The following is a 576,716-nucleotide window of genomic DNA, read 5'->3' as shown; positions in this document are numbered from 1 at the left end:
AGAATGGAATTGAGGGAGTACAGTGGGATTCTCAACTCTATCTGAAATGTTGTTTTTTTATTGAGATATGATTGACACATAATATTATATTAGTTTCAGGTATACAACATAATGATTCAGTATCTGTATATATTGAGAAACGATCACCACAATAAGTCTGGTTAACATCTATCACCACATATAGTTACAAATTTTTTCTTGTGATGAGAACTTTTAAGATTTACTCTCTTAAAACTTTCAAATATACAATACAGTATTATTAACCATAATCTCCATGCTGATACTACATCCCATGGTTAATTATTTTACAATTGGAAGTTTATGCCTTTTGACCCACTTTATGCATTTCACACACCACCCCCCCACCTCTGGCAATCACCACTCTGTTCTCTGTATCTATGAGTTTGGGTTTTTTTTTTTAAGATTCCACATATATGTGAGATCATACAGTATTTTATCTTTTTCTGACTTGTCTCACTTAGCCTAATGCCCACAAAGTCCATCCATGTTGTTGCAAATGGCAAGATTTCCTTTAATTTTATGGCTGAATAATATTCCATTGTGTGTATCTGTGTGTATCTATATATATATAATATATATATTATATATATATATACACACCACATTTTCTTTGTCCATTCATCCATTGATGGATGGACAGAGGTTGTTTTCATATCTTGGCTATTGTAAATAATGCTGCTATGAACATGGGGGTGCAGATATCTTTTTCAGTTAGTGTTTTCATTTCCTTTGGATAAATACCCAGAAGTGGAATTGCTGGATCATACGGTAGTTCTATTTTTAACTTTATGAGGAATCTCCATACTGTTTTTCATAGTGGCCGCACCAATTTACATTCCCACCAACGGTGCACAAGGGTTTCCTTTTCTCCACATCCTTGCCAACACTTGTTATTTCTTGTCTTTTTGATAATAGCCATTCTAACAGGTATGAGGTGATATTTCATTGTGGTTTTGATTTACATTTCCCTGATGATTAGTGGTGTTGAGCACCTTTTCATGTAACTGTTGGCCATCTGTATGTCATCTTTGGAAAAATGTCTATTCAGATCCTCTGCCCATTTTTTAATCAAATTGTTTGGTTTTTTGTTATTGAATTGTATGAGTTCTTTATATATTTTGAATATTAACCCCTTATCAGATATCTGATTTGCAAATATTTTCTCCTATTTAGTAGGTAGCCTTTTCATTTTGTGGATGGTTTCCTTTGCTATGCAGATTTTTAATTTGATGTAGTCTCACTGTTTATTTTGCTTTTGTTGCCTTTGCTTTTGGTGTCAAATCGAAAACATTATTGCCAAGACCAATGTCAAGGAGCATACTGCCTATGTTTTCTTCTAGGAGTTTTAGGTTTCAGGTCTTACATTCAAGTCTTTAGTCCATTTTGAGTTAATTTTTGTGTATGGTGTAAGATAATGGCTGAGTTTAATTCTTTTGCGTGTGGCTGTCCAGTTATCCTGGCACCATTTATTGAAGAGACTGTCCTTTCCCCATTGTATATTCTTGGCTCCATTGTCATAGATTAATTGACCATATATGTGTGGGTTTATTTCTGGGCTCTCTATTCTCTTCTGTTGATCTATGTGTCTGTTTTTATGCCAATACCACATGGTTTTGATTATTATAGCTTTGTAATACAGTTTGAAATCAGGGAGTGTGGTGCCTCCAGCTTTGTTCTTCTTTCTCATGATTGCTCTGACTATTTGGGGTCTTTTATGGTTCCATATAAATTTTAGAATTGTTTGTTTTATTTCAATGAAAAAATGCCATTTGAATTTTGATAGGTATTGCATTGAATCTGTAGATAGCTTTGGGTTGTGTGGACTTTTTAATAATATTAATTCTTCCAATTCATGAGCGTAGAATATCTTTCCATGTATTTGTGTCTTCAATTTATTTCTTCAGTGTCTCATAGTTTTCAATGTACAGGTCTTTCACCGCCTTGGTTAAGTGAATCCTAAGTGTTTTATTTTTTTTTTGATGCTGTTGTAAATGGGATTGTTTTCTTAATTTCTCTTTCTGATAGTTTGTTGTTAGTGTATAGAAACTCAACAAATTTTTGTATATTAATTTTGTATCCTGCGACTTTATGAATCATCTATTAGTCTAACAGTTTTCTTGTGGAGTCTTTAGGGTTTTCTATATATAATATGTCATCTGCAAATAGTGACAGTTTTACTTTCCAATTTTGATGCCTTTTATTTCTTTTTCTTGCCTAATTGTTCTGGCTAGGACTTCCAATACTTTGTTGAATACATGTGGCAGGAGTGGGCATCCTTGTCTTTTTCCTGATCTTAGAGGAAATGCTTTCAGCTTTTCACTGTTGAGTATGATGTTAGCTGTAGGCTTGTCATATATGGCCTTTATTATGTTGAAGTGTGTTCCCTCTATAGCCACTTTGTTGAGAGTCTTTATCATAAATGGGTGATGAGTTTTATCAAATGCTTTTTCTGCATCTATTGAGATGATCATATGATTTTTATCCTTCATTTTGTTAATGTGGTGTATCACACTGATTTGCAGATGTTGTACCTTCCTTGCATCCCTGGAATAAGTCCCACTCAATCATAGTGTATGATACTTTTAATGTATTGTTGAATTTGGTTTGCCAATATTTGCTTGAGAATTTTTGCATCTATTTTCATCGGGGATATTGGCCTGTAATTTTCTCTTCTTATGGTGTCCTTGTCTGGTTTTGGTATCATGAAGTTGTTTTATTTAAAAGAAATTAGGTCTGAAACAAATATGGGCTAAAATTAAGATTTGATAACACAGAATATATTATGAGTAAATGGGTATTTGTTAATATCATCTATTCCCATCTATCTGCTTGAAATACCAATAGTCTATATCCAAGCTGTCTGCTATAGTGGAAAAGCATCACTATAGATTATGGCTGAAATCCAGGCTTTACAGCTTGCTAGCTGTGCGACCTCTGCCAGATGACTTAATTTCTTAGTATCTCAGTTTCTTCATTTGTAAATCGGGGTTAATTGTAGTACTTAAAGTTTCGTTGCGAGAATTATATGAAATGATGCATATAAAGTGTTTTGCACAGTACCTGGTACAAAATAAGTACTCAACATACTCTGCCCTTTGTGATCATTTTCAACAAATCTTCCAAATTTTGATTTTTTGTTTATATTTTTTTGTAATGTTTCATTTTGAAATAGTTTCACACTTACAGAAATAGTTACGAAGAACTTCAACTTACTCTTCACCTTGATTTTACCACAGTCATTCTTATTCTATTATTTGGATTGAAAAAACTTCACGGTAAGTGGGAAACCAAACCATCATATAGCCTATGCTGTGGTAAAACTGGACTATGTGAAAGGCACTCTATAACCGTGGTTAAGAATGTAGGCATCGTATTTTGACAGTCCTTGATGAGATCTCAGCTTTCCTACTGAACAATGGGTGACTTTGGATAAGTCATCCCACTTCTCTGAGTCTATGAGAGAAAAAGTCAGCAAAGTGTGGCAATACTAGCCACACATCGTCTGAATCAATAAGCAGCCCCAACATTTCTGACCACTGAGTTATTTCAGTGGCATTTGCTGAAATGCTTAGAGAAGCCTGCACCAATGGGTTGAGAGATCTGGGATATGGCAGAGTCACAAGAATGAGATCCAGCTTCAGATACCTGAGTCCAAACTTCAAATTTCCTAGATTCTTCTTTTGGAATACACACACATGCATGTCCTCTTGATTTGTTTATTTGATTTTTTTCCAACTCATCAAACCCAGCTTCCTTTGCCACTTTATTCTCCTTCTTGTTCTCTGCTGAGGCTTTTAGATATGGCTGCCCTTTTTCTCTTGGAGAGCAAAAGGGCTGATGGGTTCCTGACCTTTCCTGATGAGGTTTTGACTAGAACAGCAGTGAGCAGACCTGATGGAAGGGATCACACACCCAGGGTGACTTAAAGGGAGAAAGAAGAAAGTTTTGGTGCTGTACAACATTGAATCTCAAAAGTGGGTCTGAGGGACTTGGCCAGTCTTTGACAATATCTCCCATATCTATATCTAACTGAGAAAAAGTAGAGACAAGCTAGTGAGTTTTTCATAAAACTAAAATAATTGAACATAATAATCTGTCCTCTATTTTGAGATTATGTCTTTCCAATTCTTTGGTGATAAAATGTATTTTCTTTTTTGAAATTATCATGGTAGCTTTTTAAAATGCCTTCACTTAGTAATCAAACCTTGGAAATCCTACATATGTCCCCAAAATGTTTGTGAGAAATGTTATTGGTCCATGAAATCCAAAAATCTGGGAACCATTGATTTGGACTGTCCAAGATGAAAGGATTCTTTAACATTAAGTTCCTCATCCCAATTTTACAGATAAGTCAACTGAGGGACTTGAACTCACATAGCAAGTTGGTAGCAGAACCAGCACTAGAACCACATCGCCTGATGTCCAGGCTACTGAGCCTTCCTCTCCCCTGCCCTGCTGCTTCAAATGGAAAGAGGCACTGAGGAAAATCTCCCTTAACCTCACTATGTAACAAGTTTTTACCATGCACTATTTCCTGTTTCACTGTAAGTTCAAGAACCAATAGAACAGCCAAAATCCCAATGGGAACTGAGGACGACTAAGTTCCCTGCCTCGTAATCGTTAACCCTGTGGAATGGAGGCGGGCAATAAAATGGTCACCTAAAGTTTTTGCTGACTTGCTCACTGTTGAGTCAGATGAAGTACCTACTCAGAGCATTAATTTCTAATTATCTGTTAATCCAGTCAGGTTAGAAAATAGGATGGAGAAGAATAAGCATTCACATACCTTTTCAGATCATTAACTAGCAATGGCTTGCAGAAGTGGGACAGTGCTGTTGTAGAAGGGGAAACAGGAGGTTTCTGAGCTCTACCTAAAGCAAGAGACAGTCAACTTCCGACCTGGGGAAGATGATGAAGGTGGAACCAGTTCAAAATTGGTGTGCTTGGGTAGCTCAAACCTAGAATTCTAACTGCTGTGCCAGGATAGAGGGACCCTAGAAAGAATCATGGAGAGGCACTGCTCTGGGAAAACATCTCTCCACATCTGGGATAAAGGAGGCCTGGCTTTGATTAGAAAGGCTGCTGAACATCATAATGTTTTATACTAGTGTGTTTGTTTCCTATAGTTTCTGTAACAAATCACCACAACTCAATGGTGATAATAAAACAACACAAATTTATTATCTTACAGTTCTGGGTGACAGAAGTCCAAATGAGTCTCACTGGGCTAGAATCCAGGTGTCAGCAGGGCTGTGTTCCTTCTGGAGGCTCTAGGAGAGAGTTCATTCTTTCCCTATTTGGCTTCTAAAGGCTGCCCACATTCCTTGTCCCATGGTGGCAACACTTAAACTTCTGCTTCCATTGTCACATTGCCTTCTCTATTCCTGACTCTGACTCTCCTGTCTCCCTGTGATGAGGACCCTTGTTATTACATTGGTCCTATCAGGATAATCCAGGATAATTTGCCCAACTCAAGGTCCTTAATTTAAAACACATTTGTCGGTCCCATTTGCCATACAAGGTAACATTCACAGGTTCCAGGAACTGAGATGTGACCATCTTGGGGGTGGGGGGCGGAATATTTAGCCTACCATAGCTAGTAAAACTATCTTTCACATGAAATCACGTGAGGAACCCCAATACATAAATTACATCAAATCAGAGCTGCTGTAGTTAATAGTCTTATTCATTCAGCCTCTACTACTTCCTAACCTTGACAGTTCCGGAAGCACCCAGTGGAACCTTGGTTGAAAATAGGCTCCAGGGCCAGTTTGAATACAACTGATGTATACCTGAAGGGAGGACACCATTTGTACCACCCCAGCCACCACTCCTCACTGTTCATTATATTCTTCAGTGAAACTACATGCTTCTTAGTGCTTGTCAATGAGCTCCACAGGACAAGAGACCTTGCCCATTTAGCCCTGTGTTACCAGAATCTGAGGTGCTCCGTGTTTGTTCAATGAGTGAGTGAAGAATCAATTAATAGTGAATGAAAAATGCTTAGGTAGCATCCGTTTCCTGTTTCCCTGCTCACAATTATGCATGAGTCAGACCTATACCTCAGCATTATCGGAAAAAGATCAAAATGGAACTGTGCCACCTTGCTCTCCCTCACTATATCGGGTACCAAATCATTTATACACATGTATGCACACTGAATTTAACTGCTTTTCATGAGTCTTAATAGAATGTATTCTTTCAAATCTTTATCATAGACGTCTTATTTGCACATCATGGAAGTAAACAGTGGTATTCTAATATTTTTCTCTTCCTGTTTTCCAGAACCTCATTCCTGAGGGCAAGATTAGAAATGGAAAAAAGAATGTTAGAGATGAAGGTGCTTTGGTGCCTTGAAGGCCATCTAGGTCAGGCAACTTTATAGATGAGGAAACTAAGGCCTAACGAAGAGAAGGGACTTATCCAATATCATAGAGCACATTTTATAAGATCTAAACTAGAACCCAGGTCTTCCGTTCCTGAACACAGTGTTTCTTCCATTGTTCCACAGTTGTGCAAAGCTGAACAGTTCTATCAAGAAGAAGTTTATCTATAGCGATCATAAAACCTGAAGTTTCAAGGATGGTACAATTATTCAAAAAACCTAAGTTTGGCAAACTAGTGGCTCCCAAGACAAATCCAACCCATGGACCTGCTTAATTTGTCCCATAGTTCTTTTTTAAATTGAATTGGTATGTCTTTAAATAGAGTAGGCACACTCCAACTTACCAACGTCCCCAACACTCCCTCTTGTCTTACATTTAGCCCATTTCACTTTTGTTATATATTTGAACCTTGTGGACATTTGAGGTTTTAACCCCTGACATAAACAATCAAAATGTACAAGAACTGTCAATGGGGTTACCAACTCTAAGTGTCTTTCACACTGTAAGTGGTATAAACATTTGTTTGACAGACCATGTGTCTTGAAGACTGATGATTCAGAAAATAATCACCACGGTTAACCCATATTTCAGTCAGTGTATGAGAAGGGAGAGATGATAATGCAGACCATATCTCCTTCTCTTCCTCCAAACCAATCATCACTAATTTCTCACCTCAATCTCTCCCCACCAACCCCTTTGGAATCTTTAGGTCTGACTCTAGTTGAGATTAGTCTTGGGTCACATGTGACTATGACTTTGGCAATCTAACTTTATAGTATATGAAAAAGATGATTGTAAAGCTAGTTATCTTGTAAACTCTTGGCATGAGACAAATGTTAATAGTAGGGGCAGAGCAGAGCTCCAGTACCAGTGGAGAACTGGAATGATAATTAGAAACTGTTGTTGGGTGCATACAATGAGATTTGGAGTGGAGGCTGTATTTGTTGGCATATGAGTGCCCAAAGTCTCCTCTTAGATACACCAGACAGCAGGTTCCAGGTATCAGGACTGAGACTAACCTTACCTCTGGTGGAGATTGGGCTTCTGGTATCCTACTTTGCATATATTTTATAGGCTTTTCATACCTAAAGCTGGTCAGAGCTGGGGCAAGCAGGGGTTGACAATTACCACACTTCTGGGCATATTGTTGGCACCCAGACAAAGCATATTGATTGAAATGACTTATTGGAGGTAATGCCAATCTACTCAGTAGATATATAATTGGTTCCAAGTTGTGGTTTTGGGCTTACACAGCTAAAAACATTGAAACAACCTCAGAACTTTAAGCATGGTGCACCACATAGAATATTTTTGGAAACTCTCTGGTTTTATTTGAAAAATTATGTCTGATATTTGGTCAAGGTTTAAAATTTCCTGGGCTTTGAAGTAATGCTGAATCCTAAACAGTGAGCCTTCAAAAGCTTTGACTCTGCCACATGGCATTGATGTGATCTATAAACAAGAGAAGGGAACAATATTTGAAAAGGAAAAAAAAGTGCCAAGTTTTGGTGTTGGATATAATAGGCAGTATTCCTTCTCTATTACAGCAACAGTCCTATCCCTTAGGAACACAATTCCAAGCAAAGATAGCTTCAGAAAAGGCATGAGCAAGAAAGCAGGGCAGAACATCTACCTGGCTCTGCCACTGATGTCATGTGGCTGGGGGAGTGCCCCTACTCCGTGGAGATAGCATGCTTCACAGGTGATGGTGAGAGAAATGTACTTCACACTAGAAATGTCTCCTGGGAGACTTAGACGTATAAACTCCGTGAAGCCAAGAACTCTGTTTATGACACTCACTATTATATCCTTGCGACTTACGCTTAGACTATGTGCCTGGCACACAGTTGGTGCTTATGGGGGCTCCCAAAGGCCCAATAAATAGCACTCCATTTCATTATCCAGATTCTGAACAAGTTGAGAAATATGCAAGACAGTAAATATGGACTTTAAAATATCACTTCATTACTGATGGAAGCCAGGCTAGAAGACCTAGTATAACTAGTAAGCGAAATGTATGTTAAATGAATTGTAAAAGTTAGGCAGACTTATCTACTTAAGCAGAAGCAGCACAGGACCAGGGCACGCTGCCTATCTGGAGGAGCAGAGTAGAACATCTGCTCCCATGAGTACGATTGCTTCCTAGAGAAAGGAGGACTGAGCTGAATTGAGTGTGTCCAATAATCTACCCAAATTTACCAATCAAATAAGTGTTCCTCACTTGTGGTGCTCAATCAATATTTTATGAAGGCATACATGAATGGTACCTGTGGAAAGTGAACTTGAACGCAAAAGGTCAGAAACACCACCTATGGTAATTAGTGTAGCTCAAAGACTAATCTTCATGTTTGCCCAAAGAGCACTGGGTAGCCAGAATGGAGTCCTTGTGTAAAGAGCACTTTGGAGCCCACAGTAAGTTTCTATAGCACCAGGCTTCAGATCCTCTCACTTGCAAATAAGGGAAGACAAAGGCTGCCTTGACTTCTGGAGAGGGAGTCATAAGAAAACATCTTTCACTCTGACATGAGGTGAATTCAACTGGGGGTCAGGGCAAAGGGTTACAGATGTAGCTTGAATAAGAGGGATCAGCTAATATTTTCTCTAATACCAAACTGGATGAAGAAAACGAGATTCATTAAGCCAAAGCAAGTTTCTTGCTTTGTTTTGTTTTGCTTTGCTTTGTAGAACACCTGTTAATGTCACTCTATTTCTAGCCATATGTTTCTCATTGATCTAATCCAGGACAACAGAAAGAAGAGCCAAGGGGCCTAATGCTATCAGAAGGAGGTCTTCAGAAGGGGGATACTTTGTTCCTGAAGACCTCTATAATTGGGAGCCATGGGCTTGAGAGGGAAAATATTTGAATCTTCTCCATTTCCCTAAAGTACTGAGTTCAGTAATTGACAACGATTGGAAAGGGTTGTCATCATGGGTACCATGCTTTTGAGGTAATGAGACTAGCAGGTTCTGCCCTGGCACTACTTTTCCTTTCAGGTAAGTTGTATGCAAAGAAGTCACACTATCACCATGTGCCCTGGTGTGTGACCCAAAGTACTGGGCTTAACTGTGGCAAAGCAGAGTTGACAATCTTACTACCTATTAATAGTAATCACCCACATTTAATCTAACTCTGTTTTTGCTTACAGACTTTGATTAGACCATCCTTGTTAACTTACTCTAAATGATATTGGACTCTAAATCAAATCCTTCCTGGGTCTAGGATTTGCATCAAAAGTCTAATGACCTGTCTAGTTTTCTTTATGTCACAACCAACGGTATTCTCTTGATCCTGCTTAAGCTTTAGAAAGAATAAATGGGACAGCCTTGGTTTTGTTATTTATAGGTGGCCATTAAGTCAACATTTATTGAGAGCCTACTCTGTGCCAGGTTCCATGTTCTTTAAGCCCTTTACATACACTATCTCATTTAACACTTAAAACAACCCTGCAAGGTTGATGGCATTCTCCCAGTTTCCCAGATGAGGAATCATCTCATTAAAGAGATGAAATCACTTGTGTAACTTCCACAGAGAATAAATGGTGGAGCTGGGATTCACACCCAGGTCTGCTGAGCTGCCAAGCTCCGCAGGCTCTTTCTAATAATATACTCAACTGCTTCCAGCTGCCTTTCTAGCTCATCTCCCGATCAGCGGAACCAGTCCTCCTTTACGTGATGTTTAGTTTGTTCCTTCCCCCCGTCGAAACAGAAAGAGAAGCTGCCCCATCACAGTAGGATGGGCCCCTTAATGGTAAAGTTTGCTCACTGATTTCTTCTTTGGGGAAGGACAGAACAGTCCTCTTTTTATGTTATCTGTTTCTCTCTCTGGAAACTACCAAGAGTGAAGAAATGTAACATCATTAACATACGTTCTAAGGCTTCCTTCAATAACTGCTGCTAACAAAGAGCCTTATTTGACAGCACTTCCAGTCACAAATTGAGGCCTGTACCACAACAGAACTTTTGTAGATGTTTTAATCGGATCATCAACAAAGTTTTTAAATGGAGACTTAAAGCAGTTTCATCCAAGCCTCAAATCAGCAGGGATGTAGAGCTCTGTCTCCACAGATAGGTGTTAAGGTCAAGCCCTGTGGGTCTGGGAGTCCTGACCACCAAACTTGCCCATCCCAATTTTGGAGCTCAGAAGGCAGGGGAAGGGGAGAGTAGGAGTGTTAGGATTCCTCAATCTCTGAGTTGAAATGTCCCAAAAGATTGTTTTCTTAGGACACTCTTTCACACATGTGCACTCAGAAAACAGATAAGGAGAGTGAGGCATCTGGGAAATATGAGCTTAGAATTACTCAGTGGATTCCAGGGTCCTGGTGGAGTCAGCCAGCACATTCCCGAGTGTGGTCTTCCACCCCAGCTGACCCAAGATAAATCATCTAACAGAGGCTGGATCTCATATTACCCATTGGAGAGTTCCTGTAATTCTGGTACAAACTGATGTTTTTATTTCTGTAAACAGAAATCTTGTACAAATGCTCTCTCATTAAAGGAGCCTTGTGGTGAATCCTTTTGTAAACTGAAGAGAACTTTTGTAATGCAAATAAGCTCCCTCTAATCTATCTGTATTGTTTCTGAGTTTTATGTGTAGGATATTCACAAAGAGGACGTATTAGTAATGCCAAAATCATAAATATATTGTTTATTTATAAGCTACTCCTTTTAGAACACAGCCCACCTAGAAATTCATATCCCATTGTTTCTTTTTATTGGTAATGAGTCTTGCAAAATACTGACTTTATTTTAGAGCCACTTCACCTTGTAACATCAAGCTTTGGAAAGTTTGCAGGAGATTTTCAAAACTAACAAGGAAAAAAATCAAGCGAATCTGGAAATAAAAGAGAAGCCAGGTGTTATATCAGGATAAAAACACTAAGATCTTTGTTTTTGCTTTTGTTTTTGTTTTTCCTTTGCAAAATGAAGTAGGTGGCCCTGTGCATTCCAAATAATTGCAGAAAGACTTTTCTCTTTCAGTTCTTAAACTGGAGTTAGGGCACTGAAATCTTTAAAAAAAGAAAACAGTTGAAACCAGAAAGTTTTGCCTTTTATTGTGTGTGTGTGAGGAAGATTAGCCCAGAGACAACATCCGTTGCCAATCCTCCTCCCTCTGCTGAGGAAGATTAGCCCCGGGCCAGCATCCGTGCCCATCCCCCTCCACTTTATATGGGGCCCCTCCACAGCATGGCTTGATAACTGGTGCATCCGTCCGTGCCCGGGATCCGAACCCGTGAACCCATGGCCGCCAAAGTGGAGTGCAGGAACCCAACTGCTACGCCATCAAGCTGGCCCCAAGTTTTGCCTTTTTTTAAAAAAAACTTCAAACCTCTGATGAATGTATTACAAGTGGGCTAGTGATCCAAATGTGGTTGGCTTCTTTCTTAAAGGAGAGGGCTTTCCAGAAAATAACTAGAAGTAACAAGGTCACAAACCAGCAAACCTCAGGAGAACCAGGGAGACCAGCCAGTCAGAAGCAAGACTTCTAGAAGCAGATCCTTATCTGAGTTCAGAGGCTGGGCCCCAGGAAAGGGAATGGAGACCAGGTAGATTGTTGTGAGGGCACAATGTCAAATAGTAATTGGTTTTTAAAGTTATTTGTGAATTGAGCTAAAGAGTTGTTAGTAGGAAGTGCCCGGCTGATGGAGAGGGTATATCCCCCAAGTTTCAGAGAGGCGCCTGGAGCCCAGAACGGTGAGCAAAATTCCCTGAAGAAGCCTCCAGACTCTGCCACAGGTGAATAATACAGGACATACACACACCATATTTGGTCTTATTTTCCTTACCTGTAATTATATGGTATTTTTGAGATGCCAAACTGCATAGATAACATTCACTTGCATTCCTAATAAATTCAAACACAAGTAGAGAGTAAGAGGGAACTATTTTGTCCAAATGTGAAGTAGTCACTAATGATATCTTTGAAAGTAGATGAGAATCCTCAAAGGAGATGTTCATAGATGAATTTGTACAATATGAAGTAAATCCACCCTCAATTATGCTCTACTTCCCTATATAAGAAAACTAATTTTGAAACAAATTGAATTGTGATCCTGCATTTGGTTTATTTAATTATGAAATTCTGTGGTTTTAAATAATTGCCCATTTCTCAATGACATCTTCATCATCAAATTTCCTACCTAAGATGGACCCAAAAATTTTTGTCTGCCAGTATAGTAATTCAGCCCTGTGCTTTAATTTTTGTGTATCCATACAGCAGTGGGGAAGGCAGTGGGGAGGTACTTGAAAAGGAAGGTACCTAGAGTACTAAGAATAAGATGTGCTGCCTGGAGTCTTAACAGCATTTTGCTTTGGATAATTTTTCCATTTACTTATTTATATAATTATGTGATTATAATAGCCTCAAAAACACATTTTATAGTATAGGATTGAAAACTATCATTGCTGAGCCCTTCAAAAGTGATTGTAGGAATAAATTGTAGCTAATACATAACTATTAGCCCTCAATGAAAGGCAAACGACATGAAGCCAGAACGAGGAGCAAATCTGTGATAAGTAGTAGTTATAAAAACGATGCCTGGAACACCAGTCAGTTGGGAGTAACCCAGAGACCTGAAGGGCCAGACAAACTGTACTGAGGGAGGTCCTGCTCAGCCACTGGAGTTTCCCTCAACACGTGGGTGTGCCTGAGAAAGGGGCAAATGAACTGGTGAAGAACTTGAGATTGGATTCTGCAATGTAACAATAGTTGCCTAAAGAATACCTCTCAGCTAAAAGGGAGAGTGGGAGGAGCAGGGCTGGTTCTTCATCCTCCCCAGTTACCTCTATGTCGCTAAATGTAATGGATATTTTTCAGTTCTCATCTTACTTGAGCCAGCCCTGTAGTCTAGTGGTCTCACCACTGCAGCCTGGGTTCGTGTCCCCGTCAGGGAACCCCACCACCTGTCTGTCGGTTGTCATACTGTGGCGGCTGCGTGTTGCTGTGATGCTGAAAGCTCTGCCACTAGTATTTCAAATTCTAGCAGGGTCACCCATGCTGGACAGGTTTCAGAGGATCTTTCAGTCTAAGACAGACTAGGAAGAAGGACCAGGCCACTCACTTCTGAAATCTATGAATAGCAGTGGAATATTATCTGATAGAGCAGTGGAAGGTGAGAGGATGGCACCAAAAGACTGGGCAAGGCTCCACTCTGCTGTACACAGGGTCACCAGGAGTTGGATCGACTCAACGGCACTATCAACAAATAACTTCTTACTTGACATCTCTCCCAGCAGCTACTGTTGATCACTCCTCCCTTGAAGGACTCACTTTTCTAGCTACCATTCTGGCTGGTTCTTCTCAATCTCCTCAGTTTATCCTCTACCTGACCTTTAACTGCTGGAGTTTATCAGTGTTCTGTCTTCAGTCCTCCTTTGTGCTCACTTTCCACGCCCCCTAGGTGAACTCGTTCCCTCCTTGGCTTCAATTACTACCTCTATACAGAGCTGATAGAATTTAGATCTCTATCTCCTTTCCTCTGAGCTCCAGATCCATATATGCAACTGCCCACTGCCATGCCTCCAAGGCACCTCAGTTAACACATCTCAAAATGAACTTTCTATCCTTTCACCCCACTCCAAACCTGCTCTTCCTCTCGTGTTTCCCATCTCAGTGAACAGCTCCCACCATCCACCCAGTGTGCAAGCCTGAAAACAAGGAGTCATCCCTGACGCCTCCCCCTCCCTCACACTCCACATCCAATTTGTCATCAAGTCTTTTCAGTTATAACTCTGACATCTCTTTCAAATCAACCTGCTTCTCTCATTCCCTCTTACCAGCCTCCTACTCCATGGTATTGTCACCTCTCACTATACAATAACATCTAAACTGGTCTCTGCGCTCCGCCTCTGGTCTGCCTTCCACAACCCATTCTCTACACAGCAGCCAGATCTTTCAGAAACATGAGTCAGATCATGCCATTCTCTGGTTTAAAATCCATCAACAGCTCCCCATTGCCCATAAAAGAAAGCCAAAACTCCTTATCATGGACAAAAGGCCTTGAATAACCTGGGCTCACTAACCTCATCATCTTATTTTTACCATTTTTCCTTTGCTGATTACCCCCAGGCCCACCATAGAGTGGGCAATGTCTCAACTCCTTAAACTTGCCACATGCTTTCCTCTCTTGGAGCCTCCCTTCACGTTTCCTCTGCATCCTTCAGAGGTCAGACTAAATGCTATTTCCTTGGGGAAAGCTCTGTGATCCTCCAAGCTGGGTCAGACTGCCATTATCTGCTCTCTTAGCACTCATCCCTTTTCTTTCCATTATCTAGACATCAAACAAGTAATTACAACAAGAAGTATATAATTGCAATTATGCAGTCCCCTTCACTAGATTGTAAGCACCATATGTCCAGGGACTGTGTCTGCTTTTGAATCACCAACATATTTCTAACACTGAGCATAGGACTTGGCACAAAATATGTGCTCAATCCATAGTGGTTAAACAAGTGAATTGCTCTAATCACCTTTTATTTTTATTTCTTGCCCAATTGAGTATTGTTTCTGATCACTGAGGGCAGAGACTGTGTCAGCCTTGCTCACCACTGTAGTGTCAGTGACCAGCTCAGTGCCTGGCAGAGGAGTGAGTCTGGTTTAAGGGTAGGCACCAGCCTCGCCTCAGGGACACTGAGAAAGGCAGCTGTAGGAGCTGCTACTGAATGCTAAGCCTGTGGGAGGCACACTCAGAATTCTCAGCAAGAGAAGCCATAGCTGGTAAGGAAGACCTGCCCAGAGGGGACTCCTAAAGCTAATCCTTTTGAGGCTTAGCTGTCCCAAAGGGGCTTTCAGAGCAGGAACACTGAAACCGGCCCTCCATTTTCCAGAGCCCCACATAAACAGACACGTCACCAGTGTGAGCATTAGTAGTGAGTCTGTCACAGGTAACAGGTGTGAGCAATAGACAACTAAGTAAGCTTTGAAGGATGGCTTAGGGGCAGCAGAGGTGAGGGGCAGTAGAGAAGATGACTGTGACAGGAGGGTAAAGTTGCAGAGAATTTGAGAAAGCTCCTATGCATTGAATGCTTAGCAGGTGCCAAGCACTGTGCTAAGAGTTTTATAGGCATTCCCTCATTTAATCCATGAAAAACTCTATGAAGTAGGTGCTTCTTTATAGATGAGGAAAATGAGGCATAAAGAGATTAGGTAATGTTGTCAGAGTCATACAGCTAGTAACGTGGCAGCATCATCTTGAATTCCAATGTAGAGTCTCGCCCTCTGGACATAAAATAAAATAAAATAAAATAGACTTATTCTCATGGGGCATTGGTATCCCCATGTGAAAACTGAGGAGGTTGGACAAGATTGCCATCAAGGGCCTTCCTTAGTGTTTCCATCTGTCAGTGACAGATTGTTTTCCTGGGAGAAGTGGCTGAGGCCCCTTTCAGAGCCCAGCTGTCGCCTCCCTGGTCTCATTGTTCTGTGATGTCAGCCTGTACCTAGGATACCTGGGTCAGTGCCTTCCATGAAACCTCTGCTCCACTCCTGCTGTGAGGAGAGGCGCTGACTGTTATCTGCCGCCACAGCCCCCTCGTGCTCAGGGCTCTTCTCTATCCCAACACAAGCTGATTTAAATCCCATCTTCCCTTTGTAGGGCACCTTTCCTGCTACCTTCTCTGGTCTCCCAATTGAGGTTGCAAGGGAGGTAGTTGCACAGAGGAGCACATTTCATAGTCTCATGATATGAATTACTACCCTCCATTGGGCATGTCCTCTGCGCCAGGCTCTGTGCTAAATGCTGTACTCTGTTACCACATGTGATCCTTGCCACAATACTGAAAGTTGGACGTAATCATGCCCATTTTACATATGAGCCAACCAAAGCTCAGGGAAATTATGTAGAAGAGCTCACATCGAGAAAGTGGTCATAATGGAATTCCAAGGCCAATCATTTTCCTCCTACACGAGTTTTGGCAAGTGACCTAGCCTCTCTGAGCCTCAACTTTCTCAACTGAGAAATGAAGATGATAATAGTGCCCATCTCACAGGGTTGCTGTGAGGTTCAAAACACATAATGTGTATACCTAGCACATAGTAAGAGCTCCATATGTTGTAGTAATAATAGTTGTTGTGGTTGCTTGTTATTGTTATTATATCATTACCACTCTAAGCTGCCTCCACTGAGCCCTTCTAGCCATGCCTCTTCCCTGCACAGCCAGGCATCCAGGTTATAAGAGCAAAGCCTCTTTGTGGCAAGGGAACGTGGTGCTGTTTTGTCTCCCAATAATCAACTGCCCCTTTTCCATCCCCTCTTCCCTGTGAGAGCCAGCTTCTGAGTCACGGCTTTGCTCAGGTGATGATAATAATGAAGTGATCTGCATAATAGACAACTGAGCTGCTCATGCCTAATAAAATGAATAAAGTGAAATTCCTGAGGCTAGCCAGCCAGTGCCTTTAAATAAAACTGAAATCAAATGAAAGAGATCTTCACAATTGTTTAAATCATTGCCTCCTGCACCTGCAGAAGGGACTATGTGGCACTCACAGGTTGAAATCTAATATGCAGGCTCCTAATCTCTTAGAACTGATTACTTTAATGAATTTTAAAGGTAGAGCTTTAATTAAAACAGGTCTCTGTGGACAGAAAGCATACTATTTTGTGAGCTCTGTAAATATTGCCTTTTAAACTAATAAGTTCAGTTACCAGAAATACTACTGCATATAAACAGTTGGCTTTTTTTCTTCCTGTGCTGTGGAAACATAACTAGATATTGAAGAGAGGCTGGATGCATTTCAAAGCCTGACATTTGGCTTTCAAAATGATAGCAACTTAAATTTGCAGGACATCTTTCTCCTCTGGAGCACAAAGAACTTTCCAGGCATGATCTCATTCTGTCTTCAGACATCCCCATATGAGGCTGGACTGAGGAAGACAGCATTCATTATGGCAGCATTTCCAGGCCTTTGTGACTCGCCTCAAGACCGCCATTGCACCCCCATCCCACCCTCTACACTACTGAGAAGACTGAGGCCAGCCAAAGGGATGCCACAATTGTTTTTCCTTTTCTCCTCACCTAGCCAGTACTACTTTCCTCTTGTTCAGAAGAAGAATAATAAATAACATGATTACTATTTACAATAATGCTGAAATTTATGTGCCTGGCACTGGGCAAAGCACTGACATATATTATTTAATTTAACCCTTAAAACATCTCTCTGAGGTAGATACTAATGTTATTCTCAAAAGTTCCTCCACTTCACTTGGGATAACAGCCAAAGCATTTGCAATGGCCTACAAGTCCCTGTGAGCTCTCTGATCTCATCACCTCCTCTTTCCCCCTTTGCCTGGTTGGATATCTGAGAGACAAGGACAGGCTAGAGCAGCAGCACCCACATTTAGATATTAGCTTGCCAATATTTTTTAAAAAAGACCCTTTGGGGGCCGGCCCGGTGGCACAAGAGGTTAAGTGCGCACGCTCTGCTGCGGCGGCCCGGGGTTCGCCGGTTGGGATCCCGGGCGCGCACCGACACACCGCTTGTTAAGCCAAGCTGTGGCGGCGGCCCATATAAAGTAGAGGAAGATGGGCACGGATTTTAGCCCAGGGCCAGTCTTCCTCAGCAAAAAAAAAAGAGGAGGATTGGCATCGGATGTTAGCTCAGGGCTGGTCTTCGTCACACACACACAAAAATACCCTTTGTTGGGCAACTTCTCTATGCCAAGTTTCATGCTAATCACTTTTACATGAACTATTTACCCTTTCCAGTAGCTCTGCGAGAAAAGCACCATTATTACACCCATCTTAGTGGTGAGAAAACCAAGGCTTAGAGAGGCTGCGTTCTTTTCCCAAGGCCACAAGCCCGGTAAATGGCAGGGCCAGGGCTTAAAAACCAAACTGTCTACCTCCAGAGCCTGCTCTGTTTCCGTTAAACCCACTGCCTCCCAAAGTCTAGAAATATGTCTTCAGATATATAGGGAGTTCTGCAACCTCTTCCACTGCACATCTCCCATGGTCACCTTTTTTTAACTTCCCCTAATAGCAGCATGATTTGTAGGCTGAGAGGCAGTCTGGATGGTTTATGTCAGCTGTCATTCACCTCTAATTATGTGATTCAGACATTGAGTACTTTATTGTCAGAAAGCAGATCCTTTCTGTCAGTAAAGGTTCTGTCTTCATTCAAGTAACCTCTAATTTGTGGGTTGGATATTTCCTTTGAATTATTTGAAGGAGGTATTAGTCATGCTGTGGTCAGTTTCAGGATTCCTACTTGTTATCCTTTTGTCTTTACTTATCTCCAGACTTATTGCAATGACTTAGTGATTTGCCTTCCTGATTGAAAATCAAAGAATGGAGTACTTGACCTTGGAGGATGCAGCAGAGAGCCCTAGCACACACCAGTATTTGTGTTCTACTCTTCTTAGGCACATAGCTCAACCATAGTCCCCAGGCCCCCCTACAATAAGGTGTGGCCGTGTGACTATTCCACATAAAATATGAGTGTAAATAATGTGAATTTTGTCTAGACTTAGCCCATAACAACTCAATGTGATCCTCACTCCCTTTCCTATATATCAGATTGATGGAGAGAACTCTGAGGCTTAGAGGAGCCTAGGTCCAGGACGACAATGAGGGAACTGCCCAACCAGGAATACGTGCATCGGATTATGACATGAGTGACAACCCTTTTTCTGTTAAGCTACTAAAGTTTGAGTTACAGAGGCTAGCTTTGCTTACCCTAACCAATATAGAGGAAAACAATAATTTCTGGGTGTCTGTAATACAGATGGAAAGGAAGAAGGTAAAACAAGCCAAAAAAAGCAGAATCACTGATGAAGAAGAATGTGCTATATGGTGAGCGAATAACCTCCTTTCTCCATTTTCGTATATCCTTCTTTTTATTCCTCTCTTCTCCCTCCTGCAAAGGAATAGACAGAATTTCGAATGAGACCATTTCCTCTCTGTGTACAACTTATTAAAAGCAGTAGGCACCAATGAGTGAATGACTTCTATGTATGCGCAAACCCATTGATCAACCCCAACGTCTCTCCAATTGGTGGAATATGGGGGAGAAATTTTTGAGGAGGAGTCTAATGTGTGGAGGTCACCACTGACCGGAGAGTGGTCTTCATTCCCCACCACTACTCTTCATGTGTCTATCTGGAGATAAACCTATTCTCCCAGTCCTTTAGTAATGACCCTGACCCATGAGGGTCAACACAAACAGAGTCTTTCCATTGGAAAAAGAGAGTCATGCACGTTCAATACCAGAAACCCTAATGGACACAGGGCTTTGGGTAGGAATGCGAAGAATCTTCTATATTTTTAACAGGTGACAGAGAGGCTTATTGTAGCTTTCATCAACCTGTGGAATCATTACTCTTAGATTCGGAGGAGTGTATTTATAGATTGTACAGATATTTGGAGACATAGAGGTCTCAGGGGGTGGAGTGGACATGACCTGTTTAACACCCCATAGCTGGTCAGTGCCACAGTGAGAACTAGATTAAGGCCGACCGCTCCAGGTCCTTTCGAAGTAAACTTGGGTTTAATCATTTCATAAAGATGAGAAATAATTTTAATATAATAAATCTTTTACAGTATGCTGGGTTTGGAGGCATGCCTTCCTTCAAACTCAGGGGAAGTTGTGGAAATATAGCTGAGTAATCTCTTTGTGTATATATTTATCTGAAAATATCAGAATGTTGTAAATAAAGCATTTCTTTCTGAAATATTAATTTGGAGATTTGCCTGAAATCGTGCAGTTTTTGCCTCTGCTGTGTTATGTAAAAAAATTTGTTTCTTAATGAGTGACTAATAGCTGTGTATCTGTTTATCATTATTCAGTCATTAAACATTTACAAAGTACTTATTGGGGAATTATGCCAGGAGTTGCTTGTGTGTGGATATGTGGGCCAAAGACAATGCCTTGCTCTGGGGCACAAGCCCTTAAGCTCTTGGGACCCATCCTCTGTATTCCCCCACAGGAGCGTTCCAGAAAGCCAAAGCAGCTTTGACCACAAAGCAAAGTTCTGCCTTCCCCTGGTCAGCACTGCTTTGTACAGGATCCACCTTTTCACCTTCATGGATTCATTCCCATATTCTTCCCTGCTCCTTAGCCTCTTGTGCTTTAAATGGTCTGTCATGCTTTTTATTAAGCATTAAACTTTTTAATTATTCAAAAAATACATATTCTTTGTAGAAGATATACAAAATATAGATAAGCAAATGGAGAAAAAAGTACATTAATTCCACCAGCCATGGGAAACCACTGTTGACATTTAGTGAACATACTTCCAGTCTTTTTTCCTAGGCATATAGAGATACATATACTTTTAATTTATACACATGGAATTATATTTCCCTAACTATTTTATAACCTGCTTTTGATCAATTGTGAAAACTTTTCCATGACCACAAATACATGTCATTTTTATTTTTATTTTTAGTGGCTGTGTAACATTTCACTGTAAAGAGGAATTATCATGTAATTAAATCACATGTTGTTGAATATTAAATTATTTCCAATTTTTCATTGTAATGAATAGTATTTCTGTATTCATCATTGTATATACATATTTGTATGCCTATCTTACTATTTCCAAAGAATAAATTCCTAGAAACTGAATTTCTACATCAAGATGTATGTACTTTTTCAAGGTTCTTAATCTGTATCTGTTTGGCATTTGATCCAGCTTCTCCAAAAAACATAGCCTCCCAGATTCCTGCATTTTTGGCTGCAGAAACCTCAGACCAATTGTTGTCCCACCAACCAAGACCTCACGTCACACAGCCAGCTAGCTATTTTCAGGGCTGGAGTTAAAACCTGCATTTCCTGACACAATTGACTTATAAACATTTGGGTTGCCATTAAGGGCTTACAGAGGCTTCTGCCAGCCCACGCCTTCTCACCAACAGTGATTTGGCTGGTGCCTGGAAAAATGAGAACATGGTCTGCAACAGGGCTCTGGCTTATCTTGGCATTTTTACGCATGTACAAATGGAAATCACATTACTTGAAATATAAACAAGATTTAATGATTTTAAAAATGTGTAGCTGTCTCCATTCTAACTGCCCATTAAGGTGGGGAGAATGTGTTTAGAATGATTTGGTAAGTAATATACAGATAAATGTGAAGCCGATAGGAAAAGGATAAAAGAGAGGCAGCCTGGTCTAGTAGAGAAGAACAATGGACCATGGTTCTAACTGTCACTCAGCCACTATCTCTCCGTGTGACTTTGAGAAGTCCTTTTTCCCAGCTAGGACTCAAGTGTCCCATTGTGCACAAAGTGGAGGTTGTACATTGATCTCTAGTATTCCACCCAGTTTGAATGATCTAGGATTAAAAATCAATAGGTTGAGGTTTACCCCTTTTTTCTGGTTATGAGGTTTATAGAGAAGGGGATGTTTGAGATAGTCTAATAATAGACCTTTGGTCCAGGACTTGAAGGGAAGAAATAGAATATCATCTGGTCACCCTTATCAAAAAGCTTGAATCAGCTTGCCATGAATTGAATGTGCCTTAATGTCTCCTGAAAAGGACTAACTTAACATGCTGTATAGATTCTAAGATGCCACTTTTGTGAGGAGCTCTCTTATGTGTCACTAAGAAATTTTTTTTAATGCTGAAAATTAAACTATGAAATGATGCTGTCTTATGAATCAATTACAATATGCATTCCAATATCAGTGATGTTAAAATTGAAAAAAGTACACCTTAGAATCAATGAAACAGAGTATTAATATATTTCATCATGAAAAGTTAAAGTATATTGACTAAGTAAGAAAAATGATCTTGGATTATCTAGTATTCACACTCACAGAACCCTTTATGTTGTATGTTGTACAGAAGAAGAGAGCCCAGAAAAGTAATATGAGTAGCCCAAGATCACAGAGATAGTATGGGACTAGACCCAAAAAGCAATAGAAAAAGAGAAGTACTTGCAGAATGGAGGAGTAAAGACCTCCAAAATACACTCCTTCATGAAAACAAGGAAAACACTGACAAAATTATCAAAATCAACTTTTTTACAACTCTGGAAATTAACTAAAGGCTTGCAAAAATCCATGGAACATTTTATTCAGGAAAAACAGCTGAATCTTGATAAGAACAGAGGACTTTATGGTGTTTTAACTTTCCCTATTCACATCCACCTCTCCTCAAGTCAATGGCAGCCTTGAAAACCAGCAGCCAAGTAGCTACTGGAACGAGAACAACAGAGCATCAAACTCTGTGAGGCAAAAACTGATGGAATTGCAAAGAGAAATAGATGCATCTGCTATCATATTTGAAGACGTCAACATCTCTCTATCAGAAAAGGATAGAACCAACAGACAGAAAATCAGTAAGGACAGAGTTGAACTCAACACTGCCATCAATCAATTGGATGTAATGGACATATATAGACTACTTCATCCAACAACACAGAATACACATTCTTCTCAAGCTTACATGGAACATTCACCAAGATAGATCACATACTGGGCCATAAAACACACCTTAACAAATTTAAAAGAATACAAATCATACAATGTCTGTTCTCAGCCAACCATAGAATTAAACTAGAAATCAATAACAGAAAGATAACTGGAAAATTCCAAAAAATATGGCTATTAAACAATACTCTTCTAAATGATACATGGGTCAAAGAAGAAATCCTAAGAGAAATTTTAAAATATTCTGAACTAAATGAAAATGAAAATGCAACAAATCAAAATTTGTGGCATGCAGCAAAATTAGTGCTTAGAGGGAAATTGATAGTGTTGAATGCATATACTAGAAAAGAAGAAAAATCTAAAATCAACAATCTAAGTTTCCACTTTAGGAAACTAGAAAAAAAGGGCAAATTAAATTCAAAGTACTCAGAGCAAAAGAAAGAATATGAATTAGAGCAGAAGTCAATGAAATTTAAAATGGGAAATTAATACAGAAAATCAATGAAACCAAAAGCTGGTTCATTGAAAAGATCAATAAAATCAATAATAAAATAAAATCTAGCCAGGCTACCTAAGAAAAAAAGAGGACACAAATTACTAATATGAGAAATGAAAGAAGAGACATCACTACAGATCCTACGGACATTAAAATGATAATGAAGGAATACTATGAACAACCCTGTGCCCACAAGTTTGATAACCTACATGAAATGGACTAATTCTTTGAAAGACACAATTTGCCAAAACTCACACAAGAAGAAGTAAACAATATGAATAGGCCTATATCTACTAAAGAAATTGAATCAATAATTAATAACCTTCCAAATCAGAAAGCAGCAGGCCCAGATGGGTTTACTGGTGAATTCTACCAAACATTTAAGAAAGAAATTATACTAATTCTCTACAATTTCAGAGGATAGAAGCAGAGGGAATACTTCCTAACTCATTCTGTGAGGACAGGATTACCCTAGTACCAAAACCAGACAAAGATATTACAAGAAAAGAAAGCTACAGAGCAATATCTCTCATGAACATAGATGCAAATATCCTCAACAATATCAGCAAATTGAATCTTACAGTGTATAAAGAGAATGATACACCATGACCAGGTGGGATTTATCCCAGGTGTGCAAGGCTAATTTGACATTTGAAAATCAGTTAATATAATCCATTGTATCAACTGGCTAAAAAAGAAAAAATCACTTGGTCATATCAATACATGCAGAAACAGTATTTGACAAAATCCAACACTGATATATGATAAAAATTCTCAGTAAACTGGGAATAGAGTGGAACTTCCTCAACTTGGTAAAAAATATCTACAAAAATCCTATAGCTAACATCATACTTAACGGTGAGAAACTCAAAGCATTTCCACTAAGATCAGGAACAAGTCAAGAATTTCCCCTCTCACCACTCATTCTCAACATGATCCTGGTAGCTCTAGCTAATGCAATAAGACAAGAAAAGGAAATAAAAGGTATACAGACTGGGAAGGAAGAAATAAAACTGTCTTTGTTCAAAGATGACATGATTGTTTATGTAAAAAATCTGAAAGAATCAACCAAAAAACCCTGCTAGAACTAACGAGTGATTATAAATGCAAGGTTGCAGGATACAAATTTAATATACAAAAGTCAATGACTTTCCTATATACCAGCAGTGAACAAGTAGAATTTGAAATTAAAAACATAATACCATTTACATTAGCATGCAAAAAACTGAAATACAAAGGTCTACATCTAACAAAATAGGTACAAGATCTGTATGAAGAAAACTACAAAACTCTGATTAATTAAATCAAAGAAGAACTAAATAAATGGAGAGATATTCTGTGTTGATGGATAGGACTACTCAATACTGTCAAGGTGTCAGTTCATTCCTTCTTGGCCAATAGATTCAATGCAATCCCAATCAAAATCCCCACAAGTTGTTTTATGGATATTGACAAACTGACTCTAAAGTTTATGTGGAAAAGCAAAAGACCCAGAATAGCCAACACATTATTGAAGGGGAATGACAAATTTGGAGGACTAACACTACCTAAGTTACTATAAAGGTACAATAATGAAGACAGTGGGGGTATTGGTGAAAGAATAGACAGATCAATGAAACACAATAGAGAGCCCAGAAATAAACCTACATAAATACAGTCAATTGATCTTTGACAAAGGAGAAAAGGCAATACAATGGAGAAAAGATAGTCTCTTTAACAAACAGTGCTGGAACAACTAGACATCCACGTGCAAAAAATGAATCTAGACACAGATCTTATACTGTTCACAAAAATTAACTCCAAATAGATCCCAGACCTACACGTAAACCACAAAACTATAAAACTCCTAGAGGATAAAATAGGAGAAAATCTACATGACCTTGGGTGTGGCCATGACTTTTCAGATAAAACACCAAAGTCACAATCCATGAAATAAATAATAGACAAGCTAGACTTCATGAAAATTAAAAACTTCTGTTCTGCAAAAGACAATGTCAAGAGAATGAGATGACAAGCCACAGACTGGAAGAAAATATTTGCAAAAGACACATCTAATGAAGGACTGTTATCCAAAATATACAAAGAACTCTTCAAACTCAACAATTAGAAAAGAAGCAACTCGATTAAAAAATGGGCCAAAGACCTTAACAGACACCTCACCAAAGAAAATATACAGATTAAAAATAAGCATATGAATATGGACTTTACATCATATGTAATCAGGGAAATGAAAATTAAAACAACAATGAGATACCACTACACACCTATTAGAATGGTCAAAATCTGGAACACTGACAACACAAAATGCTGGCCAGGATGTATTGTTGGTAGGAAGGCAAAACAGTGCAGCCACTTTGGAAGACAGTTTGGCGGTTTCTTGTAAAAGTAAACATTCTTGTAACATATAATCTAGCAATAGCACTCTTTGGTATTTACCCAACAAAGATGAAAACTTATGTCCACACAAAAACTTTTCCACTGATGTTTATAGCAGCTTTATTCATAATTGCCAAAACTTGGAAGAAACCAAAACGTCCTTCAGTAGGTGAATAGATAAACTATGATATATCCATTCAGAGGAATATTATTCAGCAGTAAAAAAAAAATGAGCTATTAAACCATGAAAAGACATAGAGAAAACTTAAATGTGTATTACTCAGTGAAAGAAGCTGATCTGAAAAGGCTTCATACTGTATGAGTGCAACTATATGACATTCCGAAAAAGGCAAAACTATAGAGACAGTAAAAAATCAGTGGTTTCCGGGAGTTGTGTGGGGATAGATCAATAGGCAGAGCACAGAGGATTTCTAGGGCAGTGAAAATACTCTGCATGATACCAAAATGATGGCTACAAGTCATAACGCATTTGTCCAAACCCATAGCATGTATAACACCAAAAGTAAACTGTAATGTAAGTTATGGACTTTGGGAGATTATGATGTGTCCATGGAGGTTCATTAATTGTAACAAATGTACCACTCTGGTTGGGGATGTTGATAATGAGGGAGGCTATGCGTGTGTAGAACAGGGGGTATATGAGAAATCTCTACCTCTCCTTGATTTTTCTGAAAAGCAAAAAATTATTTAAAAAATCAGAATTAAAAAAATGATCCAACTATATTATGTCTACAGAAGACTCACTTCAATTAAAAAATTTTTACAAGAGACAAAGAATGACACCATTTATTGATAAAAAGGGCAATCCATCAAGAAAATACAATAATTACAAATATATACATAGCTAATAATATAGGCCCAAAATACATGAAGCAAAAATTAAGATAATTGAATTGTTCTACATAATAGTTGGAGATTTCAATACCTCACTTTCAAAAATGGATAGAAGTAGAGAGAAGACCAGTAAAGAAACAGTGGATTTGAACAACACTATACACCAACCAGGCCTACCTGACACTGTACCCAACAACAACAGAATATACATTTTTCTGAAGTGCACATGGAACATTATCTAGGAGAGATAGGCCGTAGATTAGGTGAAAAACCAAGTCTCAATAAATTTAAAAATATTGAAATCATATAGAGTGCTTTCTCCAACCTAAAAGAAATTAAACTAGAAATCAATACAATAGTAAATCTGAAAAATTCACAAATATGTGGAAATTAAACAACACACTCTTAAACAACCAATGAATCAAATAGAAATCACAAGGGAAATTAGAAAATACTTTGAGGTGAATGAAAATGAAAAGAGATCATACTAAAACTTAACAGATATAGGGGCTGGCCTGGTGGCATAGTGGTTAAGCTCATACACTCTGCTTCAGTGGCCCAGGGTTCGCCAGTTCAGATCTTGGGTGTGAATCTATGCAACCCTCATCAAACCATGCTGAGGTGGTGTACCACATAGACAGCAACTGGAAGGATGTACAACTATGACATACAACTATCTACTGGGGCTTTGGGGAGAAAAAAGGAAGAAAAGGAGGAAGACTGGCAACAGATGTTAGCTCAGGGCCAATCTTCCTCAATAAAAAAAAAAACTTAGATGCAGTGAAAGCAGTGCTCAGAGGGAAATTTATGGCTGTAAATGCCTACATTAAAAAAGAATAAAGATCTAAAATCAATAACCTCTTTTTACACCTTAAAGAACTAGAAAAATAAGAGCAAACTAAACCCTACAGTAGCAGAAGGAAGGAAATAATAAAGTTTAGAGTGGGAATTTTTAAAAATAGGGAATATGAAAGCTATAGACAGATTCAACAAAACCAAAAGTTGGTTCTTCAAAAAAATCAACAAAATGGGCAAACCTTTAGCTAGACTGACCAAGGAAAACAGAGAGAAGACTAAAATTACTAAAATCAGAAATGAAGTTGAGGATTTTACTACTGACCTACAGAAATAAAAAGTATTATAAGGCAGTACTATGAACAATTGCATGCAAACAAATTTGATATCCTATATTAAATGAATAAATTCCTAAAAATACTCAAACTACTAAACCTGACTCACGAAGACATAGAAAATCTAAGTAGACTCATAACAAATAGAGATTGAATAGGTAATCAAAACCCCCCCAACAAAGAAAAGCCCAGGACCAGATGGCTTCACCGATGAGTTCTACCAAACATTTAAATAAGAATTAACACCAATCCTTCTCAAACTCTTCCAAAAAATATGAAGTGGAAATACTTCCTAACTCATTTGTTGAAGCTAGCATTACTCTATCAAAGCCAGACAAAGATATCACAAGCAAAGAAAACTACAGATCAATATCCATTATGAATATAGATGCAAAAATCCTCAACAAAATTCTAGCAAACTCAATCAGCAGTGTGTTAAAAGGATTATAAACTATGAACAATTGAGATTTGTCTAAGGAATAAAAGGAATTGATCATTTAATAAAAGCAATCAATGTGTGTTAATCTGCTAGGGCTACCATAACAGAATACCACAGACTGGGTGTCCTAAACAACAAATTTATTTTCTCACAATTCTGGAGGCTGAAAGTCCAAGATCAAGGTGCCAGCAAGATTGGTTTCTGATGAGGCCTCTCCCTTGACTTGTAGATGGACACCTTCTTTTTTTCTTTGCTGAGGAAGATTCACCCTGAGCTAACATCTGTTGCTAATCTTCCTCTTTTTTTTTTTGCTTGAGGAAGATTAGCCCTGAGCTAACATCTGTGCCAATATTCCTCTATTTTGTATGTGGGTCACTGCCACATCATGGCTGACGAGTGTTATAGGTCTGCTCCTGGGATCCAAACACATGAAGCTTGGGCCGCTGAAGCAGAGCACACTGAACCCAATCACTATGCCATGGTGCCAACCCCTAGAGGGCCACCTTCTTGCTGTGTCCTCATGTGGCCCTTCCTCTGTACTCATGCACTCCTAGTGTCTCTTTCTCTTCTTATAAGCAGACAAGTCCTATTGGCTTAACACTTCACCCTTATGACTTCATTTAACCTAATTACCCCCTTAAATGCCCTATCTCCAAATACAGTCACATTAGGGGTTAAGGCTTCAATATACAGCTTTTGAGGGGACACAACTCAGTCCATAACACAATGTAATATACCACATTAACAGAATGAAGGTAAAAAAAAAAACCCACATGATGATCTCAATTGAGGCAGAAAGAGCATTTTGTAAAATCCAACACCCTTTTTCATGATAAAAACACTCAGCAAACTAGAAATAGAAGGGAACTTCCTCAATATGATGAAGGGCATTTATAAGAAACCTACAGTGAACATCATACTCAATGGTGAATGACTGAAAGCTCTCCTCCTAAGATCAGGAACAAGACAAGGATACCTGCTTTCACCACTTTTATTCAACATTGTATAGGAAGTTCTAGCCAGAGCAATTAGGCAAGAAAAAGAAATAAAGTTTATCCAAATTGAAAAGTAAAATTATCTCTACTCTCAGATGACATGATTTTATATACAGAAATTCCTAAATCATCCACAAAAACTAATGCCAATAAATAAATTTAGAAAATTTTCAGGATATAAAATCAACATACAAAGATCAGTTGTATTTCTGTACACTAGCAATGAACAACTCATAAAGCAATTTAAGTAAATAATTTCATTCACAATGGCATTAAAAAATTTAGCCATGGCAGTGCAAGACTTATACACTGAAAACTATAAACATTACTGAAAGAAATTAAGAAAAGTTAAATAAATAGATATCCCATGTTCATGAACTGGAAGATTTAATATTGTTACAATGGTAATACTCCCTAAATTGATCTAAAGATTCAGTGCAATTCCTGTCAATATCCCAATAGCCTTTTATTTACATAAATGGGAAAGTCAATCCTAAAGTTTATATGGAATTTCAAGGGACCCTAAATACCCAAAACAATCTTGAGAAAGAAGAACAAATTCGCAGGAGTGTCTTCATCCGTTCAGGCTGCTATAACAAAATACCATAGACCGGGTGGCTTATAAACAACAGAAATTTATTTCTCACAGTTTTGAAGGCTAGGAAGTCCAAGATCAAGGCACTGACAGATTCAGCATCTGGTGAGGTCCTGGTTTTTGGTTAGTAGATGGCTATCTTCTCACTGTGTCCTCATATGGCAGAAGGGGCAAGGGAGCTTTCTGGGGTTTCCTTTATATGGGCACTATTCCCATTCATGAGGGCTCCACTCTCATGACCTAATCACCTTCCTAAGCCCTCACACCCAAATACCATCACACTGGGGGTTAGGATTTCAAGATGTGAATTTTGGAGGGACACAAACATTCGGTTCATAGCAAGGAGTTACACTTCCCAATTTCAAAACTTAATGAAAAGCTACAGTAATCAAAAAGTGTGGCAAAGGCATAAAGATAGACATATAGATCAATGGACTAGAATAGACAGTCTAGAAATAAACCCATATATCTAAGGCCAATTGATTTTTGATAAGAATACCAAGAGCATTCAATGAGGGAAAGGACAGTCTTTTAACAAGTAGTCCTGGGAAAATTGGACATATACATGTAAAAGAATGAAGTTGGACCCTTACCTTACATCATAGACAGAAATTATCTCAAAGGAGATCAAAGACCTAAATATAAGAGATAAGATTGTAAGATTCTTAGAATTAAACATAAGGGAAAAGCTTCATAAAAATGGATTAGGTGATGATTTCTTGTATATGACACCAAAAGCACAGGCAACAAAAGAAAAAATAGATCAATTGGACTCATAAAAATTAAAAATTTTTGTGCATCAAAGAAACGATATGAAAAGAGTAAAAAGGCAACCCACAAAACGGGAGAAAATATTTGCAAATCATATTTAATAATGAGTTAATATCCGAATACATAAAAACTCCTACAACTCAACAACAAAACAACTCAATTAAAAATTGGCAAAGGACTTAAATAGACATTTCTCCAAAGAAGATATAGAAATGGGTAAGCATATAAAAGATGCCCCACATCACTATTATTAGGGAAATGCAATTAGATACCACTTCATACCCATTAGGTTAGATATTATCAAAATAACAGAGAATAATAAGTGTTGGCGAGGATGTGGAGAAATTGAAACCCTTATGCACTTCTAGTGGGAATGTAAAATGATGCAGCTCCTATGGAAAATAGTATGGCAGTTTCTCAGAAAATTGAAAGCAGGGACTCGAATCGATATTTGAACACCCATGTTCATAGCAGTATTATTCACAGTAGCCAAAAGACAGACTTAATCCAAGTATCCATCAATGAATGAAGAGATAAACAAATGTCATATATCCATACAATGGAATGTTATTCAGCCTTAAAAAGGAAGGAAATTCTGACACATATACAACATGGATGAATCTTGAAGACATTATACTTGGTGAAATAAGCCAGTTCCAAAAGGACAAATACTGTATGAGTCCACTTATATAAGGCTAATTCACAGAGACAGAAACTAAATAGATGTTCTCAGAGGTTGGGGGGAGGGGGAAAATGTTTAACGAGTACAGAGTTTCAGTTTTGAAATGATGAGAAAGTTCTGGGGATGGATAGTGGTGATGGTTGCATAACAATGTGAATGTACTTAATTCTACTGAATTGTACACTCAAAAATAGTTAAAATGGTAAACTTTATGTTATGTATATTTTACCGCATAAAAAGAATGCTGTTGTTCTTAAGAAATTCACATTGAAGTATTTAATTATTGAGTGGCACGATGTTTCCATCTTACAATGATCCAGAAAAAGAAGTTATGTGTGTGTATGACTTTACACAAATATATACATATTATACATATGGAGAGAGAGAGAGAACGAGAATGAATGATAAAATGATAAAAACAAATGGGACAAAGGTAAACAATTGGTGAATCCAGATAAGGGTATACAGAAGTGCCTTGTACTGTTCTTGCAAATCTTTTGTAAGTTAGAAATCATAACAAAATAAAAATAAAAAATTTAAATTACACAACATAAATAAGAATCTGTATAAAATGCTTAGCGTAGTGCTCAACCAAGCTCAACCTTATCCCCTCCTTCTCTTATTTGCTCTGTCAGTGCCTGAAAAGAAAAAGAGAAAGGAGAACTTTTTCCCCCCAAATTATCCACTCTTTCTTCTTACTCCATTGCTGGTGCCTGGCTGCCTCTAGGGTTGTAATTCTGAAGGTTTCCGGATCTTAAGGGCAGGTGGCTCGATGGACAGGCTGACAACATGGCTAACACTCAAGCCAACCCAGGATACACTCAGCCCTGTCAGAGTCGTTGCTCACTTTGGAAAGCAGCCTCCTGGAATAGAATTAGGAGTACTAGGAAGGGTCTTTCTGTTTCTCCTCTGTGGCTCCTCTTTCTTATGGCCCCATTGAACTGCTACCCTGAGACATGGCAGGTAGAGAATCTCTCCCTCCCAGAAGGTCTGCTGAAATGATCATAATCAAGACACCAAGGCTGACTACTATACTTACTTTACACAGCAGCTGAGGGAAAGGGTAGGATACAGAAGAAACAGAAAGCATGGTCTTTGCCTTCAAGGAGTTTACAATCTAGTTGGAGAGACCAAGCTAACAAGTGTTGTGCTCAATGCTAGAGGGGAAGCAGAAGTAGATTTGACTGTCCCTGTCCTGGAAGGGCTGGCCAGACCAAAGAGGACACTGAGAACTTCTAAAAGAGATCAAAGTCACAGTGGAGGCTTTCTTGAAAGCACTAGAGGGAGTTCTGTCTGCTACCAGACAGTGAGGCATTTCACAGTGGGGACAGGAGTGTAGGTGGAGGTGTAAATCAGCACTTCTCAATCTATGATGTGCATAGGAAACACCTGGGCATCTTGTTAAAATGCAGATTCTGATGCTGTAGGTGTGGAGTGGGGCTTGAGATTTTGCATTTTTAACAAGCTCCCAGGTAACACTGATATTGCTGGTCTCTGCAGAACATACTTTGAGAATCAAGACTGTAAAGGAATGATTATCCACCTTGGTCGCCAATTAAGCCGTTCATTCAGTAGTTTTTTGAAGGAACAACTGTAAAAGAAAGCTATATAAGAATGGTTTGTTGGGAATAGGACCTTGAATAAAATTGGTTGTGTATGTGTGTAAAATAACTAACACAGTGCTTAACATGTGTCAGGCACAATTCTAAATAAGCCTTACATTGATTATCCATTCCTTATCCTTATAACAATCCTGTGAGGAAGGCACTTGTATTTTAGACTGGGTGGCTTACAGACAGAAATTTATTTCTCACAGTTCTAGAGTCTGGGAAATCTGAGATAAAGGTGTTGGTAGATTCAGTGTCTGGTGAGGGCACACTTTCTGGTTTATAGACAGCCAGCTTTTCGTTGTGTTCTCACATGGTGGAAGGGGCTAGGGAGCTCTCTTGGACCTCTTTTAAAGGTGCACTGATCCCAATCAAGAAGGCTCCACACTTATGACCTAAGCACCTCCCAAAGGCTCCACCTCCTAATACCATCACATTGGAAATTAGGTTTTAACATATACATTTTAGGGCGACACAAACATTCAGTCTGTAGCAGCACTATTACAGCGGAGGGACTGAACACAGAGACAGGTAGTAATTTGTCTATGTTTATATATCTAGAAAGTGGCAGAGCCAGGAATTGTACCCAGATAGTCGGACACCAGAGCTCTTTAACCACACCTATTTACCCACATCCAAAAGTAATAGATGTTGACATTTTGCTTCAGGATTTTTCATTTTTTTGATAAAAAATTATGTTACAGATGCTTCCAGTTTTAAGATGCTAGAATAAAACAGTGATTTTCTAGTTGGGGTAAATATACCCCTGAGAGCACATAGGCACTCTGTATCCATTTCTATATCCTCTCCTTAATTCTTCCCTCCCAATATTGACTAATCTGAGAAAAGATGTCAGGAAGACTTAATAGACTTGCCCACTGATAGATCTTTAAAATAATTTTTGATGAAATATGACTAAGTGATTTGGACAAATAATTCAGGAGTTCGGGGAATTGAAATACTTTGCTATACAAAACTCCTGCTAGTACTCGTTTATGTGAACAAAGTTTCTTAGCCCTCACATATACAAAATGCAAAAGAGGGATAAAATTGATGCTGAACTCTGTCTCATTCTACCAAAAAGTAGTATTAATTCAGAGATGCATAACTTAATTGAGAACCTGTCCTCATCCAATGCATTAAGAGATGAATTTGCAATAAAATTTTATTTTTAGGTTTAATATTTTATCAAAATATTTAATATATTTATATTAGACAATTGTGTAATGGTGATAATTGTAATTATAATTCAGTCCAAAGGAAAAAAATAGCACATAGAGCCTTGTGTTCATAGAAAATTTTTAAAATTAATTTCAATTTATGTATATAGTTTGATGAGACTATTATAAATATTCAAGTATAAAAATATATTATAAAAATCTTAGGGGGGAATGGAATGGATATATGAGGTCAAGGAAAAACGGGAACTATGTATATTTAAAGTAGATATGGTGAGTAGTAAATAATTAATAGCTTTTATTCACGATATGTGGAAAATTGTGTTCCTTGCACCTACTTAAATATGTGACCAAAAATGTCAACTTTAAAATGTGCAAAGAGGCCCCTTGTCCTTAAAAATTCTTTTGGGGAATGGGAATAAAAATACTTCAATACCACTGAAGTAAAGACTTCACTGTCTCTTTCTCTCAGAAATCATCTCAAATCAACCAGTAGGAAAATAAATCAATATAAAATCTGTAACCTAGAACCAAAATGGATGAAGAAGGGCTGCAAAATGTAATGCATGCAGGTATGTATGCAGGAATGAAAGATACCAAGCGAGGATACATGTGGTAGTAGAATTCAATCAAAGCTGGCACAAATGGTTCATTCAACGTTCTCAGATCAAAATGAACTACAATTAGAAAAGTTAGATAATGAAAACAATAACAAGAAAACACTACTACTGGAAAAATTACAAATGCTAAATGGATTCTAAGATCAGTTGGTCAAATTCCATGGAAACTTCTATTGGAGTTTTGATTGAGACTGCAATATATTCATAGATTAATTTGGGGGAAATTGACATCTTAATCATTTTGCATCTTCCCATCCATGAGCATACCTTTCTATTCAGGTCTTCTTTTAAGTCTTTTTATAAAATTGTATAGTAGCTTTCATATAAGTGATGCACCTCTTTTGATGTAATTTATTCCTTGGTAGCTTATATTTTGTCTAATTTTTCTGGTTTCTAGATGTACTTATTTTTGTGCTTTCTTAATTCTTGAATCTTACTGAGTGCTAATATTGTCTTTAGTAGTTCATCTTTAGATTCTCTTGGATTTTCAAAGATAAACCATATCACCTGCCAATAATGAAAATTTTATTTTTTCCTTTCTCATCCTTCTCCTTTTAATTTTTTTCTTGTCTTACTTCATAGGCCACAATCTCTAGTCAATAGTATACATTGAGATAATCAGCTTCTTTTCCTTGTTACTGACTTTAACATCAATGTTTCTAACATTTTACTACATAGTATGAGAATTACTGTAGTTTTTTATAGACATCTGTTATCAGGTTAAGAAAATTCTCTTCTACTCTTATTTTGCTAAGAATTTTTGAATCACAATTTTGTGGAGAATTTAATTGAATAACTTCTCTTCATCCAGTGAGATGATCTGTTTGTTTCTTTGCTTTTTCTTTAATTCCTAGAACACATCCAACTTGGTCATGGTGCAATGTTTTTCAAAAAACTACCTCACTGGATTCAGCTTGCAAATATCTTATTTAAGACTTTTGCATTTATACCCTTAAGTTGAATTTGCCTATAATTTTACTTTCTCTTCTTGTCCTTGACTTTTTTGTTGGTTTATTTTTTCAAGATTTAGGTTGTAATAGGGTGAGATATGAGTTGAGGACATTGCTTCCATTTCTTATCTCAAATAGTTTATAAAAGATAAGAGGAATTCACCTCAACATAATAAAGGCCATAAATGAAAAGCCCACAGTGAATGCCATACTCAACAGTGAAAAGCTGAAAGCTTTTCCTCTAAGATCAGGAATAAGACAAGGATGCCCACTCTCACCACTTATATTTAACATAGTACTGAAGTCCTAGACAGAATAATTAAGCAATAAAAAGATATAAAAGGCATCCAAATCAGAAAAGAAGTTAAATAGTCTCTGTTTGCAGATGGCATGATTTTATATGTAGAAAATCCTAAAGATTCATGAAGAAGCTGTTAGAACTAATAAGCAAATTCAGTAAACTTGCAAAATACAGATTCAACATAAAAAAATCAGTTGCATTTCTATACACTAACAACAAGCTATATGAAAAGGAAATTAATTACAATAGCACCAAAAAGAATAAAATACTTAGGAATAGACTTAACCAAGGAGATGAAAGACTTGTACACTGAAAACTGCAAAACATTGATGAAATTAAATAGACACAAGGAAATTGAAAGACATCCTGGGTTTATGAATTGGAAGACTTAATATTGTTAAAATGTCCATAGTCTACAAAGTGATCTACAAGTTAAATGCTATACCGGTCAAAATCCCAATGGAATTTTTTATAGAAATAGAAAAACAATCCTAAAATTCATATGGAACCACAAAAGACCCCAAATAGCCGAAGCAATCTTGAGAAAGAAGAATAAAGCTGGAGGCTTTACACTTCCTGGTTTCAAAATATATTACAAAGCTACAGTAATTAAAACAATATGGTACTGTCATAAAGACAGACCTACAGACCACTAGAACAGAATAGGGAGCCCTGAAAGGACCCCATGAGGATACAGTCAACTGATCTTCAACAAGGGTGCTGAGAATACACAATGGGGAGTGGATAGTCTTCAGCAAATGGGAAAGTTGGGAAAACTGGATATCCACATTTCATGTAAAAGAATAAAATTGGACCCTTTTCTTATACCACATGCAAAAATCAACTAAAAATGGATTAAAGGCTTAAATGTATGATCTGAAACTGTGGAACTCCTAGAAGAAAACTTGGGGAGAAGTCTTCTTGACATTGGTCTTGGCAATGATTTCTTGGATATGACACCAAAAGCTCAAGCAAAAAAGCAAAAATAGACAAGTGAGACTACATCAAAAAAATCAAATAACCCCATTAAAAAAACAGACAAAGTACCTTCATGGAAATTTTTCCAAAGAAGACATACCAATGGCCAACAGTTATATGAAAAGATGCTTAACATCACTAATCATCAGGGAAATGCAAATCAAAACCACAATGAGATATGACTTCACACCTGTTAGAATGGCTATTATCAAAAAGAAAAGACTGTGGAGTTTACAGTGAGTGTTTTGGTGGGGAGGGAAGACATGTTAAAATAAAAGACAAAAGATAAGTGTTGGCGACAATGTGGAGAAAAGGGAACCCTTGTACACTGTTGGTGGGAATAAAAATTGGTGCAGCCATTATGGAAAACAGTATGGAGGTTCCTCAAAAAAATAAAAATATATGATGTAGCAATCCCACTTCTGGGTATATATCCAAAGGAAACGAAATTTGGATCTCAAAAAGATATCTGCACTCCTATGTTCCTGTAGCATTATTCACTATAGCCAAGATATGGAAACAACCTAAGTGTCCTTTGACAGATGAATGGATAAAGAAAATGTGGTATATACATACAATGGAATATTATTCAGCCTTTTTTTAAAAAGGCAAAAGGGAAATCCTACCATATGGAACAATATGGATGAACCTGGAGGACATTATGTAAGTGAAGTTAAACCAGTGACAGAACAAAACTGAGTGATTCTACTTATATAAGGTGTCTAATATAGTCAAACTCATAAAAGCATATAATAGAATCTATCTGCTCTAAAAGTAGAAAGCAGAACAAACAAACAGAAGGGGGTAAGAGCAAACTTTTGGAGGTGTTATATGTTTATTACCTCAATTGTGGTGATGGTTTCACAAGTGTATGCTTATGTCCAAACTTACCAAATTATATACATTAAATACGTGCAGCTTTTTGAATTTCAATTCTGTCTCAACAAAGCTGTTAAAAAATATAATAAATAAATAAATATTTTTTAATCTTTTCCTGAAACGTTTGCCCTGAAAAATCGGAAAACTCCTTGGCCTAGTGCTTATTTTGAGGTTAGATTTTCTTTTGACTGCTAATTGAGTTTCTCTAATGCTTTTAGTCTGTATATTCCTCTTGATCCGTTTAAGCAAGTTTTTAAAGGAAATTATTCATTTTGTGTACATTTTCAAATTTATTGGTGTACACTCTTCATAGTATGATTTTATCTTTAAACTGTAATATCTGTAGTAATGTCCTCTTTTTCATTTCCAATATTTGTTTTTTTCAGAGAACCAACTTCTGTTGTCGACCATTTCTATTGTTTCTATTAATATTTCATTTTGACTTTTATTGTTAACATTCCCTTCTTTCTGCTTTGTGTTTACTTTATCGTTATTTTTTCTTACCTCTTGATTTGAACTTTTATCTCACTAATTTCAATTTTTTCTGTTCTCTATAAATGTACTTAAAACTTAAAATTTCCTCTAAATAATCTCCTTATCTGCATCCCACAAATTTCAATATGTAGTCCTTTCAATGTTGTTTATTGCAAATATTATATCCATTACAATATCTTCTTTAATCCATGCTTCATTTATAAATGTGTTCTTTAGATTCCACATTTTTCTATGTTTTTATTATTGATTTCTAATTGTATTAAATGTGGTTAAAGAAAGAACTCTATATTGCATTGATTTCTTGGAACTTGTACTTTGAGGTGTATTACATGTGTATTTAAAAAGAATGTAAATTCTCTAGTAGTTGAGTTCAGAGTTCTATGTGAGAGTACTTGTTAAGTGTTGTTTAAATCTTCTATAGATTTGCTAATCTTTGCTTGAGATATCAGTTTCTTAGGTACGTTAAGAATTCCCCACTATAATTGAGGATTTATCATTTTGTCATTCAGTTAATATTTTGCTTTATATATGTTGAGACTATGTTGTCAGGTATATAAAAGTACATCCTTGTGATTATTCCTGGTGAATTTTTCTTTTTATCATTAGTTAATATGTCTATTTCTATCAATGCTTTTCACCTTACATTCTATTTTATCTATTAATATCAGGAAATCAGCTTTCTTTCAGTTAGTATTTGACTAGGATATCTTTTTCAATCCATTTTCTCTCTGGATCATTATGTTTTTGATGGATGTCTTATAAACAGCATATGACTGGTTCTTTTTTAATCCATTATGAGAATCTCCGTCTTTTAATAGATGAGTTTAATCTGTTTACATTTATCATTTAAATATTTTGATGTATTTCTCTTTTAGTTTGTGTTTTCTTTTTACTATGCTTTTTCCTTACCTCTTTTTTTCTTATTACCTACTCATTGGAGTAATCAAGGATTCTTTATTCCTTTTCACCCCTCTCTTGGTTTATTATACATTTTATTTCTATTCTTTTGGTTGTTATCCTTAAATTTTTACTCTTTATACTTAACACAGATTAAATTTAATCAATATTTCTACCCTCCTAAAAAGTAAAATGACTTTAGGATGTTTTAATTCTCAGCTCACACTTTCTATCTTCTATGTTACTATTGTTTAGATTTTTAGTTTCACCTTATATTTACCATTTTTATTAGTAATTTATTTTAGTTGACATTTATTGGAGAGACAATACAGCAAAGTGGTTATGGGCACAGACTGTAGCCAGACTCTGCCACTTACTAGCTATGAGACAGTGAGCAAGTTACTTAACTTCCCTGAGTCTCAGTTTTCTCACTTATAAAATAGGATTATAAGGGCCTGCCCAGTGGCATAATGGTTAAGTTTGCACACTCTGCTTTGGTGGCCCGGGGTTCACAGGTTTGGATCCCAGGCGTGGACTGACACACTGCTTGTCAGGCCATACTGTGGTGGCGTCCCATATAAAGTAGAGGAAGATGGGCATGGATGTTAGCTCAGGGCCACTCTTCCTCAGCAAAAAGAGGAGGATTGGCAATGGATGTTAGCTCAGGGCTAATCTTCCTCACATACATACAAAAAAGGATTATATCAGTATGTATCTCAAATGATTGTTGTAAAGTACTTAATACAGTATCCGGCTCATAGTAAGTGCCATATAAGTATTATATAATAGTAGTGGATGTAATATTATTTAGATTTATCAAATTGTTTAGCACTTTATTTGTTTACAGTTCTTTTTGCATCTAAAACTTTTCTTCTAGTTTCTATTTTCTTCTTGTGATAGTGTCATTTAGCAGTTCTGTTAGTGATCGTCTGTGAGTAATGAACTCAAGATTTATGTCTATAAAAGTCTTTATGCTCCCTCTAGGATGAGAGCTTAGGTGTGTATAGCTTATTAGATCGTTATCTTCCCTCAGCACTATAAATACATTATATTTTCTGACATCTCTTATTGGTGATGCAATATATACAGCCACTGTGGCATGCTTTTCTTTGTAGTTTGTCTTTTCTCTCTGGCTGCTAATTATTGTGCAATTCCACCACAGTGTGTCTAGTTGTGATTTGTTGTAACTTATCCTGCTAGGGATTCAGTATGCTGTTACTTGAATTTGGGCACACTAGCTTTTTTCAATTCTGAAAATTTTTTGGCAATTATTGCCTTGAAGATAGCTTCTACATTGTAAGTTTCTAAAACTCCCGATGGACATGTGTTAGCTATTCTCATTCTATCTTTCATGTCTCTTGACTTCTCTCTCATATTTTCTATATTTTTATCTATGTGTGCTGCATTTTCAGTGATGTCCTCAGACTTATCTTCCAGTTCATTTAACTCTTTTCAATAATCTCTGGTATATTCTTTAACTAACACATGAATTTTTAAAATTTCAATGATCACATTTTTCAACAGTGGAAATTTTATTTGAATCTTCTCCAAAACCTCTTGTTCTTACTATATTGTTTCCTTTTCTTCCTTTATTTTTTAAAAGCAATTTCAAAGAGATTTTAAACTCAATTTATTTTATTTTATTTATTTATTTTTTTTGGTGAGGAAGACCAGCCCTGAGCTAACATCCGATGCCAATCCTCCTCTTTTTTTTGCTGAGGAAGACTGGCCCTGGGCTAACATCCGTGCCCATCTTCCTCCACTTTATATGGGACGCCACCACAGCATGGCTTGCCAAGCAGTGTGTCGGTGCACGCCCGGGATCCGAACCGGCGAACCCCGGGCCGCCGCAGCGGAGCGAGTGCACTTAACCGCTTGTGCCACCTGGCCGGCCCCATAAACTCAATTTATTTTAAATGCTGAATTATTTCTAATTCTATTCCAAATTCTCATTCATGGTGTTTTATTTTCTTGTAGTTTTTGAATGTGAATTAGTCTGCAGAGGAAGTTATTTTCAGTAAGTATCCCAGACCCTTTGGTTGCAGATACAATTGTGTAGGTCAATTTGGCTCTTTCTTTGGGAATCCCTATAGAATTTGCATGTTTCAAACTTATTTTTATATTTATTTCTTGACTTCAGTTTCTTGAAACATGCAGGTATTGTGAATTTGAATCTTACATCATAGGTGATGCAGATTTTAGGAGCCATTCTTGCAGTTGACTCGTTTTTTTTAACCCAAGGTGCCAAAAATATAATGAACTACTTTGCTGCTTCCCCTGGCTGATAGGCAGAGTTTTACTACTATCTGTTCCACGTAAAGGACACTGTTTTTGTGGCATATAGCTTTATGCAGGGAGCTCAATTCTAGCTTTCTACATGGGCCTTATTTGCAACCCCTGAATAGATGTTAAAATTTAAACCCCAAGACCTGTTCCTGATTTCTTCAAGAGCTATTCTGTGTCAACAGCTGCTCGCCATTCTGACTTTGAGTTCCTTCTTGGTTTTGGGCACAGGGGATTTCCTCTTTCTGTTTTTAATCTTTTTTTTTTTTGAGGAAGATTGGCCCTGAGATAACATCTATTGCCAATCCTCCTCCTTTTTACCTTTTTCCTCCCCAAAGCCCCAGTAGGTAGTTGTATGTCATAGTTGTACATCCTTCTAGTTGCTCTATGTGTGACGTCACCTCAGCACAGCTTGATGAGTGGTGACTGGTCCATGCCCAGGATCTGAACTGGCGAACCCCGGGACACCAAAGCGGAAAGTGCGAACTTAACCGCTGTGCCACGGGGCCAGCCCCAGTTTTTAATCTCGACTATGGATTTTTAAATGATTTTGTAATATTTTATCTAGAATCTATTTGTATTTGAGCAGAAGCTTGTTCTGTTTTGTTTTATTTTTAATGTTATCTCAGTACGCCATCTAGACAAGAAGTCCCTTTGGCTTGATATTTTTAGGTATCAACAAGTTAGTAATGGAGCTTAATGGTACAATTGATCTCAGATCAAGGCTGCAATGATAAAAGTCCTTTTGTTAACATGCTTTTTGCTTTGCAGTACTTAGTAATACTTATTTGAAGCTATGTTCTTGATGTGTAATTTGCTTCAAAGAACTTTCCCCAAATATAAGTATAGAGTAATTACACTGCATTCTTGTTTAATCTTGAATATTTCATGTATCTTCCTCAGAGGACAATTCAAATGCAATATAAACGGTGCAAGGTTCAAAATTAAGTAAAGATTATTTGACTTTTTGCTATTGCCTTGTATGAGTTCTTTATATAATTTGGATATTAACCCATTATCAGATATACAGTTTGCAAATATTTTTTTCCCATTCCATAGGTTGTCTTCCACTTTGTTGATGGTTTCTTTTGCTGTACAGAAGCTTTTTAGTTTGATATAGTCCCACTTGTTTATTTTTGATTTTGTTGTTGGTGCTTTAGGTGTGATTTCCAAAAAAACATTACCAAGACCCGTGTCAAGGAGCTTTTTACTTTTGTGTTCTTCTGGGAGTTTCATGTCTTATATTTAAGTCTTTAATCCATTTTGAGTTAATTTTTGTGAGTGGTGTAAGGTAGAGGTCACCTTTCATTCTTTTACATGTGACTATCCAGTTTTCCCAGCACCCGTTATTGAAAAGACTCTCTTTTATCCATTGAGTATTTTTGGCTCCCTTGTCAAATAGTTGACTTTATATGCTTGGGTTTATTTTTGGTCTCTTGATTCTGTTCCATTGGTCTATTTGTCTGTTTTTATGCTGGTATCATAATGTTTTAATTACTATAGCTTTAGAGTATAGCTTGAAATCAGGAAGTGTGATGCCTCCTGGTTTGTTCTTCATTCGTAGGATTTCTTTGATATATGAATGGTCGACAGGTACATGAAAAGATGCTCAACATCACTAGTCATTAGGGAAATGCAAATTAAACCACAATGAGAGGCCAGCCCCATGGCCTAATGGTTAAGTTCGGTGCACTCCTCTTCGTTGGCCTGGGTTCAGTTCCTAGGCACAGACATGCCACTCATCGGCAGTCATGCTGTGGCAGTGACCCACGTAAAAACTAGAGGAAGATTGGCACAAATGTTAGCTCAGGGTGAATCTTCCTCAGCAAAAACCAAAAACAAACAAACAAAAAACCCCACAATGAAATATCAACTCATGTATCTTAGAATGTCCATCATCAAAAAGACAAGAGATGTCAAATGCTGGTGTGGATGTGGAGAAAAGAGAACCCTTGTGCACTGTTGGCGGGATTGTAAATTGGTGCAGCCACTATAGAAAACAGTATTGAGGTTCCTCAAAAAATTAAAAATAGAGCTACCATATGATCCAGCAATTCCACCTCTGGGAATATATCCAAAGGAAATGAAAACACTAATTCAAAAATATATCTGCACCAGCATGTTCATAGCAGCATTATTTATGATAACCAAGACATGGAAACAACCTAAGCATCCATCAATGGATGAATGGATAAAGAAGTTGTGGTATATATGTACAATGGAATATTATTTAGCCATAGAAAATGAGGAAATCCTACCATTTGTGACAACATGGATGGACTTTGATGGCATTATGCCAAGAGAAATAAGTCAGACAGAGAAAGACAAATACTGTATGATTTCATTTATAGGTGGAATCTAATTACAAAGAACAAAAACACCAAACTCATAGAAAAAGAGATTAGATTTGTGGTTACTAGGGGTGGTAGGTAGGGGGAGGGGGATTGGAGGAAGGTAGTCAAAAGGTATAAACCTTCAGATATAAATAAGTGCTAGGGATGTAATGGATAACATGACGTCTATAGTTAACACTGCTGTATGATGTATAGGAGGTTGTTAAGAGAGTAGATCCTAAGAGTTCTCATCTCAAGGAGAATTTTTTTTCTTTTCTTTTATTGTATGTATATGAGATGATGGATATTAACTAAACCTATTGTGGTAGTCATTTTACAATATATGTAAATCAAACTATCATGCTGTACACCTTAAACATATACAGTGATGTATGTCAATTATTTCTCACTAAAACTGGAAAAAAAAGTGAAGTAAAGAGGCATCATGCTTAGCCACCTTTTTTCATTGTTTTCCTGGCTGTTTCACCAAATTCAGTATTCTTGCTAAGATGTCTCTCACCACCATTTTAACTTCTGAATTTTGATCTTCAAAGCTTTCAAAATCACATTTTAATCACATTGTTCAAATATAGGAAAAATTCAAGTTGGTTTGGTACCAATTTAATGACGAAGCTGCTATCTGAGGATTCAAATAACCTCTTTTGCCATCAAAGGAAACAAGAATGTCTTGGCTGTCAAACACAGAAGCTATATCTTACAAGGGTATTTGATGCTGTCCAGAGGAGATCATTGCCTGGAGCTCTGCTAAAGACTGAATGTTTGTGTCCCCTCAAAATTCATATGTTGAAACCAAATCTCCAATGTGATAGTATTTGGAGATAGGGCCTTTAGAAGGTGATTAATTCATGAGGTTGGAGCCCTCATAAATGGGATTGGTGCATTTATAAGCGGGCTAAAGAGACCTGAGTTCTCCCCTTCCACCATGTGAGGACACATGGAGATGACAGCCTTCTATGAACCAGGAAGTGAGCCCTCACCAGACACTGAAACTGCCAATGCCTTGATCTTGGACTTCCCAGACTCTGGAACTATGAGAAATAAATATTTGTTGTTAAGACACCCAGTCTCTGGTATTTTTGTTATAGCAGACCTAACAGACTCAGACAAGCTCCTTGGTCATCTCCATAGAAAGATTTCCACGTGAATGTGAATTTTGATGCTTATCCCCTTTAGACACTATCTTTCCCCTCCTTCCACAGAGGAAGGCCATGAACCAAATTTATCTCATCTTTTGCTTGGAAAGAAGCACATTCCCAAAGTACCATGCTTCTTAGTCAAGTTTGCCAGAGTATTGGACCATATATGCTGTATACTTTTATAACCATTAGAAAAATGCAACAAAAGAATTCACGAATCATGCCAATACCTGTGATTTAGGTAAACAGTGCCATCTTTACTGGTCTCTCTCTTTCAGCCTTGTATCTCTGCTGACATGTTATGTGCTATCCAAGAAAGAATACACTCCTGCTCTTTGTTTAACTTCTGACTTAGACTATCTAAATCCATCCAGGAATCATTGTTTTTAGAACAGCAAGAGAGCTTTATAGTAGAGCAAGAGATTACAACACTTATTTTAAAGATGAGTTTCTTCACTGGAAACAAGACAGGAGAATTGAATTCCCATCTCTAGCAGAACAGAACCATGCAAACAACATGAAATGGAGAATTAGGCAGCTTTGTGACCTGGGACAAGGTATTTATGATCATCTCTTCTAGTAGCAACAATAACAGTTAAGCATTCTTAATCACTTATGTGCCAGGCACTGTGCTAAAACCTTAATCTGCAGTAGCTCATTTAATCTTTACAATAACTATAATGTAAGCCTTTTGCTTAAAGTGTTCCCAACTTTAGAGATGGGGAAACTGAAGCTTTGAATGTTTAAGTGATCTGCCTCAGGTCTCATAGGTAATAAGTAGTAGAGCCATGATTAAAACTCTAGAAATCTGATTCTCGGTCTGAACTCTTACCATTATGTTATGCTGCTTATCAAACGGAGATGCTAATGCTTATCCCATAGGATTATTGGGAGATTATTTTAAACCAGATAATGCTATGAAATAGCAATTAGCACAGGTATATGGAATTCAGTACTCAGTAAGTAGATATTGGTATATTTTGCCACTCACGTAACCGTCATCAGATTAACTAGGGCCTCTTAATCCAGTGTTTATTCCATTTGTATCCTGAACCCACCTCACCCCAAACCATCAGCTTATTAAATAATAATAGAAAATATTTATTGAGTCCTTATAACATGCCAGGAACTATTCTAACTGCTTTACATGTAGTGAATTAATCTTCATATCATCCCTCGGAGGGAGGTACTGGTATTATCCTAATTTTACAAAGGAGAAAATGGAGGCCAAGTAACTTCCCCAAGATCACAGGCCAGTAAGCCAGGGTTTGGAACCCAAGTAGTCTCATTCCAGAGCCTATTCTCCTAAATGCCAGGCTAGATGCTGCAGATGTGTCATGATTAACTCACTTACCAGTGTTTTTCACTCAATTCTGTAATCATATGCTAGATCACTGGGCCAGTGAGTGACCGACGTGTACTGATTTCCATAATCCTTTAATAGAGAGGGTAGAATAGGTGAGTTTTAGAAAAAATATCAGGCAAAAGACTTTGTTGACAATTCAGGATCTTATTTTTGCTCAGGAATATTTTAACATAATAATTTCAAGAAGTAAATTAGTGATTTTTTCCAATGCAGACAGGACAAGTAAAACAGAAATTATGTTCCTCAGCAGTATCTGAATTAAATATATACATGATGTGAATACTTAAATGATATTTTTTAATGCAAATATAAATGTGATCATTTAAACTATTGTTTGATTAAAACTAATCTTGGAATTAGTGATGTATCATTTTATCACACAAAATGCAATAGGGGTAAAGGAAATTCAAAAAGCCAAACTGCATATGAATGTCAAAATATCAGTGTATCTCAAAGTATTTTGGGTAAATAGAAATGTAATTGAGATACTAGAATGTTGAAAATATGAAGGTCAAATTGAACGACTCAAATCTCAATATAGTTACATGATAAGTTTGGGGACAGATTTATCTAGAGAGATACTCAGATGAATATGGGAAGGATGAAGAGAAACTTAGAAAGATTATACATGTATATCACATTGTAACATTCCTTCTCAACCATACAAGAGAGCTGATAGAGGCCAAATATAATGTATAAAAATATTAATTTTTTATGATGTTAGCTATAGACGTTCATGTATAAAAATGAGGAAAAGCAGATAAGAAAATAGATGAAAAAGTTTAGAACACTCATAATCCTATCACTCAGAGGTAGTTATTTAAATCTTGATGTCTATCTATCACAGCAGCTCATTGTTATACACGTTTATAGACAGTTTCAAACAAAATTTTACTGAATATATGGTTTTAAAACTTTTTAAAAACATAAGCTATTTAAGACACATTTTGATAAATAATAATCTACAATGTCTTTATGGTGATTGACTAGTGTTCCTTTATTTGAAAGAACCATATGTTATTCATCCAGTCCTTTATTATTGGCATTTATCTAGTTTGCAGTTTATATCTATTGAAAACAATACTACAATGAAGATATATTTTCAGGATACAGATCTTGCATGTATTTTGTTAGCTTTATATGTATTTTATGTTTTTGATGGTATTGTAAAATGTAATGCTTCTTTTTAAATTTCAATTCCAATTGTTCATTGCCAATATATAGAAATACAATTGACTTTTGTATATAGACCCTATATCCTATGACTTTGATAAACTCACTTAGAACTTACTTAGAACTTAGAACTAGAAACTTTGTAGTAGATTACTTAAATTTTTTCACAGAAACACGTCTTCTATGAATGAAGATAGTTTTATTTCTTCCTTTCAAATGTGTTTTGATTTCAGAGTGAGAGTAAGTATCCACTTCTATTATATTCGTAGCTAGGATCTTCAGTACAATGTAGAATAAGAGAGGTAAGAATGAACATCCCTGTCTTACTCCTGATCATAGGGCGAAAACATTAACTCTTTCACCATTTGAGAGATGATAGAGCAATTGTTTTAGAGAAGACTTACTGGCTGTAGTTTTTTGTAGATGCTCTTTGTCAGTTTTAGAAATTTCTCTTCTATTCTTGTTTCCTAAGAGTTTTTAAGATGAATGGATGTTGAATCTTGTCAAATGTTTGTGCTACAGGGTGTGAGATAATCAAAAATTTTAAAAAATTCATCTATTGTTATAATGAATTGCATTGTTGGTCTTTGAATTTTGAACCAACCTTACATTCTTGGGTTAAACTTTATTTGGACATGATATATTATTCCTTTCATTTATTGTTAGATGAAATGTGCTAATATCTTGTTAAGGATTTTCAAATCTATATTTAGGAGGGACATTGTTCTGTAGTTTTCTTTTGTTTTAATGTTTTTTGTTTAGTATCACGGTAAAGTTGCCCTCATATACTGAGTTGTTAAATGTTCCTTCCTCTTTGAGTCAATAGTTTTTAGGGAGAGGTTTTTAACCTGGCACTGGGGTTTTGTTTGTGGGAATGTTTTGACTACAAGTTGTATTTCTTTGATAGCCATAAGGACATTCAAGTGATCTATTTCTTCTCGAATAACTTTAGTGGTTTATGATTTTCAAGGAATATCCATTTCATCTAAGTTACCAAATTTATTGGCACAAAATTGTTCATAATATGGCCTTGATATCTGTTAAATATCTTTAGAAGCTGTAGTTATAACACTAGTCTCATTTCTGATGTTGATAATTTGTGTCTTCTCTCCTTTTTCTTGAATAGACTTGCAAGAGATTTATCAGTTTTATTGGTCTTTTCAAAGAAACAGAATTTAATTTCACTGATTTTCTGTATTGTTTCTGTTTTCTATTTCATTTACTTCTTCTCTGTATTATTTTCTTCATTTTTGCTTGTTTTGGGTTTAATTTCCTCTACTCTTCCTAGTTTTTTGAAGTGGGAGCTTAGATTATTGACTTGAAACTTTTCCTCTTTTCTTATTTATGCATTTAGTGCCAAAAATTTCCCTCTGAGCACTGCTTTAGCTGCATCTAACACATTTTGACTGTGGCATGTTTTTATTTTTATTCAACTCAAATTTTTTTCTAACTCTCCTTGTGACTTCTCTGTTGTTTCATAATTTATTTAGAAATGTATTTCTTAACTTCCAAATATTTAAGGACATTCCAGATATCTTTCTGTTATTGATTTCCAGTTTAATTATTTTGTAACCAGAAAATATACTTTGTATGATTTCAATTCTTTAAATATTTTGGGAGAAATTCCACTTCTGAGAAGATGGAGTAGACATACCCTACTTCTTCTGCTAAGTACAACTAAAAGCCCTGGAAATTATATATAAAACAAATGTAAGAAGACTCTGAAACATGGAGAAGAATGCAGACTGCCTATAGACCTCAGGACCTGAGTTACAACATGGTACTGAGTTCCCTGGGTTTTCTTTTTCCTGATATGTCTGAGGCATGGAGTTGAAGTCAGCAACACAGAAACAGCAATGGGTACACAACAAAAACAGAAAGTCCCAATAAAAGCATGCTGTCTCTAGGCAAAGGACTAGGAAAGGGGAGGCCTAGAAGCACAGAAACATTTAGACAATACTGCTCTACTCCAGCCAAACACCACAGAAAAAAATCTATGGCACCACCCCTACCCATACCATCAAAGACAGAATGGGGAACCCAGACTTCTACCCTTGCAGATTGTAACAAGGTGATCCAATACTGCCACTAAGATGATGTCACAGAAGACCAAGTAGGGAGCAACTTTCATCCCCAACAGCTAGTAGTGAGCTCCCCACTTCATGGTGTCAGTGGGGGTCATTTGGGGAGCAGTAACTATGAACTCCTACCCCTCCAAGCCAGGAAGGTATCAATGGAGCCCTAATGGGGAGCCAGAATTCCCACTTGCCACTCAGCAGTAATGAGGTGCCTCCTCTTGATTGTCACCGGAAGCCAAGTGGGAAACTTGGATTTCTAACCCCACTTGTCAGCAGTGAGGTTGTGTCTCTCTCTTCCTGCCAGAGTTGTGTCAGAGAAAGCCAGCTAAGTTTTAAATGAATTAGATTCAGTGTTTCATAACACAATAGAGAATTACCCAAGTTTCAATAGAAATTTACGTATACAAAAAACCAGAAAGATCTCAAACTAAACGAAAAAAATAATCAAGAGATCCCAGCACCAAGATGATGTAGATGTGAAAATTATCTGACAAAGATTTAAAGGCACCATCATAGAAATTATTTCAAGGAGCAATTCCAAATAAACTTGAAAATAATGCAAAAATAAAAAGCCTCAGCAAAGAAATAGAAATCTCAACAAAGATATAGAAGATTTAAAGAAGAACAAAACATAAATTTTACAACTGAAAACACAATAACCGAAATAGAAAGCTCAGTGGGTGGGTTCAACAACAAAATAGAGAGGAAAGAGGAAAGAATCAGTGAACTGGAAGATACAATAATAGGAATTACCCAATCTGAACAACAGAAAAGAAAATATACTAAAAGAATGAATAGAGCCTCAGGAACCTGTGGAACTATAACAAAATATCTAGCATTAATGTAATAAGAGTCCTTGAGGAGATAAAAAAGAGAACAGAGCTTAAAAAGTACTTAAAGAATAATGGCTGAAAACTCCTCAAATTTGGCAAAGACATAAACAAATTCAAGAAGCTGAACAAACCACAAAAGGATAAACCCAAAGAAATCTATGCCAAGACACGTTACAGTTAAACTTCTGCAAAATAAAGGAAATCAAAAAAAAACCTTCAAAGCAGTAAGAGAAAAATGGTACCTTGCTTATAGGAAGAAAACAATTGGAATGAGAGATTTCTCATTAGAATCCATGGAGGCTGGAAGAAACTGGCACAATGTTTCTCAAGGGTTGAAACAAAAGAACTGTCAACTCAGAATCCTCTATCCAGTGAAAATATCCTTCAGGAATAAAGGAGAAATCAAAACATTCTCAGATGAAGGAAAACTAAGAATTTGTCACTAAAAGACCTGCCCTAAAAGAAAGGCTAAAGGAAGTTCTTTAAACAAAAAAGAATGATTTTTAAAAAGGAAGCTCAGAACATCCGAAAGAAAGAAAGAACACAGTTAGTAAAAATACGAGTAAATAAAATAGGCTTTCTTTCTCTTCTTGGTTTTCTAAACTATGTTTGACAGTTGAAGCAAAAATTATAACACTGTCTAATGTATTTCTAATTGTATGTAGAGGAACCATTTAAGACAATTCTATCATAAATTGGGAGAGTAAAAGGAAGTTAATGGAGGTAAGGTTTCTACATTTCACTCAAACAAGTTTAATGATGACACCACTGAATTGTTGTAAGTAAAGTATGTATAATGATATATCTAGAGAAACTACTAAAAAAAGCTATACAAAGATATACATTCAAAAATACTATAGATAAATCGAAATGGAATTCTAAAAATCTGTTTAAGTAACCCACAGGAATGAAAGAAAAAGAAAATAAAGACAAGAAAAATATAGAGGATAAACGAAAACAAAAAATAAAATGGCAGACCTAGGCTCTAAAATAGCAATAATTACATTAAATGTAAACGTCTAAATACACCAATTAAAAACATAGATTTTCATTGTGGATTGAAAAACATGACCCAACCTGTACTGTCTATAAGAAACTCACTTTATTGTTTTTGTGTGTGTGTGTGTGAGGAAGATCAGCCCTGAGCTAACATCCATGCCAATCCTCCTCTTTTTGCTGAGGAAGACCAGCTCTGAGCTAACATCTATTGCCAATTCTCCTCCTTTTTTACCCCCAAAGCCCCAGTAGATAGTTGTATGTCATAGTTGCACATCATTATAGTTACTTTATATGGGACGTGGCCTCAGCATGGCCGGAGAAGAGGTGCATCAGTGCTTGCCTGGGATCCGAACCTGGGCCGCCAGTAGCGGAGCACGAGCACTTAATCGCTAAGCCATGGGGCCGGCCCAGAAACTCACTTTAAATGTAATTATAGAGATTGGTTGAAAATAAAAGGAGGACAAAAAGAAATCAGGACAAAAATAAATAGCTATATTAATAGCAGATAAAGTAGACTTCAGAGCAAATAAAATTACCAGAGAAAGAGAGAAACATTATATTACGGTAAAAAGGCCAAACCACCAAGAAGACATAAGACCCAAAATATGTATGCATAAAAAACAGAGCTGCAAAATATATGAAGCAACAAAAAAAGGGGGGAGAAATAGACAAATCTACACTTATATTTGGGGACTTCAACTTCCCTCTTTCAACAATTGATGGAACAACCAGAAAAAATCAACCAGAGTATAGAAGAAATCAAGAATATCATCAACCAAAAAGATTTAATCAACATTCTTAGAACACTCCACCCAACAACGGCATAATACATTTTATTCTGAAGTGCCCACAGAACATTTAGCAAGATAGATCGTATCTTGGGCCATAAAACAAATCTCAACAAATTTAAAAGTGAAATCGTACAGAGTGTGTTCTCCAACCACAATGGAATCAAATTAGAAATCAATAACAGAAAAATCTCCCAACACTTGAAAGCTAAACAGCACACTTCTAAAGAACCCATAGGTCAAAAAGGGCATCTCGAGGAAATTTTTAAAAATACACTGATTGAATTAAGATAAATATACAACAAAATATGAAAATTTGTGTGACACTGTTAAATTAATGCTGAGTGAACATTATTGCACTAAGTCCATATATTAGGAAAGAGTAAAAGTCTCAAATGAATAATTTAGGTTCCCACCTCACAAATCTAGGAAAAAGGGGGCAAAATAAACCCAAAGTAAGTAGAAGGTAGAAAATATTAAAGAGATGAAATTGAGAACAAAAAATCAGTAGGGATAAACACTGATATAAAGATTTGTTCTTTGAAAAGATCAATAATATTGAAAAATCTTTAGCAAGACTATGACAGAAAAAAAAAGCCAGAAGACACAGATTACCAATATCAGGAATGAAACAAGGGATATCACTGCAGACACTGCAGATAGCTAAAGGATAATAAAGGAATACTATGAACAACTCTACACACATAAATTTGACAACTTAGACAAAATGGACCAATTCCTCAAAGAGCATAAACTACTACAATTCATCTAATACAAGATAAATAATTTCAACAAGATAGTTAAATATTTTAAAATCAATCAATACAATCCACTATATCAACAAGTATAAAGAGAAAAATCACATAATCATATCAATCAATGAATAAAAGTATTTGATAAAATTCAACTCCCATTCATGATAAAAACTCTCAGAAAAATAGGAATAGGAAGAATTTCCTCATCTTGGTAAAGAACATCTACAAAAATCCTACAGCTAACATTAGACTTAATGGTGAAAAACTGAATGGTTTTCCCCTAAGACTGGGAATGAGGCAAGGATGTCCACACTCACCACTCTTATTCAATATGGTACTAGAAATTCTAGCCACTGCAATAAGGCAAGAAAAAAAAGTATAGTGTTTGTGAAGGAAGAAAGAAAACTGCCCCTATTTGCAGAAGACATGATTGTCTACATAGAAAATCCCAAAGAGTCTATAAACAAAACAAAACAAAAACAATAACAACAAAAAAAAAACCTCTTAAAGCTAATAAATGAGTTCAGCCAGGTCACGGTATACAAGAGCAACTAAAAAAAAAATCAATTGCATTTCTATATGCTAACAATGAACCTGCAGAAACAGAAGTTAAAAACAATGTCATTTACAGTCACCCTAAAAATGAAATACTTAAATGTAAATTTAATAAAACATGTATAGGTTTTGTATTCTGAATACTACAGATGCTGATGAAAGAAATCAAAGACATTCTGGCAATCTGTCTTTAATTGATGTATTTAAACCATTCATATTTAATGTTATAATTGATATGTTTAGATTTGAGTATACCATTTGATTATTTGCTTTCTGCTAGTTCCCTCTGCTTATTTTTCTCCTCTCTTGTCTTCCTTTGTGTTATTTTAAGATTTGTATCCCATGTTTCTGAATGTATGTCTCTGTGTAGTATTTTTAGTGGTTGTTATAGGGATTACAATATATATAGTTAACTTTCCACAGTCTAAAGAGGGTGAATATTTTATTACTTCAAGTGGACTATAGAAACCTTACCACCATGTATGTCCTGTTTCCCTCTCTACTCTATGTTGTAGTTTATGCTTTACATCTACCTACACAGAAAACCCCATCATAAAATATTGTAATTTTTTGTTTCAACCATTAAACATATTTTTAAAACTCAAGAAGAGAAGAATGGTCTATTATATTTACCCATATACTTACCATATCTGTTGCTCTTTCTTAATTCTTGAATTACCAAGTTTCCTTCAGGTATTATTTCCCTTCTCTTTGAAGAACTTTAATAGTTATTTTAAAGCAGATCTGATGACTACAAATTCTCTTAGTTTTCCTTCATCTGAGAATGTCTTTATTTCACCTTTATTGCTGAAGAATATTTTTGCTGGATGTAGAATACTGCATTGACAGTTATTTTCTTTCAGCCCTTTAAAATGCTGTGTCCCTTCCTTTTGATCTCCATGATTATGAGAACTCCATAGTCATTCACGTCATTATTCCCTATAGGTGATGTGCTGTTTCTTTCTGGCTGCTTTCAAGGTTTTTTCTTTGTTTTTGCTTTTCAGCAATTTGATTATGATGGGCTTGGGTTTCTTTGGACTTATCTTGCTTGGGGTTCACCAAGCTTCTTGAATCTATAAGTTTATGACTTTCACCAAATTTGGGAAGTTTTTAGTCATAATTTCTTCAAATACTTTTTTGGGCGCTGCACTCTACTCTTCTCTTTCTGAGATTTCAGTAACATAACTGTTAGATCTTTAATTTTGTCCCTATGTGTCTGAGGCTCTTTTTTGAATTTATTATTTCTCTTTGTTTTTCAGGTTGGATCATTTCTATTGATGTATCTTCAATTCCATCAATTTTTTCTCTGTTCTTCCCATTCTGCTACTGAGCCTAACCAGTACGATTTTTATCTTGCTTATTGTATTTCTCAGTTCTAAACTTTACATTGGGTTCTTGTGTATATGTTTTATTTTTTGCTGAGATTTTCTATCCTTCTATTTATTCACCCTTACTTGCTATGGCATTTTTATAACAGCTTCTTTCAACAGATAATTTTTTTTTTTTTTTTTTTTTTTTTTTTTTTTTTGTGAGGAGATCAGCCCTGAGCTAACATCCGCCAATCCTTCCTCTTTTTTTGCTGAGGAAGACGGCCCTGGGCTAACATCGGTGCCTATCTTCCTCCACTTTATATGGGACGCCGCCACAGCATGGCTTACCAAGCAGTACTTCGGTGCGCGCCCGGGATCCGAACCAGCGAACCCCGGGCCGCCGCAGCGGAGCGCGCGCACTTAACCGCTTGCGCCACCGGGCCGGCCCCCAACAGATAATTTTTTAATAGCTACTTTGTCAGATAATTCTAGCATCTGTGTCATCTTGGCATTGATGTTTGTTGATTATTTTTCCCATGCAAAATGTACATTTTCCTGATTCTTTTATGTTTAGTAATTTTGGATTGTATCTTGGGTGTTTTAAACATCATATGAAGAGATTCTGGGTCTTGTTTAAATCCAGGGGAGAGGGGCTGGCCCGGTGGCTTAGCGGTTAAGTGCGCGCTCCACTACTGGCGTCCCCGGTTCGGATCCCAGGCGTGCACCAATGCACCACTTCTCCTGCCATGCTGAGGCCAGTCCCACGTACAGCAACTAGAATGATGTGCAGCTATGATGCACAACTATCTACTGGGGCTTTGGGGGGGAAAAAAAAGGAGGAGGATTGGCAATAGATGTTAGCTCAGAGTCGGTCTTCCTCAGCAAAAAGAGGAGGATGAGCATGGATGTTAGCTCAGGGCTGATCTTCCTCACAATAAATAAATAAATAAATAAATAAATAAATAAATAAATCCAGGGGAGAACGTTGATATTTTAGTTTTTGTAGGCAATCAACCCTGTCTTGTGCAGGGCACAAATTCCAGCTAGCCTTGTGTGGGTTGTGGTTTCAATGTTTGTTCCATTTTCAGAGCCTTTGCAGTGCTTTTGGTATCTGCACCATCCAGGGGCTAGTCTGAGGCCTGAGTGGTGGGCTGTCCTTTCTCTCACTTTTCAAAGTCTACATTATGCTGTTTAGGGTCGGATTCACACATGCACATGATTTCATAAAAAACTTTTGGGTGTGATATCCTGATCCACTCTCTCTCTGTGATCTCATGGGTACTTTTGGTTCCCTAGACCTCCCCATTTTTGTCCTCTGGCTCAAAAGCTGAGGCTGTGTTTACTCCGCACTGCTGTGTACTTCCTATGACTATGCAGACATTTGGCACAATTTGTGGGAGAATGGAGGGAAAAAAGCAACACAGATTCAGCCTACTCATTTTGGATTTCATTTTGGAGCTCCTCTGATTGTAGACGATGGTTCCCTTCTCTCAGAGTTTTTGGCTCTTACCAGCCCCTGTTGCTGTTTTTTTTACTTCCTCTGATACAGGATTGCTTGAAGGCTGGAGTGTGAAGAAAAGCAGAAAAAGTTTTAAATATGGATTTTTCCCACTTGCTCTGAGCATTAGAATGTTACTTTCCTGCTCATTGATCAATAACTAGAGGGTATCTCCTGAAGCTCTCTCTGTCCACGCCAATTCTCACTTCCAGGTTTTAAGCTACATTAAGTCTAGGCTGGAAGATAGCAGAGTGTAGAAAATGGTAAAGTTACTGCGGTTTGGTAATATTTTTTAATTATGATCTACTGCTTCAAACCACCTGCTATTATTTACTTGTCAATGTCCTCAAATGGAAGCTCATACATTCTATCAAGATTTTATAACTGCTTTCAGTGGGAAAAACCATAGAGTTTGCTTTCTCCAAGTTATGCACAATTTGAACCGATCAATTATCCTTTACAGCGATTAAAATGTGAAAATTATATATTTTATGCCTTCCTTAATTTTACCATTTCTTAGACTCTTTATTTGAATACATCCAAATTTCCATTTAGTATCATACTCCTTCTGCCTTTAACATATTAATAATACATTTTTAAAGTCCCTGTTAAAAAGTCCATGGGCCAGCCCTGATGGTCTAGTGGTTAAAGTTCCACGCTCTCTGCCTCAGCAGTCTGAGTGCGCTTCCCAGTCATGGAACCACACCAGCCATCTGTCAGTTGCCATGGTGTGGCAGCAGATCACATAGAAGAACTAGAAGGACTTACAACTAGAATATATAACCATGCACTGGGGCTTTGAGGAGAAGAAGAAGAAAAAAATTCCAAGTGGGTTATCTCTGAGTCTGGTTCTGTTGATTATGTCATCTGTTGACAATGATTTTTTTTAACTTGGTTTTTCTGTTTCCTGTAATTTTTTATTGAATTCTTGGCATCATGGATAGAAGAATGTTAGAAACAGAGGAAAATGGTATTTAGCCTAGCAATGACTACATCTCTTCTTTGTTGGGGATTGAGTCAATCTAGTTAGGAGTTTAGTGGGGTTTCGGTTTTGTTGTTGCTATCTTTACCTTAAGTGTGCCACAGGCTTCAAATTCATCCAGATATTGGCTGCTGTTACCTTGTTTTTAGAATGGGATGCGGGTGCATATGGGTTCTTCTCAGGGTTTCTATTACCCACCCTCCTTAGGGAAATTGCTAGTTCTTATGTACCCGCCCTACAGAGGCTGATTCTCTCTACACTCTTGCTAAACTGCTATTGCTTATTACTCAGTGCTAGGCTCATGGTAGGGGATGAAAGGGTTTTCTGCTGTCCTGGTCCAGCTTCTTTCTTAGGCAAGCCCTGTGTAATCTCTTAGGCCTCAAGGGTAGGGTTTTCTCAATGTTCTTGCCCTTCTACCCTGTGGCAGCCAAACTCTGCCTTTTTTTTTTTGTGGTTGATCTAGTATGGGAGTTCCCTTCCCCTATCCTAGATGATGTGGATCTTTGCTTGGTATCCTTGCAGGATCCTGAGCCAAAGATGGATTCCTGCCTCTCCCTCAGGAAGAGAAAGTTTTTGCTTCTACATCTCCTCCTGAAGCAATAGATTTCTGCTTGGATCCTGGGAGCAAAATGATTTGCTGCCATTCCCCCAGAGACTTAAAGCTTTTTTTCATAACATAGACGGTTCAGGGAAGCATGTAGGACTTTGTACTGGTCCCCCATCAGCAGCCAATCACCTCCTGCTCACCTATGTCACCAAGGGGAGTTTTTTCCAGTCTCCTGCCTCCCTTTTGATCTTTCAAGTGGACATCTCAATGGAGGTCTGTGGAAGTGAGTGGGAGGTCACCTTATGTCTAGGGTTCTTAGCTGTTTTAAACTGATATGCCAACTCATATTTGGCCTTTAAGAATTCATTAAAATGTTAGCTGAAACCAGTTGTGCAGCAGCCTCATTTTTCCTTCTGCTCTGCCCAAGATGACATAAATCATGCGTCTCATTCTTGTCAGAGGGTTTGGTCACCATGGAACTCACTTTACTTGCATTTCCTATGACTTTAGATTTCTGTTGGGCTCAAGAACTGTTATGTTTTTATAAATTACCCAGTTTTTCTCATCATTAGGGTACAAATGACGTTCCCTTGCACCTTTCTACATCCTAAGTGGAAGTACAGTCTCCATGCATATATCTTTAATTATTTCTTACTATAAATTCCTAGAAGTGCAACTGAAACAAGGGATATGCATAAACACATTTTTTAACACTTCTTTGTACATATGGCTAAATTGCTGTTGGGAGAATTTTAAACGTGTGCTTCCTTCAGCTACTGCTATAGTAATCCAGCACTATAATTTCCATATCAAAAAAAGCTATCCATTTCCTAAGGTATATATGTATTGGATTAAAAAGCTTTGTCTGTTGAACTAAGACAAGGTATCTTAAAAAAATAGGTATACAGTTCTAAACTAATGGGAAGGACCACATGCTAAGATTGTCATCATTAAAACATTTAATAATGAGATTCTTTTGGGGCTTCAATAATCAAACCTCCTGAAGAGAGGATGTAAAGTTCACCTTACATCAACTTCTGCCTTAAGGGAAAAAGTGTTTCCTTGAAATGCCAACATAACTGAGATAAGTGAATGCCAAAAAATATTGGAAAGATAGGGGAAAATCACAGAAATAGCTAATTGATAGTGGGGGAAGAAGCAAGCTCAGTTGGTCCCTGGAGGTTACAAATAGTTTGGCATCCACAAATCTACTAACTTTCAAGCCATTTCGTCTTACTGCTCTAGATTTTTGAAGTTGAAATCATCTCCAAAAACACATTAGTAGCTGGGGCTCTGGTCCCAGATCCCCATGTGATCAGTCCTCCTCTGGTGAGCTGGTCTGGATGATCCAGACCAGAGGCAGGCTAAGCAACTTGCTCCTTTTCTTTTTTTCTCTTGGAGCCACTCTGGTTCTTTCTTTGCCATCTGAGGACAGAGGTATCCTCTGATCAGGAGATTTTCTGAGGCCAGTAGAGAAATATACCTTCACCCACCACACCTTGCTAACACCAAGGGTGGTATGGAATGATTAGAAAGACATTGCCTGACATACTTTCTTGGTTCCTGTTACTTTGGGTTGGTGCTTACAAGTAGGCCAGTGGACTTGAGGAGACTGCACAGTCAGAGAGAGGATGATATGGAACAATCTGCAGGGTTCAGGGGAATAAAGATTAGAGGAGCACTTGGGCACTTCAACAGTGGGTGCAGCAACATGCACTCAGCCTGGGCAAACTAGGACAATAGGTTGCCCTACTGCATTCCATCTTGCCCTTCTTTCTTCACCCTTCATGTTGTCCTTATAAATCAGCTTGGGGGTAGAAGTGGGATGTCCTTTGCCAAAGGACTGCAAGAAACAGACAGGATGAGTTACCTGGACTGTAGATGCCAACTTAGGACTGAAACTGATCAAAAACAAGAAGCAGATCACAGATATCTGGACCCTATGAAACCCACTCCATGCCCACCTGGCATGAAGAAGGAAATAAGTAAGGGGAGAGAACGTAACCTGGATTGTCTAAGTATTTACTTAAAAGAGGCTGAAAAAAATACCCAGAAATGATTGAGTTTGCTCTGAATTGGTAAGGTTAACTTTTCTGTCTTCCGTAGAAATAGGAGGCGTAAGAGCTAAGTTAAGCTTTAGAAAAATGAAGTTTAATATTTACACACATGTAATTGTTTCTGAAATTTGTACACGACATGTGACTGAGAGTTTTCTTCTCTCTCAACACATACTGAAATCCATCTAACTGCTGACCAAAGGCTTTTCTACTGTTTCTGGGCAAGCTGCAGACCATGATATTACCTTGGGTTGGTAAAGTATCAGGATTCTAAACATGAGGGTTTGGTTTGAATTTAGTTTTGTATCTTCTCCCTTGCAGCCCAAGAATAAGATAAAACCCCCAAAGAAGGGGACCCCTATTCTGCTCTTTTCCTTTGTTGATGAATTTGTGTGAGAGAACCCAAGCCTGAGATTCCTGAAATATAAGCGTGATCAGGTTTTGTCAATTATCTTTAGAGGACGTGTGGGTTTAGCACTCCTGTAGATGACCCCACGTCAGCAGGTTATTGGGTGTGTGATTTTTCCCTTGTCTGTCCAACCATCCTTATCTATGAAGATCACAGCTTATTTATATGATGAACCAGTGCCTAGAGGAAGGCAGCCTCAGGCTCACTTTATAGGCTTATTATACCAAGCAAGGTAGGGAGCCTGCAAAAGAGAGAAAAAAGCCTACAAAACTAGCCAGAAGGGAACCCAGAGAGAGGAAAAGGAAATATGTGGTATCTTCTCTCCCCCTCTGAAAATACAACTTCCTACTCACTTGAGTGTCCTCTGCCCACATCAGAGCTCCTCTTTCTCTCCATCCCTCTCTTCTTTCTCCTCTCCTCTTCCATCTTTTCCTCTTTCTCTTGGGAGATGTAGAAAGGTGGAGGAACTGGAGGCTATACTGTGTCTCTAAAAGTGCCCACAGTTGCAATAACTATGGCTAATGTTCTGTAAGCAATGATGATGTTCCAGAACTGCACCATGAGCTTTCCAGAGAATATTGTGTGTTTGGGAAGGGGCTGGGAATTATGTAATGCCCAAACATTAAATGTGAGGAGGGCAGAAGAAAGAGGCTGAATGCTAGGGTGACCAATCATCCCTGTTTGCCTGGGGGTCTCAAGATTTTTGCACTGAAATTCCTGCATCCTGAGTAACCCCTCAGCCTAGGCAAACCAGGACAATTGGTCTACCTACTATGTTCCCTTTCACCTTTCTATTTACAAAGTTTACTATCTCTTTCCTTACCCTTTATATTGTCATTGTAATTCAGCTTACGGGGGCAAAATAGGATGTCCTTTCCAAAGGAGTGCATCCTAACACCCTAGCCCAGTGATCTTAGCCTTTCTCTGCTGCTACACATGATAGATGACCTTCAGAGGCATGGCATGCACTATGGACAACTACCCTGTGCTCGGGGGCAGCACAACTAGGGCTGGGTGTCCTTAGGGATCAGCTTTCCAAGACACCAGAAGGTACCACGTTCTCTCTTTGAATCCCCGACCCCTCCTCTCCATCCTCCCAGACCTGGGTGGGAGCTGTGATGGGAGGAACCCCAGAAGCCCCTGCTCTGAGTGAGCCATGGAGCCAGCTGGACCCCAGGCTGTACTCAACGGGAGTCCTGGGCCAGGCCTACCCCAGAAGCATGCCCACCCCACAACCCTCCCCTCTAGTTCCCTCAACACAGCTTTCCAAACAGTACCCAACACCTCCAGGGCCAGTAAACCCCTGGGGAGCAGGTGATGCCCTCAGGGGAGGTGCCCAATCCTACCTCCCCCAACAATCCTCCAAGGACAGCCCTTCCAACCCCCAACCGGGTCACCCGTGGGGAAAGATGGCCTTCTTTTGCCCTTCCCTGGGGCATGGAGGGTAAAGTAGGGTCCTCTGGGTCCCCCATAACTCCATGTATATCTGTATAAATAAATGGGATTTTAACGGACAAAAGAGAGAGAGAGAGAAGGGATGGTCTCTGAATCTATACACAATTCTGGTAGATTCGCTGGAATTGCATCTTTCTCTCATACCACACAAGTATGCAAGTAAAAAGCAGACTTTTTAATAGAGAAAACAATGAGTCTTCCCTAATTTACTTTTATAGAAAGTAATTAGTTTTAAATGACTTCTGACACCTCACAATTGTCCTTGGCACACTTGTGTGCCAGGCCCCCCCCAATTGAGAGCTGTTTTTCTAGCTCCTTTCCACTTGAGGTGTGTGCAGTCCATGGTGCAGTATGGGCATTGCCTGGGAGCTTACAAGAAATACAGAATCTTGGGCTTCACCCCAGACCTGTTGAATCAGAATCTGCCTTTTAACAAGGCCTCGAGGTGATTCATACTCATGTTCAAGTTTGAGAAGCATCCTCGACCAGTGGTTTGCAAGATGTGGTACCAGGACCAGCAGCATCAGCGTCACCTGAGAACTTGTGAGTAGTGTAAATTCTCAGGCTTCACCCCAAATCTAATGTATCAGAAACTCTTTGGGTGAGGTCCAGCAATCTGTGTTTTAACAAGCCCCCCAGGTGATTCTGATATGAGCTAAAGTTTGAGAACAATGCTCTCGAGCATAGTCAGAAATGCATGATGTATGTGCTCCCATGCCACTATATGCAGCTTATGGCAGACATTGCTCGTCAATCCTGACACTCTTTCTGACTGAACCCGGACATGGCTTCAGAGTCCTTCTCATAACAGCATTCTAGTCAGTCATTACCAATTTAATGGAGGTGACCTACTTGTCATCCCAGCATAAGTGGCTACAGGACTGCTTCCACAGTAACCTATGTGTATATCTTAACAAAGGAGAGATGCATTCTTCTGGGTAGGGGCTACAAAACCTCTGTCACTTTATGAAAATGCTGATAGCAGCAAGGATGAGGATTAGGTCCTTTAATTTTTAGTCTCATGAAGCAACACCATGATAAATTCATGTTTTCAGTGGCAGTGTTCAAAATGCACTCCTGCCATGCTTATTCAGTACACTAAGTCTTTCTTCCAGCCCTTGGCCATCAATCTCATTCCTTTGTCCCCTTCACATGTATTGTGGGGCAAGAGAGCTGTGGCTGTGGGCTTGCTGATATAGAAACTCTCATTGTATCCTGCATTTCCCATTTGTAACACTCAATGACTTTCTAATTTTTTTTTTAACAGAGATTCTGTTTTGCAACATGCTTTTTTTTTTTTTGAGGAAGATTGGCCCTGAGCTAACATCTGTTGCCAATCTTCCTCTTTTTTTTTTTTCTCCCCAAAGCCCCAGTACATAGTTGTATATCCTAGTTGTAGATCCTTCTAGTTCTTCTATGTGAGATGCCACCTCAGCACGGCTTGATGAGTGGTGAGAAGGTCCGCGCCCAGGATCCAAACCAGCAAATCTCCGGCCACTGAACTGAAACGCACGAACTTAACCTCTACGCCATTGGGCTGGCCCCCTAATTTTTTTTTAAATTACTATCTGTCTTGCCCATTCCATGAAAGCAGAAATCACATTTATCTTACTCACTGTTTGTATGAATTTCCTAGGGCTATCATAACAAATTATCACAGATTGGGTGGCTTAAAACAACAGAAATGTATTCTCCCACAGTTCTAAAGGCCAGAAGTTTGAAACATATCACCTGGCCAAAATCAAGGTGTCAGCAGGATCACACTCCCTCTAGAGGCTGTAGGAAAGAATCTGTTCTTGACTTCTTTCACCTTCAGGTGGCTTCCGGAATTCCTTGGATTGTGGCTGCATCACTCCAATCTCTGCTTCTGTCATCAAATCTCTTTCTTTGACTGTGATCCCCCTGCCTTCCTCTTATAAGGACCCTTGTGATTACAATGGACTCAGCTGGATAATTCAGGATAAGGTCCTCCTCCCAAGATCCTTAATTTAATCATATCCTTTGCCATATAAGGTGATATTCACAGGTTCCAGGGATTAGGACGTAGACATCTTTGGGACAATGATTCAGTCCACTACACTGCTGAATGACCATTAGTTCCTGGCTCATAGCAGGCACCCAGTAAACCTGTGTGATATGAGTGGATGAAAGAATAAAGAAATGAATATGCAGGAGTAGGTAGGATCATCTAGGAATAGAGTCATGAGAAAGAAGAGAGCTTACAAAGGCAGCCTGGTATACGGCTTAAGAGCATGGCCTCTGGGGCCAGACTGCCCAGGTTTGTATCCCAGCTCTGCCATTCACTAGCTGTGTCAACTTAGGCAAGTTACTTAACTTCTCTGAGCCTCTGTTTCTTCATCTATAAAATGGGCATGACAATACCTACTTTCTAGAATTATTGTAAGACTTATATGAGCTAGTGTGCATAAAATTCTTAGAATAGTGACTGGCGTGTTATCTAGTATAATTTAGTATCTCTAGCACAAAGCAGAGGACCGATCATACAGAAGGTGCTAAGTAATGTATCTTAAATGAAATCAGGAAAGAAGGCACAGACCTTGTCTTCCTGGCACTCTTGCCTTGGTAAAGATTTTGAGAAAAATCTTAGTATAGCTATAATATCCAGAGCAATGTGAAAAGTGCCCTAAAAGAGGAGAATGAAAGGTCCAGAGGATTCCAAGTGGGTAACGTGACATATGATTAGTGGCCTTGGGAATGCACTATGAAAGCAACAGTCTCTGAGATGGGCCTTAATGAACCAGTTGGGTTTCCACAGTGAGCACAGGGGCAGTTAAGACGGAGGATCTACCTGAGTAAAGGAGCGGAAGTAGGCATGTCTGGTATAGCTGGAACCTCGACAGCGAGCAGTAAGGGAAAGGAAGAGAAACATACAAACGTTGATTAGGCCCAAGTTGTGAACAGCTTTGAATGCCAGACTAAGAAATTAATTGAGTAGGCAATGGGAAGCCCTCTAAGATTTTTTAACTGTGTAAATTACATAGCCAGTAAATATGTTTTAGGAACAATGACTAGGAAATAACAGATTGGAGATGGGGAGAGACAGGGGACCTGGTTAGGATGCTACTGCACTACACTAGGAAAGAGGTGAAGATGCCCTAACCTAGGCAGATGGCAGAAGGGATGGAAAGGAAAAGAGGGCTATGACACATGTTGCAGGGATTAAGTTAATTTTTAGTAGCAAGAGATAAGGGAAAGAACACAGATTCCAGGCTTTCCCACTAACTAGCTGTGGGACTTAGGACAGTTCGTTTAAGTTCTCTGTGGCTCAGCTTCCTCATCTGTAAAATGGGGCTAGCTGCCTCAGAGAAGTGTTATGAGGCACTCAACGACATGGACTACAAAGAATAATTATGACTCTTATTGGCATGTGGAGGGTATAAGAACTGTTTCATTGAAAGGGACGGAAACACAATTCAATTGAGCTTAAATCAAAAAAGAGAGGAATGTATTGGCTCCTGTGATCAAGCCAGGGGAAGGACAAGAATGGAGCTAGCCTTGGGTACAGCTGGAAATCAGGAAGAAGAATGCTTCTAGGCATTCTTTTCTCCTCTCATCTCTCTTTATGTGTCAGCTTCATTCTTTCCTGCTGGAGGCTGATATTCTCCATGCAGTGAGAAACCTAATCACGGGGCAACCTCAAGCTCACATCCTTCTAAGCCATTGACCCAAGGATAAAGAGGGTCCTCCTCTCCAGCTCTGATTGGAAAAATTCCAGAAAGGGAAGTTGCTCGGCCAGGCTTATATTTTATGAGCACTATTTGGATCTACCTCCATGGCCGCAGCAGGGATTGGAGGAGGGATGCTTCCTAGAGTCACATAGTCACAATCCAAGAGGAACAGTTTCTCAAAACGGAGGTGGCTACCATGGGCATCACACCTGAGGAGACTTCTGGGACATGGAGACTAGCACAATGCAGGTCCTACCGGAGTTGAGGGTGAAGAAGGAGTCAAGGCAGGCTGAAGGTTCAGGCCTGATTGTCTCATTCAAAATGAAACATTGGGAAAGCAGGAGATAGAGCTGGCATGTTGGGGAACGTGCCCTGTGTGGTTGGATCCCTGCTGCCCTTGACCTCCAGCGTGTATAAATAGATTGCATTTCTGACGACATCAGCTCCAGCCTTCCCTCAATCCCCAGCCCTGCCCCAGCTTTGTTAATAGCTGGGCCTGCCTTGAGAAGCCCTTGGTGACATGTGGCTCTCTTGAGTCTCCGTATTCTACTTTCTCAGTTCCTTGTGTATGTAGGAGGTGAACGGCTCCATCATGACCCTCTTTTCAGCCATTGCCAAGAGGCTCACACTTGATGCTTAATTAGACACTCCAAGTATGACTACAATGTGACCAAACTGTGTGCTTCATGCCAACTCATCCTTCTTCCCTCAGGTTATGTAATTTTTTCTCAAAAGTGTCAGGATCAGATCAGATTTGTGCAAGCCAGTAGCACCCCCTGGGCATTGCTGACCGTGGCCTTGGACTTTTCAGGTTGGACAACTGCGATAGTACTTTGATGATGACAACAACAGCAATTCCGATGATGATGAAGAGAAGGAGTACTATAAGGATACAGATAATTGGTTAATTTTCCCGTAAGACCGTCTTCTTTTCAGAGTGAGTCCCAGTCACACACATCATCTCCTTAGATCTTCACAATGACTCTGGGAGGCAGTGAGGGCTAGTGGAAAGGACATAGCTGGTCAATTGCAAAGACCTGGGTTTGTATCCCACTTCCATCATGCATGGACAAATCATTTTACCCCTTTGAGCCTCAGTTTCCCTCCTGTAAAACAGAATAATAATAATATCTGTTTTACAAGTTTCCAGGGAAGACTCCTTGTGAAAAAACACAAAGTACCTGACGTAGTGGACATTCAGTAAATCTTCACTCCTGTCTTACAGATGAAGGGCATCCAGGGTCAGGGTCTTTTAGCTATATTACCTTGGACAAGTTACTAAATCTCTCGTGCCTCAGGTTCCTCATCTATAGGGAGGGAAAAGGCTATTAATAATGTATTTAGCTTGTATGGTCATTATGAACCATACATGTGTTTTTATTTGTAAAGTGCACAGAAGAGTACCTTGCCCAGGGTCAGCACTCAATAAATGAAATTTCAGAATCAGGCAGAGATGCGTTTGAATGCAACATCACTACATTCTAGCTGTATGACCTGGGGCTAATTACTGAAGTGCTCTCAGCCTCATCTGCAAAATAAAGAAGATTCTAGCCTCTACCTCCTACAAAGGTTGGGAAGATTAAGTGAGGTAATGTACATACAACCCCAGCACTGTCTGGCACCAATTTGTGACTGATATATTTCCCCTTTACTCAAAGGTAGTGACGTCATGAAAAAGCCAAATCTCCAGGCTTATAAAAGCTGGACTTTGGCCAAAGAAATAAGACCTGAAGTGCATTGAACGGTGGACCCCCAAAAGAATGTTTACATCCTAATTCCCAGAACCTGGGAATGTTATCTTATTTGGGAAAAGGGTCTTTGCAGATAAAATTAAACTAAGGATCTCAAGATGAGATCATCCTGAATTATCTGGATGAGCCCTAAATCCAATGATAAGTGTCCACCTAAGAGAAAGGAGAGAGTGATTTGACACAGAGAGACACAGAGAAGAGGATGAGAAGGTGGCAGCAGAGATTGGAGTGACGCCCATATGAGCCAATGAATGCCAAGGGTTGCTGGCAACCCCTAGAAGCTAGGAGAGAGGCAGTGCATGGATTCTCCCTCACAGCCTGCAGAAGGAACCATCTTGGCTCACACTTTGATTTCAGATTTCTGGCCTCCAGAACTGCAAGAGAATGCATTTCTCTTGTTTTATGCCACCCAGTTTGTGGTACATCATTACAGCAGCCCTAGGAAACTAATACAGACCCTAAAGGTCAAGCTAAGAGATTGATTGGGGTGGTGGAGGTATTTTCCGGCAGGCCTGACACAGCGCCTCCAGCCTATGTGATTATCATGTTAGAACTGGGGATCTGTGTGTGACTGGGGACTTCTAGGAGCTCTGGAAGAAGATGCGTTGAAGTCCTTTCAGGTATAAAAGAAGAAGGTTCCCCAAGGGAAAGAATGGCCTCCTGCCCTAAGCAAGGATCACATCTCTATGGGTACCATGGGGGCTCCAAATAATCTAAGGCATTGACCATAAAAAGCCACTTGGGAAAATGAGGCCAGGCAGACTAACCAGCATGATAGAAGAAGCAAAAAAAGAAAAAAAAAAGACTCCACAGGAAACAAGAAAAGATCAATTTACCCCGTTGGCTATGTTGTCGTCTCATTGCTTTTGAAAATTAAGTTCCACTTAGGGAAAGGAAAGGGAACTACGACTTATTGATTACCAAGTCTCTGCAAGTGCTTTACACACAATTTTGCATTTGATCATCACAACTACCCTGAGAGGAAGACAAGTATTATTGTTACTCTCATTTTACCAATTAGATAACTGAGCCCCAAAGTCTGATGGCTAGTGAGTGATGGAGCTGGATTTTAAACTCACCTGTGTAAAGGTGAAATGTGTATACAAGTATATATATGCCCTTATCTAGAGAAATACAATTTTCATCAGATTTTCCAAGGATATTATGACCCTAGAAGCTGAAGAACTCTTGCTGGGGTCTCCATTTGTTATTTTCCTGGTCTCCTCTGAGGTGTCACCTCCTTGGGAAAGTCTTCTTTGACACTTCCCTCTAAAAATAATTAAGCAAACACTTGGCAAGATGCCCCTCCTCCATGCATTTATAACACAGTTCCACGGTAATTGGCATATACATTCATACTTAGTTCTCCTCTACCACACTGTGAGCAACTGAAAGCACGGGTAGTGTGTTTTCTTCATCTCTGTATCATTAGCAACAAGCACAGGGCTTGGTATATGGGAGGAACTCAGCAAATGTTGGATGGATGGGTGGGTGGGTGGATGGACAGATGGAAGGAAGGAGGAGTGGGTGGATGAATGGATGGGTGGATGGGTGGATAGATGGATGGATGAATGGATGGATGAGTAGATGGTGGCAGGACCTTTCCAAGGTCAACACCCAAGCCTCTTTCATTATTCGAAGCTTGTGATACATAGAAAAGAAATAATGCCAGAATAGGGTTACAATACTTGTGCTATGTTTAAAATATTATTAATATATTAACAATTTTAACATGAGCTTAAAATATCACGGTAGTATTCCTTTATTTGGATTAAATGAGTTGTTCTCTATAAAGGGGTTGAAACAGGGCCTGGTACACACCAAGTACCATGTGTTCACTGTTTTGGTGTTGTTTTTATTATTATTATCATTTAAAGATGATGTCAAATACTGAACTTGGAGGCCCTCTGTGAATATGTGGCTTAGGCCCATGGACTTCCTTCCCTCACACCCCCCACTCCACATAATCAGCCCTGGTTGAATGAATAGTAGGACGACTCTTTTCTTTGAGGAGTAGTCCTCATTTAATCCCTTTGCCTCTTCTCTGAAAGCCCTTATTGTAGATGTATGTTGAAAGAAGTTGGTTTAGCTAACAATGCATATTACATTTTGTGAAAATGAAAAAGATTTGTAAGCAGCTGTGCAGCAATAGAAAGAGCAATCCTACTGTCCACTCCTGACTCTGTCCCTAAGATATTGTGTGATCTTGAGCCAACTCCTTTCCCCCTCTGGGCCTCCGTCTCCTTATCTGTAAAATGGGGGAGAGAATTAGACCAGATGACCTCTAAGGCTCACTTGAGTTTTGGAAATACTGTGACTCTCTCAGTCGACTGGTAGAGGAGGATCATCAGAATGAGCAGATTAGTAACATCTCCAGATTCCCGGCCAAGGTGTGATATGACTATTTCCACTCCCTCATAAAATAGGCCATCAGGCAATTTCCAGTGACCCCCAAGGAGTGAGGAGGGCCAAAGGGATAGGATGATTTAGCTCTATTTTCAGGATTTCAGTCTATGGTTCAGCTGATGATTTAACAGATGCTTTTAGGAAAATGCTTTGGCTTTCCATGACACCTTGCAGTGCAGGGCAGTAGAACAGAAGAAGAAATGGTAATTTTTGAGGGTCTACCATGAACCACGTAGGATTCTAGGTATTTCCAGATGCATTATTATTATCTGAATTTTATGGATAAGAACACTAAAGCTCAAAGAGATGGAGTGACCCTAACAGGCTGATAGACAGCTTTTCAGTTTCTCGTTCCCACTCTCTCTGCTACTCCCCTTGTAGTTGGAGGAGCCGAACTATGGCTGGTGGTACAAGAGCCCTCTCCTGGTATGACTGGCTCCAGCACCTCTGTTGTACAGTAACAATCATGTTAGCTTTTATGATAGCTGAGATTTGTGAAGGAGGTTGGACCAGAGTGATTTGACAGGAGAGCTGAGGAAACAAACAACAAACAACGAAGTACCAGTGTTTTTGGCCTGAAGTACATGTGTTTTGCTACTCCCCAACACATAACCTGGTCGAGGGCCTCCTTTTTTGACTAGCCCAGCAGAAAAGCATTTTTTTTTGTGAGGAAGATTAGCCCTGAGCTAACATCTGATGCCAATCCTCCTCTTTTTGCTGAGGAAGATTGGCCCTGGGCTAACATCCGTGCCCATCTTCCTCTATTTCATATGGGACGCCGCCACAGCATGGCTTGACAAGCCGTGCATAAGTCCGCGCCCGAGATCTGAACCTGCAAACGCCGGGCTGCCACTGAAGCAGAGCGCACGCACTTAACCGCTATGCCTCCAGGCTGGCCCTAGAAGCGCATTTTTTGTCAATCCTGTGAAGAACTCTGTTGCTGCCCCAAGCACAAGGCAAAAATCCCTGAAGACCAGCCCACGGTTTCAAGCCCCCTTCTCTCCACTGACATCCCTCCCCCATTCTCATCCAACGCTGTTTCCTCATCTCCTGCCTGGCCATATTACTCTCAAGGGTTTTGTGTGTATTATTTTCCACAGTCTTGTCCTGCAGTGCACTGGACTTCTGTTGTTTCTGCTTCCCCAGCATTCATTTCCCCATATTCTGATGATACTAATTTTTCATTGAGAAACCAGTTGGCCCCTATTCTCAGTCCATTTGGTTTGGGTGGGATTGACCCCCATTTACACATCAGGGATAGGCATGTGACCTGAGCCTGGCTTACTGATGAATTCCAACCTCTTGGTAGCAGTGCCAATCCAGTTCGATGAGACTCAATTCTGGAATTTTGGTTGGTATTATTGGAAAAGAGGTCTCTTTTCACTAGCCTATATCTTTGACGTTATGAGAGAGGGACTAGCCTGATAGGGGAAGCCTGTTTAACTTGGGTTTCTATCATTTGCAATGAAAAGTCTTAACTAATGCATTTAGGGAAACCCCTCTCTGCCTTTCTCTCTTACTTTTCAAACCAGAAATCCATTGGTTTGTTGGTAAGGTCACCCTAACCACGTACAGACCACAGTCTGAGGAACCTACATGGCTCCAAAGCTGGCCTCTTCCTCAGACCCGTGCCTTCTGCCTCTCTCTCTGTCTCTATGGATTCCCCTACCAAGGGAGCTGTTTTCCTTTTTTGCCATATCCCTCTAACCTGGTCTTCCTATCTCCCGCACTGCCTATTCTATTGCCATTCTCATAGGGTGGTTCTGACCCTAGGCTCCGGGGATAAAGGCCTGTTGCTTCCCTTGCAAATTTTATTTTCCCGGATGACAATCTCTGAGCCTATTGAAGGCAATTTCCTTGAATAAATTCTTTTTTAACTATGGATCATCTGGCTTCTGGAAGGCTAGGCCCCACCATTTACTATTCTTGGAATTTTGAAATGTTTTGTGTATATAATAAATGACAGCAAATAAAAGCAGTTCCCCCAAACTACCTGTTTTGTAGGGCAAGTTTTGTATTTCTGGAAAGGGTTCCAGATAGCTTTAGTTAGGAACCTTAGATAGTGTCTAGATAGCTTTAGGAAGGTGCTTCAGTTTCCTGTGTTTAAGATGAGTGATAACCTGTTAAATCTTTCACCAAGTGTTTGCTGTGTCTCTTCTCTGTGCCAAATCATGTGCTAGGTGCTAGGGTACTGAGAAAGATGGACAAAGAAGTCACAGTCCCTGTCATCAAAGCACACACATTACGTTATTCCAGATGGTCCACATCTGTCAAATATTTCATTTCCTGCCTTTGTCACAGTGCTGTTGTGAAGAACAAGTGGGATCATGGCTGGGAAAGCGCTTCAAGAGTCTCTCCAGGTTGGAGTTGGGTGGTAGTGGTCTTGTGGTCTGTCTTTGCTCTTCCAGGCTGATCCAGAGCCTCCTTGTCTTTGACTCTGCCTTTACCATCTGATCCAGGGGCTGGACCCATCCATGCAAGGTCCCAGAAAAGAAGCTCCTAGAAGAACAGAGATCACAGAGAGCACAGACCTGGTATAGTCACCTTGGAAATGCTCACAAGGGCAGTAATGAGGAGTGGGGCACCATGACACCTCAGGTCACTCATTGATTTAGCCTACAAATTTCTCTGAGTGAAAGGATGTTAGCCAAACTTAGACCTAAGCCTGGTGAAGCCACTACACCCTTGCCGAACTGCTCAGCAAGCATTGGGCACCAGATCTGAAACTGATCTCATGATCTTCACTTTCTCCTAAACATGCTCGCCCTACCCTCATCCCCACCCCTGCCATCTAGCTGCTCTGCACAAAACTTAGGAGTCATCTCTGACTCTTCCCACTCCTTCACTCCTACTTCCAAATAGACACCTAATTCCGTTGATTCTATTTCCTAAATTCTTTTCAGATCGTCCACTTCTTTCCCAACCACCTATTCCAGAATAGCCACCACTGTCTCTCACCTGGTCCTCTGTAATAGTCGGCCAGTTGGTCCCCTGCTTCTACTCCTATCTCCACCAATACATTTCCCACAATATTGCCAGTAGGATATTTTTAAAATGCAAATCAGAGCATGTCAGCCCTTGCTTAGAACATTTTATTGGCTTCCCACTGCTTTCAGGAAAAAGTCCCCACTCCTTACCATGACCTATAAGGTCCTGTGTAATCTGTTCCCCCTCTGCCTCTGTAACTTCATCTCATGCTACACTCTCCCTAGCTCTATATGCTCCAACTTCAGTGACCTTCTTTCAAGGTTTTCCCATTTCAGAGCCTTCCTTTTACTTGAGAAGCTTCCCCTCAGTCCTGCCCTTCCACCACCAAGTTTCTTTGCTTTCTGGTCTCAGTTTATATATCACTTCCTCTTAGAAGCCTTCTTTCTCTGAGTACTAAGTCTGGGTCCATCTCTCTCTCATACCACCTCAGCACTCTGTATATTTCCTTCTCAGCAGTTCTCAAAGTGGAATGCAATGACTGTGCAATTAGCTGTTATACACTGCCCCCATCTTCCCATCTCAAGCTCCATGAGGGTGGTGACCACGGTTTTGCTCACCACTGGGTTTACAGGCCCTGGCTAGGGCCTAGTACAGGCTTGGCACAGAGCAAGAGCATTCTGACTCGTCTAAGTCCTGTTAGTTTTCTAAACCAGGTGACTTCAAACCTCTCTGCTTGCCGTAACCCTGAACCTGAGGGAAATCTTCATTAATAAGTCCATTCTCTGCCTCAAATCCTTCTGCTCTGTCTCTGTCCTACTTCAGGCCACCATCATCTATCTCATCCACACTTGTACAATTGCCTTCTAACTAGTTTCCCAGATACCTTTGAGCTTTTTCTCCTCAGAGTCTCTTTCGCTTACCTTAGACTCTGATCTAAAGAACTACTAACTGTTCCCAATAGAGTCCCCTTTTTATGTCATTGCCATGCCTATACTTACGCTGTTTTTCCCGCTGGAAATGCTCTTTCCTGATATTTTAGTCTGTCCAAGCTGTACCCATTCTTTAAGACATACCTAGGGGGCCAGCCCCGTGGCTTAGTGGTTAAGTGCACGTGCTCTGCTCCTGGCGGCCCAGGCTCAGATGTCGGGCGCACCCAGATGCACCGCTTCTCCGGCCACACTGAGGCCGCGTCCCACATACAGCAACTAGAAGGATGTGCAACTATGACATACAACTAGCTACTGGGGCTTTGGGGAAAAAAAATGAGGAGGATTGGCAGTAGATGTTAGCTCAGGGCCGGTCTTCCTCAGCAAAAAGAGGAGGATTAGCATGGATGTTATCTCAGGGCTGATCTTCCTCACGCACAAAAAAAAGACATACCTAATTGACACCCTTTGAGTTTAGTCTTCTCTTATTCTCTCCATCTCTTAGCTGAAAGAGATTCTCCTGTTCTGAACTCCACTGGCACTTGATCAGTACTTGCTTCATAGTTCTGATTACTTTCTGCCCTGTATTATAGTTGTGAGTGAACATTTCATCTCTCTGGCTACCACTTATCTGGGCACTGGGAGCAAAAGGACATCTTTATATCCCTCATGGTGCCTTGCACAAGGCATGCCACGTCAAAGGGCCACAATACATTTGTGGAATGAATTCCTTCTCCATTAACCAACCCTCCTTCAGCCGCTTCCTCCCCTACTCACCTGCCTACTCACATATGCTGTATGAGTTTCCTAGGGCTGCCGTTACAAAGTACCACAACTGGGTGGCTTAAACAGAAGAAATGTATTGTCTCACAGTTCTGGAGTCTAGAAGTCCAAAGACAAGGTGTTGGCAGAGTTGGTTCCTTCTGAGAGCTGAGGGCAGGATCTGTTGTGGGCCTCTCTCCTTGGCTTATAGATGGCAGTCTTCTCCTTGTGTCTCTTTACATTGCCTTCCCTCTGTGTATGCCTGTCTTTGTGTCCAAATTTCCCCTTTTTATAAGAACACCGGTCATAGTAGTTTAAGGCCACCATCCTAATCTTATCTTTTAACTAATTACATCTGCAATGACCTTATCTCCAAATATTCTCAGGTACTGGGGGTTAGGACTTCAACATATGAATTTCATAGGGGACATAGTATTACAGTCCATAACTTATGCCAAATCAAGACAAAGAAAAATTATTCTTTAGGACCCCAACCTTAATTAAATCCAACTCCAGTCAAGTGCTTCCTGTGTAGGGGACACGTGAGTAAGGGCAGTAGAACGACAGAAATACATATTTCTCTGCCTGTTTGGATCTGGGGGTGGGATTAAAGTATACTAGTGCCCAGCGTGGTTCTTGAAACATAGGAGGCATCCTATAAATGAGTGAAGAATAGAGTCTTGCTACGGGAATTAGGGGCCCCAGATTTTACGCTACTGATTTTGCCACTTGTTTGCTGTGTAGCATTGGAAATCCACTTCCAGCCTCTCAGGCTTAGTCTCTCTAACTCAGGACCTCAACCAATCTCAAACATCATACCATTTCATTTATAAATGCTTCAATATATGTCTCTAAATGTTAAGGTAATTTTATCACCATAATTCTATCACATCTAAAAAAAATAACAACAGTTCCTTAACTACCAAATATCTAGTCCGTGTTAAAATTCCCCCTATCGTTTCACAACTGTGTTGTTACATTTGGTATGTTTGATTTAAGGTCCAGACATTGCATTTGGTTATGTCTCTCAAATCTCTTTCAATCATTAAGTTCCCCTCTTTTTCTTGTTTCCTTGAAATTTATTTTTTGAAGAAACAGGAGACCGTAAACTTGTTCCTCTCTGTATCCCTGGTGCCTTGTGTGATGCCTAGAAAAGAATCAGAACTTAATCAATGTTGAGCAGATGAATGAATGAGTGAGGGAGGAACCACAGCCTCATCGGCCTGGTGCGGCACTTGGATGGGCTTTCCACTTCTCAGCTGCCTTTGCTTGTTGCCCATCCTTGAAATGGTCTCACTTTGTTGATGCCTCAATCTCTTGGTCTGCAAGCGGAGATGCTAATACCTGCCTTCTGCTCCAGTTCCTGGGGAGGTTGTGACAAAGGCTGAGATTTTAAAAATAAAGCCTAAAACAGCTTTGAGCAATTGGTGCTATAAATACCAGAGGAGGAATTCTATTATTAAATGTCCTTTGTTCATAGAAGCTTCAGGCAGAGTGCTAAGGTTGAGAAGTAGAACCACTTCTCTTTGTCCTTTGTGCTTCCAGGAGTGTGGCGACTAGAACAGGAAGGGCTAGGAGCGTACCCTGGGGCGGGGAGCCCCAGGGCTCCCTTTAGATAAGTCAGCCCTACTCTGGCTGGGACAGGCCAGCAATATCCTATTCCATCCTGGCAAAAATAGAATAGCCAAGAGAATGCGAGAACTGAGACAACTGTTCCTGTTTTGAAAAGCATCAGGAAGGATGTAGCTACAGGTCGGGGTGAATGTCTACCCCTAAGAGTGAAGCCCAGCCAGGAAGTTGCTGGGCCCCCAGGATGGAGAGCTGAGATTTGGGCTGGACTCTTGACAGCACCTGCGGCCCCAGCCTCTGGTCAGATCACTGGTGACAATGGAGAACTTCTTGCCTGGAAATTCTGCATGTGTTTACGAGTCAATTAGTTTTCATTCCAAACAAAGAGATCAGAGAAGCTCTGATGAGTGGCCAAGAACTGCTACAGAGAAGTTAATAGCCAGTTGGGTCAAGTTTCAGCTTTCCCTGGTTTGGAGAGAATTCCACTCTGAAGCCAGCAGCCAGGAGACAAAAGGGGGCCTTCCCTTTGGGGCATTTTTGAACTAATCTGCACTCCAGTTGGGGCTTTGCAGGAGGCTAGATTTCGTATCCTCCCCCACTCAGCCCCTGCCCCCCCACGCTTTCCATGAGGTGGCACTTGTCGAGGCCAATACCTCTGGTCTGTAACACACAGGGCACGCACGCAGGGTGTGCCGTGGGAGTTACAAAAACCACAACAGAACACAGGAGTTTGCAAAATGAGCAAATCACTAGGAATTTTAAAAGTAAATTTGAAAGTAATGAGGACCTAAAAGTACCCATATGTGAAGTGGGAAGTTTTAAAGTTTCAGCCTTTTCTGAGCTTTCTGTGTGCCCAAAAGAGAAGCTTATTTTGGAAGTGGAAAAAGTATGATTTTTTTTCCTCATCAACTGAAAAGTGGTTGAACTGATTTAGCTCGAACTATAAAAAGACAAAAACCAAATGCGCCCTGGTACAAGATTTCTATGTGGAATAGAGTGGAAGCAACTAGAGGGGTGAGACCACGTAAATCTAGTTCCTTGAAATCATGTTCTCCCAGCGGATTTCTCAGATGCCCAATAGAGGGTGCGTTTGGGGCGTGGGGTTCTGAGCCAAATAGACAACTTGTTCAAACTTAATCACTTTAATAAGAGGTTACTAGAAGTTCCTGGGAATGTGAAATTATTTTTCTAAACATTCTCATTTTATATAAAGCTAGCAGCACAGCCCGGATTTTCATATGTGTTTAACTAACAAGTTTAACTGTGTATTGACCAATTACAGAGGGAAGCCGTCTAGAGCTGTTAAGAACACAAACTTCGGAGACAGATAGACCTAGGTTTATGCCCCCGCTCCTCCCCTTACTAGCTGCTTGAACTTGATACTAAGCCTTACTGCTTCTTCTGTAGAACTTGGATAAATTTACCTCAGAAGGTTGTGGTAAGTATTAAATAAGAAGATAAACACGAAATATTTAGAATAGTGCGTGACACATAATGAAACCCTGCAAATAGTGATTATAGCAGTAGTAGTATTTGTGAAATTGGGGGTGGCCCCAGGGCTTGTCTTCATGCTCTTTTCTACCAAATCATGTAGATCAGTGTTTTTCAAAAAAGTGAAATCTTATGGTGACCAGCAGTAAGAAATACATTTTATGTGGTGATTGAGTACACATATACATAGGAAAAACAAGTTTCACAGAACAATACTTACCCTTACTGTGCACAATGCACCCTATTCTATCTATTCTATTCTACTTGATTGTATTCAATTCAATTCTATTCTATTCTATTCTGTTTTATTTCTTTTCATTTTTAAATGCTGATCACAGCCCACTAAATAGATTTCACTACTGTCTAATGGGTCATGGCCCACAGTTTCTAAAACATTTACCTAGATGAATCTGGGGAAGGCAATTAGCGCTCTCAGGATCCCAGGGAGCCGTCTTCTTCTGAATTAACACTCCTGGCCAAGGTTTAGAGCCCAAATATTCCCTGAATTTTCTGCCCCATTAAAACTACCTCTTAGAACAATGAATGACAACTGCAAAGTGACTAGACACCAGCCCTCCTCATACTTTTGCCCCTGGCCTGGCTTCTGGATGATGACATTCTTTTCTAGACCCTTCTAGCAAGTCAGGGCAAGATTCGGGTTTGGTCTGCAGAACCTGGCACACATGCGCAAGTGCGTGCGTGTGTTTGTGTGTATGTGTGTGTGTTTGTGTGTGTGTGTGTGTGTGTGAGAGAGAGAGAGAGAGAGAGAGAGTTTGTAGGAATTGGGGAAGAGAAGGAAAGGACTGCCAGCTTCTCAATTTTTCCCTCTAATGTCATCTACCTATCGAGTTTCTGCCAGGTTGGAGGGCAATGCCCACTCCCTGCATGGGAGGGAAGGGGAGGAAAGTCGTAATACTTTCCTTTCCAAAGGATCCGCCTTCTCTGGAGATGTCTGAGACAGTGCGAGAGAGCCAAAGCACCAACAGTCGCCAGCTCTTTGCTCCACCTCCCTGGTTGGGTCCCTTCGCCTTGACAGAGCCTTGGTCCAGTAAGATGATCTGACCACAGCTGGTCTCCTACACTTAGAACAAGTTGGAAGCAAGACAACTTGGGGAAGGAATTTAGTTTCACTAAAAATAGCTGCAATATAGACCCTGTGACTTACCACTCCTCAGAACAGTCTGATATGAACAGCACAGGGTCCACTGACCCTTGCAATCACTTTGGACTATTTGCTTTGCCTGCCTGCAGCCCTTGAAACCAGGAGGGGCTCAGGGAATTGGGGGTGCTTTCACTCAGATGCAGACTCTTTCACATCTCAGAAATGCATGGTGACGATATGACCAAGAAGCTTCCTTCCCCCGGGAGTGCGTGACCATTGGCACTAATAACCACAGGTCCCTTTAAGATTTTGGTCCATGGTGGAAACTCACTTGTTCCTCACCACCAGGCCCTTTGCGTCTCCACTGCTAAGGTAGGTGAAACCAAACTCGTTGGGGGAAAAGCTACTGGAATTGTGATCCTCTTGGGTAAGCCCTGGTTTCCTGGCCTGGGGCAGGATGGCAAATGTCATGGCAGGACATAATTTGCAAATAAAAGTATAAGTCTGTGCTCCCAACACACTGATCAAGCCACAATAATGGTTGGGAATTATTTCCTTTCCTTGTGCCCTCCTACCCCAAAGCCAAGGTGTTAGCCATCAGGGACAGTACCTCAACTGTTAAATTTAACCCTTTCTCAATTTCTCTACCTAAAGCTGCAGTATTCTAGGCACCTTGTCCTTCCAGTCCTGCTACTAACTCTGAGCATTTGAATTTGGCCCAGGGCACTGGGTATCTGTGTTTGCCTTTTCTGCTAACAGCAACAGAGAGTAATACAGAGCTGCCTAGAGCAGGGATTCCTGTAGTCCAGGCAGTCCTCGTGAAAGGGAATCCACTCCAGGTGCACAAAAGACTTGCTTGGATTCCATTTCCTTCTTGAAATACTACTGTCAGGACTCATCTCTGATTTCTAGCCTGTTTATAGCAATGGCCCTGGGGGAAGGAATTGAAGGGGAGCTAGAAAGTTTTGAGCGTGAGGTTAGGAGCCCTCTGAGAGAAAAAGAAGCTGCCTTGGCTGTTGGAAGGTTATACACTACAGTTTCTTGCTTAAAGTTAACTTTTGAGAATTGCACTAAGCAAACTATTATGCCAACATTCCAGCTTGCCAAACCAAGGTGTTGTTCATGAAAATGAAGAGATACTTTAGTAACAATTATGATTACTTTAAATGAAAATGGCAATCCTAGAATATTACATGGCTAGAGGAAACAACTTTCAGACTCAGAATCACCTATGTCTGTGCACTTTTTAGAAAAATGGATTACTGATTGATGATTGAACGTTATATCCCCTCCCCACTTTTTTTCCTTTCACCCGTCTTCAAGGTAGATGACAGTTCAAATAACATAAACTTAAAATCTTAAACCTAGAAGAAATATCTTGGAAGTCATGTGGTCTAATCCTTATTGGAGCATGAGTTGAGATGAGTGATCATCTGGTGTATACCTAGATTGTTGCCTCAACTTCCCCTGTGACCTCAAAATGAATCCATGGTGGGTATTTCCATTTTTTTTTTTTTTGTGAGGAAGATCAGCCCTGAGCTAATATCCATGCTAATCCTCCTCTTTTTGCTGAGGAAGACGGGCTCTGAGCTAACATCTATTGCCAATCCTCCTCCCTTTTTTTTTCCCCCAAAGCCCCAGTAGATAGTTGTATGTCATAGTTGTACATCCTTCTAGTTGCTGTATGTGAGACGCGGCCTCAGCATGGCCGGAGAAGCAGTGCGTCGGTGTGCGCCCGGGATCCGAACCCGGGCTGCCAGTAGTGGAGCGCGCGCACATAAGCGCTAAGCCACGGGGCCAGCCCCGCTATTTCCATTTTAAAGTCATTGCTCTATCGGCATCACATCTTACCAGCACTTTCTCCTCTCTGATATTACTTTAAGGTTCATTCATGTTGCTGCAAAGCTAGACGAAACTAAAACATTTTGAATTATTTCCCCCATGTTGCATTTGTGGAACCATATGGCATCATTAATACCAGGCACTAGTGTTAACGTGTTGTCACATTTTATTGAAAGTTGTCAGGGGTTTTGCATTCAAACTGGGTATGCATTTTATTGAAACACTCTAGAGAAAGTGATTTGCCAGAGGTTGCCTCTAAATAGCACACTTGCTTAGTACTGTGAACAAATGACTCCACTAATAAAACCTCCATGAACAAACAACTTTTCAGGAATGCATTTGCCAGTAAAGCAATGATTCCCAAACTCCATTTCATGAAACAATGCCAGACTGGCTGCCCAGAAATCACCTGGAAAGATTGTTTAAAAACATAATTTCTAGGCTTCATCCCTAGAAATTCAGATTCAAAAGGTGTAGGAGTGGAAGCCTAGAACCTGGACTTTTATCTAGTGATCCTGATAATTCTGATGCATGGCCAGATTTGGGAAGCACTGTTAAAGTCAAGGTCCTCCTGTTTTTGTTTAGTTTGTTTGTCTCAAATCTCTCAATGATTCTCTTTTGCCTTCAGAATTAAGTTCAAACTTCTTCACTTGGCATTCCCCAGGCCCTCCGTGATCTAGCTCTCACCTACCTTTTCCATTGTATTCCTCATTATTCCTCTTCTCCCACCACCGCCCCCCACCCGCCGCCACCCAGTCAAATTGAATTGGCCCATTTTCCACTTTGCTTTCATGCCTGGGTACTTTACTAATGCTGTCGCCTTTGACTGCTGTGTCCTTCCTCACTTTTCTGCACACCCAAATCTGCCCCATTTCTCATGGTCTGTACTTTTGTGTGCATAAAAAGGACTTGGAGGGCTTCTTTAAAATATCAGCTCCTGGGACTCTTTCCTGGGGATTCTGATTCAGCAGGTCTGGAGTTCTTAAGCACCTCAGAGGATCTGATGCTGACCACGCTTTCAGAAACACTGCATCTAGCTCAAATGTCATCTCTTTATGAAACCATTTCTCAAAGCGTTCATGCTTCCCTACTCCAGTTCCCATAGCATTTTGTTTATAGCTCGTAATTTAACACTTCACTCTCTACCTTCTATTTGAATTATTCCTATACGTCATCATTTTCCTCACTTAACAGTCATTGAGTACGTAATATAAAAGGTATATCTTTCCTTCAAGAACCCAAGGTCGTTGGGAGAAGGGATCTCTGTCCATCTTTCTCTTTAAACACCTTGGGCGCAAGTGTGGAGTGTGTCAGTGGGCATCGTAAAGTTTAAATCACTCTGCAATAGATGATGCGAGGATTGAACCTGTGCCAAGATGATGCTTTGTTTTCCCTAAAAGATGTGGATGTAAGACAGATCCTTTCTGCCGCTGCGCCCCAATTCTGAGATTTTTGCACAAGAGTGGGGTCTGAGAAGCCTTCTGTGGTTGGGCAATCTCAGAGCACAGTGATGACTGCATTCCAGGGAGTCTCTTGGCTTAGGTAGGATGGGAAAGCACCTGGCATTTCTAAATACAGTAGTTCTGCCGTAACGGAGGGATGAGCACAGTGCCAAGGGGTGCAGAGGAGGGGCAAGAGACGTTGGGCGATGGGAATCTGCAGCGGCTTCACTTGGCACAGACTTCCCTTCTTTGCCTCACCTGGGACAACAACTGCAGCTCCTCTGCAATTGTCTGTTATTGAAATGCTGTGGCTCTTGAATTATTTGTAATTTACTTATACACATATAATATATAATTATATAACATATATATAATAATCCATATTACTAGCCTAGTATGTATCCTTCCATATTTCTATTCTCATATAATTATATAAAACATGCATATGTACACATATACACATGAATATATCTTTTTTATTCTGGATTATTTTACAGAAATTATGTCATGTTACTCACACTTTTCCCTATCTTACTCTTCTTGCCATTTACTAGCTGTGTGACCTTAGGTTCTCTGGGCTTCAGTGTCCTCATCTAGAAAATGAAGGACATTAATACTTATTTCATAGGGTTACTGTGAGGATTCATTGAGTTAAAATACATAAAGCACTTAAAATAATGCTGTGTATGTGTGTTTGCTATTATCATTGTTACTATTAATCTCATTCAACAAAACCTACAAGTTAACTGTGTTGCTCGATTTCATTTTCTTAAAGGTGGCACAGAATTTTGTGATGTAGAAGGAGAATAGTTTATCCAACCATTCGCCTTTTAGTGGACATTCACTTTGTTTCCTTTTTTTTGTTGTTGTTGTTGTTGTTTTTGTTTTGGTCAACTAAAAAGCAACATTGCAATCCACACCTCTGTATATATACCCTTACATGCACTTATTTTTCTTACTCTGGGACAGATTCCCAGGAATGAATAGCTAGGTTGAAGAATGTAAATATATTGTTTTTAATTTCATTAAATGTTGCCATAATGCTTTCTAAAAAGCAGGTAGCAAATGTACAATTCCACCAGCAATGTATGGGTGTATACCTTTTCCTGCAGTCCTGCTGATGGTTGATCTCACCGCTCTTTTTAAATTTTAACAGTCCTGTGGGTGAAAAGTGTCATCTCACTGTTACTTTGAGTTTCTTGGCTATGCACGAGTCTGAACAACTTTTGAAAAAATTGTTTGCCATTTGGATTTGCTTCTCTGTGAAGTGGTTCTTCATACCCTTTGCCTATTTTTTGAATGGATTGTTTTTCCTTGTCAATTTTTAAGAGCTCCTTGTATACTATAGCTATAAGCCTCTCATCTAGTCCCTGCGTGCAGCTGTGTTTCCAATTTCTTGTTTTATTGATTTTAATTATTGTGCCTTGTGCCAAAACTTTGAAAAATTGTATATTGTCAAAATTTTTTTCTATAACTTTCGGGTGTTGAGGATTGGTTAAGAGCGTCTCCCCACTCCTAGGTTGTGCATGTTGTTTCCCAGACTTTCTCACAAGACTTTTACTGTTTTTATATTTACATATGTCTTTATCTGGAAACTGTATTGATTTTCGGCATCACGTAGAGGTCCAATTTTATGTTTTTTCAAATTAATAGCTGTTGCCTCCATATTGTTCATTAAGAATCCATCTTTTTCACATTGAAATTAAATACCACCTTTGCCATGTGTTAAATGCTTATATATGGGATTGAATTCTGCATTCTCTATTTTATTCCTCTGATCTAACTGCTTATTATTCCTATGCCACTACCATGTTTCAAATTGATTATGGTGACTTTAGGTCTGATATCTGGTTAAGGTATTTCTCTCATTATTCTTATTTTTCAGAGCTATTCTAAGGTTTTTATTCTTTCATACAAGCATTAAGATTATGTATATAAATAAATCCACTCTTTTTCCCCTGAAAAATTATGTTGGGCATTTAAACTGGAATTTAAAAAATAATATTGATTTGGAGCAAACCGAAATTTTACCAGATAGTCTGATGATTCTTTAATTCATTCCTTTTTTTTCAAATTTTGATTTTTGTCCTTCAATAAGCTATCACACTTTTCTTCATACTGGTCTGGTGCTTTTCTTGTTAAATTTAGTCCTGTGTGTTATTTAGGTTTATTTCATTATTGTAAATGTAATTTTTCCCTTTTTCATTTCTCAGTGTTGATTGCTTGAACAGAGAAACACTATTCGTTTTGTATAGTAACCTTGTATTACTTTACCATAGCAAATTCTCTAAATATGTCTCATGGATTTTACTAGAGTGTTTTGTTTGTCTAGCTGTACAAATATCTCACTATCAGACAAAGAAATAGATGTCTTTTCTGGTGTTTATATTAGTTCTTTCTTTGTTTTGATCTTTTTTTATAAAGTAGAATCTCTAAGGCAATGTTGAATAATAATAGGAATAAGAGGCATGCTGGTCTACTTCTGAATTTTATTTGAACAGGTCAGTGTTTTGCCACTAGGGATAATATTTGGCATCTGTTTTTAGTAAACTGTATTATTTTAAGAAATTTCCTTCTAATCCTATTTAACTTAGAATGTACTGGGAATGCAGCTGAATTTTATCAGTTGACTTTTAAGCCTTTCTTGACATCATTATTCATATGGTTTTCCTCTTTAATTTATTGATGTAATAAATTATGTTGATAGATTTGCTGATACTGAGCCTCCTTTGCATTTCCAAGTGTAATCCTATATGTCAGTTAGTGACTTCTGTGAAACAAACCAGGCAAAATCTCAGTGGCTTCAAAAACAATTATTTGTCATTGCTCATGTTTTCTTTAGGTTCGTTAGGGTTTGGCTGATTTAGTTGGGGCTAGGTTGAATGGTTCTGCTTGTCATTATAGGTCTGTTCGTCTGTTGGGTCTGCTTTGCTTCAGGTTGTGGTGGCTGGAGCAGCTCCGCCCCAGGTAACTCTTATCCTTCTGGTGGGGCAACCAGGCTAGCCAGGCTAGTCTCAAAGCAACTGCAGGAGCACAAGATAGAACTTTGAAATGCATAAGGTCTCTTAAGGCCTAGGCTGGGAAGTGGCACACTTCTACCTCACTTTACTTGCCCAAAGTCATTTAGCTGATCCCCAAGTTAAGGGGCAGGGAAATGTATGCCATATTGATGGCAGGAACTCCAAAATCACATGAAAAAATTCATGGACACAGGGAGGGGCAAAGAATTGGGGCCAATATTGTAATCCACCAAGTCCTATGTAGCTCTAATTTTACCTTATTGAAAGATTGCTGGATTGCATTTGCTAATGTTTTATTCTAAATTTCAGCATCTATATTTTAAAAATGAATGTTTATAGTTTTTTTTTTGTAGCCTCTTTTGTAGGTTTGAATATTAGATTTAGATTGGCTTCATAAAAAGAATTAAGGAGCTTCCCAGTGACCTGCCCTGCAGATGACCCCAGCAGCTTTTGCCACTGAAGAAACCAAAGGCCAGCACAGCCCCACAGAACCCTTGCAGATTTTACTGTTTTTTTCCCCACACGTATTCGCTGATGCCAGCCACCTGAGTCCTTCCCTGCTCCCTTCTCCCTGCTCTCAACAAAGCCCTGGACGAGCACAGGCAGTCAGCCCAGGTTTCTGTAGCTCCATGTGTGCAAGGCTCAAATCCAGACCCCTTGCGGCTGACCCACACCGCTGCGTGTGCTCTCAGGGCTAGACCCTCCAGCTGTGCACTTACATGCCGCTGGCCTGAGAGCAATCACCAGCCTTCATTGTCATGTGTGCACCTGTGGCATGATTCTACAGCCATGGAAGTGAATGCTGATAGCCAAGGCCCCCATAGCTGCTTGTGAGCCTGGATCTGGCCCTGTCTTCTGTCACTAGCCTGCACCACTTGGCTCACCTGCAGTTAGCTCTTCCAGCTATGCACCTGGCATGCCCCCAGCCTGACTCCCAATACGGGCTTCCACTGCTGTGTGCATGCCTGTGGGGAGACCATGCAGCCACAGGAGGGCACTCTGACAGCCAGGGTCCCTGGAGCTTCTTGTGAGCCCAGATCTGGCCACGTCTTCTGTCATTGGCCTGCACCACTGGGCTCACCTGCAGCTAGTCCCTCTAGCTGTGCACTTGCACACCCCCAGCCTGACTCCCAACACCAGCCTCCACTACCGTGCACCCTTGGTGAGACCCAGCAGCCTCCGCAGTATGCACTGACAGCCAGGGACCCCATAGCTGCCAATGTACCTGCAGTTGGCCACAGCCCTTGCTGCTTGCCCTGGCCCCCAACAATACGTGTGTGTTTACCAACAGCCCCTGCTACTACACAGTCACCTGCAGCTGGCCCCCACAGCCAAGTGTGTGCACACCACCAGCTCCAGTCACTACCACTACCTGCCTTGGTCCCTAGCCACTGAACCTCGAGGTGCCACTGAGGACCCCAAAAGCCCTTGCTGCCACTGTGGACCCCCCACAGTGCTTTGTAAGAACCACACAATTGTTGATGCTATGGGCCCAATGGCCTGAGCTCATGAGTTACCATGCCCCCACAGACCTGGAGCCACCACAGCCCCCCCCACTTGGCACCCTGTACCACTAGACCTGGGGTCACAGCACACGCTAGCATGCCCCTACCTGCAGGTGAAGGTCTTTCTTTGCTGAAGTTAGTCCATGAAGTCTGGGAGAGGTGACTCCTTCTTTAAATGTGCAGACATCTATGCAAGCCTACAGGAATCACGAAGAATCAGGAAAACATAACTCCACCAAAGGTACACAGTAAACTTCCAGTAACTGACCCCAAAGAAATGGAGATATAGGAATTGCCTGACAGAGAATTCAAAATAATTTTTCTAAAGATGCTGAGAGAGCTACAAGAGAACAGATAAACAATTTAATGAAATCAGGAAAACAATACAAGAACAAAATGAGAAGTTCAACAAAGAGAGAACGTAAAAAGGAACCAAACAGAAAGAGTTTTTGTATGTGATCAAAGCTAAGTTATTATCAGCTTAAAATACACTATTATATCAATAAGATGTTTCAAGTAAACCTCAGGGTAATCAAAAACAAAAACCTATAGTAGATACAGACAAGAGAAGGGAATCAAAATGTACCACTATAGAAAATCATCAGTTCACAGAGGAAGACAGCAAGAAAGGAATAAAGGAACTACACAAGAGCCAGAAAACAATTAAAAAGATTGCAATAGTAAGTCCTTACCTATCAATAGTTACTTTAAATGGAAATGGATTGAATTCTCCAATCAAAAGGCACAGAGTGGCCGAATGGACAAAAAAACCCGCAACCCAAGTGTACGCTCCCTACAAGAGACTCACTTTAGTTTCAAGGACACACATAGGCTCAGAGTGAAGGGATGGAAAAGGATATTCCAAAAGAGAGCAGGAGTAGCTATACTTACATCAGAGAAAATAGACTTTTAAGTCAAAAACTGCAATGGGAGAAAATGAAGGTCATTGTATAATGATAATGGGGTCAATTCATTGAGAGGATATAAAAATTATAAATACCCAACATCAGAGTACCTAAATATGTTAAGTGAATTCTAACAGATCTGAAGAGTGTAATAGACAACAATACAATAACAGTAGAGGTCTTCAATACCTCACTTTCAACAATGAATAGAGCATCCAGATGGAAAACCAAGAAGGAAACATTGTACTTGAACTATACTTTAGACCAAATGGACTTAAAAGGCATATAGAGAACATTCCATCTAGCAGCAGCAGAATACACATTTTTCTCAAGTGCACAAGGAACATGATCCAGGATAGAGCATATGTTATATCACAAAACAAGTCTCAACAAATTTAAAAAGATTGAAATCATCCCGAGTATCTTTTCCAACCATAATAGTATGAAATTAGAAATCAATGACAAGAGGTAAACTGGAAAATTCACAGATAAGTGGCAATTAAACAACACACTCCTGAACAACCAATAAGGCCAAGGATGAAATTAAAAGAGAAATAAAAAAATATCTTGAAACAAATAAAAATTGAAACACAGTGTATCAAAACTTACGAGATGCAGAAAAAGCAGTGCTACGAGGGAAGCTGATAGTGATAAATGCCTACATTAAGAAAAAAGAAAGATCTCAAATAAATGACCTGACTTTACATCTCAAGGAACTAGAAAAACAAGAACAAATTAAGCCCAAAGTTAGCAGAAGGAAGGAGATGACAAAGACCAAAGCAGAAATAAATGGAGAATAGGAAAACAATAAAAAAGAACAATGAAACTGAGTTGTTTTTTGAAATATAAACAAAATTGACAAACCTTTAGCTAGACTTACTAAGAAAAAAAGAGAGACAACTCAAATAAATAAACTTAAAAGGGGAGACATTACAGCTGATACCACAGAAATACAAAGGATCATAAGAGACTACCATGAACAATTATATGCCAAAAAATTGGACAACCTAGAAGAAATGGATAAATTCCTAGAAACATACAACCTAGCAAGTCTGAATCATGAAGAAACAGAAAATCTGAACAGAGCAGTAACAAGTAAGGAGATTGAAATAGTAATCAAAAACCTCTCAACACAGAAAATCTCTGGACCAGACAGTTTCACAGGTGAATTCTATCAAACATTTAAAGAAGAATTAATGCCAATTCTTCTCAAACTCTTCCAAAAAATTGAATAGGTGGGAATACTCCCAAACTCATTTTATGAGGCCAGCATTATCCTGATATCAAAGCCAGATAAGGATACTACCAGAAAAGAAAACTACACGCCAATATACCTGATAAATATAGATGCAAATTTCTCAACAAAATACTAGCAATCTAGATGCCACAGCACCTTAAAAGGATCATATAGATGATCAACTGGCATTTATCCCTGGGATACAAGGATGGCTCAATATTCACAAATCAATAAATGTGATACACCACATTAATAGAAAGAAAGACAAAAATCATGCGGTCATCTTAATAGATGCAGAAAAAGCATTTGGCAAAATTCATCATCCTTCCACGATAAAAACTCTCAAGTTGTGTATATAAAGAATATGCATCAACATAATAAGGTCCACATATGACAAACCTACAGCTAACATCATACTTAAAGGTGAAAGGTTGAAAGCTTTTTCTCTAAGATCAGGAACAACACAAGAGTGCTCACTCTCACTACTTCTGTTCAACATGGTACTGGAAGTCTTGGCCAGAGTAATTAGGCAAGAAAAATAATAGGCAAAAGAAATAAAAGGCATCCAAATCAGAAAGGAAGAAGTAAAACTGTCTCTGTTTGCTGATGAGATAATCTTGTATATAGAAAATCCTAAAAACGTCACCAAAAAACTATTAGAACTAATAAGCAAAATCAGTAAATTTTCAGGATACACAATCAACATATAAAAATCAGTTGCATTTCTCTATAATAATAATGAACTATCTGAAAAATAAATAAAGAAAACAATCCCATTTGCAATAGCATCAAAAACAATAAAATATTTAGGAATAAATTTAACCAAGGAAGTGAAAAATCTATATGCCAAAAACTCTAAGACATTGATGAAAGAAATTGAAAAAGACACAAATAAATAGAAAGACATCCTATGTTCACAGATCAGAGGCGTTAATATTATTAAAATGTCCATATTACCCAAAGCCATCTATAGATTCAATGCCATCCCTCTCAAAATTCCAATGGCATTTTTCACAGAAATAGAAAAAAACAATCTCAAAATTCATATGGAACCACAAAAGACCCTGAATAGCCAAAGCAATCTTGAGAAAGAAGAAAGCTGGAGGCCTCACACTTCCTGATTTCATGCTATATTACAAAGCTATAGTAATCAAAATAATATGGTATTGGCATAAAAACAGACACATAGACCAGTGGAACAGAATTAAGAGGCCACAAAAGAGGCAAGAACACTCAGTGGAGAAAGGATAGTCTCTTCAATAAATAGTGTTGGGAAAACTGGATATCCACATGCAAAAGAATGAAATTGGACGCCTATCTTACACCACTCAGAAAAAATTAACTTAAAATAGATTAAGGACTTAATCGTAATACCTGAAACTGTAAAACTCGAAAAAGGTCCTAACCATTGGTCTTGACAATGATTTTTTGGATGACACCAAAAGCAAAAATTAATAAGTGGGACCACATTAAACTAAAAAACCTCTGCACAGGGGCCGGCCCCGTGGCGTAGCGGTTAAGTGCAGTGCGCTCCGCTGTTGGCGGCCCCGGTTCGGATCCCGGCACACACGGATGCGCCGCTTGTCAGGCCATGCTGTGGCGGTTCCCACATAAAGTGGAGGATGATGGGCACGAATGTTAGCTCAGGGTCAGTCTTCCTCAGCAAAAAGAGGAGGATTGGTGTGGCTGTTAGCTCAGGCCTCACACACACACACAAAAAAAACTTCTGCACAGAAAAAAACAATCAACAAAATGAAAAGGCAACCTACAGAATGGGAGAAAGTATTTCCAAACCATATATTTGATAAGTTAATATCCAAAATATATAAAGAACTCATACAACTCAATAGCAGGAAAAAAACAAACAATTCAATTAAAAAATGGGCAAAGGACCTGAATGGACATTTTTCAAAAGAAGATATACAAATGGCCAACAGGTACATGAAAAGGTGCTTAATGTCACTAATCATCAGGGAAATGCAAATCAAAACCACAAGGAGATATCACCTCACACCTGTTAGAGTGGCCGTCATCAAAAAGACAAGAGATAACAAGTGTTGGTGAGGCTGTGGAGAAAAGGGAACCCTTGTGCACTGTTGGTGGGAATGTAAATTGGTGCAGCCTCTGTGGAAAATGGTATGAAGCTTCCCCAAAAGATTAAAAATAGAGCTACCATACAATCCAGCAATCCCACGTCTGGGTGTATACTTGAAGGAGATGAAATCACTGTCTTGAAGTGATATCTGCACTCCCATGTTCATTGCTGCTTTATTCACAATAGGCAAGATATGGAAACAACCTGTGTGTCCATTGATGGATGAGTGGATACAATGGAATATTTTTCAGCCATAAAAGAATGAAATCCTGCCATTTGTGACAACATGGATGGACCTTGACGGCATTATGCTAAGTGAAATAAGTCAGACAAAGACAAATACTATATGATCTCACTTGTATGTGGAATCTAAAAACATCGAATTCATAGAAACAGCAAGAAGAATGGTGTTTGCCAGGGGCTGAGGGGTGGTGGAAATGGTTAGATGTTGGTCAGAGTACAAACTTTAAGTTATAAGGTGAATAAGTTCCAGGGATGTAATGTACAGCACGATGACTGTAGTTAATACTGTATTGTATATTTTAAAGTTGCAATGAGAGTAGAGCTTTACTGTTCTCACCATAACAACAACAACAACAGCAACAATTAAATGGTAATTATGTGAGATGAAGGATGTGTTAACTAACCTTATTTTGGTAAGTAATTTGCAATATATTTGTGTATAAAATCATCACACTGTACACCTTTAACTTGCACAGTGTTATGTGTCAATTATATCTCAATAAAGCTGGGGGAAAAAGGATTGAGGGGCTTTCCTTCTTTCTTATGGCTTGGAATAGTTTAAATGATATTGAAGTTGTTTTAAAAAAAAAGTTGAATTGAAACAGATGAACCACTCTGTTATGATGACTTTTTCAGTGGTAGATATTTATTCACTTTTTCAATTCTTTTTTGATAATTGACCTATTCAACACTTCTTAAGCAGTTAATTTTGTTTTCTAAAAAATCATCCTTTTTCTCTAGGTTTTCACATTTGCTGCTGTAGAGTTTAATATAGTGTCACTTTATAATTATTTGTCTTTTATTCATACTTTTCTATTTCCAGTCTTGTCAATATTTATTCTTTCTTTTTCTTTAATCAGACTTGCAAGAGGGTTATCTGTTTTATTGGTTTTCTCAAAGAACAATTTTTGGTTATTTCATTAATTTCACATTTTTTTGTTGTTAAAGCCCTTTCCTAGTTCTTTTTAGTTTAATTTGTGGTTCTTTCCCAAATATCTTAAGTTGAGAATTAAGTTCCTTTACCTTTTCATCTTTGTTCATTAATACTGAAGACATTTAAGAATAAATTTTTTTTTTTGAGTACAGCATTCACTGTGCCAGGGAGATTTTGGAATAAAGTGTTATTTTAATTGCTTTCTAGATAGTTTGTAATTTCACTTTTGATCCAATGGTGTTCTAGGAGACTATTTCTTAATTTCCAACCAGTTATTTTTTGCATTATTTATTTATTTAATTTGCATTAATTATTTATTTAAATTTTATAGCTGTTATGCTCAGAAAAGCTATTTTCTACTGTCTTTTTTTTTTGTGAGGAAGATCAGCCCTGAGCTAACATCCATGCCAATCCTCCTCTTTTTGCTGAGGAAGACTGGCCCTGGGCTAACATCGGTGCCCATCTTCCTCCACTTTATATGGGACGCCGCCGCAGCATGCTCTGACAAGCGGTGATTCGGTGCATGCCCAGGATGCGAACCTGGGTCGTCAGCATCGGAGCGGGCGCGCTTAACCACTACACCGTGGGGCCGGCCCCTCTATTATCTTTTTAAAAAATTACTGCATTTCCTCTGTCTCCTCCCTCTTCTCCTTCTGGAAGACTTATTATTCTTCAGAATCTACAAGTCTTTTACATTCTCTTGATATTTTTGATTTTGTGCCCTGTAATCCTTCCACTTTATCTCCCGGGTCACTATTTGGGTCTCAGCTGTGATCATCCTCACCTTCGATTCATCTACCGAACTGTTTCTTTGGGGAATCACATTTTGTAGTTCCATAACTACATCTCTGTATATGCTCTGATTTTGTCGTCATTGTTGTTGGTTGTTCGAGTTGCCATTTGTCTCTCCTCCCATCAGTTTATTTCTTTAGGCACGCATTGCTTAATCTACCTTTCTCTGGATGCTGATTGCTGGATCCACAGAGATGGTTATAAAGCATTTTGTTGTCAGCCCATCGGGGTCAGCTTATGTGGAAGGGATCTCCGAGAGCTCCCCAAGTGCTAATAGGCCCTCAAGGGGTGGGAAACTAAGTGTCTGAAGGAAGCTGCCCGCTTCCAGGTCTCCTCACACCATCCCTCTCTACATTGACCTGGTCTGCTCCTTTACTTCATTCTTTCTTGGCACCTTGGAGGCCTAGGAGACTGGGAACACATTATTTTCCCAATCTCCTGGCTTCCCTGTGCTGGGCCTTTCTGGTGCTGGATCCAGGCTTTGCTCAGCACTCAGGGAAGAAAGCCCAACAACACTTCTTTTTGCTGAGGCTCCCACGATGTCTAGGACCTTGCTCACATCCAGCTCTTCTCTATAGGCCTCAATAGCTATTTGGCTGAGGAGAGGCGGCAGCCTAGAGTTGGGAACAGGAAATGACCCATGTTTAGGTTGCCATCTTCCCAGAATATTCTGTGGTTTCTAACAAAAAAGAAAAATGGCCTTTGTATGACCAGACCTTAGTTACATTACTTCCCAGGGAGTGGCTTTTTAATAACACAGGGTTGGTGGTGAGGTTCAGAGTGGAAACTGTATCAGTCTGGGTGCAGTCACAAAAATAGAGCTACTAAAATATTGCATTAATAAGGGGATATACATACATGCACACACACAAAGTGGGAGGAGCTAGGAGAGTGAAAGTCCAGAAGGTTTATGCCAGAGGATCAGACAAATGTCTCTAACTTCAACTTGAAGTATTGGAGGACGTGAGGAAGCCAGAACTCACTGGAATTCTGAGAAGTCACCAGATCTAGCTGCAAAAGGTGACCAGAAAGTGAGAGCTCATAGAGAGATCTGTGAAGCCATGCTGACTGTCCCAACCTTTGAGACAATGACTTCTGCTTCACTCCCACCTTCTAACTCTTCAGTCAGTTTCTCTCAGTGGCAAACTCTGATCTGGAACCACACAGGGAAGGGGCTTCTGTGTAGCCTAGTTCCTGGCCTTGGTCAGGAGTGGCAGTGTTAGCTGAGCTGACAATAATCTAGCACAGTATCCCAGCAGGAAGACCAAAGTGTAGCAGGATAGGATTGTGGATGTGGCTAAAGAGGCCTTTGGAGAGGACTCCTCTGCCCTTGGTCCCAGTGCTATAGCTCTCTTGACTGGCATGTCTTGATGCGGCTCTCAGAGATGTCCTCTCCACTAACACCAAAGCCAGAACATCACTCACTCACTAGTCACGGATTCTTCCAGAATCTTCTGGCCCATGCCAACCAGTGCCAAGACTGGTACCTGAGCCTTCTTGACTGTGTCAGCATCTGGCTGTGCAAAGTGCATAGGCTTTTGTAACAGAAAGACATGGGTGCAAATCCTGCTAGTGCTATTCACTAGCTGTGGGAACCTGAGCAGGTAAATTGCTGTTTCTCAGCCCTTTCATTATTTGTAAATAAAGGGTGACAATATCTAACTTGTAGGGCAGTTAAAAGAATGAATGCAGTTTATATAAAGCACCATATATTAATTGCCTCCCCTGTTTTTGGTCATTAATCTTGCTGCCTTGACAATGCTTCTAGTGTATGCCTACGGAGAAGAAAAATGATGCTTCTTTCCTTCTATAGCAAGTGGGGACCCTCAAAGGGCTTCCTCTTTTGCTGCCGTAGCAGCATTGAGCCAAATCTCCTATCACTGATCTGAGATGCTCTCCCCAGAAGCAGACAACAGTAAATCCTGGCCTTGCAAGCTGGGTGATCTAGGGAGGGGGAAGGCTTTATGTAACGCAGTGGAATAAATATAAAGAAAAAAGTAGTAGGGAACAGTCATGCTAGACCCTGGTAGAGGGAGAGAGGATGAGAACATGAAAAGGGAAATAGCCTTGGAGGCTGCACTGGCAGAAGTGGAATGGAGAGGAATAAAGAACTCCAGAAGTGGGAAACCGAGTAGGGTAAGTCCCTTAGAAAAGACCACAATTAGCTGCAGTATGGCAGGTTCAGTGACACCAACAGTGTGATGGGTGCAGTCACTCCAACCATGTGCCAGGTGCGTATCCGTTCTGTGCCAGGTGAATCACACCACCGGATTACAGACAGCTTCAAGTGAAGGAAAGTGCAGGTACGAGCGTCTCATCTTTAGAAACCCAGCTTGGTATTTCTTGACCATCTGCAAGTTACTCTTCTTTCCCTAAAATGTAACAGTTATATACAGTACCAGCTGGGTATGAGGGCTCTGTGGGGAGGTGTCAATCCAAGCCCCAAATCCTGGCACTCCAAAGAAGGCTCCAAGCAATTTCCCAAGAAGACAGGGAGGTTGGAGGCAAAAGGCACTAGCAGCACAGTGATAACTTAAACTGCTAGAGGAAGAGGAAGGGTCTCAGGATCTGTCTTTACCAAAGGCCTGGGCAATAAGACAGGGTTGGAGAGAACAAGAGAGAGGAGGTACAGGCTGGAAACTCTGAAAGCAGAAGGAGTTTGCAGTGGAAGATGTTCATTAGGGACCAACAACTGTGAAAGGAAGCAGGGAGTGGCAGGATTGGACAGAGGATAACGTTGAACTGTGAAGCAGGCCCGAGAAAGCCTTGGCCACCTGATGGGGAGCTCTGGAGGGAGGTATTGTCTGTCAGAGAGCCTACGTTGATCCAGAATGGCCAGGCCTCGCTCACTCACTGGATGTGGGCTCCCCCAGGAAGGACATGGCCTCAGGTGAGGTCGGGGTTCTGCAGCTGAGGCAGAGCCTGAAGGAGCTGACAGGTAGAGGCTGCCCACTCTCCCACAGCTGGGCAGCAAGCCCTTCCTGGAAGGGGAGTCTGGACTGCACACATCCATGTCTACCACAAGGATTGACAGAAAATGCATGAAAGTCCAATAAGCCCTGAGATCTCTGCTCTTGCTCTAATGCTCGGCTGTATCTTCAGAGAAATTTTAGAGGCACTAACTATTCCATAACATTTACAAAATATGCAGCGTCATATAGTGGAAAGAGCAGGAACTTTAGAAGCAGAAGGTCCTCCCTGAGTCTTAATCTTGAGTGTACCTTTTTACTGCGATCTTGGGTAAGTTGTTACACTCCTCTGAACTTGTTTCCTCATCTGGAAAATGGAGATAATAATAGTCACTAACTCAGAAGTTTGTTTGAGTATAAAATGACATAATATGGATAAATATTTAGTGCAGAGCAGGAAATCCAGTAAATTAAATAGATGGTGTTACAATGATGAGGCTATTTACTGTGCCTTGGATGCACTTGGCACTGTGTAAACCATAGAGTGGGTATGGGGGGAGTTAGTCTTAGAAGAGTTTAAGCCCGTCCTTGTCATCAAGGAGCTTACAATCTCGTTGAGGAGTCAAGATATAGGCAAATGAAAGTGTGCTAACAACTTACTAGTATATCCAAGAATTTTGCAAGAAATACAATTTTTCTGCCTGAAGTGTTTTCTGTTAGCATTGGCAGTATAACCACTAGAATGGAGGCAAGAGCAGGATTTGAAAATCTTCTGGAAACTGACCTAGGTCAAAGTCTTTTGTGTGTTATTTATTGGGAGAAACAATGGCTAGGTCCTCTTTTTCAGATGTAGAGAAAATCAGGAGCATGCTGTGACGAAAAGGCCACCTTTGATTCCCCGTTCCGCTTGACACAGGAGATTCTGAATGCTGGGGACTGATAGGAATTGTGGGTGGAGAGCCGATGCTGCCCAGGGACGTTCCTGGTTTGGGAGCGAGAGTGAATCTTTGAACAAGCTCTAGCTCATTGTTTCCTCCTTCGCCGGAGAAGAGAGTGACAAAACATTTAAAGATATTCATTCCTGACAGGCATCCCATCATCGCATTACAATGGTCCAAATGTTCAATTTCAAGGGAGGCAGAAAATCACATATATGTTTGGTGTAGATTGGAAAGGTCTTAGTGTTAAGCTGTTTTTGGATAAATCATTGACATCTCTCTTATAACTTCCCCCCACTCTAAAGACCCATTCAGGTCTATAGAAGACCAAGGAACAAAGATGACTTGGTCCAAAAATGATTCTAGGATTCTCATTTCAGTTATCTAATGCTGTGTGTAACAAATTACCCCAAAATCGATTGGTTTAAAGCAACCATTTTGCTCATAATTCTGTGGATCAGGAATTTGGACAGGGCGCAGCAAGGATGGCTGTTCTCTGCTCCATGAAGTCTAGAGCCTTGCAGCTTGAATGGCTGGGTGATGGCTGGGATGGCTTGCCTGGGGTCCTATGTCTGGAGCCTTGGTTCCTGCCATCAGCTGGGTTCCTCAGTTCTCCTTCACATAGCCTCTTCTTATGGCCAGCTCGGGCTTCTTCACAACACAGGTCTTAGGGTGCCTGCCTTCTAATATAGTGACTGGCTTTCCCCAGAGAGAAAGTGGTGCTGCCAAGTCTTTTAAGGGCAAGGCCTGGAACCGGCTTAGCATCACTTCAGCTGCATTCTATTGGCAAAAACAAGTCATGAGGCCAGCCTGGATTCAAGGGGACGTTACCTCTAGAGGGTGGAGGGGCATATGCATACGAGATTAGAAGAAATTATTGGTCACTATTCCAGTTACTATTTCTGCCTAGCTTATTACCCTAAAATGTAGCAGATAAAAAATCCATTTAATTTTGTTCGTCATTTTATGGGTCATGAATTCGAGAAGGGCTCCACTGAATAGTTCTCCACTGAAGGGTCTCTCACAAGATTTCAGACAGATGTCAGCTGGGGCTGCAGTCATTTGGGGTTTCCTCGGCTGGACATCCAAGATGGGGCTCTTGCTTGGCTGCTAATCAATGCTAGCTGTCATCTGGGAGCTCAGCTAGCACTGTCAGCTGGACAGCCTAGATGCGAACTCTCCACCATGGCGATCTCAGGGTAGGCAGACTTCAGGCATGGCGGCTGCCTTTCCCCAGAGCAAATGTCCCAAGAGGGCCAGGCAGAAGCTGCATGGCCTTTTCTAACCTAGCCTAAAACTAATAGAGCATCACTTCCACCAGACTCTACAGATTGAAGCAGTTACAAGGCCACCCAGAGTCAAGGGGAGAGGTCATAGTGCCCACCTCTCAATGGCCTTGTTTTAGAACTGCCACAGTCACCATCTTTGGAGATTATTTTACCCACCTCTTATGTCACAGAAATCCACCAATTCACCTGAGATTCCGAAAGAAAGCAATGTTAAATGTAGATAAACATGATGTAGATAAACACTGTAGGATTTGAATCAGAAATGAATCCTTTCAGAGCTCTAGCATTTGGATCTCAAAGTTCAAATTGCTGAGATGTGAGCTTAAAAATTAAAGTGACTTCCAACTCCCAGATCTTGGCCCAGTGGGCTTTTCTTTCTCTTAAGTACCCTGGCTGGAAGTGTGGCTTTTGCCAGGCTGCCTCCTTTTGAACCAGCTTTCTGCTGTGAAGTGTTTTCACAAATGAAAAACACATTTGGTCCGGTGAGAAGCAGTCTTGTCACTAAAACGTCTAATTTGGTGGTGTCTGATGACAATGGCTCTAGACTCAGCCAGTCAAAACCGGCTAGGAAAAAGCCCTAAGTGTATCTGTCCTCCATGCCCCCAATCACCCCAACCTTACCCTCTAACACAGACAATGGAACCTCATGGCATCTTGCCCAGAAACATTGCTCAGAGCTGCTGGAAGATGAGCAAACCAGGAATCCAGAGTCTGGTGTCTTGAGGCATTTAGGGACTGGCATGAAAGAGACACAGGGGAGATAACAGGGCTAAGAGGATGAGACTCTCAGGACCTTTTCCACCTTCCTACTAAAGACTCAAGCCTCTGCCCCTTACTCCAGAAAACAACCCGGCCCCCTTTAGAGGCATGGTCGTGCAGCATTTGGTTTTAGAATATTGCTTTAATTCCAGGACTAAGTTACTGGACTACACAGGATAACCCCTGTGCCTCATGTTTCATCAGGTGTGTGGAGTTCTATCTCATAAGAGGGGCAGAGACAGGACAGATGGACCATTTTGAGTGACAAGGCAGAACTGAAGTGATCAGGTAGTGTAAATTGCTAGACTGAAAGGTGAAGGTACTTCCAGTCCAGTGGGATGGGGCAGAAGGATCTGGGTGGGGAAAAGGAAGTGCTACAGACTAAGCCAGGACTTCATTGAGATGCTTCAAGACTGAGCCCCTTGGTAGTGGGGTAAAGACCACCCCCTGATCGCCCTTACGCAGATGTCAGATCTTCCAGCTGACCATCCCAAATTACCAAGTGGCTTGGGGGCTGGACACTGGAGCATGCCTTTTTGCGAGCCAGTACCAACGACATTCTGTTCATATTAAACATCTCACAGGGCTTTAAAGAGATGAAAGCCCCTGTGCCTTGCACAAAAGAGGCTGCCCATGACCTCCCTAGTGGGGTCTTCAGGAGCTTTGTTTAGATGAGATTGCTTGTCCTGGCACTTGAATATTCATAATCCTTGGTCTCTGGTGCGAATGCCCTTACGAGGTCGTTGATTTGCCCCCACATGGGCACACACCATTATGTTGTTCTTGCAAGTGGTGTCTATTTTCTTTATCTTCTGATTATTTCTTTTGCAGGGTGGTTTATGGGGAAGAAACGCACTTTATTCTACCTATTTGTGTTTATGGACAGACAGACTCCACTAATACTCCCAAGCAGACGTCTCTTCAACTCACCTCAATCGTATTAACTAACCTAGGTTTAGTCATATGCTAACTATTAGTGTCCTTCAAGGAACAGGGAGATATCTGGCTTCCAGCTGAAAGTTACCCTTGCTGGACGTGCCATTGGTGATAGGGCTTGGGATGCGGGTGGGGGGGAGGTCTTATCTTTGCAGAGAACTTTCCTGGAAATATTAATGTGGCAGGAAAGCTGCGACAGTCAGGATGGACATAAGTACCATGCTGGATAACTCAAGACAGAGACTGACCCTTTTCCCAAAAGAGGGTTTTATTGCTTACTGCGGGTATGTGGACAAAGCAAATGTTGTGTGTACACAATAGAGGAGTGTGTGTGTGTGTGTGTGTGTGTGTGTGTGTGTGTTTGAATGTGCTGAGTTAAGGGAGTTTGAAAAGACAGGAGTTTAGGATTGGCAGATGTGTCCAGTGAAAATGTGCTTTCCCTCTCCTTTTAAGAGGCTGATTGATAGGAGTGTTGAGAGACCATGTGATATAATAGAAGAGCACTGCCTAAAAAGACAGACCCACCTGGTTTGCTGTCCTGGCTCTCCTAGTTTTTTATCCAGGCTCCACCACTTACCAGCTGTGTGACCTCCTCACAAGTTACCTAGCCTCTCTGAACCTCCATTTCTTCGTTTGTAAAATGGAAATAACAGTACCAACACTTCCTGGGGTGGTTGTGAAGATGCAATAAGATAATGATGTAAAGCATTTAGCATGCGGCTTGGCACAGGGTAGGCGCTAATTCCATGGGAATGGCTATTATTGGATGTAAACTATATGAGGACCCTTTACCTTCTTCCCCTCCAATTTTCCTCTAAACCCACCCAAGTCTCCAACCACTTTGAATTCCGGTCATTTGAGGAGAAATTCCTTCTTTCTCAGGGTACTGATATTAATTAATGGTCTAACCTTGGGTTGGATAATCACATTGTGTCATCAAACTCCATATTATTAGATATTATTTACAAGAAAAACAGGTCTGGAGTTTCTCCCAGACAGAGGACGGAGGCTGCAAATTGAGTTTAGAGGGTTGCCGACCTTTAGACCCGGACTGGCGGCAGGGGCAGCCCACTCTTCTGGTCTTGAAAGCCACAGCAGGCTCTTGTAATTGAGTTACCTCCTGGAATTCAGGAGGACTAATCCATCTATATAATTTCTTCGCCTGGTTTAATGCCATTAATGAAACCCAATTAAGGAGCGGGTGAGGTTGGGTAGGACCAGGGGAAACGGATTTTCTGCATGGGAGTCGCTGGGGCGTCTCCACCGCCAGGCTGGAGCCTATGGTCTGATTAATGGACGGCTCCGAGGACCAAGTCCTGCTAGCGGCCACCTCAGTCCCTCAAAAGAGCGCCCAGCTTCCGGGTATCAGCGCGCCCAGAAAGGGCCATCGGAAAGGGTTTCCCAGGACGCCCCAGGGCTACCCTGTGCCCCCTTCCATTTCTTTGGCTCTTTCTCCTTCCCCATTCGCCCCCTTTTGTACAATTTCTGAGCAGTCTTCCTTCTAGTTCAAATCTTTCGGGACCTTCCCTGTGTTTGGTCACTAGCGTGCCCCAGGCGACATGTCGATCCCACTTATCCCTCTCCAGCACTCGCCCTCAGTCCCGCCTCACTCGGCTTGCCTGGGGTTGGCCATCCTGGATGGTGGGCACTCTTTTCACCCAGTTTGCCAACCAGAGCGACCAGCCCTAGGAGGAGGGGCCTGCGTGTGGGAGTGGGGGTGGGAGGTGGCAGCCGCCACGGTCAGTTTCACTCTCTGTCCTAGTGACACCCAGATCCCAGCGCGTCCTTCTCACGGAGAGCCGGGCTATTTCAACTTGGGCAGCGGGCCAGAGGCGAGGAGTCGCCGACTCCCGGACTGAGATTCCACCGCTCGGTGCAGGTAGTTGCCAACAGCAGAGTCCCCAAAGTGTAGGTGGCGACCAGCGCGGGCCCAGGCAGCGCTGCGGAGAAGGCAGGCTCTGGGATCAGAGGGGCTAGTAGGCTAACAGGGGCGGGGGGGCGCCGGGCTTCGATTTCGGCGGCCAACAGTGCGAGCCCGCTTTGGCGGGGCCCGCGGGCCCTGCCTGTCCTGGAGGGGCCGAGGGACGCCCGGCCGACACGCTTGCCCACTCTCCGCTGGGCTCGCCCGGGTTTTGCCAATCGGCGGCAGACGTCGGCGCGCCCCTGTTGAGCTCTCCTTTTACTACAGCCGGCAGGCGGCTTTGTGCGGGCCCCGCCCTCGCCGGCCCCCGCCCCCCGCGTGCCCACACCTTGCCATTTATATAGAATGCGCCGCGGTGTTGATTCGCGGCTCTCTGGGACCGGAGAGTTCTTGGGAAGGAGAGCGAGAGCAAGGGAGCCGGCGAGCTCTGAGGGGGTGTGGGTGTAGGGAGAAAGAGAGCGAGAGCAGGTAAGGGCCATCGGTTCCCGCTCCTCCGCCTGCGAGCAACTCGCCCCCTGCCCTTTGGCAAAATAATAGGAACCTAAAAATTGATTAAACAGAAAGAAAGAGGCGACCCTCCCCTCTCGATTCTCCGCGGGCGACAAGCTGCGCGGCTCTGCGGTGTAACAGGCTCACACGTTGTTCATCACATGTTCAAACATTTCCCTTTTGGAGAGGCTCGTTATTTTTAAGTGAATATTTTCGTCTTTGTTTTGATTTTTTTTAGACCTTCCCCGGGGTTTTATTTTGATTGAGTTGGCGGCCCGCAGCGGATTGGGAGAGGCGGGGGAAAACAGCCCGCCGGCGAGCGGGCAGCCCACCCAGGCAACTCCCCGCGCGGCCCGCGCCGGCTCGGCGAGCGGCCCGTGCGGAGCCCAGGGAGGCCGCCGGCGGAGCCGGGGAGTCCGGGCCGCACCTCTCGGCGGCCCCGGGGGTTGTGAGCGCGGCTCTCGGCGGGCGGGCGGGCGAGCGCGCGGGCAGCGGCGGCGGGCGCGGAGGGAGCGCCGCGCCGCGCCGCTTTGTCTCTTCACTTCTTGAGCAAAGAGAGCGGCTCCTCCCGCGGCCGGCCGCTCGGGCTCGCGGCGGCGACGGCAGCGGCGGCGGCGGCTCCTCCTTCAGCCCTCTCCTTTCCTCCCCACTCTCTCGTAGGCAGCGGCGGCGGCGGCAGCGGTGGGGAAAAGCGGATTCCGCCCCAAGCCACACCGAGGGGAGCTCGCGGTCTCGACTTGCCGCCTTAAGCACTCTCCCAAGTCCGGCCCGCTCCGCGAGGACTTCCGTCTCCTGGGCGAACCCTGTCAAGCAAGCTGGGATCTATGAGTGGAAAGGTGACCAAGCCCAAAGAGGAGAAAGATGCTTCTAAGGGTAAGCCCGCCCGCCGAGTCCGCCTGTTTCCCCTCCCTTGGTTTCCCTCGCCCCCTCGCGTGCGCGCCGCCCTCCGGCGGCTCCCTTCTTCCTTCCCGGAGCCTAAGCTGCCCGTGACCTCTGCGACCCTGGGCGAGAAAGGGGGGGCCGGGGCCGGGGCCGCTGGAGGGTCTGGGTTTGCACCACTTTCCCTCCTTCCTCGTGGAATTGTCGCCCCGTGAGTGCCTCTAGCCTCTTCCACTCCCTGTCTGGACGCACCGTGGTGGCGCTGCGGGCAGCCGAAGCTGCTGCAGCCTGGAGCGCCGGGAACAGCGCTGCGTGCTACTGGCCGTCCGCCTGTCTGTGCGAGTGCATGTGTGTGCGTGTGCGCGAGTGTGCATATGTGTGCTGCGCGGGTGCAACATGGTGACATACTCAGGAATCTGCCCCACTCTCAGAACCCAAGCTAGAATCCACCTTCAACCCCCTCTCCCCTCCCCCAATGCAAACAAAGAGCCTGGCCGAGAAGCAAAACCCCTCCCCCCACGCTCCTTTCCCCCTCACACCCCCTGCTCCCCAACTCTCTACTCCCCCTCCCCAGAAGGCAGGAGCTTGCAACCTTCGACACGCCGCCTGCAAAAGTGAGCAATCCCGGTGCCCCGGCGCCGCCCGCGCTGCGCCTCGGCAGCGCAGCCTCGCCAAGCCCCGGGAGAACAAAGGCTGTTGTCCTCTTGCCACTAGTGCCCAGCGGGAGCGGGCTTCCGCGGGAGGGGACAGTCCCCTCCCTCCGCTCTCCGGGGTTCAGCCACCTCGGCCGGGGCGCCCGGGTGCGGGTCCCCCAGAGTGCGTGTCTCGGCCTGGGGCCTCCCACCGGCGGGTTGCGACTGCGCTGCGGAGCTAGCTGGGGAGAACTCAGGAGAAGGAAGGAGTGTCCCCCTTGGCCCACGCCAGTCCTAGCCATTGCCTTGCTGAGGACCCGGTTTAGCTCCGGAATGTAACCTGGAGACAGCATTCTTGGAGCCCCGGGCGCAGAGAGAGGCACAGAGAGGGGGTGTGGTAGAGCAGTGGGGAAAGGGCAGGTGCCTTAGGAGCAGGTGTCCGGAATGGCTACGGAGCAGAGGCTGGATTAGGCTGGACCAGCCCGAGGGCCCCAAGCACACTGAACCGCAGCGACCCATGCCAAGTCCACGCTGCAGAAGTGGTGTTGCACTTGGGGGGAGCCCCAGCTTTCGTTCATGGGGCCCCAATTCCTCCCTGAGCCCTGAGGCCCCCTTCCCTCCCACTCGTCTCCCTATTCTTTTTTCTCGTCTCCTCCTTCTCGCCTCTCCCCATCTCTCAGAGCTTTCTCTCGAGAGAGATTCTAGGGCAGCACCAGCCCTCCCCCGCGGAAAGTTGTCAAAGTCTTCAGCTCAGGGCCTTTATCCTTGTTTCTAAATGGAGATGTTTCCCTTCTAACTAGGCAAAGCGTTGACGAAAGGCTCGGGAAGTTTGTGGGGGTTGGGGGGTGGTTCAGATCTGTTGTCCTAACGGTCAGTGTTACCACCATCCTGGCTCAAGGCTAGAGTTCAACCTCTTCGGACCCACTCACACCCGCTGGCTGTTTGAGGCGCACAGATTAACTGCAACAGTCACTTGGAAAGTAGAACTCCTGCTACACATTTCCAGAGCTTTCCTAATTGTAGTGCCTCTTAAACAGGCATTCACATGATAAGAGAAAATGACTTCAGTGTCGTTAAAAGGTTCTGTTTTCCATTGAGTGCCCTGAAAGGTAAATGCAATTGAAGATTGTAGCACCAAATTGATCTAGGCAAGTGATTTACCTTCTGAATCGGGGAGTATTTCAAGTTTGTTTCTGAAACTTTGGTTCCTGATTTCCATCAGGTGGTTACCTAAGGTTTATTTCAGGCTACCTTTGGGAGGACCCTGAAACCAAATTCACTCACAGAAAACGAGTTGCTCTTTTAGGAATATAGTTTGCAATTGTCCAGAATGGAGTAACAAGTCTGGAAACATTAGGACAGGTTACTGTAACTCAATAATGAAAATTTTTACTAGGTGTATGTCATAACATTTTCTTATGTTGATTCACTTACCACATTTGAAACCGACTACCTCTCTGTAGGAATTGTGTAATTAGCATTTGGAATTATGGTTGTAATTAGAATAAATTAAAGTAATTTTATAAGGCAACTTGTAAAATGGGAGTTTACTTTCCTGAGGAGATGGGAATCTTGTGGCTGCTAAGAGTGGGAGTGCCGTTTCTGTTGGTTGTTGAATTTAGAGCATTTTCAAAATAGTGAATGCCTAATAGTCCTTAGTATTTTCTCCTTTCAAGTATATTAAAAATCTTATGTGATTAAATTTTAAAGACTACTTTTTATGTTAGAGATGAAAGATACCAGGTCTATTTATCTTTTTAACCAATAAAATTTATTTACCATATTAATTAAGCTTAGTTATTTACACATTTCCTATACCTAGGTCATTTTTGAAATTTTTTAAGCTGAGGGACTCATGAGCACACTCCTTGCAACATAACAAGATTAGGATTGAACCTTTAATAGATACTTTGAATATACGCACGTTTAAATTTGAACAATGGTGTGACAAATGATTGAATCAAGTCAAATAATTTAGTAACAGTTTGAATGAATTTCACAATCTGTTTTCAGAGCCTACTGCTCGTTTAAATTCAGCCTCCCACCCCATCATTTGGGGTTCATGCCCACAGCCTATCATAACTACATAGAAGATTATCATAGAATATGGTGTTTCTAGAGTTTTTAAAAGCATAGGTAGTAGGTAATCAGTAAGTTAAATTGTGCTGCTTAGTGAAATATGGCTTTCAGAGCAAACGTCTTTTTAAATGACATTTTCTTCAACTCATTGAGGTTAAGACCAGTGATGGACAATGATCTTTTCAATAACCTTTTCAATAATGTAGCGAGACAAGATAGTCTGTCCTCTTTGGGAAGAGGGAGGGGATCTTGATTCTGTATGAAGCTATTAAAATGGCCTCTTGTGCAGCAAATCACCTTTTGTGTATTTATTTGGGCTTTGCGTAAACTTTTCAATTGGCAGATGTGTATATAGTATGGGGCACTCAGCTCCTGACCAGGAAGACCTATTTCCATTTCAGGGAAGAAGAAAGCATACATTTGTTTGTTCAAGCAGACACTTGCTTAGTTTTGACTCACTCTTATCTACCTTGTCACATAAGATATTTTCAGCAGTTCTCTGTTGGAAAAGCACTCAGTCAAGGCTGTGCCTGGTTTACTGCAACTATGTTCCTGTGGCTTTTGGAAAACCTGTAGCCTGCTACAGATAAAACCAAATCATTTCTGGATTGAGTAAAAGTGCTAGCCAGTTCTCCATTTCAAAACTCATTTGGTTTGTGGCTACCTGTTTGGAGATGGGTATGTTTTGTCAACCATCCTTTCTCCTTGTGCTTAGCCAGAGAGCGGTCACATCCAGGCCAGTTTCAAGGCCATGTTGGCTGTGGGTTCTCTTGGTGATACGGCCGGCACTAGCGTCAGGCTGGGCTTATCCTGGCTGCTGGGCGATGGAGGGCAATTCCTCGCGTAGTCCAGGAAGCCAGCCACTTGCACAGCTGGTGCTCTAACGGACTGCGGTGCGCACATGCATTTATGGGCACAGCTCATTTTCTGCTCCCTTTCTGGCCTTTTCCAATAGCCTCTCTAACTATACCTAAGAGGGACAGGGCATTGTGGTCAGCCAGCATATCAAGTCTTGAACCTTGAATGCCATTCCAAAAGATCATCTTGGTCTTGGTGGATTACTGTAATAGCTTCTGGCAAGTGTCTTTCTCAGGCTTGGGCCAGGCAAAGCAGGTGTTTAGAGGTATTTTACCCACAAGAAATCATGATGTTGATGACCTCTTATTAAAAACTAACAATCATAATCTACCTATTACTCACGTAGGGACTTGTTTTTTCACCTTATGAATAAATCATCATGGACCAGTGGTTTTATGGAGGGTCATAAGCCCCATATTGTCTTCTGTGCTGAAGATGGTGATCATAGCCTCGACGGGGTGTGCCCAGGGAGAGCTCTAATCAGAAACGTTAGTCTGTTCTTGGGGATAGGTGCAGAAAATGAGTGGACAGTGCCCCCACATCCTCTTCATATTATTTCTAGTGGAGTGCAGCTTCTTTATTGGCAGAGGCTGAAGCTAGAAGGAGGAGCAAGTTGGGACATGGGTTATGGGTACTGTATCTTCTCCCTTACTTAGTATTGCTTCCCCTAAGTCTCTTTCCAGTACGGTTCAAATCGTTAAAAGAGGTTAGGATGCATCCTTGGGCTGGAGATGTGGGTAATGTTGGAGTGGGAATGGATGTTGGGTTGTGGCGAGAAAGTGAGCTTTGGGGTGAAGGAAGGGGTTGAGGTCCATGCCTAGGGCAGGGAAATGTATGGTGGCCTTGAGAACAGGCTTGGGACTGGCAAGAGAATTGGAATCAGGGTTTGGGTGCTAAGCTGGAGGGCTCATTTGTGAGGCAGTGAGTAAGGAGATGAAACTGTTAACATTCCAGGTCTCTTTGCAGCTGTGCTGTTTTATGTTCAAATCAACTCCTCATTCTGGGAATTACAATCAACACAGAACAACCAGAATGTGTTGCAGCTCTTCAAATATATCCAATAAAAAGGCTTTCTAGTGTCTGCTTCATTATGGCATATATTTTTGGAGTTGAGAAATTTGAAAGAAATAGAAAATAATTGCTGAGATTAAACAATTCAAGGAGAAAAACAATGAATTGAAGTACAGCAGGTGGAGGGGATCCTACATGTCTGTTACCTTGCTAAGCTTAACGTGATCTTTGAAATGTGAAGGTTAGGCACATAGTATGTTTTTAGCAATTAGTAGAGAAGACAAATGTCTGCATAAATCATTGTCTGCAGTCCCCAATTTACATTTCCCTACCCAGAAGACACATTAGCACCAGGATTTCTCAGCACAGGCTGAGGAGTGGATTTCAAGCTCATTGTCCTGTGTGACGTGGTTCATCTTAGTCCTCACTAGTTCTCTCCAACTCAAACAATAGCTTATCTATTTGTGATATACCAGTTCTACAAACTCACTTGAATCAGATTTCTGACATTTTTAAATGTGGCATTGTATCACTTTGGTAAATGCCATATCTTGATGAAACATTTCTTAGGTGTGTGGATTTCAGGGTAAATGTACTAATTTCCTAAAGAAAGTGAAATAGTATATAGTAATCATTATGACCACTACTCCAGCCTGCAGATCTAATTTCTCCTTGAATTGGATGGCCACTTATTTTTCTCTAAAGCAGTGTTTTCTGGGGTATTAGCCCTGAAAATGGGGGGTTTATATTAGACTAGTGATAAGTTCTTGATTCTAGGGGCATGATGGAAGTATGAAGGACTGTTTTATTAAGGATCTGGGTTTGTGATACACATTAAGCTTAAATGACAATTACTGTATGTTGAGTTTAATGTAAAGCAGTCCTCATGCCCTACTTATGCCTCTGCCCCTTGAAATTACTTTTAACATTGATTTCCAAATGGAAATGGCATTAGTGTCGCTGGCTAATGACCTTCCCCACAGGCAAAGGGCAGAGGGTAGTAGATGTCCTTGCTGGTTCTTTTTAACTCTGGCAGCACCCTTGGCCTCTGTTGGTGTAAGGTTTGGGCTGACAGTCTAGGGGTGCAATAGGGCTGGGCTGAGCTGGGTCACTTGCTTGGTCTACCTGCTATCAGCCTTCTGCAGAGACCTCAGATTTGGTTTGGACAATCACTGTTTGGTCCAAAGGAATTCTCAGGTGTGCATGTCTGTTCTTCTTTCTGGACCCTATCAGTAGGGTCTGGGAAGAAAGATAAAAATTGGTGACGGGCAGATGTGGCTGAAGGCCAAAGTAGAAAAGAGTTAATTAAAAAAAAAATAGTATGAACCCAGTTTCCTTTTTTGTAATTGAAGATTATACATGGTAACATGCACAAATCTTACATATGCATCTGAATGAATTTTGAGACATGTTTACACCCATGTAATCAGCACCAAAATCAAGATATAGGATATTTTCATCACCCCAGAAAATTCTCTCATGTTCCTTTTTTGTCACTCCTCCTTCAAAGGCAACTACTATCTTGATTTCTGTCAACATATTTTAGTTTTGCATGTCATTGAATTTAATATAAATGGAATCATGCAGAATGCACTCTTTGTTTCTCACACCTAGCCATCTCTTTTCAGCACGCTTCCTTTTCCAGTTGACACCACTTCTCCTTGTCTTCTCCTCTGGTTTCTTGGAAGACCCCCACCCTGCCCCACACTAGGGCACTCAACAGGGTCTTATACTTGGCAGGCCCATTTGTTGAATGATCTAGGCAAGGTACGGGATTCCTTTAATCAGGAGTATGTTTTATTCATCATTTAATAACAATAACGATAATGATCATAGTTATTACTGTTATCATTATTATAGTAGCTTCTAAACTATTGAGCACTTACTATTTACTAGGCATACATTATTTTTACATATATTTCATTTGATCTTCATGACAGCCAAATGAAGTAGCAATTAATATTTACAGACATTAGAGATGAGAAAATTGAGAGATGAGAAGCTTAGAGAGTTTATATAGCTCGTGTGAGTCACATAGCTAGTGGGTTGCAAATTACTAGCACAGTGCTTGGCATTGTAGTAGTCAATAAATGATTGTGGAATGCATGTACCATGCACTTATCAACTCGTTGGCCCTGTGCTATGTTCATTTCCAGTTTGTTGTCATATCAGAAAGCTGTGTGTTAGAGAAAGGCTGTCAGTGACTCATTGTGGCTTAATCTGATAGATGCCTAGGGATATTTACATTTTAATTAAAGGTTGCTAGAGGCAGAGGTTTAACCCAAAGGAATTAATGTCAGTGTTTGGCTGTCTGACACCTAGATAGGTTGAGGAAGTAATTTTGGTTGGGGTCCTAAAAATAATAGTTTTTCTGAGCACTGACTATTTGTTAGGGATTTGACATGAAATATTTCATGAAATCTTCATAACAATCTATGGAGGATAGATATACATACTATATGTATTATTATTCTCATTTGACAGATGGAAAAACTGAGTCTCAGAGATTGAGGCCAGCTGGAGGTCACTCAGCTAGCAAGATGGTGGAGCAAGGGTTTGAGCCAGGTTTGACAGACTTCAAATCCACCTCTTAACCACTATGTTATACTGCCTCCCTGGGCAACACAGTTGATTCTTTTCTAATCTAGGTTGGTACAAAGACATATTACTTCCCATTTGCCAACATGGACATGATTAGGAAGAGTGTGCCTATACCTGCATGATTGCTCCATGGCTATGGTCTTTGTGCAGCCCAACAGATCTCTGAACTTTTCTTGAGTGTGTAGGGGAGGAAGACAATTCCTCTACCCTCTCTAGGTCATTCTGGCTGGCCTAATAATTAAATTGACATGAGACAGAATAACAGGAGAAAATCCAACAAAGCTTTATGACATGTATACATGGGAGAAACCCAGGAAAACTGAGCAACTCACCAGAATGGCTGAGGCTGCCACATTAAATACCATTTTTAGCTAAAGACAAAGGAGGGTGTTGGGAGTAGTGGTTTGGGACTTCAAGGGGGAGGAAGGCAATTTACATGGAGATGGAAATGCAAATGAGCCAAGTATAGACAATGTGACCTGAGAGACACATTTTACATTACATTACGGTTATCTTATGGTATTAGCTCCTTCCTGGAACAGGCCCTTCTATTTTAAATTCTTTTAGGCAATCAGAGGGAGGTCAAAGTTCCCCCCCACCAGACTTTTGTTCTTAAAAATACTCAAGCCAAAGAGACACATTTTGGCCTGGCCAATTCCGATCCCCCACAAACGGCTTTTCCATACCAGGCACTGTGCTGGGCCTGGGTGTACAGAGATGAAAGAAACCCAGTCCTAGCTTAAGGCAGCCCTTTCCTTCCTCTTTGGCCTTGGACATCCTGCCATTTTACTTTCCAATGTGCATCTCCCCTCACTTGGCCATGATTATGACTTTCAAGATTTAAGCATTTGTCACTTTGAAAATAATGGTACTTTTTTCCAGAACTGTGTTTGGGAGCTTGTTTCACCTGTGTTCTGAAGATTACACTTCCTCTTAATTCACTGCTGGGTAAAACTCTCAATTGTTTATTTTTTCCCCCATTACATGGCATATGCTTTCAGTCTGTCTCTCATCAGAATCGTATGTCTCATTTCCCTTCTCTTTCTCTCTCAACTCCACCCCGTTCTCCCTCCCTGCCTCCGTCTCTCCTTTTCTCCCCCCTCTTTTCCTTGCCAACAGATGTCAGTGGTTTCCATTAACCAAATGGGTTTCCTTAGGGTATGCTGGGCTCAATGGAGGATTCTCATTTCTGGATTTTCTCCCTTGATAGCTATATTAACTTCAGTGAAAGAAATCCCCCCCCCTTAAAGTGTAGCCCCACTGAAGAAGCTTTTCACTAATTATATAACTCATTTTACATGGAAAAATAAAAAAGTGTGAGCTTTATTTTTTATACTATTTATGCTGTCTTCAGTTAGATAATATTTCCAAAAATATATCTTGTTAACAGAGACACACGCCTTGAAGGAGCATATTAATTATAGTTCTCAAAGTTAGGAATCCTGTAGTGTTTCTTTGGGCTGCATACCCTATGTTTAACAGCTGTAATTAACAGTGACAGATCTCTTGCACGGTTATAGGTAAGTTGAATAACAAACGTGAAACCTAGGTCTCAAAAATCCCTCCAAATTATGTAGATAGCATTTCTATTGCTCTTGAACTGGGGTTAGTAAACAGATCGAGTTCTTAAAATATTTATCTTGCTGTTAAAAGTAGAAATAAACAACCTAAAGAAGGCGGGCTGAGTGCAGTTCTTGCATATGCCTGTGGATATTTTAAGGGTTCTTTCAACCATGACTTTGAAAGTGTTGTGAACTGACCTGCTCATTTTGCCTTTGATTCTCTATGTGTATGCGTGCCTCTCCCCTTGAGGGGTTTATTGAACATTAAGACTTCCAAGAGCTCTTGCATTTGTGCGTGGTTTTTGGAGCTCGGGGACCAATGCGAACCATTCTCCTGGAAACAGGGCCAGGCGCTTCCTCGATGCTCTCGGTCCAGGGAACATTTGTTTTCCGACTAGCTGGGACCCAGACGGTAGCGCTGAACGGTCTGCTTAACCAGCGTCCCTCAGTCGCCGTGGATCTGGCAGGCGGGTTTCTTACAAAGCTCAGTGTGCTCATTAGCCTCGTGATGTGGCGGCTGCCTAAAAAAGAAACACGGAAAAGTTGTGTCACCGAAGATGAAACTTGGCGAAGAGCCGCTTGGCGCCGGGCATGACAAAGCTCCTTCCAGGCGCCGGCGGCGACGGCAGGCAGCAGAGGGCTTTGCCCACTTGCCCTGGGTGCCCACGACCCGGCCCGCTCGCGTGGGGACGCTGCAAAGTGAGCCGCGGCCGCGGGCTGGGCGCCGGAGCCGGCGGTGCGGCGGCGGCAGGCGGGGGAAGGGTTCGGGCGCTCCGGTGCAGCCCGTGGCCTCGCGGTCTAGACCGCGGGCGCTCTGCAGCTGGTGGGATGCAGTCTTAAGATGGTGGCGGCCGGGCGGGGCCGAAGGAAGCGTCCCCCCTCCCCCCCAGCCATCAAGACTTCGTGGTTCAGCATACACCTGGCCCACCCACTGGGCGTTGCAAAGGCAGACGGAGAAGGCCGATTCCAGTCAAAGCCTTGAAGTCAGTGCTTGGCCAACGTTTGCCTTCTCTGTCTTCTGGTCAATGCTAATGCGGTTTTAGCTGTTCAAAACCTAGGATGCATCTTGAGCAGAACGCTCAGGGCCGTTTTGAATTTATTTGTGTGCTTTTATATTGCTTATGTTTCACTGCATCGATTTTTTTTTTCAGATTACAAAATAATGTATGTTTACCGGGGGCAATTTGGAAAATCATAAAAGCGTAGAGAAGAAAATATCACCCAAGGGTTGCACTCCCAGGTCAACTTTTTGAGATTTTCCTTCCAGTCTTTTTTCTCTGAATTTTATAATACATACATATACATGAGTAATTATCTTTAAGTGTATGTGTAGGATCATGCAGTATATACTATAAGCTACTCTTTTTTCTCAACAACGTTAGAATGTTTTTCTGTCATTAAATAATCTTCCACACCATCATTTTTAGTGTGTGCACTGGGTGTGGACTTGGGGGTGACAAAGGAGAGCTGGTGATTTTGTGCCCGTGGGTGTGAAAGGTTTTTCTGTACTGCCTTGAGATCCTTTTCACTGGGCTCCACAAACATTATTATTTTATAAATGTACATAGATGAATATGTGCGTATATAAAGATATACGTATATGCATGTATAAATCTGTAAATATAAAATTAAATGCATATAGACAAATATGCATATGTCTAAATAAATACACAAGCAAATATGCTTAGAATAAATCCTGAAAAAATATACACCGAAAGGAAACTATGTGTGGTTGGCTTATAGAATATTTATAGTTTTTCTTTTATTTGTATCTTCTATTTTCTCTACAGTGACATATTAATGATATAATAAAAAATAATTTAAACAAAATATTGCTCATGGATTATCTTCAAACTGACTTTTATGCTCCAGCTCCTGCTGTTCCTTAATCTGGAATGCTCTACCTATTATTTCTACTTTTTGTTTTTTTTTGGTGAGGAAGATGGTCCCTGAGCTAACATCTGCGCCAATCCTCCTCCATTTTGCATGTGGGATGCCACCACAGCATGGCTTGACGAGCAGTGTGCACGTCCGTACCCGGGATGCAAGCTGGCAAACTCTAGGCGGCCAAAGAAGAACACATGAACTGAATCACTACCCTGCCAGGCTGGCCCTGTTATTTCTACATTTTATGATCCTTCGTCTCAAGCTTAACCCATATCCTTAAAGAAGCCTCTCTTCCACCCTCCCCACAGGAACCGCTTGCTCCCTGCACTGGGCTTCTGGGTTACCCATCTGATGACGTCCATGGGCTACTTTGGGTAAATCCCATGAATAGCTTTTCACCTGCTTATTTTTTATCTCCCCCACTACATTGTAACCTCCTCAAGGGCCATTTTCACAAAACAGGTGCTCAATAAATGTGTTACTTAATGACAATGCTCAGCATCCTTCCTAGGTTTCTTTAAATGCTTCTGTACCTTTGAAACTCCAGACCATACCAAAAGCCCTTAGAATGACAACAACATTCCATCAGGATTTAGTATTGCTAATTTAATTTGGGGTACCATTTCTACTTTACAGTGGTCTATCTTCCATGTAAAAGTGGCTACATGGTTAAAAGCGTGGATTTTAGAGACTTGGGTTCACATCTCAGTTCCTTGACTTATTCGCCGTGTGATCTTGGGCAAATAACCCTTCTAAGTGTCTCCAAAATGGAGATAGTTACCTTTATCTTACATCCTTATTTTAAAGATTGACTTATTCACTGTGTGATCTTGGGCAGATAACCTTTCTAAGCGTCTCCAAAATGGAGATAGTTACATTTATCTTACATCCTTATTTTAAAGATGAAATGAGATAATGTATGGAAAACATCAAAGACAGTGCCAGCTACAAAGATTTTTGTCAGTGGTGATATTGATAACATTACTAAAATAGTAGTGATTTTCATATTGATTATTCAAGTTAGAGGGTTCTTGTTAGCAGACTTGTTGGCCATAGAAACAAATCTATGGATTCACATATCTGACGGTCATACCCCAATTTAATGGATTTTAGTTATGCTAATTCATGTATTAATTAATTTACCCATTAATTCACTCAATGATATATTTATTGAACCTTCTATGTGAGAGCTACTGCTGTAGACACTGAGGATACAGCAGGGAGCAGAACAGATAACCATCCCTGCCTTCACGGAGCTGATATTTTGCAAGTTTGCTTCGAGGAACCAGACTTTCAGTGCACAAAGCACTCTGCTCCATGTTGGTGGTATGTCATGCAGTGAGTGACCTGTTGCCCATCATGGCCATCAGGGCCCTGGCCAGGCTAAACTACCAAGGAGGCAGCCTGGATAGCATCGAACATGCGTTATTCATCTTCAGTCCAGGGACCATTAGAGCTGAGGTTCCTGAACCTGCTTTGGCATCAGCATCACCTCCCACCACCTACATCCCCCACCAAGAGAATCTGACTCAGTAGATCTGGGTGTGAGGCTTAGGAACCCAAGTTTTTGTATAAATCTCCTTAAGTGATTCTAACGCACAGCCCGTTTAGGGACTTAATGCACTTGAGCAGTGTTTCTCATGCTTGCTTGAATTTAAGAATCACCTGTAGCGTTTGTTAAACAAAATAGGCTACCCCCTCCCTCTGACCAGCTGAATTCAGAATTTTAGGAAGAGAGTTTGGTAATCTGAATTGTAAACAAGTGTCTGGGTGATTCGTATCATCAGGCAAGTTGGAGAAACATTGTCCTAGAGACATCAAATGACCCCTAGAAATTATATGTAAGTGCGCATTTTTCTGGTGCATGGGGTTCATAGCTTTCAACAGATTCTCAAAGGGTTCAATGACTCCAAAAATGTTAAGTGAGGTGGAGCCCTGAGGTCTATGTCCAGCATTGTCAATGAACTGTGTGCTTTGGGTCCTCAGTTGTCTTATGGGTTGAATTAAATAACCTCTGAAATCCCCCCAGCTCTACTCATTTTCCACATGCAAATGTTCTGTCTGGAAGCCTTCTTTCTCTCTTTTTACTCCTCTTTTCTCTTATTGATAGTCTCACCTCCATCATTCCTCTTGTTGCCTTGTCTTTAGGAGAAAATGGGGAAGGAATAAAATTTCAGAGCCTCGGTTCTTCCAGAGAGGGCACGGCTGTGAGGCAGCTTTGGGGATACCATCTACAGCTGGCAATCCCAGCACAGCTGTTAGAATGGTAGAGATCAACGCACAGATATTTTGACCCTTCTGATGGCTTGAACCTTAATGGATCTTACTGTGGTAGGATAAGGGGGTGGGAGTGGGACTTCTTTTATGACATCTCTTTGTCAGTCCAGAACAGGTGGGCAAGGGAATTCCCCTTCTTGGACACCACGTTCCTGCCTGTATCTGGCAGGAGGTGGGGGGTTGGAGTGTGAGGGTTGGGCCAGGCCCAGGTGCACCCCTACCTCTTCTCATCCTTCAGGCACCAAGAAGTGTCCCTGTAATTGGTGCCTGACCAATCAAGTGCATTGACCTATTACTGCTAGTTACTTTGAGTTATAAATGGTTTTTATTTCCCCTGTGGAATGGGGCGTTCAGACTATAGAATGACCTGATTTGTATCACAAGAGCCTTTGGGACTTTGACAGATTTCACCATTTAAAAAACACACAGCTTTCTCCCTCCACCCCACCGGACATAAAAGCAACCTTTGAATTTATGGAACAAAGAGCATGTCTTTAAAGGGCAGTGTGCACAGAAAGGGAGGAAAGGGAAGTAAGACAGTTCATCCTCTTTTCTGAGGCCATTGTCTCCAGACAAGTGACAAAACTGAATACCTTGAAAAATCTTGTATTGATTTTTACTGCAGAAGCATCTCTCTAGGATCTGAAAAACCCGGTAGAAGATAATAAACTTGTTCCCCTGCCTTTGAGCCAGAAGTTGAATTGCTTAGTTTACATGGCTGGAAGAAATGAGAGTAGTTGCTCTACTGAGTGTGAGATTTTGGCTAGGGTGCCTCTGTCTCGACCATATTGTATATAGGTGAGACTCCATTTATGAAAGCCTTACATATACAGATTTGGACTCAAATGGTGAATGGAGAGGTAGTTACAATATTGAAGGAATTATTGTTTTATGAAAAGTTTTTCTTTTAATAGAATCATCTCTAGTGTATCTGAATGTTTCTTTAGGGATCAAGGATTACTTGATTTTAAAAAAGAAATAAAAGCCAAGCCTAGAGGCCTCTTGTTGAAGCATTTGGGTTTCCTGCAATTCTAATTATAAGCTATTGCTCAGAGTGGTTGTTTTCTCCTCTCAGGTTCTTTTTTAAAAATTCTATTTTTTTATTGTGATAAAGTATACAACATAAAATTTATCGTTTTAATGATTTTTAAGTGTACAATTCTGTGGCATTATGTACATTCACATTGTTCTGCAGCTGTCACCACCATGCTTCCCAGGTTCTTAGTCACAAACTATAATGACTGGAAGGGACTATAATAACCATTTGATCCAACCTTCCCATTACAGAGAAGAGGGAATCAGGCTCACAGAGAGGCAGTGACCTACCTGAGGTCGTAGAGCAAGTTAGTGGCAGGGGCCTAGCCCAGTGCATCTCCACGCGACCACACTGATATGTTCAGGCAGATGGCCTTCTTTCCTGGTAGCAGAATCAAGGAGTGGCATAAACATTTAGGATGCTTCTCTGATTTTTTTTTTATCAAGTAAGCAATCAATCATTATGATTTAGAGCCAGAAGTTCCTTCAGACACCATCTAGTCCAATTTCCTAATTTAAAATATTGGCTCTATTTGTTATTTCTAAGTCCAAATTGAACTACACAAAGATGCTAACATTGTAATTTCTAAAATCCAGGCAAATTCTCCTCCAGCCTTCCTTCCACTGACTCCATGACATTCCATGGTTGAAACCAGGTCCTTTGTGGGTGGCTGTTATTAATAAGCTTTCCTTGGGATGTTTACGGTAACTGCTGTGACCTAAATAAGATTGCTTGTATTGTTTTTCCCCCACAAAGGCAAGAACAGTTTTAAAAAATGTTCATCTCCTGTCATACCATTGTATTTACCTATGACTAAAAGAACTGAAGCGTTGCATTTTTTCTTATTTATGCATTAGATGAGGAAACTTTCACTAGATGGAGTAGAGTATTTCTACACAAGTTATATGTTTGGGGCCTTTGCGTACCATAACTACTTTTTCTTGGAGTAGAAGTTGACAATGTACCATGTAGCATTATACCATGATCCTTTAAAATTTTTAAATTTTATTACTAGTTGTCATCAAATACTCATAACATAAAGTTACCATATTTTAAAAAATAATTAAAAATTACACACTTTTAAGTGTATGGTTCAGTGGTGTTAAGTATATTTACATTGTTGTGCAACTAGACTCCAGAACTTTTTTATCTTGCAAAACTGAAACTCTATACTTATTAAAAAACAACTCCCCACTTACCCCTCCCTTCACCCCCTGGCAACCACCATTCTACTTTCTGTTTCTATGAGTTTGACTACTTTAGATACCTCATATAAGTGGAATTGGGCAGTGTTTATCTCTTTGTGACTGGATTACTTGACTTAACATAATGTCCTCAAGGTTCATCCATGTTGTAGCATGCATCAGAATTGCCTTCCTTTTAAAGACTGAATAATATTCCATTGTATGTTGTTTTAGTCAGGTTTTCCAGAGAAACAGAACCTAGATAGATAGATAGATAGATAGATAGATAGATAGATAGATATAGATATAGATATAGATATAGATATAGATATAGATATAGATATAAGAGGAGATTTATTGTAGGAATTGGCTCATGTGGTTATGGAGGCTGAGAAGTCCCATGATCTGCCATCTGCAAGCTGGAGAACCAGGAAAGCCAATGATATATAATACAATCTGAATGTGAAGGCCTGAGAACCAGGGGAGCTGATGGAGTAACTCCAAGTCATAGGGCAAGGCCTGAGGCGTCAGGGCTGGTGTAACTCCACGAATCCAAAGGCCTAAGAACCAAGAGTTCAGATGTCTGAGGGCAGGAAAGGACGGACATCCCAGCTGAAGAAGAGAGAGAGAGAATTTGCCCTTACCCCACCCTTTTTGTTCTATTGAGACCTTCAATGACCACATTGGTGAGGGTGATCTTATTTACTCAGTCTACTGACTCAAATGCTAATCTCTTCCAGAAAAACCCTCATAGACACACCCAGAAATAATGTTTTACCAGATATCGGGGCACTCCCTAGCCCAGTCAAGTTGACCCATAAAATTAACCTTCACATATGTATATACCACATTTTCTTTATTCATTCATCTGTTGGTGGAGATTTGGGTTACTTCCACCTTTTGGCTATTATGAATAATGCTGCTATGAACATGGGTGTTGAGGATGTTGATCCTTTTTTTTTTTAATTGATGGAAGAAATTGTTTTAACATAGTCGATTTGTTTCCTCAATCTTTAGTTGTAGTTCATCAAAATAACATGGTGAATAAAGTGAAGGAAGAGCCCAAACCATCAGAGACCTAAAGTACTGAGGGGTTAATCCAATGACTTGCAAGTTTGAGAACCATGAGCAGAGAGAATAGAGCTTTTCTTGGCCCTCTTAGGTCTATATATTGTTTATACTGTTGTTTTGCTATTGTACTATTATTTTTTTGTAGAAATAATGTAGTTCCTCTATGATAGCCTCCCTGACCCTTTGTCCCTGCATTTGGAATGGATTGTGCCTTCCTGTGCCCTTTGCAATTTATTTCCATTTCCCTTTTGCTTTGTATGTCTCTCCCACTATACTGTAAACTTCTTCAGCTCCAGGACCTTGTCCTTCATCTCTGGATTCCAAGTACCTAGGACAGAGCCTGGCCCATAAAGCAAATGCAGTAAATGCTTGTTTGAATAGAAATTTGACTCATTCTGTCATTTGGAAAATTTTAACTTCCTAGTTAGTCTTGGAACAATTTGACATTTTTATTTGTTTTTCTCTGCTTCTTTTATGTGTGAGACATAGCTTATGTTCAGGAGCACAAATTAGGTTTAAATATGTGGCAATTAAGTTTTTTTCTCAGTCCTTTGTGGGGAGTGGGAGAAACATTTGCTGAGTAATTGGCATCAAGCAGGGGAAATAGCCAAGCCTGGACTTTAGTTTTGATTTGTGTAGACCCCTCTGAGCATCTTCACTGTGCATCTCTTTCCTCCCAGCCACCTCCGAAGATGGTGTGCATAGGTATTGTGTGTGGCTTTGGGTTGTGCAGCCAGTGATGTGAGTGCTGTATTTGGATCAGGGCACAGCTTTCCCACTTCATGTGGTGGCTCCTAAGCCTTATTTTTCATGCCCCCTGCTGTCTTCTGAACCCTCCCTAACATCTTTATATGTTTCCAGAAATAGAAATCTCCCAAAGTGGACTCTGGTTTCTAATAAGGCCCCTAGCAATGCTTAATATATTCTGTTTCCCATTGATCAGCAGAGAGTGTGCAGATACATTTACTTTCAGGTGATAGACAACACTTTAGAAACACATGCCTGAGAATCTGGACACCATTCCTTCAGAGAGCACCAGCCATATGGCAGGCTCAGTGCCAGGCACTGGGGAAACACTGATGAGGAAGAGAGTCTCTGTTCTTGCTCCCACGGAGCTGACAGTGGGAGAAATAGACAAGCAGTACTCTGACTGGAGAGGATAGACAGCTAGGGAAGCTCATAGGAAAGGGAACTGACCGAGTTGTGTGGTAGTAGTAGTGGGAACATTAACCTGACACCTGAAGGATGAGTAAGGGTTTGTCAATTGAGAAGGAAGAAAAGTGTCCCGGAAAGTGGGAACAGTGTATGCAAAGGCTGGGAGATGAGCGAGAACGTGGCTTACTTAGAGAACTGAAGGAAGTTCAGTATCCTAGAGGAGTGAGTCACCTGAGTTACACAGACAGTCCTTGCATATGCCAAATGATGCCACTCCATTTCAGTGTGCATTCTTATTGATTCCAATATTTAAGCAGGAATATCAAAAATACCATTTCTCCATGCGTTAACTAGCAGGTTCTCTGATTGGAAGAAATATATGAAGAGACAAACTACTCAGAATTCAAGCAGGCTCAATGATAATGTACATGTTTAAATAACTACTGTGAACAAAACCATGGGATACTATCCTTTTAAATGAATAAAACATTAAATTTTAAGTAGAAGCCTGTTGTTGTTGTTGTAAACGTTGTTTATTTTTTGCTGCTAAGATAAGAGGCCTTGGAGAACTTTATTCAGACAAAAATACGTAATCATATGGCTAGTATTAATAGGTCATGAATTTTTATTAAGTCAAAAATACCGTTGATATTTAACAGATAATATTATTCTTAAGAGCTTTGGGTATAGTCAGGCATGACATAACTCATTTCTGACTCCAAGTTACATTGCTCATATTGGCTCTCAGCTTTGACTTTAGCAGTCGCATGAAAGTAAATGTGCTTTCACAAATATTGCCCAGATGTTGCCGCATAGAAATTTCAGGATAGTTCCATTCATATCACTTATTCATTCATTGAACATGTATTGGGTGCTGGCTCTGTATCAGGCTTGATTCTAGGTGTTGGTGATACCAAAGTATAGCTAACAAGCTGTAGATGGTCTCTGCCCTCATGGGGCTCACAGTCTACTAGGGAAGACAGACAAGGAAATAGTCGATTGGGATAAACACAGTGTGAGCGATGCTGTAATAGGAGAAGCCCAGGGAGCTGTGCATGTCCAGAGGAGGGTAGCTAATCCAGCTTTAAAGGGTCAGGGACGGCTTCCTGAGGAAAAAGATATTTAACTGGGATCAGAAAAGTGAGTTAGGAGCTGGCTGGGCAAAGAGGAGAGTGAAGAAAATTTCAAGCAGAAGGAACAGCACATCTGAAGACAAAGAAATGGGAGGAATGGAGGAAAGGAAGGGAGAGGGAGACAGACTGCAAATCTAAGTAAAGATGTGAAGAACTGAGTAACACTCATTATGGCTAGAGAGGCATGAGGTGCACCTCGAGCAGTAGGCAAAGGGCCAGTGCACAAAGGCATAGAGGGCTTTGTCTATTAGGATGAGTTTGAATTTCATTTTAAATGCATTGGGAAGCCTTTGGAGGGTTGCATGGTGGGGAGCCCTACGATATGTACATTTTTAAAAGCTCTGGTTGGCTGGGAAAGCAGTGAGAATGCTGATGCAGTGCTGCAAGCTTAGATGCGGTAGGGTAGGAATGTAGATAGAGGATGTCTAAAGGTTTGAGAGCACTCTTCAAGGGTTGGAGGAGATTGGGTTTAATGCCGATGATGACGAGTGGCACATTGATATCTCATTTCATTAAGGGGGAGAGAGGAGTCAAGAATGATGACTCTCATGTTTCTGGAATCCAATTGCATCTCTAGCACTTACAGACTGTGTGATTGGGCAATATCACTTCTCCTGTCTGCATCTCCTTTTCTTCATCTCTTAGTTTTCTCTAATGTGATTGCAGACCCATTTTCAATGATGATTCATAACGACCCTAGCGTCATTTACTTCTAAAGTATATAGGAGACCCTCAGTAAATATTGGTCAAATAAATGAACTGACATTAGTCAGTCACCTCACGTTTCTTATACAGGTACGTTTCCTGGTTAGGTGCATATTAGCACATTCAGTCTCTCTTATCTGGAGCTTACTGCTGGGAATATTATTTTCAAATGAGGACTGAACCAGTCAAAAGTGGAAATCAAACCTTAGAGTGAGTGTGGTATAATGGTCCCCATATTGGACTGGGACTTGAGAACTCAGGTTTTATTTTCTATTATGCTGTTATCTTGCCTTTCTTTATTTAATGCAACAGAAAATCACTTAAGCACCTTATATCAATATTTATGTCTGTAAAATGTAGATGATAATGCCAGACCCTGACTTAAGTTTTAGGGGTGCTATTATTAGTTTCTTGTGTGAGGAAGATTGACCCTGTGCTAAAATCTGTTGCCAATCTTCCTCTTTTTCTTTTTTCTCCCCAAGGCCCCAGTACATAGTTGTATATCATAGTTGTAGAGTTGTAGCTCTTCTATGTGGGACGCTGCCTCAGCATGGCTTGTTGAGCAGTGAGTAGGTCCCTGCCCAGGATCTCAACCTGTGAGCCCCAGGCTGCCGAAGCGGAACACTTGAACTTAACTGATACACTGGTCTGGCTGGCCCCAGGGATGCTATTATTAACAAGATAATAGTTTTTAAGCATCTGGTGTTTGTACTAGATCATTCCCCTAAGAACGTAAGGGTGCTTATTGTTGGGGGTGGGCTAAGGCTGAGAATAGAAGCCCCTGAATAGCTTTATCAGAGAATCAATGTCCTGATTCTACAGCATACTTTCTGCACTGGGGGCGTGAGCTGGATATGCAAAGTGGGCTACTGCTGTCTGGGGAATTCCTATGCTCACTCCAGGGGAGAGACCCCGCTCTGCACAGTCTTGTGTAATGTGGTCTTCTCTTGTTTCAGAAACACCAAACATAAAATCCAAAACTACAACTGGTAAGACCCAATCCTAGTTAAGGGGAATGTACGGATATTGATATTGCTATTACTCTTGATGAAGGCTAGATTTTAAGGTCAATGCTGTGAAGTCACACTGCTTTGAAATCATTGCATCAGAGGATTGGTGTCTTCTGAATAAGAGAAAGGAAAGCTGGTATTATACAGTGGGTTGAAAGAGATACTTTATTATGCACAAGTATACAAAATAATAGGAACTTCTAGCTGGCAAAATTTTACAAATTTCATGATTTTACCATAATGAATAAATACAAAAATTTTTAAATGTTCTTATTTTTTTAGAAAGTAGTTACTGCTAGAGTGGTTTGGCAGCAAGTGTCACAATGTACTCATCATACCCTTTCCCCATAGTGCAAGGTTGGCTCCTGTGGGGTTTATGAATTCTGTATCATTGAGTCTGATCTAACAACTTTTGCTCCAGTGCAAAACAAAGTTAACATAGGTACTGCCCAGGGCCAGTTTCATCTGTGCATGAACTAGAACTAAATGGTTTACATTTGAGGCTATAATAGGGACAGTTGTCCCAATAAAGAGTCCTGGAATATGCATTTGAGTGCTTTCTCTGAAGAAGATGATCATGTTAAGTCAGAAATGTATTCGGAAACATAAAAAACGAAAAAGGTTGTTCATTCTGAAATAAGATTTAAAGTTTAAATGGGAAAATTTTATTTCAACTTTGAAAGCAAGGATTTTTCCTATAACATTTTGTTCAGCGAATATTTATTGAATATCTACTATGTGGCATGTACTGTTCTAGATGTATGTGATACAGCAGTGAATAAAACTAAGATCTCTGCCCTCCTGGACTGAGATTCGTGTGTGTGTGTGTGTGTGTGTGTGTGTGTGTGTGTGTGTGTGTAGGAGGGGCATACAATAAGCAAGATATATAGGTAAAAAGGTAGATTATCTGTCGTCAAGTGCTATGGAGAAAAATAAATCCGAGAATGTGTGATGGTGACGGTAAATGGCTGCAGTTTTGCATATGGTGGTCAGTGATGGACTCACTAAGATGACATTTGAGTAAAAGCCTGAGAGACAGCCATGCAGATATCTAGGGGAAGAGGATTGCCAACTTTTGCACGTTGCCTGGGGAAATAAAAGAGTGTCCAAGAATGTATTACCCAGAAGTCAGGCAGTCAGACTTGTTTTTTTACTAAACAGGAGTGAAGTCTTTCTTTCTGCATTCCTGTACAAATTCTGCAAGGCAGAATTTCAAATGCAGTCTACAGTTATTTGAATCTTAAAAGTGCACGAATGGCTTTTTTTTATTGCATTCTCTGAAATTTGAGTATATGCATACACATAACATTTGCATGTACTAAATTGGTCTGTACCCATGTATATACCTACTTTCACGTTGAAAACTACTTGCTGATTTGTGAATGCAAGCATGCCAAATTTTCATTTACAAAAAAGAAAGCGTGAACCATTCTGATATCTTGGAAGAATGAGCATCTCCCTGGTAGGGAGGTTCAGCTTGAGCTACTTTGGACCATTTCACTCCTGAAACTAGGAGGGAGTATCAGTGAGACAGAGCAGCCTCTCCTGAGGACCTGAAAGGTGCGGATGAGAGCAGTGTTGAGCCACTTGCATCAAATAGTGAGTGAGTCAAAGTCATGGGGAGGAGAGGTTCTTGTTCAGTACTTGTTAGGACTAGTAGACGCATATACTCTTTCTATCTCTCTCAATGGTGCTGTGCTTAACTCTTACCACTTCCACATAGATGAGGTGGGAAGACCCACTAGGTCTGGAGGAGCAGAGCTGATCCTACAGTGGGGAGACCACAATCTCAAAGTGAAAAATTATCACTCCAGCCTCCCTTGGACAAGATCTGTGCGTGTGATTACTTTATCTTCGGCATGTCCTGCCTGCCGATTGTGTGCAAATAGATGGAGCCTCTTTGGAGTGGATCTGTGCTGGGACAAGTAGCTGTTGTAGTTGGGAAAGGGCTGCAGATTGACCTGCCCCCTTTGTCTTCAGTTAAGTGCTCATTTGTTATATAAAGATTTGAATGGGGTAGTGAGGGAGGAGGGAACTGTGTGTATTTATGGAAAGAGGGCAGGAACTGGGTGCCCTTGGGCGAGCTTCTTAGTCTCACTAGGTCTCAGTTTCGGGAACCTGTACAATGAGAGTAATAATATTAAGTACCTACCAGGCTTGTTGGAGAAAAAACAAGATATAGTATGTGAAAGCACTTGGTATTGCACTGTACACGTAAGTGCACTTTTATGAATGAATAGACTTGCTTTTCCCTAGAAGGCCTTTATTGGAGGAAGATTGTTCAACCATACAAAGGGCATACAGCCTTTTATTAGGAAATTCCCTCAAATCAACGTTATTCACATTTGAAATTACGTGTTCGGTTCCTAAGATTTCATCACCCAGATAATTTCATTTTTATACCTTCCCCACCCTACCCCAAGGGAACATGTGGACAATTTAGTGTTGACAAATAAAAGATAATGTACTGTGAAAGTGACAGGGCTGAATCAGCAGGAGAGCTTACGTTTCTGCTGCCTTGCTGTCATTCAGTGATGGAAATATTATAAAATGTTTAATGCTATATGTACTAGAACAATATGCAATTTCCAAACAAGCAACCTTATGACACTTCAATTTGTTTAGCACAAAAGACTGATGGTCCTATTGAAATTAAAAGATTGGAAGTTTTTCAGTAAGGACAGTTAAAGATATTTAGAGTATGCCTTCCAGTATCCCGTTTCCCTGAGATTTACCCTTTTATATTTAAGTGAAGACACCCATGAGACTGCTCACTAAAGTCACTTTTGCTGGGTGGCCCTTCAGCATCTCATAATAAAGAGGCAATATGGTGTCTCTGTCTAAAGCAAAAGTCTGAATAAAGTCTGGGTTCTGTTAGAGAGGAAAAAGGGGGTGGTGAAAGAATTCTGTTCAGTAAATAACCAACAATATCTGCCACAAATGTTTTTCCCCACCTCATCTACCTGGGAGAGCCCTTCAAGTCCCTTTGAGACCCAGTTCAAACAGCCACCTTTCTCCCTAAACCTAGTGGATAATTCCCACTATAATCTGAGCACTTTATCGAGTAAATTCCTAGATTATATCACTTATACTACATTATATTATCTCTTTATGTGTCTGTCTTACTAGACTGTGGGCTCCTTGAGGACAGGGACTGGTGTAATTCAAGCACAGTGCCTTGGTACACAGTATGCTCTCAATTTGTGCTTGCCAAGTGGCTGACTATAGCTAAGCAGGAGATTTTCAGGGCTGTCCTTCCTTGTGGTCACTGCCTTCGCCACAAGACTAGAATAGAGCCAGCCTCAAGTGGCCTTAATTTGCTGCCTGGCCAGAGGCCTGCACTCTGCAGTGGGTGGCTAGATAGCTGAAGGAGGTGGTCATCATAAAAAAGGTGGGCTGTGGCAGTTGCTGGGGCAGAAGGGAAGACAAGAGGCAACTACAATGACAGTACATGTCTACCTTCCTGGGGTGGGGGGCACTGCTCTCTATACCTCACTCCAGGTAGACTGGGTACGTCCAGGGCAGGGCTAATATCTATGTGCCCTGTGATGCCTCTTCTGAGGCCTTCCCAGAGGCCCCCCAGGCAGACCTAGCTGCTCCTCCTGCGTGTTCACGAACATCTCTGTTAAAGTGATTTTATTGCATAATAAATAAACCTTAATAATACATAAATGATGTTTTTTTTGCCTGTCTGCTCCTCCCTAGACTGTGAGCCACGAGAAGGCAGGGATTCTGTCTTTTTTGGCTCTGTAGTGCAGCCTGGGGTATATGGTTGTTAAATGAGTAAACGGATAAGGGAATCGTTTATCTTTCTGATACTACTTCAGCAATCTGTGCAAATGCTGTTGAAAAGCATATCTTATTACTTGTTTATCAGACATGTTTTATGCTTGTTCCAGCCTTCAGTAAACTGTAGAACCATTCTTTCACTTGGCACCTGGCACATAGGAGGGATTCAATGACTGGCTGTTGAATTGAATGATACCTGAAAGCAGCACGGATATAGGGTACTTCTACTTTCTGGGTATATTTGGTGTTGGTAATATAGATCAGCAACCTACAGCGCAGTAGTCCCTGGGGGAGGGGGTCAGTGTGCCAACCTGTGCAATTTAGAAGTGGTGGGGGTAGTAACCACACACAGTCGCACAGTCACCAGCTAAATCAGGCGGCCCCATTGCACACCATCTTCAGCTGCATCTTAAGTTGTATGTACAGCCCAATGTAACACTGATGCACATAAGGTGGCCAAATCATGTTTGACATCCTCTACTTGAGAAATTAGGGAAATATATGGTATCAGTTAGAATGAGCTCTTTCATTCAGAGAGAAACAGAACTAAGAAAAAAAAAATTCACCCCCCATTATTTCAGAAAACTCAATTTTTAAGGATTCTGGATAATAGAATTTTTGCAATGGCCACCCAAGCTTAGAGCAATTTGTGCGTGGAATACCCTTAAGGAACATAGATTGAAGATCTAAAAGATCATCATTCTAGAAGATCATCACTTAGCTGAGTGCCCAGCATGGTGCCAGTCATTGTAAGGCATTCCACAGATTGGTAAGGCCTGGTCTTTGCTCCCAAAGAGTTTGCATTCTCGCTGATCTTAGACGGTTATATCTGAAATGGCAGTGAGCAACTTGAAAGGACATAATCTATAATGCTAAGCTGTCTATTTTGTGCATGTGGGAGGTGTTCAGAGGGGGCATGCTAAGGGAGGGATAAATTGGGGAAGGCTCTATGAAAGGAGGAGGGCCTTGGATGACTGCAGTAAGTGGAGTGGAAAGTACAGTCCAAGTGGGGGCAGGGGGGAGACAGGAAGGGAAGTAAAAATGATCATGGGGTGTTGGTGATGGGCTCAGCCTGACAGGATCATTCATTCATTCCTCAGGTGAAATTTATTTGATCAACTGCTTGAGCCAGGCCCTGTGCTGGATACTAGGGACGCAGAGATACATAGGACATGGTCCCTGCCCTTGGTACTGTGGGGACACACAAGAGGTGCATTCCTTTACTCATCAGTCATTCATGCCTTCATTAAACATCCAATAAGTGTCTTATTTGGGTCTCAGTGCTGGATGCTGGGGATACAGAAATAAATTAGGCCAGTCCAAGACACTTCCATATTCTAGGTAGAGGCATATATTAAAACATACAATCAGCCATTTGCCATTTGTAAAGTGCTTTTTCACATATGAAGCAGGTTTAATGCTCATAGCAATCCTATGAGGTTGTTTCCATTATCGTCCCCCTCTCCCAGATTGGAAAATTAAGACACAGAGCAGTTAAGCAATGTGCCTTTGATCACACTGCTAAGAAGCAGCTGAGCTGGACGTGAACCCAGTTCTTCTGTATGTTTTTTTGTTATGTCCTCGAATCACAAGACTGCCTGACTCAGAACTGGATGAGCAGATATAAAGTTTGAAAGTGGATTGTCTGTGGAAAGAGATGCCTATTTTCCTAAAGAAATGAGAGTGATTTCTCTGAATGGGAAAACTGCCATCAACTCAGGGAAAGTTATAAAAAGTTTGAAGACATGTAATGGGAGGGTAAATAAAGTACTAAAAATAAGAAGGGACCATGTCTGAGTGTGTTGCTTCACTAGTCCACTGTGAGATACTCAACTTGGATATGCCATGATCTGTTACATTAAGACATTAAGGCAGTCTTAATATTTGGAGAGGACTTTGATTAAAGATGAGAACTTACCCAACGAGAACCTTCCGTGTCAAAGCTCTTCCCCTTCACTCCACTCTCGGGATTGTTGTGATCTCTTTCTTTCCCAAATAACCAGTGCTAGGCTGCTGACAGAAGAGCCAGTTGGCATCATGACATATTGACCATAGAGTTAAATGTTTTATAAAGTAGAACTATTGTTAAACAGTCACTTGTGGTATCTTATCACCTGCATGTGTCAGTTCCTGATCTTGCTGGCTTGTAATTTATATATTTTTAAAAAGAAAGACTCTGTTAGGTAGTTTGGTGGTAGATTTCTCTCTCTCTCTCTCTCCCCACCCCTCCATCTTCTCTTCCCCCCTCCTCCCTGCCTCTGTCCCTGCCTCCCTCCCTTCCTCCTTTCTTTCTCTCTCTCTTTCTTTCTTTTGCTGAGTCAATAATTTTAAGATAAGGAAAGAGATATAAAAAGGATCTAGAACACTCATGTGAAGTTTAATCCCTATTCTTTCCTGCAATCAGAGGATAAAGTAGGGAGATAACTGAAGTGGGTTTGTGGCAAAGAATGAAAGAAAGAAATTGACTGTGATTACAGACCTCACACCAAAATTATGATTATAGACCTCACACCCAAATTATGCAGATTGAGACCACATGAAACACATGGTATAATGTTTTTCTAGGCATAGTTTGCTTGATCTTTCTTTAAAGTCCTTAGCTATTGAGCTGACTGTTGAAAAATTCTATCTCTGGTAATCACATTCTGGGCCTGCCTCTCTTGAGGTTTTCATGGAGAGTTTCAAACTTTGCAGTAGTGCAAAAATTCCTTATGTGATGTGGTGGTATGGAACGTGGGTTTATGGCTCTAAGTTTGTGAAGGGATTGTTGGGGTGTTAGCGTGAAAATACCTATATACTTGGCGGCGTTCTCTCTGGGGCTGTAAGACCTGAAGGGATTGTGTTAGTGATGTCTATCACATCCTTTCTTTCCATTTTCTGTCTCAACATCCTAGGCTCAGCAATCTCAGAGGTCAACCCAACATTCGAAAGTTGAAGGAACTGAGGCATGGAGAGGGTAAAGGACTTGCCCAAGGTTTTTTGGTATAGCAAAATATAGCTTCTGGAAATGCTTTCCATCAATCATATTGCGTGCTCTTTAAAACAATTTGGACAGGTAGGTGGGACATGTTGTTTCGTTCCATTGTATAGATGAGACAGTTGAGAGCCAGGGAGGTTAAATTCCTTGTTCAGAGCCCAAGAAATAGTGGCGTAGCTGGGATTAAAACCCAGATCTTTTGATTTCTAGTATGACACCATAATGCCTCTGAATCCTTTTCTTTCAGGATAGACATTTCTGTTGTGTTGAGTTTGTCAAAGTACCTCTCACATCATTTTTTGACACTGCTATTCATTGGCACTTGCAAATTATCTTAGATTGGTAATTAGCTTTTTAAATTGGTAGATATTCTGTGTCTCTGTCTTAGTCCATTCAAGCTGCTATAACACAATACCACAGACTGGGTAGCTTATAAACAACAGACATTTATATCTCACAGTTTTGGATGCTGGAAGTTCAAGATGAAGGTGCCAGCATGGTTGGGTGAGGGCCCTCTTCTGGGCTGCATATGTCTCACTTTGTCCTCACGTGGCAGACCGGGCTAGGGAGCACTCTGTGGCCTCTTTTGTAAAGGTACTAATCCCATTCATGAGGGCTCTGCCCTCACGACCTAATCACCTCCCAAAGGCCCCACCTCCTTGGGCATTCAGTTGTCAATGTTTGAGTTTTGGGAGGACACAGACATTCAGACCATAGCACTAACTATGTTATAATCTCTCTGAGGACTGGGGACAGGCAGGTTTTATATAGTTTTTGGATTCCCCATAGTACCTAGCATATAATATATGCTTGATGAATATTTGTTGATTGACTTGTAGTGGAATTCAACTGGGGGCTGGCATACGTCTAATATAAATCTGGAAATTAAAGTGTCTTTTGGTTCTCGGCTCAGCATAAAAAATCGTGGGTAATAAAATTTGCAAGTCTCCTAGCCTAATCAGGTTTTATGTAAAATTTCTATCTTGATTTGAGAAAATCTGTGTCTGCCAGAAGATTATGACTATTGGAACCTGAATATACAGATTAAATGTGGTTACAAAGTTCTGGCATAGAGTTTTTGGAATACTGTCTAAATTATCCCCGGAGCTTTCTGGTATCTGCCAATAGTGAACAAGTTGATCTTGTTTCTGCTTTAAAGATTTCTGCCTTTAGAGCTTTGTGCAGAGGTTCACTGAGTAATGTTCTGCTCCTAAAACCAGGACCTTGAAAACCAGGGATGGATCAAATACCTGGTTTGTGCTAAGAGCCAAGAAAGCGGAAGCCAGATTAGGCAAGGGTGGAAAATATAGAGAAGGCAAGAGGAAGGAAGAAATGGAAAATGTAAGCAATGTGAGCAGGAGTCTAGCATAAGCCTGAACCTTGAATCAGGAAACAAGGCTCCTGGATGATTGTCATCTCCCCACATGACTTGCTGGCCAGAAAGAGTTAATGTGTCCCTTCACTAAGGCTGGCCCTCCAGCCTGCTACAGAAGTAGCCCAAGAAGCATCAAATTAATCACATATAACTTTCTACTCAAATTAGATTTGAGTTCTGATACTAAGGAGTAAAAAAATAACCATTTCAAATGTTTATGAAAGTATATGGGATTTTTATGGACCAGTAGGGAATTTAACACAAATAAAATAGAAATACAGAGTCATATCTGAATTTTTATGTTGGAATCGTATCTTGATGAAGCTAGTTTTAAACAACTGTATTTATTGAGGACCCATTGGGGGCAAAACACGTTCTAGGTATGCTTTTCAGTTATTTTGCAGGAAAGAGAACCAGTCACATTGAAGTGACTTGAATGTTTATAAAGGGACATAATAGAACAATGCATATTCTTCACTCTTGAAAAGTTTATGAATCAGCTGCATGTCAAAGCAATATCATAATCACAATGTAGAGAAGAAAATCCATTGTTTTCTTGTATAAAGTCATTAGCATTCTAACTTATTCATTCATTCAGAAATCATACATTGAAAAGAAAACAATTAGCACACTCTTTCACATGACTGTGATAAGTCCTGGGGCCTACTCAAGAAGCTGTTGAGTAATGGGCATGCTGATTTGTTATTAATGCCTTATATATTTTAGAAAAAGCATCAGATTTAGATATGAAATTGCGTTTTTTTCATTTACAATATAAAAGTCATTATGAGAGGTGATAAAGAGACAGGCAGGTAGACAAACAAGGGTGCAAGGCAGAGCTCAGATTGGGGCCCAGGGTCTGTTCATACCCCCATTTCTGCTGAAGGGGGATGATAGTCTAAGAGTGGATAGTCGAGGGCTGGATTGGATTAGAACCTCAGATCAGAAGCTGTTCATAGGTGTTCTCCTTCCCCCAAGGGAGTGTTCTCCGCTCCCTTGCACTTGTTTCTTTCACAAGCTTTTTCGATATTCTTTGGGTACTCTGTTGTACAACCTAAGAGAAATTAGGCATCTAATAATAGTTTTCTTAAGGAAGAGAAAGGAGCACAATCTAGAATTTGCATTTCACATGTTCCTAATAAGGATTCTTTATTTAAAAATAGCCCTGAGAGTGGATCCTTATTCTTTCATCAGGCTTGCATTGGGCACCCACTGTCAGCTCTGGGGACACAAAGATGAATGGGACACACCCTGCTTGCCAGGAGCTCACAAGCTAGTAGGCCCCATGGGATAAGGCACACATAAAGACACCATCAGGGGTTTATGGGAATTCAGGTGAGGAGGAGATTGATTCCTGCTGGAGGACTTATGGAAGAGAGCAGTTGGATTTGGTCCTTGACAGATAGATCACATCTGGGTATGCAGAGATAGGGGAAGGCAGAGGGAGCAGTCACAGGGTTGAGAAAGCATGTGGCATGGTGGCTAACAGTGAGAGGTAGATTTTTCTTTGAGTGTAGGGCTTGGGAAGGGAAACGATGGGAAGTCAGGTTAGTAATGTAAGTTGAAGCTAGATTGGTAAGGATAGCCTTGAATGTCAGGCCAACGTCTTTTGGACTTTATTTATAGGCTAAGATATTTCCAGAGGATTAGCTAGGGAGCCTCACAAACAGATATTTATAGCATATTGTGGCAAGAAACAAGATAGAAATAAGTGCAGAATGGTTGGCAGCACAGAGGAGGTAGCTGCTAGGCTCCAAGGTGTGGAAGCTGGGGCAGTCAAGAAAGGCTTCATGCCGGTGATGACGTTTATTTGAGTCTTGAAGGATGGATATGAGTTCCCCAGGGGCCGAGTTTGGGAATGGCATTCTAAGCAGAAGGAATGGCACCTGCAAAGTCCCAGAGGTCTGTGAGAGCATGCCATGCTGGGGAATGGCGATTACTTTGCTATAGAGAGTGTAGGTATATGGGAAGTGGGTAGCAGGAGATAAGACTAGGAAGAAGGCAAGGACGGAATCACAGTAGACCTGGTAGGGCTGGCTAAGCAGCCTGGACTTAAAGGGCCATATTCAGGAAAGAGGGCTGATCAGATGTGTGCTTTAGAAACATCACTCTAGGAGGGTACATTAGTACAAGTGAGAAAAGCTTGGCTTTCTGTGAGAGGGGTGGCAGTGGGACCCAATTGCATAAACAGTGTTTGGGGCTTAGAGTCTGGGATAAACATAGAGAGTGGACTGAAAAGATTCAGGGAAACTTTTTTTATACTTTTAATTAATACCGTAGTTTTAGTAATAAGACTCCTTGTTTAAAGGAAATCTTACACCAACTCCTCCATGCCACAGGGAAAGGGAAACTGGCCTCCTGCAGGTATGGTTGGGCACTGAGAAGGCGGGCTTACCTGGGGACAATCAGCCTGCTGTCTTTTAGAGGCTCTCACTGCTCCTGGTGGCTCTCTAGTGAGGTATCTGGGGTATTCTTTGATAACTAGGGTCATCGCAGATCCCAAGGCATTCTGAACAATTGGTTGTACTCCAATCAGGCTGAAGTTATGGAAGGGGTTTCGGGGTTCTAGGAAGAAAGCAGAGGGAAAAAGTAGTGCTTAGCTCAGAGGTAAGCAAGGTAAAATGATGCCTTTTTCTAATTCGCAGACACCTTATGCTCTAGCACTGGATATTTGGAAGACAATATGAAGAGGTGGTGAAAAGCAGGAGAGAATTTAGGAGTTGGAGTTGGATTCAAGTGGATCTAGCCCCACCCTTACTGGGTGTGTGAACTTGCACAACTCTCCTAACCTCTTGGAGCATCAACTTCATTATCAATCAAACATAAATGATACTAGTATCTCCTTCAGAGGGATTTTATGAAGATGAAAGAAGATAATTTGTGTAAAGTGCTTAGCACAGGGCCTGCCACATATTAAGTGTTGGATACATTTTGGCTATTAATATTGTTATTTGTAATAAGAAGACTGTTTACTCAATTACAGGAGTGGCTTCACACTTCTTATCTTGATAAATATCTCTTTACTAAGAAAGATCGCCTCTCAGTTCAACAACATGAGCATCATTTATTTTTAGTTATGTCCTGTAAGGGGAATTCAAGGAATTAATATCAGCACAGGTTTTTAAAAATTTCTAGGAAATATTTCAGATACAAAAATGGTATGAAGAATTTTCTAGTCAACGCTAATGGACCCACCATTCAACGTAACAAAATATTACTGATACAGTTGAAGCTCCTTGTGTAGCCATCTGATCACATTCAAAACAGGATTCTGAATTTGGCATGAATACTTCCATGAGTATTTTTATATTGCGATTACATTTGGAACTATCTGGAAAGAATATATCATTTGTTTTTCATTATTTTTACTTTATGTAGAAGGCCTCTTACATTTATTCTTCTGCAGCTCACTTTTTTCCCCTCAACATTTACCTAACATAGATATTAATATATACTTGTTGCAGTACATGAGATAGGGAAGTAAACATTTTGTTATTTATTATGGACAAGATTGTTACCTTTTTACTGTAAAATAAAAAAGAGTTACTATTTTTTAAATAGTATGGATATTTGAAATTGACTTTCTGCAGGCTCGAGGCAGCAAGAAACTCAGTTTTTGGAATTTTATCTAATATACCTACAGGCCAATCATAAGTATAGGGTGCCAGTACCTACAACTTACTGAACTTTAATTGGATGGCTTTATTGATGAAACTTCCAGAATTTTGTTTACACAAAACTCACCTGGATTTAGAGACTTGGCATTTTGACTATTAAGTATGAAACTTTCATGAAAAATAGTTCAGTTCACAGATGGTCTTAAATGAAACACCATGCATCTATAAACTGTATTCTCACATTTAGTCATTTGAGCGTGAAATAGTATCCTAGTTTTCATTTTGAACTCTAGAGTCTTATATTTGTGAAGTATGATGTCTTCTCTTGAAGTGTAATTGTATGGTTTTTGAAAGAATACATATTTGTAGTTTATATTTTGGTAAAGTTGCGTTGTTGTAATTTGCAATTATTATTCCGCAGAATTTACACTTTAATGTTTGAGAGGACAACTATGCATTTTTTGAAAGCAGTTTATTGCATGTACATTATGAAATTGCCCCTCATTTTTGCTAAGTGGAATCTGTTTGACTTTGTGGGCTAATGCATGATGCCATATTTATCTTCTGGATCAAACATGTGGCTGACCAGTACAGATAGCATTTATGGGCTCTGAGATTACCAGATGGAACTCCAGAGACACTGCTGATCAGAAGGTTTATCATTATGTATCACTCATGAGGGATCAGGGCCACTTGAGATTTTGACACCTGGCCATGTATTTGGTGTATTGCCATTGTTGGATGTAACTCATCTGGGACACTGTTATTACCACATCCCTGAGTGAGAGATCCTCATTCTTCAGGTGTTGCCACCATTCATATCTTAGATACCGGTAATAGAAAGTTGCCCAGAGTGAACTGAGATGATTGACATTGACTGAGCTTCTACTTTGCTATAATTAATGCAATGTTGACATATTGGTTTGATGTGTGTGCGCATGTGTGTGTGTGTGCGTGCATGAATGTAATTGCTGACTTGACTTTTGCTTATTTTCATCTCTGTTATTAGAATATATTTTGTCTTGATGTTAAGATTAAACCTGCCATTTTCCCATAAAGATTTTTTCCCCCCTTTTCTCCCCAAAGCCCCAGTAGATAGTTGTATGTCATAGCTGCACAGCCTTCCAGTTGCTGTATGTGGGACCCCGCCTCAGCATGGCCAGACAAGTGGGTGCGTCATGCACGCTCGGTATCCGAACCCGGGCGGCCAGTAGCAGAGCGCGTGCACTCAACAGCTAAGCCATGGGGCCGGCCCTCCCATAAAGATTTTACTATATGCCAGTTACTATGCCAAGTACAGGGTGTGTAGAGATTATTTTACCCATAGTACAGGGTGTGTAGAGATTATTTTACCCTTGAAGAGCTCACAATCCAGTAAGGGAGACAGAGGGTATATTTTGGCAGGTTCTTCAATTGAGTTATGTGCAATGTGTTAAAGGAACACAAGAACAAGGAGATATTGATTTATAAAGTAAAATTGCTCAAGGGAGGCTTGTCAGAGGAGGTGATATTTGACATGAGTCTTGGTGGATGAATAGAAATTTGCCAAACTGAAATGCAGAGGGACTATCACTTGCTAAGGTACAGAATCATGAAAGAGGATGATGAGTTTGGGAAGCATGTTGGGGCTAAGAGGGAGGCTGGAAATATAGGCATAGGCCAGGTCATGAAGGATCTCATGTGTCATGATCAGGAGCTTGGAAGTTATCTCTTAGGTAATGGAGACTTGGTGCAGAGTTTTGTATGGGGAAGTGGAATGTTCAGATTGGGTTTTAGGAAGGGCTCTCTGGTGGCAACCTGGAGGAACTATAGCTGAGCTAGTGGTGAAGATAGGGCCCTATTATGATCTGGTCTAATGCAAAGAGCCTGGGGCTAAATCAGAAAGAGCTGGGTTTGAGTCCTTGCTGTACCACTTACTAGCTGTGTGACCTTGGGCAAATAATATAACTACTGTGAGCTTCAGTTGCCCATCAGTGAAATGGGGATGACAATTCCTACATTGCAGGGCTATCATGAGGACTAACTAATACCCGGCATGCACCACCTATATCACGCGCCTGGGATGTGGTAGCTGCTCAGGAAATGCCACTTCCCTTCCCAGTCTCTTCTCATATTTTCACTCCCACCCTTCAAATTATGCTTGGAATAGTCTGTTTTGCTCTGACGTTTTCCCAACAGCATCTGTCTGGGGCTTGTTTTCCTCAGGTGGCTTTGTGGTATTTACTTTAGTTCACTTAGCTTTTGACTCATCACTTCAATTTGACATAAACAGCAGCTTAAGGACCTGTTAGTTTTTTCTCACCTTCATTTATTGTGACCCGAAAAGCTCAAAGGTGTTGGCTTGTGGACTGCAGCATACCTTGTCTTGCCTTAGATTTTAAGTATGTTCTTCAGGATGATGCATAGTAATATCTGCAGCCAGGAAATTTGTTCAATGGCTCTATTTATCCTGTAAAATGCTGAATTTAATTAAGAGTTGATGTCCCATTGGATCCCAACCATACTCAGTCACTCTCCAAAAGATGCAATGATTTATTTGCTGTAAATGCCCTGTTTGAATGCCCTGAAATGAAATGTTTCATTTCATTTCAACACTCCTTTTATTGAGTGTCTGTGATATCCAAGCCTTTGGGCCAAGTGAGGAGTTGAGAGTTGATGCAGACATGGCCTGTACCTTCCCAGTGCTTGCTTTCTGTAGGGTAGAGCGGCATGTAAACTGCTATGTGATTGCGAGTGGAATTGAATGAGTAATAAATGAATGAGCAAATAAACTAGCAAATGACTTGCTGTAGGAAAGCAGAGGAGAGGGCATTCATTAGGAAGGGATCAGAGAAGCGCTTCCTGGAGGAGGTGACTTTTGACCTGAACATTGGAAGTGAGTGGGAGATCTAAAGGTGGAGACAGCAAAGGAAGGGGCTTCATTCCAGGGTGAGACAACCGTGTGAGCAAAGACATGGTGTGTAGCTGATGAAGAGCATGTTGTTCACTGTGGCTGGAGGGTAGATGTATTTGGAGATAAGGCTGAATAAAGGATGGCCTGGATGGCCTTGACTGCCAGACTTGGCAGCATACACCTGATGCTGGGTTCCTAGACATTATTTACAGATTATTTTATTGTGTTATTTTTCATTACATGATCATTGTAGGAAACCTGGAAAATACAGAAACATACAAAGAACACAACGTAATTCACCCCAGGGGAAAACCGCTCAAGTTTTTGGTGAATTTCTTTTCAGTGTTTAATCTCTTCAGTGGGGATCATACACGTTTACAGCGATACTGCTTACGTTTTTTCACCCGTCATATTGTGAACATTTTTTGATGTGATTAAAACATCCTTAAAACATTATTTGTCATGACTACATACTGTTCAATCATATGGGTATATTATATTTAACCATTCTTTTTTTTTTCTAAATTTTTGGTTTATTGCAGTAACATTGGTTTATAACATCGTAAAAATTTCAGGTGTACATCGTTATACTTCTATTTCTGCATAGATTACATCATGTTCACCACCCAAATACTAATTACAACCCATCACCACACACATGTACCGAATTATCCCTTTCACCCTCCTCCCTCCCCCCTTCCCCTCTGGTAACCACCAATCCAATCTCTGTCTCTACGTGTTTGTTTATTGTTGTTATTATCTACTACTTAATGAAGGAAATCATACGGTATTTGACCTTCTCCCTCTGACTTATTTCACTTTGCTTAATACCCTCAATGTCCATCCATGTTGTCACAAATGCCTGGATTTCATCATTTCTTATGGCTGAGTAGTATTCCATTGTGTATATATACCACATCTTCTTTATCCATTCATCCCTTGATGGGCACTTAGGTTGATTCCAAGTCTTGGCCATTGTGAATAATGCTGCAATGAACACAGGGGTGCATGTATCTTTACGCATTGGTGTTTTCAAGTTCTTTGGATAAATACCCAGCAGTGGAATAGCTGGATCATATGGTAGTTCTATCCTTGATTTTTTGAGGAATCTCCATACTGTTTTCCATAGTGGCTGCACCAGTTTGCACTCCCACCAGCAGTGTATGAGAGTTCCCTTCCCTCCGCATCCTCTCCAACCCATGTTGTTTCCTGTCTTGTTAATTATAGCCATTCTGACGGGCATGAGGTGATATCTCATTGTAGTTTTGATTTGCATTTCCTTGATAGTTAGTGATTTTGAACATCTTTTCATGTGTCTGTTGGCCATCTGTATATCTTCTTTGGAGAAATGTCTGTTCAGGTCTTTTGCCCATTTTTTAATTGGGTTGGTAGTTCTTTTGTTGTTGAGATGCATGAGTTCTTTATATATTTTGGAGATTAAGCCCTTTTCAGATGTATGGTTTGCAAATATCTTCTCCCAATTGTTAGGTTGTCTTTTGATTTTGTTGATGGTTTCCTTTGCTGTGCAGAAGCTTTTTAGTTTGATGTAGTCCCATTTGTTTATTTTTTCTATTGTTTCTCTTGCCCGATCAGACATGGTGCTTGAAAATATGTTGCTAAGACTGATGTCGAAGAGCGTACTGCCTATGTTTTCTTCTAGAAGTTTCACAGTTTCAGGTCTTACATTCAAGTCTTTAATCCATTTGGAGTTAATTTTTGGGACATTGCCGTTGTTGTGGCCTGGTGTGGGCGTGCTGATACAGACTCCATTGGAGTTCTCCCTGAGGCCTGCTAGCTCAGGGTCTGCCCCACCTGCTGGAGCACTGATTTAATCCAGCTCAGCCAGGGCAGGCAGCCCACCCTAGAGACTGGCCCCACCCAACAACAAGCCCTCAGGCAACTTGTGGGCCTGCATAGATTGGTGACTGGATTCTCTGCAGCCTGGCAACTGAGCTGACTTTAGCGGGGCAGAGTGTGTACAAGGAGCACAAGGAGCGGGTGGAGCGTGTGGGGCTGTGGCGGAGTGTGTGGGACTCCTGCCGTGGAGACACTGGGTCTGCTTCGGGAGGTCAGGGCGCGCACACGGGGCAGGACTTTGTACTGTGTGTATGGACCTGTGGGCGGCAGGGCTTGTCAGCTGCAGAAGACACGTACTTCTCAAAGACCCACATAGGGGGTTTGCCCCACCTTCCAAAGCCTGAAACTATTGGGTGCTCCTGTGCCTGAGGCCAGCCCCACCCAGCTGCAATCCTCAGAGAGCTGACAAGAGACCTAAAGGCTGGAGGCTTATAGCAATTGTAAGGCCCTGAGCCTAACAACCTGCCACGCTGGGGGCCTACTCACTTAAAAGAAATACTGCAACACAAATGTGGTATTAGAACTTGCAGCCAACTGTGCTGGGGCTCCCTACACCTGATAAAGAGACTGAAGGGCCCGCAACAACTACAAGCAGCTGAGCATTACAACAGCTGGCCAGGAGCATAACTCGGCCTCCCTGGGCACCTACAGGGAGAGCAAACAGGCCACAACAGAAGGACACACGTAGCCCACATAGGGGTCACCCCTGGAACATTGAGAACTGAGGGAAGCACACCACAGGCCTCCTAAGCCATCACTTACATAAGGTCACCTATCCAAGAGCAGGAGACGTAGCTGACCTACCTAATACGTAGACACAAGCACAGGGAAAGAGGCAAAATGAGGAGGCAAAAGAATACATTCCAAGTAAGGGAACAGGAGAAAACCCCAGAAAAGGAACTAAATGAAACAGAAATGAGCAACTTACCCGACAGAGAGTTCAAACAAAGAGTGTTAAGGATGCTCACTGATCTGGGGAGAAGAATAGATGAACTCAACAATAGTGAGAATGTCAACAAAGAAATGGAAGATATAAAAAAGAACCAATCAGAAATGAAGAATACAATACGGGAAATGAAAAATTCATTAGAGGGACTCAAAAGCAGAGTAGAGGATACAGAAGAACGGATCTGTGAGCTGGACGAAAGACTAGAAGAAATTACCCAAGCTGAACAGGTAAAAGAGAAAAGAATTAAAAAGAGTGAGGACAGTCTAAGGGACCTCTGGGACAACATCAAGCGCACTAACATCCATGTTATAGGTGTCCCGGAAGGAGAAGAGCGAGACAAGGGGGCAGAGAATTTAACCATTCTTCCACTGTTGGCTGTTTCAAAAGTTTGTAATTCTGTATAGGAGGGCTGTGATGAATGACCTCGTTAATCTTTGTATTGTCACTGAAGGTTTTTGAGGAAGGGGAGCGACATGATCACATTTCAGTTTTAGGAGGATCATGCTGGGGGCACTCTGAAAAATAGATTACAGAGATGAGAGTTTCGAAGCAGGGAGAAAGAGTAGATAGGAGAATATTCTATTAGCGCAGGTAAGGGAAGATGAGAGATCCCCTAATCAGGTGGCAATGAGAATGGAGAAAATTTGACAAATGAGAAGGACTCCAGGCAGGAAAATGAGCAGGAATTAGCATCAATTGTTTGGCAAAGTGTAGCATCAGAATTGCCATTTTGTAAAAAATGGTTCAGAGTCTTGGTCCCCCCTCTGCTACCATTGCTGAATAAGAATCTCTGGGAGTGGCCCTGATTTCTGATAAGCTCCCCTCACTATTCTCCTGCATACTAAAGTTTGAGAACCACTTACTGAGGCCTGTGGGCTGTTGGGTTGAGGGCCTCAGTTTCTTGCTGGCTGTTGGCCAGAAGCCACCCTCAGTTCCTTGCCACATGGGCCTTCCCAACATGGCTGCTTGCTTCCTCAAAGCCAGCAAGCGAGAGAATCTCTTAGCAAGACGGATGTTACATTCCAGTGCAATATGTAATCATCTACACATAAAAACGTACATCCCTTCACGTTTGCAATGTCCTATTGATTAGAAGCAAGTCACACCTTTCACCCACACTCAGGGGGTGGGGATTGTACAAGGGCATGAACATCAGGAGGCTGGGCTCATAGGGGCCGCCTTAGAGTCTGTGCCCCCCAGAACATGACAGGAGTGGGGAGATGGTGAGTTCAGTTTTCCACGTGTGACCTTTAAGGGACTTGTGGGCAGAGGTGGACTTAACACGAATCTAAAGAAGTTTCAGCTTCAGGGCCCTGTTCTTGCCTGGCCCCTTACAAGGACATATGCCTAATTTTATCTTCGTAATTTCATATTCTATATATATTCTCTTGAATTGTATAAGCTTTAAGCCTCACAAAACATAGACCTACCCCTCCTGGTGGGAGATGTAAGGTAGGCAGTTAGCTTCTCAGATCTGGAGCTCAGCAGACAGGTCAGTCAGTGCCCAGGGCATGGGTAACCTACTGCAGTAATGGAAAAGCTCTCCATTACCAGCAAGCAAAGCAGGTTCCGGGAGCCCAGTTTCAGGTGATTTCTTTCCTTGTTGGAGAAGTCCCTGCTGCCCAGAGCTCACCCTGACAGCCTCTAGCTGTGGCTTGCATAACCTTGGCCTAGCAGCTGTTACCAGGAGGAGTCATTAGCAGGGGGAATCCATAAATTATTATCCCAAGCAACTTCCGAAGAGTGAAGAGGATGAGCTCCAGAAGACTGTGTTTCTCTCTGGTCCAACATTCTTTTGGAGCTCATGCTAAGCAAAGAAGAGAAGATAGAACTCTCAGGCAGGCATTTGCCGTGCTCTTCTCTGCCCATCTGTTATCCACTAGGCATCTGCATCTCCAGGGCAAACGTGCCTCTGAAGACTGCTGGGTCCAGGCTCCTGTATTGTGGCCAGTAAGAAGAGCCTTTGAACGTTTCTGCATTTCTTTCTGTATTGAGGACCTTACAAGTTCTTATCCCAGAATGATGAGTCAGGGAGTCCACAGTTAGCTGCAGTTTCCTGAAATAACTCACAGAGGACAACCTAACGAGTCAAATAAGTTGTATCCCTATACCTCCCCCCGTCTGAGTGCTGGGGGCTTTCTTTGCCTAAGGTGGGGAGTTGACAGGCTTTCCTTCTAGTAGATACTTGGCCAACATTGACCTGGCAGGGACCTCCATTGAGACACAGAGCTGGGCTAGGCTTTAAAGTATCTCTCGCACTGGGTTCCAACCTGAAGTCCTGGACCCTGAGGATGTGGGGGTGACACTAATGCTTCAGGTACTAAATATGCACAGCTAGTATTAGCTATAGACTAAATGATTAACATGGTCTGTACGTGTGCTCCTGGTTTTCACCTGTATGTGCTTACTGTTGTGATGGCAGGTTAGGAACATAGGCTCTGGAATCTGACTGCTTGGTTTGAGGTTCTCCATCTAGAACACATAAGCTATGTGATGTGCGATGATGCTAGACAAATTGCTTAACTTCTCTGAGCCTCAGTTTTGTTATCTGGAAAATGGACATAACAATAGTATGTATCTCAGGAGGTTGTCGTCAGGCTTAAGTTAGATATTCCAAAAAAGTGCTTAGAACAGTGCCTGGTACAAAGTAAGTGCTGTACGTGTTAACCTTTGTTATTACTAACATACAAATGAAAAGAACTGATCAATGCGTTATAGCTGTTTCTGGTGCAGTATTTTCTCAATCAAAAGATACTGAAAGTATAGCTGCCATCATGCTCCTTAAATGAGTACAGAGCTGGGGATGGAGCCCAGGGCTCCTGACTCCAGTTGCCACATCAGTTTTGCTACTGCAGACCCTACTTTTTTGTGTCTCCAAGCCCTTGCTTAATGAAAATAAATTGAACTTTTTTTGTTCTTGTACTTCAGAACAAGAAGTCATTCAGTAGCCACATTTTGATGTTGGGGACCTCTGTAATTAGCGAGCAGTGATTGTCTGGGCACTCTCTTCTCAGTTAATGTGTCCAGAAGAGCCCTTGTTCATAATCGTTTGCTTCCATAGTCATGTTATATATTCGTCCAGCCTTTTCCTGAGACAATGGATATGTTGTCCTGGATACCTCTCTGTTGCTGATTTGGGGTTGGTAAAGACATCGCTTCATTGATGCTACTAAATGGTTGAGTTATTGCATGCTTTGTGAGCAACACAAAATGTTCTGAATAGAGAAACCTCATGGTGACCCTAAGTAGGGCTATTTTCGGCCCCCTTGTCCACTCCCGCACACGTGCCTGCCATCTGTATAGCCAGAACCCCATTTTACTAGCAGTTGTCCTAGGAAGTCCACTTACTACCAGGACCCAAGGACATGCCAACCAGAGCTAGTCAAGGGATGTTAGATCTTAGGTAAAATGAGAAGACCTTTTCTTTGTTTGGTCTTTTCTCAAGATGGTACCTGTGTTAGTTTTCTAGGACTGCTGTAACAAATTACCACAACTTTGGTGGCTTGAAACAATAGAAATTCGTTGTCTCATAGTTCTGGAAGCTAAAAGTTTAAAATCAAGGTGTTGGCAGGGCAATGCTCCCTCTGAAGACTCTAAGGGGGAATCATTCTTTGCCTCTTCTAGTCTCTGGCATTGCTGGCAATCCTTGGCATTCCAGTCTTTGCTCCCATCTTCCCATGGCCTTCTCCCCTGTGTGTCTGTGTGTGTTTCCTCTTTGTGTCCAAATTTCCCTCTTTTTATAAGGACATCAGTCATTAGTTCAGGGCCCACCTTAATCTACTATGACCTCATCTTACCTTGATTACATCTGCAAAGACTATTTCTAAATAAGGTCACATTCACAGGTACTGAGGTGTCTTAGTCAGTTTGGGCTGCTATAACAGAATACTATAGACTGAGTGGCTTACATAACAAATATTTACTTCTTATAGTTCTGGAGGCTAGAAGTCCAAGATCAGGGTGCCATCATGGTTGAGTTCTTGATAAGGGCCCTCTTCCTGGTTTATAGATGGCCATCTTCTTGCTGTATCCTCATATAGCAGAGAGTGAGCAATCTCCAGTCTGTTCATTCCCTTATAGGGACATCAGTGTCATCATGAGGACTCCACCCACCATGACCTCATCCAAACCTAATTACCTCCCAAAGGCCCCACCTCCAAATATCACATTGGGGATTAAGGCTTCATCATATGAATTTTGGAGGACACAAACATTCAGTCCACAGCATGAGAGTTAAGACTTGAACATATCTTTTTGGCGAATACAATTCAACCCACAACAGTAGCTATTTCCCTTTCTCTCTTATTTTCCATATTTCTTATGTTTAAATAAAGGAAAACTACCCTCTCCCACAACAACCCAGTAGTACTGGAATAACTTGATTTATAAATTAGGATGAGAAGTCACAGACTGTTAGAGCGAGGGGGGAGGAACTAGAAGATATGGCACATTTCTCTTATCTTACCAACTGAGGCCTAGTGGGAGGAGAAGAGGACTCAGTTAAGGTCAGAAATCTGGTCAGAGGTAGAGGCAGTCATCAAACTGCTCAGGTTTCCTAACTCCCAGGTTAGAGTTTTATTTTTTGTTGTTGTTTTTTTTGGCATTACCCCTTGATAAAGATGTTGGCAGTTGTGGTTGCAAAACCTCATGTGGCAACAGTACATTGAGGCAAATTCCTATAAAACCAGAAATAGCTGGGAAACTGGAATCCAAGATGGGGTCCTGCCAGTAGTCGGAGTTCTTGGCTATCTACAGGGGCTGAATTGACAGCCAAAAGCCCTTCCAGGCTCCCAGTGTCTCTTCCACCCATTTCAGCTCAATCCAATCAATATTTTTATTGAGCTATTAACCTGAACTAGGCCCTGGGGATTCATTGATAAGAAGAGTAGGTACTGTTTCGGTCCTCATAGAGCTCACAGTCAAGTGAGAGCTAAAACAATGCTAGACTCAACCGTCTGCTCGTTTATCTGAGGGCTGTGAGAGGAGAAGTACACGACAGGGGCACCAGTTCGACCTGGGGGCTGGGAGTAGGGGAAAGTTGAGGAGCTGAGACCCAAAGGATGAGTAGGAGTTATCCAGAAGGGGAGGAGTGGAGAAGGGTTGGAGGTGCAGGAGTGTTCCCAACAAAGGGAAGGCGAGCGTGCGGGCTTGGAGGTGAGCAAGAACAGCACATGCTGGAGAAACTGAAAGAAAGTCAGTTTGGCTGAAGCACAGGGTATAGGAGGGGGGCATCGTGAACAGCTTTGTAAACTATCTTGCAGGGATTTTATTTTATTTTTTTCCTGCGGCAGTGGGAAGTCACGTCAGGGGGTCTGGGCATGGAGTAAGCGTTCAGGCTGGGGACTCCAACTCCCAAATGAGAGTGAGCAGAGCTTCCTTCTGAACAAAGAAGACTGCAGGGTATCTCCACTCTGGGTAGAGCCACCTTTCCAGTCTTTTCCCCTCCCTATGTGCTGGTTCAGAATTAGCTCCAGTATCAGTCTCAGGCCCTAGAGCTACAGAGTTCCCTTTAGAGTATAGTTTGCAGGTTCTAGTCTGTGGTTAAAGGCCTCTGTCTTCTGTTCTGTGTGTATGTGTATGTGTGTGTGCGTGTGTGTGTGTCTACACATATGCTGGTCCACACAGGAGCACTAGCCTTGTTTTTTAACTTAATCTCGCTGGTATTGCCCCAGGGCCTCCGCCGTCTTCTTGTAGTAGTTCACTCTGAGCTTAGAGTTTCTCTGGGTCTCCTTTTACCTTCCTGCACATGATTTGACCTATGGTTTCCACTTCTCTTGTCGATCTGATCTCATATGCTAGCACATGGAGCACCCTCTCGTTTCCCAATTCTGTTCATGGTGTTGCAGCTACTTCCTGTTAAGGCGATGGAGATTAGTTTATCTCAGTGTTTTCAAGTCTTTTTTTTTTTATTATTATTGTTGTTCTGCTAAAGATCCTTTTGAGAAGTTTTTCCCTAATTACCTCCCCATGTAAATTTAATACCAGAGATATGCTTGTATATCCGCTTATGTGTTGTATGTGCATCTGTGCTTTATATATAAAAAGAATAAGGCTTACTTGCTTTTTATAACATGCAGGATTAAGAATGACTAACATTTAAAATTAAAAAGCTATTAACAACTAACTTTATATGTATTTGCTGAGTAACTTTTAATTTATTTACTTAAAAATTGCAATGTGTCAAATTACATATGCAAACTTCCAATTTATAGAAATGTAAAATAATCATTTTATATAAAATATCCAATGTATAGAAAATATCCAATTTATAGAAATATAATAATAACAATGTGATCGATTTAAAAAAATCACTCAAAACTTATTTTTCCAGCAAAAGTAAAACAATTGAAAAAATTAAATTAACTTAAAAACATTTTTGGCAAATTAACTTTTAACTATTCTTTGATATGGGAAAATAACTTCTAATTTAACTAGTTGCTAGGTATTCATTCAGATCTTGCCAACAATTTTTCTTTGCATTTGACATAATTAACAGTGGGTTGAATGATGTTTTTAGAATTAAATAATAAAATATAAACTGAGGATCAAATATAAACAACATTCACAAGGCAGCTAATGGTAGCTAATAGGCACACGCAGGCCTCCTCTCACTATATGATTTCTAGAATGAGCAATCAATCCAGAGAAAGTCTTTCAGTCACAACCATCTATTCACTGTAGTTTTGTAGCACTGATCTTGCATACATTTTATGTATCATCCATGAATTCATTGTCAATGCTGCCCGTGTGATACCCAAGAAAACCTAATAGGAGAAATTAAATAATAATAAGACTTTGTTGGGTAGGGTTGAGCTTTGGAGGGCTACAAACCGTTGTAACATGTAAGATTTTTTTGCCTCCCCCCTCAAGAACCGATTTTCATTGCCTTGGAGGCTACATCTCCTCCGAGAGAATGCATGGAGAATTCGTGATTTGTCTGATTGTGTCCTTTTAGGAGTTAGTCTAACTTCCTGACATATAGGGGCCAGGAAAGGTGAATATTAGAAGGATATAGGGCAGAGGATCAGAAAAGATTCAGAGCAAAGACCGTTGCCATGAGAGAGCAGTCCAGGTGGGGCACTGAAACAAGGGATGTGGGCTACTACAGCAGTGGGGTCAAAGCAGGGTTAGGGGCCTCTCCTTGGAGTTCTCATATCTCTCAGGCTCACTGCATCCCTGTACTTATCACAGAATGGTTAATTGATGTTTTGCATGCTAATCTGCTAGTTCTCTGCAGGCATTGGCCATTTTCTCTTGTTCTATTGCCAGTATCTAGCACAGTGCCTGGCCCACAGACAGTGCTCAGTAAATATTTGTTTATGGATTAGAGACAAGGCACTGCAGATGGACCTGGCTGACTTCACAGGCTAGATGAGGGATGGCTCCAACAGGAAAAAAGATTGATAAGAATTCCAAGCCACCACCTGCAAACAAAGCCTTCCCTTCAACACCACATCATCTATCTGAGCCCAAGGGAGGAAGTCATTGTGGATAGCTGAGTTGGATGGTTTGCCATTTAGACATCAAAATAGTTTTAATGTGAAAAGTTTGAGTGGTTATCTTTCTAAAATGTACTAGTCACTACTTTGCTTTTTTGAGGCAAATACTGCTGAATATAATTCACCTTTTATTGGATACTCAAATTCTTCCTAAGAGGAATCAATTCTTGAGGTATGAGGAGCACTTTATCCTTCACAAGATGGTCTGAGATCACTCTTTGAGTTTTTGGGCTGATGTTTCTGAGTTTTTTTTTTTTTTTTTTTTTTTGTCTCCTTCCCTTGTAGACCAGTAGCTGTCACTTTAAGTTGTTGTTAGTGGCCTACTGGTAGTACTCGCTCTCCTCCCTCTCATTTGATGGTTCTTGGATGTTCAGATGGAGATTAGTAGCCAACCTTGTAAAAAGTTTGTGTAGAGTAGGAGAAATGAAGTTCTCACTGGAGAACTCTCTTGCGCAACTGTCCTGTGAAATTTCTAGAACTTTGTCTATGTGTGTGTATATGCGAGTGCACTTGTGTACCTCTAAGAGACCTATTTTGCCCCTCTTCCTGTTGTCACCTGAGTTCTGGATGGTTGAAATGTACAAATAAGTTTTGTGCTGGATAAGCAAGTGATTGATATAATGTCTTCTCAGAAGAGTTCATGGAAATTATACATATGAGGAAGTTTATCATCTCAGTGGACTGTCCAAGATTCCTTTCGTGGGAGCTCATCCTTGAATCAGGGGCTACAGATTTCCAATTGATAGGAAAAGTAACCCACGGGAGATCTAGGTTGTTTTGTACATTGTTATATATTACCTGTTCAAGTAATCTTATTAAGTAACACTATCCAACAGTGTTTTAAAGAAGTGATAATTAACATTTGGTTGGGAAAATGTAATTACTTGAATGGGAATTTTGACCCAGATACTTAGGTGCTATTCTTAGGACATTTTAAACTTAAATACACTTTTCTTTCACCAAACATACTAACCAGATATAATATTAGTAGCCCTTATAAGTGTGAGCACTTTCAATTTTCAGCATTTGTCAAGATTGAGTCCTTGTGTGTTGACCCTGTGTCCATTTAACAAAGTATTTTCAATGTAACACAGCATGTGGTCCCCCTTTTGATGTCAATTCCATGTTTCTAATTTGATTTTTAAATCTTTAATCTTCTGTATTACAATAGTATATATTATGTAGATAGGTCTAGAAATGGAAAGCCTTTGAAACGGGGCAAATTAATGATATGTTAAGTATTACAATTGGAAGAAGGCAATGCGAATATTCTGAAAGAATAGGGGAAGAGTAGAGAATAGAAGCAAAGCAGAGAGAGCAAAAGAATCCTCAAGGGAAATAATAGAGTTTTGTAAATACATCGCCAAATCACCAAGACTGCCAGCGGAGAAGGTCAAGGCCGTTTTAACATTGCAGGAGACTAAGTCCAGGCTGCCTTTGAGAAGTAATGATGTTTTGAGTAACTCAAAATTGTACTCACGATTCGGTGTTGAGGACAAAAGGGAATCGCAGCAGGACTCGAGGCCCGCCACCTCATTGTCTGACAAATCCCTGTGTTCTGGGGCAGGGGGTCAGGACCCTACTGGACCTGCCTCCATGAATGTTGAAATACTTCCCAGGCATCCGAGCCTCTGGGGGCCAGCAAGGCCTGTTATGCATTGACAGCAAAACTGACATTAGGAGCACCCTCATTACAGCCACCAGCTCAAGAGCAGGTCCCCCAAATGTGAGTTTTGTTGAACATTCCTGGCCTTTCAGTGTTAAAGATGGAAATACAATATTTATTTATTTCCGTTTTTCAACAAAGACTTTGTGATGCTTTGCCACAGTATTTCAGAGTTTCTTTTAACCAGTGGCCACTGGCATTAAAAAGCCCAGTTACATTGCAGCCTTCTGGATCAGAGCTGATTTGGGAAGGCGTTTTTAGGGTAATTATATTCAGAGTCATTCTTCCTCTTTTATTCACTCGAAAAAAAGCTGGCCTTTAGGATTTATTGTGTAGGCTGCATACACCAAACATATTCTTTCACTGGGAATCTCTATCCCCCTCACTGAGAAATTTTAGCATCAAATGATAGTCCCTAAGTGTAAGGAGGCGATTCCTAGATAGCATTTGAAGTTCTGTTCTGAATAGGCAGGTGTGTGTCCTGTATGGGACTGACCAGGTGGGTGTGGCGTGAAGGAACAAAGAAACATGGGGCAGAGCAGTTGTGGGAGGAAGGCAGGAGCTGAGAAGGGAAACAGTTACCATACACTGATGTCTTTCATTACATTGCTAGTCCCTCACACTTGAAAAGTAAGTAAGTGTGTAAGGAGAAAGCCTTCCGCAAGCCCAGGGCATCCCCCTGTGATAGGAGCACTCTGCTGCTCTTCTGCATTTGCAGAAGGAAGGAAGGATGTTCACATGAGCTGGGTACCTAATGTGTACCAGGCACTTTCACACATGCTCTGTGTACTGGATTGAGTAGGATCCCTCCTAAAATCCATGTCTACACAGGACCCCAGAATGTGTCCTTATCTGGAAATAGGATCTTGGCAGATATAATCAAGTTAAGATGAGCTGAGGGTGTGGGGTGTAAGATGAGGAATTAGGGTGGGCCCTAAATTCAATGACGGGTGTCCTTATAAGGAGAAAGAGATTTGGAGACACCCAGAGACATACAGGGCCACAGGACCATGTGAAAATTGAGGCAGAAATTGGAGTTATGCAGCTACAAGCGAAGGAATGCCAAGGATTGCTGGCCACCACCAGAAACTAGGAGAAGCTAGGAGAGCCTTTGGAGGAAGAATGGCCCTGCTGACACCTTGAGTTTGGACTTCTAGCCTCCAGAACTGTGAGAGAATAAGTATCTTTTGTTCTAAGCCACCCAGTTTGTGGTATTTTGCTATGGCAGCCCTAGGAAACTAAGATGCTCTGTAAATAAGGACAACCCAGACAGGTGGATGCTCTTAGACGCCTGTTATAGACTGAGAAGCTGAGTCTTATTGAGCAAGTCCTACCTCACTCGCAGCACAGATGTTTTGTGAGCACCTGTAACTGGGCCTGGCACTTGGAGGATTATAGGTGGCTAAGTGTGGCCCTTGCCCCCAGGAAGCTCCCTGTGTATATATATGGAGTCCTGACTTCCTCTGTATCGTGTTTGGGGCCCCTGGAAATGGAGATGGATTTTCCTCATAGACCCTGTAACACTAGGCTGCCTTAACCTGCTTATGGGCTTCTTTGATCCCTTTTTTGGGTGTCTCTTCTTGATTCAAAGAAGATTACCAGGAAATAAGCCAATCTGAGGAAATCCAGATGGAGATGTGCCTCCAGCTGCTCTCACCTGACCCATAAAAGTTGAGGAGACAATAGCTTAGTTTTCCCTGGAGAAGGTATTAGGATCTAGGAAGGCTTCTTGGGATGGTGACATTTGATGGTGGATTTTTCAGGAATTTCTCCAGTGGGAGAAGGGAGGGAGGCAGAGAGTGGAGGCATTAGTGGGGAAGGCATTTCAGGCCAAGATGGAAAAGATGCAGAGGGGTGCTGGAGCTGTGTGGGCCTAGGGCACCACTGTTAGTAACGCACAGCTGGAGTGGAGGTTGCGTGGCTCTAGGAGGAATGGAAGGAGAGGAGGAAGAAAGGGAGGTTGAGGCCATCATGAGCAGTATTTCTTTTTTTTCCCCTTTTTTCCTAGTTTTAACAACTTTATTGAAGTATAATTGACATACACATATATTTCAAACAGTATATATTTCAAATGTAAAGTTTGATAAGTTTTGATGTACATATACACCATGTAACCATCACCGCTATCAAAATAATGAACATATCCATCACTCCCGAAAGTTTTCTTGTGCTTTTTTGTAATCCCTCTCTCCCACCCCTCCCTGACTCTGATGCGCATATATCCATCCCTAGGAAGCCACTGATAGAGCAGTATTTCTTAAAGTGTAGTCCGAGGACCCCTGGGCATCTCCAAGTCCCTTTGAGGGGGTTTGTGAAGTCCTCCCTTTTCTAATTACATATCTGTGTAAGACCACAGTTTCTTAATTTACCTCAGCTAAAACAACCTATCACAACAAAATGAAAGCAGAAGCTGACGTGAAAATCCATCTGTTCTCTATTAAGCCAGACCTTAGAGAGATTTGCAAAAATACAAAAGAGTGCTGCTCTTACCTACATTTTTGTTTGTTTTGGAAAATATGGTTATTTTCCATAAAATGTAGTTATTTTTCATAAAAATATGGTATTTATGTTACCATGTAATTATATTATCTATATTAACATGTAGTATGTTTATTATAGCTAATTTTAATGCCTTAATACCCGAATATTTAAAAAATTTTTCAGTTTTAATCTCTAATATGATAAAGATTGACAGATATAACCCATATAAATAAAAGCTCTTTGGGGTCCTCAATTACTTTTTTTTTTTCAATAGATTGCCCTTTTTTCTCCCTGCCACCTCTCCATTATTTTTAAGATTCTGAGATCAAAAAGTTTGAAGATTGTTGCTATAGAGGGCTTTGAATGCTATGCTGAACTTTGTGGAATTTCTTTCCTTAAGTAGTGGGGACCTGTTGAAGATCTTTCCAGCAGAGAGGTGACAGGATCTGACTTGGTTTTAGAAAGAGGCCTCTGGCCCAGAAGGATAGGGGAAGGTTGCGGGTGTCCAGGCATGGGAGAAGGAGATCCTGCCTGAGGGGCATGGCCATGGGGACTGGAGAGAAGTGATCTGCCTTGAGGGATAATCAGAACAGGAGATGCAACCCCAGGATTTTGTTCTCATAAGATCTGGAAGTTAACTGGTCCCCCGGAAAGGCAAGGGTCTTAGGCAGTGGTTAAGAGGGAAGCAGCTTCTTGTCTCCAGGGTTTCTGGCTGGGCTGTGGTTGCTCTTCCAAACTATTAGGCCTGTTAACTTGGGCATGAGTAATGTGGAATCAATAACCCAGATTACCAAATAAATATCCGAATGTAAATGTGCTCGGAGACCTCTGGCTCCCTTTTCAAAATCTTCCTAGCATGGTTCTCAGAGGCAAGAAGTTTCCCATTGGCCTTTTAATCTCCTGGGTTCCTCGTTTTATTTATCCTGCTTATCAAACGTAGAAGGAATGTAGTGTTTGCTTTACTAAGCCCTATCTTTGACAGTGTGTTGTTACAACATCTTTATTTTGGATGGCCTTAGAGGATTCTCCAAATGCCCAGACATTCTTCTTTTCATTTAAGGAAATCTATCATGACCTCTACTTGCCAATATCTCTTTAGCCTTTAGCTCATGTTATATGTGGATGATGATAACAACCATCACCACAATGAAAATAACTAACATTTGATGAGTGCTTATTCTGTTCTTTTCGTACATTAGTGCATTTCATCCTCACATAAAACCTATGAGAGAAGTATTATTTTTATTCCATTCTACAAATGAGGAGGAAACCAAGGCTTGGAGTGGTAACACCACTTGCCCAAGGTCACATGGCTTGAAAGTGGCCAAGCTGGCAGTTGAACCCAGGTAGACTAGTGCCCAAGTCCTTTTTCTTAACCATTACACTATACCTAAAAGTTAAAAACCACTTCTCCCAAACTGTTAAGAATTAGAGAGATGTACTATTTAGTGGCAGATTTTGAAGAACCATGTACTTAATTAAAGTTTTCTTGGAGAGAGTACTTTGTTATTCTCTGCAAGTTTACACCTTATCTATTTTTATTGTCTGCGATGCCATTTCTGATGTTTTTGTGTGCTGGTATTTTTATCTTTTCTGTTAGCTGTCGTTTTTATCTACAGAACCTATAGCTGGTTATCTGCTATTTTCTCACTTGACAGCTAAAATATTGACAATAAACATCTCAGTCATTGCTTGCAGCTTAGAAAAAAATGTGGTGAAACACATTTATCGTAAATCAGTTTTGGAAACTATCTGTCCTCATATTCAGGTGACAGATGCTCTTGTAGAGAACTGGTGCATACAGCACCCATTTAGATCTTGCAGAAGGAATGAGGTGGTCTTGCTTAGCCTGTGGGCTCCTCAGGCAGAGCCCGTACCTTGAGTGCTTGAGCATTGCAAAGTCTTAATTTGGTCCAGGGAACTCTTTTTCTGGCCCTCAGACTAATCAGTGTGTCCATCCTAGGGTACACCAAACCCATGACCTTACATTTATAGAAGTTAATGTGTTTTGAGCTGCATTATCAAGCGCTTGCTTTTAGCAGTTAACAAATATTTACTGAGTACCTACTATTTGCCTATTAGGCACCAGAGTACTGATTAAGATAGATATGTTCTTAATCTTCATGATTTCTTAGAGGAAACAGAACATTGAAGAGCTAAATAAAAATAAGTTAATAAGGAAAGTGGGAACAGGCTGCAAAGGAGATGTACAAAATTGAAAGACTTGCCCTAGTCTAGGAATTCTGAGAAGGCTTCCCGAAGAAAGTGACTGTTTAGCTGGAAAGAGAAGGATGTGGAGGGGTTAGTATATGATGGGAAGGGGGCAAAGTATTGCAGGTGGAGGGATCAGCAGGTTTGAAGCCCCTCAGGGGAAGAAACAATAGAGAAACAGAGAAGTCCAGCAGGGCTGGAGCAGAGTGAGTGAGCAGAGGGTGCCATGAGATGATGCTGGATTTGAACCTTTTTCTACAGTGAAGGAAAGTCATTAAAAGATTTTAAGCCTGGGGTAACATGATCCCATTTGCATTTACATTTTGAAAAGGTCAATGTACTTACAATTAATTCCACAAATAATTATTGAGCATTTACTACATTCCAGGTATTGTTCTGGGTTCTGGGAGTAAGTCAGGAAATAAAACAGACAAAACAAAACAAAAGATCCCTGCCTTTGTGGAGTTTATGTTCTAATGTGTGTGGGGGGAGATAGTAAAGAAACCAACAAATAAACATAGAAGAACATCAGTGGTCCAGGAGTGGAGGAAAGGGTGCCAATTTATATAGAGTGGTGAGGGAAGACCTCACGCGGAAGGTGGCATTTCAGCAAAGGCCTGAAGAAGGTGAGAGATGGAAGCATGAGGGAGAAGAATCTTCGAGGCAGAGAAGAGCAAGGTGCAAAGGCCCTAAGGAGGGAGAATTGGTATGTTCAAGACCCAGCGACAAGGCCAATGTGGCTGGAATGGAGTGAGCAAGGGAGAGCGGTGGGAGCTGAAATCCTGGAGATAACAGGGACCCAGATCGTGGAAAGTCTTGTTGGCCAATGTAAGGATTTTAGCTTTCATGCTGAGTGAGATGGGGAGCCATTGGAGGAACGATATCATGTGCATGATGTTTTGACAAGGTTAGTCTGATTGCTGCCCATACCCACATTCCCTGGCTGCTTTGTTGACATAGACTGTAAGGGACAAAGGTGGAAACAAGGAGATGATGACTGGGACCAGGAGATTTGTGTAGAGGAGGTAAGATCAGAATGACTTAGCACAGAACAGATTTGAAGAAGGGCAAGAATAGAAGCAGGGAGACCCATTAGCAGGCTGCTGCACTAGACTTGTTAGGAGACTGGGAGAAAGCTGATGGTGTTCTGGACCTGAGTGGGGGCCCTGGGGATAGAGAGGTGTGGGATGGAGATCTGAGATATAATTAGAGCATAGAGCTGACCCACAGGACATGCTGATGGGTGGGATGTGGGGAATAAGGGTAAGGGAGGAGTCAAGGATGACTCCCAGGTTTCTGATTGGAACAACTGGATGATGTCATTTACTGGGAGCACTAGACGCCGACCAGTGAGTGAGGTGGGTGAAGGATTCCAGTTTGAACTGGGGTGGAGTTGGAGATACCTGTGAAACCTGAAAGAGGAGAAAAAATGTAGATCCTTGCATATATGAGTCTGGATTTCAGACAAATGACCTTGGCTGGAGATGTAGATTTGGAGGTGGACCATGTGGAAGATATGAACGCAAAATGAAACCATGGCTTATGGATGAGCATGTTGAAGCGTAGAGTGTGAAGAGAAAAGGGTATGACCTAAGTTGAGGAATACCACTTTTAAAGGTTGGGAAGAGTAGAATCAGTAAGACAAATAGAACGGAATGTGTAAGGCAGTGAAAGGAAGATCAGAATGATGTTCTTCACAAAAGCCAAGTGTAGAGTGTTTCAAGAAGGAAGGAGAGGTCAACAGCAATTGCCATACTTTCTTGCATCAATGCCTTTGCACACACTTTTCCCAGTACCTAGATTTCCTTTCTCTCTCTTCTCTGTATATTTCTCTTACATTGTGCCTTATTTTACCTTTTATGCCTAGCAGCTAGTATAGTGCCTGGTATGTAGTTCTACTTAAGTATTTGTTGAGTAAATGAATGAATGAATCTATAATGGATCTACAATGATGACAGGTCTCTCTATATTTGGGTTATCTTTTTCTTTAAGGTACATACAAATCATTTTAAGATAAGGAGAACAAACAACTATTTTTCCCCCTTTCAGTCACCATTGTACAATTCTGGAAGCCTGAACGCTCTTAGTACATTTAATTGGATAACCTCCTTTGTTTAGTCTACTTCTCAAGACTGTAAGGAATTTAACACTCTGTTTAATAAGTTCTTTTAAAAAGTATGCTAACATTTTGTTGTATTTTGAGTGATCTGACCAGTCTCAAGTGTTTCTGTATGCAAATGAGGACACATATCTTATGCCTATTTTTGTGGACTCCTGGGTGTTTCATATCGTTCTTTGTAGATGGTAGGGTGCTCAGTAAGTCTTTGCCTAACTTCCTTGGTAGTATGGTGACAGGTTTATATTAATTATTTGGTATGGACAAGCTCAGGGTCTGGAATCAGAAGACCTGGGTCGGATTCCACACTCTGTCTCGTACGAACTGTGTGATATTGGCAAGTCACTTGACATCCTTGAACCTCAGTTTCCTCTAATCCTAAGTGAGAGAATCACACCTCTTTCAAAAGGTTGCTGGGAGGATCAGATGAGGTCATGCATGTGAAAGTGCTTTGTAAACTGGAAATCATTCCCCCATGGAAGATATGCTTGTTATTGAAATTGCAGTCAGAGTATTCTGAGGCCTGGGGAGGCATGATCCTTACCCAGTCTGTGCTCTTGTTTCCCCTGCAGTGCATGTCTCTAAGATGTGAGTGTATTAAGTGAATTTTGGTAGCTACCTCAAACCCCTTTGAACTTGGGTCTCTATGGAGGGAGCTGTTCTTGTGAAAATGGCTGGTGGGCTATGGGTCCCAGACCTTCTCTTTAAGCCCACTGTGGCCTTCTGTGACCAGATTATTTTGTCCTTAGTGCAGAAAGAGCCCCTGGATTGGGAGGAAGGGACAGAGTGGCTCAGTCCTGCTACCTTGCTTCTTTAGCTGGGCTTCTCTACTTACCAGCTTCTCTAAGGCAGTGGTTCTATGATTAAAAACTTGGGTTTTGTAGTCGAGCGAAGTGGCCTTGAACTCAGCTTTACCACTTATTGGGTGTTTGGGCTTGAGAAAGTTACTTAACCCCTCTAAGCCTCAGTTTGCCCATCTACGATGTGAGACTAATAAGAAAATCTACCTCACAGGGCTATTATGAGGAGTAAATGAAATAATGCATGTACTGTGCTTATAGCACAGTGCCTGGTGCACCCAGTAAGAACTTAATAAATGTTGGCCGCTGTTATTATTGGTGATATTGATTCCAGTGGATCTTTTTAACTTTTCGTTAATAGAGAACAGTCCCTAGTCAATCTTGGGAGAGAGGAGCAGGGGAACTTCCGCTTTTGAACCCTTACTCTGTGACAGTCTTTAAGGACCGTGATTGGACCTTGTTTGTCTCTGCATTCCCAGGGCCCAGGCTAGTGCATTGGCCAGTGCAGGCACTGAATATAAGGCAAAGAGCATGAACTTGAATTGGATAGGTAAAGCTTGCTTCACAGCGAGTTGAAAGGGTTTTCCTAAACACACACGTAACACCCAGCTCATTTGATGAGTTGGTGAATGGGATTTGGCCGGCTGTTGCAATCTCACAGTTAGCTCTATCAGCGGGTACTAGGGTTGGCACAATCAGAATGTTTTTGTGAGGAAAGATTGGCAAAGCTGAATGTTCCTCAAGTAGGGCCTGAGAACTCTGGTTCTTTGGCTATTTCCAACTCCCTGTCCCTGGGCCAGGTTCCAAGTGGAATCCTTTGGTAGGCTTCTGTCTGCTCAGCCCTAATGAGCATAGCTGTGCATCTGGCATGCGCCTGAGTTCTAAATGGTAGTGCAATCGTAACTTAGCAATCGCCCTCTTAAGTAGCTGCCTCTGGAGAGTGGATGGAAACCAGAAGAGGACTCAGCTACCTCTGCATCAGGCGCTGCATGAATGTCTCTCGAGACCTTTTGGAAACTTGTTTAGTATGTTTCCTGTAGGTTTAGTAGCTTATTTGTGTGTGTTTGTCTAGCCATGCAGTGTCTGCTACCCTACTCTACGTGTTTGCTGCTTGTATAATCCCCACTGAGTAGGCAGGTGTGGTAAAGTCCAAAAGACGTGAGGTTTAGGTCAGGCAGCCATAGGATCAAATCCTAACCTTGCCATTTTACTGGCTGTGACTCTGGGCATGTCATTTAATCTCCTTGAGCCAGTTTCTCTCTGTTGACAGTTAGAATAATAACACTTACATTACAGGGTACTTGTGAAAAGTCATGGGATCACATAGGTAAATTGCCTGTCTAAATGTCTGGCATTCATTCATTCATTCATTCTTCATGCATTTACTGAATGCCTACTCGGTGCCAGGCTCAGTACTAGGTGTTATGGATTGTGCAGAAAAGAGTTAACATAGCAGGTCTGACTGCTGTCCTTTGAAAGGTCTGCTTACAAGGTTGGTCCTTGGCTTGTGTCTGGGAATTTGGATTTCAAGAGAGTTCCCACCATTCCCTAAACAATAAGATGGCTCACTGTGCCTAAACTGGTTGTACAAACAATGTGGTTTATGCTGAACACCTGCTTTCCTTTGGGGAGTCTGGAATTTTGATATGTGCTTGGCAGAGAATGCCTATGTGATCAGTCCCAAAGAAAATCCCTGGGCACTTAGTCTAATGAGCTTCCCTGGTAGACAACACTTCACACGTGTTGTCAAATTTCGTTGCTGTGGGAATTAAGCGTGTTTGGTATGACTTCACTGGGAGAGGACTCTTAGAAGCTGCGCCTGGTTTCCCTTGGACTTGGGCCTATGTGCCTCTTCCCTCTGCATCCTTTCATTGTAATAAATCATAACCGTGAGTGCAACAATTTGTTGAGTCTTGTGAGTCCCCCTAGCACATCATTGAACCTAGGGGACTTCTGACACATGGATATAGATATAAACATAAGACACATTCTTTGCCCTCAGAAAGCTCACACTTTAGATAGAAAGTCCAACATGTAAGTTTTTAATTACAATACAGTGAGTGAGGTTAGTGCAGGAGGCTGGGGTGGCCCCGAGGCAGGGCATTGACCCTAGCCCTGGGGGGCTGGGAGAGCTTTTGGAGTGAAGGGTAGTTAAGTTAGCTATGTGAAACAGGAGAAAAAGATAATAGACACCTTTAAAGTCTAACATGCTCTTCTAAATCGTTTTAGATTTGAATCACTCCTTTCTTTAAAAGTGTTCAATGGCTTTATGCTCAGTCATTCATCAAATGCATGTCGAATACTGACTGTCCTAACTACTCTGTGCTGTATATTAGAGCCCCAAGAGTGAACAGAAATCGTCCCTGCTTTCAAGGAGGGTCTGGCAGTTTATGGGTTGAGAAGGTTGGGTTTTGAGGAAATCACGATGCAAGATGATGTGCATGATGATGAGAGCACTTAAGCTAGCCTGAGGGTGGGGAGTCAGGTAAAGCATTCCCTGAGAGGCAGTGTCTAGGTGGAAGGACAGGTAAATTTCAACTGGGACAGAAGAAAGGCATTCCAGGAAGAGGAACATGTGCAAAGTCCCATGGCAAGAGAGACCATGATGTCCTCTGAAAATGATAAGACGTTCAGTGTATCTGGAGAGTGGCTGATGAAGAGGAGGTAGGGAATAGCTATATTTTGATGGGTAGAAAGGTCAAGCTTGAGGAAACAGGTGAAAAGATTAAGTGAGCTGTGTTGAGGAATGGGAGAGAGATTGGAGTAGGACACGTGGAACAGTTGTTGGTCAGGATGAAGACCCGAGTAATGTTGGATAGCATGAATACATAGTGGCACCAGTCCATATAGTTCCATAACATATGTTCTGCCATGTTGATCTGGGGTTAGGAGTTTGCTAGGTGGGAGAAATGGAAGGAAAAGGAGGCACAGAATTTAAGGATATTGGCAAAAGAGTGATTGAAGTCAGGGACCATGATATCTAAGATGGAAGGCAAGAGTGGCCTAATAGACTTCGTGGAGCCTTCATAGTCTTCTGACTCCTCTACTTTCTAAGTGCTGAACTTAGAGTGAGAGTAACAGGCTAAGAAAACTAGTGACCAGAAAATAGGTTGTTTGAACTTAAGATATTAGAGTTAAACTGTTCCAGGTGAGTACAAATTCTACGGGTCAACATGGGTATATGGAAGTGATCTTTGAAGATGAGGAGAGCAAAGAAATGAGAGGCCAGAGGTTGGATATGTTATCCACATGAAGATTGAAGTCATATAGAGTGAAGGTGGGTCTTTCGGTGGAGTAGAAGACTGGGAACCAGGTGCCAAAGCCCTGAGTCAATGTGAGAAAGTGCTCACGAGGCCCGAGGTGACAGTGATGAGGAGAGGGAGAGGGCACTGTAATTGCGTGTTTGTGAACCTCAAAGGAGAAGGGATGTGTTTCTTATAATATGAAGTTGCTCTTTTTCCTGTGCCATCTAAAGCTCAGTTTGACCTGGGACAGTCTCTGCTTTGGTCCTAAGGGATGGACACCCTTTGAAATCTGTAGAACAGTTACCAGTGCATTCTTCTCACTACCTAGCCCCCATATCCTCTACATTTGCTTTGCCCCAGCTTCCTGGTGAGAAAATTTTTCTCATGGTCCTATAAGAACTATCCCAGGCTTGACTTCACTGAGCCTCCTGCTGGGGCATATTTGTGCTTGTTGGGGAACCTGCTTCCAAAGGCCAGGTCACTCTGCCTTTGAGGAGCTGCTTTTGTTATTTACCAATAATGTTTAGCAAAGTATATTCCATGAAAACACTAGTATTTCAACATGCTTAGCAATGACGGGTTCCATGGTCAAATATTGGGGAGCCTATATCCCTGTTTTAGAGATTCGTAATCTACATTAGTATATAAAGACCTTAAGAAATTTTGAAGTAAGGAAACCTTTGTGTAAGCTAGCATTTCCCAATGTAATTTGACCACTGAAGCCTTTTTTCCCATTTAATCCCCATCAATAGCTGATGGATATACATTGGAAAGTGCTGGTCAGTTGTCGGAAAAGAAGTATGTGGATTTTTTTCCCTGACAAATGGCCATTTATCTAGAAGAAGTGCATATTGCAACACTGGTATATTTTGATTCTACTAAAATGATATTTCACTGTGTTCCCAAGTTTAAATACTATGAATTACCACATTTGGTTAGAATTAACACATTAAAATATTTTGTTTAGCCTAGCTGTCATTCTTATGTTAAGTGGCAACATTAGGAAATTAACTAACAGCATTTCATTTTCCTTTGGAAGAATTCCTGTAACTAAGATTAGAATCTAAAAAAAGAAAATGCACATTTTTCAGAGTCCTCTTGCTCTTATTTTAATTAAAAATGACAGCATAAATTTCAAACTAATCACATTATTTACTCTTAAAGTAGTGATAAAATTTCTTTGCAAATGCATGTGGATCATTCATAAAAATTAATGGATATGCCTGGACTTAGATACCAACTTTGTAAATATAAAAAGACAAAAGTACTAAAGAAACACTTTATGAAGCCGTAATGAAATGATAAATAAATAAGGGAAATTCAAAACATACTCTCTTAAATAACATATTGATTCTGAGAGAAATGCAGAACCAAATAACCCAGACTTTTTCATAAGCAAAACAAACATAAATATGAACCTATTAAAATAACGTGGGATGTTGCCACAGTGGAGCTTAGAGGAAGATGCATTATTCTAGGTGTTTGTGTTGCTAAGAAAGGAAAGGCAAAACATAATGAATTCAGCTTGCACCTAGATATTTTCAAATAGGAGCAATGTCAGAAGCTAGAAAGAGTGGGCAGAAGGAAGTAATAAACCTAAAAGCAGAAATAAATAAACTGGAGAAAAAGCTGATAAACCCTATAGCTGATTTTTAAAAAAATGAACAATGGTTTGTCTAACTAAAAAAGAGAAAACACAAATTCATTAAATTAGAAATGAAATGGAAGATCTGACAACAAATGTCAAAGATTTAGAAATTTGAAGAGAAACAGTACCCTCCACTGTATGCTAATAAATCAGATAAATCAAAGTGGAAATGAATGACTCCTCACAAAATTACAAAATATAAAAACTCATGCAAGATTAAATAGAAAACATGACTAGATCAATTACAGGGGAAGAAACAAGAAGTCATTAAAATCTTACCATGAAACCCACACAAGCCATGGGTATTTGAACCATATACATGAATAGAAATATCCCAAACTTTGAAAGCCATGATGTTTTTTGACTGCCTACTATAGACTAGATCATTTACTTACAGACACACACACACACACACACACACACACACACACACACACACACACACATTTATAAGTTCCAGTGTATACAATGATTCTGTATGGGAGCTATTAGTAACACTAACTAGTATTAGTTTATAACTCATATAGTAGCCTCTGAAAAGTTAGATGACTTGCTTGAGTCACACAGCAAATAAGTGGTAGAGCTAGGATTTGACCTCAGATCTATCTGGCTGCAAAGTTTATAACCTTTCCCTATACTATACTTTCTACAAGTGTGAAAAATTACTGTCTCCTCTAAATTGTTTTTAAATGCTGAGTTGATGCTGCTTTGCTCAATTCTCAGTTTACTTTTTGAGGAAATATGGTTTCAATCCCCATATTGGGAAAATGTACAAAAAAAGAAAATTGTAGGCCAACTTTACTTATGGATATTCATTATTTATTTAACAGTCATAATCAGAAAATAATTCCACTTAAAAATTTATCTCTGACCAAATTAGATTTAATCCAGGAGCAGAGGATAAGATGATAAAATGAAAATTATTGAGATAATTCATCATATTAATATGAAAACATAGTTAAAATAATGTTTATCTCAATAGATGTTGAAAAGACACCTAATAAGTGGAACAACTATTATTGGACAATGTATTTGGCAACCAGGAAAAGAGTATGATTTTTATCTATTTAAATATAAAATCTAACACTATCTTTCATTGAGAAGAGAGTTCCCATAAAAATAGGAGAGATTACAGATGACAAAGTTAGCACTAAGGTTCTACCATTTTTAAACATTGTATTAGAAATGTGAGCCATAGTCATTAGTAAGGAAAAAGAAATTAGATGAATATCATCAGCAAAGAACGCCACACCTTTCTTCAACAGGCCTAGCACTTACTGGATGCAAGGCATTGTGATAGGTACTGGGGATATACCCCAGAAAGACTGTGCATATCTAGAACATACAAGATCATCGTGTATTAGTTGATATAAATGAAGTTAAGGACGTCTTGAAATTCAAGACAAATGAACACAACTAGTCATGTTTCTGTTTGCAAACAACTGAAGAATATAATGAGGAGAATTCATTTGCAATGGAGACAAAATACATTAAATACTAGGGCATTAATTTAATTTGGGACATGAAATTCATTTAAATAAAATTATACAATCCTAAAGGGAAGAATAAAAGGCATTAAATAAATGAAGGGAGAGAGACGTTTTTCCAGTTGAAAAGACAACATATGGGAAAGATCCCAGCATTCCCTGAGTTAATATAGAATGTCAGGGCGTGCCAATTAAATACCTGGTGGGATACTTTATGAGATGTGACAAATTGCTAGTGAAATTTATCTAGAAAAATAAGCAGGGAGAAATACTAAAGAGTTTTTAAATTAATCATTGAAGTTATACTTTTTGTCATAGATTTGCTCAATCTTAAGGTGGTCTCTTTTTCCATATCCATCCAGTTCCTAACACTGCCCCTGACTCATAAAAGTTTCTCTATAAATATTAGTTGAAAGAAGAAAAGGAGGGATCTTTATTGTAGGGCTTACTGGGGAACTGACTAGTGGCTTTCGCCAAGGTGTCAGAGAGCTGATGAGATGGAACATTAGGGACTTGGCCTCATCTTTAAGTAAGCAAGGCAGGAGTGGTCATAGTCAGAAAAGAGCAAAATGTTCCAGAATTTCGTAGACTGCCTGCTGACATTTTTCTAGTAGAAGAGGGATCTGCCTCCTAGCTCTCTGCCTGGGCTTTTTCTCAGCATGTGGAGTGCTGAGGCAATGCCACCATGACACTTGGGAGATCTGACTCATTAGTCACCATCTTCATAAAGATCGTGAGAAGTTTGAACATGAGCACCAGTCTGCATCTCATTGCTTTCTGCTGCTGCTTTGGGTGTGATCCCTCCATTTTTCAAATGCAAGAAATCTTCCTTCATTTTTTGAGGCCCATCTCTGGTGTGAAATCTTTCTCAAATGCCCCTAACAAAAATGCCTCTCTCTGCTCCACACCTCTGGAATAGTTTACTTGTTCCATGAAGGGCCTAGAGCAGGCGTGTTAACTCTTGTGCAGGCATGCCTCCCCCACCAAATTCCTTGAGGGTAGGAGTGAGGCTCCTCCTCTCTTTTCTCCACATCAGTTCCCAAACTGGGCTGATTATCAGAATCACTTGAGGAACCTTTAAAGAGACAAATATCCCTGCCCTTGGTGATTCAGATTCAGTAGATCTGGGGCTATAATATATGATGAATGTATTACATTATATTATATATTGCATTATATTAAATATTATATTACATTATATTATATGTCTCATATATATATAAATTTTCCAGATTATTTTGCTGAAGAGAACCAAGTTTGGGAAGACTGGTTCTGTCGGGCAGAGTATCTCCACAGAGGAGGCCCCCACAAACATTTATTGAACAAAGGGATTAAATTAGGTACCATGTTCAGAGTTATTATATAGGTTTCTGTGCCCACACGGGTGATGCAGGTACTGAAATATACCCCAGAGGGTCTAGTAAACACTTAAAATGGCATGGTCTTGGACCAGCATTTTCGTAATTATAACTAACAATTATAGAGCATTTGCTCGCTTCCTCTAGAATGTTAGCACCAGGGGGCACCACTGTATCCCCCAGTGGCTGACTAGCACAGTGCCTCACACATAGCATGCATTCAACTATTTAATGAATGAAAGGAATATTTGTTTTTATTAATTCTCACAATGACCCTCTAAGATGGGTACTCTTCTTATCATTTTGTAAATGAGGAAGTTGAAGTAGGCTTCAAGGTCATATGTGTTCAAGGTCATATAGCTAGCGAGCAGTAGAACTGCAGTTTTCCTTCACGTCTCTGTCATTCCAAAGCCCAAGCCAGGAACAGTTATGCCATATGGCAGAAAGAGCCTTTCTACTCCATGGACTAGGCAGGGGCCAGGCCAGGAGGGACATGGTGCAGGCAGCAGACACCCCAGGTGGGATAGTACAAGCGCTGGGGAGAACAATTAGCAGCAAGGCTTTGGACAAAATTTAGAGTATGGTATCCAGAGAGTCAAGTGGGCCCAGGAGGTTGGTGACTGGAAGTTGTGGTAGTACATAGTGGTTCTAGTCAGGGCTGGAAGTATGCATTTGAGGCCCTCAGAGATGGGGAAGGAATAAGGCAGGAACCCACACCTGGAGGAACTGGGAAGCACAGTTAGCCTTGGATACAGAGGAGCAAGACAAGAAGCAAGTTACTGGGTTTGGGGAACAAGGCAGAGTCTCACTCTAAGGAAGGAGGCATAATTCTGGCCATGACAACTAGAGCCCAGGGCCAGGGCAGCACCAGCCTCCGTGGTCCTGAGGGTGACCCTGGTGCTCATGCTGAGCTTCTTAAGTTCCTGTCCTGGGCAAGTTGTGTTCTCCCACTGGGCATAGGCTGGAACCAGGATAGGGTAGGGCAATGCCTGTGAGTCCAGGCTGAGGAACTTCAGAGGTGCAGAGAGAGGTAGACTTGGGCCAGAGAGCCAAGAAGCGACTTCAAAGCAGGGTGAGGTCCTAAGGTGACATCAAGCCCCAGACCAAAGTGAAGGGATGGCTTGGTTTTGACTCCTGATGTGCTGAGGGTCAGTGGGGAAATGATTACAGGCATACTTCTAACTCTTATACTAGGAGGTGGCTACAGCTGGATTACTTGCTCCTTAAAAGTGGTCATATATCTCTAAGTTACCAACTCCTGCCCTAGCACAGCTTCCTAAGGATGTGCTGAAAAGATGAGTTCAGATGTGTGACATAGCCCTCATGACTCATGACTTCTGGGAGTGCTGGCTTGGGTTGCCAGTGGTGGCTAGCAGCCTCAGCTGTTCCCCCCGGCATGCCATGTACGATTGGCATTCTGTGTAAGTGCCATGACATGACAAAGGTTGGGAAACATCACTGCAGCCCCATTCTTTATTGGCCTTTTCTTTAGCACTGCACAGTCGTGTCCACTTCCATCTGTACAGCACCAGAGTGGTGGTATTCAACCTTTTTCTTGCCCTGGGCCCTTGAGAAACAATACCCCTCCGATTGGTAAAGATACCTCACCACAGCTGTGATTCTCAAGAGGAAAAGGCCATGTTCCAGATCTTCCCACAGCTGGCTAATGTTTGAGAAAACCCCCTAGATGACCCTGAAATGTCTTCCTGGGGGAGGGAGCCATGTTCCTATCCCTTGAGAACAGCTGCTTCCCAGAGAGAAGAGCACTTTCACTCCTATCATCTATGATCTCCTCATGTCCTCTCATCTGGTGGCATTATCATTTCCAAATTATCAATAAGGACGCTGAGGCCTGAGCTGCCCAAGATTCTCACAGTTAGAAAGTAGGGGAGCCAGTGGTAACATCTGGGTCTTCTGACTCCAAGTCCAGTGCTTTTTTTCTGTGGCACTGTGCCCCATCCCTGATACTAAGATTAATACCTAAGAAGAAAGTGGCGAGGTCAGAAATTAGGCCCATGGACATGCTGGCATACCTGTATGAGGGAGTACTCAAGACATAGTGGATGTGGTGCAACAGGTAGGGGATTGGCCAAAGCTGGGTGTGGTGAGCTTGAGTGGAGGAGGTAAGCCCTTTGGAGAGGCAAGAAGACCCAATGGCCTGGGATGTGGCTCAGCCAACAGACCCCTGGGGAATCTGTGCTTAGAGCTAAAAGTAGCTTTTGGGACTCAAGGCTTGGTGGGTGAACCTTCCCTGCAAACAGTAGGGGCAGGTTCGACTCCCCTGCTGATGTCTCTTCAGCCACACCTGTCTGCTGGAGAACAGCTCCCTTGAGTGGTCGTTATTCTCTGTGACGGGCCGTGACTGTGACTTCATCAAGTGCCAGGGCAATTGTTGAGTGGTCGGTGGTATCCCTTTGTGTGACATTACAAATATAGGACAATGAAGTCCATTTATTCCAGCAGGATTTATTTAGTACCGTTTCTGGGCCAAGCCCTGTGTGCTGGGTGTTCAGGATGCACAGATGAACTAGCCACACTCCCTGCCCCCAGAGACGTCATGATCGTAGGTTTCAGACAGGTAATTCCAACCCAGTGTGTAATCATAGGGGCATGAATTGAGTGCAAAGTGGGTAAGAGGTGCATATAAGAGGCAGGTTCAAATTTCCTTGGAGTACTGATGGGGTAAACAGGTCTGGGAAGGTTTCCTGGAGGAGAGGACTCTTGAGCTGAATTTTAAAAGACGAAGAGGATTTATCCAAGTAGGAGAGAAATGGGAGGGCATTCTAAGGCAGGGCTCCTCAAACTTGTTCTGTAAGGGGCCAGACAGTAAATATTTTAGGCTTTGTGGGCCGTACAGCCTCTGTCCCAACTGCTCAACTCTGCCTGTAGTGCAAAAGCTGCCGTAGACACTATGTAAACAAATGAACTTGGCTGTGTCCCAGCCATGGCTGACTGCTGAAGTGTGCACTGCCATATAAGGTATAGGTACACTTATTGTCCCCATTTGATGTGTGAGGAAATGGAGGCTCATGGGGTGAAGTGACCTGCTCAAGGCTGACCAGTTGCCTGTGTGTTAAGCACCTAGCATGAACAAGAGGGAGCCCAGGAACAAGGGGATCCAGGCACTAGTAGCAGGGCCAGAGGTGCATGTGCGGTGTGGCGTGTGGGTGGGTGAGGGGAGGTGGGCATGGACTGGGCCATAGGAGCTGGGGCTGGTCCTGGCACTCGGACCTATTTGTTACTCTCTATCCTTATCCTTTCCACCTACTGAACTAGCGCTTTGTAAGGCCTTGGCTCTGCAGCAGCTGTGAGCCTTCAGCCACACATCTTCATTCAAACCATCTCCCCTAACACAGGACCCGGCCCTGAGCAAGTGCCCAGCCCATGTTTGCTTCATTGATTTACCTAAGACTCAGTTAAGGGCTATGGGTCGTTTAAAGCACCATTTGTAATACAACTGGAATCAAATTCTTTCGCTCTTTCCATTTATTTTAACTGATGCAACTTACTGCTCATAAAAACTAAGACATTCAGCGCTGTGGAACTGCATCATAAACATAGGAACTCTTCCAGATTATATTGGAGCTTCCCCAAAGGGAAAAAATAGTTTTCATTCTTAACTAATTATTTTTAAAGTGAATGGCAGGTGTAACACTACAAAATCCGTAATTTTGCAAGCTGAAAAAAGAACTAAACATCTTTTTCTTGCCAAAAATAAATTTACTGGTGTTAGTGACAACAGTTTTTTTTTTTTCTGGATCAGATTGAAGACATTTATGAAATAATCAGTCCTAAATATGAATATTCCCATAGGGAGACTGTTTCTAAGGAGACTTAAAAATACCCCTGAAGTCAGATGTGTAGCAATTTCTATTTCTGTGACATCCCCCCCTCACTTCCATAATGGATTTCAGTTGGTTGGATCCTTGTTCCATGTCATGACCATTTTGGCTTCATAATTTTCAAAACAATAATTTAAAAGATTTTTTTCTGTCTCATGGACAGAAGCATAAGACATATATTATGTGGTTTTGGTCACTGGACTCTTGTTTTGGAGCCTGAGGATGTGTTCACTGGCCGTCAGCTGGGGTGGCACTCAGCAGTAGCACCCTCTCCCCAGAGGAAACAGGTAAGAGAGTTCTGTCTGTTAGCCAGCCTGGCTGTGCTCATTGCCAGCCCACTCTCAGCCCTCCCTCCACCTCCAGCCCTGCTTTACTCCTGTGTACCATTTGTCTTTTCTGACTCGGTCGTGGTAATGATAGCAAGTACTTCATGAGCACCAGCTCTGGACCGGGCTCCATGCAAACCTGCTCTAGTTGAGCCTCACGAAAACCTTGTGAGGGTCTTGCTGTTATTCCTATTTTCCAGATGAGGAAACTGAAACTCCAAGAGGTGAGGGGAACTGGTCAGGGTGACTCACGGCAGAAGTTGCAGAGCTCTGATTGGACTCCAAAATTTTGTCGAACTCCAGAGGTTATGATGTTTTCATTGCAGTGGTCAGCCCACTGGTGGAAGGAAGTGCCTATGCTTAGTTGTAGGCCCTGACCGGCAAGGCGTATATGATCTGGACATCCAGAGTGGTGTATAAAGATGGAGAGTCTGAGAGCCAACACCTGTGAGGGCTCTGAAGGGACTGAGTGATGTCTATCCTGGGGAAGAGAAGACTCAGAGGAAGGTAATAGCTAAATTCCCAGCTGATGGGCTTTTATTGTGAAAAGATGTCTAAGTTTGTTCATACATTGTTTTAATCGCTTCCTCTTCACTCTGTTGGTGAGGGAGAGATTCGTGCCATAGGGTTATGGGGATGGCCCAACACACAACATCTGCCACTGGACAGATGAGATGGACAACAGTTTATTAGTCACATAGACTCATAGCCCAGGGCAGCAGGACACCACACTCCACACAGGGGGTTGCACTTGTGAACAGAGTCAACAGCCAGGGGCTGTGGGACACAGACTTTGTTGTATCAAGAGCCCTGGTTCTCTGGGAGATGCGATTGACTTGTTTGAGTAATTCCACGGGCTGGCAGGGAACTGAAACTCACTACTCACGTATAAATAAGAACTTGGCCTGGTCCTCTTGGTAAGGAGGGTTGTTTGGCCATGGAACCTTATCTGCAGGAGCAGAGTGGGGAGGGGAAGTTTCAAGGCCATTCGAGGCTTTTATTTTCTGTATTCTGATGCTTTGACATCTTGGAGCCTTGCTGACCCTGGAGGGACTGCCCCTCCCAGAGTCAGCCACTTCCTAGAGATAGTAACAATTTGCCGTCAAGTGCACCTTTCTTATGCAAACCAATCAATCCAGAGCCCATGTCCCCAACCACCTCCTTTATGGGGCTCTCACACTTTGAGCTACTATCCAGGGCCAGGTACCAGGCAACTAGAGGCAGCCTTCCTGCTCCAGAACCTGCTGAAATGATTAAAACTAGCTGATCCTACACCTCCTTACCTTGTGTCACCCGTTCCTTCCCATGGAAACCACAATAAAGGCTCTCGCTCACATTTTCCTGTCACTGTCTCTGCCTCCTGACTGGCCCCGTGCTTCCCCATGTGGCCCTGCATGGCGTGATGTGCCTCCTGCTGCTATGGGACTGTGAGTCGTATAATAAACTTCTTCTTTCATGACAATCACTTCCGTGTCTGCATGTCTTACCACATACAGTTGATTAAAACGTCCTGGGAGCCATTAAGCCAGGCCTAGAGTGGTAACTTCCTTGCTCATGATCACACAGGTAGTGATGGAGCCACTTCTGGAGCCCAGCTCTCCCAAAATACAGACATATGCTGTTTCTTTTATCTCATCTAGTTGTTCAGTTTACAAACGGTGCAGAGATGTTGGTCTCAAGAAAACACCCTAAACGTGTAAAATCCTACCTGATCTTTTCATGGAGGATGAAAATTGGTAACTCCTTCTGTGACAGGCTCTATGGATGAGGAATAGAAGGAAATGTAATAAATTATAGTGATGTCAGAATTGTAACATTGGAAGCCCTTAGGGGAAATAAAAACAACAATAAATGATTATATGCTTCTTCCCATACCACTCGCTACTATAAAATGGTACTATTGCATGCAGAGAGTCATCCTTACTTGTCAGGAGAGTGCCACCTGAAATTATTAGTGAGTAAGGTTATAATTGTACGTTTGTGGTTTAAAAATGAGTAATATGCTTGTCATTTTTCTCTGCCTCCTCTGCCTTCATTAGTCATCTGTGTTTCAATAGTGAACCTGGTTGTCAGTTTGGGCCTGGCTTCAGTCTGGGGCCAGGGAGGCAGGGGCTTAGATCCTCTGGCTGGCCCACAGCCCACAGGGCACAAGTAGACCTCCTGGGGGGACAACTCCTGGGAGCCTGTAGCAATGTAACTTGAAAACCAGAAAGGTTTTTCCTTTGGCTAGAACCTACTGTTTTTGGTTGGTGGTTTAATGAAAGATGTAGCTGGGGATACCCAAGAGGGCTCGTGGTTTGGTAAGGGCTACCGTGTGGTGGTTAAGAGCGTGGACTCTGGAGCCAGACCGCTTGGATTACAATCCCAGCTTCTCTTCTTATTGGCTGTGTGACTTCACATCTCTGGCAAGTTACTTAACATCTCTGAACCTCAGTTTCTCATCTATAAAAATAGGGGTGATGGTACCTGCCTCATAGGTCTGATGTGCAGATTAAATGAGTTAGTATAGTGTAATACGGTGATTAGGAAGACGACATGGGAGCCGGACTGCCTAAGTTCAAATCCTAGCTCAACCACTTACTAGTTGTGGGGCCTTTGGCAAGTGTCTTGGTGCATCACTTGCCTCATGTTTAAAATGAGAATGATGATGATAACAGGATTATTGCCAGGATTAAATGAGCTAACCTGTGAGAAGCAGTTAAAAAGGTTGCTGCCATACGGAAGGACCTTTTAAATGTCTGCTAATATAACGATTGCTACTTTATATCAGTAGTTAAAGGCAACGTGGTTACAAGAGTTGCAGACCCCGTGTGCTTCAGAGTTCAGAGGAACAAGGGAGCTGAGAGCTGGGGGCTCAAGGAAGGCCTCACAGAGCAGGTAGGCCCTAGGGGACACTGCATAGGTTGGTGAAGAGCAGCTCGGCTATGGGGCCTACCAGAACTAGGTTTGAATCCCTGCTCAGCCACTTGTTAGCTGAGTGCCCTTGAGCAACTTACATCAACTCCCTGTGCCTGTTTCTCCGACTGCAAAATGGGGCTGATAACAGTGCATCCCTGGGAGGATTAAGTAAAGTAATACATGTGAAGTGCCTGGCACATGGTTAGTACTCGGTCAATGAGGATGTTGATTACTAATTACTAATCATCATCATATTTGCAGTGAATGCAAGGAATAACTCTTAGTGTTATCAGAGTGCAAGCTGCCAGTGTGGGAGGTGGGCAAGGACTTGGGTGCTCTGAGAGGGAGAGTCTAGATCCTGGCGAAGGCCGGGAGGTGAGAGGCTCCCCAGGGAGTTCTGGTGGTGATGAGCCGGCTGGTTTGGATCCCTTGACAGCTCTCTGTAGTGGGAGGTGGGATTTAAGCTAGGGAGTGAAAGACATTGGATGCCAAGGTAAGGAATTTGGTTTTTATTTTGCTGGCAGTAGAGGCTGTAAGTCATTGAGTGGGGGGCTTTTAGGGGGTTTCAGGAAGATTCTGTTGCTTTGTTTAAATGTCGAAAGCTGAAAAACTATAGTGGGTCTGAGGCTCCTTTTCTGTCTCCTCCTTTGTGGATTCTCCCTGTTTCCCAGTATATATGCTTCTCTAAAGGGACAATCTGCTGCTTGCCTTAGGCCATACGGGATGCCTGCTACCTCCTCCTGGAAGCCTTCTCTGATTCTCCCAGCTGCTGTATGTACTCCTTTCCTCCTGTGGCCTCCCACAGCACTGTGTAGCCTCCAGAGACTCTTCTCTCAGTCTACCTGGTGGAAAATCGTTCATTGCCCTCCCCATCCCCTACCAGCCTAGGGATTCCCTAGAGGACCTGGACTGTGCCTTGTTTTTCTCTAGACTTCCTTGATCCCCTACTCCCAGCCCCAGCTTGTGCCTTGTACCAAGGAGATGACATGAAGAGGACTGGATGCATGAGGAAGCAGGAGAGGGGATGCTTCATTGAGCAAGCAAGTAGGCAGTGATTGAGGGAGGGCGGGAAGCTCATTATCTGGGTCCTGAGCAGCAGGGAGGTATCACCTCAGGCATCCGTGGGGGGTACTATGTGCAGGGGGGATGGGGTGAGGCGGCTGTCTCCCCTCTGCTTATGGCTGTGCTTCTCAGCTGAAAAATGATAGTAAGAGGGCTTAACTCATAGGGCTGTATGCGTCTCTGGATAGTAATGGCTTTTTAGAAAATGGAAGAAGCACCTGCTTCAGTTTCTCTGAAAATACCTGGGGATCGGAGCAGTGGTTTTCACACTTTTTAAAGTAGCGGGACCCTTTATTCAAATGAAATCTTAAACTGTGGTCGACAGATAGGTGGAAAGAAAGGTAATAGATATATAGATGATAGGTAGATAAATAAGAATGACCTTGAACCAGACTCACTCCTTTTGGACCTTGATATCCTTTGTACCATAAGGGGTAGAGCTTAATCTGGATTTCTCAACCATTGACATTTTGGACTGGAGAATTCTTTGCTGTGTGGGACTATCCTGTGCGGTGTCGGATGTTCAGCAGCATCACTGGCCTCTACCCACTAGGTGCCAGTAGCATCCCCCTAACCCCAGTTGTAACAACAAAAATGTCTTCAGATACTACCAAGTGTCCCCAGGGGGCCCAAACCATCCCCAATTGAGAACCACTGGGCTAAATGGTCTCTGGTGCCTTTTTTACTGACATTCTAATTGGTTATTCCTATGAGGTTTTTAGCACACTGTCAGGCACATCTTAAGTTCTCAGTTAAGGGTAGCTGTTGTTATTGTTTTATGCTTCCCTTTAATAGTCCTTATAGCTTGGCTATTCCTCATCTAATATTGTGGCTGATATTTTTAATGTCCAATTTGGTAGCATATCTCATCTTGAGAAGCAAAATCGTGTGCTTTGCTTTCTCATTAGCAGTCCCCAGGGAGGTCCAGCCATCAGTAATCAGGTGGTTGCCATGGCAGAGACGGGAACATGGTCACTCTGTACCACTCTCCCTCCTGCTGTATGCTCTTCAATTTGGCCTTTCCTGCCCTCTCTTACATTCCCCCTGGTGTTCCTTTCTCTCTCCTGGTCAGCTAGACACAGTACAAAATGGAACTTTCTTCCACTCCCCTTTTTCCTTTCATTACCAACTAGAAGCAACAGGGTCCAACCTCCAGAACAAGTTCCAGTGTTACTTTAGGTTGCTTCCACTGAAAGACCATTAAAATCAGCTTTTAGGTTTGCAATGAGAAGGAGCATTTGCCATTTTATATTAATCTTCATATGCTTTTTTAAGATTCAAGAAAATGCCGAAACAGTATTGATAGGAAGAATTCAACTACTAGAACAGACAAATTTACAATAGAATTATTATGGTCTGTCATATATTAATTACTCAAAACAAGTTGATCTTTTGGGATAAATGAGAAATATTTGTTTCTATATTTTCTTGATCTAGGAGGAAAAATACCAGTGGAAAAAAAGTATGTTATAAATGAGCAAAATAAATTAAGGATATTAATCTTAATGCCATAATATGAGCATCCCACTATTTTGGTACTTGTACATTTTTAATGAAAATTAGCAATGATAACTCATCATATATTCCTTGTTAAGATTTCAAAGAAGCCCACGATCAGAGTCTGGCTGCTTTTGTTAATTTGCTATTGAAATTGAGAGTTTTTGTATGAATTGCTATGAAATGAACATTTGGGAACACTCTCTTTAGTCCCCAACATAGGGCCTGGCACTTAGTAGGTGCCCAATAAACTTTTGTTGAATTGGATTAACAGAAGTGATCTTGGAGATCTGGGCATTTACTCATTGAGTTAAAGGGCCCCTCATGATTTTTAGAAATGGGAGTGACTTGGTACACCCACTATATATCATATCATATTCAAGCTACTTGAATCATTTATTTGAAAAATATTTATTAAGTTCCTGTTATGTGCCAGGCACATGCTAGGAGATGGTAAACCAAACAGATGCAGTCTTTATAGTCATCAAGTTGACATTCTATTGGGAAGACAGAAAAACAACAACAACAAAACCAGAAAAAAAATAAACAACTTAATAAAAAATGTTAAGAAATGCTATGAAGGAAACAAATATTTGAGCTGAGAACTTATATCAGAAAAGTCATTCAACTCCAGATAACAGAAACTTCTCAAAACAATAGCTTAAATATGTTTCTCCCATATGAAAGAAATCTGGAGGTGAGCGTTCCAGCGTAGATGTAGTGGTTTCATGTATCAGCGGGACACAGAAGTCTTCTAGCTTTCTGCTTCTCCAGGTCCTCCGGATTTAGAATAGGACTTCCATCCTTAAGGTCACTTCTTGGTCCAAGATGCTGCTGGCCTTCCAGTCAGGAAGGAGGAAGAAGGAGCTGGAGGAGGCAAAAAGACCTGCTTCCCAGCAAGTCAGTCTCTTTGAAGAGTAAACTTTGGAAGCCCCACCCAACAGCTATCATTTACATGCCAGTTACAAAGGAGGCTGAGACATGTTGTCTTTTAGCTGGACACTTGGCCACACTGAATAAAATAAGGGTTTTGTTAGTAAGAAAGAAAGAGAGAATGGATGTTTAAATAGTCAACTAGCAGAATTTGCAACAGATTGGAAGGATGAGAAGAAGTAGCCATGTGAAGAGTAGGAGTAGATGGTAACATTTACTGAGATGGAGAAGGCTGGGAGGAACAGGTTTGGGAGAAAGGCAAGAGTTCAGTTTGGGACACATTAAGTTTGAGATGGCTGTGAGGTTTCCAGTGGAGTTTTCAGGTTGATATACCACTGAGCTCCAGGCTGACATGCAACTACTTTGCTTCTTGTGCCAACCCCCAGGAATTCATAAAAGAAGGAAGTTACGGTTGGAAGGGGGAGCTTAGAGATTTAACTTGAAGATGTATTTGTATAATTCACTTTTAACTTAAATCGTATTTTATGGAATTTGCTAAAAATAGCAAAGTTTTCTAAAGATCCTTCCTTCCTTCCCTCCCTCCTTCCTTCCTTCTTTGTTCCTTTCCTTCCTTCCTTCCTTAACTATTTAATGAGCACTTACTATAACTAAAGTACTGTTTACAAGTACTGTTCTAGGTGCTGGTGATATATATTAAGAACAAAACAAAGATCCCTGTCCTCACAAAGGGTATTCTAGTGGGTGAGATGGACAAGAAATAACCTAAACGTAAGTAGATTGTATAGGTTACATTTTACATAAGATTGAGAAAACATCATGGGCACTATCGTCATGGATTTTTATTGTGTGCAGTTCCTCCACAGATTGCCTCATTGAACTCTCGTGTGAGGTGGACTTCATTTTCTCCAGTGAACAGAGGAGGAAACAGAGGCTCAGAGGGTTTGTGTGAGCAAGTTCAAACCCTTGCTCAGGTGTCACCTTCTCCAGGAAAGCTTCCTGTTTAAATGTCTGTCTCACCCATGAGACAATGCCATCCTCCTGGGCAGGGACTGATTGTACTGAGTTTGATGGCCCTCGCCCCTGACCCAGGAACTGGCATTTAGTCAGTACCCAGTGAATGTCCAGTTGTTGAACGGAACTGGCTCGAGCTCACATACCTGGCACTTAATTGTCTGAACCAGGATTTGAATCCATCCAGGTCTGTTGGACTACAAGCCTATGTTCTTTTGTAGTGTGAACAGTTGCCCCTAATACATCTATTTTGAACATCTAGACTTTATTTACTTATTTATTTTTTCCACATTGCCCTGGACTGTTAATAAAATACCACTGTACATCCAGATTTTAGATAATCGTGTTTTCTGAAGCAGACTGGCTTCTCTGTTTTGCTTAATGGAGTTTATTTACTTCAAGGTAAAACAATTCAGACTTTCCAAGGCAAATCATTCTACACAAAGAGCATTCTTTCTGTGCCCATGAATTTTCTCTCCTTTCCTTTAGTAACCCAGCTTCCAGTTATCTGGGCCCTGAGGCCTTGGGTGGAGACCTGAGCTCTCTGCTCTTCTCCTAGGAATTCATGATTAAGTCACTTGATGGCTTGCCATCCAAGGCTGTAAAGACATTAATTATTTAAATTATGTGGGTGTTAAGAGAATCCGAAGTCAGTTTTGCTTTGCCTTGAGACATCAGAGAATCCGAGAATATTAGAGCCAGAAGGGCCCTTAGTCATCCCTGGTTCAGTCCCCCTCATTTCCCGGGAAGAGGAAAGGGAGATTCAGAGCAGCAAAGGGACTTGGCCAAGGCCAGCGATCTGACTCCCACTCCACTACTCTTTCTACTCTATCCTGCTGCACATACACGGGATTCTCACCAAGTATAAGGAATTGTGAATGGACTCTTACTCAAGAGTAAAGAGGTGATTTGTTAAAATGTAACCATGTATTTCAAATAATAAGCTAAGTATAGTCAACCCTCAACCTGGTTTGAAATAGGAACATCTGCTATTGAGTGGTTATATTTTTTAGTAGTGCTTTTCTACTTCCATGTTACCTGCCACCATTGCAGAATGCATGAAGAGGCAAGTATACTTTCATTTTTTGATTCCTGAAAAAACATTAATGATTCTAATAAGACAGCAGTGTGATGTAGCCAGGATAGCATAGGCTTTGGATTCAGGTGGCCTGGCTTTGAAGCATGGCTTCACAACCTACTAGCTTTGTGAGCCTTTGGTAAGAACCTTCTCGGAGCTGTTGGAGAATCTGGCAGGTGTAGGTTCATACACTTGAAGGATGTGAGAAGAGCTGGTGGGGAGAGAGGTGATGGCCTCGTCTGCAGCTCTAGAATGTCACTGAATTCCACTAGGTCTCTGTGGCTGACTTTAAACAGTGATTATGATAATTTGGAGCAGTGCTGATAGACACAGCCCTTGTATAGACACTTGCCTCTAGTTGGCGTTAGATGTGAATATTTCCTTTTGTTTTCATAATGTTTTACTATTATTCAAGAAGCCACTTTAATTTTTTTTTTCTGGAATAGGACTCTAGTCTAAATGAAAAAGAAATAGACATGCATGTGTGCAAGTGCACACGCCCATGTGTGTGCACACACAACCGCTACATAATTAAATAATTAGTTCATGAAATACATATTGTGCTTACTATGTGCAAGGCACTATTCTGGGCCCTCGGGATGCGTTTTAATGGGATGATAATGAAAGACAGGTGAAGAAGGGGAAGAGGAAAATAAGCAAAATAAATGAGACGGGGGAGGATTGCCATGAGGATGGCTGCCCTTTATTTGGTGCTCGCTATGGGCCAGCTGTTGGCAGTTACTATGTATGCATTGTCTCACCAGATCTCACAGCTGGCCTATCGGGTAAGTACCATCATCACCTCCCTTTTACAGTGAGGCCCAGTAAGGTTTAGTAGCTTGCTGAGGATCACATAGCTAGCAAGTAGTAGAGCTTGGACTTGAACTCAGTTGTGACTAGCTCCAGGGCCCAAGTTCTTAGCAATTTTTTATGGGCATTAAGAAGGCAGAATAGTGATTACTAATGGGTAAAAGGTTTCTGGTTTCTTTTTGGGGTGACAACAATATTTTAAAATTAGACTATGGTGGTAGTTGCCCAACTCTGTGAATTATTACAAAAATAATTGAATTGCATTCTTTAAATGGGTGAATTGTATGGTATGTATATTATATCTCACAGCTGTTATAAAAAGGCAGGGTAACTTGATGGTTAATACTAATTGAGAGCTTACTATATGTTGTGCACTATGCTAAGAGTTTTACAAATATTATTTTATTTAATGTTATAACAGCTCTGTGAAATACATGTACCATAATCCCCATTTTACAGATGAGGAGATCAAGGCTCAAAGAGACTAAGACACTTGCCTGAGATCATGCGCCTAATAAGCATTGGAGCCAGGACTCAACGCCATGTCTATTTGACTCTAAAGCTTGTGCTTTTTCTGTCTCCCTTTTAAAACAAGTTAGAGATTGGTTTTCTTTTTGCTATCGAAGAAATGTGGCTCCGGTTTTCATTGGTCTTAGAATTTATAATCATTTCTACTACTGTATGGTCATGCAGTAAACCTTTGCAATGTTTCTGACACAGAACTATTCACGTATATTATTTGTCCATGTAGAAGAAGCTGGTGGGGAGGGGGGTGTTGTTCATCCAGTAATTTAATGATTAAATTTTAACATGTCAGGTGTAAACTGGAGATTGAAAAAATGCTCCATGTCTAGAGAATTTAGAATGGGGAAAATGTATTAGCTATTCACTGTGCTCATTCTTGGCAGTACTGAAGCATTTTATTTTAAATGTACTGTTCATTTTGGGTGTTCTGTTTTGTTTCTCTTATGTAAACTTTCCCCATTTATGACACATAGCAGCGTGTTTTTTTCTAGAAATAGATAGCATTCATAAACTGAAACAGTTTCATTGGGGAAATTTTCAGTGGCACTGCAACAGAACTGCCTTGGCAGAAATATTGGAATCCTATAAAATAGAGTTAATATTGATATACTTTAATCAAAAATTTCTGTTTAGAAGCAATAAAGTTGTTCATTCTTAGGCAGCCTCGGTTCTATCTTTATCCTTCCTGCTAAAAACATCTTTCAAATCTTTGGAGTATGACACCATAACTATATATCTCCAAATTTTCTTTCCCTGGTACTAAAAGAGAATTCTTTTTTTCACTTTATTGAGGAATAATTGACAAATATGATTGTTTATAATATATTTTCAGTGTACAGTGTAATGATTTGATATACATATACATTGTAGACTGATTACCGAGATCAAGATAATTAACACATCCATCACCCCACATAGTTAGCATAGGTAACTTTTTCTGTGTGGTGAAAATTCTCAAGATCTACTCTCAGCAACTTGCAAGTGTACAATACCATCTTATTAACTCTAGTCATCATGCTGTGCATTAGATCCTCAGAACTTCTTATACCTGGAATTTTGTACCCTTTGACCTACATCACCCCTCTTTTAGCCTCCCCCCCAGCCCCTGGCAACCACCATTCTATTCTCTGTTTCTGTGAAATCAGCTTTTTTGAAAACGAGGGCTCTTGAGTTGTAAGGGCCCTGAGAATCTCCCAGCCCTGCCTCGCTGGGGTGGTGTACAGTCACTCCCGGTCCTCTCTGATGTCTGATAACAATGATTGTGTTGCATCAGTCCCCAGAGCAAACCTTTGCCAGACTCGCTGTGATTGTCTGCTCTGGCAGGAGGCACCATCTCCTCATGCTCACCTAACTGCATCCTGCACATCCTTGTTCTGCACCTTTGCTCAGGCTGTTGCCACTAGCTAGGGTGTGTTTACTCTCTCTGTCCACTCCAGCTCTGCCTTTGGAGATCTTACCCATCTGTAGCAGTGGGTATTCGTCTGAAGGCAACGAAAGCTACTCTTGCTGTTTTAAGCAGATGGGTATTTTGGTGCTGTTAATTAGGTACTTACAAAATCTCTGGGATGGGTGGTTGTGGGGCCTCTAGGAATGACACCCAGAACACCACCACTGACCTGGCCCACCAAAGGGAGCCACTACTTTTTCCACATCCAGAGAGGTGGGAAGTCAGGAGGCTACTGCTGGATCACTGGACTTCAGGACTCATAGTTAATGCTGCAGTCCAGGGAGAGGAGGCCACCACCACAGCCACTGCAGTTGTCTCTCCACACCCACACAATGAATGACTAGACACTGGAGCATTGCTGTGGAGTCCTCCTTATCTCCACAACTTTGCTTGCCAGGAGTAAAAAACAAAACAGCTGAAGATGTAGGAAGATAGTCTTTGCTTCACTTTAGTCTTCCAAATATATGAGTATATAAAAACAAATAAATAAATGAATATATGTGTGTATATATACATATGCACACACACAAATACATGTACCTATATATATTCCAAATAGAAATATAACATATATAAATATGTTAAAATATAAATATATTTCATATATTTATATAAAAATACATATAGCTTATTATGTTCCAGGCAGTGTTCTAAGCTCTTTACATCAGTTAACCCTATGAGGTAGGTACAATTACTGCCACCATCTTTTAGATGAGGAAACTGAGGCACAAAGAAATTAAGTAACTTGCACAGATTGTAAGCATCTTCACCTACAAGACACATTTTGTTACCTCCCTTCCACTCCCCCACCCCCTCGCTCCTAGAATAGTGTTTTGCCCAAATGCTCAAAAAATGTTTACTGAATTAACTGAAAACATGTGTGTCATTGGTAAACTATCTTCCCCTCTTTGGGCCTTAGAGTTCTCCTTTGAGAAATGAAGGGCTTGGACTCCATGATCTCTACATTCCTTCCTGCTTATATACCTGAGGGGTCCTTGGGTTGAGTTGCATGGGCAGCCACAAGAAGAGCTACCATTATAGTTCTATCACTGTGTGCCAGGCTCTATTCTAGGCACTTAACATGCATCATTTCATTTGAGCCTTTCAGCAACTCCGTGAGGAAGTTATGGTCATTATCCATTCCTATTTTACATTTGAGGAAATGCGTGCTCAGAAAGGAGAAGAGACTGGTCCATGGTCACACCACTAGTGAGTGGCTGAGTTCAAATGCCAAATCCTGTCTACCTAACTGCTAACTACCTGTGCTCTTAATCGCTGAGAAATTCTTAGTTTGCTTAAAAAGAATGACATCTGAGGCATGGTTTTGTCTTCTCCTCCTCCCATATATACTTCTTTTTTTTTTAATCTTTATCTTGATCATCATCATCATCCAAAAACATTGCAGGTGCCCTGGCCTATATCTTATGATTCTCACCCCTCTTCTTGGTATTGAGGTGAAGAATACTTTTCTTGGTATTGAACACATGTGACATGTGTTGACGGCCAGGAGACTTTTTCATTGCTGTGTTGGTTATTAATAAACACTAATGAGCTGGTCCTATCTCCCAGAGCAGGGACAGAAACCACAGGACCTGGTTCTAATAGCCGTCAAGAGAATAAAAACTAGAAAATGTTGTTGTGGTTCCCACACCACATTGTCCCATTTCTTCCTTGCATTTGTTATCTAATATTCTTTTTTTTAATAAAACCCACTTATTTTGTAATAAAATATCCTTATTTGTTAAAAAAAGATCTCTCTGTATCGTAGTCTTCAAAATCCATGTTTATATGTGTAGAATGAGATCTGAAATTACACACTAAAAGGTATTAACCATGGTTATATGTAAGTAGTACAGTTAATGACTTTTTAGTTGATTCCATTTTCTTGCATGTATATTCTAATTTTTTCTATCATGAGTTTGTGTGACTTTTGTAAGAAATGTTGGCCATCATCTGAATTGGTGTGTTCTGAAAGCTGAATCCATCACGTGTCTTTCCTCTGTGCCCCTGTCTCTAAGTCAGTCAGATACAACGCTCTTCTGTGTCAGCTGCCCAGGCAGAGCAGGGGTTATGAGGCATTAGGGTCTCTTCAGAAGCCTGACTAGAGCATTTACCAGACTGTCCATCGCTTAGAACTCCCAGTGACCAGGACTTTCTAGGTTTATGACATTTTTTTTTGAAAGCTATTTAGTTTTTTATTTGTTGGTGTTTGTAAATGAAAAGAACACCTATCCCATCGTTGATAGAAGTTTTGCTTTGGTTGATAATAGGGATTCTGATGCACTTTAATAATTTAGATTTTCTTGCCATTTTTTAACTTTTTTTTTCTTCTTTTTTCTTTTTTCTCAGTGTTTTAGTAGTCCTTCTCTGTTCCTTTCTTCTTCTATACGGAATTGATAGTCACTTTAGTTTGGCCTCTGTCTGAAAGCTCTACTCTTTAACTCCCCTCCTCCCACATTTTATGTTTTTGATATCATATCTAACCTCTTTTTTGTGCATTTGTATCCATTACCCTCTTATCATGGAAATAGATAATTCTTCCTATTTGTGGTCTTCTCTTTTCCCCTTAAATCAGTCCCTTTAACATTTCTTGTAGCACTGGTTTCTTGGTGACAAACTCCTTTAATTTTTGCTTGTCTGGGAAATTTTTGATCTCTCCTTCCATATTGAATGATAACCTTGCTGGGTAGAGTATTCTTGGCTGTAAGTTTTTTCCTTTTAGCACTTTAAATATATTGTGCCACTCTCTTCTAGCCTGTAAGGTTTCTGCTGAGAAGTCAGCTGATAGCCTTATGGGGTTTCCTTTGTATGTAACTTGACTTTCTCTTGCGGCTTTTAGGATTCTCTCTTTATCTTTAATTCTGGACATTTTGATTATGATGTGTCTTGGTGTGGGCCTCTTTGGGTTTATCTTGTTTGGGGCTCTCTGTGCTTCCTGTACCTGGATGTCTGTTTCCTTTCTTAGGTTAGGGAACTTTTCATCTATTATTTCTTGAAATAGATTCTCTGCCCCTTTGTCTCGCTCTTCTCCTTCCGGGACACCTATAACACGGATGTTAGTGCCTTTGATGTTGTCCCAGAAGTCCCTTAGACTGTCCTCACTCTTTTTAATTCTTTTCTCTTTTACCTGTTCAGCTTGGGTAATTTCTTCTAGTCTTTCGTCCAGCTCGCAGATCCATTCTTCTGTATCCTCTACACTGCTTTTGAGTCCCTCTAGCGAATTTTTCATTTCCAGTATTGTATTCTTCATTTCTGATTGGTTCTTTTTTATATCTTCCATTTCTTTGTTGACGTTCTCACTGAGTTCATCTCTTCTTCTCCCCAGATCAGTGAGCATCCTTAACACTCTTAGTTTGAACTCTCTGTCGGGTAGGTTGCTCATTTCTGTTTCACTTAGTTCCTTTTCTGGGGTTTTGTCCTGTTCCCTTACTTGGAATGTATTCCTTTGCCTCCTCATTTTGCCTCTTTCCCTGTGCTTGTGTCTACGTATTAGGTAGGTCAGCTACGTCTCCTGCTCTTGGATAGGTGATCTTATGTAAGTGATGGCTTAGGAGGCCTGTGGTGTGCTTCCCTCAGTTCTCAATGTTCCAGGGGTGACCCCTATGTGGGCTACGTGTGTCCTTCTGTTGTGACCTGTTTGCTCTCCCTGTAGGCACCCAGGGAGGCCGAGTTATGCTCCTGGCCAGCTGTTGTAATGCTCAGCTGCTTGTAGTTGTTGCGGGCCCTTCAGTCTCTTTATCAGGTGTGGGGAGCCCCAGCACAGTTGGCTTCAAGTTCTAATACCACATTTGTGTTGCAGTATTTCTTTTAAGTGAGTAGGCCCCCAGCGTGGCAGGTTGTTAGGCTCAGGGCCTTACAATTGCTGTAAGCCTCCAGCCTTTAGGTCTCTTGTCAGCTCTCTGAGGATTGCAGCTGGGTGGGGCTGGCGTCAGGCACAGGAGCACCCAATTGTTTCAGGCTTTGGAAGGTGGGGCAAACCCCCTATGTGGGTCTTTGAGAAGCACAAGTCTTCTGCAGCTGACAAGCCCTGCCGCCCACAGGTCCACACACACAGTCAACACAGTCCTGCCCCGTGTGAGCGCCCCGACCTCCCCAAGCGGACCCAGTCTCACCACAGCGGGAGCCCCACACACTCCGCCACCGCCCCACACTCTCCACCCGCTCCTTGTGCACACCCTGCCTGCTAAAGTCGGCTCAGTTGCCAGGCTGCAGAGAATCCAGTCACCAATCTGTGCAGGCCCACAAGTTGCCTGAGGGCTTGTTGTTGGGTGGGGCCAGTCTCTAGGGTGGGCTGCCTGCCCTGGCTGAGCTGGATTAAATCGGTGCTCTAGCGAGTGGGGCAGACCCTGGGCTAGCAGGCCTCAGGGAGAACTCCAATGGCGTCTGTGTCAGCACGCCCACACCAGGTCACAACAATGGCCGCCGCCAATTTCTCAGTCCCTGGAGAGGTCTCACCCCTCACCGAGATGCACTCAGGGCCTATTAGGTGAGTCTCTTTTCACGACAGCACTGTGCACCTTTCTTTCTGGTGATTTTAGGTTGCTTTCTGAAATGGGTGAGTTTGCGCATGGGCCCTTTATGAGCTGGTTTTAATGTCTTTGTGAACCAGCTTTTCTGGGGGTACTCCCCAATAAACATTGGGGAGTTTTACATTATTACATTAATATATTATACATTATATTACAATATATTACAATATATACAGTATATTACATTAATATACATTAAACTATGTATAAACATAGTAGCATGCAAAGTCAGGTATTATGCCACTCGTCTCGATTGTGCTGGGTCCACAAAATGCCCACAGCAGGGGCGCTCCCCGGCTTGGGGCCCTGCTCCTCCAGGGAGGCTGCGGACCTATGGGTTGCTCCCGGGCGGCCGTGAGGCGCTGCAGCTTGTGAAGGTGGTGTTTTTCCTCTCCAGAAGGGAGTTTCTGCCTCTTCTACTCACTTAGGATTGTGCTTTGTTGCAGGTGTTCCTCTTATCCAGTTTTCAGTTCTGTCTCAGGGGTAATTTTTCCACGAGTAGTTGTGAATTGTCTGTGTCTGCGGGAGGAGGTAAGTTCAGAGTCTGCCTACGCCGCCATCTTGACTTCGTCTCTAGGTTTGTGACTTCTGACCTCCAGAATATATTTGTGTACATAGTTTTATGTGCTGTATTTGAAGTGCAAACAACAAATCTATACCTTACTCAGATCTGTAACTCACAAAGGACTTGAGAAGGTACATTATTTCATGTCAAACAGTGTTCCATAATTAGAGATAAAATTATTAAAAATGATAACTAACTTTTGTACAGGACTTTAGAATTTACATGGCCTGTTCACTTCCATCATCTCATTTGGTCTTCACAGTCTTCTAGGTGGTTAGGACAGGGATTGTTATTTAATTTTACAGATGACACAACTGAGGCACGAAGTGGTCAGCTAAGAAGTGGCAGAGCCTAGACTTGAATCCACATTCCTTGACTCTTATCACTTCATCACAGTGTTGTCATTAATAAAATGTGATATACTAGGTATTCAATAAAATGATAGCTGCTGCTGCTCCCTCTCCTCCTCCTTCTCTCCCTCCTCCCTCCTCTTCCTTCCTCTTCTTCTTCTCCTCCTCCATCTTCATTTCAGTATCTTCATGGCAGTTTATATTTGATATTTTCAGAGACTGAATATCTGTTCATGAATGAACCCTTATAATTCCCATGTGCTAGAAACCCCAGAAGAGGAGGGGTGACATCAAAGGCACAAAATTATTCTCTTGCATCTCCTTCCATCTTTCTTTCAATCTCTAGTTAATTCTCTATGTATTTATTTTAAACTCTCCTTCCCAAGATTCACTGGAGATTCAGACAGCCCTGGCAGATGGCCTGAGAGGCCAGCTTTCATAACTTGATCCTTCTCTTTTCAGCACCGAAGGATAAATATTTCACCATCAGCATTTTTTATCGATGACCTAAGGCTTTCTGATGACTTTCCATCTGCAGGGCCTAGTTTATTTTGTTGCCCTGGCTTTTAAAGAGCTTTCTTGTATGTAATGTATTTATGACAAATAACCAGTTGCTTGTATTTCAAGGAGAGCCATCTTAGTGGAGCAAGTTACAATATGCCTTTCCCTCTACAACCATAGCTGTAGATGTTATAAAATAACATCTATAAGCATTACTATAAGGGGCCAGTTGCCCCGTATGGATTGAGCTTAGCAGGTGCCTCTATATATCGTACTTGGTTGTACTTGTCAAGTTACTCGTCCACACCCCTCCTCCTCACTCTACTGTGTACTCCTTAAGGGTAGGACTGTGTCTTAATCACTTTTATATCCCCAGAGTCTGATACTTATTAAAAGTAGAATAACAGTAAGAAATAACATGGCCTCTGCACAAAGGATAATTTACAAGCTTCTGAAGCCTTCTGGAAATATCCTGAGGCTTGAATTCCTCTTCTGTTCAGCGGGTGCAATAGTGATTTTACAGAGTTTCTGCTCAGGGACTCTTGCTCCATGCCCCCGACCCCCGGTTCTTGTTAGTTTTCTTGGTCTCCTCCCTGACCTTCAGGGCAGCGCTTACATCAGCAAATCCAGGCTCCTTTGCACTTGGCAATGATGAGTTTAAAATCTGTTTATAAAGAATGTTAAAGCCCTTTTTAATTCAATGTAGCAGTTTTCACATACTTTATTAGTAAATTTGGAATCCTTACTAGATCTTATAAGTTGCTCTCTTTTCTCACATATTCTCTGAGCCTGAGCTCGAGAAAATTATTCATTAAAATATTTAAATCAGCTACCAGAAACATTAATGAGGATAAACATCTCGAAGGGCCAAATTGATTATCCTATGCTTCCATTCTATCTGAAGGCTGGCTCTCCCTCCGGCCCTAAAAGTTTGTGTGTGCAAGGGCCACAAGACCATCTATAGTCAGCAGGAAATTACATAACTCATGGCTCCTACAAGTGAAGCCCAATTTTTCCTTTAGAAGTTTATGGCACTGGGATTGAACAAATTCATGTCGAAGGTGTAGTGAGCTCTGTGGCTGACAAGTTGGATGGCCCTGGGTAAGTCACTAAACTCAGTGACTCTGTCAAGTCATGTGACAAATGAGGGTAATCAATCTTGAGTGCCTCTGTGGAGTTACCAGGCCAGCTTAAGGGCACCTCTGTGTATGGAATGTGCTGGAAGGCGCTGCCATGCACACAGGAGGAATTCATCTTAGGATGGCTACTCAGTCACAGATCTTGCAGTAGAGGCACAGATTTGCTTTAGCTCCAGTTTACAAACATACAGGATTAGCATTCCCACGTCGTGTCACTCAAGTTACTTCTGGAATCCTGCTGTTGCCAACAGAAGTCAACAGCGTGCTTCCCCTCCGTGTGTACCAAGCATGCTCTACTCTTTACACAATGGGAATGCTCTTGAAGAATTGAGTGAAAATCACATAGTCATACAGAAGCTCATATTTACTTGAGGGAAGTTTACTTTTTGCGGGAAATCTGTGATGAGTTATTTAGTAAAGGAAAATGTCCTTTTGTAATAGAAATAATCATCCTCTCATCTATCTCTTCTATAAGTTTAGATTCTTTTATATAATGTTTTCTTAGTCATGGCAGCCTGTAATGTATTCTAAAGTATTGTAATGTAAAATAATGTGCTCTAATGCCTTCTAAAAAGATGATGATATAATTTAAGTATTTAGTAAATAAAAAGCAAATATTTAGTAAGAGTGATAGCAATTGCTCCTGGGTTTTGAGTGCTTACTATGTGCCCCACACAGTGCTAACTGCATTATATACTCTATCTTATTGGATCCTCACTATCTGATAGATATCCTGAGGGTAGACTATAGTAGTTTATATTGTATAGAGTTTGGAGCCTGGGTCGTGGGGCCAGGAGGGAGCATAGAGGGTCTCAGGTTCAGAGGAGGACTTTGTGGTCCAGAAAGGTAAAGCAATTTCCCTTGAGTCACTCAGCAGCTTAGTGGAAAGGCTGGGATTAGAATGCAGGCTTCTCAGTTCCCAGCCCAGTACCTGTTCCCAGCGCAGCCCTCTCCCTGCTGCACACAATGCCTCATGATCTATGGATGCCAGATCATGGCAGTTGCAGGTTAAGGAATGAAGGAATCATCAACAGGTTTTATTTTTCAAAGTGTCCAGCACCTCTGAGCCCAACGCCTTTTGTAATGAGACTTGTTTAGTCTGGTGAGATTTGGCCAGATAGGGAATCCTACTGAAAAACAGTGCTTATATCAATAATGGTCTTGGTAAAATACAATAAAGAAGAATAAAGAGTTTAAAACACAAAAAAGTTCAAAGAAATAGAAAATCATACAAGACAGAGTAGCAGGCTCAATATAATTTAAACCAGGGTTGGGCAAACTTTTTCTGAAAAGGACCAGATAATATATATTTGAGGCTTTGTGGGCCATATGGTCTCTGTTGCAACTACTCAAGTCTGCCATTGTAGTACAAAAAAAGCCATAGACCATACAGAAACATATGGCCATGTCTGTGTTACAGTAAAACTTTCTTTACAAAACAGGTGGCAGACTGGATTTGGTTTATGAGCTGTAGTTTGCCAGCCCCTGTCTTAAACAATCCTGGTCCTATAGCGATGAGTATGAGTTGGTGTGCTTCTGAGTGCTTTGGGGTGTGTATTCTCCTTTTGTCAGGCAGGCAGGAAAAGGCCAAGCCTAAGTTAGGGTAGAGCACTCCAGTGTTGCTCAATGTCTCTGGTTACCCTTGGGTGTGCCAAAGGCCGCATTTCTCGGAGGGTATTCCTTACTGATAGACTGGCTATTAAGTTTCACTGTTCTTTTTGGAAACTCAGCTTAAGAGGTATTTTGAGCAGTGAAGTCACATCAGCTAATATGTATCTCAGTGGTAATGACAAGAAGCCCCAGGCTTGGCCTCACCAAATACCAGGGTCTACAAACTGCGCCTCTGAACTTAAGCCCCACTCCCTGTCCCCCCATTGTTCTCCCTGTTGAGTCAAAAGTATTTCTGAATAATGATAGTGATAATCATGGTAGTTAATATTTATTGAGGACCTTCTATGTGTCAGACAATTTACCTGACATTAATACATTTTCATCATTGAATTCTAACAACAACTCTATGAGGCAGATACTGTCATTTCTCCCATTTTGCACATGAGAAAATTGAGGCTCAAAGAAGTTCAGTAACTTGATCAAGGTCAAATAGCAGGTAAGTGGCTGAGGTGGATCTAAAGCCCAGGCTGAGTGATGATAAAGTCTCTGCTCTTTATCACTGTGCCACACTTCCATTTCTGTCCCAGGTTCTCGAGGGCACAGGCTGCCTGCTTTTCAAAGTAGACATAATCTCCATATTGCTCTGAATCTGGGTCTGAGAATTTTTCTCTCTTCCTCCTCTCCCATGTTGCTCCTATCTGTCCTTGAGTCTCAAGTCTCAGGCCTGCAGTACTTCACACTCGGACCCCTGCAGTGGCTCCTGACTGGCATCTTTTAAAAACAGCTCTATGGAGATAAACAAGTAACCTACAGTCAATTTTAGAACATTTTTATCACCTCAAAAAGAAGCCCCAGGGGCCGGCCCCATGGCTTAGCGGTTAAGCGCGTGCGCTCCGCTACTGGCGGCCTGGGTTCGGATCCCGGGTGCGCACCGATACACCACTTCTCCTGCCATGCTGAGGCCGCGTCCCACATACGGCAACTAGAAGGACGTGCAGCTATGACATACAACTATCTACTGGGGCTTTGGGGGAAAAAAGGAGGAGGATTGGCAATAGATGTTAGCTTAGAGCTGGTCTTCCTCAGCAAAAAGAGGAGGATTGGCATGGATGTTAGCTCACGGCTGATCTTCCTCACAAAAGAAAAAAAAAGAAGCCCCAAACCCTTTAGCTATTACACCACTATCCCTCTGTCCCCCCCCCCCCACTTCAGCCCTAGGCAACCGCTAATCTTTCTGTCTCTATAGATTCCCCTGTTCTGGACTTTCATATGAATGGAATCATATAGTATGTAAACTTATGTGACTGGCTTCTTTCTCCTAGTATAATGTTTTCAAGGTTTATCCATGTTGTAGAATATATAAGTACTTATTCTCTTTTATGACCAAATAATATTCCATTGTATGGGTATACTATATTTGTTTCTCCCTTCATCCATTGATAGACATTTGGGTTGTTTCCACCTTTTGGATACTATGAACTAATTGGCCTCTTTAAATGTTTTCTGCACAGCACTCTCAGATTAATTTTCCTAAAGTGCAACTCTCCGCATGTCACCCCTCTGATCGAAAGTCTATGTGTCTCATTTCCTTTGCTGGACTGGGAACCCCTTGAGGTCAGAGATCAAGTATGACTCATAAATATGATCATGAATAAGATAATAATACCTGTCGTTTGTTTGAGGCATTGTTATGTGCCAGGCCCTCTACTAGGTCCTTTCATTTGTTAGCTAACAAGGCAAGTCATCAGGGTAGATACTGTTACTCTAATTTCATAGATGAGGAAACAGACTCCGAGAGTCTGAGTAACTTGTATTTGGTGACTCAGTAGGTAAATGATAGAGCTCTGACTCCAAAGCTCGCAATTTCACAATGCCATGCTGACAAGGACTCCTTTTTCTCTTCCTGCCCCTTCTCTTCATCCTCCTCCTTCCTTATCACGTATCATCACTCCTATTTTGCAGATGAGGAAATCAAGGCTCAGACAAGTTAGGTGTCTTCTCCGAAGTCACATTCTTACTAAATGATGAAGCAGGGACTTTAAAATTAGAACTTCTGTCTTGATGCACATTTTTATTTTCCCCAACTGCACCATGGCATTAGTGTATGTTAGGGCCTCAGCAAGCTGTTTGATGATGATAATTATCATGTTATAAAACAGTAGGGAGGAGAAGATGCACGTACATAAACAACTAGAAGAACTATAAGATACTATATTGTGGTGAGGATTATAAATGTGGTAGGAATTTTGGAAGAGCAAAGTCATGACAGCTTCATAGATGAGGGAATACTGACGCTAGACCTCGAAGGAGGAGTGAGTTTACTGAGGCAGAGAGGAGAGAGGCAAAGAGAGGCTAAAAGAGGGAGAGAGAAGAAGAGATTGAAATCTTCCTGTGGGGCGCTTCTCCCCGTCCAATCCTCCACGTTGATCCAAATTCTCTAACAGAATGGGCGTTGCTCCTTTACTGTCGTTGGGACAGCTGTTAACAAAGAAACAAATAGCTGCATAATATGGAAATGGGCATGTGGCTTTGTAATATGCTTATGTTTCTCAAAGGGACAGGCAAGGACATTATGCATTTGGATAATGTCTATCAGAATGACTTGAAGTTCTATTTTAAATAATTTTTTTTGGTGAATATATCAACAGCATTTTCAATGACTGTAATTTGTGGGAGAGGTCACAAAGCAACCATCTATGCATCAAAGTATGAATCACGCACAGACGTAGTTACAGCATGCTCAAGGCTATAACAGGTCAGCCCTTCCCGCTAGGGCATCAGCCCTAAGCAAAGGCCACGGCCTGCATAGGTTCTTCTCCTTTCTTGTTTTGGTTCTATGTTGTGAAATATGGAAGCAGACAACACAAGCCTGAACTACTGAATTGATCTTAGTTCTGAATAGCCCAGTGTGATAAGAAAGCATAGTCCTATGGAATGCCTTGCCTGCATTCCCCTAGGAAGTCCACCAGGAGACCATGAGGAAAGAAGGCAGGTCATGTTAGATGGAAGCCTACCATTGCTTTGGGCTCTGCTTTGCATTTCTCTCAAAAGCCTTTCTCTGTCTTCAGAACAATCCAGTTGTAAACTCTACTTGAAATTCTGAAGAATCTATCCTTTTCTATCTATATACTTGTATTTCCAGAGTACTATTTTCTTCTTGTTTTCTGGAACCTTTCTATAGCACATTGTAACAGAGTTGTTTCAGGAGGCACAACTGGTGATCTGCTTAGATATTAAACCAATTTTTAAAAATCTGCATTTAATTTTATTTACTACGGTTTTAAAGGGAATAGATTGAGACCTTAGTGCATTTCTATTTTATTGCAAAATTATTTTATATTTATTTTGAAGATTTTATACTTCCTCAAATTCTATTTTTTGTTTCTTAAGTATAATAGCTCCTTCAGTTCTCTTGAAAGGCAAAGTAGTACCCAATCCATTGAATATTCCTTTTCAAAATTGTAAACTTGTTTCTTACTTAAAAATATGATACCATGTCTGATTAAAAACCACAAATACTAGAACTGGTTCAAAACAAATTCTGTAGTTGGACTAGCAGTAAAATAAATAGCCCCCATTTTTAGGTATTTGCAGCAGACTATTCAATAGCTTTTGGCTTCAAGGATGATTAAAAAGTACATTTATTGATTTCTAACCAAACCACAATATTAATAATCTCTGGAGGCATAGTGGACTATTGGCTTCTTGTCAGAATGGCTTTGAGGAGACTATGGCCTTTGGTTCTAATGCCAGCTTCTCAGCAGAGGTCAGAGTTGGGTCTCTGAGTCCAGTGCATTTGCGATTTAGCAGCAGTTTCCCCAATCTTGATGGACTTGTTCAGTTTGAAGGGGCATGTATCATGTTTGGGGAGTGGACAAACTCTGAGCATCTCAAAAGATTACAAAAGATTGTTCCTCTTGCTCAATCTTTTGTTTATGTCTTCCCAAGATGCTAAGCCATAGCAATTACCTTTCTTGGCTCATGGCATTGTGGGAAAAGAGCAGAGGATCATGGTAGTATGTCCATTTCTTCCACTTGGGCCAAGGCTCAGACATAAAGTTAGCGATGCCTGTTTCCCTTTTGGCATATGAGTGATCACATCCCTGCACTGAGGCTTGGCCTCTGAGCTTTTACTTTCCAAGAAAGTGGGAATTATTATGAAGCTTTTCACCTTTCTTGGCTAGTGGATGAATCCTATTGGTCACAGGTGTTCCTACTTTTCAAAGGGAAAAAATCTTCCCCTCCGCTTCCCCTCCTCAAGCCTTCTGCTTGACTGAAGGCTCCTCAGCTTGGCCCTTTAAGTGGTGAGTTTCTAGGTGGTAGTCTGCCTTCCCTGAGTTGGCCACCTTTTGGGGTTTGGTCTTCTGATCAAATTTCTAGTGTTTATTGTCAGTGCTGCTCAGGGCCTCCCACTCTTGTTCTTATCTGCCTACTATCCTCCCTTCTTTCCTGCCTCCCTGTTTCCTTGCCTTCCCCTCTCCCTCCTTTCTTTGGTGGCTCCCTCTCACTCCCTTCTTTCACCTCTCCATTCCTCTCACTTCTAGGTGCCGCCGTTTCCTTACTGAGGTACCTATTTGGTAGCTTTTTCTCACCTCCTTAATCCTCTACTTGGTGACCTTAGTACGTGGTCTATTGAATGCAGTAAATCTGTGTTCCAAGCTGGTGTCATCTGCTCTACAAACCTTGCTCATACCCAGTCTTTGTATGCCACACTTTGATGGGTTCCAGCCCCAAAGAAGTTGTTTTGCCTCTCTGGTGGTTGCTGCATTTGTGTGTGTGTGTGTGTGTGTGTGTGTGTGTGTGTGTGTGTGTGTGTGTGTGTGTTTGGTTTCCCCAGTGAGGGGAAGGATGACCCACATGGCTATTGCATTATTCTAGGAGTATGGATGGGCCCTCCTCACACTCAAATCTGCCGGTCAGTTGCTGCAGGTACTTTGGGTTATGGTTCTGGGCTTCTTGGCCTTACTGATCTAGGCGTAAGTTGTCATTTTCACGACCAGAGTGTAACCGGACTGAAGAGTCCGAGCGCCCAGGTTCTTGGTCAGTGTAAGAGAGGAATTTGGACACCGACACGAGAGCAACAGCAAGCAAGCAAAGATTTATTAGAGGAAAGGTCAGATACACTCCAAATGAGGAGCAGGCAGTGCCAGAGAACGCATCTGCCCTGTGGCCTGGGTTAATTTTATTTTTATTTGGGCTGTTTAGAGGGAATTAGCTTTACCTGGATATCCACCAATAATGGTCTTTCCTCCACCCACACGTCGGGAGGGAGAGTTCTTGACCTTCTAGGGGAATCTCTGGAACTGTCATGGCAGTCATCCCCTGAGGAAGGGGGGCTAATGCGTATGGAATTTGTATGTAAATTAAAGAAAGGTCAATGTCCTGTAGAGGTGTATAGCAGAAGGCTTTGTATGTGTTGGTTGTGCACTTGTTACCTTTATTGTCATGGTTGAAGGTCTCAGACTCCGGTGGCGGCGCCAGGTAGGCCTTAGTTCCCCTTTATCTGTATCTTGTGGGATGCCAGCAAGACGCTCCATTGATGCAGCAGGGTCTCCAGCTATGATCCCCACTCAAGTCTACCTAGCTTACCTATCTCAAGAGGTCTTTGAATATAGCAGTTTTCACACATATTTGGGTTTTTGTTTTGTATTCCTTTAATAGGGATTTTTAAAAATCCTCTCTGAAATCTTATGCAAAGTCCAGTGTTTCCAACAGGTCAAATTGGAGCTGCTGTGCTTGAAATGTGGGGAGGAAATTCAGTGCTTGCCTTCCTCCCCCCCACTTCAGGGACCCACTGAGGGATTCCTTGGAGTGCAATGGTTCTTTGGAGCAGAGTTTGATATACCGCTGGGCAGGTCCTCTTCCCTTTCAATTCATAGGTGAGATCCAGAGATAGGGCAGGGGAGAGGACATGGAACAGAAAGGCTCAATGATGGAAAGTTGAAGTACTGTGTGACTAGGAGCCCAGTCATTGGTCCTGAATGAACCCAAAGGGCAAACCTCGATTCTACATTTGTATCAGTATTCTGACAGCTGTCTGGCCAGTCTTGGGGCTTAGGATGTAGAATCCTTGTTCTTTTTGAGACAGAAAAGATTCTCTCCACCACTATTGCCTGAAGCCAAAAGCCCCAGACAGAGCCAGCCACAGACAGCAGTTTGACAGGTTACCATGCCTTTGATAGAGATTAGTTAAGTGAGTAAGATTTGTTCTTATTTTATTATGAGGTTATTATTTCCAACTTTTATTCTGAGAGGCTAGGTCAGGCAGACCCAGTAAATGAGTATTTACTTGATCCATTTGGCTACGTCATTGGATGGTAAGTGCTAAGATGGGCTGTGCCTGCAGGCATGGAGTTGCCAGAGGAAGCAAGGCAGGGAGCTGAGATGAGACCACCAATTATAGCCATGGGGGGCACAAAGACAACAGCTCCACTGTCTACTACTAGGGGGTATGGAGTTGGGCTGTCAGGAAAGGGGCTCTGGGGCAAAGGTTGCTCACAGAGGGGAGGCCTCATTGACAGGGAGGCAAGCGGTGGCTCTGTGCTCTGTTCAGACTTACTTTCACCATCCCCCTCTGAGCTCTGGGGTTGTGTAGTGGGCTTCCTATAACAGCCCTCAGCTGGCCATCCTCACTGTCACTGTCCTGTTTCAAGCCCTCTCCTCTCTCACCTCGACTATCAGGAGAGCACAGCCTTGATCTTTCTGCCTCCAAACTATTTGTTTGTTTGTTTTTTAAATTTTATGATGAAATGTATGTACAGAAGAGTGCATATAACATATGCATGAAGATTAAAAATAATTATAACAAAAAAATAAAATGAATCCCCTTGTGTCTATCGTATAGCCTGGAAAATAGAATAATACCACTTGTACTTTAGAAGCCTGTATCTGACAACCTTGCTAAATTATCTTAATAAAATTCTAATAATTTATAAGATTCTTTTATTCTATATAGTCAATCATATTATCTACAAATAATGACAGTTTTATTTCTTCCTGTCTCGTCCTTATGCTGTCTTTTCCATTGTTTTGCCTTACTGCACTGATTAAGACCTGCAGTGCAATGTTGAGTCAACGTAGTACCAGTGGACATTCTTCTTTTGTTCCTGATTTTAAATGGAATACTTACAATATTTCACCCTTGAGTTATGATGGTTCCAAAAAATTTTGTGTGGATAGCTTTTATCTGTTTGGAGAAATTACCACCTATAGTTAGCTAATAGATTTTATTGTGAATGAATGTTGATTTTTATCAAATGTATTTTCTGTATGTTTTGAGATAATAATATAGCATAGTTTTTTTTTAGTTCCCCTTTATTCCTTGAAAGCAATGCAGTGCTTTATACTCATAGAATTTTTAATGTTAAAACAAACTTAAATTCTTGGAATTAACCTAACTTAGTCCTGATTTGTTTTCTTTTTGTACATTGCTAGATTTCATTTGCTAATATTTTGTTTAGCATTTTTACATTTATGTTCACAAGTTAGACTAGTATGTATTTTTCCTTTCTGTATTATTCTTGTCTATTTTTGCTGCCAAGGTGAAAGTAGCCTCCTAAAATGAGTTGGGAAATATTCCTTTCTTCTTTTCTCTAGGAGTGTTTGTATAAAATTGGAACGATCTGTTTCTTGAATATTTAGTACAACTAGCCTGTAAACCCCTCCTTGGGTCTGGCATTTGTTTAATGGGATGTTTATAAAAATTTTAATGGTTATAGGACCATTCTTGAGTCAATTTTAAAATTTGTATTTTTCTAGTAATTTGGATATGTCATTAAAATTTCCAAATTTATTGGTATAGAGTTGCTCATAACATTATCTGATCTTTTTTATTCTCTGCTGCATCTATAAGTTATGCCCCTTTTAATTCTTAATATTGTCTATTTCTGCCTATGCTTCCAATAGTCTTGCCTTTTATTTAAAGTCCATACAATCACCAAGACAGTGGTATTCAAACATGGTCCTAGTCATATGGTTATCTTCCACACTTACAAATCATAGGAGGACTTTCAAGGCCCTTTATGATCTAGTCCCAGCCTAGCTTTCCATTTTGTAAAAACCTGTTTTCTTACTCATTACTTTGAGTTCCAGCCACACTGGACTGCTGTATTTCTCTTGTTGTATTCTTGACTTCCATTAGCCCGTTGCTTCCCACCATTTTGACCACCCTTTCCTACATCTTCATCCTTTGAAATACTTGTTTCTCAAGGCTCACCTCAAATTCTACCGGTTCTGTTAAGCTTTCTCCTATTTTTCCCAAAACAGAATAGATACCTCCTTCCGCTGTGTTCCTATCACATATTTTCCCAAACTTCTCCATAGCAAGTATCCTGTTGTGTTTTATTTAATGAATTGCTTACATGTCTGCAAAGTCCTGTAGGTTGTGAGCCTCTTGAAGGTGAGACCCTGTCTTATTCTTGCCTTCATTCTAAGGACCTAGCAGGGGACATTTCAGAATCTGTTAAATTCAGTTGAAGTGAGGAATTGAACAGGCTTTTATCCCTTGGCAAAATGCAAAATTAAAAAAGTGAATTGTAGGCCACGTGGTGCAATCCAGGGTAATGTGAAGATATCCTTACTTCTAAAAGCTCCTTCTTCATCAACTAGATCAGTCTGAAAGTCCATCATTTGAGCTTCATTTATTTGTATTAATGTGTTTCCTCCTTGCTAAAAATGCTACCTGATCTGAGGAAGCAGAGGAGACCTTATCAGGCATTGACACCCCAACCCTCACAATTTGCCTTGCTCCCTAACAATTGAGTGGATTTGTTAGATCCTTTCCTGAGAGCAGATATATTGATGAGACATGGACAAGGAGCATCTCTTATGGGGAACAAGGATGCAGAAAAGAATAGCTAGATATACTCGTAGTTGTTATGCTTTTTAGTATCTACTGTATTCTAAGTGCTGTGCCAAGTCGTATGTGATCTTCATACCAACTCAAAGAGGTAGGTACTGTTATCATCTTCAGTTTATACAGGTGAAGAAACTGAGGTTCAGGGAGGTTAGGCAACTTAGCCAAGGCCACTCAGCTAGTAAATGGCAGAGTTGCCATTTAATTTAAAGCGATGTGGACTCTATTCTTGTACTCAGTCCATCTCTTCTTCATGACCTCATCTTAAAACCTCCACCATTTATTGAGCCCTTGTTATCTGAGTAGCCTCTGCCTGGCTGTCCACTCTCTCACAGTCAGTTTTTCAGGTATTTTACTAGTCAAAAGAGACCTCCTGTTTGCTGACTGATCTTGGAAGATGCTGGAATGAAGTAACAATGTGTGCAACTGCTTGGGCTGTTTCCTGTCCCTGTAGCATCTCTCTCTACTCCCTGAATGGGGGCTTCTGATTTCAGAAGGGTCTGGAACTTCTTTAAAACAAAAGTCTCTGCTTTGTCATGTCATTCCCACCTCATCTACAGGCTGTTCCTGAAACGTTAACATACAACATCCAGCTTTTGGAAACAACAGCTTCCTTGATTAAAGGGAAGAGAGACAACTGTTTCTAAGGAAGCTGGGAAATAGCTCAGAGGGCCAACCAGAGACCATGAATGTTCAGGGACTCTATATTTGGGGGCAATTTGTAGTTTACTGTTTCCAGGCAGTTCTCTGCTGGCTTTTTCCTCCCCTCACCCCACCAATCCATAGAGCCAATTTAGGGCTACCAGATCAATAGTCTTACAGGTTGTCTGGTCCAAACTCATCATTGTGTAGATGAGGAACTGGAGGCCCAGAGAGGGGGCAGTCTCCTACCCAGAGTCACATAAAGTAGGAGTCAAGACTGCATTAAGATTCAGGGCTTTTGATAGAATGTTCCAGATTGGGAAACTTTATTTGGCCCTCAATGCAGACTACCCTTTCTTATCAGTTATCTTTGCAAGGGAACACGCTCTTCATGTTCAGTTAGGTTTTAAGTGCCTCGAAGACAGAGAATACATTTTGTAATTGATTTTCGACTCCCTACCATGACTTGCACATAGTTGGCCCTCAGTGGGAGATGGGTGGCTTGATTGGGTCAGCCTTCTCCTCTTCTGACCCTTATTTGACGGGACTTATACTCTCTCTGTATGACATTGCCCTTGGCAAGATGCAGCCCCTCACCGTAGGCAACTCCCCTCACCCAGAGAAGGCTCCTCGGTGCACTGAACCTCAGTACTTCCACATCCAGCCCCTCCATTAGCTCCAGATTCTTGAAGTCCATTCCAAATTTTGTTTCTAATTCACGCAGCTTTGTTAAAATGGTCTCGCATTGCATACATACAGTTTGTAGAGTGTTTTTTCACTTACTTTGGAGATATATGGTAATTCTTCATGCAGCACCATTAAGAAAGGTATATAATTATGTCTACCATGTCCATAAGATACAGAATAATTTGGTTATGAAACTTGGTTTTTTGTTTCTTGCCACTTTAAGAAAGGAAGCCTCCCTTGGGATATTAATCTAACTACAAACAAACAGGCACTATAGAGGACCTTTATGAAAGATAACCTTATTTCTGAATGATGTATCAGGTTTGCTACTTTTTTCTTCATTCACATTCCTATATTAGGCTGAGATGATACCCCTGGCATCATCTACCAAGCAGACTGGCCTTTGTCAAGTCACTTCATCTTTCCTAGCCTCAGTCTCTTTGTCCACTGATAGAGATAAAAACGTTGGGAGGATCCAAAGAAGTAATGTCTGCCAAAGCACTTGGGCATGGCGTATGCAGTTCTGTGGGCAGTAGCAGTACGATTGTTCATTATTGGAGGGCTCAAAAAATAATAAAATGCGGTCGTAGGGGAAGTTGTAAGAGCAGAGACACAGTTGTGTTCTTGCGCATGTCCCCTAAGCCCAGTGTCCTGAGTTGCTACCCAGCGTGTGCATCTTGGCTCCATGGAAACCCAGCAGGCTGGAGCCACTGGCACCTCCAGCAGTCTGAGGGAATTAGTTGTCCTGCCTCAGAAGAGCAGTTTGTAAGGGTAATTCTAACCTCCCAGGGTGGATTCTGGAATCACACCTTCCTTTAATATCCAAAATAATAGCTGACCAAGTACTGCAGTAAATCCAGAGCCCTCTTCAATATCTTTGAGAGCCCCCCTGTTCCCTGGCGGAGGTGGAGGCTTATCTTTTTCTTGAGGCAGTTCCAGCTGCCACTTGCTTCTCCACTGTCCCCTGGATCTCCCAGAAGTAGCAGATCGTTACAAGTATACATGAGCATCTCTGAAGGCAGCTGCCAAGAGGAGCTGCCTCAAAGTGGTGAGCACATGCAGGGCAGTAAGTTGGAATTAGCAAGGGACAACTTTGAAGGCAAGCAATCACGTGGATGTGTAAGCTGGGATGTGATTGTGACAAGTATCCCTAGTCCACTAGAGCCATATCTTCTACCTGATGTGTTGCAAAAGGCTGACCAGCCCATTAATTTTCTATCTCTTTTCGTAGGGATGACTTTGCCTGCTGTTGGTTCTGGTAAATAGTACTCCACAGGTGTTTGCAGCATGCCACATGCTCATGCCTGAAAGAACTTTATTATTCTTGTGCCTGCTGATCACTCCAAGCTCTTGTTTGCTCACAGTTGTTCCATTTTTAGGCTTGGTCAGAGTTGTGAAATAGATTTTGTTTTAGGAAGATTTGAGATGTGTTCTACTGGTATAGACAAGGCTTTATCGAGTATTATTGCTGTATCCTAAGAGCAGTAACTCATCTTAGGGGAGAAAACCAAATCCACCTAGTTAATTTTCAGCAGAGATCTTCACTGAACGGTGGGAAGATCGTGCAAATTGTTTTCAGTAGGTAAAACATAAACATGCCGGGCTGGGGATTGGTTTCTCTGGTGGGGCTCTTTGGTTTCTTGGACTGTCTAGATAACTGCTGTATGCCTCCCAGATACTTTGGCAGAGTTTCAGTTGGTGAATACTGTCTTCTCAATGGACATGTCTAACCGCCAAGTAGCTTTTTCTATTAGCTCTGATCCTGGGGAGCAGGTGCCTTTGTTGTTCAAGGATTGGTGCAGTGAAAAGCCCCAGCTAGGAGCCAAGACCCAGAAAAGCAGTGGTCATAGATAATGGGGTGAAATCGTTGATGTGGTCACAGTAAGGGCTGTTGTCTGGAACTGGCTGGCTTCTGCCTGTACGTCCCACCCCAAAACCCCTCCCTGAAAAAAGACAATTGTAGAAATGTGTTGATGAGGTCATAAAGTTTAGGATGTAAAAAGGCATTCACTTATGCAGGAGTTTGGCCAAACACAGCCCAGAATAGAGGGATTGAGTATTCAGAAGCTATTTAGTTAGTTATGTCCCTTTAGTGAGCAAGAGCCTCTAAGGAGTATGGTATGTGTGAGCTGGGATTACTTACTGCTTCACATCACTTAAGTGCCACTCAGCAATTAAGCAGAGACCTAATGGAAGAGAAGAAAAAGTCTATCAAGCAGCCACCTCTCTACACTTGCCAGGCCACTGCACAATTTCAGGCAGGCTCTCCTTGCCTCTTGTCTGTGCTATTGCAAGAAATAGCCTCCTAATTGTTCTCCAACTTCCCGCATCTGTCCTCTCTGGCCTCTTCCCCCTCGAACATTTACCGGAAAGCGGTACCAGGTACATCCTTCTAAGGCCCAGTTTTAATCCCCTTCGTCTTGTACTCAGACTCCAGCAGCTAAGGAGTAGTCTGTCCTCCTTAGCTTCCTGTCTATGGGCTTCCCAACCAACCGAACAGCCTGTGTCCCTCTGTTCTCCTTTACTGGTACTCATTTCTAGCCAAAATGAACCCTTCAATGCTTCCTGAACACACCCTAAAGTTTTCTGCCTCTGCTACAGCTGTTTACTTAAATGTATTTCTCCTTCTTGTAATTTTACCTGTCATTCGTCAATATCATCTAGTTTACTAAACTTTCATTGACACTCTGCCCCAGTTTGGAAGGATCTTTCTTCCTCTGAACTCACATAGCCTGGTCATTAAACTTCCCTCTTGGCTTGAATTCATGTTGCTTGTGACTTGTCTGTCTCCCTTAGTGGACAGTGAGCTCTTTGAGGGCCAGGGCCTGTGCCTGATTCATTGTCGCATTCTAACTCGGGGCCCTAACAGAGCCCTTGGTAAATGTTGGAGTGGCCCCACCTGCCACTCTGAAAAGCTTGCAAAAATCCTGAGATTCTGTGGGAGGTGGTGAAAATGCATTGCTCCCCTTCTCAGGACTTTAGGTTTCTGGTCTACCAATCAGAGGGGTTGTAAAGTTTGCTCTTCAAGGTCCTGGCTAGCTCTAGTATTCTATGACCCAACTTTCCAAGAAGTATTTGTGTAACTGGGTTTTCTACTTATGGTCCAAATGGTTCCCTCTGCAGCCTGCGCTTGTGCTACCTTTGGCTATCATTGGATAAGGACAGAGACCAAGGGATAGCCTCTGCTTTTTTTGCCTTCTGGGACCTCAGTTCTCCCAATATTTCTAGTGCCTTTCTGATTTGTGACCCTGGAAACTAAGGCAGTGTTTTGTAGTCATGCAGAATCTGCCTAACACAGTCATAATGCAGGTTTAACATTGAATACAATGTCTGGTACATAGTCAGCAGGCAATGAAGCTATGCTATTTTTATTATCATAAATAATAGTCAGTTTCTAATAAGACAGACCTGAGTTCAAATCCTGTTTTTGTAACTTGCTAGTGATGTGACTAGTAATGTCACTTTCTTGATCTATAGGAACCTCTACTGGGGACTTACCCCACAGATGCATTGTTAGTATTAAGTAAGTTACTTCACGTTAAACTGCCTATCATGGTCATGGTGCTGGACATATCATAGCTCAAAAATGTAGTTATTGTTATGATGATGATGAAGATGATGTGCATTATATAGTATAGCAGCTTAATAAATTCGTCCAAAAGCCAATTTTAAGTGCCTACTAGATTTAGGGAGCTATGAAAAGCACCTTAATAATAATGGTGACAAAGATGATGTTCCTCTTACCTATCACTAACATTTATTGAGCACTTTCTCTACTATGGACAGCTTAAAGAGCTCTACGTGTATCATTTCACTAAATCCTTAGCAATAAGCCTAGGAGATAAATACTATTATTATCCTCATTATATAGATGAGGAGAGCAAACCATAGAGAAGTTGAGGAATTTGCAGAATGTCACCCCACGATTTGAGTCCAAGTGAAGAAACTGGGGCATATAAAGCTAGTTAGTGGCAGAGCCCAAATTTGAGTACACGTCTTTTGTCTCCAAAACCCATTATTTCTATCATACCATAGCCAGTGAATGGAAATAACTATGTGGAGGTCTACATGGACATGAACAGAGCATCAGAAGCCTTGCTATCATCCTTCCATAAGAGTCTAATTAGGTACCACATGGTTGTAGCCACAAGGAAGTTCAGATATTTAAAAATCTTATAATGATGATACTATTTTTGACTCAATTCAGTTATTTTACAGATCTTGAAGGACCTTGGTATTTATGTAGTCCAGGAGTTTTCAACTTTGATTTACCTTTTGAAATAAATTAGAGTGCAGTAGCAGAGTCCATGAGCTACCTGCTGCCCCATATGCCAGGACTCCCCTGGGGTGCTTCAGCTACCTGTCCTCAGCTGCCCCGCTGCTTTGCTTCCACTACTACACACACATACAAACACACACACATACAAACACACACACATACAAACACACACACATACAAACACACACACAGTGTAACTTATTATTGGGGTTTTATCATAACACCCCACTGGAATGTGTTCTTTTTACGTGTCGCTGTGGAAAAATGGTTGAGAAAATCACAACCTTCTCATTTTATCCCTGGATTGGAGACTCTGAGAGGAGACATGTCACTGACGTTCCTTTTGAAGTTTGGTCTTCATCTACCTATGTATAGTGTTCAAATTTAATGTTGGGAGTTATTTGTTTTAGGAGTTTTTCTTTCAAGTAATGCTGAATGAATCCAACTGTGGCTGGCTTTGTTGAATCTGCTTGGGAAAACCCTATAGGTTGTTCCCTTGCATCAAAATCCCCACTATAAAATTGGCCCTAGTTCTAAATCGATTATGTGCACAGATAGGGATGTGTTAACCAAATAGGGTTTCCTCTGCTCTCCTTCCTGCTCAAGTTATCACTTAACACGTCATCATTGGCTCTTTGATAGGCAGGAAACAAGTTGAGATCCTTTGTTTGTTCAGAAGTCTAGGGAGTGACACTAAATCAACATATAGGACTTCTCTCGTGGGATCTGCAGTGAGTAAACCTCTGGAGGCTGGGATCCAGATTAAATTCAGATTATTGCCTCCAAATGTATCCAAATGCCTCAGAATGCCAGAGGTGCCCGAAATGTCTTTAAAACCTGCAATTTTGCGGGAATGAGCACACTTCACATCAGAATCCAAGTGGCCAAATTGAGGTGTCACAAAACTGCAAGTGGATGACATGCAACTTAACAAAAAATGCCCAGAAGATCTTTGCTGCCTCCATCATGTCAATGCTTCTTTGATTCCAGATAGCAGATCACTGGCAACCGTGCAGTCCAACTATGGAGAGACACATTCGAGAAGCATTTGATCATAGGCCATCTCAGAAATTAATCCATACAAAGTACACGCAAATAAACAATCTAGCTGGGCTATGGAGTCAGAGCAGTGTGAGAGGTGCAGACATAGAAACTGCTGTGTTAATGACAATGTTTTTGAGACCCAGATGAAACTCAGACCTCAGTTTTCCTAGGCATAAAATAGTAGGGCCAAGAAGGTGTGGAGCATTGCTGAATTAATCAACAACCCATCACCTGCTCTCACTACTGAAATAACTGTATTAAGTAAGGATGAGTTTGCTCAAAACAACTATGAAAACATACGGACAACATACAGTATATCAAAGGATTTTGGGTGCACAAAGCAAATTCTGGAAAATGGCATAAGGCAGAGAATTTGATAAAACAGTAAATATTTATTTAAAAATAATTATAAAGAGGCCCAGAAAATTAAATGAAGAAAATACTAGTACTGGATTGTTATGGAACGAACACTAGACAAGGACTCTTGAATTCTAAATCTGATTTTGTATATGACTTGCGTGATCAGGTCTTCTCTAGCTCAGTTATTTTTTCTGTAAAATGAAATGGCTGAACTGTCAGTTCTAACATCCTATCACTATGGTAATGACATGATGAAAACTTCATATTGGTTAATAATATATGTCTCCCTGAAACAAAGTGAAAAGACTTCTTTGAAAATTTTGGGCTAGGTGTACAGAGTATTTACATGTTGGACACAGAAACTAAAGAGCAAATTTTTCACATCCATAATGAAGTTACCTGCACTCAGTGTTCATGGCTTAATTTTCATTTTCATTTTATTGAGGTGAAATTCACACAACGTATAATTAGCAATTTTAAAATGTACAATTCAGCGGCATTTAGTACATTCACAGTGTTGTGCAACCATTAATTCTATCTAGTTCCAACACATTTTCATTACACCGAAAGGAAACCCCATACCCATTAAGCAGTCACTCTCCATTCTCCTCTCCGCCCAGAATGGCATAATTTTTTACATGTACCTTCAAAGTGATTTCAAAGGTGGATTGGGTGTTTGGGCAGCTGCAGCAGGGAAGCAACAAATATACCTGCCTGTGTCTCTCTGACAGAGTAAATTTGAGGGGCAGCAGGTAGATGCCTGTCTGTCTTCCTGGGAGGCCTAGGGCTCCCTGAAACCAGCATTATAAGCCTCTGAAACAAAGTTTTGGCTACTTTGACAGACTTAGAGACTTACGGTTAGGGATGCTATCTGTCATGGTGTTGAACAAATATAAGTTCATTGTTTTTAAAAAAAATCATTGGCAAAAGCCAGAAAGTTCAGCTAAGTCCAAAGAAAAAGTAAAAATCACCTAAATTCCTATTATGCAGAAAGAATCAGCTTTTAGTGTAAAGTCTTTGAGAATTTTTCTTTGCATTTTAACATACATACTATATATTTGCAAAAGTGAGATCATATGGCACACACTTTTTATTATTTTACTTCCAAGGTAAAAGATATTTGTTAAAATTTATACAAGGTAGGTTTATAAAGTGTAAAATAGAACACCTGCTTTCTAACTTTCCTTTTTTCCATTCAACGGTATATTTTGGACAATTTTTTCTGTCAACAACTGTACTTTCAGAACATCATTTTCATTGCTGCCTAATAGTCTATTATATGTATATATTACAATTTCCTCAACTAGGCTCCTTTTTTGGGCATTCAGGCAGTTTCCAATTGTCAGCTATCATAATGGTGCTGGAGCCTGTGCCTAAATTTGTGCCCACATCTGTGATTAGTTCCTTTGGACAAGTGTGAATACATGCTTTTTGCTCATAATGATGATGAGGATGCAATGTAATGAAACTAAGGCAAAAATTTAGTTGCTCACTTTGGAGTCAGCTATTTTGCAAACACACTTTAGGTGGCTCTTTTTATTTTATTTTATTTTATTTTATTTTTATTTTTTATTTTTTTTGTGAGGAGATCAGCCCTGAGCTAACATCCGCCAATCCTCCTCCTTTTTTGCTGAGGAAGACGGCCCTGGGCTAACATCGGTGCCTATCTTCCTCCACTTTATATGGGACGCCGCCACAGCATGGCTTACCAAGCAGTGCGTCGGTGCGCGCCCGGGATCCGAACCAGCGAACCCTGGGCCGCCGCAGCGGAGCGCGCGCACTTAACCGCTTGCACCACCAGGCCGGCCCCCTGCTCTTTTTATTTTACACAGCATGCTCATACCCATTATTTCATTTAATACTACCAGTGGCTAATAGCTAAAGTTTCTTGTACACATATATAGCAGACACTGTGCTATATGCTTTAGACCAAGGTATGTTATTCAATTTTATTTCTTATGTACTATTATTATCTCCATTTTAGAGATGGGGAGTGTCAGGAGGCTCAGAGAGATTATGCAAATTGCCCAAAGTGTGATAAGTAGTAGAGCCAAAATTATACTTTGGTCTTTTGGATTCTAGTTCCAGTATTCTTTCCAGTATACCACAGTCCTCTGTGAATTACAAGATATTCCAAGGCTATATATGGACAAGTGATTTAGATTCCACACCAGTTAACTTGGCAAGATTTAAGAATAAGGAAACAACATGGTATTCATAGACTGTGTCCCCTCCCTTCCCAGTCTGGCTTCCTCTGAGGATGCTTGCCTGTGGTTGATTTCACCATGTGGTCCAGAAGAACTGTAAGTGTGGTGCCTGCCGTGCTGGATCCCTTCCCAAAGTAAGACTAGAGTAGCCATGGCTGAGGTAGCCTGGTGTGATTTATGAAAGTTCAAAAGGGGCCAGGAGCAGAGACTGGGAGAGGTCTCATTTACATTAAGAGTCACTGTGAGTTAGGTCTTGGGGCCAAGTGCCCAAGTGAATTCATCATTAAAAAGCCAATAAAAGATATTAAAGGACAAATTGGCTGAACTTCATTGGACTGTTTCATTCTCTGCTGAGGAACAAATGATAGTTTGTGCTGTTTATTTCTCCTAAAAGAAGCTGTAAAATGACACGTAGACATCAGTAGACCCCCGGGGAGAATGTCTTTCTGGGAAGAAAGCTGGGGGCTATGGGAAGGCAGCTAAGGCTCCATTCAGGGACCAAAATAATTTTGGCACTGGGAATCTCTGCGTGTTTCCAAGGACATCTGCTAAAGCTCCATACTGTGTCCTGCGTGGCTTTGGTGCTTGGTGGCTCCACTGACCCAGATCATGGAGCCAAGCTGGAGACTGCAAAGATTATGGATTTACAGAGGTCAGAGCTGCGAGGGTCCTGGGGGATCATCTAAGATGCCAACTGCCTGCATTGACTGGTGAGGAAACCAAGGCCCAGACAAGGAAAGGGACTTATCCAAGGTGCCCAAACCGGTGACTGCCAGGGTCAGAGTTTAGTAGTCACATTTGCAATCTTCAGTATAAGTTATATTCACCACTGACATTGACATGTAGAGCTAAATTCTTTCTTTTCCTTCTCCTTTTCTCCCTCTTCCACCTTTTCTATCTTCTCTGCTCCTCCTCCCTTCCCCCATTTTCCCTTTCTCTTCCTCCTGCTCTTTCATTTTCACCTTCTCCATTCTCATATTCTTCACAATTTCTCTGGTGTGTATCATGCGTGCCGTCTTATTTACAAACCATTCTTATATCCATTATCTCATTTGATCCTTCATCCATCCTGGCCACAGTGCTCAGAAACTGAACATCTTACACATAGACAGAAAGTGCAAGCCAAAGGCCCCCTCCCTATTCAGGCTGGCTGGCTTCCTGAGCATTGCACAGATGGTATAGACAGGCCATGGACTTCCTCCCTGGCATAGTTTCTCTAGATGTTTGAGGGTTGGACTTTTCCTGGCACAGCCTCAGGCTCAGTGGCAAGGAAGGAAGGAAGTTAAGAAGCTTTCCTGTCATTGGATCCGGATCCTAAATAGACCTTTGCTTGGCAAGCATACTTCCCATACTCTGGCTGGCCCTGCTCTGTGGGTAGGGCCTCACTCTCTGTACTCTTTAGTCAAGACCAGGCTCTCTGCAGGCATCATCACTCACATGGATGCCCAGGGTATGCCTCCCTGAAAAGCATCATTTTTTAATAACCTAGCCTCCTGGGACATTAGATTTCTATCCAAAAGATGGGGTGTGGGGGGGTGGTTGGAGACAGGGGAGCAGGGAGGGAGGGAGGGGCATGGGGGAGAGAGATGGGGAGGCAACTATAAGCATACAAAAAGGAATTTCACACACAGCAAGAAATTCACGTGTTTCTTTCCTTCATTCATTCCACAGATATTCATTGAGTACCTAACAAGTGCCTGGCACTACTTCTGGCTACAGGATACAGCATTATCCTCAAGGAGTTTATATTCTGGGGGGAGGGCAGACTGTAAACACATAAACAAATAGACCTATATTATATTATCAGATAATTGCTGTAATGTCATAATAATATGAAGAAAAATAAAGCAAGTGTATTAGTTTCCTAGTATTGGTGGAAGGGTGTCCTTAGGAGCAAGGACACTTCATCCACAGTTAACAGAGAGCAGGCAAAGTCTATGGGTACAAATGCTGGTAGGTGGGTAGATGTGGTAGGTAGCAGTTTCTTCTAATTGCTTCTTTTTTCTCACTGAAAGCAGAAGCTAGGTCATCGGCTGAGAATGAGGAGGAAGAAAGGAGAGTTAGAGGTGTGAGAGGAGAGGAGACAGTATGAAATAGTCTCAAGGAGAGTAGACAAATGAATGAGCTGTGGTAATCGAGTAGGATGATAGCACTGAAGGCCCACCCTTGAGGTTTTGAGGTCATCAGTTTAAAGAACAGACAACATGGTTGTGAGATTTTCCAGCCACGTTAAGCTGCTTGGAAGCAGGCATGAAGTCATTAAAGAGTTGGATTTAACCTGAGTTGGGGTTTTGTCAAGGATGCATGATAGAGGGAGAGAGGAGCATGGGGGAGAGAGGGAGGGAAGGGGAATTGACGCTGTGTACCGACCTTTTTTTGGATTTGTCTCCCTCAGCCTCCTTAGTGTTTCTTTGTTACCTTTTTATGTCTTCTCTCATTTTATAACTTGGCAGGTAACACTTCTACACAGGCATGAAATATGTCCTCCCTAGCTACAAATAGATATGGCAGCGAGTGAGAGAATGGCAAAGCTCGAGAAGAAGCACATGTATGTAAGCAAGAGAGATTGGCACTAAGCTAGTAGAATATTTAATTTTGAGAAACTTCATAACAGGTATTTTGGGGAAAAAACTCTCTATAATTCCGCTTTTTATGATCTTTTGAGGTAGCAGTGTCTCCATTTTGATCAATGTAAAAACCTTCTGGTCCGTTGTTAATAATAATAATAATAATAATAATAATAATAATAATAGCAGCAATTACTACTATTTATTGAGTACTTACCATGATGAAGGCACTCCACCAAGTGCTTTAGATGCATTAAATCATTTAATCCTCACAATAGTCGTAGGAGTTAAGTACTACTACCTCCATTTTTAGATGAGGTTAGGTAATTTATCCAATATGATGCAGCTAACAAGCTTCAGAGCTAGGTTTTGAACCCAGAGCTTTGTGATTACATAGTCCACACTCTTAACTACTCCTGCACTGCCCTTTGGTGCCCAAGATTTTGCCTGTTAACGTCAGTACACTCATCCATCTCTCTATCCATTCAATAGAACTCCCCCAATGCCCACTCTGTGCTAAGTCATTGTGTTAGTTGCTGGGTGGGGAGAGGGTGTGGGTGGGGTTCAGCCACCAATCCTTCATCCTTTTTTGTGCTCATTTAGGGATTCTAAACGAAGCTAGAAGGGGAGTGGCCTTTGTCCTGGGAAGCTGTTCTGGAGACTTCTGTTCTGGACTCGTAGTATATGTTCTGATGACTAAGACTGTGGGACCATGCCTCTGCCTCCTTCATCTCTCAGACCTTGTTATATCTTCTGGTTTTGCTGGTTCTACGGGTCTTAGGCTTCCATCTTCTTCTCCATGCTATCATCCTGCCCCGTGCCCCTGCCCCTGCCCTTTTCTCTGAGCTCTTAACTCTTGTAGGAAAGTCTGAGACCTGCTCCTGGCTTCCACCTGCCAGGCTTAGCATGACAAATTGGCTTCCTATCATAATTATTGCTGACATGTAAAACAGAATAAGCTTTCTGCTCACATACTGCTACCATGTCCTATATCCTTCTAGATCCAAGAAGTCTGTGTCATCAACATAAAACCCATAGAAGCAATGCATGCTGGGAATTGGTCCTCCATATCAGAGCTGATCAGGATGGATCCGTGAATTCTGTAGATCACATCTGTTTTAAACAGTAAATTAGCTATGCTTGACTTCAGCTATCACATTTTGCCTGCTGTGAGCTTGCTCTACCCTTCTACAAAATATTTTTTTCAAACAGTGCAGAAGAAATACACAAGATTGATTAGAGTTGGCACAATTTGTGCATACCTCTGCAGTTATTATTGTAGTAGCTGCTTTAAAAGACTCAAAAAATCTTTTAGCCAATTTTCTTCCTCTATAAAGTTTCATTTAAATTTTAGTGGGTATATTTATGTGTAAATCAGATCAACTTGCAGTGATAACTCTTTATTGTAAGCTTTTTGATGTTCTGTTTGATTGAGCAGATTGATTTGCCATTATGGGAAAACGTTTGAAATAAAAAAGTCCTCTGAACTTTGTTCACTAATCTTATCAATGAAAATAGAAGCAGAACATGTAGACAGAAACCTGCAAATTAAATTTACTTTTCCAATTCAAATGTATTTGATCTGCATTCATTATGGAACTAGGATAGTAGTTGCTTCTTGATTCTGCAATAATATTGAGGTTTAGACTATTTTCGAAAGTCTTTTTAAAAAAATTCGTTGGGGAAAAGAATCAACAAGATTAACTGCTAATAACATCTACTCTTTGGTATTAAGTTAGGATACCTCATAGATTATGTCATTGTCCTTACAATCCCATCTCTCAGGCCTGGTGGACATCATGCAATGGTGCTATCTCTGGAAACGGCTGGGCCAGCCTTGCTACGTGGTGACAGGTTGTTTAGGGGAAGCCAATAGTGGCAGAAGTGTTAGAACACTTGCAAAGATAATTTGCCCCCATGTAAAGGTCTGATTTCTTTTGCTTGATTCACAAGGATGGGTTATTTCACATGGTTTTATTCTAATTTGGAGAACTGTGCTAATGGCCTGAGCTATTGGCTTTCTTTCTCTCTCTCTCTCTCTCTCTCTCTCTCTCTCTCTCTCTCTCTCGCATGTTTTTAATCATTCCCTAATTTACTGACTCTGAACTAGGCATATGAATCAGAATCACTGTGGAAACTAAAAGAAAAAAAACAATACATAAGCTTAAGCCTTAGAGGTGTTGTTCAAGTAGCTCAAGTAGATGGAAGGTAGTAGGAAAGAGGAGGTCACATGGACTTTGGTCTGAATCCTGATTCCATCATTTGCTGGTCATGTGCACTTGAGCAAACCGTTTATCGTCTCCAAGTCTCCTCACTCTTCATTTTTCAGATGGGTAAAACATTAACACTGTTTTCATACGATTGTCGAGAGGAGTTAATGAGATAATGTACAGTGGACAGTACATAGGTAAAAAATATACTTAATATTTGAGTGCTTACTATTATTAGATCTTAGGTGGTGATCAGGCTTCTGCATTTAAGAAGTTTACAGGTTATCTGGGTTTCTATCCCCACTGAGAATCACTACTCCTAAAAGATTCTAAAAGGTGACATTTAATATGGAAACAAAAGCATCTGCCTCAAATTTGTTCTCAAGGGCTGGTTCAGATTTCATGCTATGATGCCACATCATAAAAGTATGTATGTATGTACGTATGTATGGGTGTGTATGCTGTACCTGGCACTGTGCTGGGTACTGGGAACACAGAGACCATGAAACATGGCCCCCATCCCTAAGAACTGAGTTGCCTAATAGTGCATTCTGCTCTGTGTTGAAGTGGCACAGTATTACCAAGTACAATATAAGAAAAATTCCCTATGACATTCAAACGTGGGTTTTATTTCTAATAAATCAAAGCTTCTCCAAACACAGTTATTTTATATACTAGTCAGTAACAAATGTTCCATTGGTAGTCTTTATTTTAATTATCTTCCAGTGCCTTTTTAAATGGAGATACGTTTTATTAAGGCTCACTTGGCATTTGTGGAGTACTACCATATGCCAGGCATTTTTACTGATGCTCTGCCTTTCCATTCTCACGTCAATCTATGAAGTTGTCTTCATGACAATTTATGAGGAACTGAAGGCTCCGAGAAATTTAGTAACTTGCTTAGGGTTGTATAGCTAGTAAACTGCAAAGTCAGGGTTTGAATCCAGGTCACATTTTCAGTCCACCCTTTCCCCACACAACGTAGGAGTTCAAGATGGGAGCTAATTGCTGAGTAAAGTTGAAGGGCCAACCTGGCTGATATTTTTAAAGAAGGCTAAATAGATGAATGTGATAAATGCATGTAAGTGCTCATGAAATGTTAGCTGTGTTGGGGTTAGAGATCACTTTTAATGCCAAGAATGGGCTGTGTTCTCTCAAGTTCTTTTTCCACTGAGTGGATCAAATTTTTTCACAATTGAGCTTGATTGTTGGAATGATGAATTGAATTAATAATGTGTGGTTATCAACTGTGTGGTCCTTAATACCATTAGTTTGCATGTCCATCAGCTCAACTAAGTCATCTCCATGATCTCTACTTGAACTGCAGTATATGTGTGAGGTTGTTCACAGAGTTACATGCAGCTGAATCGACTACTAAGAACAAAACAACAGCAAAACAATGTGGTTTACATTTTGGCCCTGAATTGTTCTATTATGGTGCATATTCAAGTTTCAGGGATGGCTCCTGCTCTTTAAATAAGGACCACCAAGGGGTCTGGTGAGTGGGCAGTTGCAGCCTTTTAGAAAACAGTGCCGTCAATGTTGAATCAACGCACTTGAACTGAAGCTGTGCCCTCAGTGCCGGTCAGCATCACGCTGTCCTGTGCTTTTGCAGCATAATGAGTTGATCCCAAGAGCAGCTCAGGTGCAGCGATACAGGAAAAACAATCCTGGGCTTCCACAAAACCCACCTCTTCAAATCTGAGCGTTTCAGAGAGAACATTCTTTCTCCTCTTCTTTGTCATCAAATAAACACAGCTGTGCTAGGTGCTGCATTCTCCATGGGCTGTAGTGAGAGGTAAGCTGAAATACCTCCTCTGATACTTCTGGGCAAACCTCAGAGGCACAGTTTGTTACATGTGCCAAGTGGTGTCACCAACTTCCAGGCATTTAGTTCTCAGATAGAGTCGCCAAAAGATCAGGGGAGGGCACTGAGGAAAAATGGGACTTTTTCTCCTCCCCAATTCCCAGGTGAGAATCGGATTCCAGCCTCAGTTATGTGGTTCTTTTTCACCTTTCAGTCTTCAGACTTGTGTGTGATCAAAACTCATTTGAAACATTATGATAGCATCGACTTGCATTTTGTTCAAATTTCTACTTTACATTCTTATTTCACTGGTCAAAGAGATGACAGGAGAGAAATACATCAGGTCATTAAAATCGAAAATGATATCACCCACTAATATTGATTGCTTTAAAGCAAATTAATCTCTGTACATGCAGAAGGTGTGTAGCTCCTCCTTTCCCCTTTTCTTTTTAGGTTCTGGTGAACATGAAGAACAGACACTGCTTCAAGTAAATAGTTAGGTATCCAAATGGGTGCAAATTACGCTTCCAAACCAGTGCATTTATTCCAGTGATTGCACTGATTGTATTTGACCATGTGATAATTAGGCCACATTCAGATCACAAATTCCCATTTTACACCTTTTGGGTTTTCTAATCCAGAATGCACTAATGGCCTACAGAGTGCTTTGGTGTTAGGTGACCAGAGAAGCCATTTGTATGATGTTCTGGCTAATGGGGAGGTTTAAATGTAGGGAAGGCTATCTCCACACATGGAGGCTCTAAATGGTCAGAGAAGGACACCAGTATAATCATTGGAGAGCACTTTTTCTTATGGGTAATGTTGTCTGATTGTTATGGATTCAAGCTACAAAATGAAGGTAATTGGAGAAATACACACACACGTGCCATTTGCTGTTGGTTTGGAATAAGTAATTTAATATATAGGTATATATAGGTTTAACATTAAATTATCCATTCCAAACTAATGGGAAAATAGGCTGGAATAGAAAAACAGATTTATCCTGTGGCCAAATTGAGAGCCTTTTCTTTCTCCTCCATTCCTGTTGATTTCAGTTCTTTCTTCCATTTGATTATTTGAGCACCTCAGTCAACTCTGGGCCAAGTGAAGAGTATGGACTCAAACATGTTGAATCTGAGGGATGGATAAGGCCAGTGTTACCTTCCCCACAATAGGCTTATGGGCATTTTCAAAGAGGGCTACACAGAGACAGCCATCCTTAATGGGAAGGAACAATATCTTGATGGTGGCATTTTAGGTATTAGCAGGTAACTGCTTCTTCTACCTATGACGAAGTCTGTCCCTAGACAAGGAGCAGTTGCCAATGAGTATCTAAGTGGAACTGGGAATAGCCTCCACTGAGTCACCAATGGAATTAGGCAGTGTCTGTTGTGAGGAGGCCACTGGGATGACAGGTAGGAGACAGAGGAACAGAGCAGTGGAGAAAGGCAGAGTGAGAAGGTAGAGTCTGGGAAACAGGAGGGAGTAAGGAGTGGTTGAATCTCTGGTTCAAATCCTGGATCTACTACTTATTCATCTTTTTAACAAATTGCACTAGTGATCCTCTTGGAGCTTACCATCTAGTTAAGAAGAGAGATGCTGATCAAATGATTCATGCATTCACCAAGTAGGTATTGAACTTACTATATTATAAACACGGTAGGTGCTGTGAAGAAAAAGTACATGTTATGAGAGACCTGATCTCGTTTGGGACATCAATGAACTTCACTGATGGAACCTTATGACCCAAAGAAGTGAAACTTGGGGTGAGATATGAAGAATGAATTGGAAGAATGAAAAGTTGTTTAGGCAAGGGTGTGTAAAGGGAACATTCCCAAAAGAGAGAAGAGCAGGCCTAAGAAGAGAATACATGTTCTAATGCACTACATGAAGGCCAGCATGTTGAGAGCACAGCAAACGAGGGAGAAAGTGGTAAAAGCTGAGGCTGAAGAGATAGGAAGGGGGCAGAGCCTTCCAGGCCTACCTGTCCATGGTAAATTGAACATTTTTGTAAGAACAGTGGGAAGCCATTCACAGGTTTTATGTAAGATAATGTTTTAATTAGATGACTCTGGGTATAAGGAGATGGAGAATGGATTAAAGCAGGAAACACACTGGAGGCAGGGGGACTATTTAGGAGACTGTTGGAGTGGACTGGACAAGGCATGGTGGTGGCTTAGACTGGGATGGAAACAGTGGAAGAGAAAAACAGATGGACCCAGGATTGTCTATCATATCTAGTGATTTAAGAGCAGGCTTTGCTGTTTAGATCAACTGCTATCCATAACCTCCCTTTAGATATCAACTATTCAACAAAAAAATTCTATCCACACTTGATATATGAAGGAAAGACAGAGCTAGCTTGGAAGTCTTTAGAATTGCATTTATGGCAATTCTTGAGGCTGGTGGTCTGGATCAGTTGTACATTTTTTTGTGATAAAAATTGGCTTTGAAATGAATAAAGGAACATCGACATAACACCACACTTGCTATTCCTCTCATCCTAAAATACTCAACAAAAGATTCAGCAGAAGTCTCCCCCACCTTCAGCAGTAATCAAATACAACTATACTTATTTAGGAAACTGATAACAGTAAAGAGAAATTTAGTGCCAGCTATCCGAGAAGAGACGGTCCAAGGACTACCTTTTGTTGTCAGAGTTACAAACACTTCTAAACAAAATTAAAAAGCAAGTGCCTTTCAGGGTTGTAGTGTCTTCCCCTAAACCTTTGAACCTTGGCAAACATTTCTTGCCAGCTCATCACACTAAGCTCTGGACTAATTTCACATAATGTCCAATAGGAAACAAATGGCTCTGTGAGTGAAAATTTTAATTCTGGGTATCCAAGCAACATTCCTGGTGAGGGTAGGAAAACGCTGAAACTAGATGCCTTTCATATGGTTCGGCTCCTTTTGATTTTTGTTATGATGGGCAGTGCCTTGTGCTAGACATCTTCAGGGAAGGCAATGATGGGGATCTAGCAAGCAAACAAATATTGTTGAGAATAGAGAAGATTTGAATAACAAAATGGTAAAACCTGATCCAAAGGACCTGTACAGAATAGAACCCTGCACCCAATCATTAGAGAATAAAAAATACTTTCTAACAAATAGGGCACATGTACAGAAATCGTCCTTATATTAAGACTTAAAAGAATTCTCTAATATCAAAAAGCCAGGATCATACAGACAAGTTATTTGAGAAAAATGCAATACTATGTGATATCCACAACTATAAGATAGATTAAAGGAGGAAAAAAAAACCTATTGTCATCTCAATAGTTACATAAATCATTCAATAAACTTCACAACAAACATGTATGATTAATAACAAGAAAAACTCACCTAACGAAGCAGAAATAGATCCTTCACCTGATGAAGGCTGTCTACCAAAATGCTATGGCGAACATTATGCTTAATGGTAAACTATTAGATGTCCATATGTCTCTTTTAAGTTGGGAACAAGACTAAGAAGGAAACCTCTAATCACTGTTTTTATTCAGCATTATAAATGAGGTCCTAGCCAGCTCATTGGGAAAATAAAAAATGTAAGAGTTGAAAATATATGGTTATTTTTACAGATGGCATAATTGTCTACACAGAGATTGTAAGAGAACATGTAGACAAACTAATAGAACTAATACAGAGTTCACAAGTTTTCTGGACATAAGATCAATATATAAGAATCAATAGTGCTCCTCTTCAACAGTAAGAATCAAGGAGAAAATGTTATAAAAGACAAATTCTGACAAGAAACATGGCATCCAAAATTGTACAGTGGTGTCTCTTCTCCCACCTCTCGCTTTCTTTCAGGTCTTAAGTTGTTTTTTCAAGATTTGCCCCCCTCTCTCCAATGTGCTTGGGCCATGAGATTTGTTCTTCCTTTCTTCCAGGCCCTCTAAAGAGAAATGAATCAATTTAAAACAAAGAATAAATGAAGAGGAAACAGGATTGTTGGAGAGAACTTAGAGTGCTTCTTCTTCCAAGTGCTTCTTCTTCCAAGTCCGTAGTGACTTTGGTTTAGCTACTGCTATGGAAATTGAAAACCAAAGCGGTAACACTAATTATTCTGGTTCCAGCTTATTCAAAATTCAATTCACTCCTGTATCACCTAAGTAAAGGAGTCGACACTCCATTAGAGAATGTGTTCCCTCACTTGAGTGTATTCAAGCAAGAAATTCATCAAGTTACTTTCCTTTTAAATCAACCCCATTGACTTTTAAAAGCTATTTTGGAAAAGTGCAAGGAACAGAAGTATACAAAAAAGTAATGGGAAGACAAAAGGAAATATAAATACTTCAAGACTTTCACAAATAAAGAAGAAACTATTTAAAGATAAAAGCCCTGAGTTTTTGTAATTACATTTATAGAATGGAAGGAAACCATTCCTCTGAAAAAAATTGTAACCTTTGAGCAAATCATTGCAAGTTTAAGCCAGGATTCCTTTATTTATTTATTTATTTATATTATTATTATTATTTTTGTGAGGAAGATCAACCCTGAGCTAACATCCATGCTAATCCTCCTCTTTTTGCTGAGGAAGACTGGCTCTGAGCTAACATCTATTGCCAATCCTCCTCTTTTTTTTTTCCCCCAAAGCCCCAGTAGATAGTTGTATGTCATAGTTGCACATCCTTCTAGTTGCTTTATGTGGGACGTGGCCTCAGCATGGCCGAAGAAGCGGTGTGTCGGTGTGCGCCCGGGATCCGAACCCGGGCCTCCAGTAGCGGAGCACGCGCGCTTAACCACTAAGCCACGGGGCCGGCCCCGCAAGAAAATTTTTAAACTGTATTGAAAAACTGAAGTATGGTATCACCTCAAGGAATCTTTGAAATTTATGAATGTTGAAGATTTAGTAAAAGAAGATCTTGATGATTATAGATATGAATATTTAGATGGCTATGGATCCATTTCACCTATTGGTGAGTCCATTACAGAGGATATACATTATCGATAATATACACATGAATGTAATATCAAATTGATAGAAGATAATTCTTTAATAATAAGTACTGAATTACTAAAGAATATAAACCTATATCTAAAACAAGAAGAAAATGATGAAGAAACTGCTTTGTCTCTAGAGATCTTCAAAGATTAAAAAATCAATGGTTAAAATAAGGACAGAATGACTAAAAATGGAGAAGAGTTAGAAAGGAACATAAATGCAGAACAAGGAAAATAGTATCAAGGAGAAACACTATATATTTAAAAAAGACAGATAAAATGTGTTTCCGTGTGTGTGTGTGTGTGTACACATATATCCTCTAAACCTAGAACCTTCTAGGAGAAAAAATATGACTTTGAACAAAGTATACATTACATTAAATGAAAATAAAGGACCCACCCATATTTTAAAGAGTAAGAATAAACTTTGCATTTAAAACAACCACAATGGAGTGAGTGCCATGTAGGAAAAACTAGAAGCTTTTGTTGGAAAAAATGTCATTTCTGAAATATAGAAACAATGTCACACTAACTAAAAAGCAGTTTCTGAACATCATAGGAATTGTCCTACTTTGTTTAATGAAAGGACAAAATTGACTCTAATTTGGTGAGCTCAGAATGTCAGCTACTTTCAAGCACTTAAATTCTATTTCCTTAGCTATTTACGTAATTTATGAATATGTACTACAATTAGAGCTTATTTGCAAGATAAATTGCTAAATTGGAAAGGAAAAAAATCCCATTCACGTAGTAGCAAAACTCATAATAAGTCTAGAGATATACCTAACAAAATATGTCTTTTAAAGAAATATGAAATTTTATTGAAGAATATAAACAGTGACCTAAATATAAATAATAGAATATATATATCTACTATTTTAATGGTTTGGAAGACTCACTATCATAAAGAAGTCACTTCCCCACAAATTAACTTGTAGTTCAGAGCAATTCCAATCAAACCCCATAAATTTTTTTTCATGGAACTTGACAAACTTATCCTGAAATTTGTATGGAAAGAGAAGGGCCAAGGTGAGCCAAGATTCTCTTGGAGAAGAAAAATAAGATGAAGAGACTAGCTCTATCAGGTATTGAGAATTATCAAGCCATATTAATAAAAAGTGTGATATTGGTACAGGGATAGGCAAATATACCAATAGAATAAAATTGAAATTCCAGAAACAAACTCATACGTATATGAGAACTTGGTATATGACAAGGGGGGATATTACAAATCAATAGAAAAAGGATGAATCACTCAGTGAATAGTCCTGGGACAATTGGCTATGTAGATAGAAAAAAATTAAAATTTCCTACCCTATACTATACAGAAATGTAAATTCAAGATGGATTAAAGACCTAAATGTTAAAAGCAAAAATTTCTTGCTTCTTAAAATTTTGAAAAATATCTTAATGATCTCAAGGTAAGGAAGGATTTCTTAAAACCACAAAATGGAAACCATAAAAGAAAAGGTTGATAAATTTGACTTTATTAAAAATAAAAACTCTAATTAATATATCACAAAGAAAATTTAAAATAATAAGCCACAGGCTGGAATAAGGTATTTTTAGCTCTTATAAATAAGGAAGGATTGATATCCAGAAGCTATAAAGTACTCTAAAAATCATTATGAAAAAGACAAACAATTCATTAGAAAAATGTGCAAAGGATATGGCCAGGCAATTTACAGAAGGGAAAACCTGATTCACCTATAAACGTATGAAAAAGGGTACTCAACCTCAGTAGTAATGAGGGAAATGTAAATTAAATTCAAAAAAAGACAATCCGGGGCCGGCCCAGTGGTGTAGTGGTTAAGTTTGCACGCTCTGCTTCCACGGCCCAGGGTTCGCAGGTTCGAATCCCAGGCGCAGACCGTCGCACTGCTTGTCAAGCCATGCTGCGGCGGCGTCCCGTATAAAGTAGAGGGAGATGGGCACGGATGTTAGCTCAGGGCCAATCTTGCTCACCAAAAAACAAAAAAGACAATCCTTCACAACCATCAAATTGGCAAACATTAAGAGGCACGATAATGCGAAGTGGTCATACTAGGGGAAGATTTAGGGAACTAGGAGTTCTGGTTGGGAGTCTAAATGTATACACTTGCCTTGGAGAGCACTGTGGCAATATCTAGCAAAGTCAAAAATGTGCATACCTTATTATGATCCCAAAGTCCTTCTTCTAGATAGTTACCATGGAGAAATCCTTGCATGTATAAGAAGACATAAACAACAATGTTTATTATCATATAAAAAATTAATGCCCAACAATATGGGAATGGATTAATATTATAAATAACAACATATTTAAAGAATGGAAGGCTATATGGCACTTTAAAGGAATGAACTATATCCATGTGCATCAATAAAGAAGAATCTGGAAAATAGTGTTGGATGTACAAAACAATTTGGAAAAGGAATATATACAGTACATTTGGGCAAAAGGACAGGAAAATGAAGAGTTGGCCATGCCAAGAGGGTCTCTGGGGGCTTTTGTGTAGTGGGCCACACATGCCCCATAACTGTCCCCTGAGGAGATAGTTGGACAAGTTTAGTCCTGTCTTCTGAAGGACAGACCTGAAGTAGTGAAGCAGGAAGACCCTTCTGGACAGTTTTACTTAGAGAGTATTCTTCTCTTTACCCTTGAAGAAAAGCCTGGTGTAACACCATCTCTTATTGTGGCAGTGACTTAGGTACACTGTGTGGTGGCGCTCTGCTGGGGAGAGGTCAGGGGTCAAGTGACTCAGGATTTTAGAGTAAAAGGCCAAATTTACAAACTGAAACAGTGGAACTTAAATTGTATATTTCTCTCTCTTTATGCATCACTGAAAACTTTTTGAAAGAAAAGGGCCCAGATATTTTTTAATCACCTAACTTTTGTTTGATTTTTGTTAAAGGTTAGAAAGTCATTTCTCAAAAATTCAGCAGAATTTTCAGGTTTGTGACATATTAATATTGAAAGTGATGCTCAAAGTTTTTCTCTCTCCCCATACCCCTCTCTCCTCTCTCTTTTTCAGTCTCAGAACAGGAAAGATGAAGGCAGTTCTGAAGAGTAACTTTTTGGTTGATTAATCCCCTTGAACTCATTGTAACTTTCAAAGAGAGAAGGGGAGGCCAGCACAGAACAAATCAGGACCTTATCTCATGTGGCTACCCAGGCTTCTGTCACCGTATTTGAGGTGATAGAGTTCATGGGTCCTGGTGTTTGATCTGAAATCTTCTCTGCATATGTGAAAGAGCATGACTGAATTACGTATTCATTTGGAACTTTTTCTGTTCATTCTTGGAGATTGCAATTATATACATTTGTTGATGTGTAGCTTTGTGCTAATAATAGAAACCATTGTGATGTCATGATTTATGGACTTTTTTTCACCTCAGTTTGGTACACTTTTCATAACATTATGCTGAGAATCAGCGTGTATGGACACTGTTTTAATATCACTGAATGAATGGTCAAATCAGCAAGTAATATAAGAAATTGGACCCAGTCCCCTGTGTAAGGAGAGACATTTTAGTCATTTATATGACTAGATTTATGGCTGCGGAGCTTTACGAGTCTCTATAAGCCTCAAAAAGTGTTTTGATCTTAGATACAATTTTAGAATTTTCGATAACCTTGGCGATATTCTTCGGGAAACCCCATGGGGGCATGGTCTTTGTTTGTCTTGTTCACTGTGGTAGAGCCTAGCACAGAGAAGGCACATGGTGGGACCTCAGTATTTGTTAAGTGAATGCATGGATGGACAGAAGGAAGGAAGAAAGGAAGGGAGGATGGAGAGAGGGTGAAAGAAATCTATGAAAAGGTCTTTCACGAAGAAGGTATTCACAGGAACATTGCCTTTTATATCTAAAATGTCTGCCCTCTTACTTTGGATACTCAGGGTGCCAGCCACAGGATACTTGCTATTTATGATCTTAAAAATGTTTGAAGCCCATTCCAGGGAGTAAGGGAAGAAAATCGCATCAAAGCTACATTGCTCCTTTTCTGGTTTTGAGTTCCAACGTAGCATTCAAGATGATGCAGGTATTTGATTGTATAGAGTTAATATTCCCCCAGAAAATAGAAACAGCTGAATTATAAATAGCCTTTTTAGATTTTTTTAATAATGTTTTTTTTTAGGAAGATTGGCCCTGAGCTAACATCTGTTGCCAATCTTCCTCCTTTTTTCCTTTTTTCTCCCTGAAGCCTCAGTAGATAGTTGTATGTCATCATTGTACATCCTTCCAGTTGCTCTATGTGGGACGTTGCCTCAGCATGGCTTGATGAGCTGTGTGTAGGTCCGCGCCCAGGATCCCAACCAGAGAACCTCAGGCTGCTGAAGCGGAGCACACGAATTTAACCGCTACGCCACCAGGCTGGCCCCATAGATTTTTTTGGTAAACTACTTTAGGAAAATGACGTTCATACAGAAAAGTGCACAAATCCTAAGTGTGGAGCTCATTAAATGTTTACAAATTGAACAAATCATTGTAACTAACACCCAGATCAAGAAAGGTAACATTACCAGCATCCCAGAAGCCCTTCTTCTGTCCCTGTCCAAAAGTTACTCCTTACCACAAGGGTAACCACTATAATGTCAAACACCATAGATTGGATTTTCCTATTCTTGACATTTTATATAATTGGGATTATATAATATTTAGCTTTTGGAACTGGCTTCTTTCACTTAGCATAATGTTTTCAAGATTCATCCACATTGTAGCATGTATCAGTCTTCATTCATTCTTATTGCCAATAATATTCCATTGTATAGATATACCAATGGAGATGTGGGTTGTTTCCACTTTTTGGCTATTGTGAATAATGATGAAGATTTATGTACAAGTGTTTGTGTGGACCTATGTTTTCATTTCTCTTGGGTATATAACTAGTAGTGGAATTTCTGGGCCATATGGTAACTCTGGGTTTGACTTTTGATCAACCACCAAACTGTTTTCCAAAGTGGCCTCACCATTTTACATTCCTCTCGGTAGCTTATAGGAGTTCTAATTGCTCTACATCCTTGTCAACACTTGGTGTAGTCAGTGTTTTTAACTTTAGCCATTTTGGTGGGAAATCTATATTTTTTTTCTCTATAGGTTTTTATGTCTTGTGATACTCAGAAAATAACTCCAAAGCTCACTTCTATAAATTAACTAATCTTAGGTCATTCCCTATCCAGGGCCTTAATTGGAGCAACGAGTATTTCCCTGTCTTTTCTAAAATATGTGGATAGACCCTTCAAGATTTAGCTCAGATGCCACTTCTCCTGGCATGCCTTCCCTCACTCTTCTTTACCTAGTCTGTGTGTGGTGGCTTCCCTCTGAAGGCCTGTTCCCTTTACGTGTCTTCCAGCACAGGCCTGACACAAAGTAGGTGCCCAAATGCACCTTTGCTGAGTGACCGTATTTTACTAGTTAGACTCTTATTCTATATCCCATTATATCCCATCTTTGCACTCAAGTTCTGGGGGGGCCTTAGAGGTCATCAACCCAGTCTCATCATTTATTGATGAGAAAGTTGAAACTCAGAAAGGGGAATGGGCATAGTCAGACAACCTGAGCCTAGTGGGCAGACCTCCTGTCTCCTACTCCAGGGTTCTTTCTACCTACCCAGACAACTTCCTCCACTCATCTTTGCTTCCCCTCTGCTGCTAATTTGCAGAGATTGAAATTACTCTTTGGCAGGAAAAAAAGAACCTGTATGTTTCCAGGGCTTAAATTGAAAGTCAGAGAAGCAGCTCTCCCATCAATGAAAGTTTGTGTGCTCCAACACTGAGAACTACCATCATTTAAGCCAGAGAAAGGAAACCTAAAGTGACTTTTCAGCAAATATAGTTTTTAATGATACACATATAATATCTTGTTCTGTTTTATACTCTGATCATGGTTGAGAATTTCAAATAGCTCAGGAAGAATTAAGAAGATTTACACCCACATTATTACTCATAACCACTTAAAGCAAAGAAAGAAATTTTTTAAAAAGATGTTTATTGCTTTCATACCAAATGAGAATCTGAATTAAAATGATTCCCAGCACAATCTTTTGAGTTGAAAGTACATTCAGCAGTTTTCAAAATCTCTTGTAATAACAACAATGCTCTGTAATTTCATGGAGTTTGTATTTTTTCAAAGGAGATTAGGGGAAATGCTGTAAACATGAACTTCCTAATCGTCATCCTGCAACCACTGCCCTGGGTCGGTCTTGTTGCACCTGCTCCTCAGATGGAGACATTAATACCCTGACTGGCTGTTCGGGTTTCAAGGTTTGACCCCTGGGTTCACTGTGAATTTACTTCAAGTGGAAGAACCTTAGTTTTTCAGTAATCATCTGACTTCAGTTCCTAGGCTGTAAAATGTGGTGATCATATACCCATTTCAGAGAAACAGTGTATGAAAAGCACCTAGTACTTAGTAGATCTTCCATGTGTGGTAGCTACTGTGAGATTCTGTGCTGGAGAAGACTGTGGACTAGGAAAAGAGGCCTTTACTGATTCCCAAAACCCCCTAAATATCCCAAACTTGTCCATTCATTCATTCATTTATTGAGAATAGATTGATTGCTTCCTGATTCTGTGGGGCGGGGGGAGGGGTGTGTGAAAACAAGGTGTCAACATTCTACATTCAAGCATGTCACATTCTATTTTTTATTATTTTTAGCTTATGATTTTTATAAATAACCATATTACCAGTGCTAAGGTCAAGCTTACTAAAACAAGGCTAACAATGTTGGAAAGAATGTTTCAATAGAGAAACCAGTATATCCCATATCATTTAAAGATATGAGCAGATGGATCAGCTAAAGTAACGCCTCCTGTCTAAGGAAATGTTAGAAATAAAGTTTCAAGGACTTGTAATCTCTACTATCTCCTGGATCTGGGATACCTCGTTGTTGGATTAATGGCCTAAAACAAGCAAAAATTGTAGTGTTTTTTTGCCGGGAGGACTTTCAGAACATGGCTGAAATCAATCATATGCTTAACATGGAACTCTCAGAAACCAGTGCTAACTCCTATTTTTTAGAGCAAATACAGAGCAAGAGAAACTGCAAGGAAGACTGCTAGGGGTGGAAAATGCCCTTTCACTGGGAGTCAGGAGACTTGGCTTCTAGTTCCAGATCAGTCACTGCTTTTATAGTATGACCCTGCGCAAGTCACTTTGATGTTGTGGGCTTCTGTTTCCTCATCTAAAAACTACTGATCTAGTAAAAACTCTTGATTATAAACTGCATTCTGAAGATTCTTAGGGTTCCACAGAAGTGCCTCAGAGATCACTGAAGGAGGCACTCTGAGACCTCAACCCTCAACATTAACCCAAGTGGTGCCATTTTCCACTGGTTTATACATAGCAGCTCTACACAGCATTTCATTTTGCATAAAGAGTTCCAAGGTCTGAGTAAAATTGAAAACCACTAGACTGAGTGATCCTCAGGGGTCTTCAGGTTGTAAGGTTCCGTGTTATCTGAAAAACCAAAGTGAAGATCTGTGATATTTTAAAATTACTGATATGTTAGCCAGCCCTTGGGCCGGAATGACGATGGTAATAGAGAGGCCTACTATACGACCTAGGTATATCTTACACCTGGATTATTGGATTCAACAGAGTGTCTGAATCATCAAAGAAAAGTTTAATTTGACTAATTGTCATTTTACTGTTGCACATTTCTATCTATGCATAGTATATTTAATGGGGCTCTAAGTATATTTGGTGGGTCTTCAATAACTAGAATGTTTGATTAATCCATATGTATGCCATTCCCAACTATGCCAGACAGCAGAAAGTTTATGGAGTCAGACAGTGAACAATTTGAATTTGGGGCAGTGCTTCTCATACTTGTACAGAGGGTGTCATGAGGAAGAGCCAGAGAAGAGGCATGTTGTATGAGTGTTGGTCAATTTTTTTATAGATATATAGTAAAGGCTGATTTATTTGAGGCATAGAGTTATTTCAGGCAATCTGAATTAACTAGGGCTGAAAATGGTTCTTCTGAGCTATTATGTTTCTAAGTGACTAAAAAACACATGCACGAAAGTGGAAATCTAGATTTTGTTAGGAGACACCCAGCATCTCCAAGAAAATAAACTGGAGGCATATTGCACATTCCATTTTAAAACGTACTGGCCTCACTCTGAGTGACAGTGGTGCTATTAATGTCATTTTACATGGGGGAGAGAACTTTGTGGCACGAGTGATGCTTTTATGTGCATTTCTCCATTTATTTTCAGTCTATCTGTTTACCTACTCATTCCTTCATTTTTGCTTTTCCCTCCTCCTCTATAGGCTCTAATGCTTTTGATATTTGACTGCATTCAAGCATTCATGCAATCCGAAACACAGACAGGGCACCTGCTGATACAGAGCAAGGTTCAATGTTGGGCACTGCTGGGGATATAGAGATGATGAGCTGCTCTTCTTAGTATGTTACTGCATTTTGGAAGGTAGTGTTTTGAAGGATTATCACTCTAGGTGAGGCTCTTGTTTAAGACTAGTGAAAGAAAATCAATTATTATATCCAAGATGGAGGCTGAGAGGTAAGACTTGAAGGACATGGGTCCTGTCCGTCCTTCTTTTATTGCATCTTATCTTACAGTATCACATTGATTTGTTAACGTACGTCTATTCCTTGGTAGACTGACTGCCGTGAGAGCAGGTTTTTGACTCATGTGGGATTCTTAGAGCCTATCATATTACCTTTATGGTTGGCTATGCACCTCATATTCAGTGAATGAGAGAAAAGAATCTGAGCTATAACTTGGGAGGGACTGTTCTAGAAAAGTAAAATGTACTGAAAATATGTCACTGCATTGTTTGACACTTTCACTGATGTCAAGGATGAGGAAACTTTTAATTGATTGGTCTTTGAATTGTGACAGGTAAAGGTTTAGATCCCTCCCAAATGTTCATACCAGTTTTATCTCAAAGGTAGCCCAAATTGTTCTCCTGACTGCCCGTTACGCAAATATACTGATCCCAGAAATAGAAAGGAATGCCATGGGATTCCAAAACTTATTGCCATCTGTGCCATGTGTGGCTGAATTATGAGATGTCCTTCAGTCAGCAAGATAGAAATAACGTCTGCATAGGCAGACAACAAACTCAGACCACCTTGCCTCTGAAGCCCAACTGCCATTGTTACTCATGGCAAGCTCCCAGCCTGAAAAAGTCCACAACTGCAGAGCAGAGGAACCCTACCCAGGGTGGAGACTAGAAAGGGCAAGGGCAGCACAAACGCCAGTTATTTGACACTCCTAAACAAATAGGTTCCCATTAACTCATTCATTTCCATGGACTCAGGTTGGCAGTTGGGCAGAGAAGAGAGAGAGGTAGAGGGGATGAGTGACAGAAACACTTTATCAAGTTGGGTTTCTTCCACGAATGCAAGGCTGGTTCAACAATTGGAAACCTATCAGTGTGACAAATTTGAAGCAGAAAAACTGTATCATCAGTAGATACAGAAAAAAGAAAATACTTTATACAGTTTTAAAATTCAGGAATGAACGCTCAATTTTAAGTAAAATGGGAACAGAAAGCTACTTCTTAAATATGCTTAAGTTAGTAAATGTGAAGGATATTTGCTATAAACCAATAGTAAACATCATAATATATGGGGAAATACAAATTACATTTCCATTAAAATTAGGAACAAGTCAGGGATTCTCCCTTCGTTGCTATTACTCAACATTGTTTTAGAGGTAATCATTAAAGTTATATGTCAAGGAAAAAAATTGTTTTATAAACAGGAAAAATGACAAAATTATCATTGTTTTAATATAGTATCAGTATATAGCTATAAAAAACAGAAGATTTAACTATAAAATATTTAGAATGAATGAGAATTTAATAAGGTGGCTATAAAAAATCAATTGATTTTATTTATAATAGCACTAACCAGTTAGAAATAGGACAAGATCCCATTCACAACAAGGTGTAACTAAAAAAATCATCCAGGAATAGAATTAATTAGAAAGATACAATCTATGTGAAAAACTATAACATTTTATATCATGACAGAAAACAAGACCTGTTCAAAGTAAGGGACATAACATTCCCCTGCATGGCAAGAATTATTATCTTAAACACTTATGATATATTTTTTAGACTTGAGATCATGATTCTGAAGTTCATATGGAAGAATACATATGCTATAATTGCTAAGGAAATCTTGGAGAAAAAGAAGAGTGAGAGAAAAGTTCTCCAGTCAGATATGAAATTGAAGAAATGAATATGATATTGAATATGAATATAAAGAAATGAGTATGATATTGATCCAAATGTGACAAACAAATGAATGGAACAGAATGAAGGTTATATATCCAAGTATATATGGGAACCTGCTATATGCTAAATGGTTATTATTATTCAATTATTAGTTATCAAGTTATTATTCAATAGTCATTGAAATCAGTAGAGAAAGAGTGGCTTTTTCAATAAACGGTGTTAGAAGCAAGTACGAAAAGAACTTCTTCACAACATATACAAAGATAAATTCCAGATATATTAAGGATGAAATGTGTAAAAAGAACTATTGAAGTATTAGCAGTGTAAGAGAATATGTATATGACTTTAGGGTGATATTCCTAAAGTAAGACACAGATCTAGACTCTTTCAAGAAAAAAAAAAAACTTTACAGATTTTATTACATAAAAATGATTAATTGACATAAAATATTTGCATACATCCAACAGAAAAAATGTTGATATTGATAATACACAAAATACTCCTACAAATTCATAAGAAAAAGGAGCTACCCAGTGGATACATGAATAAAGGATTTGAACAGGCAATTTAAAGGAGAAGGTACAAATTTGTTGACGCATTTATTTGGAATATTAAAAAATAGAAAGTAACTGGAATGAACACCCATAGGGAAAATACAAAGATGATTAGGTTCTCAAATTTCCACTAATCATCAGGTAACAGCACATTAAAATGAGATGTCATCACACTGGCCCAAATAAAACAGATCAATAACATGAACATCTGTAAAGGTTGTACAGCAAAAGTGCTCTCCTACCCCACTGGCGGGGGTGCAAATGACTACAACCTACTGAGAGATTAATGTGATGTGGCAGTATTTATTAGCATTTAAATGCATATGCTCTTTGATCCAGCAATCCCATTTATGAGACCTTCTTGGATAGAAAAAATATAATTCTGTAAAGATATATTTACAGGAAAATATGTTGAAGCATTTATTTGGAATATTAAATAACTGGAAGGAACCTGAATGGCCATCCGTAGGGAAATAGTTGAATAAATTGTGGTAACTCCCTACTTCAGAGTAATATGCAGCTAGAAAAAAAATTGTTATAGATGTATCTAGATATCTATAAACTTGAAAGACTGTCCACTATATATAATTAAATAAAATGAGCAAGTTTTACAATTGCATGTATACTATGATCCCATTTTGTTAAAAATCAAACCTAAATATGGACATATGTATTTTTGTTTGTTTATATGGAATGATAAACACAAAACTGTTGATGGTGGTTACATCAAGGGCTGGTATTGGATGAGGGAGGGGAGTGCTATCATTTTTACTTTAGTTACTTCTGTATTGTAAGAAAAGTTACAATGAGCCAAAAAGATGAAGACTAGTATTATTTTGGTTAAAGCTAAAAAAAAGCCCTTGAAATGTAAAGAACCTCCATTCAAGGACAGAGGAAAGCAGCCCCATTAGAGAGGGAGTAAACTAACATGCATGAAGCACCCAGGGTGTGCTAGGTACTATGTAATGATCTTTGAACACATCTTCTCATTCAAGCCTCCAAGTAATCTTAGAGATAGGTAATGCTGTATCTCCATTTTACAGATGAGGAAATTAAGGATCAGTGAGTTTGACTAACTTGTCTGAGGTCATGCAACCCATTGGTTGCAGAGCCAGTATTTGAATCCAGTTCTGATGGGCTCTAAAATCACTGTTAAACCCTGCTCTATCCAGAACCTGGGAAGATGTACTAGATGGTGACATAAATGGATCATTAAGAAAATATACTCAGAGATTGTTGGCATAGCGATGACATGCATTACAGCTCAAAGAGAACTTTGAATAGCCAGGGAGTCCAGTCTATTGATTCCATCTTGACCACTGACTCAACAGGGCAACCTTGGGCAAGCCTCTCAGATCCCATGAGGTAGATACATGAGTGGCTTGAATGACTAAGAGAATGCTCAGTGAGGGCTTTGTGTCTACATTATTTCTGTATCTTGAGGGCAGACAAGTTGTTTTCTTCATTGTTGTATTCTCCAAACAGATGCTCCACCTTCCATCTGTAGACCTGGGAGGATGGTTTGTAGTGGAGGGGGGGACTATAGGCCCTTCTCTATCTTTACCCGTCTACTGTTCAGCGTTGAAATCATTGACTTGGTTGATGCCATAGGAGCCATGCTTTTCAGGGTTTTCAATTTTGTTGATTCGGGTGGGAGATGCCAATAAATAACACTCCATACTTTACTTTCCAAGTTAAAAATTAATTGAGAAATAAAATTCAAAGACAAATGGAGACAGAATGGCAACATTATTATGAATAAAGCTGATGGGAGAATTTATCTTTAGAACTGTAGTGAGAAGTATTTAGTAACAATTGTACTCCACCCCATCCCTTAACTGCCTTCAAGTCCAGACACTGGGACAGCAAACCTGAGGGAAGGGTTGAGCCCACACGTACAGCTGCATTTACCCATGATGCTGCCTTTTACTGATCCTGGGCAGAAAGGGACAGAAAAGAATGTATCCCCAGTACTTGTAGATTTTTTTTTCAATTGTGGTAAAATACACATAGCATAAAATTTACCATTTTAACCATTTTATAGTGTACAATTCAGTGGCATTTAGAACATTCACACTGTTCTGCAACTATCACCTCTATCTAGTTTGAAAACATTTTCATCACCCCAAAAGGAAACCCCATACCCATTAAGCAGTCCCCCCAATTCCCCCATCCTTCAAACCCACGGCAACCACTAACCTATTTTCTTTCTATGAATTTGCCTACTCTGGAAATTTCATATGAACAGAATCATACAATATATGGCATTCTGTGTCTTGCTTCTTAGCATAATGTTTTCAAGGGTTCACCCATGTTGTAGCATGGGTCAGTACTTCATTCCTTTCTATGGCTGAATAATATTTTCATTGTATGGATATACCACATTTTGTTTATCCATTCATCCGTTGATGGACATTTGGGTTGTTTCTGCTTTTTGCCTATTGTGAATAGTGCTGCTGTGAACTTTCACATTCAGATATTTGTTTGAAGACCTGCTTTTGATTCTTTTGGGTAAATATCTAGGAGTGAAATGTCTGGTAATGTGATAATTTTATGTTTAACTTGTTGAGTAACCACAAAACTGTTTTCCATACTTGTGGGCTTTTGATATAGATTGCTTTGTCTTATGTGGAAGTGTAGCCTATGGATGTGCCCCACCAGTTAGATATCTTTCTCCTCCTCCTTGTGATAGGGTAAGTCACAGGTGGGTAAAAAGCCAGGACTATTACTCCAGCTGAAGTCCCTTCACATGTGCACATAGGACAGGGAAATGGAGCATCCTCGCAGCCCCCCAACAGATGATACATAGCTGGGAGGAATAACTGACATGCACATATTAAACACAAACTTATTGAGGACCTACAATGTGCCAGGGAATGTGACAAGCATTGTAGATACAGAAACAAGGAACATTTTCTGTCCTCCAGAGGTTCAGATTCTAAAAGCTGAGCACAGATTTTAAAAAATGAAATAATAACACACTAATCAGAATCTGTGATACATTTAAAATTCCAGTTCTCTGAAATACACATTTAACATTATACGGTGATGTCTTTCAATGATAAGTGAACTCACTCTCGCATTATGTCAGTTCATAAAATATTTAAAGGGCCATGTCCAAAAAAATTACACATAACTCAGTTGAGATAAGCACTGTACAAAACTGAATAAATTACAGTGGATCATCTGTCTTTTAAAAATAATATTTAAATTAAGAAACCAAATGGAATCATTAGCTATACTTTATTATTAAAATCAAATATTTTTACATAAATGGATGTTAATAGGTAGGCAACGTACACTGCCGTAATTACTTTATATTTGTCAGTTTCAATTTATAGCTGAGAGCTTTTACCATTATCATGTGAAACGTGAATTTGTCCCTAACTCCTAAGTGCGGATACTACCAATGAGCTGATTATATCTTCACCTACTCCTCTAAACCATTGTCAGGCGCTGCCTGGGATATTACACTAGCACAGCACTCCATTCTGGCAATGACTCCTGGTCCAAATGACTCATTACTTATAGATCTGCCTCCACATACCCCAAACCCCTGTTCGACACAATTGGGTATCAGGTTAGTGCAGGCCACATAGAATACCCATCTCTTCCTGAGAATAGCAACACTATTCTATAGATAGAGCATAGCTCAGGCTTTTGAAATGGAAATAGACACAGGTAACAATGCCTCCTTTATTGCTCTGTGTAAATTTCATGTAAACTCTTAGGTAATATAGACATATTCATTCTTCTAGTTAATGGCTAAATGCTCAATATTGTCAAATACCATGATGGAATATTCTGACAGGTCAGCAGTTTTACTCATGTGATTGAATGTTCAGATTATTTCCTCTCCATGACAGGCTACTCATCACCGTAAGTAACTTTTTGAGTGTTTTCGACAGAAGAGTGGGCATCATTTTCTTTCTAGAGAGTAAATGCTGTTGCAGTTTGGTATCTAAGATTTGGACAAATCCTACTAGTGCATTTTCCATGTTGTTCTTCCACCTATAGTCATTAAGTGTGTGATGTTTTGTTCAAATGCCTGCTTTTGCGTTAAATTAAAATCTAATTTAGTGTGGTTAATGTAATTCAAAAATACCCATTAGGGCTACCTAAAAAAAGTTAGGAACCATGTTTGCAACTAGAACACAGAATCAAAGTTATCTAAGCAACTGGGTTCTATTGAAGAACCTGGGTTCATGTGGAAGAGGAAAGCTAAGATGTGGCCAAGTACAGTGCTGAAAATACACTAAGTGCTTAGTAAATGCCAGTTACGTGGATGAATACATGTAATTAATAAAAAAGGAAAGTCATCCAGAATATAATTTTAGGAGTCAGTGGGAGAAGTCCATCCTGCAGAAGAGACTAAGATTGAGATTCTTGTTCCAATAAGCTCACCATATATGAGCATCAGTACTTTTTGTATGCACGTTATAATCCTAGCTAATCCTCTGAAGAGTGCTATCCCATTCATTTAAATGTGTTATAACAGAAAATAGATCTGCCCATTCAGTTCTACATAATAAAAGATTTAAAAAAAAACTTTGTCGTATCAGTATACATATTATGTTGGTCTACTGAAGGTTATCTGAGCTTCTGTTTTCTTAGGCAAGTCTTGATCCTCCGCATCCCCTCCAAGAATTTTAGTTCTTAAGTGTCCTTTGATGTTGCAAATCTAATCTACATTCTATTCCTAGCTGCTGAGCATCTCTCTTGCCCTCTGTCTGTAAGATCCCCTCCCCTTACACCAAGTAATGCTTCAATGAAACCAAATTCCTTATTTTGAGTCTCTTAGTTGACCCCTATGACTGGAGAGTGTCTCCAACTTCCTTGGCAGGTTTAGTTAGGATGAGATGGGGACTATTATGTGGCCTTTGGAGTCAGACCAGGACAAGGTACTCAACTTCTCTGTGCCTCACTTTCCTCACTGGTGAAAAGAGAATAATGACAGTATCTCCTTATAGGGCTATTATGAGGATTAAATGGGATAAAGCACTTGAAATGCCTAGGATAGTCCCTGCACACAGTAAATGCTTAATTAATGTAACAAAGATGATGGTGAACCCTAGGATTCCTCAAAGAAAAGTTCTCCCAAGCCACCCTGTTAAACAAACTGCTCTGGGAAAGTATCCTATTGATCTCATTTAAGTTGTTTGAAAATGTAAATATTCAGCCTTTTGGAAAATCGTTTGCCCATCCCTAGTCTTTTGACATGTCTCCCATGCTTCACCTTTCCCCAGATTACAAAGGGTCACTCAGAAATCTAATCTGCAGGTGCTTTCTTTGCCTGTGATGTCATCTAAATGGGCCAGGAGACTTGATTAATTCATTCATAAACCACAGGATGAATACAACATTCCTGCCTTCCTGAAGCTTCTATCCCAGTTAAGTTGAAATCTATTAGGATATCCAGGGGTTCTTTTCCAGTCTCCTCGCCTAGCTTTGCCCGCCCCTTCCATTATTTCCTTACAAACTACCTTAGTTCTGCCTTTTCTAATTGTTGGCTTGTTACCTTTGATGGAGAATATAGAAGCAAAATAGGAGTTGAAAATCTCTGTTTTCCCTCTCCTCTGGTTCCAACACGCTGGTTTTCCCAAGAGCAAGCCTAGTACTTCCTCTTTCATCCTGTCTGGGAAATAATGGAATAAGTCATTTCTAGGTAAACCTCACCTTATTCTAGGCTTCAGTGTTTCCAACACTGTTCTAAGGGCTCTAGCACTTCTGGATGCAAAGGAAGGGGCTTTGGAGTCAGACCCAATTGGACTCAAATCTCAATTCCTCTGCCTCCTAGCTGTGTGACCTCCGGCAAGTCATTTCACCTCTCTGAGCCTTAGTTTCCTTGTTGTTAATTAAGGATAATGATTACCACTTTGTAGGGTTGTTGTGAGCATTAAAATAAGGGAATATCTCTAAAGCGCTTAGTACAGACCTGGCACAAAGTCAGTGCTCAATAAACGTGAGCTATTATTAGCAAGAGCCACAGAGTAAGGGATGCCTGGTTTCAAATCTTTGTTCCAAACTTACTTGCTGGTTAACATTCGGCAAATTACTTACTTTCACTGAGGATTGGCTTCCTTTTCTGTAAAATGAAATTTAGTATCTACTTATCCACATGACTGTGCTAAGGATTAAATGAGATAAAATTTTTAATGACACTGTGCAGCCCTTAGTCCTTCCACTCTTATGTCTGTTGTTTACTAACAAACATTTTTTAAGACCTTGTGCTAACTGGAGGTACAGTGGAGAACAAGATGGTTGTCCCTTGCTCTCCTGGAGACAAATAAATTAATGAATTTAATTAGCACAGATGGTGAAAATGTTATGAAGGAAATAAGCAGTGCTATTATAGAGAATAGTAGTTGTTTACTTTAAGTCGAAAGAACAGGGAGGACTTCTTTTAAGAGATGACATCTAAACTGAGATCTAAATGCTGAGAAGGAACTGGCTATGGGAAAAGCATTTCAGCTAGAGGGAATAGCATGAAGAAAGGTCCTGATGTAGGAAGAGCTTGGCCTGTTCAAAGAGCTAAAAGAAGCCTGATGTCCTGATTATTTTGAAAGAATATATCTATCCTTTATTTAGAAAAGTAAGGAAAAGCTGTCGACATTATCAGACATTCTAGAGAGTTCAAGGGAATGAGGGCAGGCAAGAAGGTTTTTAAGAAGGTGGTCGTGACAAGCTTTCCAAAAGTAATTTCAGTATTTTTATCAGTTAGGATGCCAGCAAGAAACAGGTGGTGCATCCAAAGGCGTAATTAGAGGATAATTTAATGAAGGGACCATTTACAAAGCTGTGGTCAGGGTTTATGGTTAATGGTTAAAGGAAACCAAGAAGGGAGAGGATAGCATTCCAGGGCAAGCAACAGCAGGGAGCTCTTATCACCGGCTCTCCCGATGAAGCTAGGGGAGGGGCCATTACAGAGCCTGGAGAGAGCAGCAGCTGTCTGGAGAAGGCCTGCTGTCAGGGCTGTGGCCTTTGCTAGAGGGACACAGGTACGAACCAACCTGTAGCCCACACCAAGGATCTGGTGATGGGGACACATACCTCACCCACATTAACTCTCTTGCCAGTGTCTCCTATTGGCCAAACCCAATTGGAAGCCAGAGGGGAAGGGAGCTGGGTTAATGTAGTCTGTAGAGATCAGCCTTCTGAAGCCCAGAGCAGACTGGAGACGGGGTGGAGCATAGATATGGAGAGGCAAGTGGAGGCTATCCAGCACGGTATCTAATATATAACTGTGGTAGGCTGAATAGTGGCCACCCAAAGACGCCTACCACATAACCCTGGAATATATGAGTATGTTACATTACATCGTAAAAGGGACTTTGCAGATGTGATTAAGTTAAGGATTTTGAGATGTGGAGATTATCCTGGATTATCCAGGTGGGCCCAGTGTAATCAGAAGAGTTTTTTATAAGGGAATGAGGGAGACAGGAGAATCAGAGAAGGAGATGTGAAGGAGGTGTGACCTAAAACAGAGGTCAGAGTGATGTGCAGCCATGAGCCAAGGAATGCAGGCAGCCTCTAGAAGCTGGAAAATTTAAGGAAATGGATTCCCCCTAGAATTTCCAGAAGGAACACAACCCTGCTGACACCTTGATTTTAGCCCAGTGAGACCTATTTTGGAATTTTAACCTTCAGAACTATATGAGAATAAATTTGTGTTGTTTTAGACCCTAACTTTGTGGTCATTATTTACAGCCTCAATAGAAAACTACTGCAATAACCTATTTCTATAGTGTTTTCAGTTCTACAAGCAGGTTCACAAACATTACCTCCTTTAATACTCACGGCACCTCTTTGAGGAAGGAATTTTTTCTCTTCAGTGTAGAGAGAGGGAAAGTAAGGGCCAGAGATTTGGAAAGGCTTGCCCAGAGCTAGTAAAGGAGGCAGCTGGAGATGGAATCCAGCTCTCTTGACCCCAAGTTCAGTGTCCTTTTCACTCAACACCCCACTTTCTACTGTAAAGAATTGGCCGAAGGAAGCCAGGTTGCAAAGGGTTATGGGACAAATAGCTGGTGAAGAGTAAAGCAGAAAACCTATCCAAAGATGGTAGAAGAGCTGTCTTTGTTGAGCTAAGAGATTCTGCCACTTGATCTGAGTCTACCTTCAGTTTCAGGGCATCAACTCTCACCTAAACCTGTGCTTGCTGCAAGACTGAGCAACCCAGACACCTAGGGCTTTTGGGGGAGCTGATGATGGGGTTCCTTTAACTACAGAAGCTCTATGCTTATCTATTTTTTTTAAATGTTTGACTTCTAGGTCATATTTCACTTAAAGAAAGGATTCTGGGGGCTAAAAAGATGTTTGAAAATACTGGTGGACATTCTGTAAATTGCAGACTTTGTGGAGACACCCAGAGGCCTGGCCTTCCAGCTTCCAAGTAAAGGATGGCTGTAAGAAGGAGCAGAATGTCATGCATATGACAGCATCTGGGCTGTTATTTGATTTTTAAGGTGGATTATAAGAATTGGAGCTCCATCACGCATAAGGCTTAAACACATTTGTGATCCTAGGGTGTTTCTGTTGTATTGGTAAAGGTCAAAATCAATAGAATTCTCAAATCTTCCCCTATTTCATAGGTCAGGTGTGCTATTATTCCATAGATCACTACTGAATTTCTCTGTGACCCTTAAGTATTTTCTTGACATAAAAATGGCTTTTAAGGTTTACTAACTGGCCCCTTGGCAAATGAAGGACATTTCATCTCTCTAATACCATAAATATATCATCTGGAATTATTGCACATTGAGCTGTTGCTTTGCCTGGCTGCTGAGATATGTGCTTGAGTTTCAAAGGGCTTCCCTTTTGGCAGTGGTGGGTGAAGAAACTATATTTTTCTGTCTGCTCCTCCAGAAATGCTCTTTCTGAATGAAGTGAGCACATTAGAGAGCTGTGTTTCTGAAATGCACCTCAACCCTCCTAAGCTCCCCTTCTCTGAATTGTGCTTCAGCACTAGGTGCTGGACTTCCAATGAGCACTCTACAAGAACTGTTCATCAGAGACCTGTCATCTTGTTGATGGTAGGCACGACATTGGGAGCATTGTCCACCATATCCCATTCTATACACTTTAGAAGAACCCATGGGAGGGACGAAGTTCTCTCAGTCTTCAGTCCCACAGGAAAAGCTCAGTTTCTCATGAGCAACTAATGTGTTTTCTAACTTATGTGCATTTGGAATTTTCTTATTCAATGGTCAGATCCACTGAATAAGAGAACCATAGCTGCATATTAGAAACATTAATGCATGGTCCCACTCTCAGGAAGTTAATTTTTCTAGGGTGAGGATAATCTTTCAAAAGCCCTCCTTCCTTCCTCTAGTGAGTCTAATGAGCAGCCAAAGTTGAGGATCACTGTTACAACTGATTGGGTCTCTTTGCTTTGGCCACTGGAAAGCTCAAAATCAAGTTTGGGGCATTTTATAGCAGCTATATAGGACTTCCTGGTGTGCAGTTCTGAGTGCAATTCTGATCTGGACTTGATCTTAGTGACATGTTCTGGTTTATCCTCCCTCCTAATTTCTTTATCTATTTTTTTATCACGTTGTCATTATGTATTTATTGGGGATGTTTCAAATGATCTTCGAAATGAGGCAAAAGATGGACTGGTGGGTGGAGAGATGATAGAAAGACCAGTGCCATACCGTGTGTATGATGAGTCTGTTCATTTCTATGAGATATTTCCATGCATTAGATACTACAAATGACAGTGTACCAGCCAATCCTGCTGCAGAGATAATAGAATACATTGTCCTTTGTGATATTATCATAAAAACATTCCCATAGTTCTTTTACTTTTTAATTGAAAAGAGGGAAATTAGCAATCTTTTTAAAAATTGAAAAAAGGAAATTAAAAAAATAATTCCTAATTCCACACCCACCCCCCAACATAACAAATACATTCAGTTTTTCAGAAAACCAATCTGTCCTCAGAGGGCTTTACTTTAAGCAAAATAAATAGAAGTAGTAGAAAAATCAACAAAGCAAGTATTTAAGAAAAATAATTCCAGTCTTCAAGACAGTCAAAACCCACATTTGCCATCTGTGAATCATGGAGATTGAACAATCCATTTGCTTTAGTGGCTTCCTGCTGCACCACAGACACCACGGCTTACAAGGCCCTCTAAGAATAGGCCCCTTTTTACCTCTTCAGCTTTCAAACCATTCAGCACTACCACCACCCCACCTCCTTTAGTCATAATGTACTTCTTTCAGTTTCTAGAACATGCTCTCTCTCTTGCCTCTGGGCCTTCACACATGCTATTCCCTCTGTCGGAATCATATTCTCTCCTCCTTCCCCTATTCACCTAGCTAACTCCCTTCATTCTTTCCATGTTTCAGCATAGATGTCACTTCCTGCTGGAGCTTCTGCCTGAGGTTCCAGACTTCTTGATTCCCTGCTGTAGCCACCTTTCCTACTGGGCCACTTCTCCCACTGAATGGTGATTACCCAGTTAACGTCTGTCTCCCCTCCTAGACTGTAGGCCTCTAGGACCCTGACTTCATTTGTCACTGAATTTCCAGCACTAACCACAGTGGCTAGCACAGAGTAAGTACTCAATAAATGGAATTTGCTATTGTAATTAGAAAGTGTATATTTCCATGTTTGAAAGGCTCTTGGTAAATGTTGATAATGCTGATAGAAGTCATTTTTGGAGCAAGACAGCCATAGTCATTCAGTGAGAGGAGACGGACTCTCAAGCAGCATGTGGACTCTGTAGCTGGACATTACTTTTCCCTGCTCTTGAGATATTATGTTAGGGATCCTAAGATATGCAGCAATGGAGAGAAATCAGCTCATCCTAAACTAATTTTCACTTTTAGGAAACACTTGTTCTATGCAACAAAAGGTCATATTAGTTGGGAGCTTGAATGCTTCCAAGATGATTGCCTATTTCAACAACTCAAAGGAGCTTCTGTAGGTTTGCCTTGTGCTGCGGTCATTTGGGCATGAAGTGGAGGGTGCCTGAAATATGATAGTTGGGGGGTAGAAGCACAGTTGGGGTTGGGTGTCATGAAATGCCATATGCATGTACATAGCTTTTTTTTTTTTTGTGAGGAAGATCAGCCCTGAGCTAACATCCGTGCTAATCCTCCTCTTTTTGCTGAGGGAGACCAGCTCTGAGCTAACATTTATTGCCAATCCTCCTCCTTTTTTTTTGTTTTTTCCCCAAAGCCCCAGTAGATAGCTGTATGTCATAGTTGCACATCCTTGTTAGTTGCTGTATGTGGGACGCAGCCTCAGCGTGGCCAGAGAAGCGGTGCGTCGGTGTGCACCCAGGATACGAACCCAGGCCACCAGTAGCGGAGCACACGCACTTAACCGCTAAGCCATGGGGCCGGCCCGTGTACATAGCTTTTTTTGCCATTAAGATTTTCTCTATTTGCTTCTAAGACAGCAGCTGTGTATATTGGAAAGAGCTTTGAACTTGGTGTCAAAATTTCTTATGTTTCTACTTCCTAACAGCGTTACTTTGGGCAAGTCTCTTGATCACTCTGAGCCTTGATTTCCACATCTCTAAAATGGGGACAGTAAAGTAAGCCTCATGGCCTTCTGGTGAAAGGCCATCTCATATCTCATATCTAAGTAGGTGATTGATAAAGATTTGTTAAATTCAAATGTCAAAAATGATATAGCCCATTAGGATGAATGAGTGTGAATGTTCTGGCTTTTCTCTTTCTCAGAGTGTGTGGATGAATTTAAACATTTTAATTGTTATTATTAACATTACTTGTTTACACAGTATGCTTCTTCAAAAAAAGATAAAGTCACATAACTTACCTTTCAAATAAAATTGATTTGTTTAACAAAGTAATAGCTGCCAGAAATTCCAATTTTGCTCTGCCTTGATATAATCCAAATGCAAACTGGATTATATTAGCCCCTGAATATCAACTGCATTTCTTTAGAGTATAATCAGATACTCTGACTCAGGTCTTCTGATTATTTCACCAGGCTGGGAAAGGAAAGCCAACAAATAAGCCCAATTCTTCCTTGGCACCACAAAATTCAAAGAAGAACAGAAAGTCCATTGAAGTCCTCCTCTGTTCTTTTGAAATGTGTGCAATCTGCCTCCTGAGACTGTTGAGGAAGGTGGTAGAGAAACGAGTCAAGAAATATCCATCCATCTCAGTTGTCATGGCTCCTCTGTGATGCAGACCACAGCAGAGCAGGAAGCAGTGAGCTTCAGAGTGCAGACACGAGCTCCCACTTGCTGCTAGTGATGTATCGAAATTCCTTAGGCTACTCAGTAACTTGGCGGATGCTTTCCTTCCTACCTATGTCTCCCAATGTCTAAGCCAAGTCCTCCTTTTCCTATGGCTCTGCGGGTTCTTCTCTTTCCTTCTTGGAATGTCTTTTACTCATTCACTCTAAGTCTCTAACAACTTCTTGTGTAACCTAGCTAGGAACACATTATATGCTCATTTGGTACTTAGGTACAATATAGAGACACGGAGCTCCAGGAAAGTATAGAAGTCACTTGTACTTAGAGACAGTCCTAACAGCTATACTTGGTGATTTTCCAACTGTGTTTCAGAGAGCCCTATAGGTATACTCTAGAGGAGTACCAAGGGCTTCACAGGGAGGAAGTTGGTGGGAGATGGATACCAAAGAAAGGCTGAATGGAAAAGGCTGTTAGGCAACCTATCATTGCTTTGACCAGAGAAGTTCCAGTTTTTTTTCTTTTTTGGTGAGGAAGATTGTCCCTGAGCTAACATCTGTTGCCAATCCCTCTCTTTTTGCTTGAGGAAGATTGTCCCTGAGATAACATCTGTGCCATTCTCCCTCTATTTTTTGTATACGGTATGCCGCCACAGCATGGCCTGATGAGTGGTGTGTAAGTCTGCACCCGGGATCCGAACCTGCGAACCCCAGGCTGCTGACGCAGAGTGCACGAACTTAAACACTACACCACCGGCTGGGCCCTGAGAAGTTCTATTTTTATGTGCATCTCGTATTTGATATCAGCATGTGATTTCATTTGAAGAAACTATTCTATGGCCAAAACAATTAGTGGGGAAAGCATTTGCTCAGCCCTGTTACATATCCATAGAAGGGTAGGGACCTGTTCATTGTGAATTACATTATTTTGTACCTGCTCTGGTTGCATAGATGCATTTTTTATCTCTCCAAGTGGAATGTGAACTTGTGAAGACCAGAGTCCATATTTGCTGACTGTCTTTATGAATAATGAATGACAGCTCATTAGCTCCCACTGGCCATAGCTCTGCATTCTTCAAATATTGTTTGCTCTTAGACTTTTTCGAGTCTTTTTTTTGAGAATCTGACCAAAGTTGTAGACCAGCTGCCATGAAAAACACTTGTAAACAGCACAATTTAGACATTCTTTCAAGGAATTATGGTGCCCCTGAAACCCAGACATGCACTCCAAGATTAAGGATTCCTGCAGGAAAGGCTTCTCTTGATTGACCACACAAACTGTTGGGGTAATACGGTAAGGAAGCATTTTTCTTCTTGATCGTTAGAATTGTCCAGTATTGGAATGAGCTAGTTCATGAGAGAATGAATACATGATTACCTCACGTGTACAGATGCTGCCTGGCCAGAGAGGCAGTGTGGCATAGTGGAAAAAAGCATTGGACTTAGCATCAGCCAGAACAGTCCTTAGATCCTATTGCTGCAAATTCCTACATATGTTTCCTCGGACAAATCACTTATCTGAGCCTCAGTCTCCTGAACTGTAAAATTGGAATCATAATATTGCCTACTTTGTAATGACCTCACAGGGTTGTTGTGAGGAGTTAATGAAATAATGCATGCAAATAATTTATCATGGTATAGAGTACTTGGTCAAAATGTCAGCTCCCTAAGAACTTATCGCAGAAAGGGCACCTGCCTTATGTGGGAAATTGAATTAGATGCTCTCTCAGGTCCCTTATAATTCTGAGATCCCTTGTTGGTTTATCCTTTCTGCTGTTTTGTTGAATAATCTCAGAACTGTTATCTTCTTACTTTGGATTTACCCTCAAACAGGTTTCGTGACTACAATCTTGGGCAATGATTGCTGTTCACCTCAAAGGTCAGCTTTAAAAAATGTCTTTAAAAATATCTTCAGGTTCTTTGAAGAGATTTAACAACTTTATTGTAAAGTGACTCTGCATGTCCCTTCGGAAGGTGAGGAGACTTTGACCAAAACTTCTGACGTGTTGCGCTCTGTAGCCAAATAGTCTAGGGAAACACACGTTTATGAGTAGAGAGTGTAAGCTTAGAGTTTGTGATCTGATTTGGCTTCAGGCTTTTAAATAAGTCAGCAAAGCGCAGTTCCAAAAACTTCGTCTTCAAAATGGATAGCTTTTGACATGCCTGTGGCAGTTAGTCTCCAAAGATAGCATCCAAATGAACCACGCTTCCTTGTATTAAGGCCTCTCTTTGAACGTGGGCTGGCTTTTCACCAATAGAATGTGGTGAAAGTGACACTGCATGAATTTCTAGGCTAGATCATAAGGAGTCTTGCAACATCAGTCTGAGTCCCTTGGAATGCTTGTTCTGGGAGAAGCTAGGTACCAGGTAATAAATCTGACTACCCTAGTTCCACCATGCTTGAGGATGCTCAAATATTAAGAAGTCACGTGGAGAGAGAGATGTCTGACCAGCTCCCAGCTGCTCCAGCCATCCCAGCTGAGGTGCCAGACATGTGAGTGAAAAAGCCATCTTGAACATGCAGCCCAGGTGAGCCTTTACAGGAATCCAGCTGCCATGTGACTACAGCTGCAGGAGAGACCCCAAATAAGAACTTTTAGCTTAGCCCAGTTAATCCACAGCACTGTGAGATGGTATAGTAAACTGTTGTTGGATCCAATAGTTTGGAGTGTTTTTTTTTTTAACGGCAATAGATAGCTGAAAAGGATGCCTAAATCATACACAGGAGTGGGCAGGCACACAGACACAAACACTGCTGAATTTTTTTATGCAGCTGCCAGCGAAGTATCTGGTAGGATTGTCGGAGGACCTGTGGCTTCCTAGTAAGAGGGGCCACACTGGTTGCCATTGACTCAAGTTGATGAGCCTTAAACCTCAGATCAAGAAAATCACTTGGTATTGGGTTAAGGCCACTGAGGCAAGAATACAGCTTATATCTCTCCCACTTGACCCTTGGTATCCAAGTTCATACCTTCTTTTTTATTCTTATGACAAGGTCTTTAGAGGATTTTGTGCTATGGTTTCCCCATATTACTTGCCGGGCTGACCTCATGCAACTGTCAAAACCAAAGTTGGCAAAGCAGAGCCTGCAGGCAGACCACCTATTTTTCTAAGTAAAGTTTTGTTGGAACTTACTCATTTGTTTACAGAAGGTCTGTTGCTGGTTGAAGAATTGAATAGTTGTGACATATGGTATGGTGTACAAAACCTTTTTTAAGTTCATCAAACCCTGGTAGACCATTGAGCTAACTGGTTGATGATATTTTAGATTAGGTGCAGTATTATACTTAGACTGAATCTAAGAACTTGGTTTCATGATGATGTTCTTCTAATTTCATCTTTTCTGGGGACTACTAAGCAGTAAATTCAGCCTCAGTTAACATCTGTGAAGTACCTACTATGCTCTAGGTGCTTGGTATGTGTTTTCTTATATATTATTCTTTACTGCATTTAATAATCCTGTGAGGTGAGTATTTTGTCTCCACTTTATAGATAAGGAAATTTGACACTTCAAGAGAAAAAATGATTTCATTAAGGTTGTATAGCTGCTAACATGATTGAGCTAGGCCGTGAACCCAGTCCACAGGCTCCAAGTACTGGGTTCTTTCTCCTACACCATGCTTTTCAAAATTTTATGTTATTTTGTGTCTGTCTGTCTGTGTGTGTATATGTATGTATCTATGTATGTATGCATTTAAGTATTTGGCAGCAGAACCTTCTTTTTCTCAAAAAATGCTATCCATGAGCCCAATGTATATAAAACAGACAAAGGCAGAACTTCTTTGATCAGAGTGCTCCGTGATCATACCCTTCCTCCTTGAAGCATGCGTGCACATGTGCGTGCACGCGTGCACACACACACACGCACACACACACTTCAGCCTTAAGATAAACATAGTGTGGACCTTCTCAGCACCTGTAACAAAAGATGGAATGATATGAGGCTTGGGCCATCATCATTTGGTGTTTGTTTCTTCCATAACATGGATGTGTAATTGCTCTTTTGCCTCAATGCCGGTGATTTCCAAGGCATTCCATAAAATTGTAAAAAAGAAAAGTCAAGGATTACTGAATTTGTGGGACTGCTTTAACCACTCCCAAGCTTCAAATTTCCTTGTCCAAATCCAAAGTAATCTGAATACTGTTGTACTTTTTTAATCCTATTTTTAATTTGATACATCCATATGATGGAGTTATATATATAAATATTAAAAATTATGTTTATAAAGATATTTAGTGATATGAGAAATATTTATAATGCTGATTGAAGAAAGAGCTCTGTATCCATTGTGATCTCAGCTTTGCATGATGTACTTGGGTGGAGATGTGTGTATTAACTCACTCAGCCCTAGACAAATAAAATTGTGGAGGCTTGTGCTTAATTAAATATTGACAACCCCGGGTGGAGGGGTTCTGAGCGATTGTTATCGTCTGCCTTAGATCTTTCTGTATTGTCCATTCTTTTGAAAGCTTGTAGAAACAGTCAGTGTGCCAAAAATAAGTATATGTACTGTATTGTGACACTTTCTGATGATGTTTCAAAAATTTGAGAAGAAACAGCTGGTCTAGAAGAATAGAGGCATGTTGGTTCCTGAATTCTTCCTCTCTGAGTCTCGCATTGTCCTTTCATTCCTGGTCTGCCTGCGTTTTTAGGCCTCTTTATTTACAGTGACATTAAAGATAGGGCACAAAAGGCCCTTAGCCTTTTATTTAGCATGTTTAAAGATATATGTCTATTCATGGCCTATCAGTATTGAGTGAAAACTAGACTCAAAACCAACCTGTCTGTGTTTTGAACAAAAGAAGCACAGATGTTAATTGGCATTGTATGTTTTAAATGTCACCATCAGTGTGTTCTTTTGGATGTAAACTGAATCCGTGCTGTAACTGCAAAGTATGAATGAGATTATATTTAGGCAGATGAATGGCTTGAGATATTTAAAGACTTATAAATGAGTCTTTAGGACTCATGAAATATAATGTGTGATGTGGTATATTGCTTTGGACTAAAAGTTTCCTACATCATAACGTGTATTAACTGTATAGGTAAGTTTTTAAACATTTATATTTTTAATAAAGTGTAAAAAAGCCCCTGTATCCTATTATAGAAAAGTGTTATATATTAATGCCACTCTTGAATTCAAAAAGATCAGTGTTACATTATGTAAACATCCCTTTGTCAGTTAGATTGTAAGTGACAGGACTTTTTATAAGGTCTAAGGAAGCTTACATAAGAACAAATATTTTCCCAATACAATCAAATGCCACTTTGAATAACGGGCACAGTAGAAGAGATGCAATGGATATGTGTAATGTGTGCTAAATTCGTGATTGCCTTGGGCACTACTAAAGCCACACTGGGTAATTTCACTTGACAGCCAAAACAGAGGAGCTAAAGAAATGTGGCAGTTTCGCCTCCTGTGTCTATTTACAAACTCCCATGGTGACCTCATTAATCTTGGGGAGGAGAAGCACTCAAAGACTGGCTGCATAATGCCAGAATGACTGCGTGCAAAAAGCAAGATCCAGTCCATCTGCCACTGGTTTTCTCTATGCTGGTGTTTGGCAACTTTATAAAGAGGATTGCCAAGGTGCGCTGGGTTACAGTTGGGGGAGGAGAGTGTTGACTGAACACTGGTTGGAACAGGAGCAATTGTTTCCCATGCCTGCCGTGCCTGCCAGCCAGCCACAGGAGCTCAGGCTCCAGCTCTCTCACCTCTTTGCTGCTACTGGTTCTCACCATGCTGCTGGCAGGAATGGTGGAGAGAAGAATGGAGGTCACCGCTGGGCTTCCCACCAGAGACAGTGGACTTCCATGTCATCATTTGCATACTTTGGTACATATGCCAGAGGATACTAACCTCTGGCTTTGATCTGAGTACATCAGACAATTTGTTGGACTAATACGCTTTAGTTCCCTTGACTAACTTTGTGTTTTTCCAAATGACTAATTGTTTAATGGCCAAGGACACTCAATGACTTTAGATTTGGATTCAATAAACATTTATCTTGGGACTTGCTTTGTGCCAGGCACTGTTTTGGTCACTCTGGCACCTTTATCTCATTTAATCATCCTAATATTTTGAGGGTAATGTTACTATTCCCATTTTAAAATGATTAAACCAAAGCCCTTTCTACTAATCCATGATGTGGCTCTCCTTACTTTAAGGGGAAATAGATTAATATTTTTATAAATAAAATTATATCGTCTATGTGACATAAAGATGATAAGGTCATTGTCTTTTAAAAGATATATGTCATGCTAAAAATCTTTATTAGGCATTTCAAATTATAACAAGGACATTTCACTGGTGAAGTGGTGTGAGGGCAGGGAAGTTGAGACAATGGCAATTGGAATGTTACGCATATAAGAGAGGCCATGAGTCAGATAGGTGCAAGTAAAACCAGGAGAATACATTGTCATGGACGCGAAAGGAGGAGGAAGTTTTAAGATAGAGCAGGTGCTCAACATTGTGTGATATAGAAGAGAGGTCCAGAATGAGAAAGCCGAAACAGAGCCACAAGATTTTGCATTTGGGAGGTCAATGCTGACCTTACCAAGAGCCCCTTCTATGAAGTGGCAAGGGCAAGAAGCAGATATTGTAGAATAAGGGGTGAGGAGGAGGAGAGGAAGAGAAGACCGCTAGTGAATAGTCTGGTCCTTCCAGTGGCTTTGCTGGGGTGAGGAGGGGAGAAGAGTGTGGTTTCCAGGGGACATGTCCTTGAGGGAGAGTATTTTTTAAAATTTTAAGGCAATGAAGAGACTCCAGCATAACCATAGTTTAAAAGGAAAGGGCCTATATGGAGAGAATGGTTTGAGATATAGGAGCGAACTTGAGGGCCAGTGTCCAAGAAGTGACAGGAAGGCATGTGGGCCAGGGCACAGGGGGAAGGATTGACTTTGAACTGGATGAGGGCCCTCCCAGTCCTCTTTCTTGAGGGAAGAAAATAAGGAAGGATGTGATTTGCAAATGTTTATGTTGGAGCTGTGGAAAGTTAAGGAAATCATAGCCCAACGCGTCAATTGTATTAATGAAACAGGCGGCTAGCCAAATATTGAAATTGGAAGGGGTAGGGGTTGAGGGAGGAGCTTTGGAGCAAGGTAGTAAAGGCTTGATCAGGTTATTGGGGAGAATAGAGAATGGACTGATGAAAAGTACAAAGAGGTGTTGCTGAGACTCCAGCAAAGTTTGGAGATCACGAATTTGTAGTGATGCTAAACTGCCTGGTTTGCATGACTTTCTTTTGCTGGGTAGAGCAGAAAGGGTAGATTGTAGTATTGGACCAGGGTTTGGGATTTGGGGTTGTGGCACAAGGACAGTGGTAGAAAGAAGCAGAGGGGGTTGGAGGGCACATAGCTTGGATACGTAGCCATCAGATCCAGGCAGGGTAGGGACAGAAGGGAAGACAGAAGTCTGGTAGACTGGAAGATCAGACAGAAGTCTGATCTCTACAGAGATCAATGGACTGAACAACTCTTGGAGGGTGGTGTCAGGATGTGGGGTAGAGAAGGAGATGTTAAAACATGATCTAAGATCAACCTGAATAGGTCATAAATGTGGAAGAGTCATTAGGAGGCGCAGAGAGGTATACAGCTGGGAAGCAAGCATTTCAAGAGACCAGAGCTTTTTACATAAGGATTCAGGAATAATGATCATGATGTTGGGTTAGTAAACAATAGGGCCAGATCCCCAATATTCCGATATTGAGATATGAAGTGTATGTGAAAGAAGGACCACTCTTCACTTGAGAGCCTGGAGGGAAAGTAGTGCCATCAGAAGAAAGCTAGGTTTCAGTAAAGCTATGAGTTGAGAGAGCATTCTGTCAAGGTTCAGGAAATAGATGGATTCATCTACCGTGGTCTTAAGGATCCAGAATATACCATGAGAAGGTTTATGGACAAGGGCAGCAGTGGAAACTTGAGGCAGAGAGAAACAGCGTAGGAGAGCAAGAATGAGACTTCAGATGAGGAAGGGACTTATATTTTGGACGTGACCAAGTATGATAGGTATGGGATGGAGGAATCACTGAGATTTGCTGGCCTCAGGTTGGTGCATGAGGCCAATGGGAAGATATATGGCGCTTTGCAGCCCTGTGAGTTGTAGAGAAGTAGGTCATGGGCGAGAGCTCTTGGAGTCCAAAGCTTGAGTTTAGATAACGACCGCAAACTTCAGGGCTTAGTACTTTGTCAGTATTTCTTACTAGGCTGACAGTTTGCTTGGATAGAGCTTCATCTTTGACCAGTGATATCTTGAGGACATGAGGCATTCCTTAATACTCTATCTTCTGGTTGCTTTTGATCTCTTTTATTCATTTATTCCCCTGCCTTATTTCAAGGAGGATTTAAAGCAGGTATTCAGTATTGTGAGATTCCTGGTATGAAGCATCAATGGACTTGACTGGGAATGTATGATTAGTTAATTTGGGAAAGTTTTTGAGGGGCTTGATCTGGCGTTTTTCCCCACCCAGTTTTTGGATATTCTGTGACCTGAAAATATCCCTATGAGATTATAAAGTGAATGTAATATTCAAATTATTTACTTTGCAACAGTCTTTTAAAAATGGCTTCCAGGGAAACTTCCGGTCAAAATGAAGTTTGGGGCACTAATGTGTGGATTTAATTGATTACTGCTTTCCAGCTGCTTAGTGGCATGGCTGTATGTACCTGATGGTCTTCTGTGGGTTCACTGATGTCACCATGGACAGAAGAACCAGCCCATCACGGAAAAAAATATTTTTTTCATGGACCTAAGCCAAAAATATTTAAAAGCAGGGGAAACATTTAGAAATTCTTCAAGTTTTACAGCACTACTTGACTGGAGTGGAAGCAGATAGAAGTTTAATTTTTTTTCCTGATTATGAAAGTAAGACATATTCATTGTAAAAAATGTTAAAAACAAACAATATATAAAAACAAAGAAAAAAGAAAAATCGCTTTTAATCTCACCAGCTCGAGATAGCCATTGTTAACATTTTGATACATATAATTCAATCATTTTTATGTCTGTATGCTTTTTAGCAAAAATGAGATCATAGCAACATACTTTTTATTTTTTCCTGATTGTCTTATGAACATGATCAAATGTCATTAATGCTCTCCCACAGAATGATATCCAATATGGTATTCCACTGATTAACTGTATTTATTTAACCAATCTCCTCATGCAATTTATCTGGATATTTTCATCGTTTTGGAGTTATAAATCATGCTGGTATGAACATCCTTGAAAAGAAATTAATCTTGCATGCATTCATGATTACTTATATAAATTCTTAGAAATATAATAGCTGGACCAAAGTGTTTTCTTTCCTCCCTCCTCCCTCCTTCCCTACTTCCCTCCCCCCTCTTTCTCTCTTTCTTTTTTTCTCTTTCTTCCTGCCTTCCTATTGACCTTTCTTTCTGCCTTTTTCTTTTTTGGTTATAATTTGCACTTGAAGTCAAATTTATCCTTGTGATTATGGTGCTGTGGATTTGTTATCGGATGTGTTACTGATTAACACAGGAGGTTAACAAATTCCAGCCCATGGACCAAATTCAGCTTATGTATGGCCCATAAGCTAAGAATGTTTTTTATGTTTTTAAATGATTAAAAAACATCTAAAGAAGAATGATATTCTGTGACATGTTAAAATTATATGAAATTGAAATTTCATTGTCCATTAATAAAGTGTGGCATACAGCCACACCTATTTGTTTATATATTACCTATGGCTCCTTTCATGCTCCTGTGGCTGAGTTGAGTAGTTGGAACAGAGACTATACAGCCTGCAATGCCTAAAATATTTACTATCTGGCCCTTTATAGGAACAGATTGATAATCCCTGATTTAGGCCAGAGGGGTTTAGGAAGTTATTATAGCTAGTACACCAATCCTTTATTTTGACTCCAGAATAATTTGCTTTTAAGCTCTACTCTATATTGTAAATCCATGCCCCTGTTTCTTCATCTGTAGAGGATAATAATAACGACAATCTCACATGGTTTTTGTGAAGAGTGCAAGATTAAATACATCTGAAGTGCTTGGAATAGTGCCTGACTTAGAACTGATAAGCACTGTCACTGGAGAGCATGCAGCTACTTGCCAAGTGTTCCCTTGGGAGTGTATGCCATTTCTTTCAAAGGAGGGAAGTCCAAGCTTACTTGTTTTGATGAACCTCATGTTTGACTTGGATCTGCCTTCTGAGACCACTGCAGATGCTCCCTCATGTGGCTGGGGTGGGAATTATTCTCCCTGATCAACTAGCATCTTTGAATTGGGGCCTTGGTAGATATATTTTGGGTGCTCCTGGTGGTTGAATGTGGTTGAATATGTTTCACTTCTGCTACAAAGTCACCATCAGCAGCAAATGGGTTGCAAATGCTCATACAATCAACAATGTATAGAAAACAAGGCCAGTGAAGGAAATGATAAGAACTGGGATGGATAAAGAGTATAAAGACAGAGAAGAGGAACTTGACAGAGTGGAGGGAAGCAGACAGAAGGGAAAATATTGGAATGTGATAAGTTTTTTTAAAGTTTAACTAGATTTAGGAAAATCATTTTTAAAATGGCCGTGTATTGTGTGCCCAAAGAAGAATACAGAAAAAAATATACAGAAAACAAAGGCTTTAAAATACATTACTATAAATGACTTCAGAACCCAAAGGTTGCCATGTAACCAAAGGTTGGTTATTGCCCTTTTCATATAACTTGTTAAGTCCTTTCTGTGGTTGTTTCCATATCCATCATTTTTTCCTTCTCTCCCATCTTAGAAGAGAACAGTCCCTTCTTTCCTCCTGAGACTCATACATTGGTTCTTCTTCCCCTTCCTCCTCTTGCTCCTGTATTATCACTGACTGGTAAATCTCCCATCTTCTTCATCAGTTATCCCTTCCATATCCCTAAATTTTCAAACATTCCCAGTGATATTTTCTACAGAATGTTTATTGCAGTGTCCTCTTTGGTTATTTGGAGGAACACAAGGCAGGAAATCTAATATGGATGAAAGAGACCAGTCACTGATGTCTCCTAACACAATCAGTTCTCAGTCATCCAGATCGATGGAATGCCAAGTTGTTTGGCAGCTATTTTTTAAGTATTCACCTTTTAAGTGTATACCATGCTTACTCTATTCAAAATATTTTAAATCCAATTACAATATTTTCTTTTACCTATGAATTATTTAGATTACCATTTCAGTTTCCAAACACACAGGCTAGTAGTTCTCTCTCCCTCCTTCCTTCCCTCTCTCCCTACCCCCTCCTTTGTTACCATTTGTTACTGGATCTTGGGATTTTTGGAAAGAGCTGGTGTTCATTTTTAAAGCATTTCTTTGGAATTTTTGGAGACTTTTTTTGTGGCCGGTATGTGATCAGATTTCCTTAATGTCCTACGTGTGCTTGAAAGTAATGTGTAATCTCTAATCATTGGGTGCAGGTTTCTATATGGTTCAATGAGATCAAGCCTGTTAATTATGTAGGTCAAATCTTCTATGACTGTATTAATTTTTTGCCTGATTGATTTGTCACTTTCTGAGAGATGTTGGTTAAAACTCTTCTGCTATAATTGTGGATTTATCGATTTTTTTCTTTGTAACTATGTCATTTTTGTGCCACTTATTTTTAGGCTATATTGCTACATTCCGGATATATTGTACATATAATCATTACATAATAAACCTCTTTATCTCTAAGAAAATTAATAAAAAATAAAACCTTAAACAAGAACTTACCTTTTAGAGATATTATAGTATTTAGGAGATAGAGGCCTAATATTTACCTCCTGAAGTATAGTGTAATTTTTTTAACTTATAGAAGTAATACCTGGTCATTGTGAGAATTAGAATTATTCTTAATTTATTTTTTCTATACATACGTTTTAATCACAATCCCATCACCCAGTCATAATCACTATCAACATTTCACCAGTCTTCCATTCTTCACTCTGTACATTTTTTCTAGTTGAGATCATATATAAAGTACAATACTATATCTTGATTTGTTTTAACTTCACTGCACCGTAAACATTTTGTCATGTCATTACAAGCTCTTTTTGGACATTATACTTCCACACTCCAAACCACCAAGGGAATTAAAGTGGACTTTGGGGTACAATTAAATATACCTAAAATGATAAATAGAACAGAACCGCATTGTGAAGAACAGAAATTAAAGAATATGACTTGAACATCAATCACAATACTTGTACCACAGTTTGGAAAATTTGAATTACAGAATTTCAGTGATGGTTGCAGTCCTTGGGGAAATCTTCATAGCAAAGGTGAAATTTAAGCTTAACATTGCTCTCTTCTTCAATGTTAAGCCAAATCCATTTAACAAAGGTACTAGGGAGGGCAGGAACCAGGTCCCCTAATATGGAATGGGTGACAGAGGGTAGATCAGACATCAATAATGTAAAGGAAGACCCGTCAGCTTCACTCTGGAGAGAGAGGGTGATATAATTCACTAAGCAGGATGGGACCAAAATCGGGAGGACCTAGACTGTCAAGAGAGTGGCTACTCTCTGTGCAAAAGAGAGATGCTTGTGGCTGTGTTGTTGCCACACCGAGAAGAGGAAAAAGGAAGGGATTTTTATATCTCCATGGGTCATGCTGTCTGAACTACAGATCTCTGCTGAAAAGGGAAGGGACAGAGCAGAACCACTTTAAGAAAGGGAGGAGAAAACCATGAGGCTGATTCTATTGGTAAATTTGTAATTTTAAGTAAGTAAAAATAGTCGCATTTTATCCTTCTTACAAAGCTTTAAAAAGTATTTTAATTATTCTGATATTAAATAGGAAGGAACTAAGGTTTAAGGAGGTTGAGTGATTTCATATGACCACACTACTAGCTGGATCTTAGGACACCTCGTTTGATGGTTTTTCCTTTACTCTCTATTGCTTCTCCAGGCTAAACACGATAGTTTTTAATGACGGTAACAATGGTTGCTAGTTCTTTTATTCCACAACTTTTGGGCCCTAAAAATTCTGCAGTACTAAATATCAGAAGGAAAAAAACCCAGACATCCCCAGAAAAGACCAGCCTGATAATTGTTTTATAATTGACCTTTTTTCTAGACTGGATTCTTGTAGGATTTTACACACCTCACGCGCGCGCACACACACACACACACACTCGCTCACACACACATCCCATGTTTATGTAGGTGTGGGTCTTTTTTCACTGGTTTTGCCTGAAATTTGAGGAACTCATTTTATCGATATGCTCAGCCTTTTCTTCAGCTTAAGAAAATTATCCTCAGTTATATTTTAACCATTGTTTGTTATTCTAGTTTTTTCCTTAGGAGTGCCTATGATGCATAAGTTAGCTCTGCCCTTCACATCTATCATCCTGTCTCTCTTCTTTGCCATGTTTTAGTTTTTGACTATTGCAGTCTGGAGATCTTCAGAATATGAATATTTGGATTTATTTTCTGTAGTATTAGTTTGGCTGTCTACTTAATGTTTCTCTCTTGCCCCACCTTTCCCTCCACTTTTTTTTTTTTTGTGAGGAAGATCAGCCCTGATCTAACATCCATGCTAATCCTCCTCTTTTTGCTGAGGAAGACCGGCTCTGAGCTAACATCTATTGCCAATCCTCCTCCTTTTTTTTTTACCCAAACCTGAGTAGATAGTTGTATGTCATAGTTGCACATCCTTCTAGTTGCTGTATGTGGGGCGCGGCCTCAGCATGGCCGGACAAGCGGTGTGTCGGTGCGTGCCCGGGATCCGAACCCTGGCCACCAGTAGCAGATCGCGTGCACTTAACCGCTAAGCCACGGGGCGGGGCGGGCCCTCCCTCCACTTTTTAACCATTTCAGTAAATGGAACATTCACCTACCCAATCGCTCAAGTCAGGAGCTCTCTGTCTCTGAATACCTAAGACCGATCATCACCCAGTCTTTTCTATCAAACATCCAAAGTATATGTTGAATCATTCCATTTCACAAAGCAATGTAGTGACTAAGGCAAGGCTAGAATCCAGATCTTCTGGAAGGTGTAGGATGGAAAGATGAAAATAGCATTTTCTTTAGATCCGGGCACACCCTGGTTTATTTCCTGGCTTCACCACTTTCGACCTGTGTGATCACGGGCCAATTATTTAATTTCTCTGAGCCCCCATTTCCTTTTCTGTAAGAAGTTAAAATAACCACATTTCAGAGTTACATTTTTAAAGAAAATATTGTAGGGTTTCATTTATATGAAATTTCCAAAATAGGCAAATCTGTAGAGACAGAAAATATTAGTGGTTGCCCAGGGATGGGAGGGTGTGTGGGGAAATGGGGAGTGGGTTTAACTGCTAAAGGATATGGGGTTTCTTTTCGAAGTGGTGAAAAAGGTTCTAAAATTGGTTGTAGTGATAGTTGGACAACTCTGTGAATATACTAAAAACTGTTGAATTGTTCACTTTAAAGGGTGAGTTATATGGTATGTAAATTATATCTCAACAAAGCTTTTAAAAAAGTAAAAAATGAAAAAAAAAAAGTCAATAAAGGGAGGGAAGTTCCTGAGATGACAGCCAACCTTTTCACCTACTCGAGGTTGGCCATCCGGGCCTATGGTTCAACAAATCCCCCACTAGTACATGGTCTTGGGCTTGGACAGAGTCTCCACAGCTGCTTCATAGTGGCACTGTGGAACTGTTGCTTCCCTTTAGAAACCACAGCTGGGAAATTGCTAGCCCTTTACGGATTTGGGGAGTTACTTTTGGCAGATTCCTAAGGTAAGCATGGTGCAAAATTTATTTGTCACATGAGGCTTCATGGAAGCTGGGGCAAAAGTAGCCTCCCCAAATCCCCAGCTGAAAAGTTGAGATACACCTCAGGCCTCAATTTTCCAAGGGACTCGATCTACTTGTCTTCACTGCAAACTTTCCTGGTATTCCTGGTAATTCCAATACTGAATTACTTGAGACGTTTGGTAGAGTTGAGGGCATACCTTTTAAGGAGTTTGATTTACTCATCTCCTCTGAGAAAGATCCTCCAGAGTAGATTTAATTTGATGCAGCTTTACTAAAGACATTTGATACAATCTAAAAGATTCAAGAGTTGGGGACACACCTTGGGCCTCCATTTGTAAGCGGTTCCATCCACTGGTCTCCATAGCAAAACATGATCAGGGAGGCTGAAAAGGAATTACACATCTTGGGCTTTGATTTTGTAAGGTGTTGGATCTACTTGTCTCTACTTTGAACCATCCTGAATTAACACAGCCCAAAGTGAAGTTACCTGATGCAGATTTACCTCAAACGTTCCATATGATTGGGAGAAACTGGACGTATGAAAACGTCCAGTAGGTCTGAGAGACCAGCCCAGCGTGATGTTCCATTTCAAGGGTTACTTGGTGGGTTAAATTAAATCATTATAGCACCTGGCACATAGTAGTCTCTTTCTGAATGCTAGTTCCTTCCTCCACACCTCTGGACCCATATCTAGTACCTTCGTTCATGCAACCAAGTGGGCATTGATTGTGTGTGTGTGCGTGTGCGGGTATACACACACATATGTATGTATGTATATATATGTGTGTGTGTATATGCATAATATATATAGTCTCTTTTATATACATCTATATCTATACTCTAGAGTATAATGAATAGTTATTTAAGATTAAGTCATTTGAAAGAATGCTGAACTATTTACCACAGAGGTCAGTTTTGAGTATTTGTGTAAGGGAAGGAAATGAATATTTTAGAAAGATATAAAATAAAATGTGACTTTGACTGAAAGGAATTAGTGCATTTGTAACATTCTTAAAAACACAGAAACTAAAATTAAGAAGTGAGCATATTTGTATGGTGTGGGAGAAAGCGACTGTCCCTTGAGTGGCCCATTTCTTTTTGGATCTCCACACAAAAGGCAAACTGGAGACACGCTGGGGCCAGAGAGGCTGGAGCAACCTAGATAGGACATCGGTAGGGAGGCCATGTGATTGGCCCCGAGGCGCCTCACAGACTGTCATCTCAAGTACTGTTGTGGAGCCAAATGCTGAAGCGAATAAAATATGTTCTAGTTATGCTTGGGAGACCTCCCAAGCCTCGCTGCCTTACTTTCCTCCTCCCTTTGCTTTATTTTGCCAAGATAATTCTAGGAGGGAAAGGTGAGAGGAGAAGAGAGGGCTGGGCCAACTCCATCACTGAATTATATATGTAACATTTTTATTTGCATTTGGAAAAGCTTGCATTGCCTACCAGCTCCATGTTTACTTAGCAACCTCAGGATGGGAAGGGACTAGGAAGAGTGGAGAAGTCCTTATCTTTCACCGACCTTGGGAACATTGCTTTGACTCTCGGAGCATCAATTTCCTTATTTGTAAAAATAGGGATAGGGATAATAATGCCTTTCCTACCCTTTTCACATATAGCTTGTTATCAAAATATAAAGCACTAAACTTACAGATGATATTTTTTATACTCCTTCACAAATTCAAGTAATTCACATTTAAAATGGGACTAAAATGTTTAGCTCAACTAAAAGAAGAAAAAAGTTAACAAAAGTGAAATGTTTTGTACATATTAAAATAGCAGAAATTTTTTTAAAGAAATGATGACACATGTTGGTAAGGGTACAGGGAAGTTGGACACTGTCATAGCCTTCCAGTGAGGGTTGAAATACGTAATATGCCCTTTCTGAGGACAACTTGGCAGGATGTACCAAAACCTTAAAAAGTTGTGAAGCCTGTGATCCAGCAATTCCACTTCTAGGAATTCATTTGAAATAATGGATCAAAGATATACATAAACCAATTTTTTCAAGGAAGTTTGTTGCAAGGTCAATTCTCATAACAAAATATCAGATACAACCTTTCATCTAGTAAGAGGAGGTTAGTTAAGAAAATGGAACACATGATGAAATATAATGTAATTGTTAAAAAGCATACCATGAAAGAATATTTATTGTTATAGGGAAATGTTCTCAAAGGTGGAGATCCTTATTTATGCATCTTTCAGCACATTATAACATTGTTTATAAGAATGATGGCGAAGCAAACCATAGACTAGCCAACAATAGAATGGTAGTTAGTACTATAATATGTGCTCTGATGAAATATTAAGCATGATTAAAACCCCTAAATTTCCTGTTTCCTAAATAAGTATATAGATGCAGATGCTAAGTGAAAAAACACACTATATATTCAGTATAATTCATAATATCTATATATACACATTATATGTATAGGAAAATGCAAGAAAAAATATCTTGAAATAATGTCAAATTTTCTAGTAAGGGAATTATATGTTTAAAATGTTTTTATTTTCTAAATTTGAAATCAAATCTACCAAGGAAAATGGTGTTTGTAATTAAAAATGACAATAACATCAATGCTATAGATTGAATGTTTCTGTTCCCCTCAAATTCGTATGTCGAAGCTCTATTCCCTGGAGTAATGGTGTTTGGAGGTGGAGGATTTGGGACGTATTTAGGTTTAGATGAGGTCATGAGGGTTGGGGCCCCAGGATGGGATTAGTACTTTATAAGAAGAGGAAGAGAGCAGAGGTCTTTGTCTCTCTCTGCCAGATGAGGACATAGTGAGAAGGCAGCCCCCTGCAAGCTAGGAAGAGAGCCCTCACCAGAATCAGACCATGCTAGAACCCTGATCTTGGACAGCCTCTAGGACAGGAAACGTCTGTTGTTTAAGCCACTCAGTCTACAGTATTTTGTTGTAGCAGCCTGAGCTAAGACAAACAATGGCAAAACTGGAGGGGCTGCTTCCTACTTCAGGGATCCAGTAGTCTCTAGTCTGATAGGAGAGGAAAATCATGATATCTCTAATCACCAGAAATAGTTTCAATAATTTTAAATACACTGATCCTGAGAGGAAAGGTTGGGTCAACTGGCATGATAATAAAAGTGATGAATACAGTAGTTAGTACTTATTAAGCGTCTACTCAGTGCCTGACACTGTGAGAGGCACTTTTACACCTTAGCTCATTTAATCCTTATGACAACACAATATGTCATTTAATCTTTATTACACCTTATGGCAAGGTGCGGGTTATCTTAATTTGACAGATGTGGAGAGTAAGACTCTGAGAGATAAAGACACTTAATCAAGATCATATAGCTATGATGTGAAAAAGAGCGAGAATTTTGTCTGTCTGGTTCCCATGCCTCTATTCTCTGCTCATTACTGTGCCAACTGAGTGAATCAGGAGAGGGTTTCTAGAAGGGGTGATATTCAGCTATGATGGTTAACCAGTAATAGAGGTAATAGAGTTTTAAACCTGAGTGTTTTATTGTCTTAGAAACACATTTTCATTAAGCATAGATGAGGAAAGCCACTTTACTCAAGTTGTTCACTTTGGATGAAATAGATTAGATGGCAAGGGTGGACTTTCTTGAACTTTTTATTTTGAAATAGTTTTTGGCTTACTGAAAAGTGGAAAAATTAGTACAGAGTTTCTGTATACCTTTCACTCAGTTTCCCCTAATTTTCACTTCTTTATTACCATAGTATAATTATTGAAACTAGAAGACAGACGTTGATATAATACTATTAACTAAACTACAGATTTTATTCAGATTTCACCAGTTAGTCCACTAATGTCCTTTTGCTGGTTGAGGATCCCATCCAGGATTTCACATTGCATTTAGTTGACATGTCTCCTTAGTCTCTTCTGGTCTGTGACAGATCTCAGTCTTTTCTCATCTTTCATGACCTTGCCACTTTCGAGGAGTACTGGTCAGGTATTTTGCAGAATGTTCCTCAATATGGGTTTGTCGGAAGTTTCATTATGATTAAATTCAGATTATGAATTTTTGATAGGAATAACACAGAAGCAATATCGTGTCCTTTCCAGTGCATCATATCAAGAGGTACATGATTTCACTATGTCTCCATACTGCAGACATTAACTTTGATCACTTGGTGATGCAGTGTCACCAGGATACTAGTTTTCTCTTTGTATTAATTAGTATCTTGTTAGGAAATACGTTGAGCTCATGTAAATACATGGTTTTTCATTGTATATTTCCTCATGAATTTTTCCATCCATCAATATTTGTTGACTTCAACAATTATTTTTGTGATGTTTGTCCAATGGTTGTGTTCCATTTATATCATTCCTTCTGCATTTATTAATTTGAATTCTACTGTAAGGAAGATCTGCCCTTTTCCTCCATTTGTTTATTTATTTAATTATTTATATGAGTATGTACTCAGGGATATTTATTTTATTGTATGCATTGACCTTCATTATTGTAATCATTTAATTAAGTCTATATCTCATACTATATAAAAGAAAAAACTCCAAATGGAACAGGTAAATAAATGTAAAAAATAAAACCATATAAATGCTAGAAAACATATGGGTGAATACCTCTTAACTTTGTTGTAGGGAAAGGCTTTCTATCACTCAGATTCCAGATGCAAAAATAATTAAATACATAAAAGATTGATAAATATGACTACATGAAGCCAAAAACAATTGCACTATAAAAATCATGAATAAAGTCAAAAGACAGCTGACAAACTGGAAGAAAATATTTGCACCATATTACAAAAGGCTAATATACTTAATATATAAAGAACTATTAATTTGAGGGCTAAATGACTAAAAACCTTACAGAAAAATGGGAAAAAGATATGAACAGACAATTCACCAAAAAAAAAAAAAAATCTAGATGGCCTTTAAACAGGAAACATGTTTCAGGTCACTCATAACTAGAGAAATGCAAATTAAAGTAACATGAGACTGGTGAAAATTTAGAAGTATGACAACATATTCTGTTGGTGAGGCTGTGGGGAACCAGGTACTCTTATACATCGCTCACTGGAATGCAAACTGGTACAAAAAGAGGCTTTTAAAGCGACCTAGTACAGAAGTGGAAAGCAGAAATATGTTTCTTTTCTAATGACATTTGGGAGGAAGCTGGTTTACACAACGTTCCTGAAGGTCATTGGTAATATAAGTTGTTTTACATAAGATTGTCCGACAGGCATTTATAGGCACTTGAAATACTTTCCCAAATAGTCCCCATCCTCCATTTTTATCATGAAAGAAACGCAGTTGTGATTGGGAAGCCATATCCATTGTTGTTGACTGTGCTGCTTCTGCTCCCCTTCCCGCTCCCCACCCGACTCTGGGATCTGACTTCTCTCTAAAAGGAAAGTGGAGCTACAGAGTCATAAAGGTCAGAGCTGCTAGGACCCTTAGAGATGATGTAGCCCATCCCTGAATGATTTAGAGGAGGAAATGAGGCCCGGAGAGGGTCAGTGACTTGCCCAGGGTCACACAGTGAGCCAAGTCTAGACCAAAAGGGTCTGGACCAGAATGCTCCACATCTCTTGCAAGATGCATTTAAGTTACCAGACACACATTAATAGGCATGCTATTAATGAAAGCAATAATAACTTATTCTTGCAAAGCATGCAAGGATTCCCGATTTCATTCCATGAGAAGAAGTTGTCTTACAAGTGCCAAAGCTGAATGAAAGTGTATACTCTATTTTTGTAATCATCAGTAATCCTCCCAGGATCCTTAGGTAGCAACAGTCCATTAGCATTTACAGCCATAACATCATAGGCAGGCCCCAGCAGGTGAGTGTGTGTCGACTACTAAATTCTGGACCAGTCCTGTTATCCTTTCCTACTGATGATTTGACTCCGAGCTTTAGTATCTGTTGGCCTTCACTGGACCTGGAGTCTCCATTTCAGGGGAGGCTTGCAGTTTGTGCAAAGCACAAAGATGCCTAGGGAGGGAGCTAGTGGGGGCTAGAATCCAGCCTGTGCTCTACTAACTAAACCTTGAGCCCTGGCTCGGAACTGCCTCCACTCAAGGAAGGGATACTTTTCTCCCATAGGCTCAGTCTACATATGCCTACAGGCTTGTGTTTACCTTGAGCTTTTCTAATTCACAGAGGTGGCATGTAGGCTAGTGGAGGCCCTGGTGAGGATTCAAAATCAAGTCTGTCTGAGTCTAAAGCCTGTGGTTTTAGATCTTCACTCAGAAAGCTGAAGGAGTTGAGAGACTGCCTAATCCAAACCTTACCCTTTAGAGGCAGACAAGAATTTAGGCTCCCGATGGTTAAGAGACCTGCACATGATCACAGAGAACAAATCCAAGCCTAGAATCCAGGACTGATACTCAATCCAGGGCTCTTTGTACCATCAACAAATCTCATTCTAAAGGTATCATACAGTACATTTCTTTGGAAAAAAAAAGGAAATTTGTAATTTCTCAAATTAGGAAGTCTCCAGCCCTAGACACATACTGTCCAGACAGATTCTTTTAAGATGCCCAAATCTTAATCCCAGCATTAATTTATTTTTACAGTCTTTTACAAGTTCTGCCTAGAATTCTATGCTAGGGCTTCATTTAGTTCAAGGCTAGTGGATGTTGTAGCTTATCTGGGGATTTCAACCTTGAATTTGGGGATTTTAATGTGACATAGGTGTGTGAACATGGATTGGGGGAGTCTTGGTTCTCTTCCTGGTGTTCCCCAGGGTAGTTATATAATTTTAGGCAGGACATTTAACCCCACTGAGATGTGTAACCTTCTTTTTTTCCACTTAACAGTAAATCATGATTATTTTCCCATGTCATTATTCTTTTACATCATTATTTTTATGTCTGCATAATATTCATTGTGTGACTCAACTATCAAATTTAATCAGTCTCCTATTATGGTTAGATGTCTGTGCTGTTTCCTGTATCTGTGATGATTTCCCTTGTAGCACTAGCTCTGCGAGACCCCCTAATATTGAGTGTTATTTTTAGACGGCATCTTCCCACTCCAGACATCTATGATAATATCAGGAAGTTTCCTTAGCTCAGAAATTTCTAAATATGAAAAATCAACAATAATAGTTACTGTTTATTGAGTATTATCATGTGCCAGGTCCTTTCTAAGGAAATACTTTGGGTTAGGAAATTTTCAAGGTAGATATTACCAGCTGCTGACCCCAGCTAGAGAAAAAACCAATGAGGATTTTGTGAGAAGTGTGGCTGTGATCATCATAGCCTCTTGGTGTTCTGGCCAGGACAACTTGGTAGTAAAGTAAAATCCCAGGACACCAAATAGATTGACTTGCTAAATGGATTATTTCCATATTGACCAACTGGCTTCCAGGAGCATAGTTTTTATTTTGGTACAATTAATAACAAGTTTTTCCTGATGGTTAAATACAAGTACCATTTCTATCTCAGTTCCTCTTAGCATTGTTCCTGGTTGGAGATATGAAAAATGTGTCATCAGCATGAAGGAAGAGACTTATTTCCCAGCTTGCTGTGGCAGGACAGCATAGGTTTGATTCATCTATAACTGACAGCAGACAGCCAAGGATACAAGTTAAAAGGAAGAGTGTAAAAATTCTAGTCCTCACCTTGCTTCTAAAACTATTACTTGGTCATTACTAATTTCTGTTCTTCCCAGGAATCTCCAGGGTATTTGTATATACTTCATAGTGGCCAAAAAATGAAATACAGGAATTCACTGAGAGACCAGCTACCTTAGGGAAGATGCCAGCAAGCATGCTTAGAATGTGGCATCAGGGTACAGTTTCCTCTTTTATCCCTTACTTAAACCTCAAAACTCTATGCTAGTTCTAGCTCCTGCTTTCTGTGATTGTATTTTTAAATGATGCAGCTAGATGGAATGGCTGTCCCATTCACTTAAGTTTTTTTTTAATTGTGGCAAGAATGCTTGGCATGAGATCTACTCTCTTAACAGATTTTGAAGTGTACAATACGGTATTGTTAATTGCAAGCACTATGTTGTACAGCAGATCTCTAGAACTTATTCATCTTGCATAAAATGAAGTTCTTGGCTCCAGACTAGAGGAAGCTGGGGCTCCCTGTGTGATGTACACGTTGCAATAATATATACAAATGCTTGATACTCCTTCAAGCATACTCCTTCTGCATGCTAATGACAGACCAGAGCTATTTTTGAATGATGATATTTACCTGGATCCTTTTAGAAAAATAGTAACAAATTTTGGTACATTTCCAATCTGCGTGCTTCCCTACACGTTTATACAACGTGCTTTGGAGATCCCAGCTGAGGAGCCTATGATAATAGCTCATCATTATATAGTATAGATCCCTTCAATTATTCATTTGTTCATTCAACAAATATTTATGGAGCACCTGGTGTGTGCCTATTCACCTGTAATGAGAATTAGAAATCTGATGTGCTGACTTAATTGCCAAGTTAGTCTGCTACAGAAAATAAGGCCATTGGAGGGTCGTTAGCATACGGATAGCTGAAGCCAGAAAGCGATGACGATGACTTTCACAGCAGGAGAGTATAGGGGGAGAAGAGAAAGGGGTCAATGAAGGAGGTTTTGTGTTTTTTTTTTGTGAGATCAGCCCTGTGCTAACATCTGCCAATCCTCCTTTTTTTTTTTTGCTGATGAAGATTAGCCCTGGGCTAACATCCGTGCCCATCTTCCTCCACTTTATATGGGACGCTGCCACAGCATGGCTTGCCAAGCAGTGCGTCGGTGTACGCCTGGGATCTGAACCGGCGAAGCCTGGGCCACTGCAGCGGAGCGCACGCACCTAACTGCTTGCGCCACTGGGCCAGCCCCAATGAAGGAGGTTTTGGAACACCTAGATTTAAGCAAGGCGTGTCTAAGCAAAGAAGAGCCTACTGAAAGAACACACAGCGAGTTAGGTGGAAAATGGTTCTGTTTGTCATTGCTAACTAGGGAACAAGGGAAAATCGGAGAGATGGAGAGTAGTGATTGAGCTTTATAAATCAATCTATTATTTTTATCTGTAACAATAAAACTGGGCTATTTTCATTATTATAATGAGAAGATTCTTTCCTATCTTCAAAGTTATTATTGGTTACTAATGAAATCATATAGATTATGTTTTTGTCCCCTCATCAACACTGAAAGTGAAGTCACAAATGAATAGCATATGTTTTATATATACTTAGTTTATCACCAAAATGTTGTCCATGTATTTTATAGGCAAAAGCTGAATGAAAGCTGTTAAGAAAACAAATATTAACCTCAACCACCATCCCTGAGAAATTTCCAATATGAGTTCAAGAATTAATTCCCCTCCGCCCATGTATCTGACTGCTATTACCATCGGGTAATTTGATAATGTTAACATTTTTTATACATCATTTGGACCAGCAGTCTGTCTACTATCCAAGCTAATAAGAAGTCATTTCGGTCATTATTGAGATCATTCAACTAAGTGAACACAAGCCAAATCTTTGCTTTAGCTGAAAATTATCCAATTTTGAATTTCAAAATTTGATGAACTGAATTGAAGTCATGAGTTCCGTCTGCGGAGCTGTGCATCTGGAGCTATGTGCAGGGTTTGCATCTTCCATTTTGCTGCTGATGCTGGTTCCAGCAGTACTGGCAGGGTATTCAGAAGAGCCCAGGGAGTTATTACTGGATTCAGAGCAGATTCTAGGAGCTAACACTCTAGGGAAAGAGGAAGAAAGGGGCAGAACATACAGTGACCCCAGGGAGATCTGAATATTTAAAATAATTACATCCCTAGAAAAACAGAGAGGCCTTACTCATACTCCTACCAAAGCTGCTGCTGCCTTTGTGGCTGTGTCACAACATTCATACATTCATGCTGTACCTCAGAGGAATCTTATCGGGCCTTTTCGGTCTCTTGTCCATATCTCCAGTTCCTTGGTATGTAGGGGTCAAGTCTCGTGGAGTGTGGCTGAGCCGTTTAATTCAGCACATGCCTCTAGAGGGACATATAATTTAAAAAGCTGTGCTGCTTCCTTTTCTTTCTTTGGAAGGTTTTTGAAGTTTTGTTCATTTTAAATATTTCTTGCACAAGCAACATTATAACAGTATTCAATATTTGGCTTAAAGAGATGGCAGGATAATGAGTGATTTTTTTTTAAGTGTTCATTCAATTTCTGTTAATTTTCCATGTTTCCTTCCTATGACTCTTTATTTTGGTATACTTTTCATAATATCATGTGACTAGAAAATCGAATGTAACATATTCCTATTTTTAAAATGAATTCAATGGGAAAATTGGATTGCTTTACAGAAATGAGTTCTAGAGCCTATTTAGTTGGTATGTCAGCCTTCTCTTTAAAAATATTTCCATTACGTGGGAAAATGTGCCCTTCTCCCTTCCTATGTGGGGTAGATATACTCCTGATGATGCAGTGATTAACTGGGTTTGCTAACCTGGTAGAGGGCACGTTCAGCTTCAAGTGCATGGTATAGTGGAAGAAATTCAGGCTGGGGGGGTGTGGAGTCATGGCATATAGTTTCAGTTTCTGGCTCTGCCATTCACTTATTGTTTGATCTTGGACTTGGCTCAGTTTCCTCATGAGTAAAATGAGAGAAATTATGCTAAGTGAGCTCAAAGTGCTACTTTGGTTGTAATTACCATGCTCGGTCATGGAGCTGCGCTCTATTGCTCTTATAGAGCAAAAAATAGAACCAAACAATCCCACCATTGGTAAGTTTCCATATGCATAGGCAGAAGCACATAGTGGTTAAGGGTATGGGCTCTGGAACTAGCCTATTTGGGTTTGAATCTTATCTCTATCACTTACAAGCTGTGTAACCTTAGATGAGTTCCTCGACCTCTCTACGACTCAGTTTTCTCATCTGTCAAATGGGTATAATAATAGTGCCAAGTTATCTAGTTGTTTTAAGAATAAAATAAGTTAATGTACGGAAAGCCTGCAGATTCAAGAGTCTATTATAAACAAGGTGCTAATTTGTTTTCAAATAGTCAAGCTATATGTTATCTATATAGACCACATAATGTAGCAGTCTTTTTCTCTCTCAAGACTCCTTGTAGAAAAAAATGCCATGTTTAATTTTATGACCAGAGGGCTTTTATTTATCAGAAAGATAATAGTCTCTGCTTATAAGATTATTCTAATGCTAATCATTTTATGGAGGAAATGGTCTTCTAATTTACCACTTATTTATTTTCAAACAACAATAGTTTGGGTAATAACCATTTCTTTAAGACCAGTGTTTGGTAAATTGGCAGCCACATTCAGCAATCACTCATTTGTAGATAACCCTTTTCCTAGGGTTTAGGAAGTCAAGGTCCTTTTTGATTGCTTTTGGCCCGAGATTGATCCCTTTTTTCTTCCCTGGGCCAATGCAAAGCTCAATGCAGGTTCTGCTCAGTCCCCACTTGTTCAGAGTAACTTTGGGCAAAGCCTTGAAGTACGTTCAAGCTCTTTTAGCCTGTTTAGCTACCAACATTTCTCATCTTCTAAATTGTACTCAGAAAAGAGGACAGTATGGGATTTGGATTAAAGGTCACTTTTATTTTTAATCCATGTACAGTAGTCCCCCCTTATCTGTGGGGGATACATTCCAGAACCCCCAGTGGGTGCCTGAAACCACAAAGAGTACCGAACCCTCTATATACTATGTTTTTTCCTATATGCCCGTACCTATGATAAAGTTTAATTTATAAAGTAGGCACAGTAAGAGATAAATGGTGCTTTGGGGCCATTATTAAGTAAAATAAGGGTGACTTGAACACAAGCACTGCCATACCAGATACCACGACAGTTGATCTGATAACCAAGAGGGCTCCTAAGTGACAGTCAGGCAGGGAGCGTACACAGTGTGGATATACTGGACAAAGGAACAATTCACTTTCTGGGCTGGACGGAGCAGGACAGTGGTTAAGTTTAGCGTGCTCTGCTTCGGCGGCCCGGGTTTGGTTCTCGGGCGTGGACCTACACCACTCATCAGCAGCCATGCTGTGGCAGCAACCTACATACAAAATAGAGGAAGACTGGCACAGATGTTAGCTCAGGGCGAATCTTCCTCAAGCAAAAAGAGGAAGATTGGTAACAGATATTAGCTCAGGGCGAATCCTCCTCAGCAAAACAATAAATAAAACTTATGAATTGTTTATTTCTGGAATTTTCCATTTAATATTTTTGGACCCGGGTTGACCCAGGGGTAACAGAAATTGTGGAAAGCAAGACCAAGGATAAGGGAGGACTACTGTAATAGACTAACATGACTAGGGAGGTGTTGTTTCAGGAAATTCCATCCTGTTTGCCAGAAATATTAGATGGAAAAGCTATAGACTGAAAGATAGTCGACCTGAGTTCTATTTCATCCCTGCCACTTATTCATTGTCCTCTCCCCTCTTAGTGTCTCTGTTGTAAAAGTCTGTGATTCTATGAACACACCTTGGCTGGGTAAACAAACTAACAAAAAATCTCAAAAAACTGGGCATCAGTTCCTATCTGTAAATTTGTGAAACATTTAGTGCCTTGCCACAACATGTTTGCTGTGATATAGACACAGCCTCAACTTTCTCTTCCACATAGTCCTGATGGAGGATGCTAATGTTTTCCTTCCTTACTTCACAGCGATGTCATGAGGACAAGCATGCTAAAAGTACGGGTACACCATTTGAGTTGTTTGGGAGGAAGCTATCTAACTAAAAGGCATTAGTATGATTGCATGTGATGCCACTAATATTTCTCCAAACTGCCTTTATCCTATTAGTGCTGTAGGTAATTTTTGTGGCGGGGGAACATCTCCAGTCATGCTTTCATTTTAATGAGAACTGATAACAGTGTTGCTTCATTGCTCTTAAAGAAAAATACACAATTTTTTTAAAAAAACCATATAGTGAACTGACACGGAAGCTTAGTACATTACATTTTTACCTTGCTTCTGGTTAAAAAAGAAAAAAACACAAACAAATAAAATGCTGCAGTTCCTTCTGACTCTGGTCTTCATTTCTACCCACCAGTCAAAGCTCCTCATTTTATAGATAGAGAAGCTGAGGGTCCAAGAGGACTATAACTTGGCCAAGACTCTCAGCTAGCTGGTGGCAGAGCTGGGAAAGACCTTAGCCTTCTGATTCCTGGGTCATGCTTTTCCCACTCCAGCTTGTGCTGATTTCTGCTCTGCCACTGGATCATGTATATTAAGGTTTTTCCCTCTACCAGTCTGTGAAGGCATGTATTTGATTATAGTATTTGGCTGAAATGATGATTTCCTCAACCTTTCTTGTACAGTTTTGTCTATTGCTTCTTTTCAGTGCCTTCCTGCAGTTCCATGCAGAAATCTGTTAGTGAAATGCAGAATCCATTTCCCTCCATTATCAATAATTTGTTCCTCATTAAAAAATATGCATTCTAAGTTTGGGTTTTATCTTCTTTGGTTTTCCCTGGCATAGATGTGTCTGACTATGTAGTTGGTCTGGACAAAGATTGTGACATTCCATAGGGGAAGAATTAAAGATATTGGTAAAGCAGAGAAAATGGGCTTCAAATAAGGAAAAAAGGAAGTGCAATTATTCCACGGACAACTTCTCCCCTTAACTCGAATCAGATTCATGAATCCTGACAATACCCAACAACTCAGATGATATCCCCCAGACCCATCCCTACCCTATCTCTGGTCACACCTGCATTCCTGACCTTATGGACCATGCCCCAACTTTGACTAAACCTTTCAACCTGAAAGAGCCACTTCAACTGAGACCATTCTCCATTAGTCAAGTCCTCCACTGCTGACTACACCCCCACACTCATGCTCCCCAATGTGGTCACAGCTCGATAGTACTGAACATACCATTCCTGACTCTTCTTCCAAGCCTTGCCAAACTGCTCAGCCCTGATCAAATGCCCAGTCTGACCCTTGATCTTGACTACCTGTACTGGTGACTGATTCTGGAAGCCAGATCTAAGGTAGCGGGTGGCAGCAAAGGAATTAAGTGAATCAAGAGGTTGTGTGGGAGAGAGAGAGAAATAAGGGGTGAGGAAAAGGGTAAGGAGTGCTGATTATGAGAGCAGCTTCATGATGAGGCCTCTGAGCCTAAAATTAATGCCCTGTGCTTTCGGATGGATATTGGGGACAAGTTGAATAAATTATGTAGGATGCTTCTCAATTTCCACCACCCTGTGGACTGTGGACCAAGTGGACTATTGGACTGTATCACCCAAACCTGAAGGGAAGGACTGATTGAAAATTCTCTGGATCCCTGTGTGGGTGAATGATAGTGTGAAGAATTGGTCTATGGGCCCTTCAAAGGAATGTGTCCTACGTATCCTCATGTCTTCCCCTTCACTCCTAGCATACTGGCACATACCTGGCATATAGTATTTGCTCAATATAGAATCATTTATTCAAGATAATTCTCAAATTCCTGATTCTTGCCTGCCTCATTTCTCACCACAATAAGCCCCTTCTGTGATGTTCATGCACACACACATACACATGCGCATGCATGAACACCTCCATTCCAACTGTGGTTCTCTGACTTGGCTGTATTCTTTTACATTCTCTTGCCTCTGCACCTGCTATTTCTCTCTCTAGAATTTCCTTACCCTCTAACTCCTGTTCAATCATCCAGTCTTAGCACAAGCATTACTTTGTCCAAAAAGCCTTTCCTGCTGACCCTGGAACTCCCCGCATATGTTCCCTCTCTATGTTCTCATAGCATTCCACTCTTATGGCATCATTGTCATAAGAGTGAAATAAAACTTAGCAGTTTTGTTTCTGATCTCATTCCATATTGAACTGTGAGCTTATAGAGGGCAGAGTGGCATCTTATTCATCTATTTTTATCCCTGGTGCTTAACCCAAGGCCTGGCACATATTAAGCTTTTCAATATTTGTTTCCTGAGAATGTGAATGAAAACCTCCTTCTGACTTATCTTGTCTGCTCCATTTGACACTTTGTTCACCTCTCCTTGTTGTTTTTGTCTGTAAACTGAATACGTAGATCATGAAGTCACCAAAATTAGTGGGCATTGACAAGCAAACCCTATTCATTCTTATCATCTAGGAAACAAAAGATACCTGTATCTCTCCTAAACATGAATTCCTTCTATGCCTTCCCTCCATTAATGCCAAAAAATACTTCTGGAAGCATCCATAGTGCTGACTATTATTAGTATTCTCTAGAGATTATTAGCACTTATCAACCAGCTGTTTCATGGGAAGAGCTTTAGCAATTGTTTTGCATTTTGTAGTTAATTGCAGGAACAAAGTGGCTACCACCGCAAAATTTGGTTTTTAAAAGAACACACTCTCTCCCTAATCAAGACCATATGGTAAAGACAACATGAAATTATTACTGATCAACATTCATGAGCCGAGAGAGAGATGAAGTGGTAGATTCTTTTTGATTCCTAGTTAAGAAGTTGAAAGGTACGATGTTATATGTTTGAAGGAAATTTGCAGAATCTAGTGATCCAAATGCTGGAGACTTAAAACGATGCAAGGTTTGGCTCAGAGATTAAAAGGAATGGGAAAGAAGTGCTTTTTAAACATTAGAGAAACCCAGACTAATAGAGCTGGAAAGCTTTTAACATCTAGTTCAGTGATCCTCAAATGTTTTTGCTTTTATTTCCCCTAAAATGATATAAGTATTTTGAAAAACTGCATACCTGTTCGCATGTTATTATTTATATAAATCATGAGTTTAAATGATTGCAAAGAACATAATTTTCAGCATATTGTATATTTATTATACACTTTAAGTATATTTGCCTCACAACCTTGGAAATGCTCAGTTCATGGAAAATGTCCATCATATAACCTCAATAGTCAAACCAGTCCTCATTGTCAAACCAATCAGCCAACTTAGGTTGACTTTCTATTTGAAAGAGTCTGATTTTATTATATCCTCCTGTGACAAGTGTCACACTGCTGAATTCTAACGTGAACATAGGTAGGTAAGGCACAGAGCCTTTCCGCAGTTTGTCACCTGGATGAAATAAAGGCACTGTGCCTCATCAGTACTTCTTATCTGAACACTCTTTGCTTTGCTCTACAGGGACTCTCCTTCAGGAACCTCTAGGTTCTTGAATCTTTCCTTTGTTGTTTGGTATTCCAGAGGATTTTACTCCCTGAGACAATGCTCCATAGTAAAATTTAGGATGGTCAAGAGGTCTATCTTTTGTCAAATGGGAAAAGGGACATTGTGGAAATGGAGGTGGGAAAGGAGAATCTACAAATGATGGGCAGATATCCCAGCGTACTCACCTTCTGGAAAGTCAGATACCCAGACTCGGAAATTTCTGATCTTATCTACTCCTCTCTCATTTTACTAATGGGCCAGCTAAGACCTAGAATGAAGCATGGACTCATCCAAGGTGGCAATGCTTGTGAACCAGTGGCAGAGCCAGTACTGGAATATAGGTATTTTGATTTTCCAACTAGTGTGCTTCCTGCCCTGTGATGTCTCATTAATCTGTCCTACATTTAAGTGACTCTAGTCTCTTTAGGCAGTCACAGTGGGGTTTTCTCAAAGAAGATAAGAGATCTGACCTTGACATTTCTTCACAGGGAGGTGTGTGTACATAGAACACTCAAGGATGGTAGTTATTTGCATCTGCTCTGACATTATTTGCAGGTTAAGCGGGTAAGGTTACCACTTAACAAGCCTTCATTCAAAAGCCTATAATTTAACAAGCCTGTTCTATATTATTGGAAAAGACGCTTGACTATGGGGCTGAACCCTCTTGGTGGTTATTAACTTTTTTGAATAATTTGCTGCTTACCTCATTTTATTAGTCTCCTGGATTAAATGTAAGGTCTCAAAGTACATAAACTCTGTCTTGTATTTCTTTATTTAAAATTCTCTAAAACACTCAGTAATATGGTGCATAGATGTCTCTCGAGTCAAACTGCCTAGATTCAAATATTTGTTTTGCCACCTGCCAGCAGTTAGGCTTTGGACAAAATATTAACCTCTCAATACCTCAGTTTCCTCTTCTGTAAAATGGGTTATAAGGATTGAATATAAGATATAAGTCAAGTGCTTAGAAGTATACCTGGTATAATTATAAGAAGTACGCAATAAATGTTAGCTATTGTCATCATTATTGTTGATTGAAACCATCAAATAATCTAACCTTAAAAGCATCAGGGGAACTAGGCATGGAGACTGAACAGGTTGGAAAGTACATTAAATTCGCCCAGAGGCAAGCTCCAAGGGAGAGAGAGCAGGCCTGCAGAAAGCAAGGGGCTGGACAGTGTTGGGGAAGGTTCGTTGTCACATAGGAAATAATTGTTTAGGACAGTGCTGTCCAATGGAACTTTCTATGATGATAGAAATGTTCTATATCTACACTATCTTATATGGTAGCCACTAGTCACATGTGGCTCTTGAGCACTTGAAATGTGGCTAATCCTAATGAGAAATTGAATTTTTATTGTATTTAATATTAATTAATTTACAGTTAAATTTAAATAGCTGTGTGTGGCTAGTGGCTACCATTTTGGCTAGCACAGGGTCAAGACTTCAGCTTTGTTTTTGTCAGTTACCTTAAATCTTTGAGTAGTAAGTCAGATTAAATTGATCACAGGAACAGTGAAGGTAAAACTGACTCAAGGATAGTAAGTGTCATGTGGTTGGTAGCAGTGACTTTGAATTAGGGTCTAGTTCCAAGTGGGACCTCATGTGCCCGTCTTCCAGCACTGTGCCCCCTTTTGTTACCACCTTCATCTTTCTCTCGAGCTCTGCTCCCTTTCTCACCTTTATCTGTATACCTCTCCATCATTCCTCCATGTTTCCGTGTGGCCAGGCTCCTCAGCCAAATGCATTTTGAGACCTGTGCACATGTAGGTAAGTCCTTACCAGTTAAGTCCGAACCAGTTCAGGTCAATAAGATATCCATGAGGAAGTTTATTAAGGCACCTGTGGTGCAATGGATACTTCCTTAGGAATAGAAGCTGATTGTGAGGAAGTTGCAAGCTGTGGCAAAAAGAGACCTTTTCCCACACTATTTACATATTAAGAGTTACCCTCCGTCAATTTAGTATTGATTCCATTCGTCTATTAAGTAGTAGATCATGAGCAAGATCATTTATGATTTTGTGGACTGTCCGCAAAGGCTCCCACTATTTACCAGAGCTAGATACAGATGATATTTCAATGCCTTCCTCATCTTATAACACATTATATTTTGAAAGCTTAATTATTCCTTTAAGGGAAAGAGAAACACTTAATATAAGTCAAGAAAATGAATTGCTCTTATTCTATTTGGAAGGTGAAGCGGTATTAGCCGGACCACATGAACCGAGAATCACACATATTGTTATCCAGGCAGTGTTTGGTGCCAGTGTTCTCCAGGTGAACCAAGTTATAGACCTTCTAAAACAACCCCTTTCTGCATTCCTAATATCCAAGTTAAAACAGTTCATTATTAGTATTTTGAATATTTTAACTGTGCACTGAGTCATAGTTAATATCTTAAATGGCTTGAACATTTGCTATTGTAAAAGGAGCTATTTTGTAGAGCATGGTAAAACCTCTTTTTATTTGTGGAACCCATCCATATTAAAATTATAACTTAAGCAGCTTTCTGTGGAGAAAATGGTGACTCTGACCTTTGATTCCGTTTGACCGTGGGGAAGAGGACCATAATTTAACAATCAAATCCCAAGTGTGTTATTGTGCCTGTTTTCTTTATACAAAATGTCATTCCATCTGTCTGCTAATGCCCCTCCTTAATCCATTTTCAATGGCCTCTTTTTTTTTTTTTCCAGGAAATTCTCACAAATATTTTTCATTTTCTTTACAGTAGAAGTAACTGTTGTTAAGTTCTCATAGATGTTCATAGAGTAAATGTATTTATTAATACTGTAATTCACTCGGAAAGTCACAGGAAAGGGGGTCTTGATCTGGGGTGGCCCCCAGGGCCCAGGAGCTTTTCTGAGTCCTGAGTCTAACACAGGTAATACAGTGTTGGAAGGCCAGACTGAAAACAAGAGTTGCCAGTGAATGGTCTTGAATGCAAGTCAGGCTTTCATATATTTTTTTTTCCTACTGAGAGAGAGTGAGAAGTATCTAATGAACATTGTCTCAAAATCTAATACAACAGGTCCCAGACAACTCCTTCAAATCCCATTTTCCTATATAGGCCAAGCTACCACCGTCCCCATATGTTTTCCACACTGTTACAAACTTAAGCTCCCTAAAGCATAGCATAGCATAGTGATCTTGCCTTCTGCTATTTTCAAACCTCCGTACCGCTTAATGTCTACCAGATGTAGTCTTTTCCAGCCTAAAAGTCAAGGTCCTTCACGACTTTGCTCTTACCCTCATTCCCAGCCTTTCTTCTCGCTGTTCTGCTCCCCTGCGGCCCTAGTGAACTGCTTTCAATTCTCTTGTCATCCTCCATGCTCACGCCATTCTTCCTCCAGGGGCCTTTTTCTCCTCTGGATCTGTTGGCCAAAGAACCGTCCATTCTTCTAATTCCAGTTTGAATCCTACCTCCTCCAGGGAACCTTCCCAGAGCCCTCAAACATGCTGAAGGGCTTTTTCCCTATAGGCCTCTGGCACTTTGATACTATGGTATTGTAGAAGAGCTTGGAATCAGAAACCCTGGTTTGAATCCCACCTCTGCCATTTGCAGGGTGTATGATCTTGGACAAGACATTTAACCTCACTTTATGAGCCTGTGCCTTCATCTGGAACATGGGGATAATAATGCCTTCCCCGCACATGTCACAGGCTTGCTGTGAACTTAAAAAGAGATAATGCACGTGAAAGCTCTCAGTATACAATGAATTGCCATGAACACGAGGAGTATTGTTCCTTTTATTATTGTTATTCAATTAAAAATTAGCCAAGGCTGCTTTGAAGCAATCATTCTGAAATGTGCAGAGGGAAGAAGTTTGTCATCCAATCCCTGGACATGACCATCAAACTGTCTCAGAAACTATAGTATTTCAGCCTCCAAACTCTACTTTCCAAAGTGCCTCTGGCACCAGAAGAGGCATGGAAATCTTCAGTCACACTACATGTTCTGATTTAGGGTTTGAAAATCAGGGTGGCTGTAGTTCCAACACTTGCTCACACTAGTGAGTTCCCTGAGGATAAGGATTGCATGTGGTTTAGCTCTGTGTCTTCTACACCATACTGATGCTGGTACATAGAATGTGCTCATTCTCACAGCTTCCTTTAGTGAGCTGTGATGAATGCTAACAACTTCTGATGTAATAATGTAATACATGTAACTGAAATCCTAGCTGTTAGATTCTAAAACCCATATTGTGCCAGTTTGATATACTGTTAGACTTCTCTCTTTCCTGTTTTCCTACAGAGTTGAGGGTTCTCCTAACGTTCATTAAATATTCAAGAGTTGAAGGCTTAGAAGAAGAGAGAGGAGATAATGACTCAGTGAAAAGGGTGTTGGGAAGTGTGAATGAGGTCTCAGAGTAGCGACTTGGCAGAACTATAGAGACGGGGCTTCTGCAGGGTGGCAGTCTTGCCTGAGCCCTCTGAGTACCAGCCAGAGAGATCCGTTATCTATCCTGCTCATACATTTTTAACCAATTCATCATGTACCCAGCAGCTAATAGTAAAGAATTATGTGAATGGATAAAGAAGATGTGGTATATATATATATACAACGGAATACTACTCAGCCATAAAAAAGACAAAATCATCCCATTTGCAACAACATGGATGGACCTTGAGGTATTATGTTAAGCGAAATAAGCCAGAGAAAGACAAACACCATGTGATTTCACTCATATGTGGAAGATTAACACGCGGACAGAGAGAACAGATTAGTGGTTACCAGAGGGGAAGGGGGCTGGGAGTGGGTGAAAGGGGTAAAGGGGCACATATATATGGTGATGGATAAAAATTAGACTACTGGTGGTGAGCACAATGCAGTCTACACAGAAACTGATAAATAATAATTTACACCTGAAATTACACAATGTTATAAACCATTATGACTTCAATAAAATAATTAAAAAAAAGAATTATGGGCAACCGAGTTCTATTAACACCAGTCTTTTCAGTTTCTTATATTCTTCCCAACATTGCTCCATCCTATCTCCTCCAATTCTGCATTCACCCAACTCCTGGCCCCTGACCCCTATTCCACTTGACAGCTCTGAACTCACCTATTGACATGACTTTGATGCTCAGGAGGAAATTTAAGGCTCAACCTTCAATATTTCCTCTGGCTCAGTCCAGTTCGGGTTGCTCCAGCACTAGCTCTAGCATTGGCCCACATGACAAGCCCTTTTACCCCCCACTGAAGCCAAGGCAGCTCCTATAAGGAAATTAGCAACCACTGGGTCTGGTGACCATTCCAGTCTCTGTACCCTAGAGGCAATAAATCATCTGGTTGTCTTATCCTCTTCCCTTTCAGATGGGGTTCATATCTCGAGGGTTATAGTAGGACCTGAGGTAGGGTGCCTCTGGCCCACTATGCTAGCCTGAGACCAGGAATTGCTTTCTGAATGAGCTCCATGGTCATAACCTCTATGCCTTAACTCCAGTGGTTTCTTCTACTTTGTACATGAAACTATCATGTATTTAATGATTCAAGGAATACACATTTACTGAACATCTACCACTCAGGTGGTTTAATCCTGTATGTCTCATGTATTTGTCTTACCTGTACAGCCAAACAATAAGGTCTTTGAAGGAAGGATCCTCTTGAAGTAAAAACAAGCCACTTAACTGATTAATGTGATTCTCTTAATGTGCTCAAGCTAATATTAAAAACACCCAGCATTTGTTGAGCATTTATTATGCAGTAGGCTCTGAGTTAAGTGCTTTACATGTAACATTTTATTTAATTCTAACAATATCCCTATGAGGTAGGTACTGTTCTTCCCATTTTATAGATGAGGAAGCTCAGATCTTGAGAGGATAGGTAACTTGCTAGACACCCCACAGCTAATAAGTACTGAAGCCAGGAATTAAATCTATCTCTGCTTGACTTTAGGATCCTAGGCAATACCCTGTCCTACCTCTCACCAGGGAACACTGGCATGGCGGGCTGTTGTGGTCACTTCTGCCCAAACTTGCTAATACTGTGTTTCCTTACTTAGAAATGCTCAATTTCTGAAGCTTGTGAGAATAAGTGCATCATGAACCCACTGAATGTTAACAGCTGAGGCCAGGTTTTCGAATTTTACTCTTAATCGGGTTGCCAATGAGTTTGCTAAAAGGTTATAGGAATTAGTGCTACTGTTATATAGTCATTACTTAAACATCTAAATGTAATATTTATCTATAATGTCTCGGTTGTAGTACCTAAAAGCATTTTAGTCCTTGCCATATTTGAAAACAGGATTTGATTGCTGCAAAAAGTATGGATAATGGGTGGGAATTAGAGGAATCTGAAAGGTTGGATGAAAACTCAAGTAGATAAAGGTCAGCGGGGAAGTTATCTTCTGCCCATCCCCAAGTGCACTTGTTTTTTAGTCACTAGCAGATATCATGGGCCCACTTAGCACTTTGTGGGAATAGAAGTTTCTCCCAAAGGTGTATTTGGTGTAAGTGGAAACACTCTTGAACTAGAAGGGTCAAAGGCTTTCAGGGGAGGCTGTTTGTAAGAGTATCTGAATTGGCACTGATTCTGTAGCCCACCAATCCCTAGACAGAGGGACACATTGTTCTTCCTCTTCTCCCCCTCCTATCTCGTGGAGGGGAACAATATTACAGAGTAGACATAGCATAGGCCATGTTGGCAAAGAGCATATAAATCCCAGCTGTGCCGCTTACTAACTGCCTGAGTCACTGTAAAATGGGGCTTGATGCCTGGCCTCCTTCCCTCTCTCCATTTTTTTAAAAAATACTTATTGAGTGCCAACCGTGTGCCAGGCACTGTGAAAGGAAAATGGATATAATGGCAAATAAAACAGATGCTCGTCCTGCCCTCCTGAAAAGTAGAATTTGACAGATTGTACCTACCTTCCTGTCGGTTAAGCCTGCAGTGAGGATTAAATGAGAAGGGTGGATGTAAAGTGGTCAAAGCATTGTTAGTGCTCACGAAGGGTGGGCATCCGTTGCTGCTCTCCATTTTGGCATTATAGCATTAAGTGTACTCGACCCAGGCATGCACACATGCACATGCTCACACACGCGTGCACTCAGATCTCCGTGACTGTCATTTATTTTAGTCCAAGATTGTTGCCATTCACATGCACAGCCCTGATGGCAGGTGAGTCAGCCAGTCAAAAATGGCCTTGACTGATTTGCTTGAGTGACTTGCCTGCCAACAATGCAGGATGGATGTATGGATATAATCATTGACTCAGGTGGCTTTTGGGATTTCCATTGGTGTTAGAATTTCAAATTTAGTTTCCTGCTATTGGCTATATATGGGAAGCAATGACAAGCTATCAGCTCTCCAATGTATTGTAGGGATGTGCTGATTAAAAGGCATCCCTAATATATTGCATTTTGCGTTCAAAAGCCAGTGTTCTTATAAGAAAATAATAACTATTAATGAAAAATGCACTGTGGTATCTCATGACAGTTTTCATAAATATGACACCCCGCAAACTCATTTTATTTTGCAGGCATTATCCAAGTTACATTGCTGTATTGCGATCGTATGTCCTAATTGATCATCCTCTTCCACAAACTGCTCTGCTCTATGTATTTCAAATCTTTGTGAGTGATACCACTAAATAAGGCAGAAAGCAGAAAGTCTGCCTAGATGTTTCATTCTCTGTCACCTACCCTCCCCAAAATCTGTTCCATCGCAAGGTTCTCTTGAGTTTGCTCCTTGAATAGATCTCCTGACCATCCCCACTGCCACTACCTTAGTTCATGCTCTCATTATCTCAATCATCGATGATGTAAATAACCTAGGAGGCCTCTTTACCTCCAATCAATTCTCCTCTTCCACCTTTCCCACCTCCTACCACCCTTACTTCAGAATACATTTCCTAACACACAGTTGACCACATCACTTCCCTGTTCAGAGTCTTTTGATGGCTCCCTATTGCCCATACAGAATAAAGCCTGAACTCCTTAGCATGATATGTAAAACTCTGTCTAACTTGTCCCCTCTGTACAGTTTCAACTCTCATCATCCCTGTTTACTTCCTGGTCATACCAAAATACTTATAGTTCTACAGTATTGCATTCGTTCACTCAGTGCTTATTTATGTCTAGACAGTGGGTGTAGTGCAGTGAACAAAACAGGACAATGGTCCTTTCTTCATAGAATTTGCATTCTAGTGGGGAAACAAATGAAAACACATACATTATTTCTACAATTTCTATATTTTCTATGTACTCTTTCCTCTGCCTGAAGAAACTTCCTTGCCCTTTGTCTGTCTCAATATTGCCTACTCCCCCTTCAGGAATCAGCTTTTAAGCATTACATCTAAGGTAGATTTCAGCCTGTTTTCCTCTTTTCTCTGTACTTTTGCATGGTTTCAGTAGAGCATCTGCTTTGCTGTTATTTCTCATTGTTTGTATGTCATACCCAGCCCTCACGATGTTCTCTATTTAATGGGACAATATCTTTTTCCACTTTGTCCTTACAGTACTCAGCACTGTGCCAGTACTTAATCAGGACTCAGAGAAGATATTTTAGTCCATGAAAGAATTGAAAGAAAGAAAGAAAGAAGGAAGAAAGGAAGGAAGAGAGGGAGGGAGGAAAGTAACGAAATCAATTTATTTCCATTTCTTCTTGGCTTGGAAAAGTTTTAACTAGTGCTAAATTATGACCCTGTAGGCTTGTAGAGTCAAGAAAGTGCCACTGAATTTAACAACTGATTATTTCCTAGAAAGTATGGAAAAAATGAATATATGAATATTCCCCCCTGTGATTTTATGTCATTGTCTCAATAGCTTTATATTAAAACTAAGAAATTAAATGAAATCTCCCTCAAACACAGGTCTATTAATCTTTGCCTTCATATCCTCTTGCTATGTAGTAATAGTCAGAGCTTGCAAGAAGTAGAAAAGCAGAAATCACAAAGAAAATGATTGATAGACTCGACATATCAAAAATTTAAAAAAACCCTTCAATTCATCAAAATACCAAAAACAAAAACAGATCTTCTTTAATGCTCCCTTCCGTGGGCTATGAACATTAAAATGACTGCTGGTCTCTTAGAGTCTCTTTGGGGCTGGCCTTATGGGTGTGGGATCTGTGCTTGGTTAAATGTGCTGCTGTCACCATCTAGAAATACTTAATTTTTGAATTAGGGACACACTACTCTTTTATTTTTCACTGGGCCCCACAAATTATTTACCAAGTCCTGAGTCTCTTGAGTCATTCTAGAAAGTCCCTGCTCCCAGTGATACCTTTTACATTAGGCTCTCCTGTATGATGCTTGGTGAAATAATGCAGGAAACCACCTGTTCAGTAAAATTGGACTTAAAAGGGCCTATAGAGGGGCACTTACATGTTCCATACGTTGGCAGTGTGCTATATATCCTGGCATTCATTCATTTGTTCCTTCACTAATTTCACAAACATTTTCTGAGTCTCCCCTTTGTGCCAAGCACTGTCTATACACTGGGAATAGAGTGGTGAGCAAGATGAATGCTGTTGCTGCTCTGAAAGTGTAGATATAAGTGAATAGACCACAATACAATGTGGAGGTAAGTGCAGAGGGCAGCGGGAGCACAGAGTAGAGGCCCCTAACACAGCCTGAAAGAGGAGTTAAGGAAGGCTTCTGAAAGGAGTTGGCCTGAAAGAAAAAAAGGTAGAGGTGAGAGGTATCCCTTGGGAATGACGTTAGGTCAAGGAAACAGCATGTTCCCTGCTGTTCTTTATCAGAAGGACAAAGGACTTGACCTGCAGTGGGAATTCATCAGGTTAGAGGTCAGGTGTGGATGGAACAGCTAGCCGGCCTCTACTTGGGAGATTTACACCCATCCTAAGCTGTGTACTGTTGTGCTTGCCTCCTTGGATTGATGTCTGAAATGTTCTGTGGCAGAAGAAAGTAGAAATATCCACTGCACACCTTATCTCTAAGGCACTTAATCACCCCTCTGGATATTTAGAAAGTCCCAGATTTCAAATAGATTCAGATTCTACTAAAATTTATGTGAGCCCTCGAAGAGCTGGACATCTTCCTTAGCTTGCAGGCCATGGTGGGCCAGATTTGGTCCACAGGCCATCATTTGCTGATTTCTGATCTAGAGTTAAGGTTTTTCAGACCCCACATCCTTTGTTTTTCCTCTGCCTAGAAAATTCTCCCTCAACCTCTTTTCTGTTGTAGGTCTGTCTTCATCCCCAGTGGAGCCTTCTTGCTCTACAGATTAGGTTAGAACTTAATTCTCTATTGCTGTATGTCTCTGTAGCACCCTTGTGACTTCCCTATCAAATCATACATCATACTTTGAGGATATTATTTGTTTGCTATTTAAGACTCCTTATATACTGGAGACTTAATGGAAGTAGAGTCCGTAGCTGTCTTTTTTTTTTTAACAGTTAAATCCAAGCTCCTAGCCCACTGCCTGGCTGAGAGTAGCTGCTCAACAAGTATTTGTTGAATGTACGTATGAACAAGTGGAATATTACTATCCCTGTTTTACAGATGATGAAACTGAGGCATAGCTAGTTTATCCTGACCAAAGTCAAAGAGCTATTAGGTGGTAAAATATAAATACGTTTCCAGTTAACTACACTGCTTTTTTAAATATTCAAAGGACATGTTTAGAAATGAGACAAATAAGACAAGTTAAAAGCCTTTCTATAAGCAAAACAGCAACTATGAAGATTCTTTTTGGTTTGTTTTCTCTTTGTTCTCATGGAATATGCAGTGTAATAAGGGAGGTCAGATAACTACATAGAAAATAAGTTCAACAATCCAAGGTAGTATGCAGCAAGTACCAAGAGGGTTTGTGTACGTGTGGGCTGCTGTGGTGAGGTGGGGATACACAGAAGGTCAGAGGCGTGCACTAAGCCAGGCCATGGGCGTCACCTAGGCTACATCATTCCAGGGAGGTGCTTATGTGGGCATTGGCTAACCAATGCAAAGGGAACAATACTCTCTAAGGCAGATGCGTAGGGACGTGGATGAACTCTTTCCCAGGTAATTTGTTCTCCCAGCTGCCACACACCAGCCTGTAACTGCAGGAATGCTGAGAGCTGTCCAGCAATGGGACTGGTCAGAAGGCCTTGCCAGGAAGGGGGGTTCTAGTAGATGCCCAGAAAGTTAGTGTAGAGATTTCATGACTCGTGAGAAAAAGGACTCTGGGGGCCTGAAAGAGTTTAGTGTTCTTACCAGTGAGCGATTTGAGGCAGTTTCTTAACCCATCAACAAGCGTTCATTGAGTGCCTACTATGTGCCAAGAAAGTCAGATGGGAATTCTATTTCTGGTGGCTGAACTTTTAACTCCCATCTGTTTTCTTTGTCTTGAATGTAAATCTGATTTGGGGGTGAAAAGTAAACCTATTTCTGTGCCTGCCCATTCTTCATCCACCTTTCCGCTAAATAGTACTCAGCAGCTGTGCCGAGCCTTTCTGAATGCTATGAAATCATTTGTTCATTTTGATAGTGTATTATGGAAGTATTAATTGTTTCTCCTCACTACAATGCATTTAATTGGCTTGGACAATGCTCCTAGTCTGCTCTTTAAAGACACTCTGTGTGGCTTGTAATGATTTCTCTAATTCTGATGTGCTAGATGAGATGGGAGCTGATCTCTCTCTTGCTCTCCTTTCTTTTTGATTTCTTTTCTTCTTTCTTTGTAGACATATCCTAATATCCTAATTTATACCCAATCTAGATTTACAGTGTAATGGATTTATATTGTATGGGGCCTTTTGAACATTTCATATCCCTCTAGTAGGGATCGTGGACTCCTTTTTGAGAATCTGATGAAAGCTATTAACCCTTTCCCCAGAAAAGTGTACTTTTGCATATATATATATATATATATATATATATATATATATATATATATAAAATTAAATATCCAGTTACAGGGGGCTCCAGGATTTAGCCCCACATCCATGGACGTTTCCCCACAGCACATGAGGATCAGAGAATTTCAGTGCTGGGCCCCCTCTAGAGATCATTGAGTTCACTGGTTTTCAAAATTATTTTAACCACAGAACTCCCTGGTTGAAGGGAGGAAAAGGGAGGGAGAGACTGAGTGGTACCCACCCCGACCCTCCCCCAAAGTGCTTCCTAAGGAGGTTCTGAGGAACACAGTTTGAAACCCAGTGATCTAGTCCAATCTCTTCATTCCTCCACGTGAGGATACTGATTCAAAGAGACCAGAAATCACTAACACAAAGTCATGCATTCAGTCAGTGTAAGAGCTGAGACTGGAACCCACACCCCTGACCTTGCTGGTAGAGCCTCAGCCATCCCTCATTTCTCTTCTAATTGCAAACCTCCTACTGCCCATACCACATGAGCTTCACAAAGAACCTGTACACAACATGGTTTAAAACTACAATTATATTTAATCACCACTATTTGAGCAGCAGGAAATGGAAATACAGCTGACTTGTGTGTTGTAGTTTCATCAAGGCTTTCTTCATTCTGTCTCATTTCTGCCAGGTTCTCTTCTCTTTGTGACCTGCATCCATTTTATAGCATGTACTTTATTAGAATACAGATGACAGTCAAAAGCATAACCTTTGCCCTCAACAAAGTGCTGTCCCATAGGCTTTCCACAAACACTCTGCCATAATTCTTCAAGAAGCGGCAGCCGGCCATGGCCCAGGCATGGTGCCTGCTTGACATCAGGCCACTAGATAGACAAGCCAGGCTACTATTGGGCTGGTATCCACCCCAGTCTTCCAATCTACTTTGTCACTGTCAAGAAACTCAACTGAGCCTCAGCTGGAGTCTCTAGACTTGTTATGGAACTGACTATGGGCAAGCCAAGCCAATTCTGTCCTGGTCTCCCTTTGTTGTATGTTGGTCAAAGATGAGTTAAACTGCTTCTGGGTACCAGAGTGGAGAGAGAGAAACAAACTCAAGAAAGCAAAAAGGCAGTTCACAGATACCTTTGTTTGTGTTAGGGGCAAGCTGATCTCTAGACTTCTTGAGTTGAAGATCAATATTTCTTTGCCTGGAATTTCTCTGTGCTATATCAGAAGCAAAGATAGTTTATCTGCCAGGCCAGAGATCCACTTACACTTGGCTTCAGTGTATGCAGGGAACTGAAAACTAATGAAAGGTTGCCTGGCCAGAGTTCCAAACCAGGATAGTGGCATAGTATATTGGTTAACAGCACACACTTTGGATCCAGTCAGATATGAGTTTGAATCATGCCTCTGCCACACTGTCTATGTGGCCTTGGCCAAGTTAATTTATCTTTGTTGGCCCTCCATTTCCTCATTTACAGAAATGGAGAAAATAATAACCACATTAGAAGAGTGTTTTGAGGAGTAAAGGAGAGACTGAACACTAAACATTTGCTCCTCTTTCTGTCTTCATCAGAAACCCAAAGCAGACTTTGTATTCTGAATGTTGTATTTGCCACTCATCATCTGTGTCCCTACTGCATGTAAGGAACACAGGAAATGTGCCAAGACATGGGTATAAGAGTGCTGGATTAGCCACTAACTATTGTGTGAGGCGTGATTTAGTTCCCTCGCCTCTGTTTGGCCTCAGTGTCCCCATTAGGGAAGGAGGGGTTTGCACTTGAACAGTTGTTCTCTATGTTGATCCAGGACTTGAGTATATCAAAATCATCTTAAGAGTCTTTTTCTTCTTTTTTAACGTACAGATGCACAGGTGCCACTCCCAGACAGTCTGATTGAACAGACTTAGAGTGTGGTCACAGGATCTGTAGTATATTTCACTTTCCCCAGGTGATTCTGATGAGTAGTGAGGTGTGGGGACCACTGATTCAGGAGAGCCCTAAAGATCCTCCCTTTTCAGTCATAGAACTTCTTACTCTCACAAAACTCTCTAGCCATTAATCAGGCCCACTACTTCCTATACCACTCAAACATGGTGATTTTCACACAGGAAATCAGTGAGTATTGACACTTACTCTAGAGGGTCTCAAAAATTAGATTTTTTTTTTCCCGTGGAGAATTCCTTTTGTTCCTGCTTTAGTGGCTTGATGTCAGATTATAGGAGGTGTAATACTGGAACAGGGTGAATTTTGAAGGATTTGCTTCCTATTGGCTTCCCCTAGATGATCACTCAGATCATTTTAAAAATGCATTTTCTCTAGTTTATGGCTGCAGCTGAAGTAATGAAGTTTCACCATTCATGTAATGGACTAGAACTATCTCAGGGTAGATCATAATGATGGGTACTGAGCACCTTCTAGGTGTCAGTTGCTGCCTGTATTTCCATAATCCTTATGACAATCCTTGAAATAGGCATTAATATTTTTTTCTCAATTTTAAAACAAAGATAAAGCTCAGAGAGGTAAAGTGACTTACCTAAGGCCACACAACTGATAAATGATCTTCATTTGCTGAATGGGAATGAACATGATCATTTAAAAATGCAAATTGGATCCCCTTACTCCCTCTCTTAAAATCCTTCAGTGACTTATTCTTTACCATTTGCGAAGTATCCAAACACCTTTGTGAGGGCGGTGTTTTTTGTCTATTTTGGTCATGACTGTATCCTCAGCAATGAGAATAGTGCCTGGCATATAACTGAGGCTCAATAAATAAATGCTTATGGAATAAGTTACACGATGGGGTCTGGATTCAACCCAAGCCTGTCTGATATCAAAGCTCAGTAGTACTAACACATACACACACACACACACACACACACACAAACACACACAGATTTTTGACTTAGGTTAAATTTACATACCATGAAATGCACCAATATTTAGTGTGCAATTTTATGAGCTTTGACAAATGCTTACACCTGTGTAACCTGCAACCCTATCAAAATAGAGAACATTTCCATACTCGAGAAGGTTCCCTTTTGTCCTTTCCTAGTCAACTTCCCCACCCACTCTGGAGACTTCTCTTTCTTTTTTCATCATAAGTTACTTTTGTCTTTTCGAGAATTTAATGTAAATGGAATCATACATTATGAAGTCCTTTGTGTCTGGCTTTTTTCACCCAGCCTGATGGTTTTACGATCTGTTCATGTGGTTATGCGTATCAGTGTTACTTTTTATTATTAAGTAGCATTCCAATGTATGAATATACCATAATTTATCATTCTTCTGTTGATGGACATTTGAATTGTTTTCAGTTTTGGGCTATTACAGATAAAGTTGCCATGAACATTTGTGTTCAGGTCTTTTTGTAGACAAATGTTTTACTTGCTCTTCAATATTTACCTAGATATGGATTTTCTAGGTGGTATGGAAAGAGTATGTTTAACATTTCAAGAAACTGCCAAGCAGATTTCCAAATAGACTGCCACCAGCAATGTATGAGTGTTACGGATCCTTGCCAGCACTTTGATATTCGCAGTCTTTTTAATTTTAGCCATTCTAGTGGTGTGTTATGGTATCATTGTGGTTTGAATGTGTATTTCCCTGATGTGTTCCCGGTGAGCAGTTTCATTTCTTTTTGGCCATTCATATATCTTCTCATGTGAAGTGTTTGTTAAAATCTTTTGCCTATTTTTTATTGGATTGTTTATATTCTTATTATTTAATTGTAGGAGTTCTTTATACATTCTGGATATAAATTCTTTATCAGATATATGTTTTGTGAATAGTTTTTCCCAGACTGTGGCTTGCTTATTCTTTTTCTGCTCTTTTGATGCACAGGATCTTTTGAATTGGATGAAGTCTAATTTATCAATTATTTTCTTTTATGGTTCATACTGTCTAAGAAATATTTGCCAACCGCAAGGCCATGAAGATATTCTCCTGTGGTGTCTTCCACAGCTTCCGTTTTAACCACTATAACATGTACCCTCTCTTTGACCTTATTTTTTTTATAGTGGATACATTAGTTCATCAGATAATTTTTATCAGAATGACCTGATGGGAGGCAGTATACTGTAGAATTCAACAGGAAGGCTTTGAGGTTCGACAGACGTGAATTCAAATCTGGCTCCAATACATACCAGCAGTGTGATCTTGGGAAAGTGACTTGATCTTTCTGTGTGTCAGTTGTTTCATTTGTGTAAAGGGAATAATACTACCTGCTTATCCCACAGGGTAATTTTGAGTATTAAATGAACAATTGTATGATCGCTTCTTAGCACAAGGTATAACACATAGTAAGCCCTCAACAAATGGTATCTGCACTATATATAATAATTTTCATTCGTATTTTACCAATCTCACAAAAAGCTCTTAATGCTAGAGGCAAATAAAGGGAGAGTTGCCTTTTTTCCGCTTACCAGACTTCAAACAGAATCATTGAGCGTAGAGATTACCCACCAAGAAGAAACAGGCTATAGTTATGGACCTGGTTCTAGATGTGTCTAAAATCACAACTTTATACTTTTGGGTAATGCTAATAACAGAATCTCCCAGCACAGATATGACAGATATGATTATACAACTCCCTGGCATAGAGGACAATTTTATTGAAAACTGAAATTGTATGAAGAACACACTTGCTTTTCCAGAAATGCAACATGAAGGTTAAATTTGGTCAAATGTAGATGTTTTAAATTAGTGTTGTACAGCGAAAAGAGCAGGGACTTTGAGATGAAACAAACATGGAACTTGAATTCTTGGACATATTATTCGATTGTGGTGAGCCTCAATTTTATCAGCTGTAAAATGGAGATTAAGTAAGTACTGGCAAATATTTTGTGAGTGTTACATAGAATATGAGTCCACAATCTGGTACATAGTAGGCCCTCAAAGATGGTACTTATTGGTCAGCCTCATATTTTTAGTGACTTGTATTGATACTTTTATATGTAATAGCAAATGAAGGTGAGATATCAAATTTCAAATGTTACATCCTAAAAGAGGAAAATAATATTTTTTGATGGATTTCTCCTCTGTGTTTGGGAATTATATTCACAAAATATATCTGTTTGATATGTGAGGCCGTTTGCAGATCACTCATTGATCTGCATTGATCACTGCATTGATCACTCAATGCATTCCTGAGTCATAGAGGAGGATCCCTGGCTATTTGTCATGTCTGAATGATGGAAACACACCCTCAAATGATTCTGTGTAATGGAGAAGAATGTGGCATTTGCTCCATACATTTCCCCCTTTCACACCTTCCCTTTTCACATCTTCTTGTTGTGGGGAGAGGAAAGAGAAGACTGTGCATGTAAATTGCTCTGTGCTACTGCTACCACTGCTTCTTTCAGAGTGAATACAAAGACCAAAGCACAGAAGGCTATTGGCTGAACATCCTTTCTTCCTTTGAAAGGCATCAAAGACTTTAATCAAGCCTTTGGAGCTACATCTGCTGATGTTCTCCCCATGGGAATCACTCTAGGCCCTTCATGCTCTGGTCTCATCCTACCTTTATAGCCTTACCTCTTTTCTTGCCAGAGTAAACCATTCACTGTTCTCCAAATAATTCCCGTGTTTTACTGTTTCTGCATATTTACTCGTGCTGTTTCTCCTCCCACCCCGACTTGAGAAGCCTTTCTTGTCATATCTGTCTGCTAAAAGTGTATCCATCTGTACTGAGTTGAATAGTGTTCCCCCAAAATTTACATCTACCCAAAACCTCAAAATATGACCTTATTTGGAAATAGGTTCTTTGCAGATGTAGTTAGTTAAGATTAGGTCATACTGGATTAAGGTGCGCCCGAACCCAATGACTGGTGTCCTTATAAGAAGTCATTGAAAACACAGAGTCACAGACACACAGAAGATAAGGCTGTGTGAAGACATAGGCCGAGATTGGAATGATGCAGCTACATGCTAAGGCACCCCAAGGATGTTGGCAACCACCGGATCTAGGAAGAGTCAAGGAACGATTCTTCCCTACAGCCTTCAGAAGGAGAATGGCCCTGCCAACACCTTGATTTTGGACTTCTACCTTCCAGAATTCTAGAAAATAAATTCCAGAAAATAAATTTGTGTGGTTTTAAGTGACCCAGTTTGTGGAAATTTGTTATGGCGGCCCTAGGAAACTACTACATCATTTTTCAAGGTCAAGCTCAAATATCACATCTTCCCAGGTCTCTTCAACTAGATGTAATTTTGCACTTTTCTTGACCTCTGTAGCAATGCTGTAGTAGAAAGATCACAAACTTTTTTGCCAGGGAGATCTTGGCTCTAATCCTGGCCCAGCTAATCACTGGATTTCTTCATCTGTACAATGAGAAAAATAACGCCTACCTAATAGGGTTGTTGTGTCAATAAATATGACTCGCCCTACCTCTCTTAATTGATTCACCCATTTTGCCTCATATTGCAATAATTTTGTAATAAGAGCATAGTTCTGTTATTACTAGTTCAGGTGCTGGAGGGAGCACGGATAAGTTTGCAATCAACTTGAAGATACTAAACAGTATACGATACTATACTGTATACTATAAGACAGAATGCAGTACTTACCAGTGGTAGAGACAAGCAATCTTCAAAGAGTCTACCTTTTCAAACAGGTTATCAGGAGTCTAGTTGTCTACGGTGGAAGTTCTAGCCATAAGTTTGTACATACAGTAGTCCCCCCTTATCCCTTGTTTCAGTTACCTGCAGTCAACTGTAGTCCGAAAATATTAAATGGCAAATTCCAGAAATAAACAATTCGTAAGTATTAAATTGCGCGCCATTCTGAGTAGCGTGATCAGATCTCACACTGTCCCCGCTCTGTTCCGCCCAGGACGTGAATCATCCCTTTGTCCAGCGGATGCACGCTGTGTGTGCTACCTGCTCCTTAGTCACTTAGTAGCTGTCTTGGTTATCAAATCGACTGTCGCGGTATCGCAGTGCTTATGTTCCAGTCACCCTTACTTTACTTAATAATGGCCCCAAATGGCAGAGGTAGTGATGCTGGCAATTCGGATATGCCAAAGAGAAGCCAGAAAGTGCTTCCTTTAAGTGAAAAGGTGAAAGTTCTTGACTTAACAAGGAAAGAAAAAAATCATTTGCTGAGGTTTCTAAGATCTGTGGTAACTTTTATTATGGTATATTGTTATAATTGTTCTATTTTATTATTTGTTATTATTAATCTCTTACTGTGCCTAATTTATAAATTAAACTTTATCATAGATGTGTATGTATAGGAAAAAGCATAGTATATAGAGGGTTTGGGGCTATCCACAGTTTCAGGCACCCAATGGGGGTCTTGGAATGTATCCCTCGTGGATAAGGGGTAACTATTGTAAGTTGAGTTACAAAAGAGAAATGGGGAAGTCTACTTTTAGCCTCTGAACTCCAGAGTTATAAGATGCAGGGTGGATTTTGTCTCAATGGCTAAATGTGTGGAGCAAGAATTTTGGAAAAGTTAGAGCCCTCTACCGATTGCACAGCTCCTGTTTATGCACTGGAACATCCTTACACCTGGCTGCACATTATGCTAAAGCCAGAACTCCTCCACATGGCATTCTGGTCTCTCTTCCTCCAGGACACCTTCCCAAAGGCCTCATCCCTCAAGGATTTCTGTTTTTTCACTCCTGGAGCCTTCACTGCCAGGCCACATTGGGGCTCAGTATGTGCTCCTTGTCCTGAGTTCTCTTTGATTGTCTGAACCCTCAGTTTCCATTCTCACCAATCTTTTTAAGATTGGTCAAGAGTAACATCATCCCCCTACTTTTAGTCCATAATCTCCTTTTTCAGATATATCATCAGAATTACTTGAGAGCCTTTTTGTGAAATCACACTGGAGCGTTTATTGGCATTGACTTGTACTCTGGTTAGCATGGCAGAGTTAATAAGCACAACATGCCTGCCCGCTCTGTCTGGATAAGCCCTTGTATTAGTTTGCTAGGGTGCCATAACAAAGTACCACAGACTGGGTGGCTTGAACAACAGACATTTATTTCCTCACAGTTATGGGGGCTAGGAGGCCAAGATCAAGGTGTCAGCAGAGTTGGTTTCATTCTGAGGCCTCCCTCCTTGGCTTGTAGATGGCCATCTTCTCCCTGTGTCCTCACGTGGTCTTCCCTCTGTGCAAGCACATACTTGTGTCAAATTTCCTCTTCTTATAAGGACACCAGTCATATTGGGTTAGGGCCGCACCCTAATGACCTCATTTTACCTTAATTACTTCTTTAAAGATCTTATTTCCAAATACAGTCACATTCTGAGGTAGTGGGGGTTAGGACTTCAACATATGGATTTTTGCGTGGACACAATTCAGCCCTTAACAGCTCTGTAGTTGTTTTATGATCAGGATGAAAAGGCTTTGAGATTGCTTTGTGATGAATTTATTGTTTAGCCTTGGTTCTCCAAATACCACATCTTGTAAGAGCTGAGATTTTAGGCTCATGGTAGGTACATGGAATGGAAATTAGGCAAGCACAATTCACAGGTCTTCCTCATCAGGAGAGGCAAATGAACCACAGAAGTTAACACTTGTTGAACATCTACCATGTGCCAAGCACTGTAATGGGTTTTGTTATTTACTCCTCACAATCATTCGGCATAATAGATATTTATATCCTCATTTTTCAGATATGGAAATTAAGGTTCAGAGAGGCTGAAGTGATTTACTCAAAGGCACAAAATAGTAAGTACTAGAGTTGGGATTTGACCATAAATCTATCTGAATTGTAAAGCCATGCCCTTTCCACATGCATCCCTTATCTGGAATTGAAAAACAAGTTTTTTTTTTCTCATTTCAAGCTTTTGCATTAAAATAAAAATTACTTTCATGAAAGAGTTTCTAGATGTTCACAGTCATCATTTATTCACACTTCCATTAATCATATACCCATACTTGACTATGCATTATTTCTAGTGTTGCCTCACTTGCTGCCTCTATTTTAAAGCTTGTCATACAAATTGCACAACTGAAGAATTAGGAAATGGTGACAGTAAAGTGGTTAATTATAAATTGAAAAAATAATTGGGAGGTGATGGTGCAGAGAGCCCTTTCAGCCGTGCTGGTATAATGAAGTGATTCAGATCTGTCCTGTGGCCTTTGCAATCAAGATCCAGTTCGCTTTGTCACAATACATTGGCTTGCAGTACCAAGAATGGTCTGTTTATGTGCATTGTTCCCTATGCAGTTTTGTTGCCAAACTCTGAAAGTGGTCAGAGATTATACAGGGAAAGTCAGGAGCATCCCAATTCTCTGGACATTTTCTATGATTGACACATATTTTGTGATACTATTTCTACCCAGTGAATGGTTCAGTTCTTAAGGACGAATTCTTTGCAAAGGAAGGGGATGTTGGCAGTTCAAGTGACAGATAAAATACATTTCAAAGGATTGGAGGGCCACTTAAAAATGATGATGGCTGTGATAATAGCAATGCTTCCTACTGTTGAAATCTTTACAGTTTACATGGAACTTCTATATCTCATTTGATTTTCACAAAAACATATTTAAGCGATTAGTGAGGGATTGTTATATCTGCTTTCCAGATGTGGAAATTGACGTTCAAAGAGGTTAAATGGAGTCAGAGCAAATTCCCAAGTCTCTTGATCTCCCCTGACTCCCTTGCTAAATTACTCTTTATAAGTTCAACACACTGAGTTCATTCACTTTCAACTGTTGAGCATTTTGTCCTCCCAGAAAACCTTATAAGTAGAATCGGGGCCATGAATAATTGCTTACTAGTTTCAAATGCCCAGTGGATGTCAATCAAGATACAGGGGTCCTTTTCTCTGTAGGCTGTGTGAAGGAGAACACTTAGTGAATTCGGTCGATACTTCAGCCTTCCATCCAATGCTTTCCTCTCACTGCTAATAATTCATAACAAATAGCCACTACTTATTGAATATTAGCCATGTGACATGTACTGTCTTTGCATTATTTCTAATCCTCACAAGAATTCTGCAAGACAAGATTTATCATACCTACCTTACAAAACTGAGGCTTGGGAGCTGTTAAGTAACTTTTCCAAGGTTACACAGAGAGTAAGTTGCAAAGATAGAACTTAAAATCATACAGTCTGTCTCCAGACCATTGCTTTTAATCACTATACCTCTTTAGCTTGGAGGAGGTCAAACTGGGAAAAAGAAAACTGTGTATGGGATAAATAGTAGACACTTCAATACACAAGACCAGAAGGAAGGAAGGAAGGATGGATGGTTTTCAAAATTAAAATGGCTTTATTAATCCCATGGTGGCCATGGAGTGGTGGGAAATGTTTATTCTTAAAATTTTAGATTACCTCTTTCCTGAATAGAAAAATACTACTGAGAAAATCGCTACTGCTTTTCAGCCACTAAAAAATTTAATATCTAAGCATATCTGAGGAGCAGCAACACAGAAGCTGCTTTTTAATCTTTCATCCTGAAATTAGCCCGCTTGGCTCTAAGGTGCAGCCTATGATCTATCGGCTGCTCAGGAGTGCTTTAGAGGATTTTCAAGCTGGAAGTGCCCTTGGAGATGATCCAGTCCAGTGGTTCTAAAGGTTTTCATCACTAAGGGCACCTTTCATTAATTTCCCCCTACATTTCATGTTTTGAAATATCTGGCCTAGTAAACAAATTACATTTATTATATCATAATTTCTTTTCCCATTGTGTGTTGCTCAGAGCCATTGATAACTGCACATTAGAGCATCTGGTCAACATGAAATAATCAGTGTGATCACAATATGCTGATATAATTTTTTTCCCAGAGCAGAGGCACCGGATGGTTGAGTTAGCCTGGGGTCTGCTAGATCTCAGGGATCTTTACAATCCATCTCCCTTAGGCTTATTGAAATGTTAAAAATAGCTCATAGACTCTCATCATGACCTTCTTGTAATCCTTGTGGAGAGCCATTCGTCTTCTCCTATAAGGATGGATGAGGAGACTAAGATTTAATAACTAAAGTGATTGGCCCAAGGTCACACAGCCCCTTAGTGACAAGGAGGACCAGGACTCATGTCTCCTGAGTCTTGATCCTCTTTTTTCCACATCCTCAATTTTCATGTGCCTTAAGTCTAAGAGCTTAATATTATCTTGTACTCTTTGGTGACAAGGGCTTTTTAATCAGGAGATGGGAAGGAGATAATGGCAAATTATATTTGGAGAACTTTGAGGATGGCAGTGTTGAGTATAGAGGTTTTGGGTAACAGAAAACACCATGGAAGCTGAAATAAGAGTATAGTTTTATGGAAAGGGCACAGATTTAGGAGTCAAAAATATGTGGGTTCAGTGTCTGGCTCTGCCACTTAAGGGCTGTATGACCCTGGGTCAGTTCCTTATTACCCTGAACTTATGTGTCTGGCACATGTAGACATTTCATAAACATTTGTCTGCTGAGTTGGTGGAATAGGGACAATGATGCTTGCCTCATGGGGTTGTATGTGGATTGAATGAGATGATGTAAATGGAGTTCATGGAGTGTGCTTAATACATAGGAGATGCAAAAATAAAAATTCACCATGTATTCATTAAATAACCTGTAAAGTAATATTAACAGCCAACTCTCAGTCCCAGATTTGTACCCAGCCTCCTCTCCGTGAATTATTTCAGGCATCTCCCTATAAAATATCTCAGGTGCTGATGCTCTTGAAAAGGTTCACTTAGGCAGTCAGATAGTGTCCATGTTATCCTGTTATACTTTGCCCCTGAGGGCTTAAAAGGCATGGAGTTATTCTCAGCAGTGAAGTTCACTCTCCTTTTTTGCCTTCATCCCCTTTACAGTGATGATCTTTGCTGAAATGATTACAATTTGAATAAGAATACCCCAGGATGGCTCATTCCCAGTCCTTCTAGATGGAGTCATAGTGAAGATCCACTTAGCTTTTTGGTTTTTCCTTTTTTAAGCCTGATGGCTATTACTGTTCAGATGCCCTGCAGTTATCCATGTGGGACACATCTATTGGTCACTCTTAGTTAATGACATTTTTGACAGACAGATATACCTACTTCCCAGTAGGTCAGATAATGAAGCTTCAGCGGTGAGTACTTGATGTGATTTTCAGTGGAATTCATATTTGGGAGCCCTGGCAAGCTCATACTCTCTTGGCTCAGTGAAATGTTGAGACATGGACTTAATTGTAAGGCTTTGGTTGTCATGTACTGTCTTTCATGTAGAGTGCCTTTCATGTCGATCAGAATGAGTTGTGCACGGCCTATAAGACTATGTGGTCAGGCCTTACTACACATTCCACATTGTAGCTCACTGGAGGCCTCAGAGACCCTCATCACTGGCCATGGGCTGTGGGAGTAAGCCAGTAGCATTCTCATGAACTGTCCCGGAGCCCGCTTTGATGCCCAGGAGAGGAACAGGTTGCCTAGTCCTTGATCAGCACTCCCCTCTCATGCCCCCACAGTGCAAAAAAAATACATACTCTGATTTGTATGGAGGGTTTAGAGTCAATAGGAGAGAACAAGTGAGTTTTTTTTTTTGGAATTTTAGGTAGCATTGATATATAAATTTCATGAGCAAAGTAGAATGTTGGCTGGTCTAATGCTTGCAGAAACTGTTCATCAGGCTCAAATAAAATTTTTCAATCTTGTAAATGGCCCAGAGCAATCTCAAAGATGAAAAGCTATATGTTGAATGGCAAAACAAACAAAATACTTGAAGGGCACAATGTACAACGAGCCAGTATAATGAGAATTTCCCTAGTTTTGTTTTTCTTGCGATATTGAGGGTTTTTTTTCCCTTGTGAACTAAGGAGATGGAAAATACCTTTGAGTCTAGTTAAGAATGAATTCTTAATTAACTGTCCTGAGATTTGTGGTGTGAGGTAAAATTCTGAGAAGGTTATTTTTATGGACAGGAAGAATTAGCTCTGTAGCAAGTGAACAAATGGGTGCATTTATTCTTACTGGCTTTTCTGAGGAAGCTGGGGGGAGCAGGAAAGAAGCATCAAAAAGGACATTATCTCATTGCTCAAATGACCAGGTTTATTGGACCCAGAGCTATGGCTGATTCACAGCTGACCTAGGGTCAATGCTTGTAGGCCACCTCCAAGATGTCCTTTTCTTTGCCAAATTGTTGTGTAGATGTGTGTGTGTCTTAAAAACATACTCCAGCCTTGGCTATTCAGGGGACATGCTTCCAAATGGAGATGGCACTGTGTACTTATTGATTCAGGGAGGCATTTTGCTCCAGAGGAGGGAGTGTACAGGAGTGGGAGCAGGGGCTCTGGTGTCGAAGCTCTGAAATCTATTACATATATGGCCTGGGGCAAATGGCTTACCCTCTCTCAGCCTCAGTTTGCTTGCCTAAGAAATGGAGAGAATAGTAATACCAGCCTCCAAGGGTTGTTTCATGGCTCAAATGAGATATTCCATGTAAAAACTCTTCTCATTATGCCAAGCATATAGTAAGTGATTGCTTAATTAAAAATAGATGATAATGGGGCCGGCCCCATGGCATAGTGGTTAAATATGGCGTGCTTCACTTCGGTAGCCTGGGTTTGTGGATTCGGATCCTGGGCGCGGACCTACACTGCTCGTCAGCCATGCTGTGGCATCAACCTACATACAAAATAGAGGAAGATTGGCACAGATGTTATCTCAGGGCTAATCTTCCTCAAGCAAAAAAAAAGAGGAAGATTGGTAACAGATGTTAGCTCAGGGCCAGTCTTCTCACCAAAATGAAAAGATGATAATGACAATGTTTTGCAGGATAAGGACTGTCTGGGCTTGTAGACTGTTTCTTTGAACATGATGTTAATGAGAAGACTTCATCTTTTGGGACAGTGAGTCTTACTCAGGGGATAATTCTGACACAGATCTACAGACTGCAGATTTAAGCTCTTTCTGGCGCTCCTTTAGATTGAGGCATTGGTTTCAAGGGACCTGGTGCAAGATGGCTTGAGTATAGACACAGTAATGAAGAGGGAGCCTCAGACACCTGTAGAGCACCAGAAGTGACACTTTTTCAGAGAAATGAGAGGCCATGGATACAAACCAATCTGGCCTCGAATTTTGGGAGCCAGGACCTCCCATTTGAATGCCATCATGTGAGGTTTAAGGACTTTCTCTCTGCAACACTGGGGATTTGCAATTTGTGAGATATGAAACAACATCTGTGGTTTTTTGCTTTTAGTAAATGAATAAGTGGGGAGATCATTTGACTTAGGTCCTGTCCTGCGCCAGTTGAACTATGGCTTGGTTTCCATATATAAATTTTCACTAGCAGCTTGGGAAATGTCAACAGGAGGCCAGGCTAGGTCCATATTCATTATTTCCTGGCACTATTTCAACCAAGCATGAAAATCTTGAGATGAATCAAAATATTTTTTATTTTAGTTAATGGCTTTAAATACCAGCCTCTCTTCCCCAAGCCCCTTAAAAGCAAAGTAAAATTTAAATTACACTTAAACCCATCTACCCTAAGACAGGGAAACCTCAGCAAATGCCTCTCAAGGCCTAATGGACAAGCTTCACATCAGAGCTTATCTGGCCTTCGCCTTGCTCTCAACTCCAGCCCACACGAGGAGCTGGGTAGAAAAGACTACATTGTGTTCTGCATGAGAAACTTACCTAAGCATCTAGGTTTAGGGCCTAATTTGTAATTAGACACTTGCTTGGAAGGACATCAAGCTCAGCCTCAAATCAGAACATCTCTTGGAGAGAAATCTGTATTTAGATGTTTCATTTAAAAATTCCTCATTGAATAACAAAATATTTTGCTGCAACTCATACTTGAAGCATTCCAAATTCTCCGTAACTCTTTTTTTATTACAATAATGTCATTAATAATGGATGGAAAGGGGAGGGCGAGAATGGGCCAGGGGCTCAACTGCAAACAGAGGGCAGCACAGGCAGATAAGTCATGGCTCTTTGGGGCTGCAGACTCCAGTGAATCTCAGGCCAAGAGCTTGCCACCCTGCCTCCCTTTTCTGGATGCCTGTCATTTGCGTCCTAGAACTGCTCTGATTTGGCCAGGAGAAATGTCTTTTTAAGTAGTAGGCAGGAAATGAACTACTAAAAAGGTACTTGGCAAGCAGATTAAGTTTCCCCGAAGGTTGGAAGAAGGACTTACTTTTTGTGTCTATACTGACAGCAGACACTTCCTCGTCTCCCATTCTCTCCTCATCCTATTCCAGTCATTCCTCCATTGAGGCTGCTCTTGTCGAGGTCACCAGGGACCTCTTGTGTTGCCCAATAAAATGGTTTTCTCTTTCTCCATCTCATTTGATCTCTTAGTAGCATCCACCGGTTGACCTGCTCTCTTTTCTTGGTTTACTTGATTTCACATTCTCCTGGTTCTCCTTCCTCACTGGTTATGCCTTCTCAGTCTCCTTTACGGGCTTGTTCCCCTCCACCCAATCTCTAAACGGTAGGGTTCCTTAGAGCTTTGCTTCCGGGCTTTCTTCTCCGCTCCATCTTCTCCGCTTCCAAATACGGAAGTTGACTTCCATATTTCTTTTTCCAGTCCTAATCCTTTCTCCCAAATGTATTGTGCTAAATATTCTTTCTGAAGCAGAATACTGAGGTGGGTGACCTGTGAATAATACTGATTCTTTAGTGGCTTTTTCTTTTTCTCCTTGGCCTTTGATTTCCTATTCCTCGATCGTTCCTCTAGAGTTACTCTTTCAACAAATATTAACAGATGATCTACACTGTGTCAGACACAGTGCTCACTGCTGTAGAGATTAGGGGTTGGAGGATAGCAAATGATAGTGCACTGAGATTTGTGATTGCATGGGAGGGCAGAGAAGTGTGCGTTCATTCATGCTGTCATTAATATGTAGATAGCTACATACAAATATTCATTCAGCAAATATTTACTGGGAACCTCCAACGTACCAGGCGCTATGCCACACACTGGGGATACTGTGAGGACCAGAGCACAACTCCTGCTCACAGGCAGCCTGTGGTTTAGTTAGAGTGTCAGAAGGCAATCATAAGGCAATGTTAAGTGTCCCATAGAGAAGATTTGGGTGCAGAGATGAGTATAGATGAGGGTCTCAAATCTAGCCTGCATGTGTTGTGTGTGTTATGACTTGTGTTAGAAATATTGGTATTTGCAAGTTTCTGTCAACTTGCTCCATGATATACACAAAGGAACGCTTTCTAGGGCTTTGGTTCCTAGCATAATTGTGTAACCCTAGCCCCAGTGAACTGCGCTAAGCTTCCAAGACCAGAAGGCAGAAGGGCTCATTTTGTCTAAAGTCGATTTCTGTGGGTTTCTGCTAAGCTCTGTGAAGGAGAAGATAGATAGACTGGAGGGAAAGGAGGGTACCTCTATTCAAGCAGAAAGGGGCCCCGAGACTGCTTCTGTCACACCAGCCAGGTAAGAGGACAAGTCAGAGAGATGGCCTGGCTGGGCAGGGAGGTGTTCCCTGAAGCAGAGATAAAGAAAGCCAAAGTCACCCTCACTTCACCTCCACCTCACATAGGCCCAGACCTTCAATCCTTTTCCTCACCAAAGTGTAAACTCTACCCTACAGCACTGTGACCCCACCCCTGACCCATGACCTTGCACTTTATACCATCAGTCCTTGAGGGCTCCAGTGTAGAGGGGTGAGAGGGAGTAATGAAACATTAGAGCTCCCCGTGGTGACTAGCGTATGTGGGTTTTCACGGAAATTTCCCCATAGAGAAGGTATGCTTCCATAGAAAGGAGCACATAAGAGGTGCTCAATTAATATTTGTTGAATGAATGAATGTATTATAGTGTAATCAGGAATTAGCCAGAATCTATGCTGGCCAGCCATTATGCTAGACACTAGGAATGTAAAGATGACTGACACCAGGTCCCTGCCCTCAAGGAGCTCAGTTCACAGTCTAATGCCAGAGATTGAAATGTTAACAAGAAAATGCCACTTGGTGTTATAATTGTTATAATAACAGCTAATGCTTATTGAGCCCTTATTATGTCCAGGTAATGCTTCATGTGAATGATCTCATTTCATCCTTACAATAATAACTGTGTGTGAGATCTTTTATTAGTCCCCGCTCTTCGGATGAAGAAACTGTCACAGTGATGTTAAATTAAAAAAAGAAAAGGGACAAAGCCAGGATTCAAACCAGGCAGATGGACTCCAAAACTTGGGCTCTTAAGTGCTGTTGGTGTTGCCTTTGGGTCTGGACTGAAGCGTGAAGGAGTTTTGGTATGCATCAGTAAGATACCCGAGGAGAGCTCTTTTCGTGCAGAGGGCGGCAGCCCAGGGATGGAGGGGAGTAGAATGTAGGGAGAAGCAGTAGAATATAGTAGGCTCATTGGTCCATGGTAGCACACCTTGTGTAGATTATGGGGCCTTCTCTCCAAAAGACAGTTTAGACAGTTTAACCTTAGTGAGGATTTTAAGATTATTCATCTTTGCTTAGGTGCAACTTTGGGACCTTGGAGTCACCCAGTATACCTTGTCCCTGTCTATGGCTCTAAGGATGCATAAGAGACCCAGGAGAAGCAGTGGAGAAGTTAAGTCTTCACAAGTCTTTCTTGAACCCTCAGCCCAGCCAGGCTGTACAGCTAACCACTCGCATTTGGAAGCAGCATGGCCTGCAAGTATCCCTCATGCATATCAAAATGAAACATACCACATAGGTTCTATTTTTCTCATTTACATGGCATTCTTAAAAAGGCAGTTCTGTAGTGACGTAGAACAGAGCAGTTGTCAGGAGTTAGGGGAAGGGGGAAGGTGTGACTAAAAAGCGGTAGTATGAGGGAGTGTTTTGGAGCCATAGATTGTGGTGGTGTTTCCCCAAATATATGCATGTGTTTAAACTCAGAGAGCTGTACACCAAGAAAAGTCAATTTTACCATATGTTCATTTTAAAAAGCAAAATTTCAGGACCAAGCACACCCCACATAGGTTTTATTTTTTTGCCTCTTAGTTCCTGTACAAATACACGGGCACTCAAAGCCTTTGATGGTTTGGCAGGGTTGGAAGAAGGATAATGAGAGGGAAGATTGCTTGAACTTGGCAACCAATTCTTTTTCAAGTCATGAGAAACTAATTTATCCTCCCATGTACCATCTCTGTTGTTAAGCTACTGACTGCCCTGATTTAAAAAACGCCACTTGGGCAAAATGGGATGATGCGTGATGATAGTGCACGCTCTGGGGAAGTAGTGTGAAGCTGGGTGGAAGACCATTTTTGACCAAGCTGGAGCCCACAGTCATCAAATGCCCCACTTCCCAGCTTTCTATCAGTGTTTGACATGACTTCAGCTCTTCTTTGTATTTGCAGCACAGAGCAGGTGGACCTTGCCTTACAGAGGCCCTGACCCAATGGATGGGTCCCCCACCAAGTTTTCTGCAAGGACTAATGACTCTGGAACCTTCAGTTCTGGTGCTGTTGGGCAGAAGGACTGCTCATATCTGCCAAATTGTGGAGTTGCCATTTTGCCCTCTCCCTCTTCTTGTTTTTCCTCCCGAAGTCTTGGGTGTGCTATAGTCCAGGGCAGGAGGAGAAGAGAGGGAATGATTTGTCACAAATTATATTCTAGCTAGACTAGCTTTGGTAATGTGCATAGTATTGTTTCCAAACTCTTCCTTTTACTGGCTGTGGGACTTTTAACTTCTTGGATTCTTTCCTCACCTGGGACGTGTACATAGTAGTACCTGCCTTGCTTAACTCACAGAAAGCCGGTTTGGGTCAAATGTTGAAGTGCCGGGCACATTTGTATGATGAGCGTGAGTTGCATAGGATTTATGGTGGACTAGCTTGGACATCCACCATTTCTTCCTGTGGGATCCTGTGTTTTGATTTCCAACCTATCAAGCAGCCAAATTACAGATGCATTTTTGCAAACTATAACACATTTCATCCAGTTTATTTTCAAAGCTGTGAGCAGAGAGCCATGCTCCATGAACAAAACATTTTTTTTTGTGAGGAAGATCAGCCCTGAGCTAATATCCATGCTAATCCTCCTCTTTTTGCTGAGGAAGACCGGCTCTGAGCTAACATCTATTGCCAATCCTCCTCCTTTTTTTTGTTTTTTTCCCCAAAACCCCAGTAGATAGTTGTATGTCATAGTTGCACATCCTTCTAGTTGCTGTATGTGGGACGCCACCTCAGCATGGCCGGAGAAGCGGTGCGTTGGTGCGTGCCTGGATCCGAACCCGGGCAGTCAGTAGCAGAGTGCACGCACTTAACCGCTAAGCCACGGGGCCAGCCCCAAAACACTTATGAAATAAAATAAAAGTTCTCATCAAGGTATTCTGACGTGTTAGACACGATGCCAAATTTTTACTGTGCTGTGGAATAATTAGGCAGGATTGAAAAGCAGTTTTTATCATGACTGCAATTCATTTTTACCAATAATCAAACCAAGCATTTTTGAGTTGTGGTCATATGGGGGAAGAATGATCCTGCTTCTTCATCCTATCAGCTGTAAGAGGAGAAGGCATCCTCTCCTGTTTCTTGGCTATGGGCCCACTCCCTCCTCTGAACTCACATGACATTTTGCTGGGACCACTCTTACAGCTGTGGCCACATTTTGCCTTATGGCATCATTGTTCCTCTACTTTCTGCATCCGTAGTTAGTCTAGAAGCCCCTCCAGAGCCGCCAGGTCTTGCTCAGAGCACTGTGCAAAGTTCCTTGTGCATTGCCGGTATCTGGAATTTAGCTCTTGAATTGAAAGTTAAAAGCAAAAGAAGTTACATTGAATTTTAAGAAAGCAACCTGTTTTTTTTTATTTATAAAAGAAAAACTGAATCTGTTGATTACAGAAAATTTTGAAATATTGATTAGCAAAACAGAGAAAATTAAAATCATCTGTAATCTACCACTTAGGTAAACAGGTTCATCACTTAATCTGGCTTAATGTGTATAGTGACTGTGGTTGATGCTGTGAATCTAAAGATGACCATGGCATGGTCAATGCCCTTAATAACCTCACAGACTGGTGGGAAAGACAGATACATGAATTTAGTCCTGTAGGCAATATGGAGCCAGTACAAGTTTTGAGCAGGACATTGACAAAACGAAAGTACTTAAGGAATATTTATCTGACAGCAGTATGCAGCATAGTACGAAGAAATTGAGGCCTGAAGCATAGATGCCAGTTAGGAAGCTGTTGCTAAGAGGCCACACTTTTACTATTTGGCCTTAAATAAAGACAAGGTCATTCAGAATGACCTCTTTCCCAATTTACTCACCCTAGGGACTTCAAGAGTGAGACTTGGAAGGTAGCCTTGCCCCCCCTCACGTTTACTGAGCAACAAGGGGCTCAGAGAACCCCTCAGTGTAAGGGCGGCAGGTAATGCTTTCTCTCTCTCTCTGTCTGACTAGCTGAGCTCCCAGGCCACACTGTGGAACCCAAATCCTAGGGAACATATCTTTAACCCACAAGTCAGCCATTGGGATTCCATGTTAAGAAATATCTTAGAGAATCTTTCCCAAGTCTACCACTGTTACCCTTCAAGAAATTTAGATTTTCTTAAAAATCAGTATGTTCCTGGTCAGAAAGGTATAGAACCAAAGACATATTTCAAGCTAGAAAAGACATGGAGACCTCTCATTTTATAGATGAGGAAAGGGGAGCTGGACAGGTCATACTTGCCCAAGGTCTCATGTAGTGAGTAAGTGACAGAGATGGGCCTCGACTACTTCCACCATGAGCCAGCCACTAAATGTAAATTGCTTACAGGCTGGAGGAAATGGCTGAGGCCTCTGCAAGCCAAGGCCAGTGGAACTGGGGGACTAGGAACAAAGTCCAGACTAAAAGGATTCTTTCTGATCCTCGCAGACACAGTGCAGGGATTTAAAAACAACCAAGGAGTAAACAAACTCAAAATTTAACCAACAAACCAACCAACCAACACATTACACTCCTGATGGACTTTTTTCCCCCTCCTGTTTTTTGCTGGGGTTACTTTTCAGTTTGTCCTAGGGATTTTAATGGCTCAGTAAACTGTGATCTGGTGGGAAGGATGGGGTTAGTGGGCTGATTTGCTACAAAAGGTCCTAAGCTCTTCTGAGTTTACACCACGTACTTCTTATCTTCGTGGCAATATTTAGGTTCAAAAGGCCACTGTTGGGAGTAACAAGTATACTATTGGAACCAATCTCAGGAGCAGTAAATGGCCATGAGCTCCTTTAGAGATGATGCATCATTGGCTAAAGCCTGCTTTCAGGAGAGGTGACCTACCCTAAACTCCACAGAGGAGTGAATTTTATAATGGAGGGGGGTTCGTTTGCTGCTGGCTTTTCGTTCTATGTGACCACCTAAGCTGTTGGGAAATGCACATGGGAAATCACTAGCTATAGATTGAGAGCCTATTTCTTAGAAACTGAGCTGTGGTCACTCTTTCCTATTTTTATACTTGTTTGTTTTTATTTAAGCACATAAACCTACTTCCGAATGCTGCAAATTGCCCATTATTAGGCTCTTCTTACTATTCTCATATGTGTTTAGGGTACAGCTGAGTAGAGTACACATGAGTTTTTGGAAACAGTAAATTCTCCCATCTCCATATCCTTGAGTAAAACTAGAAATACGCAGGCTTTTGTGTCTCAATTTACGGCAGCCGATGACTCGATTCACATATAGCTATGTTAAGTATGTTGGAGGCCTGGAACATTTTGGCCACAGAGAACTGTTTGTAGGTTTGGAAGAAAACTCAGCCCCCAAACTAGATAATGTGACATGTTCTATTTTTAATGAGTGTATTTTCCTGTTTCAGACTAGAAGTGTTGGTTCATCATTTTGATTCTTGACAAAAGGATTCTGCTTAGACTCTCAGCTCCCTGGTGGGTTGGAGTTTCACAAAAACGTCTGCGCTAAAGCAAAGGGGATTCATACTGTCTTAGACAGTGTTCACTAGAAGGTTTCTACATCTGTAGCTAGAAGAGTCCCTGTCAGTCTCTACTCCCCAGCTGCAGATGGGCCTGCAGCCCTCACTGCTGGCTAGGGACAAATCAACAGTTATTAAAAAAGAAGGTCCTTTTCTATCAGTAAAGAACCAAGCCTGCTATAGCAAATGGGCTATATCCAGCGCACAGGTATTTCTTCCAGTATCTCCTACAGCACGTACTCACTATTGCTAAGCATTGTGGGTAGTTAGGGAGTAAATAGCCCCAAAGATTGGCCTTGAGGGAAGAAACATGACTAGAATTCTGATTATGGTAGAAAATCCATTTCAACTAATAATTCATAAGAAATTTACTTCAGAAGAGAATTGATTTTAGAGATTTTATTTTTCATCTCTACTGTCCTGTCTTTTCATTTTTTGTTTTCTGCAGGCAACCAATTATTAAATGTAGGATATGTGTGTATCTTGGTGACCCAAGTTGCTAGGGATACATCAAGTGCTTCAGCCCAGAGCAGCTGAGGGAGATTTGGGGTATCTCCGCAGCCCTTGACTTTTCAACTTCAATTATAAATCCATTTGGTCAAGTTGTAGTTGAAGCTGTCTGTGGTCCCCGCGACAGGCTTTTGGTAAACAGCTGCAGTACAGAAGCAGCTCAGGCTTATTTGTTATCATCTCTACTAAGCTGCTGAGATAACTGCATGGGGAGGGTGATGTAGCAAGTGGAAGTGGGTAGAGTTTTATAGTGTAGATTCTTACATTCATGAAGAAAAATGATTCTTATAAATGACTATTTTTGACTTTAAAGATTAAAAGACTTTCAGATCTGTCCTCCTAAGTAGCAGCAGAATATTTTGTTCATGTATCTTCATTTCTGCCTTTTCTCTGGATTTGGAGAAGTCTTTTTGAGGGGGAAATTTGCCCCATCCAGAAAGCAATAGATCATATTTTCCATTCTATATGCATTTTATTATCCATCTACCATGTTTCTGTGAACATGAAAATAAAAAATCTTACAACCTAAAATTTGCTTTATCTGAATAAATGAACAGAGTAGTTATTAGTTGAGTTCAAGCAGCTTCAGATAGAAACATTATTCTATTATGGCATAAACATAGCAGAAAAAAAATCAGACACCCTAGTACAGCACATATTTCACTGGGAGCTTGACAAATATGTTGGCCTCAAAGTAAACAAGCCATATTCTCTCTGACTCAATGAAACTCATTAACTCTTTCAGGCCACTTGCTGCTAGGCACTCAGTACCCTGCTGGCTTGAGTCCATGGCTTCAAAAGCTATCAGTTTCCTGCCAAAGACTGACTCAGGGACTGAAAAAGGCAAATTTAGAATGCATGCTGCATTTGTTAGACAGGTATTTGTTTAGTGCTTGCTCTGGCCAAAAATAGTGGTAGGAACTAGAAGTGTAGTGAGTAGTGGAAGACAAGGTAGCCCCTGCCTTCACAGAGCTTACAAGCTGTTGCAAAGATTGAACACACACACACACACACACACACACACACACACGAACGCACACACACAGCTAAGGCAGGGAAATAATTATTCATGACAGTGTATGACTGAGGACCAGGGTGAATAGTGTGGGCCACAGTTGCTGTAGAGTAGTTTAGGGAAAGGAGGTCGACACAGTGGACTCATGGAGCCAGGGAAGGGGCTCTGGTAAAATGGAGCTTGAACTGGACTTAGGAGAACTCGGAGAATATTGTAGGCACAGAGGAGAGGGAGTCATGATGTTGTCCAACTAAGGCATAGTTGTTGAGGGCCCCTTACTTGCTAAATGCTAGGAGCAGAGTGAAGAATAAGCCAGGCATTGTCTGGGCTATCATGGAGCTTATCCTTTAGTACAAAGACAATTATTTTAATTATATTTTACTGGCTGAGCTTTACGGCTGTGCAAAGTGCTATAAATAAGTTGAGGATCCATTTGATGTGCTTAAATAAAAGGGGCGATCAAATTGGAGGAGTCTGTGGGTACAGCCTGCCCTGGATCCTGCGGCAGGGTGCAAGAACTGGAAGGTCAAGAACCAAGAGTACTCATTCCATCATCTTGGGTAATATAGACACTCATCACTGCTTCTAAAACTGCTTCAAGTGGATCTCTTCTCTTCCCTACACCAAACACACACAAACACATACACACAAGTTCTTTTGCACACTTATGGCCACATCAGCCTCAACTTTAAATCCACTTCCTAGTTCAAGGATCGAATAGAGTTGACCAGAATTCCTGTGTTTCAATGCCAAAGTGGCCTCGTTTGGGTCAATTGTCCATTCTGATCTAATCAGCTATGCCTTGTGGGGCAGGTCATATGACTTTGAGAGGAGAGCAACAGAAATGGTTGTCATTTCAGGTACAGACGGTCATTGTTGGGAGAGAGAGCAAAAGCCTAAGCAGAGGCTTAATATCTGACCCAAGTATGGTGTGTTTGATAAACAATGGAGAGACTGGGTGAAAACCAGGCTCGCCATGGTGGGAAGTGGTGAGAATGTAGACTGGAAAGATAAGTAGAGTGGGCCTGTGTTTTAGATTATTTTAAGTGTAAAAGAGGGAAGTCTTCGTGTCACAGTATTGAGGCACATTCTGACTACCCAATGCACAAAGAAATTATAGAGAACATTCCTGCCCTTGATTGGGGAGTTGTGGGACTGGAATAACCAAGTATTTTCTGAGATTGATTCCCAGCATATGGGCCTTTGATTTGAGGCTGCTACAAATTCCTCTCTGGTGATTTTTCTCTCCCCAAGGGGAGTATGCTGCCCTCTGGGGATCAGGAGACTCCTGGGAGGTGAAGGCACCCCTGGGTCTGGCCTTCTGCCTCCTGAAAGCACCCTAACACCTACCCACAAGAGGACTATGTCCTTCAAAGGCAGAAATGGAAGAGAAATCTCCTCTGCCTCCCCGCTCTAGATGTAATGCAATACACAAATGTCATACATATGCCTCCTTTCTTGAAGAAACTTCCCCTGACCCAGAGCAAGGTCAGTATTTTTATAATGCCTATTGCTCATCTTAGAATATTTAAATTATTTATTTAATTAAAAATTTATAGATTATACATTTATAAAAATTTAATACGGAAATTAGAATATTTTCTCACTATGGGAGATTTAGGGAAGTACACAAAGTGCCTGTAACACTTAACACCCAAAGAAGATCAAGTTGGCATTTTGTTTCATTTCTTTCCAATATTTTATGTGTTGTATATTATTTAAAATAAAATTATAACAATGTGGTACATATAGTTTTGAATCCATTTTTTCCTTAGCAGTATATAATGAGCATTTCCCCCATCAGCAAATATTTCCAGTTGTTACATAGTTGTACAGAAATATATTTAAATATTCACTTATTTGGAAAAATTTAATTGTCAGCTTCCCCCCTTCCCAAATAACAATGCAAATAAATATCTTGGTGTGTAAACATTTGACCTCATCCCTATTTCCTTAGTCCAGCTTTCAAGAATTGAAATTACTAGGGGAAAGAATGTGAAATTTTAAGGGCTTGTTACATAGTTCCAAATTGCTTGCTAGAAAGAGCGTACCAATATATACTTCCACCAGCAGCACATGCAAGTGGCTGGCTACCGCATTGTTTCTGGTGCGCAGTAATAACATGGCTTGTAATCTATATCAGCTGGATAGCTGGAAAGCTTCTTCAGGGTAGGGACCATGACATTAACTTCTTTAATGGTGCTCAACACATATCAAGCACAATAAGCACGTTAGTTGAATAGACCATAGTCAAAAGGGAAGGTGGTAAGATCTATTAGGATGACATGTGATTTGCTCCAGGTCTGTGGGGAAGTCAAGAGGAAATTAATTGAAACATGTGTGGGAGGAAGTAGTGGAGAGATGGGAGTGAGAAGTGAAGGGCTAGCGAGCAATGATGCTGTTAAATGCATTGGAACTTTAACATAAGCAAATAGGCCCAGGCAGAGAAACTTGTTCAAGACACAGTGTAGTCTAATCCATGCAGCAAAGCACAAGTGACTACAGAGTAGACTGTGGATTATTTCAATGTAAAAATCAGCAGATTGAACCCTGGACCCCAGTCGGATAGGTCTGTGCATCCCCAGGGCCTAGGACTAGATGAGAACTGCATAGGCTACAGGGAGATTGGATTATAATAATAAATGTCCGATTTTTATTCATTCATTCATCCATTTAACAAATATTTTTTGAATCGGCACTGTTTTCATAGTGGGGATGCAGCTATGAACAAAGCATTTGCCTTCTCGTTCTGGTAGTTTGTTCAAATGCATTAGGTAAGGACACTGGTACAAGGTTTGCACTCTGGGCCTAAAGGAATCATGTTGGCTTTCTAACAGGCTGACTGAATGAGACTCACTCGCTCTTCTCGGGCCACATAGGCCTCCTTGTTACTCTTCAAATATGCTAGGCATGCTCCCACCTTAGGGCGTTGGCACTGGCTTCAGTGTAGAATGGGCTTTTCTCAGACACCCAGTGGACCAAATCCTTCATTGCATTCATGTCTTTGCTCGACTTTGACATCAGTGAGATCAACATTGACCACCCTATTTAATACCACAACCTATTTAAAACCCCTACTCTGACACTCCTGCTCCCCCTTGTTCTGCTCCCATTTTCCTTTTTTCTTCAAATTATACTATACTTTGTATTATACTGTATAATTTACCTATTTATTATGCTGATTACTTATTGTCTGTTTTCCCCCACTTCATGAAAGCAAGGATCTTTGCCTGTTTTGGTCATGCTGTATTGCTGGAGCCTAAAACAGTGTCTTGCACACAGTAGGGGATCATTATATATTTGTGGAATCAGTAACTGCTTATGTGATTGGCAGGCGGCATTGAAAAGAATGTTCAGAAGAGCAAGGGAGACAATCCTCCATCTCCTGGGCTATGGACTGTGGACTCCAGATCAAAGTCTGAAGAAACACTTACTCCATTCCTTGGGGGTGGTGGTGAGATCTGCAGGAAAGAGAGGACCAAATTTTGTGGAGAATTTGGGTTTAGAGTGTCCCAGGCAGCTTTGTCATGGTAACAGTAATGCAGGCCAGCATCTCAGAGCTCTTTAAATGAAGGACCTCATCCAAACGTGGAGACCAGATTTCCATGGCTGCTGCTGCTGCTGTTACTACCATCTGAGCCCTTCCTTGACCACATGCCCCTCTGATCAGTGGTCTCAGCAAACAGATGCTCACTGCCACTTATCATTTGCAGGACATGTCCCATAGATCAATTGAGCCCTGCCTTCAACACCACAACAAGAGAGGATTATAAGAAGATTTGCTAGGGGTTGACTCTTTGGGAAGTGGTGCAAAAACCTCAGTATGTGCAACTGAGGGGCTGGAGAGTGTAGGGGTATTTCTGAGCAACTTTGAATTCTTGAGTGACTCTTAAGGCTGTTACTCATTCCTTTTGGGGCGTGGGTAATGGGCTGCAGGGAGAACCACAGCTGGTTTGTCCTGAGTCATACGCTTGTATTTGTACTTTGCCTTGCATGGAGGAGTCCAAGGTTGCTTTACAATGACTTGGTTAAAATTAGCACTGTCAGAGAGCTCCTTAAAGAGTCTTGTGAGAAGTCTTCCAAAATAAATCAACATGGGTTTAGTCATCCTCCTTTCTTCTTTCTTCAACTGGAAATGATTTTAATGGGAAGGTGAGCCAGAAAGATCTTTGTGGTTGATAAGGCAGGGTGGTAAGATGGAAGGGGTCACGTAGAGGTAGAGGGTCAAATGCTGGCCATGTCACTAACTTGCTGTGTGACTTTGCATGAGTTTCATAACTTCCGTGATTTTCGTGTGTCTCATAAGTAAAAGGTGGGGCTAACAACACTTACCTTGCCGAGAGGCACTGCGTGTGTAATTAAGTAGAATTATGTGTATGAAGCAGATTTCTTGGCACTTATGGGCCCTCAACAAATGGGAACAGAAATCATAATGATAACTGCTTTCCATATATCTTTCAAATAAACATGTCCCAAACCAAGCTCATCACTCCCTGCCCTGCTGTTCCCATTGAGAACTGCTGCTCTTCGACTTCCCTGTAGCTCTCAGGGAGCACCATTCGCTCAGACGCCTAATGGCTAATCTCTTCCTCTCCAGTACCATTACCAATACTGTAGTTCTGCCCCTCATCGCTTCATACATGGGCTGTTTTACGAGTATTTTTTCTTGACTTCCCCCTACCTCAACTACCTGGGAGTTCACCTACTAGAGTGGTCCATAGCCCTTGGTTGGGATGTCCCTTATGGTTTCCATCTTAATCTGCTTACTGAGTGGTTGAGTTATTTGGGACTAGTATAGTACTGCGTTGTCCTTCAAAGACAGCGACTTGGTTGTTTTATTCTGCTCCCCAACCTTTGACACAAGCTGGCACACAGTAGGCACTCTGTGAAGACTGGCTAGAATTAAAACATAAGGGAAGCTGTGACTAAGGTGTCCTGAGGGTGTGTTAACTATCACTGTCACTATCTGAAATGACTCGATTTCTTTATTTGCATGTATATATGTCCTTGCTGCCTGCATTGTTGCCTGTTTTACTCCTGCATCATGTCAGACAGGGATAGATGCCCAGACAGCTCATCATTCCCTAAGTTATGCCTACAAGAGAGCAGGCGCCTTGTCTTTCTTATTATTCATTGTTATGTCCCCAGCACAGAGCCTAGTGCTTCTGGTAACTATCATTTCCAAATCTGAGATAATCCTGCCTGAAAATGAAGTCAACACAGAGAAAAGAAAAGCTTGGAGATGGAAAAGAGAGGCAGAGTACTGCTGACATTGTTCACATCCTCAGATGTTGTCAGGCCTGAAGCCAGCACATGCCCTTGGACATCCCATTTGTGAGCCAGTAAATCCCATTGTTACTGAAGCTAATTTGAGTGAGGTTTCTGCCATTTGCAATCAAAGGAGAACTGACTGTTACACCTTCTCTCCTCTACTTCATAAAGCTTCAGGAAAATCAAAAGGAACTATTCATCAGCAAAAGGTTATAAATTCTTGTATTACAGTTTCCCTGTGGTTATCTTTTTCTGCCTTGATCAATTCAGGATATGCAGAGATAATGATGCCACTGGAGACAGAATGCCTTGGTAATGGGCTAAAGAGCACCTGAGGTGGTGGTGAGGGTTGCTACTTTAGATAAAGGAAGTGACATTTGGGCTGACATCTGAATGATGAGAAGCAGCCAGACACATGCTTATCTAGAGAAAGAGTATTCCAGGTAGAGGAGACAGAAAGTACAAAGGCTCAGAGACAGCAAAGAGCTCACTGTTGATTTGAGAACTCTAAAGAAGGTCCATGTGGCTAGAGCTTTGTGCAAGAGGAGATGGATGGGAGTGGAGAGGTAGCCAAGGGTCACCTGCATCTTTCAGGAGAAGGCATGACTTGGGGAACGATGAGTAGCCTGGGCATCTACCCTTGTCTGACATGACACAGGAGTAAAAGTTGGCAACAACAAAGGCAGTAAGGAAGGCCTGAATTCATTCAGTAACATCACAGGGTGGCTTGCCTGGCTGGCACTGTGTTGTTCGGTGTAGCTGTACAAGATGGTGTCTGCAAGGTTGTAGGAGCAAATCAATTGCTGTACTACCAACCTAGAAAAGTCAGTGAATCAGCCTTCTGTTTTGATCATATAGTTAAATACATTCTATTTGATCTTTTAGTAAGTTAGTAGAGTTGGGAATAAATGGCTCAGGTTTGAGAAATAAATTAACCTCTCACATTCACCACGGCTTAATTTAGTGATTGCCTCCTCATTGTCCTACACTGGCCAGTAGTACACCCTATCTTAGTGTGAACACCTGACTCTCAGAATTTTTCTTGGTTTCCAAAGGGCAGTACCATAAAATATGAACTCATAACAGTAATAAATTGGTATTATGAAGCTTGTCATACTTCAAACATGCTGGTGATTTAATAGACTGTGAATATAATGGAAGTGTATTTTTCTTTTTAAGTCCTGGGATATTGTGCTTGCAAAATACCTTGAAATCATGTTTATGCTCTGGCACTGAAAGCATCCCTAAAACATTAACGTACACATGTTCTGAATAAGGAAAATTCGATTTAAGAAGATTTCATAATGCAATTTAATTCATCTCAATTCAACAAACATACATGAAGTATTTGATATAGATTTGCAGTCTAGAAAGAAGACTCTGTTCCCACTGTGGAGAATGATTGGATGAGGGGCAAGAGATGAAGCGGGGAGTCCTATGAAGAAACTTTTCTAGAGCCAGTCCTGATGGCCTAGTGGTTAAAGTTTGCCACACTCCACGTCAGTGGCCTGGGTTTGGTTCCTGGGTGTGGACCTACACCACTTGTCTGTCAGTAGCCGTGCTGTGGTGGCAGCTCACATAGGAGAACTAGAAGGACATACAACTAGAATATACAACTATGTACTGGAGCTTTGGGGAGGGAAAAAAAAAAGAGAGAAAGATTGGAAACAGATGTTAGCTCAGGGTGACTCTTTCCCAGCAAGAAACTTTTCTAGTACTCTGGGGAAGAGAAAATATTGGCATGAGACACGAAAGTGACAGTGGAGATGATAAGTGGGCAGATATATTTAGGGGCTAAACCATCAGGACTTAGTGACAGATAAGATGTAGGGAAATAGGGAGAGATGGGAATCAAATGTGTGTCTGTGGAGTCAATAGTTTGGGAGCAGCTGGCTGGGAAAATGATGGTGCTTTAGATAGAATTGGGAATCCTTGAGGAAATCTAGTTTGGGAAGATGCTGCCTGGTGGACATCTGGAAGGCAGGTCTAGAGATGAGCATCAAGTTAAGTCCTGAAGATGCAGCTTTGGAGATTTATCCCCCTGAAGATGATTGCTAAAGGCATGGAAATAGATGAGCTCATCTAGTAAGAAAATATGTATAGAGAAGAGAATTCCCACAGATTGCAGCTTGTAAAGTCCTATGCAGGCCATTCTGCAGTAACCTACCATACCTTTCCCCATGAGGTGATTTGAACCATTGGGTTCATCTTGACTTGAGATTCAAGGCTTATACTATGGAAGAAGAAAATTTGTGGAAACATTCAAATTCTGCCACTAAAAGCCTGTTTGATGGCTGGATGATGAACCTCAAATGTTGGGAATGTTTATTACTTCCACTCAGGATAGAGTTAGAAATCCCTAATTTATCATTTAAGCATTTTCAGAAATGGAAAGTGATTTCTTGGAGAGGTTTATTTGGGGGCATACCCAGCAGCAAAATCAGCTATTGACACCCTCAACTGTAGACCAAGTTGAAGAGCAATAATGCAGAGGTTTTGTGTCTTTTTTAATTCCATGAGAAGGACATGCTGGCCGATTTCTCTGGTTGTTTCATATATGTAAGTGTTATCTCCCCAATGAATTTTCAGTTCTTTTGAAGCATGAGTTCTACTTCATAATTTTTGGATCTCCCCACAGCTGCTAGCACAGTGCAGGACTAGTGTAACATCCATTCAAATAGCTCTTATGGAAAAAACCACATCCCAACAAGTAGAATGATGAGGCTAGATAGAAAGGTCCTTGAAATACCGTTGTCTGCTCACATGCCTATGTGCAGTATTGCAATCAAGCTGTCTCATAAATATTGACTTTATTCTTATAAATCACAAGCTATGTTTCTTAGGCAGAGGCAAAGAAGTCATGTGGAGAAACTTATAGCTTCAAGGGCTCTTTATAGCTGGAAGTTGGAAATACCAAGAGAATTAACAGTAATAGAGGTGGAAAAGAATAATTGTAAGACTTAAGGAACTTGGTGGTAGCATTTCTTATAATACACATCCCATCAACATTGTCACTAAAAAGGCAGGGCCACTTTGGAGTTAGAATTAATACCATAAAATGAAATAATAAATTTGCAAAAAATTTGGTAAACGTCCATAGCATCACCACCTGAGTTCACAGTAAAATGAGGCCTTTACATACTTGGGAGTGCACATTGCACAAATTCTGCATGGTACGAATGATGAGTGGATGAATGTTCTAACCCAGTTCATTTTTTATGATCTCATAATTCCCTTCAGGAACTTCTGAGATACAATGTCTTGGTCAGTAGAGTTTGCTTTTGATATAAGTAATACTTAATGCTTGAGTAAATTAATATTAGCTAGTTCTTGAGTGTTTGCTAGGTACCTGCCACCGTACTAAGTGTTTCGTATAGATTATTTCATTTAATCCTTAAAATAACCCTATGAAGGAGGTTTTATCATTTGATCATTAATATCAGTTAATATTTTGCCTACTTTGCCTCAGATCTAGCCCCCTTTGTACATGGTTGGGTAGAGATATGTCTGAGTTCATGGAGCCTTGTCAAGAACTGTTGAAACCTTCGTCTGTGGACATGAGATAGAGAGTAGGGCAGACTAAGAGACTTGGAGCATTTTTCCCAGCAGCTATTCTCACCATGCTCTTTGAGTTCTACCTTTCTCTGTGGTTAAAACATTGAACAACAGTCCTACAACTCTCGCAGAGTTGGTAGCACATCGGTTATCCTCATTTACCTTCTATTTTATAACATTTTATGGAATTATCTAAGGTACAATATGATTTGATGTTGCCAAAGTAAAGAGAACCACCAAGGGTAGACTTGTCCATGTAAGAAAGCCTCCATAGGTTAAATTGAGTAATCTTTGGCTTACTTTGTGAGGACATGTCAAATTAATTTCAGCTGAGGCTATGTACAAAGGAATAACCTTATCATCATCATTATCATCATTTCGTACTAGCCATTAATCACATCTGTACTATATGCCAGGCATGTTATATCCATTATTTTAATTAGTCTTACAAAAATAAATCTCTTTAAGGCAGGGATTATGATGCTGACTTTGTAAAAGAGGAAACGTATTCTGAGAGATTAAGTAACTTTCTCCTGGTCACACAGCAAGTAAGTGATAGATCTATGATTTGAAACCAGGTATGCTTTAGTCACTGTATAGAAGACTTCCTTGTGTTACTCCTTTATAGGCACACCCATCCCCTCTTTCCTCTTCCTCATCTCTGGCAACTGGCCTGTTTTCTCTTTGACCTGTGTTTTTTCTGGTACTATTATTATTTGTTATGATCACAAAAAAATTCAAACAATATTGGTACAGAAAATAATATTACCTTACTCTTACAGGCCTGCCAAAAAGATAAAACAGAAGTTAATATTTTGCCTACTTTGCCTCAGATCTAGCGCCCTTTCAAATTTTTTAAAATGTTTTATTTTTAAGTAATTAGAGATTCACAAGAGGTTGTAAAGAAATTTACAGGGAAGTCCTGTGCACCCTGCTCCAGCTTCTTCCAGTGTTAACGTCTCACCCAACTATAGTGCGATATCAAGACCATTGGTACAGTCCTTAGAGCTTATTCAGATTTCGCCAGTTATACATGTACTCATTTGTGTGTGTGTGTGTGTAGTTCTATGTAATTTCATCATATGTGTAGCTTTGTGTAACCACTACCACTGTTAACATATTCCACTGTACACAAGACTTCCCTGATACTCCTTTATAGCCACACCCATCCCCTCTTCCTCTCCCTCATCTCTGGCAACTAACTTGTTCTCTATATCTGTAATTTTGTTATTTCACAAATGTTAAAAAAAAGGAATCATACAGTAGGTAACCTTTTGATATTGATTTTTTTAACTCAGCATAATTTCCTTGAGGTTCATCCAAGTTATTGCATGTAGCATGCTGTGGTATGGATGTGCCACAGTTTAACCAGATATCCAGTGAAGGACATTTGGATAATTTACAGTTTTTGAAAATATGTCTTCGTTTCTCTGGGATAAATGCATGCAAGTGCAATTGCTGGGTCATATAGTCTAGTCCACTTTTAGTTTTGAACGGCACTGCCAAACTATTTTCTGGAGTGTCTGTACCTTCTCCTTCTTGTTAATTTACATTTTCAAGATTATATTTGAAGTGGAGCATCTTTCTATATGTTCTTTGACCATTAGGTCTTTCTTTTCCTTGACATTCCTATTCATATCATTTTTTTTCTAATGAGCTTTTTGGCCTTTTTCTTACTGATTTCTTACAGTTCTTTATTTATCATTAATAGTAATCCTTTTTTTTGGTTAAACATATTACAAATGCTTTCCAGTCTGTGACCTGTTGAATTAATTTATTCATGGTATCTTTTTTATGTGCACATTTCAAATTTTAATGTAGTCGTATTTGTCATTCTTTTCCTTTATGGTTTGTGGATTTTGTGGTCTTCAATAAGAAATATTTTCACACTTCATTCATAGGTAAGCCCCTTAGAGTCTCAAACAGTCTCTTTGCTCTTAGTTTGTACAGTATTAACATTCCTGCTGATTCGATTTTGAAGCATCTCGTACTGTAGAAGGAGTACATTGGAAGGGATAAGGGAAATTCTATTAGACAGATACTCTGATGACAGCGAATGATATTGATTTTCAGGCCATCTCAATTAATTGTACTATCTGCCAGCCAGTCATTCATTTCTGTTCATCCTTCAGGACTCAAATTAAATGTCCCCTCCTCTGGGAAGACTTCCTTGACACTTCTCAAGTCTTGTTCCGAGCTCCTCCTCTATGTTCCCACATCACTCCGTGGTATCTTCATTATAGCACTTCTCACACTGCAGTGTAACTGTGCATTTACTCGCCTATGTCCTCCATGTGGCTTTGGTTCCATGAGAGAAGAGATCGTGCCTAACAGTTGTATCCCTCAGTGCAGTGGTTGATCCCATGGTAAGTGATCAGTGACCTTTACTGAACGTGGGGATGAGGGAGATCCATTTAAATAAGCAGACGTTAGACCTCATGAAGCATAGTGGCTTAGTGTACTTCATGCAGATGCAAACTCGCTTGTGATTCAGGACTCTCTTCCTCATGGGAGAAGCAGGCTGGCAGGAGCTCTGTGGACTGAGATGCTTAAAGTAGAGAATAGAGTCTGGGGGTCACAGGATACAATGTGAGGGTTTCATGCTCAAGGCAGTGGGAGACCTTGATAGTGGAAGGGGTCGTTTAAGCCAAACGGAATGAAGGAAAGCCAGGGTCCACTTCCCAAGAGACCATGTATGAACTACAAGTCTCAGTGTCAAGAGCCAAGAGCTACATGAAAGTACTATTAAAGCACAAGTAGACAGGGAGCCTTACATTGTTTTTTCTCCTCTATTTAAGGAGACAGAGAAGTGTGTTGCTTGTTTTGGAAAGGTTTTTCTCCAAGATGGTTGAAATATCTGGTGGTATGGCTCCCCTCCCCATCAGATATGGACACAGAGGCACAGACACATGTTCTTACCAATGTAGATGGGTCAGACTTCATAACATTCCTGGCAGCTCCTTATTTCAGATGAAGTGATCGTGTACATTCCTTTCGGACTCATCATAACTCACAAAAATTGTTCCGCTGGTAAGCAAGGAGAAAATAGGGCCTCTTTTCCGGTAGCTCCTTCTGCTCCTGGGCTTTGACTGCCACCGTGAAGCTAGAAGGCTCTTTTTAATTAGAGAGCTGAAAGCCTAATCTGATGTCATGGCAACCTGTTGCAGCTGAAATACACACTCCTGGATGCTGCCTGGAGCAAAATATGCCTGTAGCAAGGCAACTTAAAAGTAAGAAGAGGAAAATAAAGAGCAAACTTCAAAGAAGCGTGAGACATGGTGAACAGTTTGATAATCTTTACTGAACTGGAAGCAGTTGTCCAGAAGTGAACGATCATTGAGAATTTGTGGTCAATTATAGGAAAGGAAATTCCCTTAGGTGAGACTTGCCGCTCACAAAGTAAAGTAAGGCGTGGAGGAGGCTCAAAGCTAAATGTGCATTTACCTAAGTCAGACTGCTTAGTTATTCAATATAATGCTGCTCCTTTTTTTCTTTCTTTCTCTTTATTCTTGCATAATTAGTAGTGCTCTTTGAAGTCATGACCTAACTATAGTCAGGATCAACTTCAAAAAAAATCTTTCATGTTTTGTATTATCTTCCACTCTTCCTCTCTCTTTCTCTTTCACTCTTGCCCCCCCCCCCCTTTTTTGTAATTTAGGAACAATCTGGTTTAGTAAAAAGAGCTTTGGTCCAGAAGCCAAAATGTATTGGTTGTGGTCATGACTGTGCCACTAACTCACTATGAGACCTTGGGCAAATTCCTTCTCCTTTGTAGAATTCAATATTCCCTCTATACAAAGAGAGGGTTGGCAATATTCCCATCTATACAAAGAGAGGGTCGGACAACTTAATTTCTAAAGTTCCTTCTGCTTCTGCTCATATTGGTCTCATAGAAATGTGATCACTACTTGATTGGATATTGATGTGATGCCTGAATAGCAAGCAGTAATGTGATCATTCTCCTAACTGAAGCAGCTTTTTTAAAGCTATCAATTTGCCGGAGTTAATGTGTTCTGCCTGCTTCATATTAATATTTCTGTTAATGATATCTTTGTCAACATAAGAAATAAGAATTTATAATCACTGCAGTACACTGAAAGCTAGCCCTTCTCTGACTCATTGCTGCCCCCTTCTGATGGTGGTCTATCAGAATGTGGACCCTTTCTTTCATCATAATCCAAACATCCCTGCAGATTTCCTCACATTATGAAGACTATTTTTTTGGGGATCTAGTTTGCCCAGAACAGAGATTGCAAATGGGTTCATTTCACTTGTCAACTCCAATCCGTTGGTGAAAGATGTCAGGAGTCTGTGGTCAGAATCATTGTGAGGACTGTTTGGCCACTACAGACTTAGAATTGTCAGAGTGGCCAATATGTTAGGAATTTGCCATCCCAGACCTGGCAGGAGATTTTCAAGTCATCTCCTGCTGTCTTACAATCGACTCACTGGGGATTATGGAGCAGATGTTGCTGTACAATCAATAGGCCTCCCAAAGCTCTGGAGGCACCTTTGTGTAACACCAGCAGGACCAATTGAGAAAAATTACCCAAACATCACAGAACTACCTGCTGTTCACACTTTGCAGCTTCTTATGATCCAGGACAAAGATGTGTTTATAGAAGTATTTGGTAGGAAATGGGTAAAAAGCAAATGTGATCAGCGAAAGTGCTAGGACCAGAAAGAAATTGGAGAAACCAAGACAGTTCACCATGTAAGTTTACCTACCATTTGTTCTATGCATACTATATGCAAGGCATTTTAAAAGGCACTTCACTTCATATCTAATCCTTACGACAATCGTATGATGGAGGTGCACAAGTTTTAAGTAGTTTTCCAAAGTTCACATGGCAAGTAATGAGTATTTTTACCTCTCTGAAGTGTGTGTCTGGAAATTGATGACAGTGATGAAGAGAAGGCCGTGAACTCATCAACTTGAACCCTTGAGGATTTGGGATTCCTCACTTGTAGATCCCTTCTGACAGTGGAAGATTACAAGACACAAGCTCCTATTGAGCCTTTAGTGGATCAATAAATAACACCCCTTCATTTTCCATCCCAGTTCTGAACAAAATGAGACACAGTAGTGAGGTAGGTGGAGATGAACATATCACCTTGATTTCTGATAAAGCTCTTTAGAGATCATGGCTTAGGTCTGTGGGCATACAGACCAGAATACATGTTCCTTCAAGCAAGCAGATTCCAAGAGAAAGGAAAGGGATGAGCTAAATATTGCCGGCTTCCTTCTTCCAAACTTATAAAATAGACTGGTTACTCCTTCCTTGGGAGGGGTGAGGGAGCTAGTGGAAAGAGGCCAAGAGTGTTAGACTAAAGGCAGTCCCTCCACATGGAATTATGAAGATGGTAGAGGAAATTTCCCTAACAGATATAGAGTGCAATGGTTAATGGCCTGGGTCAGTCACAGGGAAGCCTGGTTATCCAGACCAGAACCAAGAAGTATAGTCCTTAGTTTGAGAATCTTCTGGAGTGGCCAGTGGGGTGGACTAAGCAAGGAACATTAGCATTTAACTTCTAATGAATGACTGAGTAGCAATTTTAAGATGATACCTCTGACGAGCTCACCAAGTGTCCCTCCTCGTCATAGACAGTAAAATGCTAGTGATGCCCCAGAAATGCTGTGGGCCCCTCCCCCAGGGCTGAGACAGGGCTAGCAAGCCTCATAACTACTGCAGTTGTGCATATAAACTGCACATACAAACAATCCTTGGAAAGAGAGCTAGAATTCACCTATGGGCAAGGAGGCTGCTGTCCACAGCACTGTTACCAGACTGTTGGCTTTCCAGCAGAGATGCTCATGCCGCAATGGCAACAGGGGTTGGGGAGAGGTAGTTATGGGACTGGGGATGATAATGATGAGTCTTCAGTCAGCTTCTCCATGAAGTAGACCCTAAGTCAGGATCTGAGTTCAAGTGGTTTATTTAGGAGGTGATTCCAGGAAGCACCATTAATGGAGTAGGGAGGTGAGAAAGGGAGGCATGGAATGAAAGCCAATAGAGTACATTACTTAGCAGGTTCTGACTGGGGACAACTGGGGTTCAATCATCCTGGGATTGTAGCAGTTGTGCAGAATGTGCCTCAGAGTTGAAAAAACTGGAGTATTTATTCACCAACTCCTGTCTGTTGAGGCTACTCCTGGAAACATCAACTCCCTGGCAATTCCTAACTCTCCCCAGGCCCAGGCTGAGCAAGTTCCTGCAGCCAGAGAGTGCAGTCTGGCAGGCAGAAATTGCAGGTACTTGCAGTAGAAAACTGTCCATGTGTACGGGAGTGGGGAGTGCCAAGGTGATATGGGTAGAGTATAGTGTGGCATTTGTTATAGGACCTGAAAGGACCTGACCTGGTGGATTTTCTAAGAAGAATAAGACTTTGCATGGAGCAGTTTTCCCACCGCTTCCTTTCCTCCCCAAGGAGTTCTCAACACAACTCTCCCAACCTAAGTATGAGGTTTTTTTTTTTTTTTTTGTGGTTCAAATAAGAAAGATTATATTTTCTTTCTTTTATTTTTGTGTTTGTAAGGCAAGAAAAGTCCAAGAGAATCTCAGAAACAGTAGCAAGGTCTTGGCTTTACAAAAGCTTTGGAAACCATCAGTGGGTTTGGAAGCTGTCAATGTGCTGTCAGGCAGATTGATTTTAAAGAAAAAGGGCAGAGATGAACGTTTCCAGAGCCATGGATGCCCCAGCCCTGCCATCTAGGGAAACTGAGACGGAATGCAGCATGAGGGGCTAGGTTTTATTCTTTGGGAATGGGAGAAGGAACAGGCGGAAGCCAGGAAGTTGGCCTAAATTACAGTGTGGAGTAGATGCAAAATAATGGTGGGAGGAGGATTCAAGGAAATGGGATGGGGCGGGAAAGGACTGGAAAGTATTTGTGTGGAGGGAATGGCTGCTCAGGGGGCAGGAGTGGGTAGAACCTATTGTCCAATGACCTTTTGCCTGGATCTCAATACATTCTTAGCCATTAGCTGCTGTGGTCCAGGGGAGTGGTAGGAGATGAGGGTGGGGAGCTCTCTCAGGAGGAGCCCTAAGAGTAGAATCTCAGAGAACTGATGGTTGATTTGTAATTAGTGAAGTTTGTCAAAGGTGCATGTAAATTTTCCATGGCTTTTTGTATTTTCTTTATTTTTAAGGCCCGGAAGGGGAGGAATTATCTCAGTGGTGGCCTTGCTCTCATTAATGAGGCATTAGCTCACCTGGCTCAATCACAGTACCAATAATACTAACAGGAGAGCAGTGAGAACCTTCCCTCAGTGTCGGTCTGGATTTAATCCTGGGGTGGAGGCATCTTGTTTCCGTTAAATTATTTCTTCCTAGAGTCTTACCTTTGCACCAACACCTCAAAACAAGCTATTGAATTCTTCCAATCATTAGGGATTGGCAAAACCCGTCAAATTGTATTATTTTTTAAAGGATGATTTAAAAATGCTACTTTGTTCGATGTGGTAGTTGTTTTTTGTTTGTTGGTTGGTTTTGTTTTTTCCTTATTGTCCTGTTTATTGTTGTAATTCTGGCTAATTTAATTCATCATATTTTCACAAGTCTAACAGTAACCCAGCTATAATTGGGGTTGCTAAATAGTAGAGGCTTTTTCTGCCTAGGTGCAAGAGAAGAAAATCATAACAAGGTCCTGTCCTGAAAAGGGGAATGATGCTGTCTGATTACAAATGGGTTTTGAGAGGTAATGAAACAGTGTTTGCAGTTTATTGCTGTGGAATCATAGCCTCGGTTTGAATGAATTTTCTTTGCGAAGGGTTTAATAAACCAGGATAATATAAGAGGAAAAAGCACTTTCTGAGGAAATGTCAGCGTCAAATACTGGGTGCAACCAGAGAAAGGGTCAGGACGCTCTCTTCCAGAAACTTGTACAGCGGCCTTTAAGGAGTTCATCTTCCCTGCTTGCAGCCTCAGTACTATCCCCACCCTTCCTCAACCCCCAGTGCCATTTTGAATGGGGACTTCAGGGCAAGGTAAAACAGAGTCTGGGTGTGAGACTTCAAATCTGAAACATTTGCAGTGACATAAATCCATGGGCTTAAACATAGCTGCACAACAGAATCACCTGGGAGCCTATTAAAATGCAGATTCTTGGGCAGCATTGCCAAGATTTTGATACAGTGGCTGTTGGATGGGGTCTGGGTGCCTGTGTTCTTTAATCTACTCCTTGGCTTGCCCAATTTTGATCAATTTGTGTCAATCCCTTACTCTAAATGGATTAAATAATGATATGTTGACAGAAGAGGTTTCTAACTGTAATTCAGTTACATTTTTTCCTTTCCTTTATATGGACAGCTGGCTTGTTGATTAATAATGCCTTCAGAGCCTAAGTCTCTGAAGTCAGTGTTCTGTTCTCAGACCTGCCTGTGATTTGAAGGATGACCTTTAACATCACTATGGTTGAGTCTTTCCCTGTCTTCTATGTGGACTTAACCACTCTTGTTTAGCATGCAATGCAAAAGGAAAATGATTGTGAAAAGTTCAAAATGTAAACTGCCATGGAAACATTACAGTGTCAGTAAAACATGTATACTTAGCAGATGAAGGGGAAAGACAGATCGGGAGGATGAAACTATCCATTCATCAACCTTGGATTAATCAATCTCTGCTTGTCATCTTAAATAGAGTGATTTAAAAGGAATTATAGATTTTTGGACCAAATCTGCCCAAGTTACTATTTTTTATGTCAACCTCAAGCGTTTTTATAAAATGTGCCATGTGACTTCTGGGATATGTGCAAAGAGCAATCTCCAAGAGGGTAGGAAGCTTTTGCTTAGGGACCTAGGTGGGTCACTCGCTATTATTCCTTTTCCCAGGAAGGGAGGGCAGCTGTTCTGTCAGGATCTGTGTTAGGCATTTATATATCCATTCAAGTCATGGAATTGTTCCTGAGTACCTTCTGGGGACTGGAGTCTTTTTCTGGGTGTTTATTATTCTGAGTGTTTCAGGGCATATAGATGTGAGTAATATGCAGTCTCTGCTTTGACAAGTTTGCAATAATATTTGGGAAGTTTGAGGTAGAGGTGAATTATTAGTTGCCTGTGATACAGGATAAAATATTTGCCATGGAGATTCAGAGCAGTGAGAGGTCCCAGCATGTTGGGAGAATGAGCAAATACTTCATGGTGGGAAACAAGATTTAAGATGGACTTTGAAAACACGCAGGATTCGACCAGACGAAGGCGTTCCCACTATAGAAAACAGCTAGAACAATGGCTTGACGGTGGTCACAGGTAAGGTATGTTTGAAATCGTCTTTAAAATTTTCTGAAAGGTTTTCGGAGTGTCCTGGGAAAGGGGTAAATTCTCCTTTCTTGGCATCAGTTGGGGTTCTTTTTACTAAGGCATCCAAGGATTTGTTAGACATCCAGGCATCTCAACACCTCTCTTGCGTAAAACAGGCCCTGGATGCCAGGGCTTGTGAGCTGTGGGAATGAACAAATAGCAACAATCCTGCAGGCATGGGGGCCTGCTCTGGGATACTGCTAAGATTCTAGCACTGGGACATGTTACTGAAAAGAGACCAAGAGGGTTACAAATCCAAGCAACCTACCTATCTCACAGATAAATTGTAAAAGCCTAGCCTTTGGAATCAGATCGACCTAGATTTCAGTCCTGGTCCTACCACTTACTTACCAGTGTTATCCTAGGCAGTTATTACATATAACGGGTGTAGTGTTGCTGGTGTAGCTGATACACTATAAATGTTCCATAAATAAACTGCCTGAGTCATGTGTGTAGAGACCAAGTTTCAAAGAGGGATGGTAGATGCCCACCTGGGTTTCCATAGAGTCATAGTCTATTTCTCTTACTGTTTTATAACATATTGTATCTCCTTCACATCTTAGCTATTTGCTTGGCTTTAGCCAGGTTCAGGATGCCCGGTTAAATGATCCTGATCTGGCATAAAGAAACGCCATCTCTTGAGAACGTGCAGTGGCTTCCTCATTTTGGGATTCTTTCAGCTGATGCTTCTATCTTGCTATGCTTTGACACTCTGGCCTCTACTTGAACTTTCTAATCTTGCTGGCTTTGTCCTATCTGCAGGGGAATCTGACCCCAACCCTACCAAGGTACCAATGTCACCTCTAGTCTAAGCTACCTTAATGTCTTCCTAAAATGTGTGGCATATATTGCCAGCCTATCTTACGGATTGCTGTTGGTGGTCAAGGGTGACCATTTGGTCACCGTTGTCATGACTGGGGGGCTTGGGCACTAGCTTAGGGCCAGCCTGAGTGCTTGAGCTGGGCTCCTCAGCCCTGGTGACTCCTGACAGATGATGCCCCTTAGGCAAAGGCAGGAGGACCTGTGGGTCGTAGCTTGATCTAGTCTCCACATACTCAGAATAAGCTGGTAGTCTAGAGTGGCTCCCTCGGGCCAGCCTAACACTCTTGGCCTGCCTTGAGCTGTCTATGGCGCTTCTGAGCAGCTTCTAGACTCCATGATAGGTTGGGAAGTTGGTGGTGTAAGAGCTACAAATACAAGAACTTAACTTTGTTTAACCCATTGTTTCTCAAAATTTTTAGATCATGGTACTCCCCCTGCTCATGTACACCCTGATTCACATCCACATCCACTTAATATCTACTAACATACCTAGAAAATAGTTTCTCCATACTTTGGGAAAATGTCCTAATTTAATCTTCATAAACATACTGTAAGATGGATTTATTATCTCCACTTTATTGATGCAGAAAATGGAGTTCAAAGAGATTACAGGACTTGTCCAATGTCACCTGGCAAGAAACTTTGTAGAGTTGCTTGCGCCAATTGGAAATCTTGCTGCTCTTCTACCACTCATTGTCTCCACGTGCATAAGCCCTGCCATTGGCCCTTGTGATAGAAATGTGTTAGCACAAAATTGGGAAACATTACCCTTCCATAGGCCACCCATGTCGATCAGAAGCCAGTAGTAATGCCCTGAATCTTAGAGCATGGATGGGCTCTATTTTGGGACTGAATTGAACTGGGAGCATGAAACAAAGTCAGGAAGCCTTTTACTGATATGTCATCCGTTCTCACACCCAGGAGCTTGCCATGGGCTGCTGTCGTCTTTACCTCTCCCTAGGCTTAGAAGAATTCTCCAGTGGGAGGAGCACAGATCACAACATAATCACCACTTGCTCTACTTGGGGACTCTGTCAGCATCTTCCACACCCACTCCCATGCCTCCCAAGCCTTTAGCTCAGGGTAGGAGTCGTGGTAGAGGCTTTTGCAGTGCTGACCGTTATCTTCATGTCCCAGGGACCAGGGAAACAGCACAACAACGACAAAATCCTTCTTGTTAGAGGATTTGATCTCCCTGAGGCACAGAGGAAAACCAGATAGAGACAACTAGAAGCTCAGTGACCTCCCCCAGCAAACCCAGTTGCCCACAATTTTTTTCCAGTCAGACTCCTAGAGTGGCATTTAGCATGGCTGAGCAGACATGGGTTCAAATGCTGGTGCCTAGCTGTGTGCTTCTCTGAGCCTGTTTCGTCATTCATAAAAAGGGGATAATAATACTGATTCTCGCTTAATAGTCTAGTTGTAAGGATTAAATGAGATAATTTATGTACTTTGTTATATATGTTTTTGGTGAACACTCCAAGGCAGGATTTGAAATAAAGAAATTGCTTCAGCTGAAGGCAGATGTTATGAATAATTTGTTATTAATCCCACACTTCGGCAGCAGTGGCACTTCAAGATCCAAGATGAGGACGACTGTGACTCACAAGCAAATGCAGAATAATAGCAACACCTGCTAGCTCTCAGACTGAGTGTCAGAAGCCTCCAGAAAGGATTAGCTTTCTCAGCACACGGCAACTCTGGTCAGGATGACTTGAAGTACTGGTAATGTCCCAGCTCTTTAAATTGCCTAAATTTACTAATATTACAAAAAAATGCATTAGCAATACAGAATGTTGGAACTGAAGTCTCCTCCTCCAGTCCCTGCCTCTCCTGTTATAGATGAGAAAGCTAAGGACCCAAAGAAGGGACTGTACCTGGCTCCAAAGTGACACAAATCATAAATGATAAAAATGAGATTCTAACCCTGATCTTTTATCTTATGTGATGTCAGTGTTCTGATTTGACATGCTTATTAGATAAAATTTGAAATATATAGAAAATGATAAAGAAGAAAAAAAAATACCTGTAGTTCCACTCCGCAGACAAATCCACTGTTACCATTTTGGTGTACTTCTTTCTTTCTATCTTCTCTCAATGCATGTTCTTTCACCTACTTGGAGACATATTAAAACCCAGGGCTTCTGATGTCACACTCAAGGCTTTCTCTAGCACATCACATTGCCTTTCTAACCTGCATCCTTATTTGATAAATATAGTTAGGCTTTAAATTCTCATAACCAAGTAAACTGCCAGTGAACCCCCGAATGTATATAGTTCATTAAGAAAACAGGTGTAATGAAGAGATCAGGAAGAAATCAGATCACCAGGATGGCCCAGAGCAGAGAGCCAAGTTGTTGCTAGACTCTCAGGGGAATCCCCAAAAGCACCCCACCACCCCTGGCCTTCGGTAGTGTGCTCAGGGGCATTGCCTCTACCTGAAGCTGGGCCTCTAAACCTGTGCTCATCCCAGCTGGAAACGGAGCGAAAATGAAAAGGCCACATGGGATGCTTCCTACAGTCCTGTTAATGTCAGGAATGCAATGCCTAGGCTCTGGGGCATTTTGACTCAGCTTCTGTTCTCTCTTCCAAGGCTGAATTACTAGAACTCCAGCTGCAGCCTGCACTTTAACTCCCTTTTCTCTTCCCAACCAACAATCTTCTTATCAGTCTGTTAGGGAAGGAGGAGGAGCTAGTGGAGATGTGACTGAGGGAGACTGAGATAGGTCAGAATGTCCTTCCAGGCAGTTCTGCCTTGATGGAGGTGATGCTGTACCATCCCATACCCTGAGAGAGACTAGGAGAACCCCCGCCCCCATCCCCCCCCCCTTGCTCCTTCTCCCTTAGTTAAGCTGAGCTAAGAAGTTCCCCCAAGGCTTTTCCTAACAGGCGTCCGTGTCCTGTGCACCTCGCTGTCTGGCCACAATTCCTTGGGGTGGCAGGAGCTAACCGTACTGTCCTAGCAAACTTGAATGGTAGGAAATAAAGGGGATGGAGAGCCATGCAGCCTCTCTGTTACACACCAGCTTCCTGAAGCAGCCGTCTATTTTTAGAAGAGGAAGAAAAAGGTGGCAGCTTATTCTTTAGGGATCGGCAGGTGGAATAAGGATCTGCCAAACTTGAACATTCAAGTTTTTTCAGCTGGGCTGCAAATGAGACCATTTTTGCCTACCTCAGTGTGATGCTGTCAGTGTAATTGCACACCTCTGGACAACCAAACATGAATGCTGGCAAAAGGAGACATAGAACTGATGGCCCAGGGAGCTTGCTAGACCAATTGCCTGAGTGATTGAATTAGAAAAAATAGGTGGCCTAGTCACCAGGAACATTGAAACCTCAGGTCTCTGCTCCAATGTCACCCTCAGCGAAGTCTTCTTTGGCACTCTGTTTAAAGTAGCCCCTGTCACTGACTCTCCCTTTGTCCTGCATTATTGTTCTTCCCTACACACATCATTACCTGACACTATGCTTTTTATCTGTTTATGAATTTTTCTATTATCTGTGTCACCCACTTGAACTTGAACGTAAGGCCCGAGAAAACAGGGACTTGGTTTTATTTACTGCTGTGTGTGTCCCCAGGGCCTAGAACAGGGCCTGGCCCATGGCAGAAACTCAGGAAATATATGTTAAATAGATGAGTGGATTATGTGAATGAATGAACCTAGTATTAACAAGACAATGAGTATTCCAACCACAAGGACAACAGCACTAGCAGTTGCTATTATTGAATGCTGCACATTAACTCACTTAATCCTCTCAGCAACTCTGCTCCATACATGTGTCTTTATCCCCATTTTGCAGTTAAGAAAAAGTAGACTTGAAGGTTAAATTAGACTTGCCTCTGTGACCTTGGGGTCACAATGTGAGTAAATGGCAGAGCCAGGATTTGATGACAAGGGCCCTGAGAGTAATCATTCTGGGCATACCAGACTGAGGTGGGGATTCACTTGATAATATTTTGAATTGGGTTATTTGGAATTTCTTTCCATGATTCTTACCCAACTCTATAAAACTCTTCCACTAAAATGACCACATGAGGTGGATATTTTTCACTTGTATCTACTTAACCTGTGACAGCTGTGAACTTGTCACCATAAACCCAAACTAGCAGATCAGAATATTGCTTCATTGCTCTGTGGCGGAAAGAGCCACATTCTTTGGCACAGTTGTGGCTCAATGGCGAAGCCATGCTAGATAGATAATGGTAGTTCCTTTCCTTGGAGATTTGGGAAGCAAGAATAATGACCATTCTGCCATGCTCTAATGTTGACTTTCTCCTGCTGGAGACATGGCCTAGACAAACCTATTTACTGACAAAGTGTTTTACAAAGCCAGAGCATGTTAGGGCCTCTCACTCACTTTTTTAGTCACGAAATTGCAATTTGTATGTACTCCCCCTCCCAAAATAAAATGCAACAGAAATATGTCAGACCAAAACATCACACTGAGTAAAAGCAGCCCACTCAGCTCCCCAAGGGCACTGTATATTTATATGTGCCTCTCAAAGTCTCCGAAGTCCCTGCAGAGGCTCATTTCCTTCTGGGGCTCCCAGGTGCTGTAAGCATGCTGGCTGAGGCAGTGCACTGAGTCTCGTTTTCATCCTGAGCGTAGCTTATCCACAGAGCAGCACCTGGCGCAATCCATTGTCAGAGTAGTCACATCCTTATCTTGTGTTTATGAAAATTAAAGTCTCTATCATGTGTTTGTATTATAATTAGACAATTAAAGAGTTCTTTTATTCCTTTTAGAGGAGACCTACATATGAGTGAGACAGAGACTCTGTGTTTCCCTGGAAGATTTAAGGGGTCACTGCCTTGTTTCTAAGGCAAACTTCAACACCATCTACGGTGGATCCTGTGCTCAGTCAGCTCCCTGTCCCAAGAAGCCCAGGTTTTAGGGAAATTCTGTGCCACCCAACCCAATCTGGACCTCGGTTCCTTCTCAGTGTTCAAACCACTGACAGATTTCCTGAGCCATTCTTTTTTTCCTTCTGGTTGGGTCGCAATTGCACTTACATATATTATGAATTCACTGAGATTTCAAAGTACTCTTCAATATTTCATATTGATTTGTAGATAATGAGTAAATCGCTGATAGAAGGAGTACAGACTCCTGACACTTGGATTCCTGTCACATTAGAGAAAAAAAAATCTATTTTTTACCAAGTTTCACTTTTCAATATATTCCATCATTTCAAGTCATAAATCGTCAAGGAAGAAAAGTAGCCCATATGATTTGTTCTCTTGGGGTGCCTCATGTCTCTTCTCCCGACTAGCTCAGGAAATCTCACCCTGGCTATACATTAAAATCACTTGAGAGTACTTCTAAAAATTAGCAATGTCCAGGCCCTACCATAGGCCATGTAAGCCAGAATGTCTGGAGGTAAGGCTGGAGAGGTTTTAATGTGTACCTAAGATCAAGAATCACTGAATTACAGAATTTTCAGTGTCCATTCCCTTCCTGCCCCCGCAGAGTTCTATTGTGTAGCCAGTGCTGATTAAGAACTACTGCTCTAGTGGCCGGCCCCGTGGCACAAGCGGTTAAGTGCGCGCGCTCTGCTGCGGCAGCCTGGGGTTGGCCGGTTCAGATCCCGGGTGCTCACCGACGCACTGCTTGGCAAGCCATGCTGTGGCGGCGTCCCATATAAAGTGGAGGAAGATGGGCATGGATGTTAGCCCACGGCCGGTCTTCCTCAGCAAAAAGAGGAGGATTGGCAGATGTTAGCTCAGGACCGATCTTCCTCACAGAAAAAAAAGTAAACAGAACTACTGCTCTAGAATGGAGGCGTTTGAAGGGCAGGCCCTATATTTGAATGCCTCTGTTCTCCCAGTACCTAGCAACGGGCCTAGAATCTGCCAGGTGCTCAGTACATGTATGCAGAAGATAAGAGAGGTTCTAGGTAATTCAATTTGCACCAGTCACCTTGTGTCATTACCAGAAATATTGATGCAGTTCTGACCATCTTTCATTTTCACACCTCCCTCCACATATAAACACTGAATCATGTCTTCCTGGAAATTGAGAATTACTTCTTTGAAACCTTATTTGAGTTACTTCTATGTAACCATACTTAAAGTATTCTGACACAACCAGTGTCCTTTTGTTATACTACTTTTGGGTTTGGGGACTTCTTGTTTGGAAGGAGCAATAATCATGCTGCAGCCTGTTAACCACTTGGACCACGCCTTTCCGTTTTATGAAACAAAGATACAAGCAGTGTGAAAATAGGTGCTTTAACTACTTGAGAAAAATTCTGAGGCAGACCCGCAATGTGGGTGAGATACATGGGGAGCCTCTAGACTTCTCTCACACTCCAGGGGGCTGGGTTATACTCTGTTAAACAGCTGCTGACCTCTCTGCACCAGGAGAAATGGCTTCCCCAGACTGGGTTGATTGCTGTTCAGCTGAGGGAGTATAGTTTTATTGGTTCCTACTCATTTTGCCATTTTAATTTTTTATAGACTTGTCAGTTTTCATGTCTATAAGACTGTCTATAGTCTGTTTCTGTCTATAGTCTGTTTCAACTGTCTATTTCTGTTCTACAATAACATTTCCCAGCAGTATATCAACTTTAAAATTTGCCTGTTGGCATATCCATTCATGGGAATTTGGAGAGCTGCTTTTGATTGATGTCATAGAAGCTTGTATGCAAGGGACAACCATCAGTGCCTGGTAACTAGTAATTTTTTTCCTGTTTTTATTTATTAAACCGCTTTTAAACTGGTAGGGACTGGAAACTCTTTCACTGAGAACTAGATCTTTTTTTCTCCTTTTTCTTTTCACCATTCCCAGAAACAATAGCATATCTCGGCTTCTATGAAACTGATCTTTTCTTACTATAACAGATAATGAAAAATTGACTCTATTTTTACTTCAGTTCTCTGGATTCGAATATTCATCATCAGATGTGGCTCTTTTCCATATAAGACTCATCACATTTTTTGGTCTGTTGATTCTTTTGATGTTTAATTAAGTGGGTTTCTTTAAACTAGAAGTGTTTAGCCAAATGTGGTGATGGGTCTCTCAGAGGCACCTATAAATGATTTTGTGGTTTTATTTAAGCATTTAGGTTATGCTGCATACAATTTGTGTTTTGTTTTTAAATATAGAGGCCATTGTCAAATATACCCAGAATTCCTTCATAGATTTCAAAAAGCCATTGCCTGAATAAATGTATTTACAATATTTAAATATTTCTACCAAGAGGTTTCTTATGCGGGGTTTTATTTGCTGTTCTTGTTTTATCCTTCCTACTTGTTATCCACTGACAGAAAGATGGGGAGAAGTAGAGCTCCAATAGAGACTTTTTTTCCTTTCCTAAAAACAGGTAAGAAGTTGATGGATGGAAGGTTGAAATGATTAGTTAAAATGAGATTATGAGAGTATCTGTGGAAAGGAAGAAATGTTGCAGAGGTGATGGAATCCCTTTAGAAGAGGAGGGATGGTTTCCTTCAGAGAACAGGTTGCAGATCGGATGAGAATGAGATTGAATTACTCTAATAAGTGAAACATTTCCTTAGTTTGTTTTTCAGCTGTGAGGCCACGTTAAGAACATTTGTGTGTATAATACAAAACAGGGGCCGCATTTACCCATTAGTATAACCATCAAAATGACAACTATCGAGTGCTCTGCTCTAGCAATCGAACAGAAATATCTGACATTGTTGAGTCTGCAACTCAGCAGGCTAAGACATTTGGATGGTATCAAGACAATCAGGGACTGTAGATTTCAGAGTCACCAAACACTCTCAACTGATAACAAACTTCCCTTAGTGTTTGTTTCTGTTATTTTACTGGTTTTTGTTTAAATGTTAAGAAGTATGATTGTCTTAACAAATCTAAAACTTTTCAGTTTCTCTACTCTCCTCCCAAGAATTGTAAGAAACTTAGAATGTTTTAACGTTGATCTCTCACTTACCTTGTACTGAATTATTGTCTACTGGTATTTAGTTCCACCTCGTTTTCACACTCCCTCCATTAGCCAATATTTTCTTTTATTATTTACAGTTAGTGTTTATTTAGAATCACTAGCAACTTCTTTGTTCGCCATTTTTTTCTTACATTCTACTCCTTTTATTTGGATTTAGCTGCCTTCTTTTTGAACTAAGTATATCCTTTTAGTGAAGTTCTATAAGTGATAAACTCTCTGTTTTTCTCTGTCTGAAGATGTCAGAATTTCACTTTCATTCTTTTAATGATAAAGTTAGCTGGGTAGAAATGTCTTAGTCCTCACCACCAACCTTAGCACTTGAAAAAACACTACTCCATTTGCTGCTGATGATAAGTCTGTTATCAATCTGATTGTCTTTCTTTTGTAGGCAATCTTTTGTTTTTCTTCAGTCACTTTAAATATTTTTTGTTTTTCTTCAAGGTCCTGTAGTTTCAATACAATGTGTCTAGGTACAGATCTGTTTTTATTTATGCTTCCTGGAACTTAGTGTGTTTTTTAAATCTGAGAATTCATTCTTTTTCTTCAATTCTTGGAAATTATTGCCATTATATCTTAAAATGTTTCCTCTCCTCCCTTCTCTCTATTATCTCCTTCTGAAAATCCTATTAGACTTTGGTTGACATTCCTCAATTTGCCTTCCAGTCTATTAACCTTGTTTTCATAATTTCCATATGTTTATCTCTCTGTACTGCAGTCTGAGATTTTTTTTCTTAGAAAGCTTCCAGTTTACCAATTCTTCAGATCTGCATGGATTCAAAATAGCAAGGGATTAATCATTTAATTTTCACGACTCCTGACACCTTCAAACTAACTGGAAATTCAACTAGAGTAAGGAATGCAGACATGAGGTTATCATCAGTAATTGTGGAGTGTGTTGTGGTGGAAAGAGCACAGGCCTTGGAATTTTTCCTCCGAGTAGGTGCTCAATAAATGTCTAATGAATGATTGATTGAATTAATGAATGAATTTATGAACCCATTCTCCTATGTAAATACGAAAAACCCTGTCCCTGACCGCATGCTGCTTACACTTCAGAAGGGAAGCCATCACATTGGTTTGTAGTTGTTAATTTACCAGTACATGATATAGTGGGAGACAGAGGAAGGACTGTGAGTTAGGGAAACATTTGCTGAGGCAGCAACACTTGTACTGGATTTTGAAGGATGCTTAGTAGTTTGCCACGGGGATAAGGCATGGAAGAGAGAAAGGAAACACTCAAAGGCTCAGAGATTCACAAGAGCCTGGGACTTGTGGATATGGGCATATTGATGGCCCCTGACAGGGGCTATGCTATGGACATAAAGGGAACATGTTAAAGCTGTGAAAAAAGGAGGGGAACATATAACCCTCTGCCCTGGCCCCTTCCACAGGCAGCTCGCCCCCAGCATGCTGAGCTCCCCACACTTCTGCGCAGGTTTCCTGGTGATGTATGACAGAGGGAGGTGTAGGATGGTCACTGGGACTTAGGGCCTGTGGCAGAGCTACCAGGCCTGGGTAAGATTCCAGCAAACAGTCTCACTCTCTATGTCCTAATTACATGAAAGGTATAGGTCCAGATACTGAAACTGGGGAGGAAAGAGGAATTACCAGCTTACAAAAGCATGCCTTTCAGCATATATTCACTGATTACGTGCCAGACAATGTGCTGGGGACACAGCAATGCACAAGACAGACCATGTCCCTATTCATGTGGAGATTATGTGCCGAAGTGAAGAGACGTGTAATAAACATGTAACCCAATATAGATCTAATCCGTTGCTCCAGAAATAGAGAGAATTGTGCTGATGTGACTGGATTTTTGCCCTAAAGAACAGGCTGAAAAGATGACATTCCTCAGCTTGGGAGAGTGCTCTGTGGGCTGTGAGTGCAGTGTACAGCCTGGGCAGTGTGCTCTGCTGCACATGGCAGGGGGATTATAATCGGCTTAACAATCATGACATTGAAAATTATATTTAAATATAGGCTTCCATTTCCCTGTTTCTCCTACTCACACATATCAACCTCAACCCACAGCCAGCAAGTGTTCAGTTTCTTCAAGTTCTAATAACCCACCCCCGACAAGCTTTTTCTTTTTCTCCTCCTCTAAGCCTTCCAGTATGCAAGCTACAGCAACAACTGACTTAGCCCTGAATAAAGAACTGAATAAAGGCTAGAGAACCTGAAAGAGAACATGAGAGAGCATTGGTTCTGGGTTCTAACTCAGTGGACCTAACTGTTGGAATTGTGATGGAGCAGGGAGGGGAGGCTGAATCCAACAGCATGAAGGCAAATGCCAGAAAGATCTTTCTTCAGTGAGAGAAAATGTTCCAACAATTTCAAGGTGACAGTCTCCTCCTGAGCCCTTGCAATGGGCCTAAGAGAGGGAATAGGAATCAAGAGAAGGGCACCAACAATAAATCACCAAACAGCTTCTCTCAATTATTTCTGTCTCAAACTGCCAATTGACTATGGAAGGCAGATGACGCAAATTCTCTCCTTTCCATCTATAAAATTGCTCTGATAATTTATGAAGACGTTAAGAGAAATAATTCTTTTTTTGATTCTCTCCTTCTCGTGAATCTCCTCCTCCCCAACAAAATAGGGACATTTAATCATTTCTCAGTAGTCTTTGAACCTTCTATTAAAAAAAAAGCTATGAATGCTTTAAAACAATAAGAGGACACAGAGGAAAAAGGGAGTCTGGACATGTTGACTGAAGGCAAACTAATCCCTGTGTTTTTCCTTGAAATAACTGATGTATAAAGTGGGTGCTGGGCCTTCCAGGGTCCTTGCACCTAAAACGTTTACCTCAGTGACTGAGTAGAAGGAAGTGTGAAAAAACGATCAACTCAATTCACCTCCAGTTACTGAGCAGCTACTTAATGCATAGAAAAATGCCTGACCTGTCCCCTGGTGGGTGTTTAAGAAATATTTGTGGACAAACTGCTCTTAGCTTTGACCTTGTGCTAGTCGCTAATGACACAGGGATGATTAACACAGGTAGTACTTGCCCTAAAACAACTTACAGATTTTAGGTAGTTGAAAGGTATGCAATGCACAGTGATTGGAAGGCTTGAAAAACAAGACCCAACTATATGACGCTTCCAGGAGACCCATCTCAGCTCTAAAGACAAACATAGGCTCAAAGTGATGGAAGATGATACTCTAAGCAAATGGCAACGAAAAGAAAGTGGGTGTAGCCATACTTATATCAGACAAAATAGGCTTCAAGCCAAAAAAGGTAACAAAAGACAAAGATAGATATTATATAATGAGAAAGGGAACAATCCATCAAGAAGACATAACACTTACTAATATATATGTACCCAACTTAGGAGCACCAAAATATATAAAGCAACTATTAGCAGACCTAAAGGACAAATTGACAGCAATACAATAATAGTAGGGGACTTGAACACTCCGCTTACATCAGTGGATGTCATCCAGATAGAAAGTTAACAAGGAAACATTGGCCTTAAATGACACCCTAGACCAGATGTACTTAATAGATGTATATGGAACATTCCATAAAAAAGCAGCAGAACACGTATTCTTCTCAAGTGCACATGGAATATTCTCAAGGATAGACCATATGTTGGGACCCGAAACCATCTTAATAAATTTAAGATGATTGAAATCATATCAAGCATCTTTTCCAACCACAATAGAATGAAACCAGAAATCAACTACAAGAAGAAAACTGGAAAAATCACAAATATGTGGAGATTAAACAACATGATACTGAGCAACTATTGGGTCAATGAAGAAATCAAAGGAGAAATAAAAAAAATACATGGAGACAAATGAAAATGAAAATATGACATACCAAAATCTATGGGATGTAGCAAAAGCAGTACTAAGAGAGAAGTTTATAGCAATACAGGCCCACCTCAAAAAACAAGAAAAGTCTCAAATAAACAATCTAACCTTACACCTAAAGGAACTAGAAAAAGAAGAACAAATGGAGCCCAAAGTCAGTAGAAGGAAGGAAATCATAAAAATCAGATTAGAAATAAATGAAATAGAGACTAAAAATACAATAGAAAAGATCAATGAAACTAAGAGCTGGTTTTTTGAAAAAATAAACCAAATTGACAAACCTTTAGCTGGACTCACTAAGAAAAAAAGAGAGAAGGCTCGAATAAATAAAATCAGAAACAAAAGAGGAGAAGTTACATTGGATACTACAGAAATACAAAGGATCATAAGAGGCTACTACAAATAGCTATACTCTAACAAATTAGAAAATATAGAGGAAATGGATAAATTCTTAGAATCATACAACCTTCCAAGACTGAACCATGAAGAAAATAGAAAATCTGAATAGACTGATCACTAATCAGGAGATCAAAACAGTAATCAAAAACCTCCCAAAAAACAGAAGTCCAGGACCAAATGGCTTCGCTGGTGAATCCTACCAAACATTCATAGAAGATTTAATACATGTCCTTCTCAAACTCTTCCAAAAACTTGGAAAGAAAGGAACACTTCCTAATTCATTTTATGAAGCCAAAATTACCCTGATACCAAAACCAGACAAGGAGAACACAAAAAAAGAAACTTACAGTCCAATATCTCTGATGAACATATATTCTCAATAAAATATTAGCAAACCAAGTACGACAGTGTATGAAAAGGATCATACACCGTGATCAATTGGGATTTATTCCAAGGATGCAAGGATGGTTCAACATCCACAAATCAATCAACATGATACACTACATTAATAAATTAAAAGATATAAATCGTATGATCATCTCAATAGATGCAGAAAAAGCATTTGACAAGAGTCAACATCCGTTTATGATAAAAACTCAGAAAAAAATGAGTGTAGAAGGAAAGTATCCCAACATAATAAATAAAGGCCATATATGACAAACTCACGGATAACATCATACTCAATAGTGAAAAACTAAAAGCTGTTCCTCTGAGAATAGGAACGAGATAAGGAAGCCCCCTCTCATCCCTTTATTCAACATAGTACTGGAAGTCCTAGCCAGAGAAATTAGGTAAGAAAAAGAAATAAAAGTCATCTAAATTAGAAAGAAAGATGTAAAGATGTCACTATTTGTGGATGACATGATTTTATATATAGAAAACCCTAAAGAATCCACCAAAAATCTATTAGAAATAAAGGAAAGTTGCAGGATACAAAATCAATATACAAAAATCTATTGTGCTTGTATACCCTAACAACAAAATATTCAAAAGAGAAATTAAAAAAACAATCCCATTTACAATCACAACAAAAACAATAAAATACCTAATAATAAATTTAACCAAGAAGGTAAAAGACCTATACACTGAAAACTGTAAGACATTACTGAAAGAAATGAAGATACAAAGAAATGGAAAAATATTCTGTGCTCATGGATTGGAAGAATTAACATTGTTAAAATGTCCATATTACCTAAAGTAATCTAGAGATTAAATGTAATCCCTATCAAACTCCCAATGGCAATTTTCACAAAAATAGAATTTAAAAATCCTAAAATTTATATGGAACAACAAAAGACCCCAAATAGCCAAAGCAATTCTGAGAGTAATGAACAAAGCCAGAGGTATCACACTCCTTGATTTCAAACTATACTACAAAGCTATAGTAGTCAAAACAGTATGGTCCTGGCACAAAAACAGACACATAGATCAATGGAACAGAATAGGGAGCCCAGAAATAAATCCACACATATATGAAAAACTAATTTGTGACAGTGGAGCCAAGAACATACTATAGAGAAGGGAAAATCTCTTCAATAAATAGTATTGGGAAAAGTGGATAGCCACATGCAAAAGAATGAAAGTAGACCATTATCTTACACCATGCACACAAATTAATTCAAAATGGATTAAAGAATTAAATGTAAGACCTGAAAACTATAAAACTCGTAGAAGAAAACAGACAGTATGCTCTTTGACATGAATCTTAGCAATATCTTTTTGGATATGTCTTCTCAGGCAAGAGAAACAAAAAACAAAAATAAACAAATGGGACTACAATCTAAAAACATTGTGCACCACAAAGGAAACCATCAACAAAATGAAAAGACATCCTACTGGATAGGACAGGATATTTGCAAATCATACATTCAATAAGGGGTTAATAATCAAAATATATAAAGAACTCATACAACTCAACAACAAGGAAACAAAAAACCCAATTAAAAAATGGACAAAGGATCTGAATAGACATTTTTCTAAAGAAAATATGCAGATGGCCAACAGGCAAATGAAAAGATGTTTAACATCACTAATTATTAGGGAAAAGCAAATCAAAACCACAGTGAGAGGGCCGGCCCTGTGGCGCAGTGGTTAAGTCTGACATGCTCCGCTTCAGTGGCCCGGGTTCACGGCTTTGGATCCTGGGTGTGGACCTACACCGCTCGTCAAGCCATGCTGTGGTGGCAACCCACATACAAAATAGAGGGAGGAAGATTGGCACAGATGTTAAGCTCAGGGCTAATTTTCTTCAAGCAAAAAAAGTGGAAGATTGGCAATAGGTGTTAGCTCAGAGCGAATCTTCCTCACCAAAACAAGTAAACAAACAAACAAAAAACCACAATGAGCTATTACCTCATGCCCATTAGAATGGCTATTATCAAGAAGAGAAGAAGTAACAGGTGTTGGAGAGGATGTGGAGAAAAGGGAACCCTTGTACACTGTTGGTGTGAATGTAAATTGGTGCAGCCACTATGAAAAACAGTATGAATATTCCTCAAAAAATTAAGAATAGAACTACCGTACTATCCAGCTATTCCTCTTCTGGCTATTTATCCAAAGAACATGAAAACACTAGTTCAAAAAGATATATGCACCCTTATGTTTAGTGCAACATTATTTACAATAGCCAAGATATAGAAAGTACCTGAGTGCCCATAGACGGATGAATGGATAAAGAAGATGTGGTATATACGTACAATGGAATACTACTCAGCCATAAAAGGTGAAATCTTGCCGTTTGCAACAACATGGACAGAGCTTGAAGGTATTATGCTAAGCGAGATAAGTCAGACGGAGAAATACAAATACCGTATGATTTCACTTATATGTGGAAGATAAAAGACAGAACAAACAAAACAAAACAGAAACAAAGTCATAGAAGCAGACAACAGATTGGTGGTTACCAGAGGGGAAGGGGGGTTGGGGGATGGGTAAAAGGGTAAAAGGGGTCAATTATATGTTGATGGATGGAAACTACACTTTTAGTGTTGAGCACGCTGTAGTACATACAGATGTTGAATTATAGTGTTGTTCACCTGAAACCTATACAATGTTATAAGCCAGTGTTATCTCAATTCAAAAAAGCAGGAAAAACAGTAAAAGATATGCAATTAAATAAACTAGTGCTCTTACTCCCTCCCTTTTGCCTTGTTTTTCTCCAGCTCCACTAGGAAATTTTAATTTATATTGTTATTGTTAATGTTAGAGGAAGCATTTTTAAACGGAAGAGCAAATATGCCTCTTGTAGCTGGGGAAAGATCCCATGGGATTTATTTTGGCAAGTGGGATTTAACTTCAGAGGAAGCTGATGTTATGGCTAAGCTTTCTACATGTGGAGTAATTTGTCAGCAATGCTACCAAAAGCCTGAGCGGGTGTTCCCTGATTCAGCAGGTGTTTTCAAGAGTCATGTGAGTGTTTGGCTTCATCAAGACGAAACAAAAGCATGGGTTTTTGGATTCCTTTATCACAAAGGGAATACTCGTGGTTCAGATCTGAAACTGGACCAGTGCCCTGGCCCTGAGATGCATTCACATGACAAACTGCTGTAGCTGACCATGCAGGCCCTGGATGTGATGTGAGGGCTAGAGCCATCAGTCCCATAGTGGTTTGGTTGCACGAGCCCTTTGAACATGTGCCCAGACCTCTGCTATGCCCAGGTTAATCAGCATGTGCACCCAGCCTCAGGTGGCCTCCTAAAAGTCTCCTGGAACCAGCGCAGGGGAAATAGTGCTGGCCCAGCAGAAAGAGGTGTGGCAGTAGTGCAGCATCTACTGCAGCTCACTCTGCTACTCTGATGCTTCACTGGTGAGTTGCCCTTCTAGATATCTAACAACTGTGCCTCATGTCATGTGGCCTTAGGGCCCACTCACATAATTGTTCATAGTAGTTAGTGATCAATGGAGTGTGAACCATTCCAAGCCTGGGATCCATGTTCACTTAGCCAAGCAAGGCTGAATTGAGCCCCTCCTCGGAACTTTTGATTGGATCGGGGATTTAGACACTCACCATTGTCTGCCATCATCTACATTATCTCGTTACTCTTCTGTCCAGTCTGCTATTGCTACTGAAGCACTGGCTGAAGGATACATAGGCGCCATTCACACAGAGATGGCTGAGGAAGGTTTAGGGGCGGCATTCCAGGCAGGGGGAGTAGCATGTAAAAGTTAGAGATGTGAAAGAGCATTGTTTTCCCATTTTACAAATAAGATCACTGAGGTATAGAGGAGTTAGGCGTCCTGCTAAAGTTCACATACCTAGTAAGTAGCAGAGCCCAGATTTAAAGCCATATGTGTCTAACTCCGAAGCCGTATGTGTCTAACGCCAAAGCCATATGTGCACACATGCTGCCTCATGAAGGTCAGGGTGAGGAGTTTGGCCATATCTTGTAAGATGTGGGGAGCCACTGAAACATTAGGGAGGAGACTTACATAAAGAAAGCAATGTTTTAAGAAGATTAATTTGGTGGCCACGTGCAGGCTGGATTAGTAAAGTGAGAGGCTAGAAATAGAGATCAGTTGGAGGACACTGTAAAAGCCTTGTCATGTTAATGTGTGCTGAGCCATTGACATTTACTTCCTCTATCATAATATTGATCATAGTTGTGTTTTGTAAAGTTGGTCTTTGTCCACTAGTCTGTAAGCCTGATGAGGATAGGGACAGTGTCTCTTTTATTCACTGATTTATCCTCGATGCCCAGCACTGTTCCAGGCATGTAGTAAATATGCAATAAATACATGTCAGTTGAGTGAATGAATGTGAATGAAGGACAACAAAAGACGCTTTGAAATGGTTCGGCTAAAGTAAACTACATAAAAATTCAAAACAGTAGAGTAAGAATGATAATAGCTACCATTTCATGAGTACCTGTTGTGAGGTAACCAAGTACTTTAACTATATTTTCTCAATTCATCTTCACAGCCACCATGGAAAGTAGGTCCTGTTATCATCCCTAATTTAAAGCTGAGGAAATTCCCTTTAAGAAGGGTTAGAATGGAGCATGATGATGATAGTTAACAATATTGTATTGTATTCTTGTAAGTTGCCAAGAGAGTCGGTGTTACATGTTCTCACACACACACACACACAAAGGTAACTATGTGAGGTGATGGAGGTGTTAACTAACCCTATTGTGGTAATCATTTCACAATATATACATGTATCAAATCATCATGTTGTACACTTTATACTTACACAATATTATTTTTCAATTATATCTCAGTAAAGCCAGAAAAAAAAAAGAAGGGGTAGAATGATTGGCCACATTGCCAGGAAAAGGCTGAGCCAGCATTTGAACCCAGGTCTGATTAATTTCAAAGCCTGCACTTATAAGCACACTGTTGAGGAACTGGGAGAATTTGGGGTTGAAGATTGAAGCTGGGAAGTAAGAAAAGGGAGAAAATGTTTTCTGAGGTCCCTTTTGACTTATTGGTCAGTGGTTTTGAAGGTTTTGGTTTTAGGCCTTTTGTGAGGTACGAGCAGGCCAATCCAGCACAGATGAGATTCCCAGTAGACTGCTGATGATCGAGAAATGGGGCTTATATGAGAAGTCAGGCTGGAGGTAGACATTTAGCAGCCAACAGCATGGGGGCAACAGGTGATACTCTGAGTCTTTTCAAGACAAAGAATGTAGAGTGTGAAGACCACAGGCCCAAAGCCTCCACCTGGGTTGATAACTGTACTCAGCTGACTAGAGGAAGAAGAAGAACTGACAAAAGATGCATCTTACTCAAGGTCAGACCCCTAGAGTAGTGTAGACAGACAACGCAGAGCAGTAGGAGAGTAGCGTGGAGAGTAGACACTCATTCCTTCCCCTGGCTGGACATCTGGGTAGGGCACAGGCCAACCGATTGATTGCCTAGGCTGGAGCAGGGACCTCAGGTTCTTTTTCCCAAACAGTTCTAGGCAGGAATATGAATACCCAAGAACTGCTCTGAAGGAGATTGCTGTGATGGAGTCACTTAACACACTTCCAAAATAGGTTGTCAAGTAAGGGGGGCCCAAGAGAAGTATAGAGCATATGTAGAGAGCCAAATGGAGTGTTCTGTATTCTCCATCTGAATGTATAAGTGTGGACATATTGGAGTGGCAAGACAAAGAGGAGCCTTGGGAGCTGAGTGAGGGGGAGTTGGAAGAAGGTACAAGGGATTATTAGTGTTTTATGCCACCAAGAGGTCATATGGCAAGTAAGTGTACTGGCAAAAGCCCTGGAGAGAGGGATTCATTAATTGCCTTTGCTACGGTAGGCATGTATGAACCTCCTAATGGTATTGCTGCTCAGAGAATTACTGAGTCACTATTGCTCCAGGGTCTTGTCTTTTGGAGCTCTCAAAAAAGATCTTGTAGTCATTTCATGGATGCCGTGTCCTCTGTGGCCGTCTATCAGAGGGCAGAAATGCCTATCCCCATAGTGGTTACTGAAGCAGTAGGGGCAGCACTGATGCCTGCCCCCACCTGACTGTCTGTGTAGTATGCAGGCTCACGCTCAGCTTCACTGCGTGTTTTCTGCTTTGCATTTTGAGTGGTCCCTGGATCCTTATGATGTTATTAACTAGAAGGTATCCCTAGAAGAATCACTTCTTCAGCATGTCTCCTCCAGCCCACTTAAGACAAATGATAAAATGGATCCAAGAAACTGAGAGTCATGCTAATTGGACCAGTCCATTCCATAGACTGAGACAGAAATAGATTCTTTCAATTTACTAACAGCTTGCCAACTACTAATGCAGCTGTTTTCATGGCGAGCCCTCCTCACTGTGGCTTCACTGCCAGGAAGAAAGAGAAAGAAGGCCCAGGGGTCACTGAAACTTGCAGTGACCAAAATATTAGTACGCTTCCACACAAACTGCCCTCTGGCTGCCAAGATCTGCCCGATGTATACCCACTGTTCTGCTCTGCCCATTTCTGCCTTTGTTTGGTGGGCATTCCAAGGGAGCATACTCCACATATACATTACCCTCCAATGCCAGCAGACACCTGCTTGCCTAAAATCAGAGTCAACCTGGACCAGGATGACAGCTTTGGCAAAGAGTATAACAAGGCCTTTATTATCTGAGGCATATGAGCAATCATTGTTGAATGTAAATCATTGTTTAGCTTTCCAACTCCTTATTATTCTTCCATTGTGCTTAAAAAGAATACTAATCCATAGAGTCCAAAAGAGAGAAAGTCATAGGCTCTTTGTTCTCTAGATCCCTTTCTGCTCTACTTCAATCATCTTGTGTGTGTGCCAAGTATACTTATCTTCTCTGAGGGGTAACAAGTAGATCTGGGGTTGTTAAAAAGAAACAAACATGATATTGAGTACACACACACACACACACACACACACACACGCAGTGAGTGTCTCTCAGAAGTCTCAGTACTGGTTAGATGTACCCTAAAAATATGAGCCAAAAGGACTCTGACCTGGGGGTAGTACTGCTCTCCTACAGGACATTTGGCAAAGTGGTGGGAGTGTTTTTGGGTTGTTGCACTGACTGAAGGGAGCTATTGGCATTTTGTGGGCAGGTACCAGTGTTGTGAAATGCTCTGCATTGAGTGGGATGTCTTTCCCAACAGGGAATTGTCCAGGCCCCAATGCCATAGTGCTGCCCCTACAGGGAAATATTGAAGAAGAAACTGGTGAGGGGGGCACAGGAGAGTTCCTACGGGATTTCTAGGGTTATCAAAGATCTATGACGAATGACAAAGTGGTGCTTCTCAAAGTGTGGTCTCTAGATCACTTATATCACAGTTACCCGGAGTACTTGTTAAAACACACTTCCTGGATCCCACCTAAGACATGCGGTATCAGCATCTCTGAGAGAGGGACCAAGGAATGTGCATTTTAGCAAGCACTCCAAATGATTTTTATGTGCACTAAAGCTTGAGAACCATTGGACTAAAAGATCTTTCTTTCTAAGGAAAAAGAGGCTTATATATATCAATTAGTTTAGCCCTCAGCCTATATAGAAGGCATAGAGAAAGCCAGCTATCCCCATTGAGGAAAACACAATTGGAAGTAGGTTTGGACAATAGAAAGAGGTATTTAGGATAGATTTAGGGGGATAGAAGGAATCCTTATTTCTTCTCCTTTGAAAATATTTAGAATCTCATTGTTTTAAACATGGCCCCAGTCTCAAAGGGCTTAAAGTTTCAATTTACAAAATACAACCTACAAAGAGCCAATAAACCTATATGAGAAAATGTTCAGCTTCCTTCTCTAGTAATCAAGGAAATTCAAATTAATAAAACGCCTATTTTATATTTATCATATTGGCAAAAGGCAATTTCATTTATTTGTTTGTATTTTACTGATAATACACATTGTTAAAGAACATTAAGTTAAGACAAGTATTCAAGTACTGTACTATTGGAAAGGTATATTTAAACAATCTTTCTGGAAATCATGTTGATCAGATGTAACTAAAGCTTTAAAATGTTTATATCCTTAGATCTTGTAATTCTACATCTAGAACAAAAACTAAGAAATTTCATTGTCATTTGTATGCATTTTGTCAGCAAATATTACTTAGATGTTCACTGCTGCCTTATTATAACAAAAATGGAAAAAAACTAAATGTTCAACATTAGGGGATTGTTTGGTAGCATATTATGTAACCATTTAAAATTTAAGTTTATGATGAATTTTAATGACATGGATAATGCCTGTTAGATAGTGTTACTTGGAAACATTGAGATATATAAATTTTGACTCTAATTGTATGGGAGAAAAATTAACAATATGTTGAAAATAAGAACTGGATGAAAAAAATATGCCCAGGTGTCAACAGAGGATTATCTCTAATTGGTGGGCTTGTGTGTAGTTGTTAACTTCTTTATTCTTTTCCTAATTTCTAAATTTTCCACAATGGACACGAGCAACTTTAATAAGCAGAAATAAGTCAATTTAAATATATCTGTGGCACAGACTATAGGCAGGGAAGGATGCAAAGTCCTTTCCAATTACATTTCAGTAATTTGTGGTGGGATGGGGATCATAGATTTCATTTAACATAATACGATCAGTTCTGTGCACACCAGCTCATACCAGTATAGCATTATCTAAAGAGGAAATTTGCTAGTGCTTGCCTTCCCCTCTTGGGTACATTCTATTACTGGTCTCATATTGTTCTAACACATGTCATTCCCAAAGGAAAGGTGGTTGGAACGGAGTAGCTACTTGGGCGGTAGTGGTAAGTTGGGCTTTATTTATTTTAATTTACATTTCATGAATAGCAAATAAATTGGATTGACCAGAAAGTTTCAGTAAGGCATCAGGAACCTTTGCAAATGAATGTCACTCTTTTGTTTAATTTTTTTCTGAATATGCGATTTGCATTGTATTCCCTTGAGTTATTTATTATTTGTAGCCCTCACAGAATGACTGAATTAAATCTCTCTAGTGCTATTTATGAATACAGTACAGATGCAATAATATACTTATGGGGTCATTTTGGCAGGAAGAACTTGGTTTTCCAATAAATGAGATGCAACTAAAAGTATTCATTAAATTCAAAACCACTAAGACCATACTAATTCCATTTGGAGACTGAGCTTGAAAACGTGAATCATCATTATAGATTACATTTAAAAGACATTGATTGTCCGTGTATGCAGTAAGACTTTACAGATTCCCAGGAAAATTGTAATGAGTTGCTACAAATAATAGGAATTGGTACCCTAGAGAGTGAGCAAAACAAACAGGCTGTAGATAGTGTCACAACATGCACTTTGCTCAGTTCTTTTGATAAAGGGAGTTAGATTCTAATTATTTGTGAAACTGTCACTACATCCTTAGTAATAATAATGTGGTCTTCATAATCAGATACCTCTTTGACTCTGTGCTGTGAACGTGGGGCTGATAAGTAGGGTGCAGTAGCTTAGACGCTGTTTTTCTTCTTGTTATTTTGTTTTTAATGAAATATTCAGTCTGGGAATTAGTCAGAGGGACCTGGCAGAAGATTCTTTCAAATCAAATATGTGAAAATACTAAGATGCTTCTATGCCACAGGAAATAGAATTTAGAGGCTAAGAAGACCACAAGGGAGCCAACCTCAGACATACATCTATCCCCCGATTCTGGTGGAGACTATACAATAGCCACTGGAGCTCTTGCATGGGGAAGTGAAATACACAGTTCAGGCTAAATGGACTGGATTGTTGTCAGAGAGTCAGTGGCTCACCAGCCTTCTTGGTGGATTGAACTGATAGTGTTGTATTTTGCAAAGATTTGACAGTCACTGCCACCACTTAGATTGTCTCTGTTATAATACAATCTCAGCCATAACTGCAATTCCTAATTATGTGATAATCCCTTTGATTTTCACAGAGCCGTTTTTCTTATGAACTCCTGGAATATTCACACCAATTTAAATTTTCTCCTTAGAAGAATTGTGTAAGATAAGCATGGAAGGTATTGCAGGTCCTCAGACTTCACTCCAAACCCCTTGGGACCTAGTGCATTTTACAATACAGAACTATTTTGGAATGAGAATGACAATAACAAATATTATGAAACAGAAGCTATTCCTGGCACCCTGACCTCCCTGATCACCTCTTGTGGGCTTCTGCTCATTCCTACACCTAGACCTCTATATTAGCTCAGGTGTTCCCCAGTCTGAAATGCCGTCTCTCCTCTACTTTGCTTATTCTTAAACGTCCTTCAGCTCTACCTCCTCCGTGAAGCCTTCTCTGACACCTGCAGTTTATACTGATCCTTGTTCTACTGACCTCCTGCAGCACTAGTCCTTAGTGCCACTGATACCCTATTAATTATTCTCTACTTCATGTGATATACATATATGTTTCACTAGTATGCATTGTTTGCTTTTGGTTAGGCACTGTACAATTTGATACTATTTTATATATATTTGTACTATTTTATATATATTTGATCATATTGCTTAATCTCTACCACTCAGAATTGTCATTTTCCTCATTTTATAAGGTTCAGAGAGGTTAAGTAACTTGCCCAAGGCTACACAGTTTATCAGTGGTGAAACTTGGATTTAAACCCAGTTCTCAAATGAATCCAGAACCTATACTCTTTAACTACTACATTACTGGGTATTAATATATGCCCTAAAAGCTCACACTCTAGCTGGGAAGATAAGGGTTTGACATCATGTATTCCCTTGTTATGGACTGAATGTTTGTATCCCCCCAAAATTCATATGTTAAATCCCTAAGTCCCTATATGATGCTATTGGGAGTTGAGAACTTTGGGAGGTAATTATGTTTAGATGAGGTCATGATGATGGAGCTCCCATGATGGGAGTAGTGCCCTTGTAAGAAGAGAAGGCAAAAGACAAAATTATTAAACATAACTGTAGCTACAATAATCTGATAATGGATACATAATATAGAAAGATGTAAATTGTAACATCAAAAATGTAAAATATGGGAGGTGAGTGAAAAGTATAGAGTTTGTAAGTGATTAAATTTAAGTTGTTGTCAGCTCACAATAAGACTATTATAACTGTGAGATGTTTTATATAAGCCTCATGGAAACTGCAAAACAAAAACATATAGTAGATACACAAAAGGTAAAGAAAAAGGAATCAAAGCATACCACTATAGACAATCATCAAATCACAAAGGAAGACAGCAAGAAAGGAAGAAAGGAACAAAGGATCTACATAACACCCAGAAAACAAATAACAAAATGGCAATAGCAAGCCTTTACCTATCAATAATCACTTTAAATGTAAATGGCCTAAATTATCCAATCAAAAGACAGAGTGCTTGAATGGATTAAAAAACATGACCCAACTATATGCTGCCTGCAATGAGACTCACTTCAGCTTTTAAAGACACATATTGACTGAAAATGAGGGGAAGGAAAAAGATATTCCATGCAAATGAAAACCAAAAGACAGCAGGGGTAGCTATACTTATATCAGACAAAATAGACTTTAAGTTACAAACTAATAAGAAAGAAAGAAGGTCATTATATAATGATAAAGGAATCAATTCATCAAGAGGATATAACAATTATAAATATTTATGCACCTGACATCACAGTGCTTTAATATATAAGCAAATATTGACATATCTGAAGGGATATGTTAGTGCAATAGCAGTACAATAATAATAGGGGATTTCAGTACCCCAATTTCAACAATGGATAGATCATCCAGACAGAAAATCAATAAGGAACCATTGGACTTGAACTACACTTTAGACCAAATGGACCTAAGAGACGTATACAGAATGTTTCATCCAACAGCAGCAGAATACACGTTCTTCTCAAGTGCACATGGAACACTCTCCAGGCTAGATCATATGTTAGGCTACAAAACAAGTCTTAACAAATCTAAGAAGATTGAAAGTATCATTTCTAATCACAATGGTATGAAATGAGAAATCAATAACAAGAGGAAAGCTGGAAAAGTCATAGATATATAGAGATTAAAAAACATGCTCCTGAACAACCAATGGGTCAAAGAAGAAATAAAAATAAATAAATCTTGAGACAAACAATAATGGAAATGCAATATACCGAAACTTAAGAGATGCAGCAAAAGCAGTTCTAAGAGGGAAGTTTATAGAAATAAATGCCTACATTAACAAAATAGGAAGATTTCAAATGCACAACCTTATTTTATACCTTAAGGAACTAGAAAAAGAACAAACTAAGCCCAAAATTAGTAGAAGGAAGGAAATAACAAAGATCAGAGCAGAAATAAATGAAATAAAGTCAAAAAAGACTAGAGATCAATGAAACTGAGGTGATTTTTGATAAAATAAACAAAATTGACAAATCTTTAGACTAAGAAAAAGAGAAGGCTCAAATAAATGAAATCAGAAATGAAAGAGGAGACATTACAACTGATACCACATAAATATAAAGGATCATAAGAGACTAGTATGAACAATTATATACAAACAAATTGGATAACCTGGAAGAAACAGATAAATTCGAAGAAACATGCAACCTACCAATACTGAATCATGAAGAAATAGAAAAACTGAACAGACTAGTAATGAGTAAGGAGATGAAATCAGTAATCAAAAATCTCCCAACAAAGAAAAGTCCAGGATGAATGAGATGGCTTCACTGGTGAATTCTAACAAACATTTAAAGAAGAATGAATATTGATCCTTCTCAAACTCTTCCAAAAAATTGAATTGGAGGGAACACTTCCAAACTCATTTTAGGAGGCCAGCATTACCCTAATACTAAAGTCAGACAGGGCTCTATAAGAAAAGAAAACTATAGGCCAATATCTCTGGTGAACATAGATGCAAAAATCCTCAACAAAAGACTAGCAAAACAAATATAACAGCACATTAAAAGGATCATACATCATGGTCAAGTGAGATTTATCCCTGTGCTTCAAGGATGGTTTAATATATGCAAATCAATCAATGTGATACACCACATTAACAAAATTCAAGGATAAAAATCACATGATCATCTCAGTAGGTGCAGAAAAAGCATTTGAGAAAATTCAACATCCTTTCATGATAAAAAACTGTCAACAATTTAGGTATAGAAGGAATGCACCTCAACATAATAAAGACTATATATGACAGACTCACAGCTAATGTCATAGTTAATGGTGAAAAGCTGAAAGCTTTTCCTCTTAGATCAGGAACAAGACAAGGATGCCCAATCTTACCACTTCTATTCAATATAGCACTGGAAGTCCTAGCCAGAGCAATTAGACAAGAAAAAGAAATGAAAGTCATCCCAATAATAAAGGAAGAAGTAAAATTGTCTCTGTTTGCAGATGACATGATATTATATATAGAAAATCCTAAAGACTCCACCAAAAAACAGTTAGAAATAATAGATGAATTCAGTAAATTTTCAGGATACAAAATCAACATACAAAAATCAATTGCGTTTCTATACACTAACAACAAACTATCCAAAAGAGAAATTAGGAAAACAATTCCATTTATAATAGCATAAAAAAGAGTAAAATTGTTAGGAACAAATATAAGCAAGGAAGTGAAAGATCTGTATACTGAAAAAATTGGCGAAAAAAATTGAAGAAGACGCAAATAAACGGAAAGATATCCTGTGTTCATGGATTAGAAGAATTAATATTGTTAAAATATCTATATTACCCAAAGTGATCTCCAGATTCAATGCAATCCTTATCAAAACCCAATGGTATATTTCACAGAAATAGGAAAAACAATCCTAAAATTCATATGGAACAACAAAAGACTCCTACCAGCTAAAATATCTTGAGCAAGAAGAGCGAAGGTGGAGGCAGCACACTTCCTGATTTCACACTATATTACAAAGCTATAGTAATGAAAACAGTATGGTATTGGCATTTAAAACAGACACATAAATCAGTGGAACAGAATAGTAGCCCAGAAATAAACCCACGCATATAAGGTCACCTAATTTTTGACAAAGGGTGGCCAAGAATACATAATGGGGAAAGGACAGTCTTCAATAAATGGTGCTGGGAAAACTGGGTATTTACCTGAAAAAGAACGAAATTGGGTCTGGGAAAACTGGATATCTACCTGAAAAAGAATGAAATTGGGTCCTTATCTTGCACCCTGCTCAAAAATCAACTCAAAATGGATTAAAGATGTAAATGTAGGACCTGAAACCATAAAACTCCTAGAAGAAAACAGGGGAAAAAACTCCTTAACAGTGATCTTGGCAATGATTTTTTCAACCTGACACCAGAAACACAGGCAACTAAAGCAAAAACAAATAAGTAGGACTACATGAATTAAATAGTTTCTGCACAGCAAACAATAAAATGAAAAGGCAACCTATGGAGTGGGAGAAAATATTTGCAAGCCATATATCCAATAAGGGGTTAATATACAAAATATGTAAGGAACTCTTACAATTCAATAGCAAAAAACAAACAAAAAAACACAATTAAAATTGGACAAAGGACTTGAATAAATATTTTTCCAAGAAGACATACAGATGGCCAAGAAGTACATGAAAAGATGCTCAACATCACTTATCAAGACCACAGTGAGATATCATATCACACCTGGGAGGATGGCAATTTTCAAAAGCTCAAAAGATAACAAGTGTTTGCAAGGATGTGGAGAAAAGGAAACTCTTATGATGGGAATGTAAATTGGTACAGCCATTATGGAAAACAGTATGAAGTTTCCTCAAAACGTTACCCTTACCTCAGACTTCCAGAACTTTGAGAAATAAAATTCTGGTTTTTAAGCTGCTCACTCTGTGGTATTTTTTTTATAGCAGCCCTATCAGACTGAGTCACTCCCCTTTGCACATTGCAACAGAGCTAGGAATTTCTTTGGTGCTCAATATTTGTATGTTACTTGAATGCTTAATAATTGAGAAGCTACAGAACCTCATTAAAGGCCAGCACAGTGTATCTTAGTTTGGAACATGGTAAGTGTACTGAAAACATTCCTGGGATGAGGTATTTCAACACCAGATTGTGTAATTAAGCAAAAAAAAAAAAGCTATGGGATGTATCATGAAAGCCATATGCATTGTCTTCTCTAAGACACCAGGGAGATTTGATTGGTTTTCTTTTTCTAGGATTCTAAGTAGATGCTTATCTGATCTTGGACAGACTGCCTGTTTGTCATGATGGCATCAAATCAAAAGACTTTTGTACTGTTGGGAGGAAAAGCAATCAAACATTCTTGGTGGAGGCACCTTTGAGACCATCTGGTTGAAATTCCCATCTAAGGACAGGGACCATGTTTGCCTTTTTTTTCTTTGCATTCCCAGTGCATAGCACTACACTTGGCATAGAGTGGGTATGTGATAGACATCTGTTGATTAAATAAATATTTTGCAAGTGGAAGACTGGAAATACTTTATGTTGGCCTATTTGGATTTGGCCATTCTCATCGATAATGCAGCAAAGAAAGCCTTTTCTCTCCACCTACTCCCCCAGCCTGGATTATCCAGCTCTGTTCTGTCCCTCTACACATCCTTAATTTCCCCCATTACAGCACTTGCTGTACTGTAATGTCTCTCTGTCTTTCTGTCCCCTCTCTCATTCCTGTAGTCTTCTCCACTGCTTTATTCCTAGTGCTGAGAACAGTGCTGAGTCGATGGTTGGTGCTCAAAAAATATTAGTTGGATGAATGATTTTAATGCCCATGGTGGACAGCAAAAACAATTACAGTGCCATGCATCACATTTATATCACACAAAGGGCTTCTTGTAGACAAAGATATCAGAAGAATGGTGGCATTCGTGGGACTGCTGCCAGGGAATGGTTGATCATAGAGTTTCTTCGTTTGGAACATAAGAAGAATAATGATAGTGAATTTCCAGGAAGATTGTAGAAATTCAGTGGGAAGATCTTCTAAAGAGAGCTAACTCATGACTTTTATAGTAGCATGTGGAATTTTGCTTTTCCCCTCACTCTCAGTCCTATGAGCAGGCAGAGGGAGGGGAAGAAAGAAAAATGGCAGTGATTTGGGAAGCAAGCAAAGATAACCCCTTTTCCCTCTCTTTACCTATTTCCTCTCCCCACCATCCTTGCTAAGCCAAAAGGAGTGCTAAATGACAGCCATCAACCTTAGGGAGTCTGAGAAGCTTCACCTCAGATGAGGACCTGATGAGCATGGGTCTTACAGGATCAGAACAGTCTAGCAATAAGCCAGGTTCCAGGAAGTGGAGAAATGAGGCCTGGGGGCTCAAATGCTAGAGGCAGAAAAGATGGTGAGGGTCCAAGGACAGGAAAGTTCCCTTGTGATCATAATGAGGTAGATGGGTACCCACAAAGATTGAGGTTGAGTGCTGGCTTTCTCAGTTTCAGTATCTGAGAATTTGTTATAGTACATTTTTCCTATTGAATAGTAGGGCTTGCAAAGTGATATTCCTAAGAGCATTGGAATGGAATGATACCACGTAATGGCAATAGTTTTAAACTAACAACTGGAGGGTTCTGTAAAAGGGTGAGCCAGAAAGGACGATCATTTCCATTATTTTGTCTACTTCTCATTCATTCATTTACTCACTCATTCACTCATTCATCCAACAAACATTTAGTAAACTGTTCATGTAGGTTAACAATTGGCCAAGGGACAAGAAATATAGTGGTGAGCAAGATAGACATGGGGCCCTGCCCTGTTGCTGTTTGCAGTCTACAGGAAGAATGAAATCACCATACAAATATAATATAATTTGAGTTTCATAGAGGACATATGGGAAGAGCTATAATAATGGGAGGAGCTATGAAAAATTAGAGAAAGGGTCTTTTGAGCTGAGAATTGATGGAGAAATAGGCATTACCTAGAAGGGAGTAGAAGGAGGAGGGAAATCATGAGAGACATTCTACTAGGCAGAGGGAACTAACATAAAAAGGCAGTCACAATTGAAAGGGGTAAATGCTAGGAGAGAGGAAGGAGAGGGTACTGCAAGAGCCACTGCCTAGTTTCTGGACAACCTTGAGAGGTAGGCAGGGCAACTGTTATTGTATCCCTTTGAATGCATAAGGAAATTGAGACTCAGACATATTCATGTCTTTAATTCATTTAATGAGTCATTGTTGAGCACCTACTAGGTTTAAGTCACTCTGCTGGGGCTGGATGAACATGTTTGGATATGGTCTCTGTCCATAGGGACAATTAGATATTGTCCAAGAGCATACTTTCTAGTGGGGAAGTAGAGTGAGTTAGCCTAGGTCACAGTTGCTGGTAAGCGGTAGAGCTGAAACTTGAAGTCTTCTGACTCCAAGTCCAGTGCTCTTTTCACATTGTGGCTCAACAAGGAAGAGGCCTTGTCAGTCACATCCATGATGAGTTGGCCAGATGGAGCAACAGCTTTTGTTTTAGCAGCTGATGAGGGCTTCCTTAATGTTCATTGAGCACATTGGGAACCTGGGACTGTAAAATGTAAAGTTGACACAAAAACAGAATTTGGGCACAGCTCATCTGTGTGACAACCATAGCTGCCCCTTTTTTAATTATTTCTGTGTGCTAGACATTTTATACACATCATGTATCTAATCCTAACAACAACTCTATGAGTGAGGTACATACTCAAGTTCATTTGCCCATTTGACAAATGAGGATGCCGAGGCTCAGCAAGGTCACGCGGCATTGCTAAGCTTGCTCAGTTAGTAATTCAGGGCTAGCGAATGCAAACCCATGTAGTCTGATTCCATAGCCCGTACTCTTAACCGCCATGCTGCGTTGCTTCTATCTACCAGACTAGAATGAAGTGGATGACACTAGCCCAGAGACAAAGGGGTAGTCTGGGACTAAGGCCAAAGATTGCTTTTTCTGGCAGGACTCCCAGTCATAGTTGTGAAAAAGCACAAGATTAGACATATAAGAGCAGATTGACCACATCTGCTAATTTCAGATGTCAAGTGACTGTTGAATCCTGGATTCATACCATTTTGTCCATTGTGGTCATAATTTACAAGGCCTTTCTATCCTCCTAGTGTGTCTTTTTCTCTTCTGAGTAATTAAACCTACGAAACAGAACAAGCTGAATTTTAGAGGCCTGCTGAGAGGCCAGATTGACCTTAAACCTTATGTGTGTATCTTGCTTTATGAAGTCCTTTCACATTCATGGTCTCATGGATCCTCACAACAACCCCAATGATATTCCTCCCATTTTATAGTTGAGTAAATGTGAGGTTGAGAGAGCCTAAGGTCATGTAGTTAGTAAGGATTTTGGAGCCATTGCTGGGCACCTTTGCTGTTGGAAATGGGTGAAAGCAAACCCATTCTTCGGGAAGCTTATCACAATTTGCAGTTCTGTTTTTGTGTCGGCAATGAAATGAACCAGTTAGTAAAACATTTGACTTTTCAATATATGTACTGTGTATGCAGATGTGCAATAATGTACTAAGATTTCTTTTTCAGAAATCTTAGTTCCAAAAAACTCATGCAGTAAGTATTGATTGTGTTCATAAATACTGTGTTCATGTATTATATAAGGAATACAAAAAGTAGCATGTATTATTTTCTAGGCTCCCTAAAATAAGTAGCATATACAGATAGCTTTAGTTGATAGAAGCTACAAGGATTTCTGTTCAGGTAAAGCTTATTGGGGTGAGGGTGGGGGCTCTGGTCCCTTTCAGGAGATACAACATACCTTTACTCCATATGGATTTTATTTGTCTACTTGGTAAGTGTCAGTGGATTCTTTCTTGCAGTGTCTTGTCCCTCATGACTGGCAGGATTGGTCGCTTTAAGCATTTTTACTTTCAAAACAAACATGACTCATAGCCCATGTGGATACAATGACTATAGTTTATTTCGTGAACATTTGAAAATATGAAGTGGGAATAAACAAGACCATTACTGTAAATGTTTTTTTTAAAGTGAACCTAATGCACTGGAAATGATGTAGATGAAGTAGAGGGGGAAAATGTGAACATTGGAAATATATTCCCGTTAGTTCAAGCTTAAGGGGAGAGAGCATTAAAATTAAGGAGATAGTCATTCACTTATTCAATAAATATTTAATGAGCCAGGCATTGTTCTAGGCACTGGAGATACGGCAGTGAATTTAAAAAGAGACAAAAATTCCTGCCCTGTTGGAGCTGATATTCAAGAGAGGAAGAAGAGGCAATAAACGTAAATAAAACATATTGTATGTCAGATGGTGTTAAGTGCTGTAGAGAAAAATAAATCAAGGATGAGAAATGGAGGTGCTAGAGTGTGTGTGTGTGTGTAGAGGGAGGCTAGAGAAGGCTAAATTGGGAAGACATCTTAATAATGACTTGAAGGAGGTAAGGGAGGAGGTAATGTAGGTATCTGCATAAAGAGAGCTCCAGGCAGAGGGATCAACAAGTGCAGAGACCTTAAGATGAGAGCATGTTCAAGGACCAGCAAGGAGACCAATGTGGCTGGAGTGGAGTGAGCAAGGGCGAGAATAATAGGAGATGAGGGTGGAGAGGTGGCTAGGAAGCTGGCCGGCACGTGATAGGAAGTTTTGGTTATGAGGCAACTGGTAGATGTTCAACTAACGTAGTGGACGCTGTTGGTGCTCTGCCCACGTTCCCTTTACCAGTCATGTCTACCTATCCCTTAACTGCTGGGAGTGTTGGTTGCTAAGGCGTATAGTTACCCCCTTCTCTGTAGCAAGAACCCTCTTGCCCAAGAGATTTTTCTTCCTATCCCTGGGGGCATCCCTCAGCCAGTGACTGGTTCAATCTCTTTGCCTCAGGATGGGACCAACCCTGTGGTGCAATTTGTGTTCCAGAGCTCCTCATGGGATCAGGTTAGAGCTAGGCTTCAGCTGAGACCACAGCCTTGCTTGGTTAGCTCCGTCTCCTTCCCTCTCCTGCTCACTCCCATTCTCCCCCAAAGAATCCCTGTCTCAGGATCTGCTTCTAGGGAATTAAACAGAAGACAACCAACTTTCAGCAACACACTTTTAGAAAGTTAATATGCTCTATTTTTCTCCTCAGAAGTCAGCTTTGGGTTATATTTTATTGAGCTAGGCACCCTGGATGGTGAGGCAGATCACTCATGCCACTCTCCACTACCTTCCATTGTCTTAAGGAGCCAGGAAAGATATTTGTGAGATAGCTTGGTAATTACTAGGCTGTCACAGACACTGTATGGCCTCTGTTTCCAGTAGTGGGGCTGGCTCACATGGAGTCATCTGCACTCTCTCACTTCATTCTCCTTACGCCCAGGGTTATGCATTGGTGACGTGCTTGACCAGGGCACAAGGCACAGGCCTGAGATGCTCACCTTAAATTTATCCATGCTGTGTATGAAGTGGCCAGGCTGAGTCACCGCAGACCATGTGGTGGAGCTGGGTATGTGAAAGAAGCCCACCACACCTCTATGTAGATGCCAGGCACCTGCTAGGATGGCACTGTGCCCCATCCAGCAGGAGGGAATAACCTTGGCCTGGGCAAAACACCATTTGTAAAGCAACTGCCTGGGCTTGGGCGGCTTCTGTAGGGCATCTGGCTAAGGAGGGCTCCTACTACCTCCTCCCACCCCAAATACTGAGTAACGCATACACCTCTAAATGACAGCATTCACACATTGGGGTTACATACGCCCGCCTGTGTTTAGATTCATGCCAAGCCCAGGGGGCACAGCTACTTATAATTTTCTTGCCAAAACATGGAAAAAATGAGGGGTTTGTTGCTTTTTAATTCAATGAGGAAAAGTACTACTATCTCCTCCGGCAGCTAAGTATGTGGAGGGGCTGATTAAATCTTTGTCTTTCCCTCTGGAAGTATAGTTCCTCAGCCTGTTTGGGGGGACCCCCTCCAACTCTTTTTGTTGTTGTTGTTGCTGTATTTAAATTCATAAAGGCAAATAAAAAGTTGTCTGGAGTAATTTGCTCTCAAGAGGCAATGCTGACAGACCTTAATTGAATAATCCCTGTCTAATGGTGTTTTCCTTCCCAGGGTTGCTTCTAAGTTTGCCAGTAGCCCCCAGTTTGCCTAGATCAAAAGGTTTTCAGGTTGTACATGTTGTGCGTGGTGTCTAGCATGGTGCCTCATGGAAAGAAAAGTCTATGTTATCACATCAACATACCCCGCACACATACACCTTCTCTCTCTGTAGAGCTGTATAAGATAAGACTAGAAGAAGCCAAGATCGATTTATTCGTTTATTAAAGTCCTGTAAACATTCATTGGTTTGCTCATCTCTGTATGCCCCAGACAGTCTAGCATAGATCTGGTACTCAGTAGTCGCTGAATAAATAGATGTGTTGATGAGCTTATTGAACCTACGGAATTTATCTGCGTTAGATGCTAGATTTAGGTTGTGTTCCTAATTCTGGCGTGTATTTTCTGGGTAACCTTAAGCAAATAATTCCTGGAGCCTCACCTTCGCTCACTGTAACAGTCAGGATAATACTTGCCTTGTTTGTTTCACGGAGTTGTTAGGAAGATCAAAATTAAATCAAAATGAGGGACTATATGGGGAAATACTTTTTAAACTGAAACGTTAAACACATCGAATTGGTTATTATTCTACTGGCAGCACACAGCATTGGGTTTGGGTCTCCTCTGCATCATTATGATAACAACATTCAGTGTTTTTCACTCACTGCATCAAAACATTTTGATGGCATCCAATAGAAATGATGCTGATTGTTGACAAATTTCATTTAGGATAATCACTTCAGAGCAAGCAGAGCACAGAATTATGTTGAAGTGTTGATTGTAACCTTTTCCAGTGTGTATAGACACAAGGGTATAAAATATGGAATGAAATACAAAATACTTTCCCATCAAATAAAAATCCTCTCTGTTATAACACTGAAGGAGTGGGAGGGGAAATTCCAACTCTGCAGACCCAATGTACTGCCCAGGGCGCTTGGGACTCATGCAGAGGGATGGAGAAAGCACTGAAACCCACAGTTATTAGATTTATGATTGGGCTAGATCAGTTTCAAATCTGGAAAAAGAGGAAGTAAAGTAGAGGGGACTGGGAGATGAAGATGGGAAGCTCATGTCTTGCAATCTTTGAATGAGTCCACCTCTTGATTTCCCTGTTGCTGAAGCATCTATAGGCTTTTTCTTTTTTTTTCTTTTGTTTATTGCAGTAACATTGGTTTATAACATTGTATAAATTTCAGGTGTACATCATTATACTTCTATTTCTGCATAGATTACATCATGTTCACCACCCAAATACTAATTACAACCCATTACCACACACATGTGCCGAATTATCCCTTTCACCCTCCTCCCTACCCCTTTCCCCTCTGGTAACCACCAATCCAATCTCTGTCTCTATGTGTTTGTTTATTGTTGTTATTATCTACTACTTAAGGAAATCATACGGTATTTGACCTTCTCCCTCTGACTTATTTCACTTTGCATAATATCCTCAATGTCCATCCATGTTGTCACAAATGGCTGGATTTCATCATTTCTTATGGCTGAGTAGTATTCCATTGTATATATATACCACATCTTCTTTATCCATTCGTCCCTTGATGGGCACTTAGGTTGTTTCAAATCTAGCATTCTGGCAAGACACTTGAGAAGATTCAAAGAAATGATCACATAGGAAAAGGGCCTAGGACCTAGTAAGCATTCAATAAACAGTAGCTGCTATCATCATTGATATTTTATTATTATTTATTATTATCATCATCACAACATGAGAGTGATTGAAACTTATATAGTCTACACTCTATGACACTCACTCAATTGAGTGTTTGCTTTTCATACACCACTCCTATAGACTGTGAGAAAAGTCGTTCATCTCTCCCAACTGTCTATTTCACAGAGAAGGAAACTGGGATCCAGACAGGAGCAAACCTGTTCTAGGTTCCACAACAAGGGAAAGGCAGAGGCAGGACAGAACTTGGAGCTCATTGCCTCATGCAACTTCTTGCTTGTCATTGGCTGTCCCCTGTGGCTCTTCCATCATCAACGGAGATATGGGCATTTTGTAGCCAGGTGGTTTATGACTCTCACCATCAGACGATCTCTGAATCCTTCATTTCTCCTGACTGCATATTCCTTTGATTGCTATGGGCATTTCTATTTTAGAATAGTGCTTGGCTCATAGAAGCTGCTCAATAAAAATTGTGGAATGAATGGATGGTTTCTGATTTTCCATTCCCCATAGCTGAAGTAACTGAGCTCATTGTTTCCTGTTTAATCAGCATTTTGGTGACAATGACTTGTAACCCCAAGTCCCTGGTGGTATGCCTTCTATCCCTTTGAAGAGATTGATCTTCCCTCTCTTAGCTGTGCTTGCTCTCCTAAGTGCAGGCCTTGGTATTCAATTTGGAGATGAGCTGACCTTATGGGTCTGAATGAAAGCTTTCTTTTATGAGGTAGGATCACATGTGTTACTCTCTGGTCCTCTGCCTCCCACTGCCTAATGCCTGACTCCCGTACACTGGCTGAAGATATGGCTGGATACAAATTTGGGCTGCTTGAGATGAAGTTGGTCTTTACTTCCAAACCAGAAGGGCTTACTTTTGCTGTCTCTAGAAATTTTGTGTTAGAGAGAAAATGTTTGCACTAGGCTGATTTTATTTGCTTGGTGCACAGAAGAGTAGAAGTGAGATGAGTGTTGACACTGCAGTAGAAAACCCCTTTGTTGAAGCTGAATGCTACCCTTGGACAGCTGATGCTAAAGGTGACAACATTGCAATTTGCCTGGACTATGTCTTGATGGAGCCACGTGTCTAGGTTTCTTCTCCATATCACCTCTGCTCTGTGCCTGACTTGGAAGTTCAGTTGCAAGTGGTGGCTGCCACTGTCCTAGAGAATAGAAATGTTTTTCTGGGGCAGGTGTCTCCATACTTTCTCCCAGCCTCAAAGCCTGTGCTTATCTAGGGCAGTGGTTTTCAACCCTCCTGGCATGAGGAGGCCATTTTGAGGGAGAGGAGGTAGAGGATGAAAGCCAGCAGGGCTGCCTCTATACCCTTTTCTAAAACCAGTTTATATATTGGGTTTCCATGCAAGAGTTTGTTTGATAAAAGGGTCCTGCTACTGAAGGATGTTTGAAAAACACTGGCCTGGTGTATAAATTTAAGGCCTAGGTGTCAGATGTCCTCTGTTCTGAAAGCAGCTCCAATCATGTGTCCTACAAAATGAGAGCTGATGCTAACCACAAGTTGACTTTGTGTCACTTGAATTTTCTGAGCTATAAAATGATACCATGCTTTCCTTGATATAACACCTTGCTTAGTGGGGAGCTAAAGGTTTTGCTGGTTGTCAATGAAGAATTTGGAGCGCCTTTGGGGATAGGTGAGCGAGAAGGAGAATTAGTTTTTCAGAAAGTCATTTGATTCCAAACGTCTCCTCTTAAAAGGATTATTGTATAGAAGAACACTGTACACCAACTAGACCTAACAGGCATATATAGAACACTTCACCCATCAGCAGAATATACATTTTTCTCAAGTGCACATGGAGCATTCTCCAGATAGATCATATGTTAGGTTACAAAACAAGTCTCAACAATTTTGAAAAGATTGGAGTAACCCAGTATCTTCTCCAACCCCAAAGGAATGAAATTAGAAGTCATTAATCGAGGGAAAACAGGAAAATTCACAAATATGTGGAAATTAAGCAACACATTCTTAAAAACCAGTGGTCAAATAAGAAATCACATGGGAAATTAGAAAATACTTAAAGACTAATGAAAATGGAAACACAACATACCAAAACTTATGAAATGCAGCAAAGGCAGTGTTCAAATGGAAATTTATAAATGTAAATGCCTACATTAAAAAAGAAGAAAGATCTCGGGCCGGCCCTGTGGCTTAGCAGTTAAGTGTGCACGCTCCGCTGCTGGCAGCCCGAGTTCGGATCCCGGGCGCGTCGGGTGCCGTTTCTCTGGCCATGCTGAGGCCGCGTCCCACATACAGCAACTAGAAGGATGTGAAACTATGATGTACAATTATCTACTGGGGCTTTGGGGGGGAAAAAAAAAGAAGAAAGATCTCAAATCAAAGCTAGGTGTAACCTAGCTTTACACCTTGAGGCAATAGAGAAAGAAGAACAAACTAAACCCAAAACTAGCAGAAGTAAGGAAATAATAAAGATTAGGGTGGTGATTAAAAATATAGAGAATAGAAAAACAATAGAGAGAATCATTGAATCCAGAAGTTGGTTGTTTGAAAAAAAAAATCAACAACATTGACAAAACTTTGGCTGACTGACAAAGAAAATAAGAGAGAAGATGCAAATAATGAAAATCAAAAATGAAAATGGGGACATTACTATTGACCTTACAGAAATAAAAAGGACTGAAAGAGGACCTTACAGAATAAAAAGGACTATAGACAACTGTATACCAACAAATTGGATAACCTAGATGAAACAGACCAATTCCTAGAAAAACACAACCTACCAAGACTAAATCATGAAGAAATTGAAAATCTGAATAGAGGGACAACTAGTAAGGAGATTGAATCACTTCTCAACAAAGAATTCTCAACAAAGAAAAGTCCTGGACTAGATGGCTCCACTGGTGAATTCTACCAGACATTTAAACAAGAATTAAAAACAATTCTTCACAAACTCTTCCATAAAATAGAAGAGGAGAGAACACTTCCTAACTCATTCTATGAGGCGAACATTACCCTGATACCAAAGACAGATGAAGACGTCACAAGAAATGACAGACCCATATCCCTTATGAGTACAGATGCAGAAATCCTCAATAAAATATTAGCAAACCATGTCCAACAGCATATTAAAAGGATTACACACCATGACCAAGTGAGATTTATCCCAGTAATGCAAAGGTGGCTCAACATAAGAAAATCAATCAGTGCAATATTTCACATTAATAGAATGAAGAAAAAAATCACATGATCATCCTAATTGGTGCAGAAAAGGCATTTGACAAAACCCAACATCCTTTTATGATAAAAACTCTAAGAAAACTAGGAATAGAAGGGAACTTCCTCAACATGATAGAGGGCATTTATGAAAAAGCCACAGCTAACATCATACTCAATGGTGAAAAACTGAAAGCTTTCCCCCTAAGATCAGGAAGAAGACAGAGATGCTCACTTTCACTACTGCTATTAAACGTTGTACTGGAAGTCCTAGCCAGAGCAATCAGGCAAGAAAAAGAAATAAAAAGCATCCAAATTGGAAAGGAATAAGTAAAACTATCTCTTCACAGATGGCATGATACTATATATAGGAAATCCCAAAGAATCCATAAGAAAGCTACTAGAGCTAATGAACTAATTGAGGAAAGTTGCAGGGTACAAGATCAACATGCAACATCAGTTGTGTTTCTATACATCAGCAATGGACAGTCTGAAAAGGAAATTAAGACAGAAATTCCATTTATAGTAACATCTAAAAGAGCAAAATATCTAGGAATAAATTTAAGCAAGGAGGTGAAAGACTTGTACAATGAAAACTATAAAATATTGCTAAGAGAAATTAAGTAAGACATAAATAAATGGAAACACGTCCTGTGTTCATGGATAGGAAGACTTAATATTGTAAAGATGTCGATACTACCCAAAGTGATCTACAGATTTAATGCAATTTGTATCAAAATCCAACAGCTTTTCTTTTCAGAAATGGAAAAGGCAATCCTCAAAATCATATAGGATTGCAAGGGCCCCCATCTAGACAAAACTATTTTGAAAATGAAGAACAAAGTTGGAGGACTCACGCCTTATTTTAAAACTTACTACAAAGCTAGTAATCAAAACAGTGTGGTACTGGCATAAGGATAGACATATAGACCAATGGAATAGAATTGAGAGTCCATAAATAAACTCATCCATCAATGGCCAATTGATTTTTTGACAAGGGTAACAAATCCATTCAATGGAGAAACAATTGTCTCTTTAACAGAAGGTGCCGAGACAACTTGATTTCCACATGCAAAAGAATCAAGTTGGTCCCATACCTCACACCATATACAAAAAGTAGCTCAAATGGACTAACAAACTAAATATAAGAGCTAAAACAATAAAACTCTTAGAAGAAAACTTAGGGGTAGTTCTTCTTGTACTTGGATTTGGCAACAGATTCTTAGATATGACACCAAAAGCATGAGCAACAGAAGAAAAATTAGATAAGTTGGACTTCATCAAAATTAAAAACTTTTGTGCAAAGGACATTATCAAGAAAGTTGAAAAGACAACCTACACAATGGGAGAAAATATTCGCAAATCATATATCTCATATAGGTTTAATATCTAGAATATATAAAGAAATCTTAAAACTCAACAACAAAAAGAGAAAAAAATGAGCATAGGACTTGAATAGACATTTCTCCAAAGAAGATATACAATGTCCAATAAGCACAGGACAAGATACTCAACACCATTAGTCATTAGACTAATGCAATCAAAACCATAATGAAATACCACGTCATACCCATTTAGGATGGCTGTAAATTTTTTTAAAAGGAAAATAAGTGTTGATGAGGAAGTGGAGAAATTTGAACCCCTGTACAATGCTGGTGGAAACATAAAATGGTGCAACCACTGTGGACAACAGTTTGGCAGTTCCTCAGAAGGCTAAACACAGACATACCATCTGACTCAGCACTCTTAGGAATATACCCAAAAGAATTGAAAACAGGGATGCAAACAGATACTTGTATACCAATGTACATTGCAGCATTATTCACAATATCCAAAAGTTGGAAACAACCCAAGTGTCTGTTAACAGATGAATGGATAAATAAAATGTGTATATACGTACAATGCAAGTTCTGATACATGCCACAACATGGATGAATCTTGAAAACAGTATGCTAAATGAAATAAGCCAGACATTCAAGGACAAATATTGTATGCTTCCACTTAGACAAATTCATAGAGACAGAGAGTAGATTAGAGGTTACCAGGGGATGGGGGGAGAAGAGAATGGGGAGTTATTGCTTAATAGTTACAGAGTTTCTGTTTATAGCGATGAAAAATTTTGGAAATAGATAGTGGTGATGGTTTCATAACATGGTGAATGTAATTAATGCCGCTGAATTGGACACTTAAAAATGGTTAAAATGGCAAGTTTTATGTTACATATATTTTACCACAACAAAAAATATTATGAAGAAAGAAACCATTTTCCAATTAAAAATGAAGTTATTCAAAAGTGATTGTATTATTTAAAATGAAGTGACAGTGTTTTCAAATAATCTTTTTCTCTGAAACAGAAAATAAAGATGACCACAAATGAGTCTCTTCTAAGAATAGAACATTGCTCATAAAAAGGAGGCTTTTATATTTCATATTTAGAATGACTACTTCAAATGGAAGAAATATTACTGGTACTTTAGTCTACTGAGATTCTATTTAGAAATTGTTTTCTTTTGTTGTAATCTTTCTGAGGTGACTAATGCTAAATATTGATATAATCATTTTTCTTTATCATGATAATCTTTATAGAACACATAGAGAGATAGATCCATCCTAATTACTCTAGTTCATCACTACAGGCTGTTTCTTCAGTCCTAACAATCAAAGCCTCAAAACAACAGCATATACACGGCTGATAATGTCCCTACCAGTAGATGTTTGGAGGGCGTGGCATAGCTGGCTCCTCTCTTCAGGATCTCACAGGGCCATAATCAAGGTGTTGGCTGGGCTATATGTCTTTCTGAAGGTCAAGATCTTCTTCTAAACTCCTGTGATTGTTGGCAAAATTCAATTGTTTGTGCCTGGAGGACCAACGTCCCCGTTTTCTTGCCAGCTGTCAGCTGGGGGCCATTCTCAGCTCCTGGAGACTACCTAGAGTTACTTGCCACATGGCCCCCTCTCAAGCCTTCTCACATAGCAGCTTAGTTTTTCAAAGACAGCAGGCTTTGAAAACTTTCTCTTTTGAAAAGAGAGAGAAAAAACTTTCTCTCTCTTTTAATATTCCCACCTGATTAAGTCAGGCCCACCCAGATCAATCTTCCTTTTGATTAGCTTAAAATCAACTGATTTGGTACCTGAATTACATATTAAAAATCTGTTTAGCTCTGCCATCCTCTATTCGCTAGACTCACATCACAGGTTCTGCTCACATTTTAAGGGAGGGGATTATATATTATATATTTATTTATTTATTATATTATTAATTTATCATAAGGAATTGGCTCACATGGTTATGGAGGCTGGAAAGTCCCAAGATCTACAGGGTGAGTCAGAAAGCTGAACACCCAGGAGGCTAATAGGTTAGTTCCAGTCTGAGTCTTAAGGCCCAAGAACCCGGAGAACTGATGGTACAGCTCTAGTCCAAAGGCCAGCAGCCTTGAGACCCAGGAAGAGCTGATGTTTCCGTTTGAGTTTGAAGGCAGGAAAAAGCTGCTGACCCAGTTCAGAGGCTATTAGGCAGAAAGAGTTCTCCCTCACTTATGAGAAAGTCAACCTTTTTGCTCTTTTCAGGCCTTCAACTAATTGGATGAGGCCCACCCACATTAGGGAGGACAATCTGCTTTACTCAGTCTACTGATTCAAATGTTCATCTCATTTAAAAAAAATACACCCTCACAGAAATACTCACAATAATGCTTGACTAAATATCTGGGCCCTCTATGACCCAATCAAGTTGGCACATAAAATTAACCATTACAGTATTCTTCAATAATTACATGCCCTTTTCCCTGACAAGGGGGGCTAATCCAATTATCATGGCAACAGGACTCATCCAGTTCCTGCATTTCCCATGAACCTGAGTTGGGGCTCAGGGGCTTTCCTCAGGCTGTTTCCTACAGCCATTGCTGGAGCCCGTTACAAGTTTGGTTATAGTATTTTAGTCTATTTAGTCCAGGGAGCTTCTGGGAGAAGATGAAGCCAGGAGCAGAGGCAGGAGGCCTTCCCTTCCTGGAGATTCCCAGCTAGGCATGCCTACTGCTTCAACAGCTTGTCTTTGCCACTTCATTCATTGCAACCACCCTAAATATGGATATCAAAAAGAATGTGGGGGCCGGCCCTGTGGCATGGTGGTTAAGTTTGGCATGCTCTGCTTCGGTGGCCTAGGTTTGCAGGTTTGGATCCCGGGTGCAGACCTACACTACTTGTCAGCCATGCTGTGGCAGCAACCCACATACAAAATAGAGGAAGATTGGCACAGATGTTAGCTCAGGGCGAATCTTCCTCAATAACAACAACAACAACAACAAAAGAACTGTGAGAAATAAATTCTGTTCTTAAAAAAAAAAAAAACACCAGGAATCTGGTAAGGGACTCCCAAAGGTCCCTACAGAACAGAAGGAAAGTATAAAGAAACAGCTTGCAGAAAAAGGTTGGCAACCCAAAGTAGCATGTGTGTCAGTCTATGGTTATTGCTACTTCCTAGATCTGAGGGTGACCCCCTCCTGCTCTCAGCCCAGAACATTTTGTCAAGGTTGCCATAGCTCGACCTAAGGATCTCTTTGCCAACTAGAGACTGACTCAAGGGTGATGTCTCAAGCCTCTGAGAATATCTCACATGCATTAAGCTTGTCTTTGTGAAGTCGTCAGTTAACAAGTGTTATGCAGACATTGGGAGAGGAAAGAGAAAGAACTGCTCTCAACTCAAAAAGATTACCATTGTGGTTCTTCTGCATTTCATAGGAACTCTAAAGATACCTCCTCCAGCACTCAACAATTAAATGCCTGATTGGCTGGGAGAGAATTTATGTGGAACATTTTGCCCTGGCTTTCTTGTGTGCAATCTTGAATTCCACTTAATTCTCCATTAAGGAGAAATCAGAGGACCATCTTTAGTATGAGAAGTGGAAAATGGTTCCACTCTCTCAGCAGACATTTTTCAAGTTTGTGAAGAGTGGCGTATTTCAATTTATTGATGGTGCCAACAGGCATTCCTCAAATGACTGGGTTTCTCAGTATGAGTCTAATTAATTTGAATATTAGAGGTATATCAGAGGGACTAACTGGCAGGGACCCTCAGAAAAGTCAGGGAGGCCAGATTTGGGAATCTTGTGCTGTCTCTCAGTATGGACACTTTGCTCCAGTGCAATCAAAGAGGAATGAATTCTCAGCTGTATTAATGTCCCTATCCCCATGTATGACCTGCATTATCCCTCTCTATTCCCTTCTTGCCGCTTTGAAATAGGACCTTTGACTGAGGTTCCTGTGTGATATGAGAACATCATCAATAGCTAGTGACTTCCATCTCAGCAGAAGGTTTTTAAATTAACGTTGCTGCCTGCTCCTTCCATCTGTGAAGGAGCAAGCTGGCACTCACTCATGTCTCCTCTCCTTTCTACGTCTCCTTGTCCTCATTTCTCTCCTCCACTTTTCCTGGCCTTTGAGTGCGGATCTCCTGGTACTTACCTTAGCCATGAAAAACAATGGTAACCACCATGAGCCAAATTGGCCAGAAGAGCTTGACATTCTGTAGAGGTTTTAGGACTTCTGCAATACCCCCAAAGCCATTATTGTGAGCATTCACAAATATTGATGGGAGGGTTTTTGGGGAAAGACAACACTTTTTTTCCCTCTGTCCAAGTTGTGAACAAATTAAGAAACAAGTCATAAGAGAAAGGTGTATGAACAACCAAACATCACATTTATTCTTAATAAAGCTAATATTAGGAGATGAGGCTTTTATCTGTGAAGAAGTGGACGTTCTAATAATGAACCCCATAATTGGACAAACATATACACTCAGTCATAGGCGGCTCTGGATCATAGCAGACTCCTATCTTACTCCTATCCCTCACCTGGTATGGGGCCTCCACCTCCAAAACTTAATGCATAGAGGAGCAGAGCAGAATGTATGCTTTCTGTTGTGTTATGCTTTCTGGCTCCCAAGGAGAAAGGAAAATGGAAGGGGCTAGGCTAGGGATGCTAATTTTTCTTTTAAAAGCTCACCAGTACCCCATCCAGAAAAGAATGAATGATGGGGCAGAGAGACGCCAGCAGTGTTATACTAGTGAGCTTCATATTGAAGAAAATATCAAGGAGAGGGAAGAACCTCCCCCCATATTTAAGTAATGGAAAAGACTTTAGAGATCATCTGGTCCACTCCATTTGAGGAAATCTGAGCTCACACAGACAGTGTGACTTATATAGTGAGGGGTAGAGGCTCCTGCGCTGAGTTAGGAGTCCATGCACCTTGGTTCTAAAGTTTTCCCACCATTCTTTTCCCCCACTATCACTTGAAGTGTTAGATTTGTTTGGTGGAATCTTTGACATAATGACAGAAGGAAAATAGATTTATAGAAGAGAAACAAGAATGGTGTCAAGGCTCAAGGGAATCGATTTCTCAAGAATGTTGTTTTGCAAACTGCCCATCATCATCTCTATCACTGCCATTAATACTCTCCTGCAGTGTTAATGTTGCTGGGTACCTACTTGATCATATTCTATGTAGACGTATTTAGTACAGTAAGAAACTGCAGGGGAGAGCTAAATGTGAGGCGATATCTCTTCTCCTATGCCTAAAGAATAGAATTAGCTAACCCATAGTAAATATTTTCCCTCTGGAGAGTGTATATTCTGTGCAATTACCATTATCAAAAGGTATCTATAGGGGCCGGCCCTGTGGCAGAGTGGTTAGAGTTCTGCGTGTTCTGCTTCGGCAGCCTGGGTTCGTGGGTACAGATACCGGGCACAGACATACTCCACTCGTCGGCCATGCTATGGTGGCATCCCACATACAAAATGGAGGAAGAATGGCACAGATGTTAACTCAGGGCTAATCTTCCTCAAGCCAAAAAAGAGGAGGATTGGCAACAGATGTTAGCACAGGGCGAATCTTCCTCACACACACACAAAAAAGTTATCTATATTAAATAGTATTGTTCGATGCTGCATACTGTTAGATATAACTTCTGTTCATAAGAGTCTATATTCCTAGAGTGTGTACCCAGAATCCAACCACTTCTTCCCACCTACACCACTAAGTACCAACTACTATCATCTCTTGCCTGGATTATAACAAGGAGCCTGCTAACCAGTCTCTCTGCTTCTATCCTTTTTTCCTGAAGTCTGTTCTCTACATAGCAGCAAGAGTGAGCTTTTGAACACATAAGCCAGATCATATCACTCTTCTGCCTGAAACCATCCAATGGCTCTCCACCACTCAGAATTAAAGCCAGAGTTATTACAGTGGCCTACGTGAGCAGGCTTCCTGTTACCTGTGTGACTTCACTTCCTCAGTCTCTCAGTTCCAGCCACCTTGGCCGGCCTCCTTCATTTTCTAAAAATAGTCCTACCTCAGTATTTTTGCATTTTGATCCCTCTACTGGGAAGTCTTCTCCTGATTTATCCATGGCTCACTCTCTTCTGCAATTCCTTCAAGCCTCTGCTCCAACGTCACCTTCTCAGTGAGGCTTTCTAAATTATTTAGATGAGGCTAGATTATACTGCAGTAACAGAAAGCTAACTGACATGTCTGAAGCTTAACTTGCAAAAGTTGACTTCTTAACTATATGAGTCTAACAGCAATTCAGAGCAGCTCTCTTCCCATCAGTGACTCAGAGACCCTTAGAGTCTCATCTTACAGATTTACTACCTGTTGAACCACCACCACCCCCACCCCCTGCCCCAAAAGGGTAAACTCCAGAAGGGCAAGGGTTTTTGTTTATGTTTGTTTTCCATCTGTTGTATACTGTATGTGTTGAATAGTGCCTGGCATATAGTAATTTATATTTGTTGAAAGATTAATAAGTATTTGTTGAAAGAATATTGAAAGTTAGTATTATGAGAGGGAATGGAAAGTAAAGAGGCCCAAGGAAGCATCTTTGTGCGTATGTTTTCTTCTCAGATTGCAGATAGTGAAGATATGTCAATTCCACATATAATATTGGATTATTGTTATAGGCTTTACAACATAGTTAGGTTTTCAGCATGAAGGTTTCGATATTGTATTAGTTTTGTACTGCTGCCGTAACAGATTACCACAAACTTAGTGGCTTAAGCAACACAAATTATTATCTTACAGTTCTGTAGGACAGAAGTCAGACACACATGTCACTGGACCCAAACTAAGGTCTTGGCTTGGCTGCATTTCTTTCTGGAGGCTCTAGAGAAGGATCTGTTCCCTCGCTCATGTTGGTTTTTAGCAGAATTCAGTTCTTGATAGAATGGAGATCCCTGTTTCCTTGCTAGCTGTCAACTGAGGGCTGTTCCCAGCTTCTAGAGGCTATGTGTATTCCTTGGCTCACGGCCTCCTTCCTCCATCTTCAAAGCCAGCAGCAGCAGGTTGAGTCCCCTCATGCTTTTAATCTGTCCTGCCTCTTCCTTTTCATCTCTCTAACCTACTCTTCTACCTTCCCCTGTTGGTTTTAAGAGCTCATATGATTACATTGCACCTACCTGGATAGTACAGGCCAATCTCCTACATCCAAAGGGCAACTGATTAGCAACTTTAATTACATCTGCAATCTTAGGGTAACATATTCACAGGTTCCAGGGATTAGGATGTGGGCATCTTTTGAGGGGCCATTATTCTGCCTACCACAGATATACAAACTTATGAGATAAGGTATAGTGAGTAAGAGTATAGGCTCTGGAGGCATGAGGATCTGGATTTGAATCCCACCTCTGCGACTTGGTATCTGGGTTACTCTGGACATGTTCCTTAACCTCCTTAACATTCAATTTCCCCTGTGTCGGATGAGGACGATAATGATATGTGCCTCATGGTGTTACTGTGAATACTGGAAATGATATGTGCAAGTGCATAGTACACACTAGGCACTCTATTTTACTCCTTTTAAAAATACAGTGTGGGGGCCAGCCCTGTGGCGTAGCAGTTAAGTGCGCGCACTCTGCTGCTGGGCGGCCAGGGTTTGGATCCCAGGCGTGCACCGACGCACCGCTTGTCAGGCCATGCTGTGGCGGCATCCCATGTAAAGTGGAGGAAGGTGGGCACGAATGTTAGCCCAGGGCCAGTCTTCCTCAGCAAAAAGAGGAGGATTGGCAGATGTTAGCTCAGGACTGATCTTCCTTACACACACACAAAGAAATACAGTGTGAACCTGCCTGGTGTTCTAAATGTGAGCACCAAACCCAGCTTAGAGCCTACCTCAGAAGACCTTACTTTTAATAGGATAAAGGAGGCCAAGTGCTCTTTTGCTAAAACCTCACTTAACCAGCTGGATTTGTAGAGAATGAGGGGGAAGTTTCATCTCAGTGTTTATGATTCATTTACACCTAAATGATTAAATGCTATTTTAAGGACATTTGATGGCTCGAGGCTTTTAAAATAATTGTAATGCCTTTTTCTTAAACAGAAATCCTACTCAGGGTAAACAAACTCAAATACCGTTTGCTTTGAAATTCTTCCCAAACAAATTTAGAGTGGGTTCTAACCTGGCGCAATCTATCCTTCCATCTGTAAATCCACACAGGGACAGCCCTCGGGAGAGGAAACGCCAGCTCTACTGACTGAATGGGGAGTTGGAAACTGTGTCGAGCGTGAGTGCAAAGAAAAGCACTCATTTAATTGGAATGTTTCTTTTTTAGAATTATTTTGTGGATTTCAGCTATAGTAATTGGGAATTTTGTTCTAACGCTTTCCATTAGCTAAAAATGTGCCTATTTTAACTATCTAAAGGGGAAGAATTCTTCCACACCATGTAGGTGAGAACGGCATTTCCTTGAGGTTTTGAGGACAATTTGAGCTTGCAAATTGATGAGTATGATGCTGTGGCCAAATTGAACCAGCTGCCTTTTGATGAGCTTGAGTGCAGCTTGCGACTAGCTATGGAGAGAAGGATTTAACCAGAGCATATTTTCAGTGAAACAAGACGTGTCGGACTTGCATCTTGATCGACTGTAAGATCCTTCCCCTACTTCTTTTCCTCTGCCTTCTTTACTCCTGGAATCACTAGCACAGCCACATTACGTGGAATGCCAGGTGGCACAAAGCCACAATGACATACACATACTTTATAGTTTTTGAGAAATGGTTTTTATAGATCAGCCCGTATATTAGTATTTGCTTTATGGTTCCTGCCAAAGGATCAATCAAGATGGTCTGCTAATGTACTTGAGTGAACTTTCATCCATGTCGCTATGGATGGAAGGAGGCACCAATAGGTGATAGATGCACATATGATCACAGAACACTGGCAGGAAGGGGAAATATGAGAACTCTGCTTGCTCGGAAATAAGGGTAGCATTGCCTGACTAATAAAGTGAAATGAGTTTGCTACTTAAATACCTTTTTCGGGGGGGATATGGAGAGATGGAGGTGAGTTTGATGGCACTAATCACTCTCCCAATCATATACTTTTTAAGCAACATTACAATATAATTTTCCAGTCACTTATCACTAGGACCAAGGAATTCCTGGCTGTCAGCAGAGCTCATGAGGTGGGGTATCCTGAGCTCTCAAGACATCCCAGGAGACTTGGGGCAACCATGAGATTTGGATAAGAGATTAGCTTTCAAAACATGAAATAAAACTCTGAAGGAAGTAGTGACAATGAGTAGTGAAGGACTCTTCTAGCATGCCCTGTAAAGAAGTGTGGTGTCAGTGAGTGCATTTTCTAGGAAGACATGGGTGTACTGCTTGAGAGTGCACACTATCATATATTGGCCAGGAAACCGCAGTTCTCTGAGATTTAGTGCTCTTAAAATGGAAAAAATTGATAGGAGAAAATAGGCTTTCTGTAGCAATTTAGGCTGTGATGTTGCTCAAGAAAGGTCTTAAGATCAAAGGCTGAGAAGATTTCAGGCAAAAAAGTTTCTGTGAGTAGCTATGACATCATTTTGTGAGCCTAACTGGAGCTCCTTTGCTAACAGTTATTAAAAGCAAGGGCATGTCTCTAGCCTCACATACCCCCTGCCCCCTCACACACACATACAGAGGGCAGAGCTGGCTGGAACAATATGCATGGGGCAGTGAGTTATCTGGGAACCCTCCCCTTAGCTTACTGTGTCTGAAGACACTTATTGACGTCCATAATTATACATGGAGGAAGAGGCAAAATTTGGTGCAAAAACAATGCCTGGTATCAATCTGTGTAATCTTTAAAGGCTGCCTAAATGTTTCAGTCCCTAGGACTCTGTGGCCAGAAGCACTTGGCATTAAAAACAAAATGAGTGAGACCAAATAAAATTTTTCAACGATGCCAGTCACAATTAAACATTTTCAAGAAATTCCAGATGGCATTCTGGAAGAAATACCATTTGTTAGTCAATTTATTATTCTGTGAGCAGTACAGCCATCTTTTTTCTCCTGTGAGTCATTACCCCTGCTTTGGTTAGAAAACTAAAATGAAGGCCAGGTGAAGTCTTGTCTGGACTAGCAAGAATATAGGTGATTAACATTTTTTTCTGTTTTCCAAGTCAACTTCCACGTTGACTTGGATTCCACCTCAGTTAATACTCAGGGAGTACTTAATACATATGGAGTATCTATCAAGGGCTAGGCATTGTACTGGATGCTTCCACCCACATCATCTCTTTTAATTCTTAAAACAACCCTGTTAGGAGTTAAAACACTGTGATTCAGTTTGGTCATCTGTAAAAGGTAGGAAATTGACATGGCCAAGGTCATGCAGTTGGTGTCAGAGGTCTCCCAAGTCTGGTGCTCTTTCTTCTACCCCATGGCTGGGTTGCCACAAATATACATTTAACTGCTACCCAAATAGTCGTTTGGCCTCAGGGGAGAAGGGAATGAACCCGTACTGAGTACTACTATGTAACTGTGTGCCAGCTGCTGTTCTAGGTGCATCTCGATCTTTAATGTGCATAGCAATCACCTCAGAATCTTGTGAAAATACAAATTCTGATTCTGTTGGTCTGAACTTGGCAGGGCTGAGAGCCTGCATTTCTAACAAGTTCCCGGGTGATACCTATGCTGCTGATTCAGGGTCCTCACTTAATAATAGCTATCATCCCATTTTATGGGTGAGAAAACTAAACTCAGAGAGGATACATGACTTACCCAAGGTCACACTGTTGAGACCACTTATGGTCTCGGAGTTGGGATTTGAAACCAGGACAGGTTGATTATAAGGCCTTTACCTGAACACCCTACTGCATTACCTAAGGCTTTTGAAACTTTCTCCTTGAGGGATCCATTTGTATTCCATACTTAATTAAGGGGCCTAGGACTTGAAAGTCCTAGATTCTTCTAGAGCTCTTCCTTCTTTACTCAGGAAAACATCTCTGCAGTTAATTGTGCTCACACTTGTGGCTCTAATTGTTCTTTTGCTCCTTCTATTAGACGCATTGGTTTGCCACCCTACCTGCACCTTAGAACCACCCGAGGAGCTTTATAAAGACTACCAAGGCCTACACCCCTCTCTGAGACCAATTAAAGGAGAATCTCTGGAGTGGGACCCAGGTATGGCCATTTTATAAAAGCTCCCCAGGTGATTCTGATTCTGCAGCTAGCGTAGAGAACCCCTGAATTACAGAGTTCAAGGAAGCACTTTCTGGAAAATGTAGCCCAAACTCTTTTTTTTTTGTGATGTCATAAAAGAAGGGCCAGTGTATTTAACTGGCCAGTCACCAACAAGGTTCCCAATGAATTCTTGGTACCATTTTGTTTTGTGACTGTGAGCTTGGACTCTGCTCCAGTGGAGGTTGGAAAGTTTGGAATGGCTACATGTGGACCCCGAGGGTGAGGAGCCTATGTGGGGAGCTGATGAGGAAAGACCAGGATGGAGAGATGTAGCATCATGGACTGACTGCAGGGCAAAGACACATGTTCTCCCCAGCCCAAGATGTTGACCTTGAGGGCTGTTAATAAGAGTAGAGCTTGGTTTCACTTAGTTCAATAAAACTGGCCAGTGAGGAGATAGTCATATTGAAAAACAATGAGAACGCAGGGTGGGGTTGGATTAATGCTATGGTAGAGCTATGGACAAAACACTGTGGTTGCTCAGGCTGGACAGGGGCTGCTGTGTAGAGATGTGTGCTGCTGTATAATTTTACACAGTGAACAGCACCACTGCACAAGGGTATGTGGCAACCCTGAGCTAAGATGTGAAAAAAAATGGAAATAGTAAGATAATCAGGGGACAGAGCCCATCTTCCAAGGCAGAGAGAGGGATTTTCACTGGGGAAAGTGAGGAAAGGCTTAAAAAAGTCATTCTTAACCCCAGCTGTGCAGTGAAATCACCTGAGGAGCTTGGAGACTTACCAGTGCTAGGGCCCCAGCCTGGAGATTCTGGTTTAATGGGTCTAGTGTGGCACCATGGGTATTTTAGTTTTTAAAAGATCTCCAGGTGATTCTAATGCTCAACCACAACTGGGAACCACTGGTTTAGGTTGTGTTTGCACTGTGCGGGGGAGAGATGGCCGAAGAGGCAAAACAAGTCCTTCTCCAAGTGGGATCCCGGACCTGCAGCAGCGCTTGGGAACTTGTAGAAATGCTAGTACTCATGCCCCACCTCAGACCACCTCAATCAGAAACTCTGGGGGAGGGAGCCCAGCAGTCTGTGTCTTAACAAACCCTCCAGGAGAGTAGGATGGATGCTTAAGTTTGGCTTGGACTTGAGCAGGGTGCAAGGAGGGGAATGCAATGGCATAAGGCTGGAAAACTTCAAAGTAATCAGGCTGGTATCAACTCTCCAGACTGTACCATTGAGATGTACAGCAATACTCAGTGTTCTAAGGTGGAATGTATTTCTCTATGGTCTTGCCATTTCTTTCTCACGTGCTTGAAATTGCAAAAGGGATGAAATATGTCATTCATGCTGGGGCAGAGGACCTCTGAAAGCACACTCTGCTCTGCAGGAAGAAGCTGCCACTTTTCTTCTTAATGGACTCATTTCTGTCTTCAATAGGGGGATGCATCCTCCCTGGTGACATGGGTCTTTAGGTGACGGGAAGGCTGGCCTTTGAGAAAGCTCCTTAGATAGGCCAGCGAGGGTTTCCTAGCCTCCTCTTCTTGCTTCTCATCCCTATTTGAGCCAGGTTTTTGGTTGGCTGGGCCCCACCTGTTATTTGCAGCAGGCGCCTGAGGATATTCACCTAGTGTCAAGCAATGCCATCAGTACTGCCCAGTGTCATGACTCACTGGAGAAAGCCTTTGCCCTAGGCTGAGTAAGGATCCCACTGATGTGTATCAGTAGTGCTTTGCATTTTGCCAGATAGAGGCTTTCTGTTACCTGGATGATTGGCATGCTCACTAGTGCATCTTCCTCTCTTTCTGGTCTGGACTATGTGGGCCAAACTCCACTGAATGGAATGGCTGAGTCCTTGCAGAATGCTGAGCATCTCCAAGGATCAGAAAGGGACTTCCAGGATTGGTACTACGTCTTCACAAAGAGGTTTGTAGACCAGAGGGGCTTTACCCATTATCAAGTCCAGTGATTATCAACTAAGGCGATTTTGCTGTCATACAGCTGGGAGGGATATTTGCCTGTATCAGGAGACATTTTTGGTTGTCACAAGTTGGGGAGGGATGCTATGGGCATCTAGTGGATAGAGGCCAGGGATGCTACTAAACATCCTACAGTGCACAGAACAGCCTCTCAAAACAAGAAATTTTCCAGTCCTAAATGTCAAAAGTGCCAATGTTGAGAAACCCTGGCCTAGTCTAAAGCACTTATTTTTGAAATGAGAAAAGTGAGGCTCAGAGAAGTGAAGTGGCATTCCAAAGGTCACCCAAAACGTCAGTGGTGAGTCAGGTTTGGGATCCTGGCTTCCTGACCATCAGAGTACAGTGCTCAACAGTTCCATCTCTGTCACGGACAGATTTCCTCCATGGCAACTACTACTCTGTGCCTGCCAGATGCCAGGCAGTGTGCTAAACTCTTTCCATTTATTACCCCTTCTTCTTAGCACACACCTTCAAGGTAGAGATGACTCTCCCTAGAAGGGGCTCATCTTATGCATGCAAAACTACCACGTGCAAAGTGTTGTAGGCCTTTAGGAAAACAAAGATGATACCAAAAGAGATTGAGACATGGTTCTTGCCCTGTGGGATCTTACATTTAAGTTGTGGGGGAAAGACATATATATGAAAATAATTATCAATCTAACTTTTCAGTGAAAGCCTACCATAACCAAAAAGCTGTCCCAAGACATGGAAAGATAAATTTCCTAAAAAGTTATACAGAAATTAAGAGTTAGAGTGAGCTATTTGCTTTAGCCCTGTGGGAAGGCCGCATGAAGAAGAGGGCATTCTTCATTTGGTTAATGAGAATTCGTTGAGTATATATTATGAGTGAAGCACTGTGCTGGACCCCACATGTAGAATGGTAAATGAGAGAAATAGTGTTCCTGCTTCAGAGAGCTTGTTTTCTTGTGAGTAGAGTTAGAGAAGAGACACATACATAAATAAATAAAATAATTACAGATCCTGCAAACCTACCTAAAGTAGATGAAAAGACATCTCTGAGAAGGTGGCATGTAAGTAGAGCCCTGATGGACATAAAGGGGGAGCTATAGTGAACAGCAAGTGAAAAGCCTTGAGGCAGGAAAAAAGCCTGGCATGTTCTCGACACTAATGGGAAGCTTGTGTGAGCAAGAAGAAGAGAGGCACGTGATGGAATTGAGGAGATGGGGGGTCACCATGGTAGGGAGATTGCATTTCATTCTACTATGAAAAGAACAAAACAGCCTGAACAAACAGAAAATTTGGAGGAAGACCTAATAGTGCTTGGGGGGCTGAATGGAGATGGAGGAGATTGCAAAGGAGAAGGTAACTGAGATTTCTAGAAATATTTTAACGTTATTTTGATCTTGGCCAAATCAAATGATCATTAATATTGATCAATTCCGTTCAGTGAATTATTTACTAAAGTTACTCAGTTACATTTAAACCTGCCATCTTGAGTGTATCCACTGTCGCAGTAAAGCTTAAATATCATATACAGATAAGTAATAGTTAGCTGGGAGGCAAAATGGAGGTCTTGAGCTAACTCATCCTGTGGTTGAAGGTACTTTTCGGCATGACAGGTGCTGAATGACATGGAAGAATAATTGCGCTAACTACTCCATTTTCTTCTCACTTTCTTTCTCATTATGTGAGGACATATGATAATCTGTATATTTTGCCGTATTTTCTGTTTCATAGATGTTTTTAAGTATTTAATTGTTCGAGTTACTAATACATGTCTAATGGCTTTGATTGGCAGAATACAGTGGCTGTATTCGTTTCTGTTGCCCTGGTGATCTCAGATTTGCTTTGATTTAAAATCATGTATCATTAATTATGTTGAATCATCTTTGTTAAGAGTTAATTTAAAAGCAAAAAAACAGCATCATCAAATAATTGAGGGCTTGTTAACTGCTTCCAGCTTGAAGCCAGCAAACCTGGCAAATCACGGTGGCCTGGTGAAGGGCAGGTGCCTTTGTAGCATTATCTAAATAGTTCTCTAGGCTGTCTCTGGTTGCTTTTCTGTCTTGGAATGAAGAAAGAAAAATTTGTTGGAGACAGGGCTAATCTTTGAAGCTAAGGAATACTGAAGAACCCGATCCCTGTTCAATATATCAATGTTTTTACAAAGGAATTATACTTTAGACTTGCTGGTAAACACACTGGAATCCTGGCTGCTAGGCTGGGTTTTTCCAATAACTGTGTGACATGTCAAGTCACTTCCCCGTCCTGAGCTCTATTTTCCTATGTTTTAAGACAAAGGGATTGCATTAAATTCTCTCTAAAGAAAGCTTGTTTGGAATGACATGGAGAGTTACATTGTAGTATTTGGGATACAACTAAATATTTAGGTAGAGGTTTTATGTAGCCAATGTTATATTTATTGATAAGTTATAGAGTAAAACAAGAACTGGATTTTCCAAACATAGGAAGGATAAGTGATTAACTTCTTTAATTAAAAATACATTTAAAAGGTACATTGCATTAGAGTTTTTTATTTTATCAAATACTAAGTTTTGATATAGATTGGTGCTTTTGTTATGTCTAGTTTGAAATGGGAATACCCTATTTCTGTGAACATGAGTAGCTCAGGCCAGGTCATGAAGCTGAGACTTAAACTCTTTTTCCTTGCCATGACTGCCCTTCCCCCCTGTCCTTGATCTTAGTGATTGCTAAGAAGCCTGGAGGAGAGTGGGGATGGTTTAGTGCCAGTCCAGCACTCCTACTAGGAAACCAATTCTAGACGCAGGTTTGTCCACCTAATGCTTAGTCAATAGTACACCTTCTGTAGCAGGAACTAGCTCTTTCATAAATTGTGCTTATAACTATCATCCCACCACTAAAGTTACTTATTCCTGTCACCGTCTTGTCTGAGTATGCCACCCATCAGTGTCTGCGTGTCTGTGGATGTGTGGATTTGCATGTGTGCACCTGACTCCTCCAACTCTCTACTACTCTTGTGGGACTTTGGAATCCTCAGTAGGGGGGCTGTATGATCAAGGCTGAGGGCACTGGCTATGTGGGAACAATTTCAAGGCAAAGGCCTAGTCCTTGGCAGCTGTTGTCCTGGGGCTCAGCAGCCTTTCTCAAAGCATGGGACCCCATGGTCCAGAAATCAACCGTGAGCCACTCTTACCATCTTATCTGTTTTGAAGAGTCAAGTTGAACCTCTGAAACTGGAGGAGGCTTTGTGTAATCCATTGTCTACCTAATCACTGGGGTCTTTTATCCACCTCCAAGATTGGATAAATCTATTTTTGGGAAGGGCAGCAGGAGTTATTGAATAAATGTGGACAAATGGTTCCAATGAACAGAAGGAGGAGTCGTTTTCAGATGACAGAGGTTGTGTGCAAGAAGGGAATGCACTGGAAGAGGAAAATGGCAAAAAACATTGGACTAACTAAGGGAAAGAAGAATCCCATTCTTTTTTCTTGTTTTGATGAGCTGACTTCTTTGCAAGCCTACTCTCCCTTTTCTAGAGCTAGTGCCCCTTGGAAGCACTGCATCCTCATCCCTTTTTTAGGGAAGTGGAATTAAGGGACCCTCCTGCCTTACTGCTGGAGTCCTGTGGGAAGTTCCTTGTTATTCCTGCTGCTGTCAATTGCACATACTGTCCTACTTGAGGGAGCCCTGGGAATGAATGGATTTGATATAATAGTTTTAATTTTTCTTCCAAAATATACTCAAATTCAGAGATCTTATAGCCCTAAGTGAGGTGTTCCCTATCCAATGCAATGCCACTTCTGGTTAAAAAGTCCAAAATGTTTCTAGCTCTTGTGTCAGCATAACACCAAGCTACTGATAGATTGCCTATTATTTTTTTCTGTTTTGCCTGAATTGACTGATGTTTGGGACATTGAGTAGAGACAGCCTGAGACCCAAATCTGAGCCGTTAACTCCCAGATGTTCACGATTTCCAAGGAAATGTTCTGTGCCTGTGGTTTCTTATTCAGATGGCTCCTTAAATGCTCTCATCTTGGCACCTTTTGCACTTGCTAAATTCAATTTGAAGAAAGAACAGGAGAGAGAATTTTGTGGAAAGCAATTATCCTGCATTTTTGTGACCTTCATGCTTTCCCCATTATGATGAATTTTTGGGCTGGTTCTTGTATCAGTCAGCATGTCGCTTTCACTAGAATTTTGTTGTACGTTACAGATAACCAGTTGTATCTAATTAAACAATAATGATGGCAGTGCAGGGCATTTTCTGGGAATTAATGACCAGCTGGGAAAAGCTGATGACTGGAGAGTCAGCCAAATGCTATTAGCTTCAGTCTGCCATTAATGTCCAGAAATGCTCATTTGTGACGTAATTGTTGGCATTGAAAAATGAAATGGAAGACAATTTACTGATGTTTATCATTTACTTCTGAATAACAAGTCCCCTATGTATTATCAAAAAGTTGTTCTTTTCTTTTTTATCCTCCCATTGTCCTTTAACCTTAAAATATGTTTCTTATATACAGTGTATGAAAATGGAATTTCTCAGCTTCAATATAATCGTGGGTGTTCTTTGTTTTTTGTTTTTTGTTTTTTTTAAGAGTTCCAAGTTTGGGAGGTTTTCTTTAAATATTTTGGATGGTAAAGCTGGAATTTGTCTCCAGCTGTGATGGTGGAATTTGTTAAGTGTCTATATTATCATAACTATCTGCTCATGGCAGGAAATGGTTGCAAATGTTTTGGATAGCAGCTGTTGCTAGCAAAGATGTGCATTCAACAACAAGATTCTAAGAAGTTATAGTCACATTCCTAGTAGATGAAGGGAACTCTCTGCCAGGAAAAGCTGTGGTGGTGTGTCTATATAATATTTTTGATTACTGCTGCTGAACACTAGAGGAAAATAGAAAGAGAACTGACTAAAATATTCATCACCTTCTTGCATAATTTAATGACTTATAAAGGAAGACACAATTCCACATAAAGGCAATCTATCAAGAACTTGTTCTAAACTCGCAATACTAATTTAAAAGTTATGTTGGTTTTTATACCATTTTTACCCCAACATGAAAGAAAGTTTTTAAAGCTCATTAAGATCCCAGCCAATGAGCTGGGAATGTTTTGCCAAACAGAGAAGCTTCAGATTCCATCTAATTTCAGGCATAAGCTGCTTATATTTTATAAACACCACAGCATTATTCTCCCCATAAGAAGTTTGCTGGTGGTATCAGTCGTCCCAAATGCATGTTAAGTGTATGCATTTGGGGGAGTAGAATGAGTCAGCAAGTCATTAATCACAGCTTTAGAGGCACTGACTCACTGCTGGCAAAATGGAATGGCCTCATTGGGAAGGGTGTAAAAGAGAAAAAAATCCATTCTGGGGTCAGTTGCCTGTTTCTGCAAATGCAGATCAAATTTGCACCCACTTTGGTGAGTGGTTCTCAGTCCAAAAGATGTCACAGTGGACCCTATAAAAGCAGAAACCTTGTTTTTGCAGGGAGAAAACACTAGAAATTGACAGTCTTGCTTAGGAAATGTACAAAGGGCCTAGAAAGAAAATGTGAGCTGATAGGGGCTTGGTGTATATTTAAGGTCAAAATTAGTGAACTAGGCCCTGTTCTTCCACAATTCAACAAGGTAGGTCTCTGATCCGATGTTGATTATTAGGCTCTCAACTGGAATTTCTTATCTTCATGAAGGGGTTTTGAATATCTGAAGAATATTTGCAACACCCTCAGTTCTCTTTGGAAATCAAAGAATAAAGAGCAGTGCCATTCATTCTTCTGTTAGATTCGGTATATACCGCATGGAAGTCAGGCCCTGGCCAGGAGGAGACCCAAGAGAAACATAAATGAATGCACTGATAATTGGTGGACAGTAGCCGGTGTCACCTATAAATATACATATTGTGTCTCAAATTGAAACATGTGAGCTCTCTATGGTGTTTATTTAGATATAATATGGTTATTGGTACAAAAATATTTTATCACACTTCTTGCACAGTTTAATACTTAAATTTTCCTCGTACTAGCAATAGAGGTATATATAGTTAAGTAAGCTATTGCCAGGGCTTTAGTATTTTAAACTAAGCCCCTAAAAATAAAATCACCAAGCTATTAAATGCTTTTCTTTGAAACTTTTCTTGGGAATGTTGTTTCTTTAGTCTTCCCTGGGAGTAGATTTGATTTAAGACATTCGCTGCTTTCATGAAGCTCTAACTTGAGTTCATTTTGTTATGTGGTGACCACAGTTCTGGATGACGCCCCCCCTGGCACACAGGAATACATTATGTTACGGCAAGATTCCATCCAATCTGCGGAATTAAAGAAAAAAGAGTCCCCCTTTCGTGCTAAGTGTCACGAAATCTTCTGCTGCCCGCTGAAGCAAGTACACCACAAAGAAAACACAGAGCCCGAAGGTTTGTGCACGACGGACGCGTGTTTTGCTTGTTTTCTCTTCTTTCTTTCTCTTTCTTGTTGACTGTGCATTGCCCTCTGGTGTGCTGTGTGCTGTTCGGCCCCTGATACAGTTAGGAGGCCCCTTGGCTCGCTGGTGAAGGTGTTATGCAGTCTCAGATGGGACACTGTATAATACAGTCATCTCCAGCACAGCACACAGCATCCTCCTGCTTCTCATAGCTGAAACAGTTTCAGCTGGTGTCATTACATTGCCCCATTTTGGCTGCTAAAGTTGCTTGCTCCTGTAGCCAACATCTGGCCAAGGCTGTTCCCCTCACCTTGCATTCCTGAAGCAGCAGTCGGCTGAGGAATGGCACTTCAAAAATGAAATAATGAGAAGATCGTTCCAAATTTTCCAACTCTCCTCCACTCCATAAAGCTTCTGCATTGCGCTCGAAGAATGCTCATGATCTACTTAGCTCGCTGAAGCAGGCCCAGACTTCCCATGTAATGCACGCCCAGTTGCACTTTGCCATAGTGAAATGCATGCCTCAAGGAAACTATGAGTAGTTTGTTTTTCTTTACAGCTCAAGTACAGGTTTGGAAAACTACTTGCTGTTACTTAAACTGAGGTCGATAAGGTGTTCATCGCAATCCATGCTACAAATCTATCTCTAAAGTACCTCGTCCATCCAGAAAGAATATTGATTCATTTTTTCCAACTTTTTTGCATGTATCAAACAGGAACATTTCTCACGTCACAAAATGTGGTAAACTTTTTGCCATGTGTACATTTCAACTTCCAAAATGACATTTGAGAAGTGTACTGTGTATGCTAATTAAATACTTATTGTAAAACAGCCCGTGTTGCCCCCATATCAAATACTATCAATGCAGTTTACCAGTGAATAACATTGGAAGTGACAAAATTCCCCTCTCCTTTGGCAGTCAGTGTACACCTTGCATAAATGTCTCTGGTACTATTTCTAAAAGCAACCTTGTTCCTATTTCAAGTTGCCCTTTTGCAACATTATGGGTATCTTCATTACAACTGTCTTTCTGACCTGGAAAAGATGGCCATGTGGTTCTGTTTAAAGTTTGGTGTGTAAGAAAATTACTCCAAATTGACTCTAGTCCATAGTTTTGGAGGCAAAGTTTTACATCTCAAAGTCTCCCCTTCTCCTTACTTTCCAAATGTTCATTGGCAGAAAATAAGTATACATTCTTCAATGTTTAATTCCATTTCAGCAATAGAATAGAGCATTTGCATTGGTTTTCTACCCATACTTTGGTATCCAGGCTATTCACTTTGGGTATGAGTTCTGATGTCAAGACTCCTTCATCTGGAGATGTAAATGCTGATCCTTTACAGTGAGTAAAATAAATCTTTTAGTAGAGAAGATACTAACTTGATTTTATGCTTCAATGAAACAAAAAATTTCAACCAGTGACAATTACTTTACTATATATGATGCATTCCAATATTTCCTGCTTTCTTTTCTCTGAAATTATATATGTATATTTGTGTGTATTTATATATATATTTGCAAGTACAAAAACACTATCTGTATTATAGATATATACTGTTTATTATATAGTTATATATATTAAATACATATAACAAAATTAGATATAAATGTATTACAGATACTATACTGTTTTTCTACTTGCACATCAGCCTGAAAAACAAAATTTAATTTGAGTAAGAAAAATAAGCCATTTAAAAAGCAGCTAGTTAAATTCAGTCAAGCAATTGGTTTCTACTTACTTCAAATTGCTTTAACAATACTCAGATTAAAAAAAAACAGTTGAATAACTAAATTTAAGATCCTGTCTCTTTTCTTATTATGTATAATTTTGACAGGAATTGTTAATTTTCAAAATATCTTCTGGAGTGTATTGTGAATACTGTTATGAATGTTTTAAGATATGAAGAATTCTTTAGAGAATGGGTAGCATATAAACTCTCTTATGCAAGGTTTGGATAGTTTTTAATCTGTCATTTCATCCACACATTGAGTGGCTGCCATCTTGCTTAATGTGGCTGTCATCTTTTCACTGGTATACTTTGATGATGGGCACTGTCTTCTTTCAGATTGAAGATTTCCCTTAGTCTTGCTCTTCTGCCAGGTCCTCTGGAAGAGCGAAGCTAATATTTCCCTCCTTACTCCTATGGCTTATTTGTAAATAGTATTAGATTCATTAGAGGTTTTCTGGGTTGATATTTTAATACTATTTACAACTTTACTGTACCCCCTTCAAATAAGGTCCCAGAATTCAATGGTGAATCCAGACCTTGAAATAAAAATACTTGATCTCTGTACAAATTGACAGGATCCAGAAGACCTTAGATGGGGGCGAAAGAAAACATGCTGTGGAACAGACTTTGGATAAATAAGGAAACAATGCCAAGAAATTAACATGCTTACTTCATGTAGGATACCGAAGCTCGTCATTTCCAAGAGGTGAAGTAACTGTGGGTTTGGAAGGTTTCGGTGGTCACTTTGGCAACCTGGAAGAGTTTTGTAAGACTGATTTTTAAATGCTGTAAGGTACAGTCTTCAGTTCTCTCTTACAGTTGCTGCAACATTTTATTATAACTAGTAGAAATAAAAGACCTCTATTACAAATGGATAGAATCTTAGTTCTAAACGACATTCATACCTTGAAACATTTTCTTCTCATGTGAAGCATTTTGAAGAGAGAGTTCTTCTCATGGTCTCTGTGCCAAAGCATGAGACCTTAATTGACCTTGACTGTGAATGCCCACCAGTTCCACTGCAGGTGAAGGCAATGGATAGGATGGTTAAGCCATCCATTGTTTGATCTGTGCAATGCCAATAGGTCAGTATGACCTCTTCTAATGTGTTTATACAACCTTCAAGGGAAAAATGAAAAATTCATTTAAATTTGGGAGGAAAATAAAAGTTTGAATTGGATAAATTTTAGAAATGATTAAGTTAGGTCAAAGAGCTTTATGTGTATTATGATAAAGCTGCAATTAATTTTTTTCTTTACTGAATTGATAAAATCGACCAACTATTTTTGTATTATTATAGACAAAGTCTTGGTGTTTCTTTTGATTGGTGATGCCTTGGTAAGGGCCAGATTATTTCCATAGTTCATGGCCACCTGAGATTTGGTACAGGTAACTTATTTACAATCTTTCACAGTCATCTGTCTTTTTGAAGACATTTTTGTATTGTGTCCAGTGCCCTCAGAGTCCATGTAAAACAAAACATAGAAGGACTGAACTATCTTAGTGGCTTTTCAGGATACACTAATGCCAAATTACACTTGGCTAAAAACAGGTTTCTATTTCTGTGCAGCCAATTCCAAAATAAGTTCTTTAATCTGTTCCAAATACTTGTGATTTTCAGTGATGTGATTATTTCCATAAAAAAACTCTTATGATGTAATCTTACGTGAGTACTGGAATTTGGCTGAAGAATCACATACAATTATCTGAGAGTCTAATTTGGCTCAGGACCAGCAACGCTCTTTGTTATAAGAAAGCCACACAGAGAGTGGAAATCATTACCAAAATCTTTTTCTTAATGTTCCAGGAGCCTTTTTGCAAGGCAAAGTATTATCTTCATAGCTTTATTCCTTTGTTCATTTTTTTCTTTCATTGTCATGTATGTCAAAATGAAATCACTGATTTAGAGTAACTTCTGAAAGCCAATCTGTTATCAACATAGTTGCTGCTTCCTAAATGCCAGTCATTGGGCTTTTACTGATGTTTGAAGATTGTTCAAAAGAATCACACCAAGATATACATGCTTGCAAGTAGATACTGTTGAAAATCTACAGAGAAAAATAAATCATGGATTCCCAGTGTTTACTTTTAGGATTGAAAATCCTGATTACAATAATAAATTTGAAGGAGTTAATACAATATAGGAAAATATTACAGAGCTCAGAGATTTATCACCATATTTTAGTCAAGCATTTGGCCTCTTTCCTATAATCCTGTTTTCATGTGATTTAAATATATATATATACACACACACACACACACACACACATTCCGTCTCCCTCAGGACATGCATAACCTTTTTATTTAGAGAGGCATCCAACCATAGTGACTTTGGTGGGAGGAGAAGAGAATCTGTGCTCCAGCCTGGTGATGAAGTACGGCAGCTTTCACCAACCAGAAGAAAGCAAAATTGTGTGCCAAATGTTAAGGGGGCATATTTGTAACTAGCACAATGACTGTTACTCTGATAATGCCTTGGTTTCTTTATCCCAGAAAGAGAATATGTCGCCATGAATATCAGTCTTGCCTAAATGGTGGGAGAGGAAGAAGATAGAAGAATATTAAGGAACATGCTGAGGGAAATGTTTTTATTTTCATCTTAACCTTTTCTTCAACTCTCTTGTCTCCTGTTGTGTGTCTTCTTTATTTTAATACTATTTTACCTTTTGAGAAAAATGGGCCTAATACTATTTGAATTAATAGTTCAATAAAATTAATCAACCTCTGATGCTTGACACCTGAAAATGTCTTGACTTCCGGGCAGGATATAACTGGGTTTCTATCTGTCCCCTTGAGGATGAGAGTTGAGGAAATATTCCTATTTTATTACAAAAACATGGAGCCACGTGTTTAGGTGACTCAGAAGAGATAAAAGACTTTATTCTTAATCTTTTAATTTCAAAATAACTATGACTTAGGGTCACCCTGCCTTTGACTTATGACCTGAAGGATGACAAAACAACACCAGAAAGTTTTCGTTTCTCATTGAAACAAATGGCAGCTTAATTGTAGAGTAACAAGAACGATTAAAAAAGTGGTCCATATCGAAATCAAATTAAAGCCAGAATCTGAAGGCCTTGGTGATTAGCAATGGATAAGCACTATGCTTGCCCCAAAAAGTGTTCAAATGTGTTTTTCTTCGTTGCGTGTCAACTACTTCTTAGAAGACAACTTGTTATGTCCTAATAACCTTAGGAAACTAGTAATGGCGCTGAAATATATTCTCTCTTCTCTCCTATTTCCCAACCTTATGGCAGCAAACATGAAGTTAAGTCATATTTTGGGGATAGTTTTTACTCTCTAGAAAACTCATTATTTGATCAAGGAAGTACACTTGACATCCATTAATTTGATTTCAGGCCAGGATGGGCATTTGTTATTCTCTTATTAGACACGTGAATCTCAACTCAGTCTCCAGGCTGGCTTTTACAGTAGAAGCTGACAACCATTCATTCTTTAATGATTCACTTTTTAAAGGAACAATCTTCCCTTCTTGCATGAGTCTATGTGTTTTCATCAAGTCGGTGGTGATGTTTTCCTGAGAAGAAGTGGTCTCTCCTCTACAACTCTCTTGACTGAGGTTTCCATCACTTAATATTGGAGGCAGATATTTCTCCTGTATGAAGCCAACACCGATGAACCATTTCAAGTATTTGTGTTTAAGATAACACTGCTCTGGGAAAGAGGTCTGAAAGGTCTACTGGATGAATGACAGTGTATATGACAGCATTTTGATTTTTAAAAAAAGTCAACATCTAAGTGCTGATACTCGAAAAAGCCTGGAAATTTTCCATCCATACAGATGCTGCCTCCTTCAAAGCTGTTACATCAGGGATTGCATTGCCAACACGCCTCTGGGGCTCTGATATCAGCAACTCCTCTTGTTTTTTTCTCTTCACAGTTAGTTGATAAACCACTTAAGAAAATCTGCCTTATAGATGTTATCTCAGGGCTGGTCTTCCTCAGCAAAAAGAGGAGGATTGGCATGGATGTTAGCTCAGGGCTGATCTTCCTCACACACACACACAAAAAATCTGCCTTTCTGACCCAGTGTGGTATGAGCCAGGTAGGCTATTTTCCACATCCAAAAAGGCCTAGCCTGAATGACTTTTAGCTATTGCCCCAAATCAAGCCCAACCCTAATGTATGGAGGTCTGCCTGTATTAAGGAGATGTACAAGAGTGTCCTGCTGCCTCAACTTCAATTTTCACGCTGTCTTTTCTTTTAAATGACAACTTGCTTGCCTCGTTGAAGAGAATGCAGGAATTAACTATACTCTCTTTCACATGTTCTTAAATGATTATTGCATCAATATTTTCCAAATTGTTTCATGAAACACTGATTGTATGTCTTTGTGAAAAGACAGATTCTGTGGTCAAATACATGTTTCCCAAATTCCACACCACTCTTAGGGAGTCACAATGCGTAAGAGTATATTAAAGGTTTTGAGGAGTCTTACGATTAGGAATCTGTCTTACTTTGGACAATTCAGTGGTAAGCAACATCTTCCAGATGCTGGACCCCTTTTATTCGTAACATCTATTAGCATCTCACAAGTACTCTTTGGGAAATGCCATGCTGGCTCCACTGAGCAGTGTATTCTCATCAAAGCTGGGCTTTGACAAATAACACAGTTTTGAAAACGAATGCTCTTTTCTTTCTCTCTGACCCTCATCTACGATCTTCAAGGAAGTGCTACTCAAAGTGTGGTCAGTGGATCAGTACTGGATCTGAAATTATTTGTTACCAGTCCACAATGAGATAAGGAGCTTGTGCCAGAATGTAAATCAATGCACTGCCTCCTTCATCAAGAAAGTATTGCTATCTTGCTGTGAAAAGTAATGTCAGCTGACCTAAATGAAAAATGTGCTTAGTGACATAGTTCACAGATCAGCACTAAGCCTGTGGACCGTACTTTGAGTGGCGCTGCTTTAGATTACTTAGATGATTTCCAACCTTGGCTACACATTGGGATCACCTGAGGACCTTTTAAATAATATTGATGCCTGAGCCCAACATCAGACCAAAACCAACCAACTAACCAATAACTGTCCAAACAAAAACCCTGCAAAATCTCCTGTGGCAGAGGCTCGACATGGGACTTTTTTATAAAAACTCCCCAGGTGATTCTAATGTGTTAACAGGGTTGGAATCACTGCCTTAGAAAAAAATCACCTTGGCATAAGGTCTGTTGAGTGATGTCAGCTGTCAATTCAGAATTCTTATCACGCTGATTGCAAGGGGCCTCTTCAGGCGGTGCCCTGTGATTAAAGGGCACTGCTGGACAGGCAGCACTTAGATGACCTTTAGAACTTGTGGCCATGTAAGGTATCCATCTTTCCCACCACACACACACACGCACACACACACATACACATCCACACACACACACACACACCTTTGTGAAGTTCCCTTGCCTTTCTGCTACTCTGCGCTTTTAGAAAAATAATCAGGCTTCTCCATAGGAGCGTGGTAATCTGCCACCTTGTGACCAACATCCTTTTTTGCAAGCAATTGTTGCAACACTTGTTCTGCTCTGAAAGTATGATTCAGCTTGCAAATGTGGGTGGGAGAGTTTCTCAGGACCGTTTGTGAGTGTACTTAGAGAAGATGGAGAAGAGCATATCCTTATGCCAGAAAAGTACTACTATTTCTTTACTTGATTGCTACTGCTCTAGGGTGAGATTGCAAAAGTTGACTCAAGCTGCTCATGACCTGAATATCTGTCCCCGCATTACGCCAGAGGCTGTCATCATTGAGGCATTGCCCTCTTATCATATAGACGTCACCACCTACTGCAGCATAACATTATTATAGCAGCATGTATGTGAAAACTGACTTTGACTTGAATGGGAGACTTTAATTGCTATATATGTTTATAAATCATTCCTAGTATTATAAATTACACTGATTCAAGTATTCATTTGTTATACTCTACAGCATTTCTCAGTGTGCTTAAGAATACCCAGCTAGAATAATGCCCATGGGAAAGTGTGGAACAAGAGATGTTACATCCTGCATTTTATCAACACTTGCCCTTGTCTTGCTTCACAGCCAATATCCACACTCACTCCAACACATCAAAATCACATGTCCACTTCCACCCATGTGCTAGCCTATTTCTACTTATGAGCTCCAGCTATTTTAAGTTATATATTCTCAGAACAGCTCCAGGTCAGCCTCTAAGCATGTCCAGCTTTGGAAGCGACAAGTGTACATTGGTTGGAATCCCAGATCTACATGGAGGAAGGGAAAGAGAGCACAGTTCCACTGGGCTATTTCTACATACAGTGAGAGCACTGTGCGTGGCTCCTTAGAGACATGATCACAAAATGCCTGTAAGGTAGGGGCTGCTACCAACATTTCACAGATGTGCAAACTAAGATACAGAAAAGTTAAGTCACTTCTCTAATAAATGACAGGGCTTCGTTTGAACCTGGCTTTTATGGCCTCTAAAGCCCAGGCCCTTTCCCCTCCACACATTCTCCATATGCTCAGTTTCCCCTCTCTTGCCCTATACATGGGTTTGTTGTCTAAAAGCAATTTTAGTGCAGAAAAGACATCTTACGTTTAAAGGAAGAAAATGCTCTTTACATTCCATTCTCAGCTTTGCTATGACAAGGAGTCGTCATAAGCAGAAGGGACTTGGGAGGTACTTGCTAATTCCGTGGGCCTAGAGTTAAGTGGAGTGCAGCACTCAAAAGAAGTGAATGAAATGACCCTTATCCTCAAGGAGGTGCTGACTTTGTCCAGGAAACACAAAGAGTAGAATGATTAATGAATAGCTAAATTCAATTTAAATGCAATAGAACTGTCCCTAGATAAAACAGCATAAACAGGTCACTTACCTAATCTTTCTTTAAGCCAAGGGATGCTCTTCACCTACAATAGCAGAAATGAGGAAAGGTTACTTCCAATTATTAAAAAGCGGATTCTGTTGCTTAATGTTTTTCTCAGCTCAATAAAATTGCCACCATTGATATCAAGTTAGGAAGACTTGCTCTGAGCACTTGGCCATTTCCATAGGATTAGGTATTATCTAGAGGTTTAGATATTAGCAGTGAATTCTCTTTCATCACTTGTTGGAACCCTACTCTTTTGCCTAAGGTAAATAATAATGGGAACAATAATTGACAATTATCCAGAATTCACTATGTGCCAAACACTTTACCTATTATCTTAGTTCTTACACAAATCCTCGGAGGTAAGTAGGTATTTTTTTCTCTCCATTTTATGGATGAGGAAACCAAGACTCAGAGAAGTGAATTAACTCGCCCAAGGTCACCTGATTGGGAAATGGTAGATCCTCAAATACTAGTACTCAAATGCAGCTTGTCGCACTCCAAAGTCTGTGGTCTCTCAATGGTGAGACTATATCTCATAACAAGGCTGGCCCTAGAAAGAGCTCTCATTTTTATTCTCCTGTTACTCCAGGATCATCTTATTGAGACACATTGCCAGGTACACTAAGTAAGCAGAGGTGGAGGACTTTGTGCCTGCTGTCAGAAAAACAACAGGTTAAAAAGGTGGCTTATTCTTCAGAGAAAAGAAAAACAGCCAAATTTAACTTTAAAAGGTTTACAGGGCAAATTCTCGTCAAATTTGACTTGGTCAAAATGCTTTACTATCTGCAGTGTCAGAATTGGGATTTATTCACTGTGCTGCTGTACATTTATTCAGCTGCAGGCTAGTTCTTAATCACCTCAGGCCAACTGACCTTCTACTTCAAAACCTTGTCTCGCAAAATATAAGCTGACCTAAGTCCCTGAATGACAAAACTTTCATTACATAATGAGAACTGACTTAAGGCACATGAAGAGAGAGTCTCACCAAACTGGGTTGGGTCACTGTCAAGGTGTTGTATGTGACTTCCACAAGGACTGAGATTGCATGAAATGGTTCATTTCCCTCCAGAAGCATGAAGAAGGAGGTCTTAGGAATTCATGAGATGTATTCTGTGCAGGACATTCTATACTGTGCTTTGGTTTGATGCTGAGCTATCAATTTTTAGCATCTTTTATGTGCCGTGCCAGGCACTTCAGGTTTATTTTACTAATCTTCCCAACCCATGAGGTAAGTGTCATCAACCCTGAAGGACATGATGGGCAAACTGGAGTGTAGAGATGTGAAATAACTTGTTCAAAGTCATACAGCTACTAAGTGTCTTAATTGAGATTTGAAACCAAGTCTTTTTAGCTCTTGAGCCTCATCTCTTCTACCACACTCTGCCACCTCAGCTCGTCCTATACTCTGACCCCTGACTCCACCTTTCAGGTGCAAGACATGACAAAAGAGCTCAACACCATCTTTTCCACTTCTGCTGAGAGCTGCTGTTTAGAAGAAAACTATAGAACTATCTTTAACCTCTCAGCAGAGTGCAATTACCCAATACGTCCATTGGGAGACTTCCCTTGTGTGTTTCCCCATATCCTGGTTTGAATGTTGGTATAAGCAGTAGACAAAGGGTTAAACAAAGCAGCATTCCTAAGATTTTTCACATGTTCTTCCCCTTTTGTTCCCTATATGAACTTCTACTAACTGCAGGTCATTTTTCCAAATGGAGTAATGCTTCAAACCCATGGTTTTCCTCATGGAAGCACTAGACCTTAAAATAGCTGTAACTGGTCCTGCCATGAGCTGCCTCCTCAAGAAAAGCGAAAGGGTGATGCAGAGCTCTGAGAGTGCCTTGTTTCTGACGTGGGGTCCACAGAAATAGAGAAAGCCTGTTTGTAGGTCATTCAGCTTTGGGCACTCCCAGTGAGAGCACAAAGGTGCCATTCTTGCTCTGATTTTTTGTGCTCACCTGGGAGTAGAGTGGTCTTGTACACTAAGGGTGGACCCCTTTTTAGGGTAGTCTGTCTGAAATGCAGGAGATTATAGGGACAAACACGTCCATATTGGGGTTATTTGCTCCTTCTGTTCCTCTCTCTTGGTGTGAGCACAGGATTCCCCTGGATTATGTGCAGACCCTTGACAGAGGACCTCAAAGGGGCAGGAGCTGTCTCAGTTCAGCTCTACCAGAGACCTGCCATTGCCCCCAGGGTGGCACTCTGCACCTTCCAAAACCACAAAATACCAGGACAAGTGAAATGTGTCCCTTGTGGTTGCTAGTTGGCATTCAAAGAAGGTGTGAACACACACACACAAACACACACACACCACTAGTTAAAATAGTTTATTGAGGAAAAACACTTAAAAGCAGAAAAATGGGAGCACTCACATGGTCCCTCTACTGGAGCCCTTTCTAAGATACACCCAGCCCAGCAAAGCCCAGCCTAATCACAGCTCTCTATGGGATAATGAGGGCTCAAACAGGCCATTCATACAGCAAGGACATTTGTCTAGCAGGCTGTGAGAAAAATCTACTTCTTTTCATGCAGTAAGGAAGGAACAAAGGGCATATCAAAAAGTAGGGTTATAGATGCTGCTAGCCGGTAACTTTGCCCGTTTGTTCCTTCTTCAGCCATTTTTTCTCTGTAATCACTTGATTTTTCTCTGAGGAGGTCACATTTTGGATCCATGTTAGAAGATTCATGAACTGATTCAGTAAATTTCTAATTGGCATGCATGGTTACCTGTTCGCTTAGTGGATAATTGGTTAAATATACCCAGAATATTTACTGACGGAGGAAAAAAGTCCCTGGAGCAAATCAGAATAGTTTGGAAGCCCTTTATTCTAGTGCAGCTTTTTCTTGGGGAGCAGTTGCTAGTGTCTTAAAAGAGATCTATCTCCCTTCCCAATTAGGATTCCATTTAAACATGCACCCCTTATTTTATCCCTACTGAATAGAGCTTTATTAAATAGATACCAAGGCGTAGCACAGTGTCTGTCAACAGGAAGTACTCAATAAATATTTATCATTACAATTAACTTATTCAAACAACAAAATTTGATATTCTGAGTTCAACCAGCCATTTGCCCTAATTCTAGGCAGCAAGTGACTGACAGCGCTTCCAATCACCATGAACAGAATTGGTGTATTTGTCAATAGATATTTATTGTCTTGAACAAGCCAGGCATTATGCTGGTTGTTAGGCATAGTATTGACAAGAGGCACTATCTCTGCCCTCAAGGAGGAAAGACTGGTGGGAAGGGAAGACTTTGAACTAGTCTATCAGTTGACTCTTGTTGTATTTTAAGTCACCCTAAAACATAGTGGCTTAAAACAGGAACAAATTTATTCTCACTCATAGTCTATAGGTTGGCTAGACCTACTATTGGTAGTCTATAGGTTCTGCTGATCTAGACTGGACATTGCTGATCATGCCTGAGCTCACTCATAGATTTGTGGTCAGCTGATGAGCCAGGGTGGTTCTGACTGTTCTAGGATGGGCTTGTCTAGGACAACTCAGCTCTCCTCCATGTGTCTCCCAGGGAAGTCTCATGAATCCATTTTCTATATTTCATTCATTCATTTGTTCATTTAACACTGATTGAGCAACTTTTCTGCATGTCAGACACTCCGTTGCCCTGCCTTCAAATTGCTCTGGGATGAGTTCCAGGCTGGTGGAAGACATTTAAGACTTATCAGCCTGTGGATGGTATGAAAACCATGAGAACAGAGGAAACCACCTAGGGAGGAAGAGTAGGTAGAGAAGCGAGCTCTGGGGCGCACCAATGATTTAAGGTGCTATAGGAGAGAAGGGACTCCTCAGAAGTGAAAGAAGGAAAACCAGGAGAATGAGATGCTAAAGAAACCATGGGAAGACTGAACTTCTGGACATAGGGATATATCAGTAGAGCAGCGTGCAGTAAGGAGGTACTAATTGAATGCAAGCCTCTTCTATATCCCTTTAACATCTAGACTGTGCAGCCCAGTTTACTTCAATATAGAACAAGTATCTCTCCACTTCTCACACACTTGTAAATAGCTGGCATAAATTATTGAAATAGGCTTGGTTAGAATGACCCTCGAAAGATGGAGTGATGAGGAATCACAGACTGCCTAACTGCTAAAGAAAGAGTAGGTCTTTGTAAAGATGTCATTGATTTTTCTTCTCCATAATGCATCCAAAGGTTAAGTCTTTGCCAAGACTGATTTATTGTTTTGTTGTTTGTCCTTTTTAATGTAGTCAAGCTTGCTCGATATTTTTTTAATAGCCTAAAAATATTGGACCGCTGGGAATTCAAATTAAAAGTAAATTGCCTCTTGAGTTCAGTATTTTAAAACTGACATACTTTGGAGTTGTATTAATATGCTGCAATCAGGAATGACATTACATGAGTTTCCAATAAAGCAAGTTTTCTGCCAACTTTACCAACACGTGTGCTCTTGCTAGACTATGGAAATTGATTCCTTGTCTAGCAGTGAAGGTTTCTTTCTGATTCAAAGAGCTAGTGTTTAAAAAGAACAAATACACAGTTTTGTCATGAAGAACTGTTGAGTTGCCAATATGATATAGAGTCTATATAATTGAGCTGAGTTTTCATCTAGGAGTTGCGAATTTGGATCCCAAGTAAATGTTAACTTACCGTGCAAAACTGGATGAAAATTTTCTGTACAGGGTGTCCCCTTGTCCAAGGTCAAATAACTCTTCCTAGTGGCTGCAAGAGAGGAAAGAAGCTTTGTTTTTTCACGATGAGAAAATAAAAAATTAGTTAACTTTTCATGGTGTAAGGTGGTTCGGGGGGTTTTGGGGAAAAAACATTCTTTTGAAGGAAGACTTGTACTTGGATCAGCCTTTTATTAAGACTACATTAGGCTACTACCCATTTCTAAACTAAGACTAGAGGCTACAGTGCTAGACCCTTTTAGCTCAGTGCCCGTTTTACCAAGACAGGAAAATGTCATTGTAGAAAATACTGCATTCATGCACCTACCCCTAACAACATTCAATTTTTTTCCTGAGCCTATCCAGTATTACTCTCCTTTCTGACTGTGTCTCAATTGAATCTGTGCTGAGACAGTATCCTGTACCTTAAAATGTAGGTTGGGGTCTCAATAGTGGAACATGGAAGCTAACCAAGGACACTATATATTCCTATAGCTTGTGAAACCCTTTGATTTCCTGTCATCCTTTTCTCACCTGTCTGCTGGCCCCGAGAAAGTGCTTTGAAGAGGAAGGAGAAATAGCTCTGCAGGAAGGGGGAAGATTAGATTTAACATACAATCTGAACTTTGCCTTCTCTCCTGTTTAGTTCTATTTCTGCTTGCAGTAGACGAGTGGATACTAGGAAAATCAGAAATGGACCTGTGCCCCTGGAGTGCTCCAAGTGGTAGTCTTTATCACCTTTTTTTTTGTGTGTGTGAGGAAGATCAGCCCTGAGCTAGCATCCATGCTAATCCTCCTCTTCTTGCTGAGGAAGACCGGCTCTGAGCTAACATCTATTGCCAATCCTCCTCCTTTTTTTTCCCCAAAGCCCCAGTAGATAGTTGCATGCCATAGTTGCACATCCTTCTAGTTGCTGTATGTGGCACGCGGCCTCAGCACGGCCGGAGAAGTGGTGTGTCGGTGCGCGCCTGGGATCCGAACCCGGGCCGCCAGCAGCGGAGCACACACACTTAACCGCCAAGCCACGGGGCCAGCCCTATCATCTTTACTTACTGGTGCCTAATCTTTCCCTACATAGAACATTTGCTCAAATCAACCAACACATTCAAATACTTGATAATGAATAACATGGTGTTAAAAAATGACACCAAATTAGCATGGGAAACACAAGTGAGAATTAAAACCCGGTAAGCATGTTTGTTAACGCTTCTTTCCTGCTGTAAAACTTAATTGATGTATCTATTTTTCCCTTCAATTAGTCAGTTCCAGGCACTGTGTTGGGCTACAAGAGGGTTCTCAACATTAGCACCATTGATCTTTGGGAGCAAACAATTCTTTGTTGTCAGGGGCTATCCTGTACATTGTGGGATGTTGAGCAGCATCCCTGGATTATTCTCCACACTAGGTGCTAGTAGCAACGCCCCCCACCCCCCGGTTGTGACAACAAAAAGTGTCTCCAGACATTGCCAAATGTCCCATGAGGAGAGAAATCACTGTAAGAACCACTCAGCTATATAAAAATGGATTGAATGGGTACTGAATTGACTTCTTGTTTTATATTATCTCAGAATAGTTTAAAATAAGACTCAATTTGTTGCTAGGTTTCCTAACAACTTTATGCAAGTCAGGATGAAAAATGAACTAATAGATATTGTTGAAGTCTGACTTCATAAAACTTGCAAGTTTTTGCTGCTTTCAGCTGGGCAGTTCGGCAATTAAAAGCTGGAGGGCTTCATGGTCATGTGGTGATGGCCACGGGCTTCTCTTTCTCCAAATTCTTGCAGGAACTGGTGATCTTGATTCTGGGCTAGTTTTTTTTTTTTTTTTGTGGGGAAGATCAGCCCTGAGCTAACATCCATGCCAATCCTCCTCTTTTTGCTGGGGAAGACCAGCTCTGAGCTAACATCTATTGCCAATCCTCCTCCTTCTTTTCCCCTTTTTCTCCCCAAAGCCCCAGTAGATAGTTGTATGTCATAGTTGCACATCCTTCTAGTTGCTGTATGTGGGACTCGGCCTCAGCATGGCCGGAGAAGCGGTGCGTCAGTGCGCGCCCGGGATCCCAACCGGGGCCGCCAGTAGCAGAGCGTGCGCACTTAACCGCTAAGCCACAGGTCCGGCCCCGATTCTGGGCTAGTTTTAAGAAGAGTAAAGCCCAGGGATGGGCTGTGTGGGGGTGGGGAGAAGAAAAGTAACCTTTTCTGAGTACTTGACTGTCTTCATTTCAAAAATTAGTTAATATGATCAAATTAGCTAAGTAACTTGCTCAATATCACAGCGTTAGAAAATGGGGGAATTGACATTCAAACCCAAATTATCTTGCCTGTGCTGCACTCTGCTTTCTCTATAAGGGATGCTCTCAGGACCCGTCTTGAGGAGGATTAGGAGGTAAGCATGCATTACCTTTGGTGACCCTTTAACTCCTCCTTTTAGTGCCTCTAAACTTGACTTCAGGGACCTAATGCTGTTATGACCCTGATATGAAGAACCCCCTATTTTGGACCCTTTTGTGGAGAAGTGGTACCCTTTTGTGGAGAAGTCTGGAGCAAGGAGGATCCCTTCACCATAGACAGAAAGTCAGAAGCTGGGGATGAGAGAGAATAGTTGGCTGGTAGACCAGCAGCCTGGTCACTGGTCTTCACACCTCTATTCCTGATTTGTAATCACAGGCATCAAACTTCACATCACTCTCCAATTTACTGTCTCTCGTCTTGGGGCCATCCTGGCATTCATGCTCGCCTCCTTACATCCCCTTCTTTCTATTTCAGATACATGGTGAGAAGCAGGTATGGGGGAGGCTCTATTCTGAAAGGAACCAGGGATACTTTCACTTATCTTGCCCTTTTCATTTTGAAACCCACTGTTTTATTACAATTTCCCCTGTGGAGAAGTACATGGAGGTAGGGGGTTCTTCTTGTGCACATTGAATTTTACCATCCATCTATTCCCATGTTTACCTATTTGAGCTGGAAGATGAAGAACAGCCCATATCCTCCCAGTGTGTAAAACTATTCCTGGGTGAGTGTTAGGTACAATGGTGGGACAGTTATTCATCTAACTAAAAGTTTAGAGTTTTCCAACTTACCCAGTTTTCTTTTAGGTGGTAGCCTATCATCCATAGAATCAGTACCACTCTTCTCTGAGCACCATAGCTGCTCTAATATTCCTATACCTATTCCGAATGCTGGTGGTTTAGCTGATGGAGAAGTTTAATGAATAGTTAGAAAAACAGAGTGATATACCAGTTTGAGTGGAAATGGGAGAACCTTATGGATTATCACCTCAAGGCAGGGTCTCAATTCATCTCTCCTCACCCTGTCCACAGCATCTGGCAATGGACTAGCAGCAGCAATAACCATATCCCCATTTCTTTGAAGGCCCAATCTAGGCCAAATACCACATCAAGTTTCTCTAATAGCTACATAAATCCTATAATGTAGATATTTCATCCCAATTTCATACCTCAGGTAACTGAGGCTCAGAGAGTTTAGGTCAGGTATAACTAGAGAACTCAGTAGGTGTTAAAAATACAATTTGATTTGAATTTTGAGCTGTAAGCGATCTAAACTAGTGTTTTGATATATTAGCTACTCCATGTGAGGTATCACCTAAGTTGGTGACTTGAACTGTTGCTTAAGATGTGACTAAATTTAAATTTATATTCTCTATTTACAAAATAATTTATTCTAGAGTAATAGCTATACTAGACACATAAAACACTGCTTTGGTAAATCTCTCATTAGTTACAAAGATAGGAACTGCATAAATATGCATTCGAATCTGTTTGTCCATAAATAGAAGATCTAATTTGTTGAGTATCTTCATTTCTGGACCTTTTTTTTTTTAACTTGGAGTCTTTCACTTTTCTTTTACTGTGGACAACACAGCTCATCCCTGTAAGTTTGAAGTTGGTCAGGTTCAAAACTCTTGAAAGCCTTGCTTAAGTCCAACTTCAGCTTTGGCCTTCCCAGATCTATTCCCAACACTCCCACCCTGAGACCCTCTTGGAATCAGTCCCTCCCTGCCGATTTCCCAGCACTTTGCTGAACCCCTTCATTTTAGGTCTTGTCATTGCCTGCCTAAGATGAAAGGGTTTTGTCTTCCCATAGAGGGCAAGGCCCATGTCTTCTTCCTGGCACATAGTAGGTGCCCAATACAAGCTTCCCCATTGACGACTGCAATGCTGCTGTTTTAGAAATGAGGCAGGGTGGCATATCAAGTAAATAGAATCCTCTGTTACCTCTTAATGCACGAAAGAATACTTCTCAGAATTGGAAAATACTGTGTGTTACACATCGCTGTTAAGGGAATGTTTGTCTTACTAGTAACAGGCTTTCACAGAATGTTTTGCACAATAAGGTCTGTCTCTTGGGTGCTGTTTTACCTTAATTGAAATTTTAAAATGCAGAGTGAACAATAGATTCATTACTTTATCAAGGCAATTAGCCTCCACATAGAGTTAGCTTGCAGGTTACTTCGGGTTGAAATAATTTGGGTTACTGATTGTATTTTTCTGTATTTTTAATTCTGAGCTGTTTGAATCCATTCATATATGTCATTTTCTTCTAGTGCCTTCTGTTGGGTGCAGTTAACTATAGCATAAACCACTGTACGGATATCCTGCCACTCCTTCAGAATTGGTCTTTGTCAGTGTGTTCATGAGAGACAGCTGTAGTGGAATGGAAAGAACATAGAACTCGTTGTCGAGCAAACCTGCGATTCAACCCCACCTCTGACACTCGCTGGGTGATTGGGCAAATGAGGGTGAAATAGAAATGATACTAGGTTCAAAATTACACGGCTGTCTTGAGGATTGATTGACCATAGTGGCTGAAACAAAGCAAGTGATCAATAAAAGTGAGCTATTTTTATCATTGTTAATGATGATGAAGATTCAGGTCTGAGTGAGTCTTTTAACTCATCAGGCCATCCTTAATCCAATCTAGCCATTGCCACATATAAGTGGACCTTCAAAGTCCTCATCAGTTCTTAGCCACTGTCCCAAACTACTTACTGGGACCCGTCTTGCACTGTGCTTCTAGACTGGCTCCTGAGTCACATATTCTGTTCTTGGGGCTTAATAAATGCTATTTATTCTTATTGTTGTCAAAATTGTTTTTAGAGCAGCATTTCCAAAGTTACCCAAATGAAATGCTCTCCTAGGAAAGATCCCAAGAGTAAAAAATGAGAACGAGCTGCTTGCCATATCCCTCCTCTGGAGATTTGTGCTGTGCATTAGAATACTAAAGACTCTGAAGAGTCCTGTATCATTCTTATTTTATGCGTATGAAATTGTTTTTGCAATTACAATGTACCTTCCCCTACTGAAAGCTCTTCTGTTCTTGCTGTCTTCATTTTTATATCAATGATCCTTATCATTCTTCCACTCTCTTTCCACTTCGTGGCAGTCCTTCAATAGATAGGGGCTATGAAGTTGCAGTCACTGTAATCAGGCCACCAGGACCATAGAACATGCCAATCTGTTCATTAGGAGTTTCCAGGTGATTCTAGCTTGTATACAAGCTTTCTTTCAGTATCACAACATGCTCCGGTAGCTGGCAGACTTTTCTTTTGATATCAGCTGAATTTTAAAGTGTAGCCAATGGAACAAGGAGTGTAATCTCGTATAGAGAAGGCTATATATCATATATATACTCCCATGCTAGGATTCTGCGTGTCTCAAGCTTCATGGCTTGTTTTTCAGTTTACTGGGCATTAATGTACCAGTGTACCAGTTTAGTGCCATAATGCCCATCTTGGAATAAAAGTTGCTTATAGCTATTGAGCCAGGGTCTCTTGGGTCATAAGTAAATGCCACTTTAAGTATTACTATTTGAGCATTTAAATTTATAAGAGAGGTAAATGGGAGTAATTATTCATTTTACTAATGGATCCAGTGCAAGATTGCTTTGTAAGGACTTTCCAAAGTATATTTAAATCAACATTGATTTATACGCAACTTTCCAAGATCAAATCACTTTATTAGATAAAGTAAAGGGTAGCTGCCTTGGGCTATGTGGTTTGATTCCTTCTCTTAGCAACGTTCTTTGGATCTGATTTTTTTGTTTCTATATAATCGGCAAATCATGAAGAGGCTTTCATGACTAGAATATTTTGTGAAATATTACCATTCAGGTCTTTCCTTTTACCATTTGAGAAATTTGAACTTTTTTTTTATGTGTTTTTATGTTTTGTATCCCGTGGAAAGGCACCATTCTTTGGTTTTGTTTTGGACAGATTTTGTTTGAAGACTGTAAATGACTTGTAGAGAAATGAGTTAGGCATTTAAGGGGTGTGCCAACTTTTAGACCACCTGGCGCCATTAGTACATTGTAGACATACATTGTCTAATGATATTCATTTAGTCTAAAAGAGATGAGAGGTTTTCAGAAATAGCAAACTCATTTCTGAGAGCACCTAATGCATTGAGTGAATCATCCTGAAACTCTGAAGAGCTGTAATATGTACTAAGGTCCTATGGGAAATGGCACAGCCAAATATTTAAGAAAGGACAGATGTAATGATCTTCTAGAAAGGATCTTTATAAATCAGAAAGCTGAACTGATGGGGACTGAGAGGATGGCTTGCTTTTCAATCAGGAAAAGCTTTTTGTTAGATGCTATTTGTGTAAATGCCCTCACCTGCGCTATGAGAACTACCATTGGGGGTCATATTTTCTAGAAGCCCTCCCAGGTTGGTGCAGTGTAGCCAAACTATTTCTTCATTCCCCAAGGAGTTAGAAACTCCCTATTTAAGAATCCAAACAATTAACCTTCTTGATGGAACCAAGTAAAGTGCAGAGCTTTGGACACTATCGTTGGGAAACCTAGAATTCAATTTTTGTCAGACTACCACTGGAAAGTGTCATCTTATCTTTGTGAGCTAAAAGAGTGCCTACCCAATTATAATATCAATTGCCTACATTTTTCGTGTATACTGTATGCCAATCACTGTGCTTTACGTACATGATTTCATTAAGTCCTATTTTGCAGATGAGAAAATGGGCTGAGAAAGGTAACTTGCCTGAGGTCACACAGCTTGTAAGCAGCAGAACAGGGACTCAAACTTGGGCAATCAGAGTCCAGAGGTCAAGATCTTAACCATGGCAGAGGCCATTTTGAAAGGGTTTGCATGCTTATCATGGGGGCCTAAAAAGATAAAGAACATGTTACTTTTCCCTTTGAAGCAAAGGCAAGAGGAAGTACCAGATTATTTTTGTTTAGCTGCACATTATGGAGCACCACTATGTGCCAGGTACCATGCTAAGGCTTTACATGTGTTATTAATCCTCCCAACAACATTGTGAGTTTCAGCTTATTGTTTGCCCCCAACTTTAAGATAATAAAATGGAGATTTGAAGCATGAATTTGAATTTACTTGGCCAAAGTAAACTAGCTAGTAAGTTGTGGAGCTGGGATTTGAACCCAGATCTGTCTGACTCCAAAGACAATGGTCTTTAACGACTATGTATATATTGCCCCAGTGAGCAACTACCAAGACAATCAAAACAGTCATTTTGACCACACTTTTATCACTCACAACCAAAATGCTGCAGTGATGGATAGGAGAAGGGAGGATGAGTGAAATGGCAGTCCAACTTTCCCGTGGTCTTTTTCAGTGAGAGTCATCCTCTTCAAAGAAACGCTTTACTCAACTCCTTAGGCTAGTGGTCTTGTCTGCATGAGAAATGGATTGGGAGCTACCTGTGTGGTGGGGGAAATGCCCAAAGGAGAAAATGTTTGAGCATGACTATTGTTCTTAAGCACAAATTGAGTAGGGCATATAATTCCCTTGCAGTAAGATATAATAGTCTGCTCATTAAAGCAGAAAGACAGGATTCTTTTTCCTTAGGGGTTGTGAAGCTACAGGATAAGTGAGGGAAGCGATGTGAGTTAGAGGCTTTTTAACATAGAAAACCCTAACTACTCCTGATCCCTTCTCTTTAAAGGCCAAATGTTATCATATTGTGGGCTCTTTGAATATGCTTAGACAGAATATAGGCAGGATCCTGTGAAACTTGGCCTATGTTTATGGCCAAGATCTTTGACACACCTCCATTTTTAAGATGTACTTTTTATCACTAAGAATAAGAAGTTTTATTATTATGCATCCTCAGTTATCCTTTAACTGTTGACCTCCATAACGTGAGTTTTTACAAAATGTATCATAGTTGGTTATGTTCTAACTTTTTCAGTTATTTATACTCTGGGATATAATAAAAGAAGAATTTCATCTATTGATCCTTTACACTAGAAAGTGTGTAGATAAAGTGCATCCAGGATACACAGCCTTGCCACTGATATCATCGGATCAGTCATGGATCCTATTGTCTCTCTCTTTTATCTCCCACAACAGATGTCCCAAATCTCTGCCACTCAGTCAAGCCTCTGCCCCATCTGAAGCCTACTGTATTACTCTGGGTTCTCCAGAGAAGCAGAACCAATAGGATATATATATATACACAGAGAGATATATATCTAGATAGATAGAGAGATATAGAGAGAAAGAGATTGATTATATGAATTGGCTCCTGTGAGTATGGAGGCCAATAAGTCCCACAATCTGCCTTCTGCAAGCTGGAGAACGAGGGGAGCTGATGGTGTAATTCGGTCCAAGTCCGAAGAGCTAAGAACCAGGGGAGTCAAGAACCAGGAATGCTAATACACTAGGGCAGGAGAAGATGGATATCCCAGCCCACACAGGGAGCAAATTCACCTTCTGCCTTTTTACTCTATTTAGGCCCTCAATGGATGGGATGATGCCCACTGACATTGGTAAGGGTGATCTTCTTTACTCAGTTTGTTGATTCAAATGCTAATCTTTTCTGGAAACACCCTCACAGACAAACTGAGAAATAACGTTTTACCAGCAAACTGGAAATCTCTTAGTCCAGTCAACTTGATACATAAAACTAACCATCACACCTACTCAGCAGGTGAACTCCCAACGTTGCAGAAAAAAGTCCCGGTGAACTCCCTCGGCTTCCCACTTCTGCACCTTGAAACTTACCAGCATTTGCAGTCACCCTCTGTCCCATTCCCCATCTCACAGGAAATATCTCTCTTCCTGCTCAGTTAGTCCTCCTTTCTGCATGTGCTATGGATGACATTCTTCCTGCCCCTTCGGTGACCTTGATCTCAATCAGTCCTTCTCCGTTACATTTCTAGGTTTCCTTCCCACTGGATATGCTGTCTTTTGGAATATAAATATGCTCAGGTAAAGGATCTCTGGAGCCTTTTGGTGCTAACAGGAAAATGAGTTACAGGTTCACTCCCATGCTTCAACTATCCCCTGGAGAAAAATAATCCATCGGTGAAATGTACTGATCTCTTAAATGGGTATAATGATATTGATATGATATGGTTCTTTTGAAGATCAAATGAAACAATTCATATCAGTGAACTATGTGTATCACCAGATATAGAAACTAGAACCTAGTAAGTGCTCAAAAATAATGATAGTTGTCATCATGGTATTATTTATAGTACTTAATAGCAGTAGTAGGAATAATCATATGGGGGAATTGAACTGAAATATCTTCAAGTTGCCCTTTATTTCTCCAAGTACAAGTGTGGATCCCATAAGCCTTTGTCCAATCCTTTGTCAGTGTTTAATACATAGTAGCTATATCCAAACTCTGTGCCAGTTTCATTTCCTTTCAAAGCCACCCTTGTCCCAGGCATACCAGACCACTTGCCATTCCCCAATCATGCTGCGGACTTTCATGCCTCATGATTCTGTTTATGCTCTTCCCTCTGCTTTCCTTCTCTTTCCACCTTTTCCACAAGACCTAGATTGGTGCACCTTGATCAGTGATGTTTTCCTCATCCCCAAATTACTCTGGGCAGAGTTGGTGATCCAATAGCCTTTATACGTATCGTCCCAGATTTATGTCCATTGTTGACTTGCTTTTCCATCTGCTACACTTGGAACTCCTAGAGGACTAGGGTCAGTTAAGCTTGGTATCTCCAATGCCTGGGTACTCAGGAAAAGCCTAATGATTATGGTAATGGACAACTACTATGGCCTCATGACACTGCCCACCAGTTGAGAAAATGCATGGTCACTTGAACCACATTTTTTATCACATTATTGGAGATTCTTCCTTTTTTTAACTTTTAAAGCCATTAAATAGCAATGCTTCTTTCTTAGACATTCTAAAGATGGGAAATTAATACAATATTCGGTTCCCTCTTTTCTGTTTCAGTTGATGCTAGGAAATAGAAACTTTCAGTTTCTTGATTATAAGGGGGAGGTAGCCTCTTAAAAATAATTGGCTCCAATAAGCAGAACTCCTTCTCAGCCACTGTTCTCTCACTTCTTTGTGAGGGCGTGAATGATTTTAGTGATTTCTCATCAATTTGAAAGACAACTTTGCCATCTTCCCTGTTCAATGTGTATGAGGCCACTTAGCAAACTTGGAGGCAGTAATTATCATCAACTTACTCTTTCATCCAAGATACAAAGCACGGCTTCAGCATTTAGCAAAGAGTTGAAGACAAGAGAATTCAATTGGTTCAGCCTCAGTCCCATTGGCAGGGTCAGAGGTATGATGCTGGCAGGCAACAAATTGATTGAGGAGGGAGGAGGCATGCAGAGCTTCCTTAGCCAAGGGACTGGATTGTTGCTTACTTTTGAGGTTGGCAACCTTATGACAGCTAATGGTTTATTTACATCTTAGTCATTGGCTACAGATGTGCTAAAGACCTTTGCTTGTCCTGTAAGTAGGTCAGACCCTTTCTTCCAAGAGTGGATTTTCTGCTTAGTTCTTCACTTCGTGGCAACCTCAGGTTTAGAAGTGACCTAAAAGGTCAATTTATCAAAATGTTCTCTTTTATCCTTGCTTGAATCATTTCAGTACTATCTATACCTCTATCTTGAGCATAATGGTAAAGATCTCCAGCTTAGCCACTGGTCAGATATTTGACCTTGGGCATGGTATTTAACCTCTCTTTGGTTTCCACATATGTGAAATGATCATAACATTAGAACCTACCTATTGAGATGATTGTGAATATTCAATGGGAGAGAACAGAGGGAAAGTTAACTTTTATTATCATGAATTGATTTTACTTTTTCCTCCTACCCCCACCCCCTGCCATGGGACCCTACATAACAAGCTTCATTGCCTTCAGATGTGTGAAAACATTTATTAATGTCCTCCAGAGTTTCAATGAAGAAGCTTCATCTTGTGACCATTACCTCCAGTTGGTCACTCTTTCTTTTAAGAATTTGAATGCCAGGATTCAGTCAGGAGTGAGTAGGGTGAAATATTTTGTACATTGATATCAGTTATCTGAAAATTCTTATGTATAAGTAAAATTACCCAATCAGTGATCAATCTGACGGACTAAGGTCTGCCTTCAAAACAGTCATCTGAACGTTTTGAGAACGTCATTTTAATCTCAGGCTCTACTTTGATGTCATGTCACAGTAAAGGAGTTATTTCAGAGAAAATATATTTTCTGTTAGAAGGCTAAAATATCGATTTTTTGAAAAGTCTTTTGGTTTGGTGTACTGAGTCTCTGAATTTTTTTATCTTCTTTTTTCACATTCTCACTTTCTTAAACCAACTATAATACTTGCTTTGTAAAGAAGGTTTTTCAACGTTCTTCACATTTTGAGCCAGATAACCTTGTTGAGGGGGATTGTCCTTTGCCCTGTAGGATGTTTAGCAGCATCTCTGGTCTCTTACCCTTAACATACAAGCAGCACACCACCCCTGCTCCTGAGTTGTGACAACCAAAAATGTCTCTAGAATGATAAATGTGCCCTGGAGGGGCAAAAACACTCCCAGCTGAGAACCACTGATTTAAAATGTTTTGTCCATCTTGAAGCCTCAGTGCCAGAACATGGGAAGAATTCTTCGTTTTAGAAAAGAAGAAAAAAAAAAAAAGAAGAAAATGGTGGGCAAGGCAGGTTTTCTCCAAAGAATGATATGGGTCAATCCCACTCAATTTCCAGATATTTTTGTAGTGTTTATCTAGTGTAAGGAATTAATTGTGTGTTTTGACTTTTATCCCTATTAATTGATTTCCCTTTTTGTTTGGTTCCTCATCATCTGGACATAGGTTATGCCTATGTTTTAATTTCTACTGTAGATTCACAGATTACACACTTGGGCTGAAGAATGAATTTGGAAGGCAAATATTTTCCATGTGCCCCTCTAGATCCATTCTCTTTTTTTGGACCTGCTCTGGCCATAGAGTGTGGGCTGACTGAATCGTCCAGAAGCCCTTGCCCTCTGAATTCAGGTTGGTTCAGTTAGAGCAGGCCAATGGGGAGCACTGGCAAGAGATGGGAGAGCAAAAGGAGAGAAAGATTGAGATTCCTCTATCTTTGGCTACCATTTCTTTCAGGTGGACCTTCTTCCAAGGCTGCAGCTCTCGCTGGCTTCCCTCTCTCCTCAGACGCCTTCAAGTTTAAGTGAGATAACAACTTTCTACTCTTCTTCACCTTGGGAGCTTCACCATCCCATAGGGTTCCCCTAATGCTGCTCATGTTTCTGTAAATGGTCCTTTAATTCGACACTCTTCAGTTACTCCCTTGAATGTGCCATCTGCTTCCTTCCAGAAAACTGGTCATATGAAATGACCCTTCTCTTTCAGGGAACCCAGGTAGCTCTTGGTACCTTGTTTCCATCAGGGTATTGATTGCCCCTGAGGTGTCTTATAAATTTTCCTCCCCACTATCTGTAACTCTGGTCCAGCGAAGTTGTTGACAAACCTTAACGTTACCCCTGTGTAACAAAGGAAAGGTAAAGAATTGTTTTGATTCCTTTAATATGAAGAATATGGTGGTTACACCTGTCCTCATTTCTGCAGGAAGGGATAAAGGAAACTTTCTATTTGCTTTAGAATGTTTCTAACCAACCACAGATATTCTGGACAGAGGAACTATCACATTTCTTGACTTGATCTGACCTTGAGGTACAGTGTGTATTCATGATCATGTGATCTTCATCATCAATAATAGCCAACAGATATTGTGTGCCTCCCATATATGAGGATCTCTACTAAGTGCTGAGTATAAGAGTGCAGAGTGTATGAATCATGTCCCTCCTTCCCAGATTGAAGAAACTAGGCTGGGCACGTAGACTATGGAAAGATATTTTTTTTTCTTTTTCAAAGCTTTGAAATCCTCTTTCTTTTATACTCCTCCTCATGTCATTCAATCTGATCACCACCAATCCCACCACTCTGTTCCATATAGTCAACAAATCATAGAACTCCTCCCTCTAAAGCAACATTGTCCGATAGCAACATAAAGTGAGCCACGTGTATAATTTTATATTTTCTAGCAGCCACATTAACAAAGTAAAAAAAGCAGGTGAGCTTAATTTTAATACATTTTATTTATTTAAATATGTCCAAAATATTATTTCAACATTTAATCAATATAAACATTTTTAGTGAATAGTGTACTTTTAAAATACTAAGTCCTTAAAATCTGTATATTTTACACTTACAGCACATATCAATGCAGATACCAAATATTCATTGGAAATATTTAGTCTGTATTTTGATTTCATCAAGTTTACTGTTGAAAAAGTAGATCCATATTACCCAAGTTATTCCAAACATACTGGAAAATTTTGCAATAACTGAGTTGCATGGTAGCTTTTACATTTAAATTAATCAAAATTTTAAGTAAATTAAATATTCATTCCTTAGTTGCCTTGCCACATTTCGAGTGTTAGTGGATATCATATTGGACCACACCTGTCTAAATTAGCTCCAGAATGCATCTCCTCTTCTCACTTCACTACTAACACCTTAGGTGAAACCTTTCCCATTGATTGTTTGGACTGTTACCACGTTCTCCCATCCAACCTCTTTGTCTTTAATCTTGCCCCACCTCACCCAAGGCCATCATCCTCACTGATTCCTGAAGGATTTTGTTAAAACACATATCTAATCATGTCATTTCACTGCTTAAGAATTCTTCAGTGCCCACTGTTGACTGCAAGATAAAGCCCAATTCCCTTAATATGGCCTGCTAGGCCCTCCCTGACCTGGTCCCTGTCAACCTCCCCAGCCTCTTCTTCTGCCTGTCCTCCTGTGCTTCAAACACACTGGACTATTCCCTGTTCTCTAAGAGCATCACACACAAACAACTCTCCGCAAATTCACCTGCACTAAGTTCTCCCAAATCTCACTCTTTATTCAGGGCCCAAATTAAATGTCATTTCTATAAGAAGCCTTGCACTAGCCCTTCTGCCAGACAACATTAATGTCCTCATTAATATCTCAAATAAAACACTTTTCCCATTATAATATCTTCAGATGTGAGTTGATCTGGTTCGTGAACTAGTCTGGAAGCTAAGAGCAGGGGTCAGCAAACTACAGCCCATGGGCCAAATGGTGTGTTTTTAATAAAGTCTTAGTGGAACACAGCTATGCTCATTCATTTACATATTGTCTATTTCTGTGATTATACTCCAGTGGCAGAGTTGAATAGTTGCAATAGAGAACGAATGACCCACACAGCTAAAATATTTATTATCTGGCCTTTTACAGGAAAATTTTGCCTACCTCTGTTCTAGAGGATGAGGATTCTGTCTTATCCATCTTCAGTGCCGAGCACAGCGCCAGGCACATAACAAGTTCTTAGAAATGGTTGTGGAATTGAACAATAGATGAACTGAATGAAACTGGATTGATGAGTTGAATGAAAATTGATGTTTTTATCTGTAATTGATGAGATTTTTGAGGACAGAAAATCCTTTTTGCTACCTCTTTAGAGTTCTTTATAATATCTACATTATTGCCACTTTATAACTGTTTGCTTAAATAAGACAATTTTTGTTTTACCACCTTTATTCTTTCTTAATACTGTGTACAACCTACCATTTGTACTTTAATTTCTATTTGACTTTACTTGTTTCTCAAGGACACAAATTGATTCAGTCATGAGAAGTTATGTGCCTCTAACACATAGATGTGGCAGAAGCTGTAAATTCAAGTCTTGGCTTGATCTTTGGCCTAATTTGTTACTTTGGATAAGACACTTGACCTAACTTATTAGTGTTATTTTCTGATTCTTTAGTGCAAATTACAATATCCCACCTTCCAGTTATTGCTTGAAGTTGTGTGAATACAATATGCAGTTTTGTCATGAGTATTATTAACATAACATAGATTTTTCTAAAATAATAGAAGCTATGTTTCCTCCAAAGAGAATGGAGAAATAAGCAGTACATGCACTAATTTTAAACATTGCTAAGAGTCACCCTCCATCATTAAAAGTTTCCTGTTTGGGGGAAGAAATTGTTGGACAACAAAAGTCCCATCATAATTGAGTACTAACACCAAAAGACCACTTGGCCATCACTTCTAATGGTGCATTTAAAAACTAGAATTCTGAAAGAAAACATTGGAGATAACTTCTACACTTGAGCCATATCTTTATGAACGAAGAACTTGAAGGATGGATGAAAGGCTAGAGATCTTGTAGAAAGGTCTGGAGGCTTTATGACATGAGGGCAAAAGATGTAGGGGCTGTTACTGGTAAGTTCTATTTCTAGGAGAACTTTCTATTTTGATAGTGGCTAGAAGCATTCATTATCCACAGCCACACCCAGTCTTAGAGTTTAAGTTTCTAGCTTGCTTTTCTTCTCAGAATTCTTAGGTTAATGACAGATTCCACTTATTGAACACTACTATATGCCATTTTTATATCTTGTTTATATAATTCATCTCTTCACGATAACCCTGTAAGTTAGGATTATCTTCAATTTATAGTTAAGGATACTGAACCTCAACAAGACTAAATTCCCTGAACACAGGTCATATAACAAGTAAGTGTCAGATCTGGGATATGAACCCAAGTTTCAGGAGCCCATGGTGTTAACCACTGTAGAGGCTGTAATATTTTCTGAGATGCAAGAAATTAGGCTTTTTAAAATAAGTGCCCATACTGTGCTTTGAAATATTTTACCTTTTTCAATTGAAGGATTGAGTCCTAGAGCTAGAAGGGGTCAGAGAAATCACCTAATTTAAACCTAAGAGATTGAACAACTTGCCCACATTAGCTCAGTTAGGTTAGTGGTAAATACAATACTCTAGTTTCCTGACTCCTAGTCCAGTGTTCCTTATACTACATCCCAGTTCACATTTCTGGTTGGATGTAAGCAAGTGTACACCCATTTTATTTTAAGATTAAATTAAAGAAAAGTACTTCTGCTGAAAGAAGAGGAAAGAAAAGAAAACAGTACTCCAGAAGTAAGCCAAAGGTGATTTATTTTTACCAAATCTTCAAGGAATCTAGCCATGGATGCCAGCACACACCCAATTGCCTATTTAAGAATTCTGCTGTTGACAGTCTGGGCTACTGTGAGCAACTCTATAGATCTCCCTGAGCCTTAATTTCTTATTTGTGAAGTGAAGAACCTGAGCTAGGTGTACTCTAAGTTTCTTTCTGGCCCATAGTTTATGATTTTAGGAGTGTGATTAGGAGGTACCAGGACCAATTAAAGGGTTAAAAGATTAAAAGATTTTGGATCAATATAGGAAATTCTTTCAATGGGCATTGCCTCCCTAAAATGAATTAAGATACCTTTTGAGATGGGCAATTTCTACATTCAAGCAGAAGTGAGCAGCAATTTGGTGGGAATGTTGTAGAAGTGATTCAGACGTTATATTAATTATTGGATTGCAATTATGATTAAGGTTATTTCTATGCTTTGTACTCTGTGCGAAATAAGACATGTTGAAATTTCCAGGAATAACCACACCATCTGATTCTGTGGTCAACTACGTATGCAATCAACAACTGGCTATTGAGCACCTTTGAGGATTCCAGGTACTGTGTTAGAGCTGGGATGTCAAGACTTAGGACATGGCTTTTGTCTTGAATGTGATAGACCAGGGGTCAGCAAATTATGGCCCTCAAGCCAAATCTCACCCATCATCTCTTTTTGTAGATAAAATTTTTGGAACACAGCCACACCCACTCATTTTCATTTTGTCTATGGCTACTTTTGTGGTACAACAGCAGAACTGAGTAGTTGCAACAGAGACCGTATGGCTCACAAAGCCTAAAATATTTACTATTTGAAACTTTATAGCAAAAAATTGCCAACCCTCATTGTAGACAAACACGTACATCTTTAACTTCACTTTAGTGGCCTAAGTACAAACCTGGAGGAAGCACAGAGGCAGCACATATAATTACTTCCTCTTGAAGAGGGATCAGAAATTTTTCAGAGAAATTAAACCATATAATCATGCCGTCTTTGAGTGGGAAGAGACCTCAGCGGCTACAACTGTCCTAATTTCTCATCCATTCCTTTACATGTTGCCTCTACAGCATCCCTGATACACTGACGTTTCTTTAAGAAGGAAGATATACATGCTCCCTACAGAGTAGTGGCAAAATTTTATAAAATTTAGCCTGCAAATTTATGCAGAAGAAGCAAGAGAGATCCAGAGGTGGCCTTTACATTCTAAAAGGGATTAGGAACCACCAGTCTTCATGTTCCTGTTTGAATTTCAAATGAAGCAAGTTCAGACTCTTTATCTGGCCCATGCTGATGACATGGATCTGTAGGAAACTTGAGGGAATAAGGGCATGGGGCCTGCCCTCCTTCCAGTACGGGAGGATGAAAGCCCAACGTCTGGGGCCAAGCCTTTACTACCCTGGCAGTATAACTAAGTCCTGCTAAACAGGACTCAAAGGTACTCAATAACTAGTTTTAGGGAGATCCAGAAGAATAACCAGCGCCACCTCCGTCACTTTTACTCTAATATCATACAGAACATTCCTGGAGTACACGGTAGGAATTCTCAAGATAAATGATGTTGACTGATTGACTGACTTCTTCTAGAATTTATTGTCAGTCTGGAGAGGACTACAACTTGGTGATTAATGATTTGTTAAATATTCTGTTCACTCATATGTTCAAAACCTTGATTCCCTAATTATTTTTAAAATGCAATGTGAGATGGCTACTATGACAATGGGAGTCCTGCAAATTCTTCTGTTAAACTCATGAAGGTCTCTTTAGAGGAAAAAAAATCCTTTTTTTTTTAACTTTTAATTTTGACATAATTTCAGACTTCTAGAATAATCACAAGAACAGTTCTCTATAGTACATCACTGTTTATAGTACAGCACTGTTTACTATATTTTTGCAATTAAAATTCTGCAATAAATAACCCTGTGCTTATGTATTTTCATATTGTTGGAGATACATGTTCAGGGTAAATCCAGATAAGTGGGATTGCTGAAGCAAAGGTAAGTATATATATAATTTAGTTAAGTATTCCCAGATTCCCTTCAGAAGTGTTGTACCAGTTTGCGTTCCCACCAGCAATATATGAGAATGCCTATTTCTCCACAGCCTCACCTACAGAGTATGTTATACAGAGAGTTTAAATTTTTGCCAATCGGACAGGTGAGAAATGGATTCTTAATGTAGTTTTAACTTACATATCCTTTATTATGAGTGAGGGTGAATTTTTTTCATAAGCTTAAACGCCATTTTTATATCTTTTCTTGGTGAGTTATCTATTCATATTTTTGGCCATTTTTCTATCTGGGATTTTTTTCCATCAAATTTTAATTGTTATTTATATATTAGAGATATTAGCCATTTATCTGTCGTACATGTTACAGACATTCCCCCTGGTTTGTCAGTTATCTTTTCATTTTGTTTATGGTATTTATTGACATGCGTTAGTTTTCTTTATTATTGTTATGTAGTAATATTTAACAATCATTTGTTTTATTGTATCTGGATTTAGAGTTCTAGTTAGAAGACTTCTTGGTACACCCATCGTAAAAATAATTCCACCTATATTTTCTTCTAGTTCTTGAATGGTTTCACTTTGCATTTAGATGCCTGATCAATTTGAAACTTATTGTTATGTATGGTGTGAGGTGTGGATCTAATTGATCTTTTTCCAAATGGCTAACCTTTGTCCCGGTGCCATCTACCAAAAACTATCTCAGCTCCAGTTATTCAAGAGATCATCTTTATTATACACTAAAGTTCCGTATTTCCTTGGGTCTATTTCTGAACTTTCTATCCTTTTTCACTGGTTTCTATTCACGTGCTAGTACCACACCTATTCAATCATAGAGGCTTTGTGGTGTGTTTTATTGTCTAGTAGGGCTAGTACTTGCTCATAGATTTTAATTGTTGTGTTTCTATGGCTGTTGTTAATTTTTCCACATGAAGTTCAGTGACAACTTGTCTAACTCTGTAAAAAAGCTTGTTGATATTTCTGGGGGGATTATATTAAATTTATAAATTAACTTTATAAATTGGGTCACCTCTTTATACTGTTGATTTATCCTATCAAAGAATAAGGAATGTCTTTCCATTTCTTCATGTCTACTTCCGTTTCTTTTATGAAAAGAAAAACTTTATGAAAAACTTTAAATTAAGAAAATTAGATTTTTCTTTGATGTTTTGAAGTTATTTAGAACATGAGAAATATATTTAATGATCATGCTATTTACATATATAACAAGTAGAAAAGAGAAGAACAAATTTGTTCCAAGCCTGTTTCAATTGTATTCCCTGATGGAAATATCCTAGTCTACCATTTACTCATTTATTCATTCATTCATTCTCACCAATGACTTAACTGAAGCCAGAGAGTGGCTTATCAAAACCAAAGAGAATAGCTGTAAGGGATGACAGTCATGACAGTAATCAAGAGTCAAAAATACCTTAAAATGCAATGTGAGATGGATACTATGACAATGGGAATCCTGAAAATTCTTCTGATAAACTCGTGAAGGTCTCCTTAGAGGAAAAAAAAAATCTAGAATGATCAGCACAAACTCAAGAAGTAGAGAAAATTCTACATTAGCATTCAAAAGTAGAATTGCATGGGTGAAGTCAGGAAAAAACTGCTTCAGCTGCAGTGCTTTTGCTATCCGGAGGAGGTATCTAGATTGACCCCTAAACTAAACAAGAGCCGATACTTTCTATTTAGCAGCTCTTAAAACAACATATTTATGCAAGCTTCATTAAAACAAGCATGATGACCAGATGAAGGCAAGCAGTGCACTGCTTTGGCTGGACTAACCTGTAGGTAGCACTCTCTTCATTTGTGAAGCAGAATCATAATTTAAGGGAGACACGAAGAAACTGGAGAGAATCTGGAGGAGAGCACTCAGCACTGTCAAGGAGTCAAGAGAGCGTCTGCTGTGAGGAATAGTTGAAAGAGCTGGGGATATTGGAGAAAAAGAAGACAAAATTTGGAACTCTTGCCCATCTTTTGATAAATGGGTGTCAGGAGCTCATCACTGCTCTAGAGACCAGAACAAGAAACAACAGGAAAGTGACCAGGGACAGCTATTGGTTCAAATTGAATTTCCTAGTAAAGTTTCAGTTGGCCGAAGTGTTTCTGGGGGAGAGGGAAGAGGTGGAGAAAGGGGATAGGGAGAGAAAGAATGAGAATGTAAGAATGCACTATAATGGAGCAACAGCAGAAGCAGAGAGCTCTGCCTATAGATGTTGGCACACTATAGGCAGAATAAAAAGGTGATTGGGTCTAGATAGACTCCAGAGTGAAAGTGGAGATGATGAAAAGTGGTTGGATTTGGAATATATTACTGCTTAATGATGGGTTGGATGTGGGAGATGAGGGAGAGACTGAAATGAAGGATGAATTTTTATGTTTGGGGGTTGAACAACTGGGTGGATGGTGGTACCATTTACTGAGATAGGGACTATTGGGGGGAGATCAGGATGGAGTAGTGGTGGGACTGGAAATCTAGAGTTCTTTTATGATCATGTCAGCTTTGAGATGTCTACTAAACATCGAAGTGACAATATTTGGTATATAATTGGCTTTATGAATGTGAAAATAGAGACAAGTCAGTACTGAAGCTATTGATTGTTCATAGCTCTGTATGGTTGATTTTCAGAAGTTTGGCCTAGAGCTAAGTGGTTCATTGCTATATATTATATAGTGTCTGTTCTAAAGGAGCTTCCAGTCTGGTTTGGGAGACAGAAAACCATTTTATAACAATTCAAGAAGCAAAAGTAAGCAATTAAAAAGAGATGTTGTAGAAATTAAAAGTGCACATAAACACCTGAGATGACCAAGATCATTGAAGGCTGTAGTAGAAGAAGGCTTCCTGCAAGAGGGAGCATTTGTTCCAGGGCCTTGAAGTCTATGCCCAGGGAGAGAGGAAGGGTGTAAACATTCAAACTCTGATAAAATATAGTGTGGCCTTAGTTTTTTTGTGAGAGTGTGCTTCAATATGGCTTGACTTGATGACTTTGACATTTCCTGAGAGTACCCTGGGTGCTGTGCTCCACTTTGTTTTGGGGTGGAAATGCCCCGGTTTTGCTCATGGTTAGTGAATGGTGTTTGCTCTTGGTTAAGGGATGTGGACAGTGGAGTGCAGCTGGGCACGTGACTTTCAAGGAATCTCAAATATTTGTGCCCTATGTGGCCTATCTCTAGCACCATAGGTAATCACCTCCTCCTGGGATTATACCCTCTGCTTGTACCAGGATGCAGACTGGTTTCCTCAGAGTAATATCAACTCAGTTTCTCAGGTAGAGAAGCTATGGGAGGAAATACACATGTGCAGGTGGGAGAGCACTTGGGGAGAAAAGCACTGCCTACACTTGGAAGTGTTGACAGGTTCTGCACTACTGCTCTGAATATAGACAGCAGGTTGTGTGTTTCTGCTAAGGCAGCTGCCACCAACAGGAGCACAGGCTGTGCTATTCTAGGCAGCCATCATAATCTGATTGTAGCTCTTGCTCATTTTACCTTGTGATACATTCTTTGTGAATCCATGTTGTCCAGCTCCAAATTCATGTCCTCACATCCCCACCCTGAGACAGAACTTGGCTTCTCTTCTCTATGCTTGCTGAAGGCATGTCCTAGAGTAGTAGTTTTCAAACTCTGCCTTTAGGAACCCTATGGGTTCTGAGCTGTGAAATGCTAGGAGACAGATGATGAAGTTAGGGGACAGACATAATCATGTTGGGACTAAAGGCCACCTCCCCATGCATACCAGTTCTGCTTTTAATTGTTTTGTATTTCAAGTGCTACATATGGTTTCAGTTACATAAAGTTTAAAATTTATTCTTCTCAAAAGTATAAATAATAGATTCAAACTCCTTATTTAACTAGATTCTTTCGTTAAATTAGGAAATTTTTTCGGAATTGTTTTCTTAATGCTGGTCAACATAAGAACATATTTATTTTAATGATTAAGTAGGTCATATAGCAAGACAAATATGGGTTTTAAGGGGAGACTATGATTTCAAGAATAGCAACAAAAATGACTAGAGTAAGATGGGCATGGAGAGGTATATATCCAACAAATGCCATTGAATTAAATAATTAAAAGAATATTTTGGAAAACTGTTGTTATTTAAGGATCTTTCTTCCATTAATCTAGTCACTCATTAAGAGCCATTTATTGAATACCCACTATGTGCCAGGTACCATGCTCCATCCTGGAGCCACAAAGATGGACAGAGCTTATAGATTTTTTATTCAGATAATCAGCCACCCCAGATTTTTAATAGTACCCCCCACATTCCCCCTATCCCTCTAGGATTAAAAGTGGCTAGGTCCTAACATTTACAAAATTCAACTGGCTCTACACAGTTTTGAATCATGAAATTTTAATTTGTTTTTCATTCAGCCACTTAGCAGAGGATGGATTAGATTGTAAGGCCTAAAAGATTCCTCCAACCCTGCCCCCTACTTAAATTGCTGGAGCAAAGGTCCAATCAAGTATTCCATTTCAAAAACACAACCCAGGGGGCTGGCCTGGTGGCATAGTGTTTAAGTTTGCACGCTCTACTTCGGCGGCCTGGGGTTCGCAGGTTTGGATCCTTGGCATGGACCTACGCACCGCTCTTCAACCCATGATGTGGTGGTGTCCCATATACAAAATAGAGGAAGATGGTCACAGATGTTAGCTCAGGGCCAATCTTCCTCAGCAAAAAGAGGAAGATTGGCAATGGATGTTAGCTCATAGCCAATCTCCCTCACCAAAAAAAAAAAAAATACAATCCATCCAGTCATTTAGTAAGAGCATCAGCCACTTTTATATTTAGATTCCTTCCTCAATGTATGTGCGTGCTAATGTTTATCACATTGTCTAAGATCACTTTATTTCAGGTGTAATGTATCAAGTATCTGAAAATATAGCAAAGGATTTTTGAAAGATTTTTAAGGACAGGAAACAAAGAGGTTTCTTCAGACACTAATATCTGAAAATAACTTGGCATCTGATATTACTTTGTATATTTATTTCCCCAAAATCACCATATATAGATGATTTTTGTTATCCATATCCAAGTGTATTTATTTAAAGTTGAATGTGTAAAATGTTATGCATATACTAATTTGTATTTATATAGCATATGTAAACACATGTCAAGTTGACATCTGACATTAATTTTGCACCTACTTGAAACATCTGCCTTTCCATTTGATGGGTATCAACAAGTAATTGTTATGAGTCTTTTTTTTTAAATCTCACATGGATCATGATAACATTAGGTAGTATGAAATAATATTGTTAACCTTTCCCCTACTATTAAGTTGATATTTCAATATTTCTTTAGAAGTAATGTGGTGTCTTTCAGATCCCACAGTCTGAAGTGAAGTTATAAGACTACAGATAATCTGTTTTGAGGGTTAAAATTATTTGAATGTAGTTCAGTGGGAAAGACAGTCTCAAAAGTTGAATATTCATCTTTTCCAAAACTTACCACAATATAGCACAAAGCGAGACTGAATTGAACTGTTTCTTTTTATATACTTATACAACGTAGATTTGAATTGCAAAGAAGCCTTTTAAAAATAGGATGTGTGTATACAAAAAGAACCTAAGTCAAATTGGCAAAGCAGAAAAGTACATGAGGTATATAGATAGAGTGATATATTTTGTTAATGATTCTCCTTTTATGAACCAGGAATTGATCATGTATGTAGTTTCAAGTGTGTGTGTGTGTGTGTATGTATGTGTGTCTGTGTCTGTGTGTACACGTCCTACAGACCCATATATAATATCGTACTAATTAGTGATGAAAAATTATGGTAAAAAGCATCATTGGTCAAGCATTACAGGCTCCAACTAATGATTGTGTCTACCTAGCTGGGTGTGTATAAGTGCATATTGAAAATAAGAATGTGAGTCTCTGAGTGATGCTTTCAGGCCCACAGTGCATTGCACCAGTCGGGTGCGGGTGACATGTGACAGGTAATGATGGTGGTAGGAGGAGCTGTGACAATGAGATAGAGAACGTTTTATGAGAAAATGTAATGCCACATTTAAAGAACCTAGCTGTCCATGAGAATAAAGTGAGTGGTACTAATAAGCTAAAGAAAGGGATTCGAGAGGATAAATTAGAAGCAGAGTGCTTGCAGTTTAGCTTCAACACTTTTTCCTTGTTAGGGAGCTAAAGATATTTTAAGTGAATGAAGAGGAAAATTTAAATTCTGTGGGAGCAAAGTGTGTCAGATTTTATGAGGTGCGTTAAGTCTAAATGTGCTAACATACGCCTCTCTTCAGAGGGATCACCTAGAGAACGGACTCCTTTCTGGATCTCAGGCAGAAATGATGGCACTGACTACACCAAAGTGGGAGCTATTTTTCAGAGGATGGATTTTTGTTTTCATTTGCTTCTTAGTCCCAAATCAGACTTGGTGCTACTACTACATCTGGCATCAAATTAAAAGACTAACTTTGCTTCCTGGGCATCAGAGTTAGACTAGCCCAAGTGTAGATGAATGACACAAAATGGGCCCCAATAAATATGAAGCAACCCCCAACCCCCAGCAGTCTGGGTGCTCATCCTGACTCAATTTCCAGGCCCATATCTTCTACCTGCCCTGCTGCCTATTTGAAGGGATTGTAGAGATCTCTGCTCAAATTCTTTATCTAGTGCTTGGATAACCTCTGAATCACCCCCCCTTGCTTTCAGCAGTAGCAATTATGCAGCTAAGATAGGTCATGCCTTGACATCCAAATAGAGGAAACTTCAAATCCTAGTGATTTGAATTGGGAAGCTAGAAATGAAGGCAGAAAGGCTAATCAGGAGGTAGATAGAGGTAGATACACTGTAGCAAGAAAGAGATGGTGGGCCTGAACCCGGGCAGTTTCCATTAGAGTTGGACAAAGGTAGGGGTAATTGGGTAAAAAGTTTCAGGAGAACTTGGTGTTGTCCTAGATGTGTGGCTCAGAGAGAGGGAAGAAAAAATGATGAGCCTGAGGTTTCAAGCCTTGGTCCCTTGACAAATGAAGGTGCCCTTCACAGAAAGACATCAGAAGTAAGAGCTGGTTTAAGATGTTGAGTTCTGTTTCATATATTATGAGTCTGAGATGCTGATGGAACATCGCATTGCAGAATTGATGCTTTGGAGGGAGGCCAAACTTTGAGAATTGTGTGAATAGTACATGAGTAGAATGGAGTAGATGAGACCACTAAGGAAACACAGGTGGAAAGAGAGGACAAGGAGTCAAGGATGAATCCCCTGTTAATACCTGGTTTTAGGGCAGAGGAAGAAAAGGCAAAGATAAACTAGTAAACGGAGACAGAGAGCAGTGGTGAGAAAAGTAAGAAGAGAACAAGGATAGCACAATGTCATGGAAACCAAGGTAAGGGAGAGCTTGGCCAATAATAGTAGATACTTCAAATGATCAAGGAGGGTGTGAACTGAGACAAAGCCATGGGATTTGGTGGTTAGAACTCCGTTCTCTCCCTTTATTATAACACAAGTAAATCAAGACTATCACCACCACTAAGTCCTTAATAATGATATACCAACTCCAGTCATCAGTGACTGAAAGACTTTTGAGAAGTAAAGTGATACAGTTTTACTTTGATTTATTCATTCAACAGACCTTTATTGAACTGTTTACTATACGCCAGGCATTGTGCAAGATGTAAGCTCTCTGGTGCCAATATGAGTTATAATATTAGCAGCACCCTTCCCCATGTCCTATAGCTACATCTTGATGTAATTATTAATAGCTCCTCATTTCATCCTCAAAAATGTCCTGATTTGGAAAATATATTTATTACTTATGGTCCACTTCTCCAGACTCATCTGGCCTAGTCCAGTCCTATAATTCTTTTTGCCAGTGCAAGGGCTTTCTGAACTTGACTGGGACCCCTATGTATGCCATATTGTCTATGAAAGGAATCATTTGTGACATGATTATCTTTACAACATGGGTTGTGTGTTTCCAAACATATGTCTTGCAACATGTGTAAAATGTCTTAGAACATAGGCTGTGTGTGTTCATGAGGGTCACTTGCCCCAGACCTGCTTATTCTTGTGTTATCTGCCAAGAATACATGACAGCCATTCAATTTGAATTGATCTTGATGATTCAGAGTAGATCTGTCACTTACTCACAGGAATAACTCATGGTTCAAACTAGCCTAGATTCCTTGTGTTTATTTTAGGACTGTAGTCATCTTTGCCAAATCGTACAGCATGAAGAGTAAGTGAGAATGGCAGAACTGACTTGGCTAAATCAAAATTTCTCCAGTGTAGAAGTGAGGATCAGGATGTTTTTAGCTGGTCCATAAGGAGTTAAGTGTGTTAGCTAGAGGCACTTGGAAATCCAGACTGTGCTTATTTCTCAGGTTTATAAATAACTTAAACCTATGTAGGAGTTAATTAATTTGGCTGGATTCCACTTACAGTTTAGCTTCTTGAGGGAATAACCTGACCCTTCTTATGCCCTGTGTTTGTAGTTGTAAAGGGAGCTCCCAACAGAATGACTAAAACCTCGCTTGGATTGTCTGAGTTTGACTTCTTGTGTACTTCTATGGAGAAGCTCTAAGATGTCAGGTGCAGCACAAAATGTCAAAATACCTCTTCAGTTAAGGACAAACACATGCATTGTATTATTCCTGGCTGTAATTATTTATGATTCTGTTTTTTTCTCTTTCAAATGACTGACATTCTAAAGCGGGTGTTAACCTGTGACTTGGTGACAGTAATAGAGACTGTTAAAAGTACACCGAATTTTGTTCACTCCATCCTGACCTCTCCTCTTCCTGGAGAATATTTTAAAAACAAAATTATTGCCTTTAGGACAATACGTCAGTTTCTTCACCTCTGAGTTTCCTCATGATTAAATAAGAAGTTACAGGGGTTTTCTCAGTTGTCAGAATCCCAGAACGCAGGAACACTGAACAGTAGGAATAAAAAAGACCACTTGTCATGCTGACAGATCTTACTTGTAACACTTCTAAAAGGATCTGACATATTCGACTGCAGGTAAGGCCTGTGAACTGAGCATAACAGACAAAAATGAATTGAGTCATTTGATGTCACAATGCAAATGAAGTGTGACTTCGTAGAAAGTACTCATCCTAAACGCCATGTCTCTTGCATCATCCAATCTTGTCAGCCACTCAAGTGGATGCCATCACTGACTCTCATGACAGAATCTAGCCCATTAGCTGTGATGGCAGCTTGTATTGTTTTGTTGACTTCATTTTTAAAAATATGATCCCTATGAATCATTCATTTAATAAATGTGACTAAATTTTATCCTAAGTTACAAAAAAGTAATGATTGGGAACAGTCATGTCACTCACCCAAGCAATTTTGCTATAAGGTCTCAGAAACAATTTGCAGATCAAGTTAGAAGCCAATGAAGTACACTGAGCTATGAAATACATTGGATTCCACCATTTCCCCACTTTGAGAATTGGTCCAGGATGGAGAGGAGACTGTTGCTCTGAGCCATCTTCCGCTTAGGTCACAGCATTGAGCATGAAAATAGAGCACACCCTTTACTCCTGAACCAGCTCAAAGAAAGGATGGCGATGACAGAGCTGCGGTCTGAGGTCTCAGGACTGAATAGAACAACAACTACCATTTAGTGAGTACTTACTTTGTGTCAGTAATATTACATGTAAACATGCAATATTTAATTTAATCCTGACAACATATCAATGAGATAGTGTCTGTTGTTGTCCCAATTTTGCAGATAAGGAAACTGAGAAACTTTCTAGTCATGTCAGCTCAATGACTCTGTGACTTTGGACAGGGCCAGAATTCAAACGCAAGGTTTTTAGACCAAAGTCCATGCTCATTTCTCCACATCATTCAGTTTCAGATGAAGTTTAAAGGCAGGGCAAATTGTCCTAATTGAAGCCTAGCTGAAGACCTCATGTTTATAGGTTAATACATCCTGTATGGTATCGATGCCTAGTCTGTTAGAATCCTTTCAGGTCTATCAAGATTTTCCTGTCACATGTATTACAGGTGTTTCCAATCACAAGACCTTTGCTACGCCCTGACTGCTGCTCACTTACTGCCTGTGCCTTACACTCCAAGAAGTTTGGCCTGCACCCTGCATTCTAAGCATTCTGGATTCCCTGGTTGGGAATTTGTCACAATCAAACTATTCAGCCCCAGAGATAGACAGAGCTCTCCTTTTGTGTGTCTGCAGATGGAGATGCCTCAAACCTTACTCAGGGCGGGTATTAGTTTCCTCTGGCAGCCATAACAAATTACCACAAACTTGGTGTCTTAAAACAACAGAATTTATTCTCTCGCATTTCTGGAGGCCAGGAATCCAAAATTAAGTTGTTGGCAGAGCTGCACTCCCTCCAGAGACTCTAGGGGAGAATCTGTTGCTTGCCTCTTCTAGCTGTTGGTGGCTCCAGGCATTCTTTGGTGTTCTTTGGCTTGTAACTGTGTCACTTCAATTTCTGTGTCTGTCTTGATATCACCTCCTCCTCTTCTGTGTCCTCTCCTCTTTCGTCTGTCTCAAATATCCCCCTGCCTTTCTTTTATAGGGACATTTGTAATTGGATTTAAGGCCCACCCAGGTAATTCAGGATGATCTCATCTCAAGATCTTTAATTTAATTACATCTGCAAAGACCCTTTCTCCAAATACAGTAACATTCACAGGTTCAGGGATTAGGATGTGGATGTGTAGTTTGCGGGATCACAATTCAACTCACTGCAGGGGACTCAACATCCCCCAACAGTGCCCTGAACTACAGGGAATTAGGCTGTCCACGGCCAAATTGAGTCACTGGAAATATGAAGATAGGATTGTGGCGGCCCTCCCCTCCCACCTCTCTATATATTGCCCCTCACTCTTCATGCCCTCTAGTCCTCAGGCTTTCCTGAAACCCCATGGGATCAGGCTCAGGTCAATCTAGGTCCATCTGTTCATGGAAACAGGGTAGTTTAAGAGAGAGAGCATGAACTTAGGAATCTGATAGGAATCCGGCTTACAAGTTACTCCAACACTTCCTGGTGATATGACTTTGGACAAGTTACTTTAACCTCTCCAGGACTCAGTTTACTCACCTGCAAAACAGAAATGAGATGAAATCCATTTTGGTCAGAGGCTCCTGTAAGATAACAAATACCTTGGCTTTGGAGACAGAGACATGGGTTTGTTTCCTGGCTCAGCCACCCACTAACCATGCAGTTTGGGGCAAGACACTGAAACTCTCTAAATCTCAGTTTCGTCATCCACAGAATAGGGATAATATGTCAACTTACAGCGATGTTAGAATTTAATAATAAAATGTAGAGAAAATAATGTTGGTGTCAATGCATGTTTATTAAACTTATTATTATTGTTGTTGATGTCAATAGCTACAACTTACAGAGTGCCGAATCTATGCCAGACACCCTACCATGTGTTATGGAGCAAGGCAGAGACGCATCTTGGTTCTCCTGTTGAGAAGGTTCAACTTAGACAGGGAAAGATGGTATTATTGTGAGAAACGAGAAATACCACTCAACTTATGCCCCTGGTCATTAATTCCTTGGGATATATTTAAGTCATTTTCACTCTTGGGTGAAATTGCATAAATTTGAAGAATTTAGAAAGGAATGAAGAAGCTGGGGGTGAATTAAGTTTTAACGAGCAAACATTTTAACTATGGTGAACATTTTGATATCAAGATCACAGATCAAAGCTAATGTCTTTTCCTGTCAAAACTCATAGATTTTGAATATGTCCTGGGGATAAGTTGAGAGATGTCGATGACTAACAAATGAACCCTTTTTAATTGCGTTTCACTTTTCTAGCCAAATACTCATGGAGCTTTTCTTCTTGTTTTACTGGCAAATTCCAATTAGGGTCATTAGAGTGATAAAACCAGCTTGACTGTTCATAAATATCTTGTTTTGTACAGAAATTAAAGTGTTGCTGCAGACATCAAGATATTACAATTCAGACCACCGAGGGAGCCTTCCAGGGCAATAATCTGGGAGTCCACATTAGCCTTGTTGCTTCCTCCTTTAAGTGCAGTTAAATACAAAACAGCTGCTAAGTCTTCCAATGCTAGTTCAAATGCAATAGCACAACCAATGGTAGAGGAAAAAGACTTCCCTAAATAAAGCAGCCAGTTAACAGTGTGACATACAAAAGTCAGGTCTTACCATCATACTAAGCATTGGGTCAAGGAAGTATAACTTTTATTTCCTGAGTGGGCAAATCCAGCTTATGACGATCCATTCTTGTGCTCATTTATTCAATAGACAGTGACTAAGTACTTTGAAAATGCGCCAGCCTCATGCCAAGTGTTGGCAATACAGAGATAAAGAAGACTCAGCCTTAACAGGTAAACTCGAAAAGTTATTGTGATACACTGTTGTGCATTTTTGGAAGGCTATGGGCAATCTGCTGGGAGAGTGTATGGGAGCAAAGCGTGCCTATGCCTGCACAGTCAGGGGAGGCTTCCCAGAGGAGGGGCCACGTGATCTGCATTTGAGAGGTTGGATGGGAACTAAGCAAGGCTGTTAGAGGCAGAAATTTTACTGAAGGCAGAGGACAACGACACAGAGTGTGAAAGCATGAAAAAAGCAAAAGATGCGTTAAGGTAAAGGGAAAAAGAGTTGGATCTTTGGGTCTGGAGCTCTCTGGGAAGTGTTTCTGAGGTAGATTCATGAGGTCTAGGTGATGGATAGGATACAGGGGAGGAAAGAGGGTGTGGAGGCAGGGAGGCTGGGACGCTTTAGGCTTGGGCACTGGGTGGGCAGTTTGGGTTTGCCCCGGTGCGCTTTCTCTGTCCAGCAAAATCTGGGCCGCCAGAGCTGATGCTTCCCTGAAGCTCCCAAAGCCCCATCTGGCTGATTAAGGGCTAATTCCAATCTCAATTAATCGTTCCTCATTTAATTTCTTTTAAAACATTTTCACAGTGCAGATAATGAAGAAAAATCTTCTCCTTTGAAAAGTCAAGCAAGATCCACCACTTTAAGGAAATTAGTCTAAAACTGTTGCAAATTGTACGCTAGTAAGTGGGCAGATATTGGCAATTTGGTTCAGGAGCTTAAGATTTCTCTATCTCACAAAACAAAGATTGAATCATTGGTTAACCATAAAGGTTTTCCAAAAAAAAAAAAAAGGAGAAACGCCCAATGTTGTTTTTGTTTTTCAAAATTACCTATTACATTTTGTCTCTTTGCCCTGGTGCTAGTAGAATTGATGATGTGTTGCGACTTGAAAACAAGCAGTTGATTATGGAACCTTAGTGTTAACAGGGACCATTTCAACAACATTAAGGTTCAGAGAGGTTTTGGGGCTTGCCCAGGGTCACACAGCTAGTTAGTGGCAGATCTAGCTGGACCAGAAGACAGAAGGCCAGGGTTTTCATTGTCTTTTCTTTGCTCAATGCTGCCTTCTAGCCTTGGTAGTGAATGATGGTTGCATTTGGCCAGGTGGTGAGAAAGACAGTAGAAGGTGAGGTAAAGATATAGACCCGGGCGGGAGATTCTAACAAACTCTTGGAGGCAGGAAGTTCTCTGGAAAGTGGTTCAGGAAGGCCCAGATTGGAGGACGAATTCACCCATGCTTGGGAAAGAACTGCCAAGGGCTTTTAATTTCCCTCAAATAAAACAGTCTCCTTTGCCTCAGGTACAGATACAGAGTGGATGTTTATATGTTAGTTCCTTTGTCCTCTCACCCAGTGTTTTTTCTGGAAAGTGGAGACTGAAATCCCTCCCTGGGTTTTCCCACAGGACTAGTTGGGAAAATAGGTAGAAAAAGGAGTTTGCATTATATTCTAAGTCTGTTGGGTAGTCCCTGGAAGATTTGAAGAAAGGAAATGAATGATTTGATTTATTTTCTTAAAAAGATTACACTGGTGCTGAGTGGAGAATGGGTGGTAGGGAGTTACAGAAGCTAAGAAAAAGCATCAGAAGCAATTGCTTTAGGCCAAATGAGTATGGTGGATCAAGTGAGAATGGTACTATTAGTGATGGATAGAAGTAGACAGAATTGGGATACGTTTTTTGAGGTAGAGTAAGAAAAAGAATGGAATCAATCCTGGGTTTTTTATGTGAGCCACTGGGAGAAGACTTTTGCTGGAAGAACCATGAGTTTGGATCTGACCGTGTTAGTTTAGAGGTGCCTATTAGATCCAAGTGGAGGTGTCAAGTAGACAGTTGGACATATGAGTGGAAGTGTAAGCTTGGGAGTCATCAGCACATAGATAGTATTTAAAGCTACAGGACTGATGAGGTCACTCAGGGCAAGAAAAAAAAGAGGCTGCAAAACAGATTGAGGAGAGGCCAGCAAGATAGAAATAGAACCAGGAGAGTACAGTGTCCTGGAAGCCCAAGGAAGAACAGGTTTTAAAATGGATGGAATAGTCAGCTGTGTCAAGTCCTGCTGGGAGTCAAGTAAATTAAGAGCAGAGAAGAGACCACTGACTTTGATTACATGAAGGTCGTTGATAACTCTGGCGAAAGCATTGTCTGTAGAGCGGTGGAGATGGAAACTGGATTGGAGTCAGTTGGGGAAAAAAAGAGAGGTTAAGAGTGGAAATGGTGACTGCAGACTACTTATAAGAGATTTGGTTGTGAAGAGTAACAGAGAAATGAGGTGGTAGCTGGAATGGAGGTGTAGGGTAAAAGGAATTTTTTGTAAAAGTAGGCGGTAACTAGGGCATGCCTATTTGCTGATGAGGATGATCAGATAGAGAGGGAGAAATTTAAGATATAAGAAAGAGAAGGAATAATCAGAGGAGGGAAACCCCTGAGAAGGCTGGAAGAGATGGGATGGATACCAAGCCCAAGCAGAGAAGTTAGCCACACGGAGAAGCAGGGGCATTTCACTATGGTGCTCCTGCTTTGTCAATGAAGTGAGGCAAGAACATCATCTGTGAAGGAAACATTGGACGTCGGATGTGTTTGTAGGTTTGAGCAGGGACGAAAAGCTGTGCAATAGTTGTTTTGGAGAGTGGAAATGTGGGCATTAAAGCAAGTGTGGTAGGATGTTCAGGCAACATAGAGGACTCATTTGAAATTTCTGACCACGGTTTTAAAATAAAACATGTCAACACAGCTGTGTGTTTTTTCAGGCAATATTCAGCTGCTAAAATACACGGATGAAGTAGGCAGAGAGTAGAGTTGACTAAAGTTAGGACTTTGCAAGGCAGATATGATAGAGGGAGAGACAAATTAGGGAGTTAAGCTTGTTTGCAAGAGAATGAATATGATGATAGGTTGTTGAGTCTCACGTCTGGATAGAGTGAAATGAAGACATGAGGAAGAGGATGAACTGTGAGGAGGTGGTGAGGGCAGTAACTTGCTGTCTTGACGAAGTTAGTTACTATAATGAGATTGCTAGGGTAGATGAACTGGAAGGGAAGGAAATAGGCAGATAGACAAAGAGGAGCCCAAATGTGAGATAAGGAGTAACCAGTGAAGGAGGAGGGAGTAAGAGTGTTTCCAGGAGGAAGGAGCAGTCAGCAGGGCGAGACATCAAATGAAATAGGGATTGAAAGCTGAGCATTGGACAGAATGACAAAAAGTTCATTGTTAACCTTGACAAGAGCCATTTCAGTGGAATGATAGGACCTATTGTGGTGGATTGAAAATTGATTGGGCAATGAGGAAGTTGAGATAGAGCAGTCAGAAGACATTTTCAAGAAGTTTGGCTGTGAAGGAAAACCAAAAAGGTGGTAGCTAAAAAGGACTATGGAGCCTTAAGTGAAGACTTTAAAATTGAGCAACACTTGATTATGTTTTTTAATTGAAATTATTTTTGAGATAATTGTAGATTCACATGCAGTTGCAAGAAATAATACAGAGAGATTTTTTGCACAACCTGCCCAGCTTTCCCCAGTGGTAACATCCTGCAATAACACAGTAGAATATCCCAACCAGGACATTGACGCTGATATAAAACACCAATCCTACACAGATTTCCTCAGCGCCACCTGTGTGTCTATATATTAAATTCTATATAATTTTATCACTGGTGTAAGTTGTGTATGTGTAACCACTGTCAAGACTCCGCACAGTTCCAACACCACAGGGATCCTTCATGTTGCCCTTTTATAACTACGAACTACCCTGCCACGTCCCTCTCACCAACCCCCTCAGTCCCTAATAATTTTAGGGACTAAAATTTAATAATAATTATTGGGACAAATAATTTTGCCATTTCATTAATGCCATATAAATGGAATAGACTGCATGTAAACTTTTGGAATTGACTTTCCTCATTCGCCATAATTCCCTGCAGATTCATCCAGGTATTGTGTGTATCAATAGTTTATTCCTTTTTATCGCTAATTCCATGATATGGATATAGCACAGTTCGCTTAACCATTCACCCATTAAAGGACATTTGAGCTCTTAGCAGTTTTTAGTTCTTACAAATAAAGCTGCTATAAACATTCGTGTACAGCTTTTTGTGTGAAGTTGGTTTTCATTTCTATGAGATAAATGCCCAGGAGTGCAATTACTGGATCTTATGGTGGTTAGTTGCATGTTTAATTTTTTAAGAAACAGCCAAACCATTTTCCAGAGTGGCTGCACCATTTTACATGCCTACCAGCAATATATGAGTGATCCAGTTTCTTGGCATCATCACCAGAATTTTGTGTTGCTATTATTTTTTATTTTAGCCCTTCTGATAAGTATATAGTGGTATCTTGTTGTGGTCTTAATTTGCATTTCCCTGGTAGCTGATGATTTTGAATATCTTTTCATGTGTTTATTTGCCATCTGTATATCTTCTTTGGTGAAATGTCTGTTCATGGCTTTTGTCCATTTTTTAATTGGATTGTTTGATTTTTACTGTTGAATTTTGACAGTTCTCTAATATTCTAGATACTCTAGATAGTTTTTGTCAGATGTCTGGTTTGCAAATATTTTCACCCAGACTGTAGCTTGTCTTTTCATTCTCTTCACATAGCCTTTCACAGAGAAAACAATTTTCTTTCAGTGCTTGAAAAATATTGTGCTACTTCCTCCTGTTCTCCACGGTTTCAGATGAGAAATATGCTGTCATTTGAATTGGTATTCCACTATGGATAATGTGTTGTTTCTCTTTGGATACTTTCAAGATTTCTTCTTTGTCTTTATTTGTCAGAAATTTAATTATGATGCGTCTTGGCGTGCATTTCTTGGGTTTGTTCTATGTGTGGTTTGCTCAACTTCTTGAATCTGCAGGTCTGTGTCTTTCACCAAACTTAGGAAGCTTTTAGTTCTTATTTCTTTACGTATTCTTTCAGCTCCACTTTATTTCTCCTCTTCTTCTGGGATTCCCATGATATAAATGTAGGATCTTTTGTTGTTGTTCCACAGGTCTCTGAGGTTCTGTTCATATTTTTTTCCAGTCTGTTGAATCTCTGTTGTTCATATTGGGTGAATTCTATTTATTCATTCTCAAGTTCACTGATTCCATCTTCTGTCATCTCCATTCTCTATTGATTTCATCCAGTAAGTTTTTTATTTATATTATTGTATTTTTCATTTCTATAATTTCCATTTGGTTCTTTTTTATAATTTCTTTTTCTGAGATTTTCTGTATTTTTTCATTTGTTCCAAGAGAATCTATAATTGCTGTTTAAGCATTTTTATGATAGCTGCTTTAAAATCCTTCTCGGATAATTCCCACATCTATGTCATCTCAGTATTGGCATTAGTCGATTATATATTTTTTACATTCAAGTTATGATTTTCCTGGTTCTTGGTATGACAGGTGATCTTTTTATTGTGTCCTGGACATTTTGACTAATATGTTCGGAGATACTGGGTCCTATTTAAATCTTTTCTTTTAGTAGGCAGTCATTCTGTTTAGGTTTGGCATGCAAGTCCTGGCCTATTTTGGGGGTTGTGGTTCCAATGGCAGTTTAATTTTTAGAGCCTTTGCAGTGTTATTTTGGTTGGCTTGGTTTATCTGTGCCATGGGGGCTCCCACTGGCTCCTTCTGGTGCTGCCTAAGGGGGCAGAAGTTTTCCTAGGCCCACAGGGTAGAAGAAGCTTTCTGGAAGGCTGCTTGTAGTGACTTGGTCCCTCCTGCCAGTTCCACCCACTTGCCCCAACATCCCTTGGCAGGGGAAGTCATCTCAGGTCCCTCTGTCCCCTTTATGGGGACAAAAATACTTAACAGTGCAGGACACTTGTTGGGGTAAGATCCCCCTAGATGGTTTTTCCTGGCAACCTGATATCTCTCAAAGTGGAAGAGATTGTCAGGTCTGCAGGGACAAAGAAGCTTTCCGGACTAGGCGTGCTCGTTGTGGCAGGATGCCCCTTGCCAGTGCTGCCCGGCTACCTGGTGTTTCTCAGTCTTGAGCCAGCAGGGAAGGAGAGCACTTACTTCCCTTGCTGGTGTCACCAGGCTTACCTGATGTTGTCAGGAGGATTACCGTTTGATCTGGGGGTAAACAAGCCTACCTGGACTGCTTTCTGTTGTTCAGCCGGGGATCAGAAAATGCTAGGTCTGGGTCACCTTCTGTTGGGTAAAGGTGGTCATATGATACCCTGCACTATGCTGTTCCTCCAGTCTTGGGATCCTGGTCCAGTTAGCCTTCCTTTTGTCACCTTTCAGAGTTCTCCTTTGTTTGCCTCTGGGATTATTCCCAAAATTTATAGTTGTACTTTATACAGAGGAGTAGAGAGAGATGCATCTATGTCATCTTGTCTGGCCCGGAAGTCTGATTATGTTTTAAATGCCAATAAGGGGAAGGAAATAGAGAGAGGGCAGTCAATAGAGTGAGGTCCCACAAAAGGCTAAAACAGATGACTATATCAGCATTAGCAAGAGATGGTGAGGAGGGAAGATGCAGATTCAGGTAAGTTTATAGGTTTGGTAGCAGGAAGTTGAGGAATTCTTATCAGATGGGCTTAATTATTTTTCTGTGAAACAGAGGCAGCATAAGAGCCCAGACCCTGGAGTTTGACACTCTTGGCTATGAACCCCAGTTGTGCTTCTTACCAGCTGTGAGACCTTTGGCAAGCCACTTAATCCCGCTGTGCCTCAGTTTCCCATAAAAGGGAGATGATAATAGCATATATCCTCATAGGAATGTTCTGATGATTAATTGAAATGAATTAATATTTGTGAAGTGCTTAGAATCAGGTGTTACATAAGTGTTTGTTTTGTACATAAAAATATCTCATAGGGCTCTTATGGTATACAGCATTCAATAAATGTTACTATCATTTTCTTTTCTTTTCTTTTCTTTTGTGAGGAAGATCGGCCCTGAGCTAACATCTGCCAATCCTCCTCTTTTTGCTGAGGAAGACTGGCCCTGGGCTAACATCCATGCCCATCTTCCTCTGCTTTATATGGGACCCCGCCACAGCATGGCTCGACAAGCAGTGCGTCGGTGCGCACCCGGGATCTGAGCTGGCGAACCCCGGGCCGCTGCAGTGGAGCGCACGTACTTAACCGCTTGTGCCACTGGGCCGGCCCATTACTATCATTTTCATACTTATTCTTTTCAGCCTTAGGCCATTTCCTTGAAGTAACATCATTGGTCAAAATTTGCCAAACTCAGCTCAATCCTATGCTTTTCATAGAGAGGGACTGAATGAGGATAGGCATAGGCACGTGGAGCCAGTTTGGGTAGGAATAGTAGGGGTGGGCCAGCTGAGCTCCAAGATGCATATGGAGCATCTACTTCCCTGGAAAGCTTTAACTGAGTGCATGGGGCCCACTCAGCTCCCCTCACCTCAGTGCACATTTTGCTGGAGTACTGCTTACCTGCAGTGTTATATACAGCTTTCTGCCCTTTTTTTCCTTAAGCCTGAGTGTTCCTTCAGAGTAGGGACCAGCAGTAAGAGAAGGTTCCAACCTCTTCATATTGCAACATGCCCTCCATATTACAACATACACCCTCTCCCAGAGTAACATTTGAAAGTCCCTGAGAAAACCATCATTTTCAAGTGTCTGAATTATGTTCATATGAGCGGTCAGCTACATCAATCGTGAAACAAGTCATGGTTCTATTTGTTCTGTGATAGTGGAAAAATCACAGGGTCTTTCATCGTGATAAAGGAATACAAAGAAGAATTAGGAGTGCCATCTTGTGGAGTGATCTATAGTTACCACATAGGAGTCACAAAAAGCCACCAGTGGGAGCTGAGTATGTTTTCTTTGTATCCCCAAGGCCCAGTGTGGAAGAAATGCTTGAGAATTATTTGCTGAATAAATGATTGAATGAGAGAAAGGGATAGGGATGAAGTGGAGACTTGCTTTGGAAAGTTAAGCTGGATGTCACCTTGATAAAATGTCTGATGCACTGTTCATTGTTGATTTGGAGACTTTTAAATATGGTGTTGTAGATACCCCCAAAGCATTATTATGTGCCTGCGATGGAGGAAAATGAAGAATAAAATATTTGCATGAAGAAATCAAGGATTGCCAACTTTTCCATGTTCTGGCCTTGTCAGTGGTAGGTGAGTAGACTGTCTGATGGTACTATTCTCTTCCTATAACTATCAATGTGCTACAAATTAATAAAGCATTTAAAGAGCATGAAGAACATGGTTAGCTTCAGCGATGGTAGATGTTGTCCGTATTCTAGTAGATTGAACTAAACGAAGTTGATATTTAATGATTTTGACCTATAACAGTGTCAATTTCATATGGGTTGGCCTAATATTTCAAATCAGTTTACTTAAAAAATTTATTCCGAGGGCCAGCCTGGTGGCATAGTGTTTAAGTTTGCGCACTCCGCTTCAGTGGGCTGGAGTTCGTGGGTTCGGATCCCGGGTGTAGACCTACACACTGCTCATCAAGCCATGCTGGGGTGGCATCCCACATATAAAATAGAGGAAGATTGGCACAGATGTTAGCTCAGGGACAATCTTGCTCAAGCAAAAAGAGGAAGATTGGCAACAGATGTTAGCTCAGGACCAATCTTCTCACCAAAAAAAAAAAATTATTAACATATGATAGGTCTGGATACTCTGCTAGATCCTAGAGGGTACAGAGACAAATAAAACATGAGCCTTGCCTTCAGGAATCTTACAATTCAGTGAGGGAGGTGGACACTTACATAGCATGCCTTGTATTCTAGTGATTTCTGTTAAATGCCAACAGTGTTAGGTTAAGCCAAAATCTATGGAGGTGCTACAAGAGCTCTAGGAAGGCATGACAGTTTGGCGTGGTGGATATGAGCATGACTCTGGCAGCAAACTCTCTGAGTTGGAATCCTAATTTTGCTACTTACCAGCTGGGTAACTTTGGGCAAGGTACTAAACCTCTCTATACCTGTTTCCTCGTCTATAAATTGGGATAATACAGTGCCTACTTCATATGACCGGAGTAAGGATTAAATGAGTTAATATGTACAAAGCACTTAGAATAGCTCCAATCACATGGTAAGTGCTGTATAAGTTTTAGCTATCAATATCATTATCATCTCTATCACTGCAGCATTTGAGGTGTGCTTTGTAGGATGCGTTCAATTTCACTATTCGTTCTTTCTCTTTTTTTTATTAAACAGGAATTTTCTTATTGAGGTTCTACTTTTCCCAGTTCCTGTGAGGAATGGGTAGGAACACCATTACCTGCTCCTTTGTACTAAATCATCATCTCCTTGAAGTCTGGGCATGAGGCAGGGAGAGTGAAAGGACAGAGGCCAGTAATACTGGTATCACTGGAATGTATGGTGCGTGGGAGCTTGTGTCAAGAGTGTGGAAGAGTGAGCCAACGCCTAGATTTTTGGAATGTACTCATATGCACACTTGTGAGAGTAAAACCCATTGTGGGTTGGCTTTAACAAAAGCAACTGAAATAGCTGGAAAGAAGCTAAACAAAATAAAGGCAAGTGTGCACCCCGTTGCTGGCATATACTACCTCAAATGTGCTCTGTAGACAGTTGATGAATGCTCACTGCTCTGTGTTCTCAAGCTGTGAAATCACCCCTCCATGAAATATATTTTCTATTAAATTGCTTAATCCTGAATTAATTTTTGTGCCATTGCAAAAGTATTGACAACTAAGAAGTAAGATTATAAAAGTTAACTGCTACGAAATATGGACAGTCAAAATCTTACTTTGGTTGTAATGCCTTACCCACCTAACAATGTATTGTAGCATGGCTTTACAAAAAGCGAATAATGGTCATCATTTGATTGTTCAGTATTTCAAAGTTCTTAGGCTAGTGGGCAGTGTTATTGGTGTTTAACATTTCATAAAATGTCCAAGTGGGAATAGTGACATGTTTGCACTCCCCTCCCCCAAATTGGTCACCAAAGTTTGGGAAGCCCATCAACTTCTCCAGTTGTTAAGTCCACCTTTGATCCTCTATGCTTTAGGGGCCCAACGAGACAAGGATTTCTCTGCAAGGCCCACACGTGACCCCACCGGAAGGAGCAGCACTGTGCATCAGGACCAATTCCCAGGCATGCTACAGACTGGGGAGCACAGGCCATACGGGTGGACTATTTGAATTAACATGCTTCCTGGAATCTTGATCGTTCTTTTCATTTTATGTGGCAACTATCATTTGCTTGTACTGAGTTTCAATTGATAACCTCTGTCATTTTTCAGTGAGGCCGTTTTTTTACTAAATGTAGACCAACCATCAACTTGAACTTAAAATGGCACAGCGGTTACCTCAGTCAATGGTGCAGAAATAGTCTTCTATGCTGCTTCTATGGCTCAAATATATAATATACAATAACTATTTTATATATTATACTATATATTATATTTATATATTTTATTTATATTTAAATATTTTATACTATTTTATATATTTACATATTATAAATATGTAATATATATAATTGTTCATATATATGTTATATATATAATATATATATTCATAACTAGCTCTGCCAGCAAGACTGAATGATACTTTGTCCAGATTCCTGTTAGGAACTAATAATATGAGAGGTAACATCAGCTTAACCCAGGCTCTCTTTGTAGTTAAAGTACTTCATGGATTTTAAAAGTTTCCAAAGCTAATGACCTGTTAAATAGGTCCCAGAGATAAAAGGAAAAGTGGCTTGGCCAAAACCATAGTGGATCAATTTGGGGTAGAGTTTGAGTTTCTAATTTACAATCTGGCTATCAGAACATCCTTTTCAATAGAAAATGAGGTACAGCCTCTGCCCATCTTTGCAACTCACTAACAAAACTAGCAAAGTTTTCCCAATGCCAGTGGTAAACATGGTTGAAAAGAGCATGGAGTTAAAGGACAGACAGTCAGAATAAATAACAATTGAAAATAAGAAGCATCAAGATTCTGTGTGGGTAAAACATTTGCTGTTGTTATGGGTGCCATAATTTGAGAGCACAAGTACAGCCTTGAGGGTGAATTGTGAGGTCTGGAAGCCCGTCCCCCCCTTCCCCTAACACTTACTCCTGTGTTGTAGTCCCCCCTGTTATGTAGTGGAAGAAGGGAAGCTCATAGTAGATTACTCCAGATTCAGAAATAATACCAACGAGAGAGGTCATGATAATAATATTAGCAGCTCCAATTTCTAGAATGTTTACTTTGTTTAGGTGCTTAAAATGTGTTATCATGTTTAGTTCTTGCTAAAGCCCTGAGACATAGGTATTTTACTTCTCCTTATTGTAATGTTCTAAAAACTTTATTTTAAAGAAAAAAATGTATATTTTCTCTGAAAGCAAAGAGAGCAAAACCTAACAAATCAACAGCAAAAATGAAGGCGCTCTTTACTTTTCACTTTAAATATCTCTGTTAGCACAGCCTCCATAGAATTTAGCAACCCAGCCTTGATATTCTAAATCCTTCCAAACTGAGTTTGCTCCCTTCCTTTCCGAGAGGAAAGCTTCTTTGTCTTCCGGAATCACGACAGTATCCTTTCTTCTTGTAAACTCCATCCTGTGTGTCAGGGAAGGACGAGAGTTTTCCTGTGTATCCACTAATTACTGCCCCGAATACCCTGTCCCTTTCTGGAGGTGCACTACCAGGAAAATCTGGCTTTCCTATTTTAGCTGTTAGCACACAAAGGCATCACATGTAGGGTTGCCAGATTTAGCAAGCAACAAATAGAGGTTGCCTAGTTCAATTTGAATTTCAGTTAAACAACAACAAAATTTTGGGGAGGTATAAGTATGTCCCAAATATTGCATGGGAGATACTTATACTAAAAAAATTCATTGTTATCTGAAATTCAAATTTAACTGGCCATCCTATATTTTATCTGGCAATCCTAAATGCTATTTATATTTTCCAAATTACGTAAATGAAATAGAGCAGTAAGGCCAATTTTAACTTGTTTCATTCTAGTGGGAATCCTACAGAATGAGCTCCACTTCCTTTTGAGCCAAATGAGCAGCAAGTGTCCAATTTGGTTAATGGGCCATCAGCTGAGTGCAACCAACTTATGTAATAATTTAAGCAAGAGAAGGTAAACATGCTAATTATATGCAGGCCATACAAATAAATGTCTCTTTAGTTTACTTATTTTAAACTTATAGTGTTTCAGGTCTGAAAGGGCATTGGAAGTCAATAAGTCTAATGTTCCTTCCAAATTCCTCTACCTGGCCTAGAACCCCATTTTTCTGTTCCAGGCTTGCCGGCAAAAAGGTGCCAAGCCAAAGGATCAGTTGGGGCTGAAGTCCAACCCATATTCTGCTTCTCGAGCCTTGCACCTAGAGGAAGGGCACCCCCCCACACACACACGTGTGCCTTGCACTTGCCAAATCATGCACTCCCAGGCTGAGGCTGCTAAGAGCAGGAGCCTTTTTAAAAATAATTTGCATAAAGACACCAGACTGTTGGCCGTGATTCACAGACATTTAACACTTATTTGCAAAGTCACTACTGAGAGCCAAGCACCGTGTTAAGTTCTGGGAATACAGAGATGGATGGGGCATGGGCCCTTCCTTCTAGGAATGTGGAGTCTGTCGGAGGACAGACAAGTAAAAATATATTATAAAACGTGCCACGTTGTGTGGTGTGCACAGGACATGATGAGAGCACAGAGGAAGGGAAGCTGTTTCAGCCCAGTGGCATGGGACTAAGAGGCGTTCTCAGAGAAGTTGGAGCTTGAGCGGAATCCAGATGGAAGAATGGGGTTAATGAAGCAGAAGGGAGTTGAGGGGAGAAAAAGCATTCCAGGCAGAGGGCAAAGTGGCACAAGCAGATTCACAGAGGTGTAAAACTAAATGCCATGCTTTGGAAACTTCTAGATGCTCATTTCAGCTGCAGTGGGAATGGGGGATCAGGGGTGCCAAATCATGAAGGATCTCTACAGAGAGAATGCATTTTGGAAATACTGGATTAAACAGTGCCCTGTGGGGTAGTTTTATTCTCTGCTATATCCTTCCCCCCCAACCCATTGCCTAGAATAGTCACTGGCAAACAGTAAGCACTCAATACATATTTTATTAAATTAATGAATGAACAAGTGATTGAATGAATGGCAGGACTTGTCAGAGCCTTTAATAGGCTAACGTATGTTATAGATTTCAAGAGAGGGGTATAGTATACAGAATTTCCACCTTATTTGACCACAACTTTTTTTTCACTGAATAATATATTTTCAAAGACTATTGTTTTTTGGAACACATTTGGGGAAATCATGTTCTAAAAGAGACATGCAAATGAATAACTACATGAATGTATATAAAGTAAGAGAAATCCAGGATAAGTTTTCGAGGATTACACTTGGGTAAAATGCTCGACTTTCTCTGTAGTTTCTCCCTGGAACTGGATGATTGATTGCAGCAGAGGAGGCCAGACACAGGGTGAGCTGGCCCCAGTCCCAGGGGGCCTTGCAAGACCTTTTCAGGGACAATAATTGATAGTCATTTTTCCCTTTCCTTTGCTCGCAAGTCCAGATTGTACCCCAGCTAGTGAGGAAAATACTCAGCTTCCCTGTGGGCCAAATGTCCCCACACCAATGCCAATCTCTGAAACAGTGGTCTCTAGATAATACTGGTTATCATTTATCAAGCACTAACTTTACATCAGGCATTTTCTACATTTTATCTCATTGATTTTCCATGACAGTCACGGGCATGATAATGCTATCATAGTAATTACTTATCGAGTGTTTACACTGTGTCAGACACTGGGCTGAGTAAACTTTACAAATGTTATCTCTCTTAATCCTCATAACAACCTGATCCATTTATAATAAAACTGAAGCACAGAGAGGTTGAGTATCTTGTGCGAGGTCACACAGGTAGTAAGTGGCAGAGCAAGGACTTGAACCTGGATCTGTCTAACGCTAAAGCCCATGTGCTTAACCGCCCTACCATACTGCTATTAGATCTACTATAAATCCTTTGTAATGTATAACCAAATAGAAGTTGATTGCAGCTCCTCTCTATATCTGCAAATGTATCTTCAAAAACAACAATCCTGGGGCCGGCCCGGTGGCGCAAGCGGTTAAGTGCGCGCGCTCCGCTGCGGCGGCCCGGGGTTCGCTGGTTCGGATCCCGGGCGCGCACCGACGCACTGCTTGGTAAGCCATGCTGTGGCGGCGTCCCATATAAAGTGGAGGAAGATAGGCACCGATGTTAGCCCAGGGCCGTCTTCCTCAGCAAAAAAGGAGGAGGATTGGCGGATGTTAGCTCAGGGCTGATCTCCTCACAAAAAAAAAAAAAAAAAAAAACAACAATCCTAACCCATGACTACCGTGAAATAGGATCCATTTATGACTACTTGCCAAATAGTTATGGATCTAGTATGTATCATTGCTATGTGTGTGATAGATCAAGGTTGTTGACAGTGTTATTGGATTCGAACAGTCAGCTGAGTGTGTTCGACGCTGATTCATAACTAGCCGCTGATGCAGGATGTCAACTATTGCCACAGAGCACCTTAGACACCGTCTGGGACAGAAGCAAACCAAACCAGTCAGGACTAGGCTGTGCTGGACCCCACACTGCTCAATCTTTCCTCCTCTTCCCACAGGAGTTCTAGGGTTTCATGAGTCTGCTTCATGCATCTTCTCACACGTAGACCAAAATAAAAGGCAGTAGGCTGATTGTGAGGATTAATGAGATGTCACCTTCTAGGCTGTTGGCACAGAGACTGACCACTTGTGAGATGTTTTATTTTTACTATACTACAAACTCTTGCTTTTTGAACATGAAAGCATTTATTTACATCATTGCATAGTCTTTGTAGATGAATTAATATGAATGGAAGGTTTTAAAATTTGTAGTGAAGTATACGTACAAAAGAGTACACACATAATTAATGTTTACAAACTGAACACACCTAAACGACGAGCACCCAGATGAAGAAGCAGAACGTTACCAGTCCCCTGAGAAGAACTACTCTGCTCACTAACCCCTAAGGGTAACTTCTAGCCTGACTTTGAGCAGCATGGAAGCTAAAAGTGCCCCAGTGGCCTGTGTACGAAATGTGAGACAGGAAATTTGGACCGTCTGACTCCAGAACTTATGCCTTAGATAATGCATGCCTAAACCACAAGACTTTCCAAGTTCTGTTGAACGAAGGATGTCTCTAGTTTTTTAAAAAAGTGTTTGATGGTGTCTGAAGAGAAAATGATAGGTACCTAACTAGCCAGGCCTGAAAGGGTGGCCATGGCGGTAGAGAGGGGAGTCTGAGGTGATGCCAGGCTTCCATGATGCTATTCCTGGTGGGGCTGATGGCTGTAGTGATCCCAATGGGCTAAGGGCCGAGTCCTAAACCTCTGTAGCTTTGCAGTCACTCTAGAGTGCCCTTCTCTGAGCAGGTATTCCCACAGACGAAATAGCCAATGAAGAAGCTTAGTTGGCCAGCTGGTGTGGGTTTGAAAAGCAGCCAGGTTTTACAGGGTCAAGACGACTCTTAGCTGTGCTGATATAGTCCTTGCCAGGTTCTGCAATGTATCTCTAGTCTCTAATCCTCCAAACTGCCCTCTGCAATTGCTATCCCTTTTCACAGATGAGAAAACTGATGCTCAGAAAGGTTAAATGCCCTGGCCAAGGTCACACAGCTAGTAAATGGCTGGGCCAGGAAGCCCATGTCTGTTTTGATGAGAGCCTCTGCTTGTAGCCATCATAACCAAACTTGAAACATCTCTTTTCGTCCCAGAGAGTTGCTTTATTGGAGAATTCTTGACTATGGCCCCCAGAATTTCAAATTGATGTCTTGAATATCTGCTCTTTTATGAATGGTTCAAAAGGAATTTGCAGGGCCTTGGAATGATCATTGATCACATCAGTTACTCCTGATGATACCAGAGAAAGACTAAAGTATCCCGTATGGCCTCACTTCTCAAAGTGTGGTCCATGGACCAGTAGCATGAAATGTAGGATCTCAGACCTCACTCCAGATCTGCTGAGTGAGAACTTGCATTTTAACAAGATCCCCAGGGGATTCATACACCCATTAAAGTTTTAGAAGCCTAGTTGAATGCCAGAGAACAAAGTTCAGTGTACTCTGCTCAAACTGGGCATATGTAGAGTTGATATCTATCTTGGGTAAAAGACATGGAAAATATGAGTGAGATTATTGATCTCCTCATTTCAAGAAGATGAAAAAGTAGCTGCTTCCTCCTCGCTGAGGCAATGGGAGGTTGTGAGAAGATTATGATAGGAACAACCTCCCTCGTTCACTTTGCTCTCTTTGCAGGCACATGCTGTCATTAGCATTAATTGGATTTACAGTATTCACACACCTGCTGGGGAAAATAGACACCTTAATTTGCTGCAGTGTAAGAAAACATCAGCCATCTCAACTATGCCCTTGTAGACATTATAAATCATATGAACGTCAAAAAGATATTTAAACTCCCTAAATATGAGCTGCATTATTTGGCTTCTAGTAGCATTCTGACTAGCAACAGCAAAGAGAAATAGGTTTGCACTAAAATTATGTCAGCAGGGAAGTTGGAACTGCTACTCTGAAAGGGTTCTTCCTTCTCTCCAAGTCATTTTATCATCAATGAACTGACCACTGTGCATGTGTTAGCCTTCTGGAACTTTTACCTCTGTGAGATGATGAGATTGATGTCAGAGCTCTAAGAAAAAGCGCATCATGGGGTCATTCATTCATTTATCTGATAAGTATGTATTCATCACCTACTGTGTAACAGGCACAAATCTAGGTGCTAGAGATAAAATGGTGAACAGATCCAGCTCTTGCTCTCATGAGTGAGACAGACATTTAACAAATAATATCCAATTTACACTTTTAAAAATGTAAGTATTGGTGTCTAATGCTAGTATGCAGAGCCATAGGGTGCAGTGGGAGGTCCACGAGGAGGAACCAAACCAGTTGTATGGACATGGGGTGAGGTTAGGAAGAACTTTCTTGGAGAAATGGCATTCAAACTGAGGTCTGAAAGATGAATGGATCTTAACTAGGTGACGTGGGCAGGAGTAGAGTGGGAGTGAGAGTTTCCTTCCCAGCAGAGGAAATAGCACATGCACAGTCCCTTTGGTGGGAAAGAGCATGCAACATTCAAGGATCTGAAACAAGTCCAGCAAGGCTTGAGGGTAGAGAAAGAGGAAGAGTTGCATGCGAGTCAGATCATGCAGGGCCTTGACAGTCGTGTAAGGGATGGTGATGCTATCTCTGGGACAATGGGGAGACCTCAAAGCGTTGTTAGTAGGCTCAAAGAGATTGAGTATGACTTGCTGTTCCAGGCCTCACAGCTGTAAGGGACAGAGTGGGGATTCAAACTCAAGCCCACCTGACTGCTGAGCCAGCTCTCTTAGCCAACACAGCACTTGTCCATTTTTATGTGGCTATGTTTTTTTGACTCCTCCAGGCTATCTCTAATTCAAATTGTATACCTTGATTTGTTTTGAAATATATCTTGGGTGCCTTCTGCTATGTGACAAATGAGCATTGGGGCAGGATGCTTGGCATGGTACCAACGAGATGAAGGAATCTAGCTTTTCATGTCAAGTAAACAGGTGGAATGTATAACAGATGACAGGATCACAGAATCCTACCTGGAGAATGGCAACATGTGTAATTAAGGGGAAGCCATGCTTAATAGATCTGGCATTTTTGAAGGAGTGACTAAGCAAGTGAATAAGGGAGAGACAGTACATGTAATAAAAATCACACCAGCATGCGAGACATTTTTATTTTTGCATTTAAAAAGCACTTTGACACAGCAAATTACTTCTCTCACTGGACTGCTGTGAACACTAAATGGGACGCTATAGTATTACCCCATTTTACGGATAAGGAAGGAGGCTGAGCAAGCTCGCGAGACTTCTCCAAGTTGCATATTAAGTAAGTGGTAAAGCTGATATCCAAAGCAAGGTCGCTCCCACTCCTGAGTTCTTAACCAATTTTTTTTTGCTCTTCGGAGGCTTAGTCCATGTTTATTGTGTTGACTAGATCCTTACCATTATTGTGAAGGAACTGATTGAAAAGAGGAAGCCATCTCTCAGAGGACCCCAGATTTCTTTCCTGCCTCTTTGTTGCCTTTCAAATCCTCAAGCAGGCACATTTATATGCGTCATTTAATTTGATCCCTACAAATATCTTAAGATAAAGGTACAGTTAACAACAGCATTTTATAAAAGAGGCTATTGGAACCCTGAGAAAGGGGTTGGCAAACTTTTTCTATAAATGGCTAGACAGTAGATATTTTAGGCTTTGCAATCTCTGCTCCAACTACTCAACTTTGCCCCTGAAGTTAGAGTGCAACCACAGACTATACAGAAACAAATGGGCATAGCTGTGTTCCAATAAAACTTTGCTTATAGACCCTGAAATTTGTATTTCATATAATTTTCGTGTATCACGAAATATTATTCTTTTGATTTTTTTTAACCATTTAAAAATGTAAAAACCATTTTTAACTTGTGGCTGAGCAAAAACAGATGGCAGCGTGCTACATTTGACCTTTGGGCCTTAGTTGGCCAACCCTAGCACTAAGAAGTGGAGCAGCATGCCTAAGGGCGCACACCTGGTAACTGTTGTACTATTCATAAAAAGTTGGGTGTTTACAACAGCAGGGGTTAGAGGTTTGCCCTATAACCAAATTTTATTTCAGGCTGAACACTAGAATTTGATTTTATTTAGCTAGAGTATCAGAGGGTTAATTATACATGCTTTCATCTGGAAAAGCTGCCAAGAGTCCATTGGCCCAGGTTCAGGGTTGACATGGCGCCTCATCATAGTTTGGTCCTGTGCTGCCAGACTGTTCTCGTGGGGCCATGGATCCCTGGGCAAATGAAGGTGCTTCTCAGCTCGGGGAACAAGCTAGAAACACAGTAAGCAAACGCTACTCATGCAGGGGGAAAAGAGGCTGGTTTGGAATGACTGGATCCGTAGAATTGACAGTGTCTTCCTTCCTACTGTGCCTTAGGCACAGGGTGGAAAGCAAGGTATCTGGGTGATAACCACTTGCTTCTTCCTAAAGAGCAACCAGCTGACAGTGTGAGCACTTATTGTACTTATGCTGCCCTGATTCAGCCACTTCCCCAGTTCTGTTTCCTCTCTGCCCAATAAATAAATGCAAGAGTGACAGTGCTGTCCCGTTGATGAGGATGTATTCTTAGCACTGGATGTAGCACAGAACTGCAACTTACCATGTGGAAAAAGAATGGAAGGCCTTGTTTTACAGCTGGTGAATTAAGGCAGGGAAGGGTGGTGCACAAAGGGAAAAATGCCAGCTCTTTAGTATCCACCACTGAAGCAGACCCTCATTTTAAGGTTCATAATTTAGGATAGAGGATAATACTATGAATGAGGATGCTAATTAGCTGTTACCAGAACATTCAATCCCAAAACAAATGTTGACTTTAAGGTCTTAGCATCCAATTATCTGGCTTGCTGTACGAGAGACACAGTGTCTTTACAGCTACAACAGCCACGCTTTTGTGTGCAGGCAAATGTAGTGGATGTGACATGGAAGGACTGCAGATACTTGTGGAGTGAGTCCCCAGACCAGCAAGGACGCACATGGTTTCCCAGCTAGAGTTGTAGGTATTAAGGATCCACTCAAATAGAGGAAACCCTTCCATATATGTATGTATACATATGAGACATATACTATATATATGTATAATATTTTGTATATTTATATTATATTTCTAGATAGATATGTAGACTATAACTAGAGGCAATGGAACCCTCTGCTTAGCTCACAGCAAGCTTGGGAAAAATAAGTTTATGTATATGTTTATGTGTATGTATATATATTACATAAAATACATATGCAATACAATATACATTTATATGTTTTATATTATATATTATACATACCTATACATATTTTTTTCCAAGCTTGCTGTGAGCTAAGGAGGGGGCTCCATTGTCTCTAGTTATAGTGAGATATGATGAAAAACTCAGCCATTTGGGGAACTATCCCTTTATAAATCCAGAATATATTCCAGAATTTTGTAGTCAGCTATTAAAACAATTATATTCACTTGTGAGCAGCCCCTACAAGGCTTGAAGACCCAGAGGCTAAGTATTCCAGAAATGAATGTACAGGACTATGCCTACTAGGCAGTTCTGCTACTGAAGGTGTCTAGGGTTCAGGGACCTCCTTAAGGGGTCCTTATTTTGGACCTGAGATCCAGAGTCCCTAGACTTCCTAATGGATGACATGTCTAAGCCAGATTTAGTGAACTCAGGAAGGTTGTGATCCAGGTCAATATTAGCTATTATTATTACTGTTATTATATACCAGGCATTGCACTAGGTGCAATTTTATGCGTTATCTCACTTAATCTTTACAATAAGTCTATAAAGTAAGTACTATTATTATATCAATTTTACAGTGAGGAAACTGAGGCACTGAGAGGTTACGTAACTTGCCCATATTTACATCTTATATGTGGTAGAGCCAGGATTCGTACCCAGACAGTCTGACTGCAGATACCAAGATCTTAACCCCAACACTATGCTGCCTCCCCAGAGGACAGAATCTAAGCTCTTGGATCTTAAATGTGGTGAAGGAATGTAATACATTTGGAGAAGAGCATAGGTTCTATCTTTCAACAGCCAGCCAGTTAATTTGTTCTTTGTCTGAACAGTCTTGTTCTCAGTCCAAAAATCTAGTACACACAAGAATGGTTGAAATTAAAATTAACTCACTGTCCTTTATTCATCCTCTCATTTAACAAGTATTTATTGTATGTGCTGGGTCTTTAAGGAGAGATTTTTATTAGAGATAGTATCTAGGAAATTCTTCCACATACAGTTGATTATCAAGTCAAGGGACATTGAGGAGTCATAAACGTGGAGGTGCTCCCTGAAGCCATGGGAAGGGATAAGACTGCCACATACAAGTGTCTAGAGCTGTGCTATCCAAAATAGGCACTTGCCACATGTGGCTAGTTAAGTTTAAATTAATTGTAATTAAATGACATTAAAAATTCAGTTCTTCAATCACACTAGCCACACTTAATTGGTCAATGGCAGCATGTAACTTGTGGCTATTATATTGGATAGCAAAGGCCTAGAACATTTCTATCATTGCAGAAAGTTCTATTGGACACCACTGATCTAGAGAGAAAGGAAGAAAGAAGAACTGAAGAGAGATATTGACAGAACCCTGGGTACCACTTACAATTTGGAGTCAGGAAGTAGAAAATGGGGCAGTAAAGGCGACAAAGGAGGAGATGGAGAAGCTGAAAAGACAACCGGGATAATGTGGGGTCAGGAAAGCCAAGAGTGGGGGAATATCAAAGAGCAAAGTGTGGCTCTCAATGTCAAATGCTGGCAACAGGTCTTTTGAAGTTAGCAATTGAAAACTACCCTCCGGATTTGATAAACAGGAGGACACTTGGTGCCACCTTGGTGGGCGTTGATGATGGGGCTGCTTTATGACAGACACTGTGCCAGACAGTGGAGGGCCCCAGCCCCAGCCTCTGTTCTCCAGTCCACTGTAGACGTCACACAGAAGTGCATTATCGATTTGCTTTTTGAGAGTCTGACTTGCCACTGGCTTGAACAATGTGGACGGCAGCATGCCTCCTGACCAGCCTGCTGCCTCAGTGGCCCTTTCCAAGCCCTTGGCCTTGAACATGTCCAAAGCAGGTCCAGGAGTGGTGAAGTGCTCAGAGCTCTGCGAGAGCAGTACTGTTTAATTCGAAAAGGTAGTGACTGAGTTTGGTAATGAGAGTAAAAAATCGTGTCTGTGACCTTTGTCAAATTCATAAAGAATTGTTAATAAGAACTGAATGGCAAGTGAGGGAGGAGCAGGCAGCATTGTAGAAAATATTAAATCTCAAGGGCCATAAAAAGCATTGGCAAGGGCCCTTTTAGTTGACTTAAATTAACCCCCTGGGGTTCTTTTAGGCACACTTAACATGGTGATTCTGCTGAGATCAGAGTCAAGAGAGGAACATAAATCTGCATGTTCAGGATTTCGATTCAGTGCCTGTGAGAATGCAGTGTATGTCCAGACATGTGTTCCTTGAAGCTGGAAGGAAGTTTAGCTTTCGTTTTGACCTGTCCTTGTTAGATTGTTTCTTTCACTTATAGCTTTCTAGGCACCACTTATGGTGGAGTGTTAGAGAGCCTTGGTTAACACAGTTTTGATGTGGATTCTAATCCAGCCCTGCTGTTGTCTCAGTGACCTGTTGATCAAGTCTCTATGGTATATTTGTTTACAGGAGGAAAACTGGAGGCCTTGACAGTGAGTTGAAGTGGATTCCGGGATGAGGCGGGGTGGTGTGGACAAAAACAAGCCTTGTAGCTCTCAGTCTTCTAATCTGCAATGAATTGTCTGTTCATTTCTTCCTTTGTTCTGGCCACACCCTGCAACACCCTACCCCACCCACATCGGCAGGTTCTGGAATCTCCATTCTCTAAGGGGGCTCCAACCTTGCAAAGTGAGGCTAACACCAAGGAAGGTTTGAGGCGGCTGCCTGGTCATCTTCCTAAGAATCAACACTGGAACTCAAAGTAAGGAGGGACGATTAATGTAAAGAAACCACTTTGCAAACACTTGCAAAGCGCTTTCTACTCTGTATCTTTCTCTTCGACACCAGTGTGCACGCACATGCACACAGACATTCAAACCACACAGCAGCACCTTTCCACCCTCAGTTTAGGATGCACGCGAGGACTTGTGGAAGGAGGGCAGATGTGTTGCGTGAACTATGATGTAAATAGCTTTGATCTGGATTAACTGTGCATTGTTTAGGGACTCGGACATGAGGGTCTCCAAGATTAATAATGGTTGCTGACGTTGGCAGAGATCTGGGAAGGAGATTATTCCTTTAATTATAACCATCGTCTCCCCACTTACCCCCTTCCCACCCTCATATGCCCCAACGAGGCGTACATAGCATCTAGCTCAGTTCTTGGCACATAGCAAGGACTCATCAAAGGCTACTTTTATTCATGACATAACTGTGCTAATCACTGTTAGGAATGGAGAAGAGGTGAAGTACGGGATCCTGCCCTTCAGTATTAGCAGTAACAACTGCCATTTATTGAAGGCCTATTATGTGTCAGCTGCTTTACTTGAGTCATCTCTTAGCCTCATGACAACCCTGCATAACCCCGATTTACAGATGAGCAACTGAAGTTCAGAGAGGTGACATAATTGCCCGAAGTCACACAGCTCCTAAGTGGCACGGTCAATCCTGGTCTCTATGACTCCAGAGGCTGTGCCCTTTCCACTTTTGTATACTGCATTCTAGAAGTAGGACAAAGGAGACAATGAGGAGCCCAGGATTAGGCCACAGAGAGAGGCAGGCTGGACTGCACTGAGCAGGGTTAAAGGTCATCCTATTTCCCTTGTGACCCGGGACCTGGGATCAGCGAGCTGGGCCTTTGTAGCTGCTCCACACATTTTCTTTCTCCTTAACCTATATTAGAACTTCATTGTTCCTTTGTTTGCTTGTCCAGAGAAACAGGTGATGAGAAAAGCACACTTAAGGTGTCTGCGGGAGCAGTGCCCTGCTTTGTGTACTATAAATAGCTCCCTCTCAGCCAGTTGCCATAAATGACATTTTACAGGGAAGGTGACCAGTTTGAAATAAGCCCTAAGGAGATGTCAAGACAACAATATTCACTTGGTATATGCAGTATTTCCAATCTGTCGCAGAAAGTGAGTAGTGTTGAGATCTTGAAGCAAAAGTGGTTTCATCAGATCATGATGTCATCCAAGCCCTTGGTCTGGGGGTCTACAATTAACCAGAAATTTGCTTCTTTACTTATGAACCAGAAGCCAACAATGACTTAGACCAACCTGCAGTGGAAACTGAATGTGGGCTGTGTGCAGTGAACATTTTTACCCTCTTAACCCCACTCCTGACAAAAGAGCTGCTCTTTGCTCCCAGCCAGCCTTAAAGAGATAATGCGCAGCCAGGGGACCTGCCTGCTGTTCAGGCAGACCTGAGGTAGGAACACATTTATGTTCAAGTAAAGTTTGTGCAGACCATACCGAGATGATTAAAAAGGGAGGGGGGCATGAATTTATTCACGTGAGCCACTTTCATTAGTTCCATTAATAAATAGCCAAATAATTGATGGTGGATCTGTTATTTAATTAGCATAAATGAAATGACTGTTATATAAGATAGAATGCCTATATTGATTTTGGCTGCATCCTTTAACAAGGATAAATGATTTTTACTTCTGAGAGTTTCTGGAATCTAAACTTGCTGCAAAGCAAAAGGAGCTGCAGGACTGCTATGCTTCAGGGCAGGCCGTGGGAGCTAAGCAGTTTAAGGAGGGGGCGTTTGGTGTACCAAGGGACTTGCATTTTCTGTGTGAGAAGAGGGAAGACCAGTTCATCTCAACCATTAGATAGTGGTAACTGAGAAGAGAGGGTCCGAGAGCGAGGGCAGAGAGGAGTTGAGAGCTTGGATGCCAGGCACTAGGACCCAGGAGCTTTCTGTGTTTCCCTGGGCAGTTCAGTGGCCCAGTTGCTGAGGTCTGGGCTGTTGGTTGCTCTTGACTGTGTCTGAGAAAGACTGTGCATAGAAAGATCTGGGCCTTGTTTGAAAAAGGCTGTATGATCCCAGGGCAGGCTCCTTTCTGCTCCACAGAGTGCATTCCCCCAATTTCTACATTGCAGGGGGAGGCCTAGCTACCAAAGGCCCTCTCTGCTCTGATGGGAGGAGGAAGCACTGTGATGGTGACATTTAGGGATTGCTTTGGCTTCTGCATTTGCTCCTCTCCTTCTCCCTTGACTTGGAGGAGCAGACACAGCTTCCTCACTCCTACCAAGAAAAAGTCAAGTCAGCACGAACTCAGAGCTGAAGCATTATGTGACGTTGGTATCCGGTACTGCGTGTGCCAGTCCAGTGCAGTGGTTAACAGTGCGGCGCTTGCAGTCTCACTGACCTGGGTTCAAATCTTGCCCCTGCTACTTTTAGGTGTACAGTTCTGGCCCGTCAGTTAACCTTGCTTTTTGTCGTGTCAGAAATGGGTGTAGCAACAGTAACAACTTCACAGGGTTGCTCAAGGAATTGAATTAGATAAAGCAGCATGTAAAGCAGCAGTCGCAGAACCTGGTGTAGACTGGATTCTCAGTAAACCTTCCTTGCTCCTCACCCCTTTCTGTCTTCTCGCTGCTTCCACAGCTCCTTGCCCACCCCTCACTGCAGCACTCGGTACATATCTTCCTCATTAACGTGAGCATGTCAAGCTTCCCGTGTTAGGCAATTTTTGGTGTCCTCCAGCCTCTACTCCTTTGATGTGTCTGATATACCATACTCATTATTGGCTCACACACATTTCTAGACACAGAACAGTTCACAGAGACCAGCTAGCTCTTCCTTCAAGCACCTGACTGACATTTTCATGATGACAGAAGACAGTCACAAGATAGTTATTTTTAGGTTTTCTCAGAAGTTCACTGAGGTGCCACAATGGATTTAAATTCACCTCTCCATGTATATTCAACACCTACTAAGTTCCGAGAATTGCAAGCAGCTTGGGAAAATGACACATGCTACAGGTAAAGCACAAATGATGGGGGAGGGGGGTGAGGAGAGGGGTAATGTTGGCACGGGGAGCCCTGAGGTAGCAGTGATCAACATATGTAAAATATAACGTGACCAAAGAGTCAAACCATGATGTTATACACATTCCTAGGGCAGCATGTGATGAGGTGCCAAGCCAGTAAGTGCCACTCTCAATGTACGGACAGGGTTATTTCTCCTCTCTTCCATCCCCAGCCCCCATCCCCCATGCTCCATCTGTGTATCCCCAGCTGCTTGTATACAGCTCCATTAGAGACTCTTATCACACTGCATTATTGTGATTCAGGGAAAGAGGCCTTACTGCAGGTTGTGGTGCCCAAGGAAACCTTCATGGGTGGCAGGGGCTTAGTTCAGCCTAGAAGTAGATAAAGGATTGGAATTAGACAAAGGGAAGGAGGGCATTCCGGATGGAGTATACAGTGGGAACCCAAGCTCGGAGCCAGAAATATGCATGGGCCATTGCCACAGAGTGGGAGGCCGGGTGGGGTGTGAGGAAGAGAAGGGGGGATTGGCAGGACTGTGAGTTCACCAGGATGACTGAAATGGGGAATTTTGCAACCCATACTGAGTGATGCAATGGTATAGTTGTCCCCCAGGCAGCCTGGCGTTCATGGAGGCTGTACTCTGCTAAAGGGCTGGGGCAGGGGGTGTAGAAATTAGCCAAGAGAAAGATTCTTTCTCTAAGCTTTGCTAGGGCTCCCCACCCCAGTTAGAAACATATGGCACTGGCAAGGGTCTTTGCTTTATTTGGGCCCATTGCTTATCCTCCCCTTGCTACAAATTGTTAGGGAAAAGGCAAAAAGGCAGCTGTACTGCCTGAAGGAGTAATCATTAGCTAATGCTGCCATCTCCAGGAACCTGCCTGCTAATAGCTAGCACACAGCAGGCCCGCTTCAAGCTGTCTGCCCAGGCAGGCTCCTCTCCAACCCCCACTCCAGCCCCCACTGGCTGGCTTGGCTTCTCCAGCCTGAAATTTGACTGGGCAGCTGGAGGGAGGGATAAGCTGTTCAGGACTCCTAAAATCTTTGACTACCAGCTGCCTTCTCTTTTCTCTGGTCTGACAGGAATATGTTGCAAAGGTTGTCTGTCATCTGAAGGATAAGAAACCCCTTGTACTAGTTTGCTAGGGCTGCCAAAACAAAATACCACATACTGGGTGGCTTAAGCAATAGAAATTGATTTTCTCACAGTTCTGGAGGCTAGAAGTCCAAGGTCAAGGTGTCAGCAGGTTTGGTTTCTTTGAAGGCCCCTCTCCTTAGTTTGCAGATGGCCACCTTCCTTCTGTGTCCTCACGTGGACTTTCCTCTGTGCGCGCACATCTCTGTTCTCTATGTGTGTTCAAATTTCCTCTTCTTATGTGGACACCTTTCTGTTTGGATTATGGCCCACCCTAATGGCTTCCTTTTAATCATCTCTTCAAAGGCCGTCTCTCCAAATACAGTCACATTCTGAGGTATTGGAGGTTAGGACTTCAACATATGAATTTGGGGAGACACAATTCAGTCTACAACACCCTTCATGCAGTGAAGAGGGTCCCCTGATTCCTTGAGACTTTGGGTAAGCTCTTTCCCTTTCTGGACCTTTATTTCCTCATCATTACAATAAATGGGTTAGAGCTAGAAGCTTAGAAATCTTGTCCAAAAATAAGTGATTCTAAGAATTACAGATAAGTTTTTCAGAAAAGAAATGCAAATTTGTGATGATTTGCTAACGAATGGATTTTCACAGTCCAGACTGATTACATATTCTGAGAGCAAACTAATACAGCAATTTCATTATAGAGTTTGAACTTGATCTATATCTTCACTAATTTATTACATAACAATATTTTAGTGCCTTATATATGCCAGGTGCTACGCTAAATGCAAGAGAAAAAAGCTGAGTGTATTAGATATTTTCTAATTAGCTCTTATTATAATTTTAGACATGTATTCCACAAGAAATTGTTGGACCCTGAGGTGTAAAAATCAAAACCACTATTGAGTTTAACCATTCTTCTACCTTTAACAATGAGTTTGTAAGTGTAGTCTTAAGGCTTTAATTCCTCATACATAGTTCTATAGTTTATTTATTTGTTCTTTCATTGATATGCACATTCCATAAATATTTTAAATATCCACAGTGTGCCAGGCACTGTGCTGGGTGCTGAGGATACTGTAGTGAATAAAACCAGCAAGGTTATTAGTGCCCTCATAGACGTTACAGTCTAGGGTGGATCTGAGGCTATTTTATTTCATGAAATGTGATCAGTATATAGTAGGAGATATGTCAGGAGTTGCCAAGACCTGCCCCCCACCCAGGTTTGGTGATTCACTAGAATGACTTACAGGCTTCAGCATACAGTTGTGCTCATGGCTAAGATTTAGCAAAAGGATACAGAGCAAAGTTAGCAAAGGGATAAGGTGCATGGGGAGAAATCTGGAGGAAACCAGGTGCAAGCTTCCAAGAGTCCTTTCCCAGTGGAGTCACACAGGAAATGCTTATTTCCTCCAGCAACAAGTGTGACAACACAAGTGAAATGTTGCCTACCCGGGACACTCATGAGAGACCCAGTGCCCAGGGTTTTTGTTGAGGGCTGGTCACCTAGGCACCATCTGCCTGGTACATACCCAAATTCCAGATGCCCAGAAGGAAAACAGGTAGGTATTCAGCATGAACCACATTGTTTGTACAAAATTGTTTAAAAGCAGTAAGTTGTAATTAGTATTTTGGTGGTGAACATGATGTAATCTATGCAGAAATAGAAGTACAATGATGTACACCTGAAACTTTTACAATGTTATAAACCAATGTTACTGCAATAAACAAAAAATTAAAAAAAAAAAAAAGCAGTAAGCCACCTTTATCATTTAGTAAAAGTTAAATATCAGTGTAGGCAACTGTTTGCCAGCCGAGATCCCACATAGGAGCTAAGGGCCAACTGTGCAGGCAGGCCTTTCTAAGGACAGCAGTGTCAGGGCAGTTAACTAGGTGGGGTAATGTTGGGGGGGAGTCAAGGGGTTCATTTTCTGGAAATGAGCCTTCCAGATAGCAGCAACAAAAGACGCAGAATCCCAGTGGGAGAGGGAACATGGCTTATTCATGAAACAAAGAAATTCGGTCTGCCTGAGGGAGAGGGGAGGGAGTCAGGTTAATTAAGGGGACAGTCTTTATGATGCTTGTATTCATTCATTCATTCATTCATTCATTCAAAAAAATGTTTACTGAGTGCCCACCATGTGCCAGGTATTCTGTGAGGCACTGAGGGCACAACAGGGAACGGAATAAACGTTCCTGTCCTCACGGAGCCTACATTATAGTGCATGTTATTTGCATATGCTGAATTATACAACATCCATTTTACTGGAAGTTCTCTCTCCAGTTTTAAACAGAACATCAACATTTAAATATATTCGGCATGGTCCCCAATTAGAGGAAACACAAGAAGGTAGCTTTTATCTAAAATTCCTGCTAGGCCTCTGTGTTAGTAACCCATTACACATACATCTTAAATGCTGATAAAGTGGATTTTAAGTGGGAACCATTTGTTGCTGCTGTGATCAGAGACTTGGACATTATTTCAGTTTGGGGCCTTGTAATCTGAATCCATTTATATGTTGGCGGCATGATTTTGTTGTTGGTGGTGGTAGTGGTGGTGATAACAAGAATGAGGAATGATCTGTTAGCTGTTCAGAGAACAGTAAGACACAACCGGTCCAGAAAACAGGTTAATCAGCTTTATGTAAAGAAAAGAACACCATTAAAAGCCTAATATCTGATCAATTTTGATTAAGTCAACAAGAATACCACTACTTACGAGACTGAACTATTCTCATTAACTGTCTGCTGTACTCAGCCAGGACACGTCTCAATCCTGTCTCCGTATTATGTCACTGATAGTGGCTCTCAGTTTAACTTGAGACATTTCATGAAAGAAAAATTACTTTCACAGCGTTAAGTCTTAGACTCGGATATTGCCCAAATTTGGTCATACAACTAGAAAAATCAGGATGGTTATAGGATTCACATACTCATCTCAAAGGTCCCAGGAATCTAATGGTTTGGCATTGTTTATTTTCTGCAGAATTAGGTTCTCTGGAAATTCTAGCATACCAGTAGATAGAGTAGATGCTTGATAATTCAGACCCATCCTGTTCTTTTCACTCTAAAAATTTAAAGTGTAGCTTGTAGGGATAGCACTTCTGGAACTGTGGCTTCATTTCTACCAATAAAATAAAGTCCTGCATATTTGGTATATTCTTATCTGACAATTAAAACTGAGTAATTGACAGTGCCTCTCTTTTTGCTGTAAGTGGCCAAGAAACTCAGAGCAAGGAAGAAAACAACACTCCAAATAAGTTAAATTTTCCCTAGCGCTTAACTCTTGGAAAAGAGAAAACCTTGAGATATGCTGACATACAAATTAAATGACTGCTTGACTTCCTCAGTGCCTAGAACAGTGCCTGGAACTCAGTATGCTCTCAATAAATACCTCACGAATAGAGGAGCAAATAAATGGATGGATTAAACATATAAAAGCAAATAGTGCTTAGAGAATATGTGAAAATTGAAGCTAACCTGTAATATGGTCAGTTATCTGGGTATGTAATTCAAATTTTAAAATTTTTTTCATGTTTCCACTATAAAAAAAAATCATCATCAATAAAAATGAGTAATGGAAGGTGCTGATTCAAACAGATACCTCTGATTTTTTCTGACAATGAGAAATAGCCTCAGAGGATAAATGTCTAGAAAATAAATTGTTCACAAAAGTATATTTTAAATTAAATCCATGGTCTGTGCTTTGGTCCAAACAATGCAAAGGATTTGTATACTTCAGGGTGGTATAAAATAGAGAGGCTCAGGAGCATGGGCTCAGGGGACAGACCGTCCTGTGTGTGAATTCTAGGGGGTCAGGGCTAGTGAGGTCTTGTTTATCACTATCTCTATACCAGTCATCTACAAACTAATTCTACTAATTCTAGATCATCTCCACTGCCATGTCTCACATGCATATCCAAAACTGAATTTGTGCATGTGTGTGCTTATGTGCATGCACACATAAAATAATTCATTGGCAAAGAATCAGAAAACACTGCCTTATAGTGCCAGCTATCATTCACTTTTGGAATGATGTTGGGCAAGTTTAGTTTCCTCACCTGTAAAAATAAAAAATTGGGAAAATTAACTCCAGTGTTCCCTATCTTGAGTAATGACAACACCCCAACCATCCAGTTACCCAAGTCAGAAACCCTACAGTACTCCTTGACACCTGCCTCTTCATTGCCTTCCATCTCTGGTCCATAACCAAGTTCTATGAATTCTGCATCCACAGTGGCTCTGAAGTCTGTTGCCTTTTTCTCTATTGACAGTGTCATTGCCTTAATCTAGGCCATCAACATTGCTCTCTGGACAACTGACATCCTCTTAAAAGGTCTCCCTGCCTCTAGTCCCACACTTGCAGCCAGCATGCTAGACTTCATACTGCAACCACTGAGATCTTTCTAAAATACCAATTGGCTCAGGTCTCTCCCTTGCTTAAAACCCATGCATGTTTCCCCATGGCATACAGGATTGTGTCAAATCCCTTTCTGTGGTCCGTGAGGTGCCACGAGATCTGGCCCCTGGCAACTTGCATAGCTTCATCTCTCATCCTATCCCTGGAAATCTGTGCTCTGAGCATTCCAAACCGCCTGCATTTCTTACCTTTGTCAGACCGTCTCAAGCCTGGATGTCTTTGTACTTGGTCTCTCTGCCTGGAATTCTCTTAGCCCCACACATTTTCTCACCCCCTACCAACTGACTTGATTAATGACCATTGCCCTTCAAAACTCAGCTCCCACCACCTGCTCTGAGAAAGGCTTCCCTGGCCACTCCTGAGGCTAGGTTTGGTAGGTGCCCCTCTCTGTGCTTTCATAATGCCTTGTGCCACATCTCTCTTTTCACTTACCACCTTGTAAGGTAATTATGTGTGTGTTGGTCTCTCCCCCGGGAGATAAGAGCTCATTTAGGGCAGAGGCTTTGTATGATTCCCCTGAATTCTGCTAGTTTCTAGAGCAGTTACTCTCTTCACCTGGTTGCCTCCTGCTCTTCCTTCAAGTTTCAGCTTAATATCACCTCTTCTGAGATGCCTTCCCTGACTCCAACCTCCCAAACCCTGACCAATATATTAAATGCCCCTTCTCTGTAACGCAGGATTTCTCCTTTGCTTTTTAAATGCCCATTTACTTGTCTGTCTCCTCCACTAAATGTTGAATTCCTTGAAGGAAGGTCCTAGATTTTATTCAACATTGAGGTGTTTCCCATCCCAGGCTCATATAGCCAAGCACAGAGCCAGGTACAGATTAGGCACTCATGAAACATTTGCTTGTTTCATTTTTCATTTGGAGATTGTGATTTTGCCTCATTTCTATTTTATTAAAATTGCATTCTCATTTTTAAACTGCTCCTGGTTGCATCAACATTTCCAAGCATTATATAGTTTTACAAGTTTGGACTGCTATTTTGTCCTCTAGGTGGGGTTGTTTGGAAAAGAAATGGCAAAGTTATATATGCTTCAGAAGAAATGGGTACTGTATTGGTCTACTAGGGCTGCCATAACCAAATACAAGAAACTGCGTGGCTTAAACAACAGAATCTTATTTTCTCACAGTTCTAGAGGCTAGAAGTCCAAGATCAAGGTGTTATAAGGGTTAGTTTCTGTTAAGGCCTTTCTTCCTGGCTACTTTCTCCCTGTGTCCTCACATAGTCTTTCCTCTGTGCATACATGGAGGGAGGGGCGGAGGGACGGAGGAAGAGACAGAAAGATACCAAGAGCTGTAGTCTCTCTTCCTCTTCTTATAAGGACATCTTCTTCTATAAGATTAGGGCCCCACCCACATGACCTCATTTAATTACCTCCCTAAAGACCCTATCTCCAAATTGGAGGCTAGGACTTCAGCATATAAATTTTGGGAGACATACAATTCAGTCCATAACATGTATACATCCCAAGATTATCAAAGTTTTGTGCAATTCAATGAAACACTATTTTGAAATTGTCTTGGAACAAAAGCAGCAGGATTGGTTGTAACCCCAACCTATGATCAAACTTCCTGTATTTCCATTACCTCATGTGTCAAAGGAGGGAGCTTATGCTGCCAGAGCAGTGAAGGGACAAGTGGAAGCCCCAGGGAATCCTTGGGCTGGAGAAATGATATTTGAGTTCTTTCCCTTTCCATCCCTTCATTACCTCAGAAGCCTAGAATCACTGTGACAATCCCAGAAGCTCCATTCTCAGGTCAAGTGGACTGCCTTCTTCAAGGACTTCAGTTTTACCATTTTCTTGGTACCAGGGGTTCAAAACCTTCTGCAGGGAGCCCTAGCCTGGAAACCAGAAGTACCAGGAGCAATGGAGTTGGCCCCATCCAGGGCAACTTTCTGACCCCATCCCTCTGTGGCCATCTGATACATTGGTTGAGAATACAATGCCAACCTGGGATTAGGACCCTTGGGAGGCCACTAACAGGGCCTTTTTGAGTGCTTCTGTATGTCATACCTGGCTAAAGAGGCCTGGACCCAGGAGACATTAGCCCGGCATGTCCTCAAAGTCTTTTTCACTAAATACTAATATTAAGGAACATTAGTAGTTACTGTGGGAAGTAAAGGATTCTGGAGGCAAATTAGTATGTTTAACCCAGAGTTTCTCACAGTTAATAGGTTTCTTTACTGTGGGCTCTATTAGAACCTTCAGCAAGCCAAATCTGTAATATGAATCTCCAAGAGTAGGGCGTGGTGAACAACCTTTCCCAAATTTACTGATTATAGTATCTTTTCAGTCAGAGAATCTTAGTCGGATTAGTGTTCCCCAGGACTCAATTTTAGGAATGCTAACTCTGGGAGAATCATGTAAAAAGCCATTGTGTGAGGTGCACCTTGATTCAAGGAATTCCTCCAGGCCTAGCCCTACTGTCTCCCTCTCAGCACCATCTAGACGTTGGCTCCCAGTAAAGCCAAATCCATTTGGCCTTCCGTCTTGGCTGGGCCTTCTGCTATTCACTTGTCTTTTTCTTGGCTGGCTTAGAAATTCCATAGGATTCTGCTGCCAGCCTTGTTTCCAGGATCCATGCTTTCCAGTGAGAATTGGCAGGTTTGCGGACCAGGCCCTAAGGACCATGAGAACTTGGCTTGTTCTCAGCTCTGTCTGTGGAGCTTAGACTCTGGCCTGGTTTGGAGGGAAACAAACTGCTGAAATCAACAGATACCTTTGAAACAGGCTTTCCTTAGCCCAAGGCAGCCTACCCTACAGAGGTACTAAGGGACTTATGTACCAGCCATCTTACAAAAGACTAATTTGCCTGGGCACATGGAACAGGGAAGAGGAGGATGAAATAAACTAATCTTTATCAGCTGCTTACTATGTGCCAGGCATTGTAGTAAGTAATTTACATACATTACCTAATTGAGTTCTTACAACCACCCTAGGAGATAGATACAATTATTATATCCATTTTACACAAGACGAAACTGAGGCTCAGAGAGATGAGGAGACAGGCCCAAGGAAGCATAGTGTACAATGAGTAGCAGAGCCAGGATTCAAGTCTATGTCTGTACGGCACTGGAGTGCATGCTTTTCACCACTTGCTCTGTCGCTTCCTTGTGAATCTTCAGACGGGATGGAGCCCATCTGCATTGTGTTGCTCAAGTCAAAGAGTAGCTTAGATGACTATTTGAAGTAATCACTGCCTGCCTCTTCCCCCTACTTGAGTCAATTGTGTTGCAGTCACCAGAACTAGGTTTTTTTATAGACAGTGATCCAGGCTTTGGTGGGTCTTCAGAGGGAACCTACAACTCCAGTTTCCACCCTCACAGTAAAGCACTAATTTAGATCCTCATCATGTCTCACCTATATCACTTAACAGAGCTCCCTGTCTCCAGCCTTACCCTCTCCCCCTCACATTCTCCATGCCGCAGCCCAAGTTACCTTTCTGAAAGCAGTTTTAATCCGTTCTGGTGTAAAAGTCAGTTGCCCTTGGGATAAAGTCCAAATTCCTTAAACTGGCTCTCTAAATTATCCCCTGCCTGCTTCTTCGGTTTACGCCTCCAAAATCCTCTCCTCTGTGCCTGCTCTCGTCCCTTAGCCTGTGACCATGCCATATGACTTCCAGTTTCCGGTGTGTCCCATCTGGTTTCAGGTTGTTTCACACCTCTAAGTCTTTGCTCTTTCTACTTTTTCTGCCTAGAATACCTTATCTCCCTCACAACCTCATCTGCCTTGGGAACAGCTGTTCAACTTTCCATGTTCAGGTCAAGTATCACCTGCTCTATGACACCTTTCTGGTTCCCTCTCACTTTCATTGTCTTACCAGGCCTGGTTTAGCCTCCCAGCCTTGCACTTTTGAAGATGGCCTTCCACAGGTACTTCTCAGCTTTGGACAAGCTCCTCCCTAGCAGGGGCCTGGGCTTCTTTATTCCTGTGTCTCAAGCAGCCAGAACAGGTCTAGGACATACTAGGCACCCAGGAAATGTTTGGTGAATAAAAGAATGAAAAGGAAGTTTCCCTAAAATAGACAAGTATTTGATGTTAATTTTAAAATTGGCCAAGAGAGTCTTCAGAATAAGTGAGGAAAGAGGACTATAATCAGATTTTTTGTTCCTGGGGTCATGAGATATGAATTTAGAAAAATCTAAATAATTTCTCCCTCCGGAAAGCTTTGAGAGGAAAATAAAAATTGTTGAGGGTGAGGGTATTAGCATGCAACTGAAATATGCTAGCTCTCCACCAGGGGGTGCTGTGAACACAAAGAGAAACCATTCTCCGTTGATTTGTTCTTCCTCAGAGAGAAACTGCAGAAACCAAGTAACTTTTCTCTTTTCCCTGCATTGCGTACAGTTTTGCAAGAAATGAATAACTCTCCCACCATGCTTGAAAATCATGTATTCCTGGAGCAAGGCTTCCTGCTAATAAGATGCACGTGTGTGTGTGCACGTGCGGTCGCCTACACACCGCCCCAGCATCTTTAAAAGATCCCAGCATCAAGTTTAAAGATGTACGATTTGTGGTATCTGAAATTTCTTCACTGATAAATTTATGTATTATTTATTACCATGTCAGAAGCCGAATCGAGCAGAATAAAGCATGTGCTATGTTGCTTTTAACTCGGACATAGAATAGACTATTATGGAAGAAAACCCGTCCAAGTCTCAGAGATGACCTATAAGCCAGCTCTTGTTACAGCAGTACCAGCTTGTGTGCACTAGTTCAGTTTTCATTCTTATGAGACCATAATAGGGGAACACACACAACAAGATCAATATTTGGGAACTTGTAGTTTGTATAACCAGTGACTTAGGCAAATCAAATCTTGTTTTCAACATCATAGCTCCGGTTTCTGCCTTCAGCATATTCCTTTTGGCTTTGGATGCTGAGTGATATTTTTGAACTGTATTTGTGTTTATCTTCCCTTTAGACTCTGAGCTCTGTGTGTGTGTGTTTTCCATTTGCATCTCCTGAATATGTCCAAGGTACATTGTAAGGACTTAGTGTTTGTGGGTTGCTTGCTTATTGATCAGTTTCCATAAAAATGCTGCCAAAAATGCTGTCAAGAATGATAATGATCAGATTACAGGGGATACAAGCAAATGGGCAGGAAGGGACTAAGGGGAAGAGAAGAGGACTGTCATTGACTGCTCGCAATGTGCCAGGCACTGCCCCAGGCACTTTATATGAGTTTCTCATTTAATTCTTATAATAACTCAATAAAGAAATGATTATCACCCCAATCCCACCACCCATATTTTTGCACAATTGTGGCTATTACATTAAAGTACTCAATTAGTTGGAATTCCTGGAAGCGGCCAAGGCTTCACCTTGGCCTTTTGTACCTAAGGGCAGTGGTGGCGCTGATTGGGATTTGAGCTGTGGGCAAATAGCCAATGGGCAGTTATTGAAGCTTATTGCTGTGTTCCTGGGCGTGGGAGGAGTTGTGGCTCTCACTGGCTGCCTCTCTGCCCCTGCTACCCTCAGAGAAAATGACAAGGAGGTGCAGCCCTTGGTAGTTGACAGCAGTGAAGTGGTTCCTGTCTTCTGACTTAGGTGGGGGCTTCCTGTGCAGCATTTCCTTTCCTCCCTGGGACTCTTTAGTATTGTGGGAAATGAGAAACATGGGTAGTGCTGACGGACTTGGAGCAATTGGAATCACTGGAGAATGCTTTGTGGAGGAGGAGGGACACAGAATCATGAAAACTCTGGGTTGGGAGAAACCATAAGGGGTATCCAGTTTAACCAGCAAGCAAGCTTTTGAAACTCTTGACAGTATTTCAGCCAATTGCCAGCTATGTGACTTTGGCCAAGGAACTTCACTTCTGTTAGCCTGAGTTTCCTCATCTACAAGAACAAAAAGCAAAACAAAGAAAACCTTACAGGGTTGTCATGAGAATTTAATGAGAAAATACGTACTCCTGGAACATATTAGGTACCCAGTACATTTTATTTTTATTTTTAGGGCACTTTTAGATTCACAGCAAAATTGGGGGGAAGGTATAGAGATGTTTCATATAGCCCTGCCCCCATAAACACAGCCTCCGCTATTATCAACACCCCTCCAGCAGAGTGGTACATTTGTTAAAACTGATGAACCTACATTGGCACATCATAATCACCCAAAGTCCATAGTTTACAGTTCACTCTTGGTGTTGTACATTCTATGGGTCTGGACAAATGTCTAATGACATTCACCCATCATTATGATATCATACAGAGTATTTTCACTGCCCCAAAAATCCTCTGTGCTCCACTTATTCATCCCTCTCTCCTTCCCTCCAAACCCTGGCAATCACTTTACTGTCTCCATGTTTTGCCTTTTCCAGAATGACACATAGTTGGAATCATACAGTATGCAGCCTTTTCAGATTGGCTTCTTTCACTTAGGAATATGCATTGAAGGCTCTTCCATGTCTTTTCAAGGCTTGATAGCTCATTTCTTTTTAGCACTGAATAATAATCCATTGTCAGCAAGTACCAGAGTTTATTTATCCATTCACCTACTGAAGGACATCTTGGTTGCTTCCAAGTTTTGGCAAGTATGATTAAAGCTGCTATAAACCTCTGCATGCAGGTTTTTGTGTGGACATAAAATTTCAACTCATTGGTACTTTTTAATGAAAGACCTATCTGTCCTTACTCCCATAAATTCCTCCCTGCCATAACTTCTTCCCAAAGTGAGGGATCAGTGCAGCCAAGATGCCCAATTTGCAGCAAAATGCTCTTATTAATTAGCCAAGAGGCCGTGATGGCACAGCAAGTAAACAATGTACTACAAATCTGTTTACATCGGCTTCTGCAGACATTTTGAAACAAACTGTCAAGGGGTCCTGGAGACAGAGCTTTGCATTGTAATGGGAAATGATTAAATATCAGGCATTATTGCTTTTGACGTGTCTGGGCTTTAAGTGGAGGGCAGAGTAGCAATTAGGGCCTCCGGGAAGGCAGGAAGCATACTCGGGCTGCTTGAGCACAATGCGATGCAAGCTTGGAGATCTGTAACTTTTTGGGCTGAGATTAAAGGCCCCTCACTAGACAGTTAACTAGATTTGTCAGCTTCTGTTTCGTTGGACTCCGCCTGCAGGGGCACATGATAGACGGTGACTTCAGAGGGGTATTATTGGTCGATGGACAGAGAGCGAGTTGGTTACTGATGGCATCTATTAGAAAAGGATGAGTGACACAGCACTGAGTGCTGACCCCAGTATTGATTCTATCTGGATTAAAATCATGGTAAAGGAAGTGAAGACTGCCCATGCAGCCCCTCCCTAAGTCAACTAATGCAAAACTGCACCCTACAACCTGCGAATATGCATGTGTCACAATTATGGCAGCCACACAGTCTCAGACTTCTAATGCGTTCACCATTTAGGATACACCATTCTCTATTGATTTCATTTATTCACAGGTGCTTGTCAATTCATATGTGGCCCTTGCCCTCTAACCACTTACGGTCCAGGAAATGAGGGATCATGTAAACAGCTGAACGCAATCAAGTTTAATTGTCCAATGATAGAAGATTGTGTTGCTACAGTGAAGGGACCAAGTTGGCTATGGTCAACTTGAGAGGTGTGGAGGGGCTGGAAGAAAAGTCTTCTTAGCAGATGTCCTACTTGAAAGATTAGAAGGCAGATAAAGGGAGAATAGCACCCCAAGGTGGGGGGAGATCTTGAACAGACCTGTGGAGGTGTGAAAGAGCCTGGTACATTCAGAGAACTCAATTAGCCTGGTGTGTGGGGCTGGGAGTGGTACCCTGAGCCAATGTGCTGGATCAGCACAAACCTGTACCTCCTTGCTACTTCTTAAAGGGTGGGAGAACCTTAGCCCTGAGGTTTAGGAACTGAAATCAATAAAAAAGTGATGAAGACGTTGAAATATTATCACCACCTAAGGCTGAGTAGAACAGGTGAGCACTACCATCCCCTGTGTCTTTCTGTTGCTTAAAATCCTTCCATTTCCCACTACCCAAGAGTATGCCAATCAGAGAACACAACACGTTTTTTCAAAATGAAAACACTTTTGTGAGAGTTGTCATTTATTCACAAATGTGTGTAAATTCATTTAATCACATTGCTTTCCTTCATAGCACCTGACCAAGATCAGTCACACTGCGGACTTGGAGAATAGGGAGACAGGGAATGCAAGAGAAGGTAGAAGCATGGGGTACAGAGGGGGCTGCTAAGACTAGTAGGAGGTTACTCCTGCAGTGGAGTTACAGATTCTAGAGGACCTCCCTGAGTGACTGAGAATTAGTTTGAGGGAAAGGAGAGAAAGGATAGCAGAAATAAATTTCACCTGCCTTGCAATTTGGCTCCATGTCAGTCCTCACTTTGTTTATTTCTGTGCCGTCTAGACATCAAAAGATTCAGTTGCTCTCATCCCAGGGGACCCCCTTCCCCACGGCACTGACCAGTGCAGCCCCTGCAGGGCCGTAAGAAGCTATGGCACAACTAAAAGAAAGACTGAGTCTTTTGATTAGACCTGATAAGACCACTCATATTGAGATGACTTAATTTTGCCTCTTGGGAAATGCCTTTTCTAAAGAACTCTTACATTGGCCAAGAGAGACTGCCTCCATATTAGGGTTTTCTATTTTGGTTTGAAGGAAGTTGGCATCTCTACTATGTAAGGAGTTCACTGAAGCCTAAATTCTTCCATTAGCCATTTTGGTTTGCAAACAGGGATCTGAGCATATGCAGCTGTGTGCTTGGTGGCCTGAGCACCAGCTCACCTTCCCAGTCAAAGGGCCATGAGGAAGACCCATGGCCACACTCTGCAGCTGATCATCTGTCCCTCTAAGCATGACTGACTAGTTAACAAATTATTTTTTAAGGGACTGGACTGGCTACATAATCTGCAGAGCCCAGCACAAAATGAAAATGTTCAACAACTTTGCCCTTTGTTCAAAAATTGTCAAGAATTAAAAAACAGTGACATCAGAGCATGCAATCAAGTGCAGGGTCCTCCTCAGAGCAGTGTCCTTTGCAAGTGCACAGGACACATTTCCAGGAAGGCGGCTCTGCTGAGGAACAACTCTTTGGCCCATTTGGGTTCTGAGGGCTCCTAATGTTTAGGCCCCTGTGCTGTGGGCAGCTGGTGGGGGATGGGGGAGCGTGTTTGATTTCAGGGCAAAACAAACTGTCTCCATCCTCTGCCTACTGCTGAAATCTCGTCCTTACAGCTAAACCAATTTCACTTGAGGCTGGATCCCTTTGGGAGGGGCAAACGTTTGCAGCTGTTGTCTGTTACACTCTTAATGTTGGATGGAAAAGTGGAGGGGGAGAGTGCAATGCAATTTTGATTATGCAGACAAGCTTAAGGGAAAAAAATTATGTAAGTTTATGGAGTGCTTTTGGATATACATAATCTTCCTTTCCATACAGCACTGAGTATGGGTGATGGGGCTCAATAAATATAGCTCCTTGTGGGTGTCAGTAATTCTTCAATATTCATTGATAGTGACGATATTCAGACCTTGAGACAGATTTCCTTTCTCTCTGACTCAAGGGAAGTTTTCCCAGAACCACACAGAAGGAGAATCCAATCTGTTCAGTAGGAAAGACTCATTTGGTCCCGGAATAACTAAATTTCCATTTCTATTTGAATTTTTAACCAAAATAGTGGATCTTCCATAAGGCAAAAATAAAAAGAATAGCAATGTGGTTTGGGGTTTCACTTTTCCTTAAAATTTTAATTCCTATATTAACACTGTTGAGTGCTTCAGTAACATGTATGGTATAATGCTAAAATAGTCGGTTTCTTGCTTTTTGTTATAATTAGCTTAAAGCCTTGTCATAGGCTGCTAGTAGATTCTCTGAATTTTTAACAAAGCACTTCGATATGAAAATGTCTTTTTTGGCAATAAACTCAAAATTCAGGTAGAATTTCAGTATTTTACTAGTAATTGTTACAGAGGATTGAGCAACTGTAATTCTTATAAATGTCTGTTTTGCTTGCAGCATTTTCTAGTCATCAATAATTCAATTTCAGAATAAAAGACACATTTTCTACATTCCAAAAGCTATTGGGGAGCCTTTCAGACTACCAGATTATTGACAGTGGGAGAAGCGTCTACCAAAGAAGGCAGCTAGCTCCAAAAGCTTCTCTAATGTGCTGAGGGATCCTGTTACAGACCATTTTTCGTAATTCTAGAAGGCAAAATAAAATTTTATGCTTGGAAATAATAAGTTTAAGCAAATAGTATGGGTGAAGCTTATATCTGAGTCTAAGCGATGGGCTGATTATTGCCAGAACAATACTGCTACATGATGAATCATTAATGATCTGTGAGAGTCATAATGGTCTGTCACTAATGCCCATTAATGATCTCTCTATACCGCGAGTATGGGCTTGATGCTTCTGGCCAGTACCTTGGAGAATACTTTAGATATGCCTTAAACTTTCTCTGATCTCCTCTTTCTCTGTCTGCTCCAAATGTAGACAGCAATTGTCTGGGTAGGACCAGCTTATAAAGAAGCATGGCTTTGTTAAGGAAGTCGTATTCAGGTAAGATTTATTTAAGCAATGATTTTGAAGGACATAGATTTGAAAGCTTATCCTAGACATTAACGCCTTTGTGGAAATTAACAAAATTATGCTGGGGATCTTTCTGTTGAGATCTTTTCTTTCCAGATGGGACAGGGGCTCTTGAGTTTCGCTGTACTCCGTGATGTTTGGCTGTTGAGCATAGACTCTTTGAAACATGCTTCCTTTGTTTTTTTCCTAAGAGGAATTTTAGATATGAATTGTTATAGAACAGTGAATGTGTATATTTGTCTATTTAAAGGGTTATTTGTATTTAGAACACTGTGACATTAGCTGATTCAAGAGAGATTTCCTACCTCCAGATTTGCATTTACTCTATGCAGACAACACAAAACGTTAATTTGAATTTCTAAAGGAAAGAAAAGAGAACAAATAATTATAATCGGCTTTAAATGTATTTTTCTTTTAGCTTAGGAAAGAAAGAGAAGGCAACATAGAACTAAGGGGAGATGGACACAATCACACATTAATTCTGAGAATATTATTAGGTGTATCTTCAGGGAAATCATAGAAGATAGGCACTCCATAATGTCTAAGCGAAACTAGGGGAGGATCTGTTCCTCCATGGCGGCAAGAGAGATGCGGCAGATAGCTAATGGAACCAACGCCCAAGAGCCTCCGGCTCACGGAGAAAAACAAGATGACAGAAGGTTGCCAGAGCGGTCGTTTTTAAGCCTCTGGAAATAGCAAGACAGGGATTCTTTTGGAGAGTTGAAATCATTCCGCTGGCTACTTTTTGATGAGAAATTTTAACACGTAAATATGTGGAAAATGACATCTTTTCTTTGGAAACTTTTTGCCAGTCTTCATATTATCTGAAGGAAGTAGCCTCACCAAGCAAACGCTTCCATTAAAACCCTTTGCATTTTCTTTATCATTGAACTCGAAAGGATCCCAGAGAATGCTAACACCTCTAAATGTTTTATTTTGCTAGAACATTTCGTCCAGGTGAATGATTACTCTTTGCAATCTTTGTTTCTTTAAAATCCTTCCCCTGTCCTGAAACTGCTGAGTAGCATATGTTTATTCATGGAATTAACTGGGATTAATAGGCTCTCCCTTCTGAGTACTCTGCAGGATCTCCTGAACTACTTGGAGTGGTCCCAGAGCATCCCCAAATGAAGGTTCGGATTTATCTGTCCTGTTGCATGGACGTTGTTTATTTGGTTATTTTCAATTGATCCTCACCATGAAAAGGAGAAAAAAAGCTCATTTGAATGGTTAGGGCATCAAGGGCAATATTAGTGATGAAAATCATTATAGAATTTGTGAGATCGGTTCAGCATTTCATTTTTTGATTACTCTCACAATTCATGCCTTTAATAAACCCACCAAAGTTTCCACCTGTCATATGGGAGACAGCTTATAATCATCCTTAAAGGAAGGGACTACAGATTCTATGCCCCTTATCTTAGTATATGGTACATGTGGCAAAAACATTTAAATTCATCACTCTGCTTGTGAAGTATTTGAGTGGAACACATACATTAATTCTTTGCTGAGTAAGGTCTGTGACACAGGTAATTCTTGCCAAACAATTACTGCATTGACATGTGCATGTGTTAAGTGGAAACGATCAGATTACCATCTAAGTTGTTTGGTTAGATTCAAGCACAAACCAACTTTATGCTTACAAAAGACTTCTAGATTGATAGATGAAATGTTATAAATAGACACGTCTGTTTTAAATAGATGTATGTTCGTGGCAAACGGAGCCCCTTTGCAGAAATGAATGCAAGCTATGGGACAGATTGGCACTGACTGCGGACGCTGCAGTTTCTCTTTGAAAGGAATGTTAAAAGTACCTGATGTGATGTAGGGTAAACTCTGAGTCCATGGTATCACAGTGCAAATGAAACCAGAAGAAAGGATTATGCAACCAAACAATAACAAGTCCCAAGAAAGGTCAGGTAGTTTATCTCTTTGCCTTTAGACAGGAAAACACTTCACTCCTGTAGATGAGACGCTCCCAGCCACCGCACCCACAAGCTCTCTAAAGAATTATTTTCAACAGCTCTCAAGGCAAGAACATTCACCCTAAAACCTAAAACCATATCTTCTATTCAAGTCTGGTGCCTCTCACTTGGTCCCCAGGGAAGCTAAAGAACAGACAATAGCTGTGCTCTATGTAACTCCTCACAGCCTGGAAGCCTTATTTAAGTGAAGGAATGTAAGTTTCTTTAGCCTACCCTCTTAGTCTTATTTCTAACAACCCTGTTTTAGCTCGCTCATTTACTTCTCTAAGTGTTTATGTCCTTGCTGTGCTGCCTTCTGCTTGTCTGTGACTACTTTCTCAGCTTGTCAAGGTCCCTTCATGTTCTTTTATGTTTCTGGCTGGTTATGGGCCTTCTATTCAGTGGCCATGCCTACACCTGCCTAATAGTTCACATATCATATTGACTTAGAGTTTCCAAAATTGGGAACACATGAAGACAGATTTCCCTCTCTTCAGGAACTATATTGTCATTTTCTTATCAATAGACACAGGAAATTATATATTTATTAGTTTTTTTAATCAATAATTGCTTAGTCTATTTTTCAGTGGATGCAGGTGTGTACTTTCAGCTGTTCCATAGATCACTCATTCCGAACAGTGAAGCCATTATCACCTGGGCAGTGCCTCAAAGTCCCTTCTCATAATACGCAGTTCTGACTGCCTGGCCCTGGGCCTGGTGCTTAGTAGATACTCAGTGTTTGTTGAGTGTTTGTTGAGTGAATGAATATATCCACAGTGGCTGCATAGAACACTCAAAAATGTTTCAATATATTTGCTTTGGATAAATGATTAAACAATTGAAGCTGATCTTATAAAACTAACCAGAAAGGTTGTCTTCAGTTTATGTCTTTAGAATGTATAATGGAAGTCTATATTTGCCTTTTGCGATTTGCTTTAGAAACTGGAGGCTTTAGACTTGTGAATACTATTGGAAAGCAAGAGGTCTTGGGTGGTAAGACAATTCATTCCAGCAGCTAAGCTCTTGTGAAGGAAGGAGAGTATCCACAGGAAGCCAGTGCCTCTTGGGTAGAAAAGGTTCCGTAAATTCCCCTTGGGACACCAGTCCCGTGAGAGAAAGATGAATATGCCATAACTTTTAATTCCAGCAGTGCCACTGGGCATGGCCTAAAAGTTTAAGCATATCTCAATCAACAGAACAAATATGTCTTGCTTTATACAATTAAACTGTTTCCAGAAAATTATATGTAAATCAAGTTCCATTTGAAATCTGCATGGGATATGTAATAAAGAAAGGAGCCTTTCTGTGAATGTTTTCGTAAAGTGAAGATTTATTTTATAATAGATATATTTAAAGGATTACTCTTTAATCTGTCCATTTGAAAGTCTGAATTTTTTATATCAGAATGAAAACATATCTGCATTCTGTTCAGATGGAATTCTTTGACTAGGGCTTGCTAAAGTATGTTTTAAAACAATAGTGCCTCATTTGTGAAAATGTTAAAAATGGTTACATTTAAATCTGCTTACTTTGTTTTGCAAGTTTCTGAATAACTTATTAGTGTTTCTTACAAGTTAGCAGCTATTATCTGATTATGACATTATACTATTACCTTCTAAAATATAATTTTTTTTTGAGGAAGATTGGCCCTGAGCTAACATCTGTTGCCAATCTTCCTCTTTTTCTTTTTTCTCCCCAAAGCCCCAGTACATAGTTGTATATCCTAGTTGTAGGTCCTTCTAGCTCTTCTATGTGGAACGCTGCCTCAGCACCGCTTGATGAGCAGTGAGTAGGTCCGCGCCCAGGATCCAAACCAGCAAACCCTGGGCTGCTGAAGCGGAATGCCCTAGCTACACCACGGAGCCGGCCCCCTAAAATAGAATTTTTTAAAAACCTTGCTGAAAGGAAGTTGTAAATAATAAGTATGGCCATTTACATATTTAAATACATTTAAATACATACACATGTCTCCTGGACCCATGCCAGTTCCCTATGTCTCATTCAACATGTGACAGCAATGTCCAAATATTAGCTCTTTCCCAACATACTTCATCCTTTACTCTGTTTTTAGAGAACTAAGAATTATGGTTCAGGAACCTTTCCTTGGGTGACAAGATGGGTGTCATTTAGGCATATACTAGGGCTCCAGAAGATCAGAGTTGGAGATATTGACTAGGACTTTTTCTTTGGCTGGTTATGTGCATGCATCTCTGTATAAATACTAAATACTCCAGCATTCTTTGTAATATGCATTGTTCCACTCAGGGCTAACTGCATAGTTGAATAAGAAGAAGATATTTTTTCAGCTCTAATTCCAGCTAATATAATGGAATACAATAAGGTCTCCAAATGCCACATTCATCATGTTGCTTCCCCATATAAAAACCTTTACTGGCTTCACTCTGAATGCCAACGAGTTGTGGAGAGGGAGTGGTTGACTTTATTCTGTAAGCAAAGCCCACAACAGTCTGATTCAACATGCCTTTCCAGTCCTGTCTCCTTCCTTCCCTAGAAGAACTGTTTCAATCAATCTAATCGCCTCCATTACACCTAGAGGAATTTGTCTAATTCATTAAGGTGTACTGTATGCAGTGCCCTCTGTGTGATGTGCTACACACTGAGGAGGGTACCAAGATAAAAGAGCCATAGGCTCTGCCTTCCAGGAAGCCATAGTCTGGTTGCCCAGCTAGCTAATACCAGGAACGGTGTGATGAGTGCTATAATGGAAGTACAAAACGCCACAGGGGATCAGGACTAGGACAGATGCCTTCTGCTTTCTGAATTTGGGATGGCCTTATTGAGGAGGTGTAATTGAACCAGGGACTTAAATGTGTGTGAGACTTTGGTTCATGTCCTCTGAGATGCCTTTCCTATCCCCTCCCCGACCCAAATAAGATTTCTTCACCCCTAGAACTCTCGTAGTACTTACTGGCTAAACCAGTCATGACACTCATTCTAAACTCCCTCATATTGTATTGAACTTTGTGCTCATTTTGCTCATTGGATTATAAATTCCTAGGAGGCAAGGCTCATATTCAACACTTCTTTTTATCTCTCTAATTAATAGCACAGTACTAATAACAATAGTAACTAAAAATGTCATTTATGTGAAAAAAAAAACTTTTTGATTGGATCTTGAGAATCCTTTAATTTCTTTGTTAACCACTGCTACACAGTAGTATGCCAAGATAGAGAACAAGATAGAGTCAAGTTCATGATTGCTGAGCTAGACTGGGCTGCATACAAGCTGTGAAGATTCTTTTTTCCCCTTTTCATTCACTCAACAAATATGCACTGAAAACCCACTATGTTGCAGGCACTGTGATAGCTTCTAGGTGCACAGTACTGAATAAAACGTGGAATATATATATAGTCTAGAAGCAATTCAAGCAGGCTTTTTGGTCCCTTTCCCCTAAATTACATCATAACCCTGTCCTATAGATCTTAACACTCCAAAAAAAAGGAAAGGTGAACCCAAAGACAAGAATTCAGGTTCTTATTTTTTTGCTCTCCAAAGTATTTCATTCTCCAAATATGTGATCCACTTGATCCTTGTTCTTGGTCAACAGTTTCTTTGTTTCTGCTAAGTAGGAAAAAGGCTTAAATAATCAGCCTAATGGTTAGGCTATGTGACCAAAAAAAAAAAAAAACAAAAACAAAAAAACAGCTGCCATTTCTTAAGCATCAACTGTGGCCCAGTCCCCAGCTTAAATAGTGTCTAGGTGTAACTCTTAATTCTTACCACAACCCTGCAAGGTAGGTGAATATTTTCCTCCTTTTACTACGAAGGGAACTGAGGCTCAAAGAGGTTAAATAATGAGATAGAGTTCCGCAGTTAGTGAACATTGGAGCCAGTCTTTAAAACAGGTCCATGTAATGCCGTGCTATCCCAGATATAATAGATTTGGAGCAAATTTGGTTTGTTGATTGGCTGATTGTTACTGTTGATTGCAAGATCTTTGTATATTTAAAATTCCAATGTGAGAGGTTGGTAGTCTTTGGTTGCTATCCATCCCAAGCAGGTGTCTTTATGTTCCAACAGCAATTCTATGAATTCTTTATGCTTAATAGAAGCAAAATTACTGTTTTGATACAATATAACTCACTTTCCTTAAACATTTTTTACATGAACACATATTCACAATTCATCTAAATAACATAGAAAATTTAGAATCTCAAAGTTATAGTTTCTGTCAGATGCTCAAAGTTCCAAGCATCCAATGAAAAATTACAATTTCAACTCATCTCAATAAAACAGAATAATCTGATTTTATAGACATATGAAAGCTGACTCATAGCATTCATAACTTGTGAAAATATCCAAAATCACATTTCAAGCATTAGCTTCAGTGTTTTCTAACTATACTATTTCTATATGGTAAAATTCTGTGTTCTGGACTGGAAACTCTCTAATCCAGCTGTTCCCAAACTTTAGTGTGTATCTTCAGTATCCTCTGTGAAACTGCTTAAAATTGGAGATTCGCAGCTGATTTGGTGGGAACCCAAGAATCTACATTTTAACAAGTACTCCATATGATTCTGGAACAGGAAGACCACATATATCTCACTTAGAGAAATCCTCATGTACATATTCTTCCCCACTAATTATTCTCTTCCCAATCTTCACTGTTGTTCTTCCCTCACTAGCCTCCCAGATCCACACACAAGAAGTTGGGTACATATTACTTTTTAAAATTTTTTGCTATTTAGGTATAATTTACACACAGTAAAGTGCTCAGATCTTACGTAGACAGTCTGATCAGTTTTGAAAAATGCGTACAATCATGTAATCTATATTCAAGATATAGAACATTTCCGTCACCCCAGAAAGTTCCCTTATGCCCCTTCCTGGTCAACACTCCTCTGCTGCCAGAAGCAGCTGCTGAATTTATTTCCATCATCATAGGTTAGTTTTACTTATTTTAGAACTTCTTGTCAATGGAAACATTATAGTATGTGTTTTTTTGTGTCTGGCTTCTTTCACCCAGAATAATGCTTTTGAAATTCGCCCACGTGTCTGTGTGTATCAGTAAGTCATTGCATTTTATTGCTGAGTAGTATTCCATTGCATGAATAAGTATGCCAGTTTGTTTACCTATTCTCATTGAGGGACATCTGGACTGTTCCCAGGTTTGGCTAGAATGAGTAAAGCTTCTATAAACAATCAAATCTTTTTGTGGACATATATTTCAATTTCTTTTGGACAAACACCTAACAGTGAAATTATTGGGTCATAAGGTTGATATAAGTTTACCTTTTAAGCTACTGTTAAACCAATTTCCATCATTTTACACTCCCACCAATAAGAATTCTGATTGTTCCGCATAATTACCAACATTTAGGGTTGTCAGTTATTTTCATTCTACCTACTCTTGTGTGTATATAGTGGTATTACATTTTGGTTTTAATTTGTATCTGCCTGATGACTAATGATATCGAGTACTTTTTCATGTGCTTAGTGGCTATTTGTACATCTTCTTTGTTGAAGTATCTGTTCAAGTGTTTTGCCTATTTTTCACTAGGTTTTTTGTCTTATTATTGAGTTGTTCACAACAGCCTTTCATTATTCTTTTAATGTCTGTAGCATCTTTAGTGATGTCCTCATTTCCGTTTATTATATTAATACTTTGTATTTTTTCTCTCTTTTTCTTGATCTGTATTGCTAGTGGTTTAAAATTGTATTAATCTTTCCAAGGAATCAACTTTTGGTTTTGGTGATTATCTGTTTTCTATGTCATTGATTTCCTTTCTTGTTTTTAGTATGTTCTTCCTTCTAGTTATTTGGGATTTAGTTAGTTTTTCTTTTTCTAGTTTCTTAAAGTGGAGATAGAAATCATTTATTTTACAGCCTTCTTCTTTTTGAGTAATGGCATTTAAAGCTTTACATTTCCCTGTAAGGACTGCTTAAGATTCATTTCACTTTTTGGTATATTATACATTAATTGTCATTCAATTCAAAGTATTTTCTAACTTCCTTTTTGGATTTTTCTTTTACCCATGACTTATTAATTAATTTATTTATTAAATTTTTAATTTATTAATAAAACAATTTATTAATGAGATTTGATTTCCAAATTTCGGGGGATGATCTATTTATATTCTTGATGTTGATTTCAAACTTGATATTTTTGCAGTCAGATAACATGTTCTGTTTGATTCTGATCCTTAGAGGTTTATTTAAACTTGTGTTACAGTTGAGCTTATAGTGTACTTGGTGAATGAATATTCCATGTGCCCTTGAGAAGAATGTGTTTCCTGCTTTTGGTTAGTGTCGTGTTCTATAAATTTATATCAGGTCAAATTGATCGATAGTGTTGTTCAATTCTATATTCTGATTTTTTGTCTACATATTCTATCAATGTCTTAGAGATGAGTATTGAAACCTCCAACCATGATTGTAGATTTATCTATATTTCTTTTTATTGCTATCAAATTTTGCTTCAAGTATGTAATACCTTTGTTAGTAGGTACAAACACAAACAGGAATTTATATTCTTGATAAATTGACCATTTTATAAGTATGAAATTTCATTCTTTATTTCTGATAGTATCCATCACCATGAAGTCTACCTTATCTGATATTAGTACAGCCACACCATCTTTGTTAGGCTTAGTGTTTGTAATATGTATATTTGCCATCCTTTGATGTTCATCATCTTTGTGTCTTTATATTTAAAGTGTGTTTCTTGTAGATAATATATAATTGAGTCTTGTCTTTTCTTCCAGTCCCCAAATTCTGCCTTTTATTTAAGGTTTTTAGACCATTTATGTTTATATCATGACTATTGATATGTTTGAATTTAAATCTTCCATTTTGGTGCTTGATTTCTATTTGTCCAATCTTCTCTGTGTTCTCTTGTTTCTGTTTTCCAGCATTTTGGGGGTGAATCAAATATTTTTTCATATTACATTCTTTGTATTATTTTTAGCAGTTTCACAAGATTACAATATGCATCTTTATCTCTGCTACTTTCAATATACATTCCATTACTTCACAAACAAGGTAAGAAATTTGCAGCATTATTCTTTCAATTATCCCACTCACAACCTTTATGATTGTTTCTCATATATTTTATACTATATGTGCTATATACCTACTTGTTACATTATTATTTTTGCTATGAAGAGTCAATAGTCTTTGATGTGATTTATAATACACCCACACATAAACACACACACATATTATTTTTTTTTAAATAAGGATCCTTTATATTTACCAATATATTTACTCCTGGTGTTTTTCATTTCTTCTTGCATAAGTAGATTTCTATGTGGTATAATTTTACTTCATTATAAAGAGCTTTTTTTGAGCATTTCTGGTAGTCCTTAACTGCTGGATAAAAATTCTTTCAGTTTCTCTTTTTCCTGAAAATTTCTTTATTTCACTTTCATCTTTGAAGAATAATTTTTACTGGATATGTAATTCAGGTTTGACAGGTTTTATTCTTCTTTCAGCAGATGAGATGGTATTCCAATTTCTTCTGTCCCTCATTGTTTCTGATGAAAAGTTATATATAAATCTTATCATTATTCCACAGTATGTAGTGTGTCTGTTTTCTCTGGATGCTTTCAAGATTGTCTCTTTATCTTTGGTTTTTAGTAGTTTGACTCTGATATGCCTATCTCATTTTTGTTTGTTTTATTAATCATGCTTGATATTCTCTCACTTTCTTGGGTATTTAAGATGTTGTCTTGCATAAATTTTGAAAAATTGTTGGCCATTAACTCCTCACATATTTCTTCTGCTCATTTCTCTCTTTCTTCTCCTCCAGGGACTCCAATTACTTATATGTCAGATAATTTGCTATTGTCCCACAGATGTCAGACACTCTGTTCCAGTTTTTTTACTGTTTTATTTCTTTCTATTCACTGTTTTTACTGTTTTATTTCTTTCTATTCACGTGTTTCCAAGTCACAAATTCTATTCTCTGCTATATCCAGTCAACTGATAATCCCTTAAAATGAATTAATCATCTCTGATACGTCTACATTTCATTTCTGGTTTTTCTCTATTTATACTTTCATCTCAATGCTGAAATTCTATATCCATTCATGCATGTTATTCACCTTTTCCACTAGATCTTTTAAAATTTTTATCAGAGTTATTTTAAAGTCCCTGTTTGATAATTCCTTCATCTAAGCCACCTCTGAAATTGGTTCTATTGACTATCTCTTGACAGTGTTTCCTATTTTCTTCCTTTTTTGTAAGTCTTTTGGTTTGTTTATGTAATTTCTGTCTGAATACAAGTCACTATGGATAAAAGAGGTAAATTATATCAGTGTCCAAAAAAGGGAATACCTTTTCTCCTATTAGGCCATTAGTATTTGGTTTGGAATCCAGCTACTGTTAGGTTGATCTGGATCTGAGCTTCATTGTTGCTTTAGTTATATTCAGTTCACCACAGATTTCACCTTATTTAAGAACAAGATCACAACCTTCTCTTCAGCAGGGCTTTCAGTCTGAACACTTGGATAGTTTATCTCTCTTCTCCTTCCTTAACCACGTACTTCAGCAGGCTCTGTGTACTGGAACCCTGGCAGGAGGGGGTGTTCTCTCTTTTATCTCTTGCCCATCATAGCAGTAGAGGGCCTCTGGGTGGTACTCAGTGTACTCAAGGTACTCAGTGCCTGTGGGGTTTCTCTCAGTTATTATCGTTGCCCTCCCTGTACTATGCACCTAGGATTTAGGGGCCAGAGTGTCTCTCTCAGCTTTCCTGCCCCTCCTCCACTGGCAGGTGACCACTGTCTCCTACTCATTGTAAAGCCTAGAGTGTGGGAGGAGTTCTAATTCATATGTTCTGAGTTTTGTTTACCATCATATCTTAGACATGTGCTTGAGTATCATTATTGCAGAAGTAATAGTACTCGATATAATGTTAGTAAAATATCTGCCAACCACATAATATTCCAAAATTCTGTGCGTGCTTGACTAAGCAATAATTGCACATAATGCCTGGTTAAATCCCGTCTCTCCAATTTGGAAGTCAGAATTTGTTCATAGTAAATTTTCAATGAAAGGTCTTTGAAGAGTCAAAGGGATGCGGGCTGTGGCTCAAGGGATGAAGCATTTGGGAGTGGGAGAAGGGAAAACATTATCTCTGTCTACCCACATTTAAATGCTAGATGAGAAATTGACTCCTCTCTGAAACTTTGGAGAACCTGGAGTTATAACCCACAAAGTTATAACCACGAGTTATAACCCATGAAGCCAAAACAGGAAAGCTACAATAATTGTATCAGCTCAGAGAGGAGTATAAGCAAATAAGCCATTGCATGATGGATTATGATTCATAAAAGGCTTTTATTTAATATAAATGTGTTCATATTTTATTGCATATAAGGGTCCTCAACAGAGTATGAATTCACATATTTTTCTTCAGTTTTTGCTAACTGCAGCTTTGGGAAGGATAATATAATATTAAAATACTGGGTGAGTAAAAGTCACTGTTACATTTAAAATATAGTTTTCCTGTCTTTTTTTTTTCATATTTAGTGTAATGACCTTGTTGAACTTCCGAGACATTTTTATTGTTTTACAACATTGAAATAAGGAGTTATATTAAAGTAACATCCAAAGGGGAAAGCATAAAAATAACAGAACTTATTTATTTTTCTAACCCTTTGTTGTTCACTGTAATGCATTTTGGAGCATTCTTTGTGGGCCATACTTCCAAGTATCTAAAGATAAGGAAATATTAATCATTAGCTTCAATTCACATTTTACTAGGTACATTTTCTTAGTAGATCACAAAAAATGTACTGACCTCATTGATATCATATGTATTTCTAGGATACATCTAGAAGAACTGTTCTCCCATAGAATTAAATAGGTTGAATTTGTTCCAGTTATTTCTTCCATGCATCTCATTGTATTTCATCATGTAAAAAGTGATGTGATTATGGGCTTTAGTCAGAATGTTATTTTGTTCACTTAAGATTCATTCTCAGGAAGGTTGAACAAATTTGAATTTCATATGAAAGCTTTCTGTATGTGCTTCAGTAACTCTTTCCCTTTATATAAGAGAAAATTTTCTTGTTGGAGAGATCTGCAGATCTCCCCAGTGCCTGTGGGGCCTTGACTAGCAGCAGGGCGTCCTCACTGAAGGCTACTGCCTCCTGTGCCTCATTAATGGGAGGGCTGTGCATATTTCCCAAAGAGAACGTTGGTGTTGCAGTTACCCAATCCTTCCAGAAGTTGGGTACTGAGTAAAATTTGCCTTCATCTCCCACTAGAAAGCCTCTGAGTTAAAAAACAAACAAACAAACAAACAAACATGAATTTTATTCTTGCTAAGAGACAATGCTGTAGAGTGCACAGAGCACAGATTGTAGAGACAGACTGTAGCGCTCCCTTGCTCTGTGATGTTGGGCGAGTTACTTAGTCTTTCTGAGCCCCACTTTCCATATCTTTAAAAACTGAGATAAGCATAATACCTACCTTGCTGGGTTATCTAAGGATTAGAGATAAGGTTTGTAATGAGTGTGACACTTAACAAATACCAGCCATTATTATGGCAGCAAAGCATAGTGTTAAAAGCAGGGACTCTGGAACCAGACTGTTTGGGTCCAAATCGTGCCTCTGATATGTACTAGCTACCACTTAGCCAAGTTGCTTAACCTCCCTATACCTCAGTTTTATCATCCAAAAGTTAGGGATAATAATAGTATCTACCTCATCAGTAGGATTAAAATAATTAATACGTGCAAAGGACTAGTGTTGGGCACATACAGTAGGTGCAATGTAAGTATTTGCTATTATTCATTTCCATTCCAGACAGCCCAAACCAGGGCAGGCTCAGGAGATGGGAGACCATTGGAGGTCTCAACAGAATATCAGTCACTTCCATTGGTCTACAGTAGATGGGAGGTTCTGACTGTTTTTGTCAAGATATGTGTGCAGATGAAGCTGGCTTTAATAATATATATCAAGAAGAATAACAGAAACAGCAGCTACAATTTAGTGTGTGTTACTGTATACCAAGCACACGCCAAGCTCTTTACAAATATTAACCCATTCAGTTCTCACAATTACCCTAGGAAGTAGGTACCACAGTTATTTTCATCTTACAGTTGAGGAAACTGAGGAACAGAGAGGTTAATTGGCATTCTAAGGTCACACGTCTAACGTGCTGCAGAATCAAGATTTACACTTAAGTTTTCTAGTTGCTTTAAGTGGAGAGCCTGACCCGGGTCTTCAGGCTTCCTGTGCTTCATGACTTTTTCAATTTGGTGGAGCAACTGCCTATGATGGACAAAGAATTATATGGCTGTGATAAACACCTGTGACCATTGTTTTTCTGATTAGTGGTGGGTTAATTAAATTCAAAGAGGTTTTGTGTACCTACTGTCTTATTTTATAGAGGAGGAAATAGAAATCCAGAGTGTAGACAGAGTTTTCCTGAAGTCCCAAGACTAGTTAGTAGGAGAACTGAGACTCAAAGCCAGAATTCTTGTTTCCATTATTCCATCAAGCCTGTAGTTTGAAAAGTGGAAATGACCGTTTACCTTGGACACAGCTAAATACTGTTTCTAATTATCATGTGCAAACCCCTAACAAAAGTTGCCTTATTACAATGCCTAGTCCTTACTTTTGCAAATGCAAAGTCATTCTTTGTCCATTAACAATAATATCAATATTTTTGCAGGGAGGGGAAAAGGAACTTCAAGCTTCCTGGGCTTGTAAAAGTAAATATCACTGGAAATGCTTGCCAAATATCCTTTGTTAGGAAAGAGGCCATTATATTATCAATACTCTTTGCCCTAAATGGCATTTCCTCTGCTGCAATCACAGACACCATCTGCAGCCGGCTCCTCTGAGGAGGTAAAGACTTGAAATTCATAATGTCTGGTGCTGGCAGTCTTAATGCTGAGAAATCTCACAGTACAGCTTAGGAAGAACAAGGGTGCAGTTTCTGATTCATTGAGACATAAGAGAGATGTTCTTGACCTGTGTCAACTTTTTGTGCTCTGGTTGTTAGATTCAGGGAGCTGTATCCCCTGGTAAATAACTCTATCATGGGCTTTGCTAGTCTTCACTTGTTGCTTTGCTTTTATCAGTGACAGAGGATGTGCATGCCTCTCCCTATAGACTCAGCAGCTGTCTTCTCACTGCCCCGTTGGTGCAGAATCATCTGTGTACTCAAGATGTTCCCCTTAACTCAGGAAATTAGGAAGTCGAAAAAAAAAAGAATGAGTGAAAAATAAGTCTTATTTTAGACATATCTTTTCCATCCCCATCAAATCCTGTTACTTATTTCCCCATAGTTCAGGTTAAATAGAAACTCTATTCAGACTAGAAGGCCTCTGAGATGTTTTCCAAATCAAGATGAGAAACAAAACAAACCACAAGTTGCAAAACATATTGAACTATTATTTGCAAAAAAAAATAAAATAAAATAAATTGAAGCAAGCCATGCTATGCAAGACAAATGAAACTCAAACTGTTTTTTAATAAACTTTGAGAAAAATTTTGAATAATTTTAGATTCACAGAAAAGTTGTAAAGATAGTACAGAGAGTTCCCATATACCCTTCATCCAATTTTCCCTAGTGTTAGCATCTTAAATTACTATGGTACATTTGTCAAAACTAAGAAACCAACACTGGTACATTACTGTTAACTAAAGCCCAGTTTATTTGGATTTCACCAGTTTTTCCACTAATGCCTTTGTTTTGTTCCAAGGTCCCATCCAGGATACCATGTCGCATTTAATCGTCATGACTTAGTCTCTGATCTGTGATAGTTTCTTTGTTTGTCTTATTGTTTTTTAGCTTGGACAGTTTTAACAGTAGCTCTACATGGCTCACGTGTCCCAAAAATAAGACCACTGACTATTCCAGCAGCTCACCTAGTTTACAGATTCTGATCTGAATTTGTAAGGAACATACATACAAAATTCTGCCTTAAAACCACCTTATGACCAACTCGAGCCCCTAAATCTTATAAGTACTCATTGCTAACTCTCCACTTTTGAGCCACTGCTGAGACTGTGTCAAGGGGCTACTTTCTCTTGCTCAGCATGTTTCACATGCCCAGCTTTGTATGACCAGCAGGTTTCTCTGTTGGTCTTTGTGTTGGGGCTTTGACGAAGGGGTCCATAATGATTCAAGTCAATCATTCACTAAGTGCAAGAATCCCTTCTACAAAATCTAATAAGTGTTTACCAGGTCTGTGTGAACGCCATAGCTCCTATATGAACACTTCTAATGACAGGGCACTGATTACCTCACAAGATAATCCATTCTGTCCATTTTTGGACAGCCCCTATTGTTAGAAATGGCTTCTTCAAAGTGAGCCCTAGTCTGTTTCCTTGCAGCTTCTCTTCATTAGCCCTGTTTCTGTCCTCTAGAGAATCAAGATACTGGATGGAGAGTAAGCTCCATCTACAGTCTCACCCCAGCGATGTGGAAGGAGTCAGACACACTTGGATGGTCCAGCTTTGTTCAAATTGTATCACTTAATAGGTGTCTGAATTGGGGCATGTGACTCAACCTGTCCTCTCTGGGCCTCATAGGCTTATTGTGAAAACCAAATGACGTAACACGTATGAAAGCACCTCACACATTGCCAAGCACAGAGAAGACTCTTAATGATAGTGTGTCAGGATGATCAACTCCTGAATAGCCAGAATGAAATGTACCATTTATGTTGTATTATATGATTATATTCTTGGCTCTTCCTGACAGCAGTGAATTCTAACTTTCCCTTCTCATTAACTAATTTCCTCAAAGATTTACTTTTCTTGTTCTGTTGTCCCTTTTTTTCCTCGAGGTTTAATTAAGCTGTTACTGAACAGAACTGAAGTGTGAAATAACCTGAGAGGATCAGTTCCAAACATTCATGAATCCCATATATCGCCAGCATGTGAGATTAGTTATGGTGTAGTGGATAGGACAAATTGGCAGGAATTAGCAAATACCCCTGCTAATCAACAGAATATGCAAATTAGGCCCCACTCATGGTATTGATCTAAGTCTCCATGGCAACACCTGGGTTAGCGATATACATGTGAAGAAGTGATTTCAAAGATGCAAAGTATGATGGAAATCACTGCAATAACCATCAAGGGAAAAAAACTGAGAAGTAGTCTCACTTCTTGAAGAAATTCATACAACTTTCTATAAGTTTAGTGGTCTCTTTACTTTCCCTGAGCCTCTACTACTGGAATGTTAATTGGCAATTATATAAACAGAAAAAAAAAAGCAGTAGGGAGTAGCAAAAGGTCAGAAATGATCCGTGAAATATATAATCCATCTATTTGACCAAACAACTATAAATTAGGATTATTTGCATATCTGTGTGTAGCAGGGTTGTCTGGGTCAGTATCCCAGTTCCACCACTCATTAGCTGTTTGACCTTAGGCTAATTTTTAACCTAACTGTACCTTATTGTCCTCATCTATAACATGGGGATAATAATAGGTTCTACCTCATAGAATTGTTGTAGGAATTAATAAGTTAACATATGTAAAGTGTTTAGAACAGTGCCCGGTGCAGAGTAAATGCTCAAAAAAATGTTAGCTGCTATTATTACCAATGTCTCATCATTATTATTATTCCTGCTAGTTGGTCGTGATTCTAGAATATAGACTACCTTTCAGTTTTATATCCTGTGAAGAAAATACACGGTGGAAAAGGTTATATTTTCCATTTTCTAATTTTGTTTGTGCTGGAAAAGAGACTTGGAAATGTCAGCACTGGAGAGGTTTTATAGGTATTATCATTTTCAATTTTAGTAAAACACTTAGGAAAATGGTAACTGTGATTCTGGTTGAGGCTCAGGATCTGAGTAAAGCCACATTATTGTTTAAACTCTCTTCAAACTCCAGGAGCAGGTGGATGTCTGTAAAATATGATGTGATCAAAATAGAATTAGTTTACCTCAGAAACCAAATCACCTCTTGATCTAATTAATTTCTATATGTACATGTAGCTCTGAAAAACAAACCCAGGCCCCTGCCCCCTCATGGAGCAATTTTCTTTGTGATCCCAGCTCATTCACCTTGCCTCTGCCTGTTGGTGGATTAGGTTTCTAGTCCAAGCAGGATAATTGCAGTAATTCAGGTTTGGATTTAATTTTCAGTGCTTACATTTGATGGGAGATTATTTGAATAGATACTGGGCTATTTTCTTTGTGAGATCAAAATTGTTGCTGCTTTTTTTTTTTTTTAATGCAAACAAAACTCCTGCTGATCACCTCCCAGTGGTTCAAAAGCTTTTGGAGGAAGCCTAATGGGGCTGAAAGGGAATAAGACTAGGAGTCAGAAACCTTGGGTTTGAAACCCTGCTGGCCTCCTCTAGTCTCTGACTCTTCTTCCTTCACTCCGATGTCCTTTCCTATGTTTTTCAACCTTATTCTCCTGTACACCTTTATGTAAGCAACTACAATTCCTCTTTGAAGTGAGGTAGGGCCTAAACTGATTAATAAATAAATTAGTTGTGTGATGGTAGGCAAACCATGACCTCTTGGTGAGAAACAGTTTTCTGGTATGTAAAATGGTTGAAACCTACACTGCCTACCTCACCGGTTCTCATGATGATCAAATAAGATGATGATTGTAAACGGGCTGTGCAAACCTTAAAGTGTTGTATACAGTCATCCCTTGGTATCTGCGGAGGATTGGTTCCAGGACCCCCATGGATACCAAAATCCACAGATGCTCAAGTCCCTTATATAAAATGGTGTAATATTTGCATGTAACCCATGCACATCCTCCTGTGTGGGTCTCTAGATTATTTATAATGCCTAATACCATGTAAATGCTATGTAAATAGTTGTTATACTATATTGTTTAGGGAATAATGACAAGAAAAAAAGTCTGTGCGTGTTTAGTACAGATGCAACCATCATAGGCCTTTCGATTGGCAGTTGGTTGAATTCACAGATGCAGAAGGCCGACTATACTTCTAAAGAATTATTTTAATATCAAATATGGCTAAAATATGGACCAATCTAATTACTAACCTGATTTAACTTTCCCTTTCACAGTGATCCAGTAGTCCCCTGCTTATAGTTCAAGGCCTGAAATATAGTTCTTCTGTTTGTAATTAAAACATGGCCTCACTCTGGGCCAGCCCCGTGGCTTAGCGGTTAAGTGCGTGTGCTCTGCTACTGGCAGCCCGGGTTCAGATCCCGGGCACGCACTGACACGCTGCTTCTCCAGCCATGCTGAGGCTGCGTCCCACATACAGCAACTAGAAGGATGTGCAACTATGACATACAACTATCTACTGGGGCTTTGGGGAAAAAAAAAAGGAGGAGGATTGGCAATAGATGTTAGCTCAGAGCCGGTCTTCCTCAGCAAAAAGAGCAGGATTAGCATGGATGTTAGCTCAGGGCTGATCTTCCTCACAAAAAAATAAAAAAAAATAAAAAAAAAAAACATGGCCTCACTCTAACAGACATTTACAGGAACCTACTCTTATCAAAATGGACCTGCCCTGCATTTCATTGCTCTGGATGCCTACTGTCTGCTTTCTAAACAGAGAAAAGGAGAGTTAGCTAATTCATTTAGCCATGAAACTATCATTTTTTGAGTCTCTACTCTGAGATATGAAGATCCAGAGATGAAGTCCTAGTCCCTACCTCAGGGAGCTCGCTGTTTGGTGGGCATGACAGACAAGTAGGCAGAAATGAATATTATAAATGCCATAATAGATGTATAGGATGTATATGTATAGGGTGCTATGGAGCAGAGAAGAAGAACTTATATCTTTGCATGGGGATTGTTGGGAAAGGTTTCCCAGAGAAGATTATTTATGCCTGAGATAAATCTTGAAGAGTTTGCTGAGGAGGAAGGAATAGAATTTTCAAAGGTACAGCAGTTGGAGTGGCTAAAGGGCTGGAGGGGATGTTGGGGAAGGTAGGTACTTTGGTATGTCTGGAATACCATGTGTCTGAGGCAGGAGATAAGTGTGACAAAGAAGTCTGGGGCCAGTTAATGGAGGGCTTGTAAGTGGAGAGCCACTGAGACTTGTTAACATGGCATGATCAGATTTGTCAGTTAGAATTGTAGCAGTGAGCAGAGTAGTTTGATCACAGGCCAGAGAGGAGGCTATGGTGAAATTCAGGCAAGAAATGAAATAGGAACAGGTGAAAGTCTTAACAATAGGAATTTAGGAAGATATTAAGAAGGTAGAACCAGCAGTACTTTGTTACTCCTTGGATGTGAGGTGGGAGAGGAAAGAATTCAGGATAATGTCCAAGTTGCTGGCTTGGTTGAGATGGTGGATGAATCCAGACAGGAGTAGGATGCAAGAAACACCCTTAATAGCCACATGGAATAGAGAAAAGGAACGAGTTTGGGGAGATGAGTTCAATTTTGGATTTATTTAGTTTGAGGTCCTGAGCGGCATTTGGGTAGAACTATCAATATGTAGAGCTCAGAGGGGCTATCTGAGCTGATGAAAGTGAAGGGGAGGAAAAACTTTTCCTCGACCCTCTTAGGGTCCCTGGCTGGGTCTGAAAATTAAACAATGACAAATTAATAAGAGAAAAACATAAGTTTTACGTGACATGAGAACTTTCATGAGGAAATGAGGAAACAATTAGAACAAAGAATTAGACCTGAGTATTTTTATGCTAGGTTTGAAGAATGGGCAGTCATGTAGAAATATGAAAGGTCAAAAAGTGTGAGGTGAGTGTAGTAAACTGGAGGAGACCTAGCAAGGCCTGTTTGTTAGGATTCTTCTCAGTATCCCTTTGTCTTCAGAGATTACGATGCTCCTTTCCTCTGGGTACATGGTGGGCATTTCTCACATGAGGCTTTGTTTGTTTGTTTGTTTGTTTGTGTGTGTTTTTTTTGATGAGGAAGATTGGCCCTGAGCTAACATCTGTTGCCAATCTTCCTCTTTTTGCTTGAGGAAGATTGTTGCTGAGCTAACATCTGTGCCAGTCTTCCTCTACTTTGTATGTGAGACGCTGCCACACATGGCTTGATGAGTGGTGTAGGTCTGCACCCAGGATCCGAACGTGTGAACCCCGGACCCCTAAGTGGAGCGTGTGAACTTAACCACTACACCACCCGGCCAGCCCCCAGATGAGGCTTTTATGACCTGTTTCAGGGGAGAAGGGAGGAGGGAAGGTTAGAGCGACCTTCATGTACCTGTCGTTTCTCAAACTCCTTCAGTTTAAAATATTCAGTAAGCCAAAGTGCCGTATTTTATGGTAGCATGTCCTGAACCCCATCAAAAGCAATGGAGATTTTTGGAGTTGTTACAGTAGAAAAGGTTGTTATTTCCTGTGCTATTCATGAGGCTAGGTTTGTATCATTTTTTGAGAGTCAGCAAAATGTCATCTGCTTTTAAAGGCCTTCCCTGACCTTCCAATCTCAATTAACTTCTCCATTACTGTTGAATAGGATTCCGTCCTTTTGTTTTATAGCAGTGATCTCAATTTATAACTACATATTTACGTGAATTGTTTACTCTCTAACTCTTCATTAGACTATAATTTCCATGTAAGCCGGATCACATCTGCTTTGTTCACTGCTGAATACCTGCAACTCAGTCTGGCACATGGTAAATGCAGAGAATGTTTGTTGCGTGGATGAATGAAGAGTAAATACCTAGAAAGAGGAAAATGAGGGATAAGATTAGAAGGCATAGGGAAGAATCCTAAAGAACTCAAATGGTCAGTAAAAGGAAAAGGAGATTGAGAAGGAGCAGTCAAATATATTTAGGAAGAAAACCAGGAGAACATGGTCTTCGAGAAGCCTATGGAAGACTGTCAAGAAGAGAATGGTGAATAGCATCAAATACTGCCAAAAGTTTGTGTAAAGTAATGGCTGAGAAGCAGTCATTGGATATAACAATAAGAAGGTTATTTATTGATGATCTGATTAAAAGCAATTTTTGTGTTATGGTAGAAGTAAAGATTGAATAGAGACTTCTAGTCAATATGTTGAACTAAGGCATTGCAGAAGCCCATATCTTTCCATAAAAATATAAAATATTACCTTAAGTCTTTGGCAATACACAAGAAAATTCAAAAGCAAAAAAGGAACAGCTCCAGGTGATAAAAACAAAGCAGCAATTCAAAGCCAAAGAAAACTGCAGCAGTTGAAGCTAAATGGCCATCAGGAGTGTTAGAACTGGATATATACCCTGGGGATTAAGGTGAAGCCACAGTCCTGACACAGAGCCCTGAGCTTCCTGCATGAGGCTTGGAGCCAGGAAGTCCTGCCCAGTTCATGATACATCAGGACTCAAGGCCTAGGGATGCAGAATATAGGCAGAGTGTCCATTCTGGGACTAGACTCTAAGAAATTGAAACCCCACCTGGGAAATTGTACTAAAAAGCTGGGAAATTAAAAAAAAATAAACTGACTTGGATCCAGTGAAATCCATAGAGTGCTGGCAGAGAAAGCACACAAAACTACAGAGATAGATACCTACTATCCGGGGTTCAAGTGGGACTTCCACAGAAAACTCCTGCTGAAGTTGAGCTCACAGTTGAATTTATAGAGCAAGAAGAGCAGTAAAGCATTGCAGGGAGAGTCAGCAGAGACAATCAGCAGAGTAATCCCTACTTCAGACAAGTTGTATAAGGCAATATGAAAGAGACTTGAACGTAAGTTTCTTCAAAATGTTCAATAGCATAAAAGAAGGAATAGAATCCATAAGGTATGAGCAGCATATTGTGAAAAAAATAGCAGATATATTAGAAAAGATGAAACAGAAATTGTAAAAATTATGTGTGTGTATATATGTGTGTATGCATGTATATATTCATATATAATTTTAATATAGAATACATACTATTGTAAAATATATAATACAGTATATGTATGTATATCAATGAAATAAAAACAAAATCAAACAATAGACTAGACTCAACTAGAGGGGGGATTAGTGAAGCACCCAGATTCTACACAGAAAGATAAAGAGATGGAACTAGGAAAGAGAAGTAAGGAGTCATGAAAGGGAGAATGAGGTCTCACAGACACCTGATAGAAGTTGCAGAAGAATAGAGAGGGATTTAAGGAGAGGCAGTGGATGGGGAGTTGATGGCTAAATTTCTAGAATTGAAGAAAAACAATTGAAGGAGCATAATCCAAGAGGAATGCAGTGAGTAGGAATATTTTTAATGTTTTAAATATATTCAAATACTAACCAAATTTGAGTTGTCCCTCTCTAAACGGGATATTGAAATTTATATAGAGAAATTACTACGAATATACATATACATATATATACATACACACAAATAATATAATATATAATAAAATCAGAGTGAATGGTGAATGTGAAGTAAGGAAGTGGGGATTGTTGGTAAAGACGACTTTTTTTCAAGAATCCTGGCTGTGAAGGGTAAGAAAGATTGAACAGGAGCTGAATGAGCCTGCCTGACATATTAATTTATGCTATACGAATAACAAATTCAGCAGAGGAACCTTGTGTGTACATTCACATGCACACACATTCATAGAGCCAGTAGTATAAAATGGCAGGGGACTTTAAATTAAGGGATTCTCCAAAGCTGTTCCTTCACTTGAAGCTACTCCAGCAGCCTGTTCAGTCATTTAAAATGTCACCATTAGAAGCGCTCTATTGTAGTATGTATAATATTGCCTCCATTAAATCCCTATTAGAATAAGCCAATTCCAGGAGTTGGGGGGGGCGGCTTTCATGAGGACATATGAGTACTCATTAATCCAGCACTGAGGAAAGTATCTGATTAACTAGCTGTCTTATTGGAAACCATTGACCCGGGGGTGGGATATAGGAAAGTACAATTTTAATGAAGGAGAAGAATTAGGACAGCCTGGATCCTAAAGTCTTATCTGGAAGAGAAGTTTCCTGTGGGGCCTCATAAAGACAGTGGGCATCTGGGCTGAGGTGCTGTCTTTACAACATTGGTTGAGGCCTGTCTGGAGTGTACACACATGCACACGCACACAAATGTACACACACTATGTTGTTTTGGTCCTCATTATAGTGAAATAGAACACTGTTGTTTTCCTTAACAAATCTGTTAAGTATATTTTTTTCAGACCAAAGGATACCAAGATTCTAATAGAGAAAGTAGGCACTGGTATTTTAGGGGCAGGAACAGGAATGCAGTAATTAGGAAGATTTTTTTAATATATTTTAAATATATTCAAATACCAACCAAATCCTAGTTGTCCTTCTCCAATAGGAATATTGAAATCTACATAGAGGAATTATTAGGATTATCTAGATTGGACAGTCATTTTTCCATAACCTTTAATTCATTTGTTAGCTTAAAGTTTTATCATCATCATAATAAAATTATTTAATAACTGCCCACATACAAATCTCTGGTCTCCAAGCTCACCCCAGTTATTGCAGGAGGAGAATGCCTGTGGCATACATGCCAATTTAATTTTCATTTTGATTGGCATCTCTACAAAGGGATTACTTCTACTAAACCCTCTGCTGATGGCAGTTGTAAATTAGTAAATTACTATACACTTGAACATCACCATTGACAATATGTCCTGAACACGATCAGTGGGAAAGGGAAGACAATTGGTTTACAAGCAAGAAATAAACAACTCGCAAATGTCCTTCAGAATATCCACATAGCACATTTTATTTCTCCCGATCCCCAGAAAGCTTCATGACCTATCAGTAATCAATATTTCACAGAAAAGTACACTCCTGGAGAATGGTTACATTGGAAGATCAACTTGTTGCCATGTGATTCAAAGTGTAGGGGCATAAAAATCCAAGGTTTTGTAAGTCCCCTCAGCTGAGGGGAAGTAATATGGCCTGGTAAGAAGAATTCAGCACCAGGAGTCACTTTAACCCCGATCTGAAGTCTGGCTTTATCCAATTTCATTCCCTGGCTTCCTGGCTCTTCCTCATCCTCCAAAATTCATCTTCAGTGAGATGGTTTTGTGTTTTCTTTTCTTTTTCTGAAACTGACCCCAATTCCTGCCCTCCTGCCCACAGAGTTAGCTGTGCCTTCTTTTGGGTGCCCGCAACACTCGGGACGTTTGGTACTACTCTTATAGTGCTTAATCACATTTGTGTTTTAGTTGTTTTCTTTACTTCTCTTTCTCCTCCACTTGAGGCCAGGGGCAACCTGGGATATGAAGTCAGAATGCCTGGATTTGAATCCGTTTGACTCCCCCACTTCCTAGTGCATGAACTCATTAACCTCTCTTTGCCTCAGCTTCTTCATCTGTAGAATGAGGATAAGCTCATGAGATTGTTGTATTAAATGAGTAAATAAGAGTACAGTACTTAGAATAGTGCCCGGGATATAGTTAGTGCTCAATAAATAAATTATAGCTATTAATACCTTTGCATCCTTCAGGGGTTAGCTCAGAACCTGGCAAATAGTTCACAGTCAACTCCGAACGAATGCATAAATGAATGCATTTGTCCTGGACAAATTCATTTAACTTCTCTTTCCTCAGATCTCTTGTCTAAAATGAGATTGTTAATTGAGCATCAATGCCCCTATTATGAAATCAGGTTCTAAAATTGCTTGAGGTCTTCAGTGGTTGCAGGAGAAGTTACTAAATAATTTCAATCTCTTTATACTTTTAGCTGTTTGTCAGAAGGGAGAAGTTAGAGCAAATTGGTTAGAATGGATACTGGAGAAACCCTTGATTGCAAAAGGATAGTCACGGGCTTCAGACCATGGAAGTGAATACACCGTGTGTAATATTTTTCTCTCTTTTGGCTGAACTAAAGCTTTCTGTAGCTGAAAGCAGATGGCACAAGAAAAGCTTACAGTGTGGAAAGCCAGTTTTCCCTGTATGAAAAGAACTGAAAGAATGGGGAATGCTTTAACTTCGTATCTCTGCTAAGTAGTGATGAAGATAAAGGCCAGGAAGTGTCCTTTGGGTCTCATAGCATCCATAGCCCCAGATTACCTGAGCCAGACGAGGTCCTGATGTCAAAGTTCTCCCTGGTCTGAGAAACCCAGAATGACATTAAGCAGTGATTTATCATCATTTAATTTTAGTGAGAAAGGAAGCGATGCTTTCTTTAAATAGCACTCTAAGAAATCATTGTTAAAAGTGTATGAAGTAATGCTCATAACTATAATAGGTCATATCTATTAGGCCATAGGCTAGTAGGTCATATCTAGTTTTGTTTGTTTCATAATTCACTTTTGTTTAAAAAAAGAAAGAAAAAACATAACTGAGTTGAAAATCATGCTATATTCCATCTTTTCCTGTTACCCCAGCCAAGAGATAGCCATATCCAGGCACCACTGTTCAGCGACCTAAATTTTAGACGTAGTGCCAAGGAGGAAAAAGTTGTATTTAAAGGGCTTGCTTTGTACGCATAATTGGCTGAAGATCCTTAGTTTAAACACTGGCACTGCCACCTGTGTACAGGCCAGGAAACCATAGATATATCACTTAGCCTCTTTAGACTTCACTTTTCTCATCTGTAAAATGGCAATAATGATAATACCTACCTTACAGATTGTTGTAAGGATTAAAGAAAATAGTGTTACAGCACTTAATTTGCTTGTCCAATTATAGCCACAGTATTGATTGAGCGTTATCACCATTTGAAACCCGGTTTTGGCAAAAAAAAAAAAAAAAAAAAAAACCTTAAGCAGAGTGGAGAGTTGAAAAACCATCTAGGGCATCTGCGCAGTTCTCAGGTGGATCATGGACTTGTCTTTCATCCCCTCCATAGAATCTGGAGGATACCATTTCCTCCAAATTCAGCAGGTCCTCCTGCCCAAATCCTGGTTGGCGCCTGAAAAGAGATGTCTTAGGACTCTTAATCCTGAGAGAGCATTGAAGTAGTTTCCCATTATCTCTGCTCCTTTAAAAAATGACAACTGTTGATAGACAATTGGTAGAAGCAGTGCCATTGGCAATCCAGAGTTCCTTATGCTGGTTGCGAATCCCGCCCCCTTATGCTAAGTAATAATGAACATTAGATCATTTGCAAACACTGCATTCCCTTCCTCAATCTTGAGTTTAGGTCATCTTCCTCAAGAAATCCTATTTCCTGAAACAGATTAGATCCAGAAAAATTACTGATTGTCTGCTTTTGCCTCAATTCCTCCATCATTTTTTTCCCTAGCTTTTTTCATTTAGATTACTTAGTTCACCGGGCAAGAAATGAACCCAGTGTTACAGATATTTTGCCTCTGAGTCTTGCACATTTTTAGTCTGCCATAAATGTTTCATCGTAGAAACACCTCATTTATGTTTGCTAGCCACCAGTCAGTTCATAAAATAGCAACGGTTCCTTCAAGATCTTCAAATATTATTGATTAAAACTGAATCAAACTCAAAGAAGTTGGTGCTTTTGTTGGCTCTGAATGGTCTGTCACCACTGAGGCAACCCATTTGGTTAAGAATGAATTTATTGTATCTACAAAGTATTTCCCACAAGTTGGACGAGAGAAGCTTTCAAAAATGGGTGTGACTGCCTTGACCCACAATGCTCCAAGTTCACCCAGTATGATCTTCCAAAGGCAAAGGCACTAGTTATCTCCATGCCCCATCAGACAGGCCCTTCAACTTTCTCAGTAATGGTGTTGCTGTCCCTCTTCCCATGACCACTTCTTGGTTGCAGGTCATGGGTATATAAATAGTAGTGTGGTTTTTATGACAGAATGAGAGCCTCGAGGGACATCAATCCACATACCCACTGAGATAGATAAGTTTTCTGTTGTATTCCTAAAAGCTTCTACAGGAGAATCAGCAATTAATTATGGCAGTTAACAACCCTTACTGAAAAGAATGTTTTCCTCGTACAAAACTTTAAATCCCCATGTATTGGAGCTTAGGCTCATTTCTTGTCTTCTCTCCTAATGATCAAGAGAGAAACCTCCACCCCAACAAGCTGATATTTTTCTCCAGGTTTTCTTGATTAAATGATCAAGCAGGTAATCAGAGGCCTTGAACTCTTGATGTTGCAGCTGCTATGGCTAATTAAATGACAAAGAGCTGAATTCATAGATATGATTAATACTATCAGGGTGCTTTATGGTTTTAATGTTCATAAATTATGACTGAACAATGAAATTTTTATGTGGGTTATAGGATTTTTCTTCTTCAGGATTAGAATTAATTAGTGTGTTCCCAATTGATTTCAAGTGTAAACTAGAGGTGACTTCAGTAAATTCTATGGCTTAAGTATTTAGAGAATGATCTCAGAGAGAGGACATAGCGAAGCCCAAGCCATCATCCTAGTGCAATGCAAGCCTAGGTTTCCCTGGCTTTTCATTCTGAATGCAAATCAGGAGAACCAATCAATTTCTTTAAAAATGGTTATGGAGACCTTTGTTTCTGAAGCACAATTCCCCCAAATGATCTGACTAGGAGACACTCTTTGCCAGCTAATAAATGTGTCAGGTTACGTTACAGAATACAGTAGTCACTCTTTCTGTCCCTGGAATTCCAGTGTGACATTGACAAGACTTCTTTAAATTGCATTTATCTTCCTGCTTGAAGTGGCAAGAGCCTTTGCTAATTGCTTTTCTCTAATCTCTTCATTTATATTTCTATCCAGTCGTTCCTCTGGGCTTTTGGACATAATTAGATAGACCACGAAAGGTGGTCTTTGCTGCCCAGTCTCTTCAATACCCCCTCTGCTGCTCTGCTCAGTTAATGGCGAGATCTGGTGTAGCTTGACGTTGGTGCACTTGAACCAGCCTCCCTTTCCTCCCTTTGAGGTCATCCTCAGCCCGGACCTGGTAAGCGGTCACTCAGATGTTTTGGTGGACTGTTATAGTGAAGATGGAGAGCAAACTGGCAAGTGGCTCCGATTATGTTTATCTGCACAAAGGAAGGGTGTTTGAAATCTCTCATTTTCAGAGTTTCAGAAAGACAGCCAATTCCTTCCTGCTCAAAAAGTACTGAGGCTGCTCCTGATTAGGCTGTCCGAATTCTCTCATTTTTACTCATCACAGTCAGATCTGTTTGGGATTCTGTCTCTCTCCTGGAGATGCCTCTTGAGAGCAGGTCCCTTCAGCTTCTCTACAGCTCATCTGAGGCCTGCCAAAAGAGATTGGCAGAGAACGATCAGCATTCTATGCTCTGATAACTCACATAACTCTCCCTTAAAAAGAATGCTAAAACCTAGTTCTCAAGTGAACCCATGAGAAATGTAGCCAAAGAGACTTCTGTATTTTTCTTTGGAATCCAATTTAGAGTTTATGTTCCGGTGGGGTGGGAAAAGGGAGAGAAGCATCATGCGAGGAATATAAAGAGGTGGGAGGAACATATACAAAAAAATCATAGGTTCCCAGAGCCAAAAGACTTTAAGGAACATCTCATCCAGAGGTGTGCAAATGTTTTGTTTTTAGCAGTGGAATCATTTTATTTTTATTTTTTTCATAAGAAATCATACAACGAGCCCCAGTATATAAAAGAGTCTAGGTGCTATGGTTGAAACATGGTAAGGGAACTTATACCACCTCCATGTACTCTTAGGGCTCTGCAGAATACAATTTGAAAGTCATGGCTAAAGACTTAAAGATAGGAAAACTGAAGCCCCAGCAGGAGAAATGACATGCCCAAGGTCACACAGCCAGTTAGTGGCAGAGATGGGATTAAAATGTATGCCTCTGTCACCCAGGCTAGAACTCTCTGTGAGTTGAGTTGGAGAAAGGAGCTACGGATGCTTCCTTCCTGAAAGTGGTCCAGGAGAGAGCTTGGTGGGCAGTGCAGTGCAGAGGAGGTCTGGGAGGAGCAAAGGCGAGTGGACCCACCCAATGTAGAGGAGTTAGGAGCCCTGGAGTTAAGCAGAGAGAATTGAAACTACGAATCTGGAGGAGATCCCAGGAAGTTCCATAGCAAAGGTACAGTGTGAACTGGTAGGAACAGAGCAAGACAAGAGAAAAAGGTGCTTTGAAAATTAGTGTCAAAGGAAAGTTCTTTATTCTTCCTCCCACTAAAATGCCATACTACTGGTCTAGAGTGGCAGTAAGGCAGAAAAGAAAGGCAAAATGTGGTTGTCTAAGGTGGGCTGCAATTCTTTCTTTTATTATGGCTTCCTAAAATAAATGGGGATTTTTCAGTTCTCCCTTGAGGATTTGAGAGTTATATTCACTCTCTTCTCTGAGTTTAGAAGCACCTGAGAAATACACATGAGAGTGAGAAATGGATCAAAATATCTGCTTAATTAATGGTTAAGCTGATTGCACAGTATGATTTGGACTCCAAGTCAAAATGATTTTCCTTCACTTTCTCCCTGGATGATCCCCCATCTGATCACAGGCCTCTGTGAGTTCTCTTACTGGAGGAGAGAGGAGAATGCATGGGGTCTGTAGGCAGACAGATCACAGAGAGTTAGAGGCCCCTATCTCCAGCCTCCCCAATCATGTGTCATTTCTTTTCCTGTCCATGGAGACGAAAGAATAAAGGGGGCAATATAAAAAGGCAGAAGTGCATTTTATGGGCTGACGGAAACATGTGGCAGGGAGAGAGTCTGGTTCCGCTATACCCCTCATTTTTCAAGATTATACAAATTAATTGGGATTAATCTGTAATCTGTAAATTAATCTGTAAACACCCATAGAATCATCTAGTTATCAGCTTTGGCCCGGTGGTTCTATGAGCTCAGGGCATAGAGTTTAATTCTTTAATTTATAAAAACAAAAGCTGAGGGTGGTGGATAGGGGTTAGTAACAGAGCTGATGTCTTTACATGTTTGTCTTTGCAACTTTGTAATGATGTGTCCCCCTCCTCATTATATATTCCTGAAGTCTTCTCCACATCTGTTTACCTCCAGTACCAACCTCAGAGTGGCCATACCAGTAATCCTCCAGGCATCCTGAAAATACCTTAGGAATGGTGTTTGCAGAAGCAGTGAGTGCTCTCCCGGTGGAGAAGTGGAGGAAAGAGTGTAGGAAACCCCTCCTCATTTCGTCACTACCATCCCCTCATTCTCCCCAAGTTCTCTCCCTTGCCTGAATCAGAACTTCGTCCTTCTTTAGCTTTTTCACGTCTGCTTTGCTTCAGGGTCCTAAGAGAGAAGCAAGAGGAGAGAAAAACAAAGGCCCTTGGGGTTGGTGCTCAGCAGAAGGTAAAATCATGCAGAGTGAGTAGGAACCTCCTAACTCTCTATCCCACACTCCAAATATTTGGCCCTGGTCAGAGCTTCTTCTGATCCCTCTTTTGATGAGATTATTTCCCTTCATGGTACTTGGAATTTGAGTTGCATACATTTTGAGCCAGGAAACATCCTCCTATCCTTCAGAATCAATATAAATCAGTCATTTGTTAATTACTTTCAAGAAACTTTTATTGAACATAAACTATGTGACAGGAACTGTGCCAGAAGATGGGAATATAGTGGTGACCAAGTCCCAGTTTTCGAGGTGTTCAAAGTCCAGTGGGAGCAGACGGGGGTTTTTCCCCCATGAATTCAAGTCTGAAGAAGTGGACACTTGAATTGCTTTGAGGTGCTAAAACTCTCTCCTACCTTGTCCTCCCCTTTCTTTTGGGAAAACCAAAAGCACCAAGGAGTAGACTATCCTGCAGGGAATTTCAGACCGGTTGGCATCATTCTCCTGTAACTATCCATCTCAGCCCCTGCAACCTTCACCCCAGGCTGCCTTTGCAGACTCATACTAGTGCTTCTTATAGGGCAGGAGACATTTCAAGATTGGGGAGAAGTGGAAGGGCAGGTGGCAGCAGCTTCCCCTGTGGAACAATGAAATCTACAGAAGGGTCAGGCGATTCAGCTCTGATGGGCTAAGAAGCCTGAACGAGTTTCCTAGTTAGGAGCTTAGGCAAGAAAAAGAAGGGCTGGAGTCTGGGCATTTGGTTTTGCATCTGCATCAATTCTGAAAAGATCTGGAAGGGGGTGGAGGTCCAGTAAAGAGAGTGTGGTGGCAGCTCCAAGATAAAGCAGCCCTACTATCGGGGGCTTCCTTTTTGGCATCAGAAATTAAGTAAAATAGTAAAACAATTGTATCTGTTTGAAGGTAGAGATGTGGGTGGACCATTCTCTTTGTTGCATTCTTGACCTCAAAACTCCTCCTTTCTTCTTCTCCAGATTAAACTATAGAACAGGGAAAGGACAGAAATTGTGAATAGAGTGAGGCGAGCAAAAAGCCAGACTTGATTCCTGAATTGGAGGGAGGGGAGGCTGCCTGAGCTTGAGGAGCAGGAAAAAAAAAAAAAAAAGAAGTTAGGAGATTGGAGATGGGCCAGAGCTTAAAAAAAGAGGCTCGACTCTGCATTTCCCCAATACTGCTTACGGTACACGACCCCAGCTCTCTGCTTGGATCCCAAACCCAAACGGAATGATGAGGGGCCGCAGAGGTAAAACAGGGTACTGACCGCACAAATTGGCCTGAAATGAAAAGTCAGCAAAAACCACTGGGTGGCAGCGTGGTGTGCGAGCGCAGCTCTGCAGTGCCTGCTGCTGCTGCTGCTGCTGCTGCCGCGGAGGCTGAACACGTCTGGGAGCCCTGGCCTCTCTCCTGAATGGCTACAAGTGTCGCCATGAGAAATATCTCAGCGGGGGTGTCTGTGGGTGGGGATGTTGTGAGTCCGAGCCTGGGGCAGGGGGCTGGCGAACTTCCCAAGGGCTCCTGCCCGGGTGTAATCTGGCCAGCTAAGAGTCAAACACTAACGAAACACCCTACCCCGCCATCCCCCATCTCCAAGCAACCCCCGGCTCCTCCAACCCAACTACCTCATCCTGGTGCCTCCTCCATCACTGTTTCCTCCCGAAGCTCCTTTCGGGAAGAGGAGGGGAGAAGGATTTGGGCGAGGTGGCAGTGCCTAATTCCCTACAGGTGTTACCCCAAGCGGTCCACCGAGGACTTAGGGGGTGGGGCGGGTGGGGGCGGCCGGCGGCCCGGAGCCAGCGGGCTGGGCTCCGGGAGGGAGGGGCCTCCGGGGGAGGGGGCCTCGAGGAGGCCGTCGCGCTCTTCCGGAGGGTGCCTGCAGCGACTGAATTCCTGTGCTGAGACTGTGCCGCGCCCAGGGCAGCAGCAGCAGCAGCAGCAGCGAAGATGCGAGGCCATTACCTGTTTGATCCCCGTCGGAAAGCTGGCATGGGCCAACTTTTCCCGATTGTCAGACCAAGAAGTTGCAAGGACTAGTCGGAGGCTCGGAGGGGCCAGGGCGAGGGCGCGCTCCCCTGCGCGCTTCCTCCTTCCCTCCTCCCTCCAGCCGCCCGCGCTCCCGGCCTCTCTCCGCCCGCGCTCTCTCCCTCCGCCCGCCTTCCTCCTCTGGCCCCCTCCGCGGCACAGGGCGGGGGGTGCCGCGAAACTCCGACCCGAGCCACTTGGACTTGCACAGTGTCCTCGGGGCGCAGGGGCCGAGCGCACGCAGTCGCGCAGCTCTGCCTCCGCCTGCCAGTCTCGCCTGCGATCCCGGCCCGGGGCTGTGGCGTCGGCTCGGACCCTGGCAGCCAGCAGCCCGCGTGGGAGCCGGACCATCGCCGGAGGAGCTCAGACGGCATGCTGAGCCCCCTCCTTGGCTGAAGCCCGAGTGCGGAGAAGCCCGGGCAAGCGCAGGCTAAGGAGACGAAGGCGGCGAAGGCGCGAGACCGAGCGGGCGAGCCGCGGAGGAGCGGGAGGAGGAGGCGAAGCCGGAGAGGGGTAGCAAAAGAAGTGGTGGTGGTGGGCGTCGTGGCTATGGCGGCGGCTATCGCCAGCTCTCTGATCCGTCAGAAGAGACAAGCCCGCGAGCGCGAGAAATCCAACGCCTGCAAGTGTGTCAGCAGCCCCAGCAAAGGCAAGACCAGCTGCGACAAAAACAAGTTAAACGTCTTTTCCCGGGTCAAACTCTTCGGCTCCAAGAAAAGGCGCAGAAGGAGACCAGGTCGGAAGGGGCTCTTGGCCGGTTTTGGGTTTTTTTTTTCATACTTTACGAGCGTGGAGGGGCTGGAGGGCGTGTATGTAAGCGTAGGTGAGTTTGTCGGTGGCCCATGTTGTGCGGATGTGGCCACCTAGCCAGTGTGCGTGCGTGGGCTGCGATTGCTTTCTCGCCTCCTTCGTAACAGTAACAGGCTTGCTGCATTGCAACTGCTGTGGGACAGGCGCAGAGCCTGGGGCCATACCCTGCCCAGGAGGCGCGCCCTCAGTTTCAGACGTGCCACATGTGTACATGCCCGTAGGCTCTGGGCTGCCGTGAACCAGACATGGCTGTCGTGTGCGTGTGGCGTGGAAATTGCAGGCGTGGAGCTGGACAGACACCACTGCCCCCCAGGAGAACCCGGGGAATCCCTTCCTTGCCTTTATCCCTGCAAGTCTGACCCTTACCCTCCAGCTTCTACCCCGAGGGACGTGGACTTGCGCTATCTAGGCATTCTGTTTCTTTGATCACTTTTAAGCTTATGAGGACAGACTTGACTTGTGGTGCAGCTTTGAAATATTTGTTGGAGAGGGGGGAGTGGATTCCTAGAACCTTATGGCAAAGAGCTTCGTGATCTTGTCAGACTGGTAAAACTGTGGTTACTTGCTGCTAAAATGCAAGATTGAAGAGAATTTCAACTCATAGCCTTTTGAACCTATTCAGTGATAAGAGTAGCGAGGTATTCTGGTGCCAGGGGAAATTCACACAGCTCTAGGTGTCAGGTTGCGTCAAGGTAGACCTTCACGTGAACATGCGGCTTATTGGGCCATTCTTAACCAAGTGAATCCTTCACGCTATTTTGTTCCTTTTAACTAGATAAGTATTACGGAATTTAAGACGTCTTCATCATCTGTTATTTCTCTATTTGTGTTCTACACACCCTGGAATGCAAACGCAGACATACCTGTTCTGTTTGCTGGAAGTTTTTAAGGCATTAGCTGTAAATTAGACTTGTTTTAAAAAGGCTTAAGCTGTTTCAAAGCATGATTGTGTGGCCCGAATAATCACATAAATATTATTTCAATGCAAGTGTCTGTGTTAAGGAAAAGCAAATTTTGGATAACGTGGCTGTTATTGGTAAATTAGGTACTTTATTAATCTATGGTGATTCATAATTGAAGATCATTTTAACTGAGAACATATTTTGGATAATCATATTTCTGACATTAAATTTGAAAATAAGTATGAACTAATCTTCTTTCCTCCCCACCAACAAAAGCCCTGATCGTTTTGCACCCATTTTCCCCCAAGGATAATTAATATGATAGGGTATGGTAATGGTGGTTTTATTCTCCCCTCCCCCCTTTTTTGTATCGCAGCTCAATATTCTAAATATAAGTCTTTTGATGAGATTCCAGGTTATTTATGCACTTTCAACATTCTTAGAATGGAGGGGACTATTTATTCAAATTTTGGTGATTCTGAAGGAAAACTAGTGTGTTTTTGGTCCCTGGTTGGCAAACCACTCTAAATTATCTTTGTATTTCTCCTTTTCCTTCCACATTAAAAGTGGCACATTGTTAAAAGGCAGAATATGCCACTTGCCAACCCATTCCGAATGCTCAATGAGATAGCGTGTCCTTTGCTTACAAAGAGTGGTACTCTATCAGAAACTGTAGCTGCTGTCAGAAGCTGTAGGGCTTTACCAGTGTTACGGGGTAGAAATCAAATGTTTCTTCAGTTTGGAGATTTAACTGAAACTTGGAGTTTGTTTTCTTTCTTTCAGAGGATTCTTTAAAAGTGTGGTTTGACTTTTTCCACTCAAATTTGTAAAGGAAATTACAATTTTGATTTCTGAGTCTTTTCAACTGCCTATGCACAACTTATCAATTGATCCAAACCATCATTCTCTTTGCAGAGCCTCAGCTTAAGGGTATAGTTACCAAACTATACAGTCGACAAGGCTACCACTTGCAGCTGCAGGCAGATGGAACCATCGATGGCACAAAAGACGAGGACAGCACTTACAGTAAGTGACTGCAAAATAAATAGTATATCCCAGCATGTTGTTGACATTGTTTTTTCTTTCTTTCTTTTTTTTAAAAATAAACAGCTCTTGCTGAATCCTAAAGTGAATGTAAAATATAGTTGTACTATATCATCCTGTTTATGCAGGTGCACCTCAATGAAATTGAACATGAAAATATCTAAAATAGTGAACTATAACAAATAATGTTGACACTATCTGAAGAGCAATCCAAATGTCATCTCCATGGTAATCTGGATAGATTTATGCTGTCCTTTGGATTTTATTACTTTTTTCCCACAGAAAATTTACTCACCCACACAGTGATCCTGAAATAGCACCTTATCTCTACTCTTAAGAACCCTTCTCATCCCAAGAGAGAGGAGTGGTTTCATGTCATGAGAATTCATCATTACAAGCTTTCACTTCTGCTCCCCCCTCCATACACACTGATAACTCTGGGACTAATTGGGATTTTAACATTGAGATACCTCCACAGGTGGGTAAAGAGATTACTATTAGTGCTTTATTTTTAACCATGGTTTAAGTAAAGACCAAATTGGAGACCATAATGGTGAACTGAAAATGGAAACACGTCAAAATAAAGTCAGTTTTGTTTCTAGTTATTGAAGTAAGGTGATGCCAAGATGTTACATAACCTTTTATTACACATGCTTGGTTTATTTGGAGTAATAAAAACATAAACTCACAAATAGTGAAACCCTTTCTTCAATGATAATAATTGGTGTTTTCTTGCAATTTACAGATTTCTGCAGACCTATTAAATGTGCCGTGAGGCTAAAACCCCTAGTTCTCACAATTCATTCTCTATTTTCCCTAATTTATATTACATTTCTCTCAGATTTTGATAATTTCCGAGAAATATTCCCATTGTTAGCGAAGGAAACAGTCAAGGAAAGCTGGTCTCAATGCTAACAAATCCTCTGCAACATTTATAGAGATGCTTGGCTATAGACAGCAAAGCCGTAGACAAGGGTCCCAATGTTAAATGTTAAAGAGTTTCACACCTTTTAAGAATTCTTCCTGGATTGATGGCCAGGCTATGACCTCAAGAGGAAGTCCCCTTTAATTACCTTGAAGAAAGCTCTGTTGGTACCTAGGATGAAAAACATTCATACTAAATGGTTCTTCACTGTTTTGTAAAATGCTATGTTAGTGTTGGGATATTAAAGTTCTACAATGAATATCCTAGGTGTTCTTTTATGCATGCTCTTCTATTTGAAAAAATTAGTCAAGTGTAACTAGATGGTTTTACCATAATTATGTAACAGACATTAGTACATGGTGATCAATAATAAAACATTCCCATAAGTTGTAGGTACAAATCAGTGTTTAGGGAAGGAATTAGGGGGTGTAATCTGCTCTGTTTTCCAAAGTGCCTCAGCAAAATGGATTCTTTGGGCATTATTGAAAGGAAGTTCATGATTAGCTTCTAATGAGCCCCACCCAGTCAAATTCCCCCCCACCCCCCATTTTTAACATCTTCTCCACATCGAAATCAGAGAAAAAATTATTTTGGGTCCAGTGTTCACATGTGTTTCCTGAAAAGGAAAAATAAAGAAAAAAATAGACAATTCATTTGCTGTGCTTTATAAACAGCGATATGCAAAATGCATCAAGATCACACTGTATGTAGTCATTTTAGGATATACATGTACACACACACATATATAGATACACACAGACACACACATATATGTATGTAAATCAAGGCTCCATTTCTTACTATGGAGCTTTAAAATCATGTAGCAGCTTTACTCTTCAATTCCTATATATGCATAGCTTCTGCCTTTGGTTGTCTTATAACTCTGACTGATATGCATGGCATTTCTGTGTATAATGATATTGTAAGACCTTTAAAGAGAATAGCCAGAATCTATGTTTAGGGGAAATGAAGTGATGAGAGGTAAGTCAACCGACGGTAAGTATTACCATAACATGAAGCATACAAATGAAAAGTATCTGAAAAGAAATAGCAAGTCTGTGGGGCTTGATTCTTCCCCTAATGTCAGCTGTGACCAGAGGCCAGGGAACTAGCTTATCTTCCCAATTGAGGATATTATAGGGCATCAGTCATCATGAAATAAGAATGTTTAATGATTAAAATGATCATCATTAAAATGGAAGTCCAACCATGCAAATTTATCTTTTTCTTTTTCCTAAAGCCAAGCAATTTTCCTGGCATTAATTGATTAATTACTTTAAATGAGTGGAACATGAATACAGGTTGTTTTTTTTCCATCTATTGGTCTTTCATTTATGTAATATTTCCTTAATATGTATTCCTGTTATTATGTTTATATTTTTCTTATTTGTATTAGTTTTTAGTATTTTTCGTTATATTTTTCCCATTTAGTTCAATTTGATTGATTTTATATTTTAATTCTGACATGGTAAGCACCATCATGATAAAACAAATCAGTCCACATTTACCCAGATACATCTATTTCTAAAAACATATGTTTGATATTGTGCATTTAAGCTGACCTTAGGTAGTTTTATCACAATGGTAAATGTCAGTCCAATAAAATCTCACCGTGAGCAAATCAGCCATTGTAAATTATGTATTGTCCCCTGTAAAGGAAAAGATGATACACAGTTCATGGCAGCAGTTTTGTTATATCTGCCTTGGGTGCAGTGAGGGCTATTTGAAAAGAATAGGCCACTTTCCCGTTAAACCCACAGTAGTGTTACCAGTTCAACGTGTGAAGTCTTTCCAATCTACATAAAAATATACTTTATTAATTACTCCCTTTGAGAAATTGACCTTAGCCCAACTGATGAAGGATGGCCTCTGGGTCGTATTCAGCAAACATTGAGTATCAACTATGTGCACATCTCTGAGAAAATGATCCCTTCAAGGTAGAAGGAGTTTAATTGTTTTTATGTAGACAAAACAGAGAACAAACAAGAAACAAAGACCCTTTTATTTATTAAAAGCTTCTTCAAAATTTTGATGGAAATGGAAGAAGAGATTTTAGGCATTTAATTTGGTTTAGATACACAAATGAAATAAATTGTTTTCTTCTCATGTTTAGAATATTTTCATCCTGATCAAAATAATATCTTAGGTCCATGAAGAAGTGCTCTAGATTTAGAGAAACATTGATTCTGTCCAAACTCACCTCTGATATAATTTCTTTGTATTTTTATCTGGAAAGACCGTTCCTTTAGACAGACTTTAAACCAACCCAGTTTATGATCTATGTTGAATGTCTAAAGAAAAGAAAATATTGGACTAGTATGACCAACCATTCTCCCCTTTTGCTACTCTCTTCATTGTTTTGTTTTAGAGTGGTGTCTTGTGTTTTTGAATCGGGCTTCATAGAAATTTATGATACATAGTGAAAAATTCAGGTTCTACTAAATAGTTAATACCATTATTCAGGAATAGATAATCCCAGGCATGGATTACTGATGTTCTTTGCTTCTCTTCCTCCTTCTGCTATCTGATGTTTGGAATTTGAGCCGTTTATTGTTTATTGCTCATTAAAACCCACCTCAGAGAGTGGTTGGGGCACATGGTGAAAATCAAATTTCTCTCTCTCTCTCTTATTTTTGCTTGTTTCAAGCTGCATTAAGAGAACTAAGGAGGTTCAGAATATTGTAAAAAATGAAGTTCCAAAAACAATTCTGAATTTCGTTTATCATTCTTGGTCATCTATTACTATGACTAAACTAGGATTCAGACGTGTTGGTGTTCTATTTGTCTAGTGGTATGTAGTGGTATAGCTTTAAAACCAAACCCATATGGAGGCTTTTGTTTGGTTTATTTGGTTTTTTAGATCTCAGAATTTTAAAACTATGAGCTTTTATATAATAGGATTGTGATCTATTACATTCCAAAAAGATAACATTATTGTGTTTTCACCATACAGATTGCTATCAGTCCACAAATATGTGTTGAGCACTTGCTGTGAACAAGGTATTATCATCACAGAGATATATCATATACGTGACATGCTCAAAGATATCAGACTTCTTCCCCGTGCATTGCATTGTCAAATATAGCATGAGATTCTGGCTTGCAATCTGTGCGATTACTTTCCTTTACCTCACATAACAGAAGGGCACAGCTTTTAATATGATGAGTATTGAATGAAGTGCCATCAGTGGCATGTGGTATAAACACTTGTATTTTGAACTGTACAATATGTCCTAGCTCCTCTTTGGTAACACCCTGATTTTAAGGGAAAGATACATTGTAGGCTCACCAAGGAATATTTAGTTCTTCACTAATATTTCTCATCCATATTACCACACCCACTACAGCAGAATATATATACACCAAGATAAGAGATCTCAGAAAAACTATTCTTACCCATGGGGTGACTCCTTTACATTTTTGTTCACAGAAATGATAGCAGACCAATTTATCATTCTCAATAAACTTACAAACAAAGGCAAAAATCATTAACATTGGTCTATGACTCTTGAGAGAAAGGTACACAGGCTATTTTCAAAAGATGTGTGTGGCAAGCACTACGTTTTAAAAATGTACCGTTTTATTTTTATTCATGGTGTAGGAGGGAGTAGACAGCTGGTAGGGGGAGGTCGCCCACTGGTTTTCTCCAGTGAGTGGTGTGTGATTGTGAGGAGAGCCTGGGTGTAAGTTTCACGCAGTCAAACCTTCAAATGGAGAAATGAAGGCCTCTTTGGCACCACCCGGCTGCCCTCTTACAACTACCCCCCCCCCCAATTAAATAAATAAATAAATAAATGTCTCAAGTTCATTATTTTTATTCCTATAACCTTTGCTCCTGGAGATTAAAAGCTAGGAACCCTCTCAACCCTATCTTGGAAAATGTTGGTTCTTTAAGAAATACTACTCCGGGAACATAAGAGTACAAAATGACTATTTTTCAAGTCCTGTATTTATTTTTGGGTTGCTGCATTGGAAATAATGCAGATCATTTGGATGAGGGAGTTGGACTAGTGTCTTTTCTAAGATTCGAGGAATCTCTCCCCAACTGGTAGATGGTAACTGTGTCTGTAAATTTCAGCAGTTATCCAGGGGAGCAGTTTAAAACCTTAGTTTGTTGAGGCTAAAGCTATTTAATGCATAGACCAAATCCTGAATCTTTCCAGAAGCATCAAGATTTCCAACCTCCAACACTATACAAACCATGGAATTGTCTTCCATTTTCTCTAGGGTCTTTGAGAATATGGAGTTATAGCCTCAGTTGTGTGACTGCAACTACAAATCAAGTATACGAAAAAGTAGAAGAGGCCCTATCTATCTGAATGTGTATAATTCTATATCTGTCTATTCTTGCCAAACACACATTACTTTTGGAGGACTAGACAGTCCTGCTGGAAACATTGAAAAGCTGTGGAATTCAGAATTATAACATTGTTTTCACATTCTTTTTGATTTCAGCTCTGTTTAACCTCATCCCTGTGGGTCTTCGCGTGGTGGCTATTCAAGGAGTTCAAACCAAGCTGTATTTGGCAATGAACAGCGAGGGATACCTGTACACCTCGGTAAGCCTTTCACTGTGTTCATGTTTTGACTATTCTAGTTTTCATCTGATATGAAATAAAATATGCTGCATATGTGTCATCATTGCAGAATTCTGTGATGCGAGGAAGAGTGTTCTTGATGGAAATATCTCATTGGAAAAGACAAATTAACTTGCAGTGAAAATTATTACTAATTAATCATTTGAAGCTAACATTTTTGATATAAGATCAAAGATCCACTAAACACTTTTGCATACAATGACATTTGGATTATTATTTTATGTAACATATAATGCTCTGTCTTGCTACCTTGCTTTGCAGCTGTGGGAAGCAAAGCTATTTCTATAACTCAGTTCAACATATATTTATCCATGTTTACTCCTAAAGAAATTAATGAGACCTCTTCCTCAGATCAACTCTAGGACATAACAGTTCTAGAAGTGTTTCTAATTCTTATCCTCAGTTCAATTAGGTCACAATTGCTGTCTGCCTCAACTTTAAATACTATTTTTTCATCAAGTACAGTTCAACCTCCCCTTACATACAAATTTCTGCTTGGTTTTTTCTTACAATAGTGAACAGAGTAAAAAATGGAACTTTTTTCAAGAAATTTATAAACAATGTAGACAACAATTGACAACTCATTTAGGAACATGGGGCCTAATTAAGCTTTTAAGAAATTTTAGCATTTAAATGTAGGCAGAAATGGTACAGTACCAGGGTTAGGATTTCATTCTTTTTTTTTTTTTTTTTTTTTGTGAGGAGATCAGCCCTGTGCTAACATCTGCCAATCCTCCTCTTTTTTTGCTGAGGAAGATTGACCCTGGGCTAACATCTGTGCTCATCTTCCTCCACTTTATATGGGACGCCGCCACAGCATGGCTTGCCAAGCAGTGCGTCGGTGCGCGCCCGGGATCCGAACCGGCGAACCCCGGGCCGCCGCAGCGGCGGAGCGCGCCCACCTAACCACTTGGGCCACCGGGCCGGCCCCCGAGGATTTCATTCTTAACAGTAGATCTAGTTACAGATTACAGGAGACCACTTTTTATATGAATATTTTTTAATCTCTGTTTTGAATTTCATGTATTTTAAGAAAATGATAGGATATTAAAAATGGAGAAAATTTCTTGCCAAACTTCCTACTCGATAGCCTTAAAGGAAGCTATTACCATGACTATAGAAATCTATTCCTCAAACTGCAAAAGTGGTTACTGTTAACCACTCTTGCTCTCACCTGTTCCCGGAATTTACTTCAGAACCGGGTGTGTAGAAAGACTCTTGGCAGACATGGTGGAAACCATGGCATAACCCTGTTTTTCAGAGGTCAAGAAGGGAAAGAGAGGTGAGAGAAGAATAAGACCACAAAGGGCTCATTCATTTGGTAAACCAGATAGTCCATTTAATGTTATGATAAAAGATTAATTATCAGCATAATCCTCAAACCCTGGTCACTCTCAGCATTCCTAGCAGGCCATTGTAGCCGTCTTATTGTTTAATAAATGCAGAGGTTTTCTTCTTTTTACAAATGAAAGATTTGGGTTTATTGCAAACTTCATGAAATCTGTCACTTTATTGATACATTGCTATTATTATAAATGATAGGAAAGGGGATTTGTTTTTCAGATTTGTGCATTAAGGTAAGATATTTTAATAATGAAGGATTTTAATTAACCTCATTTACATCAGCAGACTACCTCAACAGGACTAGATGCAAAGGTAGGTTTTTAATAAAATAGATGACTGCTTTCTGAAACTACTATGCAAATATGGGAAGGAAATGGAATATACTGGGCATACTTTTGAGAAGGTAAATACCAGGTGGCATAGGAAATAATTACTGGTAAAGCATTCAGAATTTCACTGAGTTGTGGTCATCATTGTGGTACCAGGATGAGAAAGGTTGATTTAAAAAAAAAAAATCTTACAACAATGAAATTAAAAAAAAAAAACATTTTGGGAATAATAGTGTTTAAGTTAGAATGAGAAAGTCATGTAAGTTAGGTAACATGTCAGGTGCCCCCACTCAAGAAAATTAGGGCATTCAGTATTACATTTAGGAAACTGATGTCAAAAATTCATAGCCTACCATTCAAGTTGACCATTATTCCCGCAAATACGTAAATGTCAGTGTGAATTCATTTCTTAGGAAGGCTTCCCCGGGAAATCAGCCTTGTAGATTGATGAACTTCCTTTACATGATGGGCAGGCCAATAGACAGCAAAATGTGGGGCTCTTTGTATGCATTTCCTGTTAAGGAAAAGAGATCTTAAGAAAGTGTTTTCTATTAAGGAAAAGAAACTATGTTTTTATTAAGGAGGAAAGATGTCTGGTTGATAATCCTAGAGTTCATATAGGGAAAAACTATCCAAATTAATCTGCTCCAGGAAAGAATCTGAATCTTCTCCAGGATAAATTTTCCAGTTCTTCCCATTACTCCTTATTGATCATGGTTTGGAGTCCCTTCACCATGTTGATCACCATCCTCAGTTGGCGCTCCATTTTGTTATCATCTTATTTAAAGTGTGGTGCCTAGACTCTATTAGGATAGCGTCTGTCTTAATGACTTGAGCAACTTGTGTTGCTGTAACCAAAAAGCTAGATGAAATATCATGCCTCTTCAAAAAGAGAAAGTAACCAAAGAGAAAGTCTTACTCTTCGCTTATATAAAACCATGGCAGTTCTGCTACTGAAATACTGTATATAGTTTTGTTAACTGCCACGTAACAAAGAGGAAATAGGATTGGACAGTGACCTAAGGAGGAAGTAAAAATAAGGAAAAGAAGTAGGGGCTACTGATGTGGGTAAGTAAAAAGAAAAAATCTGTTAGGAAGTTATTGAAAGCAGTCTTGGTGAGGGGTGACTAAGGTCTGCCATTTGCAGTGGCAGTGGCTAAAAGGAGATGGATTCATGAGATATTTTAGAGGTAGAATCATTAGGATTTGGTGACTGATTAGATTTGGAGAGAAAGAAGGACCACCATGTATGGTTGAACATATATGGTTGCCATTCACTGCACAGATGGAAATAAAATATCTTCAGGTAGAGACTTTTTAAAAAATGTACACAATAGTGAGTTATTAGGGGCCCTGAGGGTGAGAGAATTTTACCTTTGGCAATTGTGTTGATGGTGAAGCTATTAGCCAAGATGGAGAATATAGGAAAAAGAGCAGATTTGGGAAAGAATATACCTGAGTACAGCTTGCAATAGATATTTGAAAATATAAACCTGGAGCTTGAGAAAAAGATGTGAACTAGAGATTAAATGTGGGAGTTATCACATTTAGGTGGTGGCTGATGCCATGAGAATAACTGAGAGAATATGTAGCATGAGAAGAAAAGAGACTTTCTCAAATCTCAAATATTAGGGAATACCAGCATGTAAGTGGCCAGCAGCAGAAAAAAGAACTAATTGTGGCAGATATCATGATATCTATTGCAAAAGCTAAGTGGGGAGAGATTTTTCAGAAGAGTGAGCGATGTCAAATGCCTCATAGAAAACAAGTAAAATAAGAACTAGAACTATACTATATGAAGGTCTTCAGTGATCTTGACAAGAGCACTTTCAGTGGAGTAGTGGGGACAGAGGCCAAACTGTAGTGGCTTGAGGAGTGAATTGAAAGATAGGAAGTAGAGGCAGTAGGTGTAGAATTTATAAGGGAAGGGGAGACATGTGTGAGTATTTAGAGGAGGACACAAGATTAAGGAAGGCTGTGAGGGTTCTTTCGTTAAGACACTTGAGTATATTTGTTAGCTGAAGGGAAAGAGCCAGTAGACAGGGAGGAATTAAAGACATAAGAAATGGGATCCTTTATGTAGTGGGGGCCCCAAAGGAGTCTGGGAAAATGATGGACTTGAGTAAAAGTGAAAGGATTAGATTAACCTTGAAAAGAAGGGACCTTGCTTCTACAATAGGAGGCAAAGAGATGAGGACAGATGCAGATGTAGATGTACTAAGTCTACGGGTGATAAAGGAGGAAGTTGAAGGGTTTCCAACCTGATGACTTGTATTTTCCTGTTGAAGCAAAACAAGAGGTCGTCTGCTGAAAATCAGAGGCACCGGGATGGCATAGGTGAAGGTTTGGAACAGTTGCTTTGGGAAAAGGGAGAGGAAACAGCCTAATAACCAGGGGTGGGTAAACTGAGGCCCATGAGCCAAGTCCAATCTACCACATGTTTTTGTAAATAAAGTTTTATTGGAACATAGTCACGCCCATTCATTTACTTATTGTCTGTGACAACAGCAGAGTTGAATAGTTGCAACAGAACCCTTATGGCCCACAAAACCTAAATCATTTACTATCTTGCCCTTTACCAAAAAATGTTTGCTGACCCCTAGTGAGATAATGGTTCTCAACCTTAGCTACCTGTTAGACCTTTGGACCTTTAAAAAAATTCCATTCTCTGATATACATAAACCAATTATATCGAAATATGTGAGGGTGGGGTGTGTGCATAAATATTTTCTAAAGCTCCTCAGCTGATGCTAATGTGTAGCCAGGGTTGAAAACCACTGATAAAGGGCTAAGAAAAATGATTGCTGAACAGCGCTGAGAACTCCCCCAATAAAGTCAGAAATCGAAAACTTTATTTGCACTTCGTCCTCTATCCAAAATTTCTTTTTAAAAAAAAAAAAAAACAATTTTATTTATTTATTTATTTTTTGTGAGGGAGATCAGCCCTGAGCTAACATCCATGCTAATCCTCCTCTTTTTGCTGAGGAAGACCGGCTCTGAGCTAACATCTTTTGCCAATCCTCCTCCTTTTTTTTGCCCCAAAGCCCCAGTAGATAGTTGTACGTTGTATTTGCACATCCTTCTAGTTGCTGTATGTGGGGCGCGGCCTCAGCATGGCTGGACAAGCGGTGCGTCTGTGTGTGCCCGGGATACGAACCCAGGCCGCCAGTAGCAGAGCGCGTCCACTTAACCGCTAAGCCACGGGGCCGGCCCCTCTATCTGAAATTTCTGATGCTGATCTTCTTTTTCTGCTCTTGCAAACAAATTACCTTTACATTTCTGAAGGAGTATTTATTGACATGAAAGAAAACACTGATCCTTGGAAGAGCTTTCTGCTTTCCTTTTCATTTTTCTATCTTCGTTTGCAATTCTGCTTCTACATCCCCCAATTTCTTTTAAATTCGATTTTACATTTTTATCATTTCTTTTCCCCTTTTGTCCATTAAATAAAGCAACAGTACCTCCACGTTGTTGTTGCTACAGAGATAGCAATTTACTTTCCATGATTAATCTCAGGATTCTTGCACTGCATCCTCCCTCCTCCCTTTTTTTCTTGTTGCCATGGGGGACAGACTTGATGTAGGCTCAAGTGGCGGTGAGAAACCATCTGTGACACAGAGAATCATAATTAGCCATTATTTCATAACATATTTACTTTTGTCCTTGATATAACTAAGTCTTTCTAGAACTGTAAGGAAATTATTATTCATTGGGCATAGAGAACTTTGTTCATACCTTTGGTTTTTCTTTATCAGTAATAATGAGTTGTACACAAGCTTTTGAGAGTTCCTCAAAACTGAATAGTAAAAATATTTAATAGTATAAAGCTATTTGTAATATATATTTCAAAATTACTTGAAATAAACATTAACTATAGAAAATCAAGGGTCTTAAGTGTGAAAATATTAATGTCCTAATATCTATTTTAATAGAGGAGTAATAACAGATATTAGAAATAGGATAATAAAAACTCAAAGCTAAACCAAAAGCATTTTCTTTTGATTTTGGAATGTTCCAGAACTCAGTAGCAGCGTTTTAACCTGCCTAATTACTTACCTTTCATCAAGACTAGTTTTCCATTTCCAGAGTGCACAGTGTGGGGTTGTTGTTTGGTTTGGTGTAGCTAACATGTGTAGACAAGTAGAAATCCTTTGACAAGCAAACGTTTTCCATTCATATATTTCTAGAGAGGACTTATAGGAGTGAATTTACTGCCGTGTTTTATGGTCCTGGTGCTACCACAGCAAACTAGATGCAAGACCAAAAAGCAGGTCTCTCTGAGATTCAGCTTGATGCCATTAGAATGAGGCAGGATGTGTTATTGATCCCAGGGTCCCAGTCAGAATTGTAATCTGAACTATGGGGACATATTTTCCTTCTCTACTGGATTATTTTCACATACCTTAAACTTACCAAGTTTCTTCTCCCATCACATATATTAATTTTGATGATTCAATCAAGATGTTGTCTGATTTTCCACTATAGAATTCTGGTTTTTTTTTCCTTTGCAACTAGTAAACAATCTGTTGGGAGGCACTTTGAGTAAATAACCTGCTCCTAAGAGCCCAGTATTTAACATTATATTTTAAGGAGTCCCAAACTTCTTAAGGAAAATCAGATAATTAGTCAAGAAATTGAGAATGACCATTGATTCTTAGATATGCCATATAAGTTTACTGATAGCTAAATCAAGATAGAGAACAATTAACACAATTTTCCTAAAGTGAACAAGTGTCATAAAAAATAGGATCCAGCAGCAAAGGATTTTCTGGGTTCAGCATTCTAGTCGCTGAGCTTGAAGACCATTATTTAATGGAAAATTAGTTTATATTGTGCAGGTGAATTAAAATCAGTTCTGCTATATGTTTTAATTTCATACTGTGGGTTGGGGGTTAGTTTATGTTAAGATGCCGCGGATGTTCAGTACGTTTAGCTGTCAGCTGTGAGCTCACTCTTTTGCAGATTTGTTTAGTTTGTCTGATTTCAGAGTGTGGCAGTTTAAGACCACTTTTCAGCAATATGGCTTCACAGCTCTAGCCCATATTCTAATATAGAAAGTATGTTAAAGTTTAGATGAACTCAGCTCATCGATCAATTCAGAGTGATAAATGTACTCCTAGCAAACATTTGTAGCATGTAAAATGTTTAAGTCAAATCAGCAAGTTCATATAATTTAACTTCTAGGGTTATTATCATAGAGGCTTATAAATTTAATGGAATTAAATGGAGGGCACTGGTTTAAACATTATAGCTCTTTAGGGAGGTAGAATTGACTCAATTACAAAAGGGAAATAGATTTAAAATAAACACGAGCACTATCCTATCTAATTTGGAAGAAAATGATCACTATCAAATCAAAATTGATTTCTTGGATGGATATTGCATATAGCCGGTAGCCATCATATGTAAGACCCCCTACAAAATAAGTAGACACCAATAAATTCTAACTTCTAATTACACCTTTAGCTTATTTGTATACTTCAGTTAATTCAAAAATTGTCGATTTTGATTTATTTAATATAAAATTAGAAAAGTGTTGACTATGGAAACTTAGGTTCCCAATTTTGGTGTCTACATCTACCAAACTTTTTTTGTTTTCAGTGGCTATGGGATTAAACATTTTTGATTTGCATTTTCAGTTCAGACTAATGAGTTGTAAGGGTAATTATACACATATATACATATTTCTGAGTGTTATTATTAAAAATGGAAAATGTAGAAGATGAATTTATTTTATAGGAAGAAAAGCAGAGAAAACAAGCAATTTTATTTGCTAATGAGTGTCTCTGCTAGGTCAAGGAGCTAAATTTTATGTTTTAAAGAGGCTTTCCGTTATTGTGTTGGTGCTGTTGAATTAGAAGTCATTAAAATGATTGTATTGAAAAATATACTAAAGTATCTGTATTCATCTTAGCTATTCCTTTAGAATATCAGTGAATCAGCATAATTTTCAAACCTAAAATACATCTCTCAAGTCACAGATTATTTCACATGTTTAGTTGTCTTTGCAGTTAATGGAAATTTCACTCAAATGTGAAAGAAAATCTAGCTTGGCATTATTTGAATATGAAATTAGATAAATCTGGTTGGTTGTACCTTCAAAGTCAAGTGCCTTCTCTTTATGGTCTCTGTGAAAACATGACCAAAACTGGTAAATTATTGGAAGTGAAGGAGTGAAGAATAGTTTCTTAGGTGGAAGAATGACTGAGGATTGTACTTTCTCAGAAATCAAGGAGACAATAGTAGTTGTAGCTAAATAGAGTCAGATTGGCTCTGTATTCTGTTTTTGAGACCAAGTTAAGAAATAATCCAAATGAGAGGTCATGGGGCATATATTTAAAAGAGTGTCCCATGGCTTTCACTCAGAAGCTAAATTCCTATTTGTAGGAAAAAAGCCAGTCTCTTGGAGCTAGAGAATAAAATAATCGGCAAAAGCAGTGAAGAAGAACTTTAGCAAGTAAAGCCAGATGTAAGGAGGTAATGCACACACACACGCATGCACACACACACAACACACATACGTGAAAGACAAATGAAAGAAACCAATCTTATATTCATTGCTCTGTTGCTATTATTGGATGAGTTATATTGGAGTGTATTTCCTAAATTAATTCTGTTTTAAATACATATCTTACACTGAACATGTAATGCTTTGGAGATTGCTCTAGCGACATTAACCATTTGGTAATGCTTAATAGCTTTATAAAACAGAGCAAATAAGACTTTTTAGCTATATTTTATGTAATCATCTGGTGAATCTCATGTCTTGGTACAGGCGTTGTTTTTAGTCCCTGCCTTCTTGTTTGTATAATTCTAATCTACAATGTGATAGAAAAAACAGAGCCTATCAAAACCTTTTTGTCTTGTGGTCTTTCTTTTCATGGAAGTTGTGTTATAGAATAGTTTACCTACTAAATCCCATAATCATTAAGTAGCAATTGATTTCATTTTTCTTCACTCTCCCTTAGTCATAGAGCAATGCCCAGCGAAAATTACCTTTTTAATAAATATTTATTAAAATAATTAATAAATATGTGTATAGTAAAAAATAAGGACAACATATTATTGCTGTCGGGACTTTTGAATATTTAAAATAAGTTAAAATGGCCAATTATAACCTTTTGCAGATCCTCTCGAGTATTAACATTTCAAGATTACATATGAAAGTGAATTACTGAGACACAAGAAAAGAATTGAAGGCAACAGAACTGGCTTGAATGGTTACGCTGCTTAAAGGGAATTGTGACTTCTGAACAGGGAAACTTTCAATGAAAGCATTTCTCTGATCATTATAATAGCTGTAACCAAGGTTAATAACTGGCAAGCCCCTGACTAATGCATTTAATATGTTTTGCCCAGGCTGAATGTGTGAATAGATAACATGTCTATGCTAAAATTCTGATTAAGTTATTCATCAGATACTTTGATGCTAACTGCTTTTGACAGTCCTGGAAGTGGAACTACTGGGAAAGCCTCAATTGATTTCTTGGATAGATTTTGCATATAGCCAGTAGCCATAGGGTATAACATCCCCTTCCATAAGGGCCTCAGATGTGTATAGGAATTCTGGCTCAGTGTAATACAGGAGTAGCGAGAATTAGAGATGATGTCCATTGTACCCGAGAAAAAAATTATTAGAGAGATTTGGAAAAGTCAAATGTAAATAACAACCCCAAGATGGTACATCTTAGACTTCAATAACACAGAGGATGAAAAATGCTTAACAGAGGGGGAGTATGAATCATCCCATAATGCTTTCATAACGGACAATGAGACACCAGAAAATGACAGTGATAGCTTTCCAAAATGAGATTCCAACAGGTAAAACTCCATTGTATATAGAAAATACTAGAACAAAAAAGCCTGTGCATGACAAATCCATTGCTATATTCTGGCCACACAATCAGCAAGCTTATGACAACAAAAGTGTTTAGTTGTTGGTCTGATTAAAGAATTCTCAAAAAGTGTTATATAAAGTATTCCCTGGTTCCTGCCCACGTCATAACAATGATTCACTGTGATACAAGTGGTAACAAAAGAGCCTCTTTGCAGGGCTATTTGTGCTGAAGAAGATAGAGGTAGAGCCTAGAGGAGACCTGAAGCTGAGAGCTTCTTTCTATACTGTATCATAACCTTTAAAGTAGAGATTTCCTGTCAACTCTCTCCCTTCCTCTAGTCTCAGAAAGCCCAGTTGCACGTCTCAACTCCCAGAGAACCTGAGGCATGGTCCAGGAGCTTTGTCAACCAATCAATTACCATATGTGTGGAACATCCTCAAGGCACCCTGAACAGTGACCACATTGGTCAACGGCTGGAGTTTACAGTATACATAAGGAGATTTGTCCTAAATTCAGAGCCCTAATTGTTAATAGTTAATCTACTACAGGAAAGATCGACATAAACTGTTTCTGCCCAACTTCTGTAGCCTGGCAATGCTATTTTTAGTCCAGGACTCACTGTAAGAAAATTCCATAGAGGGAAATAATTTGAATGCCCTTGGAGATTTGAGTGGGTGAGGGTGCATCATTATGGAAATTTACCAGTTGTATTAAACAATATGTGTTGGATGCTTGGCACCACAATCTTCGGCAGATCACCTTAAGACCATGTTTATATGTCATGATAAGGTAAAATTGCGTACAATGGAAAAATGCCTTTCAATTCTATCAAGAAATGATGTGAGTTGAAGTGCTTTAAAAGTTCTATAAATGTGCAACTCCACTTACCTAACGCAGGTGGATTACAGTGGATTCAACCATCCAAAACTTTGTGTTTGGGCAATGACACAAGGAAATCTTACCTTCCATTTTTCTATAATTTCATGTTGCAGTAATAGGCATACCAAAGAGAAACAATGCTGACCTACAGACAGAGATACAACTTCTTGGAGCTATAATATGCAAGATATATTAACACCTGATATTTTGAGGAATACAAAGTGCTCATTTCTCCAAAATGGAATTATCATTTCCTACCACTGACTTTCATGACTGATGAGGAAATGGAGCAAGGTTTTGACCCTGCCCTCTCCTCTTGCTCTGACATCCCTGTTACTCATGTTCCACTTCTCTCTGATTAGATGGGTGGTTAACACTAGAGACAATAAGTGGATGAAAAACACATTTATTAAAGCTGTTTGTTACATTTACATTCCTAATATCCTTACCAGCAAGGGAAGCCACCTAGCCAATTCATTATGTTTCTTTGTTCTCCTCTATTCCCAAGTAGAATTATTTGCTCAGACAAAAAAGTTTTGCCTCCGGTAGGGCTATCAATAAATCAAAGCATTTGTATGTCTCAAAGGTATTTGCATCTAATAATTCCTAAATTTTACATAAGATAATAAGCTCAGGAAACACTAACTGCTAGTGTCTCTGATCTAGGCATGAGACTTTATTCAAACTAATAATTAATCTTGAGAATAGAGGTCAACAGAACCGTGATGGGTGGTTTTGCTCAGTGCTTTTCTTTGCTCTTGACTTTGCTCTGATTTCTGTCCACATGGAGGACATGCAGAGCAGCATTTTATTTTACATGATTTGGGAGCTCTTTTGGTATGCCTTCTCTCCAGATTTTGAGATAAGGCTTTTTTCCCTTCCATAATTCATCCTTTTATTCACCACCCTTCATTACCATCAGCTGTCTTGAACCTCTGACGGCCTTGGTGAGACTAATGGAGTTTCGGCATCAAGGGAGGTATTTTGTTTTCTTTTGTTTGTTTTTCAATATCTGTAACACATTCTGGTGGTGTTCATCTAGTTGCATGAACCACTTATGGTTCTTGTTGCCCGAGAGGCAAGGGTTCTGCCTCTCAGGGCTCGCACCTGGATGTGGACAAGAGAGACAGTTGTTTTGCAACAAGCCGCCTGGATGGTAATGTTTTTGTAATTGTGTACCATCAAAACATTCAAAAGATGCAAGCAAACCAGTGAGGAAAAATAATAGTAAAGGAGTATAAGAATTCCACATGTTTTTGAAACAATTCTGGACTAGATTTGTTTCAGACCCAGTTACCTTTCTTTTTGACAGTCAGGACACCGCAGTCTTGGCAGTTTCAGTGAGCCAAAATGAAACTGAAATGTAGTTTCTTCCACAAGGTTGTTAGTACTCTCTGAAATTCTGAGTAGCCTCTAAGTGCTAGGCTCTACCATCAGGGTTTAACAGTGTGGGAGCACTTGGCCCAGGCACCTCATAATCCCTGTCCCTTCCTTAATGGTAAAGATATGCCATAAAATGGTGGAAAGTCAATGAGTCAGTAGAGGAGATTATATGATGGCAGATATTTTCAAATAAGTTTACTATCCTTGCTTTTTTCCCCATTTGTGCTAATATTCATACAAGTAGCTATGCAAACAGATTTTAAATGGTTTGATTACATACCTAAAGATCAGGTTTTTCTATAGTCTCATCTAGAATTTTCTGTCAGAATATTTGACAAAATATTTTTTATGGTAAATATAGAAACATTTATACAATAGTCTTTTTATATGGTCAGTCTTCCATTTGAGAAGGATTGCCATTTTTGTCAGGATAATTGTGAACTGCCTTAGTTTAAAAATTGGAACCATAATGAGATTTGATTGGTGCTGTGGTAGGTTATTGTACTGGCGAAATGCTGACAGAGAAAAACATGCTGAAAGAAGATGGACAATTAGTTGTTTTGGATTTTTACTTTGGTTTAACCACCCATGCTTAATGGAGTGTTTTTTATTATTATCATTTCCTAAAGTATTGTTACACATCGTTGAATGGTGACTTAAGTCAACCTTTGAGAGGCTTTACAAATATACATTCTAGCCTTTTTCTATATATAACTGACCAATCCTCAAGTATAGGTGTCATTTACACAATTTGTTTGAGTCATTCCTTTAATATGAATAATGTTCTTAGCGGGAATTATATAGATTTCATCAAATACAAAATTCAGTAATCCAAGAAATTCTACCAAGACATCAATGTCATTTGTATAGAGGTAAAAGCATATAAGATCTCTCTATGTTAATGAAATCCTACTTTTTATATGGCTCAACACTCCTCAACCTGAGGGATCACAAACTTCATATGGTGTTTTCAAGACAGGGGAAATGAAAATAGAGCCCACTGTGAAAAAACCTGGAAAGTATCATCAGCAAGTTGCTCATTTCTGGCACATTAGTTAATTACTTCACGAACTGTTCATCATGTTCCCATTTCACTTTTATAGGCACAATAACACTTTCTTTTTCTGAATATTACCAACATTTAATTTCCTAATGAATCAATGACTATTTCATAGGTTATAAATTAACACATGGGTTCACCCAACCGAGTGGCTGCACTGCATTTTCAAACATTTGTTGGAGCATTAGGGAAAAATTGAAGCCGACCACCATCACTTTTGCATAAATAATGTATTTTGTCTTAGAATTTAAGATTAAAGGTTTTTCTTAAAAATTAGCAGCAAGATGTTAAAAAAACAGTATTTTTTCATGGGAGGTTTATCTGAGTACAGCAGTAATAGAGAAAATTTGTCTTTTTTATGAGATTTTGTTAAACCTTTATTTGCTGTTATTGTTGCCACCTGACCTATTACCATTTCAGCGTGAGCTAGTGTTTCATGCATCATATTGAGGAAATTAATCTTTCAGGAAACCTCACGCAGAGCTGCTATATCAGAATCCATGATGGATCAAAAGTTCAGGCAGGACCCTTGATGTAAATGTACTCTTTCTATATAGGAGGATCCCATTTGAGAGAGTTTGTGTCATGCCAAAGAAACTTTGCTATAAAAAGACTTTCCATTCTAACTTTGTCCTGTCTCTAAGACTCTAAAGGTAGAATTATAGAGAAAGTCCAGTGTAATAATAATATCAAAATGCATAATATTAAGTATGGTGATTTATTCTTTCATAGCCCTGTTGCCTACATCACTTTACATCACAGTATGTGTGCTTGACAAGTGGTCAAGAAAAACTACTGTATTTGAATTACTGTTTTGTACTGCTGAATTAAATGCAAAGTCAAAATAGGTGTATTTTGTAGCAAGAAATTAAAAAATCGTAACTTGAAATTCATCATTTTGTCTATTTAAACTTTTTTTTATCATTATGGCCTAGAGTCACACCGAAAGAGTTCTTCCTCATTCTAGAAGTTGTAGGTATGTACGTAATCTTGATGTGTGAGGCAGTGCTGGCCAAGAAACATTAAGTGGCTTTCTTGAAAGATACATGAACTTTTTTTTAGTTGCTTCATGAGTCTCAATCATCTGCCGAATTCCAGAATCACTGCCTCTGATATGTTCTTGTGACAGATTCACATAGTTTCCAAAGGTCTTAGAAAGTTTTTCTTGCTGTTAAGATATCGGCAGTAGTCCCCAAGGCAATTGTGTACCTTCAGTGGTCATCCCACTTGATTGAAGGGAAATTTGTTCCTCTAGACAGTTTTATTGTATCTCCTTGTTGTTGCTAAAAGAAGCTTCCTTACCAACTCAATTTTAATTCCTGCTTTAATTGAAATTTTCTTTTATAAGAATACCTAGTAGTTCATTTTCTCTTCAGGTGTGACATTCTGAATTCAAATGAGATAGGATTTCTTGTTTGTTTTTGCTTTATTGTTTGTTTTGTCGACAGTCATTCCCTTCTCTCCTGAATTGTCCATGGAAGGGCTCACTGCCTTCACATTTTTATTTAACAAAAGTCCCTTGATAGAAGCTGAATTACACGTCTTTAAGGCCATCTTCTGTTTGGCTTCATTAAGTCAATTGTAAATATAGAGATTAAAGAAGTATCTGATAATATCAGACTATTTCCTGGTAATGTTACAACTTATAAAAGCCTGTATAAGCACAACAGAGCCTCAGTTTGTGTTCTCAGAACATAATGTGTGTAATATTTTCATGTACCTCTTTTATTTCCCAGATGTTTCTTGTGTGAAAATCTGGTATAACAAAATCGGATTTTAAACTATTTGTGAATAAGAATGGTGCCCTCTCCTTCTTTTATGTTTCCCACCATACCAAATTCATTATTGACTACCTGGTAGACAGTCTCCTAATATTTAGTAAATAGATGATAGAAAATAATTTTACTATGTAAGAGACCAAAGATTAAGATAAAATAAATGATTTCTCTCTTTTACATAATAAGAGATGACTGAATCAAGAATGATCCAGTTTCATAAGGAACCATTTAGAAATCCAAATTACATGTTTGTTTCCGTGTGTGCGTGTGCACGTGTCTCTCTCCCTTTTCCTCATGGAGGCTTATGTGTATACCAAGTCTTTGCCACCATTCCAAAATAGTGGTGAATAAAATGCTATTTGATTAATCGTGTCTTTTTTTATATACATGAGAAACACTGATTGAACAAGTACTAATGTCACAGTAGTACTGGGAGTCACAACGTGGGCATGCTTAACTAGAAGTCCAGGAAGGTAGCTACTAAGCCCTATTCAAATGAGTTTATGGAATTGGGCAGCTTAGTTCTCTTGTTAGGATCTCAATTACCTCAAATAGTAAATGAGAGTATTAAATTTCATTCCTATGGCCCCTAGAATCTCTTTTGCAAGCAATAAGTACCTCAACTTTGCATCCATATTAAATTTTTAATAAAATCCACAGCAATGGGGTTGAGTAGAGTGAAGATCTAATGAGTACTCCTCCGTGCTGGTTGACCAGGGAATCGTCTTTGAAATAGATGGGTTATACCTGGGGAGCAGAACAATTATTTTCTATTCATGATCAAAGCAGTGGACATGGGTTTCTAATGACTCTTTCTTGGTAATGTTATTTTATTTTTCTCTGCCTTTAATTATCTTATTTATTTATGTAAAAGTAACATTAGGATTCTACTGGGGGCATAATCTGGCTTGACCAATAAAGGATAACTGTGTCTTCTAATTGCCTCCACTTAATGGTCCTGCTCTTCATCCTGCTGAACTATGGAAAATATCACATTTCCGTGATCTACGACTTATATAATAAATGAATGTGTGAACAGTATCAAAATAGAGCAATTTGCTGTATGTAGAGGGAGGTATACAGCTTTTGAAAATGGTAAGGTACATAACTAGATATTTCTAAACTAAAAAAATTCTCATTTGGGCTTAGAAATATGCTTTTATGGTTCACTTAGTTATTACATCATCTAATGAAGGGCTCACTTGCCTAGTCTCTATTCTTGCCCCACTGGTAATGACCCAGGAAATAAATCAAGTGGACTTAAAGCTTAAATCTCATTATTCCATACAACAAGAGAAAAACATGATTTCCTTCTTCTGTTAATATCAGCTTTTCTTTGTGCTGGTTTGTTTAGTTTCCCCCATAGTGCAGTCTTCCAAACATTTGTTATTTCTCTTTTCATGCAATTTGAATTAATGTGGATAATTGTAGTAGTTAGAGGCTTTACTCTCTCAGATGGTAATTATCCATTTTATAGTTTCATTCCAAACCCAGTAAAACAGTATTAGAAAAGTTGATATTTATCAGAAAGGATCTCTGGATATAACTGAATATGCAAGATTTAACAAATATATAATCATAGGTCAAAATAAAACAAATTTACTCTCAAAGTTACCCTAGTTATATACTATGATAACAGGTTTTATTAGTGTTACTACAAAATATCAGCAAGCTTCTGATATATTCATGGGAATTTTCTCTTCTATGAATTTGTCAAGTCATAATTCTCTAGAGTTTATATTACTTCTGCTGGCAAGAAAATATGCTTGAGATTTCTTTGGAGGAATTGTTAGCAGATAGAACATCCAAGCTTTGGTGATCTGAAAGAAGAGAAAGGGCTAATGTACCAAGTTTGACTTAGTTTTTCTTATCTATTCTTTTATATTTAATTTCAACGAGGATCAAAAATGCTGATATTTGGGATTTCTGAGAATTAAACCTGAGGAGTTGTGTCCTATTCCTTCATAAATGAGCCAGGAAAAGCTGTTTCATAGTTTACAGTCTCCTTTCATTGATCTCTAAATGGCAGTGAAATTAAAGATAACTTAGAGGATATCGAATCTGTCATAAAATTCCTATTTATGCACAAATTAATTCATTTTAGAGAAACACAGTAAGATCAATGTTCCCAGGTTCCTCCTTTGAAAATCTATTTGAAGGTGGAAATGTGTATAATTCTGTCAGGAACTATGAGGATTCTGAGTACATTTAACTTGTAGGACAATGCCAAGGAGTTCGTGATGTAGTTTTCCACTGTTGACAGTTTTTTTCTGGCTTAGAGAGAGAGCCCACCTCAGTGGTACAACCTTTAGGGGCACTGTGAATATTCCTTAGACATGGCAATGCATGAAATTTTCTATGTCATAATATGTTTATAGAAAGGTAGGGAAAGGAATTGCAGTGGTAGCCACAAACAGCCTTTTTTTGCATGTTCATAGGGTCGCAGAAAATAGGGAAATAGGGGAACCCACTTCTGAGCCCCAATATAGGCATCATAAGCATGTACATCCTCCACTATCACTTGGCAGCTGTGTGACCTTGGGCAAATTATCTTGCATTTCTGACCTTCAGATTCTTCATCTAAATAATGTGGTATTACATATTCTTGGGGTTCAGTAAGATCACTTATATGAATTGTCTGGCACATATATGTGCTCAATAAATGTTTGCATCCTCATCACTGTGGTTGAATGAATATTGGACTAAGGCAGCCTTCTATGTAACAAAAGTTTTGGAAATATTTCTTGAGGCTCATGCAATTGTAAGGTCTAAAATTTAATTTTAGCTTACAAATATGGCTTATGGAAAAGCAATCAGTTGTTTGGAGTTTCTTATGAAACATTTTTATAAAGAAAAGTATCTCTTGTGGGTGCTTTGTTATCCTGTTTTACTTGGTTGAGTGTATTTCTTTGTTCATTATAGGCTTAAAACTCTTCTAAGTTAAATGAACTGAGGAATATCAGTGGAAAACAACAAAAAAGCACTACACTCATGCAGGTCATGTTATATAACTGAGATCATTTCAGAGCTAAGAATTTCCATAGCTCACCTATCTATCATTAAAAACATATGGTCCAGTTACAAATGTGTACAAATAGGGTATTATGATAGTCTCACAGTCATAGCTTTTGTCTTTCTAGCTTTGTTGTGGACCCAAGATAGGCTGTGAATGCCGTATGCCATATATCAGAAAGGAGCAGAGAGCACATGAAAGCTACTAAAAGAAAAATTGACATGACTGAATCTAACAGCTTAGTTATCCATTTCGAGGGATAATTTATTCGGAATGCTACTTTATTTCCTAAGATATCATCCCATAGTTCATCACCATCCCTGCTATTCTGCTTGTAGAGATGTTCTATCAGTGCATGACTATAACAGGCAGAACATAATATAGTGAAATATGAAAAGCTCTCTCAGAAAGAATCAACTAAATTTGAAGGAAGATCTGGTTTTACATGTTAATCATATTCCCAACCTTTAAAATTCTGATTGGCTGATTTATGAGTAGGAGTTCATAATTTCGTGAATTCCTTATAAGGAAATCATGACAGTCTCCACAAAGATGATTCACTCAAATTCAGACAATATACCATTTTCCCTTTATAGCCCTTTCTTATAGATTGGGAGACTGAGGGTCCAATTAAGGCTTTCTGAATACGGTGATATACAATGGGGAAGAAAATATGTATTCATGGAAATAAATTTTTACTAGACATTTAATTGGGTTTTCCAAGTGCATTAATCCCATCCATGTTTTAACATGCCTTTGAACCCAGAATGACCCCATAAACCCAGCCTGTACCTAGATCTAATAGGGACCAGGTAGCTGTGGGTTGACTAAAAAATGGGGTTTTTAACCTTTTTGTCTTAATGTCTTTTCCTATTGTCTCTATTCTTTGGTCACTCCCCCAGTACTTCTATACTAAGCCATATTACTACAGATTGAAGATGTCTCTATTCATTCAAAACAAATATTTCTCATCTAGAACAAAACATTTAATTAATAGTAATGATGCCTTAGCAACTAGCATGTATTTTCTCCATAATTTTACAGGAACCTGAATTGCTACAAAATGCAAAAATTGAAAGGGTACAACAACATCAACAAAAACCTCTTGGAGGACTCAGGCCCCATCTCTTGGCCCTCATTCCCTATAAAAAGAGGCACATACCCCAAAATATTCAAAATGGTTCTTACCGCCAGGTAGAATCATATGTTATTCTTATTTTTATGCCTTTATTAAAGTTTCTGAAGTTAATTTTATTGTACTACCTTAAAGAAGATAAAAAAGCAAAACAATGGGCCCTTTAGACAGTGTCTAGCTTACCTCAATTTTTCACTCCCCTTTGTTTGTGTAGATGTTGATTTAATATGTGACATTGTCACTAAGATGGATATTAGATGATCAGAATTGCCTCAACGTGAATAAAGGGAGTAAAATAAATAAATAAATAATAAAATAAAATAGATATAAAATCACAAGAATTTGCCTTCACAGAATTATTGTTGCATGTGGTATACAATGTAGAGTTAAAAATATAGCAGAGTATTATGATTTCTCAAGATTTTTATAACAAAATCATGAATAGTTCAAATTTAAGAAAGATTTAGATTTCATTAATCCTTTGCTTTAGAGTTGAGTAAATCCTATTTCTTGGGCTAGATGACCAGGACTTTTAAGTAGTATGTGTGTCTAACAAACATTTGTGTCTGGAGCTATTGACAGCACTTTAGCCCTGCTTTTGCATCCTACAAAGTCTAGCTTGCTTCAGTGGGAAAAAAGGGCATGAGAAAATATCCATAGGGTTAACAAGTTCATAACAGCAGAAGTTAGTAAGTAGCAAATTGATAGGAACAATGAACTGATTACTTGGGAAAGCGGCAAGAGTTAGGGGTGCTCTTCAGAACCATAACCATGAGAACTTATAAATGTGTGTCCTCCACTATTAGTTTACCTTGTATTGTACACCTAGTTCTCCCTTGATTGCACCTCCTGTGAAGGTGAGATATGGGGGGCCTTTCTTGTGTTTGATTATCATTCTCTCCAACACCACTATCCATTGTCCCTTGACAATTTTATCTCCTAGATCATTGTTACACCCTCCAACGATACTCTTGCTGTAAATCTTGATGATTTCAGTATCCATGTAGATGATTCTCAAGTGGTCAGTTCCTAGAACTTTTCTCCAGTGATCTTGTCCATCCAATCTCATCCATCCATTCTTATGGAAAACTTTAGACTGCCATTAAAAGTAACCTTTACCCTCCTCCTCCATCTCAATTTCAAGCATCCCACTCTTTAACCTTTACAGTTCATGACTTCTACTCCCTAGACTAACAATTTCTTGATCCCACTAGGAAAACTGTATGTTACTCTAAAACCTTTCCAGAGTTCCTCAACCTCCCCTTCCATTTCCTCACTTATCTCCTTCCTCAGCTTAGCTGACCAATCCATCATGATAATCACTCTTTCATACACCATGGATTTAATTTCATTTTCCTTTCCTCCCCCCATTTTAATTGACTGGCAAACCTCAGCCCTAGTTAAATGCACACCTATGCCAATTCAACATCTGGACTAGTGCTGCTGGAGGAAAAAACAGTCCTGCTGAGTGGTTTCACTTTTATTTCACGACCACTGCTGGACCATCAGTGCTGCCCAATAAGCCTACTACACAGATGTGTTGCTGACTTTACTTTGTTTTCTCATCTGTAATATGGGGATAATAATAGAAAATTATATCACAGGGTTGAGAGATTTAATTATGTTAACATATATAAAGCCCATAAAACAGTGCCTGGTACTTTAAGTGCTTAATTTCTCTTTCTCCTCTTTCACCCTCCTCTTCTTCCTCCGCTTCCTTCTCCTTATTAGTATTAGTATTATTAGAATTTCCCTAGTTGAAGTACTTTTATACCAACCTACTTGATTATTTCATACCTTCTTTCTCCTGAAATCCTGAATGTCTCCTCCCCCTCCTCAGGCTAAGATCCTTGTTTCACAGAGAAAATAGAAAGTCAGAACAAAATTTCCTTGTACTTCTGCCACCATATCTTCTTATCCACTTATATCTGTGCCCGCATACATTGCTTTTTTTTTCCTCTGTTATTATAGATCGCTTTTCCTTGTTCCTGTATAAGGCCAACCATTACAATTTTGCACTTGATTCAAACCCATATCTCTTACTCAACGTTATCACTCTAGAAATTGTTCCCCCCTCCCTCCGATGTCATCAAATTTCTCTCTCTAACATGTAATCTCTGCATATGAACATGCTCTTATTTTTCCCATTTAAGTAAGAAAAATCTCCCTTTATTATACATCGCTCACCAGCTACCAATCCATTTATTAGTTTCCTGTTACACTAAAACCTCTCGAAGAATTGTCTACTCACCTTCACCTCATCTCCTCGCATTCTCTCTTAAACCTATTCCAATCAGGCTCCTCCCCACCATTCTTCTACTCAGTTACTCTTCTCCAGGTCACCAATTACCTCCATATTTCCAAATCTAGTGTCCAGTCCTCAAACTTCCTCTTATTTGATTAATAGTGGTAGTTGATGCAGTTCCACGACTCCTTCCTCCTGAAACACTTTCTTTACTTGGCTTCCAGGACACCATACTCTCTTGATTTTCCTCCTCCCTCATTGGCCAATCCTTCTAAGTATCCTTTGTTGAGTCTTTCTTATCTTCCTCACCTTTAGTCTTTGGTGGATGCCAGGACTCAGTTCTTGAACCTGTTCTTTTCTCTACCTATATTCATTCTCTTAATATACTACTCTTATGACTTCAAATGCTATCTTTCTATGGGTGACTCCCCAAATTCTCCAGCCTGGACCTCTTACCTAAAATCAAGAATCATATTTTCAGTTGCTTTCTTGACCTCTCCATTTGGATGCTTAATTAACATCTTTCAGTTAAGTTGTCCAAATAGAACTCTTCATATCCCTTCCTTGAATTTGCTCTACCCACAGTCTTCTCCATCTCAATAAATAACAACCCCATCCTTCCATTGCTTAGGTCAACGTCCTTGGAGTTGCCTTTTCTCTTTTCTTTCTCTAACATTACACACCTGGTGCATCAGCAGATTTTGGCTTTTCCTTCATAATATATGTACTTGAGAACCAAGCCATTTCTCATCCCCTCCATTTCTACCTCTTAGGCCCACCCTCTCATAACTGGATCATGGCAACAGCCTGCTAATTAGTCTTCCTTCTTACATCCTATGCCTCCCCAATCTATTCTCCATGTAGTCATTCTTTTCAAATGTAAGTCAGATCATGTAACAACTCCCCTTTTCAGATTCCTCCAATGGCTTCCTCAGAGTAAATTCCAAAGTCTGTAGTATGGACTTTAAGAACCTCTATAACATGATCTCCCAGCTATCTGTCTGACTGCACCTTTCTAATACTTGCTAGCTTCTCAGTCACCACTTACTATGCTAAAGTCACATTGGCTTTCATGCTGTTCCATCATCACATTATGTGATGTATTTCTTCTGTTTCTTCTGCCTGGATTTCTCTTCCCCAGATATACCCATTGTTCACTGTCTCAATAGCTTCACGTCTCTGTTCAAATATCACCTTATCAAAGAGGCTTCCCTGACTAATTTAAAATAGCACTTTGACTCCTCATTCTCCATCTCCCATTGTCAATTATTTATAGAGCACATGTAAATAGGTCAAGTCATGGTAAATATGTTGGATGTATATTTGTTGAATAAAATGTTTATTTGTATATTGTTTGTATCTATATACTAGAATATAAATTACTTTCAGGCAGGAATTGTATTTTGTTCACTGTTTCTGTTGAATGAATGAATATGCACATGTTTATTTATTGTCTCGGCTAGAATGTCAGCTCCTTGAGGGCAGGGTCTTTATTTTGTTCAGTGATCTATCCCCAGTGCCTGGAACAGTGCCTGGCATATAGTGAGGCTCAATAAATGTATGTTGAAATATTTAATTAATTGATTAATTAGTTAGGCTTGAAACAACTTCCAAGAGTAATGCTCAAACTCAAGTCAATGTGATGAATAAATATCCAAGTGCTGTATGAGGAAAACATATTAATAAACATTGTGTTTTTGAGATTCATAATTTTATCCTACTCCTTGATATGGGAACGCTGACTTATTCAACAACTGGTAAATATAAATATGAAAACTACAGATTTTTCTTGCTAAGAGTATTCCATTGTATGAAGCAGAGATGTCATTCAGCCTAATTTATATTGAATTCTTATCGTCCAACCATTGATTCCTTTCTCACTTGTTTAGATTTGTTGCTAGGAAACACTATGAGTATTTTAAGTATACATTTGTTTCCAGTAAGAGTTATGTAATCAATTTTAATATTTTTAATATCCTTTACGATGATGTAGATTAATAATGGAAACGATGATGGTGGTGATGGTGACGTCACGATGGTGGTGATGTGTGTCTGTGCCACAGCTAAAGAACAACTTTGTGACTTCAATTCTCACACACACACACACACACAACCCACTCACTACTAAAAAAGAATTACGAAGTGGGTCAGTCTTATAAAGTATTTTTTAAAGAGATGCAATTACACTTATTTGCTAGATTAACTCAAACTACGCTAATTCCTTTCTTAGTAAGGGTCCAGAGATGACCTGATTTAATGAAGTGATGTATAATTTATGTCTCAGTTGTTTACATGTGAATTTAAGTTATTTAAGGACTCCAGAAAAGTTTGTTCATGAGTACTTTTTTACTTCTAGTTTTTATTTTGTTTTGTTTTATTTTATTATTTTTTTTGCATCTTATTATAATCATTTATTCATGAAATATGGTATTATCACGTTATAATTATTTAATGCACAATTCTTGTACAGTTGTCATAGCTTACAAAGAGAAGAAACAATTTCAACTAGATAATAACTGCTATTATTTTTATTTTTTCTTTTTCTATTTCTTATTGGTGTATACCTGCCCCTGAAGTTTTTAGATGGTTTGAGACAATTTCCTAAGTAAAATTGCTAATAATCCAAAATTATTAAAGTAATATTTATTACTATAATCAATATTTCTGAATTTATATTTTTTAAATTAATTAGGAACATTAAAATAAAGAAATGATAAATAAACCAGCAAATATCAAAAATGACACATGACTCAAAAGTATGGTTATAAAAGATTGTGATTAAGTGATTTCAGCGAATGTGATTCAAAAGGGTACCAATATCACAAGTTCCCTATTTTTGATCCGTATTTTTCTTTCCATTCAAACTGTAACTATGAAATTTAAATATTCCATGTATTTAGTCATTAAATTGTTGTATTATACAAAATATTGAAAGGCAAGTGTTACTTATAAGCATTTTACTCAATTAAGTAAATAATTTAAAGTAATTTTAAGACCTAAGATTATGGGTATTAACTCTAGCAGTCATCCTTATTAATATAATGTGTCTAGATGATCTTTCTTAACATACTATAAATGAAAAACTGCATGCTGATTTGGTACTCATTTTAAATAAGATATGTGAATTAAAAACACATGGGAGCATTCCCTAACAAAACTGAAATAATTAGTTCACAATTATGACAAAAACAGAAATATCATACAGTATTTGGATGAATATTTTAACTAGTGTACTACATAGTTACTAGTGCAATGTTAAATATATAATGTTTAACATTTCTTTTTTTTTTTTAATTTTTTGTTTATTGCAGTAACATTGGTTTATAACATTGTAAAAATTTCAGGTTTACTTCTAGTTTTTATTTTATATAAAAATGAAAAGAAGTTAAATATCATCCCAAACTCGCCACCCAGAGTTTTTTGTGTCTGTCACCCATATGCCTCTCTATGTATGTATACTCATACATGTACTTGATTGTACATAAGTGTGATAATTCTATATGTGCTGTTCTGCAACTTGCCTTTTTTCACTTACATCTTGTGCACATATTTCTGTGTCAACAAATGTACATCCACACCACCATTTTTAAAAAGTAAATAATATTCTACTGTATGTATGTATGCACCATAATTTGTTTATCCAATCCCCTGTTGATGAATGTTTAGATTGTTTCCTTTTTTATTGTTATTATAAAACAATGCCGTGGTGAACATCCTTATGCATGCATTTTTTTCATTTGATTTGCAAGGGTTTTTAAAGTTTCTTCTTCAGTGGCATTATTTTATACTCTCTATATAAATGGATTGCTAAACAAAAATAAGTTTCTCCCCTATTCTGTCTTTAAATTATTGTAGATTTCAAAGTAGTGAAATTTGAATAAATGAGATTTTATTCTGTGCTTTGCCCCAGAGCCCTCTCTTAAAGTATATTCAAAGGGAATGAAAGGGCTCATTAATAGATAGAGCTATTTGAATTAAAGATCAAATCTGTTGAACATTTTCACTTAAATATACCAATCTTATCTTCTTCACATTTTTTTGTTATAGTTGATGCTGACAATAAAAACTTTGGAATAAGCTATAATTTCTGCATCCATGCATATTCAGGTCTGAAAATGAGAGAAGAATATGACAGGTTTGCATGTAGCAACTTCCCACCCACGCATTTCTTTCCTTTCTCATTCTGACACTTCAGCCTTTGAAACAGTTCCCATGAGCAATACTGAGATTCAGACTATTTAGATCTAAAGGGAAAAAACGCAAGATCTTCTACTGCTTGTATCTAGCACCTGGAAACCTCTTTGAAGAAGTGCTGAAATGTACATCATGCTGTGATCTGTTATGCACACAGGAGAAATCCTAAAGGTATTTTAGAGAGAAGTAGGAGGGGGAATCTACAGATAGTAAGGACAGCATGGGGCCAAGGAAGAGGAAGGGAGCCCCAATCCACATTATTAAAGTGACATATTTCCAATATATTCTTGTCAACTTATATGTAGATTGCATGCCACTCTCATGCAAAAGTGTCACATTTTCTTCACAGCTTTTAGAAGAAGCCAGGTAAGACAGGAAAAGAGAGTGCTCTTTGTTGGAAAACGTCTAGGTTTAGCATCAGATGAAAGGGTTATTGGTAGTTGTCTGAAGCACACTAAATTCTTGTAACATTACCCTGTTCTGTGCCGTATAGAGCCAGCCCAAGTCCATAGGAATACATTTCCTTCCTAGTTATCCAAAACTTACTACAATAGCTATAAGGTTTTTTTGTCCTTTATCAAAGAATATCAGTATTGTGAAGGGCCTTACAGGTCATTGGTTCAACCTCCCTCTCCCAAGGAAGGCCTCCTCTTCCTTTTCAGGGCCAAGCCGTCTATCTCTCGATCATATCCTTTCTCAAAGCCATGTGGACCTAGATGCATCAATTATCATTTTTCCCATATGTTCACTATCTCTTTGACTACTGGCTTTTTCCCATTGGCATACAGATCATTTCAAGACTACCCATCCTAAAAAGTCCCTCCTGGGACTCTGTTCTCCCCTCAAACTGTTTACCTCGCTCTTTCCCTTGATAGCCCAGAGCCAACTTAATCTCTCTTTACGTATTTTAATTTTCTCATCTACTTCTTAATTCCTCAACCCTTTTCATTCTGTCTTCTGCCCTCATTACCATCATTAACCTCCTGTCACTAAGGTTACCAGTGACCACCAAATAAAATCCATCTTTCCCTTCAGTCCTTATTTCTCCTGTCTGCAGCATTGGGCTATGTCCATCACCTCCTCACTGAAGCTAACGCTTCTCTTTGGCTTCCCCAACACTGCTTTCTGTCTGTTCCACCCCACTACTATTTTTCTTTTGATTCCTCCCTTTCCTTCACCTCCTCTTTAGTGTTGGTATCTTCCTTACCCCCAGGTTCCAGCCTCAGTGACTGTCTTCTATTCTGCACATACTCTCTAGATTGTTAAATCTATTCTCATGGCTTCAGTTACCATCCATATGCAAACGACTTCCCTCTTTAGAACCAGAACTGTATATCCAACTGGCTACTGCACAACTCCATTTGACTATCACTAATGGCTCTTCAAACTCAAAATAGCCAACAATGGATCCTTGTCTCTGTCTCCAAAACAGAACAGAATACCCTACTTCTCACTCTGTAGTAACAGCCTTTTGATGTCCTAGGTTTAAGCAGGCTCCAGCATCAGTAAGAAATGATACTTAATATTGGCCTTCTAGATGCTTGTAGTGGTTAAGAGGGATGGCTCTGCCAGACTATGTGGATTTGAAACTCATCTCAACTGCTTATAAGGTTGTAATTTTGCATAAAGGAGTTAATCCTTCTGTCCTTTAGTTTCCCCATCTATAAAATGGGATAATAGTAGTATAGACCTCTTAGCGTCCTTAAGAGAATTAAGTGAGATGACACATGCACAGCATTTTACAGTGTTAAGCACAGAGAGTTAATAAATGCTCGATCTTATTTGCTGTTACCGTCCATGTAGTGACATGCTGACTTGAGGCCAATATGCAGCAACCTATTTCTTAGAAAACTGTGAGGGTCTTGTCATGTATTAAATTTTCATATTTTGATTTTTTTCTAAGACTGAATTAATAAGATTTATATAAAGTCCAAAAGTACAGTTATTCACAGGGGACAAACCGATCCACAAGGACACAGCCTACCCTCATCAGCCAGTACCCATCACTGCAACGGGACAATTCAAAAGGAAAAGATAACTCAACAAGCTATTCATTTGCAACATAGAATCACAATTGAAGAGAGAAAATCTGAAGTGGAATGTGGAATCGGCTGCTGTTGGGAGACCCTGGTCTGCACTCTATCTGTATGCTTACTGAAGGGAGCGCAGGGCAGGGTTTCCCATACAGAGGGCACAGGCTACCACCGCATTGCAAAGGTTGATCGGAACTCGATTTCAAAGCCACTTCCCCTGGAATCTACCCCACCAGTCCAATGCTTCGTGAGAATTCAACTGGTCTGCTCACAAGAAGAAGCTCAACCCTGATAAGTCTGTTGAGTAGTTATTGAAATGTCCTTGTAATTTATGGTCTTTGGTTGAACAAGAATTTTAACTTTCTAATTGAACTCCTCTCCCTCCCTTTTTTCTCCCTCCCTCTTTCTCTCTCCTCCTTATCTCTGAAGGACCACTGATTTTGTTCATGTTTATTTTCTGTTTATCAACGTAATGTATGTTCTTTGTAGGAAAATTGGAAAATGAAAAGAAGCGTCCATAAAAAAAGTCTCCCTAACCAGAGACAACCATTGTTAACATTCTATCATAGAACCTTATAGTGGCTATCTGTTTCTCTCTCTCTCTCTCTCTCTCTATATATATATACACATGTATATATATATACACACACACACACATATATAATGTATATGTATACACACACATATATAATGTATATATACACACATATATAATCACTCTATATCCACCATGTTTGAAACCTTTTTTCATTGTCATGAATATGCCCTCATATATTAAAATATTCTTCCACATTTTCATTTTAATGGCTGAATAGTAAGTCTGTTTAGGTTTTCTTTTCCTGTGGTTTTGTTCTTGTGAAACACCTAAATATGTGCAACCTACATGTCTAGGTCAGGGCACTGGAATCCCTGAAAAAGTGTGAGGAAATGGAATGGTTAATAATGATCTTTTACTTACAGATTATGTATTGTTCTGTGTCCTGCTCATATAAAATAATAGTAATTGACATATGTCTCACTTTTTAAAATGTATAGTGTTTTCATGTTAATTTCTTCATTTGATCCCTGCAACCAGCTTGTGAGATAGACAGGGCAAGGGTTATTATTATGTCTTCATAGATGAGGAAACGGATGTTCAGAGAGATGATGTGATTTGCCAAAGGACACACAGTTAATACATAAGTGGCAGAACTGGAGTTTGCACTCAAATCTTCGAATTCCGAATCAATCCTCTTGCCAGTACATTTTGCCGTGTCCCAACTTCTCCACTTTATTTAAGTGCTTCTTACTAACATTTCTTATTCAAATATTCTCGTCTTACACTTTTTTTGGTCATAACTTATGAGACTGTAGCTTGCTCACCAATTTCCTCATTAGCAGAAAACTGAATATGCCTAGATTCTAACAATAAGAACACATTTGCGTTTCAGAAATGGAAATATGCTGTGTATTAATAACCTGGAAAAAACTCTTAGAAGTTGGATTTTATTGATGATGTTTATGAGGTAACTGGTATAGCAAGTCAGACTTTTCTCAGGAAGAGGAGAATCTATTCTTTTTTCTCCAACAGTGTAGGGAGGCTGGACTGCAGTCATTCAGAGTTTGAATATCTTGATTTCAAAATGTGGATGGGCAGGTTAAGACATACAATGTAAATGCCAGGGAGTTAAGCCATGGGAGAAAAACTTTCTATCAAAACTTCTTAAAGATAGGATACATGTTAAAATAAAAAGACACTGACTGGAGTGCCAATGAGAATAACCCACCCTGTAGCCAGCCTTTAAGTTGTTGTATGTCATCTAGTCATCTTCTCAGTTAGATTCCCAGGTCATTGTGGAGCAGGAATGAGAAATGCATGTGTGTGAGAGAGACAGAGAGAGATACAAAGAGAATGAGAGAGAGACTACGTGTGCCTATCCTCAGAATGGGGTCCCTCCTCACCTGCTTACCTCGGAAACTGATGACCATGTGCCTCCCAGTCCTGGATCAGCCCTAATATAGTTGATGGCGTTATTGCTCATTGCTTTTTTTTTTTTCTTCACAGCAGATTGCTGTTCTTTCTTATTTAAAAATAGCACCTTTTGATGCTCTGTTTTATCCTGGTGCATGTTAAAAATGTGGTCAGGCACACACTTTTGCCACCTGTTTTATATGAGGGTAAAGATTTTGCTTTTCTTTCAAGAATTAAGTGCCATTTCATCTCAGCAAAACTGCACTGCCTGCATTTAATGAGCACTTCTAGAATATTGAAACAAGCTACTGAAAAATAATCTGCATATTCTTCATAAATAGAAAGGAAATGCTTTTAATAGTATCCCGTTGCTCAGAATTAATGTTTGAGCATTAACGAAAGTATGCTAGGTGCTTAAGATACATTTCCAAAGGCCCAGCCAGAAGGGCACATTGTAGATACACAGATTCTAAGGGTACATGACATCTTCCAAAATTATTTTCCCTGTGTCTTCTTAAAAGGCACAGGTAGCGACTCCTCCACTATCCCCTCAAACCAACCAGGAACAGTTGCGGTAAGTACAGTGGCTGTTCAGTGCACAAGGATGAAAGTATCTTGATTACATAGTTAGATCAAGAATAACTGAAATCGTAAGAGCCTTGGCTCGAACGAAACCCCAGAATGAATATGATATTTGAAGGAGAATTGACAAAGATTCCCAGGCCTCACAAGACCGAGGAGAGGCAGACAGTCTGGCTTTGTCCCTTTGAATTAGTTATAAATGAAGGAATTTTAAGCTTAGGTAAGGCCTGGATCTTTCTTTGGGGTGATCTCTGGAAAATGAGATAGAGAATACTCTCCAGGGCTAGAAGGCTATGAGGGGACTAAAGGAGCAAACTCCAGGGCACTAAGAACCCTTTTCATCCAAACAGAGATCTTGGCAGTGTTCCCTCACGTCCAGGGAGCTCATTGGACCCAGCATGTCCTTGAGTGTTGAGGTCCATGCACAGCTGAATTTAAAAACAACATAGGAATAAAACTGAGTGGGCCAGTGGTGAGGAGGGTAAAGGGAGAGAAGGGAACTTCTTTCTTATACTTTTGTTTCTTTGGACTTCTCAGAGCCAAACTAGTTGCTAGTTGTTGACTGACTTCTTGGAGCCAGACCACTGTTGGATATTTGTAGAAAGAGAGGTTCAGTTTTTTCACCTCCTTCTTTCTTTCTCTGTTTCTTAGTCCTTCTGCCACTGATTCTTTTAAAAAGAGGCAAATAATTTTTCTTGGCCCTATGTGGGAAACCCTCTCGACATTTTCTAACTGCCAAGTGTTCTATAACCAGCCATCTGTGCAAGGATTCTTTTTCTTCAATTAATTTGTTATTAATTTATCTTTCTTTTCTCTCTCTTACTCTCAGACACACACAACCTCAGACTAGTATTTAAGGATTAATGAGCAACTGATCTCTCTTGTAACAACTTTCTTTTTTCAGCTGAACTTTATTGCTTGCTTTTCTGAATATTTTCTCCTCAAATATCTTAAATGAGGTAATTTCACTGAAACAAAGGAATAGTGTGTCTTTTTGGATCCTGTACGGGTATTGAATATAACATTTTAGAACTGATTTATAATTTGGAATAACTTTGAGCTTCATGAGGCCCTGGCAAAAACAAGTAAGATGGGCTTTCACATTATTGTCCTCAAGAGATTATGTTAGCCAAAGTTTTCTCCCAATCTGGATAGGGAGCTTCATGCCATAACAATTTTCAAACTTCACTGCATCAATCAAACAGATTGTTCTTGTAGTGGTTACTTCCTGGGGGATTCGCCAGCTGGGAGTTTGTACCATTGAGCCAAAACAGGCCACTGGAACAGCCATACTCTTTACTTATTGATTTATGGAGCCGTTTAAGAAGGTGCTCTTACAGCAGCTGACTGTTTGTAAGAGCAGCCTTGGGGGTGTGCTAAAAGAGACCTAAATGAGACTAGTAGACGATCAGATGACAAAGAAAACCAAAGAGACAGGTGAATCATGGAAGAAGAAGATGCTGTGGGATTTTCTGAAGGGCTTCTCCACCGTGACTCTGAAATAATTAAAGTTTCAGCTGCAGTGATTTAAGTGTTAAGTATAAAACATTAAAAATATAAACTAGAGTGTGTGTGCCACCCACCCCTCTCTCTTTCTCTCTTGCTCTTGTGCTCATTCACACACACACACACACACACACAAACACCAACCCTATCTTATTTCTGATATAAATTTGGATTTTAGATAGTTGGCCAGTTTGCTTTTTAATAAATGAAACGTGTGTATTTGAGTGTCTGTGACTATGGTTATCCATGACCATATGTCCATTCATTTACTATATGCTTACATATTGGAGAGTGAGGGAGAGTGGTTGAGGATGACTCATTTGGGACTAGATAAAGGATGCAGATATAACTCAAATATTGCCATTCTCAAGACTTGAATGGATGTCTACGCAAGGCAGGAGTTTAGAAATGGCTACCCTGGTTTCTGGTGTGGATTTAATGTTCACTCTTTCATGAATGGCATCAGTTGCTTTGTAGATTTTGTTCCTTAAGACTCACTAGTCAACTTTCAACTATCTTTGTATAAGTAATCAAGCTAATGTTAACTACTTTATGGATTTTGTTGAGCAATTTGGCTCAGAATTGATTATAAGCAATTAGGAAAATTGTGATTTCTATATTTAAAAAATTCTTAATTCCAGGCCATCTCAGCCTTAACTCACTTCCTGATTCTTCCTCTCTCTCTGAGGAGGCTTAAAAAATACACAATCATTTTAATATTCCCCTAAGCAAAATATAATTAGGAAGGTAAACTTCTGCCCAGAACACCATGTGGCACAATACAGAACTCCAAGAGAAACACATTTGAGGTAATCTGTTCTCTTGGATAATTTATGCTGATTCTTTTTTCGTTTCATTAGTCCAGAACCTAGCTTTTGGGAGTGGGGAAAGGGTTAGTCGTATCCAAGCTGGAGCTCCTTGGAAAGCACAAGTAGCTTAGTAACCCTGAATAAGGCTTTGGACCAGATGATAAAAAAGGAAATGGGAAAACTGGGAGCCTTCTGGAGCAAAGGGCCGCTCCAATTATCATGTCTGTCAGCTGGCTGGTGACAGCACCCAGCAACTACTCAGTAGGCGTCAGAGCCTCTGAACTACAGCTGATGCATTCTCTGGACCTCGAGAGAATGGGAGCTAGCTGAAAGCCATTCCCTCCTTCTTAATGATTATCCATTAGTATACCATGCGTTTTTGTTGCAGAATAGATTAGAAACAATTAGCAAATGGAAAACTGAACAGGCCCTTGCTGCTTTTGGTTTTTAGAAGCAACTTTTGAACGGAATCAAAATGCTCCTTTCAGAGTCAAATGTGCCATTTTACCTGAATTACATTTTATTTCTGTCATGGATACATGCTTTATTCCATCTGAAAATGGAAATTTTCTGGACATGGATTCAGTTTATGTATTGCTGATTGCTGCATTTATTTTCAGATGCTTTTTAGAAAGCATTATTTAGTAAGCTAATTTTCTCATGCTGAACAATGTATATATTAAAATGATAGTTAAAGCATATTCCAGAGGCATCTTTTAACTCACACTGCAAGGATATGGAACTGTATTGACTGCTGCTGAGACAGTTGAATCATTCGTTGTTAACTGGGAACATTTTTTGATTTTACTGTACTTGTAATTACCTATCCCCGTACTCTTGTGTAAAAAGGAACTTTTTATAGGAAAAAATAATAAAATTAAAAGAACAATGGATCTGATTTTATCAATGCTCAGGAAGTGAATCATTCAACGCCTGGCCTATGGAAATGAGAGGAACATCATTAGGACCTCATGAATTTCAACTTTAATAATGTTGAATTTTTTATATTTCTCACAGAAACTTGGATGAAGCTTTATGTAAATGCAAATTCCCTCATTTCTTATATCAAAGCTTTGTTTGTTTGCATTTTTATTCTACTTCCTCCAAAGAGAAGAAAAATTTGGTTAATATGCAAGTTAGAATTTTTGAGGATTGTGTTTTATTTTTCTCAAAGACTAAGGTGATAAAGAAGCTTAGAACCACCTGATGAAATATACATCGCATTTAAAGAAATAGTGCTTAATGAGTGAGATTTTGTTATGAACATTTTCACAACTTGATTCTATTTTTGATTATTGAGTCAAATAAAATGAAACTATTCCTATAGAATGAAACACAAGAAAATGGCAAACTACCTGTGAAAATGATCAAAGAAATATTAATCTTCAACTATTTCTATACCTTATTTTTCACCTAATCTAGCAATTCCTTCCCTCTCTCTCTTTTTTTATACCAAAGTAATCTAAGGCAGATAAATTACTGTCTAATGTTATTGGTGAAAACAGAAGACCATGTGAGAAACAAGGAAAACCTCCCAACAGAATTCTGGTGCCTCCTGGACTTCCTAGTATGGAAAGCATATAATAGAATTAAGTAATACAGCAGTTGTAGATCTCTCTGTAAAGAAAGAGAATCATAGTTTAGATTTGTGTAAGAGGCGCAAAGCAAATCATTATTCTGTGTCCACAAATGCCAATTGTGGAGGAGCGCCAAGCATCTGAGAGGGTGAGATTGAGGGTCATACTGCTTCTAAAAACTTTCCCAAGCTTTTATTCATTCAGTGTGCAACAAAAGGAGAAGGTTGAGTAAGACAGCTGTGATAGTGATTGGGGAAAGGAGGGAAATTGACATAGACATATACTAGCCAAGTAAGCATGTAGTTTGGATCACTTGCTATTCATTTACTAGCCATAACTCTTCCAGCGAATGAGTAGTAGTATTTGATTTCTGGAAAAACAACACAGTGTACATATATTATCTAAGGGAGCAGAACTCCTCAAATGTGTTTCCATTGGACCTTTGGACTGTACAAGATGGTGTTTGTGGCAGAACTTATTCTTCCTAGTTACATTTTTCTTAGATGGATACTAAAGTGAGTGTGTATTCCCTATGTAACTCTTCCAAATATAATAAATTTCAAAACACTTTATTCTAAAAATGAAAAATATCTTACATAGATAGAGCAACATTCAAATAAAATCTATGCCATAGCATACTTCTAGGAAGGACACTCCAAATCATTGGCTAGTGTAAATTTATTTATTTATTTGTGTGTGAGGAAGATCAGCCCTGAGCTAACATCCATGCTAATCCTCCTCTTTTTGCTGAGGAAGACTGGCTCTGAGCTAACATCTATTGCCAATCCTCCTCCTTTTTTTCTTCCCCAAAGCCCCAGTAGATAGTTGTATGTCATAGCTGCACATCCTTCTAGTTGCTGTATGTGGGACGCGGCCTCAGCATGGCCGGAAAAAACGGTGCGTCGGTGCGCACCCGGGATCCGAACCCGGGCCACCAGTAGCGGAGCGCGCGCACTTAACCGCTAAGCCACGGGACCGGCCCCTTGGCTAGTGTAAATTATTTAAACAAAATATACAGGTAGATTAAAAAAAAGATTATGAGGCTGTTATCACTTATTCACAATCCACAAGGTTTTCAGGGAAGGCTATAGCATTTCACTTTTAAAGGAGTGGGTTCTAACAATGGTTTCCTTTTACAAATTAAATTGGAAATCCAGGTAAATTTTATTTCCTCTGCCCAATGTCTAGTGTGATACCTTTGTTTAAACATGAATACTCCAAACATGCATCAAATTAGTAAAAGTATATGGCTTATGAAAACAAGAAGAAAGGTTAAATTTATAATGTCCGTTTTATACTTCATTTTAAAAAAATCACTTTATGGGACATTTTTGGCTCATTGATTTAGAAGGTATTAATGTGATGGTGAAGATCCGTCATTCATTTTTTTCAAGCCATTACTCATGTCCTTCACATTTCAGAAGGATTAGAGAGATAAGAAGACCAACTTTCAAGATTATATAAGATTGATAGAAAAAGCAAGCTGGCATTTCACCATCAGCTTGAGTTAAGATCCTATATTTTGACTGATATCATTGAGGTGTGATGTGGGCCAATTTCTTTCAATTTGACATATTTGTCAGAATATGCAGGAGATGAGGATTAACTCACACTTTAAAAAATAACATCCTCTTTAAAGACAATTTTGAGAAAGAAATCAAGCTGTAATTATGTGGCCTTTTAGAAATAATATTAATCATCCCGTAACTTGTAAATGAGAAAGATCAGTATCATTCTTTCCGTTATATAAATTATGAAACCCAAGGCTCAAAGCATTTGCTAAACTTTAATAAGAGTCTTAGTTAAATCAGTGACAGAGCCAAAGGTCCCTCCCTGCTAGAACTCCTTGATCTAAAAGGACATAACTGGACTTATATAAGCTACTCTAGATACTTGAATTGAACATTTTTCAGACTAACTGGAAAGTTATTTCCTGTAATACTTTATAAGACTGATTATTCTCCTATACCGATAAATTGCATTCAAATTTGTCATCATTGTAACTTTTGAATTATCTACCTAGCCAAAATAAATCAAAAAATTTAATTTGAAAAGTACAATTAGAATAATTGGATTAGCTAGTTGCTTTCATTTTAAGCATCCATACAAAAGGAAACGTAGTTTCAAGGATTAGTTTCTCTCATGCTGTGTAGCCTTGCTGATAGCTGTTGTAGTCATGGCAATTTCTGTTAGTAATTGCTGGTTGTATTTGCTCACACCTTTCTTTAAAGGGAACTTGTCTGTTTTGACAGGCTCACATTTTTTGCTCATTCTGAAAATTACTTGGGAAAATTACTTGAGTGCGGAAAATTTACTTGTCCTTCTCTCTTAGCAAAAACATCCCTCCCTGCTGAACACAAATATTGTAGTCCTGGTGAAATCTAACTGCTCAACTTCACTAGTCTGTTTTGTCTCAGTGAGGTTTTGTAATTACAAGTGGGAGCTTATTTTACAGTCTCCACTTTCACAACTGATCCTCAAGAAAAGGAAACAACCAGTTAGGCATAATAAATATTTCACTATCAGCTTGGACATGGTCACTTTAAAAATCTGAAGCAAATCAGTAAGGCAAGCTCTTCATTAGAATCTTCTGCTGTCTTATATAGTAATTGAAGAAGAAACAGAATCATCAAAGACCTGTATAATCAAATATTTCAGGGTGTGATTTGTGGCATCAATGCAGTAATAATATGGGGGTTGGTTGTTTCTTCCAGCCGGTAAAGTACTGGGAAATAAACTGAATTTCTGTTGTGGTTTACCTTTATGAATAGGCCTTCATAAAGCCCAGTCATCAGTAAAGGATTTGGTTTCTTTAAGCATATAGTCACAGCCATAAAGTGAAAAATTGAGATAATAAAAAGTAGGCAGTGTAGTTCCAGCATCACATGTAATATCATTGTATAACATTGAGTCAAAATTTGTAAATAATATTTTCAAATAGATTATGAATACCCAGGTGATTTGAGGCAAAAGCTCCCAATGTTGGCTTTTTGAAGTACAGGTGAATGGCCATCTTTAAATGCTTGTGCCGGTATGAAGTGAGTGATTGCTAGAGAGATATCTGTGTTTGGTTCTAATAAGATCATTGACGAGCGAAGAGTGATTAATGTTATTTTAACAGTAGATGCCGTCACATAGACACCTAATATGTATGTTAGTGGCTTTAGTGGGTTGTGTTTATTCAGGATAAATGAGACCCGAGGGCATCAAAATTAAAACTAAAGATTCAACTAAATCTTTTCATTTGTTTCCAAGAATCTAGTGCAGTAATCTGCCCATAGGCAATCAATTAACATATGCCAATTAATTAGCTTTTGTTTGCAAAGATTGATTTGCTATGATTCCTAAAGAACAAGGCTTCAGGGGCTGGCCCCGTGGCTTAGCAGTTAAGTGCACGCACTCCGGTGCCGGCGGCCCGGGTTCAGATCCCGGGTGTGCACCAACGCACTGCTTCTCTGGCCATGCTGAGGCCGCGTCCCACATACAGCAACTAGAAGGATGTGCAGCTGTGACATACAACTATCTACTGGGGCTTTGGGGGAAAAATAAAAAATAAATTAAAAAAGAAAAAGAACAAGGCTTCATTTAAGGGGAACAATATAAAGTCCTCAGTTTACCTATAATTGAACTCAGCGTGTACAGGGGTGATCTATGAAGTGCTATCCTTTCTGAAAAGCTTCAGTAGGGGTCATTAAGTACAAGGGATTATTCCATTGAACACTGTCTGTCAGAATGAGAAAGTTAGGCCTTAACAATCTTGCAGCTAGCACTTTATTCCTTTCTGTATATGGCATTTCCATGGTGAAGATGCCTCACAATGTTCCCAAATTGGGATTTCCCAGCCATCTGTGTTTTCCTGGACATTGTGTCTATTTTCCAAGGTTTAGAAGAGTCTCTGCCTATCATTTGTTTTACATTTTAGTAGTATCAACATAGAGGATTGAAAAGGAGGCTGTGTTTCCCTCTGCCTTTATTTTTTATTTATTTATTTATTTCACCATTTTTACCCTTCAGCATTAAGCTAGTGACCTACTAGCATCTGCCAGAAGATTTGCTAGTGTTAGACCCACATGCTTCTGGTGATTGGCAATGTGGAATAGCTGTCCCAAGTCTTGTCATTCACGAGCTGTCATAAGAACCCCAGGATGTTGTGCTCTACGCCTCCAACAAGCTCAGTTGAACTCCTTGCCAACCAACAGATAGTGCCACAGGGTGGTTCTGGTTCTCAGTTCCCATCAGCTCTTAGAAGCCACTACAGCCTAGAGAAAGCCGTCTTAGAAAACTTTCCAAAGCACATCTGCTATTTTCCCTCCCAACACCTATGGGATTTATATATGATATTCCATCCTATTCCATAGGATGAGTTATCTTGAGCCCTGTGCACATTACTGATGTACTGCGAGTGTTCAGTAAATGTCAGCCATTTCTATGATCAAATATCCATTATCATGGCTGAGCCTCTGTAGTGGCCCTCAGGATAAAATAGCTGTGAAACCCGGGTCTAGGATGCTCTTAGCAAGCAGCAGCTCCTCCTCTGACTAGATAGCTGTGTGTTCTCAAAAATCCCATAGTACACTATGATTACTCCTACTTCAGTACACATCTTGCCACACAGTACTTGCAGTTCTCTCTCCTGTGTCTTTAGCCAGATTGTAAACTCTGAAGAAGAAAATAGCTATGTCTTGTCCACTGCTGTATCCCTCGTGCTTAGCATAGTGTCTGAACTGTTCATGCATGTAGTAGGTGTTCACTAATTGCTGAATGAATGAATGAAATGTCCTAGTATCATAGGTACTGAATGACTTGCACAGAGTGAGAGTGGTCCCCAAAGAAGGTGTGCATTCTCCAGTTACATCCCAAAACATAGGGTTAGCATCATCAACATATGTACTATGAATACATGCAAAGCATTAATATTAGCAATTATGCTCCAAATATTAACCTCAGGTTGAATGCAACATAATAATCACACTTAGATATTAATTACAAATCCTTTGATTGGATAATAAATAACTATCCTTTCATCATCATTATGCAATATCATTACTGATGAGCTAAAATCTGCTTAGGTTAGTAGCCCCTAAAAGGAACTTTCCCTCTTAAGTAACCGTCACCCACATCCATCAACTGTGGTAGCCCCTCCTTAGCACATCTTAACCCTCTCTCACTTTTCACTTTTTTCCACCTGTTTTTGATAGTCTCACCAAATTACACACCTGGTCTCAGCTCCTCGTTTTCCTTTAGTTAATAAGATGCTAAATGTTTCTTGCTCCTTTTTTATCTTTACTCCTATTCTTTTCATAACAGCTTCCTATAGTATATATATTTCCATCCATCCAAGCAATAATCTACTGATTGCCCGATACTTGACAAATACAGTCCCTGCCTTCTTTGAGCTTATAGTCAAATGGAAGAAAGACTTTGAACTGCTAAGTACAATCAACGGCCTACGCAAGGTCCCGTTTTTACTAATATCTGACCACTACCAGATGAAGACTACCATGAATAGATTACTGTTGCAGAGCAGCATTCTAAAAGTATTTTTAGATGTGGGCATTCACAAAGCAACAAGAAAGGCCTAGGGACTAGGAGGTAGACAAGAAGGAGGTGCACTAGAAGAGACGCTTTTTTAGTAGTCACTATCCAAATATAAGCTCTTGAATTCATTGCCTGGCAACAGAGAAGCAGCTTCGCTCCTCAAAAGCTGAGAAAGAGCATCTCCAGAGAAATCCCTGGGGGATTTCTTAGCCAAATGTTTACAAACTATTGTTGAAATTCTTGAAGGTGGGGGATCCTAACCTATGCTCTAAGGACAACTGATTAAGGACAGAAAGAAAAACAGACTTTACCCAATAAATGAGTTCACAGAATTTCAGTACCTCCACCAGCCCATTTTAAGAACCAAACGCCTACATCATCCATCCTGAAGCAGATTTGATGCTGACTGCAGGCACGAATTGATTGTCAGTCCTGATCTAGTTTATCCACGGGAGTGAAATGACTTTGTTAACAGCCATCACTGCACCGATATTGTATTCAGGCACAAAGTAATTGTACTTAATACGAATGCAAATGTCCTACAATAGTGACATTTGTTCTTGAATTTAAAACATCTGCTGTAGAAAATTCTATTCCTTATTACAGGCTAGGCAGCCCTTTACAAATCTTAACCTATTTAATCCTCCCAACAACCCTATGAAGAAAGTACTACTATTTTCCCCATTTTAGATATGAGGAAACTAAGGCCAGAAGTGACAGTACTTGCCCAAAGTTACCCAGTTAGACAGACCTGGGTTCTAATTATTGCTCTAACACTTTCTGACTTTAAAACCTGTTCTTTCAACCAGTATGCAAAGTGGCCTTAATATAGAACATAAAATGAAGGAAAGAACGTACAGTACGACAGTTCTGGGCAGCTCTTTGCCATTAGCCTTTAGTTAGGATTGTTTACCCACTTTTCCTTTTCCCAGTGTGTCAAAATCAAGAAGCCAAGACGTTTGATTGAAATGAGCGTATCTTAAATACCAGTTTTCATGAAAAGAACAACTAAAGGCCTAATATGCTTGTTGCCTTATTCTGTTTTATAAAGGTCCGGCATCTAGTGCATTAGTTTGTATCCAAAAGAGACTATCTTGCAGGGAATACCGCCAACCTCTTCATTACACCTAGATCAGGGCCCTGGACCTCTGCTACTGGCTAACCCATCCCAGGCATTTGGTTAGATACAGTTGCTTCGGAGTCCACTTACGAGCAAGGCACGTTGCAATGGAGTCCTGATGTACCCACTTGCCTCACGTAGTTGTGGTCATTCAGTGAGTGGAATAGTGGTACAGTTGGCACCTGTTGCTGTTGACAAAGTTAGATAAGTTTAGTTATGTCAAGTGTAATTCACAATTTAACCATTCTTTTTTCTTTCTCCTTCACTATGCTTCCTTTCAAATTATTCCTCAGAAAACATCTGAAGTGTGGCACTAAAGTGATTTTTCTATCCCATTGTACTTAATAGCAAGTTGTGGCATTTATTTCTTTTTTAACATCCCTCTTTCTTTAAAAATCCTTATCTTTGTTTTGGTAAATTGAAGACAAAATGTGGTCCACAGCAAAGAAATGAGACATGAACCCCTCTACAGTATGTATGTTCAGCCTGAGATACCTGTGTTCTACACGGGACAATTTAAGCACAAGTCGTATCGGGTTTTAAACCCCCATGAAAAACACATCAGAGTTAAGCACTAGGTCTTTGGCTAACCTCTTCTTGATTTTTTAATGTATTTTAATGAAATCATCAAAATAATAGCATCTTCTTTGGAAAGATGTATTCTTCATTTATTCTTTTGTTCAAGACAACGAACTGACATTTCTCATATGTTGAGAAGATTGCACTTTCAAATATTACTGAGATAAGCCCTTGAAATTTACTGGCCATCAGGATTTGCTGCTTTCAATGATTAATTACCTGTTGGCACACTTTTCAAAGGTATTCTCCTTAGCTATTTCCTTTCATCTTGACCTACCGTTTTTATGAATAGCCTTTCATGTATAGCTCAGAAGAGTATTAGTAAAGGTTCATTTTGTTTCTCTGGGTAGGGATGCTGGTTTATAATTATAATGCAGTTTGTAACCACAGTGAAAATGAAAGCCCCAATAACTGTACCTCATTAGGAGCCTAAATATCATTTTATGACAAATCTAGTTCTTTAATACTTATGCAAAGACCTTAATAATCTGGAATATTTTGTCCCTTCAATCTGTCAGCCCACTAGGATTTATCCATCTATTCCTTTAGCAAATTCGTATGGGATGAATTCAGAGCTTGAGGCACTGTTCCAAATGCTGGAATAGAGCGATGAACAAAACATAACCCCTGTCCTCATGGAGCTTATGTTCTAGATGGGGTAAACAGACAGTAGATAAATAAAAAAAATAATAAACAATTTGCTTTGGCGAATAAACAGGCAGGGTTAGGGGGATAGAGCATGTTGAGAGATAGGGGCAAATTTCATATAGGGTGGTCAGGGAAAGTCTCTCTCTTAAGGTGGTGTTTGATGGACAAGTGGGAAGGGCCCAGGTGGATATCAGGAGGAAAAATATTCCAGACAGAGGTAGAAGCACATTCAAAGACGCTGACGTGAGAATAAGATTGGCAAGGGGGGGCAAGGTAGGAAACCAGTGTGACTGACATAAAGTGAAAAAGAGGGCAAGTGATAGATGAGAGCAGAGAAGTAGCCGGGATCGTATCACATATGCTCTTATCTTCCAAAGCAAGGACTTTGGTTTTGACTCTCAGTAAGATGGGAAGCCACTGGAGAGTGTTGAGTAGAAGAGCAACATGATTTGCCTTATGTTGTAGATTAATGTTTTACTGCAAGTATGGCTTTTATGGCACTAGTGGCCAGCTAACACAGTCAATTAGCGAATGCTATCAAAGAACCCAGTCTCCCCCATCCCTCACTGATTTTGCTTTGTTCCACAGCTACAGAATGAACCTCAAACTTTAACCAAACATGATGGACATTTGCTCTGTGGATCACAATGGAATTGACAAGAATGTGTAATTAGCTCAGACCATCCCATCCACACTACAAGGAGGGAAAAACGACTACATTCATTTAACTCAGCCATCAGCAGTGCAGGAAAAATAACTCCCACTAAAGTGAGTCAGTAGCCTCATCATAAACCAAAGGAAGCATATTATGCCTTAACTGATGGCTCAGTGGCCTTAAGGAAGTAATGCACCTTCCTAAGTACCTAATTTACTACCAGGCTGTGACTCAGGCTCAGGGGAAATCGAACCTATTATTGCTTACTCAAAATACAGTAAGTAACAGTGGATAAACATTGGGAGTATTTAGAAGAACAGAGAGTTAATGTTGCTAAGAAGACAAATATGTTATCTGTAGCAGTTCTCACACTGGCTTTGTGTGTATGTCTGTCCTCCAGTGACTGGTTGCTGTTTGCACACCCATCTGTTTGATTTCTCATTGGAGTTGCACACGTAATTTGATGTGCTTGTGCAGAGTTCAACACCACAGTTCTAATAGCTTCACACCTGTTTAATTTGTCTCCTCCTGTTTCTTTCTAATGCTGGAAAATTAGCCAAGTCCCTGACAATTGGTCATGGCCTATGGAGCCACCCCCAAAGCTATGAGGTTTGAAACTGTTAATGTTTGCTCGGAGTATCTGTACTGTCCTTTATTCTGGTCACTTAGCTTACAGCCCCTGTTCTTTCTTTTTTCCTATGATTTTCAGCAAATATCTGGCTTCTGTAAGCATTCTCTCAATAGATCGAAATTGCAGAAAATGTAACTTCAGTGACACCAAAGAGTGATTAAAGCATATTGTTTCTGGTGATTGGAGTACTAGTAATCTCACCATGCAGGAAGGTGATTTAAAAATGGAGCCTCATTATCTTATATTGGCACATAGTGTACAGAATCACTTCTAGTTCACTATGGTTAAATTGAATCATGTTTGGCTAGTCATAGAATGTACGACATTTATGTTCTTTTAGGTACTATCACAGTGGCAACTTTGGTCATTCTGTTGTGATTCTGAAGGATCTATTTTTAGATTTCAACATAAGCTATTTCCATTCTACTCTTTACCTTGACCTAGGATAGTCATACTTTGTCAGAGAATGGTAAATGCTTAGCTGCTGCTGCTGATGACAGTAGAACACTTAGCTATAACAGATGAAATTACCAAATGAATTCTTTTGAATGGAATAAATGCTCAATCAGGTTATCCTAGTAGGAAGGTATTCATCCACAGCCAGTCAGTCTGTAGCTTGCTTGGCCACTGTAGATTATAGAACTCAGTTTTGGTCTGTTGTCTCTCACCGTAAGAACACAGTTTAGGGCACTGCATGAGTTCTGGCTGCAGCTCGAGAAGTGCTCTTTGGACAACTGTCTGAGGAAGGCAACCGCCATTCCCAAAGTTCTAAGCACCATGAGTGCCAGCATCTAGTTTAGGAAAGATAGTGCACATGATAGGCACTCAAGACATTTTTGTTGACTTGAATGAGTATAAGCCCCACAAAATGGTATATAAAATAATCGGTCTTTGCAAGTCAACCAGAGATGATACTGCACCTCCTGCAAAACAAGAAACATGTAAAGAGGTTGTTCAGAGAAGCTAGGACTCACGAGGCAAATCATGCATTGTGATTCTGTCCACAAACCAATTCCTTTCTGGGGCCAGAACTTTTACCTGCTTTACCTAGAGAACAATATAGAACAGCTAGACTCATCTGAAAATGTTTTGTTTGACATGAACCAGCACATGTAATTGAATGTTTTCTCTCCTTTCCTGAACACTTGGCGTTTGAGAGTCAACCAAAGAACAAGTCCATATCTCCTTTCTCCATTGGTGGGCTTCAGAGCAAAGAGAAAATGGATCCATGACAGGCGAAAGAGGGAAGAACTGGGTGTTGAACCCACCCAACCCTCTCCCTGGAGACATAATTTGGACAGAAAAGGAAAAGGTTGTCTGTCTGGTACACCCTGTCTCCCTCACCATCATCACCTTTCCGTCAACTGACTGTTTATTTAAGTCGGAAGTCAGCATTTAGCCAGTTCTGCCTGAAGCTAAGTGAGGGAGTTTAATTCTGAGGACTGTGGTTTCCCTGAAGGGCCATATCCTCTGTCTCTTGGGGGAGGAGTGCTGTTTGTACACTCCTGATGCTGAGGGATATAGTAGGCACCATCATATGGCAACATCCCAAATTTATTCTGAGATGTTAAAAAAAAGAAGTAATCCAACTGCTGATGTGATTCATGAATAGATGATGCAACTTATGATGACATGATGATATGATTTATCATATACTGAACACGTGCTCTTAGAAGAAACTTTGTACAGAATCAATATGAGCCGTAAGACTAAATACAAATATATTGTGAACATTTAAAATTTTAGCCCCCTTATCTTTAAAGTAATATATACAGCATATTTGCCAGTATAGATTTTTCATCACCAGCCATCTGGTAAAAATTAGTATGAGATAAATAATTTAGCTTCCTTCTGTTCAGATACAATTTCATTACCCTCTTCCTTGATGCTGTGAAAAGTCTTCAGAAATAATCAGTTGTAAAGTGCTTTTGTATTCCAGCCAAAGCTGAGCCTGGAGGTTTCTGATATGCTGACGTTTGACTCGTTTTCCTCTGTATGCTGTGAAAAGAAGAGGTGCCAATTGTTAGCAAGTGGCCCCCAAAGAATTGCATACCTGGTGGCAGCCCCTTGCACAAGCACACTGCCTATTAAATCACAGCGTGTGGAGCCATGACACGAGGCAGCTCAGATGTTCAAGAAGTCATTCTTTTGAATTAAAAAAAATAATAATGCAGAGCATAAGAAAGAAACTTAGGAGAGAACAGTTAGATGTTCTCTGTGACCCAGTAATTCTCTCTAATCACAGTGAATATTCCAGCCTCTGAAACTCAGTAATTGGTTTGGAGGAGATATTTTTCCATTCATAAGAAAAATCTCTGCTGCTTTTGGTCCTGGCCTTATTTCTCCAATCTGGCTTGCGTTGAAGAATTTTATACTAGAGTTGTAGGAGAACATGTGCAAGATTGTGGAGGGCCTTGAACACCAGACCAGGGAGTTTGGATTTTCTCCTGTAGGCAGCAGGGAGCCATTAAAAGATTTTGAACAGGAGGAATGTAAAAAATAGGACTTGATTTGGATGCATGTTTAGTATAAATGTGCAATGATAAGATATATTAAGGGAGTGTTATGGTTCTGTTCACAGCATGAATATAACTGGAGAATTCATCTCTACTAGCTCTCTAGTTCAGCTTTTACGGCATGCAAATTTTCAGGGCCAGCTGTGTAAGAGCTTGATGGTAAAAGAACAAAGTAAGAATTGATAATGTGAATATAATTGTAAAGAAAGGGAGTTTTAGTGATCAAGATCATTGGTAACACAGAAGAATAATCATTTTAAAGGGGGACTCTAGAATTATTTGTTATTTTGTTTGAGTTCTTTGAAACTACTTCGACGCTATATAATTTAAGTTTTAAGTGTTCCCTGCAGGGATAATTTATGCATCTTGCATTCTCATGCAAATGTCTTAACAGTCTACACTGTTGAAAATGAATGCTGGAAATTATTCCAAATAGGTCATGGTTGTGCAAAGCTTATGAAGTATTAATCATTTTCATATATTCTCATAGTTTATATTATATTCTTGCAGTCTGTTTTCAACTATGGTAATACGTAGGTAACAAATATGTGGAAATTTAGATTGCATATTTTGATAAAGAACTGTAATTTGCCTATTTCAAAATTTAATGTCATCAAAACCCTTTTTAAAGAATTAATATAAAAATGCCACAGTATTTCAGGAAATACAGAACGAACCAAATTTAATTTAAACTAAGCTACTGAAAGCTCATTTATGAATTGTAGCTGGATGCTTGATCTAGACACTCCCGTAAAACACTGCGTTTTTAGAATTCAGGCTTCAACGCAGTGGTTTCTACATAACCATAATATAAGGTGATGATAATAATAAACGACATCACAGTTGACAGCAGCTTGGTCTAAATAGGGGGCCATTGTCTTGTTTACTGCGACATCTAAGCATTACATTTCTCTTATGAAATATAATTCACTTTATGATAGCGACATTCATATTTCAAAGTGTCTTATTTTAATGAACTTACACAGGACCTCTCCACACTAATCATGAGTTTCTCAAGAGACTTGGATTTCCTTTTTTTTCCCTTCAGAGATGAATGTGCATTACACTAAGGAAAATCTCCAGGAAGAAATAGGTTTACTCCTCTCTCTGTCAGGCTCCTGTATAGATAGTAATGTACAGAAGAACATAACCTGCCCTGGGTGGCCTCTCAGATTTTACCCTGAGCTCTGAGCACAGCTGGGAGTTTGGGCAGGAAATAGAGATTTTCTCCAACAGATGAGAGAGACAACTTACTTTTTTACCTTCCCCATTAAACCTTTGGGCGGGGGAGGGGGCAGTGGGATGGCAGGCATTTCTCAAAGGCCACAGGATTATAGACTTAGGAAAAACAAATCATCACATTTACTTTCTTTGTTTTTACCTCTTGTTGTCTTTCTCCCTTTGCACCCCCCTCCCGCCATCTCTCTGTCTGTTTCTCTCTATCTCAAGCAGACATGCACACATACATGCACGCACACACACGCGCACGCACACACACACACACAAGTCTGATTAGGTTCATTTATGTTTCTCCTTACCTACTACCCACATCTGCACCTAAAGAGGCAGAAGACTAGTTTCAGTAAATGTGCTCTGGGATCACTCCTTAAAACTCCCAGGGTAGGGAGAAGGTCACTGGAAAGAAAAAAAAAGCCCAAATATGCTAAAATTCAGTCATGAACATTTTGCAATAGAAGAATGAACTTTTCATGGCATGATCTAGGAGAATGTTAAATTGACACATTTACATAAGATAAATGGAGAGCTGCCTGGCATGGTGGAGAAAGCAGTGGGCCGGCAGCTGGCGAGCTCGGCTTGTATTCCATGTTAAAGCTCTTTCTTCCCTCTGCAACCCAGGACCAGTTAGGAAACGTCTTAGAGATCAGGTTGCCTTAAAATAAGGGCCTCCCACATGTCAACACCAGCTACCTTAAACCCATTCCAGCTTCCTCTAGAAGGAGCTGCTTCCCTGTGCTGAATTCATTCTCTAGCAGAAAGTGTGAAAGCCAGGTCCAGTGTATTAGCATCTTTGGTTCCATTTCTTCAACTGTAAAAAAAAAAAAAGCTCTTTGGAGAGGGAAAAAAAAGGTCTACCAAAATCATTATAATCATTACCTTTGTTATCATCATCAGTATTAAACTGTCCCTTACTTGAATGCCATAACTGTTTGATCAGTTGTAGAAAACTTTAAAAGTAGGCACTGCTTAAACATAAGGTTCTATTAGATTTTTCATTATTGTTGTTATTAGTAACCTACATTATGAAAGTAGAACTAGCAACAGTGGTTTAGAACAAAAGAAGTGAGATAATAATGTTTTACTTTTTGTGGCATAATAATTAAACTAGATGTGTAAATGTCATTTTGCCCATTAAGACTGGGTTATTGCACAAATCTCTTTAATATCATGTGGGTTCACTAATACACATTATAGTAATTCAAATTTTAGAATCTTAGGATATGTTAAGCCCCAAATTAAAAGCTCATGGATTGTTACCCTTGAAAAGGAATCACTACTGAAAGCAATTCTCACACATACAGTTAATGTGTAACAGGAACCCCTCGCGGAAATGGAAAGGTGCTTCTCTACTCCATTTTCATCAACAAGCACTAGTTTTCATAACAGTTTCAAGTTGGGAGTGGGGTGGGGGATGCTGCGTTTTCTTATAGATCACACAAACTGAGACGTAAGGCAAGGGAAGGGGTCCCATAGTCAATAAGCACTTACGCCTAGCTAGCTGCTTTCCATGCCCTCTGCGATCTTCCCTAGGAGGCTCATGGTGCTGTTCTCCTCTTACAGATGCAAGGTTAGAACACAGGTAAATTGCCCGAAGTCAGAAATCTGGAAAGTGGAAGAGGCAGGTTTGAACAGAGCTCTTCGGTGTTCCAAGAGGCAGGGCGCTCAAATAGGAGGAAGGGCTGAACCTTCAGGCAATGTTGGAACTGTACTTTTAGAAGAGAATTGACATCGCAGCTATTGTCTGCACAGTAACTACCATTTGGGTGAAAAGGCACACTTGCAATTGAGTTTATAAAGAAATGACTTGTTGGGGCCGGCCCTGTGGCATAGTGGTTAAGTGAGCGCGCTCCGCTGCTGTCGGCCCCGGTTCAGATCCCGGGCGCGCACCCACGCACCGCTTTGTCAGGCCATGCTGTGGCAGCATCCCACATAAAGTGGAGGAAGATCGGCACGGATGTTAGCTCAGGGCCAGTCTTCCTCCGCAAAAAAAGAGGAGGCTTGGCATGGATGTTAGCTCAGGGCTGATCTTCCTCACAAAAAAAAAAAAGAAATGACTTGTTAAGGGCTTCTTTCCCGTGGTTTTCTCACTTGTGAGGTGGGAGAACTCCTCCCTCAAGCAAGAGGGATGTAGATCCACTCTGAAGTTATTACAGAGAGCTGCTATCAAGATTAAATCAGATCATTATATATGCAAAGGGGCCTCCCACAGTGCTAGGCACACAGTAGGCTCTTAGGAAGTAGTAGTTTAGAATGAATTCTTCCATTTGAGTCTTAAATTAGTGAATTGACTTACCCTACTTAGACTTGTGGTGACTGTCACAAGTATCGTCTCATTCGCTCCTTTGAAGGGGCAAATGAGAGCAGAAATGCACTCTCTTCATAGAAAGATGACTCTCTTTACAACTTCCTATTCTCAGAAGTAATTTGCAGGTGTAATGTGATGTGACAGTCCAATAACCCTCTGGGACACCTTTCTCATCCTTGGTTTATAGATGAGGCCTTTGCACCTTGCCCTGTGATTCCTGGTTTTGTGGTTTGCAGTGGAAAGCACGCATTAGTGACTTCCATTTGAGCAGTTGCTGTTGTCTAGCATTGTTTTCTTACCTGTTCGAGAGAAAAGATAAGAAGTCTCCTTTGAAAGTCTTTGAAGTAGACTCGTGGTTATTGTAAATGACTCTCTTCTACAGAGGCTGGCCCTATCAAATTTAACACAACAGCTGTCCAACACGAATCAAAATTACAATCCTCAAAATTGCCTGAAGTACTAGAACATGCTATGCAACACACCTTGGTATGATTTTATTTTTAATAGGCCACCCACCTTGCCAGAGTTTTTTCAGTTGGACTACGGAGAAAGAACCTTTCTCCTTTGCATGACAGTTTGTTGCATCTCTGTGAAAAGTTTTCAGAGTTCCTAGCCTTTGAATTTTCAGACAGGAACTTGCAACAGCTATTTAAAAAGATACAACCAACTAAGCTTATTCTCTCGCTGACTACAAATACTTCCGAAGTCATTTTCTTACAGGTGGATTTAGATCCCACTCTGAAGTTATTACACAGAAAAATACTGCCACAGATTAGAAAGCATCATAGTAGTAACAGAGAATATTTATCCAGTGGGCACAAATTAATTCCAGTAACCAGCCAAAAGACAGGAAAGTTTATTTTTAGAAATTATATCTGATATTTGATTCCCTTTTCAAAACACATAGGTCAGCCTTGCTATAAGAAAGCCAACATCCAGAGTTAATATACATGATAGACAAAAATGTTTTAAGCAGCTATTCACTTTAGAGAAGTGTTCCTCACTTGAAAAAAAATAATTTTCCACATATTTTTGTTAAACAGTAAGATTTAATCTAGTAAGATTTAAAAAATGATGTGATGGTCACAGTCTGTCTGCAACATATCTTATGTAAGATCAAGTACATCTTCTACTACCTAATTGGATTGCCTAAACAATCTGTCTTCTTCTGCAAGCTTTGGGTCAGACTAACACTGTCTTGGGCCAGTTACACAGCCGTGGAGGCATGTGGCCCATCCCTCTCCTTTGTCACAAATCTCAACAAGTTACTTTCATTTCAAAATGTATTTGCTGACCAGGTTTGGAACTGAGTGAGGCCTTTGGATCATGTAATTTTAATATCATGACAAAAATAACTCGTCTTAGGCTCTGTAAGGGAGGCATTATTTTTTGTTTTGTCTCCTGCTTTTTTCTAGCTTATTTCAGTGTGTTTTATAAAACAAATTGCTTTGTAAGATTTGGCAGCCTGCGTACTCCATTGCATGAGACCGCTTTACAGAAATACATGAAAATGCAGAACAAGCCAATACAAAGGACTAAATGAACTCGGGGCCTAAAATATGGTCATATCTGCATCCCAATTCTGTTTTAAACAGGCTATTGGTTGACAAACTCCTTAATGTTTTTGTTTTTTCATTTTTGTTTGTGAAGCATTGAGGAGAAAAAGCAATACTGTGCTAGCCTATTTCACAGGGTCAGCATAGGGTAAATTAAAATATCTATTAAATATCATGCTATATAAAAATGCTACCAAGAAACTTCGTTGTAACCATAGGAAGGAAATTAGTCCATGTGCATATTCTTAATTATAATTTGCGTTTCTTTACAAATGGTTGCTAATTTACATGTGTTCTTTTAAGTCATTCTGTTGCGTGGTGTTTCATGAAGCCCGTTTTTAAGCACTTTGCTTCTTTAGCGCTGTGGCTTACAGCACTGCAGCCTTTTCAGCCGACTACAGACAGAAAGGAAAAATGAAGGGAGGCAAAACAATTTTCTGGGAATCAAGCTTAGAGGAGAACACAAAATACAAAGTGTAATTCACGTGCAGCCCTAATTTTGGCCAGAATTTTTATCTTCCATGTTAAAACACATATAGGTAGACCCTTTCTTTGTAAGTTGATGCCATAGTGGAAAAGAATTTTGAAAAGAAAAGAGAATTTTTTCATTTTGCCCTGGGTTTCCTGGGCATGTATTACCAGAAGTAATCCCACATTTCATGTTTATGGAGCTTTGCAATTTTCAGAGCTGCTTTCACATACATCATCTCATTGGATCCTCGTACAACAATCCAGTAAGGTCAGCAGGACTGCTAGGTTTTTTCTCCCATTTTCCAAAAATCAAGCTACTAGAATTTAATTGACATGTTTAGCTATTTGCAGATCCAAAGACCAAGAGTGGAAGTTTAATGCCTATATCTTGGTTAACAGGAAATCTCTTTATTCTTGCAGCTTAAGCATTGTTTTGTCTTCATTATTCCTTCTTCTCTTCCTCCCTTTCCCCCTCCCTCCCTCTCCAGTTTTTTAAATTGAATTTCTCTGTAGGCTGCTTTCCTCCTCCTATCACCCACTCTCTGCTCCCGCAAGCAAGTTCTGACTTGTCAGTCTCTACTCCAAAACCAGCCCTCTCTTCCTATAGTGCCACATTGAACCCTTTTTTGGATCTGTACAAGGTAACTTCCAAGTTCTCTTCATATGACATTCCATTCTTTCCTTTATTTAGTTCATCAGATGTGTATTGATCATTGACTCTAAGCCAGGCCTTATGCTAGGAGCTGCCCTCAAGTATCTCACAGTCCAGAGGATATTTGAGTGAACAAACGATACTCTGTTTATCATGAATTAGTAATTTTGCTTAGCTACAGTGCACTGGGTGAGTATTGATTCTCTCTTCTCCAACCTCTCCCTTCCCGTGCTTTGATCTTAGTAATAATGAAGTTCATTCACATCAAATATACCCTAGGAAAGAACATCAAAGTTGTGAATATAATAATTAATCTTGAATTTTGAAATCACAGATAGAGGAGAAGTCTGTATAGAAAATATAGGTAGTTATGGTGTCACCCCCATGGGTATGAAGTATATTTTAAAATTCTATTTTTTTTATTTCTAACAGAGTTGAAAATCTAGTTTTAATCTGCATATTTTTTCATTAGGCTGGAGAATAATTGGCACACACAAGTCAGACCTGCTTAAATAACCTGCTAACTTTAAATCTAGAAAATTAATTGTCATCAGAATATGGCTCAGAATTAGAAGAGTGACCTTTGCTATTGGTAGTAATTGTTAAATTAATTGGAGCATCAGACTACTGAAAATGTGGCCAGAAGAGAGGAGGGAGAAGAGAACAAAGTGAGAGGATTAAAGAGAGAGAGATTAGTTATGATATGTTTATAGAACCTGCTGAAAAGAGGAAATCATGTTTTACTAGGTTCCTTTTTCAGAGTTTCTTTAAATGCCCACTCATATATCTATAAACTGTTTTTGTTTCTGTGTTCTATGATGCCTGCTTTACAAACCTTATGTGTAAATAAAACAAAATGTATTGAGAAACATTATCGTACACCAGGATACGTGCACTTGGCCTAGCATATACATAGGTGAAAGGTTATACTTGCTGTGCCGTGCTGTGATTGCAGGCTTTGGTCAACGGTCTAGGGGCTTAGCGTTGCCATTTTATCTATGGACAATATACATGGCAATCCTCAAAACTTCCCATCCTACTGAGATACGGACTCAAATGAAACACTGCCACCCTATCAGTGGTACCATAGCTGAAAATACAAAAGCAGGGGGAAAAAGAGTATGAAAAATCTGCTATTAAGGCCTATGTTTGCCAAGTTACTTCTTTTAATCAGGAAGGCATTTAGTCGTGGTGTGTGTTTTGGTATTGTAGATGTGTTTAGGGCACTGAGATGACATAATTAATGTACAGATAGTTTTTAGCTCTCACCTTTTTGGTTATGGCTACTGAGGATGTCGCTGCACATCACCTGCTGAGGGACATGGCCCTTACTTGGCTTCCTTCAGGGAAGCCCCCATCACAGCCCATGCTTCCTCTGACCTGGCTCCAGCTCCAGGAGGCCAGAGAGGTAGTGCACCCCTCTGTACTTTGCTCTGTGTGCCAGGGGCAACACAGGGCATTGTTGCTTCTTCTGACTCTAATAGAGAATAGCAAGTTACACAATCCAAAGCCTTTTGTGCTGGAACAAAGGTATTTTCTGGCACACCATTGGATCTGGGAGTTATTTGCATATAACCAATATTACTGATTGTGTTAATGCCTTCTTCACTTGCCTCTCAAAGTCTGTGTGGATGTCTAATAGGCCTTGATAAGGGAAGCTGACTGCCATTCGTGACTGTAAGTATTCTCCAATATGTTCTATTGACCTGATGTTGAGGGTTTCAAATGTTTTCTTCTTGTCAGTGATATTTCAACCTCCAAAGAACTGTTTTCCCCTTAATAGTGAGTAAATTGGTAAAAAGAAGTATTAGATTTTGCTCCTTGATCTGTTTGTTCTGCAAATGTATATTCTTCATTCCTTGCCCAAATCATGATCATTATAACTAACTGGTATGGATTCCTTAGATAAAAAGGTTCAATATTCACTGAGAAAAAACTAACCTTGAACTTTAAGGGGAATAGAGATAATGATCTAGAAGAGAGATTTTAGAGACAGATTGATTATTTCATGAACTAAAAAGACGTTATTCCTCTGAAAAAATATAAATATGCAAGAGAGGTAAACAACTCTGACGAGAAATCAATGCATAAAATGTTATAAGATATAAAGCACCTTTTCTTTCGCAGCCATGCCGAGTAATTTCTTAGTGGCTGTGCAGGGAACACTTGACATCTTTTTAATTCATTCATTCATTTATTATGATAGCAGATATTTATCTAATGCATATTAAATGCAGAGCACAATGACTACTGCCTCTGTTTAGTGCCTACTATGTGTCAAGGCCACTATGTTACCTTTATAAAGAGCTCTAATAATTGTCTCCAGGTCAATCAAAGGAGATTGATTCCTCACCATATGTCTACCTGCTGTCCTCTGAATAGGGCTTCCCTGGTTAAGGTCAAATCCAATTTCTATTATTTATATGAATCACTGCTGAGACATAGAGAGATACAACTGCACCCCTCTTCCCTTTGGTGGCCCTTCCCGTGTTTGGTGGGATGTTCACATTTTTCCACATTTGATAAAAATCAAGCCTCTTCCGCCTACTCCTTCCAACACTGGATAAAATGACAGTGTCACACACAGAGAACAGAACACTCCTTTGGTTGCTTCAATATTCTTTTTTTGGCCTCATTTTCCTCCCTCTCTACTGAGTTTTGGAGTCCAAATTTAGTGGTGATGACTAAGAAATTGCCAGGATGTGACAGAGCATTCAGTTCATTGAGTCCTTCCTTGCCATTTTCCGATAGTTGTAACAATTACCAAGTTTTTCCTCCTGATGTCGTAGGTGCCAGTATCTGAGTAGTATCTGTTATTCTTAACAGATACTAAGCCACGCATACAGGATCTGCCCATGCAGTGACAGCCTCCTTCTACATACAACTGATTTCCTTACATAGCGTTAAGGAAATTCCCTGCAGACTTTATTGGTTGACATTTCTGTATCCTGGAATTTCCAATACTTAAATCTGAATCACTGAAATTCAAATCCTATAAACAATAATTGAATGGTCTGCAGTGTGCTGCTAGGCAATATGACCAGTTATTTATGAGAGTGGGAGATGGATTCAGAAGTAAGACAAGTCCCCTGCCGTCTGGAGCCAATCGAGCACATGCCTGAGTCACAGGACCGAGCTAGACATGTAGATAGAGATCATGGGAGCACAAATATGAATGTAATCACTTCTGACTGGGGGAGATCATATGTGATTCCAGAGGCAGTCATATGTGAGCTAGGCCTTGAGGGATGAGAGGAAAGCCAGTAGGTAGAGAGATAGAAGAATGACATTCTAAACAAAGGACATTAATGGCCTCTGTAAAGGCACAAAGGCACACATGATTCTGTGGTAGAGGATGAGACTGAAGGCCTGGTAGTGACTGAATTATGGAGAATTTTAAATGCCACATCAAGTTGTCATTTTGACTGTAGGCAAGGCAAAACCATCAAAAGCTCCTGAGGAAGAGAACTTTGTTTTAGGAGCGAAATCTCCTAGCAGATGGGGAGAGACCAGCCAGGAGGTTATTACAGCAGGCCAGAGGAAAGGTAATAAGGGTGCAAATGAGAGCAGTGGCAATGGGAATGGAAGGTAAAGATCATGGACTGGAGAGCATGTGAATGAGCTTCAAGGTCCCCTGAGGTTTTAAGTGTGAGCAGTTGCCCGGATGGTGGACTCTAGTTACTGAGACAGAGGACTCAGAAGTGAAGGTGAGAGGAACTGTGGCTCTATGCTTCAAATACTCTTCTTCCCCCTTCTCTGTTTTGAATTCCTATCCATCCTTCAAGGCTCAGCTAAAATAACACCCTCTCTGTGAGGCCCACCCCTCCCCAGTCCCCCAATCAGAATTAAGTCAGACTTCCTCTGTTCTCATACAACACCTCCTTTATGCCTCCCTTTCTGTACTTGATGGCAGCACACCCTGTATCCAGGTCATTTAGGTACATGTCTGACTTCTGCAAATACATGGTAAGCTTTCCGACGTCACGTCTTATTTACCTATGAATTTTTAGTACCACCTGAGCATATAATAGATTGTCATAAAATGTGTATAAATGAATGAATGCTGCTGTCACACAAGATGTGAAATGCAGCCTTTTTTTTGGGACCTGCCTTAGAGCACAGAGCGATCCCATCTCATCATTTTGTAGTCAGTCATACAGTATGTTTATGTGGCTAAACAGTATCACTCGCCTTGATCGTATATGTTATTCACCATATTTATTTTCAGATGATTTCTGACTCTTTATGAAAGTAAAACCCACTGGCCAAGAATGAAATTTTTTTTCCAAATGGTGATTTAGTTTCCAAAGAATTTCAGCACCACTTCATACAATTGTCCTTATCACTAGAGAAATGTGGAGACCTTTAGTCAAATTTCTTTGTAGGCATACCTTGGCTTTCCCTATGTAGAGAATCCTACAAAGAGGAGTTTTCACAGCCCATAAATAGAACACTTTGGTTCCTACCATGTGATAATTGCCTTAGGAGTACCTTTCTTCTTGAGTAGGTTGAATCTGTGTGAATCTTCTGAGGATCTATCAAGTGTACCCCTAGACTGAAATAACCCCCAAAGATGACTACAGTCTGTGCACTCTCAAGGGCAGATGGGGGGAATCAGTGAGATTACTGAGTGAAACAGATTTTTTGTGGATTTCCAGAAAAGAAAAGAAAATTGTTCAATTGTTTAACTTTCAGAGAAAGGCTGCCTCTTTTGAGGACTCTGTCCCTCTCTTTGCTGAAGTGACTCTCTGAGAGCATTTCAGGTCCTGTTGGTCAGATAGCGTGCATTGCTTAGAATGAGATCTAATATGAAAATGAAGGAAAATAGGACCATGGAGGCATTGTTCAGAAAAGACTGGTGTCCAGAAAGTATGCAATATTTTTACAAAGTATTTTTTTAGGGTTTTATCAAAATTCATTCCTCATAATGTCTTAGCAAATTAGCAAAACACTAATGGCTTCCTTGGTGCCACTGTCACATGTAGCTCGGTTCTCATTTTTCTCATCTTCAACTCCAAGTGGATCCTCTGCTACTCTATGGATTACTTAGAGATTCAAATCTGCTGTTCATTTCATTTTGCTCACAATTGACCATTTTTAATAGCGATTTATTGCATACACATGCATACACAAAACTTGAAAGAAGGCTTTCTGTTTTTGTTTTTGTTTTTTCTGAAACAGTCTGTTGGGTCAGGAACCCTTCATTTGTGTGGGCAAGTGCAAAGAAACCATGGCCAAGTACGTGGAAGAAAATCACATTCCAGGGTTCAAAGTCTCCTTGGCTGCTCTCTCATGTCTGCTTGTAGAATTACTGTAAATTCCTTGTTTCTGTATTGTTTTGCTTGTAAATGTTACTGTAAGGCAAGGATGGGGTGAGGGAGGGAATTTCTTTTCTTTTTTAAGTCAAGGTCCAATGATCTAAAAAAAAAATCGATTTGGTTTACCTAAAAGTAAAAGGTAGCCTTTCTTTGTAGCATCCCTTTAGAAATATAGGCAGCCAGCATTATAACGTTGTAACACAGATTTCAGCCTTGGGAAATTGAAAATTATAGCATATAGTAACTGCAGAATCTATGAAAATTAAGTACAAGGACCAAATGTTTATTTTCTCATAGTTAGTCCTGAGGGGCACAAAGCTCCATGTGACTGCTTTATGCTTGTCTTTTTGATCTTTGGTTCTTGTATTTGTCCAGTATACTACACTTTTGTGGCTGGTTCTAGTTTTTCCATGACCTTATTACAAAGAGAGCTAATCATTGATCAATAGCACTTGCACTTAGGGCTTTTTCTAAAGCATCACGTGAAACGTTATATATAGTATTGTCTTCTAATGATGATAGTTTATGCTATTAAAATAGAACACGGGTCATACGCGCTTTAACCAAGTATGTCCTCAACACCTGAAGGGCAATACCACATGGTTCTCCATGAAATTCATTCTATAAATATTGAGGTTTTGTTTATTAACTTTTCTTGCAGGAACATTTCACACCTGAGTGCAAATTCAAAGAATCAGTGTTTGAGAATTATTACGTGACATATTCATCGATGATATACCGTCAGCAGCAGTCAGGCCGAGGGTGGTATCTGGGTCTGAACAAAGAAGGAGAAATCATGAAAGGAAACCACGTGAAGAAGAACAAGCCTGCAGCCCACTTTCTGCCCAAACCACTTAAAGGTAACCTTGATATCTTAGGAGCTCTGGATTCAATGAGTATCAGTATCTAAATCAGTCCTTTATCATGCTTTTGAAAGTGGAACATAATTCTACCACATTAAAGCACTTGTGCAAAAATTTAGTAACATTTTACAACATTTAAAAACATGAAAGCATTGACAATAGTATCTAATCTCCTGATTTTAATTTTTCCATAGTACGTCTCCGTAGAACCACACCTTACTTATGTGGAAGTAGCTTAATTGCTAACTCAGGACAGCCAAGAACCCGAAATTATGCCACAGTGGTCCCTGGGCAGAAACACAGTTGCTAAAATGTGTGCACACTTAACACTTATTAGAAAGCTCCTTGGGGCCGGCCTCATGGCTTAGCGGTTAAGTGCACGCGCTCCGCTACTGGTGGCCTGGGTTAGGATCCCGGGCGCGCACCGACGCACCGCTTCTCCGGCCATGCTGAGGCCGCGTCCCACATACAGCAACTAGAAGGATGTGCAACTATGACATACAACTATCTACTGGGGCTTTGGGGAAAAAAAGGGTGGAGGATTGGCAATAGACGTTAGCTCAGAGCCAGTCTTCCTCAGCAAAAAGAGGAGGATTAGCATGGATGTTAGCTCAGGGCTGATCTTCCTCACAAAAAAAAAAAAAAAAGCTCCTTGGGCCCTCTTTAAGGACCTAACAATATCGTCCCAACAATTTCATTCATATTTTTGTTTTCCATTCAGTTTTAGCCAATTAGTAGCACATTAGAAAGGGTGAGGGATAGGAATGGGCTGCAGAAGATAGGGATGTTAGAAGTAGTAACACATGGTGGGGGAAAGAGAGAAAATACAGGCAAAACAGAGCAAGACCTTCAAGAGATTAGTAACCAGGGGTTAGAATAAGGGTTTAGAGTAGGGGCAGACTGCCCAATCAAGTCACCAATGCACTGCTTAACAGCACATTTTCAGGAGCCAGACTACTTGGATTCAGATCTCAGGTTCACCCTTTACTAACCGGATGTCCTTGGGCAGATTATTGATCTGTGTGTGCCTCAAGTTCCTCATCTGTAAAATATGGATAAGAGTACCTCCGTCATAGGATGCCTATGTAGGTTAAATGAAATAATGCATGTGAAGCACTTAGACCAGTATATAGCACATTATAAGTGCTCCGTTAAGTGTAAGCTAGTACTGTTATTTACAGCACAACAGTAATGATATTTACATTTATTGCATTAAGAATTGTGCTAATATTTAGACTCTTAGAGAGTTGCATTTTAAAGTATGATAGAAATCAGTATTTTAAAATGTTTTACATTTTAATATTTGGCTTGCACAGCATGATGTAGATCATATTTAAACTTCTAAGAGCTTTATTAAATGCACTTTTCATTAATGCTCTCATATACAAACCATAAGTGATGGAAATTAGGCATTAGAATTCTTTACACACTACTGCACCAAGACTAGATTTTGCTTAATCTGATCCAGTCCACTCTCTAGCGAGTCCTTGAAAGCAGCATTTTTCATGTTTGGCTTAAAGCATGGAAGCCTAGCAACCAGAAGAAAAGTTGAGGGCCAGTGAGCTGTGCCCATATCAAGGCCTTTCACACCATCTTTCTGTGCTTTTCAGTGGCCATGTACAAGGAGCCGTCACTGCACGATCTCACGGAGTTCTCCCGATCTGGAAGCGGGACTCCAACCAAGAGCAGAAGTGTCTCCGGCGTGCTGAATGGAGGCAAATCCATGAGCCACAATGAATCAACGTAGCCAGTGAGGGCAAAACAAGGGCTCTGTAACAGAACCTTACCTCCAGGTGCTGTTGAATTCTTCTAGCAGTCCTTCACCCAAAAGTTCAAATTTGTCAATGATGTTTACCAACAAACAGGCAGAATTCACTATTCTATCTGCCATTAAACCTTCTTATCATCCATACTAAAGCCCCATAATTTAGATTGAGCTTGTGCAGAAGAATGCCAAGCATTATCAATGAACCAAATCTGGGAGAAGGACTGCCCAATTTTCTCATGATCTCATCGATGCTTTGGGGATGACAAACCAAAAACATTTCACGGCACTAACGCTGACAAAAATTTGTTCTCCAACCAAGAAAATTTAAAAGACCACAATTGCTCTTCAAAAACAAAAAACAAAACAAAACAAAATTAACTGCTTAAATGTTTTGTAGGGGCAAACAAAATTATGTGAACTGTGTTGTTTTCTTGGCTTAATGTTTTCTATCTACGCTTGATTCAAATGTATTATTTCCTTTGGTATAGTGCAACTTTATGATTTCTGAAATTCAGTGGTTCTATTAACTCTGTGTCACTTAATCCAAATCAACCAAATTCAGGGTTGAATCTGAATTGGCATCTCAGGCTCAAGGTAACAGTGTTCTTGTGATTTTACCAATTTTTTTTTAGATTTGTAGTATTCTGGTCAAGTTCTTGTGCTGTACTTTGTGCATAGAAATTGAGTTGTTTTGTCAACCCCAGTCAGTAAAGATTACTTTAAAAAACAAAGATTATCCTCAAGTGTAGATTTCTCTTAATTCCATTTGTGTTATCATGTTAAACTATTGTTGTGGCTTCTTGTGTAAAGACGGGAACTGTGGAACTGTGATGTTGTCTTTTGTGTTGTTAAATAAGAAATGTCTTATCTGTATATGTATGAGTCCTCCTGTCATTGTATTTGGCACGTGAATATTGTGTACAAGGAAATGTTAAGACTGGTTACCCCTAAACAACATATACTTATACTTGCTTCTGGAAAAGTGTTTAAGACTTAGCTAGGTTTCCATTTAGATCTTTATATCTGTTGCATGGAAGAAAGTTGGAATCTTGGCATAGAGTTGCATGATATGTAAGATTTTGTGCATTAATAATTGTTAAAATCTGTGTTCCAAAAGTGGACATAGCATGTACAGGCAGTTTTCTGTACTGTGCACAAAAAAGTAAAAAAAAAAAGTTGTTTAATATTTGTTGTTGTATACCCAAATACGCACCGAATAAACTCTTTATATTCATTCAAAGAAAAATCCTTCAACATATTTATTCGGTGTCCATTATGTGCCAATAACTGTCATAGAAACGGGAGTTAAACATTGAATTATGTGCATAAGGTCACTACCCTCAGATTATCTCCAGTCTAGAGATTCATATTAACATGAACACTCTGAAGTGTAGTTATTGTACTAATTATTGTACTTGGACTTCAGATTGGAACAGCAGAATTCTCCTTCCCATTCAGTGATGGAATTGTACAAATGAGACCTATGTTCGAGTATTCCCTCTGCCATTCACCCCGTCATTTCCCCTCTCTGTTGCTCATTTCTTTTGGTAGAGGGAAGACACAAGACTGAATATCTAAAGTCCTTTCCACCTCTGAGAGCTGAAGGAAAATGTAAACATTTTTAATGTGAATGACTTTTCACTAGCTTCCCAAATCTGCCATTGCCTGGCAATGCACGCTTCAGGAATAGTCGATTTATGAAGGTAAGAGTGGAGGAACAGGTAAAACATAATTGATTGGTGCTTTTCAGGGCATCCATCAAATAAAGTTGCTGAGGTCCCAAGAAGCATGCTTTTGCATGGAGGGGAGGCTGCCCATTCCTGGGATGTTTGGGCCAGATTCAGCAGGAACTCCTAGCCCAGCCCAGCTCAGCCCAGTCACCTTGTGATGCCATCTTAAGCCCTCATCCTGTCTCGTCCTGTCTGAGCTCTAAAGTCTAACTGCATGAAGTGAGGCCTCATTTGGACTCCAGACTCTTTGTACCATGTGCCATGAATAGACTCAACCCCCGCCCTCTATTAAGTCTTACTAATTTTCAGTCAGTAGAGAAAAGTAGCACATTGTCTCCCTATTGCTCTGAGGACTTTAAGGTTTGGTTATTGACTATTTTGGTTGCTGCTTTTGTTTTTTCACTGTTCAGGAATAGTGTAGGTCTACTGGTAATAAACAAATCAGTACATTGGTGTCTCAGGGAAGCCTGACATAAATAAGAAATGATCAAAATACCCAGGAAGAATCCTTTACTCCCAGCATTCTCTTTGAGCTGCCTTAAGTTGTTTTTAACAGAAAGTGGTGTTTAAATAAATCAATAATTAGCACTCTGCTGCTGGCGGCCCGGGTTCGGATCCCGGGCTGGATCACTTGTCCAGCCATGCTGAGGCTGCGTCCCACATACAGCAACTAGAAGGATGTGCAACTATGACATACAACTATCTACTGGGGCTTTGAGGGAAAAATAAATAAATAAAATGATAAAAAAAATAAATCAATAATTAAATAGTCCTCAAAAAAGCATCCCTACAAGTGAGGATACTTTCACACATCTTCACTGTACACACACACACACACACACACACACACACACACTTCAGTAATATTTCTTCTGGTAGAAAACATTAGCCCTGCCACAGGCTTGTTGAAAGAATAGTTTTGGAAAACATTGCAAAGACTATTGGCTCTCAGGCCTGTGTACACATTAGAAACGCCTGGAGGGCTTGTAAGACTCAGATTGCTTGACCCCACCTCCAGAGTTTCTGATTGAGTATGTCTGGGGTAGGCTCAAGACTTTGGATTTCTGACAAGTTCCCAGGTGACGCTGAGGCTGCTGGTCCTGGGGAACCACGCTTTGAGAGCCACTGGCATACACTGTTCCCTTCTTTAGGATTCAAAATGTGCATTAGCACATTACATTCTAAAAAGCCCCGTGTTAAGGAAGCATGTTTAACTTTGAGAAATGCTTGGATAAACAATCTTATTTGGCCATGAAGCTGTAGTTTCACAGAGCACATATTAATGCTGCAGTAGAGTGGTCCTCAAGCTTTTAGGGGCACCTGAATCATCTGTGGTTAGTCTGCTTCCATGATTTTAGGCTAGGCCTAGGATCTGCTGAATCTGATGCCCACCACAGTTGGAGAACCACTAATCTATGGTATAGAACTTGATCTCATGTTGTCACCACTATCTCTGAATGTATATCCAATCCTTGCATTGTATTGAGGCTACGAGACAATACGGCAAAGAAACAACCACTCTCTTCAAGCTACTTGCAATTATTTAAAAGAAAAAAAAACACCAACTTTTTCCCCCAAGAGTTGTGCTTGTACCTGGAGAGAAAACATACTCACTGCCATGGATTGAGAGGGGAAGTGATCTGCAGCACTTCTCCTAACCCCCCTCACCAGCACATTGCCCCAGTCCTAAGCCAATCAAGTTCACTGAAGAATTTTTCAAAGACCCCATCTACATGTTTCCAAGTCTTCTAAGCATCCATTGTCCAAGTGAACACATGGGAGAAATGAATATCTAGTAGGATCATCTCTCCATCTGTACCTGCTGATTATAACCATTTTGTGGATAAGGGGTGGTAGAATCAGAACAGATAACCATTTTGAACAAATGTCGTCCAAATGTGCCTTAGAAGACTCAGTTAGCTGAAGTGTGTCATTCCTGGGTTAAATTGAATTGTGCCCTCACTGGCACATCCATATTTCTACTAACAGTGTTTTCAAGGCAATCTAGGCTTTTCCTATCATGCTTCTCAACATGCTTCCAACCTCTGTTCAAAGCCATTTCTACATTTTAAGTATTGATTCTAGCAGCACTCCACTTGCCAGTACCAAAATCTGTACAGGGATATGGCAGTGGCACAATGGATGACCATTTCCACTCACGAAATATCAACGGCAGGCCTCTGGTATTCCCAATTATGAACTGTATTTACAGTGACAACTTTTCATACTTGTCATTGCTCTGAATACCAAGATGTGGTCCCATGGTTTGGCTTGATGCATTTAGCTTTCCTCTATAAAAACACCTGGCTGCCATGCTAGCTTATTCTGTCACCTTGGGTGTGTCCTTTCCTCCTAATGATTGAGGATGCTGCAAGCTATAGTGCCCTCAACAGGATATGTCTCAAATTCTGGGCTGCTCATTAGTTCTAAATGAGAAAAATCCAAGCTTAGAGAAACAGCATTTGGGTGTTACTCTTTCGTGGACCATCACATTCTGGACCTTTGAAATCTCTAAATATCGTGCTGCTTTTTAGAGGTTAGTTTGAATTTGTTGCACAGAGAACAATAATCTATACCAAATCAGTCAGCCTTTTTGCTATTATCACATAAGCACAAGTGTCTAGTATTTTCTTCATCACATTTACTCTAATAAAAAATACAGAAAAGTACATGGCATCATTTTGGGAATTTTCTAATTTCTATGTGGGCATTCTTGAAGAGGTTTGTAGAAATTGCAATTCTGTCATGCAGAAAGTCTTTCTAGAACACACAACGTGGGAAGTTTTCAATATTAGAATTCTAAACTAATTCAACATATATCAATCCAATTTCTCCTTTTCTATTAATTTTTGTTTCAAACACTCTGCCTATCTCGCTCTCATCAGTCACCTCACACATGCACACACACACACACACACACACACACACACACACACGCACATAGATGTGTCTCCTAAAGGTCTCAGAAATGCTCTGTTCCTCCGGGAGGATGGACATATGTCTATTCAGGAGGGAGGCTGGGACAGCCAAGTTAAAAAAGCCAGACATCTCGCTTCTGAAGCTGTCCTGCCAGCCATGACACTTCTGTACACTAAGGAGTACTGCCCAGGTTTATCCCCACAACATGTTAGCATGTCTGCATACTTTGTACTCTAAATAATTGTGCACACTCTTAATTTGTTTTCAATTCTGTAAAGTTAACAAAGTAAGAGAAATGTACAAGGGCGATGATTGAGTAAAAGCTTGGCTCCTTTGAGTCAATTGCTCAGCTAGTTGGCTCCGTGGGTATTTATTACCTTATAAGCTGTCAATGCTGCACAGCGTGTAACTGAGGCCTGGATAAAGCATTCACGCAAGGACAAATGGATCGAGACTGAGTCAGTCTTGCAGAAAAAAAAATATTCTAAGGTTTAGCAACAGGGAAATTTTCTTTCCTTACTGAGATTAATAAAGTGGAACCACAATTGGAAATAACTATTCCGTTTTACATTCTTCACATGTGTAAACCTCTCTGTCACTAATACCCTTGTACAAACTGGATGATTGCAACCCAAGGGTTCTTTTCTTCTTTAAAAATTGCAAAACCAAAATGAATTAGCGCTCGAAGGCTGGCTATACTACAGTTTTCCCTTTAACGTGAGACAGCTGAAGAAAACAGTTTGAACAATGTTTGAGTTTCATAGGTCTTAGGGAGATTTCAAAGTACATCATCTTTACATTCACCAACATATCGAATGCCAAACACACACTGAACACTACCCTATGTGTGTGTGTGTGTGTTGTGGGTCAGGATACTAAATGAAGAGTCCTGCTACCTACTTTCAGGAAGGATTCAGTAAAGAGATCTTCAAATGTTCAAATTTCCTTGGAGTCACATACATTAAGTATAATATCATGTGACTAAACTGTACTAGAAACCAAATACATAGGTTCTACTTTCCAGAAACTCTCATTCTAGAGTAGTAGACATGCAACTATCAAATTTAGTCAGATTCTGATAAATGCTATAATGCAATCAGGGTACCAGGAGAACACAGTTGAGGAAGACAATTGATTAGGGAAATTGAAAAAGTTTCAAAGAGGAGTTAATTTTTGAGTTGAATCTTAGAAGATGAGTAGGAATTCAGCAGCTAGAAATGCAGTATAGATGACTGTAGGCCAAAAAACAATATAAGCAGAGGAACAGAGTCATGAAATACAATTGAGTGTCCAGAAAACATTAATTAGCCTGGTGTAGCTGGACAATAGGAGGCAGAGCCCCTGGTATGCAAGTGATGCTTGGGAAAAGAATGATCTCCCCACAATGCTTTATTCCATTATGCCTCATCACCTGAAAGAGACTGTGAGCCACTTAGGTCTGGATTATTGGAGTGTCTCCGAAACCTAGTTGCTCTAGATGTGCTGTAGAAATCCAATGACTAAATTATTCTCTTCAGTAAACAAAAACCAAAGGAAATGGTCTATGAGCAAGGTATGATGCATAGCCCTGCTTATTAGGCTGGAGTGGATTGGCCTTACTAATTCCTCCTTCTCTTCTGTTGAACAATCTGTTCTTTGCCTGCTCCAAAAAGAATTTGTCAAACAATACAGGTTGCTTGACCAGTACAATCATATAGAAAAAGAAAAAAAAAAGCAGCAAGATGATGAAAGGAAAACTTTCTTCAAATTCTTTCCATTCAAAATGTACATTTTAATGATTTTTTTTTCATTTGAATAAAATTTACTTGGAATTTTTAGGTTTCAAAATTATTTAAAATAGCCTCTCTCTCTCTCTTCCTCCTTCCCTCTCTCTGTCACACACATGCACATACACATACACACAATATTTGTGTACTTCTTTGGGAAGGGGAGTTAATGTAGTGTACACACCTCCTAAGTGTATCAATTAATTTGTTTTGACAAATGCGTATACCATGAAACTCAAACCCTGATCAAAATATAGACTATTTCCATCACCACAGAAAGTCTCCTCACGCCC

The 576,716-nt window shown here is 40.2% G+C and overlaps 1 protein-coding gene across 3 annotated transcripts; it reads left to right on the top strand.

Moving 5' to 3' along the window:
* The first annotated feature begins 101,387 nt into the window (after nucleotides 1-101,387).
* Nucleotides 101,388-571,254, top strand: FGF13 (fibroblast growth factor 13). Of its 3 annotated transcripts, XM_058536854.1 has the most exons (7): nucleotides 101,388-101,457; nucleotides 102,139-102,351; nucleotides 384,776-384,943; nucleotides 504,842-504,952; nucleotides 510,351-510,454; nucleotides 568,039-568,237; nucleotides 569,851-571,254. In XM_058536854.1, exons 2-7 carry the CDS (start codon nucleotides 102,303-102,305, stop codon nucleotides 569,985-569,987), a joined length of 768 nt encoding a protein of 255 aa, XP_058392837.1. In that variant the 5' UTR covers nucleotides 101,388-101,457; nucleotides 102,139-102,302; the 3' UTR covers nucleotides 569,988-571,254. The 3 variants fall into 3 exon arrangements, with proteins under 3 accessions (XP_058392837.1, XP_058392839.1, XP_058392838.1); XM_058536856.1 differs by lacking the exon at nucleotides 384,776-384,943; XM_058536855.1 differs by lacking the exons at nucleotides 101,388-101,457; nucleotides 102,139-102,351; nucleotides 384,776-384,943 and adding an exon at nucleotides 502,123-502,950.
* The last annotated feature ends 5,462 nt before the right edge of the window (nucleotides 571,255-576,716 follow it).

Source organism: Diceros bicornis, chromosome X (assembly GCF_020826845.1).
Source record: "Diceros bicornis minor isolate mBicDic1 chromosome X, mDicBic1.mat.cur, whole genome shotgun sequence".
NCBI classification, from domain to species: Eukaryota; Metazoa; Chordata; class Mammalia; order Perissodactyla; family Rhinocerotidae; genus Diceros; species Diceros bicornis.
The sequence above is the reverse complement of the archived record's forward strand: the minus strand, read 5'-3'. Positions and strand labels throughout refer to the sequence as shown.

Coding starts and splice junctions, on each gene's coding strand:
- FGF13 (XM_058536854.1), top strand. CDS start 102,303: ATGAGTGGAAAGGTGACCAAGCCCAAAGAGGAGAAAGATGCTTCTAAG. Junction 384,944..504,841: donor AGAAAACACAGAGCCCGAAG/GTTTGTGCACGA, acceptor TTCTCTTTGCAG/AGCCTCAGCTTAAGGGTATA. Junction 568,238..569,850: donor TCTGCCCAAACCACTTAAAG/GTAACCTTGATA, acceptor TGTGCTTTTCAG/TGGCCATGTACAAGGAGCCG.